The sequence below is a fragment of the Microtus oregoni genome, unplaced genomic scaffold, assembly GCF_018167655.1.
Source record: "Microtus oregoni isolate MIOR12 unplaced genomic scaffold, Mior012 000023F_ref0000262, whole genome shotgun sequence".
Lineage (NCBI taxonomy): Eukaryota > Metazoa > Chordata > Mammalia > Rodentia > Cricetidae > Microtus > Microtus oregoni.
The window spans coordinates 3,609,339-4,100,000 of record NW_024543082.1 but is presented as its reverse complement, the minus strand read 5'-3'; the positions used below and the strand labels follow the sequence as shown (position 1 = coordinate 4,100,000).

The following is a 490,662-nucleotide window of genomic DNA, read 5'->3' as shown; positions in this document are numbered from 1 at the left end:
CTTCGATCACCGTAACTTTGTAAGTTTAAAATTTGATAATTGAAATCCACTAGCTTTCTTCTTCTTCTTCTTCTTCTTCTTCTTCTTCTTCTTCTTCTTCTTTTTTTTTATTTTCACAGTTTGTTGAGACAATTTTAGGTTCTTTGTATTTTCATTTTCTTTAAGAAAATGCCTACTGGGATTTTGACTGGGATTGCACTAAATCCACACATCAAGTTGAATAAAATTGGTGTCTTACAACTTTGAATCCTCTGATCCATATCATGAAATAGTTCTCTCTTCACTTAGGTCTTCTTTGATTTATCAGTGTACAGTATTTTATCCTGTATGGATCTTGCATATTCAAAAGAAATCAGATCAAAAGCTGTTGAGATTGCCCAGCAGAGAGGAGAGCTCGTGTACAGGCTTGACGTCCTGAATGTGATTTCCAGATCCCATAAGATGACAGGAGGGAACTGACCCCACTGATTCCTAACCTTCACAAGTGCAACCCTGGGACGTGTGTGTCTACACACACACACACACACACACACACACACACACACACACACACACACACAATTAACCAGATTAAATATTCATGTTTCATATTGTTCATGTTCACACAGTAATGTTTACTGTACCAGGCCTATTTTTTTTTGAGCCACAAAACAGATTCCAAATCATGTCACGGAGACTTAATATTGGTCCTGAATGCTTGGCCTAGCTTACGCTCATATCTGTTTAGCACTTTTAACTTATCTTTTTTCTCTTTGTCAACTTTCTGCGTGGGGGATTTTTGCTTTATCTTTCTGTTTGTCTTACTTTCCTTCTTCTTCCAGTGTCTGACTGGCTGGCAGCTCCTGGTTTCTGGGCCTGGGTGTGTTCGTTCTATTATCTCCTTCATCCTCTCATCCTTCTTCTCTTCCTCTTGTTCCCTCAGGCCTAAATTCCTCATCCTACTTGTTTGTCTGCCAGCAACCCTCTATCCCTCTCCTGCCTAGCTATTGGCTATTCAGCCTTTATTAGACCAATTAGATGCCTTAGGCAGGCAAACTGAAACAGCAACACATCTTTTAAAATTAAATAAGTACAGAATAAACAACTGTAACACATCTTTACACAGTCAAAGTAATACCCCACAACATAAGCAAATGTGACACATCTTTATATAGTTGAATGTTCCACATCTGTTTACAATGTTTTGGTTAAGACTGGGTAGATGGCTCATTGGTTAAGAGCATTAGCTGCTCTTGCAGAGGACCTACCTGATTACATTTCCCATATTCACAGGGCAACACTTTGGAACTAAGTTCCAGGGAATTCTGGCTTCAGTGGACACTGTATGCACATGGTGCACATAAAAATATATAGGAAAACATTCATACAACCAAATAAATAAAATCTTAAAAAATAAAAATATTAAGTCCCATTTTCTCTTCTTTAGTCCCTAGAAATACAATTTTGTATTGCTAAGCTTATTAATAGTGCTAGCAGCCTTCTGACAGGTTTCATGTGATTTTTCTAAATAGCAATCATGTTTTAAATAAAGGCATTTTTGTCTCTTCATCTCTGATTTGAATGTCTTTACTTTTTTCTTAGTGGATTGTCCAAAGATAATGTTGAGTAGGCATGAGCCTGCCTTGTTGTGGTGTCAGGAGACATTCATTCCTTCTTTCATTGTCAAGTAAATGCTCGGGTGTTAACCAAGATTTTTGTATATGCTTTTTATTAAGTGGCAGTTGCTTTAATTCCTAGTTTGCTAAGAGTTTTGATCAGAACTGAATTTTGGATTTTGCCATCCATTTGACTTTTTATGCATCTGTTGAGATCCTCATATAACTTTCTTTAAAACTAAATCACATATAATAACCTATATATTAATATGTATATAATAATTTGTATATAATATAACAACATGTATTTATCATATTGTATTAAGTTGTATTCTAATGACCTCATACAGATTTAATGTCTTCTGCAAAGACCTTGTTTACAAATAAGGTCACATTCATGAATTAGGTGTTCAGCGTATCTTTTGTGGGATACAAAGCAATTCCTAGTATATGGTAAGCTTCACTGATTGATTTTTCAAATTAAAAATAAACTTTAATTCCTTGAAATAACCCACCTGGTCATGATGTTTAACCCTTTTTATACTAGACTTGATATGCTAACATTTTACTAATAATTCTGCACTGTCTTCATAAGGATTGTGGTCTGCAGTATCCTACACTTTTAAATGGGCTCCATTTAGTTTTGTTATTAGGATAATGCTGGCTGGGCTCATAAAAACAGTTGGTAACGATTCCATCATGTTCACATTTATGGGAAAGTCCTTATAGAAAACCATATCATGGGTTGTGGTGGTAGCGCATGCCTTTAAGCACTCAAGAGGCAATCATGGGCAGATCTCTATGAGCCATCTGGTCTTTGAGTGAGTTCCAGGAAAGCCAGGACTACACAGAGAAACCCTATCTCAAAAAACAACAACAATAGAAATCATATTATTTCTTCTTTAAATGTTTCATAGAATTTGCCACTAAAGCCCTATAAACTAGAGTGTTTTGTAAAAAGGTTTTAAAGCTATAAACAATGTCTTTAATAGTCATATGACTACTTATCTATTTCTTCTTGGGTAAGCTTTAGTGGTTGTACCCTTGAAGCAATTTGTTCATTTAATGTAACTTTCTTGTGATATTTCTCCATAACTCATTCTGTATCTGTCAAGCCTGTAGTGGTGCCTCTTCTCTCAGGAACGCCAAATATAGTATGAGTTTTCTCTTTTATTTAACTACCTATATGCTTAGAAGATCACCTGTTGTTGTTTTTTTAATCTTGTCAAGCAAGCTTTGAATTTATTTATTTTTCTTTTTTCCTTGTATCAAATATATTGTCTTATGCACTGGCCTTTCAAATTTTCTGTTCTGCTTTAACTTGAGTTGGTCTTTTGTAGAAGTTTATAATTATTAGTGCATATTAACTGCACAAGTCGATGGTTTTACCCGCCATTTTGTTTGTGCTTGCACTGTGAGAACTCTTTTTATAGTGTTTAGCACTATGGATTTATACGTCTTGCTTCAGCTGCATCCCACAGATTATTGTTTTGCTGTATTTTCATTTTAATTCATTTTAAACATCCTTCTAATACTCTTTTCATAACTTTTACTGATTTTGTTTAACATTTCATGCACATAGATAATGTACTCTTCTGACTTTCATCCTATCACAAGCCCCTTTTTTTCCTATCAGTCTCTTTCCCAAGTTTATGATTTTTGGTTTTGTTTTGTGACCCATTTAGTTTAGCCAGAATTTGTATGACCATGGATTGGAAGTGTTCATGGGTGCCTGGGGGGGGGGGGTCATTCTTGGGCACATGACTGAAAAACAATGATTTCCTCATCCCCTGAATCTATCAATAACATACAATTAAGCGGTTATCATTTGGGTCCGCTGAATCCCTTCTCTATCCATACCTCAATGTTCATTCTTTTGCAGGTGTGAATTCATTCCGTAGCCCATTTTAGTTAGTTCATTTTTAATAAATAGAATTATATGTATATGTATGTGTCTGTATATAGGTATGTGCCTGTGTGTGCAGGTGCCAGCTGGAGTCCAGAAGAGAGTGTTGGTTCCCTGGAGCTGAAATGACAGGTGGTTGGTTTTGAGCCGCCCAACATGGTTGCTGGGAACTGAACTCTCGTCCTCTGCAAGGGCACCAAGAGCTCTTGACTGCTGATCCATCTCCAGCCCCTCCGCCTCGAGTTCTTAATTGATGTGGTTTATTTAGATATTTGTTTTTCTAGTTTCCAAATATTTGGGAGAGTACCAGATTTAATTTTTGTTATGGATTTTTAAATTCTGTTATGTCTAGACAACATGCATCTTGTGATCTTCTAAAAGCAACATTTTGCATTAGCATTATTTTAATTTCTTTAAATTTATTGAGATTTGTTTTATGGCTTAGACTTGGTTTTTACTGATATATTACCCATTTACTTGGAAAAATCAGACGTTTATCTGCTTTTTTTAAGGGGAGCTTTATAAATGTTTTATTGATGTCAATGTCAGGTGGATAGTGTTGCTTAGTCTTCTAAAGCCTGATGATTCGTCTCCGCATTCGATCAATTATTAAGAGACACGGATATTAAAATCTCCGGCTAGAATTATGAAATTGTCTGCTTCTCTTTGTGGCCCAGTCTTAGTTGGGGTTCTTATTACTGTGATAAGCACCATGATCAAAGGTAACTTGGGAGGAGAGGGCTCATTTCATCTCACAACTCTCAGGGCACACTCCATCACCGAGGGAAGTCAGGGTGGGAACTCACGGCAGGCACCTGGAGGCAGGAACTGAAGCAGAGGCCATGGAGGAACTCTACGTACCGGCTTGCTCCCCATGGCTTGTTCAGACTGCTTTCTTATACAACTCGGGAACACCTGCACAGAAGTGGCACTGCCCTCATGGGTGGGGGTCCCACATACATTCACTCCCACAGCAATTAGTCAAAATTACACTCCATAGACTTGGCTACAGGTCCATCTTATGGGGGCACTTTCTCAGTTAAGATCCCAGCTTCCAAGATATGTCTAAATTTGTGTCATGTTGATAAATTCCAGCCAATAAGAGCTCTATCAATTTTGCTTCATGCATTTTGAAGCCCCTTACAAGGTTTGTACACTTCAGGATCATTAGTTATGTCTACTTGTTGCACTGTAATTTTTATTAGTAGTAATAAATAATCATAAACAAATAGTAGTAAAAACTATTAGTAGTAATAGTTTTTGCTCTGAAATCTTCTTTTCTGACCTCAATATAGCCATGAATGTTCAACGTTTTAATAAATATTAGAAAATTTGTCATCATATATGATAGTCTCCCATTTTGGCTTTATCTTTTGAGGTTTTGATAGGGAACTTCCTTTACACATACAACATTGCTTGTGAGCTAATCTCTTACTGGGTTCTGATTCTTTACGTTCAATGGAAGCTGCTGCTTTGGTGCCATGGGCATGTGCATGTGGGCAAGTGGGCAGGTCGGGAAGAGACCTAGATAGAAGAGAAAGGAAGAATGAGAAAAGACAAATGACCAGTATTCCCACTGTCAGAGAAGGCAGCAGGTAGGGACATCTGCTTGTAAACCATTTGATTTTACCAGGGCCAAACGGATTTGGTCTTATGGCAATTAACTTGTCATCTCATAGTCACTAGTGGGGTCTGGTGGCTCTCAAATTTCCACCTACGTCTGAGAGGTGTTCACAAGAGGTGTTTGGGCATAGTTATTTAAAACATAGGTGGAAAAAAGAGGCCGAGAAAGCAAAAAGATGAGTGCAGAAAGCATTGACTTAAAAACTCGCTTCCTCTCCTTTGCAGCCAGGGTTACCCTGGATCCGGAGCGGCCTTTCCCAGGTGCTTTGGTCCCAGGAGAGAGGTAGAACCAAATTAGATTGCCAGAGTAAACAGATGCAGGAGTCCAGCGATAACGAGTAATGGGACATCAGTTTAAGCTGAGCACCTGCTTTTCTTGTTAGGTGTGCTCTGACACGTTAGGTCAAGGACCGCCTCCTCTCTCCAACTGTTTGGGGAAGGCAGCAACAAATAGCCGGACACATGACCTGAAGTTCTCAGGTCTAAAGCTCCCCCCCCCCCGTTTTGTGGGTTTTATGGCCATTAATACATTACCGGTTAATTATTGTTTAATTAATTATTGCTTTAAAAACGTTTGCCACATTTAAATCACTGCATTAATTACTTCATACAACATCTGCCTGCTTTCTTTTTTTTCTTTCTTTCTTTATTTTTTTTTTCTGGCTGTTAGTCTGTTCTCCTCAGCTCTTCTTTCTACTTTAATCGAAATTCAGCTTTCTGTAACACCCCCTTTATCCAGGCCAACTGGATCTCTCCATTACTGGAGAGAGAAGGACAGAAGAACAGAGAAGGCCCCCGGGATTAGGGAGTTTTGACAGCTGTCCAAGAGGAGCCCTGAGATTCGGGCCAAGGACCAAGGCAGGACAGAGACAAATGAGAGACACAAAAGAGTGACAGGACAGGAGAGAGAGGCAGGAAGGCATCCACAGAAGAATAAACGGGACAAGGATTCTCAGAGTCGCTCTGAGATGCTGAAAGGGGTATTGAATGGGGGCAGAGAAGAACATCTCAAAAGAGGGATGGTCTCGGAGGGCAGGGCGACCAGGGGTTGGTCAGGAAGGAGAAGGATGAAGTCCAGCCTCTAGGGACAGGACAGTCCGGCTTGGGGACTGAGCGGGAGGGCTGAAGGCGGCGGGCTGGCAGGTCGGGGTTCCCAGCGCGCACCTGAGAGCAGGGTGGGGCGGGGAGGTAGCGGGACCCGGAGTGCCGCGGAGCACGCAGCGGCCGCAGAGCCCCTCGCGAGCCCGGAGGGCGCCCGTCGGCCCCGCCCTCCGCCCTGTCGCCTCCTCGGCCCGGGTTTTTCCTGCGGGGCTCAGGAAGCCGGCCTAGAACGGCGCGAACAATAGCTCGGGCTGAGCTCCGGGAGGGCGGGCGCGGGCCTCGGGGAAGGGCGCGTCGCACCTCGGGGTGCCCGCGGCGAGGCCCGGGGCCCGCGGGAACGTCCCCGCAGCGCGGCGCTCGCAGGGTCATTGTTGGCCGGGACCAAGGGAGCAGGAGTCCGGGAGGAGCCACGAGAGCTGGAGCGGCGGGAGCCAGAGGGGGAGCCCGAGAGCTCGTGAGCCAGCCAGGGAGCCGGGAGGGAGGTAGCAAGAGAGAGAGAGAGAGAGAGAGAGCGAGCGAGCGAGCAGAGCGAGGGAGGGAGGAGGTAGGGAGACAGGGAGGGTGGGAGGGAGGAGGAAAAATAAAGAGGAGAGAGCTGAGCGGGGCTGAACAATAGAGACAGGCGGACGGGCGAGGAGAGCCAGCTGCCGCTGCCGGGCACCGCGGGCGCGCAGGCAGCGGGGACCCCCGGCCTGGGCCAGACAGCAGGCGGCCAGCGCCCCGGGGAAGGGACCATGGGGGAACCGGCGGCAGGCGCCCCCAGCCCGCCGTGCGCCGCCGCCTGAGGAGGCTCGGCGCTAAGCCCCGCCGCAGCCCCCCGCCCCGCGCCCGCGCCCGGAGCCCCGTGGCCACCGGCTCAGTGGCCACGGCCACCGCGCCCTCCGCCCACCGGGCGCCGCGCTGCCCTCGGCCCCAGGCTTCGCCGGCGCCCGGCTGCCCGCGGACGCCCTCCCCAGTCATGAACCCCCCGGAGGGGGCAGCGGAGGAAGTGGGAGCCGCCGACTCGGACGTGGACGCCTTTTTCCGGACAGGTAAGGTCAGGCAGGGTTCCGGGGCGGGGGGTGAGGACGGCCGCCTCGGACGCGGCATCGCGGACAAGTTTGGGGACGGCAGGCTGCCGCCTGGGCGTGCGAGTCGGAGGCGGCCCCCTGCGATCGTCGGGGCTGGAGTTGTGGAGATTCACGTTGTTCTGGCGGTGCTGACTGCGTTTTGGAGAGGGCGTGGGGGCTGGGCGACCCTCGGCGTTCACCCCAGTTGCGGGGGTCTGTGTTGGGGAGGCGGGAGGCGGTCCTCTCGGGCCGCCTTCTCCTGGCGATGTTGGATCACTTTGTAGAGCGCGGCTTCCAGCTCCCGGTGTCCCGACCCCTCCCTCTGCTCCCCACTCCCACGGTGCCTGACTGCGGGGCTCCTGGGTCTCCCGAGGTTGGTGCCTCTTCTTCTCTCCAGGGCTCGGGGCCCTGATGTGCATAGAGGGGCAGCAGGGGTCGCGAGCCGCTCAGGCAGCAGCCTGACAGGCAGGCAGGAGCCAGGCGACGCGAGATCGTGCCGGAGCGTGTGGGGAAGCAGCGTCTGGGACTTTTGACCGGCTGAGAGGACCATGGGCACCTCGGACCTGCTCCTTGGTCATTTCTCCAGCTCGGGGAACCGATGAGTTTTTACCTAAGAATCGCTTATTTCTGGAAGTGTGAGTTAGCGAGCATCCCTCTCAATACACACCCACCAAATATTTGCTTGCCTGTGGCGGGGGAGCATGAGTTGGCTTTCTAGCGCTTTTCGCCTCTCTGCACTTCGCTTTGCAGTAGGTCTGTAGCTGCTCTTGTTCGCTGGCTCCACCGTCCCTTCACCAGAACAGACACCGATCACCCTTATCTCCTACCACCTGTAGCCCTGTTTCAAACATCTCATCACCAAGGAGTCCCCATCTCTCCTGTACCTGTAGCTTCCTCCAGCTCCCGCTCCGTTGTGCAGTTCCCTAGCTCCCCCACACGTCTGCAACCATTTTGTCTGGAATCTTTGTCCCAAGACTCTGATAAGTTATGGGTGCCCCACACATCTGCCCTCCCTTTGGGAAAGTTGGATCAGAGGACATGAACTAGTGGGGGTCAGGGGTCAGGTTAGCTCTGGAGGCTTCACGTCCATTTGTTTCCTAACACTGTTGCTTTACCCTGGAGGTCCACTCTAAGGAAGGGAGTGGGGCCCTTTTGTGGGGAAACTTGTGGCTTTGGAAGTCAAGACTTAATTGGCCCATATGGTCATCTCTAATTGGTCTGGAGAGGAAGGAGGTGGAGGACAGGAGTTGATGCCAGGGTCTGGTGAAGGGGAAGAGGCTCCTGTCATCCTTTCCTGCTTCCAGGGTTCAGCCTTCCCTCTTTCTTCTCCTCTCCCTTCCCGGGAGTCAGCATTTGCTCTTTCCACCTTTTCTGCCCCTCCTTTCTCTCCTGCTCACCTTCCCTCTCTTAGAAACCTAAACAGGGGTAGAAGAGGTGCCTGACCAGAGTTTGTAACCCTGAATCTAGGGAAAGAGGCTCTGGGGGCTCAGTGCCATCCAGACACTCACAAGGTCTACAGACCTCACCTGCATCCCAGCCTGGCCAAGCAGCTGTATATTTTACCTCTGGGGAAAAAGTACTGTGGTATGAATTCACAATCTTCCTCTCCTCTTCTTCTGTCTCCTTTTCCTTTTGATAGGCATTCGTTTTATAGCTTTCAATTCTGGAGACTTATGAATATATTACTTTCCCCAGAGACTTTCAAAAACAAATCTTAGCTTACATTGTCCAGGCTGGTTTCAAGTCTCAGGGTAAGAAGTGAACTGGGGTCAGGTTCCTACTGGGGTAATGTCCTTCCATTGCTTCAAAGGAGGAGGTGGTGGTGGTGAGGGATGCTAGACCTCATATGCACTTAGAGTCAGAGACAGTTTAAATCCTTTATACACAAACTTGCAAATGATGGATGGCCCCTGACAAGCTGTTAAAGGGGTAAGTCTAGAATAGTGCCTTCCTGCCTCTGTGCTCTGCCCCTGGACCTTCGCCCTCCTCGCAGTCTATGCCAGAGGCCCTTGTTGGGGATTCTTAAGCCTGGACAGACTATGTGTCTGAGCCTTCTCCTTTTTGATTCATGCCTTCTGTAGGGAACATAGCTCTGTACCTGGCTGGCTGGCTGAATTATAAATTTATTCAACCGAGCAACCAAGAAACCATCAAACAGATTGTTCAAAGTTTCCAGCACCAGGATACCCCCTTCTTTCTGGTGGAAAAATTTGCATGTACAAAGACCAGACTGGCAATTACTTTGTCAAAACTCTGGCATGCTATGTCTCTAATTAGGCATGATTTAAATAATTCAGTCATTTTACTTGTTTAGCTTACCTGCTTTCTGATTATTTGGATGTTTTTCTTCTCATGACCAACTGATTAAATGAGATTCTCCAGTCTTACTTTTTCACAATTACAAGGTTTTAGAACCTGCTCTATTCCTACACACTATCCTATAGAATAGTATAGGCTGACAAAGTCCTGATTGTCTTCCTAAGAGTTCTGTTTCAAGCCTGAGAAGGTATGTTACTGGCTTTTAATTTTATTTTAATTTAAAATTTTTACTGATCATAGTTGTAAGGTAGCAAAAGGAGATAGGAAAACTCAGGACTGGGACAATAAAACATTGACCCACAATGTTTTTTCTTTAACACCTACTTGGAATCTTCTGCTGTCCAGGGTGCTGTGGGACACAAGAGAAGTACTCAAAGTGATTGCTGTCCTCAAGAACTTACAGATTGCTAACTAATTGATTGCTAAAGATTAGGACATTGTAAGTTAGAGGGTTGCCAGAACTAGAGAAGGTGGAGCCTAGGGTTGTCTTTGAAAGGCTGCCAGGGAGATTGACAAAGGTAAAAAGGCTGGATCTTTGGGGAGCCTGGACTGACTGAGGGGAAACGGTGGGTTAATAAGGACAGGAGCAGGGTTGACTAAATATAATAGAAACAACCAAGGGCGTCTGAAACCTTCTGAAGAGGAGTTTGGACTTGATTCAAAGGAACTAGGGAGTCATTGCTGGTGTTTGAGCAAGGATACATCATAGAGAAAGTAGTGTTTGGAAAGATTAGTCTCTGGGAAATTTTGTTGATGAAGTGAAAAAAAATAAAGGTAAGATCTAGGTAGATGCAGAGGTCATCCAAGGCTGAGGTAGAGGCTGAGGAGCTTGCCCCATCTCGATGGCAGAAAGGATGGGGAGCCAGAGCTAATTCTGAGAGGCTTGAGATAGAGGCAGAAGTGCTGATATTTACTGACATCCAAGGATGGACAGTTTCCCAGCATCCCTGTATGTCTATATATGAGGAACTGGATGTGGACATCTAAGTGGACTCATTTTGAAGTTGGCTATGTGGACTCTAGGCATGGGCAGGAATGGTCATGCTGATTCAGAAGGCTTGGTGTACTTGAAGCTTCCAGATGGAGATGGTGGAGGAAGAAGGGCAAGGAGGTCTTAATTTGGAAACAGCAGAAAAGAGTCTGGATCCTGGAGATCCCAGAGAGTCCATGCGAGCTCTGATGTGATGATGGGGCAGACAGGCTGAGTATGAGGAATAGAAAAATGAAACACTGGGAGCTGACTTTGGGGGGCACAGGATCAGAAGGGGCACTCGGTGTGGGCATTTGGGGTGACGAGGAGGACATAGTCACTTGGAGTTTATCAGCAAGAGACAGGGTGGAACCCTAGTGTCAGGAAAGGAGTTTTGGGTTTGTGTCATGGGTGGTTTGGGGTGACAGAGAGCGAGCTGTGGAGAGGAAAGCCAGAAGATGCCAGGATGGCTGCGTGGGATCCCAGAGACAAGACAGAAGAGTAGGCTCCATAACAGCTCAGAGCTAAGTTTTGGGGAGCAAAAGAGAAACCTCTTTCTTTAAAATGCAAAGGCAAAAGGCTCAGAATAATGAGAAGACATTGCTGTGAGGTATGTTCCACATTCAGCTTCCTGTTGAGCTTTGGCTTCCGCATCCAGACATTTCACTGGAAAGATACTGTTAACGGGGCTTTGGCCAAGCTCGGCTCTGCTCTCTGTTTCCAAACACCCCAGGCCACCTTCTTCTCTCTTCACTTCCTCATTCTGTAAGTGGCATCTTTTCTTTCCTAGTCACGTTCAAAGCCTTGGCATTAATTCGGGGGAATTTCTCTAGGCTGACAAGCCTTATTCCATAGTCCCCCATAGTTAGCCTGTTGCCTCAGGCCAGTCCTCCATGGACTTCTTCCACAGACCCCTCTCATCCTTCAGAATCTGCCCCCTCTCTGTACTGTCCCTGAGGCTTATAGCACTTCCAGAAACACTCTTTTCATCATGTTACTCTCTGATTTATGAAACCTGCAGTAACTCCCTGGTACCTGTGGGTCAAGTCCATACTTAGCTGCTCAGTTCTAGCTAGCTTCCCATCCCCATGCCTTAGAGCATCCTGGATCTTGATTCATTCCCTTCCTACTCCACAGCCTCCAAATCCAAGACATTCTATGTTCTAGCTTTTTCGAGAGAGTTTACAGTCTACGGCAACCTCTGGAAAGCCCCCAATGTCTTCTCACTGCACTGGTGGTATTGCATACTGTTTAGCCTTTCCTATATGTAGGGCCTATCTCCCCATCAAAATTATTTATTTTTGGAGGTAAGTATAAAGTCTTTAAAATATTTTACAATTCCTCAAAGATCCCATTTCCTTCAGAGATATAACAAACATGGCCCAAATGTAAGCGCTGTTGGATCAAGGCGATGACAATGTCCCTACTCAGTGCATCATTCTTAACTTAGAGAACACTCCATCCTGCTGGCTAAGAAAACAAGCCCCTGTCAGTCCAAACCACAGAAAAGGAAGACTTTGAAATAACAACATACTCTGTGTGCAGATCCTTGAGTAAATATCAACACATAGTCTGTACATTGCCAGGTACTTGAAAAGGGAGAAATCTTGTTACTTCTTTTTGCAACCAAGGAACGCATTTCCTTTGATGTTTCTCTTGACTATTCACAAGGCAAACACGATGCCCAGTGGCTTAGTTGGGGCTACTGTGGCTGTGCTAGAACACCATGACCAAAAGCAGCTTGGGGAGGAAAGGGTTTATTTCAGCTTGGCATCCCTGTCACAGTCCGTGACTGAGGGAACAGTCAGGACAGGAGCTCACATAAGGCTGGAATTTGAGGGAGAGCTGCTGCAAAGGCCGTGGAAGAGTGCTGCCTGGTTTGCTCCTCCTGGCTTGCTCAGTCTGTTTGCTCATACACCCCAGGGACCACCTTCTCAGAGCTGGTACTGCCTGCCCAGAGGTGGTACCACCCACAGCGGGCTGTGCCCTCAAACTACAGTCATCAGTAAAGAAAATCCTCTCCAGACTTGCCTACAGTCCAGTCCTTTGGAGGCATTGTCTCAATTTAGATCCCTTCCTTCAAAATGACCTGACCTTGTGTCAAGTTGTCATAAACCATCCAGGATACTCAGCTCAATGGCTATTGTGTCTTTTAAATTCTCTTCTGCTTCCATCAGTCATGAATTGGGAATTTAGTCCTACCCTTGTTCAGGAACTTTGGGAGGAGTATTGAGAGGACTTTCTGTTTCTGGAGAGGGGATATTGTGTTTGAGGCAGGTGATGTCTGCAGTATTCTATTTCAGAATATATTGATGGCATTTGTGTCTACCTGTGTAAGGCTGGGGAGGCCGGACTTCATCCTTGGATGGTTGGCTGCCAATGGCACAGTTATTGGCAGTTCTGTCCAGCTCTGTTTGGTAGTCCTTCACAGTAAGACAGGAGGCACTGAGGCAAACCAGAGCTACAGAAAGGAGTGATGTTACAAGTAGGAGAACCATTCCTGCTTGGGAATCTCCAACCCAAGCTAATGAACTAGGGTTTCTCCTTAGACTTTGGAGAGCAAATCCTTTTTGGAGTTCCTCCTGGTTGCTCTTGGCCTTTATATCTGAGTTGGGCCATATAGCACAGTGGTTCTCAGCCAGGAGAAATGCTGCTCTCTACCCCAGGGAACATTTGGCAATACCTGAAGACTTTTTTTTTATGGTTGTCACAACTCACAGGACAGTTTGCTGTAAGCATCTGGTTGGTGGATAGGGCCAGAGTGCTGCTAAATGTCTTACAGTGCACAAGAAAGAATAACCCAATCAAAACCTGTCAACAGTACTGATGGGGGAGCCCTGACTAGCCAGAAGACTGTGGGCCTTGGATCAGCTCAGCTCAGCACTAACTAGGTTGCTCTTGGGTAAATTACACTCATCTTCAGGAATTCTGCAAAACGGGACTTAAGCTTGTTTACGGTTTGAAAAACTTAAGTAGAAAAAGAGTATACCGTTGCGGCGGGAGGGGGGAGGGGAGGAGGTATTGTTCTCGCTGTTGTAGTTATGCAGTGGGCACCTCTGGAAGGGTAGAGTTTCTCACGCATGGGAGGGTGCCACAACAGCAGCGTGAGGGAGGCAGGGACCTCTCTTACCTGTGGATTCAGGAGGCTGTCTTTGGGCCTCAGTGCTCACTTGCCGGACAAATCCATATTGAGTGTCTGCTGCCGTCATGCAGTGTGGAAGTATATGGAACCATTAAAGGGGAGATGTGAGAGCAGGAAGGGGAATGGATGGAAATATAAATAGTCTCCCTCTGGGAGCACGTGGACTTCATGGGCTGAAAGGGGAGAGAAAGCCTTTGAGGAAGGTCGTGCGTGAGAGCAGGAAGGCCATACTCTTTTCTGCTCCCTACTTATCTGGATGACTTGTATGTGTGAGTTTGACATCTATGGGAAAGAAATAATAATCTCGTCAACCCCTGTTCCCTTACAGAATTGTTGATGGATTCAAACAAGATACAGTAAAAGGTCTTTATAAGTTGTACAATGCTATCTAAATATCTGCAGATGGTTATTTCAAATGGGGCATTATGTTTCTCTAAGTGCCTCTTCCGACGTGTAGTACCTTGTTTAATCTCCCCTCCGCAGGACCTTTCGGCCTGGGAGGAGAGAGGATCCTGATCATTCTTCCCCCTCCAAGGGGACTGTGGGCCATCTTATTACACAGGTCAGGGCACTTTCTGTTAACTCTTTCACAAAGCAGTAAGTGTGCTAGCTCCCTGCAGCCCCTTCTGAGGCCCTGAGCCACATGGCAGGAGCCTGGTGGAAACAGGCTGGCTTGCTTCTGCTGAGCATCAGGTGGGTGCAGAGAACCGGTCTCTTCCTCTTCCTTCTCTGTTTGTAGGAAGACTCTTCCTGCCACTCCTTTGTGTGGATGACTAGCAGTAAAATAACTAGGGAATGACTGACAGCCATAGAGTTGTTGGATCAATAGAGCTGCCTGGGATCGTGTCTGCTGAGGAGCGAGGGAACAGAAAGTATCTGCAGGGAGGACAGAGGCATTCATTTAGGGAGGAAAAGAAGAAACCTGGAGCATTAGCTTTGTCTCCTCCCCTTCTGCCCCCATAGCATCATTAGAAGTGAGCCAGGCACTTGCTAGGGAACACGGATACCAGGAATAAACAAGCAAAGGAGTGAGAAGTGATGTTTGATCGGTACAGATATAGGAGTGGTTATGTCTTCGTAGACTGTAGTGTTGCTTAGAATGGACTGTCAACAAGTTGGATCTTTCTGCAGTCGTTTGGGGAGTTTGTGGGTTTCTCTGAACATGGACAGAGGTATGATGAGGAGCATGAATTTGAGAGCCCTGTGGAGTTTCTCTTAGGATGGAGAAAGAGGCTGCTGGCGGGGGAAAGATAGATTATTGTAATATTGTAGGAGGGTCTGGACTTGAGACAGTGAGGTAGACATGGAAAGGAGGTGACTTTGTGGAGGTTGAGCCTACAGCACCCGATGCGATGAGGTGTCAAGAAGGTTCAAGAAGGTTGGTGACAGGGAGGATAGAGTTCTGCTTGGTGAAAACCAGGAGTTGGGAAGAGGGGACCAGGAGGAGAGGGAGGATTTGGAGAACTTGCTTGGGACACGTTGCATTTCAGGTGTCAGTCAGCGAGTATCGAAGGGAGTCTGGAGCCTTGGAGGGAGGCCAGGGTCGGAAATACAGATTTGGGAGATATCTGAAAGAAGTTGTGGCTGGAGCTATCAGGATAGATGAGATAATAAATGAAAAGCTAACACAGACTGAAGGGCAGAAGGCCAAGGGCAGAACTGTAGATTGACATGAAGGGCTGGAGGAGAACCAAAGTGGCTGATTGGCGGGGCTTCATGTTGCTGTGAGGTGCTCTCAGCCATGGGGCTGGTTCTGCAGTCAGAGAGACCATTGGTAACTTGTGAAGTAAGTTCCAAACCTGTCTGGGGAGGTGGAATTGAGATTGCAGAGGGGAACAGAGTGAGTGGATGGGAGGAAGTGGTGGGAGTGCATGTAGATGACTCTTCGGGAAGGTTTGGCTGCGAAGGGAAGGTTAAAAATAGTGAGGGAGTTAGAGATGGGGAGCAGACTTGAGGGTAGGCTTTTTTTTTAGGGAGGGAAGCTATGTGAATACCTGAGGTGAGGAAGAGGGAGACGGCACACCGGAGGTAGGAAAAGAGAAGAGCAGTTGATAGAGAAAGATCTGGAGGAGCCTGGATATGTGTTTTGTGCCGTGGGCACCAACTTAGGGCCTCAGGGGTTCTGGACAAGCATTCTCTACCACTCAGCTAAATTCCCAGCCTCAGTCTGAAGGGGTGGATCTCAGGATCAGCTGAGGGGTCGCCTTGGCCCATAGGAGGATGCTTTCTTAGGAACCAGAGGGAAGGCAGACCTCAGGAAAGACGATGTTGATCCAGGACCCAAGCACCCACGGTGCCTGGTTGCTAGCTCCTGTATAAAGAATCGCTCTCTCGCAGGGGTCAGGGATGTGTACTCTCTGAGGTGGGTGGTCTGGACGATGTGATCCTCTGAGGCCTTTGTGCAGAACAGCTGGGGTGCAAAATTAGCACCCCTTAAGTGGATCAGCCCTAGGCTAGCGGGCTCTGCAGAATCACCTTCTGTGGAAAGTGAGTCAGCGAGGCAAGTGGTGGATGGGAAGGACTGAGAGAGTAGAGTAGGAGTTGACTCAGGCTAGGCCTCGGGCAGCTTCCTGTAGAGGGGTCCGGCCCTGGCCACCAGGAGATGGCACCAGTCAGAGCTGGTGTCTACCCATGATGTTCCAGTTCCCAGCAGTGGAAGATGTCACACCCTTGTTGTCCCCAAAGCACTGCCTTTAACTCTGTTGGACAGTTATATTCATGTTATAAGTAGTCATATATAGCTCATGTTGCTAATAATATAAGGTTATATGTGTGACTAGTGTGACTATATTACATACATAACATCATTGTATCAATGGTTAGATGGATCCCTTCATATCCAAATTATTAAAATTGTGACATTCAGTAGGTCCCTCTTTCCTCTCTCCTTCCCTCCCCCTCCCCTTCTCTCTCCTTTTCTCTTTCTTTTCCTCCTTTCTTCCTGTTCTCCCCCCTTCCCTTTACTGTGTAGAGGTAGGTAGGGGGTCTTAGTTTTAAATTTGGTATTGCATTTGTTTCAGGCACAACATGCAGGGACAAGGGATGTGGTTAAGATCTCCACTTTTTACACTCTCACCCCACAGTTCAGGGACAGTGAGCATCATGGGGAGGGGTAGCAGGCGACAGTGTTGAGCTGGCAGCTGGACAGTGAGCCTAGACGGGGTCTTGGAGGCTGACAGATGGTTAATTGGAAGTGACAAAGGGGGCTGAGAGGGAGGGGTCTGGAAGTCCTGTGGGATTTCCATCTCTGTCTACTTACTGTCCTGGGAAGGAGGGTGTGGGCAAGCAGGAGCTGCTCATCAACAGTTGGAGCGGGAGACAGGCAGGACTCCCTGTCGGGATGTGGCTATTGGAGATGCTCCGATGGAATAATGCCACAGTTTTAGCTGAGGAGGAAGGTACACGATTCCCTGCCTCTTCTCACTACCCCAGCGCACTAGCACAAGGCATGCTCAGATACTGTGGTCCAAGGAGATGCCTGACTAAGTATTGGATCAGCACGGTTTCTAGGATGATGGTGTACCATGGGGTGACAGTGCTGGGGATCAGCAACCTCATCTGGATGTGTGTGGAAACATGGTAGAAATGAGCACAGTGACTATAGACAGCCATTCAGGGAGTTTGGTGAGGAGAGCACAGAGAACACTTTTTTGGGAGCATTTGGTAGTAATATGTGTGTGTGTGTGTGTGTGTGTGTGTGTGTGTGTAAAATTTTAGACTTACATGTGTGATTTTACGTACACATATAAACTTTATTAAAATATTTTAATGGGTTATCAGGTCTACAGAGGGAGTCTGTCTCTCAAGTAGAAACCCTTTGACTGCTTGAAAAGGTCACAGGATGAGACAATGGTAGAGCCTGAACGTGTTAAAAAGTGGAAGAACACCTAGGGGAAGATTATCAGGGTGGGCGTCAGATTCCAAAAGATCCAGAAAAGGATGAGATTCCTGGGCAAATGGCTAACTCTGGAAGGGCTGGTGACCACTTCTGTGGATCCATGGAAGCCTAGGTGGTTTCCTGGCCAGAGGCTAGAGCTGGTATTAAGCTGACTTGAGCTGTCATTGCATGTGAGAACCAAGATCAAGCACCGAGATGCAGCGTGCAACGTCTGTCTGTGCTCTATGCGCTACCATACAGTTCGTGAGTTTTGGGCAAGGGCTGGAGGTTGAAACATACAAAGACACACAGACAGAGACATGGACCTCTCGTCACTGATAAGAAGCCCCTCTATTCAATAGCACCATGGAGTCTTAATATACCCAACAGTCAAATGGGCCAACAGGTGAAAACCTTATCCTCTGATCCTCAAGGCCAAGGCAACACGTGCTTGTGAAGCAGAGCTGGTAAACAACTTTGAACACAGCTTTTAGTAACTCAAATCAGAAGGAAAGTAAAGATCTCTAGCAGGGAAGAGCAACTGGAGGCCAGGACTCCAAATGGTCCCAACATCGAGAGATGCTGGAACTTGGAAAGAGAGGAGCCGGACATATTCTCTGGAGAAGGAATGAGAATTCCATAGACAGATGATCTTGCCAGTTAGGTCAGAGTGGGCCAGGATGCCAGGGTTCTGCATGCTGATCCATTCTGTGGGTTCTGGTTGGGAATAAAAATACGAATTCCTGTGTCTCTGGCTGGTGTCTTAGACAAGATGTCTGGTATGGAAATAAGGTACTTAGGAGACTTGTTTGGACACCAGCATCTTCACAGATCCTTAGAGAAACTGATAGCCCCGAGATCTTCTGGAGGCCTTAGCTTGGAAAATGTTCGTGTCTGTATTCAGACACGGCTGTATTGTGTGTGTGTGTGTGTGTGTGTGTGTGTGTTTGTGTATTTTTGCTTTGGACTTTTTTGTATTTTCAGCACCCAGCTGAGTGTCTTAGAGATAACAGTTACTTAACTATTATTTGTTGGCTTGATTTTTCTTTCTTTTCTTTTTTTTTTTTAAAGCTAATTATTGGTGTATATGCCATTTGGGAATTACTCAATACCGTGCAAAGGAAATAAAAATCATTTTTGTGGACAGGCAGTTCTACCTTAAACAAAAAGACTTGTAAAGTCAACACTGGAATGTACTATTTGTTGAGTCTGAATTAGTCAGAGGGGATCCTTTGTAACACTTGATTATAAATATCCACATATTTCATAAGCACTGGAAAAGTAAATAGAGCTGCTAAATATGGAAGCTCACAGTTCTTTTCCTTGAATAGTTTATGGTCTTGAATTAGGGGGAAAATGGCCAGAGATCAACTAGAAAGGGAATTTCATGGATGCATTAATTCACGTATTATGTTTTTACTGTCATTAAGTTAAACAAGTTTAAATAGTATGAAAAACGTTCATTTAGAAAGATCAATTTTAAGGTATCTGTTTATAGAACACTTATGTTTTTGTCTCTCAGGGTTATCTGCAGTATTGCTGTTTCTATATTGCTGTTTACTGTAGAGCGTTTAGACAATACAGTGAAACATAGAAGATGCAAAAGCTACTCCAGTCCCAACTGCCCAGAGAACCCTTGTTTGCTAACTTGAGATATTTCCTTTTGTTCTTTAGGTTCATCATTTGCTTTTGATTTTTTACTTAAGATGGAAAATAAATTGTGGAATGGCAGTTAGACTTTTTGTGAACAAAGTTATTTTTCTACTTAATTTAACTGCAAAGCATAGTAGTACACGTATATTTCATTGTACAAAGTAAGACAACCAAATAACCTTTCTATGAAGGTAGGAACACAAAAGACTCCTCAGTTGTGTGAAAGGGTAAAGACATTGATAGTTATTGTAATAAAAAGATTTAAATAGAACAAATATCCAGAGCATATAGTCTCTTCCCCCGTAATGCTTTGATGAATCTAATGGATAGATGTGTTTACATAAAAGCATGGCCCTCTTTTATATAACAACATAGGCTGATGTTTTGCAAATTGTTCTTATAACTTGATAGTCACAGACAGTTTTCCATGTCAGTAAATCCATTTCTGCTTTATTTGTTTTAAGAGCTATATTATATTATGCTGTGTGCTATATTGTGTTTACCATTCTCCTCCTAAGGATAGACATTTATAACCCAGATTTTCCATGGACTAATGTTTTTTTTTTTCTTTTCTGGGACACTATCTAGTTCAAGCCATACTAAGAAGAGCCCCCCCCCCCTTTTTTTGATCCTTTTCAAAGGTGACTAGGACTACTGTGGGTTCTGGATATTTCTTCTGCTTTTATCCTCAGGAGAGAGGGGAACAACCTGTCCTTGTTGTCCAAAGATAACTTCCTGTGATATGTTTAAGGATGCTTTGCTAGTGACAGTTAGCGGACTGGTGGCAGCTCCCCCTGGCCTCTTTTACTGTGTGCATTAAGTAAATTAAGAGCCAGGTACTCAGTCAAAATTAGCCCCTCAAAGCCACATGTGTGATGTGGACTTCAGTGCATGTTAACTCTGCAACTCTGCTGCTGCAGGCATCAGAGTGTATATGTAAATGTAGTTGTCTGCTCTTGGCTAAGATCATGCAGGAATGTGATTCAGGAGATCCTGATCCTTCCTACCACAAAACGTCTTGGTGAGTTGGCCAAGCCAGTTTATAGTCCTATTTTTACAGATAGGACCTCTCTTTCCTCATTTGAAGTAAGAGGTCAGCATACTTCCCTGCCGTACTTCATAGGAATAGCATGAGATAAAGTGAGGTGGTCGAAGAAAAATACTTTGCAAAAACAAAATTGCTGACTCCGCGAGAAGGGGTTTTGTCAGCTCCTCTCTGGGGTCTCCTTTGGTTTTGAGTGTGGGCTGAAAGCTGAGCTAGGGGACTTGGATAAGAGTGACAGCTTGTTCTACACTCAAGGACTGCATCTTTTCATGTCTGATAGGAAATTGGCAGCAGGGAGATGGAATGAAACGCTTCGTGATATGTTCTGTTTGCTTTCCCCAGACATGCTCATAGGAAGGAATATCTGGTCTGCCTGTCGAGAGTGGCCTAGGGTTTCCTTCTGCTGGGCAGCAATGTGACTTAGTTACACACTTACTTCTTATTACCCAGAGATGCAGAGAAAATGTAGCTCTTAATATTTCCTGAAGTGGAGCGAATTCATATGTTTGTATCCAATTTTTGTTTGCTTTCTAATAGTCTTTTCTTGACTAGTCTGTTTTGAATTAGTGCTTTGTTGAGATTTAACTATTCAGTTGCATAGATCCCCACCTCCCACAGGCTTACCACTTCTTTGCAGAACAGGGTCTGGGTACAAAGAGTTGCTCGTGCTGTTGGAGAAGAATGGAGCCACAGCATGCTTGTTGGTTTCCCCTGCTCTCCGTATGGAGCTGATCTGATCCTTTCTCTGGTATGGGTGTTGGCCACAGTGTGCCCAAATTGATGGCTGGCACTGAGATTGAAGTCCTTACTCTTTGCCCATGGAGTCAAAGTCCTGGAACATTACAGCCACTTAGACCATACCCCAGGCCTTTCTCTGGTCTCTGGTTCCCAGAACTACCGCCAAGAAACAAAGAGATTTATGGATGCCTTGGTTACCTGGTGCCACCTGTGAGGAGGTGAGAAGAAAGTAGAAACTGAGCTCCAGAGGCTGAAGTGGGTTGTTTGGTTTTTCTGGGGCGGGAGGGGGGCTGAAGGGAGAGGTGAACCTTGAGTTTTTAGATTATTGGATTATTTCTAAAGCGGCCTTCCCTCAAATCTGACTAGTCTTGATATGGCACTGTAAGGAATAAGAGGCCAAGCCCACATTTTCTGCTCTCTCCCCACAATCTCTAATGCTTGAGGAGGTCTTCCCTGTTTTCCTCATAGCAGGGGACCCCTCTGTATTGCATCCCCAGTACTTCTCCCTTCTGGTTCAAAGTAACCTCGCTGCTAGGTCCACTCAAGCTGGCTCTAGATGTGTTCATGGGAACTTAGTTATTCAAGATGCAATACTAAAAAAATCCTATCCCGGGTATCAACAGCCTCGCAATGACATTTTCTCTTTGCCTGCTGCTGTAACTATCCTGAACTTCCCTGAGGCAAATAAATGCTTCTGGTAGAGCAAGGGGGAGGTTAAATATATGCGAGGACATGCAAAAGAGGAAAGTATAGAACACTTTAAAAAGTATTACCCAAATTAGACATGATTTGGGAGCAACGAGGGTTGAGAAATTCTGCTTCTAACTTCCAGACGGCTTCTAACTTCCTTCTATATACATGCATGAGATGTAAACATGCAGGGGTGTGGTGGGGTTCATTCTTCGGGCAAGCATTTAATGATCACTTGGTGCACAGTCTCTGCTGTGGGACAGAGAGATCCAGCGCAGTGGTCAGGGGGCTCTTGGTCTCAGGAAGGGTGGAGCAGCGATGACTCCATATTGAGCTGTCCCACAGAGGCTGATTTCTGGGTCTCGTAGGTCTACTGGTTGAGGTAGGAGCCTGTGCTGGGTCTAGTTTCCCTATATCTCACCAGGATCTGATTCCTGGGTCATTCTAAAATAACTTTCTAAATAAAATAGCCTTCTAAAATAACCATATCAGTCAGCTTTTCTTCTTTCAAATGATGCTCATTCCTTCAATATAAGGCAAGGCATCTGTGAACATCAATTTTATAGGAAGAATGTGGTAAATATTAATAAGATCAATTTTAGTAACAGGTAGAAAATAGAGTCCAACTTAAGGCTGCTTCTTTTCTTTGGTGGAGCTGTTTGTGTGCTGTGGTTTTAAACTAAAATTGTTCTTATACAGAAACCTTTGTGTTTCAAACAGTGCTAGAAGGTATTAATAATAATAATATTATTATTATTATTATTATTTTGACTGAGGCAAATTGCCACTCTATCCCCTGTGAAGGATGCAGGAAGTGGAAGGCCAGGTAAATCTAGATTGAAAATAAAGCCATCATGTTAGGCATGGCAGGGCATGCTTGTAATCCCAACAGTTGGGAGGTAGAGGCAGGAAGGGGCAAGTTTAAGCCAGCCTGGGCCCATAGAGCAAGACCCGGCCTCACAGGCAGCAGTCAGTTGTGGTGGTAGATGGATGGGTCCAAGTCGAGAGCCATGGACTGGATGGATATCAGGAGACCAGTGTTGTTATTGTTCAGTTTTGGAAAATCACTCTCCTACTCTGAGGCCAGTATCGAGGTTTAGCACGCTGGATGTGTCTTCCGTCCACAGACATTCCCAGCACGATGGATAGCGGATAGAGAATGGAGAGGCCAGGGGATAGGAGCTGGGTGGCTGGTGGTATTAGGATCTTTCTGCCCTTCTGTTCTGGAGACATTTTGCCCATCAGAAGCCTTTTGTCTTTGTGGCTCAAGACTGCTTGGTCATGCCCTGTGAGGCCCAAGCTCCTGATGTGACTCAACTTCTTGGCTTGGTGAACAGGAGCCCTGACCCCTTTCGGGGTGGGGTGGGGGGAGTCACTTTGATGGTCTCATACCATCTTGGCCCTACTAGTGTTTTGAAAGCAGAGCCAAGTTTCTGGGACTTCTGAGCCTGTGCTGAAAAGCCTGTATCTCCTCAGCCAGTTTCTTTGGATGCCAAATCTGCAATTAGGAATGTGTCAAGCTCTCTTGATAATGTCTTCATTAGGGACCGCCTCTGCCAGCTCTGCCAAGGTTTGAGGAGGGTTGTCTTACTGATCATCTTGTAACTCATGTCCTTGAACCTTTCCTGGAGTAGGAGAGTGGAGGTGGTAAAAGCAATAAAATTCCCATCTTTCCCTAGGGCATGTATAAACTCAGCTCAGCTCTGTCCTGTCACAAAGAGAATCTGTATAGTCAAGCTACCATCTTGATTTTCTTTCCATAGAACTTCATCTCCTTACCCCACAGTCTCTGGACCTTCTGAAAACTCACGTTTTGGTAGAGGGGAATGAGTTCTACTTTTAAGCTCGTAGCGTCTCTGGTTTGTCATAGGGCTGCCCTTGTGGTTCGCTGTGGTATAGAGAGAGTGGTGAAGCCTGTTGGGACATTTGTGGAATGGTTATCGAGTAGGACAGATGTGAGTGACATTGGGAAGACAGACTCATTGTCCAGTGTGACAAGTGGAGAGTGTCCAGGGTGAGAAGCGGGTTCCAAGCAGAGGAGAAAATGTAGACAAAACCGTGCGAAGGAGCCATGCGAAGACGAGGGAGAGTTAGTGGGTGGCAGGATGAGAGAATGTGGAAGTGGGCTTTCTGAGTTTCTGGATTTTGATTTTGTATTCCAGGATTGAGAGTCTGTCTTCTGAGCAGTGAGAAATTATAAATTTTTTAAGCATTAAAATGCTACAATAAAATCACAACTTAATCCTTGTTTAGGAGCTTCCTGAGATGTATTGTATAGCAAGAGGCAAAATTAGAGACAGGAATTCAAGTGAGGAGCCTATGAAAACATGGTTGATGGGGCAAGAATGGCAGAGAGTGGCGAGAGAGTCCGCGGGGTTTAGTTGATATGGGCTTGAGGGAGAGGCTGAAGCCACAGGTAATTCACTAGGGTTGTTTAGGTTGTGGTAAAGGGTGAAGGACTTCCGCCAAGCCTGCAGCCACAGGAATCACACAGGAGGTGGGAGCGTTTCTCAAGCTCCTGTAGCCTTTGGGATTTGACATTGCTCCGTTCTCCAAACTCTAAATATCTTGAATAGAAAACATAAAAACCAGAACATAGTGTGATTGATAGCTGAACAGTTACATATTTTGACAGCCCTTTCCAGGTCGATAGCAAGTCTGCATGTGCATATATGAGCTGCATGTGTGCATGTGCGCAATGCTGTTCTTGCTTTGGGTGCAAATGCATCTGCTCCTTTTATTGTACTGGGTTCTTGACACAGTATTGTTTTTCAGCATTGAAATTCCTGTCACCTCCCAGAAATAGTCCCTTTAGGATCCATTTCGGCTTGGCTCATTGTACGCAAACATTCCAGTGGGATTGATTGCTTGTGTCAAATTAATTTTTTTTCCCCCTTCCTAGGGAGAGCATCTGCCATGTGCAAACTGGGGAAATCCCTATGCTTCTTGTCTAATGCAAAGCTCAGACAGAGGTCAAGTCAGTCTTGGGTCTAGACAACCCTCAGGGCTTATGCCTGGATACTTTCCCCAACCTTCTCAGCATGCTTTGTAATTGTTCCCAAAACATAGGGCTGGCAGAGATGGCTTAATCCAAGAGGCTTGGGTAGCATCAGGTACAATGCTGCTTTCTCCTCTATGACCCTCTTCCTATGAGTGCTTTATTTAAAAGTTGCACAAAGTAATGGTATCCATGCTTCTCTTGCTTCCCTGCTTGTTGCACAGACCTTACAGAACTCTGGGGATGTTCATCCTCCACCTCAGTCCTAATACTTACTTGTAAGGTTGGCGAGTCCTCAGACTGTACCCCAGGCTTTGTCTAACAGCCCCTCTCGTAATTGGATTCAGTCAGCCAGCCAGCCTTACTATGCTATGCCAAACCCAGACAGCAGCCTGGGGACCTTCTGCCTGTCTTCCCCACAGATGAGCTCCCTAGACAGCTCTTCTGTTTACAGCGGGTGTCTAGACTCTACTGTCCACTGCTGGACCAAGTTACTTGGCACTAGGCGCCTTGTGAGATGACAGGATGTGACAAGACTCTCTCCTTGAGGATAGCTGTGCACTGTTTCCCTGGAGTTCTGATTAGCATCTATTCATCTTAAATCTCAAATTTGTGTGTTTTGGTTATCACCAATTTCAGCCAGCCTTTCCCTAGGAGTGAATTTATAACCTAACTCAGTACAACTCTTTAATTCACACAGATCATAACAAACACTTTATTTTCAGTCAACCGTTAACTGATAGGGCCTTAGGGACTTGAGGAAGAAACCTTGTGAAATCCTTGACATAAACAGTACGATGCTAAACTTCCATGGTGTCTGGTTCAACAGTTACTTTGTTAGGGAGGGTGGATTCCATTTGCCAAAAACATTTACATAAATTGATAACAGAAACGACTTTGAGCATTTCGCAGCTGATCCTGTTATGCATCAGTTCTAGCATCAGGCTTGTTATGCAGTTTAATTCTCTGCAATTCTCATAGGATCTGATTGTGATGTCTGGCTTCTGAGCCAGGGTAACTGGGCTGCTGGGGGTGCAGGGTTCGTAAGAGGTTTCCTAACTGCTAGCCATTATTTCCTCTTCCTGTCTCCTGGTGCCACAAAATACATCTCTTGACTCTAAAAGGAGGTCATCTAATTTCTTCTTTCTACCCTGGCCCAGTTTTAAAACTCTTAACAGTCCTCCTGTTCTCTCTGCTTTTCGTCTGACATATTTTCAGACCACCATAATTACTCTCCTTAGCTTGATTCTAGGTGTTGAAGAGACATATTTGTTATTTTCCTTGAAGACTTGTTGTTGTTGGCCTGGGAGGAAGACCTGGGGAGGTGAGGTTCCCTCTGACAGGCTCATCATCACATCCTCCCTTAGGTTTCCTGGGCCACAGGACTTCAGAGTTGACAGGACCCCACTACATAGGTGGTGCGGCCAGATCCACCCTGCATTTGGGTCTCTAGGATGCTGCCAGCTCTGCTGGGAACGGTTCCTCCCGGGCCTTTCCCACTCTTATGTAGATGGTTCTGTACTCGGGTATACACTTTATTCATTCTGCTGGGGACCCTCAGAACTGAGACCTTATTCTCTGGTGCTTTCCCTCTTCCATGCTGTTGGATTTAATTTGATCTGTGCATATAAGAACTCAGATGGTGAGAGTGTTGCAGATTTCTGGAGAGCCTTTGTGAAGGTTGAGAACAAGGGAGAAATTTTCTCTTTGGGTACCAGTCCTTTTAACTCAGTGCTTTCCACTTTCCCTCTCAGGGGTGTTTGCCTCTTTTACCATTCTCTTGTCTTATGGCTCATATGTATGATATAGTTGGAGCGTCTTTCTAAAACAGAGAAGTCTTTTCCAAGAGGAAGAAGGAATACCCCAAATGAGATCAGTCTACCCTTCCTCAGATGGCTGTAACAACCCCTTAGATCATCTTGCTGAGCAGGTTGTGTCTTCAGTGCGGTATAAAGAAAGTGTTGTGTCCCTGGGATGGAGCCAGGAGCCCTGGGCAGCACACTCAGTGTGTGCTAGACCTCATGGGATTCTAAGCAGGTCACTGCACCTCTCTGGGCCTGGGCATCTTCATTTCAAAGCGAACACGTGGAATTGGAGGATTGTTACGGGTCCTTCAATTGGAAGTTTATGGTGTGTCCCTGGCAATGAACTTAAGGGTAAGCCTTCTCTGCTTGACTCCACCCTGAGAAAAATGCCAGGCTTGTGGAGATTGTCTTATGCCTGAAGACCTTGTTCTCAGACCAGACAAGGAAATTCACAGTAAACTTCCACCGGCTGGTACCTGTCCCTAGCCATTAGAAACCTGGGCATATGGGTCTCCCATTGTTGACAGCCTCTGAGCATGCTGGCTGCACAGGGAGGTTCCAAACCCGTTGTACCATTCTTAGTCTAGTTTTATAGGACCCACCAGCTATCTGTGAGCTTTCCAAGAAAGAGCAGCCAGTGACTTTGGACTAGCCACAGTCTCCACGACAACTGCTCTTCAGCATGATGTTTTTTTCGAAAGGAGAAAAGCTCTTCTTTGGATCAGCTCAGAAGCTCTGGGTTCTCAAAATTGAACTTCTTTTTCTCATGAATTATCCATCTGGTCCTGCCAGGTCTTTCTCCTCCCTCTTAGAGGGAGTTTTAACTTCCATTCATTTATTCCTTACTACATTAGTCGTGGTGAATGGCTAATGGGGCAGATATCTGCTCAGCAGACTTCCGTTTCCTCTAGATACATAGCCTGTTGTATCTTTTGGCATCTCTCCCATTCTGCCTCTCAGGTGCAAGACCCATGTCCTGGAGCTGGGCAGAGTAAGGAAGTGAGATCGAGGAAACAGGCAAGGAGTTCCTAGAGTAAGAGCCAGGTCCTAGAATAACAGCAGGGTCAAGGATTGGGTGGGTGGATGACCAGGAAGGTGAAATGATTCATGACCAGTCTAGGAAGGCAGGAAAATGTCTATTCAGCACCCAGGGCACTTGCAGAAGCTGAAGGAGCAGAGAGAGCAACAACAAATTTCATCCCTCAGTGACTGGTGGTTGCCTTGGCCAAGCCCTGCCCTCTGCATGTGCAGATGCCAAGCTGGGAGCTGGTAGGGATCAGTGGAGTCCATGGAGATCACCTGGGCAGGTGTGATCCTTGATGGCATCAGCCGCTGTCCCCATACTTAGCTCTGTAACAAGTCCTCTCAAGGGACCTCTCTGCTCCTGCTGCTTCTGGATCTTTGGTCTTCTCCATTCAGTGAGCCTGCAAAGGTCTAGACTGATTCTCTAAGCCAACATTTTACTCTGAAAGTTCAAAGTGTTTGATCACATTAAGGAATTGAGATGCTGTGTGTTTAAATGTTCCATCTGGTGCCGAGCCAGATGGGGGGATTACATATACAAAAAGCCTGAGACTTTTTGTATATGTAATCCCCCCATCTGGGAATGATAGAACAGCAACCTGCGTACTGTTATCTGACTCCTGGAAGTTGCCACATCTCTGTCCTCAGTCCTCGGGATGGTTTCACTTATTTTGGTTAGTGGGTCACAGATTCCATTTGGAAGAGGTCCATTATCTTTGTGCTTTTATTCTGTAGCCAAGGGAGGCCCTTACTGTTTTCTGACCCAAGTCCTCCACCAATTAAGTTTTTATTTCCTTCCCAAGCCTGATGAAGTTGCAGCCGTGTCCCTCCCTTTGGTACCAGGGAACGCTAGCCTTGTCTGTGGCTTGGCTCGGCACCACAGATTTCATAGCTTTGACCTGCAATTGGATTTTCCCGAGAATTTTTTTTTTTTTTTTTTTACTGGCATTGATTTAGTCCAATGAAATCCGTGAGCTTTTCCTCTCGCGTCCACCGAGCGTTCTTCCCTCAGAGGTTGAACCGTCCCTTTGGCCTGCTCCACATTGGACTCTGGGCTGAAGATGGAAGCACCCAGATCTGTCATCTTGTTCCCCGCTCAAGGATTCCCAGTGAAAAAGTCTGCGGTTTCTGAGTGGTTCCTCTAAGCGTGGCGAGGGACGCGCTGCTCTGCAGTGACTCTTGCTTCCTGTCTGGGGAGAGTCCAGCGCATGCGTGTCCTGTGTTCTTCCTTGCTTTCCCCTTCCAAAAAACCCTCGTCTTTATACAAAGGTAATTATTGCACAGGGTCCCACACTTTCCTTGTCTCACTGGAGCCTCACCTCTTAGTAATTCTCCCATGTCCTTAGGCCCAGGAAAATGTTAGGCCAGTTAGGCTGTAAGGTCTCAACAGTTGTATTAAGTACTTAAGTCTTCCCAGTCTAGTAACTGTTTGAAAAATGAAAGTACATTCATTGACAGAAGAAGTATTTTCTTCTTCTTAGGTATTATTTTGAAAATTAAAATTATATATATCCATGGTTACATGTCTTGAGATATGTATACATTGTAGAATGACCAAAAAGTGAGATGATTGATACACCTCTTTACCTCAATTCATTATTTCCAAGTGTACAATACTATTAACCGTAGCCACCATGCTATTCAGTCAATGTCTTGAATTTATTCTTCCTGGCCAACTGAAGGCTAGTATCCTTTAGCCAACATCTCCCCAGTCCTAAAGAGGAGTATTTTATTTCATCTTAAACTAACCACAGTTACTCTCTAATGAGATGTGTGTGCCTGTTGGGCACTGCCCAACTTCTCAGAAGCTGGGACCAGATTGGATATTTCTCCTCTCATTTCCTGTTCTGCGATGATTTTTGTGCTGTGCTTGCTTTTTATTGTAGTAACTGTCCAAATCCCATTTTCAAAATATGATGTCATTGAAAAGAATGGAGGATAAGTTTAATGCAAAACCGACAACCAGCTTGCGCTGGTGGCTTATGCGATGTCTGAAAGGCACTACGCACGGCTGTGCTTCCCTCAAAAATGTAAACATGCACTGTGCCCGAGCAAGCCCAGTCCCTCGCAGCCTAGGAACGCACAAAACTGTGGTTCGCTGGCCGCACGCGTGCCTTTCGGAGCTAGCTTATATCCAATGCCGCTGTGTCAGTAACTTGTTTAACTCTTGCAGTAATCCCATTTTATAGGCAAGAAAGCTGACGTTAAATGAATTGCTCCAGACTCTCTGGCATTTAAGTGTCAGAACTGAATTTTGAACACAGGCAGTGTGGCACCAGACTGCGCCAGTGTGGCACCAGAGCACACGCTGGCTCTCGGTGCCATCCAGCTTTTGCTCCTAATGAGGGCACTAAGTGCACATTTATTTTCTAGTTACAAATAACGCTTCTGTTAGGTTCTGCCAATATTTCTAAACAAGGATCTTTACTTTGAATTTCAAAGTGTCCTTCAACATGAAACAATCCAATTTTCCAAATATGGTTTAAGGATGGTACATGGATACATCTTTTCAAATTCCAATTTTAATCAAATCATCAACTTTCCATATGAATGTTTTAGAAGCAACCACCCAGTTTTGTCGCCTTTAAGTATCTTATTGATCCAGGCTTCTCACCTCTGCTGGCCTTCGATAGGTGATTGTGACCTGAGCTTGGAGGCAGCCTAGCAGGAAGTCTCCTGGTTCACATGGTAAGCGTGCCTGAGGATACCCAGGTAAGACTGGTTTCTGCGGCATAGATGCTCATTTCCAAGAAATAGGCCCTTTGTTGTTTAACACCTGAGGAGCAGCGATCTCACCCACTGAGACTTCTACTCAGGGGGAAGTGGTGGACTAGTAGCACGGGCATCACACATCACCTGGGAGCTTGTTAGGAATGCAGAATTCCAGCCACATACCCTCTCCTGAATCAGGCAGGGCCTGTGCATTTCAAAGAGCTTTAGGCATGAATTTATTTGCACACTAAAAAACTGTTTGAAACACATGTGCATGCATGCGTGTGTTCCGCTTATTTAATTCCATGGACAAAGGGCATCCTTGGCCTACCTGGATTAAGCATTCTGCCTTGCGTTTATGTGGTCCTCAGCAGGCAGCTAAACTCCTTTGAGTTTTAGTCCTGTCTTCTCTTAAATGAAGAAGCTGAGGCGATCTCTGCTGCTGTCTCCACCAGTTCTTCAGTTTTAGTAAAACTCCCTAAGCAGCATAGCTTTGTAATAGTTTATTGCTTCTATTTAAAGCCACCTCTGGGCATTTACATATTTTTAACTGTCTGTTCACCTACACTCAGCTGCTAAAATCCATTTCCCCAGAATGTGACTTTAAACTGCTTACATCAAAATCACTTAGGGACACTGTTAGGATGCAGGATCCTGGGCTCTAGAGTTCCTGAATTCAAGTCCCTGGGGGCGGGTCCTAGAAATCTACATCTTTAACCTCCTCTTGAGGGTAGGCATGACGCTCCAATTCTCCTGTTACTCGCCACAAGAGAGTCTCTACTGGCACCGTGTTTCTCTCTCTTTCCTTCTCCTCCTCTTCCTCCTTCTCCTGTCCACTTCCCCAATGCCTTGATAAGATGGTGGCATGCAGACGCAGTGGGAGAAAGGAGACTTGGGAAGGGAAGCTGATCTGAAGAGGGGGAGCACTGCGTTTTACAATGGGATTCAAATGCACATACCCAGAACACCCTTTCGTCTGTGGGACTGAAGCACACAGTGGAGAACAAGAAGGGAGAATAGATTTAGGGGTGTCTGCTGAAGGACTTAGGGCACTGATACTGTAAAGGGAAAGGAAGGGCTCAAGCAGAGTGTAAGGTGTTTCTGAACGCCCCCGCATCCTTCCAGGAGTGTGAGTGTAGGAGGGAGCAGCAGGGATTTCAGGGCTCAACTCAGAGGGATTCTCAGAGTTTGTGGGTAGGAGGAAAAGAAGAGTCAGGGAGGCATCCTAGGAGAGCTTGGAGAGGCTGCGAGAGTCAGCGAGGATCTCCTGGGAAGAGAAGAGTATGGAGTGGGCCAGTGGCCATCTATGGGAAAAGTGGTCCTTTCCAGAAGGACTCTGGCAACAAGGGCTGGTCGTCTTCTGTAGTGCAGGTGTACAGGTCTGTAATTTAAGAGGGCAGTGTGAGAAGCAGAGGAGAAAAGTGAGAGGCCTTGGCTCGGGACTGGGCGCACTTGGTACTTTTGCAGGGTTGGGAACCATGGGGTCAGTTTAAGGGTCCTGGCCATCTTAATGAGGGAGTATTTCCTTTGGTGCTCCCATGGCGCTTCCATGATAGTGCCTGTAAAATTGCCAGCTGAGGAAGGAAGTGATGTGGGTGCAATGGGGGAAGATGGTTGGTAAAGACAAAAACATTCTTGGCCAGTTGGCAAACATTGGGAGAAGCAAGCTGGAGGCAAACAGATGTCAGTTTTTAACAAGATGCTAGGACATTTTGGAAGCAAGAAAGCCCTTCTCCCAGCCCACTTCCAGGAGGGATTGGTAATTTTCTTCCTCATTTGAACTTTGTCAGCTACTTAACATAATCCAAACACACTGTAGTTGTATTGGCAGATGGTCCACTTCTCCAGGGAGTTTGGACCACGGACACCATCAGCCATCAGGGCAATTCAACAAGCATCTCTCTAGGGTGTGCCATATGTGTGCATAGCCTTTGGTGACTTAGGATTGGAAAGGGCTGGATTGCCCTGTCAAGAGGCATGGTGTAAAAGAGATTGATGGACATCCAAGCCTCCATAAAAGGCAGACTCCCACTCTCTGTTTGCATAGACATAAGTTCTCTGGAGTGTAACTTCGTTATCAAAGGGGCAAATGAGAAAATGATTTTTACACTGGTGCCATTAGCAGGTCCCAGAGGATGGTTTTGGAAGTTCTAGACTTCACTTCCTCTGGACCAGCATTACTGAGTTAAGGATAGAGGGTAGATGCACAACTTGATTTTAGTCTCAAGGAGACCAGAGTCCAGAGAAATAGATATCTGTGGAAGCAGATAATTACAGCTCATCCTGACACCCTGCAATTGGGCCATCACTAGATGCTAAGGGAACACAAATAGGAACAAACTCAGGAGGTGAATTTGATTAAGGCTTGAAGATCAAGCAGGAGTTTGAATGGCTCATTTTTCTTTTTGTTTTCTTTTTGCGACTATAATATAATTACATCATTTCTCCTGTACCTTTCCTCCTTCCAGACCCCCCTCTTTCAAACTCATGGCCTCTTCTTTTATTAATTGTTACGTGCTTATATGTGTACGGATATACATAGATATTCCTAAATATAACCTGTCTCTATAATGTTACTTGAATGTAGTTTTCAGGGCTAACTTTTTTTTTTTTTTTGAGATGAAGATGTGATTCCTCTCTGGCAGCCATTCAGAGGCAGGGCGCGTGGTTTTGGCGCTTAGGGGTGTATTAGGGACTTCAGCTCTCAAGTAGGCGGACTCAGATGATGCTTTCTGTTCTCTAGTACTTTTTCTCCATGCCTTGCTGCATTGTTGTTCTCCTGAGAGAAATCTAAAGCAGGGAGGAAAGCGGCAGGACTGCTGGACTGCTTCCCTTGCCAGCTTCTCACTGTGTACACTGTTCGTCCAGGGTGGGAGGAATCGTACAGGTTGTGAGAATGTGTGTTGAAGCCCGTGTGGGTCCAACACAGATAATTCTTTCCCCTAACTAGGACTGGTATGGAGTCGCGAGGAATAATCAGACACAGCTTACACAGTCATGACGGAAGGGCATCTCAGGGTCTTTTCTCTTGACGATCTTCTGAAGATCTCTCATGTTTATTATTCGAACAGTTTATATACCATCACATCAATTGAGCGGGAAAATACATTAGGCTATTAGGTAACCAGGTGAATGGCCTTCTGTCACGATCCGTATGCTAGCTGTCACGTAGGCCTAAATTAGCATCTCTATAAGACTTCCTCCAAATTACCAAGAAATAAGCACCAAACCTCCTGACCAGCTTTAGCCAACACCTCTCCTCAGGTGATCTACATTTCTAACAAAAGAAAGAAAGGAGCAGTACATCCTTGCTGTTGTTTCGCAGAGACAGCTTGTCTACAGAACTACGTGATCAGCTCAGACTGGGCCTATGGCTTTTTATGCCTAGCTACTACACCATACAAAAATATGGGCCTACAAATGTGCCCCAGGATGGCATCTGGCTAGGATAGGAGGTGGTCAACTAGGTGGGCTCAGAGGGCGGAATGTTGTATGTGCGCGGTAAGTGCTTTCGCTTGGGTCTCTAGAACTCCCTGCCTCGCTTCTGCATCTGGAATGACCCCGCTTTGCTCTGCTCTTCCAGCCGATACCTCTTGGGCATCAGACACGTGGTATCTAGTGTAAGAGCGTCCAAAGCAGAAGGATATGGAGGAAATTTTGACAGTTTTCCACCCTCTTGGTGAGTCCGATAAGTAGTCCAGCCCCGTTGCTGTGAGTGCATCATTTTCTCCCCTATCTTGGATGCTCACGATGGGTATGAAGCATGTCGCTTGCTGCATCTTTCCTGTGCACATGGCCGTAGTTGGTGGTAGCTGAGTTAGGAAGGTGGGCCTTTTCTACTCAGGAAAAACTGATTTCGACTAGATTTGTGCAAGAACTGATGGAAGGTCTAAGGAGCTGGAGTGAAAGATGGGGTCTTTGTTTTCAGAGAGTTCCCCAGGAGCTGAAAGCGCTGCAAGGGGCACACAGTACAGTGAAGATGGTGGTGGCTGCCTAGCTGTCAGAGGAGAAGAGCTGCACTTGGATGTGGGCAGTGGATGAGTGGATGAGATCAGCCTGTTCAAAGGCTGTTGTACAGGTCCAGGAAGGGCTCCACAGGAAGGCTGTAGTGAGATAGAAACGTGTGTGTGTGTGTGTGTGTGTGTGTGTGTGTGTGTGTTTGTGTGTGTGTAGGCCTGAGGTCAGCCATCCACCTTGGTTATTGAGGTAGTCTCTTACTGGCATCTGAGACTCACCAAGTAGGAAAGGCTAGCTAGCCAGAGAACCTCAGAGAACCATCCATATCTGCTTTCTCAGTGCTGGGATTGCAACCATGTGCAGTCATACCTGCGATTTCTGGAAATCAAACCTAGGTCCTCATGATCAACTAGCAGAGCTGTTTCCATGGTCTTGGGGAGCAGGCTGTCTACTTCCAGTGGCTGAGCCATCAGAACACCAAAAGGCAAGAGAACCTAGGTGTGGTTCCTACAGACAAGCCTCTGGGCTGGAAAGAGATAGAGATGTAGTAGGAGACACACACACACACACACACACACACACACACACACACACACACAGAGAGAGAGAGAGAGAGAGAGAGAGAGAGAGAGAGAGAGAGAGAGAGAGAGGAGAGAGAGATATGCAGGGGGCAAACAAGCGACATCAACTGAGAGAATAGGAGGCTTTTAGAGGAAAAAGTTTGTCCCAACCTCCCTTTCAATTCCTTCCTGTTTGCTAATGTAGGAGCCAGCTGGTCTCTGTCCTCTCCACGAGCAGAAACTGAACACCGCACCATGTCCTTAGGATGCTGTGTTAGCTATGACGAGCAGGCTGGAAGCAGATTTTAAATTCTCAACTGGGAGCTCCAGAAGGAACCAGAAGGAACATTAGAGACACTTGAGTGTGCCCACCTCATTCCTTCAGATAGGAAAACTGAGTTCCCAAGGTGACAGAATTAGAAAGAGGCTGCTCATATCCTGGCTCTCAGAAAAGCCATCCTCCTTTGGCCTCAGACATGAAATGGCACTTTCCACTCTTTCCTCATTCCTTGACCTTGACTGTTCGTCCCTATTCCTCTCAACTTGCCCTTGTTGTGATGGGAGGTTATCTTGATGCCACTGCAGTACCTAAATGGGCTCCCTAACCAGATTACGGAACTGAAATCTCAATGCCAGATTAGGATGCTCAGATCACATGACTTCTTGATTTAGTAGCAAACATACAGAAAAGAAACCAAACAAATAAATAACGTGCAAGGAAAAACATGGGATAAGTTTATATACTTTCAGTAGAATGCAAGTGGTAGAAGAACCACATTTCCAACTTCTGCTTTATATACAAGAGTCATCCGTCCTGTCTGCCTTGGTGCCATGCCAGCCTGAAATGCTTATGATGATGTAGTCATGGCAACCAGAACTGGCAGGTGCTTAAGAACCCACAGTAAGCAGGAGGTGCCTGATCAGCACATACTTGCTCTCCCAGAGAGATCTCTGAGTTTTGTGTGCACTATTAGGGTGGAGGTCCCTTAGCTCTGAACAGGCGTCATCAGTGAGCGGTCCCTGACCTTCGTGAACGTGAGGCACCTCTTTGCTGCCTGCTTTATTTTGCTTCAATACATGCAAGCTCTACTTTTCATACCCATGTCTAATATATCTCATGAGCTATGTGTGTTCTTTTTGCCTCTATCTATGTTGTTTCTGCTTGTGTGTCTTGTTTTCTGAGCAGAAGAATCGAACCACCTTCAATGATGGAATGATACTCTCTATGTATTTGGGATGAATGTTTACATTTCCCATTTTATAGCTCTGTTTCTAGGCTTTGGGGATGAAAAAAAAATGGTGGCCACTATTTTCGATACAAAGGTTAAAGGAAGGAGATAGTACATGACTTTGGTAAACTCCAGTTACCCTAGTTTCCCCATCTCAGAATTGGGTCATTGTGAGAGGTAACTCAGATAGGAAGACAGCTTAAAGCCTCTGCATACATACTCCTAATGACATCGCTTCCCCGAAGCTGTGCACCTTCTCAGGTCTGTGCTGTTACGAGAAGTGGCTTCTTTTCCATGGGCCTTGCCTTTCACCCTGGGTGGCTATTCTGAAAACTTCTTCCTCAAAGAGGACAGAGAGAGACAGTTTTGATAACTCATCAGATGCCAGTTCTAAGGTGGGGACGAGGACAAACATAGTCTTCCTTTCTAAAGGTCTTCCTTCTGTCTGTGGAACTCAGATGTGTTTGAATGAGCTCTTGGAGTCCTTTACCACATGCGACTTGCCTTTCCTGCCAGCTTGCGAGCAGCACAGACGCACCCAGGCTGTTCTCTGAGATAGTGACAGAAAGGACTGTTGGCTCATTGATGCCTACGTCACTGATGACGGTCCCCGGCAGACATGAGTCTTCCAGAGGCTGTAGAGTAAGAGTTTATCATGAGAGCTGTGGTCCTGCACCCTGTGAGGCAGTGATGTGGGTGATGGGAAAGGGCCTCCAGGCAACGCAGTGCCTCTGATGAAAATGCTGATTTTATTTTAGATTTTGTGAATATGTGTATGTGTGTGTGTGTGCAAATGAATGCAGTGTTTGTGGAAGCCAGAAGAGGGCATGAATCCCCTGGAGCTACAGTTACATGGTGCTGGGAGCTGAACTCTGGTCCTTTGATTCAGCATGCTGTCTCTCTAACTCCTGTGATCTCTAATTGTTAAGATTAAGAAAGACTGAGAGAAGCTCGAAATGCACCTAAAACCACACAGTTAGAGACTGACAGATCGAAGAAAGATTTGAACCAAACGGTCATGTGTTCACTTGCGTAGTCAGTGTTATAGGTTCACAGAAACCTGGCAGGAGAGGAAGAAGAAATACAGAAGGAAGATAAATCGTTTGTAGACTGGGGATCTCCCGGAGTGGAGGTCATGTGCCCTTTTGTGTGTTAGCCATGTAACAGGGATGTGAGAAACACATCGGTTGTGGCAGAGAACCACGTGCGCTTGAGGAGAGTAGGCTGTTTAGGTTGCCAGGTGTACAGGGCAGAAGTAGGGACCGAATCTAAGGTAAGTCGGTGTAAGATGTGCAAGAGCAGCTACTCGTTGGGTTGTGAGTGAGGGAGTGATGTAATACAACTGCTTCCATTCAGGAAAATTATTATTATTATTATTATTTTTTTACTAGGGTTGAGTAGACTGTAGCTGGATTAGGATACATTCTATAAAGACTAGTAGTTACCAATGCAGTTAAAACTTCTGGAGAAGGAGGATTTGAGCTTCCCTTGGGGAGCTGGGGGAAAGGTTTATAGGAAAGTTGATGTTGGTTTTGGCTTAAAGAGATGAATTTGAGGAGCAAAGGTGTCCCTGGAGGAGAGAGACTGGAGAACCTTCCTTGTCAGGCTGCACTGAAAATGGACTCTTTTAGCAGGCCTGGATGTAGAGACCATGTTGCTTCCAAAAGAAGGGGCAGCAGCTTATATACCACAAGGTAAAATCAGGAAAAACAGGCGGTGAGAAAGGGACAGAGGGAAAACTAAGGTAGGAAAAGCAAGAGGAAGGACTGAGGTTTAGTACAGTCAGATTGGTTTGTGCCTGTTTTCCAGGGGACTTGCTCTTCCAGGCTCTACACTGAGCCCCCTTTAGATAGTGAAAGACAGGCAGAAACTGTGATGAGGAAGTGGCAGCCAACTTCTGTCCTATGATAGCAGCAAGAACAGCCAGGCAAAGCTGTTTGTAGAACAGGGATGAAAGTGGCTGCAGTAATGGCCTGGTCACAGCCTTCCCCTAGCGCCTGTGTGCAACTCAGTGCCTAGCGCCATGGCATTCTCTTAGACTCTTGGGGTTTTCAAGCTCCCTCTTCTGAGCGTGAGCTCTATAATTCCTAGTAAGAACTCCAGGAAGCATGTAGGTGCCTAGTTAGGTCCCTGAAGAACCTACTCGAGTTCTGTCCCTGTTGACTGAGAATGTACCATGCCCGGCGGACTCCAGGACTCTGCTCCTGCCAGACAATGCTTGAATGTTCTCTTCATCTCTTCCAGATCCTGTTGTCAGTCTGTCTGTGTTGTGAGGCCTCATGGGTTCCGCTTTATGTTGAGAAGAGGGGTTTTGGTGACTTTGTTCTTAGCTCTGATCCCTCTGAAGCCATCCCATGACTTCTCATCACAAACCTCTTTTCATGTCGCTGTTCCCAGTGCTCCATGTGGTCTGTGCAGCTAGGAGGATGCTGTTCTCTTAGTAGACAGAGGATGCTCTTCCCTCAACTCTCAGTGCCTGTAGCTAAGAAACATGACCTTGGCCTTCCCCTCCTCTTGCATCTTGCCTTGTGTCTCCATTTTAGTGATTTGGGTTTGTGAGGAGTATTTCCTGTCTGTCTTTAACCCTGCTCCTCACATTTTTTCAGGTGTGCTAGTGCCTGTCATAGGCAGGTTCCTATTCATGTTAAGAAGCTTGTATTTAAGATTAGGAAGGCTGTATTTCCATGAGAGAGAGGACCAAGAGGAGGGGTTGTGCTTGATTGGGTGGCATGAGGTGTGCCATGGTGTTCTAGAGTGGGTATGCTGGGGTGCTTGGCGATCTGTGCTCCATCTGGTGGGTAACTTCTCTAATTGAGTTGTCCATTGCAGATGCCAAGTTTCTGGAAAGTCACCCTAAATAAAAGCAGCCTTTGACTAAGCACTTTTCAAATGTCATCTTTAGTCCTCCCATCCATTCTAAAAGTAGCAGTTACTCCATTTATAGCTGAGAAAACAGGCTCGGAGAGGGTAGTTGATTGGCCAGAAGCTGTCAAAGTCTAAGGCTGTCTGGCTCCATAGCTTGGGCTGTTTTCAAGAGTACTGTCTTGCAGTTTACACCTAGCAAAGGACTGCGGACACCCATGCTATGTCCATATAGAAAGGCAGGAATCTCCCACATGGCAAGGTGAATATTCAGCTAAATTTTCCACTGCAGGTTCAGTACTTGAGCCCTAGAGATGCCCAAAAGACCACTTAACAGTAGTTTTCTAGTCTCAGGAGTCTGAGACTTATGACAATGCTAAACATTTTTTCTGTCTGCTTCTAAGCTTCTTTCTCCTGACTAAAATGGAATGTTCTTCCCTGAGCTAAGACATCAGGAAGAGGGTATTGGCCAGGATAAATGTCATGGCAGAGGAGCTGGAAGGTTTCTAAGTACAACCTGGGAACGTGGAGCTTCTTTCTGCAAGTCCTCAGAAAGACAGCGGCTCAGCGCAGCCCGCTCACTGGACTCGTTCTCTTCCGATCTGCTCCCACACCTGTCTTCCTGCCTCTCTCTCTGCTCCCCCTTTCCCTTTCTGTGTCACTCTGTCTCTTTAACTACGCCCTCTTCCCGACCAATATTTGAAAAGTATTTTCTTGTCAGTAAAGAGTGTCTATGTCTTCCTTGCCGAAGGGCTTCCTACTGTTCGTGAACTCGTACATAGTAAATAACAGTGATATAAAATATAAGGTGGGGTGTTGATCATAGAGGTTTAATACAGGTTAACCACCCTTTCTGGCCCCCTTACTGGGAAGTCATAGAAATGAGCTGTGTCCGAGGGTTAAATTGGGTCCATCCATATATCCTATGTAGATGTGACCTACTGCCCAGGGACATCCTGTGAGTGTGGGAAGCAAGAGGCGGGACCCCATTAGTATGACCTGGGTGTAATGTCAGGGATGCAGTACTGAAATGTGACTGTAATTTAGTAATGTGAAGCCTATTTGCGTGCCCTGAGCACAGACTGAGGAAACGTTGTGTACTGATTGGCAGGGGATACACTGTAAAGACAGTTAAGGAAACAGAAGCTGGTCATGTCTGTTCAGGTTCTACCCCAGGCTCCTGGGTCTCTGGCAAGCCTAACTTTATTGTTGGGGCAGATACAGCGGTGGTTTGCTACCACAGAGCTGTACTTGTGTGGACTTCTTTAGCCTTGGTTCATACTTGCAGTTCAACCTTGTGATGATGGTTTGGCTTTCCCGGGGCCTCAGTCTACAGTGATCGTGCTGACCGGAGCACTCTAGGGTCTTGTGGATGGTGGTGCATGTTGTTGTTGTTGGCACTCAATAAGTAGAACTTCTGACTCATAAATCAGCCTCAGGAACTTGGTTAACATGAGTCTTATCCAAGAATGAATTTACTTTTCAAAAAAAAAAAAGTCTAGCTTCAGAGTGCATAACTTTATAAACCTTTACTTTGGTGGGGAATCAAAGAAAATGTCATCTGTGGAGACTCCTGGGAACATATGGCACGCTCCTAGGCTATGTCACGGGCTTACTACCTGTTCCAGGCACACTTTACTCAAGAACATTCTTGATATCGTCACATCGAAGGGACCTCATAATTTACAAAATGATACATGAACAGGTCTAAACAAATACTTCTAAGAAGGTAATAAAAAGACACCTGAGTGCTAGGTAACTTTAGAAAAAGAAGCTTTTCTAAAAGCTACATATAAATTGAGAAAAATCAAGAAAGGAACATAAGTCTGTTCAGAGAAGAAGATGTTGTTAGTCATATTTATCGTCTCCTTGTTTCTCACTAGTTACTGTACCAAGGATCCTTGGGCTTCCAGGAGTGCTCTTTCAGACAGATAAACCTAATTTCCCACGTGACAGTGAGGATGTCAAGCTTTACCTTAGCTCCGCTGGGGATTAGGAGAGCAGCATTGGAGCCTGCACACCCAGGTACTATCTCCGCTGGGGATTAGGAGAGCAGCATTGTAGCCTGCACACCCAGGTACTATCTCCGCTGGGGATTAGGAGAGCAGCATCGTAGCCTGCACACCCAGGTACTATTTCTGCTGGGGATTAGGAGAGCAGCATTGGACCTGCACACCCAGGTACTATCTCCGCTGGGGATTAGGAGAGCAGCATTGTAGCCTGCACACCCAGGTACTATCTCCGCTGGGGATTAGGAGAGCAGCATTGGAGCCTGCACACCCAGGTACTAACTCCGCTGGGGATTAGGAGAGCAGCATTGGAGCCTGCACACCCAGGTACTATCTCCGCTGGGAATTAGGAGAGCAGCATTGGAGCCTGCACACCCAGGTACTATCTCCGCTGGGGATTAGGAGAGCAGCATTGGAGCCTGCACACCCAGGTACTATCTCCGCTGGGGATTAGGAGAGCAGCATTGGAGCCTGCACACCCAGGTACTAACTCCGCTGGGGATTAGGAGAGCAGCATTGGAGCCTGCACACCCAGGTACTATCTCCGCTGGGGATTAGGAGAGCAGCATTGGAGCCTGCACACCCAGGTACTATCTCCACTGGGGATTAGGAGAGCAGCATTGGAGCCTGCACACCCAGGTACTATCTCCGCTGGGGATTAGGAGAGCAGCATTGGAGCCTGCACACCCAGGTACTATGCCATGTCAGACTTTTTTAGCAGGTGACATAACGTAGCACTCTTTTTTTCTGTCTTGACCTCAAACCTAAACGATAGAGAGATTTCAAGGTCTCCTGATGTTATGGGGTTGCTGTAGGAAGGAGGTGTTTTGTCTCTAGTTTTGAAGGAATGATTGTACTTGCATAAGCAGGATGGGGGAGTTGTTCCATGGCTTCTACTGTATGGCAGTCACCCATGTTAGAAGCAGCATAAGTCAACTAGGTAGTTGGATAGAGGTTTAGGGAACTTGGAGACAAAAGATGAGGCTGCTTAGATTTTTATACCTGCACTCAACTCTCTGCTGTATGTTTAAGATAGAGAAGCAATAATAAGTTAATATTAATATTAATACAAAGAAATGGGTAAATACACACTTTTTGTTGTGTTAGACTTCTTGGTGAATAGCACTAGATTGAGTTCCCTGTGAACATCTTGATTCGTAGAATTGAAGTTCTGTGAACTGGATGAGTACCGTAGGTGAAGGGACAAAGGCTCCCCATGGGCTTGACTGACTCACAGCCTCCATGACAGCTTTTAGGAAGCTTCTCCTGTTTTCCATGCATATGTTGGTTCTATAGCTCACCAGACTCACAGGGAGAGGACACTTCAGGAACTGCAACAAGGTGGGGAGACCATCCCACTGAAACCCAGAGACCTCTTCTGTCAGTGCATAGAGCACAGAGTGACTTTCCTGTCGTTTCTCTATCGGCTTTTCTTTCTCCCACCTAGAAGAGCACAGCCCCGTAGACCTCGCTGTCCCTCTACACATTTCAGGGACTGTCTAGTGTTGGTGCCTCAGCAACCCCATCTAATCACTCAGTTCAGAGATGTGTGACATTATCCTCTCCCTTCTTCTTCCCTGAGGCCAACTGTGGTCTATATGACATATTACAGCTGGCGGGTCTGGATCTTACGTGTCTGATCTCCCCTTTGCTCTCACCTCCTTTTTATTCCCCTTGTTTACTATCTCACGCTGTTTCTGGTCTCCAAGTCAATCCCCGGGGAAGTTCATGAATATTAAACTTAAAGTTTTTATTATAGCACTTCGTCAATAGTTTCCTGAAAATAGATGTGAACAACACCCACAGGTTCTATTTAATTCACATTTGTGTTTACTTTTTCAAGAACGTGTATTGTGTTATGTGTTCTGCCCTCACAAGCACTATGCTAACTTTCCTCTAAGTCAGCGGTTCTCAACCTGTGAATCGCGACCTCTTGGCGGTGGGGCTGAATGACCCTTTCACAGGGGTCATCTAAGACTGTGGGAAAACACACGGATATTTACAGTACAATTCATAACAGTAGTAAAATTATATTATGAAGTAGCGATGGAAATAATTTTATGGTCGGGGGTCACCACAACATGAGGAACTGTATAATGGGTCACGGCGTTAGGAAGGTTGAGAACCACTATCTAAGTACTGCTTCATGGGTTTCTTCCCAGTACCTTCCCTGCCGACTTGCTTGGTGTGAAGATGAGACGACTCTGCCTTCCTTCCTTATGAATGAACTGTGTGGGCTCTCTGCCAGTGGCAAGCATGAGTGACTTTGCAATCAGAGGTTACACATTTTGGGCATCAGCTCTGCAATTTCACCCTTGAATTCCTCTAGGATTCAGGCGGATGCCATATGGTCCTGGTGACTTATTTACAGCTCACTTGTCACTCAACGCTGACTTCTCTCCTGTCTGTGTGGAAGGCAAGTTGAGAAGGACTCTCTATTCTCCAGGGTGTGCCTTGCCAGGGGCGTCACCAACTTATTCTCTGTCCCAGCATCTCCCTTTGATGGAGTCGAATCATCCCTGTATGGCATTGGGCAAGCTTAGTTATCTTTGGCCTGGTTAATATCCCGGGTTGTTGTTCCATTTTTACATGTTATTTCTGCCTCCACTGTCTTTGAAAGTTCTACCTCGTCACATCAGGATGCTTTCCTCTTTCTGCTATTTTGGGCCTTGACCTTGCCCCATCCATCCTAGAATTCTCTACTTTAAAATAGCCTCCAGGTTACTGTGGACGTATGGCATTATCAACTTTTCTTTTTTGATTTCTACTTTACGACATCTCTATCGGTCTCTCTCTGAAACTTGACATTTGGGTTTTGGACGCAGCTTGAGAAAGGTTTTGGAGTTAGGAGCAGGGTCAGCTGAGGGAGGGAGCATTGTACATGTCCCCCAGAGGTGCTCTGATGATGCATAGGGAGTACTGACTATGCTGTCTGGGTCAGGGCGAACTTAATTCTGAGGCTTGTTCTCTGGCAGGGTGTGTACCTAGGATGTCCCAAGGCTGCCAGCCCTGGGATGTACCAATCTCCCTCTGCAGCATAATCTGTATTTAGGGTTACTCTTAGCATCTTTACCCTCCAAGGACCACAGAAGTGATTAGTTTGAGCATTCTGGCCCAATATGCTTCCTGGGTTAGGTCAAAATCTTTCAGGACAAGCTCAGAGAGAGTTGCTTCAGGGGTAAAGGCAAAGCTAATGGGAGTCTCAAAGAACAATAGACCGTCTCTGGTGATGTCTAGAATGCATCTGTGCGAGGAGATGAGTACCCTTTAGCAAGGGCAGTGGGGTTGGGGTAGGGGCGGAGTTCCCTTCCAGGCTGAAGCTGACAGTGATCAGGATCACTTCCTGCTCCTGCAGCAAGTGCCTGCCCGGGGTTGTTAAGGTAATTGTTAAATTAGAGTGGCTGGGGAAACAAATTGCTTCATGATGGGGTTTCTCTGACTGTGTCCAAGGCTGATGTCATCTGGCCTTGTGCCTCCTTGGTGGGGTGTGTGCGTGGGGGGAGTGGGCAGGCCTGACACACTTGTTCGTGAATCTTCAGCAAGAGCCTGCAGCTCCTCTCGGCAGCCTACATGCTCTATCGTGGGGAATTCACTGTTATTCCTCTGTACTTTAGTTTTTTGCCCCTAATTCCTGAGCCTTGCAATGCTGGTGTTTTAGATGATCTTCTCCAGGGGCTGTGAACACAGCCGCCTATAGGGGACAGACCATATAAGTGTGCTGATTCAAAAGGCCATGGCCGGATGAGGTGAGGGCCGTGCCCCACCTGAGAGGAACAGTAGGTACCCGGCCGGTTTCAGCTGATGCAGGCCATGTAGGCATGTGGGCCCCATCCTACTGTAGGTTCTTCTGGAAGGGCTGCAAATATACCCCTTTGTGAAATGGCCAGGTTTTTAAGTATGGTGACTAATTCAATTAAAGTTATTATGTTGATCAAAGATTCTGTTTGTAGATGAGTTTGACTTATGTATCTCCAGTTTTTTTTTTTTTTTTTTTTTGGTTCTGGTCCAAACTCAGATTTTACAGATTAAAAACAAAAGAAAACAAAACTGAGATCCAGAGAAACCGAGCCTCTGGTCTAAGGTTATAAGGAGTCGGTGAAAGAGAATTCCTTCCTCAGGTCTCGGACTGCTTGGTATTGGTCTGGGACTAGGCATTATATAGGTTGAAAGCACTGGCCAGAGGAACAGTGGCCCTGAAAGAGGGGACAGGGCAACGTCCCCTGCCCCATCACCGCTTCTCTGCATTTGTGAGTGCTTGGGCTCATATTGAAGACAGCTAGGGGTGTTCAGAGGGCTTTTGCAGGTATAGAGAATACTTAGGCAGATGTGGGACTGGGGAGAGCTGGCTTGAAGCCCCCGAGGCTGTTGTGCATCTGGAATTGTACCCATTCCTCCTCTTTCTACGGCAAGCTTGCATACGACACTCAGGTGCACACCGTGACCGTCTTCCGTTTTTCTCTAGCGTTCCTCAGTTCTAAAGCCCCTTTCTAGTCAGGCCGCCATCTTCTTTGGTCAGGAATTTCATGCAACAGTGGGACAGTTGCAGTAGACATCAAGTCTGACCGCTCTCTCTGGTCCCTCCATCACCAGCGGATAGATTTGTGAAAGTACAAACATGGATCTTGACATGTTCTCAATCAGTGTGGTAGCAATGCTTTTGCCCGGCGTCCTGGGTTTTCAAGTGCTGAGGTGTGGTTGCTCCATTCATCAGACTGGCTGCCCGGGGATCCAGCACTACCAGGTAGAGGCTTGTGATGTCTTGGGTAATTTCCCCACTTCACTGAGCTTGTTGCTGACTCTGTATGGAAGATTTTTACATAGGATTGTTTTGAGGAACAGATGTGATCATCTGTGTAGAGGGCTTGGTTTGGCACATGCCACCACCCAACTGAAAGAGCAATCCAGGGACTCTAGCTGGGACCCCCACTACCTAGCCCATACTTCAACCATGTGCACATATCTGTCTGTAATTTCTGGTTTTCCATTTTCTAATATACACATTTTTTTGGTGTTGTGAGTTTTCGTTGTTGTTCTGTTCTGTCCGGTTGAGACTGAGTCTTAAATTGGCTGACTTTCCATTCTATATATCTGAATTTGACCTTGAACTTCCCCAGTACTGGGGTTACAGGTATGAAGCCACCATGCCTGACTTTGCTCTTGGGCATGCTTTGATGCATGGATGTTTGTGTTCTTGCCGTCATTTTCTTTCTCAGTGTGAGCTCTCTGAGAGCAGGATACAGGTTTGACCTCTCCTGTACCGTCCCAAGCACTGCAGACACTCAGGAAATGTTTGTGAAGAGGATGTCACTCTCAGCGGAAAGCCTGGACTTGGCACTAGATTGATGATTAATTGATAATGTCTCTCTGTAAAAAGTAGTCTCACTGGGGTTGGAGAGAGGGCTGAGTGGTTAAGAACATTGGCTATTCTTATAGAGGATGAAGATTTGATCCCTAGCACCCACGTGGTGGCTCACAGCTCTCTGTGACTCAAGTTCCAGAGAATCTGGTGCCTTGTTCTGGCCTCTGTGAGCACTGGGCGTGCACGTAGAACAAACACACAAGCAGACAAAACACTCATACATGTAAAAAATGGTTTCATGGATGCTTATTGGGGATTATTGCGTTTGGGAGTACAGCTCAGGCCTTCATGGATGCTGCACTGTAACAGGGAAAGGGGTAAAGAGCCCACTGCAGTGTGTGTGCTTAAAAAGTGAGAGGGCAGATGCAGAAGCGTGACACGGGAAGGTGGCAGAGCATACATGTGTGGCACTTTGCACAGGAAGTGAACATAGCCTTCTTATGCTGAGAGCTCCTGGAAGAAAGTGTGTTTCTCCAAAGACAAAGACAGAGAGCAGCACCCTGAGTCAAGAACATGGGTAACTGTGAGGCAACTGCTTCGGAATGTGACTGAACAAATATCATTCATTTGTGTCCACTTACAAGTCCTTAACCAAAATGCTTTGTGAGCACCAGATTTTCTGTCACCAGGTGGAGCTGGGACAGGGTCTGTTGATTATGTGTAGGTTTCAAGTAGCAGCAAAGCAGGGAGCTATGGCTGGAGCAGGGTAGGGAAATGGTTCAGTGAACTGAGCACATGATAGTGATGTACTTCCACACTGTCAAGGGGAGGACCACTGTTGTTGTTGGTTTCCTGCTTGTGTGTAGATGCCGGGCAGGAAAGCTGGAAGCAGGAAATGGCTGGCGTGTGCCTCTGACCCTCCCTATGGTTCTTTTCCTCAGGTCTGGCAGAGAGACTGTGGTAGTAGATGCGATCTGCAGCTGCAGAGGAAGCAAAGTTGGTGTTGTTTTTTTTCCCCCAAGAAATTCAGAGATCAAAAAGCACATGCAAAATCCAAGCATGGTGGTGTGTTCCTGTAATTCTAGCATGTGGAAGGCTGAGGCAGGATGTTCTCCACGAGTCTGAGGCCAGCCTGGCTACATAATATGTTCTAGGCCAGCCCAGGCTTACAAAGACTGCCTCAAAAATATTGTTGTATAATAATAGGAAATAGTATTTAGTTAAGCTTATCTGTTCCCTTGAAGGAGGCTGCTTTGGGGTTCGTGTTCTTCCACATCCCGCTCTTAAAAGTTGGTAATGGTGCTAATTTATTTTTGACCACACCTAACATTTAGAACCCAGAGTCCAAGGCATCTACTGCCACCTGGTGGCAGAGCATACTACTACTGGGATTTGGAACTGCTGGGTACATACGTTGAAAACCAGTTCTGCCCCTGAATTATGGAATCCCAGAATATTAGAAATTTAGAGATCTTTAAAATCCTATGTTTTTATTGGAATGAAATCAACATGCTTTTAAAGACCTTTTCTTACTTGAATACTTATAATTTTACATACTTGAATACATATTAAATAATACTTACTTGAACTTGAATACAATAATAGGGAACTCATGGTTTCCCACTATTTTGTTACCATTCATTCTTTTAGTTAAACCCGTCCTTCCTTCCTTCCTTCTTTCCTTCTTTCCTTCCTTCCTTCCTTTCTTTTTTCCTCCCTTCCTTTCCTCCCTCCATCCCTTCCTTCTTTACTTTTTTCTTTCCCTAAAGAAAAGATTATTTGTGTTTATTTGTTCTAGCATCTACCTCAGGAAATTCCCGTGGTAAGTTAACAGCCTTAAGAAAGTTTATTCTGCCTTATCTGCATAATAGCCCTTCAAATATTTGAAGGGACCTGGTTGAACCTGTAATCTTATCTAGAGGTTAAACAGTCACAATCATTACTGTGTCATGCCTTTCAGAATCTCTCCTAGCCGTTTGTTTCCTGCAGCGGGATTGTCCAGTGCCCCTGCCTAATTGTGTTGCCAGGATTGGCTCCAGCTAGGTCTCCAGGTACTGATATCCACAGGCTGACCATCTGGACATTCTCTATGGCATGAGTTGGCTGTTTTGCAATCTTTCCATAGTGCTGACTTCTCTGAACTTTGTATTATGGAAAACCAAAGAATTTGTGTTTTCTTCTGTATTTTTGAACTTTCCCCTTTTGGATAAAATCAAGACTTGGAAAAATGTCATTATTCAGGGTTAACCAAAAAACTGCATTCTGAATTTCAGATGTTACTAGCAAATTTGTAGTTCTTTTGTAATCTATGCCAACTTAGCATCTGTCTGGAGACAGACCTCCTGTGACTGGGAAATTCTGACGATAGCACTCTGCATTTGCATATAGCTATATGCCTACCAGTGGTTTATAAGGGTGGCCTGTGTGTGTCTGAGGTTACCGTATCATGCTTTATATATCTTGCAGCTTTTCTTCATGGCTGTAGTTCTTAGTGCACATATTCCATGATTGTTTCAGCAATGTTCACTTTGCATTCCAGAAGCTGTTGTGCTGCCGAGGACACTTGTCAATCAGCACGAGTCTTATGCACAGTGTGTCTGGAAGGTAGACAGAAAGACAAGAATGGCTTGTGGAGCAATGTGATGTTTCCAAAGGTAGATCTCCAGACATAAAACTTTCCCCTGTTAATTTTGTTCCAGTGTTCAAATTTGCCAAGAGGTCTGTCATTGTTTTGTTCATTTGCTGCTGAGTCTACTATACCAGTTTTGTCTCATCTGTCCATATTATGAGCATCATCTTTGGCATTTTTTAACCTGAGGAAATGATTTTTTATAAAAGTTAATCCAACAGTTGAGTGGGGAGCACTGTGGTGTCTGCAGCCACCACCAGAGAGCCCTGTTCCACACAATGTGTTTGTCTTAGTAAAAAGCCTTTGGATCTTAGAGTTTATTTGCCACGCTATTCATCTCAGTTGGACCCTCACTCAGTTTTTACCCTCTTATCTACAAGAGTATCTTGAAGTACATTTGCCAGACACTAATCAGAAATCCAGATACATGTTCTGCCACATTATCCTGTCCACTGTCATGGCTCTGTCATGGAGTGCAATCGGGACAGTGTGCATTGCCTCAGGGTGAGCAGCTTTCAAAATAGGTCCTGGTGCCTGTTTAATGAACGGTGTGTTTATGTGCCTCCATAGAAGAACATATCCAATCCATCCAATCCCAAAGATACCAGGAAGAAATAATTGGCTCCCAGTTGGTCTTCTTACTGTGTACTCTCTGTCTAGCTGTCTCCAAAGGAAATGATGGCTGAGATACGGCTGCCTTACCAACAGGTTCAGCTCCTTGTTTCTAGTGTTATTCAGGTGAATGTGTCTAACTATAGACAGTGCACACACAAAGGTATATTGAGTCTCTCTCACAGACATGCCAACAGACCTACATTCATATATTTGTGCATTAACATGTAGTTATCAGCTATCCTCTTATGCGCCCAACAGCTGAAAGAGGTAATAGGATGTTCTTCGAGTCACAGGCCTTCTGGGTTACTACTCTGCATCACCCGGAAGAGGAAGGGAAATGATGGACAACTCCCCAGGTCACTTTTGTCCAGCACTGGAATGTGCTATAATGCTACAGATGGTCCTCAAAACTGTTCTGATGGTAGGACCTATGTCCTGGGATAGGAGGTGGAGAATTGACACCACCAGGGTAATGTGTTCCGGGTTGCCATGTTCCCTTGGTTGGAGTACCACTGCCCTTCTAGAAGTAGCCACACCTGGACTTTCATTGAGGAAAAGGTATGTTCCTTTGTTTTTAGGACAACCAAGATGGAAAACATCACTTCAGGCGCCTCTGATGTCATTGCCAAGGGAAAGTTACTTCAGTTTTTTCTTACTAGAAATAGAAATTCTGTTTGCTTTGTGCTCACGTGAGCTTAGGCTAACAAATTTTCCACGCAGAGTTTGGGGCAGGTATCTCTCCATAATTCCACAGGTGGTCTTATTTGGGGGTGGAGCGGTGGTGTGTGCCCTGCTTCAAAAGAGAAAAGTAGAAGAAACAAGATTTAAACAAACAAACAAACAACCACAAAACAAAACAAAAATCTCTGGCTACTTCCTTTTACTTAACTTAGACAAAATAAATAAAAAGAAACTCAAACCAAACAACAACAAAGAAACCTAGGCCTCAAAAAAAAGATGAGGATTGCAGAATGGAAGAAGCGACACAAAATGAACGAACTGATGTCATTTTTTTTCACTCTGCTATGTCCTTCCTGAGCAGCGCATTGTGGGAGGCTTTTGATGATAGGCAGAGGAGTCTCGCAGGAGTTCAGTCTGGCAAAGGCAGTCTGCAGACAGCAAGGACACAGTGAACAGACCAGGTTTTTTGGATGAACTGGACTGGTACTTGGTAAACTCCTTATAAGGAAAAGGTCACCTTTTCTTCCCCCACAAACTGCAGGCCACTTTTAATTGCAACATGCAGGGATGGCAAGCAGCATCAAGGTTTCCACTGCTTAGTTCAAGTTAAACAAACCCACCCTAGACAGACCTGCATTCCTCCCCGGAAAGATTGTATCTACTTGACCTCTTGCTTTGGACAGGGCCATTCCATTCTTCCTTTCATCCCCCCCCCCTAAAATAAATTCTTTAATTGCGTATTTATGTCTTGTATTATCTGTGGGGTGAGAGACTGTCTTCCTACTCCCACCCGCGACTGGGTACAGTGTCATCATGGTCTAGCTGTTGTTGAGGGGTTGGGTGAGTGCATAACCCCAGCACAGGACTCTACAGGGCAAGGGTTTTAGACTGTGATTGTATTTGCACGGCTTAAGGGCCCACTGAAGCCCTGTCACAGGGATTGGTCACTCTGAGGGGTCACACAGGCCAGGAACTGCTTTATCTCAAAGGAGCAGTACCCCGTCTGTACGGAGGGCTTGGGAAAGACTGTATGAAGAAGCACTGTCAGCTCAGGTTTGATACCCAAAGTTTAGTTCCAACATTGAACGTTTCCTGGCTGTCCCACATCTCCAGCCCTGGTGTCCCAGGGATGGTCCAAGGCAGGTCGAGTGGCCCAGGACCAGATTGTCCCAGTCTAGCCTCAGCTGTTCTATCCCTGATAATCCCCTTTTCTCCTGAGTTGATGCTGCAGGGCAGACTGTTGGTGCAGCTGAGAGCTTGTAAACACAGCCAGGGTCTCTGTTCCTTCCTGTATCTCAGTCATAGTTCAGGATGTGATTCGAAGTTAGCGCTGCGCTAGTAAACGCTCGCTGAACAAGTGGGGGCTGCGTTTCGCTCTTTCTCCGTTTACCCGTTTACTCGGCGCTCACTTACTCCATGATTTTTCTCAGCCAGGAATTTGAGATACGGTGACGAATAGGAGCTGGTTGGACAGACAGACGATAGGGAGAGCTTAGCCAGTGTGGGGCCCGACTGAGTGGACCAGAGAAGGTTTTCTGTGGGCCTGGAGAGTTGGGTGAAGGCAGAGTGGGTACAACCTTCCAAAACCTACAAAGAATATGTGCAATAGTCCAAAGGGAAGAGATATCTTAGCATCAACAGTGAAAGCTGGCAACATCATAGTGATAATCACAACATGCACACATATATAGTAGCTGCTGTGTGGGGGATATTATATTTATTATCTTAGTGAAGTGTTACTAACTCTTCTTATTTTGCAAACAAACAAACAAAATCCCAAACCCCCAAAAACCAGAGTCATAGAAAGATGAAGTGATTTGACCAATATGACATGACTTGGATGCTAGCACTGGCATATGAGGGTGGTTGGTTCCATAGTTTTGGTAGTGGTAAAGCTTAAGTTAGTCAGCCTCTGACACACTCTCTCTCTGTCTCCCCACCCCTCTGTATAGCACTGACTCTTCCCCCATGGGAATCTTGGTATACAGTTAGTTATGCCTGGGTTTTGATAGTCGTGGGTTGACTTAGAGGATGTCTAGTTGATACCGACAGCTTCTGGCATATTCTTGTTGTTGAGTTTTCCTTTTTTAGCCTCACTGGATGGCTTTGTTTTGTCCTCTGTGAAGAGAACTCCTAGGTAAGAGCAAACTTAGGGCAGCGAGAATGGTCCTATCTCTGAGTTGGGAGGAGGAGAGATGGAAATGTTTTAAGGACCACTATTCAGGGGTAGGGCAACTTCTCCTAGGGCTCAAGCCGCTTTGAATGATTGCTGGGGCTACAAGTTTTAAGACACGGATGGAGAAAGATAGACGAGTTGATTGACACCTTTGCACTGAGCGGTGATTGGCCAGGAAAAGAGATGGATGGAAGTGTTGATTCTGCTTATTCTCTACCTGCTTCAGAACTGATGGTCCACCCCCAAGTCTTCAGGGTCTTGTGGCAGGTCATGGTAGCCATATGTTGGCCCCATGCCTTATAAATTCACCCTATCATCTTCCCAGGGCCCGCAATGACCGCTTCCTCGGAAGCACCATGACTGCCAGGAGCACAGTTGGCATTAAGGGTGCCTATTGCCGCCTACTCGGAAGAAAACACGTGAGCCACACATTGTGTTCGGAAAAATTAATGTCTTCAAGATGTTCTCCACACGGCCTTAGCAAGTCTGTGTCTTTTTCTTTCACCAGATGAAAGAAAAGAAGCATTCTTAGACAATTCCTCCCCAAGGGAGCCCAAGGACTGGCTTTGTTTACTGAGTGTTTTTAGTTACAACACATGAAGGACTGAGGTTTTTTGGCTTTGGATTTTTTTCTTTCTGTTTTTGGTTATAAAGATAGGGAAGATGAGTGAATTCTCAGCTAACAGGGTACTTGGAAATTTCAAAATTGTGAAAGGCATGTTCTTACGTGGGTACAGTTGTCAAGTCTTTGAGACAAATAGCAGTAAAATATGACAGATGGAACTCCGGCTCGGGGCTTACCTCAGGCCAGCTTCGTACCCATATGTTTGGAGTTATCCGTCTGCATCTGTTTGGAGCCACATCTCCACTGAGAGCTGCTTCACTTCCCTTGGCCTCACTACCTCCACAGTGTCTGCTGATAGATGTACTATAGGGGACACGGCCATGACTAGACACCACCTTCCTTTAGTCTGTGCTACCTGCCTGCTGACACTTGCAGCTCCCCACACCCAGAGTAGGGATGTGGGTAAGTCAGAGCCTGTAGCAGAAGGTGGGGATGCTCCATTAGAACACCCACATGTTATGACTCTCAGCACCTTGTTTTTGGCAGATGGCACTAAGGGACCATGCAGCTCTTTCCCCAGTGTCTTCTGTGTGAATTCAGAATTGATCTAAAGCTCTAGACCAGGGGTCTCAACCTGTGGGTTGTGACCTCTTCCTTTCACAGGGTCACATATCAGATATCCTGCATGTCAGATATTTACAAAATGTTTAATAAATGTACGAAATCACAGTTATGAAGTAGCAATGAAATAATTTTATGATTGGCAGTCACCACAACATGAGGAGCTATATTGAAGGGTAGCAGCATGAGGAAGATTGAGAACCACTGTTCTAGATAACCAGTCTCTCTTGGCTAGGACTGAAACTTGAGAAGAGACAATGTTGTCATCACTGACCAAAGCCCCTTAAGACGTCTACGAGGCAGATAGCTGAACAGCCTGCAAGGAGCTGGGGCTCCTGCTGAAACTCTTTGAGTTCACAGAGCGCTTGTCTGGATTGATGTGGCAAGGGAGTGATGCGGAGCAAAGCAGGGGATGAATGGCACTCTTGTCTGACCTCTGATAAAACTTCACCCACTGGCCGCTGAGGTGGGAAAGTCTGGTGGTGGTTCCAACTTGCGGGCTGTCTGAAACCATCTCACATTCTGTATCCTGTGAGTAGGGAGTCTGGAGAAGGAAACTGTTGCCTGTCCCTGAGGGAAAAAAGATCTGGGTTTCTATTTTTGTCAGCCTGAAATGCTGTGAAAATCACCAAAGTAACAAATGGCTATACTAAAAAGTTATAACATAAAAGCGTATAAAACACAATTCTGAGTGCGAAATTCCCCTGGTCCTTAGGGACAACTTCTGTTACCAGTTTGATGCACATTGAAATATATACGTGTGTGTGTGTGTTCACAAAGTGGAATAACACAGATTATCACCATTTATTTTGAAAACTGTATTCTTCCACGTAACAATAGAGCATGGACGTTCTTTCACATCCCAGCACATCGAATTGCTTGTCCTTGTTAAAGTTTTCTAAATATAGTACAGACTATCATAGTTTATCTTAACCAGTTATTTACTGTTAGGAGTTTAGGTTGCGCTTCCTTTTTTTATTTACTAAGCCTGATGTACTGCGATGTGTGTAAGAGGTGGTCCTACAGTAGACTAGGGCCTCAGAGTAGGATTGCTGGGTTGGAGGTTATGCATGCTGGCAATATTGATGAGTAATGCCAAGTTGGTACCTAAAAATCTTATATCAGTTTTCTCTCTAGCTAGGCTGGGTTTTGTTTTCTGTTTTTGTCAAGCTGATTAATAAAATGTGGCCAGCCGTTATTATTTTTAATTTGAATTTCCGTAGAGTTTTTCTTTGACATTTGTATTTCCGTATCTGTGAATTGTCTGTTTATATCTTTAGTTATTTTTGTATCATGTTGTTAATTTTTTCCTAATGTTTCTTAGTAGCTCCTTGTAAATTAAAAATCTTAATTTTTTGAATTACATATTGTTGCAAATGTGAGAAACATTTTTCTCTTGGGTATTATTTTGGCACTTGTTCATGATTTTATAATTTTACCTACAACTTTTTTTCTGTGATAACTTAAAATATATTTAAATATAATGCATTTACAATGTTAAAAAAATCCAATCAATACATTATAGGGATTTTTATATAACCCCTCTGCCTGACCACCATGGCACTTTTCCACAGGTGGCCATTAGTATTATTATTAGTTTCTTGTGAATACTTTGGGTGTTTTGTTTTGTGAATAAAAGCAATCTAAATCTATACATCACCACTTTCTTACCAAAAGTCATTGAATATTAATTCTAGGCTGAACAATTTAAAACATGAAACCAAAAAAGGTTGTCTGCAGAGTTTTGGATTTTGGAACATTTTAAAGTTTTAGGTTAGTAATGATTACCTAGTAAGCATTATGTAAATACTGAAAAATCTGAAATACTAAAATCAGAAATACTTCTGGTACCATCAGTTTTCGGGCTAACGTATTCCTGTATGCTGTTCTACATTTTGTATCTTCAAGTTAATTATTATTTTTCTTCTTTTTATTGATTTTTCTTGAGCTCTACATTTTTCTCTCCCTCCCCTTCAACCCTCTCCCAAGGTCCCCATGCTCCCAATTTACTCAGGAGATCTTATCTTTTTCTATTTCCCATGTAGATTAGATCTATGTATGTCTCTCTTAGGGTCTTCATTGGTATCTCGTTCTCTTGGATTATGATTTGTGGGCTGGTTTTCTATGCTTTATCTTTAAAATATATCAAAGGATGCTCAATCGTGCCACAAGGACATGTGCTCAACTATGTTCATAGCAGCATTGTTTATCATAGCCAGAACCTGGAAACAACCTAAATGCCCCTCTATTGAAGAATGGATAAGGTAAATGTGGTACATTTACACCATGGAGTATTACACAGCAAAAAAAATAACGATATCCTGAATTTTGCAGACAAATGGATGGAGATAGAAAACATCATTTTGAGTGAGGTAACCCAGACCCAGAAAGACAATTATCACCTGTACTCACTTTTAAGTGGTTTTCTAAAACGTAATTATTTTTTTAGGGATGGGAGTGGTGCTGGAGATTAAACCCAAGAGATTATAAACTGCACATATAAGGCAAATTCTGTACCACTGAGCTGCAGCCCCAGCCATTCAATGGTTCATCTCGAAGATCTTGGCATGTTAATTCACAGAATGCCTCCTGGTTCTTTCCCACGATGCTCTCCCATTGTGTGGGTTTGCCACAGTTGAGTAGGCCTTGAGCTTCTTCGCGCCTGTGTATCCTCAAGGAATATCGAAAACCGTGTGCTGTTTCACACATTTAACTCCCTTTTAGCATTAAGTTTAAATAGTTGCAGATGCCATAGATTATCTAGCCTGTTGAATATTGTATATAGGCTTTAAATATATTTTCTTCAAAATCTTGGAGCTGTAGAGTCCCGTGAATTGGAAAACACGAGTCTCATGAGAGCAAGCAGCCAAATCAGATGCATTCACTTCCTGTCAGAGAGTGTCTGACTTCTTTTTAAAATTCAAGCAAGCATGTTAATTAGACACCCTCGGTGACAACCCTGTCTTCAGGATCCTAATTCTGAGATCGGTAGACAGGTAGATAAATAGACTAGCCATGCGCTTTGTCTTCTAGGTGAAATGAGGCAGTCGTTCTGCAAGGCTCTCTTCATGATCTCACCTCGTCTGTGCCTTTGCCTGCACTTCATGCATCTGCCACTCCCTGTCTATTACACTACAATGACTCCCCCAAGTTGTAATGGTTTAGACACTGTATCTCTTCTTATGATTATTGGGGTGGCCAGGCTGCTTTGACTTGTACAGGTTCCTTAGGTTCTACTGGGGAGATGGGGGGGGCAGGAACCTCCAAAGTGGCCTTATTTCACATGGTGGAAGCTGTTTCTAGATGGAAGCTGGGACTCCTAGGAATTTCTGTCTAGCACGGTTCTCCTCTATGTGGCAGGAAACTCCAAGAGCATTTTTTAAAATTTATTTATTAAAGATTTCTGCCTCCTCCCCGCCACCGCCTCCCATTTCCCTCCCCCTCTCACAATCAAGTCCCCCTCCCTCATCAGCCCGAAGAGCAATCAGGGTTCCCTGCCCTGTGGGAAGTCCAAGGACCACCCACCTCCTTCCAGGTCTAGTTAGGTGAGCATCCAAACTTCCTAGGCTCCCACAAAGCCAGTACGTGCAGTAGGATCAAAACCCAGTGCCATTGTTCTTGAGTTCTCAGTAGTCCTCATTGTCCACTATGTTCAGCGAGTCCGGTTTGATCCCATGCTTTTTCAGACCCTTATTTACTCTTGACTCTGTTATTTTAAAATGTCTTTAAAAAGTTAGCCAATGTAGTACAATGATAAGAGTCCAAAAAGTGTAGAAACATACACAGTGATAAGTAGGCCTCTCATGGCTGCTGTCCAGCCCCTGATTCTCACGTGGCTTGTGTGCCCATCTAGAGAGTAGGGAAGAAAGAAAAACGTCTATCTCATGCTCGGGTAAACCTTTCCACCCAAGTCTATTAGTGCTTTCATTCTTGATGGTATGTAGTCTGTGTTTCTTGATGTCTTTGCCGAGGCTATATTTGCCCATGACTGGAGGCCAGGATTGATGGACTTCTGATCCCAACCGGTTCACTATTGTTCTCCACCTGAACACCTTTGTAGAAACTCACGTTCCCATCTCTGTGGTGCTAAGGGCTGGCCACATGGCTAATGGTTTTAAAGAAACATCAGTGTAATTCATTTGTTGGAAAATAATTACTGCAAACGAATTTTTTTTTTGGTGTTTTGAAAAAGGCTCATTCTGTAGTTCAGGCTGGCCATGAACTTGTGTTCCTGCTGCCTCAGCCTCCTCAGTAAGGAATTATAGGTAAAAGTTGCACCTCTGGCTAGTGAGCTGGCTCAGTGGGTATAGGTGCTGCCACCGACTGATTTCCTAAGTTTTGATTCCCGGATACATGTGGTAGAAGGAGAGAACTGACTGCTTCAAGCTGTCCTCTGAGACACCCACGTGCATGCATGCTGTCCTCTGAGACACACATGTGCATGCATGCTGTCTTCTGAGACACCCACGTGCATGCATGCTGTCCTCTGAGACACCCACGTGCATGCATGCTGTCCTCTGAGACACCCACGTGCATGCATGCTGTCCTCTGAGACACCCACGTGCATGCATGCTGTCCTCTGAGACACCCACGTGCATGCATGCTGTCCTCTGAGACACACATGTGCATGCATGCTGTCCTCTGAGACACCCACGTGCATTCATGCTGTCCTCTGAGACACACATGTGCATGCATGCTGTCCTCTGAGACACCCACGTGCATGCATGCTGTCCTCTGAGACACCCATGTGCATGCATGCTGTCCTCTGAGACACCCACGTGCATGCATGCTGTCCTCTGAGACACCCACGTGCATGCATGCTGTCCTCTGAGACACACACGTGCATGCGTGCATACACATACACACAATTAATTAGAAAAAGTAAAAATAAAGAAAATAAGAACCAAGATATTCAAATTACCTTAGATGGTGCATGCATGTAAATACTAAGGTATTTATCTCTGATTTAATTGCGAGTTTTCTCATCCAAATGTTATACACTTTAAAAGGAGAAATTTCTCAGAGAATATTTTTAAAAATGTTGGCTTTAGATATATGCTAACTAAAATTTAGTGTTTCTTTAGGGGAAGAGTGAGCTTCTTTTCATCCTGTTGTGCTTTCTGCTCACAGTTGCCAACTGTGGTGTTAACTGTGTGGTGCTTTGGTTTTTTGGATAGAATTGGTATGGTAGGACTTGAAAAGGGTTTGGGGGAGATGAGGAAGGGTGTGAGATGAGAGAGACGGGAGAGACTCGAGAGACTCCTTGAAGGGCCTGTGTGAGCTTTTTCTGTGGCAGTGATTGGTAACCTCAACTTCCTGACTCTCAGATGCTGGGAATGTGGCAGAGAGAAAACTCACCACCTATGAGGCAGGCAGCCCATTGCCTCAAGGTGTCCTCAGGTCATGGAGCCACAGCAGTTCCTTCATGGGTGAAGAAACTGCTCTCAGTGGAATGAGATGGAGGGGCCATGCTGCGAAGGAGTTCAGGTCACCATGACCTCGGGATAGACTAGCCCCTCGGTTTGGGTTCCAAGCTGGTTTCCAAGGTTGCTTGGCTTTCACTTTTAACGTAGGTGTTTCAGGAAAGGCTGTCTGCCAGGTCATCATGGTCTTACTAGGAAAGTGAATTTGGGAGGGTTGGGAGATTTAGGTGAAAAGCTCTGTGGGGTCTGATCCTTCACTGTAGGCCACACTCTGGCCCAAGTGTCCAGATCTCCTAAGGGCCTAGTATAAAGTCTGTTATCACGAATACCACAGAAGGGATCGGATTATCATACCATGATACACGGGGCTTACTCAAGAGGGACCTGGACCAGGAAGAGAGGGGCTCTAGAAGACCGAGAAACAGCTGCTGGTTGGTTGTGGCTGTGGGAGTGGCGAAGCTGGAGATTCAGGGCAGTGTGAAGCGTCTTGTGGCTTGCTAGGAGGGCAGAAAAGGGTGGGAGGTTAAGTTTCTTTTACTTGACTGTGTGGTTTGAGCCAGTGCAGTAAGAGGTTTTGTGATACCTTTCTAGGTCAAGGGAGAGAGATAAGATCTCCCAGAGGTCAGAGGTGAGCGACAGGAAAGCTACACAAAAGCAGGAACAGTGCAGGCTAATCAGCCCTGGTCTCTCCTCCTTGCTGCGGACCAATATTTGAGGTGACGTTTAAAGCCATTGTACAGATCTGTAGTGGTCCAGCAGCGGCAATGTCTCCTGAAACCTGTGGAAAGCTGAGGATCAGCTCTGGGTCTAAGGTACATGGCGTCTCGCCCTTCCTGTGTGGCCCTCCGCTACATCTTCCTTAGCCTGCCAGGACAGGGAACTCAGAGTCACTCTGTCCTGGACTCCTGGGGTGTGCGAGCAGACAGGGTACTTTGTAGAATTCAATCAAACTATTTCAGTGAAGCTAGTACTGAAGGGAGGAGAGCAGCCATTGGGCACACAAGCCACCATCTCCAGTCACCCAGGGCCGCTGGTTAAAGATGCAGGCCTCTGGGAGGTGAATCTGCTGCCCATTAAAGTTTGAGGACTCGGAATGAGAACGGGTGAGATTAGCTGGGAGAGGCCTCCTGGGAGAGGTGGACTTGAATTTCAGCATCTGGGTGATACTTTTTAATGATAGCATCCTCGTGTGTGGACCCAAGGAGCCTGTTCACCTGGGGACACGGGACTGTCCCAGGAGAGACTGGCAAGTGCCCGTGACATTCTCCGGGTGAAGTTTCTGAGCTGTTGCTGCTAACTTCCATTTACCACTCTGGCATTAATTGCTGAGGGGCCAGAAGTGCCGTGGGAGGTGGCTGAGGATGGTGTCTGCTAGAGCGTTTGGTTCATGTTGCAGCCGAAGCGCAGACTGCAGGGCAAAATGGCAGCCTGGCGGAGCCTCCTTCCTGGAGTGGGGTAGGAGGAGAACACCGTGTAAACAGTCTCCATTCTGGTTCACAGACGCCAGCAGCTGGGCCACCTCTTGTGTGGTCTTCACTTGCCAGTTAGCGGCACATGCCTGAGGAGTGTGGCTAGGGCTGCTGAGCCATCAGTGGTCCCAGTTGTCCTGGGAGGTGAGCGGAAAAGCTTTGGGATGTGATTGGTTCTCTCCTCCCTCGCTGCTGCTTGCCTTCTGCTCCATCCACTTAATGCTGGCTTTATCTGATTGGGAACACAGTGTTTTTCTCTAGGGCGGGTGAAAAGATGGAGAGAGAGCGGTGCCAAGAATGGAAGAAGGAACACTGGGAAGAAGGGAACACGTCGCAGTTAAGACACTAAGTAACTGCAGGCATCCGGGCAGGCAGCAGCCCCCTGCCGTGGCTGGGTGCTGCTGGCCTGCAGTGGGCTGATGGAGCCATGCCGGCAGGAATGGTTGTGCCTGCTTTGACCATGATGAAAGAAGGAGCCACCGTGTCATCATTGTTTAAGACAAAACAATAGCAAAAACCCTACCTAATAAGGCCCTGTCCTGACAATATCCCGTCCTTTCTAATGGCTCTCCAGCTGAATGACAATCCTTGCAGTCTCTTGGAACATTTTATTCAACTTCTAGAATGGCTGTTTTCAAGGAAGGCTTGTGAGGCTCTGTGGGAATAGTAGAAATGAGCGGTGGTGGTCTGGGGGGCACCAAGGAGCCCTGCTTAATGGGTTGAAGCCAACCAAAAGTAGAATGGCAGACTGAATGGGTTCCTCCTGGGCTTGACCCAATGGGTGATGCTGTGCCCCAGGGTTCACTGTGTGCGGGGGAAGTGCTTACACCCATGCTGTTCTTTACCAGTCTTTATTCTGTGGAGAATGGAACCCAGTAAGGGAGAGGACCGAGGTAGCGTCCTTTTCCAGGCCCAGTATCAGCACCCGGAGAGCGCTGCAGTTTGTACATGGTCTTATAAGGGCATGAGGGTTGCCTGCTTCCCAGGTGATGCTGTTCCCTCACAGCCCCTCTGTCCGGGTCTTCTACCATGGAAGGAGTCTCACAGTTCATGCTTGACTTTGGCATTCTTATTTGGAGATGTACTCTCTGGCCAACCATAAGCCAGGTTCCAAGGCACAATATCAAAGGCTGTTTGTCGGGTCATTGTCCCTCCCGTGCCTGTGGCATGGCATGCGGGCACTGCCCTGCCTCTTAAGCGCTGCTGTTAGTCTGGCCCTATTATGAAGGAAAGGTGTTACATTCGCTCTGGAAGTGAGCCCCAGAGACCTCTGCAAGGGGGAAGCAGGTCACACCTATGCATCATTTGATGTACATTGTTCAGTTTCTTGGAACATGGGTCTGGCATTCTGCAGACAGGGAAGGTGATTCTTGCAGGGTTGTTTGGGCCTGAAGGAGTTGACAGATGTGGAAGTACTCTGTGAACTAAAAAGTTCTGGTCATGTGAGAGCAAGGGATTCTTGTTATTCACAAAAGGGGAAGAACTCGGTCATTTCTCGCTGGAGAGAGGAGGGGGCTTTGCATTCTTGTGGTAGCTACTCACAAGATTCTTGTCCATTTAAGGCAGTAAAAAAATTGCAGTAACAGAGCTGTAGCCTCTTGGGCGGCGAGGACTCTGCTGTGTCCCACAGCTGCCCTTTATGAAGGCCTGCTAAGGCAATAAGGATGCTGGGTAGGGACAGGGGGCAGAATTGTGGCTTCACCTACTCCCTCCCTCTCTCCTAGCTTCCCCCACAGGCCTCCTGTCTAGTCTGAGTCCTTCAGAAACATGCAAACTATTTCACCTTAGAGTCCCAGGAATGGTGGATGCTAGAGGAGCCCCCCTCTCTCCAGCTGCCCGATAGAGGCCAGCAGGGTGGGTGGAGGCCAGGCTAGACAAAACTGTGAGCAACGATGTGCACGTGGCTGTTGAAATGGAGATGCTCCAGACCTGGAGTCCCCTCTGCTTTCATTTCTGTCATCAGGACACCCTGCCACCTGAAAGACAGCCCTCTCGTGTAAGTGGCCAGCTCGCTGGCTAAGCAGTCCGGAGGCAGGCGAGAACAGAGCGTTCCACCCCTCCTCTTGCACCTTTTGAAGCCTGAAATAGTGTTGGGAGGCTGGGGTGCAGTAGCAAACTTCTCCTGCCATCCGGGTAAGATGGCGTGGCTTACCTGGAATCCCGTGTTTGTTGACTTAATGCTTCTGAGATAAGGCACTGTGTCAGGTGCTTTGGAGGACCCAAGGATGGTTAAGGATCAGATCCGAACCCCATGCAGTTGATGGTCCAGTAAGGGAAAAGTTTCTTAAACCAGGGAGGAAGTAGATTGAAAAGACATACAAAGGAGGGAGATCAGGGAGGCTGCCCAGATTTTGTGTCGTTTGTGGTGTTTCAGTCAGACTTTGGAAAGTTTAGGGTTTGGCCCTAAGAAGGGGCATGGAGAGAACGGGCTCTGGCAGGAGGTGTTGGAGCAGAGGCCCGGATAAGGACTGAAGGGTGAGAGGTACAGGGACCAAGGTTCAAAGGGCAGAGGGGAAGGTCGGAGGGCACTTTTTGTCTACTTTACTCTCCGGTGATGCCAGGGGCTTCCCTCCTATGCACTGAGCCTCCCAGTTCCTCTGTAAAGCAAATACTGGTCTTCCCCAGGGAGTTGAGGCAGAAGGACTGAAGTAGCTTGCTCAAGGCCAGGAGGTGTTAAGTAGGAACTGGGATTTGAACTTGAATGCAGCACCTTAGATCCCACGCTGTCTCCCTAATAGGATCTGTGAGAGGAAGGAAGAAGAAAGTAGCAACAAGCCCCTTTCTGGTTGTGAGAGTCTAGCAGTCTTGGATGGAGAGTACCCGAGGTCTCGCAGTGAGGCAGATGGACTTTTTGGACTTTTTGGACTAGTTCTACAGTCCAGAATGGCTGAGTGTCTGGCTTCCCATTCATCGTCCTATTGGAGGAGCCTCTGGCCTCTGTGTGGGAGGTGCAGTAAGCCAGTATGGTAGGAGATACTAGAATGAAATTTTAACAGTGGCCTTGTCTGTAGATTTTCATTTCAAGGGCTACCTCAAACCTCGCTACTGTGCAAGAGCCCTCACTGACTCCCCCCTCCCCCCGCAACTCCAGCCTTCCCTGGGGTCCATGCAGGCTCAGTCTGCACAGGCGTTGTTCTGCACTTGCTCCTTTGTTGCTGTGAAACGGGCTCCCGGCACAGTCAGCCTCTGTGTGGGAGGACTGGTGGCTGTCTTTGTAGGCAGGCATTTGCTTAGAGCAGGCTGCGTGTGAGCCCAACATCAGCGGATCTGGCCTTGAGTCGGTCGGTCGGTGGTGGTGGTGGGATGAGGCTCTGCCCTGGAGACTGGCTGTGAAGGATGAGTTCAGGGTGGGATGACGGACCGCTTCTGGGACCAGTGGTATCTTTGGTATCTCCGCTTGCTTCGGCTGCTGGATCGAGGTATCCTGAGTGCGTATCTGGTCGTGCGTCTGTCTGTGTATGGGTGTATGTGTAGAAGCATGTGTGTGTGAGAGGGACATAGACACGGAGAAAGGGAAGTGGGGGAAGAAAAGGAAGAAGAAGGTATGGAGCAACAGCAGGGAGCAAACCGTGGCAGATAAAAGAAAGGTTGCTTTTCTGGGGACACGTGTGACCCAGCTGGAGATGGGGAGCACAGAGCCTTTGGGGCAGCAGCTGTACAGCACAATCATGTTTCTTGCTGGGTTTTCCTCCAGGCTCAGTGTTATAGTCCGGCAACATAAGCTGTCTTGTGGGGCTCTCCAGAATCTGAGGAGTGATGCAGAGAGGAGTCTAGTCCCTGCAGCGGAAGCAGGGGCATCCCTATGCAGACTTCTGTCTCAGCCCAGTTCTGTGACCTTACATGGATTTGTGTGTTCATCTGAGCTTGTTTCCCCATCTGAGAAATGGGTGTTCTGGGACTTCTCTGCCTTACCATGCACGAATTCCTTAATCTCTGCATGTAAGACATACCATCATAGCCAGTGTGCTCACTAGGTGCTTAGTAAATGCGAAGTTCCTCCCCTTTAACTGCGTCTTGGCATGATGGAGTTACAGCACTTTTCCTGGGGACAGCTCCCTTTGTGGACTGTCTACAGACACAGATCCTGTGCAGAATTTGTGGTTATGAAAAGGAAAAGAGACAGACAGCTTGACTTTTCAAATTACTCTGACCTTAATTCATTTCACCCTCATTTATTAATGTAATCAAATCTCCCGGTAGTATCTTCCAAGTCCAGACCTTCCACTGTAAAGAAAGGCCACTGTGAGCTTTGTGTAGTAATTTGTTTATAAAATGTTTAATGCTGCATTTGAGAGCTCTGGCTCCTTTAAGAAGTTTTGGCAAGAGTGAGACAAAAATCTCTGATGAAAGATATGGTCTTAAAAAAGCTCTATTACCTACCCCAAACTGCCCCCTCCCCAATCAGGGGTCGTCTCAGGTATACCAGGAGGCAAATGTTAGGGGGAAGCAGGGCTGCCCAGAACAGATGTACCAGGGCCTTATCGGGGGAGAAATCAAAGGAGGAGGAACCCAAGCCAGCACACTAGGGAAGCAGGCTTTCACTAGCACTGAGAAACACCCATGGGAAGCCAGACTTGAGATGAGGATTGAGAAGGGAGCCAGAACTTTGTGCTGGTAGGGATCCCAGACTGGAGAGGGGTAAGAGAGCCACCCTTTGCTGTGTGATCTCAGGGAAGTTAGTACCCTGCAATGTCTGTCTCCTTCCTTGTATAAAGAGATGCCGATGTCGTGGTGCCGATTTAAGTGGTTGTTGTGGGGTTAAGTGAGAGGCTGCAGATGAACTACCCATCCCATTGCCTGTGAGCAGAATACCCTTTGACTGTTAGGGGCACACTAGTCCCTGCTCTCCTGCAGGTGTCCTGGGAAAGACAGGAACAGGTGGCATGCAATAACCCCGAGCTGAGTACGCTGCTGAGGGATTGCTAGTGGCGTAGAGAGCTTTTATAGTTGTGTGAACAGAGGCCCTGTTCAGATTAGCATATCACACCAATTTAAAGAAGAAAGTAGACGCCAACATATAAGCCATGGTAATAATTTATTTTCAATTTCCATAAAATTCTGGAATCCATGAACTGCAAACTTGTTTCAGGTGCTAGCTTCATTACTTTCTAAGGGTCCTTGAATAAATAATCTGTCCTTGGCTCATTAGTCTTGGCTCATGAAAGGGAAGATTAATAATACCCACACCGTAGAGTTTGCAGGGAACGTATTTGTTCCTGTAAAAGCATCACACAGTAGTGAATTTACAGATTGATGGATCTCTTAGATAGCATAAACTGGCTTCCAGAATCGTGTATCTGTGTATTTCACTTTTGGCCATGATGTGTAGGCTCATGGTCATTCATGTACACAGTGTCTGTAGGGAGTTCCTTAATGTGAAGATCCAGACTGTTTAGGGCATCTGATTTCCAGGCTGTCATGGGCTGGACATTGCTCCTGGCTTTCAGTTTTAGCTGATGGACAATACAGTATTATGAACAATATGTCCACATGACATATATCCACATTCAAGCAAGATTTTTCTCTATAGCAAATAGAGTAATGTTAGCCAGCATTGCGTAGGAAATGGCATGTTTTGCGGACTGAGCTAGCTCATGGGAAATGCTCAGTAAATATTAGTTGGATGAGTGAATTAATGAATTAGTGAGTGATGAACCTGCCTCGCAGAGCAGTGAACAAATTTCCCTCAGATCTCTAGGGAAACAGAATTTAGCTCCTTTCATCTGTTTTAGGATTTTATCTTTCCCTTGCTATTGCTGTGCTTTATGTCGTCTTGAAAGTCACAAGCCTCAGGAAGGCAAGGAGGGGATAAGAGTGGAGAGGAGAGGGGGATGACAAGGTTAGCCCAGGAAACTGTCTGCCAGCCTGAGTTGTGTGCTTGGCTGACCTGGAGAAGAAACGGGTCTGCGACTTACACACTTGAAAGGAGGGAAACATCAGAACACATCGCAGAACAGAAATAAACTCTTCAGAAAACACCTGTGTGGGCTTTCTTACCATAGACACGTTTTTCATCTCCCCCACCACTGTTCAGCTATTGGTAAGACCTAAAAGCTAAGCCTATTGTTTTCGAGAGCCTAACTTGCTGCATCGGAGGGTTTATGTGATAACGCACTGTCAGTTTGCTCAGACATTGCATTTGGATGAGTGATTCTCATTAATAACAGACGCAGTTTTTACTGTGTGTGTTGCCTGGTGTTTATCTGTTCTACTGCCTGTGGTTTGGGGGCTTACAGATGTTGGCTAAGGAGATAGTTGCCATGATGGAGACATCCACGAGAGAAAAAAAAGCTCATGCAGATAAGAAATGCAAGAAGCAACCTCGCTAGTATTGAGTTTTGGTGTTTCTGCAGGGACCTGGTAGGTCTAGTGAGGGTTCACCAGCATGTGGGAAAGTCTACCACCACCAGCCCGTGTGGTGATCTTTGGTGATTTGCAGATGTTGCTGAGCTTCTAGCATGGGGGATATTAATTCTTCCCAATGCTCGAGTCTGCTATGCTGCCTGTGCTTCATCTTACCGCATGCATCCATGTGGACTCTTCTAACCCTATGTGTTCTTCATTCGTTAGTTCCTCATTTTCACTCCGGCCTTCTCTGTACCCTTCCAACTTTCTTGCCTTAACCTGGGGCCACGGGTGTCTGGCTGTCCAGCCTACCCGTCCCCTCAGCCTCTGCCCCTCATGCCTGTTCTCTCTGTCCTGGTACACTAGTACACACTCATGATACCTGTACCCCCATTGCCCACAGCTTGCCTGCTACTTTCCAGTCCATCTCCAAATTTCTGCCGATTTTGACCCCCAGGCTGGGCCATTGCACCCCCCTCTTCCTCTCCTTTTCCTGCTCTCTAACTTTGAATTCCTCTTTCTCTTCAGTGTCACGACTTTTCTTGTGGACTCTCTCTCTTTATTGTGCTTGTGTGCTTAGAGAGGTCATAGGTCAATGTTGGTTGCTGTTCCTTAAGAGTTGAGTTTTTTCTCTTTTCATTTCATTCTTTTATTTTTTATTTTTATTTTTTTGAGACAGGGTTTTGTATTCAGCCTGAAACTCTCTGAGTAGGCTAGGCTGGGTGGCCAGTGACCTCCAGGTTTCCTCCTGCCATATGCCTCCCCAGTGCTGGAATTATAAGCATGTACCACCGTGTATTGCTTTTTGTCTATGCCTTCTGGGGATCCAAACTCAGGTTCTCATGCTTTCAAATCAAACATTTTAAAGACTGAGCTGTCTTTCTAGCCTTCTTCACCACTGGGCTTTTACCTCCAATCCATTATTTTTTAAAATAAATTTATGTATAAATTGGAATAAATTAAAAATAATATAAAAGAAAGTATAGTGTAGAAGTTATGGGTGTGGTGAAAATGGTTTTTGGAAGCATACATAGCATACATTATAGGCTGCTTGATTTCTTCATAGTGCATCATCTGCATTCTGATGACTATCATAAAGCGCTTGGGGTTTTGAACCAGAAACCTACTGGTTCCCATCATATACACTAAACAGATTTGTCATTTATATTGGTTTAATAAAACATTGATTGGCCAGTAGCCAGATAGGAAGTATAGGAGGGGCAACTAGACTAGGAGAATTCTGGGAAGAAGAAAGGCAGAGACGCAGTCACCAGCAAGATGCAGAGGAAGCAAGATGAAAATGCTGCACTGAGAAAAGGTACCAAGGCATGTGGCTAAACGTAGACAAGAATTATGGGTTAATTTAAGTTGGAAGAGCTAGCTAATAGTAAGCCTGAGCTAATAGGTCATACAGCTTATAATTAATATAAGCTTCTGTGTGTTTCTTTGGGACTGAATGGCTGCGGGACCAGGTGGGACAGAAACTTCGGTCAACATTCCCATCCCTCAGCGTACATAGTTTCACATTCTCTTTCTAACCCCAGTCCAGGCAGCTGGACTGGAACCCTTGGCACGGACTGGCACTGGCATCTCTGTAGGTGATTCTGATGGAGCCAAGGCTGGGGGCTGCTAGTTGTCATCTTTTAATGTGATGTCAGCGAGCAAAGGCAAAATGGCTCTGGGGTAAAACAACAAGAGAAATGATAGAGTCACCATGAGAATAGCACATTCAGAGTAAAGATGAACTAGTAACAACATGGAATGGAATGGAATCTTTCGATATGCTTGATGCAACTCTCTTTCGAAATTAAACACATTTCCTATCATGACCTAACTTAAACCTCGAGTTTCCATCATATTCCTGGGGAAACATTCGTCCAGTGTTCTAGAGGGTTGATTGGCCCCCAGCTTACTTTAGGTTTATAGGTCCCAGTTCTGGCCTCCTCAGGTTTTGGACCTAGGATGACAATTTGCTACATTGCATGTGAAAAATCTTTCCTAATTTGTTCAAGGTAAGTTCTACATCGTTAGGCAGGCACTGCCCACCTTCTGCTGGAATCAGAGAAAGGATGATCCTTTTCATACTGTAGAAGAGATGGGAGGGGAGGGGCATTCTTGTCCATAGACGTCATAGCATGAGGCTCCACTCTGGCCAGGAATCTGAGATTTTCACCAGTGTTCCCCTACTGACTGTTCTCTGTTGTCTCAACCTTCAGAACTCCCAACCATTCCAAGCCTAGGACTGATTCTGCCCGAGTGCAGTGCAGGCTCAAGAGGCAGCTAGCTCACATGCCCTGGGTCGTGAAGGCTCTTTGGACAGTCTTGTTCTTACTGCTCTTGTTCCTGGTTTCTGTCACTGGCAGATGCCCTGTCTCTAGCTCGCTGACAGCCTACACAACTTTGGCCTCTGTCTGGAGTGCACTCGGAATCTCTACTTAGACTAGCCTGCCGCAGACTCTGACTATTCACCTACGATGGCTTTCCTGTACTTGCTAGTGGCTGTGTGTGTGTTCTTGGTATGACCTGTGGCTTCTTTGGATGCACTTCTGTGATGCGTTACATCCTTTGACTAGTCACTGAGAAAAAGAAGAGGAAAACATGAAAAGTGTGTTGGGTGATTCTCCTGGGCTGGAGATTTTCTAACAAGAGGTGTTTTGTTTGTAAACTTCCTTCCCCATTGGGCTGAATATTCGTACAAGACCAAGTTATTTTAATTTAGCTTTTAAAGTCACAGGCACATGTCTGTTATAGGAACTAGATAGACCTCTTATCTGATCAGCGGCTGGAAACACTGTCCCAGAGCAACCCCCTGTTGTGCCGTCTTCTCCCAGAGCCTCCTCAGACCTCCCTTTGTTTTCTCTCCAACTGCTCTTCTTTATAGATGATGACCCACTTCCCTCCCCTTCTCTTTTTCTGTTGACGCCTGTGTCCTCCAGAGAAAGTACCCCTAATTATTCACACCTGGTTCTGGTTTGCGCCACGGGCCCTCAGGTGCCAGGTCCAGGAACCAGGGGCTCCGCGTGCTCCTGTGGAGACTAATAACACACGCCTCCAGGTATTGCCGGTATTGCCGTGAGCTTCAAAGGAGTCAGGATGTGTGGCCAGCACCCAAGGCGAGCAAGCACTCAGTGCTTTTCCTCTGGGATTTCTGTAGCTTAATTGCTTCTCAGGGGTCAGTGTTCCTCACTGTGAGTGGAGGGCAGGGCTTTGTCCCCACCATTTTTTTTTTTCAATTTCCCCCTGGGTCAAAGTTGTATCCTAATAGGAAATCTAGCAAACAATGTCGACTAAGAGAATATCTGAACACTCCCGGGAACGGAATCATCACAGCCTTACTAAGGAGATAAAGAGAGAAGAGTGAGAATTTGAAAACTGCTAATATCTTACCTTCCCCTTTGGTCTGCAGTGCCCTTCTCTGGGGCAGGCCGCATCGTCCCATTTCACAGATGGGAAACGGACTTATGGAGGCATTTTGCTGAAATCATGCAAGCACTAAGAGAAAAGCCACAACCTCTGTTTCCACATAGCAAGGGTTAGCGCCTATGCTGGCTGTGTCTCATGATTCCCTGCATCTCCATCTTGGGCGTGCATGTGAAACTGTGTCCAGCTACCTCCCTGGTTGGCAGGAGGAGAGGGTATCACTGTACTGCATTGTCCGCGGTGTGAGATTGCCAGGTACGATGTATCTAGGCCAAGTCCTGGGGGAAGGAGGACACTGATAGCCTCTCTTTGGAGTGCTGGGATGGGGTTTCCAAGCAGTGGGCAGAGGTTACTATGATATGAGGAAAGGAAAGTAGCAAGGCTCCCCTGGGGTAACACGGCCTCCCAGGGTTGATTCTTCCATTGAGGATTGTTTAATGGTTGTTGAAGGCCAAAAGGTGTTTTCTTCGATGGTCAGAAAGCCAAATGAATTTCTGGTGTAAGTGATGGCCTGCTTTTCTCTTTGTGGATGGAGGTGATATGTGAAATTGTGAGAGCCATAGATATTGTGTTAGTAGTTGAAGTAGTAATACCTGTCTACAGGTATTATAGGGACCTTTGAGGGGTTGGAGATCAGATTCTAGCTCTGTGGAATTTTATAATTCATCTCCTGAAAGGATCCTAAAGAACCAAAAGCTATGGGTTAAGGGCTCAGTGGTTAAGAGCTCTGCCTGTTTTTAGGAGGACACTGGCTTGATTCTCAGCATCTACACGATGACTCACAACCATCTGTAACTCTAATTCTAAGAAAATCTGATGACTTCTTCTGGTCTCTGTGAGCACCAAGCACACTCGGGGTGCACAGATAGATATACATGCAGTTAAAACATCCATACAAAGAAAAAGATTTAACACAGCAAAACAACACCACCACCACCAAACTAGCTGTTGTTCTGTGAGTCTCTTATATCCTTCTTTCCAGTTGTGGGTTACCTGTAAGTAGATTCTTTCTCCTAACTCTGGTGTGCCACGGTTCCATGCAACAATACCTACAATAGCCACCAAACACACGCCAGTAATACCTATAATACTTATGTATGATATCAGGGTGCATTATTTCAGGTTAAATCCCTAAATAAGTGCAACATAAATAAGAGAAATAAGTGGGTGGAATGAAGAAAGGCGTGCTTTTTCATCCAATAAGTAATCCCAAGGACCTACTATGTGCTATGCTCTGAGGATCTGGGAATAGTGTTGAAGAAAACAGTGGACTTGTCTTCAGGAATCTTTACATCTAGTGCAAGGAGCCACAATGTCAGTAGAATAAGCAATACAGCAACTTAATTATGAGGGTGGCAGTCAGAGGATGCAGAACACTTATGTGGTGAGAACTGAAGCTGGAGAGAGAGGGTGCGGTCACTCTATGCTTACATGTCAAGTTACAAACAATTGGTGGCGGGGTAATAGCATTCCACTAGCGTGTGTTGAACAATGCTCGAGATCCAGGCAGTGGACTTATGATCTAGGAATCCTAAGATGCATAACTTGGGGTGCTTATGGCCTAAGAAAAAACTTGGATGCATGGAAATTACTTTGCAACAAAATTGGTAGGTAAAAATAACCAGAACTGCATAGGAGGAAAGAAAAAAAAAACTATTCACCTGGAGGTGTTTATCTTTCCACAGCATCAAATAGAACTTTGGCGAAGTCAGACATTCCAGTCAGTGAAGCAGGGGTGGAGGCACAGTGAGGGCTGTAAGGGGTGCCTGGCTAAGAAGAGGAGGTCAGTGTACCCAGAATATGCTTGTGAGGGAAGACACAGGGAACTCCTGAGTACAAGAGCCTGGTTCTGGTGGATTTGGATGCATAAGAACAGCATGACAAGAGTAACAGGAATTTTGGGTTCTTCATATCTGAGGGTAATAGAAGGGCCATGCTTAGGTTCAGCTGGAAAAGTCACACTGGAAGAAAGCTGAAACCTTGGGCTTAGATCACAGAATGCAGCTGCACTATAGTATGCACGTCTGTGGGTCTAGGGAGCAGCTAAAGCCGGAGGGGCATGATCTTGAGTCAGATGCCCAGAAGCGACAGTGAAACCGTCAATAGTCCAGGGAAGACAGCACAATGTAGACAGTTTGCGGAAATCAGAGACACGAGAAGCTATTTCTGAAGGGTGGGAGGAGCGGTGATTTCAGGGGAGTGAGAGGGGAAGTTAGGGTTTGTCATGCGCAGGGGGATGGCACATGGTGCAGGGTTTGGTAGCAGAAGGCACCGATGGCTGCTTGCAGCGTTGTTTCAGTGCCTTCATGATGAGGAGCCAGATTGCAGTGGGAGGAAGTGGTGAGGGCAGGCAGCAGCCAGCGCATACCGTTTGCTTGAGAAACATGTCAGGAAATACAGGGTAAAAATAGACCAATGATTGGTGGGGCACTGGGGTCAAGAAGGAAGGCCTGAATCTCTTTAAGGTGGGGGCATGGGACTGTGACAGAAGTTAGAAAATGATGAAGAAATGGGCTTACGGATCCACTTGTAAATACTGAACGCCAACAGTGAATCGAGACGTTTGAGGCATTGTGCTGTTTGCTGGGGAGACACCATGAAGAAAGCATGAAGTCTTCATGCAGTTTGCCTTCTAGAGAGTGAGCAGGTAGCACACGGGTCCAGCAACAGTTGAATTTATAATAGCAACTTGCAATAGTGCTAGAAAGTCCAGAAGTGGCTCAGAAAGCAGGAATTGGCTAAATTAGAAGTTGCAGATAAAATTGGGAGACCGGAGAATGGGCTACTCTCTGTGTTGGAGGGAGAAAAAGAGAGTGCTTCTATAATTATTTCTTTTGAATAGAGAAAATAAAAATAAGGAAATACTTTAACATTTCTAGTTCAGATGCCTTATTTAGCAAATAGTCAATGTCATGGGCTAAGACTGGAGATAGGAGGTAGGTGTGACCTTAGGTGGGTTCTGCTCCATTCAAACCTCCAGTTACCCCGTGATTGTAGAGGATGCCATTCTTACTCTGTCGATGAATGAACTAGAGGGACAGAGAAAACCCGGGGCTGGAAAAGGGTGTATGTGTGTATGTATATGTATGTGTGTATATAAGTGTGTATGTGTGTATGCATGTGTGTATGCATGTTTGTATATAAGTGTGTATGTGTTTATATATATATGTGTGTATGTGTGTATGCATGTGTATATGTGTGTGTATGTATGAGTGTATTATGCATGTATGTATCCATGTGTATGTGTGTATGTATGCCTGTGTGCTCACCTGGATACATTGTCATTGGACTAACTTCCCAAGGGTCAGCTCAGGGAGGATTGCTGTGTCATGAAGAGTCCAGTCTTTTCTCCCTGCTCTACACCAAGCAGGAGACCTGGAGTGGAAGCAGCACCTGCATGTGGAGCGGTTAAAGACTGGAAGGTCAGGTCACCCCTGTGTGCACTTGTTATTGTACGCTTTGCCTTTGGGAATAGTTGGATGATCAAGGCTTTGACCAGAGAAAAGGAAAAGGACCATGACGGTAAGGAGTGAAGAGCAGACATGCTCAATGTAACGGAACGAAGCTGGGGTTTGATCAGGTTGAAACCAGACACATCAAGGCAACCAAGATCAGCGATAAGAGAAATGTTTTGTTTTCCTTATTTTCTTTATGACCATGTTTGTATCTGTCCCTAGCAAAATGAGAATCTAGATGGGAGAGACCTCTTCGTTTAAGGGATAAAGAAATTCAGTACTGAGAGATGTTTTAATTTGCCAAAACCACAGAGTTTGTTATTAGCGGAACCAGAGGTGACGTCAGAAAACTTTATGCTGAAGCCTTATTCCATTATCTTTCCGTTTTCAGCTCCATTCTGCCACCTCATCTCCCTGCATTCTTTTCAGGGCTGAGGTGGAAACTCAGGATTTGTACATACTACACCAGTGGTTCAGCACTCAGCGACATTTACATTTTTGAGACATAGTTTCAGTGTAGCTCTGTTGACCTTGAACTCAAAGAACCCCCTCTGTCTCATATTTCCAAATGATGGAGTTTTAGATCTGTGCTGCCATTGCCAACTCCAGTTCTATTCCATTAACCTTGCTATTGTTACTGTATATGGAAGAATGGGCAGACTTTAGATGTCCTGAGCTTGAGGGGCATCTAGTTCACGTTCAGACTTGTAAGGATGCAGGCGAACTTTGCAGACGCCCCAACAGCACAATTGTACTTCTTCATCCTTCCTGGTGGTGGGCATGCAGCAGAGTGAGTTAGAAGTGGGGCCTCCTGCCTCTTTGCTGCTGCAACAGAATTGTGTCCCCAAGATCCCACCCAGCCTAGGGTAAAGGCTGTAGAGTGTCTTCCTCAGAAACCCAGGAGGAAGAATTGGCATGGGGCTTTTAATCTATACTCATGCAAAATGAAATCAGATAGATGGGATAATGAGCTCCATATTTTATAAACTATTTTAAGCCTGTCTCAAAAATAAAGTACAGGGCCAGGGGTGGAGGGGTGGAGGGGTGGAGGAGTGGAGGGGTGGAGGGGTGGAGGGGTGGAGGAGGGATGTAAGTCTTGGAGACAAAATGGCATGGCTTACTCATCCGTGTTTTCATCTGAATGATCCCAGCCCCTGTACGAGTCCCGCAGTGATACTGTAATGGAAACCACATTTTTTTTTCCTTGCTGGAAGTTTCAAGATGAGCACAGCCAAATGTGTAGAGACATAATTAAGGTTACAAACTCTCATCCCCAGTAATACACAAACCTTTCACCCAGGGGGCTCCAGCTAGAGAAAGCGTGGTTGAAAAGCAGTTGAAATTATAGAGATATTTCTTCCACCAGTGTCTGGCCCACAACTTTTTTCTAGACCTTCCCTTTCCGTCCATTCTTCTCCCCGTTCCCTCTCATTGCTGCCTCATGCACATGAATAAATGAGAGCCCTAGTGTTGACTCCTTCTCTACCGCAGGGGGAGAATCCCAGATGCAGGAGGCTGGACCAGGCTGGGAGCTGCGTGTGCACAGCAGAGGTGGGGAGTGAGGGCGCCTGCTGTGCATGTGGGGAGCTGGAGGGAAAGTGAACAAACAAATATTGTTGCTGGGTATAGGAGATGGGGATGCTTTGCCTCTCATCGCTGGAAAATCCATAAAATTCCACAGGCTGAAAAGTCCAGTGCATAGGCAGGTCCTGAGGACCCAAGAGCGCAAGGCGGCCCCTTCTTGGTTTGGACCTCAGGGGCAAGTGCCCTCTCTGCTTGGGTCTTCTTTGTCTTTGGAAGCTTTCTGGACTTTGAAAGATCAAAGTTAAGAAACTAGGCATGGGCATAACAGTTTTGTGAGCTCACTCTCTACCCCATTTAAGTATGCTTGGACACCTGGAGTATATAAGATAGTGAGAACCCTTAGTCCAAATAGTCATTAATTTTCGTGGGCAAGTTGCAGACCTATGTTCACCCTATAGGGAAGTCCCAGAGAAAAGACAAAGAGAAGGCTCTGATATTTCTCCCTTGGTTTCATCCCCTGCTTCTGTAGACGAGGAGGGGCTGCAGCTGGGCACTCTGTCTCTATAGAGAGCTTATCATCACCGTCTTTCTCTTCTCATTTTCTCACCTCGTACCAATAGATGAATAATTATAATAACAGTAAATGTCAGGAAGAAGTATTAATTAGAGCCCCCCCCACGTGTGTGTGTGTGTGTGTGTGTGTGTGTGTGTGTGTGTGTGTGTACATGGAAGCCAGAGGACACTTTGTTTTGAGATAGGGACTGTCATTTGGACCCAGAACTTGTTGAGTAGGCTGTTTTGGTGGCCAGTGAGCGCCAAGAATCCACTGGTCTCTACCTCTCTGGTGCTGGGACTGTAAGTGCTTGCCACTGTGTCCAGCTTTTGGAGATCAAACTCAGGTCCTCATGATTTCAAAGAAAGTACTGAACCAGCACTCACTCAGAATTAAAACACCATAAATCTGTGGCACATGCCACCCTATAAATGGCAGCAGCTTTTTTCACCCCATGGTTATCATTTAGAATGGTGCTGGCTGCGTGTGACTGAGTTCAAACTCAAAATACCTTTTTTTTTTTTTTTTTTTTTTTTTTTTTTGGTTTTTAGAGACAGGGTTTCTCTGTAGCTTTGGAGCCTGTCCTGGCACTCGCTCTGTAGACCAGGCTGGCCTCGAACTCACAGAGATCTGCCTGCCCCTGCCTCCCAAGTGCTGGGATTAAAGGCGTGAGCCACCACCGCCCGGCTCAAAATGCCTTAAACAATAAATGTATGTCTTTTCTTCTGCTTTCTCTTGAGTGTTTCAGAAGTTGGGCAGTTAGGTCAGCAGCTCCGTATTGTCAGATTGTTTCTTATGTAGTCTGCTTGGCTTCATCAGATGAACCATACCCGTGCGGTGAGACAGTTCATCAGTTTTGGAAAATTCTTTACCAGCATCTCCTTTTTCTCCCCTCTCCTTGATTAATGTTGAGATTTCTCATTCTGTCTTCTGCGTTCTTTATTGTTTCTGTATTTTTCATAATTTTATGTCTTCTAATACATTCTAGACAATTTTCTCAGATCTATCTTCTGGCTTATTAACTACCTACTTAGCTGTGTCTAATCTGCAATTAAATATGTGCACCGACTTATTAATATCAATTATTGTACTTTTTGGTGCTAGGATGCCTAGTTAACTGTTTTCCAAACTACTCTCCAGGTTCATGAAACACTTTTGAGCTCATCGTTAATTTCTTTGGACTTGGTGTATTTGTTTCATTGTTTTTGTTGGATAATTCTAATCTGTGAAGATTTGTGTGTTGGTTTCCCTTTGTTTTCCCATAGATTAAATTGACAAATAAAAATGAAATATATTTACCCCATAGGGAATGATCTTTGATATATAGGTGTGTGTTGTGAAGTCACTACCGCAGATGTGGGTCATTTTTTGTAGTTTGTTGTTCCTGGTGGTTTTTGCTCATAGTGTATTTTTCCTTTCGGGTTTGGTTATTTTTTTATTACGTCATGTTCTCTATTTTGAGAATGTTTTTATGGGGATAAATTCCTTAAATTACCACTGTTTCTTACAGATTGGCAGATGTTCTCAGACAAAAGTTGCTCTGTGTTCTGGACCGAGTTCTTTGGATTCTCCAGCTGTTGGCTTAGTAACTGTTGCAATTATGTTAGCTCTTGGTTGCTAATGCTTTTAAGAAGTTGACTCCAAGACCCCAATTCCTTGAAACCTAGAATGGCAACTCTTTCCCTGGAACAATTTTCCTTCTCTTTTGTCAGGCTCCTGGTAATGCCACCAGTCTAATTGCACCTAAACCTAAGTGAGTGCTTGCGGTTTCTGGGAGACTGGTCACAGGCAACTGAGTTTCAGGGTGCCAGAGAGCTGGCTTATCTCTGCGAGACTTTTACTTAGAAGATGATGCTGTCCCCTGGGAAGAAGCTCAGCTGGGAGTAGTTATTTTTGTGTGGACATCTTCTCCTTGGGCAAGTCTTGAACTTTGGATTCTGTTTCCGTCACTCCTTCTGATTTCCCAAAGCATCGTTTAATTTTGCTTCTGTTTCTTGCCTATTGGCAAATGCTCTTCATGTAGAAGTCTCTTTGTGTTCTAGGGCTTTGGATTTTCAACTTCTCCTGGGTTCTGACCTCATGACTCGTTGTTGCCTTATTAGTTCTTTTTTAATAAAGTACTTTGAAGAATATGCAAACAAACATAGAAAGCAGTTGTTTCCAGTGGAAGGGTTGAACCCATTCATTTTTCCTGCCACCACAAGAAATGGGGAGTCCGGGACCCAACTCCTGGCATCTCTAGTCTACCATTTTTAGAGCACCAAGCTGGTGGCTATAACTCCATATATTGAGGCAGAATTGACAACCCAGTGAGCCTGTTTCTTCATGCATATATTCACTTCGTTCCCTTTAAGATTAAGAGAATATAGCCAAGTGGTGGTGGTACACTCAAAGGAGAGGCAGGTGCACCATCGAGGTCAGCCTGGGCCAGTACAGTCAGGTAGGTCTACACAGAGAAACCCTATCCCGAAAAACAAAGCAAAACAAAAAAGATTAGGAGACTATTTCCCAGATGCCCATTAGACTGTTTTCATGATTCAAAGGTCATATTTTCACCAAGAATTCCCAAATAAATCACTAGAAGGCGATAACAATTTCTGAGTTTGCTGTAATTAAGCTTGTAATAGCACATGTGAGGCCGGAAGGTGTCTTCCCTGTGCCTGAAGCACATGCTCCTTGATTTCTGAACAAAAGGTAAGCCCTGTGAGCAGGGATGAATGGTGTAAACAAGTCACTGGTAGGCTGGGCTCAGCTGAAGTTAACACTTAAGAAATGTAGCCATTGGGTTGGAGAGACGGCTCATTGGTTTAAACCACTTGTTACTACTCTAGAGAGCCCAGCTTTGATTCCTGGCACTCACGTGATGGTTCACAACTGTATGTTACTAATCTTAGGGGATCTGACACCTTCTACTGACCTCCACAGGCACCAGACACACATTTGGGGCTCGTATATACTTGCAGACAAAACATTCCTACACATGAAAAATAAATAAAAATAAATAAATGTTAACAATCCTGTTTGGGAGGGGGGGTGCGGGAAGACAGAGACAGAGAGACAGAAAGAGAAGTGTAGTTATGGTTCTTGCTCTACCTGGGAACCCACATGTGCCAATGTTTCCAGAAAACGTAGACTGGGTGTGGTGGCACATACCTGTACTTACCGCACGCGGTAGGAGGATCATGAGTTCAAGGTTAGTCTATCTCAGACGACCAAATGATTGTGAGGTGTATCAGCAGGTAAAAGTTGCTGGAAAACCTGATGACCTGAGTTCAGTCCTTGAGACTCAGAGGACGGAAGGAGAGAATCAAATCTTACAAATAGTTCTATGACCCCTACACACATACCCACGCATGTATACATAAATGAATAATAAATACTTATAATTTAAAAATTTAGAAAGTAAGAATTGGTCCTTTGGTTTTAATCACAATCAACAAGGTGGGAGGTAGAGAAGGGAGGTAGCCAAACTTAATAAAGTTTTCAGAAATACAAATAATGTATTTGAAAACATGCTTTATAATTTAAAAACTCTGGGAGTTTGAGATAACCCATGATCAAAGTATAATAAATTTCAAAATTAAAATTATATCAGAAATAATTGCTTTAATGGAAATTCATTTTCAAAATGTGGCTGTATTACAAATTACTTCATTTATTGGGGAAGGGCTATGTTATATGTGCTTCCTTCTTGGCTGAGCACTCCACAGTCACGTGTTCTCTGTGCTTTGATCATCTCTGAGGTTCTGCTTTCGTCATCATCCTCTGCACAAAGAAACTTCTCTGATGAGGTCTGAGAGCTGCACTAATATCCAAGTGACAAGATAGAATTTAGAGAGCAGTTTGATACTGTGTCGAAGAGTGATAATAGTAGCTTTACCCCAGGGACATGGGAGCTCCCCAACCATGGATTCTTGGCCATATTTACGGTACTCTACGTGTGTTTACTCCTTTGGAGTGAGCCTTAAATCTAAACCTTTCTAGCATTGGTTACCCCCATAAATTCATGCCACCCGTCATTGCAGCTCTCAGGATGTGCAGTGGGTAAGACAGCTGATGCTTTCACCCTGACCGGCACCCTGGGTAGTACCTTCGAGAGCTGTGATAGCTGTCTAGCAGGGAGGAAGCTTTCCGGTCAGTACTGACTTGATTTTTTTAGGTCCTATGCCCAGTGTTTGTGGTGTCTTCCACAATAGGATCTTGAGAAAACAAGGGCAATGACCTTAACTTATATTGTTTGGGGGTTTCTGAGAGAACAAGTTAAGGGGAAGTGTCCCCTACCTACCCTAAGCTTTTTACTTGCCAACCTATGGTTTCTGGGGTAACTGCAATTTGACTTATATCTGCATCTATCTATATCCACCTCTGTCTGTATAGCTTATAAAATAGTAGGTTTCCACATGGTTTTTTCATTTAAAAATGAATGAAAACCTACAACAATTAAATTTGAAAATATCGAGCTCAGTGGTTGTTTTGTAGATGGCCTTTCTTTTTTGGCAGTATGTTGAATGGTTCAGCATGAGGAGGCGTTGAGTCAGCTCAAGACTGTAACACTTACTGAGCTGTGACATTAAATGTATCACTTAGTCTCTGGACCTCAATGTCCACATGTTAACAAATATCACATTTGTCTACCTTATTCATATTTATTGCTTAAAATGTTTCTACTAAGTCTTAATCTTTATTGTTTAATATCTGAATTTTTAAAAAGAAGAGGATGGTGGCGTGGTCAAGAGGGGACCTGGGTATGGAGAGGTCCTGGAGACAACTCACAGGCACTGAGACAATGTCTGGGCAGATAGAGCAACAAAGTCAGCATCTGTTTGCCTTGAATTTTGTCCGTCGCATTGGGGAAAAACTTCTGTGTTAGGTTTCTTTGTGAACTTGGTTGTTTCAAGTAGGGGCTGGCCATATATGTCCTTCTCAGTCCTCTTCACCTTGAGGCTGCTTGCCAGGCAACTGAAGTGAGCTTCCTCTGAGGAGGCCTTAGCCAGCCAAGGTCATGGTGCTTCCTGCCTTGCTGGAGTTTCTTCTTCATTAAGTAAATTAAGGGATTGCATGGCCAGCCCTGAATAATGGACACACTAATTGGCAGGCATTAGAAAGCTCCAGCACAGATAAATCTTCAGGCTCTGGGCAGCATCTGCTGGAACCTGTTCTTATCGACCACTTCAGGGCTGAAGGATCCCAGCATGGTAGTGAATGTCAGTCTTAATCCAGGGAGTGGCAGAGGCAATAGATCCTTGGAGGTGCTGGTAGGTAGACAGCAGGCCCTGGGCTGGATGTTTAAAAGACATCAAGAGACAGGGTCCCCTCTTCAGGTGGTAAAAGCGATTGTAGCCACCACTTCCGGCAGAGGGAGGACAGTCCAGGTCCTGGAAGAGAGTTTATGTCAGAGATAAAGTGTGGCTGTTGTGGGCATCTTGGCCTGTTCTGGTCACTCATCTGAAAGGCAAAGACCCACTGGTACCTGTTTAAATGGGTGGAAGGACAAGTGGGTTGGGAGAGATCGTGAGCTCTCTCGCACATACGTTCTTCTCTAGCCATTGCTCTGAGCTGACATCTGAACCCCGAGGAAAAGATCACTGTGCACAAGTAGAGGGGGCTGCTTTCACTAGGGTTCTCTGTAACACGTGGGGCAGATGATGTTGAGCTTGTGAACACAGAATGAGGAAGATGGACCAAACTGCCATTGGGACTTGACATAGTCTAGTGGAGACTCTAACAACTCAGGCTGCTAGGCCCTTGTGGGGATTTGAGAGGCCTGGAGCCTGTGTCCTGGGTTGTACACTACGGGTTTGTGGCCCCACTAAAGCTGTTTTAGACATCCTCTAGTGACAGCTACAACAGAAGAGGCCAACAGAGGTGGCTGGCAGGATGCTTGAGAGCAAATACAAGCACTGGGAATACAAAAGGGTGAGACTTAAGAAGTTCAAACCAGAGCCCTCTTCCTTCTGTTAAGAACACTTCTTAAGTGATGAAGATTAGTAAACAAATTATAGAAGAAAGCCCTCGATTATGAGGTAGCACTACTTACTCAACAAACGCTCCTTGAATATCCACACCATCTTTTATGAGCATAAGCAAGGCTGGCAGAGTCTTCATCTTCATGGAACCTACAGTGAAGGGAAAGATGCTCGGTTGGATGGTACCTGGGAAGCAGAGAAGAAAATACTGCATGTGGACTTGGACTTAGAAGGTCTTAAGGATGAGAGGAAACTGGACCTCTGAAGGTGGAGCACAGGCGAGAAGAGAGAGTCTGGAAAATAATCTTGTGTCTGTATAGATTGTGTGTGTGTGTCTGTGTCTAGAACGAAGCACAAAGCTGGGACCACTGGCTCAGTGGGCTTTATGTCCCACATTGGAGACTAGGGATTTTGCTTCTATTAGGCTGCCATTGGCAGATTTTGAGTGAGGAAAGCAACTTGTTTGATGTTTTCCTGGCCGAGGTCACTTAGTTGCATGGGTGTTAGCAGGGCTGCAGGCCATGATTGTTTCAGTATGTTCTCTTCCTGGCCTTCTCATGGGAGCGGTGATGATTTTATTTTTACCCACCTCTCTGTTTTGGGTGTGCTCCAGCTCAGCAGCTCTGTGCTTCCAGTTAGAGGAGAGCTTCTGTTCAAAGTGCTATGTGGGTGGAGTCTTTCCGCCACTGTGGAAACCCTGCTACTCCTCCTGGGTCTTGACCTTGGCCATAGAGGGTGTGTTCCTTGATTTAATGTTTTCTTTTTTCTTCCTCTGAACGACCAAGGGTTTCTTAAGAGAGCTGGATAGAGCCAGGGCAACATATGAGTTGGGTGTGAGCAAGTTGTCATGGGAGTGTAAGTCTTTGCTTCAGTTAGATTTACTTCCACTTTATCATAAGTACCAGAAGCTTCATAAATTTAAATTGGTTTCTAGGAACAGACCCAAGTCCAGGAACATTTCCTAGTGTGGAAGAATGGATTGTCAGCAAAGTTAGGGGGGTACATTTTTCAAGATGAAAACCTATTTATCTGCGTATGGTACTGTATTGTGAAAGTGTAAGTCAGATAAATCCTTTTCTCCCTCAAGTTGGTTTTGGTTGGCATTTTATCATAGAAACAGAGGCCCAAGAAGAACAGTTATTAAGTGACAATCTTGGTGTCAGACACAGGTTACCTCCCTATGAGTTATTAGTCAGAGAGGCCCCAGAGGCACCCAAAGCAATATAGATGCTTGTCATTGCTCCTGGTTAGCTATCGTAACTAGATGGTAAGACAGGGTTTGCTAAGGACACCACGCACAGAGAAATCACTCTTGAATTGACCAGGAAGCGCTCGTTGCTGGCTAACTTCATAGCGCTGGAAGGTGCTTTGCAGGCTGCTAGGCAAGAAAAGACATCAGTGACCTCATCCAGCACTGGGCCTCACATGATACGGTACTGACCTCCCAGGCACAGTGTGCTCACCGGGACAACAGTGGTGAGACTGTCTATGGGGGTAACCAACTTCTCTCTTGCTTGGGTTTGAGGCTTACTCAAGAGGAGGGAACTATAACGTAGTCAGAACTCAGGGCTAGAGAAGTCACAGGCCCTAGGGGAAAGCCTATGACATTGTTGTTTTTCTAAATGGTCATATAATCATACTGCCTTCTAAATATTTATGATTATATCCATAGATTTGTGTCGCTCCCAAGTGGGTGGTGGTAAAGGCAGAGAGGCATTACTGGTCAAAGTGATGGGAAGAATTCACGATGAGTGCTCATCTATAGATGGGACGTCTATATGTAAGGATGCTCCCACGAGCTCCTGGCACAAAGAGAAGTCTCTCATTTATGTCCTAAATAAAAACCAAATCACAATACAATTAATCTTGGGCCATATTCCCCACAAGGGAGCATCTCGGTAGAGCAGGTGGAAAGAGTGTACGAGCCAGAGGGTTGGGAGGAGAGCTGTGAAACGCTGTCCTCTAGGCAGTGCATGGCTGTGCTCAGGAATGCACAGCATCTGTGGTGACCTACAAAAGACCTGCACAGGGGCTGGAGAGATGGCTCAGCGGTTAAGAGCACTGCCTGCTCTTCCAAAGGTCCTGAGTTCAATTCCCAGCAACCACATGGTGGCTCACAGCCATCTGTAATGATATCTGGTGCCCTCTTCTGGCCACAGGCATACTGAGAATACTGTACACATAATAAATAAATAAATCTTTAAAAAAAAAAAAAGACCTGCACAGGGCCAAGTCAGCTAATCATTTCTGCATGGAGCGGGGTTAGGCTCCAAAGCCCCCCCCCCCCCCGCCCCGTTTGCGGAGCTCTTGGCACCTGCTGGCTGCTGGGAGAAAGTCACTTAGAAGTGTGACCACTGGAAGGATGTCCATGCCCATGTGCCTATGGGTAACATTAATTGGAATCAGTGGGCTAAGAATAAATGAACTGTTATAAAAGAGGGACCTGAAATCGGAGGGAGGTTTGATGGGGGGTGGTCCTGGGGAGAGCTGGGGGGACATAGTGAGGGGTGAATATGATCAAGATACATTTTATACCTGTATGAAAATTTCAAGGAATAAACCAAAATATGAAGATTAAAAAAGTCTAGACTTAATAAAAAAAGAACCTGGGAATATGGCCCAATGATAATGATTGCATTGTAAAGTTTTTATTTATGATATAAATAAGATACTTTTATGTACTGGGAACTTATAGGAGCATCCTTATATCAACTCTCATACTATTAATAGCTCGTGTTTCGCAGATCAAGAAACTGAGGCAAAATATCTAACAACATGCCTAAGTCATTTGGCTTACACACTGCAGGTAAAGTGGTATTCTAACCTAGCTTTTCATCCTAAACCTCGTCCTCTCCCTTCCTCCATCTGGAGGCCCTGTTGAGAACACCTGGACCCCTGGTGTTGGAGGTAGAGTCAGATGGTGAACTGTTCACGATTGCATTGGATCGTCTTCGAGCCCCCGAAGTATCTTGGACTGTGATCTTAGCCTTCTTTTTGTTTTGAAGCTAAATTACCTCTGTCCTTTTTGGAGTCCAAATTAACATCTGCTCATCACCAAGCGAAGCCCTGGGGTCCTCTTGCTCTGTCTTTAGCCCTCTGCCGAATGTGTGTGTGTGTGGGGGTGTGGGGTGACAGATGGAAGATCAGGTTTCAGACATCTTGGGCTGCATTGTGATCTACATAGTTCAGAGTGAGAGGAGACTGGTTGGTGTATGGGCAAGGGAATTACGTGGTCCTGCTGCCGTGGGCTGGGGGTGATTACAGGGTTTTCTTCTGTGTAGAAGAAAAACATTTTTCCTTGAGCATATGGAGGGTGGAAGAATAAAAAGTTGGATATATAAATAACTAAAACATTTATCAAATCATTTCTGGGGAGGGCAGAAGGGGAGTGATTTTAGTGAAAGGGTTTTGCGTGTGTGTGTGTGTGTATGTGTGTATATGAGTATGTGTGTGTGTGTGTGTGTGTGTGTGTGTGTGTGTGTGCACGCGCACACAGGCACACTCACGCACTGTAAAGGTCACAAGCCAATGATGTAAGGGGGTGCCTTCCTCTATTTCTCTTTATTCTTTGGGACAGTGTCTCACTGAACTTGGAGCTTATTGATTTGCCAAGAGTAGCTGTCAACAAACTCCAGGCATCCTCCTGCCTCCACCTCCCCAGTGCTAAAATTATAGATGCTCTCCGCCGTGCCTGGCTTTTTACGTAGGAGCTGGGTGTCTAAACTTAGATCCTCATCCTTGCATGACAAGCGCTTTACCAACTGAACCTTTCCATAGCCCCTCCATGGAGTTCTGTTCAGCCATGAAGGAACAAATTATGTCATTGCAGGGAAATGGATGCAACCAGGGCTTGCTTGGCAAATTAACTGAAATAAGACAGACTCAAAAAGACAAATACTGCATATTTTTCCTCACATGTTAAATCTAAATTAAATGTGCTCTTGTATGGTGCGAAAGCAGAAGGAACGTTTGAGAAGAGGAAGGAGGAAGGGGGCAGTGGGAAGGGGGGACAAGAAAATAACGGAGGGTGACTGGGCAGTGTGTGATGCACATGTGTGGAAATGGAAACATCAGAATGAAACACTTCATCTTGTGTAATGAGTATATGCTAATAATATGTTTTTTTTTTTAAAAAAAAAAAACGTGATTTTAAAAGTCCCTGAGAAAGGTTCCCTGCCCAGACCCTTTGACCCTGGCAGTGCCTGCACACTTTAGAGTTTCACTCGTCCCTTAGTTAATATCAGGTAGCTGCTCTTTTAATGAATGCTAAAATAATGTGGCCAGGTGTTAATTTAAGACTCTTCCGGAAGAAGTAGAGGAGGAGTAGGCAGTGGGGGGGGGGGAGGGAGTAGGAGAGAGCGGGGCGGGTGGTGTCTAGGGTGAATGGAATGACTCAGATTGGTGGGAGATATTCTGGGATGGCTTCCTGGGGGCCAGGCTGTTGGCGTTGTGTGTCAGAAACTGTGGCCTAGCATTCACCAAGATAGTGCCTGTCAGTTTAGCTTCGGAGATAATGGAGTTAGCTCCAGTAGTACAGGGTACGAGGCTGTTATTAACTTGCAAGCTTTTATAATTACTTTTCAGACGCCCATTTTGCTTAGGCATAGTAAGTCTTTCTCCCAGTGCCAGGACTTCAACATTTTTTAAAATGACATTTAATTAATGTAAAAGATAAAGTCCCTTTAGATCTCAAGATGCCTTAGGAAGCCACTCATTCTCTCCCCAAAGACCCACTGACTCCTCTCAGGGAAGCCCTCGGAAGCTTCCCCAGGACAGCACAGAAGCAGCAGAGGGGAGGGTCTTCCCAGAGTGCCACTGCAGGACTTCCCAGGTCCAAGAAATCTTCAATGGGGGAAGCAAGAAACACTGCCCTCTGTGTCAGAGCCAGATTTAAGAAGTCCGAGTGGTAGGTCTCCCAGCCAGGGTGCAGGGTGAGGGACCACAGGTGGCAGGTGGTTCTGGCTGCCGCTTAAAAGGGGTTACTGGTGGGGTTGAGGGGGTGGGGGTGGCTTCAGCTGTATTCCCTGTGAAGTAAGCAGGGATTGCTATTCTTAGGATCCAGGGAAGCTTTAGCAACTGAGTGGGGATTACACCATCTCTGTAGGAGGGAGGAATATGCACATTTTACAAGTGCCATGCACACACCCCTCCACAGGAACCCTCTGCCCGACACAGGCCCTGGGCGTTACTGTCACTGCTGCTTGTGGAATGGGAGCTGATCCTTTAGGCTAGATGTAAATGACTCAGCCATGAGTGAATGGCCATTGAGCTCTAATAAAAGTAAACAGCTTTCACTTCTCACATTTTATAACTGTTTTTTTTAAAATATTAAATACCTACTTTTTCCTTAGCACTAGAAACACAGCTTCTTCTTTAATTTTCATAATACTGGGAGATAGTTCCAGTGCTTTACAGTTTATGAAGCACATCCATTACCTCGTTTGACTGTTTTCCCAAGGGTACACATAAACTCATTTGATGGGTGGGGAGTGGCCAGAGAAGTGGCTGACTTGAGACTGTCTGTCCATGAAGTACTGGTGTAGGACCTTGAGCTCGGAGCTCTGTGCTCCAGTCCTACCCTTCCGTCCCCCACACTAGTAGCCGTGCCCAGCTCTCCTCTCACCTGTCTCTCTTTCTTAGGAGAATGTTTCTGAGGCTCTGTGTGTGGGCGTATTAGTCAGCTCGCCGTGACTGTAGCAAAATATACAAGGTCATTACTTAGAAAGAGACCCACAGTTCTAGAGATTCCAGTGAAGGATTGGGTAACCCTGCTGCTTCGGGCTGTGGTCAGGGCAGTTCACCTTGGCAGTCATGCATTTCAGGGCAAACCACTTACATCATGAGCCAGGAAGCAAAGACAAAGGGAGAGACTAGGAAATTCCGTGTAAGGACATAACCTTCATGACCTAAAGACCTTGTGCAAAACCTTACATTTGAATAATGCTATCCCGGAATCCAAGCCTTTAGTACATGGCTTTAGGGGGACATTCAGTATCTAAGCTATAACATTGGGAGTGGTGTCTGAAGAGGTTAGTTTATTATAAATGTTTATGGAGCTTCAAAATGTAAGGTGAGAGGCAGCAGGGAATGAAGACTGACTGGAAAGACCTCGGGAGTGGAGTTGGGTTAGAAGGAGCACATAGATATGGCATAGTTAATCATTCAGACGAGGTCTGGGGGGACCCCAACTTTGAGTCAGAATGAGGCTGTTTCCCATATCTCCATATACAAGCATTCAATGATGAGTGGGAAGAAGGTTTTCCGACTCAAGAAGATACTAAAATAGATATTTAATTGTAATTAACTGTGCTGTGAATCATTAAGGCAAACATAAAGTCATAAATAAGGTTTCTCTTCTCTGAATGTCAATAAGTTATTTTTTGAGGGACGTGAGGTCAGCTTGCTGCTTTCCATGACCGAGTGTCATGGCTGCCTTCTTTGGGATTTGTTCTGGATTGCACGGATGGACAAGGACGTAGGAGTCCTTCCCGGCTGACCAATCCAAAGCAGGGACCAGGTCATCCAAATGGTAAGATAGAACTGAAGTCTAGTACTGCATCTAGGATAAAAAGCAGATTAGGTTTTAGTCCTGTGACACAGAGTTTGGAGGCTTTAGGAGATTTTCTAACTGGGGAGGTGGGTGGAAGAGCTTTAGGCTAAGTCCCTGGGTTTCAGGTGTTAAACACTGAGGTGTCCTTTGAGGGCATCTGGCACTCAGGGCTTCATGAGTCAAGTTCATTCCTTCGTAGGCTAACATAGATGTCTGAATGCCATTCCTGAACTGCTGGCTGGGGATGTTTTGCCCGTGGTAATGATGTGCTCCTCAGTGGTTGGATGAGGGTTTCAAGGATGGTCATGAGGACTGGGAAGGCATCCGCAGTTCTGTTGATCTCACTTGGAGCCATGAATGACAAAGGCTCCTGCCCCACAGACTACCTTCAGCTCACTGGCTTCTTAGCTATGCTGGTCAGGTCCAAGGTGGCTATGGCAGAAGGTGGATTTTATGAGGTAAGCCAAAAGACAAGAAGCGTTGAGTTTGCAGTGTGGAGAGGCCTCTGGCATTGCTGCTCTATCTCTCACAGGACACGTGGCTCTGAATCCTGGGTCCGAGGTCTTTTGACGAGCGAGCATGTCACATGATGGACATTTCCATGGTGGTCTTGCCTTCAGTTTCATTTTGACTTTCTTTTTGAGATGCAGAGGTGGCGTAGGCTAGTCTTCACAGAGGAAGTAAAACTTAAGTTTTCCCACAAGCACAGTGCTCTTAGGAGAAAGCATCACCCAGTGTGTTAGAGGAATTAGCACTAAGGGATGACTATGTTGTTATTCTCAAACTTCTCCCTCTATCTCCTTCTCTTTCTCTGCTCCTTCCATTTCTTTCTTTTTGAGACAAAGTTTACTGGCCCGTTCATGATTCACTGTATAGCCCAGACTGGCCTCAAACTCACAATCCTCTTGCCACAGCCTCTGCTAGAATTGCAAGCACGCATCCTCAGGCTGTGTTGTCAACTTCCCATTTTCTGAATCTAGAGTGTGATCAATCATATTAGCAAGGAAGAGGAACTCTCGTTTCCAGCAGGATCACTGAATTTAACCAAATACACAGAGACTCAGTCAAGTGCCCAGTGCTGTGCTGCTTGCTCCAAGAGACACCAGAGCTCAAACAGAAATCTTTTTTTCTTCAAAGAAAGAGTCCATCCAGGAAAATGAGATATAGACACACAAGTCGTCTTTGTACACAATTGAGTGATCATTAATTCAACATGGTAAAGGCCCTTCTCTGAGAAGACCATCCAATCAGAACCACCCTTAACTTTATGAGACTTGTTCCAAAGTTCAAAAGTTCAGAATTATCTTGTAAAATAACAAGAATTCTCAGAAAATTATTTTTTGATGTATGGATATAAACACTACTTCTGTTTGTAGATCAGGACATAGAGTCACTGGAAAGAGATTTTGACTGTTTTTATTGTATCTCCAGAACCCAGTACACTGTCTAGTATACATTAGATGCCCACTAAATAATGTTAAGTGGATGAATGAATTTTTCTAGTCTGGGACGATCAACCAAGCCTGAGCCAGCTGTTTAAACTATGGTAGAATTTGAGTAGCAGCGAAGAAGACATTTCAGACTTTTCAGGGGAAATCACTGGCAACTCCAAGGCAGTCTGATATTTATTTCTCTTTCATGTTTGTGAAATATTGCTCAAGTCACCCATGAACGCTTGGTTATTTCCTACCTCTTTTTATCAGACCATTAGAGAAGAGTTGACGCTGGGGCCTGCGACACCTGGCTGGATGGTGAAGAGGGAAATGGTGATTTATTTCTGAAACACTTTTCTAGTTCGGGAATGCCTTTAGAAAGAGGCCGCAAGGCCATTAATTATTGAACTTGCTTTGTTGTGAAACAAAGTTGCTCCTTAGTGGTGTCTGCTATTGCCGGTAAGCCAGAAGACAAGGAGCAGTGCAGAGCTGGTGCTGCAATTCTAGGCTGACCTGTTAGCATCCACTTAGGGAAGAGGACAGGACACTGTCAGCACATCGCTGAAGGGAAGATGGGCAATTAGTGGCTTCAGATGTCACAGCGTGCCCTTCCCTTTGGGTCTCCCTGGTGCTCTCTGTTGGTCAATGATGGACTCTGAGAAACAAGTTTCACTGGGGGATTCTAGTCCTTGTGTTTGCTGAGTGGTGAGGCTGACGTTGCTGGGGAGCTCAGCTGTTGTGGCAGTGGTGAGGTTATAGCTACAGAGAACGGGGACACCAGGAGGTGTCAGGCCACCAGGAGGGCTCTGTCTGCAAAGACTGGTAGAAGTTTGGTTATCACCCTGCTGCTCAGATCTTCTTCAGCCTCTGAGGTACTCATCCACTTTCCTTGTCTCACATATGGCGGTGCACTAGGTCAGAATACAGGAGCCTATTTGATAGGCATCTTTATACTGATATGCATAGACGCTTGGTTTCTGAGTGTAAATGGCAAAGCTTGGGAGAAGGTTTGTGTTTAGCACTGTAAGGCATTCACTGACACTTTAGCAACATTGTTCTGGTCCTGGGGAGGTAGGCAGTCAGCACAGATGCAGGCCATACAGAAGACACGTGGTCTCTGCACCAACCACAGAAACAGGGTGCTTACAGTGTCAAAAGCCTCCACACAGGTTATGACACTTGAAATGCACAGTAGCCTTGTGAGATAGATGGGGCTTCTGCAGCGTGGCATTATGTGACCCTAAACATGAGACACGATGGCAACCGAAGGCCTCTGGGCTTTGGGATGGACATCAAGAGAGTGGAGCGTTGCCTCTGACAGCTATACAGGCTGCAATAACATATCCACCCTGAAGCACGATTAATAAAACCTCAGGGTCAGAAATTGGGGTTCAACCTGAATATCGAAAAGCAAAATAGCCAGCCACTGGCTCTTATCTCTACCTCAGCCTGAAATGGTGATCCTGCCTCCTGGGATCTCAGAATGAGACTGTGTCTGAGAGCTGTCTCCCCTTGTTTTATATTCCTCTCTAGGACTGAGATTAAAAGCGTGCACCACTGAGGTTAAAGGCATGCACCACCCGATTTCTATGGCAACTAGTGTGGCTACTGGGATTAAAGGTGTGTGTTACCATAACCTGGCCTGTAAGGCTGACCAGTGGGGCTGTTTTATTCTCAGATCCTTAGTCAGTCTTTATTTATTAAAATACAATTGAAATGCCACCACACCACCCCCCTACCTGGAAGATAGCCAGGCATTTTCACGGTTGGAGAAATGGAAGCTCCACTAGGAAAAGGGATTTGCCAGAACTGCCCAGGCGGAAATGAACCTTGAACCTAAGGCCTCAGTTTGTGAGGCTCTTGATCTGCTCTGTTACTTCTTGTTGTCAGTTTCAAATTAGAAAAACAGATAGATAGGTATGTCATGACACAGAGATGCTAATAGCATAGCAATCAGACTGTGCGAAGGAAAGGGGAGGTACAAGGTCAGAGAGAGCATAGCGTGTAGGAAGGCGCTCCAGGAGCCGCTGACTTTGAACTTCATGCAGAGGTGAAGGAGATGTGACCTCGTGGGTAGAAAGCTGTATGTGGTGTTCCGGGCAGAACTGTAAACATTGTTATAGACCAATTCTTTATTATTCCCAGGTTTGCAAAGGAGGCTGGAAGGCATGCAGAGGAAATACAAATACCTTAATCTCCCCTTTTCTAGAAATACTTTTAACACTACTGCCCACCAAAAACAAAATGACTCAGATTAAATATCCTCTGCTTTTTGCCCTCGATTCCCTGCAGTTCTTAGGAGGGCTGAAGTAATGTTCAGAGCCTGGATGACTCAGTATTAGGCGATCACCCCCTCTGTCTCATTAGAGCTCTGCTGCCCTGATCTGGTTTTTCACTTTGGGCAGTGGTGGTCCAACAGTTAGAGGCGCCATCTTGTTTTGGGTTCTGAGTCCCTAAGGCAATTGTGGAGGAAAATAAGATGACTACTAAGTTTCCACAGCTCACCTACTGCCAGTCCTCTCTGACACTCTGTCCTCCTTGTCAGCATCTCCCCTGTGTTCATAGCTTACCTTGGTGACCATTAATGATGATGCCCGTTACCCCATCTGTGGTTTTAGCCATTGTTGGTAAGATTTTGCTATATCTGCTATTTCCATTATACTATCCAATATCCGCGCAAGTGTTCCAGGCTGCTCCCCATCTATTGGAAGGGAAATAAGTTGTAGGGGCTTCTCTGTGGTCTCAAAGTCCCCTGGTCTTCTGTCCTTCGTTGTGAGTTGGTGTCTTATTTTAAATTCATGGTGGGGGATGCCATCCGATTATAATGTCCCCGTCTTAATTTGAGTCACAAGGCTAGGTTCTCCTAAAGGGTACATAGAAAGTTGTATGCCTGCAAGAATTTTTCATGATGTATGTAGCACAGAAAGTGAAGTCTACTATATTGTTATAACTTATGTAATTTTTCTTATGGAAATGGAAAGGCTCAAGCCTGTTGCACTGTGCTCCCCAAGTGACAGTTTCATCAAATCCATATGTTCACAGATAAAGGAATCGTTGTCATATGGCAAATGGCCAAAAATCTCTCAGCTCACTTCCGTAAGATTGTCCAAGAGTGCCTGGCACACCCCACCCCTCAATTATTTCCATCGATTGTGAGCATATGGGCACAATACTCTTGAAGTCACAGTAAAGTGACTTGTATTTGGCCATTATTCAAGCCAAATGAAAGAAGGCTCTGTTGTCCGTCTGGCTCAACTGCAATGTTGGACTCATAAAATAATGGCCCCTGGTTAGCTTCTGACAAGAGTCCAAGGCCGCCAGGATGGGTGCATTTATGGTGGCAGCCCCAAGACAAACATGTATAAATTTCAAATTGATTACAGACTTGTGGGCTATACATGCTGCTTCCCTTTAATTTCCAACTCTATGACTTCTCCATTTGTATTAACTTATTACACAATTGATAAGGCTTTCCCTGCTTCAGTTTGATCCAGGTAAGGATGACCTACTAAATTTAGGAAAGCCTCAATTAAAGTAGGTAATTCTGAGAATAATGCCTCTGTACCCTAACATGTCCCTAACACAACGGTGCACAAAGACTTTTTAAATCTTGGCACGCTTGGTGAGGTTTCTAGGCCCTGTACTCAAATGTACACCCGTGCTTCTCGTTGTCACCCCTTTCCTAGTATTGCCTAAACTCTCCTTTTTTGGGGTCTCTGCTCTCTCGACTCAATCCACACTGGCCAACTGGGTTAGTAGAAAGATGTAGATGATATCGTAAAGGTCCATTTAGTCCAATTTTCCCTTTAGATAGAATTGCCTCTAAATGATCTGTGAGTAGTGGCAGTTTATGTCTTGGGAAACAAGGTACTTGTGACCCAACAAAACAACTCATTTTGTTATTGGACAGATCTAATTATTAGTAAATTATTTTATGTAATTGAAATCTGACTCTGTTTAATTTAGGCACATTGATCTTAGTTCACCTCCCTCGAGTCGTAGACATACAATTTCTTTCTTGCTTGGGGTTCTGCAGACAGTTGAGGACAGTGGTTATTACTGTCCTGTTGTCTTTTGTTAATGTGTTTATGTTAAACTTTTTGGTCATGCCTGTGTCTCCTTAATTTTTTCCTTTTCTCTTATGCTTCATTTGCTTTATTACTCCATTCCACAGTTTTATAGGCCAAGCTCTCCATTATTTTGTGTCTCTGAGGAATTGATGTGTTATGTGATATGTACCATATGCGTTGAACTACTCAATTATTGCCCCTTTATTCTGTTCATCTATTTCCTCAATTAATATTTATTAAGTACTAAATTATGGTAAGTGCTGAGGAGGCACCAGTGACCTGGGCTGACCCCTTGCTCTAAAACATTTCTTCCTTATGAGTCATGCTCTAACTTTTCTAAAATTATTCAGTCTACCTGCAGTCACATTATTAATAGAATAAATTAGTTCTTTTTTTCCTCTCTTGATCAGTTTCATTTTGTTTTTTTAAATTAAATTTATTTTTTAAAAAAGAAAACAAACTTATCTTTTTTCATTTTACATACCAATCTCAGGTCTGACTCCCTCCCCTCCTCTCGTTCCCTCCACTTACCCTCCCACCCCACCCCCATTCACTCCTCAGAGAGGATAAGGCACTTTGCTTTGGGGAAGGACCAAGGCCCTCCCTACTATATCTAGGGTGAGCAAGGTATCCATTCAAAGAGATTGGGTTCTCAAAAAGCCAGTACAGGCAGTAAGGATAAATCCTGGTGGTACTGCCAGTGCCCTCAGTCTGCCCCAGCCCTACACCCACATTCAGAGGGCCTAGTTTGGTCCTATGCTGGTTCCTTCCCTGTCCTGCTGGAGTTGGTGAGCTCGCATTAGCTCAGGTAAGCTGTTTCAGCGGGTGTCCCCATCATATTTTCTCAGCATATATCACACACAGGAATGAGTTCCACGATGATGGGCACGCACAAGCACTGTGTACTTTGAGCACACTTGCATCTTCTAATCACTCAGTCTCGCCCCCTCTGCTGTTTTGCTTTCTCTTCTCTAATGGTCCCTCTTCCGCTTTCATCTTGCACTCTTCGTTTTGTTTTATTTCAGGTAAGATTGGTTCTTGGACAGGAAATGGGATGTTGTGGGTGCTTTCAAATCATATAATAATGGCTCTTCAGTGCTCCCCTCTCAGCTTGTTGCTTGATGTATTTTTAAAGTTACTTGTGCCTAGAAAAGATGAGTTTCCTACTGAGAACTTTAGAGAGATACTGACAAGGAGATCAGACGAAGGGGAAACTTTTGTTTGGAGAGCTGAGTTTTAGCCCAATGTCATTTTATTAACTGGAAACTTGGAGGTAGCTTTATCTCTACTCTAATCCAGAGAGAAATTGTTTCCTCTGAGAAAATGGCTGGGGAAACAAAACACTGCAATGAAAAATTCAAGTCAAGCAGCAATAGGTAGGTATGTTGTCCCTTGGGATGGGATAAGATTTTTTGGAAGTCCTAGATTTAGGTCCAGAAAACATCTGGCAGAGAACTTGGTCTGGCAAGTGGGAGTGCCATAACATGCAAATTGTGCCCACATGATGGGTGTTGGCTAGTGCTGAGGTAGTCACACCTACATCCCCCTTAGATGCTATGCTGTCTATGCGCTCTTGACTGGGGTCTAGAAACACTTTGTGAATCTGAGCTTTGTGTGCCTGTCCCTGCCTCTTTCCCCACATCCAATGCCAGCTGCATGGTTGACTTGGTTACACTCTGTACAGGGATAGAAGAGATTGCTATCTATGTAGAAATGGCAGAGCTAGTCTCATTTATTGACCTTTGACATCTAGAGAGCCAACCTTGAATTAAGAGTTGTAGAAACTGATAATGTAGATGCTGATGAACAAACTGTGCACAGCCTCATTTGCCTGTTTAATAGAAACATTCCTAGTTTGAGTGATGGAGCTGAGTTTTACCCAGAAACATTAGCCAGATGATACCTAGCTTCATCAGAAGATAGAAAGCCATTTATATACACTTGTCCTTTCTAGGTACAGGCCCCAAGGGCCCTGTTTCTTCCTTTCTTGTCCTTTGATCCACTAGAGGACAGAGCACTGTTCACCACTGCTTCACTGCTGTGGTCTACATCTTAGCTGAATTAAGGACTGAGTAGCCAAAGCCCATCCATAGTGATTACCATCTAGACTGGAACCTCTATTTCGTGATTTTTGGTAGATACTCTCTTTAAGTTGCTATGTGCTAGGCAGTCAGGGAATACATCTTGCCTGGATCACTGTGGTTAGTGGTCTGAAGGTGTGGGAGGAATGTGATGTTTGCTTTAGTCACTTGGACAGTAACATCAAGAGGTAGTCCCTGGGAGGTAGAAAGATGGTAACAGTGGAGGTTAGAAAAGGTAGGGAGAAAGTAGAGTTTGTTATTCTCTTCTAAATCACCCCAGATGATAATGCATCACCTTCAACAGCCACCCATTTATATTATCACTGTTACCCTATAGAAAATTGTGTTCTTTCCTCTTTGTTTTCCAACTACCCCACCCCATCCTATAGGATTCAATTTCCTTCTTTTAGGCTAAGGCTGTCATTTATATGTTTTAGCCATATTTTATTTATGAAAGAAGTTATAGGTAGGCAAAATGAGAAGTTAGAGGACCACATTCCATATGATTTATTCTAGGGCTCTATCCCCCTTCAGGGAGCTATATTTAGATCATTCTTTAGACTTCTAGACTGTCTAGCTCATAGTAACATAGAATATGTGCCTTATAAGTGTGTTGGTTGTTGTATAGCCGAGTAACGAGTTTGTAGTTTGCAAAGCTACATAGAAACAAATGAGATGCGCTTATTTTGCACATGTAAGGCCTTGGATTCTGTGCCCAGTACCACCAAAATCCAAACCCAAATGGGATAATTAATAACTCATTTATTTGTGGGACAGTTTTTGCCATTCATGTCATTTTAGAAAAGTGGTCTTTTACTAACAAAGATGGCTGTGTCCAGTAAGACCAGAACTTACTGACTTGGCATAGTGTATAGGTTTAAGTTCCTGCCTGGACCATCTTCAAAGCTCTTCTGATGGTGGCCAGAGAGAGCTGCTGTGCTCTGTTGACACTTTAATGATGTTTCCCTATGATGGAGGGGACATGCAATCCCTACATAGTTAATACAGAGGCAGGTTGTTCTCTGTACTTCTCAGTGTGGCCTGCAAGGACTTATACTATATGAAAAAGTATAATTGTTAGACTTTTAAAAAAATCTGTTTAACAACTAAAGTCATTTATCTGGAAAGATACCCAGGTCTCCTTGTTTCTCAGTGATAATTCACTTATTTATTGATTTAATGGCCCTAGAAATCGAACCCTGGGTTTTTCATATCCTAAGCAAGTGCCCTGCTGTTAGTCTGCATCATCAGTTATTATTAATAATACCAAGTATTGATGGAGGTATGTATTATTATAGTCACTTTAGTGACATCTATTATATATCTTATATTATATATATATATTATATATATAGTGACCCTATAATTATATATCTGGATAGACCCAATAAATATCAGTGTTTATATTTAACAAAACATGCACAAGAATGTTTACTTTCTTCAGCTTTATTCATAACAGCCCAAACTAGAAAAAAAGTTATTTCTGTCAATATTAAATTGAATAGTTGTATATTGATAAAGCAGAATGTGGAATAAGAGAGAGAAAGAGAGAGAGAGAGAGAGAGAGAGAGAGAGCGCACTGTTGATATACTAAACACATAGAGGTATGAGCAAGCAAAAAAGAAACAGAGTGGAAGAGGTCAGAATAATGGCTATTTAATTGTTTTAAATTTTGAAATAGGGTCTCACTAAATAGCCTTGGCTAGCCTGGATCTTGATATGTAGATCAGGTCGATCTTAAACTCACTTAATTTGCCTGTTTCTGGCTGAGATTAAAGGCATGAGCCACCACACTCAGCCTAATAGCTAGTCTTGATTGGAAGGGGTCCTGAGGGAGCTTTTTGGGCACCTGTAAATGGTGTAAGTCTTGATCTGGATCCTGACTCCATTAGCACATGCATATGTGATTTCACCCAACCTGTTCCCTTACTATGTCATCCTTTCTTACATGTGAAGTATGCTCGATACTAAGGAAGTCGTGCTGGAGTGGGAGCCAGATGACTGGCCTCAGACCCTGGCTCTTCACTCAACATCAGCAGCAGCATCCTTATGATCCCTGCCTCTGAAGGCGGGTGTGAATTTTAGCTCGTTATTCTTGTTCAACTTGTTCTAAACAGAGCTTAGGTCTGGAGGCCAGGAGGCCCCTGCTGTTATCACCTCTTAGCTCCACTGTTCAGTGAAGGATGTTCAGTAGACATCTGGGTCCCCTTAATCATTGGCCCAGAGGACATGGAAAACATACATGAAGGAACAAGATATTGAAGAGTTTTGGGGAAATCAAAATGGCTCCTGAAATACAAGACCTAGGTGTATTTGACCTTGGAGAAACTGATAGCAGCTTACCTTTTGGAAACATTCAAGGCATTGTCAGTGAAGACCATGATGTGATTTCAGCTACTTGGGCAGTGACTTAGGAATCATGTTTGGCTTCAGGGCTGTTAGTGACAGCTGTGACATCAGGGTGCAGAACAGGTGACCGTGGTGATTATTGAAGCTGTTACTGCCAGGAGCCTGCAGGGTCCAGGTGACACCCTGTCAGCAGCAGGCATTCAGGAAGAGGGTTCCATTTTCAAGAACAGTGCTTATACTTAGACTTCTGTTAGACAGTGTTCTGTTAGACACGTGTGTCTAGCTCTGGTGCTTCTGCTAGATGATTCTGGGAGATAAGGCAGTGCCTTTGCCTTCCCGGGCCTTAGTACCCCATCTGTAACATAGGGGTGAATGCTGACTGCTATCCTAGCTCTAACTTCCTCTGTGCCTTCCCCACTCAAGCAATTCTCAGTTTAAAGTCTTCCCCATTTCACGGACTGTTTCCCACTGTTCTTGTGTTTTGTCTGCAGGGAGTTTATGTTCACCTCTTCCGAACAATAAGTCATTAAGTAGCAACTCTTCAGCCAAGCCTCATTGTCACCTAACAAACCATATCAATTATTCTGGATTATAGATTGCCTAGCATTTGAATACCCCATATTTTTTTTTTGTACCTTTAGTGCAATCGATTTGAGTGCCACTGGATTCTATACGTCTCCTCTCCTTTAAACTTCCCTCTGTCCTGTTGGCGCTCCAAGCTAATATGTCTTGATGGGCAAAGGTGCATGCTATTGATGCTCCGCTTTGGTCATGTTTGCTTAGCGTCATGAGAGCAGTGAGAACACAGGGCCAGGATAGAGCAGAAATTGGCGAGAGTCTTAGGATATCCCCACCTTCACCCTCGGGCTTCCTGCCTGGCTTGAGCTTGTTAATCTTGAAGGAAAATGCAGACCCAAGGAAAGCACCTCTGACTCTGTTCCATGCAGGGCAGGGTTCTTCTTGATACATAGCAGGACTTGGAGGAGGAAGGTGAGGGGCAATGGGTCCAGACAGGTGCCTATGGTGTCTGGTGAGAGTCAGGGCCTCACAACTCAGGATTGTTGGGAAGGCTCCCTAGGACAGACACACTTGTGTTTCTCCTGCTCTCCCATGACTATTTGGAAGGAACTGCTGTTCTTGTCTCACATTCCACATTCCCCCCTGAGAGTTCTGAAGGCCCCACAAAGTCTTGACCTAGAAAAAATGCTATTTTCCTCCTGACAGCCCCAACCTCTTTGGAAAATTATCCTGCTACTGTGGGGTTTAAACTCTTTTCTCTAAAGCCCAGTCCCCTCCCTAGCTTCTTTCCTACTTGATGTAGGAGTTCCATTTCCACCACATGTAGTAGACAATAGCATGACTACTTGCCCCGAGGCTTGCTCCCAAATGTAGCTGGCCAGCCTGTGAGCTCTAGTAATCTGCCTGCCACCCGAGCCCCCGTGCTGGGGCTATGGACATGTGCCTCCACATCTGACTGTTACACAGTTCTTGGGGAGCTGAACTCGGGTCCTATAATGTGCACAGAGGATACTTTACTAGCTGAGCCATCACCATAGTTACCAGTTCTGCATCCCAACCAACCATCCTAGCCCCTTCTATTTAATTTTAAAAGGACAGTGAAGGATGTACTTAGGAGAAGACCAGAACATCTTTCATCCCTGCTGGGCTAAACACTGAGCTTTGAGGGCAGCTGTGACGACCCCCACGTGCTCATGTGCAGTTCAGGTGGCCATGGGGCAGCCTGTGATTCAGTAGCATTGAGGAAGCCCCTGAAGGACATGCCTTGCAATGGCAGACTTCTTCCTGTGTCTTATGTGGGGAGGAGCTGAGCTGGTAGATGAACCTGATGTTCTGCCAAGTTCCCATGTTCTAGGGGAGGAAGACTGAGTAGTGAATGACTCTGCCTGATGCTGAAAGATTTCACCCTGAGGTCAGGAGACTTCTCGGGAGCTGCAGCAGAGCGGACTTGAGAAGGCCCAGAAATGGGACAGTGTGTTCTTAGTGTAACTCCAGTGGCCTTTGTCTATCTGCTTTATAGAGATGCTTTTCCAAAGAGCTGTGGCTGTCAGATGCCTGGGGTCTATGCTAGGAGCTGGCTTATGAGGTTCCCATGGACCTGGCTGTTTTGTTTTCTAGGCTATAGCAATTCAGAACAGTGGGGATTCAGGATAGATGCTGAAGAGAACTCTTCAAGTTATACAGATATGAAGTTTTCCTGTGGGAGGAGGTGCGTTCTTGGTGATGTGCTGGGAACAGGGGTCATGAACACATCGGCCCAGCTACTTTGCTCAGTCAGTATGGGCCCCAGACTGTAAAAGGAGAAGAGTGACCTGGCCTGAGCATCAGCCACACACCCAGCATTTTCACACATCATCTGGGGATACTCAAGTTTTACAAGAGGCATATTAACACACCCATGTGTTAGACATGGGAAAGGACGCATGGTTGGTGAAGATGCCTGCTCTGACCCCCGTTTTGTCGATCTCCCCTCTCAGATCCCTGCATGCCTTACAGAGTTCCGGCTCTCAGCACATTTCCTTGTAATGGTTTGCCCACTCCAGAGGTCCTGATAATATGGATCTGGGGTGGGCTTCAGGCCTTAGGGTCCTTTTCAAAGCCTTCCAGCTGATTTTAATATGCAGCTAGGGCAGAGAACTGCTGTTTAATATTTTCAATCAACTTTTCAGTGTGTGGTGGTAGGAACAGAACTCTGGGCATCATGAATGCTAGGCAGAGTCCTACTACTGAGATACACTTCCAGCCCTTGACTCATTATAGGTGTGTGTGTGTGTATCCATATACATGTGCATTCACAGGGGCTAATCCAGGGGTCTTCAAGGTTGTGCATTCATCAGAACCACAGGGAGCATCTGAGGTTCAACAGGTCCAGGTGTACCCAAGATTCTGCACTTCTTACAAGTTTCCAGGTGACACTGATGCTGCTGGTCTGGGGACCCCATTATGAGAGTTATGATCTCTTAGAAAAAGAGTGGGCAGTTAGCAAATGCTGAATGAATTTCACCAATGCCAAGATCACTGAGTGGGATGGATTTGGGATCAGATCTATCACCTAACCAGAAACTATGGCCCACCCTCTTACCATGGAATAGCCAGTTGGAAGGACCTGAAAGATGAAATGGGGATGAGTTTGGTGTCTGGATAACTTTTGGGAGGATGGTAGAGTGTTGACTGGCAGAAATTCCTCATGGGGAGAACAATAACCATTTCCTGCCAGGAGGCCTTGAGGGTGTTAGAGGGGAATGGTTAGAGCAGTCATAAGTTCCTGTAGTCTTGACGTTGGACACAGATGCTCAGGGTGGTGTATGACCGGGGAAAAGATGGTCCTGAGGTTGCTTGCCCCAGAGTGTCTGTTACCAAGATGGTGATGCTGCTCCTTAAAGCTGTGCCTGATTTGCATAGCACGGGGAGTCCAGAGGTTGGGGGTGGGGATGTGGCTTTAGTGGTTCCGAGATGGGACAGACGTCTTGAGCTGTCCTGAATGAGCAGGGGAAATGGTGGCAGATGCAGCGGCTGTGACAGTTTGGGTACCAGGGAAGGATGTGTGGGACTCAGCAGGGAGAGTATAACCGGGAGAGAAAGCAAAGTGAAAGACTTGGGGCTAATGGAATCCTCTTCTCAAGGGATGTGTTTAGCCCAGAGAGACTCATGTTGCTTGGTTTTGCTGAACGATGAATAAGGAAAACCCTAAACAAATAATAAGTGTGATCTCTGTTCCAGATGCTGTGGGACCACCTGTAAACCTGTTAACAATACAATACAGGGTGAGACTGGTGCATGCAGAGTAGGGCAAGAGCCCCCCTGGCTGCCTGGTGAGGAAAGCTTCAGAAGGGGTAGGTCCGTTCCTGATGGCCTCACAGATTCATGGAAGTGAGCACAGAGTAGTGGAGGGAGCGGTGAGGGGCGGGGGTCTTCACCGAAGGGAACGGCTCATGCTGGAGGCTGTGGAACGTTTGGAGTAGAGTGATAGGAATGTGGAAGATGTCGTGTTCTGCATTGGTTTCTCATCTCGCTCTCAGAACCTGGGAGCTGCAATGGCGGGGGACCACCCTGAGAACATAGTCCTGGTTCAGGGATGCTGCCACTGACTTCTTGGAAGGATCTCTGAGGAGCCTTCCCAGGCAAATTGTGAGTTTTTTTTTTTTCACCATTTCCAGAAATATTGCAGTTTGGAAGAAGAGGGAAGCTCCCCTCTTTGGGGGGAGACTGCAGTCCAGAGAAGGGAGATGGCTGGCAATGATGTTCTGGGTGTGGGTTGGACACAGGGACATGGCCAGGGGTTTCTGAGCACACTGGGGTCTGTGAAGGGCAGGGTTGAGGGGCACAGTTTTTCCTGAACAGCATGGGGATGCAGATGTTTGATCCTGTGAGTTGGTGTTTTTATGGGTCTGAAGGGAAGTATGGAGATCAAGAAAGATCAAGAGAGGAAGAGACAATGGCTCCAGCCAGAGTGTGAGATGGGCCAGCATCTCAAGGTTCCCAGGGTCTGTCCTGCAATTTCTGGAGTCCCCTGAAACAATCCTTGCTCCCCCCTCCCCCAAGCCTTCTTTCTGTCTCCAGCTGTGTCCTCTGGGATTAGTGAGCTAGACATTTAACTAGAACTACAAATTCTGTCTGCTGGATTACCTGATAGTTAGCAGCTTAGCTGACCTTTTTTTTCATCAGGCCTCTTCCTCTTTGAAGTCTCCTAGATCTGACTAAAGGAGGGAACCTGAGTAGGGGATAGAGAGTCTGCGCTCTGCCCCCTCCCCCACTATGAGCATTTGTACCAAAGAATACTCTGTTGCCTTGGCAACTTCCTTGCTTGGGCTTTGGTGCTCAGAATATCTGACAAATTCAAGCATTTCACATGCAATGGACTGAGATGGAGAATCGGGTCAGAAGATAAATCTCGATCAATACCAGTGCCAGCGCCAAAGATTAAAAGGGTGGCTGAGGCAGGAGATGAGAGAAGTCTGACGAGACAGGAGATGCTGAGGTCTGAAAAGATCTCCTCAAGTTTCTCCCCTTCCTTGCATTTCCCCCCCTCCACCTGCCACGTGCATCCTCATGCCTCTCCCTTCTATGAAGTTCCTTCCCCAGTTACCAGTGCAAACTGGAATGCAGGAGATGGCACTGGCAGAAAGAAGAGTCAGGGGCTCATGTGTGTCTCCTGGCTGTGGCTTTTGTCTTCAGAAAGCCGTCATGGGGGACATAGCATTCATCTTCCTGGTGCTTCTGCTGGGGGAAAGGAAGTTAGCCAGAGGTAGCATGGTGTTCTCTTACATTGCCCATGTCTGGGTTTGTCGTGGAGCCTGTCATAAAGATGTGAAGGGACAGGAGTCTTTTGTGGAGATAATTGATGCATGGGGTCAGAGGAATGTAGCAATGTCCTTAGCAGGGTCACATCAGAGTCCTTTTGTAGCACTAAGGAGCCTGCTGAGGGGCTGAGAACACTCCTCTTCCCTTTGTGAGCCCTGCATCTCCTAGGATACCGAGGAGCAGAGTAATGAGGGGCAGAGGCACGCCCCGTGAGTTGTTCTCTGCAGAAGCATGCTGTGTGGGTGCTGTGTGTCAGTCAGGGCGGATGTGTTGAGTAAGGGAAGCTCCTTCAGAAACAGAACCAAGGGCTGTGCCTTGTGGGGCTTCCTGTGGTGTGATCCTCTTGAGTCACTGCGGGGCTGACGTTCTAGTGCCTTAGCTTCCTTTATTCCATCTACAGAGAGTTATGCACCAGCCAGCTTCAGGCCTTCTAACCGCCGCTCTTCCCTGCTGGACAGTGTCCCTCTGCTCCGGGAGGGGCAAGGAGGGTGCCCTGGAGAGGCGAGACAAAGCTTTACAGTATATTGAGGACCACAAGAGGGGTTGAGACGTTGGGGAGAAGCCAGGGGAACAAAGGTGTCAGAGCTGAGGAGTGGGGATGAGACCAAGTCTTGGGCTTGGATATTCCTGAGAGGAGTTTCGGGACAGAGAGGGCACAGGGGATGCACGGGTTGATCATGGAGGGCCCTGTAGTTCTGCACCATCTCAACATGCTTCTGGGTTTCTGATCACGCTCTCTCATCATATATACCTTGATCTCCATTATTTTTTTCTCGTGGGAGATAGAAATGACCCTTCTGTGGTACTTTGTGTCCCACATTGTCTTATGGGACTTGTAGCCGGCAGGATTATCTCTTCTGTGACCCCTTCTCATCTGGTGATCAAGGCTGACCCAAATGAAGCAGTGAAAATGGCCTTTTGAGACCCCGTGTCCCCCTGGTCTCACAGTTCAACAGCCTACCCAAAGAGTGGTGATTCCAGCCCTAAAATGCGCTCCTCCCCACCTCCTCCCCCAGCCATTAAAATGCTTGCTCCTGCAGGCATCTGATATGGTACTCTTTACTTGTGAGTGGTAGCAGCTAAATGTAGTGGGCTATTTCTCATTGAAGAGTTTGTAATGTAAGGAAAACAAGCCAAGGAAACAAAACTCTAATGGTGAAATTCCAGCTACCCCTGCCTGGCAGGTAAAGGTGTCATGTGGGGCCCCAGGCTGTATTTATAGATGAGTTCTTCATTTCTTTCAGACTTTGAGGAAGAAATTCAGCTTCAGGTGACCCAAATCAGCTGATCAGGAGAATCATGATTGACATATAACAGACAGAAGAAGAAAATCACTTATTTTTTTTTTTTTTTGTGTGTGTGTGTGTGCTGTTTCAGGGAATATAGCTTGCAGGTATTGGCACTCAAACTGTACCAACAAGAAGTGGATAGCAGTGAAGTTCCTCTCTGGGGTGGTTAAAATTTGTGTGGCGTGGCCTATGTCCTGCGCTGTGCCAGGTGTTCAGCGTGTGTCTGCTTTTCAGAGAGGTGGAGGGTTTCCCACACTTGGCCAGATGGAACAGCTATGCCCTTCACATAGTCCTCCTGACTCCACTGTCTGATTCTTTACAATACACCAAGACACTAGGCACTCCCCCCCCCCCCATGATATTCCACACAATAGCACAGCAGGAACTGCCGCTTCAAATAGGAAGTGGACTCTTCCTAGACAGGACCCATAAGCCTCACTCAGTGGGAATAATTGAGCACTGGCTCTGAGAGTCTGCTTGAGTCCTTGTGACATTTCTTAAGAGAACATACAGTTCCCAGGTCACAAACGAGCTGTCCTGTCTCCCCTGGGGGCTTAGGGAGCAGAGGAGGGTTTGCATCACCCTGGGTAACAACTGACCCATCTCCTGTTCCTGCAACCTTGCCTTGCTTGTCCTGAGATCCAGAGCTGTTTCACATGGAGTGAGTCACGGTCTAATTCCTGTCCTGAGAGTCCCCTGTGGCAGTGCACTGGGAAGCACCGCTCACCCATTTAAGCTGAATTATGGTTTGTTTTGCACGCCGTGTCCTGGAGGAACCTTAAGCAGAGTTGTAAAGTGGAGCTAGTTTGCCTCATTACCGCCCTCTCCATCGTTATTATTTTTCCTGGGCTTTTCTCATTCTGAATATGGCATCCCCTTTCTCTTGAGACTTGGTGAATTTTGTTCTCCCCAGAGAGAAAGGCTTATCTATTTGTTCTGGAGCTACCTGGGAGCCCAGGGGTGCTTGCCAGGCCAGTGCCACTCGCTGGTTCCGACTGTCTTCACCCCAGGCCACATGTTCCTTCCTGGGCTCTGAGGGTCACTGTTTCCCTCTGCTCCACCTCCTCCCTCTTTAAGCATCTATCTTCTTGACCCAGCAGTCAGCGGGCTTTCCCAGCCTCACCTGCAGTCCTCACCAGCAGTCGAAGCGGTGCGTTCTACCAGTTTAGTGTCTCTGAACTGCTGCACAGAGGCCACCTCCAAGCAGAGTGGTCTGCCCCCTGCCTTTGCTGTCTTTACCTTCTAGGTGAAGCTTTTCCTGTCTCAAATGGTTGACCTTTATTCTCACCTGCACATCCTCAGCCTGAATCCACCAAGTCCAGGTCCAACCCCCTATGACACCATGCTTGGAAGCAGCCATCCACCATGTCAACAGTATTACGATTACTTTTGTATACCTTGTTTGATACTTTTTGTAATACCTCACTAATTATTAATTTTCACAATTCATCTTCCTGGTCATAAATTCACTCAAATATAAGTCCGTTTCATATACCGTTGCCTTCCGTAGCACCTAGTGCGCGGCAGGTTCCTGACCACCTGGGTCCTATTCTTTCTATCCACTGCTCTCTCCTTTTGGCTATAGCTGGTCCTCTCTCAGCTCTCTTCCTTTGCTTTTTGCCCCCTTTCAGCATCTTTGTATCTGTCAGACTCTGCGCACACCCCTTTCCTCAGTGTCTCAGAGGCAGCACGGGTTAATGGAGCCTGTACAGCTCCGGGTTTGCACCCCAGCTCTGCGGTGCAGCTTCGAGAACCTTGCCCAGCCTTCCTGATGCCCTGCCATTTCAGCAATGAGCAGTTTCCCTGCCCCACTGTTCTCAGCCCTGCCTCTTCCAGGCAGCCCTTCCCAAGTATTCCACAGGACCCTTGGTTCTACACTCACCCAAACCTGCTAATGTGTACCCAGTGTCACAGACAGGTGTCACATGCAAAGGCTTGCTTAATGAGTCTCTCTAGCTAGAGGTCAGGCTTCCGAGGCCCTGATGTGTTGAGTTCACTTGCCATATGTCTCCCGGAACAGGCCCAGTGCTTAGCTAGTCTTATGCATGGCACCAGGTTACAGGGATGTATCTGTCATCAGTAAGCTTCCCCTGCACACCACTGGCACATGTATTCCTTTGGGAAGATACTGTCACCTCCTGCCCCTCCCCATTCTGCTGCAGGTGACAGTGGACCTGGAGGAGGCGCTTTGGAAATATTGTTGGCCAAGCGTTTCTACGCATGTGAGCCCTGTTCCCTGGTGGTGGGTTCTTATCTTCAATCTTACACTCTTTGTCCCTTTTTGGTATTCAGTACAAGTCTACTTATACCTGAAGGTTAATTTCAGGTTTCCAAACAAGGGCTTTTCTGTGGTTCCTGGGGCTGTCCCCACACTCTCCCAAAGCCTCCGGAGAGCAGATGATGTGGTAGGTCCATTTGAGAGAGCCTCTGGGGTGAGGGCTGCAGGTGCAGCCTCGGCACTGCTGTGCATCACTTTGCCTCCCTCTCTGTCCTCCTCCAGCCTCCCCCACACCCGGCTCCACCCCCCACCCACCCCTGCGCCATGCTGCTTTCCCAGCTTCATGCTGCTCTTCCTGCTCCTGCTAAGAATAAATCATCGCTGTTGCATAGCAACCAGTTTGGTTTCCTATACTCCTCCTTCTCCACCCACAAAAGTGCCTCAGCTCTAAATTTAAGGTAGTGTGTCAGGAGGTTCTGTCACCACACAGAGGCCGTGGAACCCCCGTCTTGCTCCTTGGTAGCAGTTGGGCTTATGAAGATGGTGAACATAGCAGGGACCGTGGCTGCTTTGTTCACTGCTCTGTCCCCAGACCCCGGTACAGTTCTTAGTACATACGGGGCATGCACTAGGTGTGTCGTGCATGCCAGTTTGATGGTGAATGAATGAATCATTTTCTCGGGAATCCCTGCCGTTGAGAGGTGCTTCTGGGAAGGGGAAGTGTTATTAGGAATCACATAGTCCGCAGGTCACCCCTTTGGGCTGGATACCACCCTCCTCCCTTCTACCAGCCGCACTGAGAAGAGGCGTGTGTGTCCTCGTGTCCACCTGCATGTGAATGGTGACCATACTTTCCCTCTCGTTTGCAAGCTGATGGTTCAGGCAAACCACACAGTTTGTGAAGTCAGAGGGAGGTGGGAGTGAGCTGGGGCTTCCTGAGTCCTGCACTGACAGAAAAGTGGTCTCAAGAGACCCGGCCGGATGGTTTTCTGTGGTGTTGTGCAAAGCTTGCTGTCAGGTGAAGATGCTCGATCTCCTGTGAGCACTGATGATGATTCAGCCTGGGCTTGAATCTTGGTTATACCACTTGCAAGAGGGCTGACCCGAGTAGAGCCCAAAGTTTAGCTCCTGAACTGTAAGAATTGTAGGAGGGAAACCACAAATAGAGCCTAACAGAGTGCTAAGAAACAGGCATCCTTTTCCATTTGGGCGTAGAGGCAAAATAACCCAGAAAATGCTTGTAAATGCTGGCCATAGCACATCATCAATATGCAGGCAGGCTGGGTTGGGGGGATACAACAAGCAAAATTTAGCAGTCTCGATGTTCCTCAGGCTTCCAGTGATGACTAAAAAGCTCTACACTGTATGTGTTCAGCAAGGAAGTCTGAAGCTTCAAACTGTTTTTTAAAAGCAGGATAGATATCCTGAATAAAGAAAAGAACAATTTTCTGTTGTAGGACAAATCAACTGGACAATTAAAACTATTAGGTGGGTAGGACCGGAGACCTGAGGAGTGTTTGGCTGAGAGTGCTTTCCCAGAAGCTAATGCGTTTTTTTGCTGCTTCTTTTTTTCCACCTTAAAAAAATGTGTTGGATTTCACAACAGATTCCCCAGCTTCCCTGTGTTCCTCTCCTTCCAAACATCCCCACACAGCATCCAAATTAGCTCAGTATGCGACTCAAGGAGTGGGAAGGCCAGGATGCAGAGGGAGAATGACAAATTCAGGGGCTTCTCCAGGTCATGCAAGCAGGGTGGAGGGGTGGAAGGTGGGGGTTGGTTAGGGAGGGGCAGCAATCCAGGAGGCATGCAGAGGTCAGAAGCTCGGGTGCCCCAAGCGCACACTGCTGATGGAGATAGGGAGTTCAGCCAAGCCTTCCTTGCCCTTTGACATGAGATGGTGGGTGATCCAGGAGTCTGTGTGTTTGTTACCTATGCCTGCCCTCAGTAGGCAGCTGTCACCTCAGCCCTCCCCACCCCCTTCTGGCCTCTGGAAGTCTGCAGTCTCAGACAGCATCCTGAACTTAGGGGCTTCCAGAAAAACAATCGACTAACAGTCATTAGGTTAGCAAGAAATAAATGATATAGTGTTCCTCTCCTGTGTGAGCAGAGACCAGTGAGGCTTGAAACCTTCTGGGTGTATCTTCCAGAAAGCAAAAAGTTTCCTGCTTGAAAAAGGCAAGGATGAGGCCAGTTTGTGCATTCTTAGATGCATGCTGGCTGGAGCTTGAGACTAACCCTTGGGAGAAGAGCGGTTGGAGGAAGGGTTTGAGGAGAGGGTCAAGACCAGCTTTCTGTTTGCCCCTCTGCTTGCCCATCCGTCCAGTCATTTGTCTACTGAGCACAATTCTAAGGACCTCTGCTGAGTCCCCATATGGAAGAGTGGGTTCTAAGTCAGTACTTTTTTATACTGCTGCATGCAGGAATTTCCTGTGTTACATGAAAAATATGGATACCCTGGGCACGGTTTAGACTACTCACGTCAAATGGTTTCTGGGGCTGAGGTACAGACATAAGTATCTTTACAAGTTTTTCTAGGTGATTTTACTGTTCAGCCAGAGTAGACAACCTCCCTAGGGCACCCTAAACCCATTCTGGGTCATTGCCAGCCACTGCACCGTGTTGGTCACAGATGCGCATACATTACCAGCGACGTGACTGAAGAGGTGACTTGCTGGCACCCTGTTCTCCTTCACACAGATGCTCATTGAGCAGCCACCATGTGCCAGTGTCAGAGAGACATCAAAAGATTAGCCTGATGGTGTCCCTGGGAAGTAAATTAGTAGACGCTCTTCCATTTCCTTGCATGTTTATCTAGCAAGCCAGAAGTTGACTTTCCTGATGAATGGCACTTTCTGCAAATTATTCTGTCTTCTCCCTCAGTAGAAGAGAAGCAGTGACCATGTCGGTTCATTTCAGTTAAGTGAAGATGAAACCAGGAGCAGGGGAGAAAAACAGAGACGGAGTCAGACAGACAAGAATGCCAAGGGACGGAACGTTCTCCTGGGGCAGGTCTTTACGAATGCACCCATTAAGTTGTCTAAACTGTGAAAAGGTAAAAGTAAATAATGTGTCTGTTTAAATCTTTAGGTTGTCAGCAGCTAATTAAACTCCCACAAGGCGTCTGGTCGCATGGTAGGGCCAGTGGACACAGTCCTCGCATCCAGAGAGCTTGAAATCTAAGTGAGGAAGTCAGGATGCAAGGCCCAGAGACTGAAAAGCTCGGTCCTTAAATTTTCCCCGGCTCTTAGGAGCTTGGAGAAAGATGCTGCTGAGCAGAGTCCACTGCACGACTCTGCCAAATGCCTGGTGCCCGCTCGTGGTGAGGAGGATGGAAATGGAAAGGCTGCTTTTAGAAACATCCTCCTGGCTCACAAAGTAACGTGTCTGTTGAATCGAAGAATTAAAAAATTAGAGCTTCTATGTTGTTTTTAAAATTATACTTCTCTAACGGCTAATTTATTTTTTTTCCCCTGAAGTATTAGTTGCTGACAGATTGCAATAAAAATAAAAGAAAACATAAAAATTCAAACGGGTAATTCATTGGAGATTGAGGAGCCCTGGGTTGGAGTAACTGGAAATCGGATTAGTCTCGGCAGGCTGGGGAGGTGCCAGAATATGGAAAAAAGACGTAGGAGTGTGTCTTGAAACCTAGACCTTTTCCTGTATGAGGTCCCTGCACAAGCATTTTGGTGGGTGCTGAGCCTTCTCGTGAGATGAATACTAATTACTTTATTTAATGACTCTTTCTTCAACACATCGATAGTAGTTCCTGCCACCAGCTCTCTTTTGCAGAGTTTGAAGAGGGAAAATTATGTGCCCAGGCTACTACAGGTAGGAAGTGGTGACCTGTGTTTTAGTGTCAGCTATGTTGGATTCTAAGGCCTGCTGGTTTGAGTCCTACCCAGGTAGACCCTCCGGGTGACAGGGAATGTGGACAAACGCATTGAGCTTCCAGATGCTCCAGAATTGGAAAGAGGAGCAGGCCCTACACATATTTGGACTTTTGGAGCCCAAGATGACAAAGTCTCCGAGGGATAGTAGAGTGTGAGCCTTTGTCTAGAAGTTTCTGCTTTCAGTTTTTTTCCTATGCATATTTCCAGAAGTATTGGAGTGTGTAGACTCATCCAAGGTTAGGCCTTTTATTACACTTTGAATTGTCACTGAAATCTCACTTATCTAATTTAAAAAAAACCGGAAATAATTAGATTTCTGGGAAGTTGAAAGAAACGTGGGGAAGCCCCATGTAGCCTTCACCTAGCATGCCTTACTGTTAGCGCTGTACTCAACAATGGTACAGTACTGGAACTAGGAAATGGACATGGGTCTAATGTTTAGACTTACCTATCAATTTTTGTCTTCTATATTTTAAGAGAAGAATCAAGGATGTATCTGATGTATCTAGGGGCAGAAGACATGGGTGATTCCAGAAGCCAGGTCACAGCCAAAAGTTCTAGGTGGCTATTGTGAGACTCTTGTTTATAAATATCATGTTATTTAGGCCTCCTGTCTTAGCATCTCTAGCAGTACTACATACATGGTTTGTTCTCAGCAAATGTTTTGCATTGCATGCTTGATTCAATAAGGCATGCATACAAACACAATGGTTTTCTTCCATATTGCTGGCTCTCCATTGTGGAGAAGGGGCAAGACTTACCCATCTCTTATTGTGCTGGAAGGCACCACTATGACTAGACATATGTGTGGGGTTGGGGGCAGGTGGACAAAGTGAAGACTTTGCAGCCTGATATGGAAGCAGCAGTTCAGTAGGGAAATAGTCATGGCTGGAGGTGTTTAGTCGATAGCAAGAGGCCAGCAGGAAACTAATGGAAATGGTTCTTGAACTTGTTTGGTATTAAACCCTATGGCTTCGGTGAAAGTCTCTCTCTCATGTTTAAGTATCTCAGAATATGGCCAGGCAGTGCTGGTGCACACCTTTAATATCAGCACTTGGGAGGCAGAAGCAGGCAGAACTCTGTGAGTTCAAGGCCAGCCTGGGCCGTGGACAGATTGGGACAACTGGATGAGCAGGTCAGGTCTGGGTGTAGAGGATAGCCATAGGATTACAAGCTTCAGCAGAACACTGCTACAGAAGAACAGCTATAGATTTTGAAAAGACTGCTTTTTGAAGCAAACTTTTAGGAATACGGATTAAGAACCCTTTACTAGGCTGGTGGGATGGCTCAGTGGGTAAAAGGCTGCCAACCTGACCTGAGTTGGATCCCTGGCACCCACACGGTGGAAGGGAAGAACAGACTCCCAAAAGTCATCCTCTAACATCGAGACCTGTGTTGTGACATGCACCCCTAATAAACATATAATATAGTAAAAATAAAACACCCAAACCCTTCTGTTTGTGACTCGCATGTCCAGGGAACGTCTGAAGTGAGCCTAGAAATTGATACTTGTCTTTTCTTTCAGGCAGTATTTGACAACATCAGACCTAGAAAGGCGGGTCTGTAAGAGACAGGCATTTGCCACCTTAATCAATTATTGAAATTAAGGGGAAGATTATTGCAGTTTCTATTCCAGGAAAGGGACACATGCATTGAGTTAATCAGATTAATTCTGTGTGAAAAGGAAGAAAGGGGGAGGAGTCAGGTTCTGACATTAGACCTCCTGATGTTATTGTACAGCCGTACATTTTTATCCTATATTTATATATGGAATGGATACAAATGATATATGCCTTTCTTTCATTCCATCTGAAAAGGAAGACACAAAATATTAATCTCGTGTTTGTTTTAAACACTCAGAGGAAACCCTATGGAAAGGCTGCAAAAGATTAAAATTTATTGCCTACTATATGGCACAATACTTTATTATTTTTACAATGGGTAGGTATTATCTTTTTGTGTGCGAGAGAGAGACATAGAAAGAGAGAGAGCGACAGAGTGAGAGACAGACAGATGGAGATGGACAAGCTACTCACTGAGTATCCCAGGCTGACTTTGATCGCACAATCTTCCTGCCTCTGCCCCCTGAATGCTGGGATGGCCTGTGCCATCACACCTGGTTTATCATTGTTACATTGTGGCCAGAGAACTTGATACTTGGAGCAAGAAGTAACTTGTTCTGAGACACAGTCAAGTGAAAGGTACAACTGTAGTTCCAAGCGACTTCTGCTGGGCTCTGAAGTATGGGCTGCATGTTACCTCAAGCAGGAAAAACCCCACGTCTACTGACCCCATGAGCAGATGTTAGAACACTATCTCCGCAACCGCAGGTGTCAGTTCCCAATCTATGGGAAAGCCTACCCCGGTTGTAAGGGTTTTCGTCATTGCTGGTAGAACCATCCTGAAGTAGAGTTGATGGGCATTGCTGCCCTGACCAACTTAATGAGTCCCAGTTCTCACCTGTACCCACGCCTTTCTGTGTGCTTCAGTAAGACGTAACCCCAAAGGAGAAGCCTGTCCTTGCACCGTCACCCCGATTGCAGCTTGCTTAATCCCCTAATACTTACTTTTCCTTAAGTTTTGGGGTTGTGTTCTTATCAAAGACCCTAGAAAAACCAGAGAATCTCCTGGCACAGAGGATAAAGCAGCGCACAGAATGTGTTCTTGCCTTGTGTTTTGAGGGACTTACCAGCCACGTGGCCTTCTGTCTCCCCACACATGGGCTTCAGTCTTTCCATCATTCCCACCCCCGCCGTCATAATGATAAGCAAGAACGACCATCTTCTGCATTTCCTTTTTAGGGTGAGCATGATCTAGACTCTAGAAGGGCTGATAAGCCATGAGACGTCAGACAAATGTGAGAATAGCCTTGTCCCTGAAAAGCCGCCCAGAAGGGCTGAAAGCCAGTAAACACATCAGAGTGGAAACCCCAGTTCTTTCTGACCAGCTGGACTCCATTTCACGAGGGGCAGGCTTGGTCTCAGTGGCCCCTCTTTATCCTGAGTAGTATGGCCATTTTTCTTGGCTTACATTATTGAGATAACTACTCAATTTTTTTCTTTCTTTCTAAGGAACCCAAGGCTGTTAGACTTGAACCACAGTCACTGGCTAAAGCTGTCCATAGAGCCTGACTGGGTGGACTGTGTTCTCTCAGCTTAGTTTCTCTGCTTCTTATGTAAATATTAGGCTTGTTAATCTTTATGAGAGGGTGTTAGCCAAGAGAAATGGTACTTAAATTCTTAATATTAACATGGGAAAAAAGTAAAAGTAAACTAAGGAAAATTGAACAATTTTGATGTCCCCAAAACTTCTAGGAAAAACTATGAGCCTCTAATCTATTTGTGTTCAATAAATAAGGCTGTGGCTTCAAATTCTTTTAGAAAGAAGGTCATATGTCACAAATAAATCAAAAGATAAGATTCCATTGTACAAAAGAAACCTGGGGATAACCAGAAGTTTTCGATTTTGTTTTGTTTAGTAAGCTTGGACTTACAACACAGTTTTCAGGGTTTCCCCTGCAGACACTTGTTTCTCTAAATTCATTGTATGTTTATATTTTCTGTATGATATAAGCTTTTTACTGAAGTACAATATACAGAAAAGCGTAAAAACCTATGAAGTCTGATAAAATTGTTCACAGTAAGCACGCTTGACAACCAGTACCCAAAGAGCCGTCTGTGCAAGTCCCCTAGTACACTGTCCCCACCAGCATCCCCTTTGTACCCTAGCTTCTCTTCTACCGAGCTATCTCTGTGGCTACTTCACCATAGATACTGTTCTGAAATTTCACAGAAATATCTTAAAGTACATATGATTCCATTTTTGTCTCTACTGTTGTTGGTCATACCATGTAGCAGGTCATCTGCATTTCTTGTCTTACTCCATATTTGGTATGAATATGCCAAAGCTTATTTATACATTCTGCTATCTTTTACAGATTTCTGTTTACAGATTTATGACTTACAGATTTCTATTGATGAATGTATGCATCCAAATTTGGGAGTCCACAACAGAAACTCCCAAGCCTCAGGCACAGACATGCTAGCTTTGATAGATCCCGGGAGTAGTCTGCCAAAAGTTGTATTGCTTACAGCCCCCACCCCCACCAGGTAGGAGACTTCCCCATATTACCTGTGACAGAACTGGCTGCCACTTGTTTTTTTTAATTTTTTTTATTTTAGCCCTCCCACTACACATGTGTTCATGTCACGTGTGGGTGACTTTCTTTCTTTTTATTTCCCTAGTAATAATGAGGTAAAGAGACTGCTTTCTACATATTTACTGGCCGTTTGGTTGAATTATCTGCTTTTTTCTTATTGATTTGTGAAGGCTCATTATATGTTGTGCACATGGGTCGGTTATGAATTGTCTATATTTTGAATATCTTCTGTTCATATTTATGATATATTTAGATAAATACAATGCCATTTATTTTAATGTAATCTAATTTATCATCCTTTAATTTTTTAGATAGGACACTCTGTCCTGTTTAAGAAGACTTTGTTTTGAATTATTTTAATACAAATATTTTTGTTTTAATTTTCACATTTGTATCAACAATCAGTTTTGAAGTGCAGTCTGTATTGTTGATGGAGTTTTCTTTTTCCCAGTAGACTTAAGAGCATTTGTTGACGACTGTGGTGTTCCCATAGCACTACAGTGTTACCTTTGTTACGAGTAAGAAGACTAGAAGTGTGTGAGTCTGTTTGGAGACACTGAGTAACTTACACTACTTTGAGTTTGATTATACTAAATAAGTGATAGTCTCTTGGCACAGGCATGGATGACTAAGAAGGGCCAGGATATGATTTGAGGTCCAGAAGGTCCCCAGATAGGAAATACATTGGTCCATGACTTTTTCTAGTAAAATAGCTGCAGTAGAATCATGATATGAACACCCGTCAATAGGCCAGACAATTAATACATTGCCCTCTATTAGAAGACGGATTTTCTGTGTGCTGGTTCATGTCTTTAGTTCCAGCCACTTGAAATGTCAAGGTTGGAGGGTCAAATGGGCCTAGGAGTTCAAATTTAGCTTGAGCAATATAACAAAATATCACCTCAAAGAATGCAAAGCAAAACAACAATGAAAAAGAACTTCTAAATAAACATACTCTCAAACTAAACTAAAACAAAACAACAAGAAGCCCGAACATGTATCATCAAATGTGAGAATGTAACAGAGTACAATACTTACTTTCCAATTAAATACATTTTTATCATAAGATTCATCTGCAAGCAATTTTTACTCTATCACCCAAAGCAGGTTCTTCTCTCAGACAGGGGGAGGCCTCTCTGCAGACAGGCTTGGCTTCTGCCCATTTTATGGGGTTTATCACATCTGCCTGATAGGGGTATTCAGGAATTAGACACCTTTATGATCCTGCTTATTTTAATTACTCAAAGGGGAGCTTTTGTGTGTGTACAAATGTGTCTAGCACCCTGACATCTTTTGGGTGTTTGATGAGTCTCAAGTAGTTGGGTCTGGGATCTGCTGATGTGGGGGTTTCCTCAGATGGATAAACATCCCTTTCCAAAAGTCCTGTCTAACTTAAACAATAGAGACAACTCTTGCAGAGTCTTCTCCTGCCAGGCAGTGCAGCTGTTTCTGGTGTTTCCTAAGTTACAGGTGGTAAATGGCACCTTTATCTCTAACTGTCTTCTGCCTCTGCTCACCTCTCCCGAGGCTCATTTGAAGTCTGAGTGCCTGAATGGAAAACATCGTTCAGTAAGCAAACCTCATTGGAGAAATCACTTCCTTATAAGTGTCCATTTGCTCAGAAAGCACCCTGAGCACTCTCTGTATGCTGGTACTTTGAGGACAGTTGAGACAGTTAAGCGATAGTCTAAAAACCATCACAATGTTTGATCCCCTGATGTTTGCTTCTTCCTATTTCCTGCTATAGGGTTTTGAGAAAATCTCAACCCAATTGTTATTAAAAATTTATTTATTTGTGTATGTATGTGCTTGTGCATGTATATATCACCCCATGCCCCACCCAGTGTGTGTGTGTGTGTGGGGGGGGGCATGCGCATGCATCCTGGTCCATGGTATGGAGGACAGAAAAAGGCATGAGGTCCCTCATAGCTAGAGTTACAGGCATATGTGGGTACTAGGATCCAGTCCTCATAATTGAACAGCAAGGAAGGGCTAATAAATGCCAAGCCATCCCCCAGTCCCCTGTTCTCCTCCACTTTGTACCTTAACAGGACTTGAGCTACTCCTTGTGTTTTTTAATTGAGGTGATCCTAACACAGATAGTTTTATGTAGTAATATGTCCCAGCTGAGTACCCACTGAAGCCCCTTGTCTTAGTCACTGTTCTGTTGCCATGAAGAGACACCATGACCAAAGCAACTCTTATAAAGAGGAAACATTTAATTTGGGACTGGCTTACAGTTTCAGAGGCTTAGTCTGTTATTATGGTGGGGAATATGGTGGCATGCAGGCAGGCATGGTGCTGAAGAGGAGCCGAGAACTTTGCATCCTGATCAACAGGCAACAGGCAAAGAGGGAGAGAGGAAGAGTGGAAGGGAGAGAGAGAGAGAGAGAGAGAGAGAGAGAGAGAGAAGAGAAGAGAAGAAAAGAGAAGAGAGACTGGTCCCAGCATGGGCTTTTGACACCTCAAAGCCTATTTCCAATAGCCTACTCCCAATGACACATCTCCCCCAGCAAGACCTCATCTACTCCAACAAGGCCACACCCCCTAACCCTTCCCAAACAGTTCATCAACTGGATGCAAATATATATGTACATGTAAATATATGAACTTGTGAGGGACATTCTCATTCAACCTCTTCCTGGATTTCTGAAGGGTCTTGAGATATTTCTCTGCTATCCCAGAGCCTAGACTCAAACTCTGAAGTGATGAACTGTCTGGAAAGAAATATTTTCTTTATAAAAAGCCATATATATGTTGGGATTCCAGCTTCTCCCCATGCCTAACAACAAAAAATAAAAAATTAACCAGCTGGTGAGATGACTGAGTGGGTAGTAGTGCTTATCACCAAGTGTGAAGACATAAGTGTGATACCTGGGACCCACATGGAAGGAGAAACTGACTCCTATAAGTTGTCCTCTTATCTCCACATATATACATATATGCAAAAATAAAATAAAAGTGACATGAAGTTATAGCTTCATGTTAAGATAATAGTGCCACCGTAATTATCATGCTTTATTTATTTTAACAAAGCAATCAGAATTGTTATAAGTCTTCCACAACCTAGATGTTGTATAACTTTGATCACATCCATTCATTTGGACAAGAAAATAAAGAACCTAAATTAAAAGTAATAATAATGTATATGCTGAATATCTTGAGAGATCAAGACTCCTTAATTTCTATTCTTTAAAAATAGATATTAAAAAGTGTTGTTTGTTTTACTTTTTATTTAATTTTTACATCACTGCACATTTAAAAACCATTGTGTACAGTAGAATCACAGACGTACAGAGCTAAGAGATACTGGATATCATCAATCCAGGCTTCTTGTGTCTAAATAAACTGAGATTTCTCTCTATGGAGACATTTTTAAATGTCTTTTACAATCATGAGGTGTCAAAGCTAGGGGAGGATGAGGCATGGTGCTCGGTCTGCAGCACTGAGGATGCTACCGACTGTGTCACATAGCCAGTGGTGTCATAAGGTCCTGGACGCCAGCCCTTGGTCCATGAGGACGAGGCCTCCTCTCACTTCCCATTCCACTAATTCTTATCCAGAGAGTTCAGGAGTTTCCCTCGGAGTCTGTGAATGTCCTTGTTATGAAACTTTAATCAGGGCCGGGATTTAAGGTAATGTGGAAATAGTCAAAATGTCCTCTGGGCCAGAGCCATGAATCCCAAGAGGATGGGTTAAGATGAGGAGTTATGTTAATAAACCCTTTCCAGATCAGAAGTGTGAGTCAGAGTCAATATGTAAATACCATTAGGAAGTTACACAGAGGAAGATTCATTTTAGTCTAAAGAGATCGTCTGTCCGTACCTCCTGTGCAGTATGGAGGAGGGAGTTGCTGTGTCTTACAGCTGACGTTGATAGCGGCAGTAAGAGCAACTGGAGGAGGTGGTCTTCCGTGTGACTGTCCTGTGTCTCTGCTTCTGTGCAGCTTGAACCCTCACAGTGCCAGAGGGACAGTGGGGAACATGGCTCTGCTTTATTTTGCTTTAGCACAATCTGAAAACCCTACTTGGATCCTTCCCCTGCAGAAATATCAGGCTGCTGGGCTGTGTATCTGGGGCCTGGGCCCTTGTGATGGTGCACCAGACAGTTTTAAGGAGAAGGGAGACGGAAGGCAGCCGCCATTATTCTTCTTGTCGCTTCACCTCTGCTCACCTTCCTCTGGGGAGAGTCTATGTTGAGAGATGTGCCTGTGACCATCAAAGAGAGGTCTGCCCATCACTCTATAGATTTGTCTCTGTCCCCTTTGTGTCACTTTTCAACCCCCTCTTAGCTCTCAGAGTAGCACGCAGGGACATTTGTGGTTGAGTGGGAGCCTGGAGAGACAGGAATGTGCTACAACCTCCCTGGCCTGTGTCTAGTGCTGGAAAGAACGAGATGGGAGTCTGAATGAAGGGCGGGTCAGGCCGACTGTTTCTGGACGCACCTGGTCTAGCTGGGCGACAGTAATTGGTTTTATCTGGTAGGAAACCATGCCCAAGCCGAGGAACTCTTGGCTACCTCTGGAACGCTTGTGCAGTATGGGAGAATCAGGATCCGAACCGAGATGGCCAGCCTGTCCTTTCTGTAGAGGCCATTGTCCCCCAGAGGTGTTCATGGGTTGATTTGCCAAGCACTCCTGAGCTCCTCTTTGTCTTTTGGGGGGAGAGTTTGTGCAGAGGGGCTCTCCATTCCTGGAATTCACTGAAAACGCTCCCTGACATGCCCTCTGCTACTCATCACGTTAATGGGAAGGAGGGCTTGGAGGGCAGCCAGCCAGGGGGCCCCTGCGCCAGCCATGTCGGAGAGCCATATTGATTGCAGTCTGACGGAAGGTTATGGCAATGGATGAGGACTCACTCGGCTTTCACAAGGCCACTGACGGTGGAGAAAAAAAAAAAAGCAGGCCCTGGAGCCTGTATCATAACTGGGCTTTTAGCCAAGGCTCCCCTGCCAGCCCCCTTTCTCCCTGCCGTCCATCATCCACACCCAACCAGGTCTGGCTTCCCTGAATGCCACTTAGTCTAATTCCCCAATTGCTTAAGTCCTTAATGGGTCCTCTTGGCCTGGACTGAAGGCCCTTTGGGATCAGGTAGTCATATACCAGCAAGCCACTGTGTACATCAGCTTATCTTTGATGCAGGTCACTCCACAGCACAGCTAACTGTGCACTCACGTGGAATCTCTAGACAGTTTCATAAAGTTTCCACACCTTCCCCTAGGTTGAAAACGTCCTCTGAACTTGGCACCACTGGCTCAGATCTAAATCTTTCTTGAGCACTCGGCTCCCCTGGCTCTTGCCTATTTGCCTTTTTATCTTTTTGACTCCCTATACTATTAAAATTACTTAGTCCCTTTTTGCCTTCTCTGTTTTAGTAGATGTGCACTGGTCCCCAGAGAGCAGGACCCCTTGTGCCCTTCAGTCCGGTTCAGAATATAAGAAGACCATAGGCTATTGCTGGTTGAATAGGAATATATATATATATATATATATATATATATATATATATATATATATATTTGAAATAGTAAACTCTGTGTGGACTATTAAACATTATTTCCTTCTTGACCTGTGTTCATAAGCCCATCTAACAATGAAATCTAGAAGTGTTTAATGGGAGAGGGGTAGGAATGTTCCAAGCTCCTCAAAGTGACAGGTTTGAAGTAGAATGGTTGCTGGAGGCAAAAACTGGCAGAACCTAGTGAAAGCAAGAAGCTGGATCTGATACACTTTGAAGATGGAAGGGAGTTGCACAGAGTTTAGCAAGCATCCCTTGAAATTCTTGTCCACCTGGAACTTGAGAATACCACCTTATTTAGAAGTAAGGTCTTTCATTGCGTGAGAAACTGACCCACGAGCACCTCAAATGCAGGCATTTCTGTGCTGGATCTGTGAGCTGAGTTATGACAGTTACAGTTAGGAGTTACAGAAAGTCCAGTGCTCCAGCTACAGAGCTAAGAGACTGGGCACAGTGAGAGCAAGGTTTGATGGTCAACTTCCACATTTAATACCACGATTGAAGGGGATCTGGAAAGTGCTCTTCGGAATTTGACAGGGAAGGCTTGTCGGGATGAGTGAAATAAATGTCAGAGTGTGCTAAAAAAAAAAAAAAAGAAGTAAAGTCTTTAAAAGTATTGAGATAGAGTGTGCTTAACGATCTGGGATTGGTTTGCTTACTCTGCTCAGCCCTCAGAGTTACTATCCATCCCCATTACATCTTTTCCTTGCTTCCCTTTGGTTCCCAGTTTACTATTTATCAGAGTAGATGAGGGCAGAAATATATTTACATCTGTGCTATGGAACTGTGAATCTCCTAGGGCCTTATGAACATCAACAAAATGTCCTTCGTTATTGCAGCCCCTGGTCCTCTGGCCAAGACTTCACTTCCAGAATTGAGAGCCATATGCTCCCCTCCTAGATCATTTCATTCCAGACCTGTGGCATCCACATCAAAAAACTCCTGGTATCACTTTCCAATTTTTCTCCTTCTTCGGCTCTAAGCTGTGTTTGGAGATCAGACCCACAGAAATAAATAAGCCTGGCACAGAAAGAAGCCTTCTCTAATGTTACTCGTATACAATCTTAAAACAACGATGACAACAAAACCTTCCCAGATACCATAGACCCCTAATCAGCTTTTTAGTGTATGATGTCCGAATACTTGGGCATGACGAAGAGGAACTTTAAAACTGTAGACTGCTGCCGTCTTATTTTGAGTCATGCACAGAGGGAGACTCGGCTCTCAAATGCAATGGCTTCTTGGGTCTCTGATGGCCAGTCAGTGTTCTAAGCGGATCTGTGGGGTAGGAAATAGCGAGGTGCTTCCCAATGGGCTGCTGCTGGTTGGATTTTGCTCCACAGGTTGGAAGATGCGTCCCAGTCCTCCTAACTGGGATGTAAAAGTCTTCACCAAGCAGATGGTTGCTGGGGCCTCTGGGGAATGTTAGGAAGAACTGAGGGCTGCAGTGGTCAGGAGAGGCAGGAGTGGGAACCTGTGTGAGGGTGTGGGCGTTGGAAGGACCTAGCGACTCAGGCTTTGGTGGCCATTTAATTTGAGAATCACGAAGTTTTATCTCTTTGTTAAAAGGCATGAGTTTACATCTTGCTGAAGTCTAATAGTTTAGTTTAGGTACCATATTGCCATAATGTATCTAATTTTAAATTTGAATTCTCATGACCCTTTGCTCTGAAGCAAGCCAAACACTCAGTCTTAGTCCCAAGGTGTGAAATCATGCCCCCTGAAGTCTACAGCTGGATTTATTTATAGTGGGGTGGACTGTTGAGAACACAGAAAACACTATTGTAGGTGCGTCCTTTCTCTTCTTAGCAAAAGAAACCCTCCTTCATACAGATGGAAGGCCTTCCTCAGGGAGGTTGAGAAATGAACACAACTTCCAATACTGTCAGTACACGTCCATCTGAAACCTTTTCCTGCTCCATGTGGGGCGGTCCATGAGGAGTAACTGTGGGGGTATACTCTGAATGTGCAGCGCTACCTCTAGCAACCTCACCGCGACATAGGGGAGCATTATCCAAAGTGCTCACATCTGTATTAATAACACTTGCTAACAGATACCATGAACTCTGAAGGCGAAATTTGGGGGTAGACTCAGGGAGCTGGAAAGGAAGCCCTCTGCCTTCCTTGCATCCTGGTAGCAGTACCTGAAATTGCATATTGGCAATTTCACGTGGGCATCAGCCCCTTGCAAGACATTCTTGCAGATCTCTTGAGAACGGGGCTATTAAATGGGTAGTGGAAATGTCCACAGAAGGCAGGTAGTTGCTAGAGAACTTTCTAGGTCACTCACACAGCGGGAAGGAACCATGGATTCATGGTAATGACATGGGAGCTGGCTTTTGAGTTTTGAGTTTGCAGAAGTATTGAAAATAAATGGCACTTGGCATGTGTGGTGGTTTCAAGAAGAATGACCCCCATAGGCTCATAGATCTGAGTGCTTGGTCATTAGGGAGCGGCACTATTTGAAATTGGTAGGAATAGCCTTGTTGGGGTAAGTGTAGCCTTGTTGGACAACATATGCCACTGGGGTTGGGCTTTGAGGTTTCAGAAGCCCCAGTCAGGCTCAGAGGCTCACTCTCTTCCTGCTGCCTGAGGTTCTAGATATAGGATGCTCTGTAGTAATACGAGCTGTTGGGCTGCATCCCCAGCACCCGGCCGCCCCCACGGCTAGCTTTACCCAAAATAATTACACGGAAACTGTATTCTTTTAAACACTGCTTGGCCCTTTAGCTCTAGCACTTACAGGCTAATTCTCACATCCCGATCAACCCATCTCTAATAATCTGTGAGAACCAGTCTTACCGGGAAGATTCTAGCCTAGTCCATCCTGGGTCGTAGCTTCATGGCGTGTGTCTGCCCAGGAGCGGGGCATGGCATCTCTCTCAGGCGTCTGCTCCCGAGAGAAGAGCTGTGGAGTCTGACCTCACTTCCTGTTCCTCCCAGCATTCTGTTCTGTTTACTCCTCCCACCTATCTTCTAACCAATAAAATGGGCCAAGGCAGTTCCTTTATTAGCCAATGACCTTCCTCCATCAATGCTCAGATTCCATGGAGCTTCCATCACGCTCTCCACAATGACAATAATGGACTAAACATCTGAAATGCTAAGCAATCCCCAGTTAAATGCTTTTCTTTATGGTCCTGCTTCCCTCCTACCAGACTTCCCTTTCTATAGTCTTGCTCTTTGGACACCTGTTCCTGGATGCAAGTCGATTGGCTCCCACCCTTGTCTAAACAAACCCTGTCTGACCAACTATTACTGTGGTCAGTGTTACTGTTTTTCTTAGTTGTGATATCCATCCCCGCTGAGGACTGCCACAGCCTTCACAGCTGACAGTCTAGCTTCAATTCCATCTCCTTTGTGGTCATGCTGAGAAGCAGGAAGCATCTCTTTGAATTTTCTGCGTAGCGCATGCTCTTAAATGTTCAGGATCAGTTTGCAGAGCCGTGCCTGCACGCAGAGCAGGCACTAAAGTCTCCAGGCACAGCTTCTTCTGTCTTGTCCAGAGGAGAACAAAGTGAAAGTTCTCATCAGGCAGTGGAGGAGAGCCACGCTGTTGGCCATTGCTGTCGCCTGAAGCTTGGTCACAGGGCTCAAAGATGGCAGCAGCAATGCGGATGGACTCAAGCTACTTTGCCTAGCACACGTTCAAACAGCACACCTCAGTCCTCCAGTCCTGGGACATCTCCAAGCTTATGCTCAAGAAGCCCATGGGTGTTTGATTCTGACAGCTGATTCAGTTCTGTGGGTGCCTTCTGAGTGACTCTCGTCTAGTGAGTCTTTTCTAGATCTTCCTACATCTCAGAATGAATGGTTTAGACAAGAATTACTGCCCTATAGAACACTTGTGTCATATTAAAAAAAACTGTCAGTGTATAGAAATCTATGAAAGTATCAAGTCAGAGGAAGTAATAAATGTAGAGGTCTTTAACTGGAGATAATCTGAAAAATAGAGTGTGTGGGCTTAAATCCCCATCCCTTTATACACCCCGAGTTTCTGTTAGTATTTCTTCTGATGTGAAGTAGTCAGTCTTTTACTTCCTATTTCACACTGAGAAAATGCCAAGTCCAAATGGGGAATCACTGTGGTAGGATGAAAGGAGCTTGGGTTCCAGCTAAGCCTTGGCCACTGACCCTGCCCTTGTCCTGGCACCTCTCTCTACCTCTTTCTGCATCTCTGCAATTGGGTGTGCCATGAAATCTGTCGGCTTTGCGTGGCAGATGCTTTCTTCTTTGCGTAGCTTCTAGAACTGTGGTTAAACCGAGGATGCGGTGTTAAAGAGGATTGTAAACTTGTAGATCCTCCTGTACCCATCTACGCAAAGTCAATGCTAATGCGAGTAATTAATTAGTCATTGTCACCTGAATACATTATATTTTTAAATGTATTATAATATATAATCTTTAAAAAACCATGCTGCTATAAAAAGTAAATAATTGTTCCTTCTTGTCTAAAAACCCATCTGGTCCCCGGAAATTTTCCCCTGCATTTTGGTTCTTAGACCTGGCTGTGTGGTAACCACACAGTAAGTTCTTGCCTTCCTATCCTTGGGAATTTTGATGTAATCGCTCTGGCTTGGGTCTTACGGTTTAGTACTTTTATTAGGAGACAGACTTAAGAACTGGAGATCAGAAAATCCATCCCAGTCCCAGAGCTGGTGTCTAAGTATGCTCCCCTGCCGTGGCTTACCCCAGCATGTCCTCCCTACTCTGTGATTCCCTTTAACGTGCCATATTTAACCCTAGATTTCAGACTTCCCCATGTCTGCATCAGCTGTTATGGCCTGGAATGCCATCATCCTAAAAGGGGTCATCTTTCCTGATCTCTGTTTGCACTGTAGACTTCTTCTTTAGTTGAACCTGAAATACTTTATAACAACTAGCTTTTGTTTGTCCTTCCCGGGTGTGGTGGTGTATGTATAGTTACAGCTCTCTCATGTTTAGCCCCCCCATACTCAGATGCCTTGCCTTTTCACTCACAGTGACACTCTCACACCATCCGTGGCCTGTGAACTCTGGGATGACCTGAACCTGTCCTTTCAGACTTAAGCTCTTACCTCTTCCTATCTACTCAGACCTCGCCAGCCTTCCATCTCGAAGGCACGCTGTGACTGTACTCCGGGGCCTTGCGTGTGACGTCTCTTTTCTTCCTTCGATTCTTTATTACTCAGGCGCTCGTGTACCTGTCACCTTCCAGTTCCTAAGTGCACTCCCATCCTGTCAGCATCCTCTAGCCTTCTGCTGTGATGCCCTTTCTAGAACTTACATTATCTGAGTGGTAGTGCTCACTTGTATACAAGGTTAGCAGAAGCCTCCTGCTACAAGAATGCAAGTTTTATGAAGATGGGGACTTTGGCTGTCTAGTGGGAGCTCAATAAATATTGAACAGATGAATGTTGTCTCCCTGCAAGATAATGCCGTGCCTTCAGCAGTGACTAGAAGGAGGCGTTTGCTGAGTGTCTGATGGATGAGTGTTTAAGTACCACAGACTTGCTTTCTGAACAGTCAGGATGACCAAAGAGCTCTAAATAATATCAGTGCCAATGAGGCTTGTGCATATTTATGTTTCTTAATGCCCAGGGTTTTTAAAAAGAGAAAACAAATATATTTTCTATAAGGAAAACAATATGTGTCTCCGGAATTTCAAAATCCTCCATTTTAGGAGGTACTCCAATGGAAACCCCTCTTTTCAAGGATTCGTTCAGCACATAACAAGGGAAAGAGATTCTTCTGGAAGCCAGTTTTGTCAGGAAGCCCAACATTTAAACAGATGTGTCTCTGAGCTGATCTCAGAGGAGAACAGATTTATTTATTTATTTATTTATTTTTTTTTTGTGGAGGGAGCACAAGGAGCATACACATTTGGGAGCTTTCCAAATAGCTGTCTGGGCAGGTGAAGATAAAAGGTGAGATGAAACATGTCAGTTTCCACGGTCCTCTTTGACCTGCAGAACTGTGTGGTGGAGATCGACATGACAAATTACGACCGCAGCTAAGTGTGGCCGGTCACTGTGCAGCTGCATCGTCCCACGTGTGTCTGCTGACGGTAAAATCTGTGGGACAGGAGCCACAGCGACGGCTCAGAGGCCAAGAGCACACACTGTTCTTGTCGAGGACCCAAGTTCAGTCCCCAGTATCCACAGGAGGCTGAGGATGGGGCCACAGGAAGGGGGCTAACAGCCACTTGTAACTCTAGCTCCAGGGTATCGTCCTCTTTGACCGCGGTAGGCACTGTACGCATGTGCACAAACCCAGAGACAGACACATGCCTTTATGCATACTTTAAAGTAAATAAATAGACCTGAGACAATACAATTTAAAATTCATCTGCTCAGTTGTGTTAGCTACATTTCAGGTGTTTATTTTCCTCTGCCTAACACAGTTTCTAATTGGACAGGACAAGTGTGTGCACTTTCACCTTCCTAGGCTGCGCTATTGGCCACTGCTGGTTTAGAGGGCACCCCTGCCCTCAGGTGGTGGATAATGAAAGAGCTGCTATCGTCCGTCGTCGTCTAGGAGGCTGAGTGAGTCTGTGGCTTTGGATTCGGAAAAGGAGAGGAACACTTCTGTGGGTTCTCTGCTGAAGGGCTGGCTGTCAGTCTCCAGAGAGGCCGAGGCTGGTAGAGTGGGGCAAAACCACTGCAGGGAGTTTCTATTTGCCTGAGGGCATTGTTACTTACCCTGAGAATTGCAGGGAGAAAAAAATGACACCCAGAAGATGCTGGTGAGCCCATCTAAGTCCGTGATACACAAGTACAAAGCTTAGAGTGTTGGGTCAATGCATTAGATGGGAAGACAACTTGGCCCTGGTTCCTTCTTGATTTCTATCCCTCTGAGTCAATCAAACTGAAGCCAGGTTTGAAACAATGTGCTTTGGTTGCCGTTGGCAACTGGTTCTCTTTTTTGTCCAAGTTCTGGGAACCTGAGTTGGAAAGAATATAGGAAAGTCAAGGGAAGAATGAGGAATACGGGCTTCAGTTTGTGGTTCCCTAAATGTTAGGGCAATCCCCAGAATGGCAATGAGATTCACATGGAGGACTTGCAACAGAATCACCTCAGCTTGGAAACTAGGGAGTGATTCTTAAGGAGCAGTTAGTGGCCCCATCGTCTTTCCTAGATGAGGAACAAACTCATAGCAAAGCTACAGCTCTGGCTATACTCTCTGTCTGTATCCGGGCCAGATTTCTCTGTCCTTCCTCTCACATCTTGTTGTTGTTGTTATTGGGGTTTAAATTTACATTTATTCCCCTCTGTATGCTGTGAATATGTTTTGTTGCCATTGGTTAATAAAGAAGCTGCTTTCGGCCAATGGCCTGGCTGAGTGAGGTCAGGTGGGAACTCCAAACAGAGATTTAGAGAGAAAGAAGACAGAGTCAGTAGATGCCATGTAGTCACAGAAGGAGAAAGACACAAGCCGAAACTTTGCCTGGTATGCCTCAGCCACGTGGCAATACACCGATTGATAGAAATGGGTTAATTTAAGATATATGAGCCAGCTAGCAATATGCTTAAGCTATTGGCCAAGCAGTGTTTTAAATAATACAGTTTCTGTGTAATTATTTCAGCTCTGAGAGGCCGGGAACAAACGAACAGTCTCCGACAACAATTGTATGTGTGTAAGGATGTGCTCATGAGTGCAGGTGCCCACAGAGCCCAGAGGGATTGGATCCCCTATAGCTGCAGTTATTGGTCCTTGTGAGCAGCTTAGCACAAATGCTGGGGATCAAGCTCCGTCTCTCCAGCCCCTCTCATGTCTGTTGTCCTGGTTTTAACTTCTGTCATGAAAATCTAGCATTTGAATACTGTAGGAAAGGCATGACCTTGGAAGAAATATGGCAACAACTGTCACACACTTGTGGTTTGGGTCCAGTTCCAGCGAAGTTTTGGTGGGCGAGGACTCTGGGAATGATTGAAGCTATGTCTTTGCTAACCCTATGTCTAGGCACAAGACACTATCCTGGGATCTATAGGAACATCTGATAGGGGTGCAAACTCTATCCCTGAGTTAAAAGCATTTCAGCTAGGGAAATGTAACTCTCAGGGTTGGACCTTGAGTAGAAAGTGAGTTTACCTGGACCTTGACCTAAATCCTGTTTATTGATTGTGGTATCTTGGGTGTTCTGTGAATCTCCACTTACTCCTGAACTGGAAATAATGCCTTAACCTGAAGATAGTCTAGAAAAGAAACGATTCATGGGTATGTAAACAAACAAGGGCATCGAGTCACCTACCAAGTCTTTCCTTTCCCTCTGTGAGGATGTGGATAGGAGAGTCAGCAGCTCTGGGGAGTCCGTGCTCAGAGACTGGGAGATGCTGTCTTTCACTAGACATGCATGCTCTCTGGGAATTTGGAACAGGCTTGGCTTTGTGATTCAGGGAGGTACTCAGTACAAGATAAGGGTTTATAGGTCGGGATGAGTCTCCTCTTCAATACTGAGCCAGCAATTGATATGTTAGCAGCTTGAACTGTTCCCCAGCCACGGGTTTAACTGCATTTGGTGTTAACAGTTGTAGGTAATCTACAACCTGCCAGCAAAGGGAGTCCAGGAATTGATGTGGAGTGGTGTGCATACTTCAGGTGGGAAGGAGGAGCTCAGTTTTGCCCTGGCATCTTGAGTTCAATGAAATGTTGTCTCTATCAGTGGTATTGATCGGTCTCTGATGGAGAGTTAGTTCTCTTCGGCTTCCCGTTTTTCTGTGGCATGCGATGTATATGTCTGTGTGTGTTGGGAGTTAAGATCAGTAGTGAGTAGGAGGTATGGTGGGACAGGGACAGTTCTCCTGGGATTCAGTTGCTTGGATGTGGGCTGCATGCTTTGCTGGGATAAAGCAGTTAGGACCAAAGGAACTGGGAAAGGGGAATCAGTTTTCATGTAAGACAGTTGTCTCGGAATCAAGTGCCCTTTGTTGGATATGGAAATGCAGGGTGGCGTGGAGGGCTGGCTTGGTTAAAACTGAGCCAAGAGCATTTCAGAGTTTGTTACCCAGGAAATACCTTGGCAGGCTTCCTTAGCTACTTGATTGATGTGTAGATATATGATTTCCTGTGGGGCCAGAGGAGATTAGTTCCAAGGCTCCAACATCTGTGATGTCCCTTATATAAAATGACACAATAATTTCATATAATCACCACCCATCTTTCTGTATATTTTAAATCAGCACTAGGTTGCTTATATTGTCTAATGCAATATAAATGCTATGTAGATAGTTGTACATTGTGTTGTTTAGGAAATAATGACAAGAAAAAGAGGTTTCACACATTCGGTATCTAGGCAAGACACTCTCCCACAATATCTCCAGTCTGAGGTTGAAGGAATCCTTAACTACATATATTCCATGGATACAGAAAGCATAGGAACCCTGCAAAAAATTCTAGGCATATTATTATTTTCTTTGAAACAATTAGTCCCCTGCTCTTACAATTTTTTTTTGAGACAGAGTCTCATATAGCCGAAACTGATCTTGAACTTGCTATGTAGTAAGAATGATATTGAATCGCCCTGTCTTCCTCCCCCCCCCCCCCCCCCCCCCCCCCCGCAAGCTGTGGAATTATAGGCAGGTACCACCATCCCTAGTTGAATGAGCTCTCTTTCCTTAGTGGCAAAGACGGTGTTGGTCTTTACATGTTGTTTCTCCCCAGTGACTATCAGAAATACTATTGAACACTTGTTATATCAATTTCTTCTTTAATGTCAATTTTGTTTTTATAATAATAGTATCATCTCCATGCCTGTCTTGCCTATAATCCACATGGTTGTTGAATATGTAGGTAGGATCAGAACTCTAGATCTGATGGTCCCCTCAGATATGTTACAGTCCCTACATCAGTTTAACAGGTTTGGAATTCTTTTCAAAGGAGCAGGGAGCTCTTGATTATGACTAACAGCTTGATATATGAGAGAAGCCATTTTCCTCTTGAGAGCTCACTGAGGAAATGTAGATCAATAAAAGCAGCCTCTAAACTGTTCTCATTTTTATGAGCCCTTGTGAAACACTTGGGCTAGGTTTTGCTTTATGTAGTCAAAACTGTTTCCGGTTTGGCTCCAGTCTGGGGGTTTCTTGGAGCCTGCAAGAGTCTCAGGGCATGAGTACTGCTGGCTGTCTTGCTGAGGTCTACCTTCCAGTCTTCTACAGACCCGCGATCATTGTACCACTTCTGCTCTCAGAAATAGTGGACTCATGTCATGGAGTTATCCTGTGCAGCGCACTCTGGAGAAATGGACCTCACACTACTTCCGTCCACCAGCCACATGGTATTCAGTACCAAGCTGCACACTTCAGACTCTATTCTTTCTCCTTTCGAGGGGTTTGACGTATTGGTATTTATAACAGTGAATGCATGTTTATAATACTCCTTGAGGATGGAGTCCTCAGTTTACACATCTGTGGATATCCTGGGCCTGTCAGCAGAAATATACACTGCATGAGTATATATTTCTATTTTATATAATATATAAATATAAAACAAAATATACATTTATGTATATTGTGTGTATGTATGTTTGTATGTATAAAATGAGGCTATCAGTAAGAAGTTTCAAGAGACATGGTTCCCAGGAGTGGCTGAGAACTAGTGGAGACTTCTCCACTGTACAGGTAGATGAGCATTACTGAGAGGAATAGGTGAGAGGAAGTAGAGGGAAGGATGTATTACTTAGCTATTGCTGTGTAACAAAATACTCCAAGCTCCATGGCTTAAAACAGCTCTTTACTTACTTGATATTTGTACTGGGATCTGCTAGGAAGTCCTTCTGTTGATCTGCCCTGGGGTATCATAGAGCTACAATCATTAGGCGGCTTGTCTGAGCCTGGATGGTTAAATATAGGTGCACTTGTACATCTAAGAGTTAGCCGTGGCTGTCATATGGGTGTCTTTCTGTTTCACTTTGAGGCTACCTGTGGAATACTTGGCTGAGTTATTTTGTAAGATTGAAGAAGGGTTTTGAGAGAGGGAGAATAGAAGCTGCCAGACTTCTTGACAATGAGGTCAATCTCACACCTTTCTCCTAAGCAGTGGTGAGATGTTTTGTGTATCGTTTCTGGCTCTTCCTTGTATCCTTTGAATAGAATTTCTTGTCACCTGGAGCAGCCTCACTAGCTGGTTTATGATCACATAGGATTCCTCTGCTATATTCTGGTGGTCAAAGCAAGGTGTGAACCAGCTCAGATCAGGGTCCAGGAACATGAATCCGCCTCTTGATGAGAGGAGGCGAAGCCACATGGCAAGCTGTGTATGGACAGGATTCTATGTGGCCATTTTCATAAACTGGCCCCTGTCCTGGAAGGTCTGGTTTCACTCACCGTCACTGTCCTTCCACTGCCTGGTCTCTGAGATGTTCCTGTTTGTGGGTGTTTGCTCAGGGTTCAGATTCCTGGGCAGGTGCTTCAGCACCTGCAAGCAATTCCATCAGTGTCCCTGAATAAAATAATCTTACTTTTCTGACAAGTGTTCTTAGTGACCTCATCCAAACCTTGTGCTATTCCCATGGGCTATTGGAGACTGGATGAAAAAGGCAGCTTGGTGAGGTAAAAAGGCTTGGAGGTTGGAGAGACCTGCACTCGGCTAGTTCTTCTTTGGTTATGACTGACTGCATGGCTTTGGATAGGTTACTTGACTCGTTTAAATTTTATTTTCTCACCCATAAAAATGGATATTTCTATTTTTGTGCTTAGTTGGGGGAGTCATTCAGCAATTGATGATTGTTAGAAAAAAGTCTTAGGGTACCAGGAACCCAAGGTTCTTTATTCAGAACCCCTGAGATAAGCGCACCTCATCTCTAAGCTATTTTCTTTCACCTCACCTTGGTAGGCCGGCCCATAGGTCCCATGCTTTGACATGTCTGCCGGTCTCCTTTGGTCAAGAGTGCTGCAGTAGGGAAGATTAAAATGGGGTTCCGTCACTTGCCAAAGCTTCTTGCAATGAGCTAGAGGAGTGTTAGGAAAACAAGCTAGGTGGTCTGCCTCAGATGACAATGAGATTCTGTTCAAGAGATCCGTGGGACAGGCAGGACCAATATACAGAGGACCAAGGTTTGGATGCAACAAGCAAGGCCTTCTACTTCCTAGGTCCTAGGTGTCTAACTTGTCTGAGCCTAGCTTTCTCTATGTGTTGCTGGGGATCATCATTTTATTTGCCAAGCTGCTGAGAAGAGAAGATAATTCTGGTAAGAGTTTAGCTAAGTTCCTGGAGCATAGTAGGCACACTGTAAAATGGTAGCGCCTTCTTTTTCTTAGCTCTCTCTATGTTGTGCACCTCTTTTCCCTGTGGTTGGAGCACTCTACAGGAAGTCCATTGCATTCTTCAAATGAGCTGCCTCCTGGGATGTAATAGCTATGCTTTAAAAAGCCATGTGTCATGTGAATTTTTTATAACTTGAATCCTATTTCCTTTTCACTGGCCTGATTATTGATCTCAAGAAAGAGTTCATTGGAAAACAGATGTCGTAGGTATGAGCAAAGTTGCTGCAATCAGCTTCCATTGGCATTCTGTCCAGGAAAGTAGGCTTCGGGAGATGGAGCATAGCATACAGTGTAATTAGTGACAGAACTAAATTGTGTGATCCAGACTGGGTGGGAAAAGAGGTGAAAATGAACAAGTAGAATGGAATTCAGAAATACGTGAAAAAATTACAACTAATATCCAAGGGGTAGGACAGTGTTAAGACTTGAGGTCATATTATTGTGTCTATTTTGCAAAATCACTATGGTGAACCTGGATCACCTTCATGATGCTTAAAATAAGAAGTGAATTTAAAAGAGAAGGGTTGAGAGAGGAGAACCTCAGTATCCATCTGGGTCTGGATGAGGGCCTGGGTGACCGGGGCTGGAGGGGAATCTTGTAGACATGGGCAGGTAAGGTTGTCAGTAGACACTGACTCTCTTAGATTCTGAGGATGGAGCATGTACCTTGTGTATTTGGAGTACTTTAGGGGATGAAGAGAGGGGAGACGGTCAGTAACTCCGTGATGCTTCATTTACTTGGTTAGTATTTTTGCTTTGGTTTCCTTGCCTCTCATAGGAGGAGGGGTTAGGGCAGAAGGGGTTGAAGTTTTCTGCTCTTCTGAATGGCCACATGTCATGGCCAACTGGGGAGACCAAGGCAAATCCTCAGAAATTCCCGTCAGGGAATCTGGAAGAAATTATTTTTTCGCTGTTGTGAAATGCAGAGTACTCCACCATTTATCATTACTGGGAGCCCTTGATGTTTCTGCAAGCTTTCTGCAGCAGTGAGGTGGGGATGTTGTAAACTACAACCTTTCTATCTTCTGTATACAAAGCCTCCTTGCTTGGCAGTCACGACCATTCCCTCCTCAGGTCTGGGATCCCTGCTACACACACACACACACACACACACACACACACACCCCAAACCCCTCAAGCCAGGTTTCTTTCTTGAAGCCAGCTGGGCCCCTCCTCCATCTCCAGGATGTCAGACTGTTGGGCAACATGCCCAGAAGTCCAAAGTTGCAGCTGTCTCCCTGGAGAAGCACATAAGTGAAGAACTCTCCCCGGGCCCCATACATTTGGCCTGGAGCAGCGCCTCTCCCAACTCCCTTCTGCTGTACAGCAGGCCTGGTCTGCAGCAGAGCCTGACCCAGAGAAGGAGGGTTTCTTCTTGTGAGGTGGGGGAAGGGTGTTTGAGGCATGTGGACGATTCCAGCTGGAGTTCTGTGGGACAGTTGTGGGCAGGAATGGAAGGCTCTGCTGAGCTCTCTTCCTTAGGTCAGGCTTTCTGTTGTTTCCCAATCCCACAAAGACGAGGTAATAGGAGGGGCCATACCCGGGACGTCTGTCTGAGTTCCTGTGATGCCCGATGGTGTGGCAGCTCGCAGTACCCTCTGGTGAATGTAGGGAAAGAGGAAGTCCTTACTTAAAGGCGTGCCTGGGTGACGGCAGCTCAGGAGGGTTGTCCATATGTGTTTGCTTGAGGTGTGTAGCAACATCCGGTTTCCACTAGTCTGCCTGGCTCTCCCAGGTGCCTTGAAAGAAAGGTGTAAGTCCTGTTACTCCCGTGACAGAAGATAGTATGGAAAAGTCGAAATGGGGTTTCATACCAGGCTCCAGGGTGGGAACCAGAGCTGGCCATTTGCCCATGATGGAAATGTGGCTAGAGTCTCATTTGCAAGATCCTGGAGCCTGGAGGCATCTTAGCTTCCTCTAACACCAGAGTCTTACCTTTCCTTGTTTCTGCATTTACCATCCTTGGCGGGGGGGGGGGGGGGGGGGATGCTTGAAGATGGTGTCTATGCTGTCAGTCGCTAGCACCAGAACTGAGCAAACAGTAGCTGAATTTAAACCACCAAGAGGCTGGGGGAAGATTTTGTGTTTTGTGTGGCTCCAAGAGGAGGGACAGCTGGCAGGACCAATGGGACCAATGACCCATGGCACTGGGCCAGCTTGACTTCTAATGTCATGGAAACTAATGAAAGAGATGAGGTGATTTGTGGGCCCTGCAGGGGAAGCAGAGTCAGCCTGCATGCGCAGCCAGCAGGGTGTCAGTTCGGCACTTGGCGTTGCCCTGTGTTCTGTGTGGTGAGGCACTGGGTGGGGAGGGAGGTGATAGCGCACTGAGTTCACGGGGTGCCGCATGTGACCACCCTCTTCACCGTCTTTTCTCTAGATGTCTGCTATGTGGTCCTAGGTGAATATCTTATTCAACATGTCTAAAATTAAACATAGTCTCCTCTCAGTATGTTCTATCTTTCTTTCTTTTTTTTTCCCCCCGAATCAGGGTTTCTCTGTGGTTTTGGAGCCTGTCCTGGAACTAGCTCTTGTAGACCAGGCTGGTCTCGAACTCACAGAGATCCGCCTGCCTCTGCCTCCCGAGTGCTGGGATTAAAGGCGTGCGCCACCACCGCCCGGCTGTTCTATCTTTCTTAAGGCTTACAAATAGCAGATTTCCTAATCATCTTCTCTTCCATGGTGGCCTCATGTTAGTCTTTAGATCTTGCCTTCCTTCCTCCTTTCCTGCCTCTTGTAAAGATGACTGAGAATGTCCTGGCCGGCCTCTCTGGTCTTGGATTGTTCCTTTTACTCTCCCAGATCCATCTTGTTAAAGCAGGAACACCTTTGGGCCATCTCTACATCCCGGAGCAATAACTTAATCTGGGTGTTGTCATAGTCACTAGGATAGGACAGAGTAGAATGAAGGGCGTCCTCAAGGAACCCACGCGAGGCAAGGCCTCCAGTGGTATTCAGAGGCCATCATGGTCGTACTCTGACCACCACTGTGATACATTAAAATGGCTTAAGAATCCTGGGTTGTCTTCTCTTTGCTACTCCTCTGTGACCATGGCCCTTATCTCTTATCGGTTGTTTGGTTTATGATTAGGAATTTTGACCCTTTGGGTTATTAGTGGGGTCAAATTTACCTCAAAGGTAAAAAGCAGTTCCTGGGTGCTTAAAGTCAGGGCATACCAGTCAAGCCAAAGATAGCTGACCCAAGCCATGGTGTAAAACAAGTAAGGAAGCCAAGAGTCATGTTGACAGCTCAAACTCAACCCGTGGCTGAATCACCTTGTATGCAAGTCCCTTTCCCAGTATGGCCTTAGGTTTGGTTTTTGTTTTTCAGATGTAAGATATAATTCAGTTCTGTGATCTCTGGGTTGTTCATCACACTACTGTCCTCTGTTTTCAGTGGAGTTTGGAAAATGCCTGTATTTTCCTACTTGAGATCACTATGTCTTTGTCCTGTGCCAAAAGCTGGGAATCCTGGCTAAAAAGGAATTAGAGTGTGGCTCACAGGAGAGACCTTCTACCTGATGGACATTTATAATATCTATAAAACAAAGGAGATAGCAGATTGATTTCTTGTCAGACTCCTGGGGTGGAGAGGTCCATTTGTTCCCAAGGGTACCAAGCACTTAGTAAAGATCACCTGACTTCCCTAAGAACGGGAGGAGGGGCCCATCCATGTTAGAGGTAGACAGAAACATCTGGGTGGACAGCACTGCTGAGGACAGGTACTTTCACAGTCTTTCTTCTTTCCCCTTTCCATGGGACCTGGGAGAATGATGAATTCCTAGAGTGTGGGATAGAGACATCTTCAGTTGTCCTGCTTAGGGGAAGGGCAGCTATATTTCATACCTACAGGTCAAGGGCAAAGCCTTTGTTTGACATTTGTGTACTTGGATAAAGCCCTCTGTTGACACCTTAGCACTTTTCCTACAATGAATATCCAGGCTGAACCTTGAACACACACATAATCTAGAAAGTAGTATAGAAGCCAGTTAGCTGGGAGCACCGTAGGGAGTTGAATATCCCCAAGAGACCTGAAGCTTTGGAAAGGGGTCCAAGGAGCCACTGAAAAGCTGATGATGAAATGCTTGGTGGGGTGGGTTTGATTTATGCTAGAGAAAATTGTATTTTAGGGGGCAATAATCCAAATAGTTCTCTTTGCAGTTTTCCTAGCCTCATATCTTAAGAGTAAGTCTAGACCTACAGGACCACACAGCGGCATCTAAGAGCCTGAGATGCAATCCTGTTGTGCCATCCACAGCGTACCTCTCTATTTAAAGGGGATACTAAGGCCCCAGTAAGCAAGTGGTAGAAGGAGAATTCTTTCAGAGAAAACACTTTCAGAATGCATGGCCATGTCTACTTTTTTTTTTTTTTTTTTTTGCCTTTTGTGACCACTGCCATTGCACACCCTGACCAGAATGCTGCTAAACCTGAGCTTGGGGAGCTTGTGTCCGTCCATCCCTGCTTGGTCTCCTAGCTGCTAAACTTGAGCTTGGGGAGCTTGTGTCCGTCTATCCCTGCTTGGTCTCACAGCTGTGGCAAGCTCTGCAGGGCTGTTCTGTTTCTTTCCTCCTGTTTGGAAGGAGCACCCTAGTCTTCCTGTTCTACTGCTCCCAGAAAGTTCTGGAACTAGTGTTTCCAGGCCTCCAGCTTCTACTTTGAAGGCGACTGAGTTTTCCATAGCATTTCCAACAGTTTCTCTGCTAGGTTACCCCCATTTAGTGTTGCTTGCCCCAAATCTCACCAGGAAAACTAAATTGCCCTTCTCCACGGTTTTTACAGCGTGGAGGGGAAGAAAGAGAGGTTTACAGGGAAGTCACAAATAGGCTCTTCTGACTTTCCAGAGAGGCCCAACGTGGAATTTGTACCTCATCACTTGCCAGTTGTGTGACCCATGGCTGGTCATAGACCGTCCCAAATAACCAGTCACCTTATCTGTGAAATTACAGGCGACCTCCCAGGTGGGACCGAGTGTGGATCCCCTGCATAGGGAACCTGCAGCTCTGTGCCGCCCTTCACACAGTTCTCAATAATATCATGTTCTCACTGCTCTACCCTGCCTCTTCTTTCCTACGTGGCTCACGTCACTCTGCTGTCTTTTCCGTTGGTTCTCCTCAGTGTCGTCTGTCTCTGTCTCCCTCACTGCTGGTGAACAACACTACAGCTCTCATTCTGTGGATATCTATGACCACAGCCTACAAGTGTGTCTAAAATCCACTTATATGTCAGGTGTCCTATCTCAAAGCCTACCCTTATGTATGATGGTTAAACAGTCCGAGGCTAGACCCCCCCCCCCCAAAAAAAAAACCCTGACTCACACCTATCATACATTTGTAATGAAGGAGAAGAAAGGAGGGAGCTTTATTCTAATAACAAGAATAGCAAAAGCCCACAGCAAAGCAGAGCCCTGTTTTCCTCTCATCTGGAAAGCTGCTCTGATTGCTGCTCGTGATCAGAGCAGGTTAGATTAAATTAGAAGGTGAAGGGGTTTGAGGGAAGACGTCGGTAGAGGCTCTGATGTTGATTTCGGGGTGCTTTTAAGACTTCTGAGCTGCTGGCTTTGGTTCTTTATAGCTCTAATTTACTTCCAAATGCGCAGGCGCCCTTCTCCTGCCGCAGGTGTAAATGGTTAGCAGCAATGATTAGGATTCTTTTTGGCCCTAAAATGGGACTAAGCAGGGATGACAAAGAGGAGAGGAGAGGAACGAAAACCCTTCCTGAGATAGTTTGGAAAGAGCTGGAGCTAAAAGGAGAGGTGCTGTGCTGGTGATATGTGTGAATTTACCATGTCAGCCCTGCCCACAGTGGACATGGGTGCTGGACACGACAGGGAAGAAAGGCAGAAGGAGAAGGAGGAGTTGAGGGGGAGCGTTTGTGAGTGTTTTGGACCTGGGTTCCAGAAGAAGTCTCGCTTTTATTCTAAGTTTGGATGCTTTCCTATTGGCCTTGTGACGACTGTCCTCCTGCGCTAAGCAACAGTAATCTGATGAAAATTTATGCAAGACAAAATTATCCTGAGAGAATTAAATATACACATGGATGCTGGAAAATGTTGGTTGTATCTTAAAACAACAGGGTTGCAAATATTTGGGGTCTGGGGCGGAGTTCTAGGGAACACATAGTAGCTATCTGGTGTTGTAAAAAAGAAAAAGAATTCTTAAACAACACATTTTTTTTTTGACGTACAGTTCCTGGGGTCAAGAATCCAGATGTAGTGTACTGGCTCCTCTACCCCATGGTCTCTTGTTAAACTTCAGTGAAAGTGTCACCTAGACCCTAACACACTAAACTGGTTGTTGGCAGCCCACCAGGGAGCTTTAGATTTAGGACCTCTGTTCCCTGCTCTGAGGACCTCTAGTGTGGCAGCTTACCTCAGCAAAGCCAAGAAAGGGAGCAAGCAAGGAGAAGCCATTGTATTAGGTAGCGGAATCACCAATTGCCGTTTTCTGTTGGTGAAGAAGTCCCCTGGCAAGCACACAAGTGGAGGACATCCCTGGCACTTGGCTCGGGGTTTCTTTCCCAAAGGACATTTAAGAACTTGGAAATGACAGGATCTTGTGTTTCATTGTCTCTGGTTTCGTCTAGGCCTCTTTAACTGCCTAGTGATCAGCCTCCAGTCTTGAAATGTGTGCCTTCTGCTTAAATTCCTTCTGTTGCTCATCCATTCTGACCAACACGGCATCTTCACAGATGTTCCCTCTCGCTAAAGAGTTTAGTACTGCATATAAAACACGCATAGAAAAAGCGGTGGGGAATAGGAACAGGAAAGGCCAAAGCGTTAAGTATTTGTGTATAAAGGAAAGGGTGTGATGGGTTGAATTGGGTCCTAAAATTCATAATATTAAGAGTCCTCATCCCTGCTACCCCAGTGTGCGACTCTATTTATTGATGCGTCCATTCAAGATGTGTTTATTTGAGAATGAGGTTCTTAGGGTGGAGGTCAGAGGCTTGCACAGGATACATAACACTGCAAGCACACAAATCGGGGGCAGCTACTGACGAGCCAATGAGAAGGGCCTTAGAGGAAGCCCACCTTGCTTGGTGTTGGACTTGAATCTTTCAGAGTTGCGGAAAATAAATTTTGGTTGTTTAAGACACCCAGGCTGTGGTACCCAATCGTGGTGGTTCCAGAAGCTAGTACATGGAGCATCTTTATTGTAAAATTTCATCAGTTTTATGTTTGTTAATAAACACCTTTGTTATGATTTGAATCGGAAATGTCTCCCCATGGATTCACATTTTTCAGGCTTATTCCCCAGCTGGTGGAATCATTTTGACATGCTGTGGAACTGTAAGGATGTGGACCCAGGCTGGAAGAAGTAGGTCTCTAGCGGCAGGCCTTCGATGAGAATGCCCAGACCCTGGTTCTGGTCATGCTCTCACTGCTTCCTGGTTCGCTATGATGTGAACAGCCTCTGCCATGCCCTCCCACCACCGTGATCTGAGCTACTGTGGCATACCTTCCTCTCCACAGTGGACTGAAAGCCTCAGAAAGCATGACTTAATAAATGAACCAAAATAAATGGTTCTTCCCTTCAGCTGGGTCGTGTGCAGTGTGGTCATGACAATGGACAAGTGACTATTGATATACCTTTCTCGTGGGGACTGCGGGAGCGGAAGGCTGGGCAGTTACAACTGGCCTATGCCTTTAAGATCTCACCATCTTTTTGATCGATGGCAATGCAAACAAATCGGAATGTGTGATGAGCACCTTTGTCGCCCCACGTATATACTGGGGGGATAGAGGGAGTGGAGGGGGCTTTATTTTGAGCTGCTCCTTAGGATGGATTGAGTTTTCAGATGGAAAGGGGAAGGATATGAGGATGGAAAACCCCAGTGTGAGCACTTGGCTGCAGCAGTCCGATGGACGTGCGTTTTTATCTGCCTCTGCCTCTTAGTAGCCCCGTGACTCCAGACGGGTCAGCATGTCTGTGCCGGAAATCCCCGTCTTTAAGGTGCGGATAATTACCATGCAGGCTCATGGGTTGTTGTAGGGATTGGAAGAACTGATGAGAATGAAGGGCTTACAAGAACACTAGGGCTATCTGACCATCCGGCATTACAGTTGCTTTGGAAATACAGATCTCAGGTCATTGAATTTCTCAGTGGTTCTGTGGAATGAATTTCTTAGCCCTCCCTAACTCTCCAAGCTTCACTCTTGTTCCAACCCCGAAGGAAGGCAGCTGTGCTTCTCCCTCTTACTGGGCTTTTCTCCCTACTGTATACCCACGAAGACCCAGGCGAGTCCTCAGGCTTCCCTCCCTACTGTATACCCATGAAGACCCGGGTAAGTCCTCAGCTCCCCTGAAAGCTTTTCAGAGCCTCCTACACTCAGCCCTGCCGCCATCTCACCGGTTACAGCTGCAGGGCTCACACCCATGCTCTGCTTCTTTATTTGTTTGCCCAGAGAGCCCTTGAAGTCCGGAACTATGCATTTCCCTTGAAGTTGTGGGTCTTTGGCTTCTGACACAGAGTAGGCCTACCTTGAGCGGTTGTTGAATGAATAAAGATACATGTATACAGTAATAGTATAGTAATGGTATATTAATACAAAAACAGTTCCACAGATTATAATTGAGCCAAATATGAAGGATCATGGCTTTTGAGTGCAACTTCAGATTACCTCAAATATTCTAGCATTCTAACAGGGGCTTTTTGGGGGGACATTTTTTAATAATTACAAGAAAAAAAAATCAAGGGACTTTTCAAATACAATGGTGGGAACTTCAGGGAAAGTGGGGTAAACACTGCTGTAGGTTTTCAATGCTGTGATGACATTCTCAGCTTTGGGGTGGGTGGAAGCCAGTGGGTCTGTTACTACATTCCCAAAGATGGCGCTATATAGTCCAAAGGATGTTAGGACATAGAGCGAACTATAGAAGGCTGTAAGAAGGCTAAAGACTGCCCAAGAAAACTGGACTCCAGATCTGCACGGTTTCACTCTGTACCCCCCAAAGTCCTAATCGACCAGCCTTGTAGAATCTATCCTCATCTGTGGCCCCCTTTTCCTGGGAACTCAGTTTATAAGTCTGAGATATGGGCAGAGCTGAGCTAGAAAGGGAAGCTGTCGAAGGTGAGCTGTGTGCGTGTGTTTGAACGAGGAGACGGTGCTAGCTGTGCATAGCTAGCCACTGCTGTTGTTTCCAGATTTGGAGTTTAAAAAAAATGTTTCAACATGCCACGAAAGCGAGGACTCACACTCAAGGCCAAAGCCTTGCTTGTCTACTCTTCTCACACCCACAGTTGGAGAAGACACACACTTGGATTTCACCTTCTTCCTCCACTTCTGTATCTCAAAGCTCTAATCAGAGCTCTTCCGTGTGCTTCTGGAACCTTCACAGGGGTCTGTCCTCCTTCGTGGTACTGTCACTGCCCAGAAGAGAGAGACCCATCTGTCCTTGTTAGGAGTCTTCCCTGATTGCACGTGCCTTTTTAAAAAACTTGATTGTAGGTCTTAACTCTAATGATATGAGACTTTGCCTCTGCCCCTCCTAACCTGGCTCAGAGGTATTCTCATGGCTCAGGAGCAGCAGACCCCACAGGTCTGCTTCCCTCTCCCACTGCCTACCAGCTGCTTCAGTATTTGCACTTTGTGGACCCAAGCATGCCCGGAACAACGACAGTACCAGCACCGTCTGCTTTGCTTGGAGGAGCTGCCTCATAAACTCACACCATGGGCCACGGATGCGGAGAAGAGGTTTGCAAAGCCCCAGGGCATTCCAGGAGCTTAGTATCAGCCCCCAGCCTCCCATCTCACCAGCTCTGCGGTGCTGGCAGTGCCCCTCTCCCGCCCACAGTCCATCACCTTGCTGTTGTGACTGTTGGAAAAGCAGATTCAGTCCCACAGGCACTGGATGGGTCTGGGTATTGGGAACCGGAGGCAGACCTGTAGGATCTGCTCTTCAGTCATGAGAATGGCTGTTTCTTATGGCTGTCTCCTTGGAGAAAAACAAGGCGTGTGCAATCAGGGAGCATTCCTGAAGAGGAACCGTGGGTCTCTTCTGGGCAGCGGCAGCACTGCCTCTTACAGAGTTGTCTTCGACAATTTCAGCATTCCTGAGCACTTGCTGCCATTGATCTTCTGAGACATTTGCCAAGTTGTTAGATACTTGGATTCCAGAGCCCGAGTCCCTGTGTTGAATCCTGGTTCTTACCATGGTTTAAATGTGCCCCTTAAAACCTTAGACACCTAACTCCCACATTCACACAGTGGATGTGTTTGATTGTAATACTTGAAGAAGCTAAATAGGGTAGATATTGTCATGCATATGGGGACCTTTTGATGGGATTAGTGGTTTCATAGGCAAGGGAAGAGAGACCTGAGCTAAGCAACCCTTCTCTGCCATGTTATAACATAGAATGAGGCTCCTCAATAGGTATTGGTGGCATGCTTGAATTTCTCAGCCTCTAGAGAACTGTGGGCAAAAGAACTCTCAGTTTTTATAAATTACCCACACTGAATTACTTTGGTATATCACCAAAATGGACTAAGTTCCACTACTCCCTTTCTGTGTCCATACGTGAAAACCAGTGACCACCTCCACTGGGTTGTAGTAACAACTGATTAGTTAATTTTTAAAAGATGGTTAGAACTGTGCTTAGCAATTGAATGACATGGGCTATTTTCAAAGGCCCCTTAATATGCAGTTTCCTTCATGAGCTGGAGAGAAGAGACTTTGTCTTACACAACACTGAGTCCATACCATCCAGTCCAAGTCTGTTGTGAGTAGGTGCCAAGACCGCTCAGCTTCCCATGGATTTTCTGTTCACTGGGCTGGAGCTAAGGTTAATAAATGCACTCCTTTGTCTCCAGGAGCGGAATCTGTCTCTCAATCCCTTAGGGACTCTGCCCATCTCAGAAGTGTCTACATAGTCTCTTATTCCTCTGATGTAAGACATTTTCATCTCGAGGCTTATCAGTCCTCCAAGCGTGAGTATGTGGTCCCTCTGCGGAGGTTTTGACGGAGGTAACTATGGAGTCAGCATGGAAAGGTAGAGAGGAGTGAGGCTAAATGATCCTTTTGAGAACAAGCTGGTGATTTACTTTAAAGGTTGATCTTGATGATGAGGCAGCACTGGTCAGAGCTTGCCTTCGCCGGGCTATAGTTCTGAAGTAAACAGAAATTAGGATCTAGAAGGTGTAGATTATACTAACTTTATTTGATTTTGTAGGTTTATTTAATAGTTATGAGTATGTGGTGTTTTGAATGAAAATGGTCCCCGTAGGACCACAGGGAGTGACTATTAGAAAGTATGGCCTTGTTGGAGGAAATGTGTCACTGGGGGGCGGGCTTTGAGATCTCAGATGCTCAAGCCAAGGACCAGTGTCTTCCTCCTGTCTGCCAGTCTGGGTGTAGAGCTCTCGGCTACCTCTCCATCACCATGTCTGCCTGTGTGCTGCCATGGTTTCCATCATGATGACAATGAACCAAACTTCTGAACTGTAAGCCAGCCCCAATTAAATGTTTTCCTTTATAAGAGCTGCTGTGGCCATGGTGTCTCTTCACAGCAAGAGAAACCTCAACTGAGATGGAGTGTTTTGCCTACATGTGTGTATATGAACCACATACATGCCTAGTGCTACAGAGGTCAGAAGGCATTGAATTCTTTGGAACTGGAGTTACATATGGTGTTGATCATCTGGATTCCAGGAACTGAGCTCAATCTTCTGTGAGGACAGCAAGTGCTCTTGGTCACTAAACTGTGTCTCCTGTGTCCTAGCTTTAAAGACACATCTCCACTTCCATGGCATGGGGATGGGTGCCTCAGCCTTTGAGTGCTAGAATTCTGAGATTACGATGTGTGCTGCCACATCTAGCTGTCTACCTCTTGAAAGAAACAAATATCATTGTTTATGTCTTGGACAATGTCAGACATGTATATTATTCATTAGGATTACATTCACCCCTCATTACTCTTTCTTCACTCTCTCCTGGTGTGGGAAGTCCTTCTGTATATGTGTTGCTTTTATTGGTTAAGGAATAAAGCTGCTTTGGCCTCTGGCAGGACAGAATAGAGCAAGGCAGAATTCCAACCACAGATAGAGGAGAAAAGAAGGTGGAGTCAGAGAGATGCCATGTAGCTGCTGAAGGAGAAATTTTACCTGGGAATTTTACCGGTAAACCACGAGCCTCATAGTGAAATATAAAATAACAGGAATGGGTTAATTTAAGATATAAGAGCTAGCTAGCAATCACACCTAAGTGATTGGCCAAAGAGTGTTTTAATTAATACAGTTTCTGTGATTATATTGGGTCTGGGCGGCCGGGAATGAATGAGCAGCCTCCATCTACACTCTCCCACTCCTGCTGTGTTCCTACTAGTCCCGCCCCACACTTTTATATTGTTGTGCCTTACACTTTTATGCAGGTATCCACAGCTTTGCTATGTTCATAATCATGATCACGGTGGCCCTGCCATATTCAGAAGTCAACATTTCATAGCATTTCTATCTTCTGGCTCCTCTAGCCTTTCTTCCCCCTTTCTGCAATGTTCCCTGGGTTTGGAAGGGTGATATCCATGTCCCATTTATAGCTTACTACTCAACAGCCACCATTTTTTCAGCACTTTGACCGGTTGTGCCTCCATGAATTAATGGTTGTCACTGAAAGCTTCTCGGACACAGGTTGAGAGCAGCATTAGCCTGTAGGTATAAACATAAATATTTAGAAGGCAGTTTTACTGCATATCCATTTTGCAAACCGTCAGTGGTACATTCCTCACTAGGACTTGTGACATCCCCAGGCATCAGTCCCTTGTCCGGGTTTATTTGCAGTAGTAGGAGTGTATTCCCTCTCATGGATCGGGTCTCTGAGCTAACCAGTAAGCTCTTGCTACCCACCCAGCAGTCATGCCAGTATGACATTACTTGTCTGGTTAGTGTTGCAGCCAGTGGGGTCCACAGCTGGGTAACAACACTAATACCTTTTCTTCCCTAACAACCTACAAGTACCTTCGAGCAAGTACGCAAGTGTCGTCTATTTGCAGGGGTCCACATACCCAAGCCTCACTCTTAAGAACAGAGGGAGGCAGGGTTTCCCCATCAGCTCTGCTAGGCTGGAGTTGACCTCAAGATAAGAATTACATGTTTTCCTGAGTACCCATCCCGACAAGGAGGGGGAGTCAGGACAAGGATCTCCAGAAACTTTGGACTCAACCTGTTACCAAACATCTGCTGTATAGGGATGTCTTCATCCGGGTTTCTTCCTCCCCGAGGATTTGGTGCTGGGGGCTATGATGGGCAGGCTGAATGACAGAGTAATTAACAGGCTGGGAGAAACTCTGAAGATGTCTTTGGGAAGGCACATATGGACTGACAGGATCAATGAGCTGTAAATGGATTACTGGTCTGCCAGTGTGGAGTCAAGGAAACAGGCCCTTCATTCTGCAGCACAGCAGTAGATTTTTATTGTAAGTCTTCATTAGAAAGCTATAAGGTAGGAGAAATTCTTCTGAAATAAAACTGTGCGCATATGTGTATAGGACATGCGTGTGTATAAGACATGCCTGTGTGTGTGTATTTTAACATGTGAGTGGGTATACATGTATGAGTGGGTACATGAGTGTACTTAAGTGTTGAGATACCTCATTTAACAACTGGTGTCTACCTTGATCTCCATATGTACTATATTGAGGCAGGGTCCCCCTTTGAGCTAGTTCTGGGGTTCATCTGTCTCTGCCTCCTGCACATGCTATGATCACAGGCAGGCTGCCACACCCACCTGGCTTTTTACATGGATTCCAGGCATGCGAATTCTTGACCTCACTCATGTGTTGCAGGCTCAATGAATTTGTTGAAAGATGTACAGGGTGCTGGAGTAGGGGGATACTGGGAGAAAACCCTCCAAAGATGCATGTCCCAGCAGTGTTGATCGACTACAGGTCCTCAACCCTAGCTACAGATGGAATCTCCTGGGGAAAGGATTTTTCAAACCTCTCAAAATGACACAAAGCAAAATCAACAGCCAAGTAAGCACCAATATCAACCATAAACCCACCCCGTGCCTCACTCCAGAATTAAACAGCAAGACTGTCCAGGCAGGAGCCTGTGTATTGTGTGTTCACCCATGGCCTGGGTTCAGCCCACAGGCTTGAGAACAAATGTTAGCACACTGGAGCTGTTTAAAAGTTGCTGGACTTCTCTCCTAGAGACAGTCCAGTAGGTCTAAAAAGGGGCAGAAATCTGCATGTTACCAAATGTCTCCGGAACAGCTCAGGTTCTGCAGTAGCAGCTGGGTTAGAGGATGTGAACATTTCAGGCAGCACGAAAATGGCTGTGAGGGCAAAGGTGGTGGCAGAGAAACACTTTGCAGGAAAAAGACATCTCTGAAAAGATTTCTCTTCCTAGCAAATGCTGCTGTAGTTACTATATCATTACCCCTCAGCATGGCTGGCTCTGACAGAAATTGGTCTCTAGCACTCAACTTAGTCACTTAATTACATTTACCTTCGGCTGCTCGTGGACGGTGGCAGCACAGGCAGTGTTTGTAATCAAGAGACGGAAGCACTTTGGACAGGGAGTGTGAGCTGGAGCAGGTGTTGGCGGGGGGGTGTGCGCTCTCTGGCTCCTGGTGTCCAGAGCTGTGAAGTGTCCGGCTCTGGGGTCTTACTGAGGTGCAGGCTAAGAAGTTAACTTGCCAGCTTCATGGATTCTGGCAGACAATTTGAGAATCCTAGACCACTGTCCAAGGATCTTACTCATGGCAAACAGGCAGCATGAATTCCAGCCTCTTTGTGTTCATTTTCAGGGACCAAGTACACACTGTATGTACGGTGATGGTCCTCATTGTGACCCAGCCTTAGGAGATTGCAGCCTTCTAGACGGTTGAGACCAGCCTGCCTCTGTCTCAGTGGGAGTGTTACATTTGTTGTATTTGCCAGCAGACACCTGGCTTCTGACTCAGAGGGAAATGATATCTGTATCTCTCAAGGCTGCTGCTCACTTTCTCAGTGACCGCCCTTTAAAAGATATTCTTGAACAAAAGCTGTTTATAAGACATGCAAAAATATGGGGAACCCTGGAGAACTGTCCCCTAACTCCTGTGGACTCCCAGCAGTGGAAGTTATGGTTTTCTTGTTATATATCTCTAGCTCCCGGGAAGACTGAACATGGTGATTAATCTAAGCATGGAGCAGAGAGTGCATTGAGACACTACCCAAGTACTCATAATGTTGACATTTGAAAATATCAGCTGGGCATCGGTGGTGCACACCTTTAATCCCAGCATTTGGGAGGCAGAGGCAGGTGAGTTCGAGGCCAGCCTGGTCTACAGGGGTGGTTTCAGGATAGCCAGGACTGTTACACAGAGAAACCCTGCCTTGTAAAACAAACAAACAAAAAACCGAAAGGAAAGGAAGGAAGGAAGGAAGAAAAGAAAAGAAAATACCGTACTGCAGGTGATATCACCTTGTGTCCTCAGAGCATACCATGGATGTCAGGAGTATGGAAATAGACTTGGGGATAGGAGGTAGCGTTGTTTTTCCTATTAACCATCTTGTTCTTGCTGCTCAAAGAAGATATCCAAGCTTGTGTACAAAACGGCATATAAACAAGAATACACACACACACACACACACACACACACACACACACACACTTTAAAACAGAACTTTACAAAGTACTTTGCCAGACTACTTGCCCTTCCTATTTTCTGTGTGCAACACCGAAGATTGATCAGTCAAGGTCACACTGTTTCTCCAGATATGAACTTTTAAGCAGTGGAAAGTGATGAAGGCCTAGGGTGAAGAAAAGGGCAGGGGACAGCAGAGGACACCAGGATATATTGGTAGAGAAGTTGAATCATGCAGGGAGATTTGTGGTTGGCCTCCCTGCATTGCCTCTAATCCCTTCCAGGGATTCCGGCCTTCCCTCCCAAGGAATTATGTGTCTGAACAATGACATTTTAAGACCTCATCTGCCTCCTTCTGTTTCACCAGTGCTGCATTTATCCATGGGCATTACTTGGAACACAGTCCAATGTGAAGTTGGGGGTTAGCCAATTTATCTCAGAGGCTACTCAGTGCCGACCCCCCCTTGTCTATTGCTGACCTCAGGACATGGTGGTGTATAGAAACCCACTTTATTGGGCTTGTGATTTTGCGGGTCAAGAATTAGAAGAGTAGGAAAATATGTGGGGGTTCTGTGATCACAAGGCCTGTGGGCTTCAATAGCTGAAGGTAGTAAGTATGTACATGGGTTAGAGAATATACATGGAGCCATGTGTCTGAGCTAGTTATACCTGCAGCTATAATAGAGATATCATACTATACTTGGCATAGAATACTTTACTTCAAGTCACCAATATATGCGGGTATTTCTCTCTACCAGCAACCAAATTAATTCTGTTCTCCAGAGTACACCATAATTCTATTAAGTTCTGACACAGTCTGGCCCGGAGACAGTAACAGATCATAAAACTTAGACTTAGATCCATAAGTGCATTCTTTTAAAAGCTACTTGGAACCCCCAAGTTGGAACCTGTGTTTTTGAGTGCCTGGTTGTTAATTGGAGTTCTTAGGACCTTCTTAGCTCTGTCCACAAGAGAAAAACACAGGGAAGTGCTTGTGTTGGGGTACTACAAAGGGTTTTGCAGATAAGTGAACATCCAGATAGAAGAGGGGAATAGGTCAAGGCCCTGAGAAAGGAGTGTAAAACTGTCCCAGAACCCCCACATATTTTCCTATATAGCAGCATCCTGGACTGGTCATCCTGGGCTTTTATGTAAGCTTCATCATATGGGCACAATTAATTGAATCATTGGCCATGGTGATTAACTTAACCTTCAGCTTCTTTCTCCCTACTTCCCTCCAGGGTTGGTTGAGCTAAAAGTCCCAACCCTTTAATCATTCTGTGATCTTTCTGTAATAGCCTCCCTCTTCTAGAGCTGTCTAGAGGATCATCCCATGGGTTTCAGAAGTTGTATGTCTGGAGATGGGGTCAAAAACCACTACACATTTCATAAACCAAATTACTCCTTGATATCCCTTCTCCTACATTGTGCTTCCTGGGGCCAGAATATCCATTATTTGTTTTCCTGCAACATTATCTGGTACTGGGACAGAATCAGTTGACTGACTGGCCATCTTTCTCTCTCTGTATGATCTCTCTATATACCTTGCCTGGGCCTCTTCACATCATTGTGGTCTCAGTGGGGTCACACCTCTCTAGAGCTTGTTGGCTTTCTCTAGTTCTTTTAGGCTCTTAGACAAAGAATTTAAGGCCTCAGAGATCCCCTGCTATTCCATCTGCTATATTCTCTTAGCTATGTGAATCATGAAGACCTATCTAGACAGAAGGGGGCGGGAGTTAGAGTGTTTCTTACTCAGAGAATCAGTGAACAATTTAAATTTAATGTATCCTACCAGATAAAACTGTATCTCTAGGTGGGGTATGATTTCAAGTGACCACAGAGGACTCTTTAGTCACTTGGGAAGGTCAAGAACAGAACACTGATTGTTAGGGATTAAATCATGTCTCCTTTAGATCCATATGCAGAAGCCATGGCTCAGAATTCAGCCACATTTATAGGTAAAGCCTTTAAGAGGTTATTGAATTGAAATCAGACTGTTAGAGTGGGCACTGCCCCAATAGAATTGATGTCCTTATTAATAGAAGAGCATGGTCTCAGTGGGAAGGAGGTTGAGGGTACAAATGCCAACTGTTTGCAAGCCAGAGAGAGGCTCAGAGGAAACCAAACTTGATTGCATCTTGATCTTGAAGTTCCACCTTCTAGAACTGTCAGAAAACAAATGTCTGAGGGACACTCAGCTTGTGCTCTGGATGGTGCCATATAGACTAATACACAGTCAAGCGTGAACGAGCGATTTCACTTGTCTTGTATCTCATATGTATAAACATTATCTTCAGAAGATTGCCAGCACAGGCACTTCTTCATGAACTTTTAACCCAGAATCTGTTTGATAATTGACCCACTTTTGCTCCCTTCATGCCGACTTCAAATGGCTTTGTCTTCAGAGACGTCTCCCAACCTCTCCTAGCCTGCTTTTCTGGGTGTCAGCCCCTGTAGACAAACCTCATAGGCTCCTTGACCACTGCCTCCTGGGTGGTCTTAGTGGGTGGAGGCACTGGTGTAATGTTGACAATAGGAAGAAAGGGGGGCCTGGGCCTCTCTACATGCCTTCCCAGATCCCCCATTTTCTGTGTGAAGACACAAGGCTGCGCTCTTTTAGCTGTAACTTCCACAGTGTAGCCCTGGCTGCTGATACTCCTCCATCCCATGACCTGGGCAATCAGTTTCCTACACTGGGCTTCCTGTTTTTAATTCCTTGAGTAATTTTTGTTTTTCTGCTTGGACCCTGAGTAATATGCCTGCTTAATATTTCTCCTGATTTAAATAGACACCCACAGCTCTGCGTTCCTAAGCACACAGATTTTTCTCTACACATAGAGTCCAATTTAGCATTCATTCTGGAATGCTTTAAACTGTAGTTTGGGGCACTTCTAAAAGAAATAAAAATAAATGAAAAAGATGCAGTCTTCTACAGTCCAACTTGTTTTTGATAAAATTTAACCTTTGACGTTTTTTCCTCTAGATTTTGCATTTTCTTTTTCTCCACTTTCCCAATATTTTTATGCCATTTTTACATAGTTAAGCTCACAAAATGTATCTATTTTTTGCATTCTGTCTTTTAGCTTGGCATTTTATCATCAGCATCTCACTAATTTAGAATTCTTTATAACATCACTTTTAACTTATGAAAGGACTAAGAAGCTAGAATTCTGACAGGAGATTCTGTGCTCCAAAAGGAGTGTGCCAATTAGGTTTTGCATCTGTGTCTCTAAATTTGGTTGTTCTGTAGCCATGGACTGAGGGCTTGTGGGGGCTGTGTTTTCGAGAGAGGGGGAGGAGACACGGGAGTAGAGGTACCTAGAAGCCAAGAGGGCGTGAATAAAGCGGTCAGAGAAAAGGGAAATCAAAAGAAGTCAATTGCTGGGCGAAGTCTCCAGACTGGGAGTGCAATAAAAAACGTGGGGAGATCAATATGAGCCTGACTGATCCCCAAGTCTCTTCTTGCGACATGATCTGAATAGTAAGTGAGCCATGGGCCTGGAGAAGAAGAAAAACCCTTCAGGAGAAGGGGAGGTATAGGCTAGTGTCTTTAGGGTCAGGCAGCCATGTTAGTCCTGCTACGGTAGGCAGGCTGGGAACCTGTACTATTTCCTGCCTTGTGGAGTGAAATACAGCATTCAGAAGAGTTACACAGTCTTATTTATTCCCCTACAAGATGAACATTTTCTCCCAGGTGAGTACAGAGGTGAAGAATCTCCATGAATGAGGTGGCTGTCACCTGGCCTTATAAGTTTGTCTCTATGCTACTGAACGTACAGTCTGCGCTCTGAGAACAGGAGAGTTAGCATCCGTGTTATATGTGGAAATGTATCCGTTGGTGCAGCTGAACCCAAGGGCACTGTGCTGGGGTATAGCTCAGTGCTGCTTCTCCGATTTCAGCCTGGCCCCATTCCCTTCCTGGGCAGGCTCTTCTCTGCAGCATCACGGGAGGAGAGGTTGTATGCTCTGAAGATGTGAAGGATGCTTGTGAGGGACGCACGTTTGAGGATTCGGAACTGACTGATGTGTATTTTTAGGAAGAGAAGGTAGTGATGGTAGGGAGAATGGTGAGGGAAACACTTAAGTGTGTTGGGGGAATAGTTGCATATTGGTGCAAAATGTTTGTGTCCCCAAATGACTTTGGGATGTACTTGAAATGTTGATTGTTTACTGTTAGCAGAGACTCGGGGAGCAGATTTGGAGGAGGTTAGAACTCGAGACGAGCATGCACCCTCAGGTGTGGAGGCACTACAAAACTCTGTGTCATGGAACTTCTCTTCTGGAGCTTACCCAAGAGAGAGAGAGAGAGAGAGAGAGAGAGAGAGAGAGAGAGAGAGAGAGAGAGCTTACCAGATGTCCCAAGGCCTCTTTCTTTCTCTCACAAAGGAAGGAAAAGCCCTTCTCTGTGATCTGTTCCCCAGAAGCTGTCCACTCTAACCTGATAAGGCTGCAGGGATCAGCACTGAAGGACCAAAGCATGGAGCAGATAGGGTGCTTTGCCAGTGGTGAGGCCTCCTGGGAAGCCAGACTATCTGAAAGCTACAATAAAGCCTGTTCACATTCATGGCTCCTTCTCCTGGCCAGGGTGGGAAGATGGAAAAAAGTCTTCCCTTTCTGGGCCCATCACCATGTGGAATCACTTACCTTACCCAACCAGCCCTGGGGGGAAGCCTCAGAGCAGAGTCTCACCGAATCACGGACTCTGCATGTATTTCGGCTCCACAAGAATCCATCCTGGCCTCTATTGGAAGTCACCTCTTGGCTCTATTATTTGGGTAACAATGAGGAGCTGAGTTTAGAAGCAGAGCCCGGAGTGCTTTGTCCATGTTTCTCTACAAAAGGACAGCTGCCGTGGCCTACAGATGCCTGCCAACCAGCCAGAAATCTAATTTCAGACCCTGGCGTCCAACTCACCTGCAACACCAGTATGCTCAGAATTGTTTGGTTCCTGTCAGAAGTGCTCCTTTGCCTTGAGAGAAGGAAGAGCTCCTGGGAGCAGGGAGGGAGGGAGCCGGGGACATTTCTTTCACCACTGGCTTTTTCTGCAGAACTCAGAACTCCTTCCCTGTATGTCCACTCAGAGGACGGTGTTTGCCGTGCCCCCCTGTCTCGCATGTCACTCTACCTGCGGAGTGTGGCTGAAGCAAGCTTCCCTGCTTTCTGTTTATTCCTGGCCTCCGGAGGCTTCTTGTGTTGGACTGAAATGTGAGCTGTAGCGGAGTCTATCTTGGATTCACAGCTTGGGCAGAGGTGGTTTTAAAGGGGGCGTGTGATGTGCTCTTCCAGCTAGGACTTGCTGTAGTTATTGTCCATAGTGCTGATAGCAGTGGAGGCTGCTGTCCTTTCCAGCTGAAATCCAAGTGCTCAGATGGGATCAAGGGGAAGGTTGGGGTGAAACAGGGGCCATGAGAGACAGTCTTTTTTAAAATAAGCTTACATCAAAGAAATTCCTCAGGTGCACCTCTCTCTCTCTCTCTCTCTCTCTCTCTCTCTCTCTCTGTGTCTCTCTGTCTTTCTCTCTCTCTCTCTCTCTCTCTCTCTCTCTCTCTCTGTCTGTCTCTCTCTGTGTATGTGTGTATCCAAATTCAAGTAGGTCTTTTCCTTATTTCTGAAGGCAAAAATAACTTATCCTTGGTTATTTATTTATAAGTCTTCATTTCATTTCTTAAGACCCAAATATATACACATATGAAATATGTAAATAGAAATACATAAATGTTTGTGTGACAAAAATAAATCATACCTACTTAGTAATATTTTAAAGCAAAACACATCGCAGACATATTTCATTATACTTACATTTGCGGGAATTAGTTTTCATCGGCTTAATTGTCTTTTATCACGTGGCGGCATCTATCAGTGCTGCTGCCACTGCTAACCCAGAATGCTTGCTTGCTCGCCTTGCCTGGAGATATGTCAAGCACTGTGCTAGGCATCAGTACTAGAAGGCAGGCTCTGTCTTCACACCTCCTAGGCTAGGAGACAGAGGCTTACAGAGTGCTGTTTTCTTTTATAGAGACAGGATCTTTAAGGCCTAGGCTAGCCTTAAACCCAGTAATCCTCCTGCCTCAGCCCTTCCCAAGTGCTAGGATTAGGAGCATGTACTAGCACACTGTGGCTGAATATAAGTACCTTCCTGAAGGTCATGCAGTCCTTACAGGGCAGAGCCAGGATCTGATCTGATAGTTCTGGATTTAGACTGCAGACGCCTACCAAGGACACAGTCCGACCTTCATTCATTTAACTACTCTTTATGCTTCAGACATGTATCATTGATTTTAAGAATTATAATGTCTGCTTTTTGATACAGGGTCTTGTTATATAGCCAGATTGGCCTTCTACTTGTGATTCTTTTGCCTTCACTTGCTAAGTCCTGCGAACACAGGCATGCGCCACCAGAGCCAGCTCAAGGATTATTTCTTATTACAAAAATGCTGCCGACGGTCATAGTGAGACTCTCTCAAAGGGGGAAAGTACATTCTTGTGGCACGTGGCTTACTCTTTGTATAGATTCACAGGAATTCCTTTGACTAAATCTGCCGTGCATTGCCCTGCTATCTTTGAACTATGTGGGATCTTGTAGATTTGTAACAAGCTGAGCCTTTTCTGTGTACTTGATGGTATTAGGCTTTATTTGATCTTTCTGACCATCTAGGATATTAGAGAGGTGACTGTTTTCTCCAGGTCCTCTACACAAGGTGAGTTCAGTTCTCTCACTCATTAAGCCCTGGTCTCTGGCCTCAGAAAGCCTGCCCAGGTGTTGTTTCCAAATAAACACACAAAATACAGTGTCCTCTTTCAATTAATCTAACCTGATTTCTCTTACCTTATCTCCTGGATTCCATCATTTCTGGTCTTTGTCTCTAGCCCTGACCTTTCCAGCTACAGAGTATCTCCAACGAGGGCAGCATCTTTCCTGCTCGCTCTCCTGTATCAGCATCCAGCCCAGCATCAGCATCTCTATGGTGATTTAGAAAGACCGTCTATTCCATTGCCTTCTCAGGGAGTTGGTACAGCAGGGCTAGTCCTCTGCTCAGATTCTCGCCCTGTACTGCTATGCTTTGGAAAAGAACTATCAGAAACACTCTTATCTGTTTTCTCTTACTATTCAGTTTTCCCTCTGCCCGCTAATTATCTTCGTTGTATCTTCAGAGATACCCCCTTTTATATTATTTTATTCTACTCTGCCCTTCTAGTCTCTCTAGGGTTTCCCATCCTAGGGCCACCTACAGTGATCTCCAGGTTCACACTGATCCAGGGTCATTTTTCTGCTCCCAGCTGCAGTTCTGCAGGCGCTGTGTGACTTTCAGAAAACAGCACTGCATTTTGAACAGTGCTTTGCCTTGCTTGTTTCTCAGGGCGAGTTCCCCTAGGAAGTTTCTAGAATATGATGCTGTCAAGAGCAGGTGTAGACTTTGGGTATGTCTGGATTTGATTCTATACTCTATAACTTTGTTACCATTGCTAAGTCCCCACCTTCCTAAAGCTGAGTAGTCCTCGTGGCAAAGAGGGATAATATCTGCTTAACAAGTTAATGTAAAGATAAGATTTCTAGAAAAATTTATACCAAGCTCTAGGCTTTCCACAACTTGCCTCACAGTAAGTACTCCATTTTTTTTCTCATTAAAGCCTTGGAGGTGGGAGGGATCAAGAGGCAATGTGTATTCTCACTGTTCTAATGATTCCCTGGGGAGAGACAAGCTGGGAGGTCCCTGGCTGAGCCACTGAAGACTTCTCTCAGAGAGAGCACATCTCTAAAATATAAATGCATGACTTCTCCTGGATCAGGAGTTCTTACATTAGCTCCATGAGTTTGGGGAGGCTCTGTCCAACCCCAATAATAGCATGAGAATACTGTGGCTCTGTGTATATGTGCAATTTCCTAGGACAATAATCTCTGGTTTTCATCAGATTTCCTAATGGGTTAGTGCCCATGGAGGGTAGAAACCACCATTCTAAGGTACCCATGGCGACTGCATCCTTTTCCTGCATCAATAGCCACTGCGGACTACATGGGCAGACCTGGAGGATAGCTATCAGAGCCAGGGAGAAGGTCATAGGGCCTTGGGAAGTACAAGAAAGCCATATGTCATGATCCATGTGATGAGTTAGTGCTGAAAGAAAGCAATAATCATGTACCAGGGGTCAGGGAAAGGCATGGGTCACGCCTACAGAGCTCACTGACACTCTAAGAAAAAGTGGGAGTCTCTGAAGCTAACACTATAGCTCCTAGGGGACTGTTGCACCGATCCTCTGAGTGAGGACCTATGGGTAAATCTTGAACACCACAGACCATCCTGCTGCTCATTCCTGTTCTCCCAGGGTAAGTTTTGGCTGATTTTCCGTTTTCTCTACTTCCTTTTGCAACACAAGTCCTGCCTGCTAGGATTCTTATTGGCTGGAAAGAACAAGTTTAAGGTACCTACACACAGGTCTATGAGAGCCAGTTTTCATGAACAGTGTCTTTTTTTCTGTGTGATCTCACATGGGAGAATGGAGATGCAGGATCTCTGGCTTCTCTTTCATAAGTGAATTGAACCTAGGAAGGAGAACTTCACCCTCAGGACCCATTCTCCTTAACTTCTCATGACATAATGCAGAAAGACTATATCTAATGCCCAAAACTCTGACATGCCTGCACTTTGTTCTAAGACCTTTCTGGGTCTGTTCTCAATGGCTCATTGTACTCTGAAGAGAGAGAAAAGGACAGTGTAGACACTGCTGGGGATGCAGCCCAGAGGCAGCGTGTTTGGTTAGCAGACCCTGGGATCAGTCTTCAGCACCACAAGAAAAGAAAAAGAAGTTGAAGATTAAGAAATGTAGGGGGAACAGGAAGGATCAGAGCGCTGTATTCACCTGCTTAAGTATTTTTTTACGGAGAATGGCACACTGTGCCAGGTACCATGTCAGATGTTGGGAGAGCAATCTTGAATTAGACAGCCCTTGAAAAGTCTTGTGTGGAAGCAGAACAGGACCACTACTGTGGAGTTACCTACATGCTCTACTGTGAATGTCTGGCTAGCCTGAGCAATACACGTCTGTGCCACAGAATGCCTTGGGGATAGCTGGTCCTAGCAGGAGTTCTAGAAAAGGGGTGGAGTGAGGCAGACAGATAAGGATGCTCTCAGAAGACATTTTCCATCTTTGGGTTTTAGTTCCTCTTCTGTAAGGGAACACCCAAGCAAGGGACACGGAATCTGGCCAGATCCAGAGGCTCTCGATCTTGTCAACTTTCCATGGCATTTGATAGATTCTCCATGACCAGCCTTCCCCTTCTGCAGACAAGGAAAAGGAGCGCCATGAGCAGGCGGCAGTCGCAGGATCAGGCAGTAGGTAGTGTGCGAAGACAGAATAGTGCCGCAGTGGGAAGAGCAGGGGACCTACACTACAAGGCTGCGTCTGACCTGTGGCTCACCACTTCTTTCAGAATTTGACGAGTCACTCTGCCTCTCGGAGATTTTCTCTTTTTATGTGCAATGTTCCCTTTCTGCTTATCACTACCCATGCTGTATAGCTATAGTAAAATATCGGGCTGGTGGCATACATAACTTTTATTTCTCAGTTTGGGAGCCAGGAAAAAAAAATACAAGATCAAGGTTCTTTATCTGATAAGAGCCCATCCGTCTGCATGGAGCTTCCTTCATGTTCTAACATGGCAGAGTGGGCTCTAGTCCCTTTCATGTGAGCCCCGCTCTCATGACTCAATCCTCCTTGCTAAGGTTTTGCCTTTAGATACCATCACAGGGAGTCAGGATTTGGGGTGGAGGCATACGTCAGCTTTTAGCACCTGCCCCACAGAGCGTTAGTGGAGAAATCATGACAGGATGCATGGAAGTGTGTCTGCATGTTAAGTGGATGGGTACATGTGTGGGAACCAGAGGAGCTTACTGGAGTCAAGGATATACTTCAGAGCTCTTCATATTAAGAACACAGAAGGTCAAGAGCCATCGAATATGCCTCTCTTAGGAGGGCACAGGGCCCTTTTAATTTGTAAATCTGTGTATGTGGTACACAGTCTTTGTACTCAGCGTCTGTTCCTTCCCTTACTATAGAGAGTAAAGGGTGAAATACCCTTGAAGACTATTTGACACACAGGATAAATATATAGGCACAAATTAAAGGGATGGCCTTCTCTTCCTAAATGAAGACAAAATCAGCCAAAGCAATGGTTACTTACTGCTCACTCTCCTTTCTTCCTGGAATGGGTATAAATGCCCAGGAGATGCTACAGCCGTCTTGTTACCAGGAGATAAAGGTCAAGGGTGCTAGCTTAAGAAAATACCCTCCACTAATGCAGTGAGTACTGGTTCCACACTTCTTGTTGCTTACGACAAATAAATGCCTTACTTGGTTCGTTCACTCTAGTAGAACTCGCTCTGTCTCTCAGCCACATGTAATCCTAGTGCAGAATTCGGAGGTCTGGGAAGTGCTTGCTGAATTTGGAGCCAGAGGAGACAGTGCATGGGGCCATTCTTTCCCAGAAAGGACAATGGCTCTCCTTGACTCCGTCTGCCTGAGCTCCTGGTCACTTCAGTGTCCTGGCACTTCCCTCGGAGGACTGGAGCTTTGGATATGTTTTCTTTTCTAATAGACAGTGCCAGATTTCAGAGCTTTCCTCTCTCTGAAAAAAAAAATCCTATGAAAAAAACCAGGGATTTCAAAGGGTGTTCTCACTGCAAAGCCTTGCAAAGTCTTGCTGAGTAGAGGCTCTGCTGGGATTGGAATAGGTAAGAGTGGGTTTGGGCCCTATTCTCCAAGGCTCCAGCTAGCCCAGGAGCTCCCAGTCTGCTAGAAGACACTGAACAGGAGAAAGCAGCAGAATGGGGATGGTGGCCTTCTGGAGAATGTGCCCTCTAAGGGTGTGCAAATTGATCAGATAGAGAGCGCATTGATAGACGTATTTGGGGATTTGACAAAGTCCTTTTCTGGGGGAGAAGAATCTTCACTGAGGCTTGGGGACTCTTCTCTAGCGAGTCATGACTCTGTAGCTGTGATGGGGACTGGCTGGAAACGGGGCCTTTGCAGTGGGCAAGCTGCAGCCAGCTGGGGCCCAGTGAAGGGGCCAGACAGGCCAGGTGCAGGGATGGAGCGAGAAGTGTTTCCTGTCAAATCACATCCGTTCCGGCCCAGCCCTGTCTCCTTCCCTCCTTCACATGCAGGAGAAAACACAGCAGCTTCGGTGCTCGATGAGTGGGAAGTGTGAAAGCCCATGTGTTTGGCATGTTTTCAGTGACATGAAATGATTTTGAAAATTTAAATTAGGGGGAAAATCCTTATCATGGAGATCTAGAAACTTCCTCTGGGTGAACAAGTGGCAAAAATAGTGGAAATCTGAAGCTCTTACCCGGAGCTCAGACAGTGTGACTCTTGCTGATGCCTTCTTCCCGACAATGGCGTTTGTCATGTCTCTGATCCGTTCCCTAGCAGGCACAATCCAGGCCTTCCTGGAACACTGGCTTTCTCACCTTTCTTCAGTGTTCCTAGCTCTTGCTTTCTGGTAAAGAACATAGAGCTGTTGCCTTAATTCCTGAGACTCCCAGAGTCTCCGTGACCCCTGGTGCTGCCATGGTCCTCTGAAGTGGTCTTACTGCTGTCTGGCTGGCCGCATTTCACTTCCAGGGTGTCCTGCCAGCTGGCAGGCAGCGCCAGCAACACTCTCCAGTCTCAGCTTCACTTGTTCCCTTTACTCCCTGACACGTTCTGGTGGTGGCTTGAGTTCCATTTATGTTTTATTCCCTGCCCCTAGGACCCTTGACTGGGCTCCTCTGGGGAAGTTCCCTTTCCTCCTTCCTTCTGGCTGCAGCAGGCTGGGGCTGGAGAGTTCATTTCCTTTCCCAGGAGCCTGGTGTCATCTGGAATCCAGCTTCCAATTAACCGAAGCTCAGGGCAGCAGTTTGGGGGTGCCAGCATTCTTCCTGACCAGGGCAGGAAAGCTCCCAGGGACAGTGGCAGGTGGGCTTGTTAGACTGAGCTGAATGGTAGTCTTCTCATTAACCCTTTCCCTGAGCTCTTCAGCAGAGCTTTGGACTAAGATAGATCCAGTTCCTTTATGCTAATCGGCAAGGCTGGAGATTAAGATACAGGGAAATGGAAACTTGTTCTTGTAGTCAGTTCGGGGCTGAGACAAGCGGAAAGCAGTGTCTTACTTTCTGATGGCTTGGTGTCTCTCTGTCAGTGGACTGTTGTACTTGGTTGGGTGCTTTGTGTATCCCTGGAGCTCAGCAGTTCAGTTGTGAGTCCCTCTGTTTGGCAGATGAGGATTCTGGTGTGCAGAGAGGAGTTGCCCTGTACAAAGAGCCAGTATTTGGCAACTAGCCTGCTTGCCTTCCTCTTCGAGTCCTGCTGCATCTATTAAAGCTGCGTCAGTCTGGAATCCTCTAAGTGTTTTTCTGTTCCCTACTCTACATGGGTCAAATTTACTTAGATTCCTTAAAATCCTTTCATTATCATGATAACTATTGTTTGCTCATATGTTTTTTGTGAATATTTTGGTTCAGTTCTGGCAAACGCATACTTTCATAGACTTATGAATGTGTATCTAAATATAGATGATAGAGTATATATTTTTAAGTCATCTCCACTGAATCTAATGATCATTCAACTTTGGGAATAGTTCTGGGTTACCAGCTAAAACAATAATGCCTTTATTTTCATGCAGGATTTTTCTGCATAGGTGGATTATTTACTTAAAAAGAAAGAATAAATTCAGTATGACTGCCCCTAAGTATTCCGTGAGCTTCTCTGCCCCGTTGCTGCATATCACATCAGACTGTGCTCATCTAATTAAGAGGCACTTTGATTCATGAAGGTAAATCTTTTGCTACTGATCACAGAAAAAATTTCAAATATTTGTCTTTGGTTTTGAAACACATCATGTGGTTTGGGATTATCTTTGCCTCTGTAATAAAGTGCAGACTGCAGTTAGTGGGCTTGCTCATTAAAGAAACAAGTCAGGCTGGTGGGATGGCTCAGCAGGCAAAGTCACTTGCCGCCAAGCCCTAGGACCCAAGTTCCGTCTCTAGAACCCAAATGGTAGAAGGAGAGCGCCTACTCCCTAAAGTAGTCACCTGACCTCCATATGCATGCTGTGACCTGCACGTGTCCAAACACATATGCATATACAAACCCAGTGCTCTTCCATGTGTCTGACAGAGGCATGGCCCTGGATGAACCCTTTGGAGAGCGGAAAGCACCTAACCACTGTTTGTTGGCACCGAATTCTTTCCAAACTTTCCTTCTCCCGTGCTCATCTGTACTCTCTCTGAGTTCTGAAGTTTGTGCCCCAGATCGCTGACATGCCCTTGTTGCTTTTAATGATTTTGTGTTCTATAGGATTTGTTAACATTGGGCATAAGGTTTTGAAATGAGCTAGAAAGCAATTCACAGACTCCATAATTAATATTTCACCAAAAATCATGCCAACAACAGCAGTGTTCTCTGCTCGTTGCTCAGCACAGATTGGCAGCAGAAAGCCGCAGGTTAGCACTAATGTAATGGCAGCTTATGTGCTGCTCTGTGGCCCGTTACAGATTCCTGTTGGTCACAACCCAGGCTCCGAGCTGTTTTCATTTGGTGGCTTTGCTATCCCTTGGGTCTTGCAGTTCTCTGGTACTTTTGTTTCTAACTGTTGGAGATTGGAAGAAGCACGGGAGATATGATGAGGGGTGGTTTCGTCCTAGGCACGGCACGTGATGCTTTGTTCACATTGAATCAGTCCCACGGCTCTCACAACCACAGTCCCTACACACTGGGAAATGCACCAGCGTTGTGTGCTTTAGAGAGGGAAGTAGGCTTGAGGAGCGTCTGGTAGAGTTCATCCCAGGTCACCAGAAAGACTTGTTTGTGTTTCGCCCTAGGGCTTTCTGGGTAGTGTGGTATGATGAGAAGCACAGCCTCGCTCTCACAGTTAGGCAGCGACCTCAGAGACGCAGGAGTAAGGCTGTTGAGTTTATCTTGTTACCTGAGTCCCCAGAACTTTTCAGGTCTGGAGAGTCCGGCTTGGTGCACCAGCTGGTTTCAAGTCAACACTTGAAGTCTGTGGCAGTATTTGCTGTTGTGTTTGTAATTTTTGTGTCCTTAACATGAAATAATATGGGGTGGCGATTTACATAGGCTGTTCCCATTCTAATTCAGCCGTTTGTCGGAAATGCTTCAGACCATTTTCACGGGCCATTTTGGTTGCTTTGCTCTGTGTTGAAAACCGACTTCCTACTTTAAAGCACGAGCTGACTGCTGATGGGGTTGGCAGGATAACTGGTAGCTGGTAAGTTACAGGCTGAGTGGGGGTAGTGAACAGTCAGCACTGAAATTAAGGGGACCCAGCATGCAGCACACACACATACACACACACACACCACACACACACACACACACACACACACACACACACACACAAAGCTTCTTTAGGTACAGCACTTCCATCCCAAGTAGTCACCCCTCTGGGGTGTCAGCAGAGTCCACAAGGGTGAGCGAGTCAGGGTCAGACAAACTCCACACCACTAGACTACCATTCCCTTCTCATTGAAGAAGTTGGGGACACAGAGTCTAAGATGCTGTTCCTTCTAACTCTTGTCAGGAGGGAGTCATGGCAAAGGGAGGTCAAGACCCTGAAGGGTTAACTGGTGGCAGTGCTAACTGCATGACTCAAAAGAAACTCTCTGTGTCTGGCTGTCCTGTGACTCCACAGAAACCCAGGAACTGGGGCTCGTTCCAGGCGCATCAAATGCTATGTTTTGATCTATAGCAAGCACAGGTATGTCCTGGTCCTGAAGAGACAGCTGTAGATGTGCCCCCATGAGAGTGATGTGGCTACTGGATGCTACAGACCCCTCCATGAAAGACTCTGCATATACTCGGGAGTGGAATGGACTTGGTTTACATCATTACTTCATTCTTTGCTAGCTCAGTGGTCTTGGGTAAGCTATTTGGTTTCTCTAATCCTGGGTTTCCATTTTCACTGAATGGGGAAAATAATATGTGCCCCTTAGAGGATGTGGAAGGATTAAACCCGAGAGTGCAAAGCACCTGGGAGTCTGTGCCTAGCTAGTAACTGTCAGTAAGTGGTGACAGACATCTCTAAGCCCCATAAAAGAAGCCAGAAGGGAGCCACAAGCCAGGAGGGCCTGGGAAGGTAGGGGCTGAAATTCAGGCTTTTGTGATGCTTGATTTGCAAATCCTGATGAGCTTTCCACAGAGAGGGAACTTGAGGCTTGGCACATGCTTTCCCCCATCTAGATGCCTGCAACATGAAAAATCGAGCTTTCAAGTCAGCCTACATCCTGGTGACTCAGTGTCATGGGCACTTCCTGCTTCCCAGTCACAGGGCTTGCCCTTCTCCTAGAAGCCTGCAGCATAGTGACCATGCCTTGCCTTCTAACTTGTATGTAACTAGACATATAGCACATACAAATGATGATAGGAAGAGGTTTTCCTTTACGCAAACTCAGACCCTAATGGCTGAAAGGTGGCATAAATGACATAAAATGGTCTTGAGCTTGAACTTGTGATGCCATGAGCCTAGAGGGCTGCCCTGCCTTGGGGAGAGGGTGGCCTTCACTTAAAAACAGCAGGAATAGATTACAGAATGAAAGGGATCTCTTCAAGGAGCTCGATTTTATAACCCTTGTACAAAAAGCCAAAGGGAACTGGGCCAGTGCACATAGAGAAGAGACGGTGAGCAGCAGTGACAGGAGGCTGTGGTTCCCTGCTTGAGGAGGACAGCCTGTCGTAAAGGAAGACGAAGAGAGCAGGCATGCAGGCTGGTTTCATGTGTACAGACTTCAGACCAAATAATGTGCTTTAGGTTGGAGAATGCAAAACCTCCTGCTGTGCAAAACCCTTAACCAAAAGAGACAAGGGAAGGGGAAATGCCCCACACTGTTTCAGTCTTCAGAGCCATGACAGCTGCTCTCAGGCGTCTGCTCACTGTGTGCTGTGGGGACTGTGCGTGCGCTGTCTCTGTGCGGCTGTGCTGTGCCCTTCCGTCACACATGCGTCTACACAATGTAGAGAGTCAACGTGCTGGGCTCTTAGAGCTGGTCCAGTAGAAGCAGACCCAGTTCTTCTGTGCGCTGCTCGACGAAGGCTCAACACCGTGGGCCCGAAGGGAGCTGTTAATGGTGCCACTTACAAGATGCCACGGAGGACTCGTAAAGACAGGAAAATGTCGTTCAGACTGGCAAGCTTAACCTTATTTTTTTTTATTTTATTTTATTTTATTTTTTTTATTTTTTAAATTTATGTATTTATTAAGGATTTCTGCCTCGTCCCCACAACCGCTTCCCATTTCCCTCCCCCTCCCCCGATCAAGTCCCCCCCCCCCTCATCTGCTCGAAGAGCAATCAGGGTTCCCTGACCTGTGGGAAGCCCAAGGACTGCCCACCTCTATCCAGGTCTCGTAAGGTGAGCATTCAAACTGCCTAGGCTCCCACAAAGCCAGTACGTGCAGTAGGATCAAAAACCCACTGCAATTGTTCTTGAATTCTCAGTATTCCTCATCCTTATTACTGGGTAAAATTGTAGGATTTCAGGGTTTTCACTAAATGGCAGCAGTTACCTTTCTGGTTTTCAGTCTGCTTATCCATAAAGTACATGTTCAGAATCTCTATGGTTCCTTTTGGTTCCATGTAGTTCATCTTGTATGCTACTTTGACATAACATTCTCGTGTTTGAGTCTCATCCCATGCTGACTCTGGCAGCCATTCAACTTTTTCCAAGGGAAAAAGGAGTTAAGAAGGTGGAATTTGGAGTGAAATGGGTCCAAGTTCATATTTTTCTCTTATGCTTATTGGTCAGATTATTGTAAGCAAATTCTCTAAGCTCTCCATGCTCCTCTCTGCTGTAGCATGCTGATCTTTCATGAGCTTCCATTGAACTGCACAGGGTTATTTTAGGGTTAAATGGAATAACATGAAAAAGACACTTAGCTTAGTGCCTTGAATCTAGCAAGTTCCTGGTTAAGGCTGGTCACTGTATTTTATTAACTGTTAGAATCTTCTTCCTCTCCTACCCCTCCATTTCGCCACCTCTGAAATCATGTATTTTATAGTTTATGGAGTGTAGTAGTCTAATAAGCAGTAGATTTTTTTCTTTCTTAATGGTACAAAAACTAATGATGCATTTTACAACTCATTAAATGTGGCATTTCCCCAGTGTGAGTCTCACCCTGAGGGTCTCATTTCTGTGCTGGGATGCCACCTTCCCTAGATTCTTACAGGATTTATATCTCTTCTAGAGCAAAGCAAAATTAGGGAAAGAAACAGCTGGTAAGGGTTGGTCTCAGCCATCATCTTGTCGGACTTGTGTGGCTTGATTTTACTGTTGTTGAAATAAAGGCCAGGGAAAAGAGAAATATGGAAAACACCCAAAGGCAGCCTGATCTTTGGGGTTTTCACCCGGAGCTTTCATCCATGCCAACAGTTCCTCAGCTATGACTCAGTTGTGCTGAAGAAGCTGGGCCCGGTTGGATGATGAGTATTTCTAAGACCATATATGGGCTTTGAGGAACAGATTTCCACGCCAGAGTCCCCAGGCTGTAAAGACTGGATCATGGACCATTTTTCTCTCATTCTCACACAGCCTCATAGAGTTTTAGAGCAGAGGGAAGGGTTGTTAAAATGGGCGCTATGATGCTCTCACCTGTGCTGCGGCAGCTGGATTTGCAAAGCCTGCTGCTGTCTGGAGGCAGCGCGTTTCCTCCTGGCTCTTTGTCTGCAGTTTCGGGATCGGACAGCATGTGGATGACTGTGTCTTCAATTGCGAGCGGTTTCTGCAATCTGGCTGCTTCCAGGTTCACACAGCTGAGCCAAGTGACGAATCAATCACGCCGTCCAGACACTTCATTGATTCACTCATTCACTCCACCACCTCGCACTTCCGTGCACCTGCTCTGCCCATTAGGCTCAAGTACTCATACAATCTCAGTTAATAGTCACAAGTGGCTTCAAGAGGTTTTGCTAGCACATACATTTTGCAGATAGGAAAACTGAGGAATGGTGATGTTTTAAAGATCTTGATTTGGACATTGGTGAATCTTCCAGGTGAAGAATAGTGATATAGCAGTCACGACTAAGAGAGACCTTTAAACCTGTAAGAAAAAAAATCTTAAAATTGCAATATGGATCATTTTATACTACAGACTGTACACAAATACAGACTGTAGAAAAGAAAATAAACGGTGTGTGATTCCAGTACTGGAGGCTGAGACACAAGGATTACAGTGATCTTGAGGCCAGTCTGGCTACATAGATGTCCAGGTCAGCCTTGTCTACGGATGAGGCCAGCCTGGACTACATAGATGTCCAGGTCAACCTTATCTACAGAAGAGGCCAGCCTGGACTACACAGGCATCCAGGTCAGCCTTATCTATGGAAGAGGCCAGCCTGGACTACGTAGATGTCCAGGTCAGCCTTATCTACGGAAGAGGCCAGCCTGGACTACATAGACGTCCAGCCCAGGCCAGCCTTGTCTATAGAAGTAAGATGCTGCCTCAATAAAAGGGTTCTCTGTACCCCATTAGCTCTCCACATTGGTTGTGTCAGTCACTCATAACTGAGCCAGAAGGACACAAGTCAGACCTTTGCCTTGTTTCATGCATCATTAGTGTTCCCAGGGCTTGAAAATATCCAGGTGGTCTGGTCTTTCTCTGGCTTCTGTAAGTAGTAAAATTTTTTCCTTTGGTTTTAGTGTATTATTTAAGAAGCTACATTGATAGAAGGCTTTATACTTCTGAAACATATTTTATTGGTAATTATAAGACATTGTAAATAGAGCAGGGCAGGTGAAGTCTTGTTTGCAAAGGGTTTTTTTCCTTTACTAGAGGATGTCTGGTCCCTTGGGTTAAATCCCATCATTCTGTATGTTGGTCTGTGGGTATCTGAAGCCACTGGGCAGGGTGCCATGGATCTGGCATGGCAGCCACAGATACAGCTTCTAAGCCTTTTACTAACTGGATAGGACACCAAGGAGAAGGGTAGCTACAAGGTTTTATGTTTACTCTGGAAAATTCAAAGTTTCCAGGCTTTGTGAAGATTTCTTTTCCCATGAAGGAACCTAAATAGTTACATTCTCATTTAGGCTTTTCAGCCATCTGGCAAAAAACTACCTCCGAATGTGGCTGAAGATCCAGGGCACCAACACTAGGCATGTCTGTCAGAAGCCAGCACTAATCCATATATATGTGACAGTGAGACAGGGGACACTCGCTTCTTCCCCAGGTCCATGTGCATAAAGGGAAACCATCCATTGCCTCCTCTGGATGTCGCATCAGTGTTTCATGGCCTCTGAGTCATTGTTGGTAGATTGCGTTCTATGCTTTTTCCCATTCAGTCACTGTGGTAGACACCAACTGACCTCAGGGCACTCTGACCTTTGTAATGAGTCTGTTCATGTGTGTATCATAGCTACTAAGAGAACCACAATAGCGTGTCTTCTCCTATGCTCTCCAGTATAGTAGCTACTGGCCACTTTTGGTGTGACTAATATAACTAAGGAGCAGAATGATAAATTTCATATAATTGGAATTTTAAAAGCACACACGGCAAGTGTCAGAACTAACTAACAGAACTCTAGACTACCATCACTCTCTCCTTATGATTTACTATGCCTACACCAGTAGTAGGCTGTGGAGGTCCAAAACTGTGGCCCATCTTCACCTTGTCTGCCGGTCAGAGAATTAGAGGTTACTCAAATAGTTGACAAGCATAGTTGCACAGCCCAACTCAGGATGTGATTGCTTGATTCTTTTAACATTAAAATAACTCATTCAGATAGGTCCATGCCATCCTGACAGGTGGTCAGGATATGCAAATATACTTCTGCTCCTTCTTTTGTAACTATGGGGAGTGGCTGCCTTCAGGATACCTGGTCTAGGGCACATCCACTGCCTAAACAACAAAATGCTAATGTTGTGATGTCTCAGAGTGTTAAAGAGATTGGCTGTTTGAGTTGCCCTTTGTATCATGCCAAAGAAATCTTTTGTTACATTCTTCCCCCTCCCACTTTACATTAGGTAGAAAAGCTATGGAAAATTAAACACAGGTGATTTCAGTAGTTACTATTCTGTGGTTTCTGTTTTATAATTTTTATGTGTCTTCATATTCTTTACTAATATTTCTAAATTCCCACGGCCCTACCCTGGCAAGAGGTATCTTGGTTGAGTGTGGTCCATGACAATGGCGCCCAATGTGGGACTGACCAGTAAATCCCCAAGTGAACAGAAGTGTGGCCAGGCATACAAGGGAGTACATGAGGGACCCTGCAAGAAAATTGCACCACATGTGGAGAGGTGAATAATGAGCACTCAGAAATAAATAGTAAATAATAAAAAAGGAAAGAGAAAGGCAGGGGAAAAATCAGGAGTAAACTGTAAATAGTTGTAAATATGGGACAAGGAAATGGTATTGAATTATCGGTACAGGTGTCATTGATCATGGCTACTAATATGGGCTTGCCTCTTCCCTGAGATGTAGTAGAAGGTCTTTACATAAGGCCTTAAATCACAGACATACCCTAAGTTCAGAAAGCCAGTAATTGCTTCCACAGAAATGTCACAATGTAAAACATCATGTATTACTTTTGTTAAGGGAGTTGTAGTTGGTAAATGTTTTACCTTGAGTTCATTTGGTCCTTACTGAGACAGCATTGGAATCTCTACCTGAAGAAGGTCAGCTTGGACAGCAGCTGACTTAGAGTCACTGAGTTGGTAATCCTAGTCCTTTGTCTGGTGTCCTTCCAGTCACTTCATGTGCTCCATGAGGGGCATATGTTGGAAGTGCTAAGAGAGGGTGGCCACCCAGAGACACAAGTCAGGACCCCAGCAACATCCAGTTAGAACGTAGAAACATGGTTTGATGTTGGGTGGGGAAACCGAAATTGTTCTTCACCAGGATATCCTTGGGGACAACTGCCTTCCAAGTCCATTTCCCTGGAGCCTGCCATGAGACAGTTTTGGAGGCATAGCAGCAACACAGAATGGGAGGAGGCAGCCTGCTCTCCCTGCTCTGTGGAACTTCATCTCACTGATTGAGCTCGGACTACCTCTAGACACCAAAATCTTCTGAGTTTTGGCTATTCTGGGAAAGGGGATGATAGATTCCTAGGGCCCTACTTCTTTAGGAAACAGATAACAATGGCCAGATTATAGAAAAGGCCACTAAGCTGAAGAACAAACAAAGATGAAGAAAGGCCTTAAGTTGAAGAAATTAAGGATGAAGGGAATTATGTTATATTCCAAAGTGAAATGTAACTGATACTTAAAGTTTCACATATTAATGTCATGCTCCAACACATGTCCTCATTGTATAGTGTTTAAAACCAGCTAAATGTCCTCTTTAAACACCATTTCTTTATGGTGAAAATTTTTCAGAAGCCTTTCTTCTAGCTATTTGAAATGGCTGTTCACCATTCTCTGTAATCACCTGCTGTTGCTGAACATAACACACCAGAAATGTTTGTTCCTGCATAGCTGTTCCTTAGTACCTATGGTCCCTTCTTCCCTTCCCTTCCTTCCCATAGCTCCTGTCAGCCACCATATACTCCATTTCTAGGAAATCAATATACGTGGTTCTTGTCTTCCTGTTGTGCCTGGCTTATTTCACTCGGTAGATGATCTCAGCTCTATTTGCGTTGTCTCGAATCACAGAATCCCATTGTTTTTATGGCCAAATACTAACACATTGTTAATATGTTCTACATTTTATTTAGCCACTCATCAGTTGATGGACACAGCTTGCTTCCATTTTCTTGGCCATTGTAGAACAGTGTTGTGAGGGACATGGAAATGCAGATGTCTCTTTGTTGTACTGATTTCCTCTCCTTTGCGTTTATAGCCAGGATCATAGGGCAGTTCATTTAACAAAGTTCCAGAAACTTCCACACTGTTTCCACAGTGTTTGATTTATGTTGCCACCAACAGTGAGCAACCGTTTCCTTTTCTCTGCATCCTGATCAATACCTGCCATCTTTAGTCTTCAATTTTGTTTTATTTAATAGTCCATTGACTCCAGTGTGTGCCTTGTGCAAACATTTGTCCATGTGTGTATGCTTTAGTTCTTCTGGGTGTAGACATTCACACTGGAGCAAGGTGGTACTTAGTTATGACTGTGAGTTGCATTTCCTTTATGAATGGTAATGGTGGACACTTTTCATATACCCATTAGCCATTTCTATATTTTTTAAAGAATGTTATTTAGGTCTATTTCTAATTTTAAAATCAGTTTATCTGTTAGGGTTTGGAGATCCTCCCAGGTTGTAGCCTCCTGTGAGACGTGTGACGTGGAAATACTTTGCTTCAATCTTTAGGGCATCTTTTCCTTTGCTGTGCGTCATCCTGTTTGTTTGGTTTTGGTTTTGTGTTTTGTGCCTTTGGAAACATCTAGAAAAGAGAAGGTGGGAATGGTTTAAAATAGATGTGAATTTACAGCCTGTTCCCTCCCTGTCTCCCTCCCCTTTTCCTCCTCATGCTTTCTCTCCCTTTCTGCCCACCTTCTACTTTTCCGAGACAGGATTTTTGTTATTTTTTTTTTTAAGGCTATCCTTAAATTCCACAATCTTCCTGCCTCAGCCTCCTGACTGCTAAGACTACACCACTGTGTATAATTTGACTATTTTTATAGGCTTTATGTGTTTTTAAAATAATCATTTTGATACATTTTTAGGGTGGAAGGTTAAAGACTATAGAAAAGGGTATGGAAGACCGCCAGTTACCCCAACCCCACACTCATTCATAAGTATCAGGTCAGGAGCCTATCGAATTGCCAGCTCCAAAGTTAAAACGTAGTTGACATCAGCAGTCTTAGCCCATCCAGTCCCACACACATGGTGCCTGTGTTTACATCCTGATGTTTACTTCACAGGCAGTATGTGTTACTTCTGTGGGATTAAAAGAGACTTAAATGGTAGTGGCTAACTGCTATTCCACTGATATCTAGCTTAATGTTCTCCTTCCTTGTACACCCAAAAGAGGATTTGCTATGTTATTTGTTATACCCAGTATTGCTGCTCCCATTCACAATCAATGCTGCCGTCTGGAAAGGGCCTGACAATGTTGCTTTCCCTGAGGAAGAGGAAAAGGGAGGTATCTGCATCCCTCTAGGCCAACACTTAGGATTTTTGCCTTTTTCAAAGTCTTAAGTTTATAATTTAAAGGGTCTCATTGTTTAGACTTTAATTATTAATTAGGTTGACTACTTTTTTCAAATATTTCTTATCCTTTTCCTTCTTTTCCAAAATGCTTACTCATGTTCTTTCCACATTCTTCAAAGACTGTTAAAGAAAGCAGTATTCCCAACTCCCTCTCCTATTTCTTACATCTGTGTCCGCTAGCATCTCATTTCCTTGGTTTATTTGTTTATGATCTTAAAATGTTATATAGTCAATTCTGGGTTAAAAATGGTTGACATCGCTTTTTGTCTGTTCCACTTTTTAAGTCATTGAGGCTTTTAAATTATCTTTTTAAATCTAGAAGGGCAGCTCAACCATTATTTATCTTTTTCTAAAGTCTGTTTGAGTATTTTCATGCATTTATTCTTCCAGTTGAATGTCTAGTTGAGAACCATGCATTGATACATAGCATACACTTAGAGATTTTCGTAGTAGGATTCACTATGATAGATGGATTGCCCATAAGCAGAAACATGTTCATTTTATTGAGTCCTTAACATCTCAAATAATTCTTGAAACAAGCTCTCTTTGCATCCATGGCAAATTTTTGATATTGAATGAAAATGAAAATTTCTTTTATTACTTATTTGAACTATGGCTCTCTTAGACAACTTTATCTGTGGTAAATGGTACACTTTTTATTTGCTATAAAACTCATCATGGGGGGGCTGGAGAGATGGCTCAGAGGTTAAGAGCATTGCCTGTTCTTCCAAAGGTCCTGAGTTCAATTCCCAGCAACCACATGGTGGCTCACAACCATCTGTAATGGGGTCTGGTGCCCTCTTCTGACCTGCAGACATACACACAGACATAATATTGTATACATAATAAATAAATAAATATTTTAATAAAAAAAACTCATCATGGTAAACAGATGTGTAACAGTTGTCCTCAGCTTTAAATAAGTTTGCCTTTAAAATGCCATTTGCTGTTGTATCTGTAGCTTGATTATTAAACCTTTAAACTGTAGGAAAGTTTAGAGATCTTGTATGTAAGAGATAAACATACAAATGAAGAGATTTTTGCCCCTTTTCCAATTTTGACAATAAATGATATTTAAACATGGGAAACTGTTGGTGTAGGCTGCTCGTTCATTTTCTAACTGCCCAGACCTGAAATAATCACACAGAAAACATAAAAATTGCAATACTGTTTGGCAAATAGTATAAGTGTATTTCTAGCTAGCTCTCACATCTTAAATTAACCCATTTCTATTGTTTTATATTTTATCACGAGGTTCGTGGTTTACTAGTACCCGTGTGAGCATCTTTCTCCTCTGGCAGCTACATGGCATCTCTCTGACTCCACCTTCTTTCTCCCAGTTTAGTTTTCCCTGCCTAGCTCTATTCTGCCCTGCCATAGGCCAAAGGAGCTTCTGTATTAACCAATGGTAATAAAACATATTCACAGCATAGAGAGGGGAATCCTACATCAAAAAACATTTAGGAAACATTAATAAAATTAGCAATAATAGCACATTTCAGAAATAATCACTTTGTGCGTTATCTGTATGTGGTTTCTATGTAGATGGAAACCTGCATTTATGCAACTGAGGTCAACTTATACATTCTATTCTGTAATCTGTTTTTCCCATTTAACAATATACCGTGCAGTTTCTACAGCAGTGGTTATTGTTCATGTTATAGTTAGTGACCACTTTGAGTGGATTTATCTCTGCTTATTTAACCAATCCTCTGAGGTTAAACATGTAGCTTGCTCCTAAGTTTTCAGTAGTATAAAGCTGTGTAAAGTATATTAACTCCACAACTTCACATTGATCTGGTCTTAGCATGAAGTCTATATGTCCCGGGCACATATGTACGTTCATCAGTGCATAGAGCCACCTCATGGCCACCTGGTTCTGATAAGGACTCCCTCTTCTTAGGGAAGCTGGAAAAGGGCAAAGTAGACCAGATGCCCAGCTTCCTGCAGGTTACTTGGAGACATAGGAGAGCATTTCAGAGAGCATACAGCAGAGAACATGGGCAGTTTGGAAGTTGACACTCCTGGTAGCCTGGTAGGTCTGACGTCTGTGTCATAATGAAGAACGACTTAACTGCTCTCATTTTTTTCTGTGAACCCTCATTTTCTACTGCCTGATAGTTTGAATTTTTGGATATGGGCTGCTTCAGCCTTCTCTTCCTTTTTCCCTGAAGGCAGCGATTGCCTCCTGTGCAGCTCTGAAGTTGCCTTCAGGTGCTATTGGGGTTCCCTCATCTAGACAGTGACCCGGCTTTCAGAATATATTGTCAGAAATGTCATCTGGACCTGCTTGTCTTTGTGTGGAGCACAGATAGATTCCTAGGGACTGGGCGGTGGGGGTAGGAGTTAGGAAGGAAGTGACAAGGCCAGCACATCAGACTGTAGCCATGTAAATTCAGAGAAGCCATGCCGATAGGACCCTGAGCAGTGTGACTTGTCGTGGGAAGGCACCACACCCGCTTTGTTTCAGTCTTGTGGGTTACTTCATCCACTGACTTTGTTCTACTTTCTGGCCTCTCTCCTGATCTTGGCCACTCGCCAGCTCATGCTGGGCTCTGGTCATGCCAGCTCCACGGGGAAGCTTTTGTGCCTTATCTCTAACAGATAGTAACTCAATCTTTGTTACTCTGGAGAATGTGCGGGTCACAGGAAAACTTGTTCTGACTTCACTGCCTTTCTGTCTGAGACACTGCAGACAGATTCACCACAGCCCCCTCTAACCTAGACCTTGCTGACGCTCCCACAATCCTTTGCACTTGCTTCACTCACAGCCATTTCATCACACAGCCCCTTCTTAGGCTGGAGTTTGTCTTCTTATCTTTTTGTAAATCTCTGAATATTTTCCCTGTACCTCCATACTTTGCTTTGACATTGAAATTACATGTCTGACTTTCTTTCCCCCTAAACCTAAAGTTCCTTGTTATGAGGAACCTTACATTATTCTCACAGTGGTAATAGTCTTGTTTGACACATACATATTTTTCAATGAATATTAAATTTAGTTAATCTGGTGTGTTTAGGTGACTAAGACAAAAATCTTCAGGAGAGATTTAAAAGTTGCTTAAAACTCTAGAAATCATTTCAGGGGCATCCCATCCACTTTGGATATGGTTAACGTACTGATTTATAAATCCAAATATATGTCGGGTGACATGCAAGGTTTCTGCCACCTCATTTCCATGGGATCTGAGTATTTGGTGTGTGTGTGTGTGTATGTGTGTGTGTGCGCACATGTGTGTGCAAACGTGTGTGTGTGTGTGTGTGTGCATGCCTGCACAGGCCTTCCTTGGTCCCTGCAATTATTTGAAAGCAATAAGAAGCCAAGCCTTTTTGTTCTCTGCAGTAATCAGTAGCCCTCCTTTGATGGTGTTCTTCCAGAATTTCATCACACACACTCGTCTTCGGGACACTGTGTGCCATCTCTTTCTTCTCAGCTGCCTTCTCATTTGGTTCACATACTCTGGGACAGCCTGGTCAGCAGCCATGCGGAGTAGCAAGCATATGTAACTTCAGTACCGAGGACAGCGACACATTTGCCTGGAAAGGGGAGGGTGCTTTGGTTTGCAGAAGTTCCTGTAGCTGCTGGAGGCTTGGATGTATTCCTTCTCACCTGCTTCTGCACGGCAGTTCTGTAAACCTGTTTATCACGTTGACCCTAACTCCTGGGTCCAATCTGTGCTGTTATGTTCCTGTGACCTTTCTTCCACTCATGGCCATAACAGGAGCATAAAGTAACATGAAACAGTGGAGGTGGGGACAGGAAGAGCGCCAATGAAGTTCCCAGGAGGGTCTCTTGCCTTGAGCTGCACAGATGGCTGCTGGATTATTGTTGTCATTGATTTGTTTGCTTTGCTGCTATCTGTATCATATCCACATTTCAGGACACGGAGTGAAGGCAGAAGAGAGAGCATTAGAGAGGTGCTGGGCCATGTCAGGTTGTGACATCTGATTGGGTGCCCTTTGCTATGGCGTAGTCAAGGTTTCCTTTTGAGTCAGTAGCTGACATTCTTGTTGAGGAGCAGAAGGGGAACCGAGCCCTAAGGGGCAAGCCTTTGGCGTGCCTGAACTGCTACAGCACCAGCCTCTCAGCTCTCTCTAAATAGAATAGCATCTATATTGCTAATGTTCAGGAGTTGGCTGGTGTTCATCTCCAGCAGCCTCATGTTCCGTGTTACTCGGGGGTCCTTTGCAGAAGCATTGCTCACTGATACATGTAACACGAGCGCTTAAATATCCCGTTTCGCTAGGATACAGGAAACGTGCTGGATAAACAGAGGCACTCCTGGAGTGGTCACATTCTGGTGTTTGCCTTACACTCAAGGATGCCAACTTTTGGGGGGAGGGAGGGAGAGTGAGCATGTGTGAATTGCGGTTGAGGTCTCAGCTCCGGATAATATTAAGTCTTGTGAAGAATAAACAGAAACAGTTTGCTCATTAGCTGGGCTTAGAGAGGTGTTACCCACATGTTTAAAGTGCTAATTATAAGTGATCTTTAATAGAGCTAATTTAGCAGTGGCAAGTATTACACATTTCTGCTTTTTAAAAGTAGCCCGTTAGCCAGGTCTTTCTATCTAATATTGACTTTAGAAGTTAATATTGAAATTGGCTACAGTCAGAGTTCACGTGGAAGCATGGGAGGAGAAGAAAGATGAAGGTGGGTTTTGGAATCAGAAGAGGGGGTGCACACGAGAGGGAGGCACAGCGGCCAGTGGCACCGTGGGTCTTCAGGGCTCAGTCCCTGTAGTTAACACATGCTGTGCTTCAAGCACTAGAGCCACCTGGGTAAGCACCTAGTCTGCCCTCAGGAGTCTATCTATGGTCTAGTGAGAGAGCCAGATGTGGCAGTGGACAGTGGCAGTGAAGAACGACCTGCACAAAGAGGGGGAGCCAGCCCGACCTGCTGTGGTTGAAAGTTTGGGAAGGTACTGAGGGAAGGCATGCTAGACTCCAGTGTGCAGAAAGTGTTCCTTTATTCAAGGGTATGTCCGAGCTGGGTAACGATCAGCATCGCCTCTTTTCTTCATAAAGACTGCCCACCTTGGTTACCTTGCCAAATCGCTGGCTACTGCTTCACGTTGTGTAAGGCCTGGTCACTTGGTTTAGGAAAACTCAGTGTCTTTAGCAGCTGCCAGAAGAGGAAGCCTTTGTTTTCATATTTGTGTATGCTGGAATCAGACTAACAGAGGACCCTATGTGTCCTTTCCTTGGGAGCTTCATGGCCAGGGAGGAGAATTCTGCTGCCCTGTTTGTTCCCTTCATACCTGCAGGGTAGGGAGACAGGATATCTCCAGCCCTCTTTGACATTTGTGCTTGGTGAGGATAAAGAAGATGCCTGGGCCTTTTCATGCTGGATGCATTTCCAGGCTGGGGAGAGGCCTGTGGGACTCCATGCTGTATTGTTTTCTTGTTGACATGAATCTGTTCCGTCCCTCTCTGCCAGATGTATTCCTCTCAGCATATACTTCCTGCCTCGGTGGTAGTTGTTTTAAGGAGCGCTCCAAGAAATATATTTACATTTGCTCGGGTTTTCCAACAGGCCATTTCCTCAATAGCTCATACACATCTGTAAAGAGAAAACAAAATCCTTACTTGCTCCATTTCTGCATGTGCATGTGTCTTTCTCGCCAGCTCTCTCTTTTTTTCTTGTCACCCCCACTCCGTCACATCCCTTTGCATCTCTTAACTTAGGAAAGAGAACTGGGGAGATGGGCATCTTGTCTCCGCCACTAATAGGTTCTTTGCTAACCCTGGCCCCTGTTACAGACAGCATCTTCTCCCAAACCGTCTGTGTACTATACAGGAGGGACCATGAGGAAGTCTCTTCCTTTATTAGTCAGTCAGTTCTTTAAAAGGATCTTCACAGGGTCCTATACAAGCCACCAGCCTGCTACTGGCCTGGCTGGCTTCTGGAAGGGGCCGGAACAAATGTCTTATTGGAACTTAGGGGAAAGATCAGGAGAAATTTCTACCACCACCTTGCGTCTGAATCTCCCCTGGTCTCATCCACAGATCAGGAGTGACCTGGAAGTTGACATCAGAGCCTATGGGACACTACCCTGCTCTGAGCTGCACCTTTCCTCTGAGACCAGCCAAACGCTCCTTTCCTCCCTTCTCATCTCCTTGATGCAGCTCAGCCCTGCTCTCTGTGGCTCCCCAGGCGTATGCGGTTTCCTCAGAGGAGCAACTTCTGGAAATAAGACTGCAGAGCTTTCTGCTCTGCCTCTTGTCGCCTCCACTCTGTTTTCCTATTCAGCAATAAGCTCTGGGTCCCTTCCTGTCCATCTTCTCCTTCTGTTATTCAAAACCCGGTCCACATCCTCTCCTGGGTGAGCCTGCCCTAACCATCCACCTCCAGCTCTGAGCTCATTGAAACCATGTGCCTCCAGTTTGGCTTAGTATTTCCTGAGTCCTTTTTGTGTGACAGACACTGAGCTAGATGTGAGGTAGAACAATAAGTATGATAAGGCCCTTTCCCTGGAGATGTCAGGATCAGTTAATGGGGAGTGAAATGAAACACACGGCTGCCATTCAAGAATGATAAGGTACAACTGGGGACAGCTCAACTTGATTGAGAGGTCAGGGAAACCACACAGAAATGATGGATTTCAGAGAGATTTAGGAGGTAGAGTCAACATAATTGAATGTCTGCCTTGAAAAGTGTGATGGAAAAATGAATATCGCGGATGCTACCCATGTTTCTGTTTGGACGCCTCGGTGATGGGCAGTGCCCATAATCAGGTAGCATGGATACTGGGTGGCTAACACCCATCATAAGGATAGCATTGACACTGTGTGGTTAGGTGGAGGGTGGGTGGGAGGGTGGAGTTCTTTATCAGAATCTCAGTATCTTGTCTTTTCTGTAGAGTCGGGTAGATACTCAGTATTAGGGAAAATTAGCACTGAGTATTTGGGGGCTGTAAGTCACACAGAGCGCAGAAAGTGGTCTCCCCCTCACTTGGGGGGGGGAGTTCCATGAAATGGGTACCCTGTGCTCATGGCATGTGGAGGTCTCTGGGTGAGAGCCTTTCCTTTCTCTGTTCCTTGTCTAGCGTTGCCTGGTGTTCAGTGCTATGGGTCCGGGATCAGCTGGGATAGAGAGGCATATGTTGGCTCTCCTATCTTTTAGGGTCTTCTCAAAGATGGCATTTTGATCCATAAATATGATCCTGACAATATTTTTGAGAGCAAGATGGCAGATCTCAGAAAATAAGAAACAGTATTTTTGTTGTGAAATTAAGACATTTGTTGCATAGGGGAATGAGTTAAGGTACCAGATCCTGGATAGGTGTGGTTTATAAATATGCTCCTTCAAAACAAGACATGGTCCATTCTCAATGGCCTGGAAGATGAATTATTAATACATATCTTCTGGGTGATTGTTTATTTCAGCCTGGGAAGTAAGTAATGGGTTACAGCTAAGACCTGAATCTCTGAAACCCTGAGCAGAGGGAGGAATCTTCTTATGGTGGGTCAGTAGGAGACAGAGCAGCTTAGAGCTGATAGTGAAAGCCTTGATGAGACTAGGTGAGGCAGTTTCTCTGAAGCTGGCTTTGCTTCATACTGTGTGAATAGAGTCACCTGGGTTCTTGTTCTTCTAACACAGGTTCTGACTCCATAGGTCTCAAGTGGGACCTGGGATCCTAGGTTTCTATCAAGTCCTATGTAGTATGAAATGAACATTTCTTTAAAGAGGAAGACTCTAGCGCTGGTATTTGGGAATCCTTTTGAAGTGATACCAAGTCACTGATGTATATGCTACACAGAATAAATTTGTCTTGCTACTGAGCATCCGAAGAGCTCACTTAGCCAACACTGATGTGAGTGTGATTTTGTGTTTCCCTCGTCTGAGGTCATTCATACATGAGTCTCCTTGCTGAGTATTTATTACGTGCTAGGTAGGCCTTGGGCTAGACTGCGGTAGTACCAAGACAAAGAAGAAGTGGGGCTTGCTGTCCAGGGATGTCCAAGCAGTGATAGACAGGTGTGTCAATAGGACACTGAGTTGTTCAACAGAGATAGGACACCACCTGCACAGAGTACAATGGGATGGAGGGAAAGAAGAGGCAGGGACCCCTGCTCTGGGAAGTTTGCCGTTTTAGTGGAGGGCTGGGACTCAGCCCCGCTTAATGCCATGGTGCGAAGCTTGCACAGTCGCTCTTAAATAAGTGCAAATTGTGGAAGCGCGACGGAAAACCAAAAGGAAATAGCGAGCACTCCACGGGCCCTGGCAGCCTGCACTTCTGAGCACTCACCAAATGCTCACTCAGTTGTTTGTTTCTGTGTTTGTTTCGATCAGGATTGCTTTCTGGAGGAGACTGGCCCAGAGCCCAAGCACTCTGCTTCCTTAAGGGAGTCACTTCTTTCCCAGGCCCAAGAAACCATGGGCAGGGCCCATGGCACAAGGCCCAGCCCTGCTCTTCTTTAGAGCCAGAAGTGCAGGCTGGGTGCCAGAGTGAAGACCATGGGCGTTTTACATATGAGAAGCAGGGAGGAGGAAAAGTGTGAGGGGGACCAGGCAGCAATGTGAGCATGGTACTCAAGGTACAGGGCAATGGGGAGCAGACACAGGCCTGGGAGGAGGCCTGAGCTGGAGGGTCATGGGGGGGTGGAGGTGGTGATTTTTACTTCCTTAATAGATGCAGAGTGTTTCAACTTTGCTAATTAACAGAACAGCAGGCTTGTAATTCTGACAGCAGCAGGACACGAATGTGGTGGGCTTAGCACTGAAAGCTAGCCAAGCATGGCTTTGTCCTTAAGAGAAAGCACAACACCCACACTGGGTCAGGTCCACAAGGGTTCCTGCTGACTCGTTTTGTTTTGCCTGATAGGACTTCCAAGGAGTTAGGGGCTTTTATTTCTTCTCAGGCCTTCTATAGAGGCAATAATGGATCTACTGTTTCAGCAAGCTTGTCTTAGGGAAAAGACTGGTCTACCGTTGGTCTACTGTTCACAGCCTAGTAATGCTATCAGATGTACTTTGTGTCAGAGTTAGCAGTTGTGGCGCAAGCTGCCACCCGTAGGGCATGGGTACTTAGAGTTCTTCTGTCACTTTTCTTTCGTTTCAGCAACTGGTCTACCTGCAAGAGTTACATTCCCCACCCGACCCCAAGAAAGAACGGGCCGGGAAGGCAGGGAGGAGTTGTTCTAGTTGTACAGAACACTCTGAGACTGAGGGAAGAATCTGCTCCTAATACATCCCTTTCAAAACCTGTTGCTCTGATAGCGGTCTGATCGTGAAGGCCAATAAAGGTGCAGAGCCAACTTAGAAAGGCTTAGGACTTTAAAGCTGAGAGGCACCTGGCGATCATCCACTTGATTCACTAGTGTTTATATGGCCGGTGATGCCACTGACCTCGTGCACCCCACTTTAGGAAGGGGTAACTTTCAGTCGTTTATTCTTTCATCAAATATTTATTGACCATTTACCAGGAGTCTACTGGGATGCGTACCTGCTAGAGAAAACATGTTCCAATTTCATTGATCCTGTTTGAGTTAGCGGTCAATGAATTTACCCTTTATTATATATTCTAATGGCTGGTTTCACAAGGGCCTTGGGGGAATTCATACATAGGCTCTTCAGCCAGTGCAAATAGGCTTTATATGCAAGGTCACTCGTTTCTGAGCCCCTGGGCTAATTAGTTTAGCTCTGCTTGGCTTTACATAATGCATGTATTGTTGAAAAGTTATTTGTAATTCAATTTTTGAGAAATGAAAAGCTAATTTAAACCACTAAGGGAACTTTTATATTTAAAAAGACCCCCTAAGCAAATGCTTTTATAATGTGAAAAACCTTGCTGCTGCTGCTGCTGTTGGGAATGATTACTTCCTAGTAATGGCTGAGTAAATCTGGGTACTCTGGGAGTTCTTGTGGTGGGCACACAGTCCGGCATATAGCTCAACCTTAATCTGAACTTGCTTGAGAGGCCTCTGGCCCAGGAACTGGAAGCCTGCGAGTCTTAGAAGAGGCCAGCTCAGGACTGACATTTACCAGAATCCATGATCACTAGCTACATGGAGGAACGGTTTGCCGTCCTCCAGGTTCTGGACCTTGGAGTGAGAAGGAAGAGAGAGAGAAGGATGAGACTAGGGCCCCCTCTCTGCAGCTAAGAGTGGTTTGAACATAACATACCCAGTCCTTCCTCCAAGTTGCCAAGGGTGGCCTTGAATTTATAACCATCCTGCCTTGGCCTTCTGGGGTTACAGACTTGCACTGCCAGGCCTGGCTTACTTTGGGCTTGTAAATAATCTGGAAAAAGGTCAGGATAGAATTTATTGTTTATACTAGCCTTTTTACAGGAATTAAGTGAGACTATTAATGTAAGTAGAGTATTTTAAAAACTGAGGACATATATTTCACTTGTAAAAATAAGTTTTTTGATACTTCAATGTCACGAGTTAAAGATGGTTAAGAAGCTAAAATATTTTCCTGTTGCGTGAGGTAGAAAAGGAAAACCAAAGCAAATCCTAGCAACTATTTGTAAATTTTGTAAGAACTGATGCTAATTAGTCTCTTTCATGAGATGTGACTGTTTTGGGGGTGGGGGATAAGGTTTGAGTGCAGCTATCTGAAGAAACTAAGGTATAGGTATAAAACAAGGCTTCGGTCTTTGAAGTCAGAACTCTTTGCCAGTGTTGCTTTTTTCTTTGCTGCAGCGCAGTGAGCCTGCAGCTCTGCTGCACACCATCCACTGTGTGCCAACTTCTGAAGAGACGTAATTGCTGAGTTAAAGGTTCATTACATCAGGGAAACATGAAAAAGGGGAGAGAGATGAAATGGTTAGACACTGGAAATGTGATTGGGGTTTGATTATGACCTCTGATCTTGGACACCTGCATTCGGTGACACACCTCTTTCTCTTCCTTGGTTGGGTGTGCTGCATGGAGCATGAAATTTCCCTTTCCCTGGGCCAATGAACTAATTCCTGGTTTGTTGGTAAAATTCTTATGCCGTGAAGAGACTGGATGTAAAGACAAGCTTGCCCAGCATGCTGCTCTCCGTTGTAGATTTCAGACTTGCCCTCACAGCATGTGGACAAAGACACTAGAACAGCATTCGTGGTCCCGGGCTCTGTAGCCTGGAGCTGGCAGAACCACTGATCCTCTGTGTGATGTCTTAATGGTGACACACTGCAGAGACCCCAGTTACAGCTCCCAGGGAAAGGGTGGGTGGTTCTCTTCCAGAGTGCTTGTGAGGCACTGGGGTTGACTACCGTGATCACAGGGAGCTAGCCTGGGGGCTAGCCTGGGGTTTTATGCATGTGTGAAAGCTGATCCTCTCTCCCCACACTACTCATATGGACTGGGTTGCCCTTTATTTTTAGGAGTACAGTTTTTCTAGGTGAATCTTTCCCAGTTTTGGTGAGTTCCAGGTATCTGCCTCCAGCACCCTAATAGGAACTTGGTTAGACCTGGAGATGCTTTACAAACAAGAAGTAAGACTTAAAGGGCCAGACAGACAGAGTACATGTCTTCAGGAGATTTGTTTCTATGGAGGACTGGTGGTGACATTAGGCGTGGGGTGGGTATGGGATGTCATCAACTTTGTTTCCAATTGTTGGATTTTTCTAAGTTATTTTTTTCCATTGGTAAAATGAAGTCTAATAGTGTTATCTAGGGTTATTTAGGGTTTTGTAAACTATCTTGCTATTCATCCATACTACATGTTGTCGGGGTGACACCATGCCAGGCGCTAGAGGTACAAACATGCTTTTAAAACATCTTGCCATTTTCAATTCCCTCAACAAGTGCAGGGCTGCCAGTGCATCCTTGGAGCATGGACTCAGCAGAGGAGTGGCTTGAACTGTCCCCTCCTGAAAAGGGCCAAGAGAAGATGACTTTAACCTCATCATGATGGGGATGCTCCCTGTGTTGGGCTGGGCTACAGACCTGCATAAACCCGGATGATGGGTCTGAGAGACAGAGAGTGGGACCGTGGGACCTGACAGGTAGCAGATATCTTTATTTTGTTTGTTTTGTCGTCCCACAGGATCCTTTCGGAATGATGGTTTGAAAGCTTCAGATGTCCTTCCCATCCTAAAGGAGAAAGTGGCCTTTGTGTCTGGTGAGTATCTTCATATGTTCCTTGAGGTGTGTGTGTGTGTGTGTGTGTGTGTGGTGCATGTTTGATGTGTAGTGTGTGTGGTGCATGTTTGTTGTGTGTGGCATATATGTATGTGTGTATGTGTGGTGCATGTTTGATGTGGTACATGTTTGATGTGGTGTGGTATGTATGTATATATGTGTGTGTGTATGTGTGTGTGATCACTCGCTTGCCTCTGTGGACCTATGAGAAGAGAAGCATTGGCAGTTAGGCTTGTAGCAGCTGCTTCCTACCTACAGTGACAGGCACAGGGGGCTCCGGGCTCACCTGGAGACTCTAGAGGACACTTGCAACAATAGGCCGGTTCACACACATCTCACACACTGCTGCCTGATTTGCCCTCTCTGGCAGGGCTGCTATGGCACTGTGAGAGATTCCTATAGAAAGAGAGTGTCTACTCCACATGTTCCTCAGGGTTTTTATCTGTTGTTTCTTAGTGCGACACACACAGGAGATTTAAATTGGTTTCAGCTTCTCCTTATCTGTTTTCTTAGCACATGGAACTCAAGTGTTTGCATGGAACTCAAGTTTTCTTCTTGGTTTGTTTGTTTGTTTTTTATTGTTTTATTTTCTGAATGGCAACTTCCAAATCTTGACTCCCTGCTTCCCTCCCCGCCTATCTTACACACCTAGGTCTCTGAGCATGTAATGTGAGCATCAGCTATCTGCAGCCTTCGGGCCATCCACTGCTTCTTGTAAATAGTTTGATTGGAACCTGGCTACGTGTGTTTCCCATAACGTCACAAACTTGACAGCTGAACTGGGGTCCTTCTGGATCAGAACTTGGCAGACCCTGGCCCTGATCTGGGTGGTGGGACCAACGCAGAGGCCTTTCCTTGAGAGAGAAGCCCTGGTGCTACACCTTGTAGACAGAGCCTTTATTTCTGGAACCTTTGTCTTGTCTGCATGAATGGTCATGGAGCCACAGGGCATGAGTGAGCATGCTCCCATAGTATATCGACTCACTCCATACATAGGCTCTGCTGGCTCGGCTGATATGCCAACCATAGTAGAGAGAAGGGAGAGATGGAGAGAGGAGAGGGGGGGTCTTCATTGGAAAAGGGAAACCATATTTGAGTTGTCTCCACAGGGAAACCATTGTCTTCACCTTATCGTAAAGGAGAGAGGACAGCAAGTCAATGTGGTATGGGAAGGGAGGCAGGCCCGAGCTAGGTACACAGGAGACTTTGCAGGACATGTGAATACCGCAGAAGGGGGTGGCGTGGTATTTTTTCACAGTTGTTGCTCAAAAAGCTGCCTTGCCCTGCTGCGTTAGGTAGTGAGCTACTCGTTACTAAGGTGTAGAGTCATAGCAGAACAACCTCCCTGGGGTGTGATTTCATCATAGAGGCATGTATGTGACAACCTCAAGGTGAGCTAGGGTTTGGAGTGCTTCCTGAATTGTGGAAAGAACCCATGTAGAAGTCCTGGTGGTCTCTGCTCACTAATGTGCCCCGGGCCTCATAGCCTCAACTCCTAGTACAGACTTGCAGCCCATTTCCTCCCATTTTGTGGCCCTTAGTTAAGATGATGCTTTTCCTGACCCTTGGGTGTCCTGCTGATGCCCCTGCTTGTCCCATGTTACATGTTTTCCTTCTCAAGAGTACCTTTCCTATACCTGCCAGCTTCCTCCTCTCCTTCCCCAGTTACCTCCACTTCCCCTCCTCCAGAGGCCTTTTTAGACTTAGCCCATGATTTCTGACAACATCTTGTTCAGCATCCATCAGGGACTATGAAGACATAGTATGTTCTGGCATGGGAACCCTTATTTCCTTGTTCATGCCTCATTTTTCCCATGTACAGTCAATTAAAATGTGAATGGGGCCCAGCCAGGCCTGGGAAATCCCACTAAGAGAGAGGGAGTTGCCTTTGTGGGACTCATGGAAGCAGTTAGCCAGGAAAGCAGTCAGGGATGAGGCAGAGAGGGTAAAGGGCCTGGCAGTGTGTGTGTGTGTGCTGTGTGCCCGCACGAGCTGAGCCTGACTCATCCTTGCTTGTCTTGAGCTTCTGGGCTTAGGGAACGTTGCCCTCCCGTGCCTGGGAAGGGCACTAAGGGTGATCGGGGGATGATAACAGACTGCATCTGAAAAGGAAAACAAAAAGTCATCTCCTTATTCCATACATGCCGAGTCAGAAAACAAAACACAAAATTAAAACTGGGTAGAGGAAATCCCCCCGGTTAAATACTGCGGTGTGGCAGTTGCATTTCATTCTGAGAGCAAAGCAAGGAACACGGTAGGCAGAGAAATGGACCATTAGCTGTGTCCACCCTCTTCTGCCAGCGTCTCAGCTTTGGCCAGGTAAAAGAAAGCATGTTGCCATGACAATGGACATCTGGACTAGGCCAGGGCAACCCAACCACTTCTGCCTGTGGGTGGGCATGTGTGATGGTGGCTGTGTCTATCCCTCGGTGTGCCTCTATTGTCCCAGTTGTGCTGTGTCGTTCTCCACGGCGCACAGCGGTGGGCTCCTGGCCTCCCACTCACGGCACCCGTATCTCTTCTTTCTACTCAGTCCTCCCATGTAGGAACCACTGCATCCCTGGGGTCTCCACACATTTATACCCTGCCTTTGGTCACCCCTGGGTGATCCTTCTCTGGTTTTGGACCCCTTGCCATCATTTTCCACTGTTCTCACTGATGCTCCCTGTTAGTGGGGACAGCTTTTCATACTCTAGACCCCAAAGTTTCAAAGTGTGTTCCATAAGATGATATTTGAAAATGAGGAAGGAAGTTTGGGACTTGCTGAATATTAAAGTCCTCCCACCCTCAACTTGGACCACCCATGGAAGCACATTAACATTTTAAGGCTCTGTAAAACCCTACAATAACCAACTTTATCTCGTCTAACCTGGCATTTCCAACTACAAAATAGCCTCGTTCCTTTTAAAAATGTGTGTGAATACATTAAAATCTTGCAGAGCTATTGTTATTTGAATCCAACTTTTGGTACGCTTCCTGAGCTGTGTCTCCCTCCCACGAGACTTCCATATGCTACCCTAACCGGAGCCTGGTACCTCCTCAGAGTGTGAGCCCTCCCCTACTTCAGTCAATGAAACGATGTCTCTCACTTTGGGCCTTCCTCCTTCTCTAGCCCTGCTTTCCTGTCTACAGGGAAGGAGAGCTGTTGACATTTCTAGAACACCCAACCACTCCACCCCCATTGTCTGCATCCTTATCCTGTAGCTTCTGGCACAGGTAGGGAAAGGGTAAGAACTTGTTGCTCAAGTGAATGGTGATGTTGACGAAAGATCATGCCACCATTTGCGATCTTTTATTTTGCTCTGAGAGAGACGGGTTTAGCTGTCCTTCTCCATGACTTGTCTTATTTTCTTCTCCTGCTGGGTCCTGTAGCCTGCCTTAGAAAGGCACAGCCCTGTAAACTGAGTGCAAGATCCTTCATCTTTCCCCTATTGTGGGGCCTCATTCCATCCTCTGTTCCCAGCCTCCCAGCATATACTTCTCTTCTCCTCCACTATACTTATTCTTCCTCTCTATTCTTGGATGCCTTTCCCATTCTGAAAAAAAGATAGGATGGATCCTGCTGCCTTTTCTTGTCTCTTGATCCATACAAAAGAGACACCTGTGGAGACAAAAGAGGCAATTTTCCACCTTTGGAGGCCCCCTACATACTCAGAACCTTACCTCCAACTGTGATTCTGAATCTCTTGTCTCAAAGATAAGTACTGGTCTCATGTTGACAGGGGGACCATACCAACTAACCATCCAAACCACCTGGGCTCTTTTTGCCCATGGGAGTCTATGCTCCTCACATTCACATGGCCCTACTTATGAGGTTTTCATTGGAAAATCAGGTAGAAAGCTAACATTTGTGGCAGACAGACAGATAAACAGACACACACTCCTCTCCAAGGGTGGAAATGTTTAGTGTGATGAGATCAAGGCTAGCAGAGAATGATGTCTAAGATCCTTCTAGCTTCTGAGAACCCATTTCTCTAACCCTTCTGTTTCCTTTCTTCTTATGGATCATGGATCACAGTGGGAGATAAGGCCTTCTTCCAAGGCAGATGAGATCAAGGTGATCATCAATATGAAGAAGTAGGACTGGGGGTATGGAAAGTCTGGACTTGGGGAGCCTGTTTCTCAACTATCTGTACAAATCTACCCTGTTTGGGTAGAAAGGGGGACTTGGATGTTTGTCTAGCTCAGTGGCTTGATTTTGTTTAACCCTATCTTCCCTACAGTTTCCTCCAACCCTGTGTGTGTGTGTGTGTGTGTGTGTGTGTGTCTTGATGCTTATGCACATGTATGCATATACAGAGGCCGGAGGTTAACACCAACTGTGTCCTTAATTGCTCTCTACCTTATATTTTAAAATACGGACTTCTGTCTCATCTAGCTCACCGACTGGCTACACTAGCTGGCCATCAAGTTCTGGGGATCAGTCTGTCTCCATCTCCCAGATGCTAGGGTTCATCATGTCAGATTTTATGGGGGTGCTGGAAAATCTGAGCTGAAGTCCTCACATGTATGTAGAAGGCACTTCACTCATGGAATCATCCACCTGGTGTCCTCCTTCAGAAGTCTCTATCCTTTAAGGTGTTCTGGATTCACTGTTTGCCAAGCCGCCCAATGACACCTGTGTGTTCCTGGACTAGAGGAGAGTATTATGCCTGAGCTCACAATTGGGAGGGACCTGGGCCACTCAGTCAAAAAAGAGATCATTTTCTCAATGAGCCAGTGTGGGCTTCTTTCTAGGGTCGCTATGGTGCTATGGTCATGTGCCCATCTTTCTCCCATTAAATCCCCTTTGGTCACCACTGTGCAGATGTCAGTAGATGCTTGAGATTCAGGTGTGCCTCTGTGGTCATACTACAGAGATGGGGGGCTCTTTGATATCACTACCCTTCAGCTTCAGCCCCGCCCAACCCCCTAGAAACTTGGCCTGCTTTATAATTTTACTGTCTGTTAATGAATGAATTCAAATTATTCAATAATAGTAAAGAGACATTTTGGAAAATTGAGCAAAGAAACAGTAGCCATCTTGAAGCCCCTCCTAATAAAAACAGTGGTGATCATTTTGGTTTGCTCCTTCCAGCTTTTTTCACATGTGGAGTTAGTAAGACCCTGCACATACATACTTCTAATGAGAGTTGTGCGCTTCTTCATCAGATGTAGCAGGTGGCAGCTCAGGCAGCTAGTGGGTAGAGCTGACCTCTGGGCTGGGAGGAGACCTCTCAGTGTATCTTCCGTGAGTCTGCAAGACTCCCGGCAGTGCTATCCAGTTGCCTCTGAGGCCTTTCACGTAATCACTCCTGGAGCATGATCCCACATCACTGGTGTCTGCAAAGAGAAGTGACTGAATGTTCAATTTCCTAGACAAAGCACTTTTGCCTACCTTGTTTTCTCAGCACGTGCCGAGGGTGCTTCTTTCCTCGGTGGCCTTTCTCTCGCTGTCTTACCAGTCCTTGCCATAACCCTGCAATGTGTCCACTGTCATTTTTATCATCTGTAGATGAGGCAGCAGAGATCTAAAGAGACTTACCCAAAGTCATCCACCTTACCGTCATGTAGCTCCTACCCTGATTTCTCTGGATGCTCTGCAGCCCGTTCTTTGACATTCCGACACATCATTTTTCATCTGTAGTTGGCTTTCCTGGATGCTTTTCTTAAACTCCCTCTCTTGCTCCCTTCAGGGGGCCGTGATAAGCGAGGCGGACCCATCCTGACCTTCCCTGCCCGAAGCAATCATGACAGAATAAGACAGGAAGACTTGCGGAAACTCGTGACGTATTTGGCCAGTGTGCCAAGGTAAGGTGAAGGGGAACTGTCTGTAGGGAGGGGGAGCTGAGCTGATGCCAGTGAGTTGAGAAAGCCACTGTGCCTGCCAGGGGCCCTTGGATTGGATTCTAATTGTTCCTGGAACTTTATCAGCCATTGTTCACCACAGTCCCATTTTTCCTATTGTTCCTGCTGGGGTTCATCTGGAAATGGTAACTGTGGGCAGAGGTGAGAATCCCAGGCTACAAAGACTGCTGTGGGGCTTGTGACAGGAGATAGCCTGGCCTGGCTTGGAGGAATGGGAAGCTGCTGTTTACTTTCATGACAACTTCTGGCTGTCCCGCTCTGGCTTACATAGTGGTTACTTTTACATTGTCTGAATCTAAATGTATGGCCCTTGGATTTAGGGACAAATAGCTTCTCTTGTGCCACTCACCTAGAAGTAGCACATGGTTCAGTGTCAGTCCTGCCTTCTCAAGCAGGGTGATACTGCTGAAGAGGAAGGTAAAGAGTGATTATTGAGGCAGCAAGTGAATTTCACTTTGTACGTATTAATTACAGACACACACACGTAGACATATGTAATATATGTGTGATATTAAATTTCACTGATGAAGAGATTGGGGGTGTAAAGGATTCCTCCAGGTCAAAGAGTAATAATAAAAGAAAGATTGGGAAACATTGGCTCGATGGCACCCTAGAGATAGCTGGTGAAGGGCATGCCACAGCCGTGGTTTGTGCCTTTGAGAAGGTAGAGAAGAGACTTTGACTAGTTAGAATGTAACAGGCAGAAGAACCCTCAGGAACAGTCTGGGCAAATGTATGGCATTGGTGAATGAATAAAAAAACTTGGCATTTCAAATATAAGACGGGGCTGACATTGCATGCGAGTGGCTCTCAGAGATGCTGCAGAGGGGACACGCCCCTCCTGACTGCAGCCCTGGTACCCATTCCTCATCTGCAATGCTATTTTCTGTCTCGTAGCCAGAGTGGGTGCCTGTGGAGTGTTGGTTGTGGGAGATAAGAGGTGGTGCCTTGGGCTTTCAGGGTTTTCATTTTATGGGAGAATTAGTAAATTAGTCAGAAGAACTATAAATTCTACTCTGTCTTTGCAAGGAGACCTGGGATATTTTTGAATGTGCTGATTAAGTTCTTGAAGCAGGTGTCAAGCGAGGCAAGCAGCACATTTCGGGAAGCTCCAGGGGAGGAAATGTGAAGGGTTGACAGATGATGATGGGCAGGTGGTAAAGGAGTTTTAGGAGCAGTGTCACATGCTAACACACATGTTGAATGGAGCGGTGAGCCCTGGAGAGCCCCGAGCAGAAGGCCGTAAACAAACAGATGTGCGAAAGGATCTTTTTTTTTTTTTTATGATATCCACGGGGGTCTTCTGCTCCAGTGAAAGAACTTTGGATTATACCCAAAGAACTTTTAAAGTATGAATGCATGAGAGTGAACTGGAGACTCAAAGAGCCTGGAGGTCTTTAGAGAGAAGAAATACTCCCGTCCGACTCTGAGCAAGGATGTGGTCGAAATAAGCTATGATTGCGCTATATAATTTGGTTATTTAGCCTTGTAGGGCTAAGCAGTTTTAAAACGTACCTTCCCCAAGTACTCTTTTAGGTGTGAGACAAGGCACTCTCTGCGGCCATTTACTGGAGTAGTTTTTGTGGGAACTCGTAATAGACTCTCAGTTCTTTTAGAGTCCCAGCAGAAGCAAAGGATGCGTTTTTCTTCCTCTGTGTTCATGGCATCCCTCCAGCCCAGACAGGCTCATCCCTCCTATAGAAGAAAAGCAGAAGAGTTGGGAAAGCATACTTTCCTTCATCCTGACTTGCTAAGCAAAGACTGGGACAAAATGGATCTGAAGCAATTAAGAAAGGAAGAGATTTCTGCTGGGTAAAATATTAAATCCCCAGAAGGGCTGGCTGAGAGGAAGGTCGTGAGAACAAAGGAGAGATGACAGCCCTCTCTGCCAGGGGCACCCTGCATGCTGCTCTCTGCCTCCCAGCATGGCAGTCTGTGCCTCCCCCCCCCCCCAGGGCATATGGGCTCCTTGCAGCTTCCGGTGGGTGGGAGGGGGGAAGCTGTTGTTATCTTCGTAGTAAGAATTGTCTGTTGAGTCCTTCGCCTCCCCTCAAGGGGACCTGGACTCACTGGGACTGTGAGCAGCATCTTCCATCTACCAACTAGTTGTGCCTACCAACCATTCCCTAATTCTGTTGGCCAGATGCTCACACGCCATCACTCATGGGTACAGAATCTACAGTCGAATTATTCTAAGGACTGTGACGTGTGCTAGGAAAACTGAGAATTTAGTGTGCTGCTCTTCCGCCTAGTTGTGGCTTTGGGTGTGGAATGAAGCTAGATCAGGTGGATGATTCTGAGGAAAAGGAATTATTGATCCTGGGTCATGGTCCAGGATGCTGGAAAGAGTAGGTTTCAGTTTGGAGACGAAGTATTCATTACAGGCCAGTGTGCTCAAATCTGTAGGTGATATTTGATATTTATTTATTCGTTCCCTTATTTATTATTTAACAAAATATTTATTGACTCTATATGCCAGGCAGATTGAGGATTCATGGCTAGCAGGAGGAGACATACTGAGGAAAGTAGAAGCCTGGGTATTTCTCTACATAATCCAAATAACAGGAAAGAGCAGTGCAGACATGGCTATACTGGAGCATAGAATTGAACCAGCTAGCAGAAGACAAAACAAGATGGGCAACTTAGAGGTGGAAGGATCTGGACCACAAGGGACCAGCCTGTTTATGAAGATGATTAGCAGCAGTTGTAATGATTAGAAATGAAGAATCATGCTGTGTGCTGTGCAGGGGTGCCGTGTCAAGGCTGCTGCATTCAACTCTGCAAAATCATGCTGTGTGCTGTGTAGGGATGCAATGTCAAGGCCACTGCATTCAACTCTGCAACATCACCCTTGTCAGTCTCATACACCAGGCCGAGTGCTGTCAAAGTAACCACACTGTAGCATCCACCAATAGGAGAAGAGAGAAACAGTCCCTGACTTGGTCAGAGGTGTGGCCCTAATGAGGAAGGATCTGGGTAATTTACCAGTGCATCCCTAGTACAAGATAGAGATCAGGACTCAAGGGAAGAGCTTGCCCGCCTGGGAGCTGTCAGCAGCGATGCTCTGCCTTTCCTCAGATCAGTGGACACTGGACAGTTTTCTGGTAGGGATGCTGTAGAAAGAATGACTCTGCCAAAACAGACTGTGTTTCTAAGTCTCTTTCCTGTCCTGAGTTCTAGGTTGCTGTGATATGAAAATGTTTGCCCCATAAAATCCAGGATCTCAAACCAACAGTCACATCCTTCTCTGGCTCCCTAAATAACACATTGCCTGGCATCTTGTCTATATCTTCAGTCCTAAGACAACTGCTTTCTCGTCTCCTAAGACTCTTGGTGTGACTTTTGGGGCATTACCTGGGGCCAGAGATCAATCAACGGTATAAAAGTTCACATTAGTTCTAAGCTACTCTTTCAGGGCACTTCCTGAGTTGACGTCTTTTCTCATCTTGCTTCTGATGAGTTTGAACATCCACACTTTGAGTCTCTTCTAGGCATCTTGTTCTGAGAAATCATAGGTTGTGAAAGACCTTAAAAGTCTTCCCTTCCACTCACCGACTTCAATACGTAGTTACTGATTGCCTACTATGAGCCAGGCCGTAGGCAGGAAGCATCACAAGCTCTCATGGTATCTTCTCTCATTGCCCTTCTGATCTACTATCTGCGTGTAGTTACAAAGGAAAAACTGAGACATGATCAGTTGATGAGTGTCCCCCAGAGTTGAGAGATAGGGTTAAAAATGCAAACTGGGAATAAGCAGGTGTCCAGGCATCGTCCACAGTGCGGACTGATGGCAGCTGGCCGTATGCTTAAGGTAGCCGTGAAGCTTGTTTCTGTCACAGTGACTTGCCCCCTTTCTTCGACACTTTTATCTTGCTTTGTCGCAATCATCTTTTTGCTGTTCCTAAGGTACCAAATGCTTCAATTCTGCTCCTAGCAGTGCTGCCAAGATACTGAGTGTTGTGTCAAGGAATGCAAGTGTCATACCAGCGAGGAGAGATGACAAGAGATTAGGGCGGGTTATTCTTGAATGCCAGTCAAACCAAAGTGCCTTTATTTGTAGCTTATTATTTGATAATATTTGCACATCGTCTTCTATTGATTCCAGCAAAAGATAAATTGGGCTTAAAGCCAGAACTGTCTTTGTGCTACATCGCTGAAAAATAATTATAAGCAGAAAGGACCAGAAAGACAGCTAAAGGAAGAGGAGGAGGAATTGCAAAGGTTTCTTCCTACTGTTTTTAGCACGAGAGAGCAGAAGCTATCCAAAGTGTCACTACCACAAACACTCTGTTATTAGGACCTGTCAGGGAGTGCTGTTGTGCCCTGTCCTTTGTTCTGGGACCATCAATTAAAAGAAGGTAAAGGGAGAAATCGAAGTGATGGAAGGCCAGGAAAAAGGACCAGTATGAATAGTAGGTCACTGTTTATATGTACATTTACCTAAAAATTATGTTTTAAACGCCACTTTAAATGTTTTTTGTTACCTGAGTCGAAGGTTTATTGTTTCTATTACATGTTCTGCATCTTACACATATTTTCCAGCAATATCAGTGAAGTGTTCTTTTGTTAGCTGTTTATAACATTGGTCCCGAAGAGCAAATAATGTTCCATTATATGGCTAAGGAATATAAAACCACAGAAGTAGATGCCACTGTTAGTTATCACCTTCCTCAGCGGCTCACCAGCCTTTGCAGAGAGGGGTGGAGAGGTATCACAGCTTCAGCTCTCAGTTCTACACAGAAACGTGGCCTCAGCTTGCAGAGTTTAAGACGACATTGAGGGGTAGCTTATAAAGATGTGAGGAGGCTTGGGGAAAAGTCTGGGATTTGAAACAGCACCTATAGGGCAACGTGAGTCTTTCTAGGCCTGAGGAGGCACTGTTTGGAAGGAACAGAAAGGCTCCGGAGCCGTGGGTTTGGGGGAGAGACGTCACTATTACATAGTGACTTCCTGGTGGGAAGGGGACAAGGATTTGATATCATGACCTTACTCTCCTCTGTTCTCCTGCTTGCTGTTGTCTGAGTGTTCCCAGAGGTCAGGTGGCAAAGGAGCCTACGGATGTAGTTGATATGGCCCAGCCTTCTAAGACCCTGTCTACTGTAGAGTGAGCTTTTGGGGTGCCAATGGGAGCTATTTGGTCTAGGGTGAGACAGGGGCATGGGGCAGTGCAGGGGACTGACCTGCATTGTTATTCCACTTGTCTTAGTCCAGTATTCTAATGCCTGATTTGGAATTACCTCATCAAGATGTCGTGAAGAAAGCTTTCAGTCACCCAAAAATCATTGCTCTCTCCCCCAAAGAAGGTATCAGTAGTCATAATTTTAAAACATATGAATGAGCACACAGCAATACATTTAAATTTTAAAAAGAACAGATATACTGAACATGAGCATTGCAAAGCATGGTAGTGGGATTATCCTTAGCTCTTCATTCCAGCCTCCAATTTGAGAGGCTGAGCATGATCTCCACTCTTGATGCTTCCCACAGCTGCTTCCCCTTCCAGCATGCCCCCAGATACAGCCACTGCCTGGAGCTTTGTGTTTAGTTTCCCCTTAGCCTTTTTCGGTATAGTTTACCCCAATTCCCATAGTTCAGTCTTGTTTTGCTTGTTTTGGAGCTCAGTAAAGTGATATTGCTAGTGCCATATTCAGATTTCTGTGAGTAGCTTTCCTGACGAGAGAGATAAGCCAAACATGGACAAATCTTCAACTCTGATTTGGAATGAAAAAGAAACAACTTTTGACTCTGAGGACTCATAACCAAATTATTAATAGAAGATAAATGAGGCACTGAGGTATCCCCTGAGAAGTTCCTCTTAGTTAACTCAAACAAGGAAAATCAATCCTGATTACTTTTTTTAGTACTTTGAAGAGGTGCTATAATTGATATTGATATCAAAGAATAAGTGGAATTCTTTTCAATTCATTGATTGCTATTAAGTGAGTAAAGGTTGCCAAGTGCTGACCTGGTGCAGAGTGTAGATAGATTCTCCTTCTGTGGCCTGGAAGAGTCCAGCATGAGCAGCACCTGAGGTCGGTGCTGGGTGCAGAGCTGAGCCCAGTGCTTGCAACATGGGACACCCCCAGTGTTGTTGCCTTGGGGTGGGGGTGGGGAAGACTTTACAGCATAGGCTGGAATGCTAGGAGACTCTTGTTTTAAACTCTTGCTAGGAATGGGGCAGCCCATACAGAGGGAAGGGCTCAGGGCAAGGGCAGAGTGAGGCAGAGAAGGTCAGGTTTTCAAATTATGTTTCAAAAGCCCAGGATAGAAACATAAGGACTTTTGAGAGTGGCAGAAAGGAATTCCATAGTTCCAATTAAGAAGTTTTCCTGATAGGTGTTCATATGGAGGACAATTAAAGTTACATTTTAGAGGATTGATTTTGGAAGCTGAATGGAAGATGGGATGGAGAAGCCTGGGGCACGGATGGTTGTATTAATATAGATGCAAGATAATAATAATGGCTGGCATTTACTGAATCCATACTAGAGCAGCCCCAGGCACTATCAGAAGGAACTTACAAACCTTGACTTAATTCTCACCGTGCCTTGAGGTCATGTTATTATTCCCAATTCACTTAAGGGGAAACTGAGGCCTGGGGAGGTTAAGTGACTTACCTGTTGGGGGCACAGCCAGTATAATTTGAAGCTAGATGGTTTCTCTAGTATCAAAGCCTGTGTTTTATGCATCAAAGAGACGAGGAAACCAGAGCAAAGGGTGTGGCTGTGGTGACAGAGCAGGGGACTGACAAGTGAGAGGTGGGGCTCAAAGGTGGCTAAGACTGAATTGGAGAAGAAGACGAGGAAGGAAGGAGCTGGGGCTATCATGGGCTGCAACCGTCCATCCTTCCAACCTGCACCCCCAAAGTTCTCTATGGAAGCAGGGTGTAAAGGTCACTGGGGCAGGAAATGCAAGTGGTGATCGCCACACAAACCTAAGCTTCTGCTGGCCAGGTTGACTTGTGGCTGTGGTAGTTTGGGACACTGGAGACTGGCCGTGTTTTAGAGTTTCTCCCTCGTGTTCATGTTCAGTCCCATACAAGCAAACTCAGCTTGTTTATGCTCAACTGTGGAAAACACCAGATTGCACCAAGGGATGTAGGGAAACCGTAAAAGCAATTAAACTGTAGGATTATTTAAGGAGATAAAGGCTGTCAGTAGCAGGGGACCCCCTCCTCATCCTGTCCTCCCTTCGCACACACAAATCCAATGGGTAAGGTGTGTCATATGATAGTGAAGTAATGGTCTCCGTGCTCTTTTTCCTTGGGTCTCAGGTGGGTCTTCACACAGCTACCTGTCTGTTTCTACCTTCTGAGGTACTATTCTGAGGTCAGGCACATGTTTCTGGACTTAGTCAGCTGATAAGCAGCTTGAGGTTGGTTCACTCCTGTGATCTGTCCGCTGCTGTAGGACTTGGCAGGTCTGCGCAGTCCTGGTGGGGCCAACTGTTGCTGGGCCAAGAATGAAAAGAAACAGGTTGTAGGGAGGAAGGGAAGAACAGAGCAGAATGCTTCAAACACAGAGGCAGCGTTTGTGACTCCCTGGAGAAGGACAGCTCAGGCAAGCTGAGACAGAAACCATGTGGCCATGAGTTACTGTGAGGAGCAGCCTTGAGTATCCCAAGAACCAGGAAGTGCCTTCAGGAGATAAATCAAAGGCTCAGCTCTGCGTGTCAGAATCCTAGTAGAGGGATTGTTGTGTCGGCTTTATGTGTCTTCCGTGTGCCTCGCAGAGGGGACACTGGGGATTGCCACTGACCTTGTGGAAGGATATAGTGTGCTAGCCGGGAGAGTAGCCTTGTGAGAAATTATGGACATTGGTGCCAATTCTGTGGGGACTTCTGGCCCAGAGGAGCTGCCCTCTGCAGGAGTGTGTGTGTGCTCACTAACCCTTTGCTTGCTTATGAACCACAGTGTGCTTGAGGGTTCAGTGGGATAAGACACAGAAGCAGCTCAGCCCCAGACAGCTGACTGGACGTGGCAATTCCTTCCCTTGCCTTGCCATGTTGTTCCTCGCACTGCTCCCTCAAAGTTAGGGGTGGAGCTATGCTTGTGTCGTGATGGTGAAGCTATAGCCTAAAAACGTACACTAGGCCTGTAGTAAATGGTCTACGTCTAATGCTCTCTCTCTTTTTTTTTTACATTGAAACGTATTTATAAAGTATTTTTAATTTAAAGCATGGAAAAATGAAAATCTTTTGGAAAGCACTTATAACTCTAGAGATCTTATTATCTAGAGATAATGAGAGTTAATATATTGTCATATTTCTTCCTTGTGTTTTAGAGCTTATAAAAAACACAGGGAATCCTATCATTCATCTTATTTTCACTTAGTTTTATACCACAAGATAGTTTCTTAACATTGTGAAGTTGTATCATGGGATGTATCGTATTTAAATTAACTTTAGCACAAGTGTCTTAGCTAGGCTTCCTGTTGCTGTGATAAGCACACTATGACCAAAAGCAGCTTGGGGAGGAAAGGGTTTATATCAGTTTACCTTGCAATCACAGACCATCATGAAGGGAAGTTAGGACAGGAACTCAAGCAGGAACCGGGAGGCAGGAAGTGGAGCAGAGGCCATGGAGGAGTGCTGCTGCTTCCTGGCATGTTCAGCGGACTTTCTTACATAATTCAGGATGGCCTGCCCAGAGGGGGCACCACCTGCAGTGAGCCGGTCCCTCCCATATTAATCAGCCATCAAGGAAATGCCCACAGGCTTGCCCACGGGCCAATCGAATGGCGGCATTTTCTCACTTGAGGTTTCCTCTTCCCAGACGACTCTAGCTTGTGTCAAGTTGGCAAAACACTAACCAGCATAATAAGACATCTAGATTATTTCTGAAACTTCGCTGTCAGAAGTAATCCTTCATTATATATGAACCTTATCAACAGTTTCAGTGGTTTCTTTCTTTTTGAATTTTTTGAGATTGTAATACAATCACAACATTTTCCCCTTCCCTTTCCTCCCTCCGAACCCTCACATAGACCCTTTCTCTCCCCACTCTGTCCTTCAGATTCATGACCTCTTCTTTTTCTAATTGTTATTGCATGCATAGACATACATATTCCCAAACAGAACCTGTTGGATCCACACAGTGCTACCACTACCTGTATGTGATGTCCAGGCTGACCACTGGGCACTGGCCAACTAGTTGGTATGCTCGGAGAAGGTCAGTTCTCCTGTCCCCAGCTTTCCTCAGTTGCTTACAGATGTAAGTGCTTTCTTTGCTATAGATTTGTGGCAGTGATGGAAATATTTGTTAAGGCGGGTAAGACCACATTGCTTTTAAGATTCCCAACTTGTACTCCCAGTGTGAGTTGCTTCAACTTCGAATTCTTACTTTGACACAAATGTAAATGTAGCTGTTCACCACTGCCCAGGAACCACGGTCCATTGTTTCCGCCATCATGAAGAAAATCCAACATACATTACACAGTGAGACTCTGTTCCTGCTGTGTAAGGCGAAGGGGATCGTCACAGGACTTGCCCCTTCTGGCAAAAAAAAAAAAAAAACTTTCTTAAAATAGCATGAGCCCCTAACAGAGACCTCACAGAAGTGTTCCGAGCTGCTGTGACATGTAGCCAAGGCCAGACTATTGTGTCCTTGGTGAACCATTAGCTTTCCCTCCGTGTGTGTTTTAGCTTGTCAGCTGGTTGAACAGTCAATCCCTGACTTGGCTCAGTGAAGCTGTCAGCCTCCTCTATGCCCAGCTGAATTGGTGGCCTCATATGCCCTCTCTCAGCAAAGTGAGGCCTCCTGGGAGTTCATCTCTGGGCAGCTCAGGTGTGGTCCTTAACTCTTTTAGCCCACTGGAGTCCTTGTTCACCAAGAACAGGCTGATTAGGAGGCCAGAGTGTCTGCTATAATATTGATTAGGCGAGCGTCAGTGTCGGGTGAAATAAGACCCAGTGCAGTCAGGCATTCCTAATGTTCATGGTGGTCAGGCTGATTTGAATTTAGCTAGGACTCATCTGGTGAGGGGGCTGCAAACAAGGGAGCCCCTTGAATACAGATGATGAGAGACAACCTAGCTACGAAGGGGTTGTTTCCTTTTTTTTTTTTTTTTTTTTTTTTTTTGTTGTTGTTGTTTTTCTTGGCGGGTTCTGGATTTAGGTGCTACTTCCCTTCCCCCATTTCAGGGACATTTACAGCATGTTTCCCATTTGTGACTTTCCTCACTCACCAATGGTTAGGTCTCATGTTGTGCTCTTTGCTGGTCTTCCTATGCTGTGCCCTTTGTTGGTCTTCCTATGCTGTGCCCTTTGCTAGTCTTCTTCCTATGCTGTGCCCTTTGCTGGTCTTCTTCCTATGCTGTGCCCTTTGCTGGCCTTCTTCCTATGCTGTGCCCTTTGCTGGTCTTTCTGTGCAGTGCCCTTTGCTGGTCTTTCTGTGCTGTGCCCTTTGCTGGTCTTCCTATGAGTAGTATTTGTTTTCAAGCATCTGTGGGATACTGATACTTCACAACACCGGTTTTATACCCAGGCTGCCTTTATTAGGTATTTTTTGGTAATTCAGGTGTGCTGCCACCAAGTGGTAGAGTACCTCTGCTCAGCTACATGGGAGAGTATGAAGAGGCTCCAGATTAGTAACATTCTGTTCTCTGCTCATCAGGTATTGTGTTTTCCAGCTTTACTTTAAAAAAATATTAAATACTAACAGTTAAATAACCATATATATTATTGCTCATCCATTAAAAATATGTTTAACACAAGTTCTCTCTGATAAATAGAGTAAATGCAAATAAAATGTTGTATGTAGAAATGACTAGCTTAGACAAACAATTGACAGTTGAAATGGGGCATATTATAATGATGCTATTTGGGGGAGATTTGTTTAAAGAATATAGCATTTATGTAATAATGCCTACCTTTCTTTTATAAAATCATCCTTTAAAAAGTTAAAGAAAAGCGAGACTGGCTACCGGCTTGTCTTCAGTCTTAGGAGAGGGGAAGTGCCCTGGGCATCGTTATCTCTCAGGATGCCCACAGTCTTCATCACCATTGCCAACCACAGAGCTGGAGGCGAAGTCTTAGTTTGTCTTTTCAAATCCTTCCTGTCGAATGCTGCTTTTCTTCTTTGCACATGGAAGACAAGATCATGGGAGAACATACTTTCCAGAGTTTCCCACGCTCCTCCCCTCTACTGAAAGTGTTTGTCCACCACCTCATGGTGTCTGGAGTTGCCTTAGATGAGATATGTTCTACATATATGTTCTACAAGTCTCCCTCGTCTGCCTAGTAATGTCCAAGAACAAATACTTGAACAAAATTTGAAAAAGACCATTGAGTCTAGAGAGTTTGTCACAGGGAGAAGGCCTGGTCTCTCTCACGAGATCAGATTGGCAATAGGACGTGTGCTCTTGAGACCAGGGAAAGCTTTGCAGCGTGGCTCTTGCTATTCATCTCCTAGTTTGCAGAGCACCTCGATAAAGGGCACGACCTCCTCCTAAACACTACCAGGAATATCGTGAGGGCGAAGTCGCCAGAGTAGGCCTCCTTCAGGATATCCCGTGGCCCTGTCAGGGTCTGCAAGGAATCTGGGCCTCTTGCTGGGACGAAGCCTGCACAGGCCTGGAGGCAGCAGGCGTGGTCTGTCTCACGGAGGAGGTGCTGCTGTTTCTAAACTGAGCGAGGATGACAGCCAGTTCTCCAGAGCCCAGACGGAGCTCTCTTGTCAGCGTGGTGACTCAGCGAGGACAAATATGTTTCCGGATAATGTACTGACATAATCCCAGTGTGTGTCCTGATGGCCCTGATTCTTCTCTCCCAGAGGCTCCTTCCCTCCCAAACTCCCAGTTGTATTAGGTCACGTGAGGACCAGGTCTGGTTTGGGGAGCTCAAAAGTCCCGATGCCAAAGCATTTTCTCCCTCACGTCTCTCGGACTGTTCTGTCCACAGCTGGAATTTTATCTGTTCCCATCACCAGTCATTCATGTGCTGGTTTTTGGCGTGGTGCCTGAGCCAAGGTTTGAAGCTGTGACACACCCCATCCTGGTTCCCTGAGGGAAGAGAACATTCTTGATTTCCAGATTGGGATGTGGGAAGACCTGGCTTTCCAACTGGTCAGCTGAAGAGAAACTCCCTGTCATAGTCCTGGCAATAGGGCTAGCCCTTCCTGCAACTGCCCAGCCCTGACCATGATGAGTTGCTCTCTCAGTTCTGGGGGTGTGCAGGACAGTCGCTTACATACACCAACCCCCGAGGGGCTGGTCAAGTGATCCTATAGCATCTTCAGCTTGTTCTCTATTACAGACTATCTGGGATAGTTTGGGGGCACCAGTTTTTGCCTTCAAGAAGGATCATGGTCTGGTCATGTGTCCAAGATCCAGGAGGAAAGAGAAAACCAAAATGTGTCCAAGGCGACAGTCAGGCTTACTGGTTACCTGGAAATTCTCTCTTTGGTCTGTTACTCACGGATGTGAGTAGTAATCACACTGTTACTATTTTAGATTAAGATATGTTTTTCCATCCTTCTGACCTACCTGGTCAGACAGGCAGATGGAGAAACCATAGTGACTGGGCTCAGGCTTGCTGAGGAGGGCTGGGGAGGCAGAGGGAGAATACAGAGGCTGTGGCACTTGGTATCTAGATTTCTTTTTCATCCATTGCTTTGGCTATTTCATTTCTGCTTCATGTTTTGAGTAACCCAGAAGAAAGGATAGAGGCTGTTGTCATAGGCAGACCAGTCAATCTCCATTTCGCCCATCCCTGGATCTATCCCTCTGCCACCTCCTAGAATCCCAGAAGTGAAGTGGCTGCAGTCTTCCGAAAGTGTCCAAGGTGGTCTTCTCTCGGAGAGGGAGGCTCCCTCCCCATCACATCCCAGGCCAGCTGCCTGTATGTGTCCTCCTTCGTGAATTCAAGTTGTTTCAGAGCCCGGCTGAAATGACCTTGCTGTTGACAAACAGGACATCTGGGTCGTGCAGCGAGTCGGTGGCCTTTTGGGGATGAGGGGACATCTTCAGGAGGCTTTATGCTGTCCTTCTCACACTGACCCTGAGTTCTTTGTGACATCCTTTTGCTACAGCGGTGCCCTTTTGGCATCTTCAGGATGGGAAGTCTTTGTCCTTCCTGGCCACACTTTATTTGCACATCTGTATTTATTTAAAGGCAGCTGTGGAGATGATATGTGGATGAGAAGTTCCACTGAGTGAGTTTGGACCTCTGGCTTGATGACCACACATGGAAACACAGGATGGAAGTCTGATGCCTGGGTCACTGCTGTCTGATGCTTCGCCTTCCCTCGTTCAGGGAGAGAAACTGAAATGGCCACTCGTGGCTCTTGGCATTTGTAAGCAGCCTCTTCTGGGTGAGGTTAGGTAATGAGTTTTAAAGAGCTAGGAAAGCACCAATCTTCCTTATTTGGCCTCCACTTTGGGTTTCTATGAGTCAGGCTCGGTCCTGGCAAACCTGGGGAGTTCAGCTGGCAAAGGGTACATCCTTACCCTGTAAGTGGACAGAAGCGTGTTAAGTCTTAATTGCTGCAGCCTGTGCTAGAATCATTGGTGTTGGGGGGCAGGCACTGAAAAGTACACAGCCCCACCCAATACAAGTCCATTGGAATCTCCCGGACTGTCCAGTTTTCTGACATTATAACACAACAGTTTACAGACTTGTACTGGGCTTCATTCATAGCTATCCTTGGCGGCTTGTGGCCCTTAGGCTGCATGCTAGACACTCTTTACAGGCCGATTTAAGGTTCTGAGTTTCAGGTAAAGCATCATTTTATACTATCCTGCCCCACCCCCCACCCCCAGCCTTTACTTTACAAGAGATTCAGAGACAAAAGATGGATTGTTGCATGACATAGAAAAGACACCTACTGGGGCTAAGGAAATGGCTCGACCAGCATGGGGACCTGTGCTCCATCCACATTAAAAACAATGGAGGCAGAGACTAGCTGATTCCTGAGGCTCTCTGCCAGACAGCCTCGCCTACTGGGGCACACTCCAGACCAATGAGAGACACTGTCTCAAAAACTCAAAGTGCATAGGTAGCTCCAGAAGCATGATAACCAAGGTTGACCTGTGGCATCCACATATATGAGCACGTTTATGCAAGTGCTCCCGTACCCCCACATACATGGGCACTTATATGAATATACACAGACACACGTAACACCAGTCCTTTAGAATAATGACTGAGAAAGCAGACAGTCTTCCAGTGAAGCAAAGCAAAACCAAAACCAAATATTCGGATGAATTAGTATGGCTCCCTAGGTGGCCTCAATGGCAGCTAAATCCCAGTGGCCTCGCAGTGACCCAATGGAGAGACATCTGTGACAGGCACGGGGGTCCACTGGTCCTGCTCTTCCCCTTGGAGAAACAGTCATAGAGAGGCCCTCTTCTGTGAAGGACGGCGTAGAGAGCTGTTTGTGGGAGCAAGCATCCATTACTGGCAGCGCTCCCCAGAGAATGGCTCATGGCTCCAGAAGGCAGGGCCTCCTCCAGTGTTCCTGTTTCTACCTCTGAGTATGCAGATGACAAAAGCTCAGAGCAAGTGCTAATGTGTCCTTAACAGTTTTCTCCAACGCCTGTTGATTGCTGGTTGTTTAGGGAAGCGGCTATGGCCTGGTTTGGGTCCATCAGCGGAGAACTGGCAGCACTCAGGAGCAGAAAGCAGGATCCATGGATGCAGAGGCCAGAGTCTCTGTGCTTCCGAGGGTGCTGTAGAATTCCAATAGGGCCCAGGGCAGCGGTTTCTCCCTTTCTCTTTCAGTTCACTCTGTTTATGGGAGGATTTAAGGAGCACGGGAGCAGTGCAGAGCCAGGAGATTGGAAAGTGAATGGTTTGTTTGAGGCTACCATTCCCCTCCTTTCTCTGCTCTCTGCTCATGGTGATGTCTCCAAGTACAGAAGTCCAACCAGGAGCCGTAGTAACATCTCTCCAGATTCCTCTGTACCTAATCTGCAGGTGGCATTCTTGTTCGCAGCTGTAATACCACAGCAGTGTGGTGGCATTGCACAGGGAGTCCTGAATGTGAATTGTCCTTCCTCTCTGAACCCATCCCTCAATGATCAGGCTAGCCTGTGAATTCGATACCATCCCCTGACAACTTGATGAATAGATCTGACTTACAGGTCAGCTCTGTTCCACCTCAATCAAAACACACTGGTCTTTCCTGTGCTCCACACTAGTATTTACACACACACACACACACACTCACATGCTCACATACACTTACATGTACGTGTTCCATGCATGCACACACGCACGCGCGCGCACACACACACACACACACATCACTGCAACAAAGCAGCCCTGGTGATGTATGCACAGGAGCTCAGCCCTGCCTCCTCTGCTGGTCAGCTGGAGGGGAGTTTGCTGCTGATCTCTGTGCCCTCAGCCATTGCCAGGATGTATTTGTGTTTTATTTATTGCAGTAGCTCTTTACAGTGAGAATCCCAGACATCCATGGGAACAAGGTGAATCTCAGGTGGCATAGTGGCTGGGACAAAAATAGTCAGACCAGAACAGAGTGAAAGCCAACTGATGATGGCCTTGTGGTGGCACAGTGGAGAGAGATCAGGGTGGCCCTGACTCCTGTGTTGGAGCTTTTGTAGTCCATAGGTTACACCAAACATCCATGATTTCTTAGCCATACCATGGGGGTATTATTGCCTTCAACTGAGTTTCATGCGAAGGATAAATTATGTTTATATATGAAGTACTTACTATATACAGAATCTCAGATAATCTGTGAAAGTTAGCTTTTTATTAACATATGAATTCTCACTTTTATCAAACCAGTTGCTTCATATTGCAGTGTTTGGGAGTCTTCTTGATGTCTCTCCAGCCTGAGGTTTTATCTTCACAATGTAGCTCTCCAGTCCAGTGTGGCTACTGGTCCCCTGCTCTCTTACTAGACTCCACTCTTCCTGTCTCCTGCTTGGTGGCAGAGCAGCAGCACCCATTCTGCCCCAAGGATTTTGCATGGGCTGTTCTCTCTTCCTGAGTTCTTTTCTTGGTCTTCCCTTAGCTAGTACTTCTCAGTGTCTAGGTCTCTGCTCTCCAAGCAACTTGCCCTGAGTGTCTGAGGTCTTAAGTATTATGTGTTCTCTTTAGCTACAGTCTTGTGTCAATCACTCCTTCTAGAATATAACATTCATAATTCTGTCTTTGCCCATATTTATGTTCCAAATCCCTAGAATTAGGCCAGCTACAAAATCAGTGCTCAATAAGTACTTATTAGGTGAATAAATTAATGCATAGTATGTATATTTAGGTGACAATGTGTTTATTATGAACACCTTCATAATGAGGTCCTCCTTTTAATTTTTTGCTTTTTTCATTGTATGTGTACATGTGCACATACATATATATGCACTCGTATATTTACAAGTTGTGTGTGTGTGTGTGTGTATAAGCCAGAGTCCACCCTCGGGTGGCATTCCTCAGTTGCCCACTCTGTTTTTTTGAGATAGACTCTCTCATTGGCCTGAAGGTTGCCAAGTAGGATAGGCTGGCTGACCCTCGGGGATCCGTCTGTTTCCCACTTTTCTAAACTGGGATTACAAGCACATGTCATCACACTTCACTTTTTAAGTGGATTCTGGGGGATCAAACTCAGGTCCTCATGCTTGTGCACTTTACTGCACCCCACCCCATCCCTAAGTCTTCCCTTTGAAGACACATATAGGGACATATATACTGACCCCTCAGAGCCTGCCCATTGTTACTCAGGTGATGGTGCCTTGCCAGGTAAATGTGAATTTAGAAGATCCCCCGACAAGTAGAGATGAGGAGGAGGGGTGCATCCTATGAGAGAACTGTCTGGAGGAGAGTCTTGTCAATTGAGTCTGAAATGCGATTAGAAGTTCTCTTGGCAGAGGTGGGGTTGATAGAGGGATGAGGGGCAATTGTACTGCAGACAGAAACTAAAGACAGTTGGGAGATGCAGGAGTAACATGGTGTCTGTTTTATGGGGCAATGACCACTGTGACGCGGGAGATCTGGGAAGAAGAAAAGGTAGTATTAAGATCTAGTCTTTGGTCACATGATTGTGAGTCAGATCCAGAGTGGTTCACTAAAGTGGCCAGGAGAGAATCTGGTGAGACAGGTGGGATGGAGTGCCGGGCTCAATGGTTAGGAAGTGAGAGAGGAGGAAGTGTTACCTGGCTTCCTAAAATCAGACTGTACCCAGTGTGATGCCATAACATAGGGTTGCCACTGATGGGTACTCAGCGTTGCTGTCCAATTACCAAGTCAATGGTGGCTTGAGACACCTAGTCTTCACTCCCCAGGCTAAGGAGTATTTTAACTCACGAAACTAGTGCTGACAGATGAGTCATGTAAGTGAATGAATGAATAGGAGTGGGCTGAAGATCAGGAGTCAAGTCTCCTGCAGAGACAAAGCACTGGCAGAACCGCTTGTGAGGACTGGCTTCAGCTGTGGCCTTCGCAGCTGGAGTCTTCGCTAAGCAGAAGAGGCCACTAAGAATAGAAGGGCCGCTGTCACAGTTCTGTTCATTCACTCCTCATCTACCCACCAGCTAAGCACTCCTCTCCTGGATCCTTCAGACCTGGAACCATCCTAACAGTGCATCTGGTCAAGAGATGGCTCTAGGGGCACCAGATGTGGATGAGACCTAAGAGATCCCTGGAGAGACAGCCAGGACTTGGTCTAGTAATTGAGATGAAGCTACCAGGACAGATTTATGGGGAACAGACACACTACCATGATTCCATGGTCATGTAGATCAGTAGAGGGGGAATGAGCTACTTCAGCAGTGTCTGAGCTCAGTCAGTGGTACCTGGTAAAGGTTGTGCCCAGCCCTTGAGGGAAGCTCCTTAGACCAAGTGGCAGCATCCCCAGTCTACAGAACCAGAGGAATTTCATAAGGTCAGGAATTCTCCCAAGCCTGTGCTGGTGACAATGGGCTTTATTCGCCAGTAAGCGAGAATAGGGAAGTACGGAGAGAGCGCGATTATAGGTTCCCATGACAGATGTTCTGACTGTGTGTCACTGTTGCTCTGTCTGATGTGGTTGTGTGGTACATGTGGCTTTTAATGTACATCCTAGTATCTGATTTAGGCAAAGTGAATCTATCATTAAACTCTCACATACCACACCCAAGAGAAACAATATCATTGGTTATTGTCCTAGTTAGTTATTGTCCTATTGCTGTGAAGAGACACCATGACCATGGCAACTCTTACAAAGGAAAATATTTAATTGGGAATGGCGTATAGTTTCATAGGTTTAGTCCATTATCATCATGGCAGGAAGCATGGTGCTGGAGATGGAGCTGAGAGTTCTACATCTTGATTTGCAGTTAGCAGGAGACTGTGCCACACCCTGGGTATAGCTTGAGCAAATGAGATCTCAAAGCCTGCCCCTGCAGTGACATATTTTCTCCAACAAGACCACACCTACTCCAAAAGACCACGCCTACTCCAACAAGACCACACCCATTCCAACAAGCCCACACCCACTCCAATAAGACCACGCCTACTCCAACAAGACCACACCCACTCCAACAAGACCACACCTCCTAATAGTGCCACTCCCTATGGACCAAGCATTCAGACACATCAGTCTATGGGAGCCATACCTATTCAAACTACCACAGTCCTGAAAGAGACTCCTGGACCTCATCCCAGAACAACTTTCCTCAGAATATTTGGACAGTCCCCCAAGTTAGCATTTTCAAATGAACATCCTGGGTAGAAATGAAAGGCCGTAACGTCAGAGAAGCAATGGTGTAAAGCAGTAAAAATGCCTTTTTGAGATAGCACACACTCACCAAGTGAAGACAGCTCCAGTGACATTTAATGAACAAAAGAGTAAATGGTCTAGAATCGAGTGCTAGAAGCGGGTGATCAATCATCCGGTCACTCAGTATATACATTTAAGACTTCTGGGCTGGAGAGGCCCGGAGAGTCTGTGAGCAGTCCATGGCTCAGTCTGAAGGAACTGTGATTTATCAGACATGTTGGGAAGCTTGCCAGACATCCCCCAAGATTCCAGGGACCCCAAGCTGCAGCTGGGAAGCAAGCAGAGAGCTTTCATGGAGGGTGGGAAGTGGGGAGAACCACCCCCTTTTCCCCTTTAGAATGCATGTGAAAGCCTGCTGCTCCCAGTTCTGCTTCTTTCTAACTCTATCCGCACAGTGCACAATACAGAATTCTAACTCCAAAAGCTTCACTTGGACCCATAAACCTCTTTTAAAGGTAAACTGCCTAAGGGGCAGGTGGGCCTGTTAGTGACCACACTGCATAAACTAGACTGGAGAAAAGGCCCCAGTGAGTACACCCTGTGGGGGGAGAAGAGGTTGGCAATGGGCACCTGTGGAAGGGATCAGGCTGGGGAGTGTGTGGACCCTGGCAGCTTCCAAAAGTGGTGTGGCCCTGGGGTTTCAAATGCCCTAGGCAGCTTTATCTGACTTTGCTATTTCTTCTAAACATCCCAGGCACCATCTAGGATAACTGTGTCACTGCTCCAACATGAGTTTTGCCCCAGTCCTCAAAATAATGGTCCTGGACTGTGGCTTCCCAGACACCAACCCCAGTGATTCTGCTCTTCTGCTGTGCTGCAGCATTTGGTGCTCCTGTGTGTACCTCTGCAACGATGCAGCATTTGGTGCTCCTGTGTGTACCCCTGCAGTGCTGCAGCATTTGGTGCTCCTGTGTGTACCTCTGCTGTGCTGCAGCATTTGGTGCTCCTGTGTGTACCTCTGCAGTGCTGCAGCATTTGGTGCTCCTGTGTGTACCCCTGCAGTGCTGCAGCATTTGGTGCTCCTGTGTGTACCTCTGCAATGATGCAGCATTTGGTGTTCCTGTGTATACCCCTGAAGCAATGCAGCATTTGGTGCTGCTGTGTGTACCTCTGCAATGATGCAGCATTTGGTGCTCCTGTGTGTACCTCTGTGGTGCTGCAGCATTTGGTGCTCCTGTGTGTACCTCTGCAGTGCTGCAGCATTTGGTGCTGCTGTGTGTACCTCTGCAGTGCTGCAGCATTTGGTGCTCCTGTGTGTACCTCTGCAGTGCTGCAGCATTTGCTGTTCCTGTGTGTACCTCTGAGCGATGCAGCATTTGCTGTTCCTGTGTGTACCTCTGAGCGATGCAGCATTTGCTGTTCCTGTGTGTACCTGTGAGCGATGCAGCATTGAACACTGTAACCTCATACCCTCCTGGTTCTCACTCACCTCTGTCTTGTTATTGGGCTTCTACTTTTTTGCTGTCTTCTCGTAAGCATTGACATTCCTGTCTATTGCATCTGGGCCTCAGAAGACGGCTCTTTTCACCCTTGTCTGTCACTGGATGATCCGACCTGCTTCTGCACATGTGAACACATGTCCACTCATAGTAGTACTGCTCAGCAAACGGGCACTGGGCAGCTCCCAGATCTATATTTCCACCCCAGGTTTTCTTGCAGTGTTGAGCCATATATCACATTGTCTTCAGAATGTCACAAATGTGTGAAACGCATCAGTTATATTAACATTACCTGGGATATAAAAAAAAAATGTCAGACTGCATCTTTGTGAGAGAAGAGATTTGGAAGCAAATGGCTTGAGAGTGTGATTCCCAGGAGAAACTTGTAAGAGAGTGAGAGTAGATTGGGGAGGGGACAGACCATAAGAGCTTGTGGTCTCAGAGAGTCTGGTTGTCTCCTCACTAGGGACTTGCCAGGGCCTTATGCAAATGTACTTCATGTTTATCTTCTCTGCACAGAGATGACCATATCTAGTTTATAAAGTTATTGTGAGGATAAAATGAAATAATGTATAGTAAATGTCCATGGTTCCTGATCCAGAATAAGCACAAGATGTTTTTTTTTAAATTGTCCCCCTCCCCCAAGCTGTGCATGGCAGACATACAGAGTACCTTGGGAGATTAGGCTGTTTTCACAGAAACTATCAAACCTTGGCCATGGGAGGATTTATTAAGTGACAAGAAGAGGAGGTACTAACTCCTTTCCATGGGTATGCAAGGTTGGGGAGAGAGCTCCTTCCTTCGGGGCTCTTCGGGGAATACCCATCTAAGTGGGAGACCTGAGCAAGCTGGTATGTGTGGGGATACACAAAGTTCCATGAGCTGAGACAGTTACTGATTGACATTGAACAATGAATCCTGGAAAAGTTTTTTTGTCTCCTCTTGTGGCCTCAGCCTTGCAATGGTGGCCTTACAACTAGCACGTATAAGCAAGTGTGATGCGAAGAAGTGTAACACACACAACAGTTTACACAAGTACTACCTGGGGTGGGGAGAATAGGTGAAAGAACACCCCCCCCCCGGAAATATTATACCGTATATAGAGAAATGGCGTTTTAAAAAGTGAATGGGTAAGATAAACCAAAAATAAAAGGAAGAACCCCTAACTAAGATATCACTGATTTTTTTTGTTCAATTTTGAAGAATTATAATTGAGGTTTGGGTATTTAAGCATTTTATAAGTTATATAGCAGCATCTTGGTTCCTTTGATTTGCCTATAGTTTTGGGTTTCAATATGCTCACTCTCACCCCAGTTGGTCTGGATTTCAAGAGTTACTGCCCCATCCCAACAACTGAACTGTGACCCCCATCAAGTGGAGCCTGAGACACTGCATGGGATCCCCACAAGTCAGCCCCACCCTCTCTGCCCTCCAGTGCTCAGCGTGACTCAGCAGCCCTTTATTTCAAAGCTGGCACACATTTTCAACTACCTGTGATTCGTCTTAAATACATGCAGGCAAACACATGCTACTAGTTCCTTACATGCTATAGTTAACTGTTTGGCAGAGTTGGCCTGGAGGCACGCATTGGAAAGATGCTCTGGCTTGATTTATATCAGGTGGTAAAGTGTACCGCCTGTCGCGGTGAGCATGAAGCAGACTCCTAATCTCTAAGGCGCAGTAGAGTCCCTGTCTTCAGGGAGCTTTAATCCAGATGAGGAAATGTGATTCCTCCTCGAAAACCAAAGCTAAAAGAAAATTTAGGTGCAATCTGAGAGCCCACATGATAAACTTCCCAAGTGCAATTGACTCAAAAAGAAGAGTAGGTGTTGGCAAAGTGTGGGAGGAAGTGGGTTGTTTGAGCCCTTGGTCCTGTGCAGTGAGTGTAGGGAGGGCTTGGGACGCAGTACCCTTTCAGTTGGCTAGACGAATGACAAGAATTGGGGGCGGGGGTGATCCAGGTCAGGAAGATGCAAGCCTCCCACTACTTTTTGCCTGTGTCCTTCAGAGTCTCTGCCGCCCAAAGTGACCATATCTGAACTCTGATCTCTCCATAGTGAGGACGTTTGCAAACGTGGCTTCACAGTCATCATCGACATGCGGGGCTCCAAGTGGGACCTCATCAAGCCCCTCCTCAAAACCCTGCAAGAAGCCTTTCCCGCAGAGATCCATGTGGCCCTCATCATCAAGCCCGATAACTTCTGGCAGAAACAAAAGACCAACTTCGGCAGCTCCAAGTTCATCTTTGAGGTGAGACAGACCCCTTGTCTCCCTCCCTTCTGCTCCTCTGTGCAGTCAGTATATTCCTCCCTTTCCTTCCCTGTCTACCCTATGATGGCCAAGATGTCAGGGGCAAAGACTTGCAGATTCCTTGGCCATCTTGGCCTTACCAGTTACATTTCTGGTATGAATAAGAGGCTCAAGAAATGATCCCAAATGCACAACATCATTATACAATCCTATATACTGTTGATGGGAGTGTACATGGCATCAATATTTCTGACAACAACATGGCAACTGTATCAAAACTTTTTAAGAATGTATCTGTTGATCTAGTAATTCTTCTGGAAAACTATTCTTATAAAACAAAACAAAAAGATTAAAGCAAATTAAAATTGCAAACAAAATGCCAATGAAGATTTTCATTATAGTTCATTTTTCTAAGAGAATATATATTGTATATATGTATATATTATATGTGTCTAATATAATATGTTTATTATATATACTTATACAGATATAATATATTAACATGTACATGCATTTACTGATCTTTTTACTAACAAGCCATTAATTTTGGTGACACTGATATAGGAATCGTATAAAGCTATTAAAATCATATTTAGAAAATATTACAAAATGTTCATGACATATAATTTTTAGAAGGCATGTCGTAGAACAGTATTGGCAGTGTGATCTTGAATGGTTTTAATTTCTGTGAGGAGGAGCCTGAGAAGTGGAATTGTGTGCAGTGCCTTATTTAAGGCGACTAGAAGATGGGCTTTATTTTGTTCATGGTTTTTTATCCTTTTTTGAGATGAGAAGCAACTTTCATGTCCATGAAAACATGTTGTTTTTAAACTAAATTCTCTAGAGTGCATATAAGTTCTTGAGACTTCATGATGACGACACATAAGATTAAATCAGAGGTTTCAACATTTCTTGGTCTAGCCAAATTTGAGGGGAGAGAGAGAGAGAGAGAGAGAGAGAGAGATTGTTTTAAAGACAGAACTGCATTTAATTTTCAGTTTCCGTTTTAGAGTGCTGTCCCCGAGGACTAGGAGTGCATATGTTTTGGGGTGGTGGCCCAAGTTGGCTGCAATTTGAGTACAAACAGCCTGACCTTTTGACTGAGGACGTTTTCTCTATTAATAGCCCAAGAAAATTGTCTTGGTACAAAAACCATTAAACATCACACACAGTCTCCCAGAGCCCTACCTAAAGCTCCAAGTCCCGCAGAAAACACTTTCAACCTTTTTGGCTTGTTTGTACAGTGCTGGTGACTCCTGTGCATTTAAAAGGGGGAGAACCTGAAAAGGGGGTTTCTAAGAACTCTGGAAACATTTGCTTCTATGTCCTGCCCGCTCCATGACCCTCTTCACCCCAAGCCGAACAAAATTGTCTCTGTCTCCTAAGCCAGAGATGCAGAAGGCAGATGGGTGGTAGCTTTCCCTCAGCAAAGCAATTAGGAGCATTAGTGGTCTTAGCCACAGCAGGTGGAGTCCCTGCTCAGACCGAGGCAGTCCACGAGATGGGAAGGAGGGCGGGGGCTCGGCCTGCAGCAGGTGTCCAGTGAGCCGCCAACAGCTCCCGAGTGTTAACTTCCTAGATGTGGTGAGCATGGCCAAGCTGGGAAGTCAATGTGTTCCAGAGTGAGGAGTCTCAGCGTTAATGCCCACAAACCCCCTGGGAATCTGGAAAACATGGAATCTGCCTCTAGCCTGTGATGGGCCTACGCCATCTAACAGGCTCTCCAGTGGCATGGATGTTGATGGTCCAAATGCCATGTTTTGGAGTAACCAAGACCTACAGAGTTCCTTGCCACTGGCTGCATTTTAGAATCACCTGAGGACATTTAAAATCACCCACTGCTGAGTTCTGGTAGAATGACATCAGGATCTCTATGGGCTTGTTTCCTCAAACTCCCTAAAGCAATGATCCTCAACCTGGGAGCCAAATGACCCTTTCACAGGGGTCGCCTAAGACCATCAGAAAACACAGACGTTTAACATTACAATTCATAACAGCAACAAAATTATAGTTATGAAGTAGCAACAAAAATTATTTTATGGTCAGAGGTCACCATAACATGAAGAACTGTATTAAAGTGTCTCAGCATTAGGAAGGTTGAGAACCACTGCCCTAAGGGATGTGGTGAACAGTCAAGAATGAGAGTCTCTGCTCTAGGTCAGCCCTCCTTTCCATGAAGCTCCATCTCATGTCTCAGTTTGGGGGGGGGGGGGAGATACTCAGAGAGCCATGAGATACAGGGACGGGCAGCTCTTGCTGGCTAATATGTTAGATACTCACTGACCTTCATTTCTGACCACAGTAAGTGTGGGTGGGGCACCTGGTCTCCTCTGAACCTGACACACATGGACACATTTAATCAGGTTCAACCTGATTTGGCTCTGCTCTACAAGGAAGGAGACTGGGTCCCTGAAAACTTAGATAGCTTGTCCTAAATCATGACATTAGTAAGGGAGAGCCTAATCAGAGAGGGGAGAAGCCCAAAGCTCTGCAGGAAGGGAAAGGTGTTTACTGGACAGTAGGGTGGCTGCTTGCTGGAGACACTGTTCCTGGACACAGTAGTCTCCATTTTGAATGAAAAGCCCAACTGTTACCTATCCCCAGTTCTTTTCAATGTGCTGTAGAGCTGGAAGAACCAGGGAGATGAGCTTGTTCCAGTTTGGCCACTGAGACAGTCTCTGAAATCCTCGCAGCCCAGCAACTGATCACATTGCTAAACCCACCGATGATGATGCCCTGGCCCGCAGGCTTCAGGTTGTCAGAGAAAATCAGCCCCTATCTCCATGGCAGAGGCTGGGTTAGTTTTTCATCCAGTTTTTGTTTGTAGACTCTGAAGGCCAGCTGTGATGAACTCAGGTTGTGGAGAAGGGCAGTCTTTCCTTGGCTATGACTGTGGTCACGTGCAGAGGTTTGTTGAAGCAACCAGCAATCTGTTCAACCTGCGATCCTGGCTGATTTGTGGCTCCTGACCTGTGGGCCCTATGGACTCCCTCGTACCCTCTTGTAGGCAGGCTGTGGTTCGAATTGCATGGACTTCCATTTATTTCTGCCCTGCTGTCTTCCCCCACTGACCCACATCACTGTGTCTCCTTTTCCTTCCCAGACAAGCATGGTGTCTGTGGAGGGCCTCACGAAGCTGGTGGACCCCTCCCAGCTGACAGAGGAGTTTGATGGTTCCCTGGATTACAACCATGAGGAATGGATTGAGTTGCGCCTCTCCTTGGAGGAGTTCTTCAACAGTGCGGTACACCTGCTCTCACGCCTCGAGGACCTGCAGGAGATGCTGGCGCGGAAGGAGTTCCCTGTGGATGTGGAGGGTTCCCGGAGGCTTATCGATGAGCACACACAACTTAAGAAAAAGGTGCTGAAGGCCCCTGTGGAGGAGCTGGACCGGGAGGGGCAGCGGCTGCTCCAGTGCATCCGCTGCAGTGATGGCTTCTCAGGGCGCAACTGCATCCCAGGGAGTGCTGACTTCCAGAGCCTTGTCCCCAAGATCACCAGCCTCCTCGACAAGCTGCATTCCACCCGGCAACACCTGCACCAGATGTGGCATGTGCGAAAGCTCAAGCTAGATCAGTGCTTCCAACTGCGGCTATTCGAGCAGGATGCAGAGAAGGTAGGAAAGGAGTGGGCCAAGCCTGAGCTGAGGGTTGTGGGGCATAACTTTATTGGGAAACTGTTAGGGTTATTAGTCCAAATCTTTGCTTGGAGAAATTTGGCTGAAATCCTTTTTAAAAGATGCCCATTGGTTTCAGAGAGCTTAAATTATTTCAATCTCATATTTGGCCATTGACCACTTATTATTAATGTTTATTTTTACATTGTTTTTAGTATATGCTAGGCTCTGTTCTTTTGGCTATCTATATAGATTAACTTGTGTTAGCCTTCCTCGGAGTCCTGAGAGGTAAGTGGACTACCATTGTTCCATTTTCCGGTGGAACTAGCTAAGCGTGGGAGTGCAATCTGGTTGCAGAGTTCATGCTTGGATCAATGCAGTTAGACACTGCCCTCTGTGCCTATGATGAGCGAGGGAATTGAGCTGCTAGCAGCCAAAACAGCAGCACTATTAGCAACCATTATTGTCCCTTCATGGACTTTCCTTCCTAGGAAATTTGAAGTATGAATTCTGTTTTATCTGGACATCCCTTCAACCCCTGTGAGGCAGGTGGTGGTATCTGTCTTGGCACAAGACAGCCGAAGCTCTTTGTTCTTGGCAACGCTGACCTATGAATCTAGTCTTTTGTTTCCGAGTTCCAGACTCTCCTGGCCATACCACTTCTTTTTGAAGCCCGTTTTCAGATAAGATACCGTTTTCCCAGCAGTACATGTTCAAAGCTTTCTTCTTGTCATGGAAAAGTAAGCTGTGAGAAAGAAAACAGAATAAGAGACACCTAGAGTCTCTGCCGAGAACATGAAAGCACCTTCTCTGGTAAACTAACGTGGAGAAAGAAGGGTCCCGCTCCTAGGTGCCCTTGAAGAAGAGGGAAACTGGCTCCCTCCCTCCTATTGGTTTCTAGGTGTGACTGTCATTTAAGTGCATGGCGTTGCTCTCTGAAATACTGTGGCGTGTTCAGGAACCTGTGAATTTTACAGTATCTGACACAGGGGTGTTTAAGAGCTCAGATCATGGTCTGAGGAAGTAGCTCAGCTGATGAAGTACTTACCTTCCAAGTTGGAGAACTTGAGTTTGATTTCCAGAACTCACCTAAAAGGCCAAGCATGGTGGTACATGCTCACAATCCCAACCCTGGGGAGGAGGAAACAGATAAGTCCTTGGATATGAGTGATCCATCCAGCCTAGCCTAACAGGCAAGCTTCAGGTCCCAGTGAGAGATCACATCTCAATAAACAAAATGGACAGTTCTTTAGGGACAACACTTAAGGTTGACCACTATGGCCTAGACATAAATGCACCCCACACACATATGAGAATGCACACCTGCTTATGCACACACATGCTTACACATGAACACACACACACACACACACACACACACACACACACAGAACCAAGATTGAAAGTATCTTAGGTATTTTGAAGAAATAAAATCAAGATCTAAAACTTTGTACATAACAATCCTAAATTATATATGTAGAAAAAAATTACCATAGATGGATACATTTAATTTATAAATTCCAGACTTATGAATGGTTTTAATGTTGATGGGCAGGTAAATTTTCTGATTTTTTGTGATCACTAGAAAATCAATCCATGTAGTTTTGAAAGAATTCATATCCATTTCTACAGTAAACTTGTGATCCTGAATGGTGAGCCATGCAAAGTTTCCTGACCTCCTTCAGACCTCTGTGCCCAGTGATGTGGCAGCCTGGGTCTGACCCTGCCTGACTTGCTTAGATCACAGAAGCCCTTATACCACAGGCCAGGTCAGGAACCAGCTCTTGGGAAAACCAGAGCCGATACTTTAAGTGCTGGAAGATCTGAAATACTTCCAGTTTCACTTGAGATCTATGGTCTAGGGCAGGAATTCCATTCTGAAGCCTGTCCTGGGAAAGGTTATGCCAATGAACCAGAGACAGGCAAAGACAAGGGCTCATATCCGCCTAGCTATGTTTTAGATTTTAGATCCCTTCAGGATGTCCCTGTAGCTCAAAGCTATGAAAAGCCTGCATAGAACACCAGTAATGTCTGCTTCGAAGACAAAAGAGCATCTCTTGGCTGCTGAAGTTCCCAGGTGGGAAGGCCGCTCTTCTAGAGTTAACTGCATTCCATTCAACTAGCCAGGGGTGGCTGTCCCTCACAGAGCCTCTCAATTCATCTCCCAAGAATTGCACAGTGCATCAGTATTCCTGGGTAGCAACCCGGAGTGGCTTGCCCAAGATCATACTGCTGGCTAAACAGGGTCATTATTTTAGTTAGCCTTCACAGCTTCCTCAAGCTCTTCTCTGGGAACCCTTTTGCCTGCCTCTCTATTCCCAGGACTCACCTCATGCTAACACTGAATACCAACCACCTGTTTGTCCATAGGTCACTTGGCTAATGTGTGGATATTCTGAATAAAGTCTCCAGTTCCACTTTCTTGTGTGTGTGAATGAATGTACATGTGTGTGTTGTGTAGAGCTATGTGCAGGTACACTTGCCTGTGTGTGGTCATGCACACCTGTTCATACACACAAAGGCCAGAGGAAACATCAAGTGTCTTGCTCTATTGTCTTTCTCTTTTCCTTTGAGATAGGATTTCTAACTGAACCTGAAGCTAGACTGGTAGCCAAGAAGTGCAAAGGATCCTCCTGTCCCTGCTCCTTATAGCTCTCAGGTTACAGGCATGTATCTAGCCACATCTGGATTGTTGCATGGCTATGGATCCTGAGCTGGGGTCGGCACTTGTATGGCAAGTGCGCTTAGACACTGAGCATCTCTTTAGTTCCCCAAATCACACCATCTAATGCTTGTTCTTTAACCCTTCCCCTTCTGGAGATATGGACCTTTTGTCTCGTAAGACATACAGACTTCTCACAATAATATTTGTAAGTACAGACAAAAATATACATAGGTTTATAAAACAAATAAAATACAGTATTAGCTTTTCAAAAATATGTACCTCTTTATTAACGTGACAAATGTAAGATCGACTTGAAGTTTAATGGCTACGATGACTTGGAAACGGTAATAAACATGAATGGTATTTCAGGACAGCAACACTGTTATTATGTGGAAATGTTTGTGTTGCTGCTGGTATTAAAAATACTGCTTTAGCTAAGTCTGGATAGTTGGTTGTCTGTGTTCATAATGGAGAGGAATGCTGTATTTCAGCTAGACATTATTGAAAATGATGGTGCCCCCATGTAAGTATATTATCACCGTTTATGGATTTAAGCCCATGAACTCAGTTTAGAACCTGTCTTCCGTGGTGTACTTATACCTTGAAAGAGAAAAAGTGAGGCTGGAGAGATGGATCGATGGTTAAGAGCACTGGGCGTTCTTTCAGAAGATTCCCAGCACCCTCATGGTAATGAACAGTTGCCTGTCATTCCAGTCCCAGGGGATCCAGCACCCTCTTCTGACCTCTGTGGACACTGCACACACATAATGTACATACATACACATGCAGAAAAAACACATACACATAATATGCAGCATTTTAAAATGAAAAAGAAGTGTGTTTGTGCATGTGTATGAATGTACATTTCTGTGTGTATGTAGGGATATTCAGGGAAGGACAGAATTAAATTATTAAAAACAAAACAGAGCTAAGGAGAGGGATGCTGGGAATATTTTGACATTGAGTCAGTGTTGAGACTGCCGCTCAAGCTTGACCCAGCTGCCACAGAAAATGCGTTGTGTGTGGAGCCAGGGAGAAAAGCAGTCCTTTAAAGTTGTGCCTCAGCCTTTGACTTATTTGGTGCTTTCGGACAGGGTCAGGAGGGTGATGCTTTGGAGTGGGGCTGTGTGCACATCCACATCTAAACAAGGGCTTGAGGAAATAGTTCCTGTATGAGCCACATCTCAGCCTCCTTTCAGGCAGCGGGGGTGGTCGGTGGAGTGTCTCCAGATCTGGGAAGCTCTTGGCAGTCAGTTAAGTTCACTGACCACTCTGCTCCTATTTTTATAACAGAAGTGGGCAAAGAGTGTCTCCTCTGGCCCTGCAAGGTGACCACTTGCCTTCCAGGCATGAATAATAGGTTGGTGAATCCCCACTTACCCACTGTCCTTGGAGAATGAAGTTGTCTCCTACCACCTTTCCTGACCCCTGTGAAAGCCCTGTTTTATACAGGTCTTGGAGATGGTAGGGACAGAGCCACGATTTCTCCCAGTCAGGAGGGGGGCTCTATCCTACAAATGTCATAGAGCAGGCTTCCCGTTTGTATTATTGTGAGCATAAAGAAGCTGTCCTTCTTTGTACAGATGAGCTTGGATAAATATGAAGGCTAAAATTTCTAACCCAGAGTAGCTCACTATCCAACAACAGTAACAAAAAGACAGATACCTGTTTCTTTATGTGTCAAAGCAGATTTGAGGGTTAATTGATGTAAAAAAGGCACATGTTTAAGGTAGACAATCTGATGAGACATAGATATGAGGAGACACCTTGAAGCCACCACTGTGATCAAAGTCATGGGCATTCTCACCCTCTGAATGCTCCCCTTCTCCCTTCACTCTTCCTTAATGTCTGCTGTGGCCTGAATTGCCCTAGGCATAGCTGCTGTGTTTGGGAGTTCCCAGGAAAGAGAGATCATCTGCACTCTGCACTCTGGAGTGATGGAGAGGCCTTAATAAGGAAGCTGGGAGTGCTGGGTAATCCAGAGATGATTTAACTAGCCCATGATGATGGAAGATGAACCACTTCTGCCTCGGCCCAGAGCCCTCTGGTCTGTAACTAATGGGCCCATACAGCACTGTGTTCACAGAACATAGGCCCAGTTGCTCGCACAGATTAGCCTGGGGCAGATAGTTGTTCTCCATACAGCTTCGTTTCTAGTTACATCTGCCCCTGGCTGCAGTGGTTCCCCATGTGAGGAAAATCTATGCCATATAACCATAGCCTGTTACCAAAGAGAAGGGGTGGACTGTGTGGAACCAAAAGTCAGTCACCAGACTCAATGCCTACGGAAGAGGAAAGGGTGAACACTTTCCAGAGGCGGTTCTTCCGTAGGCGCTGCTGTGTCCTGAGAGCCTTGGGTAACATTTAACTTGTTAGGCCTGGAAGGAATCTTAAAACAAAAGCACACCTCCCACACATGGTAAGAAGGCTCAGTCTTGTGTAATGTCAGAGATTGTTACTCATGATACCCACTTAGAAGTCGATGCCTACAGGAAGCATCAGAAAAAACATCCTGACGTCATTTCACCACCTGCCTTCCGGACTGAGGGAGATTCTTCTCCTCCTATCTTTACAGGAAGGGAACTTGTTCAGAAGAGTCCCTGATAAAATGATTAAGTGATTGGGAAACCATGGTCACTCACTCCTGAATAGACCTGCTGTCCTGATGTCTCTCCAGTCAGCCATTTAATGCCCGCCCACTGCTATTCTGAGAAAGTGGATATTTCTTTTTTTTTTTTTTATTCTGGAGAATTTTCAAACAGTGATCACGGTACGGTGACCTAGTGGGGCTTCAGAGCTTTGAAACCAGATTACTGCTTTGCCTAGCATGTTCTATTTGTTTCCTATATAAACATGTACTTTGGAAGTGACCAAAATAAGACAAGACCTCCTCCATCTCTCACATGAGCCTGGCTTTCATATACTTGGTTGTATATTTATTCTCACATTGTGAAATTCCATTCATACTTAATTATGCCATGTCAATACAGAAATGGAGGTGTGGTGATTGACACTTAGGATTTGTCCTGGGGTTCCAGTGGCCAATTGTGACACTTTATGCATATCTTAGAACCTCCTGACCTCCAATTATATTTCAACAGAACCCAGAGCTGAGGCTGACTGAGTGCTCTTTGCCCTGTGCTTCCGTGTTGCAGTATTGTCATGGTCAATACACTCCCTTAACAGGGACATCTTTTGAGGGGGAGGAAGTGGTGTGGCCATAGTCATTTGTTGTAGGTGTGTCAGTGTCAGGGGAGGTGGCTGAGATCAACACTTTTGTTTGTTTGTGCTTGTTTGTCTGAGAGAGTGTTTCTTTGTGTAGCCCTGACTGTCCTGGAACTAGCTTTGTAAACCACACCAGGCTGGCCTTGAACTCACAGAGATCCTCCTGCCTCTGCCAAGATAATCACTTTGAAGGAGACCTATCAAAGTCTTCACAGTAGTTTGACACAGTCCCGCACTCCAGTCCCTTGCCCCTTTTCCGTGAGACCTGCCACACTGGAGAACATCAGAGCCCCTTTATAGTTCAACAACTCTAAAATACCGTATGCTGCCTTGTCCTCCTTGCTCCCCTCATATCTGCAGGAGGTCCTCTTGCTTTGGGAATGGTGGGAAGTAGCAAACTTTTCTCAGCAGGTGATCTCCTAAGTACCTTCCTGCTTTAGCAAGCCACGCTGCTGCCCAGGGGATTTAATGGATGTAATGGGGATGCATGTGGAGATGCCTGGCCCCCGAGTGCCTGCTGCTTCCCTTGTTGACTTCCTGTCTTCTCTCTACATGACTGATATCCTGGTTCAGTCTTCAGCCACGGCTGCCCACTGAAGCTGTGCTGTGTGTCTTGGATGTTCTCTTACTGTCCTCATGTGTGTTTCTGGGGCTGTGAGGAAACACTAACCAAAAGAACTTGGGGACTTAAGGGTTTATTTCATCTTACACTACTGAGAAAGAGGCCATCACTGAGGGAACTGAGGGCAGGAACTCAAGGCAGAACCTGGAGGCCCGAACTGAAGCAGAAAGCATGGAGGAAAACTGCTTACTGGTTGCTTAGCTGCCTGACTTATACAACTCAGGACCACCATCCATAGTAGGCTGGGCCTTCCTGCATCCAGGCCAGTCAAGAAAATGCTCCACAGGCCGGCTGGGTGAAGGCAGTTATTCATTTAAGAGTCCTCTTCCTAGGTGTGTCTAGGATCGTGTCAAACTGAAAAAAGCTAACTAGCACACTTATGTGTGGACTTGCTTCAGAGGATTCTCGGTAACTTCTTTGTTTTGCTTTGCTTTGGAGCCTGTCCTGGAACTAGCTCTTGCAGACCACTGTGAGTTGGCCTCAAACTCACAGAGCTCGGCCTGCCTCTGCCTCCCGAGTGCTGGGATTAAAGGCATGCACCACCACCACCTGGCTTTCAGTGACTTCTAATGAAACACAATTAAGAATTGATATTTGAGAGAAGTTGGAGTTAAGACATAGATCCACGGGATCCTTATAAGTAAGCAGGTTGTGCAAGTTGTCCTTGGCTAAGGAAAGGAGGTCAAGTTGAGGTCCCACTTGATGGGTTGCATGGGAAGGGGAACCTCCGCAGGAAAAGGTCTCTGAAAACAGTCTAGCCTTGAAATAGCCCCAGATGAAAGTGATTAGTTCTAGCTTCCTGAGGGAGCCCATCAATTTTCTTATCACCTTGTACATCTGATCCACTACTATCTGCTTTGTAAATACCTAGGCCTTTATGTGTCTTCATTTTATTTTATCACTTTATTTTATTTTTGTGTTTTGTCTGCCCATATATCTGTGTACCATGTGTGTCTCTCGAACCCATAGAGTGGATATTACTACTACAGGTGGCTATGAGTCACCATGTGTGCTCAAAATTGAACTTTGGTCCTCTGGAAGAGCAGCCAGTGCTCTTAATCACTGAGCCATCTCTCCAGCCCCATGTCTTAAACCTTTATAAACAAGGGGTCAGAAATGTTTCTTATAATCTATCCAGGATATATATGTATGCATTTTATATTCTTAGAAGACTATGCAAATAAAGTAATATAGTCTTCGTATTAATCACAACGAGAAAGATGTGTGGGGCACCCGTGGGTGAAGGGGCTCACAGTAGGCACCAGGCCCCTGCAGAAGGGCTGTGTACATATGTGTTTTTGAGAACTGTTTGACCTGTTAGCCACGTTAGCATTTCAAGACATTCCCAGGATGCCCCATTGCTGGGCAGAGTCTTCAGGACGCTTGACTCTTTCCTGTTCTCTTCCTCCAAAATCAAAGTGGTTCTGATCACTCTTTAGAGCCCAAAGCAGAACCTAAAGTGGGCTGGCTAGAATCAGTATGGTCAGTTGTGGAGAAATTCCACTACTTCTCCTTCTGTACTGGACATGGCCCCATTGTCTCTTCTCTTCCCCTGACCTCCAGCCCAGTGTCCTGGAAGGCCACAGTAAGCGTGACTCCACAGCCATTTGTCAAAGTGAAGTGCTTTTGTACTAATCACAATACCAATGCTTGATACGGGTTTGATTGACAGTTTTGAAAGTGTTCTCACACCCATGAGCCTAGAGGTTTTCTGGCTCAGCCCTTTCCTTTTACATAGAAGAATTTGGACCAGAGCAGAGACCCACCCAAAGTCACGCAGTCAGTGGTTCAATGTTGGTCTGCCATTTTCTTCATGTGGTAGGGCAGGCAGGCATGGATCTAATCCCTGCTCTGCAGGTAAAAAAGCCAAGGCCTGTAATGAGGAGAATTTTCCTGGGATAGAGAGAGACAGGAGCTCTGAGGCCAGTGCTGCCCTCACCCACATAAATACATGCACACACATACACACACACACATGCATGTACACAAATACATGCACACACGCATGCATGTACACAAATGCACACATGCATGCATGTACACAAATACATGCACACACACATGCATGCACACACAATCACATGCACGCGCACACACACAGGGCATGAGGAGGAGAGAGAGAACAAGGCATGCAGATATATACTAGCAAATACTCCTATCTGCACACCCATACACAGACTATAATTTAGAGATGTCTTGCCATACAGAAAAGACAACAACAGGGTGGTCGAGGGCCTGAGGACAAGTGCTGCCTTCCATATGCCCTTAACCATTTCTGTGGTGAAGGACCAAGCCCTGGACAGGCTGTGGAGGGCTGTGCCGAGTCTCCATGGGATTTATTAGTCTCAGCCTATTTCATTGGGAGGGAGGCTTCAAAGAGAGCTGCAGTCTTTGTGAGGCCAAGAGGGCAAGATCTTTTCTGGGCAGTGTGTAATTTCCTGCTTTCTTTGGAAAAAGGTTCTGGTACCCACTTAATTCTTGGCCTCCCCCCCACCACTCCTCTCCAGACCTAAAGAGTCGAACCTCTTCACGTCTTGTTGACTGGGCTCAGGGCAAGGAAGTGTGTCTGTACCCCGCCCCCTTGACACAGAACACAGTGTTCCAAATTATTTCCAGTCTGCCGGCCCTGGGAATTTGTGCTTCTTCTCATTTCCTCCTCTTGAGCATTAGAAACCTTAGATCCTGAAAATAATCCAAGCCTTAGTGTTGTGCAGGCTGGAGGTGGAAGTGCTTCCCCAAACCGCTTCTCTCCCTCCTTTCCAGCCTCTTCTCTTCCTCCTCCATTCTTCTCTCTTCCTCCTCCTGTATTTCAGCTCGAGTTCATATCCTGGCCGGAGCATTCTTTTTGGGAGTGTGGCTGAGCAGCATGGAAGGAGGGCTGTGAGGAATGTTTGGGGCCTGGGAGTCTTTGGCTCTCCACTGTGACCCTGTCACAAGGCTGTATGTAAAGTCTACCTGTGCAGCCGCTATTTATGAATGGACCCCAGACAAGGAAATCCAATCAAAGATAGGGTGTATGTCAGGAGGGTGCACAGAACAGCCCCTGAGAAAAATTCGTCAGCTAACTCATCTAGTCACCGGATGCCTGCGACTTACAATGCACCCTTCCCTGTTCTGAGGAGCAGAGATCTCTTTCCTCAGGCATTAGACAGGAACACGGATGCAGGGCTCCATATTATCTAAGAAAGAGATGGCTTCCATACAGGAACCACTTCAGTGGCTAGTGCTTGGGTGAGTTCAGATACCAAGGTACTTGTTCTTCCTGGATGAGATAGGATGAGGAGGTGTGTGTCTGGGAGAGAGAGCAGGTGGTAGTCTAAGAAAGAAGACAGCATCTGAGCTCTAGTTCAGTCTTAGAAGTGGAAGAGTGGCTAGGGTATGCTCCTCCCTCATTTTTTTGAAGACCGAATCTTGTTGTGTTGTTGTGAGGCCAGGCTGGCTCCAGACCCAGAATCCTCCAGCCTCTGCCTCTTGAGTTAGATTACAGGCCTACATTGCCCAGTGTAGGCTTGGGTCCTCATTTTGAAGAGCCAAGAACTCTGTGGTTTAATTCATAAACTAAAAGTGTGTGTCTGTTTTGGGTGGGGAGCTTCTTCAAGGTTCCTTTCCGGGAATTTCACTTTGAACCAATCACTTTCCTTTCTCTTTACAGGGACTCTCATTCCTACTTCCTTCTTCCCCATTTCCTGTCCCCGCAGGTGCATGTCCTTAGCACGGGCCTTCCCCACCCTGATTGTAAATGTTTCTCTAATCAGTCTGCTTCTCCTTCCCTTTGCGTCCCTGCTTCCTTCTGTGCCAGAGCAGAGGTGGAGCCACATGTGTGACTCAGGCCTCCAGCAGAAGGCAGAGAGCACAGGCCACAGAAGCCATAAGTTTGGACTCGGGGAAGCTTTCTGAAGTTCTCAGCCAGTAGCCCCAGCCCTGTCCCTGACATGCCCTGAAGCCAGTCTCATTCTGCTCCCTTCAGACAGCCCTTCAGAGGCTGGTTAGGTCCCTCATAGTCCTTCTCCAGCCTCTGCTCCATATAAAGTCCCTTGAGTTCTTCCAGTCTGTTTGCATTGTTGTGGGCCTCGACGTTCAGTGTGGCCTTCCTGGGACCAACTTTTCAAATGGGAGAGGAGGGAGGAGTCTGCAACCCTTGGTCCCGCTTACTTGGGCAAGACAAAGATTTTGTGTGCAGTGGTAGGAGGTGAAGTTGCTTCTTGCAGTTCATCAGGAAACCCCAGGCCTCCCCACTCAGAGAAGGGCGGTCTGCCACTCAGAAAGCCCCATGTGTAAACACAGAAGACTGTCTTCTCACGTGTAATGATAGGCATAACTTTCCAGTTTGGGTGTGTTGGATTAACAGGTTACTGGTGTCCAGATCAGTGGTGGTCTCTGTTCCTCAAGGAGAAGCCCAACTCAGGGGCATGTGTTGTTCCAGCCTCGTTTCTGGGTCCCATTGATTTTCCCAAGCATGGCAGAAATTATATCATCTTGTCATGGAGAGAATCAAAACTATCACCGCCTGCAGAAGCAGCATCACCCTGTGTCCGGCTCCTCCTACGAAGGCATCTCAGTTCCATGAAGTACTGCCTCTAGTTGGAGTCCCAGGTGGCTTTTTCCTCCGTGATCCCCATCCAAGAAATCCATTGTAGTGCTCCTTTACCAACCCCAGCCCCTCCTTAGTCAACTGGTGTGTGTGTGTGTGTGTGTGTGTGTGTGTGTGTGTAATGGGGGGGGGGGAGACTTGGTAAGAGAAATCATGAACTTTGCATATGGAGAGGGAAAAGGGAGTGTTTTTCACATGGTGATCAGGTTGGCTAATTGCCCCATTATAAGATATTTGCCTTGCCTGAAAACTCCCTGGGAGGCTGACTATACCAAGAGGTATCAAGAGTGAGTATGAACCCCCCCCATTGGCCCTGGCCATCCCATCTGGTCTCAAGCTACTCGCAGGCCTCATCTCACAGGGCCTGCAGATCACAGCCAGCTTGTTTTGATAACTCTGGGTTCCTGGGAGGCACACTGTGTCCTCCCTGGGCTGTCAGAACCAAGCATTTGAACACTAACCCTGAGCTGGCACAAGAGCACCACCTACTGCTGAGCCTTCCAAGGGCTTCTCTCTAAGGCCTTGCTGTTCCGTTTCCTCCCACTGTGGAGAGTTTGTAGCAGAGCCCACATGGTCCTTCTGTACAAACCCAGGTGAGGGCAGGTGGAGTGGCAGATAGGGTAAGAGGGGGAAGAAAAGTCCTGGAGACAAGGAAAGGAAGTGAGAGCAGGTGGTGAGCCAGCGTCAGAGAGGAAATGAAGGGAATGCCAGGCTGGCATCACTGATGACTGACAGGGAGGAGGAACAACAGGTCCCTCAGTTATTCTGGGAGAAGGATTAATAACCAAGTGAAATCCAAAGTGGCATTTCTCCTGAGGCACAGAAAAGTGGAGGAGGTGATGAAGGTCTCTAAAGCACGATTGTGCATTATGGGGTCCTCAAGAACAGCAGGCTCTGTCTTACCCATAGAAGCTTACCTCAGTCCTCTGAGGACTGGGCAGACTCTGCTCCATTCAGGATGCTGCTTCTCTGCTCTGTATAGGATACTCTGTCAAGAGGGGTCTGGAAGCCAAGCCTCTCCTCACACATGTACCTGAGCCTCACTTCCTGAAGGCTGCTGGGGCTTCAGAGGACAAGAGGGGACAGAGTGCTTGGGCCTCTTCCTCAGCCTGCCTAGCCCAGCATCCTTCGATACAGTGTCCATCTCTCCCACAGCGGGGCTCCCAGAAGTGGGGGCTGCCGCCTGCTCAGCTGCCGGTGGAATCTTCTTCCCAGATGTGCGAATGACTGCCACAGCCGATTTTAGGATGCGTAGGAGGACTGGATGAGAACATCAACCAGACACTCCATTTTTACAGTAAAAATAATAGTTCCCATTTACTGAGTGTATCCTGTATGCCAGGAACAGCCATTAGTTCATCTAAATTAACTTGCCAAGGGGCCAGATCTCGGTGGATGCCTAAATTTAGCTCTGGGATAAAGTTGGGCACTCTTTTCTCAGCTTGTTAAATAGAACCTGACCTCTTCAGTTCTACATTTTGGGAAGCGAGTGAAGTGCATTCCCTTACTCTGTTGCTGAAAGTATTTTATCAGTATTTGTGGTTTAAATGGAAAGAATTTAGCCATTCAGAGTCAATATCCCAGGACTGCTTGGGCTGCCTCCTGGCTTGGCTGGTTCTAGTTCCTATCTGCGTGACTTGCTGGCTGCTGGGTGGCCATTCCATTCTCCCAGGAGGGCAATGCGTGGCTTGCCAGTGCCCCGGGGGGTGCAGTCCATCCAAACGCACGGGTTGGAAATGAAATGCAAAAAGAGGCAAAACTCTGTTTAACGCCTGAAAATATTTATACGAATTAGAGAATGGCAACCGTTCCAACCACGTCCTTAGTGTAAGTAGGATGAGCGTGTGGAGAAAGGCCCTTTAAGGCTCCGTAGGATCGTGTGCCCCTCCAGACAGAGCTGGGCTGCACTGCATCTGTCAAGAACAGGGTGTGATTTTAGCATGAGGTTTTGCAGCCTGGGCTTCTCTAATCAAAAAGCAACTGCTTTCTGTGACTGTGGGTTTATCCCGTCTGCGCCAAGGGAGTGGGAAGGAGCTGGCACGCATTCCGGACCTGCTGCGCATCACACTGTGTTCGGCTCCCTCCGCACGTCACCGTCTTTATCTGCTTAGCTCCAGACATCGCAGGGTTTGTGAGACGGAGGTGGGGAGGGGAAGGAATCTGGGGAAGTGGAGGCAGAGGTTGAATTGGTAAGAAGTCTAAAATACATTAAATGCCTTTGTATTTAAGACTGGGGTTAGCAGCCGGGCGGTGGTGGTGCACCCCTTTAATCCCAGCACTCGGGAGGCAGAGGCAGGCAGATCTCTGTGAGTTCGTGGCCAAAAAGGCTACGGAGAAACCCTGTCTTGAAAAAAAAAAAGACTGGGGTTAGCTTAGAGCACCCCCCATCAGGAATAAAGTAAACCTGACTATATCTCTCCTCCCTTAGTTGCTCCCCTTTGCTAGTAAAGTCCTGGCACTTTGCCTTCCACATGTGCCCGTTTAGGACCCAGGACCTTGTTCAAGTGATTCATTCTCATCCCGATGGTTTTTCCTTGTATACCCTTTTTAGCTGACCAAACCCTATTGTTTTTCACATGATAAGTTTTACCACCTTCCAAAAGCTGCCTATGCTCTGCCCTACTTTCTTCTGCCACGTTGGACCAAAGGCTCATGTGCTGTCAGCCCTTAGTATATAAATTCACTAAAGTGCTTCACACATTCGATGACTTTAACAGAACAGTGACTGTGCTTGTCTCCCTGCTAGTCTGTGACCTTGGTCTTCCACCCAGGTCTCTAATCCAGTGTCTGGGACTGAGTGGATAGTTAACAGGTGAATGAAACATTGTATCACATATGGTGACACGTGGTTGTGTGCTGCTGGTGCTTTGGGCTGTAAAAAAAATAGAAAACTGGATTGAAAGAGGATTAAATATCAAAGGCGTGTATTATTTCTCAACTTTAAATAGACGTGCAGAGGCTAAGCTTCAGGCAGAGAGATGGACTAGTGAAGTCGGTCATCAAAAGCCCAGGAGCTTTCTACCCCAGTGTTCTCCTCAGAGCGTCACCCACTACTCCCCTGTCGTCCTAAGATGAAAGCCAACAGTCAGAGCAACAGGCTTCATTTGTTTCACCCAGAGGCCAGTGGGTTGGGAAAAGGGGGGGAAAAGGAAGGAAGAGGGTACATTCAGACAAACACCGGCTTCCTCTCAATTTCATTGCTTTATATTGGCTGAGATCTGCTCATCCCTGAGCCAGCGAATAAGGAGAAAGAGAACTAGCATGGTTGTTTTTAACAAACCATTTAGTGTGGAATGGATGCTGCTGAGCATCAATGTCCAACCTGATTCTCTAGGAGGAACTCTTTAGGGTCAGTCATGTTACACAGTCTCTCTTCCCTCAGGGGCTGTGGCATTTGGTAGTTAAATCTTAAGTTTAAGGGATACAATTCTAAACTAGCAGCACTTGATACATTTCAGGTATTCAGTAGGTCCATGTGTTTGTTACAACCCTGCTGGATAGTCAGATGCAGTGCCTGTCATCAGGGAAGCATTCTGGGGATAGTTCAGCTATGTCTCAGGGCTCTGCTGTTCTCCTGTTTGCTTGCTTTGCCAGACAGTATGCTACTTTCTATTCATGTGTTTCCGCATTCATTAATCCTCTTTTCTGTGTCTACTCTGATGTTAAATCCACACACAAAAAAACTTAAGTTCTTAATTCTAGAGTGTTCGTGTAATTCTTTTTTTTTTTTTTTGTTCTTGTGCTGGGAATCAAATTTAGGGTCTCGGTGATGCTGGGTAAGCACTGTACCATTGAGTCAAATTCTTACCCACATGATTCTTCTTGTGAATTCCAGACCTATTGCAGTCTTCTGTGACTTAACCCAGAACACCCCTCCTTGCCCTGTCCTGTTCTCTTCAGATGCTAATCACAGTTATTTTGGAGGACTTGCCTGCTAATTCAATTCTAAATCATCTCTAGGTCTGTTCCTGTTGAGTAATGTTTTATTATAAGCTGCTTTTCTTTGATTCTTTATATATCTGAGAATTCAGACTCTGTATTAGAGTGTATAGACTATAGACGTTTCTGGTGGGGTCATCTTCCTGTAGCTACCGTGATGGCTGTCCTAGGAGAGGAGGAGGCCACCAGTGGATCATCTTGACCTTACAGAAATTTGGTGTAAGCTTTGCTGTGGTGGGTGCACTTCCAGGTTTTCCCTGGTCCAGGCATATTCTCGTTCCGAAGCCTTGGCCCTTCCCTGCAGCGTGTTCTTCCTGTGATCTGAGCTGAATCCCACAGCTCCATGAGAACTGAGTTTCTGTTTGGCTCACAGTGAGCCTCACCTCCTGTCCCTCTGTCTGTCAGACTTTCAGGAGTCTTGTCCTTGATTTAGGATTTGACCAGGAACCTATATGAAGTCATGGTAAAAATTATCAGGAATCCTTTCTAGCATTCTCTCCTCCCTACATGTCTGCTAAATCCCAGGTACCTGGCCAGAATACTATCTCTATTTTTAACACTTGCCAAGACCAGTGTCGCCATGCTGGAGAAGTGGCTCATGGGTAAAGAGCATGCCTGACTTGTTTAATCCCCAGAACCACAATAGAACCACTGCTGTTGAAGCTCCTAGCTTCCTGTTCTATAGTCTGGGAAATACCAGCAGGGAGAGAACGGGGAAAAAAAGGGAGGCTTGAGTGTGTATCCCTCCCTTCAAAGATCATAGCCCATTCTGCTTGTTGATGGTAGGGTGGAGTCTAACAGGGGTTCCCTTACCACTGACACACCACAGTTCACGTAAACTTGTTAAACAAAAATGCAAAATAAAAACCCTACTAGCTCTAAATTTCAAGAGCAGGGCCCAGAAAGCTGTCAATTTTAAGAAAACCCTTCAGATAGTTCTTCATTAAGGCCAGGCTTATGAACTACTAAGGTAAACACTAAAGAAATGTAGAGGAAACCTTTGTCAGGAGAGCTTCCTCTAGTCAAAGAAGGCATTAGGAGAAATTGAGACTTCAGTTTAGAGGAAAGGAATGATGTGGAGATTGGGGCTTGGAGCATTTGGCTAGAGGAAGATGTGGGCCATGGTGTGGAAGAGGATGAGCATGGTGTGAAATGATTGCACGGCGGTGAGTGAATTGACTTGGCTGGGGAAGGTGGTCGGTGTGGAAGATGTGCATGGTGTGAAATGCTTGCACGGCGGTGAGTGAATTGACTTGGCTGGGCAAGGTGGTCGGTGTGGAAGGGTGCTGCGAAATGACAGGGTGAAGCAGATGCGTGAGAAGCACTAAGAAGACTGGATTTTGCTTTGCAGATTAGAAGCAGTCAGTTGTTGGGGGTTGAGGGGATGCCCCGCTGATGTGCTTGCATGGCAATGAATAAATTGACAGGAATAAACCTGGCCCAGGCAGGTGGCTTGGCATAGAGATAGAATGGAGTTGGAGAGACCATAGGGAGGTGGCTGAAATAATCCAGGTAAGAGAGGCTGAGATGTGAGTAGCAGAAGCATTAGAGATAACACCTAAGGTGGGCTCTGGGACGGAAAGTCAAGAGAAGGTGATAATATGTTGGAAAGGATATGGCAGTTTGACAAGTGGCCAGGAGATCAAGGGGTCATTTCTATTGTATCCACAGGTGCCATGTATTCAAAGGGAATCCACAGACAACCCATTATTTCCATGTGTATTTAGAAGATAACTTGATAGTGGCTTAAATGCATGAATTTTGGCAGCAGGCGAGCCCAGCAGGCAAACTCAGATCTGTCTTTAGTATGCTAGCTTGACCATGTGACCTTGACTTAATCTCCCGAATCTGTTTCTTCACCTAGAAAGAGGGGCGGTGATGGCCATTGTCACCCCTTAGAGCTGTTGTAAGGATTGAGGTCATGTGTATAAACCCCATTGTGTGGCACCTGGCACCTATTCATTCTTGTCAGTTATCCGAGAAGTCACAGATGGAGAGCATCCTGAAACAGGAAATTGCATGGGATGTCGGTTCAGATGGACATTAGATTCTGAATTTATCTTCATCACTTGTAAGCTGTGTGATCCTAGGCAATTCGCTTCTTACTGCAATCATCTCAGTATCTGCGGGGAGTTGGCCCAGGTGCCCCTGAGGCTGTTCAAATTCCTTGTGATAAATGACATAATCTTGACATATAACCTAAAGACACCTTCCAACGTACTTTAAGTGGTCTCTAGATTCCTTATGAGACACAGTGGAGATGCCACATGAATATTTATTTTATTGCATTATTTAGGGAATAATGACTTGAAAAAAGTCTGCATGCATTTTGTACAGTTACAATTTTTTTCATATATTTTTGATCATAGTAAGTCCCCATATTAAAAATCCTCAGCAATGAAGAGCCAGCCATACTAAATTCTTGCCATGTTTAAAACAGAACTGACAGTACCTTCTTTGTAACAACATTAATGTGAAGATCACTTGAGCCAAACTGTGGTGGTCCAGTCCTTACAGTGTCATAGTAAAGGTTCAAGGGACACAAAAGGGAGCCATGAGTGGGCAGCCAGGGAAGTGGAAGGCAGGTGTGGAGAAGTCAATGGACTTGGCAAGCTTCCAGGATTAGGAGGTTCCTGCCATTTCCATCATGCTGAGAGTAGGTAATAAATATAAGGAAAGAGTTCAACTGTAAGAAAGCCCCCGTTTCCACAAGACAGTGTTATTATTGGGTGCCAGGAAAGAAGGGGGACTCTAGGCAGATCTGTAGAAAATGCCAGGCTAAGCGGGCCAGTCAGGTAGTGTCAGGAAAACAGAAAATGAAAACACATCCATTCTTCATGAGAATAAAGTCAAACAGACTTCTGCTCTGTAAAATGCCTTCTGTTCTGTAAAATGGAGTGATGATACTGGATATTAATAATGGGGAAATAACTATGAGATTATTGGGATATTAAGTAAATTAATACATGTCAAATGTTTAGGACAGTATCTAGCACATGAGAATAGTTAATAAATAGTCACTGTTAGGACTGTTTTTTCCTACAATTTTTGTTATGTGGGAAAACTGAAATTGAGAAAGTGGGGTGGAGAAGAAGAAGACAAGGAGAAAGCACAGTACTGTGTTCAGTGTATTCTGGGTTTAACATTGCAGTTGACAGCTGCTGGGGAGCCTTAGTCCCTTCTAAGCATTTAGACTTACAACCTTAGGAAGCCATGTTTGACACCCGTCCATAAGAATGCTATTCATAGCTTGCTACCAGTCAGTCCTTTCAGATGCCCATCCCAGTAGCCCGGCTCAAGTGCAAGGAGGTAAGATCTGCCTTGGCAACTACAAGTGTGGGCATGCTTAAGCTCAGTGCCCCATGGCACCCTGTATCTTGTAACACTTGACACAACCGACAAGGTCCTCACAAAGAGCATGCTTCTTAGAAAAGTCACCACTCAAGGCAGCCCAGGTTTTGATGTCCACATCGAGGCATATATAGGGTTTTTTTTTTTGTAGTTATTCCCAATTCAGGTACAACTTTCCAGTCAGAGAATATCTTATTTATGTTTCGCCAAGATTCAATAACATGCTGGCTTGAAGCATCTTTATTTGTTGCCATGGAAACAGAATCTAGATGCTAACTGGGGGTTAGATTGCTATGCAGAAGGAAAGGGTTTTGCTCATAGTGGGCATTTGTTTGTTATAAAGAAACCCGGACTGTTTAAGTTGTGAACAACAGTGATGTTAGATATGAGGAATCTGGGTGGAAGATGCAGGAAATGAGCTATGGGACAGCAGTGTATTTACAGGCACAGCCCAGTCGGTAGCACTGGCATCCTAGCTGATGAATGAGCAAACAGTGATGCTGTCCCCTACATAGCCATCTGGGCCCTCCTCCCTGGAGCAGACAGGGTTTGTGACCAGGAGAAAGTAGCTTCCTCCATGCAATGTGTAAACGTCTATAGGCAGACATACTACCAGCATAATAGAAAACAGGCAGAGCTAAGGACACCTTGTCTTCTCCTGTAGGTGTTTATTACCAGGACATCAGGTATGTCTGCCTCTCTGGAGATCTGTGTAAGGATGGTCTCTTCAGAGCCCGCCTCCCACCCCTGCCACATACACACCCAGTAGTCTGAAGAACTGAATGAAGAGTCAGAACAGGAGAGGTGACCGACTACAGTGAGAGGCCTTGAAACCTAGAAACTAGGCTGACATTTTAGTCCTTAATATTCTCTTTTCCTTGTTTCTCCCCTTCCCTCCCTTCTTCCCTTCCTCCTCCTCATTAGAAAACCAGGAAAGCTTAATCCTAGGAGAGCAGAAAACCGGGGTTGAAGGGTTTTAAAACTTCTGCAAGAATACTCACATGAGAACTGTGTGGTACTGTTTTTGCACAAGAACATGTGCCCCGGGGCAGCCAGGGTTTCTCTGAAAGCAGAATTGTAAAGTCAGGAAATCTGCCTGGTTCCCGTGACGCTTATAGGGCCTCTCATCTTTTGTCTGAGGTCCCTCTGCCACCTTATTTTAGAATCACAGCCATGGCTTGTGTTCAGAAAGGGCCTATTGAGCTCCTTCTATATCCAGGATAAACTAATTCCAAAAGGGATTACAGGAAAAATGGCATTTTAATAGGCATCTCTCCTGAGAGTGTGTGGCGGGTGGGGTGTGAGGGGCTGTTACAAACCACAGGGAGTGCATCTCTAGGAGCAAAAGAGCAGGGCCATGGCAAAGTGGTGGAGAAGGGAAGTATGGGTGCGTTCATGCTGGGTGGAGGCAGGGAGATCAGATGAGGCACAAGGCCTAGCCTAACAGACTGTGGCCAGGCCATCCAGGGAAGTAGAAAGGCACTAGAAACCCAAGTATATTGGTGGAGAGGCTTGTGTAGGAAGACATACTCTCAGGATCGCTGTGTGAGCGAATGCTGGCGCCTCTGGTCCGCTCTCTGCAGAGGTTGCTCTAGTAGAACATCTTGGGAGTGGGCTGTGAGCGTCTTGTATGCATAAGAACTGCGGGTGTGAGTCCCGCTAGCCCATGGCACTTTTTTCAGGTATGAGCTTGCAGTTTAACACCCACACCTTTCACCTCTTGTTTTGATTTAAATGAAAATATTTGGGAGTAGGCTAGAGTATACTCATTCTATGGATTGAAAAATCCATATGCATGTAGCATCCAACAAAGTTTTTCCCAGCCCATCATTTTATTTGAATGTCCTTGGTAGCCTAAGATTTAAATAGTATAAATCGTTATTCCTGTTTTATAGATAAAACAAAACCAGGGTTTGAACCCTTGATAGAGCTTGGTAAAGTTCATTCCGTAGCTTGTAATGATTTGTGTTCTCTGCTGTTTGGACTTTAACACAGAGGATTTTGTTTTATAAAAGACCTGTTTCCAGGGCTTAGCAAAATTAAACTCCAGGAGGACCTTTCGGGGCACGTTTTTTATCAGGGTACAGGGTGTTTCCTTGCATGTACTAGGATGTACATAACCAGCCAAAAGAAACCCACTGGTTAGTTTCTGACGTTTCCCTTAATCAACTGATCAAGGCCGAGTGTGCGTATCTTATTTGCAGTGAAATCTATAATTAGCGTACAGCACTAACAATGGTCGGGTGGTCTGAGAGTTAGGTGACGTCAGACGCTTTCACTAAATAAAGAAAAATAAACACGAGACTTTTACTCAATATCCCTGCTCTATGAAATAATTAAGCTTCATTAAAAAAAGAACAATAATAAACTTTTGGCTACCCCATATTTAAAAAAAATGAAAAGTCATGTTTATTTTCCTAATTTGCATTTAAATAGATTCCTTCAACATTGACTATTTATGAAGAACCAGATTTGTGTATTTTTACTGAAGTTAGCTAGCATAAAAATTACTTAGCTTAGTTAAAACAAAACATGAAAAAACAACTCAAGTAGCTTTCCTATAACATCTTCCTTAATAAGACAGAGAAAACTGTGTACTCTTCAGGCAGAAAGATAATTGCATTATTTAGGTATGACCCTTCCTCTTGGAAGGATTTTGTTGTGGTTGTTATTATATTATATTTTGCTGATTATAACATTTGTAGTTTCTCAAAACACGGGGTTGGGGATATAAAGAATCCAAAGCTACTGTAGATGTTTTCTCCTTTGCTTTATTCCTCCGTTACATCTTTAGTTTAGTCTGTCTCATGTGTCTTCTAGATAGTCAAATTCAAATGAATCAAATTATAACTGGCTCTGGCTTGAGGCTAGGAATATTTGGAAAGGTATTTCTTCTCTGGACATTCACAACCCTAAACATGGCCAATTGCCATCTTCTCTCTCTCCTGTTCTCGCTCTCTCCCCTCCCCTCTCTGTTTCCTTTATTTCTTCCAGCATTTATTGGGAGAATACTATCCTCAGGCATCTGTGATCCTTGCCGATAGTGTAGCCGTAGAGAGGAGGTAGCTGGGTGTTGGCAAATGAGTGGTTTCAAGCACCTTTCCTTGGCTGGGGCATCATGGTGTGCACAGCCTCTCAAAGCCTGGCTGGGACAGTCAGAGCCATGCAGCACAGGGTGAAACCATGGTTCTAGAATGTCACTTCTCTGAGCCTTCTCTGTGGAGAGGACCTGATGGTATCCTCACGTGATACGGGTTGAGGGTGCGAACGGACATGGAACTTCGGCTAGAAAGCACCCGAGGAATGTCATGGCGGGGACTAAGGAGATGCTTTTCTCCAACTGTAAAACAAGGCCAGTGTTCTTGCTATGTTCCTTAATCGCCAGAAAATGAGCTATAGAAACCTGACTATATATACCTTCTAACCCAGGAGAGTCCATGAAATTAATTTTTGTTTTGAATAGAAAAACCGTTTTTCATGGGTTTCAAAAATGTGCCACTTGTCAGTCAGCATGCCCACCTTCATTCTAGGAATCTGTCCCTTGCAAATCAGAATATGTAATATGTATCATAATATATGATATATTATTCAATAAATGCCAGCATGCCCACTTTCATTCTAGGACTCTACCCCTTGCAATATATTTCAATCAAAATTTCTAAAGAGTTTAATGGCTCTTCCCAAAGAGTCAGAACACATATTCACATGACGCCATCGATTCCCCAGACCAGGCTTATTCATCTCTTCCTGGGACACAGGTTACTCCAGTTTCTCCAGAACAAGCTAGGCTTTGTCAGGGTGTCTCACTTCCAGAAAGTAGTTCATAAGCAGAACATGAATTTGGGGGTGGCATCGGTGCCAGCATCAGTCTGCAAGGTGCTGATTCAGCAGGGTGCAAGGCTGCTGCAGCCACCTCTGTCCTGCTCTTAGCTCCCTTTGCATTGCTGTCCACCTTGCCTGGCCTATGTCCAGCTCTCCTCTCTCTGCAGTCCAGCAGGGACCTGGTGCCCAGCAATCTAATTGCTGTGGCGCCGTACATACCTCATCTGCCTGTTGTACATCCGAGTAGTTAGTAGCTGAGATCGCCTAGAAGGGACATGGAGTGAACACTCTCGTCTTCACAAGTTCCAAGGACTTTGGAAATTTCAGGTTTTCATTAACTTTATTGATTCGTTCGTAAATAGGATAAGGGATGAGAAATTATTTTGACGTGAGGTTTGGAGGAAGAATTTTAAAGATCAACAATTACAGAGGAAGAATCCTCTAAATACCCATGCTTGCCTTCTTTTCCTCTTCATCGTTAGTGATAACTAGGGCTTGGGGGAGCTCGGGCCAGCTGCCTGCAGTCTGGGCTGCCGGGGCTGATGGTGCAGAATAGCACACGCAGCAGATATCTGCTTGGGCTGCTGAGGAGACCCCAGCCTGAAGTAAACCCTCTGCCACTCGAGTGCTTCTGGGGGAGCCTCCGGATGAGCGCTTGGCAGCTAATGTGAGTTGCTAACAGCCCTGATGTCTCTCTCTAGGCCCAGACAAATAAACCTAGCAGCCCACAGGCATATGTGTCTGAAGCTCTCCTGTGCCTCTCGGACGCAGGACATCCAAACGGTAGCCCACTGTGTCTGCCCACCCGCAGTTTCATATCCTCATTCTTCAGCAGCCCCCATGGTGGTACTTGGGATTACAGGGACCAGTATGCCATAGCTTGTCTCTCTAGCTGTTTCTCGCCCCTTCCTCTCCAAGTGATGATGAGTTTTGGGAAGGTCCTGCCCAAAGGGGCTCTCAAACCTATCAACTTCTCTGACTCTACTGCCTCACCAGGCCCTTACCGAGACCTGGATTAATATGCCATCTCCCTAAGTATGCCCTCTGGCTGGCTCTCCCTAGTCTACATCCCAAACTGCTGCCACAGCTCGTTCATACTTTATAGCTCCACTGAGGACCCTTCCCCGCACTGTGCTACCAGTATGTGGTCCACGTCTCTAAAGCATATGCCCTTCATGGGCGGCCTGTGCCTCCCCAGCCGCATTTTGTCAAGCCAGGCACAGTAATCACCACCGAGGTACAGTGCCTGCGACATATTGGGCTGCCCCAATTTTCACCCTGTACCCCACCCTCACTTCACAAGCTTACCTAGCCTGATGCCCTTCTCCTAGCTCTCTACATGAAGGTCTAACACATGATCCTTCTTCCTGGGGAATGTATTGTATTGTTCTTTGTCCTTTGCTAGTATCTCAGGTTAGCCTCTACCATATTTACAGATCTTTAGAGTTGTGGTTTAAGTTATACACACCACATACAAAAAAAATTAGAGAAGAAGAGGACATGGATTTGAGAGAGAATGTTGAAGGGATATGAGAAGAGTTGGGGGAGGGAAGGGTGCCAATGATGTGTTATACTCATGTATGAAATTCTCATAAATAAAAATAAACAGAACCTAAGTCCACATCTCTACACTTTATAAAAGCCACCTAATTTCAAGAAACACATTTTTGACATTGTTGGCCCTCTGTCACCTTGGACACGGCAGGTATCCCCTAGATACTATTCGAGGAACTGGAAAAGCAAGCTTACTTTCCTGTGTAAAGAGAAGAGCTAGCAGGGGAAAAACTGGTACAGCCTTCATACCCCTGTCTCAGAGCTCATCTGGTCCTCTCACCGCCCTGGGAGTGACTGCAGCACCCCCCCACACACACACACACATGCACACATACACCTAAGCGTGTAAACATGGTGCACCTGACCTGAGAAGAGTGCTTTTCTTCTCAGGTACTGCTCATTCACATCTTTCCTGCTCACACCTGTCTCACTTGGTTGCTCTAGGCAGTAATCTATATGAACCCTAAATTAAAGTGGGATGAAAATAGAGAGGGATTCTCACCTTAAGACGTCCAGGGACACAATAGAGCTCACACCCAGCTCAGTCAGGCCCTACTGTTCGCTGAAGCTGCCTTGTCTCTGCCCTTTCCTTTCCACTGGCTCCCAGCAGATGGCTGCAGCAAGGCAAGACGGGTGGCAAACAGGACAGTGTCCAAGGAAGAGAAGCTGTATCCGAGAAACTCGCAAACTCCTTGTATCTGTATTGACCTGGGTCACATTCTGTTTTCCGAGACAAACTGAATTGAGTGGTTAGGAAGAATTATGCACTGGTTGGCTTAGATCTGACATCCTGAAGAGCTAAGAACTGGAATTGGGGTTCTGATCAGTCCCCTTCAGTGCAGGGGCTACCTGGAAGAAACATGGCTTCTTAAATGAATAGGCTAGGACCCCCAGCTTGCTTTATCACTGCTTGTCCTCAAAGCATGTGTGGGACCTTCCTGGGCATTCTAAAGGCTTTACAAAGGGCAGTAGCTACTTTGTTAATAAACACCACCACCTCCTCAATTCTCTCCCTCCTGTTCTATTTTGATGGTAGGCTCTTCAGAGAAACAGAAGCTGCCTGTAGGTCTTTATACTAAAAATTGAGGATTCTCCTGTGAAACCAGACTGTGGCCCACCCTGACTCCAGAGAGATGACACCTTCTCCCTGAGAAACAACTAAAGAGCTTTATTCTTCCTGCAGCTTTTACTGTTTTGTCCTGCTTGACTTATGACTTTTCTCATCCCCCTGTCCATCTTCTCCCTTCTAGATGTTCGACTGGATAAGCCACAACAAGGAATTATTTCTTCAGAGCCACACCGAGATCGGAGTCAGCTACCAGCATGCACTAGACCTCCAGACACAGCACAATCACTTTGCTATGAACTCCATGGTGAGTGGGAAGGCCATTTCCAACAGGCCGCTGGGCTGGGGCAAGAAAGGAGCATGGCAAAGAAGAGGGAACAGCAGACTTGAGTTAGAACACTGGCCTTGCAGATCTTTTAGCAGTCCTTTTCCCAGAATGGGGACCTGTGCAGGGCACTGGGCCAATCAGCTGTTCCGAATGTGCTTGAGGGGGATTAGCTCAGCGCAAGACTAAAAGACAGGCAAGTCACCAGTTCCACCCCACTGACTGCACTGACATTTTCTTGGTCCCTAGCATGGATGAGTCACTGAGCAGGGATGGAGAAGGGCTTGGAGCTACAGTGTATTGGGAAGTGTTGAGTGAGTCGAGGCTGCTTATAGTGGGAAGAAGAGCCCTGTGGGACGCATGATTGCTGCCTTCAAGTATTTGAACACTGGTTTAGAGAGAAAGGAGAATTGTTTTATGTCAGTTTAGAAGGCAGGAGATTTTAGAGGATGGTAGTTTGTGGAGTGGGCAGCATGTGGCTTATGCCAAGGTGGTACACGGTGGGAGTGGGTGTACATCACGGGAGTGTTCAAGGATGCGTGGATTAAGAGAAGACCATTTCTTCTCAATGCGGCCATAGGGCGTTCACCCCCACGTTTCTTCCTTTCTTAATCTCCATTCCTTCATCCGTGAAATAGAAATCATAACGATGCTAGAGGTTGCTCGGGTAATCAATGAATTAATTGTAAAGCAGTTGGAACTGTGTCTGGTGCGTGGCAAGTCATCAGTAAATGCTGATGTTATGATAGATGGGGACTTGTGAGTCTAGTCTAGATGACTTTGGGCATAGCATGTTTTCTGTGTGATAGCTCCATGGCTTCCCTTTGAGATCTTACTTGCCCTTAAGCCATATTATATTCCAAACATATGGAGCCTAAAAATGTCTCCACCAAAGATGCCCTTCTTTGAGGTCTTCCTTCTGGCTGTTGGTCCAGAGGCAGAGCTCCAGCATCCCCCATGCACCTGAAAACCAAGGGTGCTTTATCTTTTGTGGCTTTGTGCTGGGAGTAGGGAGAGTGTTAAGAGAAATGCAAACTTGAACGATGGCAGGGGCCAAGAAGGAAGAGACTTTCATAGTCAGCCACCAGCCAACTTGTTTTAACTGTGCTGTGGACTAGACTTAACATGCTGAAGAAGAAATGATTCTGTCTCTCAGTTCTTCGTTGTCCGCTTGCCGAGCTGAAAACTTAGCTAGAGTATAGCCTCATATGTGCAGGACCAGATCTGCTGAGTTAACTGAGGGCATTGAAATCTACGCGGCTGAAAGCCAGAGTTTCTTGTTCCTGGTATACATTCATCACCAGCTAGTGGGAAGTAGGCTCATCACAGGCACTGGCAACAGAGTCAGGAGCAGCCCCCATCTCAGATGAGCCAGACAAAGTGTGAAACCAAGCACAGCTGGCTCTGAGACCTTCCACCTAGAAGTGGCATGTCCATTCTCCGCTGGCCGGTTCTCATGCACATCTCAGTAGCCAATGTCAGTCACAGCACTACCTCTGACTTCCAGGAGGCAGGATCCTGTTGGCTGGTGGTGAAAGACCACCATAACGGCAAGCATAGGGAGCCACCAGAGGCTGCTGGGTAACGGCATACAATGTGAAGTTTGCACAGAAAGATCACTGGCTGCAGAAAAGACGGTTGTGAGGCCAGGTAGGAACCAACATAAATGTGTGCTCAGTTTGGACCACAGCACAGTCACTCGTGTCCTCTTCTAAATGTAAAGACTCCTTCCCTCCCGACGACAATCATCTCTTATCCCCAGACTCAGTCCCATAGGAACAAAGTGATTGATCACAGGTGATTAGGACTGTGAACTCAGATCTAGTCAAGTCTGATTATCTGTGTGCCTGGTGGCTTTTCCCTGATGACATTCACAAATTCTGTGTCAGAATTTTCACATCACTGAACTGCCAGACCCAGAGGCAGCCAAGCTTACTTTAATAAGCAACCAAGACAGGCATAATTAGGGAGGTGAGTCTGCCACCGAGCCCCTTGAAGTCACGCATTAGGAAGCTAGACAGAAAGCGCCTTTGGCTTTGAATTATCTGCATTTACTGCTCTCCCCAGTTAGTGTGGGGTAACTACGAGTTAATGGCACACGGAAAACCTTTACGCTGACAGATTTGCTGTGGAAGTCATTTTCAGGACACAAGCAAGGGAAGAAATCGTGAAGAGCGGTGTCGTCTGGAACTGGGAGACGAAAGGTTTAATGCCCAACAGCCAATTAGTGTAGAGCAGCCCATCCGCAGCCTCCCTTAGCTCCTCAGTGAATGCGCCAGCCAGCAGCAAGCAGAGGCGTCTGTAGCCTGATTAGGCTGGATCCCCTCTTGGGCTGCTGGGAAAGAGAAGGAAAATCCCAGGATTGTTTGATCAAATTGCATGGGCACCAGTGCTCCATAAACACAGCCCAGTGCTCTTGTTTCCTGCGAAGTTTACTGGTTTGTTATTAAAAGGGGCTTCCTACATAGAGGGATGGCAACGTTCCAAACAGGTGAATGGAGGGAATTACAGGCTTTTTCCCTGGCCTCAGTGATGAATGACACTGCCAAGAAACAGATGAATGCCAGCAGCTACTCACTACGCCAGCCAATGACTGCAGTAATGATCAGTTCTTCAGGGAGAGTCGGGGAAAGGGGCAGGGATATGGATGGTTCTACGAATTCATTAAGGCATTTCAGTCTCCATTCTTGGAACACACACACACACACACACACACACACACATTTGAACATATAAATAATTTTTTAGCATTAATAATTAATAATTCTGTTTCAAGTTTCAGGTGAGTCCTTTGCTGTTTAGCCTTGTTTAACTACTGAATTGGGTCTTCCTTTGTGGGAGGTCACAGAGCCCTGTTATATAAAACGAAGCTTGTGGGTCCTCTCCGCAGAGGAATGTATATACACACACTCATTAAATACCTCTAAGGGAAACAATACAGTGCAGATCCAGATGCTCAATCTTACCAATTTCAGAAGTCAAGAATACGATAACTTCTCTTAATCAAGAACAAGTAACCAGGAGTCAGGTGCTGGACGGTGGCCTGCAGGGGTGAACAAAGGCAGAGAAGGCTGTGCCCACAGAACTTCACAAGGGAAACAGATGGGAAATGTATGACTTCACCAGTAAATAGGTAACTACAAACCAGTAGTCTGACATCAGCACAGCAAGGAGTGCTACAGCAAGGGCAAAGGGCAGTGGTGGGTTCAGAAGAAGAGGGGTTCAGTGCATTGATCATTAGCAGTGTCCACTGTTTATCTACTGACTAAATGTATAATTCTAGCTAAGGTGATGGTTACTGAAGGTATTTGTTTTCTAGGACTATTATAGCAAATACCACAACCAGTGTGCCTTAAACATCAGGCAAAAAACAAAACAAAACAACAACAACAACAAAAAAAAATGCTAGGGATGCAGCTCAATGGTAGAGCACTTGCCCAGCATGTGCAAGGACCAGGATTCTACCCGCAGCAACACCATCACAACAAAACACAAATGTCAGAAATGTTTTATCTTCAGTTTTGGCTGTGTGGACACAAGAGCCCAGTGCCAGCAGACTGGGTTCACCTGAGCCCCTCTTGGTATCTGCCAAAACAGGTATCTTTTTTGTGTGATCTCGAATAGCCTTCACTTTGTGGATACACACATCTCCCAGTGTGTCTCTATGTCCTGGTCTCCTTGTTTTATAAGGCACAGGATTGGGTTCCACACTAATGGCTGCATTTTAAATTAATTACTTCCTTAACAACCTTCCCCAAATGTGAACACATTCTGAGATTCCAGGGCTTGGAACTTCAACATGGAGATGTGAGTTTATTTTAGTCCATAATCTGGAAATAACTGCATAAGTCCTGGGTAGAAAATCAGAAACTTCCTCGGTTTTATTTATGAATTGGTACCAATAAAAGCCCACCAAGAGAGTCTATACGTGAACAATTCCGGAAGCAAAAAGGCTAAAACTGGTTACTTTAGATTTTTCTCATCGTATGGGTTTTGGGGGTTTTTGTTGTTGTTGTTGTTTCTGACCAATAATGATGATTCTCACCTTCTTAAACCCTTTAGGAAAATATCCTCTGGTTTCCTACAGTGTCTCAGAAAGTCAGGTAATTTTGCCTCTGTCAGCAAAATTCTCCATTCCTTGACCTTCTCTGCTGGCAGTGAGGACATCTGGAAGTAAGTCTGAGCCTAGTCTACAGAGAACAGTCATGTAGCCGTCCATGGATAGTTCTTCATGAGACAGAAGCATCTCTAAACCCAACTCAGCCTTATTTACACTTTTAATTAGCTGGTTCTTTGGGAAGAAGCGAGTTGCTAACAGCCTGTGTCTGGAGTTATAAAATATGAATGGTATTCATTTTCTGTTGCTATACTGACTAGGAGGATCCTTAGTAGTGGCTCACAGTGTGCATCTGGGCAGTAGGAAGCCCTCCCCCAGCACGTGTTTCATAGCAGCTTCAATACCATTCATTCACACAGTAGAGGTGAATATAGCATTTGACTGTATGTAAATCAAGCCGCTCGCAAAAAAGTTTGCGGTGGTCTCTCTGTCTGGAGGGCATGTTGCAGACGACACCACAAGGAAAAGCCACATTTGCTGCAAGAGACGGGAAGAATCTAGGCTGGTGACTCTCCACTCAGACACATTGCTGTGGGGTGACCTGTCACTGCTGATTCATGGAAGCCTCAAATGAGAATCCTCCTGCACTTCCTAGAGTAGCAGAATTTCTAGATTTGGATGGAAACATGCACACACACATGCATACACATGCCGTACATACATGAACACATATTTACACACTAATGTAAGTGTGAATAGCAAAGCATCTTTTGTAATCTTAGAGAGGGAGGAAAAGGAAGAGTATGATGAAGAGGAGGAAGGGGTAAATGTTGTATGCATATTTAAAAATTAGAATCATGTAGAAAGCTGAGTAAAATAAGTATTTCTCATCTTCTTTTCTTCTCCACCCCCGTCTTCCTCCTGTTCCCCTTCATCTTCCTCCTGTCTTAGAAAATCATAATCTCTGGGAGCAAAGCCTTGGGAACATGTGTTTTTGACAAGTTCCCCAAATTAGTTATGTTCACATTACAGCTAAAGACTCTTGTTCTGTAACACTTATGTGTATAAAATAGTTACTCCCTAAAACAAAACATCTCAAGACCCAAAAGACTTCCAGTGAGACAGCCCAAGAACCTTTATGGACCTTCTCTGCATTAAAACTAGAGAAAATTATTTTTAAAGATTGGTTAAAGTCTCTGGAAAGAATCCCAAACTCATACAGAAAATAAAGAAACATGTATTTTAAAAAAGAACACATAAAAACTCATTAAGAACAGTATCCATGGTGTTTGAGTCAAGGTCCCCTCTCTCCTCTGCCCTTGCTCTTCTGTAGGATGAAATCACTGCACACCATAATTATGATTACAGGTCCTCTTTCCTCCAGCTCCCGGCTAAAGGACTGTCTTCCTAGGTAGAACATCTCTAATCCTGCCCCAGCCACCTGTGCCAAGGTTTGGTCATGGGTGAGTGTGAACTAGAGGCATAGATCTAGTCCCCTACAAAGACATCACTCAGGGAACAGCAGTTGTACCATGGGGCCATGCTAGGAGAATATTAGGGTATCTCCTTGCTGGGAGAGACAAGCCATGGAGACTTGAGGTTGCTCACCTATTACCCAGAAAAGTTAGCTCCTAAAGTCAAGGTACCACCAAGGAAAACACCCCATTGCCTACAACCCCAACCTTAGAGCCATAGATGGCTTAGAGGTTTGACTTGAGGGTAGAAACATGTTATACAAAATCAAGTCCCAAATCTTCCCCCAAAGGAACTGACTTTATCCTCAATAGAGTTTACAGACATTTAAGGCAATAGAGCTCTTAAAGGTTCCCTTGGGAGGATCTGGTAAAAGGCAGGGATTGGAGATGTAGACCTGATAGTTTGGCAGAGAAAACTGGGGGAAAAAAGAATCACAAAGGAAATTCCTTATGCTGGAAACAAGTGCTCCCCAAAAGTAATTTGAATCTTCCATAATGGACAGCACTGGCAAAGATTAATTATGTAACTATGATGGACAAGGTATTATGTACTTCCTCCCCTGCCATCTCTTAACTGACTTAAGAGCTGTTGTATAAGAGAATATGTGTATGTATTGTTGGACTATAACATAGAAATGTAATAAATTTGCAAGAAATTTTACTAAGGTAACATGTGGATGAAGATCTTTGTTGTCAAAAGAAACATCTCCAGGTAGTAACTGGAATCCCCAGGAGCAAATGAACCCATGCAGAAATGATTCGTAAGAATGCTAATAAACAAAGCTATCACATACATTAGCTCGCCTTTTCTATCTCAGCCCCAACACACACACAATTATAAAAAGGGATAATTATGGCACTCGGATGTTAGGTTTGAAGCATTTGTGAACATAATATATACAAGAACAATACCACAATACATAGGGAAAGGACATAAAGCCCTCTCCGGGAGGAACAGTTTTATATTCGCTAAATTAAACAGTATGTATCAGAAGCTGATTCTGATAAGATGTTTCTTAGGTAGCTAAGAAGGTAAGTTAAAAATAGTGAAAAATCAATCAGTATTAAAGTGCTGCATTAGAAAATACGCTCTTAGCACAAGAGTGTAGGAGGAATAGGGATATAGAAGAAATGTGTGGCCTATGGAAAGAAGGTGGAATGGCTAATGTAAGTTCACCTGTGTCAATAATGACAGTAGGAGCTGGCGAGATGACTCCCTGTAATGCTTGCTGGGCAAGCATGGGGATCTGGGTTTGGATTTTCAGCACCATGTAAAAGGCTGAGAATTTCACTGTGGACCAGTAACTCCCTGCCTGGCCCATCTAGCTAAATTGCTGATTTCTAGGTTCAGTGGAGACTCTATCTCAAAATTAAAGTGGAGAGCAACTGGGGAAGACACCAGACGTTGACCTTTGACCTGCACACACATATGCTTACACACTAGGATGGGCATGCACATGAGCATGAATTGTTCATATACTCAGACAACATATATACACACAAAAATAGTGGCATTGGAGGTGAAACAATTAAGCAAAGGTTCAGATTGTCAGGTTTTAGAAAGCTGAGATCTAAATATGTGCTTTCTACAGGAAATATACTTGAGTTTTAATGGTATGCACTGATTGAATATACAAGGATGGAAAAACATCCAGCCATTGCCTAGAGTAACAATACCGAGTTGCACCAACACACCTCCTTTGTGGCTAAATATGTGTTGTAGGCCCAACATGAGCAGGTTCCAGGGATTATCGGCCTTGGTAGCCTTTAAAGTTCATATGACCTGAGCTTCTGTGTTGAGATCCTGAGCCTAAAGATGGAAGTGGACTGGCTACTGCATGTTCCTTGCTGACAGGAGGAAGGACCATCTATTTTCTGACCTTGGGTCACCCTGGGGTTCCTTAGGCAGGCCTGCCAGAGACCCTGAGATTGCCAAGTACCGGACGGCTTGCCAGCCAGCCTATTCTCACCAGTCAAGCTCAACAGGATGCGGTGTTTGTTTCTCTACAAACAGCCTTGTGGGTGGAATTTCCCTTTTCTGCCCACTCAGTTCCTACCCATTTATGATATTTGTGTTTGGTTCCACCATCAATATTTAACTAGACTGGGGAGGAGAGCAGAACAGAGCATGCTCAGAACTCAGCCATGGGGAAGTATGTGCCTACATGGAAGGCAGCAGGCCTCTATTCTTACTGTTCCTTCAGTCACCTGAGAACCTTTTAAAAACATGCCACATTCGGTTCCTGTTACCCTAGATTGTGGTTTAACTGTACATACTGGGTCCCCGAAAATCTATACAAGATTGGGACTTAATTGGAGAATTACTCATCCAATGTGAAGAAATTAAGTCAGCTCGCATTAGACCCGAGTCAAGCTCTACAGCAGAATATTACCCCGCAGAGTTTGTTGGAGAGTGGAGCCTCCAACCACCACCACCGCCGCCGCCACCACTGCCACCACCACCACCACCACCACCATCACGCAGTGTGAAAAGCATTCAGGAGAACACCTGCTTGTCCCTTTCCTGCTCACCACCAATGCTTCTGATGCCTGTTGGCCTCTGTGCACTGTTCCCTAGTCAGCCATGTCTCTATGGAAAACACAGAGTCCTTGGGCCTGGGAAAAGCATCTCACCATCACTCCGGTGCACTCCGCAGGCTTCCACACCTGCTGCTCAGCGTTGGCCCAGGTTGATTCTGAAAAGCATCTCCCAGCTTAGGCCTTTGATATGGGTTTGGCACTGGCCTGGCTCAGTCTTCTCTCTTGATTGTTACCTCCTCTTGATCTCCTCCACTTTACTACTGTTTCTCTGCTCAAACCTCTGACATCTCTTTTCTTATCATTTGTTGTTCTCTGAGGACTCTCTCTCCTCATGGTTTTTCCCCTGGGCTGTTTGTGGGTTATCCTTTGTATTTTCCCCCAAGCCTCCCTCAGTTCACCTACACATCTCCACACACTGATCTACAGGACTGTCTGCTTATGTCCTGGTCTATAGATACCAAGGGGTTAATTTGTGTGAAATTCCTCCAACACTGACCTCTTCTTTGCAGTCAAAGAATTGAAAGAAAGACATAAAATGGTCCCTGAAACCTGGTGTGCCAAAGCTCTAACCTGAAAAGCAGGACACCTGTAGGAAGTGTCAGAGGTAAAAGGCAGTAGCCATGCTCATGTGCGACCTTGGCCATGGACAACGCTGACCAGGAGCCCAAGTAATAGGCAGAGTCTGATCAAAGGCATAGGACTGAAACATTTGCAACTCAGATATTTACAAGGTGTCAGAAGTCAGGGCCAGGTGGATGGATGGGCAGGGAGCAATAAAAAGCAGAGGTCATAGTTGATGGCACAGCTGAATGTTGTTGGAAGGCCGCTTGGTTGTTCCAGCCACTGGGCGCTCAAACCCGAAATAAACACACAGAAACTGTATTATTTAAATCACTACTTGGCCCGTTAGCTCTAGCTCCTTATTGGCTAACTCTTACATCTTAATTTAACCCATCTCCATTAATCTGTGCATCACCACAAGGTCGTGGCCTACAGGCAAAGTTTCAGCATCTTTTCCCAGCAGGGCTACATGGCTTCTCTCTGACTCCGCCTCCTTTTTCCCAGCATTCAGTTTAGTTTTCCCCACCTAGCTCTACTCTATCCTATCAGGCCCGAAACATATTCTTTATTAACCAGTGGTATTCACAGCATACAGAGGGGAATCCCACCTCAGCTGAAGGACTAGAAATAGGGAAGAATAAAAAGATTTCCTTTAGAAAATTCTTTTGATTCTCATCTCAAAGCATCGCCAGAGCCTGACCTCTTGCCACCCTACTCCAAACCAACATCAGTTTTTGTAACCCCTACATCTTGCTCATCTGCCCTAGCTAACCTGCATTTCCTGCTGTTTCTTGGTTCTGGTGGTTGTTGCTTCGCTGCCCCCCTGCTATGGGGAGTCTATCCTTCCCGACATGCTTCCCTCTCCCACTTCCCCCAAGGACAGGCCCAGGTATTGCTGCTTGAGAAGCACGCTTTGATTCTTCATCTTTTGCAACACCCCCGCAACCCTTATGTTCTATCCTTCCCTAGCTATATTTTACATGGCACTGAAATGTATGCTTAGTAATCTTCATCGGCTTCCAATCTAATGTTCCTAATGACGTGCAAGACCCATGGGCAGAAGAATTTTTGCGTCTTTGTTCCTGCTTGTTTCATGCCTTGATAACTGGATGGATGGATGGATGGATGGATGGATGGATGGACAGATAATAAATATATAAGATAACAAAGTTAAGACTTGAACAATAAAGCAAGACACCAACTAAAGGAGTCTTGAAATCCTGGACTTCTTGTGTTCTATGTAGACAGATTCCTGTTCCTCTGTAGCCTTGGGTTCATTGGTAGATAGTATTGTTTCACAAAGAGAGAGGCTGGAAGAAGTTTACCCATCAGGTCTCCTTGCCCATTCTAGAAAGGTACTAACCTAGGACTTCCAGAGCAAGTCAAGGATACAACAGAATGGCTTCAAGGATAGGGACATTTCATTCTCTCTCTAGAGGTTCTGTTTCCATGGGATACGATTCTTGATACCTGTGGATGAAATGTCGCTTCACTGTGTCTTGTCTCCTGTGGTGAACGTGCTTAGCAATCGGGATTTGTTGGCATTCAGGGCAAAGTGAAATATCACGGCAAGAATAAGCAAGGACACTGGGTGCCAGCTTCAGCTCTGTATTTCCCTTCTTGTGTAGCCTTAGGCAGAGTATTCAAATTCCTCACCATCTCCTCTGTAACCTGTGGATAAGGGCAGTGCCTTTGCTGGGAATGTTGTTAGGATAGAATGTGGCCTTGTTTTTAGGCACAACATTTGTGGTGTTGTACTTGGCAAATGTCCAACTATTCTTGTTATTGGATCAGAAATGCTTTTAAAAATAATAATTTTTGGAGCCTGTCCTGGAACTAGCTCTTTTACACCAGGCTGGTCTCGAACCCAAAAACCACAGAGAAACCCTGTCTCGAAAAAAACAAAATAATAATAATAATAATAGTAATTTTTGTTTGGGACAGTTCCTCAGAGTTCCCAGCTGTGGGACTTCTCAAACATTCAAGCTCATGCCTTGTTAAAGTGCTGATCTGATGCAGAAGGTCATGTGTACCTGGTACTTGGCACTGCTGACCAGCTCTCCGCTACTGCTGCGCTTGGCGCCACAGACCATACTCTAACTAGACCCCGTACAAGAAGGCCAAGGAGAGATGGATACTGATGAATATGTTTAACTCAACATTAAAGACAGTCTAGAATTACCACAGTGCAGAAGGAATGTGTTATTCCTAATCACTTTCTCTGCTGGGGTCCCTGAATCTAATGCCAGCTGTACCTACCTTTATAATCTTGCAGAAGGTTAACTATCTGTCTGTCTGTCTGTCTGTATATCTATCTGTCTATCTATTATCATCTATATCTATCTATTATATATCTATCTATCATCTACACACACACACACACACACACACACTCATCCCCATGGAGATTTCTCTCAGTGCCAAGAAAAGAAGAGAAGGATGATTCTCTTCTTCAACCTGCAGTGGGTTTCTGTGGCCCTTTAACATATGGCCAGGCGATTGTTTTCATGGCTGTTTAATGGTTTGTGAAGCAATTGCTGGAGGAAACACGCCTACAACAAGCCAGGCCAGAGGGGCAAAGGGATCTGTGGGCCAATGTTATCGCTGCTGAGTGCCAGTCCATTCCTCCTCCTTCCTCTCTCTAGCTAGCCAGGACAGATGGCTTCCACCTGGCTTGACCTACTGTCTGGCGAAACCAGACCAGATAGTCATCCATCAGCTTCCCTATTTGCCCCCCAGAGGGCATCCTGTGGTTTGTGGGGCGGGGTTGGAGGTTTTGCTCATGACTTCCCATGGCTGCTGCAGCGCAGCTTTGAGCACTGTCAGTTCTCACTCCAGATGTTACCGGCCCGGTATCCATATGTTTCAAGGCGGGATCAGCAGGTTTGCACAGTAATGTTAAACTAATTAATCATAAACGGATGCTTTAGCAGCTCCAGGAGCCAAAGTGGACTTGGAATTACAAAGATGTAGATGATGCATATGGTCTTATTAAGATGGAGGGAAAGGTGAGGCGGAGCGCTCTCCATTGCCTTCGTGCAGTCTGTTATCTTACTGGACTCTTTCCCCAGAACCACTAAAACCTATGTGGGAAAATCTACAAATAACTTCCTGTAATGAGAAAAGGGGTCCAGCAGAGTGGGGGACCAAAGCCCTGGTTCGGTCGCATTTTATCTTTTTGTGACTGAATACATCACTCAACTGATTTAACGAACATTAAGAATCAACTAAATGAAGTCAAGATTTATCTATGTTCTGTTTTTATTTTCTAAGTATAAAATTGATATTTTTACATGAGCTTGGCTTCTGAAACAAAGTAGTTTACAGTTTATACTCCTTATAAGAGCAGTGGTCACGAAAACCTGCCTGTTTCACTATTCCCAAATCCGCACTCCACTCTTCTAAAAAATAAATAAATAAATAAAAAACAACACTTTACTAAACTCAGGAGAGATGGAAAAACGTGAGACAGTTTAATGTTGAATATATACAGCCTGGCCAGATCTATTAAATAATTTAAATAGTTAAATGAGCTTAGTAAATTTAATTTTTAATTAAAAATACTAAATCTGTTAACAATAAAAATATCTCACAGCTACTCAAAGAATTCAAAATGGAGAAGAAAGAAACTCCAAACCATTTTTGCTCCTCAGTGAGAATGAGGGCTGGAGTGTGACTCAGTTGCTCGGGCACTTGCCTAGTATATGTGGAGCCATGGGTTCACTCCTCAACACTGATTTAAAAAATAATGAGCTGGATAAAAATAGGATGTGAACATAAATCCCACTAACTCTTTAGCACACTGAGAGGTGATGTTTTGGTTATGAACTGGTTAGAAAGAGAATCTCCTCTATTTATATTTAAAGAAACAAATATGCCTGATAATTATCCATATGTTCTCTAATTAGAATGTATTTTAAGCCAGCTTTTATATGTCTAGGAACACTGAGATAATAAAGACTCTTGAGAACTACCCATTGCCACGCATAGCTGGTACAGAGCTTGCTTACTGGCACTCAAATGTGTATCCCTGGCATGCACAGTGTTTATCTCAGTTGATGCAATACTAAGTGATTTTCTGAGCTTGTTGGCCCTTGGCCAGTTATTAGCCTGGGTACCCTCCTTAACTTTGAGTTTGGGGTCAAAGGCTCTAGTATTTGTTAAAAGGATTGAGCCCCTTTTAGGGAAAGTAGTCCTTGAGTGGTATTTAGACTTTGCCTTCATGTTGATTGGATAGGCTGGTCACTACTTCCATAACCATAGTAACCATGAAAATGTCATGGCTCCATTAACGGGTATGGAATTAAGATCCATGCCTGGGACGTGGAGATGAAACAGATCTTTGATGACTTTCTGCTGTCTCCGGAAATAAGTCACTCTGTCCCTAGAGCATAAACTGAAGGGCCTCACACTCAGCCAGAGAGAGAGATCCTTCCCCACCTTGGGATCCCGACAGAGAGAAGCAGAAGACTTTGTCCCCCTGGGTAAGGACAAGACAGTGTAACTATGGGTTCTCTGGATGTGGCAAGCACATGCCAAGCAGTGGGGGTGTCTCGAGAAGTCTAGTTTAAGACTCGGCTACCTATCTTTCCATCTTAAGGAATGAAAGAACATGATATCAGGCAGTGTTACTAGCAAGGTCTGAATTATCAGTCCTCTCTGGGTCAAGGAAAACCTTGTGTATAACTCAGAGTACCTACCAGAAAAGGTGTAGTAAGTGGGGCAGGGACTGGCAGCAGTCAGGCTGCCTGGCACACGTGTGACAGGCCTTAAGGAAGGTGCATCTTCCCAGGAACAGTAAGGGACATTGCACTGTGCTCTCTGTGAAAACAGGCTGGGGCTTTGACTGTTTCTGGTACCTCTAGTTGGAATAGTTGACACACTTATTATCGTGCATTTATTAATACTTTGATTTGGTTTGTACAGGTTGGGGGATAATGCTAGTCTGCTGAAACTGGATGAGGGAAAAGACAATGCCATTCATCGCATTAGTGGTTACCAGGCAACTGACTGGATGTTTTGTGTTGCTTCCAGTAACACACAGTGTCTGGCCAGAGTGGGGTGTCTGTGACCAAAGAACTGTGAAGTTTGTCTCAGTCTTTAGAAGTGAGTGGGAGTCAGAGAATGCACACACCTGGCAATGATCTTCTCTAGAAACGAGCCCCAGTTCCAGAGCTTTAGGTTCCTAAAGCCATAGCTTATTTCTACAGTGGCTGTCTCCTCAGAGTCTGCCACAAAAGAAACCTGCTTCACAGAAAATGTTTCCTTGTACTTTTTAATGGAAAGCTATCAGAATCTTGGTCAGTAAGCACCTTCGCAATTTTCCTAGCCACTTGGGGAAAGCCAAGAGCCATGTTTGAAATGAGAGCCCTTTCGGTAGGGCTGAAAGCTCAAGATTCTGCCACGTAGTCCTTAGGAAAGTGGCTGCTCTAATTTCAGTGGGCACAGTAGATGGCAAGGCCACAGGAGAGGAGCTATCCATATGTAATCTCCGGTTAATGCCTTTGGGAATGAAACAAACGAGTGGGAAACTTCATAGGTAGCAAAAGTAGGCAGGGTACCAGGTTTGCACATCAGCAGGATTTTGCTGGTCTTCATTTCTTTTCCTGCTCAGAACCAAATGATGAGGGATAATAGTAGATACAACAGACCATGTGGCAACCACACTGCATTCTGTAGAGGAGATCAAAGTAATAGCTCATAGTATACTGCACTTTAAAAGATGATGATGCTAATAGTAGTGCCGAGTGTATATGGAGAATTTAATCTATTCTGAAGGATGTTAGAAGATAGTCATCTGCTCAGCATACTGTAATCCCAGCACTCAGTGGGTAGAAGCAGAAGGGCCAGGAGTTCAAAGTCAGCTTCAGCTACAAAATGAGTTTGATGTCAGTTTGTACACAAAGATACTCCTCAAGTCAAGTTATTATCTTCTGGTTTGTCTGAGAAGCTTTGCTGAGGGAGGGGGGCTGAAGAGGAAAGAGAGAGTGAGGAGGGTGGGCCATTGGTTGTGTAGAACATGAAGAACTCAGGAGATACAGCTCCAGACTCGATGTTCGTGCTGCAAGGCAGTGAAGAGCCAAGATGTGGCCCATGGACCGCAAGACTGAGCTTTGTACTTCTCGGGTAGGCAGTGCTGTCTTTGCCTCCTGGGCTCTGCTGGCCCAGAAATGAAAGATCTGAGATCACTTAGCTCAACTCCTGTCTTAGGGTTTCTGTTGCTGTGAAGAGACACCATGACCCCAGCAACTCTTACAAATGTTTTATTGGAGCTGGCTTACAGTTTTAAGGTTTAGTCCATTATCGTCATGATGGGATACGGGGAAGTGTGCGGGCAGTTATGGTTGCTGCTGGACAGGGAGCTGAGAGTTCTGCATCTTGATCCACAGGCAGCAGAAAGACTCTGAGTCACTAGATGTGGCTTGAGCACATATGCGACCTCAAAACTCACCACCACGATGACACACTTCCTCCAACAAGACCACACCTCCTAGTAGTGCCACTCCCTCTGGGCCAAGCACTCAAACACATGATTCTACGGGGGCCATACCTATTCAAACCATCCCAACTCTCTTATTTTATAAGGGAGGAAACTGAGTCACAAGGGCATCGTGTTATCTTAAGTGAGTGTCATTGCTGGGAGCAGAATCCATCTATATTTCCTTCTGGTCCAGTGATAATGATGCCCTGACTGATAGACAGCTGTGCATTTGAGGATGTCAAGGAAAAAATATGGGAGAGCCAGGGAGAGGGGGAGAGCGGCAGAAGCAGCTATACAGATAAAAAGTCTAAAAGAACCGTGATCTCCTTTCTTGCTGGCAGTGTCTCAAAAATAAACAAGATCTAGGTGTTCTCTAAAAGAGACAGAACCATCACACAAAAGAGCCGCTCAGCGGACCGGCCACAGGCCCAGCAGAGCCGTTTGTTTCTGCTCACCCAGCTCCCTATGGTTCGCTCACTTAGGCTCCTTAACTTTCCTCTTTCTTTCTTAAGGTGGTGGACTCTCCCTGCCACCCTGCCTTTCACGTTTTGTTGGCAACTGTCCTTTTACTCGGGGCCATTTTAGAACCTGACTGCCCGTTTCCCTCGGGTTCTAGGTTATGAGTAACATGATGAACTTGGTATGTAACTGCCTGGGTGTCTCGGTGTCCTGCACAGGAACTGTAGGGAGAACACGAGCAAACGCATGAGCCAGCTGTCTCTTACCGCTGCTGTGCAGGGTGTTGCCTTGGCATTTTCTGTGACCCATAACTGCTTGTTAGTTTTAGCAAGACAGCTCCCTGCCTACTGATGAGGAAACATAAAAACATTTTCTGTGGTGGTCTCTAGAATATGCTAGCTCTGGTCTCTTTTTTTTTTTTTTTTTTTTTTTTTTAGTGTTTTTCTGTGGTCTCAGGCTTAGGGTAGAGAGGATCTTGGAGAACTGCCAACATCCCAATGCCCATGGGGAGCCCCTTCCCACCACCTCTGTTGGTGGCTCAAACCCTTCTCTTTCTGTATTCTATCTATCTAGCTTCTATCTCTGTGGAAGAACTTATTTAATATTACTTTAAATCATAGTTATTTGAGGGTTTGTCTTACATGGTGAACCCTGGGGTGCGCAGTAATCCCGCCCCACTCCTTGATCTCTCGCAGCCCCTAACACAGCGCCTGCCCCACTCTCTATAAATATTTGAACGAGTGACAAGCTGCTAACAGGCTCCTGAGTTGGCCACAGTGGGACATCTGTAATAACTAGAAAGTTCTGTGTTCCCTGGGTAGGGGCAGAAGGGAAACAGCGCAGTGACAGAGGTAATGAGTGTTTTACTCTTCTGCTTTTCTTGTGCCCTGTGTGACCAAAGCTGAACACCGGGCTCCTCTCCAGGACAGGAAACCTGAAAACTGTAGAGAGTTGTGTATAAATGGGAGAAGAAGAACCTTCTCGGGTGTGAACCTAGTTGAGAGGACAGCCTTGTGAGGCCTTTTCAGTGTTTTATCCCCCTGCCCATAGCTACCCTGGGGGTCATCTGCTGATGATTGCCCCTAGCTTCCTGTGTTTCCCTGAGATGGTGGCTCTCTGGCCTCTGGGCGTGGTTGGCCTATGGGAGGTCAGGCTACACATGCCAGAGTTACTCTAGAGGGGGCTTAACTACTGCACAGTGAAGCTTAACGTGCCAATAGCTCAACTTCCATACCTGTCAGCCAGGCCACGAGGAGGTACATTTTATAGTTTCTTCAAAGGCCTCCAGAAAGAATGAACCCAGCTACTCTAACCCATTGATAAATAAACCCCTATCCATCCCAGCTCTTCCTTCCCCTTGCTGTGCTTCCAGGGAGAGTGTCTAAACTGAGGATTTTCCTGACATCTCTCCACCAAGGTCTATTTCATGAAGAACCTGGACAAAAAAAATGACAGAAGTAGGAAATATGGGAGGGCTTCAGTGCTGTCCCCTAGAAGGCAGAACTATTAAAGTCAGCACTTCCTTTTTCTCCCCCTTTCCCTCTTCTATTTCAAAGCGCAAGGTTGGTTTTTTTTCCCCTGACAGTTATATAAATAGTCTAATTTTTCAGTGTTCTAAGTCAGCAAACGGTGCTGATAATGATCCGTAATTCTGTAAAGGACAGTTGTTTCACGTGACAACAGCCGGAGATATTCTAGCTCTCTTAAGGGAATGCACAGAAGGGCTCATGCCATGCTAAAAACAGAGATGGAGCTCAGAGGCCATTAGATATCAGAATGGATTTGTGCTTGCGTGCTTGGCTTAACCTTTAAACTTCCACGGAGACCTTCTAGACTAAGAGACCTTATCAGCCTGGGCCAGCTTTGGGATGGAGCATGTGGACGTGGGGGACAGCTGAAATGAATGGGGACTGTGGGAAAGGAAAATAAAGGAACCTTCATTAAGCCTCCCCCGGTGTTAATGAACTACAACGGAGCTCACAGAGCCCAGAGTAAATGCTGCCACTGAGGAACATTTATCATCATCTGAGAAGATTTGTAGCAAAAAGTGAGAGTGTGAATAACCTGGCTCCTGGTCCTACGGGCATCATGTGTGCAGAAGAGTTACCCGAGGATGCCACATTACATGGCCACTTTGATAGACAATTAATAGGAGGGAACCGTTCAAAATAACCAGGATCGCCACGGCACTGTGTTGGTGGGGGTTTTCCTTTTGTCTCGTTCCTTCCCGGAGAGCTTTTTGCTGGCCTAGTAGGAAACAACATACATGTTCTCGAGTTTTTAATAGGCAGGCAAAAATGGGAATGGATGTAAATAAAACCCAGCGTGAAAGGAGACAGCAGGTCGAGGAAGTTCCTGCAGATGCATTAGGGACATCCCCTGGTGCCGTTCGACATCAAGTCACATAGGGAGAAGAAGGGGGCCCACAGATCTTATTTTCGAGTGGAAGAAAATATTGTGGCCTCTAAATTCTGAGTTTATGAACACCCTGGCTAGTGGCTCCTACCTACCTGAGGTCTTTTGGCAGGCATGAGAAGAGAGGGAGGTAGGAAGGAAGGACACCTTTGGCTGGTGACAGGAAGCTGTTTAATTACCACATCTTTACCATCTCTGCCATATTGTAGGGCACAGTTACGCCTTGGGTACAGCTCTCTCTAGAATAAGACAGATACCTTTGCTTCCTTCAGCTCATCCCATGATCCACTACTTCCAAAGAGTGCTGTGTGGAAAGTAGCTTCCTTGGCTTTGAGGATTCCATAGGAGTTGGATAAGGTGATTGTGCTGATGTGTGTTAGTCTTTGGCATACAGTCCATGATGGTTCTCAGTTGAAATGTCTCAGCTTTACACAAGGACTTTCCTGGGGTCTATCATAGATACAGAAACCAAACCTATTCCAGTCTCTCAGGCTTTTGGTTTTGGGTTGTCCCCTTCTCCAGGTACCCCTCTCCCAGCCATGCCCAGTGATGGCTACCTTTTCAGTCTGCTCCCCCGCCCCTAAGTGTTTACTCTGCCTTGCCTCCTAGAATGCCTACGTCAACATCAACCGCATCATGTCTGTCGCTTCCCGCCTCTCAGAGGCCGGCCATTATGCCTCCCAGCAAATCAAGCAGATCTCCACGCAGCTAGACCAGGAGTGGAAGAGTTTTGCTGCCGCGCTGGATGAACGCAGCACCATCCTGGCCATGTCTGCCGTGTTCCACCAGAAGGCAGAGCAGGTAAGACCCAGAGACCTGTCATAGACGGGAGTAGTGGGAAGTGTGCAAGAGCAGGGCACGGCAGCACAGGAACATGCGTGCACGCTCTCCACAGACAACCTTAAAGTCCCGCTGAATAGCTTCGGTAATAAGCCTTGTTTTCCATATCTATATATGGCGTGTGTGTACGTGTGTCTTGACTATCTGACTAATGTACTCTGATTGGAGACAAAGGAATGAAACAAGAGTGCCAACTTGAGGGCCAAGCAGAGGAAACTAATTTTACATGAAGCATTTGTTAGGCATTTGCTGTGGGTAATAATAAGTTAGTAATGATGTAGTGGGTGGAAATAGCGGTTACTGGTGCTACATGCAGTAGCTGTGTGCGCCCATTTTACAAAGAGGAACACTGAATTTCAGGGCACATGACCTGCCTTAGAGCCTGTGGTGCGTCAGATCCTGGAGAACCAGTTGTCAGTAACATTGCCATATGTTAAAAGCATCCTTAAAGCTCACCACTTCCTGGGTACTACATCTCAGTATAATCTATGGTCTTGGGGTTATTTTTATGTTCTCTGTGACTGAAATGCCATAGAGTTGTGTGCTGCTAGTAGGCCCCCCTTCCCACTTCACATTCAGTAATGTCACACTGGTAGGCTAAAGTGTTAAAAATGGGAGAGTCTTACGTCATGGAAGCCATCAAACGCTGCAGTGCAGGGCTAGATGATCTTCTCTGGAGTGCTGAGAAAAGGGGAGGGTGAGATTTTGCAGTTACAGTGTGAACAGCACATAAAGTCCAGGAATACCTCTCAGTATTCACACTCAAGTCACCGAGGGGCAAGCTGTGGGTTACTCCTTAACGTAAGCAAAGACATCGCAACGTTGTGTGGGAGCGATTGAAGCTTGTCACTTACTACCAACTGTAGGTTGGCTGTGGACACAAGCGTTTATCCAAAGCACCTGTGAGAGTGGGAGGCCGCAGGAAACTACAATATGAGGCATTGTGTGTGCTAGTCTCTGTAAAGTGTAGATTACATATTCTTTATATTAATAAAACTTGTAATGTACTCGTATCAATACACACACACACACACACACACACACACACACAAACGCACACACATCCATGTAAGTACTAATTGTTAAACATTTTCTCAAATCCACTGCTAAAATCCTACAGTCTGGGCTGCTGAGGTTTGAAGCCAGAAGTGACTAACATTAAATACCTGTAATCTTCTAAGTTCCTTTTGTGGCATTCTGGTTAGGTAGCCCACCTGTAAAGGAGTTTCAGACACATAATGGTATCTTAAGTTCCTCCTCCTAACCAGTCTAACAGGGATGGCAACAACATGGAACCATTGAAGGATCCTTGACTTTGAGGCCAGACATGAGGGTTCTGTACCCTGTCCCCTACTTCCTAAGTTTTGGACATGTCAATGCCATGTCCTCTTCTCTGGTGTGAGCCTATTGTCAGTCTCAAGGGCTGCTGGGAGGAGACAGGCTGTGATGGATGGGCCCAGTAAGCCACCTAATATGTTACAACCGGCCGCTGTTACTACCATGTGTATTTGCTGAACACACTGACATAGCATCCTTTTATTTTTTTCACCTGTGTTTAGTTCCATCCGTAGCTGTCCCCCACTCTGAGATAAATACTTGCTATGAATCAAAACCATGGGCCTACACTTTGAGAGGGACCTAGCCATATCTTTTCTTGGAACTAAGTAGTGGCTGGTGCCTTCTTAGGATCCTAAGGACATTGGTGTCCAGCCTGTTCTGTCTTCAGCTCTATCGTTTGCTCCCTTTGTTCTGGGTTTATCTAGTTAGCAAAGAAGACTTGGTCTCTCCCTCTGTCTCTGGCTTCCTTGCTTTAGCCGTATAGGGCCTGCTATAGGACTCCTATGATTGAAACAGGGAAATCCCTCTCTCCTCGGGGGACCCCAGAATGTCAAGTTGCTCCCAGGTTCCTCTGTGAAGTACTGAGGGGTAGAACAATAACCCAGCAGGAAGCTTCCCAGTATGTCCCATGTGACACTGAATAGTACCTGGCAGTTCTTCTATAACTGCCAAGAGATGCCTAAAGACACAGAATATAAAACCGAGTGGAGCAGCCAACAGGCCAGGGGCTAAAAACTGACAGATGCCAGGATGAGTGGTCACATATTTGCAGAAGAAAACACAGGGCCAGAACTGAGAGGAACTGCTGGTTTGGGATGTTCTGCCTTGGATTGGTTTGCCTCAAAAGCAAGTTTATTTGTATCTATTTTAGCACAGTTTTCTCAGGTGTTTCCAGTCCTTTGGGGGAAGTCACAAAACCATGTTTATCTTTGGTTGGGGAGGAAGGAAGGAAGGAAGGAAGAAAGGAAGGAAGGAAGGAAGGAAGGACTCAAGACTATTTTTTATGCATTTAATTAGGCGGCTCTTTATTGTCCTCTATGGGCTGTTCTAGGCAATGAGATAATAAGGTATTTAGGCAATTAATTTAAATGGAACTATGCACCCAGGCAAGGGAATCACAGACAGTACCATTCCAGACTGTTGGGTGAAGAATTATTAGACTTTTAAAGGTGAATTTTTTCTACCCAATAAACCTGAGTGGTTTTAGATAGCTCACCATTTGTACACAGAGACCCACAGTTTTCTACAGTTGTTAATTTTAATTTTTAAATAATCTATTGTCTGCTAAGGTCTGTCTGTGCACCACATCCCAAGACCCACTGCCTCTATAGGAACTGTGCAGTCTGCCCTGCTATGTCCCTCTGTGTTAAGCCCTCAAGAGCACGGGTCAAATGAAAGTCCTGTTGAGCCTTACTCTACATACCCTATAGGAGGTGCCAAGGATACTCTTGAGGTGTTCATTGCCTCTCCCCCATAATTCCCTGTGCACAGAAAGCACAGCCAGCAAACTCTCATTGTATTTCATTCAACCCCTGTCACATGCCCAAATGGACAAAGAGTGCCCATTATCTATGGGCTCTAGTGGGCTGTATAGGTGCCTGTGCTTTGCAGATGTTGCGTGGGCACACCCTATTGAACATCCAGATGCCTGGCCCTGCCCAGTTCTTGTAAAAACTATACTTTCCAAATGTCTCCTTGGCTGACCTTTGTAGCAGGGGGTTAGTTTAGCCTTCTGAAGGTATTTCTGAAGTACCACAATTTCTCCTCATTGCTCCCAAGGTGTCTGGCCCTCTCTGCTGTTTAACTTACTCCTTCTCCATCCTGTGCCCCAGACTCGCTCACCTGCCATCTCTTTCCAGTTTCTGTCAGGAGTGGATGCCTGGTGCAAGATGTGCAGCGAAGGTGGCCTTCCCTCCGAGATGCAGGACCTGGAGCTGGCCATCCACCATCACCAGTCCTTGTATGAGCAGGTGACCCAGGCCTACACGGAGGTAAGGACCTGAAGGACAATTGAGGATCTGTGTGTGTTGGCTGACGGGGCCAGAGTGCTGGTGTTTGTGATGTTGAATAACCTGGGTTGGACTTTAAGGAAAGAAAGTTTTCCTCTTTCTAGAGGCGTTCTTAGGAACCTTGACCTGTGAGCTCTGGAGTCTCTAGCCAGAGGCATATATGGTTTGTGCTTTTACCAGGCCCACTCTGGTGCATTCTGCCTCCTGCACATATACCTAGACACCACTTCACCTTGTGTGGATGGTAAATGTTCTCTTGTGGGAGAGAAGGTGTGAAGAAGCAAGGCTGACTCTTCAGAATCTGCCTTCCTATTGATAAAAGAATGTGTAACACCAGCGCTCACACCCCTGTAAACAAACAAACAAACAAACAAACCCACTGAGCACATGCTTTCTCCTGAAAGAGCCAAAGGAAGTTCCATTGAGTGCAGGAATAGGAAGCTGCCATTCATGCAAAGGGCAAAGTGAAAGCCTCTTCCACTCGAAAAGAAAAAAAATCAAAGGCGGGAAATGCTGAAGGGGGGAAGGTGAAAACAGGAATTTTGTGGGATACTCCCAAAGGGGCCACATGTACATATGTGTAGACAAACACAAGTGTGAATGTTGCTAACTAGCCTGGATTCCAAGGAAAAGGTTGAGTGAAAGAGATGGGCGGCTAGGAAGCCAGATAAAGAGAGCAGTTGATCTCAGATCTGCTGGCGCGTCTCCTCTGGGGCAAGGTTGGGGAGAAGCGGTCATGGCCATGGCTTCCCACCCTGCCTGCATCTGACTGCCCTGAGAAGGCTATGTCTTCAGGCTTTTCCTCTAGACTGAAGAAGAATGCCAGAAACTGGGGATTCTCACCTGCATTTTAATAACTGTTGCTCCAGGTGAGTTTTCATGGTCAGAGGGAGGGTTTTGCCAGAGTGAAGACACTTTGAGTCTTGGACTCCCCAGCTTGTTAGCTGTGTGACCCCAGTCAAATAGCTTCCGCATGCTGGGCTTTGGGTTCCTCTGTGAAGCGAACCTCCTGAGTAGCGTCAAGCAATGTAAGGATGATGTGTGTCGTGTACCTGGACGACAGACGGGGAAGAGTTTGGTCAGGAGAGGAAGCACACAGGGTGCTTTTGAGCTCAATCAAATCTCCCCAGTTCTGAAACAAGTGGCCCCAAGGCTTCATCTTGAGACAGATCTGGGCCTCTACCTGTGCTCTTACCAAAGTAGAGAGCAGATGAGGCTGATGCCTGTAACCACTCATTCATATCCATGAGGGGACATTCACAGATGGACAAACCGTTGCCCCTCTTCATCTCGAGCTGGAGCTCCTCTAAGCCTCTGCAGTTGTGGAGACCGAGGCATGGAGATGTATAACAGGAGGGGCTGCTTGTTGGGGTTTCTGTCCTGCCCAGTTCCCACAGCCGGTAAGCCCCAAAGAAATTACACAGAAGTCTATATTAATGATAAACTGATTGGCCCATTAGCTTAGGCTTTGTATTAACTCTTATATCTTATATTAACCCATTATTCTTATCTATTGTTAGCCACATGGCTCGGTACCTTTTTTTGGCAGGGTAGATCACATCTTACTTCTTCTGTGGTCTGGGAAGGACTGGGGAAAGAGCTTCCTTCTTCCCAGAATACTCCTGTTCTCTTTGCCCCACCTCTGCTTCCTGTCTGGTTGTATACTTGCCTATACTCCCTGCCTGGCTACTGGTCAATCAGCGTTTATTTAAAACATGTTTGACAGAATACAGACAATTCTCCCACAACAGAGATGGATGTTATGTTGACTCGAATGTCTGGGACATGGCCCACTGTCTTCACCACCCAGCCCTTGGTAGAGTATTAAGATACAGTGTTTGTTCAGAGTTCCCCATGGAGAACTGCCCTGGCTTTAGCCCTCGGACGCCATCTGTTCACATCTCTGGAGGGTATCTCCAGAGTGTTATCTATAAACTGCTGACCCCTTAGCCATTAACTGAGGAGGTGGGACTGGCGGGCGTGGATGGGTGTGTGTGGGGGGGGGTGGTACTTTCCTCTTTTGCCTTAACCTAACTCTACTACATCACTTCTTTTAGCCCCAACAAAATTTTTTGAGCCTTATAAGAAGAACATAGCTGCTTCTGTGCTCTGGAGTCCACCTGAGACTGAGACGAAGTATGGGGAGGTGCAAGGCTGGGAAGAGCTCCTGGCTCATCATGTAGATGATAGGGAAGCACACCTCTTTCTGCCTTCCCAGTAGGAAAAGAAGGCCATTTCAGCACCACGCCTGCTTCAACCTTGATTCTAATTAAATAACTTTGAAGTTGTAAATTTTCTGTCAGTTTTTCCAGTATCCACTGTTTCAAGAGGGAGGGGCACACATTCAATGGGAATTCTGCCAGGCACAGTGGGGCCATGGGTATTGATCCTACAAGGCCACTCCCCAGAATGAGCAGTGCCTCTGATTGTGGCAGGGTACCAGGGACAGAAATGACAGGGATACAGTACCCACTGCCACCAGCACTAAGGGTAAAGCCGGGGAGTCCAGGAACTTGAGTGGGGTGTCCACAGTCTGAAGGTCCCTACCCTACTCTGCACCTTCTAGAAAGATGCACTTCAAGAAGGGGGAGAAGAAAGGGTGAAAGAACCAGTAAAGATCAAAGAAAGAAAGGAAAAGAAATACAAGAGGAAGGTAGCAAGAGAGGCGGAAGAGATGAAGATAAGATGATAATGGCGCTGTGTTCTGGGCCCTGTGCACTCTGCGCGTGCTAGCTCATTTAATACCCACCGCCATTCCCTTTTACAGACAAGGACACTGAGGACCAGTTCCTCTGTTAGCATGTCTAGAAACTTGGAGCCATGCAGAGGAGGCTGAGGAAGAGGAAGTTGAGAGATTGAGGGTGGCGGCACATGTGGCTTTCCTTCTGACGTGAAATTCTGCCAGCTGATGTAGTCAGAGAGTCATTTGAAATGCTTAGGAAGCATCCACCATAGGACAAGGCACTGTCATGGACATCAGAGAAAGGGCCGAGAACAGAGCAGACCCCCTGCCCTGTGCAGTCAACTATACTTGGAGATGGGAAAGAGGCTTTCACACACAACTGGCCAGCAGTCCTGCTGCCCCTCCCTCCCTCGACCCTGGATGGTCTGTTCTCTAGGCTGTAGACACCATGGCTGGCACACTCCATGGCTGTGATGAGCTTGGTGAGGACTGAGGATAACAGGCCTCTTCAGGACCCCCTTCTTGCCTCTCTCTGACTGACCCTGCTTGTTTTTGCTCTCTCTTGGTCAGGGGCTCTTGACCTGAACTCCCTTCCTTTCTGCAGGTCAGCCAGGATGGCAAAGCACTGTTGGACGTCCTGCAGCGTCCCCTGAGTCCTGGGAACTCCGAGTCTCTCACAGCCACAGCCAACTACTCCAAGGCGGTACACCAGGTGCTGGACGTGGTACATGAGGTGCTGCACCACCAGCGGCGGCTTGAGAGCATCTGGCAGCACCGCAAGGTGCGGCTGCACCAGCGGCTGCAGCTATGTGTCTTCCAGCAGGACGTGCAGCAGGTAACAGGCTAAGCGCCCCACGTCCCGTCCCACATCTCAGGATGCTGGCAAGTGGTTACCAGGCTCGAGGAGGTCTGCGTTGAGAAAGGGAATATTGCAGCTCAGGCCTCAGCTGTCCCTGCACACACCGCAGGAGAGGGAAACAGATAAAACAAACTGGCTTTGTCAATGGCATGCATCGTGCTGAGCAGCTCTAAGTAGTGTTGGGGAGGAGTAGCAACTCCTTGTAGTCGGGTAAAACATGTCCTCTTCATGCAGGCAAGGAGGCACTAGACAACTCTGAGGTACTCTGCGTAAAGTGAACCCATTCCTTGATCAAGGTCAAGGTGAACCAACAGAGTAGGGTTTGGGCGGCATAGGGGCTATTGTGATTTATTGGCAAAACTGGAGGTTTGAAACCAATTTAAAGCAAGGTTATCAATCCCTGTACATCCCATGGCCAGAGGCCACTTTGGCTTTGTCTGTCTTTTTGTATTATTGTGCTAGTCCCTGTTCTTCCATCACTGCAGATAGTAATGAAATGATTGTTTCTGACTGTAACAATATAGCCATGCCAGAAGCGCCTACTCAGAGGAAATCACCATTCTTTCCCCTTTATACTTTCTGTTTCTCTGTCCTTGGGGCCCTGGGAGCTTTGCCCAGAGGCCTCATGTGCTGAGTAGGACCTGGACCCAAGATCAAAGCCAAGGTCATGCTCCTCTCACTCTGTTTGGGATGCAGGATGAGACCTTGGGTGCAAACACCCGCCGTCAGACTCCTGTCACCATGTGGAATTTCAGTTCTCTGCACAGGAAGTGTCAGCTCACTCTCCTTCCATTCTCCTGTGGGAGGGAGTATAATCCAGAGAGAGCAAGAAAGCATGAGAGGGTGAGAGCCTGGTTACATGTCTTCACAGCTGCTGTTGGCAGGAGCCTGGTACTAGGTGCCCAAGGGGGACAGGCAGGTGAGAGAGTGTCCCCACCATTGTTACACATTCTGGGAGTTGGCATAAGTACAGGGACCTTCAGGCTTACTCTTCCTTCTTGGGCTCCTCGGACTCCCATGTGGCAACCCTTCCTGACTGACGTGTGATAGAGTCATCATAAGGATATGTCAGTCCCCAGGGGTGAGCATGGCTGGTGTGTCAATCAACTTTGAGAGCTGGGACTGGCAGGAAGGGAGAAGCAGGCGAGGCAGCTGCCTGCTCATGCCATCTGGAACTGTCCAGATAAATTCATCACCCGGAGCTCAGAGATCAGGGAAGCTGTCTGACCTGCAAGCGAGACAGATGAGTACGGCGCCAGGCCAGCCTCACAGGGACAAAAGAGGGGTGTGGCTACTTCCATAAACTCCCTGTGACTCGCCAAGATAATAATGGTCACTGGTACACATGGGATAGCGTGCTGGGCTCCTCGTCATGCTCCTGCCGTGACACAGGCAGGCCTCTGGAGAGCTGCAGGACAGCTATGGGGAGGGAAGCATGTCACACTCGGATTCTCACATATCTGTAGTCATCAGACCTTCTTGTAGCCATATGGCATCTATATACTCTAAGGAAGAATAATAGGATGCATATATGGCTATTCTATGATATCTTAAAAATAAGTGTCTTTGCTGGGCGGTGGTGGCGCACGCCTTTAATCCCAGCACGTGGGAGGCAGAGGCGGGCGGATCTCTGTGAGTTTGAGGCCAGCCTGGTTTACAAGAGCTAGTTCCAGGACAGGAACCAAAAAGCTACAGAGAAACCCTGTCTCGAAAAACCAAAAAAAAAAAAAGTGTCTTTGTTTATTGTATTGTTGGAAAAGTAGAAAAGCAGATTAAGATCAGGGGGTTGGTGTGAGAGGAGCTCGGATATTTCTTGAACACTGGATTCTCAGAAGGGTCAACTCCACTGCCCTTTTCAGGTATGTAAGTGTGAGTTTTCAGGGTATGTAAGTGTGACTTTTGAGAGTATAACTCTTCACTCATCATCCCACTTGCTTCATCATTGGCTCACTCATTTATTCTCTGTACATATAGACATGCATGGAGGTGGGAGAAAACCTGAAGGGGGAAGAAATCTATTGGTGCATCTCAATTGCTTACCTGACATCTACTCAATCATTAGTGCCTGGCAGCTATCGGGACTGTGTTTCAAAAGGCAACTGAACTCACATGCTTGAGGGTTGGGGTGATGGATGCCATCTTCGGTCTGTTGACTCCCAACCTTGCATGAGTGATCCTAGTTTGGGGACGAAGACCACTCAGGTTATTTCCTTGCTTCGGTCTGGTGTGGACGTATGTGCCTGTAATTCTAGCACTTAAGATGAGGAATGTTAGGTCATCTCGGGCTACATGGTGAGTTCAAGGCCTGCTTGAGCTACATGAGGCTGAGTCTCCGGAAATAAAATCTTGATAGCATACTCACCATCAAACCCCACCATCATTTAAGAATCGTGTGTGCCCTGTTTGTGCTCAAGAGCAGAGATCAGGATTTCTTTCTTTCTGATTTCTTTGTAGCTTTTAGCTGTGTCTGAAACACAGCTAAACTGGGCTTCTCTTTGTGCTTGAAGAATTGACCAGGAATTTTAGAGAACCCCCTCCACCTGCTTCTGTCGAGTGAATAGAAGCTCTCCCTCACCCATGCAGTGGTAGTTTTATTGGTGAATGTGGAACCAGCCTACAAGAACTGTGGTATAACATCTTGAGGTTCTTGATGTTCCTGGCCCAGGCTGAGGACACAGGGGATACAGTCTTAGTGCTCATGCATTCCATGATGCTCACCGATTATTCAAGAATTTCAGGTCTCTTTCATGGGCCCAGAACTGAAGTAAATACTGCTGCGATACCTGGTCGGGTAATTAGAATGATACCAGAAAATACAAAGAACAGATCTAGCAGAGCATGGCACCATGTGGAGTAATTGAGTATTCCTGGAACAGTTTAGGCAATGGTGGGAGAAGTCAGGATCGGTGTCTTAAAGGAAGAGAGAGTTCTTAGTCTGGACCCAAGATACCTAAGCACATTTAGGATCCAGAGATGCTTTCTTGGGAGCCTGCAGGGGAGGCTCCTGTGCAGCTGTCATCAGCCAGGGCAATGCAGAGTTGGCAGACACCAGCGCAGGCTCTGGAGTCAGCAAATCCTGTTCTGAACATGTCTTGCCTCTGTGGCCAGCAGGACATAGACAAGCTACTGCGTCTCATGATGCTTTTGGGTTTTTGTTTTTCTCCCATCTCTAAATCAGGACCAGTAACAATAGTACCTCCCTCATGACACAGAATGCAAACACAGTGCCTGCCTAGTACAAACCATCACATTCTCTCTCCTGGTCCTCGGGTGCCCCCTGGTGCCTGTGCTGTTGGGGACTCCCCAGCATCTGCCATGTGCGTTGCCTGATAAAGATTCCATTTCATTCCACGACTCTCAAAACTCTCAATGCCGGAAAACACAGCCTGTAAAACTTGCTGTACAGTTGAGGGAATTGAGTCCCAGAGATGTGAAGTGACTTGGTTATAACCACACAGCCATTTATTAAGAGTGCCAGGACCAGAAAGTAGGCCATGTGATCCATATTCCAGGTGCCCTAGGAAAAGCCTCAGGAGAGACGCAGAAAGTCATAAAATAAGACTGGGGGTGGGGGACAGAAAGATGCACATTATACAGGGGAAGACAGGTCACATATCCCAGGCAGAGACAGAAATAGACAGTGAGCAAAGGGAGGGAAACAGACTTAACCATGGAAGGCAGTAAAACGGGTGTAGCTGGGGGAGGAAGGTGAAATGAAATGTAAAATGGAGAGACAGACAAAAGAAAGAGCTAGAAATCCCCAATGGGATGATGGAGAGCACGCTAGCCTCTGCCATCTGCCCCACTGACATTTCTGGAGTTAGTTCTTGCCCAGGTAGGAATATTTTGTCCTTTAAGGCTTGAAATAAGAGTGAAGCAGAAATATATAATCCAAAGATGTCAGAGGAAGAGACTCTATTTAAAACACCTGCTTCCAGAAATGGCCTGCCTCCCTTCTCCTGGTCCCAACAGGTGTCATCTCAGCTTCCTTTCTCCCTGCTGGGTTAGGTGAATGCTGGAACTTCATCTTAAAGGAACAACTGGAGTTGGACTCATTAAACTGAAGAAAGCAAAGAATGTCTGCTGTGCAATTAGTTTGGAATATTTTTCAGTCCTGGTTTTGTTTTTCAGTGTAGTGTAGAACAATATTGGGCAACAGCAATAAAAGCACTCCGTGACAGCATCACCCATTCTCTACCCTGAGCCTTTTATGGTCCTGACACTCCTCTGGCTTCCCATGTATGCAAACAGCCAGTTCCAAGCCCACATAGACCTCAAACGGCTGGAAGGAACAAGGAGTAACTAGACATTTATTCTTTCTGGGAGAAGTAAATTGCTTGTGTGTTTTCGTGATCAGAGAAACTGTTTTGGGAACACCGCAGCAGGTCATCCTCCTCAGCCTCCCCTTCTTCCTCGCCAGGCTTTTGTTTTGAATGGTGATTCTCTGAACTTTTTAAAGGTGTCTTTATACTATAAAGCATTTTTTTGAATGTTTACTGTACACAAATCTCTGTGCTAGATGTTTGAAGCACCTACACCGGAGAGAGGACGTGTGCACCTTAGGACTTACTAGTGACACGCATTCAGGCCAGACCCCAAAAGAATGACAGCCTGGTAGAGTCCAACAGAGTTCCCTCTGGTGGGGATGAGAGTTACACTGCTTCTTGGTGCATAGGCAGGCAGAACAGGAATCGGAAGTCTGGCTAAATGCCTATTGCAGGCTGGAAGAAGGTGGGTCTGTTCACGGTGTCATGAATGGGGCAATGGCACCTTTGAGGCTCCTATGGCCTCCCCTAAAAAGAGTATCTTGTTATTAAGCATCCAGTCCTATGAGCTAACAGGAGTGGCAGCAAGATCTAGCTTGCTTGGCAGCAATGTTCAGAATTGATAAAAAGCACTATTAGAACCAGACTTCCTGAACTGCGAGGGAATCTTCCTGCATTCATTTTCTTGGTGCCTCATGTGGAAAATTATAGATTTTACTTTGTTGACTTTGTTTGCAAAGAAAAAAAATGCCTGAAAGAGATTTGTGAGTGTTCAATTCCAGATAACCAGCCATTTACCAACTGTAGTGACTGTAGCTCTTTAATCAGATGAAGCCAGTTTGGCCGTTGAATAATCCAATTGGCAGTGTTATGTAATAAAAGCTGAATAAAAAGTGAGTATTGCAGGTTGCCTTGAGAATGATCAGCAATAACAAAAGGGGGGACCAAAACATGGTGATCTGGAAACTAACTTTTCCTATAGAAGAAAAGATTGACATCTAGGAATGAGAGGCTCACACACCTTGTGCACACAGTCAGCTCTCAGAACACACATCTGAGGAACCAACTTCAGGACTTGAAATGGACTGTCTTTATGATAAGAGCATTGGGAGAAATTCAAACATCAAAGGAAAGATTAGTTCCAACCCTTGAGACTGAACTGTTTATAAAAGCTGCATTGTTCAGAGCTCAGAGTTCACCGGCTGTAAGAGGAAGTATGATTGGACATCTAATCCCTTCACTTGCCTTCTCCTAGTTAATCTCCCAGCACCATGAGGCAGGTGGCAGTTTGGTCCCCATCTTTCTGAGGAGGAGACTGAGGTCAAGTACACTCACTTCTTTCTGATCCAACACCTGCTGGCAGAGCCCAGCCTCAAGCCCAAGTTAACCTGACATCAGAGCTCATGCTGTTAGCCTCTCTGCTGCAGTGGGTGGGAGTCAGACACAGCCCAGGCCAAGGGGCTAGAATGTCACTGTTCAAACAGCCCTGCTGGAGCACTTGGTTCCACAGGAAGAGATTTTCCCAATGTTGTGCAGCTACTGACAGCCTCAGATTGACCCTGTTCCTTGTGTCCTGTCATTTAAGAATTGCTCTCTACACCCCTTTATCTATACTAGAAATTACCCCAAACACCCACTCCCAATTCTTGTGTTTCAGTCAGTGATGTCAGCTCAGCCTTGGTGAGGCTTTCCTTTGTAGCATAGATTTGAATACTACCCACGTGCCTGTGGCAGTAATTAGCAGTTTATTTCTCACTTAAATTTTTAATGGTGATAATCCACTCATCAAGATATTTTCAGGTAAAAAATACATGATTTTTTTAGGCGGAAAGAAAACCCAGCCAGAGTACCAGCAGGCTTCGCTGGACCTGAGGCAGGAGGGAAGGTGGGCAGTCGCTTTCTGATTGGAGTGAAGATAGGGATATTTCCATCTCTGTGTGTCCTCATCCTAGTGGACATGCTCCATCCTTTTCCCCTAAAGGAGGAGGCAGTGGGTACCTCTCCTCTCTTTTTAGTCTCTGCAGGTTAGAGGCTGGCTGCTTGCATGTGCATATCCCTCTTCTGGGCATTTCACGGTTCTCTCCTACCCTTTCCTTCTGGATTCCTATTTTCCATCATACACCCAACCTGCCCTTCTCCCCTCCCAACCACAGCCTTCTTCTGTGTCTTTACTCTGTGCGCGTGTGTACGTGCATGTTTGTGTGCATGCGTGTGTGCTTGCATGTTCATATATGAGTGTGTGTGCTTGTATGTGCATGCATATGTGTGTTCTCGTGTGTTTGCATGTGCGTGCATGCATGTGTGTGAATGTGTATATGCGCACACTCATGCTTGCATGAACATACATATGTGTGTATGCTCGTGTGCTTGCATGTCCATGCATGCGTGTGTGTGTGTTAGTGAAAACTCTATTTTGACTGGAGTGATTCTCCCAAGATGAGGATTTGCAAGGAAGGCCCAGCACTTCTGCTGTGTTCAGGAAAAGCTGATTGGAGGATGGGAGATAGTGAGAGGAAGAAGTCTCTTTGGAGAGGGTTGCTGACCCTTTAGACTTCCCTGATGCAGGGCTTACAACATCTTTACTATCTTCAATATATTTTTAATTATGCTTGTAAGTAATGAGAAAGCCATTCTTCAGGGTTGCCTCCCATGCTTAGCACATCTTCAGGCCTTAACATGCTAATTCTAGGGCACTGAGCACCAGGCTAAAGGAGTCTTGCTACTCACAGGGAATTATGGGAGGACTGTGAGCAGAGGAGAAGCAAAGTCAGAGTGAACTTAGGTAATCTGACAGGTGAGCTGTGTAGAGAGGGAGGAGGGGGAGAGTGGGGAGTTACAGTAATGGATTGTGGCAAGTGTGAGCGAAGAAAGTTGGGCTCTGTGGGTCTGAAAGCATTTATGTGAAAATTACTAAAATGTGTTGTTTTTGTGTGTGTGTGCACGCACACACGTGTGTATATACACACAAAGGAGTTGTCATGTGTGCATATGGAACTGTGTTTCTCAAAGTTTGGTCCTTGGGTTCTTGGCACTGACATCAGCTGAGCAGAGTGAGGACGGTTATCAGGCACCCTGTGGGAGATAATTCCACACTTTTTCATTCAGAATCTGGGGGTGATTCTGAATGAATCTATTTTAAAAGAATCCCAGAGCTTCTGACAGCAGTTTCAAGCCTTACTGGGAAGAAAGGGGAATCTATAAACTGGCACCAGACCGAGGAGGGTCTTTCAAAAAAGTTATAGGTACGCCAGCTTCAGTTCTCCCTAGGGAAAGAGGTATAGGATGTCTGGGATGTCAAGGCCCCCACTGAGGAAAACTGAGACATGGGCTCTCAGCTGCCTTCTACCTGGCATGGACCTGTCAGTAGGAAGAACTGCAGCTCTCAGGGGAAGGACAGACTGAGTGCCTGCTAACGAACCTTAGCTCGGCCCACCCAGAGGAATGGTGGCTTCTCCTGCCATAGTGTGACATTTATTTTAATCATACTTGTTTCAAATAGAGGACAAAAAACCAAGTGAGTGACTGGCAGTTGAGCACTTGAGGTGACTCCTGCCTGCTCTCCAGCCTCAGCCTGACTGTTCTCGGTTGGGAACAGTGCACAGTGTGCTGTGTGAATAGACGAGAATGGCGACTCAATGGGCTCTCCCGGGCGCTCGTGCACACTGTGTGTACTTGAGCCTTTTAACAACAAAAGATGTTCCTGATGCCTGCCGGCGCATAATCGCTTCAGATCCCTTTCTGGGTGGATGGTGGGGAGCTGGGGCGCTGGCACATAGGAGTTGGGAGGAAGGAATTATTTGGTGTACTAGAAGCCCTTATTTTACCATGGACCAATTGGGTATGCAAACTTAAAAGCCTATTTTGAATAAGGTAATTTATCAGAGAAAGCCAGATAAGGGGTCACAGGGTTGGGATTCTGATTCTATATTTGATTGCAAAAGGCACCCATCTCCTTTCAGGATTGTTGCCTCTGTCCATGTAGGATGTGGTAAAATAATGTTTCTTTTAGTTCACTTGTTCATTTATTTAGCATTTGAAAACACAGCAATGAACTAAACAAAGCCCTTGCCCTCATGGAGTTCATGTGGGTGGAAATGAAACAGGGCTCAAACTAAACAGACATGTATGTGTTGCACGGCCATAGTGAATGATTATAGGAATAAAGAGCTGAATAAAAACACTTAAGTATGGGTTTTAGAAGAGGGTCCAGGTGTGTCAAACAGGACTACAAAGCCCTTGTCGCCAAGAATAGTCTCTTTAGTTCAGTTTTGTTCATGGCCACTGTTCAGTGATGATCAGTAGTTTCCTTCAAAGGTTATTTCCCTCCTCCTTGGCTACTAGAAGACTGCCTCCTGCCCTGAAGAACATTTCCTCTTGATTGTATGTTAGATGGACCTAAACACAACTATACAGAAAGAAACGGGTGATTAAGAAACCACGTATAACTGGTTCCCAGATCTGGTTCAGGATGTGAACGTCTCTTAGAAAAGGCTATTCTGGGCAAGCACTTATTTCTGGTTGAAATGCCAGGGCAGGAGAATGGAGCAAGAGTTTTTTTTACAAGTTGTTATTAGACTGTCTCGTTGTTGACGTGGTGAGGCCAGGCTACTCTAGTGACTAAGCAAATTAGGCTTGGAGAGAGAGAGCAGAAGCCGCAGCTACAGATGTGTGTGGCAACCTGTGGCCATAAATGTTCATCACCAACCCCCTAATCAGGAGGGGCAAGCAAGGGTGTTGTGTGGTGAAGGAAGAGGAGGATCAGATTCAGTGTGAACACCTCAAATTTCTTTCCTTCTCCTAGGAACTACCTGTCATGTGGGGCAGTGACAGGGGACAGAGAAACACAGAGATAAGTTTGAATGCAGACTGTGAACAGTAGGGATATGGAGGATGTTTACATTCACTCCCAAAGGTCTATAGATGGATCGGTTTGAATATAGTCTAGTTGGGAATATACTAAGCAACCACAATATGTTCAGTGATGGCCTGGGCTGAATCCTGGAATTATGAGGAGGTTGCAATCCCATGGGAAAGACAGGCCTTTGGGCCATAATTGTGAAGGGTTTTTTTCTATGTGTATTTTTTTTTTTACTTTTGCTCATATAGAGTAATAGGTTTCATGATGGTATTTTCATACCTATGTGGCCTTATACTTCATTCCAATTAGTAATTGTAGTTTGAACAGAATCAAAGGATTTGGTATGGATACCAAATGGTATGTATGGTAGTACATGCCCATAATCCCAGGACGTGGGGGATGGGGTAGAAAGATCCAAAATTCAATGACAGCCTTAAGTATATCTTGAGTTTGAGGCCAGTCTGGCAAGATGGCATTGTCTCAAAAACAACAATAGCAAAACCCACCAAGTCATAAAAGGCAAGAGCCACTTACCTTGGAGAGGTAAACACTAGGAACCAAACTTGAGAGAGCAGGGTTTGGAGAGGTAAGACAGAATTTCACTAGCCAGTTGAGAGTGAGCAGGGCCTTCACAGATGTTGAGGCTTATGTGCTGGGTTAACGAGACTCTCAAAGCTACACCACAGTCAAAAACATAGGCATCAATTCCACTTAAGTCTGAGGTTGTGTTTTAAAAATGGATTTAGTGTTCCTTCTCTTTATTTTTTTAATGGCGCCCCATACATTAATGATGTATCATTTATTTTTAACCCTTAGCATATAAATTACATCTTCGAAACCAGAGGCACAGATTGCCACATCAGATTGACAGTTGTCATTAGAGGATATTTTCCACGCAAGTTCAGGGTGACAATGGTCACTGTCATTTATGAACATACCAGTGCATGCGTGCAGAGACAGATCCTAGGAAGTCAGCGTCTCAGAGCTAGCCTGCCTTGCTCCTTTGATTGTGTCCAGTGACTGCCTCCCTCTTTTCCCAGCAATCTGTGCTCCTGGGGATCAACCTTACTGCCTTCTCCTCTGTCACCACCACGTCCAGCCACACAGTCCTGGCTGTGTTTTTTTTCCAAATCTAAGCCTCATCAAAATTTGAACTTTTGTCTCATTTTCCCACCTCTTCCCAAGCTTCCCTCCGGTTGATTTTCCATAATCAAAGCCATAGCTTTCCCATGGGGATCTGATGGTGTCTCTCCCCTTTGTGGCCTTTCGCTGGATGGTTATCAAAATGGTTACTAGAACCTTCCATTCAGCACACCATAAAGCATTGCAGTTTTGTTCAGACTTCTCTGGGCCTGTTTCCTATTTCCTTCCTACTGGAGCTATGCATGTGTGCGTCTTTTCCATTTCTAACTTAGTTAAGTAATAGTGTCTCTCGAACCACAGAAATCTCATTTCTTCAGAGACCTTCCCCAACTCCACCTAGAAAGCACCTCAACAATTAATGAAGAAGTTGTGTGATTTGACGACTAGTGTTTGTTAGCCCATGGACCAAGCACTCGTGGCTGTCTCTAACCTCATAGCCATGGGGTAGCTCTAGTGCCTGCCTCTAGGGCCCACTAAAACTAATAAGTAAACATAGGAATATGTGAATATTCATGTTCCATTCTTCTCTGCTACTCAGGGACTCTTTAGATACAAACAAACAAGACAGCATCTCCGGCGGCAGGAATACTTAAACACCAACTCAGAAGCCATCATCACATCTGCATGGCTCTCATCTTCTATCAACCTTGACTATAGTTTATCATGGAGTATCTTTAATATTATCTTCTAGACAGACAAGGGGAGCTAAACGGGGGATGCGTACAAGGGGTGCTTTTGATGCCGAGTTATACTCGTGGGACCGAGAGTTTTTATAGCTAGAGCGCTGATTCGTCTTCATTCATTGATTCAGATTCTGGGATCTGGCTCACATATACTAACTCACCCAAAACTCAAGGGTGTCCAAATTCCTGAACTGCACGCCAAATTTCAGGGTGTGGTGTACCTGTTGACACTGCCAATGTCTACTGAGAAGCACATTGCCCTGCTATGCAGGTCTGCCTGGGAAACTGTGTTCCACTGAAGGCCATGGGTCAGATGGGTCAGGATCAAGATGGCTTGTGCTATATATGTATGTATGGGGGGCGGGGTAATGGCTCCAGCTGAACCATTGGAAACAAAATGAGCAGAAGGTATCACTTTCAATAGCACTTTATCTATTGGTTGTCTGCATATGTCCTTAAGTACTTTTTCTGTAAGTATATTTAAAGTTAGTATATTAATTTGCTAAATCACTTGCTTTTTTATTTGCTGAATTGATTTCCACATAGTCCTTGAAGGCTTATTCAGGTTGCATGTATTTCTCTACGGCTTCAGATCTCGGGCAGAAGCTGTACTGAGTATTCTCAGTATAACATCACAGAATAATTGAAGCTATGTTAAACTGAATAAAAGCCTCTCAAATATGAAATAAATAGGTTTTTTTGAGTAATAAAGGCAGAGCTAATTAAGTAAACTAAGTGTCCCTGACTGAAAATGAATCGCTGCTTTAAGGAAAGCAGAATTACTTTAAAATGAAACAAATTGCTCTTTAAAAAAAAAAAAAAAGGCTTAGAAATTGTAGGATCATCCCTCCACCCTGCATGGGATGAAAAGCGGGAGCTCTATGTGAACTAGTAAGTTGAAAGCATTCCTCTTCAACCAGTATGGTTTAGAATGGCCCATCTTCTTAAAACTGCTGATAAAAAACACAAAAACAAAAACAAAAAAAAACAGTAAAAGGTAGGAGTGACTGTCGAGATAATCCCACTAGTGAAGCACTTTCCTTGTCCTGAAGACAGAGCCTCTGAGCTCCTTTACTTGCTGCCTTTCAGGGTTTGAAAAGCAGGAATATAGCACGATCATAGTTGTCTTCCCACAAACGGACCTCCAGGGTCTCTCTAAACATGTGTGTATAGAGCCGGAGTCTGCCACTTGAAATTTTCTAAGTCTCCATTCCTGGGGCAGGAGAGATGGCTCACCTTGAAGAACATTTGGTGCTGTTACAAAGGACCCACCAAGGTCAGTTCCTAGCACCCATACCTGGCAGTTCACAGCCACCTATAACTCCAGTTCAGAGGATCTGATTCCCTCTTCTGGCCTCTGGGGGCACCCACACACTCGTGGCATATATATATATATATATATATATATATACAAAGACATAACACATCAAATAAAAATCTACATACCTAGTGCTTAAACAGTCATGAGCAGGCTTTCTTTTCTAAATTCTAATGGACGATTAATTACTGGACTCTTTGTGCTTATATTTGGACTTTGTTAGCCTCAATTCTGCACCCCATACATCTCTGTCACTAGCACCACCCTAGTATGGGCTTCTGAAAGTGAGAGGGAAGACTTCAAAGACTCCCATACTTTGCATATTGCAGACATTAACTGGCCTCAGTGTCCAAATAAGTGATTCTCTATAGGAAGAGTTCACATGTCTGCAGCCTGTGGAACAGTTCAGTCTGCTTCTGTTTGCCACAGAGAAATCCATATTTTTTTTAAAAAAAAAAAACCTTTAAACAAACCTACTGTATCTGAATCACTCTCCAGAAACTTCCTCTTAACATCTGAGAAGGCTGTTACATTATTAATTGGGTGCTTGGGTAGAAGCCTGTACCGCAAGAGCAGATGGGCCCAGTGGTATAGTGACAGGCATCACAAGCATGCCTGTACTGTACTATAACTCTGACTTCACTGCAACCAGCATCAACTCCCCAGAGACCAGACGATAAGCTGTCTCCCTATTCCCTGGGATGCATTTATATTTGTGAGATGAAAATGTTCGTTTAAAGCTTTGTCCCTCTGTGCACCTTCCCAATCATCCCGTAGGAAAGCATCTCTCATCTTAGCATCTCTCTCCTCCCTCTGCTGTCGTAGCTACTGTTACTCTAGGCTTAAACTTTATGGAAAACATCTTTCGGCTAAATTGCTAAGCCTGTGAGAACATGGAGTTTCTACTGCATTCTAGAAAGATAAATACTCTAGGCCTTCGGATGCAGAGACCTTAACCGGTTTGTTTGTTTGTTTGTTTGGTTGGTTGGTTGGTTGGTTGGTTGGTTGGAGAGAGGTGGCGGGAAGGCAGAGGAGGTGTTGTCCTTGCAATCACCCATGTTGAACAGCTGGGGGTGCAAGACTGAGCCTCCAGCGTTCAATAAGGCAGGGACCTGTGTCGGGTGCCATGCTATGCTGTTTTGTGGTGGAGTGACAGGCGAGTAGCCTAGCCCTGCTTCACTGCTGTCACCTCATTTCTTCTCAGTGTGGCTGACTTTACTTGATGGCGTAGAAGCCAAGAAGAGGTTCACCTGTGTCTGGTAGCCTGTATTGCTCATTTCAAACAATGGACTGGCATGTAGGAAACCCTGAATTCCATCCTCAGCACCAAATAACAAAAATAATAGCAACAAACAGGAATAAATAAAATAATGGGGTGACTAGGGCTTTTTCTTTTTTATTGTTTTTGTTGTGTTATACATTTTTCTCTGCTTCTCCCCTTCCTCCCCTCTCTCCTTCTACCCTCTCCCATGACCCCCATGCTCCTGATTTACTCAACAGATTTTATCTTTTTCTCCTTCCTATGTAGATCCATGTAGTCTCTCTTAGGGTCCTCTTTGTTGTCTAGGTTCTCTGGGGTTGTGGATTGTAGGCTGGTTTTTCTTTGCTTTATGTTAGGGCTTTTAAAACCAAAAAAGGAATGGGAAGCTAGTCTTGAGACCAAAATGACTGAGCTGAATTTAGTTTAGGGTGGGGCTATTCCATTGCCAATGACTTGTGCTCATTGTGCAGCATGAATTCTAATTGGTATTAATAATAAAAACCCAGAGTCCCATATTAGGGGGTGAAAGCCAAGAGATCAGAGAAGCAGAGCAGCCAGCTTACCTCTACCAAGCCTCAGACTGAAGGGGCGAGCATGTCTCTGCCAGTCCTCAGACCACATACTCAGACTGCATCTCCAGACTGCAGTGAGCTCATGTCTCCTCCTGCCTCATGTTCCTCCCTCTGCCCAGCCATGTCCCTTCCTGTCTCCACCTCCCTCGTGCTGAGATTAAAGGCGTAGGATCCCAAGTGCCGGGGTCACCTTCACATGAGCTCATTTTCTCTTGTAGACAAACTCAATCTCCTGTAGCCCAAAGTGTCCTTGAACTAACAGAGATTCCTCTGCCTCTGTCTCCTGAGTCCTGGGATTAAAGTGTATGCCACCACTCCCTGGCCTCTATTGGCTTAGCTCTGCCAATAGAGCTAATTTTCAGGCAATCTTTATTTATTACGACACAAACAAAATATCACTACACATTAGGTTAGGCATTTCTATCTGGACTACTGTTCTCATGGGCATGGGGCTAGGTGAGTAGGATTCAAGCAGTTGTATGTACGCGGGGCCACTTGTTTTTCCTTCTGAGAAATCACTGTTTCCTGTCTTCCTTCTCTGGCCAGGTGCTGGACTGGATTGAGAACCACGGTGAGGCCTTTCTCAGCAAGCATACTGGGGTTGGGAAGTCCTTGCATCGAGCACGGGCACTACAGAAGAGGCATGATGACTTTGAAGAAGTGGCTCAGGTAATATACTCGGCATGCGCGCACACAGTGTGTGTTGAATAGAAACACTTTGGGTTGAGAGTCTATGTCTGCTGTTCTGTCTTCCTGACTAATATGAGAAGGCCTTTGTCTTCTTTTGGAGACCACCAGGTGAGCGGTCAGTTCAAGGTCTTAGAAACTCTTCCTACCACTGTGATTTTTAAATACAAATGTCTTGTGCACAAGGTGCTGCTGGCAGGAGGGTAATGTTGTCAGTCCTATCACCAGCCCAGGGTCTCCACTTTGGACTGCCACTCCTGCTAAGTGGGAGCTGAAACTGCCACAGCCCTGCTTGCAGAGCTGCGCACCATCTGAGACCTGAAGGAAGAGATGGGACCTGCTTGTCAGTCTTGTGCCTATGGGGCAGATATGTTCCGAGACTGTGCCTAGGGTCACTTCCATCTTTAGTTTAAAATTTGCTCAGTATTCAGTCTTTTAGCTGAGGATGTACATTCAAAAAGAACGCTGTTTTCTAATTTGGGCAAGGACATGGTTTGAATGGCTAATTATTTGTCCACCTCCAAAACTTAACCTGACTCTGTTATATTCGTCTATTGGGATAGTTTCCACATAGATCCTGAAAGCCTTCATCTTCAGGATGAAGCATTGCTGCACAGCTGTTTGTTAAAGGTATGATCAGGTGCCGTGGAAAACAAACTCGTGAGGGTAGGATTAGGCCGGTGTCCAAATGGAACGTATGGGTCAGTGCACTGACGTAGCGAGGGTGACAAAGCTGTGTCTTTTCACATCACAGCTTTAGCTAGAACAGGCTGTGAGCCTACCTGCAGGTAGCCTGCAATGTAGATGCTACCCTGAGCATTGTGCAGAGCCTGGACCCTCATCTTGGAAGGCAGCCAGCCCCCTGCAGGCTCTAAAAGAGGTCTAACTAAGGACAAAAGAGCTATGGAGCATTACTGTGTCTCGAGGAGACCTTCAGGAATAGGAGAAAGGAAGAAGAAGAGGGGGGAGAAAGTAGAATTACAGTAAGATCCAGCAATTCCATTTGGTGTATTACTAAGAGGAGCGAAATAGGGGTATTTGTACCCCCATATTCCCAGAACCATTATTCCCAATAGCCCAGAGGTGGGAGCGGTACCAAATCACATTCATCAGAGGATGAAAAATGAACACCTGTGATACGTACATACAATAAATTATCATTCAGCTTCAAAGGGGGAGGAAATGCTAGCAGGTGACAGAGTGTTGATGAAATTTGAAGCCTTACATTGAGAGAAGGAGACAAGTCACAGTAGGAGACATATTGAAGGGTTCCACTCTTATCTAGGGAGCCTGGTGTAGCCACGTTCACAGAGACAGAGGGGAATGGTGGTCATCATGGAGTAGGAAAACGAGGAGATTGCTGTGTCGCAAAGTTTGGGTTTTGCAAGATGGCTTCCTAAGATACGTGGTTGATGGCTGCACAGAACTTTACACTTAAAGTTGTAAATATGGTTTCAGGTTGTGCATGTTTTACTACAATTTTAAATATAATATTTTGGTTTTTTGAAAATTTTATATACACGGTGTATTTTGGTCGTACTCACCACCCTCCTCCCAGGCCCACTCTCTACCCCTCCACTGACTCCCAGCTTCGTGTCCTTTCTTAAAACAAAGATTAAAAACTCATTGAGTTCATTTTGTGCTGCCTATATATACGTGGGTATGGGCACATCCACTGGAACATGGTCTGTGTACAAGGCCACACCTTTAAAGAAAACTTGACTCTTTTCCCCAGACACCATGGATTGCCAGTAGCCCCTCTGCTAGAGACAAAGTCTCATGAGTCACCCACCCCATGGCTTTCCACACTTTTTTAAAGCCCCATAGTCATATGAAGACACTCTGTAGGACTAGCTGTGATTGATCGATGTTGCGTGGACACAGGTGCTGTGTAGGCTGTGATGGACAAGACAGAGGTATGATCCAGATGCTCTGGTTATCTCTCTCGTCTACTAGGACACAAGGGATGGGTGAGCCTGTGTGCATCCCTCTACAGAGAGTGGAGCCGTTGTACTTGGTGGTCTCTCAGAGTAGAGGCATCCCATAGTTTGGCTGATCCTCTTTTCTGAGCTGTGCTATAAAGTACAGACCCTCGTTTTTCTGGGAGGATGTCACAAAAGACATAGCTCAACTTTGCTCAGTGCTGTCTCATTGTCTGTAATGGGCTACAGACTCAAGGGCATCTCCAATCTTGGTTTGTAGGCCTCGAGAGGTATTGGCTTTTGTGTGTTGTTATATTCAAATAAGCCTGTGTCCACCATGACCCCATTTCTTCTGACTCTTCCACCAATGCCTGAGACTCCTTACATCTGGAACAGTGCTTTTCAGTTATCAAAAGAGGCACACTAACTTAAACTCATACTACAGGGAGAATGGACACCTTTTTGAGTTATGGATAATGTCAGCTTTGTGTTATAGAAGATGACATGGAGGCTCAGAAAGTTCTTCAATGTGGCCGCATCACCTTGCCATTGGCACATACAGTATGCGTGCCCCAAAGAAAGAATGGGGGGAAAGCAGCTGTACCATTCTGTTCCGCAGGCATTGCAGCTTTTCTCTGACCCTTCCAATGAAGTCATATTTCCCTAATGGGCTTTCTGATTGGATCCTATCTTTTTTCAAACAGAAGAGCATTGTGACTTCCAAAAGGCTCAGGATGTGTCCTCAATAAAGAAGACCAAGGTGGGCTAAAAGGGAAGAGCCCAAGCAAGGGGGTCATGAGGTTTGGTGAGTGGGCCAGCAAAGGTGGAGGTTGTAGTTTCAAAATTAATGAGACCTCTCTCTTTGTCCCATCCTCACTCTGAACTATTTGAGCTTTTTAGCAACCTTGAATTTATGGTTTTAATAAGAAAATCAGACCACAAAAAAGAGTGAATGGACTGACTATCGGTAGCCATGCGCCTGAGATGGGCTTTGCTCTGTGGGACATGATTACTGGAGATGAAGACAGAGCCATCCCTCAGGAGAGGATTGTTTTTCTTTTGCTTCTGGTCTCAGGTGAGGACTACTGCAAGGAAGTGATATAAACAAAAAGTGTAACTTTTTAAAGATAGAATCTCTCTTATACAGCCAAGGCTGTTCTGGAACTCTCTAGTAGAACAGGCTAGCCTCAAACTTGTCCTCCTGCTGATGTCTTCCGAATGCCGGGATTATAGGTGTGTGCGAGCACAGAAAATTCTTGGACAATGATAGAGCACCGTGACAGAAAGCCATAGCCCTTGCTCTGTGTGTTTGGTGTTGCTGTGGGAAGAATGGTCAGGAAGAATACGGTTGGTCATGTGTCCACACCTCATGTTGTAGACTAACAAACTGGAGGCCACTTATCAGCGGTGCCCTAGAGGGCTCTTTGAGCCTCATCCTCTTAGGAGGCTTTGATGTAAGACCGACATGAGGACTGAGTTCTAAGCACTCGTTCTCTGTGTTTGGGTTTTAAGCCGGGTCAGGGAGAGAGCTACTACATCTGTTGTGGTTCCCAGAAATTTGGTTTTCTCAGTGCTCAAGCGAAGGAAATGATTAACCCTGAGGAAAGCTTGAAGGGCAGTAAAATCCCTGCCAATGAATCTGCACTCTAGGATGCTGGAGGTACCTTTGATTGGTCACCCTGAGGTAAAGACAGTTAAGGCAACTGCTCAAACGGTCATAAATTCTATAAAGAATTGGTATAGCGGTCCACTACCCAACCATTTATTTGAAGATAAAGTAGTTGAGTGTCCAGCCATCCTGCAGATGGCGCTGTTGGAACAAGCTACACAGGGGAAAGGCAGCAGTCCCTAGAATCTGCAGGATGGGTGGGGGCAGGGGCACTCAAAGTGCAGTTCCTGAGGCCCTGCCAGGGATTCTCCAGGAAATCTGTGTCCCCAGACCTTCGAATTAGCATCACTTGACTTGCTTTGCTCCTACAGAAGATGTGACACCATGATACTGGAAGAAGTATCCCCTGATCCTGAAAAACAAAACAAAACACACACACACAAAAAAAAAAAAAACCCCAAAACAACAACAACAACAAAAAACCCTCAATTCAAGTTGTCGGTTAACTCACCAAATGACACAGTCATAGAATAAAGCAGATTTTAAGAGGCATTTGTATTCCTGGGGTACATTTTCACTGGGATAATCAGCAAGTTTGAATTGTTGCCCTTAGTAGCATGATTGTGGGGGATGGACGTGCCCATGTCTTTCCAGGTCACGGATTGGAATATGGCACGGTTGTATTGGCCGGAGATACTGTGCTATGTGGTGGGAAAGCACTCATATGTCCACGGTGTAGAGAGCAGCTGTGCTGCCCTGTGAGCGGTCTGCTTTGTGCTCTCGTTATCTGCAAGGCCGGAGTCTCTATAAGCCTAGGTAGTTCCAAATTAGAAGCTTTGAATTTACATTACCTAAGGTCTCAACACACCAAATCCCATTTGAGCCACTAAGCACATTTAAGTAGCATTAGTGCACTAGTTTGGAAAGAATAGACAACTTAAAGAAATAATAAGACACGGACACCATGAAGTGATTCAGCCAACAAGTCTCCACCTAGTTGTTTTGCTGTATGATAACCTGTTTTTCTCTCAGACATGAATAGAATATGTTTAGAAATCCATTCTGCATTTGAGACCAAAATAAAATGTGTGGAAATAGAAGGACTCTAGTGGATCAGAGCATCTTTAATATCTGGATATTCCGTGTCATCAGTAAACCTGAAGTGCTAAAGGCTAATAAGCCAGGGTCATGCATCGGAATTAAAAGCCTGTGTCCTGAAAGTGACCACTAGCCACCATTAATATCCATGCCCGTGAAGTCTCAGTGTTGGGCATTGAGACATACGTTTCTATAATCGAATAAAAACACAGCAAGCATATTTAGCTCTCTCAAAAGTTTCATCTTAAGGGAAGAAAAATTCTTTGCTCCTTTGGAGTTTTTAAAGAGAATTGTGGGTGAAAGCTAAGAATAGTGTTACTTCATCTGGTGATGCAGTAAACATGGCTGCCGAGGGTGGCGTGGTGACCTTTGAAATCCGTTGCTTCTTTCTTCGGGCCGAGATGATGACCGTTTATAGCAGCTGCAGACGACAGCAGATGGCAAAGGTGGGAGAGACTAAATAGGTGCTTTTCGCACTCCAGCTTCCTTGCAAGGACGAGAGGTTTTTAGACAGATGAAAAAGTTCTAAAGGAAAAAGCCAAGCATATGTATAAAATTTAATGTCATGAAGTTGGCAAGTGGAAGGATGTGAAGCAGCCGAGAAATGAAGGGCAGCCTTGCCCTTTGGATTTTCTGTGACATTTCGGATGGATTCAGGACATTGCCTTGCCTCTGTGGACCCCAGGGAGAAGTTACAAGCTTGAACTGATGAAGAAAGGCTCTTGTGACCACTCTCTGGGGGCAGGGATGTTTTATGTGTGGATAACACCCAACCCAGAGGCCTGAAGGTCAATAATTGGGCTAGGAGCCACTATGGAAGACATGGAAAGGTCTCCACGTGTCTCTTATCAAACCTGTGGATTATCTCCCTGTTTTTACTTCTTGTACATTCAGAAGACATTGGGGCTGTGTTCCTAATGACTCTAACACGCTGAAAGCCTCCCCAAGCATAGGTGGTGTTTTTAGCTCTCTTTCCATGTGATGTAGTGACTAGCAAAGAAGGGAAGCTTTGGGAAACAAATGGCTGTCTGTGTGAAGTATGTTTCTGAAGTTTTCTGAACCATGTCTACCTAGTGATTATGATGGGCTCCTGGCAGGGAGGCGAGCCCGTGCTGCGGAGAATGGAAAGGATACCAATTGTAAGAGAACCCTGCTGCTCTGTGCTGCTCTGTGGACTTAAATGAATTTGAAGGGAATTCATTTACTGGGAAAATAACCCCAGTCAAACCAGTACCAGAAATGCCTCAGGCTCCACTCAGGTACTATAGAGAGGAGCACTGTGAAGATCATCTTGGGCTAAAAACCTAAGAAAGCCCCAGCAAACAAAACTTCATTCTTTTTCTAAAAACTAACCTATGGCATATGCAGCAAGTGGCACACTTAATCATTTGACCCAAGAAGACGAATGTGTCGAATTTCCCTGTGGCCTCAGTGGATCAGCCCCTTAACTAGAAAAGTGGCTCGGGAAGAGGAGACTTGGTTGAAAGAATTCCTTCCGGTAGGAGAGGGAATTTATCAGGGAGTTTTGTCCATTCCGTGTCTTCATAACATCTACAGCCTGAGAGTAGTAAGAAATATGAAGAAATGATGTGAAATCACATGAAGTACATACACACAAGCCATGTCTGCGCCCTCAGATGAAGGCAGTGAGAACGCTATTCTGATGGGCTTCTAGTTCGGGAGGAACTATGATGGCGATGGGAGTTTTAATCTAGCTTCTCCTGGAAAGTTTGTGATGCAGCTTTATCTTACACATACACTCACACACACACACACACACACACACACACACACACACGCATGCATGCATGCACACACACACACACTCAATTAAATTGTTAAGAGAAAAAGATTCTACATAGTAGAAAGTAATAATTGTGTGTTTCTTAAAAACCTCAAACACTGTATGCTGTTTCAGCTCCCAAGAAACTTGGTCTTTAGGGGACAAGAGTGTAAATGGTTCTTGGCACACCGAAGCATGGTAAAGGCTTTTGAAAGATATTATAAACTAAAATAGAATTTTTACATCAGAAATAATATTTTTTTCTAAAAATCTGTCTGTTTAGATCACATATAGTATACCTAATTCTAAAAATTACACTTTTAAAAGATACTGACAAAACATACTGTAGTTTTTGGAAGGCTGCCAGGAATGAGAAGTTAAAGTAATTTGGATACATCCAGTTTGAGTAAATGTTTTTGTTATAGTTTGAGTGTGAAATGGCCCACTTGGGGCTCATATATTATTATTATTAAGTCTAGGTCATGAGGTGGTAGTGCCGTTTGGGGAGGTTTTGAAAACTCTGGGAGGTAGGACCTAGCTGGAGGAAGTAGGTCACCGGGGGCAGTTACTTGGGGACTGTTTTGTCCATGGCTCCTTCCTGTTTCTGTTATTCTGGTTCCTGGCCATCATGAGGTAAATGTCTTTTACCACATCCCACCTCTATGGTGATTACCAAAGTCTCCATTTTTTGCTTCTTAATCTGAAAGACACTATACAGATGCTAAATTTTCTTTCTTAGTATTTGATCCCATTGATCTACTACCTCCTTTCCAAGTTCTCCTCCCCAGCCTCGGATGGTGGGCTCCTGATCTTTTGCCCTTCCACATGGTACTTCTTACATTCTTCCCCGCAGCATCAACTCCTCAGACCTTCTCTTCATGCACATGCCTGAATGCTTTATAGTCTTTCCTAGGTTCATCTTCTGTTGGCTCCCAAATCCTTCTTCCATCTCTGACCTCGCCCTGAGACCCATATGCATAAACTCATTGGTTTTCTAGACACCTCTGTTTCAATTTCTCAATGAGAAACTCACGAGTTTCATCATCTCCTTTTCACCCTTCCCAGGCATCTGCTTCTTCTTGTATTACCCATAGTAGTAGAGGGTACCAGCTGCACAGTTAGTCAATCTAAAACCTAGGCCTCATTCTTGGCTCTTTCCTTACTCTCCACTCTCATTGAGGTCATTGCAAAGGCTTAATAACTCCACCTCTTTTTTTTCCTTTTTAAATTGTTTTTTTTGAGCTATATATTTTTCTCCGCTCTCCTCTTTTCCTCTCCCCTCTTCTTCTACCCTCTCCCATAGTCCCCATTCTCCCAGTTTGCTCAGTGACTCCACCTCTTCAGTAAGTCCCTTTTCTTCCATCTACATTGCACCGCTTTAGATAAGAGTCTCGTTGCCTGCTGAGATCACTGCCATAGCTTCCGCTTTGCTTTTCGGTCACAGTCGCCTTATGTTCATGCCCACACCGATACAAACTGATTTCTAGAACTATCCATCTCATCATGCTGTTCTTAGTCCATAAGCTTTGGAGGAGGTCTTAGTTTGGGATTCTATTGCTACGAAAAGACACCATGATCATGGTTAATCTTATAAAGGAAAACATTTAACTGGTACTGGCTTATAGTTTCAGAGGTGTAGCCCATTATCATCATGGCAGGAAATGCCAGTGTGCAGGCAGAAATGGTGCTGGAGAAGGAGCCGAGAGGTCTAATCTTCATCTGCAGGCAACAGGAAGTGAACTGTCACACTAGGCATGGCTTGAGGATGTATGAGACCTCAAAGCCCTCCTCCACAGTGACAGGTTTCCTCCAACAAGGCCACACCTAGTCCAACAAGGCAACACCTGCTCCAACAAGGCCACACCTACCAACAAGGCCACGCCTCTTAATACTGTCACTTCCTATGGGCCAATTAAAACACATGAGTCTATGGAGCTATACTTATTCAAGCTACCACAGAAGCTATAGATGATTTTTACATCAAGCTATCAACCAGGGATCTTACTCATGTAGAAGACCCTGGTGTTTGATTACTAACATCCACTGGTAGTTCCCAACCAATCATAACTGCCGAATCATAACTGCAGTTCTAGGTGATCTGAATCCCTCTTCTGACTCCCGTGGGCACCAGGTACGCATGTGGAATGCATACAGACAAAACATTCATACACATAAAATAAAATAAATATTTTAAAAAATGTTAAAACCTCATCAACCGATCAGTCTCCCACTGCTTCGTCTGACTTTGCCTCTTAGGATTCCCCGTTCCCCCCTTCTGACCCTGTGTTCCTGCTATCCTGGAGTTTTCTTGAGCACACCATGCCTTAGAGCCTCAATGCTGTCTGTGTAATCTTTCTCACCCTGTCACTCAAACAGCCCCTATTCATTCTTGAAACTCATCATAGACCGTACCTTGTTCTAGAAAATCCCCGAAGTTCACTTGGTTCACACCAGGAGCTCCTTTCTTAGCCTCACATTGTATCTTTGCTGTGGCAGTCCTGGTTAGCTTCATACTAGCCCTGTGTCGTAGCCCTGCTTTGACAGTCTTGCTTAGCTTTACGCTATAGCCTGTCCCCTCCTCAGATCAGGAATGCTATCTGATCTGTCTTTTCCCACCAGCCCTCGCACAGCAAGCCAACATGCAAGGGTACTTATTTGAAAACCACGTGAATGAATGGTATAGATTCAGCAGCTCCTTTGGTGAGTGGGTTTCAGGCCAGGTGATCTCTAAGGGTGATAGATGGGAGAGAGGTAGATGGAATGAATGCTGTCAGATCCTAGACCTAGAACCATACACTGATGGAATGAGTTTGCAGTGAGATAACATTAACCTGGGCAGAATATGGCCCTTTTAAAAATGAAACAAACCAGTCATATGGGTTGAATTTTGAACTATAATGATTTCTTTGAATTTTTTAACTTAAAATAAACCACTCCTGATAAGAAACTGACGATTCTTACTAAGCCCATTTGATCAGCCCTGCTCAGTTTCTGTGTTTATCCCCAGAGGAAGTTTTAGCCACCTCACTCTATTAGCTAAAATAGGGGGAGGTTGATATTTTTTCAGGGTCTCACTGCATGGTCCAGGCTGGTCTTGGGCTCACAGTTATCCTCTTTCTACCACCTCCCTGGTACTTAGATTACAGGAATTGTACCTTTGCGTTTGGCCTTTTAAAAGCAATCTTAAAGGCCAAAATGAAACAAAAAGTAAATGTTACATACTGATTTTATATTCAGTATCCTAATTTTGAATCAGAGCAGCTCATCGTATCCAATATGTTGTGTTTGATGCTTGCCAGTTTTTCTCCTCTTGTTCAGATAGCCAAAAAACAAAAACAACAATAGCAATCATATCCCTCTCCTGAGTACTTTTTATGTGTTGAACTGTTCTAATTTTATATCATATTTTTTCTTTGAGAATTTAAAAACTCATATTTTGTTCTTATTCATCCCCTAACTCCTCCTGAGTCCCACTACCTCCCTCCTTACCCAACTTCATGTTTTCTCTCTTAAAACAAAACAAAAAACAAAAACCCATAGAGGTCAATTTGTGTTCCTAAATATTCTTAGGTGTGTGGCTGGCCTTGAAGCTTCGTTAGCCTGTCACACTCTTAGAGAAAACATACCCCCTTTCTTCCAGCAGCTAGAAAATGACGATATTTTCTCAGCTTTGGGTAGAGCTTCATGCCCACTTACCTCTGTCTCCATGATAAAGTCTTGTCTGCTTTGAGCTTGTGCAAGGCTTTTTTGAGCTTGCTGTCACAACTGCTTTTTGTTCATATGTGCAACTGCCCTGTTGGGTCTGGAAAACACTGTTGTTTCCTTGTTGTTGTCTACTACCCCTGTCTCTTATAGTCTTTGAGAAGATCCCCCTGAGCCTGGGAGGAGGGTGCAGTATAGATGTCCCATTTAGAAGGGGCACTCAGTAGTCTCTTACTCTTTGCACACGGACCAACTGTGAGTCACTGTGTTAACTGTCATCTACTGCAAGAAGTCTCTCAGATGAGAGTTAGGAGATGCTTTATAGCGATAGCAATAAGCCATTAGGAGTTGTTTTAGTACTATATCCATTTAGCAGAATAATAATAGTAGGTCCTCTGTAGTACATGGTGAGCTGTCTAGCTGCAGCTTCTTGGCCCTGTTCACAGCACCAGGTGTGAGTGGTTGGTTACTCCCATTAAATCTGGGCCACTATTGCACTTGCAGCACATCTTGCCTGGGCAGTCATTGTTGTAGCTTACAGTGTTCCCAGCTGGGTAAGATTGCTGTTTATTTTACATCTTCAGTAGTGTGCCTATCACCTTACAGCACTATGAGAACTGCCATTAGGGATGTAGCTACTTCTGTTATCTTCTTCAATGTCTTCAGGCTTTTATTATAAAAGTCATCACTTCCTTAGTTACATTTGTTCCAAGATATTTTTGAGGCTATTGTAAATGGGTTTGTTTCCCTGATTTCTTTCTCTCTGTTTTGTCATTTGTATATATAGAAAACTATTGTATCCCAATACTTTGTTGAATATGTTTATCAGCTGTAGAAACTTTCCTGGTAGAGTCTTTCTGGTCTTTCATGTGTAGAACAAGATTAACAAAAAGAAGATACTTTTACTTCTTATAAAGATACTTATAAAAATATAAGTATACTTATATTTTTATAAGTATCTTTATAAAGATATTTTTGCCCTGTTTTTTGTCCCCTTGATCTCCTTCACTTGTCTTATTGTTCTAGCTAAGACTTCAAGCACTGTATTGACTATGAGTGGAAAGAGTGAACATCATTGTCTTGTTCCTGATTTTAGTGGCAACACTTTTTGTTTTCCTCTCTTTAGCATTATGTTCCCTGTAGATTTGTGTATTGCCTTTATTATGTTGTGATATGTTTTCTGTATCATTGGATTCTCTAGGACTTTTATCATGAAAGATGTTGGATTTTGTAAATTGCCTTTTCTGCTTCCAATCTTGTGATTTCTGTCCTTGAGTCTACTTACATGGTTGCTGACATTTATGTTGAACCATCTCTGTACCTCTGGGATGAAGTCAGATTGATTGTGGTAGATAATCTTTGAATGTGCTCTTGAATTTGACTTGTAAGTCTTTTATTGAAATTTTGCATCTATGTTTCTCTAAGAGATTTTGTTATTATTTTCTTTATTTCTTGGGTCTTTGTCTAATTTGGCTATCAGGGTATGATTGGCCTCATTTTTTTTTTAATGGTAGCTGTCTAAATTACTTTTCTGTTGCCATGAAGGGACATCATGACCAAGGCAGCTTATAAAAGAAAACATTTAAATTAGGGAGCTTGCTTATAGTTTCAGAGGGTGAGTCCATGATCATCATGGCAAGGAGCATGGCAGCAGGCAGGCAAGCATAGCGCTGGAGCAGTAGTGGGGAGCTAACAGCTGGTCCACAGGCCAGAGTCAGGGAAGAGAAGAGTTTGGGTCTAGCATAGGCTTTTGAAACCTCAAAGCCCACCCAGAGTGACATGCCTGCTCCAACAGCAACACACCTCCTCCAAGGCCCCATCTCTTACCCCTTCCTAAAACAGTGTACCTACTGGGATCTAAACGTTTAAATATATTAGCCTATGGGAGCCATTCTCATGCAAACCATCGTGGTAGTGTTTCTTTTCTATTTTACAAAATAATTTAAGGAGTATTGTGTTAGTTCTTCTTTGAATGGCCTGTAGAATTCTGTGCTACATTAATATGGCCCTAGACGTCATTTAGTTAAGAAATTTTTAATTACTGTTTCTATCTCATGGTTGTTATGGATCTATTTAAATTATTTACTTCATCTTGATTTAATTTTGGTAGGTCATATGTATCTAAGCATTCACCTGCGTCTTTTAAAATATCCAGTTTAGTCTATTTTTTTTATTTTGTTTCCTTCTAGTGGATACAGATTTTTAAAGTGTGATAAAATCAGAGACTGAGCAGAAGCTAGGGGTGAGCCTGCAATGTGGGGAAGTATACACAGACCCCACAGCAAAGCCATTTTCCATACTTAAGAGACTTGGAACCAGCTCTGTGATAAGAAGCAAGCAAGAATAAGTGAAAACTGCCAATTATCGAAGCATACTTTAACGAGGAAATCTTTCATCTGATCCTTGAAGCAGAGTTAGTGTTAATATTTTCCTCATCTTCCCAGCTTAGGAGTTTGGGCTTGGGGAAGGAAGCAGGATCTGAGCCCAGCAGGGTGTCTCAGAACCCACGCTTTCAGCATGCATCCATTTGGGGGAAACAGGCTGACTCAACCCTACTTTTGGTTGTTTCTCTAAAGGAAGTTTCTATGTTATTTTTGTTTATCTTTTATTTTTAATTACGAAGCTACATGTTTTCAATATAGAAAATTCAGACAAGCACAAAGAAACAGAAACAGTCTACCCACCCAGTTGTCTGACTGTCTCACAGTTGCTAATACCTGGTGTTTATTCGCCCAGATATTTCTCAGTTTGTGTTATGGGTATTTTTCCTGGCTAGCTTTTCTAATGAAATCGCCATGGTAATGAATACATGCTATTTTTTCCTTGTTGACAAAGTCTTTAATATAAAGACTTTTATTATTTTCTAGCTTCTAGTAACCTAATAGGTTATTAAAACCAGTTATAATTGTAAGGCTACAAACAGAAGCAAAATAGACATTGGAAACAGAGGACCTGTTTTGAGATAATCATGGAGAATCTTTGCCTCCAAGCCAGACATGATAATACATACCTGTGATCTCAGTTCTTGGGGGGACGGACGGACTCTACTATATATTAAGTTTGGGGCTAGCCTGGGCTCCATGAGACCCTGCCTCATAAAAGGCAAACACAAACAAGTCCTTTCCCAAGGCAAAGCATCAGAGAATGGCGATTTCCCCCCCAAGACCTTACATGTTCCTCTCTGCAGGCATGCGCATTAGAGGTCTGCGAAGACTGTGAGCCTCTAAACCTGCCTGGGGAGTAGCGCAGCGTGCAGCGGAGGGGGGTGCATTTTAAGCAATGAGGTCTCTAGCCCCTTTCTTCCCCCTAGTCATTGCCATTGTCTTCCTCCTCCTCTCCCTCCTTCTCTCCATTGCTTTCTCTCTGTCTCCTCCCCTTCTTCTTTATCTTTATGCCTCTTCTGTCTGAAGTGTGCTTTCATTCTGGTGGACAGTGTCTTCCACAACCCTGAGACCTCCACAAGGCAAGTCCCTCCTTGGTGTGACACTCAAGGCAACAGGAGTAAATCTGGAGTGTCTGTTCTTAAAGGAAAGGGTATTTGAGAACTTGGGATGAGTGGGAAACCTGGTGCAGGCAATGAGTATCAAAAAGCAGTCCAAAGACCCTAAATGAAGGGGCTCCTGGAGTGTTATGCAAATCCCAAACTGCATCACCAAACAGAATAACCCGCCAGGCAGATCTGTACCTTCTTTCTCTGCCAGGGAGCAACTAGAAACATTTTCGTAAGCCATTTGTCTGGAATAATTTTCAAAAACTCACTGCCAAGTTCTGACAGGAACAAATTTGAGCTCTTCCACCTGGAAGCCAGGTTTGATAAAGGGGTCTGGGTTTTTACAGCCTCCCAGGAGTAGCTGGGGGGACATGCTAGCCTCATAAGAATCTATGCCTATTTGCCCTGGGATGCTCAAAGCAAAGGCTAGGCTAACACCTTGCCTGTGGAGTTTATGCTGAGATTGATAGATGGCTGTCCTTCCATAATCGAGGAGCTAACAGCACAAAATTTGGGTAGCCTCAGCTCCAGTTACATAACTCCATGATGTTTCACGGTGTGTTCTATTTTGTACCATATATCTTAGACTCAACAATGCCAAATTCAGACTGAAATAGCTCTAGTGGACTTCAGTCCATCACATGCCTAGGACTTGAAAATATCATCCAGGGAGGAGGCAGTGAGAAAGTCTAAAACGAGAACTCCAGACCATGTGATGGGCCTGCTCCATTTTCATTTCTCTTCTCCATGAGGCTTGAACTCTGCCTAAAAGTATGTGTCTGGGTCATTCTCATTTGCTTAAAACGCTATAGCTAAAGAAGAAAAGGTTCTTCATATTGAGACTTTGGATCAGTCAGACTTTTCTGATGCTTGCAGAAAATACCTGACAGAAAAAAAATTAGAGCAAGAACGTTTATTTTAGCCTGCAGTTTCTGAGCCCTGCCGTTTCTGCAGTGTGAGACAGAGCATCATGGGATGTAGGGTAAGATGGCCATCCGAGATACACAGAGAGGGAGAGCTTCTGCACACAAGCACTTTCTCCCACCCATTTCCATTGCATCCCATGCTGCAGGCAGTGGGGTACTGTGCCCATTTAGGGCTCTTCTTCCTTCCTTAAGGAATCCTGTCTGGAAACATCCTCACAGGTGGTCCCAGAAGTCTGCCTTCTAATCAGCTAGATGCTTTTCACTCCAATCAAACTGTCCATCATGCCTGGAATCTGTCTGGTCCACCTGCTGTAGCTTTCACTCCGGTGAGAGTTCTGCAAGTTCATGAGGTTAGAAAGAGTTAAAGTTTGGATTTTACTCAAAAAATCGTATCCTATTATGACTCCAGGGGATGACACCAGATGTGTGATACCAGGTGACTTGAACACAGGACAGTTTTCTAGGTTCTCCTTTCCTTTGCTCTGTCTCTTCCGTGAAAGCCATTTGAACAGTGAGTACCACGGTCTCCCCATCTACAAAATGCCAGTTACTGGTTCTTCCTGATGTCTTCCCTGTATGGGGACTAAGCTTCCATAGATGGATACAGGGATTGGGACATGTGGGTAGGAGACTCAGTGCTGCTCCGCCAGTAACGTAACCTTGTAGAGCCTCAGTCTCTGCATCTACGAAGTGGGAATACTGTCTCTTCCATTTTATTTGAACGAGGCATTAAGTAGGAAAATACACTTAGTAGCCCTTTCATACACTTAGCACACAGAACAAATGTAAATCGTTATCATTGTTATTCAGGAGATACGGTGGCAGGATGAGATCATGTCTGGAACCTACTCAGAAAAGACGAACTAAAGATATAGAAGAGATTGATGATATTGCAACAAACTTGGGAGTTTCCCAAGAGAGGGAATGTGACTCTCGGTCTGACTGAACTCTTGACACCCTGGGTTGCTTCGCTGATTGAGGGCCAGGTTCCCAGGCTTGCTCACTGGATTAGCCGGAATTCTTTGCACGTTCTGAAGCTAAGGCTAACGATGTGTTGAGCAAGGATCTTTGTTCTCATGTTTATGTAAGCTGGGTCAGTGAGACTTTAGGGGCAAAGGAATTGCCAATGGAGAAACAGTATTGTGCTTTGTACTGGGGACAGAGGGTCACCTTCCTCCATCTTCCTCACTCCCTGCCCCATCCCCACCCTGCCCTGCACCTTCCACACAGTGACCCCTTGACCTGACCTCTCAAGGGTCCTCTGCAGCCAGCATTCCCTCCTTAGCCTGGATAATAGAGAAACGCTCACTACCACCTCTTAACCTTTCCCCAGGACTCCTGGTACCTCCTGACCACTGGGCCTGTCTTTCGCTTGGAAGAGTACTGCTTCTGACCTCACATTTTAGATTTTAAGATTGGCTCGAAAACTCATTTCCTAGTGACAATTTCTCAAGGCTTCCCCCATTTTGCCCTGGTCGCTCCTTTGCCTAGCATGCCCCCGGTATTAGATTACCACTTTGTACTTAGTGTCCCACCTCATTTCCTCCAGGGCCCTGGAGAGGGGACCGTTCTACATGATTTAATTTTATAGCGAACTAAGATTTCACCCCATGGGTCTCCAGCTGAAATTCTCCTTTCACGTTTACTGGTGCTAAATAATACACAGTTCTGAAACACAATCTCTACTTCCTATGCCTTATATACAGGCTATTGTATATACACCTCTCTTCTTGATGCCCAAGGGCACACTAATTTCCGTGATGAGTAGAAATCCTGCCGAGGCCCAGCATGGAGGCTAAGGTTGTTTTCCTATCCCCTTCACTGAGGGTTCCTTCCAGCCCAGCAATACAGTGCTCAGGCTGGCCTGTATTGAAGGGGACCTGACCATGAATCCAGTCCCTGCAGCGGTGTATGTAGGTCATTCCTTGTAGGCCCTAGAGCACCTCCCTGTCCTATAGCCATGTTAGGTGACAATGCTGTTTTCCATAAATATAACATTTTATTTATTTAGTGTGTTTGTGTATAATCATGTGTGCCCATGGACACACTTATGCACACATGTAGAGGTCAGACAACAACTTCCAGGAGTGAGTTCCCTGCTTCCATCACGTGGGGCCGAGGAATTAAACTTAGGCTGTCAGGCTTCGTGCGTTACCTGCCTAGCTGGTCTACCAGCCCATGGCTGTGGTGATTGTTTTGGTCTTGGTTTTGATTTTTAAAGACAGGATTTCTCTGTGTAGCCCTGGCTGCCCTGGAACTTGCTTTATAGACCAGGCTGGCCTTGATCTCACAGAGATCCTCCCACCTCTGCCTCCCGAGTGCTGGGAGTAAAGGAGCTCATGAGCACTGTCCAGTCTGGCAATGATGATTTTTTAAATAGCGTAGTCAGTGAGGGTAGTTTCTGAAGCTGGGTTCCACTTCCGGAGTGGAACAACAGAACTAAGCAAGCAGGGCTGATTCCCCTAGCTCTGGGCATCTCCTTTAGCTAGTTCATGCTTGCACCGCTCCACGTTTGTTTTACTAGTTTTTATATACAGAGATTAAGCATTTCAGTCCATGCGAGCTTGCCAGTTTCATCCCTGGAAGCACCACAGACCAGCATCATACTTATCACTCATGCGGCTGTCAGCTCCGTGATAAAGCTTTGACAGGTGTCTGACAGTGATGAGGAAGCCTTCAGCCAAAACTGAGAGTCCCCAGGCCAGGAACCTGCCTCGCTGATGCGTGTTCTCATTTGACAAATCTCTCCCTGGTTTGCTGGGGACAGACATCTGAGGGTTATGTACATATGCCTCTGGCACTCTGCCAGGGAGAATAATTTCTAAGGTTTCTTAGGGGATTGCTTTTAATCCAATCTCCTTTTGCATGTATATATATAACACCCTAACCATGCTTCTTCTAACCTACGGTGAGCAATGTCACCAAATTCAAACTGGGAAAGAGGAAATATCTGATTGGAGCTGAAGCAAGATTTCCAGGCTATGTGATTTCACTGTGGCTGGCCAGACAGAGCACACCCCTCTCTAAGTCCATTTATAATGATACTTTATTGGCATTTCCAAGCTCACTCAAATCATCATCTTTTGGTTGACAAATATATTGAATCCTTGACTTTATCTTTTGAAACTCATTTTATCTTATATTTTTTTTGAAGAAATCCCTCTTTATTGTAGTATGTTGCAATGATACATGAATTAATAAACTACTAATCTCCTTTGGGTTCCTCATTCCATCTGTCCCGGTTAATCGTGGCAAGCATGTACATATAATCTGATTATTTTTAGATTGATTAATTGCTAGGGAATGCCCTGCATTTAAATTTATATCATAAGTGATTTTTTTCTAATAATAAAACCAATGCATGTTCATTATATAATAATTGGAAAACAGAGACATAGTAGAAAAGATAATTCATTGCTATTTTTACTTAGAGATAACCACTGTCAATCCCGACCAACAAGCTGTACCCAGCAGAATACCAAGAATGCTTTGCTTGGGGCCCACAGTGAACTCCCAGTCAGCATCTCCCATTTGCCACCATGAGGACTCCCTCCTGTTCTTTTTCGTCTCTGTTATAATAGCATAACCTACCATGTGTAATACTTCCAAGTTGACCCAAAACCGAAGCCATTATCAGTAGTAGTTTTAAAATAGAGAGTAAATTTAGAACTGTGGCTGCCTTTATCCTGACTTCTTCACTTAATGTTTTATTGATTCTTCCTCAGTTCCTCAAATGTTCTTTAAACGCATAACTGTGGTAGCTGCATCATACTCTAACATGGGGATGTGACACCACAGAGTGAACTCTTCTTTTCCAAATCCGCTTTGTTAGTCCTTTGAGAGTTTCATCAATGCACACCTTGTATTTTGATTATATCTGCCCTCCGCTCTTCTTAACTCCACCCTTCTCTACCAATTTCCTACTTGCGTCCTCGTTTTTGTTTTGTTACTATAACCCATCAGTCCTGTTTCTGTTGCCTATTTACTGGTGGTGTTGGACCAGCCACTGGAGAATTGGCAATCTACCAGGAGCCACACCCTTAAGGAAGACCAACTCACCCTCCCCTAGGAGCCATGAGTTGCCTCTAGCTCCTCAGCCTGGGGCCGGTGTTCATGATGGCCGCACCTCTTCATGTCAGAATGTTGACAGGCTTGATCTTGTGTGGGCAACCACATCTACTGTGATTTCGTGAGTGAGTGGCCCTGTCATGTCCAGAAGATGCTGTTTTGATCCCATTTCCCCGACCTCTGTCTTTTACGATCTTTCCCTTCCCTGTCCCATGATGGCCTGTGAGCCTTAGAGGGTGAGGTGAAATGTTCTAATTGATAAACACTTAGGCTAGCAGTAATTTGTAGTCTGGGATGGAACAATGACTCAGCTGTTAAGAGCTACTCCCAAGGACCAAATTTGGTTCCCCGCACCCAGGTTGGGTGGCTCACAGCCACCTGTAACTCCAGCCCTAGGGAATGAGTGCCTTCTCTGGCCTTCTCAGACACTGCACGCACCACACAAACACTCATATATACACACACTCACATATTCTCTTTTATATACACTCACATACACACATTCACACACATACTCCCTCTTACACTCACACTCGCATACACACACTCACAAACACACATACTCTTTTACAAACACTCACACACAAATAAATAATACATACTCACACATATACTCTCTTACACACATTCACATGCACACACTCACATATACATACTCACACACATACGCACACTTTTGAAAAATACAATTTGTGGTTTTATAGACCTGGTACTGTATAGCTGAAGGTGACTTTGGACTTCTGATCTTTCTGCCTCCATATCTCAGATTGCTAGTACTACACGTATTTGCTGTTCCATCTGTTTTTATGGGGTGCTGGGAATTGAACTTAGATCTTCATGTATGCTGAATAAGCACCTTACCAACTGAAGTAAATCCCTATCACAGTTTCATTTTAAAGGAAATCTTATTACATAGCCCAAGCTGGCCTCCAATTCATGCTCCTCCCGGCATGTGGGATACAGGTGCTGCCCCTGTGCCAGGTCACCCTTGAATTTGAGCCAGGACTTGAGCTGATCTTGACATGGATAGATGACTGGAATCAACCCATCTTGACTTAAGTACCGTGGGACTAGCCTCCACATTGGCTTTCTTTCCCCACTACCAGCCCTTACTGCTCTCTCATCCATACCCACAAGAGCCAAAGGACTGGATGGTTTCTCAGGCTCCAGCCATCTGAAAGAGTAGCAAAGAAACACTGAGAATTGGATGGCTCTCTTAATGGGGCTTCCCCTGTGATCTTGTAGTTTTCAACAGGAAGGCAGTTTTGTCCCCCTTCTCATTCTGAGACATTTGCCTGCTTCTGGAGATATATTTGATTGCTGTGTCTGAGAAAGAGGCCACTAAGGGCATCCTGTGGGATGGAACAGGATGCTGTCAACTGTCCTGCTATATGCAAGATAGGTGTGATACGTGCTTCCCAGGGCTACCTTAGCAATGCGACATAATCTGGAGAGACTAAAATTTTGGAGGCTAGGAATCCAAGTTCAAATATCTGCTGGGTTGAGTTCTTCTTGAGTTCTGTTTAGGAAAATCTGTTCTAAGTTCAAGCTATCCCCAGGTCCTTGCAAGTTGGGTGTCCTTAGCTTGTAACTATAACACTCCAGTCTCACCCTTCATGACACATGGTAAGTATCTGTTTCTCCATGATGTCTTTTGATGTGAAAGCAATCATACTCTATAATGGGCTATTCCATTCTTATTCAATATAATCTTAACTGGCTAAATCTGTAATTATTTACAATAAGGTTACACTGTCAGATGCTGAGAGAGCATCAACCTGTCTTTCTTGTGAGGAGGACAGAACTCAACCTGGAAGAGCCCTTCCAAGAAGGAGCAGTCCAACCCAAAACATGAGTTGGGGTGCTATTGAGAAAATGGTCCTTATTACCTTTGCGTCACCCCAGGGAGGATAGCTAGGATAGGAGAGAGGCGTTATATAGGCTGAGTGTTGGTGTTGTTTTCGAATTCCCACCTAATCCACAAAATTATGTTGTTAGAAGTGGGGCCTTTGAGAAGTGATCAAGTCCTGTGAACGGCATTACTTCCCCCATACCGTATATGAACCCAGAACCAAGCCCTTACAGAGACCAATCTGCTAGCACCTTGACCTTGGACCACACCAACACCCCCAACTGATGCCTGGAGATTTCTGTTATTTAAAAGCCATGTGGTCTAAGGGCAGAGCAGTGTGAACGGACTAAGACTGGTGGGAAGGGTAGGGTGTGCAGAGATGCTGTCAGTAAGAGGACCAGCGACCTTAGCGCAGAAGCTGCGGGCCACTGTCAACCTCTAAGATGTGACCACCCTGACCTACAAGGATGTTTGTGGCCCAGACAAGGGGAAGAGTTTGGGATATTACGCCAGCTGGGGGTGGTAGACATGTGCGCCTCGGCCAGTGCTTCTGACATTTTGTCATCTGACCCTACTGTTCCCTGGACCAGGCACAACCTTGCCCTCTATCTTTTTAGGGGTGGGGCAGAAAAGAAAAAGAAATCCACAAGCCCTGAAGTTTTGAGCAATACTTTCAAGCTATTTTGTCTCTCCCAAGCCCTGCCTTCTCCCTGTCACACCCACTACCTCCCACAGACAGCCAAACTTAGAATATGGAAAACAGGAAAAACAGCCACACTTGGAAGTGCCGTCTTTCTAGAGAGAACATTGCTTTGGGTGCATCCCCCCACCACCCACCCATATCTTTCTGATTGCCAAAGCCTGCAGCAGGTGGCCTCATTCTGAGCCGTGCGGCTGCTGTCATTGCCACCCGCTTGCTTCTCTGGCTGCAAGAATTCCACAGGAGAATGAACTTCACAGGAGCAGGACCACCAACGTGCTGCGGATCTGCATCTGGGCTCTTCACCTTTACACGATTTTTGTGCACATTCTCGTGAAGACGCTTCGTGTGCCCACTCAGTATTTGGCCGATTTGAGTAGAGTCAAGGTGTGCATGTCAGGGGATGTGAGCAGAGGGGCGGAGGCTGTGCTCTCCAGATGCAGGATGGTGAGCTGCTTCTCGGCAGCAGTATAAAGGCCGGCTGGCCACAGGGAGAGACCTTCAGAGCTGTGTGTCTTTAGATCATGGCATACGTCCACATTTCGAGCCCTGGTGTCCCCCTTGGTTTGTCCCATGCAGCAGCTCTGGACCAGCTTCTGGCTTCTAGTCTCTCTTTAGTCTTTGCCATACTTCTTGTTTTCTGATCTCAGTGCTAACCCAGGCGCCCCATCCTTGTCTTCCAGCTCTGTATCTGTCCTCCATTGCTCTTCTCTATCCCTTGAAGGAGAAACGCAGTGGAGTCATGGGAAAGCCTTTCTTTTATTATGTCTCAGTCCCATGCGGGCCGCCATACTTTCTGGAATCTTAATTGGGCTTTTCTTACAGGCTAGACCTAGTCACTCCTGTCCACTTGTTTTTTGTGACTCATAGCCACAGCCTCTGGTATTGGCCATGCCTTTCCTTGAAAAGTAAAGTTTCATTGTTGCTGTTCTAATGGATAACTTGCCTATAGTTGGTCCTCAGTATTTCCCTTTCTCCCTTTCCTGAGAGCACCTAGGCATTCAGGTCTAGCCCATGATAAGACAAAATGCCTGGAAGTGCCTTTGATGACCAGTGTATAAGTGGAGAGCGCAATTGATGATTAGAAAGGAAAAAGAATCGATGAAAGAGGGGGTGCCCTAGCAAGGAACAGCTGCTGTTTTTTCTTAGGGTTTCTAGGGCTAGACCTAGGATCATTCATATTTTTACATTAATGTATTGCAGACACACACACACACACACACACACACACACACACACACACACACAGCACAGTTCATGTGTGTGGAGACCAGAGGAGAGTTTGTGGAGTCAGTTCTATCCTTCCATCATGTGGGTTCTAGAGATCAAACTTGAGTCTTCAGACTTGGCAGCAAGTGCCTTTACTTGCTAAGCCATCTCAATGGCCTTTAGGTTCTTTATTAACCATGTAGAGTTACTGCTAATGTTTGAATGCTTGTCCCCTTCAAAATTCATGTTGAAATTCAATTTCTGTTGCAGCAATATTAAGAGGTGGAGCACTTAAGAGGTGACTCGGTCTAAGGGCTCCATCGCCCTAAGTGGGATTCTTGTCTTTATGGAAGAACAAATTTGGCCCACTATTGACTCTTTTACCTTCTGCCTTCAGGTGACATAATGAAACTCAGGACTGTACACCAATGTTTTTCTGTTCATTAGAAACTAATCGGGCATTCTGTTTAGCAGCAATAACAGACTAAGAGAGTTTTGTTTTAGGAAAATAAAACTTTAAAGAAATTCAAAACTTTAAAAATAAACTGTTCATCGAAAAGGTGCTGAGGCATTTTAGATCTGAATAAGAAAATACTCTCTAGCAAGTCGAGATATATATGGGAATGGACAGGGTGATGATTACATATGTAAAAGTGATAAAGTTGGTGTTTAGGTTCCCAGAGATGATCACATTGCCCCGAGTATTTCTGTTGGGAAGTGTTGGCATCCACCACAGTTATTTTTGGTATCAATCCCAATTATAAGATTGTATGGACAGTGTCCAGCTTAGGGAGCATCTGGCTAGGACTCCTCATTAGACACGCCTTATTTGGACATAGAAGTTGCCTTCGTGGAGGCAGCTATTGTTTGCCCGCCCCATTCTTCGGAGCATGTAGGAAGATGCCCCTCCAGCAAATGCAGTGTGGCTGGTGAGTTCATCCTTGGTAGTCAGAAACGGCTTCCTCCTCTGTTTCCCACCGTTGGCCACACTTCCATTGTCAGTGCCCATCCCTGTAACTTCCACACAAGCCAGATGGGGAACTGCCTGGTGCCCCACATCGCACACTGAGGAACATTCTCCTCTATTGCCCTCATTGATTATGCAGCGTATCCTGCATGGGTACTATGTTTCAGACATATTAAATGCTCAAGTGAATCGCTTTGAATTTATCCTGGTAACCTAACTCCCATTTACAGGGAAGACGTATTTCTAGTGGTAAGTGGAGCTGGGACGTATCACTTACAAAGGACTCTTCTCCAGCCATTCATTCTAGAGATGCATGCAGCCTACATAGAAAGGGAGAATCCATTTTAGTCTTGCGGCTACATGACGGAGATTTCAGTTTGAATGACCACTGAAAGGAGAGCACTGGGCCCAGTCGGTGCCTTGATGGGTCCTGAGCTGGGAGTCCTTCCTGCGGGAAGAATGAGGTTCCCTCTGGAAAGCAGTGTGCATGCACTAGAGTTGTATTTCGGTGTGCGTGCACCGGAGACGTGTTTCGGTGTGGGTGCACAGGAGACGTGTTTCGGTGTGCGTGCACGGGAGACGTGTTTCGGTGTGCGTGCCCCGAAGACGTGTTTCGGTGTGTGTGCACGGGAGACGTGTTTCGGTGTGCGTGCACAGGAGACGTGTTTCGGTGTGCATGCACAGGAGACGTGTTTCGGTGTGTGTGCACGGGAGACGTGTTTCGGTGTGCGTGCACGGGAGACGTGTTTCGGTGTGCGTGCACAGGAGACGTGTTTCGGTGTGCATGCACTATGTGTTTCAGAGCCACAGCAACAAAGGCAACTGCCAGTACATGGCTCTAGTGTCACAGTTAGAATATTAGCCCATCAGAGTGAGTGGAAGGCAAAGTCATGATGGAAAGAAGGGATGGAAAGCTTACAGTGCAGTTTGGAGAAGATGGTTCAGTGAAAAGTTTGCAGTTGAGGTTTGTAGGTTAGAGACTTGGCTTGGCTTGTCATTATGTAACATTCTAGAAATAAGAGACTCTCAATCCTTGGCACCCATTTTAAAGATGAAATTAATAGTACCTCTCTGTGCTTGATCCCCCAAACTTGGAGATTTTGTAGGTAAAGGCCCTAACATAAGACCAGCGTAGTGTGGGCACCTGGGTTAACTATTGCTGGCTACTCAGCACATATTATTTAGTATCTAATAGTGAAGAGATTTTCCACAGGTACTTTCATCATTAATTTCTAATTTAATTGTGTTAGAGCCAGAAAAACAGGTGATTTGCATCCTCTGAATTTGCCATTATGGCACAAAATAAGCTTTGTCCAGGTAAATGTTCTCAAGCCCTCAGAAAGAATGTGTATTCTGCTGCAGTTGAGCAGATTTTCCGTCGAAGTCAAGTAGGTCAAGCCAGCTGAGGGTCTTCAAATCTGCTTCCCTGGTCCTTACTAAGAGAGGGAATGAAACCTCTGGCTGTAATTGTGGATTTGTAGCACTCTCTTTGCGTAATTATTAGTGTTTGTTTCATGTTCTTTGAACCTTTGTCTTTATCCACATAAATGCTTAGCATAATTCAGTGCACTTGATAAACTGATCCTTTGATCATTGTGAAATGACCTCCTTTTTTCCTCGGTGATATCATTTACTCCCAAGTCTGCTGTATCTGGTGTTTATATAACCACACAGCTTTCTTTTGGTTATCATGCTATTTTTAAATCCTTTTCACTTCAAACCTACTTACATATTTAAAGGACATTGTGCTGCATGGTATAGAGTTTGGACTTGATTGTTTTATCCAGCATGACAGTTCTGTTTTGGGCTATGATATATTGACAGTCGGTACTTAATGTGGGTTTAAATCTCTTATCTTGTTTTTTATTCCATTTGGTTATGTCTATTATTGGTGATCATGTTGCTTCTCCCTCCTCAGTTTTGCCTTTTGCTTGGATGAATTAAATATTTTCGATGATGGATGTTATCTCCTTTGTTAGGTTCCTAACATTTTGAATAGTTGCTTTAAGTAGGTAGGATTTTAACTTATCACAGTTATTTACAAGTGACACCATTTTTACATTGCATGCTACCATTACCTTCTAGAACTTTGTGCTATTGTAGTCAGATATTTTACATGTACTTACACTATAAATCTCACACTGGTTTGCTAATTGTTTTTGCTTTAACAGTGAATTATAAGCAAAAGATATTTAAGTGGTAGTAAAAAGACACATTTATTAGTGTAGTTAGCATTACCAGTGCTCTTCATTCTTGGATATAAAGGTATAAATACACTTTTCCATATAATACACTGTTTTTCTTTCTTCTGAAAAATTTCCTTTATTTTTTGTGTGTATGCATGATGTGTGGGTGCATGTGTGTGTGTGTGTGTGTGTGTGTGTGTGTGTGTACATGCACATTCATGTGTAGATACAGGTACATGCTGAATTACACATGTGGAGGTCAGAAGACATTCCAGATGTTGCCTCTCACCCTTCCACCTTGTCTGAGATACTGTGTCCACTGTTACATACACAACACTAGCTGGTCCCAAGCTCCTAGGGATGCTCCTGTTTCCTTCTTCAATCCCCCACCCCTCACTGCTGCACTGTGGAGTTTGAATGATCACTTTGAGGCTTAAGGTTAATTATAAATGTCCAACCAATAGCTCAGGCTTGTTACTAGCTAACTCTTGCATTTAAATTAACTCATATTTCCTATCTATGCTTTGCTACATGGCTTGGTACCTTTTCTCAGTATGGCATGTCCAGCTTGCTCTTCTCTCTGCTTCTGCTAGTGACTCCTCTGACTCCGCCCTTCTTCCTCCCAGCATTCTCAGTTTAGCTCTCCTCTTAACCTTATCCTGTTTATCTATTGGCCAGCCAGCTTCTTTATTAAGCCAAACACAGCAACATATATTCACACAGTGCAAAGGAATATTCCACAGCAGTGGCTGTGTATGGCAGTGGGAGGTATTTGAGGAGAGGGTGCATAAGTGGAGACCAGAGGTCAGTATTGGGGTGTGTGCCCCTCTAATGTTCTCCATCCTATTTTTAAGACAGGATTTCACGTTGAATCTGGAGCTTCTGATTGGTCAATGAGGCCCAGCACTATTTCTGGCTCTGCTGCCCAGAACTGGGGTGTTTAGATGCACATTGCCACACCCAAATTTTTACCTGGGTCTTAAGCTCAGGTCCTCATGCTTGCACTGAGCCCCTCTCCCCAACTTTTCAATAGTTTCTACTGTTTCGTTTTCAAGTTCAGTAAGTTTATCTTCTGCAGTTGTCTAATCTGCTGCTAATGTGACCCAGTGCCTTTGCTGTCACTAAGAGTAAAATGTTAGGGTGCTCTGTCTTGTCTTCTATGTTCTGGATATGTGAAATGCGTGGACAGCGGATTATTTTTATTTGTCATTGTCTACTATTTCTAACATATGTAAATTCTGTGTCTGTTTTGAGTGATGTATTTTTCTCTTCACATGGGTTGTTTTCCACATTGTTTTTTGTAGTCCTACAGACTTTTTTCTTTTTCTTTTCTATGCTAGACAGTGCGAAATTTGCCTTGGCCTTTGCTGAGTATTTTTAGTTTTATAAATCTCTTAAGTTCTCTGGGAAGTTAAGTGGCTTGGGAAAAGTTTGATCCTTTTAAGCCTTAAAATTTGATAAGCAAGACCAAAGCAGTGTGTAAGTTTACCTGTTCAAAGCAAGACCTACTGAGTACTACTGTGAGTCCAGAGGGTTTAGGACTGAGTGGTGGGAACAGAGACTATGTCTAGCCCTGTGTGAATCCTGGGTACCATTGTCCAGTCCCTTTTGGTGGTCTCATTTTTAGCCTCAGGAGCTTCATGTGCAGAGATTGATCTATCCAGAAAGGGTAAAGAAGGAGCAGATTTTATTTTCATCTGTAAAGCGCTATCCCAGTGTAAGGTTTGGGGCATGATCTTGATTGTTACAGTTCATAATCAAACTTATCAACAAGTCTGCTCTCCAATACCCATATTTCCGTGGCTTCTTTCACCTCAGTGCATATACTTTTTTGCGTATTGTCCTTCAAATCATGTTGGTTCCAGCTGTGGGGCCAATAGTCATGAAGTGTCAGGGAGGTGTCCCTTACTGGTCCTCCACCTGGCCTGCGTTCCAGGATGTACTAGTACTTTTTTTTTTTTTTTTTTTTGGTTTTTCGAGACAGGGTTTCTCTGTGGCTTTGGAGCCTGTCCTGGAACTAGCTCTTGTAGACCAGGCTGGTCTCGAACTCACAGAGATCCACCTGCCTCTGCCTCCCGAGTGCTGGGATTAAAGGCGTGTGCCACCACCGCCCGGCTGTACTAGTACTTTTGAATAAAAAGAATTCCTTCTAGGCCTCGTACCTTCTCCTCCCAAAGAACTAGTTCTGTATTACCAAGGAAACTGACTCTTAATTACACACAGGTTTTCATCTAGTATCTCTTCCACCCCTTGCTTTTAAAAGGCGTATCTGCTCTGTCCCAAGAAATCGGAAGCAATGTCTGTGCTGCTGGAGTTCCTGTAGTTGTGGATAAATTGCCTAGAATGCTTCATTGCATCCCTAGGGAGCAAACAAAAAGGTAATGAGGCAAGACTCTAGGAGTGAGCCGAACGTAGATTTAAGAGCTAAATTATGGAGACTATTTTACCTGTCTGATACAGAGAGGAAGTGGGAGCAATAAAAGAGCCTGTAACCAACTGAATGACCCAAGTCTGTGGCTCAGGGGCTACCAGAAGCCCTCTATGAAAGACCTAACAGCTAAGAGATCAAAATCCCAACCCTGAATGTCTTTTTGGCATGCCAGGTGGGAAACATAGGCAAGGGCTCAAGGCCAAGGCATGGTTCTAAGACTGGGGCACTGATACATGCCAACAGTTATGTCAGAGTGAGGTCAAGTCTGGCCTGGGGCAGTACCCATTGTTGACTTGATGAGAAGGTAAGCTTAAGTCTCTTGTCAATACTTGTCCCGATTTCGGGTCAGTGTATGTCTTTGGTAATATTTCAATTGATATCTTCTAAACAGGTTCTTATTTCAAGAATGAACCAAGTGATAGGATCAGCTAGTTGGGAATGAACAACAAAACATGGGTTTTAACACGTAAAGTCGTATATCAGATAATTTATGGAGATCAGAGTAGAATATTAGAATTAGTGGGGATTGATTGATTGATTGATTAATTTATTCAGTAATGTTTATGGAACACTTTGCTGGTGCTAAGTAATAAAAAAAAATGGAAGACATCATCTGGACCTAAGCAGGGGAGAATATGGCAGGTACCATGGGAGTGAGGGATGGTATAGATCACTTTTTCAGAAACCCAGAAAAGGACTCATAAGTCAGCCTCCAGAAAAAACAGAAGGTATAAGAGAGGACTTCCTAGAGGAAGTGCTGCTGTGGCAGGGTGTTAAGAGGGGAGTGAGAGTCAGTCATGTAGAAAAACAAAGGACGTGAATCTTTTTTTTATCTGAAAAAGATTTTTTTTATTTTTTTAATTTATTTATTTATTTATTAAAGATTTCTATCTCTTCCCCGCCACCGCCTCCCATTTCCCTCCCCCTCCCCCAATCAAGTCCCCCTCCCTCGTCAGCCAGAAGAGCAATCAGGGTTCCCTGCCTTGTGGGAAGTCCAAGGACCACCCACCTCCATCCAGGTCTAGTAAGGTGAGCATCCAAACTGCCTAGGCTCCCACAAAGCCAGTACGTGCAGTAGGATCAAAAACCCATTGCCATTGTTCTTGAGTTCTCAGTAGTCCTCATCTGAAAAAGCCTGGGATAAAACCGGACTCGCTGAACATAAAGGAAGTGAATCTTGACCTGAAGAAATAGATGCTACCACACACAAGCTAGTCATTGCCAGCGGTTTTGGAAAGGCAAGCAGTTTATCTAGTTTATAGGAGGGTGATGTGCATTAACTATTTATCTAGCTTATCTAGTTTATAGGAGGGTGATGTGCATTAACGCAGAAGGGGAAAACCAGGGTCGGATGAAGAAAGGCCCCACATGCCGTGCTAAGGCATCTGTCCCGAGGGGTTGGGAAACCACTAAACACTTTTAAGTAGGCAGGAGATCTGCTGGATTGAATTTGAGAAGCTCTTTCAGGTAATAGTTGGGGAGAAGGTTAGGCACAGACCCAGCCGATTTTAGTTAGGTTGACTCGGCTCTCTGGGCAATTCTACACTCACACACCTCTATTCTTGTCTACTCCATAAACAATTAGTAGATAGATATTCGCTGTGGACCAGACCTAGTGTCTGGCCTAGGGGTGGTGAAGATGAATAAGATATAGAACCCTCCTTTACAGGGTTCATATGACAATACAAGGTGGCCTGGACACGCATGGTTCCTTTACTGTGTGATAATGGCTGTGGTACAGGATAAACATACAGTCCCCTAGGCACGAAGAAAGTGTCTTGTTTCTGGACCTTCCGTCTCCTCTTTTGACAAACCATAACCTATCCATAGACGCCTGCCTCTACTGTGGGAAAGACAGGGCAGGGTAATGCTGGTTCTACCGTTTTGAAGCTGTGTACCCTTAACCAGCAATTCTCTATAGTTTATTCACATGAGAAAAGAGTGAATCAATTCCCAAGCTATCATGAGAACTAAAGGAGAACTATGTGTAAGATTTTAATAGTTCTTGGCAAGGTGAAAATACCTACTTACCCTAGCCATTCTTATCCTTACTTGATCGTCATTTTCGTCTTAGCACCTGTACCTTGTCAAGAAACTTCAGCCCCTCTCCCTCCATCAGACAGAGGTCTGATTTCCAAAATATACAAAGAACTCAAGAAATTGGTCAGCAAAAGAGCACATAATCCAATAAAAAAAAATGAAGTATAGGCCTAAACAGAGAACTCTCAACAGAGGAATCTAAAATGGCTGAAAGACACATCCTTAGTCATCCGAGAAATGCAAATCAAAACAACTCTGAGATTCTATCTTACACCTGTAAGAATGGCCAAGGTCAAAAACACTGATGACAACTTGTGCTGGAGAGGTTGTGGGGGAAAGGGAACACTTCTGCATTGCTGGTGGGAATGCAAGCTGGTCCAGCTCCTTTGGATGTCAGTATGGTAATTTCTCAGAAAATTAGGGAACAACCAAGACCCAGCAATACCACTTTGGGGTATATATCCAAAGGATGCTAAATCGTGCCACAAAGACATGTGCTCAACTATGTTCATAGCAGCATTGTTTGTCATAGCCAGAACCTGGGAACAACCTAAATGCCCCTCGACAGAAGAATGGATAAGGAAAATGTGGTACATTTACACAATGGAGTACTACACAGCAGAAAAAATAACAGCTTGAATTTTGCAGGCAAATGGATAGAGCTAGAAAACATCATTTTGAGTGAGGTAACCCAGACACAGAAAGACAATTATCACATGTACTCATTCGTAAGTGCTTTTTAAACAAAAAGCAAAGAAAACCAGCCCACAAATCACAATTCCAGAGAACTTAGACAACAATGCAGACACTAAGAGAGACATACATAGATCTAATCTATATGCGAAGTAGAAAAAGACAAGATCTCCCAAGTAAATTGGGAGCATGGGGACCTTGGAGGAGGGTTGAAGGGGAGAGGAGAGGCAGGGAGGGGAGCAGAGAAAAATGTAGAGCTCAATAAAAAATCAATATTAATAAAAAAGAAACGTCAGTCCCTAGTTATCTGTTATGTTGCTGCCTCGTTTATGTGCTGTTTCTCTCCACGGTGACTTTATTCTCCTAGAATGAAGTATGCTTCTGTCCTCCTAGGATGCTTGTAATGCTGCTAGTAGTAAAGTGACCAGCTGGCCAATTTTTCCCCAGAATTAGAGGGTTTCTGGGAACCAGGACTGGCTGTGCTAAAACCAGTAAAACCTTTTGCAAATAAGGATGCACTGGGCACCCTACATGAAACAGGCACTTCCACTTTGCTTCTCCCCATCTTATTGGTTTTATTTTTTATTTTATTTTATTTTATTTTTTGGTTTTTCGAGACAGGGTTTCTCTGTGGCTTTGGAGCCTGTCCTGGAACTAGCTCTTGTAGACCAGGCTGGTCTCGAACTCACAGAGATCCGCCTGCCTCTGCCTCCCGAGTGCTGGGATTAAAGGCGTGCGCCACCACCGCCCGGCTTTATTGGTTTTAAATCCAACTTATAAACACACTTATTTCAGCCAGGCAGTGGTGGCTCATGTCTTTAATTCCAGCACTCGGGGGGCAGAGTCAGGCGGATCTCTGTGAGTTCGAGACCAGCCTGGTCTACAAGAGCTAGTTCCAGGACAGCCAGAGCTACACAGAGAAATCCTCACTGAAAATCAAAACCAAACAAAACAAAAACAACAAACAAGCAAAAAAGAAACCACATTTATTTTGTGAGCTTTGCAACAAAATATTATTTAGTGGATTAAATATAGAGTTCTAACCTCCAGTTTCTTTGTACTTCTGAGATTCTCTAGGGTTCAAGGCAGGAATTTGAGAATTCTTGAAAAAAAATCTTCCTCAAGAAATATATAGGTCTATTGGACTGAATATTGTGTCCAACACCCTAAGAAACTCCTTTTTTTTTTTAGACTTGGTCCACTACCTCAGAGGCCTCCCTTACCTCTCCTCCTCATCTCTGCCTTTCTCCAATGGCTCTGAACAGCTTCTTTCATTTGCTGTCTAGAGTGAACACTCTTTAGGTTTGGGATGGGGAAAAACCCCTCTCTTTACATTAAGCTAGTCTATTTGTTGTTGCTTTTTCATGAATTGCCTAGCTGGCACAGATGATTTTTCCTTTGAACCCTATCTGGCTGACATTAGGACAACGCTTGCCTTGGGCCATTGCTGCCCCAACAGTATTTCTTAAGAATGTCTTGGGACCTCTCTGGGAATTCCTAATCACCAGCTTCGTGTTTTCAGCAACAGAGAAGCTGGGTCAGTAGCCTTCTGAGGGTCATCTTTGGCGTTAATTTCTAGGCCATAATTCATCCCTTGACACTCAGATTCCCAGGGAAGTCAAAACCAGTTCTGTACAGTTTTGGCTGTCGCCTCTTTTGAATCTCGACTCACCTTGTATTTGCTGGTGACTTCTGCTTCTAGGTCCCCATAGCCAGTCAGCACCAGTTCCTGGTCATAGGGCAGTGTGCCGACCTGGGGGAGATGGGTAAATTTATGTGAGTCAGAGTCACAGACTGGATGTCAGAATTGTATTAAGAGTAAACCAATGAGGAAGAGTTGTGTTCATGACACACAGTGTAATAACTACTTTTAAAGCTCTGGCTGCCATCGTGATGAGCAATAATTGCAAGTGGCTTGTCTTTTGAAATGCTTGTGAGAATACCACCCTGTGTACAGACAGTGTTGGAGGCATGAGTGCACCCGTGTGTGCATGGGGCACAGTAGCTCATGATAGTCAAGTCCAGCAGATTCCCTTGCTAAGCAGCCGGCAAGCATGCACCCTTCACCGGAGCATAGGAGCTAATCTATATTTCCTCCCCCTGCCTGTGGCCTGCTTCCCTTCCTTCCAAGGAGCTAGTTCTTTTCCCAAAGATAAACAGCAGAGTGGTGGGGAGCTGGGGGCGGGGGCAAAGCAAGCCTCCTAGTTGGTGTTTTCATGGCTCTCATACAGAAGCACAGAGCATCCTTGTGGATGTGCTATTTCCGACTCTGGCAAAAGCAGCCTGAGATGTGAGGACCATGAAGGGGCTCTGTGAGGGGAATTGGGAGCAAAAGGGGTATGGGGGTTCTCACAGGCCTCCCTTCTTATCTCTAGGAACGCTGCACCTCTGAGACATCCCAGATGCAGGCAAGGCTCCTAACCAGTGCCCGCTGTGTGTAGCAGCCCACTCCTTGCCTGCTAGGAGGCAAGGTGCCAGCTCCGCGCACTCAGAGTGGTGCCAGATCGGGGAGCTGTCGGCTCAGCGCCTCCCTCCGCCCTCTGTGCCCACTCTTCTGGGAGTCCCAGGGTGGGCTGTGAGAAGGCGCGAAGCTTCTTCCCTGGCTGCAAGTTGACTTTGCCTCACTGTTGTTGCTGGCAGAATACATACACCAATGCGGACAAGCTCCTAGAAGCGGCGGAGCAGCTGGCTCAGACTGGGGAATGTGATCCGGAGGAGATCTACAAGGCAGCCCGACACTTGGAGGTGCGCATCCAAGACTTCGTGCGCAGGGTGGAGCAGCGGAAGCTTCTCCTGGACATGTCAGTCTCCTTCCACACACACACCAAAGAGGTAAGGGGTGAGAAGCTGTGCTGCCCCCTGGGTGGGTGGGTTAGTTGGGCTTCCTGGGAAAGTGGACTGTGCTCCTACCCAGTGTCCTAAGGGGCTATGGGATAGCAGCCTTTAAGCACTCTATGTCTGATAACCTGCTTTTAGGTCACTATCAAAACCTCTCCCATCCTCTCTAGAGGAGGAAGAGCAATAGAGGCAGGTGGTTTTAGGGACTTAAACTGGAACGTTCTGCCCACAGCTCAAGGAATTTCAAAACCTTTGGTATAGAAATAGGAGGTGAAAGAGGAGCTATAAGAACAAAAATGTCCTACCATATAACCTGTTTCTCTTTGTTGCTTCTTCCTGTCAGAAATCAATTACGGTACTTTGATCAGGTGTCTTGCTACCAGCAAGGAGCATTTCGACTTTGCAAGTATATTCTATTCTGACATTACAGGTTTCTTAAAATAAAAATGTCATTACAGTTATTGGGGGGAATAGAATCCTGTGTGTACCATTGCATAACTGTGGAGGTCAGGGGTCATCCTGCCCCAGTTGACTCTTTTCATCCTCACGTGGGTCCTGGGCTCAAACTCAGGTTATCAGGCTTGGAAGCAAACACTTCCACCCACCAAGCCATCTCTCTAGCTCTGTTTTACAGATCCTTTAAAACGTTGAGTCTTCGCAATAGGGTCTGTGGCTCACGGTCAGGGAGGCGGGTATTAAAATTGATGTTTCCATTGTCTGGAACAGAGATGATGGGCAGTAAGGGAAGTGGGACTGAGATGTCCTTCGCATCATCTGGATAAACCTAAGACAAAATCATTCATCACATGGAGAAAGGAGAGGGGAGTGGTTGGGGTGGGGGGCCTGCAAAGTGCTTGGCAGGGTGGAGGTCCCCTAGGAGGAGGAGGTGGCAAGCCTGTGATTGCTTTCCATTTCTGATTACCAAGGGGCACTCTGCCACTGAGTAAGTGGACAGGAAGGAGGTCCATTTAGCATCTCGTGTGGTAGCATCCTTGGCAGAGGAACTCTTGTTTATGTTCCCCTAGGAATTCATTTTAATAGGGCATTAATTAAGGTTTGATTGCTGCTCAGGAAGAAAAGTAACCCTACTTAATTAAGTTGATTTTTTTTTTTTTTTTTTTTTTGGTTTGGGAAGCGCGTTAAGAAGCCAACAGGAATCCACGGGCTCTTCTGACACTTGTCAGAACCATCGTGGGTCGTTGCAGTGCCTATCAGGGGAAAGCATGCAAAGATAATGTTTTCTAAACTGAGATTCTCCGGGTAGATCAAGGCTGGGTGAGCTCACTGAAGGTGGCTCTGCTTCATCTCCACGGGGCCCACAGTCACTTTCAGATGAGTGTCTGTAAAGCAAGGGGATTAACTCTAATCCGGGGCTTCCTGCCTGCCTGTCAGCTTGCTTGACTCTCAATGACAGTCTCAGAAATCAAAGGCATGAGGATGCCCTCCTCATTAAGGGCCTTTGGGTAAAGCATTGGAGAGTGGATGAGGAGAGTCACACTCCTCCAGAGCAGGGTTGTGGCCTGTTTGGAGGCTGTCTGCCACCAGTTCCCATGGCAGTGATATCCGCCCCCACCACCACCCCCACGGCAACCTCATCTTGGGAGCGCTATCTAGCTGCATGGCCTGGCTTCTGTAAGTGGAATCAGAAGACTGGGATTCTGCTCCAGATCCTCTCTTAGGAAGCTTCTTGAACTTGTGCAGGTCTCTTGTGTCCCCAGCCCTAGATTCCCTTCTTTATGAAATAATTTAAACAGACTTGGTGCTCTAAGTTCTACCATAAGTCCAAATTCTCCTTCTGTTTGTTTCATTTTTCTCTTCCCCATTAGATGTTGATAATAATAATTAATAATAATAAGTAAGCCTGAAGTAGTATAGGTGATTTTCCTCATCTAAGGTTTGTCTCATTGTAAGTACAAACATTGTAAATGTGTACTGGGCTCTGGTGTGGTTAAATACCTGCTACTAGCCAAATACATCACCTTGTGTAATCTTCGTGATAACTCATAGATTTTTATTAGCCATAATCTCAAATGAGGAATGTTAAGGAAGAGACTTGTCTAAGGTTATAGAGTGTCTCAGTAGAACAGCTGAGGCTTCAAGCACCTTTTGAACTCCTGTTCAACATAACAGATACCACAATCTGAAATAACAGCGTGAGAGATTTGGCATCTTCACGGCATTTTGGATTTCAGATTTATGAATTAATGTGCAAACCTGTTCGTTGCTTGCTTTTGTAACTACTGTCTGTAGCTGTCTTTTTCTTCCTTGTCTCCACCTCTCCTCTGTTCTTCCTCCTCCTCATTCTCCTCCTCCTTTACAGGGTCTTGATGAGGAAGTAGGTCATGACTGAGAAATGTAGACCTGCTAGCATTCTTTGACAACAGGATCCTAGTGGTCTCACCAAAAACAAGGAAATGGGAGAGAGAGGGGAAGAGAGGGACACCCATACTGCCACACGCATTTTCATTCACCCCAGTTTTTTGATTTCGTCTCTCTGGACAATAAAAATAAAGGGGGCAGGGTGAGGAACCTGAACCTCCAGCAGGAGCTTTCCTAAGGACCTGCCTAGCAGGCAGCGTGCATTGTGGGTGGATAGGTGGGCACAAGCTCCCCTGTTCTGATGAAGGACTCCTGGAGTTTGATCCTCCAGGCTGATTTACACCTCTCAAGACTGGCCACCTCACAAATCTTGTAAGTAAGCCCCTTCCTTGGTGCCAGGCCATTCACCCTTGACTCCTGCTTGTCTCTAAGACAAACATCTACTCGTATACTAATTTCTTAGAGAGTCCTGGCTTGTCACGGCTGTCCCCTCCTTCCCTCCTTCTGTGAATTGTAGTTACTGAAGGAACACCTGCTCAGCTTTGCTCTGGGGCCCTGAGCAGCCCTGGTGCTGTTGCAGGTCCCCTCTGCTTTGCTAAGACCAGCTCTTTCCAGCTTACTTCCCCCTTTTCTCCCTTTCTTCCTCCAATCATTTGTAAAGGTTTGCCCTAGTGCTGACATATAATAGAATGCTATCATGGGATATAAGCTTTATGGAATAGAAACTCCAGTTATGGAAGATTTCTGTGTGAGAACTGAATGTCCACCTTAACCTTAGATTCCCTATGACTCTGCAGACCAAAGTTCATAATTTTACCTCTGTCTGCTTCCCACATCAAAAGGTTTACTCTAATTAGGATCAGAGAGGAAATAGGGGATATGAAAAAGATAACATTCAGTCTCATTTCCTCCTCAGATTAAAGGGTTTTTTAAAGACCCTATTGGCCTTATTGTGTGAATTATTTCAAGCACAGGATTCTGATGACTAACATCATCTGCTCATTTCATTACAGTGTTATTCAGTCTTGAATAATTAGAGAATACATAAATGTTTCACATTGCACGATTGGCTGAACAAATCATAGTGCAACCAGTGTAATAAAGTATTACGTGGCCATTTGAGAACCTACATGGCCAAAGATTATTATATAACCCTCCAGTATGACCACAATTTTGATCACATATAATAAAGGCTATCAAGAAGTTTAAGGCATTGTGCTTGATTCTTAAGAATTATGCTTGTAGACTGGAAAGATGTCTCGGTAGTTAAGAGGACATGTTGCTCTTTCAGAGACCCCAAGTTTGATTCTCAGCACCCATATTGGGTGGCTCCAGCTCTAAGAGATCAGACAACTTTTTCTAGCCTTTGTGGGCACCTGTATGCACATCCACATTCACAGAAACATGGGCACACACATAAATTATAAAATAAATCCTTAGTATCTATTTCTGTTTTTGATTTGCAACCATGAATAATCCTATTAGCAAGCACTTTGCACTTGTGATACCCCTTAAAAATCACAACTTTTATTATTAATTTTGCTTAATTTAATTTTATTTTTGAGAACTTTATGAGTATTGCATCTATATCAGATCACATTTTTAATAGTCACTTAAAGAGAAGAACTACTTGATAAAGAGAGATGACAGGAATATGCTTGGGTCCTTCTTATACACCCAGAGATCAGCACAGATTATACAAATCTTTGAGTATCTCCTTTGTCTTAGGCCACGTGGGCAACAGGCAGATTGCTGGTCTAGAGAGCTGGGAAGGAAGAAATGTCCTAGCCTATATCCTGAGACAAGGCCTCGGAGTCCAGGTCATCTGTCTGCAGAGACTGTCCAGACAGAATTCTCTTTCCTTGTTGTGTTTCCATGGGAGTACTGTCATCTCTGGGCATGCAAAGTATCATTTTTTAGATTTTTTTAATAAGAATGTGAGTATTAAGTTAAATATGACCAGAGTAACGATATCAGTTCTTAATTAGACAGCTATATTAAATGCCCACTTCATTTTGTGTCTTTTCTTGTGAAATCAGTCTATGCATCCTTTGTTTCTCATAGAAACCCATACATCACAAACACATATGTGCATGTTGTTGACCTGCCTTCCCCGGACTCCAACTACATCAGTTGAGTCTTCAGAAAGGATGATGGTTTCAAGAGCGAAACAAGGTCATCTGCCATCACAGCTACCAAACTGGCATGGTAGTTATGTAAGAAACTAAAGCTAGTGTCAGAAAATAAACAGAACAAAGAGAATCAAACAATCCCTTCCAAGTGGCTAAGGGTGAAGCTTGCCTGTGGAGATGATGCTACCTTTCAGCATCCCGAAAGATCACCACATGCAACCAACCCAACAGCCAATCAGCAGGGAGAAGGGGGAATGTAAACCACTCATCCACAAACCTTATTACCACTATTGTCACCCCACCCCTCCCCATTTTTCTTCCTTGGCTATCCCCTTCCCTCCAGCTTTTCTTGGTTGCCCTTTTCTTTGGCACCCTGATAATCATGAAGGACAGCATCTCTGGCCGACCATTTCTGGCTTCACTGGTTAAACTACTAAGGTTGACCTACGTTCACCACTAAAGGGCTCTCTTAACCTCTCTATCTTAATGAGGTCCCAGAGATTCCCAAATTAGTCCCATCCCATTGTGTATAGCAATTTTAGTTTAGAACCATATGTGTTCTAGGAGAAAGAATGGACAGAGCAGGGGCCATGTATTCAAGTAGGGAGCAATGGGCCATGATACAGCTCCATTAGATCCAGAGGTCTAGAAATAAAAAACACATTTTGCTAGGTGAGCAAGCAATTAATGAATAAGTTCTCAGTAATTCCTCTGATCCTTCATTGCTTCTGGGCTCATTTATTCAAAACACTAGGTTTGGCTTCTTTAAAGTTGTCTGTCCGCTCATGTCATCTTGACCCCATCTCACCATCTTGAGTAGAAGGTGGAAATGTCTTACACACTCACTGAAATGTAGAGAAGCTGCACCTTTACTACCAACTTTCCAAATAAACTAGCAATGGTAAAAAGAACAAGAGTTAGGCTACACTTCATCTCTACTTGGCTCTTATCAGGTGGCATCCTTTTGCATATTTGCAATATGATCAATTTCTATACAATATCTTGATCAATTTCCAGGAAGCAAGTCTCTAGATGCCTGGAGGAAGTGTGCAGAACCATCCACTTGCTCTTTTCTAAAAGATAAAATGTTCATCTACTCCAGTCTCCTGTCCATCCTGGTCTCTCAAAGATGAGTAATTATTGGTTTGCTCAAACAGACTTGCAGATTTCCCTGAAATATTTGGTTTTCCCATCCTTAGGCAGTATCAATACTCAAGAATGGGTACGGAGTATCAGTGTAGAAACACACTCTGGCCCATAGGTATGCTGATGATGACAGCGGCTCCTGGTCTAGGATGTGACTCCTCTCCAGTTTTCAGTGCTCTCGCCCCGGATGACCTCTCTCTTCAGCCCTGAGTAGAGTCTCTGCTCTCTCCCACACAGCTGTGGACATGGATGGAAGACCTGCAGAAGGAGATGTTGGAGGATGTCTGTGCAGACTCTGTGGATGCGGTCCAGGAACTGATCAAGCAGTTCCAGCAGCAGCAGACCGCCACCCTGGATGCCACTCTCAATGTCATCAAGGAGGGCGAAGACCTGATACAGCAGCTCAGGTCAGCGCCTCCCTCCCTGGGGGAGCCCACCGAGGCCAGGTCAGCATGGGCAGTGATTTCCGGTGGGAAATACCTCGGGCTAGATACAAGATAAGTTCTGTCTTTGTCTTGACTCCACCACCGCCTGTTTTGTGGTCTTTGTGTGAGCTTCCATTGCTTTGTCTGCAAGACATACAGATGCTTTTACCTCATCCAGCTTGAGTTTAGACCGAAGAGTTCAAAGAAAGTTCTAATGCTTTGGAGTATTATTTGATGATATTCAGCAATCGATAAAAAGAATGGCATTTTCATTAAGAATAATGACATATTTGGCCACGCAGAGAGATACACATTAGTAAATGCAGTGTTATCCAGCTCCAGGGATGGAGAATGAAGGGCACGAAGAAAAGGATCTGGGGTCGAGTGAACTAGGGTCTTTGATGGAGATGTCTCAGCAGCCGCTCTGGAAGCTCAGTGTGTTTATTTTATATGGTTCAACTTAGAAGTGGGGTTCTTCCAGGCAGCTAAACAAGGAGGCAGGGTTTATGGTATACACCTGAATCAAAGAGGTTTAGTTAATCTCAGTAGCAGCAGCCTCTATCAGGGAGCAGACTCCAGACCATAAATATCCAAGGGGAGAAATCTACAGTGGACATTTTGTGCACTTATTTTCACCGTCCACACAGACCAGAGAATACCATCCCTTTGAGCCTAATCTTGTAGGGTGTGGGGAGGCCTTGCCATTTTCCCGCAGGTTTGAGGCTATGGTCCTTGATATGGCCAGCTCATGCCAACAACACACACCCACTCAGGCCTTCACACACTCAGGGCCTCCTCTGCTCCTCACATCTATCCTTTGATCTTGGGCTGCGCTCTGAATTCTGTAGCCTCATCGCTTTGCTTTGGATTCCTAAGGATGGAGGGAAGGTCCACTATGACCTTCTCAGGGTCCCTTACTGTCTAGATAATGAAACTCCCTCGTTGTCAACTTTAGCACACAGAAATGAGTACAACAGGAAAACCCTGTTGAAAGCTGAGTGTTTGTCTGGAATTGCCCGCATCACTGATTGTTTTCTGTTGGCACCAATGTCTAGTTTCTGTCCCTGTCAAGGACACTGACTCCTCAGATAAACTGTCACTAAGCCTTAGGCGAGCCCTCAGCAACCAGTCCCATGCCCAGGTGCTGCATAAATAAGGTTTGATGGTGCTAATGATGCCTGCCCTCAGGGACTTGTTCCTGCCCCCAAATCGCCAAGTGCTGGGACCTCTGCCAGCTATAGACAGAAATAATCTCATCAACAAGTCCCAGGCCAGCCCTCAGGCCTGAGGGTATTACTTCAACTGGAGAAAGCTTTTCCCCCATACCAATTGTCCAATTAAATAAACAATGAAAAATTACCTTTAGGAGGCCCTGGCAAGTTTTTTTTCCTGTTGGAAATTAATCATTTCTATTCTAAACATGCACACGAGATGTACTAAATTTTCCTATTGCATACTAACAAGCCTCTTTGCCTTCCCCCCAGTTCACCTTCATGAATATATAATGCATGGCGGTTTTGTCTGCCTACCTAGGAAACTCTACTGTCATTCGCTTTTAACGAAAAGTCTAACTAGTGGGCAGTCACTTAGCCTGCTGAGTCTCGGCTGCCTCGTTTGTATAATTAAGGCACGTACTCTGGACTCTGCCAGCTGTAGGATTCTATGATGGTTTTGTCTTCTTTTTGAAACACTTCACAAACTGGCTGGCTGGATTTATTCTGTAGGGCTGAGCCTGCAAAAGCCACACGTTCTTGCCAACTGCTAGTCTTATACAGTGCCCTAGGGCTGAAGGCTGCACAGTGGTAGTGGAGGCCACAATGTGAGTGGTGATGGCTCCACAATGTTTAAGTTGATGGATTTTTTTTAGCAAGTACCATATACACGTGTCCAAGAGCACCAGTGACAGCCACATTTATCCACTGGCCTGACTCTCGCTTAGCCCAGTAACATCCGTTTGTCCACTGCCTGACTCTGTCTTATCCTTCCCGCCCTGACACCAGAACTTTCAAAGAGTATGACATGAGTGGGGCTCAGAGTACACAGGCAGAGTCTCTCATCTACCTCGGGAGCATGGCTTCTCTGTGTCTTCCGTGTTTCTGACACGCTTCCTTAGAGTTCTGAGGCAGCTGTGGATCATCTCTGTGATTCCTAGTATGACGCCGTGCAATTGCTGTACATCAGGGTAGGAATCCGTGTCTTCCTTCCGAAGACTGCATGAGGGAGTGTCTGAGAGAACAGCCTGATCCTCCCAATAGCAAGACGTTCGGCAAATACACGGTGAACATTGTTAGCCACACCTCACGTTCTTTTTATGACTGGAGTATTTACACAGTAGTGGAGACAGAAACTGTGCCCGTTTCTGGCTCTGATGCACCAAGAGCAGGAAAGGAGGTCGGCCTAGGACCGCTCTGAGTGGCATAGGAAGAGCTACTTGACATTAAGAGCCCTTAGGAGCTTCAGGAACAGATAGCGTGTCCTCAGGCCCTGCTGCTTCTGAGACTCGCCCAAACTAAAAGTGCCTGGCCTTCAGGACCTCTACGGAGAGAATTTTACACTGTGGCTTTCTCCTTTGTCCATCCACCTTCTGCGCTGCGTAAGAAACAAAGCGTCACACAGTAAATGTGTGCGAATTCATTTCACATTTTAAAGTTCTGGATTCTGGGTTCTACAGAATTTACGTTTCATAAGCTCCATAACTTTAAGTGTCTCTTTGGTGGTCTCACCACCTCCAAAGTCATTTTCCTGAACAAGTCCATCTCTTTGTAACCTGGTTCCACTCTGCAATGTGTCTCGTCTCGTATCCCTACTTCTTTTATAGGGGCCCCTGAGGGAACAGTCTCCTCCCTTCTGCCAAATCAAAACTCATCCTCTCTGAAATCCTTGTCCCAGCCCGTGTGATCTAGCCTTACCTCCCAGATTGACCACGCCCTAGGGAAACCCTTGACACTTCCTTGTGCCCTTTCAGACTCATTGCTTGTGCCTGGCCACAGTTCACACAACTGCCTACTTCGTGGCAAAAATGTAGGGTGAGGAGGGAGAGATGAAGTCCGTTTGTCAAAAGAGGTTGGGGTTGGTGATTTCCCAAGGCCAGCAGCCTAGATAGGTCAGCACAGGAACCTAAACCGTGTTTACAGGCTTTAGATCCTATGCTTCCCTAACTGTGGCTTGAAGTCTGTTTCAGAACATCAGCCCACAGTGTAAGCACAGTATTGTGAAGTAGGCGGATAATTTTGGTATCCATAATGCCATTTTATTTGGACAGTCCTGTGAGGTAGAAATAGGAAGGTTTTTGGTTTTGCTTTTCAAATTCCTTTGTCTACCTTTATGTTTTCTGTTGTGTGCGTGTGTGCGTGTGTGTATGTGTGTTAAAGCTGTATCTTAGACTAGCCATGTATATGGAGTCATTCTATTTTTCTGATGTTTTATGACCTTTCTCTCAGTTTATTTCCTTCTATCCCTTTGAGGATAGGAGAGCAGCGAATCTTGGAAATAAAAGTATGAATTCCAAAAAGGCTGAATTCATTCATCTCTGGTTTTCCTGCTAAGAAGATGGTGTCAGGCCACAGTGGCCCTCTGAGAGTCTGTTAAAAGACTAACCTGATTCGCATCCCCTTTGCCCAGGTGCGGAGAACCACCCTGCTCCTCCATCACTTTTAACACAGCAAGGCCCCCTCTCTCTCTTCTTCCCGTGCTCTGCCACAGGGACTCAGCTGTGTCCAACAACAAGACGTCCCACACGAGCTCTATCAGCCATATCGAGTCTGTCCTCCAGCAGCTGGATGATGCTCAGGTGCAGATGGAAGAACTGTTTCACGAGCGGAAGATCAAGCTGGACATCTTCCTGCAGCTGCGAATCTTCGAGCAGTACACCATCGAGGTATGGGGAAGCAGGAGAGAAGACGGGAAGGGAGGGGCGGGGAGGATGACGGCCGAGGCCACTGCTGCATCTGCAGAGTGGTAGGTAGCGTGAAGAAATCAGAGGGATTGTGTATTAGACGTCACTTTAGCACTCACAGGACTCACGTCCCACGAGTCCCCTCCATCTTGACTGCTGAGCAGAGCCCCTCTGCTCACTTCCTGGTGTGGGCCGCTGCACTGGGCAGCTTTTTGTCACTGTTCATTACATCTTGCTTGGTTCCAAAAGGACTGCACGGCTGGGTGTGGGGTTCTTAAAGGAATGTCACAGGGCTCCCTGGTTCCATGAGCGAAGGTTTTCAAGTTAGGCAGCCGCCTTAGCTGATGCACGCAGGCCGGGCATTAGTAGACGTCACACAGTAGCCGTGAAGTCTGCAGCTCCAAGAAGAAAGACAATCCGTAGCATATGTAGAGAATAACCTTTTAAAGAAATGCAAGTCAAATACATTAAAGTTAGGAATAACTCAAATGTTGGCAGAGGGGTTTTTATTTCATTTATAGAATCTGCATTCTTTAGCTATTCTACATACAAGATCCCTTCCCCTAGTATGGAACAGCACCTTAAAACACTTGGTATATGGTGGGCAAATAGCATGAGGGGCTGATAAAATGAAAGGGATAAAAATAGTAGTTTGGTTTTGCATCTATTGACATGAAATATGACATCAAGTTTCAGAGGGTCTGGTCCCCACCTGGGAGCAGGTAGAAAACTGGAGGATGCTGCTGCATCAGATGGTCTGGCCCCACCTGGGAGCAGGTAGAAAGCTGGAGGGAGCTGCTGCATCCAATCCTAGATAGAAATGAAAATCCTGCAGACCTATGGGAAGCTCTGCCTCAAGTCGGATGGTCATAAGGGATTTTTAAGGGCGATGAGATGGTCTCAAGTACCAACTGTGCCTCAGTATGGGGATAGGAACTCATTCCTGGAGAAGCTTCAGAGTGTGAAACTGAGGGTGGTTTCTGTGAAAAGAGCCACGTCAGAACTGACACAAGCCGGGACAGTGCAGCTCTGGTTTTGTTCCTAAAGGAAGGCATTTGGTGGACACAGTCCAAGTTTCTAGGGATTACTGGAAGTGGAGCAGGTCCACTACCCTGACATCTGGGCCATCTAAGCATTACTCCTCAGCCATATCACACTGATGGCTGAGATGCTCTAATTAACGCAAACATTCGGAAAGCACACACTGCTGCCCTGCCTCTTTCTGCTCAGTCATGGCGGCACATGTGGCTTTCACATTATCACCTGGAATGAGATCATAATGTGTTCACCATGGAAGTGAAACTAGTCCCAGGTTTATTAGGCTCGGTACCAGGATGTGGCTGCATTCCTGACATACCTTCTTGGGCAGCTTGTCTCCAGACCCAGAGTGCAGCCCTATGAAGTCTATAGACTCCACCCCTCTGTGAAAGGCATTCATATGAATTCATCGTGACAGGAGAGAGCAGAAGACAAGGGCTAATAATGTGTATTTCATGGTGGCAAGGACTTGGAGAAATTATTTTATCTTTGATATTTTCTTGCATTTCTAAGCTTTCTACAACTAGAATAATCAGAAATAAATGTGTTTAGAAATAGAAATAGGCCAGTGGTCTCAGTTTTTTTTTTGATTATTCACATTTTCAATAAAATGTTTTTGAAGGTATAGCCCCCCCTCTATACACACACACACACACACACACACACACACACACAGAGTAGTTTTTTAATTATAAAAATTTTCAGTAATTGGCTAGTAATCCCAAAACTCTATAGTAACCTTGGATGAGGTTTAACTTTTTCATGAGGTGCTGTGATTTCAGATTTCAAGTAGTCTTCTGAAAGTTTCCAATTATGTTTTGCTTGTTTAACAGATCTGATTTGATTGTCATTGTCTCTTTAGCCCATAATGTAGCTGACAGAAAGTTCAGTGCTTTTTTGCTTTCATGATTTGTATTTTCTCCAAACAGCATTTTTTTGCAGGGAATCTGCTAAGCCATGTGTCTCCGTGCAGGGTTGCTTTCGTGTAAACTAGACGATAGATACATTCATTTAATGGGGGCACGAAAAGAGCAATAACTTGAAGAACACTGACAACAATGAACAGCTGTGCCACGGGCAGCCTCTCGGGGTTGAGTGTGGCTGCTGCCTTCTCTAAGAAGCCCTCTCCTGCTCTGTACCAATCTGCCAACTGCCTCGTGATCACCAATCTGCTGGTGAGACTCTGGAGGAATGTGGCAGACTTCTCACCGGCCTGATAAAATATGTGTGCAGATAATGTGTATAGATGCACGTTTATAGAGGGAGACTTATCCTCTGATCAGACTGTGGCCTTCCTTAAGGGGAGCATGCACAGCTTGGAGGAGTACTCAAAATAGCACCAAAAATATAGACTCTAAATAAGTAATTTTGTGAAAGTATGGACCACAGATAGAGTCTTTCAAAATATCTCTCAGTCTACAATTGCAAAGCTTGCTTAATGAACTTGAAAGTTATATGAACTATTATTAACCCTAATAAGAAATAGAGCCACCAACTCTCAAGTTATCAGGTTTTTATGAGGATGAGTGGGAATCAGGCAGAACCTGGGAAGGTTTAATTACAAGAGGAAGCTTCTGCCCAAAGAAAGGAAAGCTGGCTGTACCTTACTGTTGATCTTGACTTCTCAGATAATTCAATGTATACATGTTTATGTCTTAGGTTGGAATGTGATTGTTCTCTTGGCTATTCTCCTGCATAGAAATTCAGCTCAGTGGACATTTATCAGAACATTGAGGGGGCAAGTTAGAGAAACACATGGACAGAATCATCAGCATGCTGAGTCTATGATAGGGAGGCACAGTATGTAGAGATACAGAATGGGCAACACCTGGTCCAGCCAGGCTGCAAACAGGATTTTTCTCATGAGTTTATATCCGATAAGAAGGCCAACCAGGGGCCAGAATTTGGCATCCTTAAGGGTGTCTTCCCATCTCAGCTAGAAAATCTCCAGATCTCAGAAAAAGAGGATTGAGGAGAAGGAAGAAAAATCAGGATTTCGTTGTTTTACTGAATCGAAATCTCTGACCATTTTTACTTTTGTTCTTGACTGTCTCCTGAGAAAATTAGAAAATAGGGGGAACTGTTTCATTTCAAATTCTTGAAAATATTTGAGTATGTCCATCACGGTTCTCTCCTGTATCTGGAAACCCAGAGATCTCTCGTCTGTGTGAGATGCATTCCCAGTTCCTTCTAGAGAAGCGTGACCTCTGAGTGTCACTGCTCTTCACTGCCCTCTGAGAAAGGGACTCGAGCTAGCCCATGGTGAGAACATGTCCTGCTTAACACTGGCATCTCCCAGTGTATCATGGAAGGTGGGGACTTTCAATGACCTCGTGCCCTAACTTATCTAGCTTTGTGTTGCTATTTCTCTTCCCTGAGCTAGGCGCTTTTAATATACTAACTTTCTTTTTCTAACTTACGTGATAGCTTCCCTCTCTTTCTCTTTCTTTGTTTTTCTTCTTTCCGTTTTTGTTTTTTGTTTGTTTGTTTTTTGCTTGCATAGTCCTACAACTTATGAAAATAGAGAGCCTTTAATTTTCATGTCACTGTCAAGCTTGTAGATGTTTGAAACGTTGGCCTTAGTCATCAGGACTCTGTGGTGCTCAGTGGGCACACCTCTCCAGGGACACAGCAGTAACCCTCCATGGCCACAGTGGGCCATGCCACCTAAGGACCTCATTGCCCCGCTTAGCTTCATCTCTTCTTCCCTTGCTACACTGCGAAACTACAAAGGATTGAATACTGACTAACTCCTCCCAATAAGATCTATTTGAGGACATATTTTAAAGTTTTTCTTCTTGGTGGCATTTTCTAAGCATACTTATGAGAAGGGGTCACGTAATGAATACAGTAAAGTCAGCCTCCTTCAAAACATTTATTTAAGAGTTGCCTCTAAAGTTTTTGTTAAGCTCATATCAGAATCATCGGGAAGTTCCCCTAACATCTTCCTTCAAAAGAATAAATGAAAATAAAAATTCAAAAACCCTCTTTAGCATTCGTTTATACGTACAACTTCCCAAGAGCCATGGTTTTCAGTAGATTATCAGAGATCCCTGATGGACGCTTAGGTCTGGAGCTCAGATGATCTCATCAAGGTTCAATGCTGTGTGCCTTTGTGCCCCAGTAAAAATGCAGTAGCACCAGACAGACACACACTCTGCAGCTAGGAATGTGGCTTCCCCAGGACAAAAGGATGCCCAGCTCTCACGCTCTGCCAGGTAAAGAATGAGCAACGAATATATGTTGGAAAAAAACACCTTGGGAGACTTGACATTTCTTAAAATGAAAAAATTGAAAACTAAGTATTTTCCATTGGCCTACAAAATGCCCTACTGTAAAAAGGTAAGCATACTATTTTACAGTGGTAAATTAGGCCTAGTATTTACACAAGGCCATAAACAATTATTTATTGACCTAGTCAAAGAACATATTGATTTTTAAAATTCAAGTAAAAAAACCCAAAACAAACAAACACAAAACCCCTGATTTTCTTAGTTACTTTTCTGTTGCTGTGCCAGGATGCCATAACCAAGGCAACTTGTGTGAGAAAGTAATACAGTTTTAGAGGGTGAATCTGTGACCTTCAGAGTGGGGAGCATGGTGGACAGCAGGGAGGCAGGCTCTTGGCAATAGAGCAGTAGCTGAGGACCTGTATCCTGATCCACAGGCATCAGACAGAGAGAGCTAACTGGGAATAGCCTGGGCTTTTGGAAGCCTTAGCGCCCACCCCCAGTGACACACCTCCTTCAACAAGGCCATACCTCCCAATCCTTCCCAAACAGTCCCATGTACTGAGAACCAAGCATTTAAATATATGAGCCTATGGGGACCATTCTCATTCAAACCATCACATTAATTTATGATTACTTTTTAAAGAAAAGGAGTAAAGAAAAAGAAGAGAAGAAAAGAGGAAGATAATTTTTTTTATTTAGACAGGTGCAGAATAAAATACTTGGGTTAACAAGTTCTCCAAACCTAAACACATCAGAAGACTGAGCATGGGAGGAGCCTGAGGACTGTATGGAAACAGAATAACTCCTGTCCACCAGCTGTTTAGCAGCACAATATTAATCTTGGTGACTCGATTCTGGTCGGAAAGTCTTGGGCTTCTCTCACTTCTTATCTTCTCTTTAAAAAATGAAGTTTTAGCTATTTATCTAATTCCCTTCTGGGTATCTCTAGAACAGACAATTTTTAGAACAATATTCATTCCAAAATATCTCTCAAAGAGGCCATCATTCTTCAGGCTTTTTGAGAAGGGCCTCGTTCTTCAGCCACACACTGGACTTAGTTATCATATCTGAAAACTCTGAATCAAGCGAGTGAAGAAGACAGGGCCACTGGGGTCGCTAAGCAATCTGGGAGTTGATGAGGAGCTAATTGAGTGGAAGAAAACAACAAAACAGGCCGGCTAAAAGCTGGGTGCACTTGGGAGCCTTCTATCTCCTCTGTTTTGTTTGGTTCAGGCTCTACTTCAAGCTTAGCCAAATCCTCTCCAAATTTAGTTAAATCACCAAGTTCATTTTCAGTGCAGGCTCTACTTCTCAGTCTTTTTTTTTTTTTTTTGAGAGCAGATGCACCCCCACTCCTACCTTTACCACCCCACGTTTTGGGGTGATTCTCTGTGCCTGGCAGATTGTGAAGCTTTTGTGGTGTAGGGTGTGTTCTGAAGAGTGATCAGGAACTTACTTGAGTAGATTGGGAGGCTGACAAGGGCATTTCAGAGCTGTGGTACCCAAGTGATGATGGGGCTGAGCTGTGGTACCCAGGTGATGGTGGGGCTGAGCTCACTCTCAGGACCAGCAAGAAACTACAGAAGAGTGTAATGTACAGCTGGAAAGTAACCTTGCTCGTTAGCAGTAAGGTAAGGTGAAATTAGGAGCCAAAGGACAAAATGAGCCCCTGTTGAAAGCCAACCGTGGACCCTAGAAAGAAGTGGAAAAGAAACCAGTAAAAGAATGTTCCTTGAGGACATAAAATACTCCTGAAAGAGACTATCCCCAGGAAATGTTGAATACATACAGGTCAGACTGAGCACTCTGGCTAACTGTGTTTCAGGAAACTAGGAAAAGGAATGAATCAGTTGGCAGCTGAAGAGCTATAGGTCGGGGAAGTAGCCCCTGAAGTCAGATGTTCAACAGCTGGCTCTGGCAGCCCTCCTCGTTCAGGCCACACAGTGGCCTTCAGCGTCAGCCTGCCTTTGTCAATAGAAGAGTGTGGAGGGGTGAGAAGAGAGGAGGCAGAGTGTTTAAACACTGAACACAGGTAACGATAGATTTTACCTTTGGCTTAGGACGTAGTCCCAAGGTGCCAGACCCCTGAGCCTCTTTTTCCCACCTGAAACTGTCTTCTGACCCCAACACCAGCTTGTACAGAGATTCCTGGCTTTGGGACCCATCTGGAATCCTCTTGTGACAGAAAGACCCATTTGCAGGATCAATTTCATAGAAACAAAGCAAACGTTGAAACTGAAATAAAAGGGCAGGCCCAGCCCCTCCTCATGCCTTGTTATTAGTTTCACTCTGGTTTCCTGTATTTCCAGGCAAGGAACAGACCTAAAGTTATGGTTTTGACTATTTCAGTAGATTGTCTCATAGAGAATTCATATTCAAACATATTAAGGAGACTTACAAATATATAACCTGAAGATGATCCACCAGCTGGATGTGGTGGTTACACTGCTGTAATCCCAGCATGTAGTCTGAGGTGGATGATTTTCAGTTTAGGGCTAGCCTTGGCGACATGGCAACATCTGTCTCAAAAAACAAACACTGACAGAATAAAAAAAGCTCTTTATAAAGGTAGATGTAAAATAGTCAGCAAAGCATATAAAAATATTATCCACATCAATAGCCACGAGGTCGGTCCATTTACAACGGCAGTGATCTATCACTTCCCATGTGGTAGTGTCAAGACTGAACAGACCTTAGTGACAGAAGGTGGTGAAGGTGGTGGGCACCTGGAACTTCCATACATTGTTACTGGGGCCATCACATGTTATAATCCCCTTGACGGACCCTGCTGCTTGCTTTGAAACACGAACCCATTCCACTCAAAAGCAGTGAAACGCTATGCCCTCAGACAGAGTGGTGTGAGACTTCACACATCAGCCTTACTCACAGTAACAACACACTCTGGTCGGCAGGAGAGAGAATACACAAGTTGTGAGCCATCTGGGGAATGGATTCCACTCGTTTCCAGCGAGGCATCAACGACGGATACAACACTGATTTACATAAAGACGCATGCTGAGCCCAAGGCCAGGCAGAAAGTGTGTGCTCTCTGATTTCAGTCACGGAAAATCCGAGAATAGGCAGCCCTCCCTGACAGATCTCTGAAAGTGCTTCCTCGTGCAAGGGACGCACAAGGAAATGGCCGAAAATGAGCTCCCTGCATGATGGGTCTGTGTTTTACTTTGGGTGATGACTATCCATCCAAACGTAGGAAATTGTCCAAACTCTCAGAACTGAGTGCTCAAAAGATGTGCACTTCATGTGAATCATACTCCTAACTTTTTACAATATAGGAGGCAAAAGCCGACTTCTAGCAGCACGTCCATTCATAAATTATAAAACGAGGTATCTCTTATTCTCCATTTAACCCCAACTGCAGTTAGAAAGTAAAGTGTTCCTCAAAGACAAGAGTCCAACAGAAATCTGTTTTCCTACTGAAAAGATCTGGGGCATGAAGTGGGAACCAGAGCCATCAGGGAGGAATTCTTCAGTCCCTGCATCGCCACTTCAAAGCCAGCTGCTGTGCTTTTGTCTGCTTCTGTTTTGCTAGAAGGAAGATCTTACCCTTAGACAACAAATGGAATCCTATGGCCCAGGCAAGCAGCCCCTTGCAAAGGACTGCTTTGCTCTCTCAACCCAGTCTACATGTTCCATAGCTTGCAATACAGCAGCACTGCTTTTGCTTCTAGCTGGCTTCTACTTCCTGGTGTCCTCCGATGCCTTTAGAGCAACGTGCGTTCGGTCACTATAACAATGATGCCACCTGTCAGCTGGGATGCGACCCAGTGTAATGGAAACCACTAAACTGAAGCTCCAAGACATGCACTTAGACTGGGCCACGCTGCAACTCTGTGACCCAGAGAGACTTCCGTTCCCAGTCCTCAGAAAAGATGGCCACACACATGCTTTCCTTCAGTGGTTGTGGGTATGACACACAAGGCATCATGGAAACTTTGATTTGTGGAATAGTATAATCCAGTGCTTTGGAAGTCCTTCTCTATGGTTTACTGCAGAGACTGTGAAGAGGGTGGAGGACGAGGTGTTAGTTAGCAGACAACTGGAAGCAGTTAGGTGCAGTCACTTGAGTTAAGGTGTAGAGCATGAACAACTAGCCAGTCCGCGTCAGGGCAATGCTTTTATTTATTCCATGCTCAAGACTTCGTTAGCATCATTACTGCTTTCAGTAGATTATAATCTGCTGGGTTTTTCTAGAGCAGTGGTTCTCAGCCTTCCTAAAGCTGTAACCCTTTAATACAGTTCCTTATGTGCTGATCCCGAGCCATAAAAGTATTCTCGTTGCTACTTCATGACTCTAATTTTGCTACTGGTATGAATCATAATGTAAATATCCGTGTTTTCTAATGGTCTTAGGTGACCCCTGTGAAAGAGTCACTCAATCCTCCCAAAGGGTTGTGACGCACAGGTTGCGAATGGAATGTTATGTATATACTCTTGGTTTGGTCACACTTTTCAGCTCTCAGCCTTTGTAATGAAGAGAGAGAATCTAGCACAATGGAACACAGTAACCAGAAGGGAAACCCGGGCTTTGATATTCACCAGACCCTTAACTGAGACCCTGAGCCATTCCCCAGGCTTCTCTAGGCCCCAATTTTGGCTTCTGGAGTACACTAACTACTTAGCTCTGAAGGTTTCTTCATCTATGAAATATTTTATAATAACAGTTGTGAGACGATGGGTAAAGTCTTTGCAGATGGGAGAACTGGATGACTGTGTCCCTATCAAGGCGAACTTCAGCCACGCTACTCCATCTCTCTGAGTGAAGCAAGACCCGGAGACTGCCATGCCGCCAGCCTGGCTGGGCCATTGTGAGGGTCATGATGAGATGAATATGCCAAAACTTTATAAACCGTTATTCAGTGTGCAGATGCTCACAGCCATTCATTTGCTGTTGCTATAGACATTGAGCCCTGGGGAAACCTTTGGGAAGTGGAAAGCCAGGGGTGGGTTAGTTGGTAAGGCTTTCAGCCAAGAGCTGCGACCTAGCAGCCTCTTGTGGGCCCAGCAAGCACTATCTGATGATGCTGCTTCTCCCAGGTGACAGCAGAGCTGGATGCCTGGAATGAGGACTTGCTCCGGCAGATGAATGACTTCAACACGGAGGATCTGACCCTGGCAGAGCAGAGGCTACAGCGCCACACGGAGAGGAAGCTGGCCATGAACAACATGACCTTTGAGGTCATCCAGCAGGGCCAGGACCTGCACCAGTATATCATGGAGGTGCAGGCCTCAGGTGAGTGGCTTCTCGTTCCCTTGGCAGAAGTGAGGATGGAAGCAAAGGTCTTCCAGATTTATACCTACAGAGACAAAGAGTATAAAATTTGCCTCTGTTTTAAAGAGGAAACAGAGTCGTAAGAGCTGAAGTAACTTATGCAGGGCCATCCAGGTTAGGCTGTGGGAAAGGTGAGACTAGAGCCAAAGTCTCTGGGTTCTCAGGAGGGAGTGGAAGAATCAGTGGTGGGAATTGGTGCAAGGTTTTAAAAGTGGTAGTTAAGAAACAAACCAAGAGCAGTTTGAGACCTGTAGAGTTATTTGCTGTGGTGGGTAGTGAGCTCCTGTGCCATGGGGGGTGGTAGTGAGCTCCTATGCTATGGAGGGTGGTAGCAAGCTCCTATGCCACTCTGCCACTGATGCCTCAGTTCTGGCTCCTTCTGCTACCTCGTAGGCGGTCCCCTGATCTCTGGCTGATACTTCCCAGAATCCTTGAGTTCTGTTGTTTTTAATGACTGATCTGTAGATGAGTTTAAGTAGTGCTGATAAAAGTTTATGGAAGATCGTGTAATTTCATCACTTCTTAGGAAATCATGACATTATTTAGGGCTTTTTCTGTTCAAGAAACGTTATTCAAAACATATGCAATAAACATGTGATTCCATTTTCTGGAACTAGAGCGAGGCAAAGCATTTTGGGGAGATAGGGAGTGCAGAGCAAAGGAAAGCACCCGTCTTTTCTCCGAGCCGTGCAGTGCCGGGCTTCTGCCACCTCTCCATCCCCACATGACCAGTTGTCATGTTCCCTGCTATCCAGGCCGAAGCAGTTGGACTGAGGCTGTCACGTCTTTAAAACACAGTTGGGCTACACGCCTCTGGTGGAGAACATTACCGTGAGACAGACAGAAAGCACCTGAAAGTCCAACCGAACTTTACAATATTGTATTTACTTTAACAGTCTGAAAAGCAAGCATTGTATGCCGTTCCAATGAACATCACCTTGGACGAGAGCAGGGAGAGCCCACTGAGTTCTGTTTACACCAAAATCATCCCATGAATTTCCTTCTGTGTCATAAACAGGATGCAGTTGTCTGTGAGACACAGCTCACTCTAAGTGTACAGCCCACAAAGAAGGGCTGTCCACTCGCAGTCTGCCTGGGGACTTCTCAGAACGGCAGTGCTCGGGCCCACCTTCAGAGAGATGTTTGTGAATGCAAGTCTGAGTCTCCGTGCTAACAGAATCTCTGGGTAGATCGGATGTCTGTGGACATTTGAGATGCAGGGAGAGGATGGCACAGTGGTTGGTGGTCCCTTTTCCGTGGTTGAGCATCCTGTTGGTGGTTCCTTTTTCGTGGTTGAGCATCTTATCTGTGCTCAGTGGTTGGTTTACCCCTGCAGCTCCCTTTATGGCTCTCTACAGCTGGCCATGTAGCTGGGATGGAAGTCCAGAGATACACGGTAACTAGAAGACAGGCTGGGCAGAGCAGCCCAGACGCTTGTCCTTCATCTTTCTGCGTGGTTCCTCAAATGGACACGTGTACTGATGTGACTTTCAGCAAGCCAACTTCTATCCCCAGATCCAAATACCCATGGTACCCGAAAGACTGCTGGGAGCTGGCAGCCTCTGAGGACTGCTTGTGACTGGAGGTTGGCTGTGCTTGGCATCCATCTGAAGCAGGAGGGCTGAGTGGGTGACAGTACCCCCAGGCAGATGGGCTGCCCACCCCCACAATATCCTGTTCTAGATCAGAGCTTTGCTGAAGTGTGGTTGGCCTCCTCAGACCTCTCCACTGAGACTGCCTGTTCGCCTCCGCCTACCATAACTAGCTGTTCAGTCTGGCAGAGCCTGTGAGACAGAAAGGGAAATGGATTTTTGGGTTTTAGGAAGGCTCACTGTCTGTCTTTGCCCCTCCCTGCAGAGAAGCATCTGGGCCACTCTGAGCACAATAGGTCAGAGTCACTCTGGACCTGGGGGGAGGGTGTGGGGGGAGTGGTGGATGCAGAGCCAGACTCCACTAAGGAATGCAGGATTTCAGAGATAAAGGTCTGAGAATGAATTTTGAGTAAAGGTAAAAATAAACAATTGTACCAGAAAATAAGGACAATGGTCAAAATGAAGACTTTTCTCCATTAATGAAGGCTTATACCTGGTTATTTTTAGTAGTTCATGGAACTGAAGAATTTGCATGTGGCCGGGCAGTGGTGGCGCATGCCTTTAATCCCAGCACTCAGGAGGCAGAGGTAGGGGGATCTCTGTGAGTTCGAGGCCAGCCTGCTCTAAGAAAAAAAAAAGAATTTGCATATGCTTATTTTCAGGTGTGGTGTTCATAGCATTGAGTCAGGTTTCCCAGAAGCCTCCAGTATACCCACAGTACTACCCAACACAAAAGCCTTGGTATGAGTCAGCATCCCCTTAGGAGTTGGGGAAACAGGAAAACTATCCCAGTCAGCTCCCACTCTTTCCTCACTGCAGCTCTGTCTGCTTGACCCTCAGGTTGGGTGGTGGTAGATTTTGCTGTTAGGAAAACATAATCTCTGAATTCCAAGTCCAGTTCTGCTGCCGGAGAGTAGCCTGACTGAACATTCTGTTCCTTCTTCGTTAGACCTCAGTCTCTCTGTTTAGTCTAGCATATGGACTTGGTTTACAAATCCCTTCCAGTTCCCGTTTGCCGTGGTTCAGCCTCCTGTCATGCTGATTTCTACCCAGGTCCTGTATCCAGCCAACTGTGACATTTGACCTTAGTCCTAAGACAAGAACGTCATGACTTACAGACTTGTTGCTTTTATGGTTGAAAGTATCAAGCTCCCCTTCCACGTCACGTTTTTAAGTCTGGAAAATTTCTTGTGGATGGTTAAAGAGATGGCTCAGTGGTTGAAGCACAAGGACCTGAGTTTGGATCCCACGGCACAGTGGCACACTTTTGTGATCCTAACCCTGAAAGGAGCAGGCGAGGCAGAGAAGCAGGCGGGTCCCCATAGTTCACTTTTTAGCCAGTCGAGGTCATCAGTGAGCCCCAGGTTCAATGAAGAGAGACTTTTCAAAAGATAGTAGGGAAAATGATAGAGGAAGACAATCAGTGTTAATGTACAGCCTCCAAGCACACACACACGGTACAGGTATATACTACATTACTGTATATAAACACTTAAGCATATGTACATGCACAAAAATATTCTTGGCGTCTGTGTCAGTAATGCCTTGAGTTGGCTGCTCCTACTGGAAATATCATCTGAGCAGTTGAACATTCTGTTGGTGGCAGTGAGACTTGAACCTATGACCTCACACTTGCTAGGGACACATTCCACCTCTGTCTCTTTTAGTTTTAACGTTTTATTTGGGGACCAGTTTTTACTAAGTTGCACCGGCTGTCCTTTGGCTCACTCTGTAGCTCAGGCAGATCTTACACCTGCTATTCTCTTGTCTCTACCTCCTAAATCTCAGGGATTACATGTCTGCACCACCAGGATTTAATGGAAATACAGACTTAAAGTGTGCTTGTGGAGAGCCTCCTGCAGCATGCAGGCTAAGTACGGGGGTGAATGCCAGTCATTCTTCCCACCTGTGTGTCCTGGAACTTGTCATCCTATCTCCCCAAAGCTTCGCCTTTCTCTAAGGAAAGGCGATATACAACATGCGGTCTTGGTGAGGATGCAGTGAGATCACACAAGAGCATGGAAGTGGTCCAGCTAGGCACGAGGTATCCAGTGGCATGCTTACATTCTAGCCCACGGAGCATCCTATTGGGATTGCTTGGTTTCCAGTAGCTACTTGAGCCACGTGAGTGAGGTCTTTCCACACAGCAGCCTCTAGCACAGTGGTTATGTCTTATTCATAGCGAATGCTCAATGATGACATTTGCTAAATTAAACAAGAATGAACATTGGTGTGGGTGGGACAAATGAAGGCAAAAATAATAGACCACAAGTCATTTTCTCTGTGCCATAAATGGAAAGGAAGTGCAAAGCCTGTTCTTTTTCAGAATGAAAAGCTACTCTAGGTTTAGCAGGGATGGGAACTATTGGTGCTGAGAAGAAAGGAAAAGAATCTTAACGGAAGCCAGTGGTGCAAAACAGATCCACACATTGAGAGTCACCTGGGGAACACTTTAAAATACCGGTGTCTGGGCTTCACCACCTGGGAGTCATCCTCGGTTGGTCTGCAGTGGGCTTAGACTGTCCTTAAGCTTCTGTGCTGAGGTTGACAACACTGATCTAAAAAATATGATTAAAAAATGGCCCAGAAAGATGAGTGGCTGGGGTGGAGGGAAGATGTCTTCTAGCTGAGGCAAACACTGTCTGTAAGAACAGAAACAGCTGAGAGCCTTCTGGGTCTGGTGGTATAGCCAGGGATGCCCAACTCTGGGCCCTAACCGAGTTGTCTCTTTTCTTGAGAAAATTAAAGTGATGGTGGAGGCCGGGATTGTCACTCAGTGGCAGAACACTTGCCTCCTGTGCACAGTCCTGGGTCCAATTCCAGCTCCACAAAAACAATAGTAAGATAGTACCATGACCTACAGAGAGCCGCTTGATTAGCCGTGACCTGGAGCATGAACGCAGAGTGCTCTAAACTGGGTATGGAATGAAATATCTGCTTCTTGGGCTGTGGCTGCTGTCATCCTGTCTAGTGCTTATGAACCCTGATTGTCGTTAGCCTTTCCTCGGGGCCTTTATGAATATCTAATGGCCAAGTTCCAGCCAGCCAGAGATTCTAGGCCTGTGGTATTCACAGGACATGGTGGTTTTCAAAGGTTCTCCAGGTAAACCCAGTGTGAACCATGGTGAAAACATTAATCTAGTAACATTCAAAACACCATAGTGTATGGCAATATACATTGAGCATACATTCATCGTACATGAATGCCCATCATTAGATTTTGTATGTGTGAACTATTTAGCAGTTTCCTCAGGAATCAGCACTATATTCTCATTAATGTCCCTCAAGTAAAAAGGTCACGGTGGAAAACGAGTATTTGGAGCTGACAGAAGTGCCAGACACCATATATACTGTACCTCGTCCTTGTTGCAGTCTGTAGTTATGATTCCCATTGCACAGATGAGGAAACCAAGGCTTGGGACAGGGTACAGAGCCCAGACTGTTACCATTAGTAAGTTTCAGAGCGTAGCTTCAAACCTAAGTCTGACGCTACTCAGAGCTCTCCACAGGCTACACAAACCCACTTCATCCCTAAAGAGGCCTGCTCGCTCACTGGCCAGAGCTGGGCATGAGTAATATGAGCCGAGCACACAGTCAGAAGAGGCAGTGATGAACGGAACAAACTTGGCCCTGACATCAGAGAGCCTACATTCCAGTCACGGGATGAGCACGGTCTAAGAAGTCACCTTTGAGGGGCGATCAGTCCGGGTCCCTGTAGGGGGACATTGAAAAGAAATCTTAAAAAGAAAAATAAAATGAAAGACAAATATATCCACTCCGTGATGACCAAAATGAATAAATAACTCTTGTCTTTCTGCATTATCACTGAGCCCCTAAGCAGGACAGCTAGGTCTGACATCAAATTGAGGGCAGTGTTGACAAGGACAAAGTCTACCCAGGGAACATCTGGATACTTTCCCGTCCCCAGCTGGCTTTAGCTGAACTCACACCAGCGAGAGCAGGGGAAGGAAGAGTGTGGAATGGGCTCCTGTGCACGTGGCGAGGATAAGCCCTTATGGTTCCTCTCTTTGTGCTACCTGTAACCGAGGAGGTGCAGTCAACACTCCCTTACCCCTGCATTCGCTGCCTTCATCACAGAAGACCGCAACACACAAGCAGAATTGCACAGCTTGGGTCTTGGGGTACTGGTTCTCAGTGACATGCTGAGCAAGCATCCCTGCTGGGTTTCTAACTTTGAGCAGCCATTCACATGTGATGAGAGAGACAGGGTTCACCCCCCTGCCTCCCAAAGAAAGAGGGAGCCCAGTATATTGAAGACTAGAGATGCGACAGAGGAAGATGAGCTGGAACAGAGCCAGACTGTAACTTCAGCGAAGCAGAGATGGAGCTGAAATTGCATTTGCAGAAAGTCAGCATAGGTTCGGAGGTCATCCCTGCTCCCCCGCCGAGGCACGAGGAGTAGAAATCGCTCTGATTCTTCTTTCTATTTCATCCCAAGAGATGTTCTACCTGCCGCACACCCCTGGTAACTGAAAATAGCAACCAGAGGGGGTTGGCTGCCAAAAGAACAAGCCATTCTTTTCCGTCTCCCACAGATATTTCAGGAGCAGGGACTTGGAATTATGAAACTCACAGAAAAAAAATAAACATGAAGAGATACTGAAATTATTATCATGTAACACCAGAAAATATTTTTTCCCACTCTCCCATATTGTCCTTATATAAAACACTATTTTTGCCTCCAGAAACGAATTTTCCCCCATGTGGGCAGACGCGCCTTGTGCTTCCCAGATGCAGATGCAGGCATGTGGGTGGCAGGGATGGGTTTCTGATGGTATGCCAGGGTAATGGAGGCATCTCCCAGAGATGATTGATGTTGTAGGCGGCCATATGTTGAGTTTGGTGTGCTCCTTTGGGAGCTTAGCTGCTGGGATTTTAATATGAACCCCATTATTGGTTGGGTCCCTAGTCTGCTGTATCTCACACATGATGTAAGTAAACATCAAGACCTCAACTGCTTTGGGTCAGAGACTACAAGATGAGAAACCTGACTCTAAGGTAGAGTCAAGGATCAGAACTGATGGGCAGTCCTGAGTTAGAATTACCCCGGGGCTAAGAACCAGGCCAGGCCGACCCCTCCTATAAGTAGACAACCAATTATGAGCAGCATGGGTCACAGTTTGCATCCTGGACAGGAACCAAGACGCGTGCGTGTAAGACTGGAAGTTGTAAGTCCGAGGTTAGAGATGGAACTAACAAACCCATGGAACAAGGGGTCAGGTCTATACTTGTGTAAACATTGTTCTCCATTGGCGGTGTGTGTGTGACATGTACACCATAGCCACATGTGTAGGTGACAGACATCTAATGTGCATCGTCTCATCTAGTTGTGCAGTGTGTGTAGGAGGTGGGTAGCTGTGGAAAATCCCAGCTTCTGAGACTTACGGTGACGTGCTCAAGATCAGGATTCTAACTCAGGACTGGGTCTAGAGCGAGTACACATTCTCTCTGGATTTTGCAAGCTAAAAACAAAAGACGAAACAAAACAAAAGCCACTAAAATTCTATCCACCAGTAAGGGAAAGAAATGGCTTTATCAGTAACCCTACTGAAGCCAAAATCCATTAGAGGCAGGCTGTCTTGGACCCTGCCGGTGATAGGTAAACAGAACATTGCATGAACAGAGAAGAAAGCAAGCAAGTCTGTGCTAAAGTGTCAGGAGAGGAATACAGAAAGGGCAAGGTGGGAAGGTGACCAGGACGGAGCTGTGCCTTTGGCTGGCGGGTACTGATTGTCATGCCCATTACAAGCTGGCTGTTTGTCTGGGTTGGGTGCTATGTTCATAAACCCTGGAAACACAAATCAGCAAGTGACTGGCCTTGGAACTGCTTTGAGTCAGTAGAACAGTGAGCAAGCTCCATGTGTGGGCAAAACGTAAAGTTGGCAGATTTTCTGAATGAATAATGTTCAGTGTCCCTGTGTTATTGTTGGGAATATTTATTGTGTCTATTTGGAAGGTAGCATTGATTTCTTAGGAGATCTAAGTGGTTACTTTCATCTAACCATAAATGATAGCTAAGCAGTTAAAATAGAATATGCCCTTGGCAGGAGTTCCTGAGACAGGGTCCTTTTGTTTGGGCTTTATCATTTCCGAGATGGTTCAGAAGTTTGCTTAAGGGTCTGGGTATTGATAAGTTTCCACACAGGTGCCACCAGGCACTGTCTTGCCTAGGATGGGCTTCCAGAGTTGCAGCGCCCTCTCTCCTGTTTATGAAAAGGAACTGGTCTTGTCGTTATTGAAAATCTCTTCCTGAACAAAGGATTCATTCATTCTAAAGAGCCAGCATGTTCCTAGCATCCTAAGCAAGGACTAATTGCAGGATCTGTCCAGCTGCACCAAGAGCTCTGTAGAGGTTGGGAGAGAGCCAGTAATGGCCGCTCCCAAAGTCCGTTTTTCTTACATAATTAAGTCAATGTTGTCATCACCATGCAGCCTGGTTTTTAAATGCTTGCAATTTTTTTTTGAAAACCAGGAATTGAGTTAATCTGTGAAAAGGACATTGACCTGGCAGCTCAGGTACAGGAGTTGCTGGAGTTTCTCCACGAGAAGCAGCATGAACTGGAGCTCAATGCGGAGCAGACTCACAAGCGGCTTGAACAGTGTCTCCAACTGCGGCACCTTCAGGCCGAGGTCAAACAGGTGAGTCAGCCTGGCACCTGCCCTCCTGAAAGGAGGCGCACAGAACCACAGGTATGCCTTCAAAAAGAAGCTGGGGTGTGAACTTGTTGGATTAATTTCTGTAGGCTTGACTGTTGTCACCAAAGGCCCAGTGGGACAATAGCTCAAACTTTAAATGCATTGTTCTTGTCCCATCCTATAATCTAGGAACACTACAGAGGATTATTGGTGTTCTTTACTGAATTATTCTCTCCTTTCCCATGCTCGATTCTGTCACATATTCAGTGAGAAATAAAAATTCTTTCTCAATGAACATACTCCACTGTTGAGCCAGGTTGATCTGCTTGGGGCACCTCTGGACCTGGCCCAGCTCCTGACAGAGAGTTGATGAGTAATGACCAAGTAGTAGCATTTATCATTGTTTCCAAGGTGTTCTTAAAATAACACTTTTAGGAACTGGAAATATTGGGTAAAGTGATTGTTACACAAACATAGGCAACTGAGTTTGGATCCCCAGACCCCACAAACGAGGCAGCTGGAACATTGTGCATCCACAGAGCAAGGATGGGGCAGGGGCAGTAGGGATGGGCAAATCCTTAGAACTCACTGGCTCACCAGTCCAGCTGAGCCAGTGAGTTCCCAGCACAGTAAGAGAAGCAGTGTAGGGGCTGGAGAGATGGTTCAGTAGTTAAGAGCACTTGTTGCTCTTGAGGAGAACCCATGCTCAGCTCCCGGCATCCACATGGAAAGTGGAGAGAAACTGAGAAAGATACCAGACATCAGGCTCACACATATGTTTACATATACACACACACACACACACCCTCACAGCCACAATCACACATGCACACATGTGAATACATACATATATATCATACAAGAATATTTTCTTGCCATTAAAAAATTAATGTTAAGGGCAGAGGACTTTTATCTGCACAAGGTTTCATACTGAGCATTTTACCCGAGGATGTTGCTAAGACTTCCAGAGATGTATAAACACAGTGACCCAGTTGTAAATGTTGCTATCGTAAGCAGACTAAGTAGCAGTTATTGTAAACGGTGGCTGGAGGCTTCTCCTGAACAAAGTGAGGTTGAAGGAGTGAAAACATTAGGAGTTATATCTGGGCCCTTTCTGTGTCCAGCAATCTTCCCAGCTTCTCTCTGAGGCAGACACTATTTCTGTTCCTCAGATGAGGCACAAAAGCCTAGAGGGTCCCCCAGACAATGGTCACAACAAGGAAAGAGCATACCACCACACTCCCAAAGTCTAGGAATGCCTTTCTGCAGAGCAGACGCCATCTTACTTCAGTGACTGCTACTGTCTGCTCCGCCCTCTCCTAAGGGACTCACTGTCCTGCTTCTTGGGGCCAAGCTCCTCCTCCAGAATTATTCTAGATGGAGAAGCGTCTTCTACACTTAAAACATTTTTTTTCTTCTATGCAGTGATGACTGGAGCTTAGATTGAAATCAGCTAAGTTGGCATAAGCATGTCGTCTCATTTAACTATCGCTCAGTTGCTTACATTTAGGATGGCCCTGGCTGATGCTTGTGCCACACCTGTTATAAGATTGTTGTGTTGGGGGAAATGATCTCCACTCCCTCTCTCTTCCAGTCAGCACTCAGCAGGTGCCTACACATGTGTGCACTGAGGACCCAGGAGTCACACCCCTGTCTTGTCACTGAGCCATCCAGACTTTCTCACCCTAGTCACACCAGGGCCCCACCTGTTATTCATATGGAGAACAGTAACATGCATATACATTTTAACACTCTCAACAGTCATGGTAGGCGCATGATTTTCATATGGAAGAAAAAGAAAGATCCAGCTTTTTGAGAATGAGCCCTTGCGGGAAAGTATTGTCTGTAAGTGAGAAACCTGTGGTACTGGAGGATGAAAGCACAGCCCGGGCCTTTGGAGAGGTTAGCTAGAACTCACACCTCCAAAATCCAAGGTTTTCCTCCACAGAGCCCCACCACCACCCTGCACATGCAGAAGTTGTAGGAGCCAGCAGGAGAGCCCAGTCGGGCTTCGGTGACTTCACCATGTCTAAGATGGGTGGGGGTAGCCTGGACTCAGGGGTAGCCTAGGTTTCACAGAGATGGCTCTGCTTGAGGTCAGCAGGGCTGCAGCATGTCAGAGTCTACCCATGAGCCCATGTCTGGTCATTTCATGAGCAGCGGCTGACAGGAAGGAACTTTCAAACCAAGTGAAGAGCCAAGCATTCCTGTTGGACTTTGAAGAAAACCCGAAAGTTTTGGTTTTGGTTTTATGTATTGTTCCAGGATCAATGGACTGATATCTGTATACATTCCCATTCATAATCTCATGAATGAAAGGGCAGATGCAGGTATCTCTCAGACGTATGACATGGATGACCCATAGGGCAATCCTAGTTCAAATCTGCATGATGAATGCTCTTGAGAGACAGAGGCAGGTGGATCTCTCTGAGTTCAAGACCAGTCTAGTCTACAGAGACAGTTCCAGGACAGCCAGGGCTACACAGAGAAACCCTCCTCAAAAACAAAAACAGACAAAGAAACAAAAAAGAATGAACATCCATTTGACTCTCGAGAAACCCAGAGAGGCCTTCCCTATGGACGGCAGTCCTTGACAGCACCAGGGCACTGCAGCTTGGTTAAGGGACCGCTCATCAGGTTTGTTTCCCTGTCAGTACAAGCTCTTTCCTCAAGGATCCATCTGGTCCAGTTTCAGAGGGAGCATTTGTGTCTGATGGAAATTGGTGGAGCAGGAAATACTGATTTCTAAGCTGTTGACACTTGGAAAAGGGAGCTAATTTAGATGTCAGTATTGATCAGTGAAGCTAAGTTCCAATGCAGGCTGGAGGGGAGGGGAGGGGAGGAGAGGGGAGAGAATAGGAGGGGAGAAGAAAGGAGAGAAGAGAGGAGAGAGAGAGAGAGAAAGAGAGAGAGAAAAAAGAGAGATATTAATTTATGAGGCCGAGAATAGGAGGGAACAATAGTGTATTATGATATAGCTCTGTTGTCGGAGCTCATAGATTAAAGGTTAGATTTAGATTTGACTGTATGTGGCCATCATAATCTTCGGTGTAGTTACCTGGAAATTATACTAAGGTGAAGCTTTGAATAATGGAGAATTCATAGACATTGGACTGAAATTTATCTTCAATTAATCCACACAGATGCAGTTGATAACGCCACCGATTTCTTCCTTAGTGAGTACATGTATCTATGATAAGGCAGTATGCACTCCTGAAGAAAGGCAGACCTTCCAGGGACACAGCTGCGCTGATTACAGCACATGAGCCATGTTCCCAGGCCACCCACATGCCCCTCAGATCACTCTCCAGACCCCATGGAATTCTCCTGTCTCTTCCAGCAAAATTACTACTTGTGGTAAAGATGACCTCACAGGCATCAGATACATTCGTGATGTTTGGGGAGGTAGATGACCTAATGGTTTGAAATAGAATGCATTTCCATATGTATTCCTGCACAGCACTGTATTTAACATGAAACGAGCTAAAATGCTTTTGTAGAATATTGGTTTGCTCCTCTGGGCCAAAATCTGGCCAGAATTTGCTTATGATCAGGGTAGACACTCAAAACAAAGAAAAAGATATTAGCTTGCCCTTATACTTCTGTGATGAATACCGTGTTCAGTTTTGATGACTGTGTATCAGGGTTGGTAAGGAGCTGGGGCAGCGCCAAGTGAGAGGAACAAAAGGACATTGTTTCCAAACGGAGATAATTAAGAAGACATAAGGAATATGGACACAGCCTATAAAACCATAAACGATGAACACATACAACCTCATGAACTTTCAGAACTAAGGAATTCTGAAGGTAGACATCTAAGGAGTCAAGAATTTATTTTGTGGTTGGAGTTGCAGAACTAACTGTACCTCAAGAGAGGTCATCTACGGCAACAATCCAGTCGGTTGCCTTGAGAATAGCTTTCTGGTAGGTACGAGCTGGAGAATGGTCGTCTGTTGGCCATTTCGCCAACCTGCAAGAGAACCAGTCTTGGCTGCCCAGCTCAGGGCATCCTCACTTGCAGATTGCCGTTGGCTTCTCCTGGTTTTGACTTATCTGAGCCCCCTTTGGCCTGGGGAAATAATAGGCCTGTATTTTTAGCTCTCTCACAAAGCAAAGAAAGACTATGCTGAATTCTTGGCCTAGCCCTTCCGTTCCCAAACAGAAGTTTTCTTCCCAGTCTCTGGTGTCTACACACTCCGTTTCTTTTTGAAACCCTATAGTTGCAGGGATGATCTTTGGGTTTTAAAGAAGTAGTAAGTGTTAGAGCAGGAAATAGATAAAGATATCTATGGCCATTAAAGTCTCAGATACTTTCTCCTTGCCATGATAAAATATCCTGGCAAGAGCTACTTGCAAGAGGAAGGGTTTCTCCTGGTCTACAGTTCTAGGAAGATGCAGTCTGTCATGGTGGGGAGGACGTGGCAGCAGGCAGAAAAGGCATGCTGTCAGAAGCATCGGCACTCAGGAAACTTAAAAGTGGGTCACTGTTTAAAGCCTTGAGGGCTACCCACTCCGTGTGCCACTCCTCCCGAACGCTGTGGCGGGAACCATCTTGGAACTAAGTGTTCACAATCACAAGCCTGTGGAAGACACTTTACACCCAAACACTAGCCCAGTAAGTACATTGTTACTGCAGCTGATCAGTGTGAAATCTTACTGTTATGGTTTGAAAAAAAATGCTTTTACCTTATGGGTTTTATTTTTAGCGTAGCCTTTTTGTTCAGTGAAGGAAAACGTACACATTTTACAGGTGAGAACACTGACCTTTGATTAAATGATGTCTCCAAAATCACCGCTGGACACTAATAGAACCAATATTTTCTCATTTTAGTTACAATATTTCTGCTACCACCTAGTGCACACTTGGATGCTCAAGGGATAATAACTAACAAATTTAACAAGCCAGGAGGATAGGAAGAGCCTCATAATAAAAAGCTGTATCAACAGTGATCTGAGCCAGGTGTGGTGGCGCACACCTTTAATCCCAGCACTCGGGGACGTAGAGGCAGGTGGAGCTCTGTGAGCTCAAGGCCAGCCTGGTCTACAAAGTGAGTTCCAGGACAGCCACAGCTACAACAGAGAAACCCTGTCTCAAAAGGGCAAAAATCAAAACAACAGTGATCTGAGTACAAAGAATAATGATACTAACCCAAGAAATTGATCTGACATCAAAATGATGCCAACAAGTTCATTTAAATAACTGAATAGAGTTAGATGACCCTTCTTTCTTTTTGGGAGAATTATAACTGAAGAATCGTAGCACTATCCATATTTGCTTCAAACTGCAAATCAAAACTAGCACAACACAGTCAAATGTCATCAGGCTTAACATTTCCTGGTATGTTGCATCAGCTCTGGGCTGCCAAAAGGAAAGAGAGGGTTTTCTAGACACAGACTAGACCACTGGGGTTCAGGGAAGTTAAGTGACTTTGCTAAGGAAGGCACATAGTCAGGCTTTCTGACCTCAGGAAAAAAATAGAAGTTGCTGCTTCTGTTCATTGTGCCAGCTCCGCTTCCAGAACTGACTCAGCGCTTGGTGTCAGCGGGATTAAAGTCGTGACTATAAACTTCTGTGCATTTTCCCAAAGTCAAATCTTTAGGACTCTAAAGTTCTAGAATGCCTTTATAAAGAGCATTTTGGCATTACAGGTGAGCAAGAGTATGTTACAGTTTACTTAAGATACTCAGTGGAATGCTGGTAACTAAGTGCTCCCACCACCATAGTTACAACTGACGTGGCTAGAACTCGAGGAAAATATTCTATCAAAGGTTCCTGAGGATTAGACTAACCTTGACTTGTGGTAGGTACCCTTGCAGAAGGTATTTTGATGACACCCACAAATGAGCCTCCAAAGCAAGCAGAAAGCAGTGAAACATAGTAGAGGGACATAGTTCAAAGTATACAATATGGGCTTCATTCTCCAAAGAGACAAAGAACTTGGCCATGCAGTCTGTGAATGCATGTACCCAGATTAACAGGCAGCTTTTAAAGTCATTAGCACCTCTCGCCAGCCAGCCACAGTCTACCAGGGACAACAAGGATTTTACACATGCATGCCGAACGGTTATTTCCTGCAGCTAATTACAGATTGGCATCTCATCCACAATCTGCGGGATTGGCCATGAGTTAACAATTCCGTCCAAATCACGCAGCTCCAGCAGGATTTATCTCTCATGTTGTCTATGCACAAAAGGTGTCACTCAGTTTCTGCTTGGGAATGAACTTTGCAAGATACCTATGAGAGTTACAGGAAACCAGGCGTAGCATTTTCCAGTTGTTCAGCAAAGTAAAGAGCTTAAGAACAAACCTGGAATAGGTTGCAGTGTCTTCTCCTTTACGAGGAATGACACATGGATGCTATTCACCGATTTTAAAATTTCAGAACTTTTTCTCCTCACCGAACAAGTTTCCCTAGAAAAAAAGATGTTTGGCAGTGTTCTAGTGACCACACACCAGGTAGCTCCAGAGCCTACATCTTCCCTTTAGATTGATTATTTGTGCTTATCCTGATCATTGCAATGTTTCTAGGCCCTAGAAGGCTCTTGACTCCCTCTCTCCTGGTACTCCCCACTGCAGGTGTTTCCCCCCCACACACCCTGTGTACTTATTAGGAAACATAAAAGTTGTATTCAGACCACTGGGTAATTTAATTTGGTTATACTTTGCTTTCCCTTTGAAAATTATCTGTTGTGTGAATTTTTCTCGCTTTCTCTTTCCTTCCTTGGAGCTTTTGGCTCCCTCAAGCTTATATGCTCTTGTTATGTAAGGAGGAGGCAGTAAGGATCTGCTGCTCACATGTGACTTGGGTAATCTTCATTACTTTCAAAACATTGCTAGGCAGCAGCTATTATGTGAACTGTGTGAGATTAGAATTTGATTAGAAGATTGCTCTAGACTTTGGGGAGTTCACATTTTTAAGAGGGAGGTAAGTATAGGTTGAAATAAAGGAGAAGTCATTCTGTGGAAGCCATATTAAAGTGATACAAGGTGGCAGTCATACTGGGGAGGGAAAGATTGTTTCTAACCAGAGCGGTGAGGACAAACTCAAGAAGTCATTATTTGACTGGACCCTTTAAAAACAAGGAAAAAGGGAGTTAGGGAAAGGGAAAGAATATGACCAAAATAATACTGTATTTATTTCAATAAATAAAAACAGAAAGAAAAAGATGCCAACAATTGGAATTTAATTATATCATTCTCTGCTCTAAAAGACCTTTAGACATGCATAAAATGCAGTCAGATGAAACAATGTTAATTTGGTGGGGACACCGGGACAACAGGGTGATGCAGGGAGGAAGTGACATGTGGAGCTGAGAATAAAGCCCGTACATAAAGCACATGGCTTATGACAGCAGACACTGGGAAGACCTGGGCCATAAGCATTCCGGATCCTTTCTGTCCTCTCTTTAGCAGAGAATAGAAGATAGCCCTTCATAGGGAAGGCAACAGCTCTGGAGAAACTGCAGAGGGCCATTCACCTGTGTGCTTCTCCAAACTCCCTAGGTTCTGGGATGGATCCGCAATGGCGAGTCAATGCTCAATGCCAGCCTGGTCAATGCCAGCTCTTTGTCGGAGGCAGAGCAGCTGCAGCGGGAGCATGAACAGTTCCAACTAGCCATCGAGGTAACACCAGATCTGAATGTATTGTCTTCTGTTCCCCTTTTTGACTCTGGGTCTAGGTGGGAGGGCTGTCTGAAATGCCACCATTCCCTCAGGTGGTGGCATAGTGCAGGCACTTCCTTCACACTCAGGTATGCAGAGTGCAGGTGTCTTTCTGCCCCGAGGTATCAGGAGAATCTTTGCTGCTTGTGGTGCCTTAAGGCCCTGATGCAGTGAGATTTTTACCTATTACAAACTAGGCATCAGGTGAAAAATGCAAACAAAGGCTTCCAATTGAAGACAGAGTGAGAATAGGCAGGTTGCAAGGCAATAGTAAAGTGGAATAAGGCTTTTAAACACGTGGATTCTAGGTTAAAATTTGGCTCTTAACAGGGACCACAACAGACTGTACCATATAGTTTACATGGTGCAAGTGGCTGTTCAGTAATGCCAGCAGAAGCCATATTTGAAGAATAAACTGCAACTCAAAATTTACCAACTGGGGCTTCTTAAAATTTAAAAGGAAATTCCACTGAGGATAAAGTATTGTTGCCTTGCTTTAAATAATACTTTCAATTATCTCCTACTAGGACCTTCTTCTCCCAGAGTGGTATCTGAGAAAGAATAAAAATGGGGCATGGAACTATATTAAAAACAAAATAAGTTCAGCACCACTGGGGAAAGAGACGAATAAAAATCTCAGCTACTTATTATATGTGGTTCAGTGTAGAACTTCACCTGCTTCTGAGTGTGTGGAAACTATAAAGGGGCTATTTTCCTTTAAAATTACCACTAGCAAAACTTTTTACATAATGATGGCAGAAAAATAATGAATTTTAACCATCTGTGCTCACAAATGTCTTTTAATGTAACAATCCAACTGATTGCTAGCCCTTTGTAAACTAATAGTAATTGAATTCAGCCATTTAATTTTCCAGAAGCCATCTTATGTGCATATAAACATAGCATTAAGATGAATGACTTGTTTCCATTAGATACTTGGTATCTTCTTAGGAACTATTGTTAGCCTATAAATGCTGTCCGGGATTGAGATTGAAAAGCAAACAGTGTGTTGCACATAAGAGCAAAAGCAAATCACTTGCTACAGAAGAGTTACCCAGAAGCAAGGAGTTGTTGGGGTTTTTTTATATCTCTGTTACAGTTTACTGGCACTCCCCAAATCAATAGTGGTGGAGCTGAGACCTAGATTGGGGTTATGATCAGGTACTTAGTGGTTAAGTGTCTATAGCAGTGGTTCCCAAACTGTGGGTTAAAACCCCGTTGGGGCTCAAAAGACCCTTCACAGGGGTCGTATATTAGATATCAACATTATAATTCATAACGGTAGCAAAATTACAGTTGTGAAGTAACTACAAAATAATTGTATAGGGGTCACCACAGCATGAGGAACTGTGGTGAAGGATCGCAGCATTAAGAAGGTTGAGAACCTTCTACAGGTTTGGGCAGCCATGAGTGTTAGGCAACAGACTAGGGGCATGATAGAGAGCTGTGGGGGATTTCAACAGAGATGAGTCTTGGTCTTCTTCCTCCTTGGTTAAGAATATTTGGGTTGGGTGATTACACTCCCAGTTTCTTACTCAAATATCTGACAAGCTGGGCTAAGTGTCACAGCACACTAAAGTGTCTCAGTGAGCCATGAGAAAGAGTGGACAAATGTTTCCACAGTGTGCTGAAATACTAAACTCTGTATGGCTGTGCAAACAGTACATGTTCATTTAGGGAGAGGCTGCATTGTTGCCTAGTAGAGCCTGACTGAGTAGAAATGTCTGCTAGCCACTCCTGGGCTTTTGTGAGATTGATGCTAGGGTTGATGTCTGTGATCTCAAGGATAGCAGAGCAGGTAGAACTATTAGAACATTGTAACGGCTTAAATGAACTCAGACAAAAATTGTAATAATATATACAGCTTTAATTGGGAAATAGACTTACAGAACCAAAAGTTCCAGCGGAGCACAGGAAAACAGAAGGGAAGGCGTGGAGCATGCCTGCAATCTTTATAAGTAAAAAATATCCTCAGGGGACCCCGCCCCCTGCAAGCAAGGTGATTGGCTGAGTCTTCCCTACAGAACATCTTGGTAATGGAAGGTCATCAGGTTGTGGTATAGCTAGATAAACAAGGAGTGCAACCAGAATTTTTCCTATGCTCCTTCTCCAGAGAGCCTATGGTCCTCTGTAAACTAAGTTTAGACTGGGCTTTGCATCAGTATAAAAATATGCCAGAGAGGATGTAAGCAATGTTTTTTTTGAGACAAAGGCTCCCTATGTAGGCCAGGCTGACCTTGAACTCACTATGTAGCCCAAGCAGGACTCAAACTCTTGGCTGTCCTAATGTTCAATCTCCCAAGTGATGGGACTACAGGCATGTACAACTACGCCTGGCCAGATGCAAACCACTTTAAAGGGAGTGTAAGTAGCCTGGTGTGGCTTTTCTGTGTGCCGGTGTTACTGCAGGCCTTTGTGCTGATTGCTGGAAGGTGGAGCAGGAGTATTATTTGCCTTCTTAGAACGGAAGGAAGGAAGGAAGGGAGGAAGGAAGGAAGGAAGGAAGGGAGGAAGGAAGGAAGGAAGGGAGGAAGGAAGGAAGGAAGGGAGGGAGGGAGGGAGGGAGGGAGGAAGGAAGGAAGGGAAAGCAAGCAAACAAGCTCAAGAGTTCCATAAAAAAAAATAAAATAGTTATTGGTGAGATAGTGATGAAGTTTGTTATATAAGCTTAGACATTTTTAATAGTAAAGAGAGTGCCAAGTGTAGTGGCCACTCCTATAATTGCAGTAGTCCTGGAGGCAGAGGCAGGAGGGTTGCAGAGCTAGCCTGGGCTATGTAGAAAGACCCTATCTCACACAAAACAAAGGGAAAATTGAAACAAAAATGTTATTGATAATCAAGCTATAAAAGCCGTCATACGATGGAATAGTACTAGCCAAGCCAGGATAATGCTAAGCCTAGCTTTGGTGGTTTCCCTTGAAAGGTCAGAATTTGTTCCTTATACAGCCTTGTTTTGGGGGGAAATGTCCCCAGAACATCCCGAGTAGAGAATCAAACAGTGTCTCAAAGCAGTGTCGCTTATTAGAAAACGGGATCCTTCTTTGTTAGTGCCCTGGATGCATTGACGTGTCTTCAAGAGCTGTGGCCTTCATAGAGAGAAGCTCAATTTAAAATCCATTTTATTTGAACTCCTCCTGCACATTTAAGCATAAATATTATACCAGAAAAGTGGTTAAGAATGGATAATAAATTCAATTGATTTAGTTCAATTTTCTTGCACTTCTGCCTACTAAATATTAATGTCCTTGATAATCCACATCTTAAAACTGTAACACTCAATAGGATTAGATGATAAGGAGTAATAGTAAATGCAAAATAATAACTTAAGCTCAACAAAGCAAGATTATGCCACACTGGTAAGAATTTATCATTTAGGAAATTAAAGAGGAAGGCGTACTCAGAACTGTTACAGAATAATGAGCTTTGAAGTAAAGGGCAGAGTTTATCACGTGACACAAATTATAGAAAAGTCAAGATTACTCTGAACTCTCTGAGGGAAAAACATTAAAACAAGTTTATGATGACAATTCTATGCTGGTTTTACACCGTGAAGGGCAGCAGAGATAATTGTCGTTATCACTGCCGTTCATCTGGAGAACCTTCCGTCAAACGGAAGATGCTGTAGAGTTCATTCTAATCCTAGAGAACAAGTAACCAGCTGTAAAAGAATCTAAGTTTGGGAATAGGTCAAACCTGAGTCTGGTTTTATTGTTTGTTTTGTTGTAGGCTTTGAGGCAAGTCATTTAGCCTATATGTCTTAATCTCCGAGATGGAAAGAAAATCCACCTCGTAGAAGAGCTTGTGTGAACCAGTCCATGCATAATCACAGGGGCCAGCTGAGAGCACACACACCCTTAGAGAAGTGACAGCCATTTGAATGACCCCTCCCACCACACACACACACACACACAAGCACGCACGCACGCACACACTGTGACAGTTTTACCTTCTAAGCAACTGGAACCCTCCAGGAGTTCACTAAGTGAAAAGGGAGTTCAGAGAAGGGAGATGTTCCCTGGGTTTCAAGCCACAGGATAAAGCTCATTGAAGAAGAGAAGATTTGAGATGAGTTTCAAAGGACAGGTGGGCTAACAGGAGCTTGGGGACATTTATCAAGGACAAGAAAAAGGAAGAGCAAGGCAGGAAGGCAACCTGCTTTCGGAGGGTTTGGGGTGTACTTAGTATTGTAAAGCAGTTACAGACCATGTCATGGAGGGCTATTATGACAGCCAGATTGGACCTAGTTTTGAAGCAGTGAGGGACCCATTGAAGACTTTTGAACTGAAATTAAGGGGTGGTACTGTTAAAAATAAAAGCTTTGGGGATGAAAAGAGTAAGTCACTATAATACGAGCTCTTCATATTCCATCAAATTAAATAAAACTGCCAGAAATGTTCACGATGAACTGGGGATGTGGCTCAGTGGTAGAATGTGCGTTTGGCATGTTCAGGACCCCAAGATAAATCCTAGCACCACACCACATGAAAAGGAAAAGAAAATGAAACGTGAGGAATGGGTTTATGCATTTATAACTGGAAGGCAAGAAAGAGCAGTCTCTCCTCCATAAAAATGCATATATGAAGTTGTGAAGGCTGGGCTGGGTTGGAGGAGCAGTCAGGGATGGGTCAGGGTTGTAGTTCTAGGTGGCAAGGAAAATGAGTAGGAATACACCACCAACTCAAGTGGCCAGTAACTTTGGGGACCTGTTTAAAGAGGTGGGTTTGGCTTCTGTGGAGGATTGGGCATCCACCCTGTAGCAGATGGAGATACCACCTCAGAAGGGTGAGAGGTGGGCTTCCTCACAGGAGATGACAATTCCAGAGGAAGATTCGACAGTAAGAAGAGGGCTGCTAGGACTCTCCTCCAGAGAGGAACTGAAGCCAAGGGGGTAGTTAAGGGCTCTGGAGACATGAACAGTCAGTGAGGGATGACCTTGGCACCTCTGTGTTTAGGAAACAGAATAGTGCCAGTAAGGCAAAGACAACCAGGGACTGGTAATGATTGTCCCACCCTTTAGTCTACTTTCTCCAGCTTCGTTTAGCAGTGAGTAGCCCAGCACTGACATAGTATCAGGACTGTAGCTCTCATCAGGAGGAAGGCAAAAGTACAAGGCCTGGGATGCTGGCAGAGACTCGCGAGCAGAGGTGCTGCAGGTTTGGGGGGTGGGGAGCACATGGAAGCTTTGTAGACTTGGCAGCATATTGTCTGCTGAGGGGGAAAGGCAGGTGCAGTGGGCACCAGGGAGAGGTTTAGGTAAAAAATGAGGGCGGTCACCCTCAGGCCCAAAGAGAGCTGAATTAATCAGCTGTTAAGAATGGTCTCCACCCTATTGTCTAAGCTGAGCAGAAAGGATTTCTGGAGTGTCACTGTGTGTCTCGCCACCCTTATCCACCACGAGCTTAGCCAGCACTGTTATCTGGAAGGCAAATGGATGCAGCTGAGGTTGCAATGACTTCCTCAAGTCAGGGACACTGTGGCTGTGATAGATCACCATGACCAATGTCCTAGTCAGGGACACTGTTGTTATGATAGATCACCATGACCAATGTCATAATCAGAGACACTATGGCTGTGATAGATCACCATGACCAATGTCCTAGTCAGGGACACTGTTGTTATGATAGATCACCATGACCAATGTCCTAGTCAGGGACACTGTGGCTGTGATAGTTCACCATGACAAATGTCCTAGTAAGGGACACTGTTGTTATGATTGATAGATCACCATGACCAATGTCCTGGTCAGGGACACTGTTGTTATGATTGATAGATCACCATAACCAATGTCCTAGTCAGGGACACTGTCTGTGATAAATAGATCACCATGACCAATGTCCTAGTCAGGGGCACTGTTGTTATGATAAATCACCATGACCAATGTCCTAGTCAGGGACACTGTTGTTGTGATAGATCACCATAACCAATGTCCTAGTCAGGGACACTGTTGTTATGATTGATAGATCACTATGACCAAAGCAACTTGGGGAAGAAGGGAAAAGACTTACACTTCCTTTTCACTGTTCATTTCTGAAGGAAGTCAGGACAGGAACTCAAGCAGGGCAGGAACCTGGGGGCAGAAGCCATGGTGGGTGCTGCTTACTGGCTTGCTCATCATGGCTTGCTCAACCTGCTTTCTTATAAAAACCCAGGACCACTAGCCCAGGGATGGCACTTTATCCAGTCTCCTGGGTCCTCCCATATCAATCACTGATTAAGAAAATGCCCTGCAGACTTGTCTGTAGCCTGATCTTATGGAGGCAGTTTCTCATTTGAGGTCCCTCCTCTCACATGACTTCTGCTTGTGTCAAGTTGACATAAAACTAGTCAGCACAGGAATCACATCTGTGTTTTGTCTTGCAAAGTTTGAACCTTAATGGGGGGTGGTTGTTTTTATTTTTTTCTGCCACCTGGTCCTCCAGCTAGGTCCCCCATCCTCTTGCAGTTAAGGTGCAGAGCACAGATAGCCAGAATCAGAAACCGTAAACTGAGATCCTGAAAGCCATTGTAGATAACATTGGGATCCTGCCTTGCTCATTCTTGGCTGCTGCTGGCTTCTTTGGTGGAGTAATTGTGAGGTAGGAGTTGGGGTGAGGGGTCAGGGTGAGAGTGCCCTGCCGGCCAAGTTTATCCATTCTGCCAGAAACCTTTTTAATTGATTGCTAATGTCTACGATTGTGCACTGCCAGCTGAGATTTGTGTGACATGTGTTTGGGGGCTGGAGGGGAAGACATCCTTCCTTAATCTGTGAAATGCTGCATAGTAACCATTGAAAGTTCAGTGATGAACAATATTAAGATTAGATTTGAAAGGGAGATTAAACAAAATGGTCATGTTTTTACACAACTTCTGGTTCTCTGTGAACTGAAATGTCCTTAAAATCTAGGGTAATGAAGGAAAAAGTTAAGAAATGGGGTCAGGAGTTAGCATCCTGAGAGACGAATGAAAATATGTGATTTCCTTTTGTAAATGTGCTTTAAGAGACAATACTGTATTATATTGATCACCGTGACAAATGGATCAGTCATTTAAAGCTCTTTAACTTTTCTGCATCCTTCCAACCACACCTCACTCCACCCCCTCCCATATCACACCTGGGCTGCTCTCCTTCCCTGGCGCCCAGTCCCTCTTTCACGCCACTTCCTTGCAGAAGACGCACCAGAGCGCCCTGCAGGTCCAGCAGAAAGCAGAGGCACTGCTCCAGGCCGGCCACTACGATGCCGACGCCATCCGGGAATGTGCCGAGAAGGTGGCCCTCCACTGGCAGCAGCTCATGCTAAAGATGGAAGACCGGCTGAAGCTGGTCAACGCCTCTGTGGCCTTTTACAAGACCTCCGAGCAGGTGAGGGGAAGGCTGTAAGAAGTGAGCTGAAGATGGAAGAGGCTGTTTCCTATCCCACACTGTGGCACAGCATCAAAAAGCCAGGCCTGTCACACTAACCTTTGAGAATAAAGCAGTGGCCTGTGGGGACACTGCCATTGGCTTTCTTATCTTTTCCCCCCTTTACAGCAAGGAACCATGTGGGGTTTTTCTTCTTCTTTTCCATAAATTTCTCAAACTCGTCAGATCAAAATATGGAGGTGTTAAAGTAGAAACTGGGTGCGATGAATACTAGATTTGAGCAGTGTATCAGTCAGCCATTGTCACAATAGTGCTATGTGACAAGCTACCCCACACTTGGCAATATACGCTGGCATTTGTTTTCTGTTGAAATATCTAAGGACAAGCTGATTTTGCTGAGCTTGGTATATCCAGACTCCAAACTGCACCTTGCATCCAGCTTGTTTATGTGTCTTTTATCCTTCTTGACCAGCAGCTACTTAAAATACATTCATAATCAAGAATCCAGAATCTACTCCACAAGACCACTTCAAGCCTTTGACTCTGTCCTGTTACCAAACAGGTCTCAAGTGTCTTAGTCTTAATATTTCTGCATCTTTGTTATCTATTTTCTCAAGACCTGAGCTTGGCTGCATGCTTTGTGTCTTGTATTAAAGGAAGTAGCAAAGGTGGGACTAAACAGGTCACCTTGAGGTCAGGGACAGACTTCTCGTGACGTGGCAAGCATTGTGGCTGTGATGTCGTCCAGCTGAGTTGATAATTCAGTGAGCATTCTATCAAAAATCGAATCTTTGGACAAGGATATAGCTCAGTTAGTACAGTGTCGCTTAGCAAGCCCTTGATTAGAATTTCAGGGTCATCCTTAGCAACATAGAAAGTTCAAGGCTAACCTGGGCTTAATGAGACCCTGTCTTGAAAGTGATCATACTCTTTCCCAAGAGGTGTGACTTTTTCAGAGGAGGCCAAGATGATTGCAGCTGCTCTCCCTTGCTTCTGTGTCCAAGAAGTAACCAATGCTGTTGATGGGATGTAGAGGAATTCAGTTTCTGCTTTCCATTTGCTTGATTGTTTTTGCCACCTTAGGGATGGAATCCGTCTTCTTCTGTATGGTAGGCAAGTGTCTGCTGGGTTCTTATTTTCTGTACCCTCCCTGCAGTGACACAAGGCTGCCATGAGACTCTCACTGTAACCCTCAGCCTAAATCTCCCTCTGAGCTCTCTTTGAATGCTCTGATCTCTTCTGAGGTCGTTTACAAGGTCACTCAGCATGGCCTCTCTGAATCCTTAAAACTGAAAAGAAAAAATTATATCTTTGAGGTTAATTCAAATGTATTCTTCCCTCAGAAAGAAATATGATTTTATAATAGATGTCCTAAAGATGTCACTGCCTTATGGTAGGACTTTGAACATCTGTCCCCAGGGGAGTAGAAAGATGACTTTTGCTTATGGCCCATAAATCACACAAGAGAGGCAGCTTTCCCCTTTACCACTGCTGAGGCTCCTGACAGACAAGTACAGATGCCGAGGCAAGTCACTGAGTATCTTCTCCAAGCCTGGTCTACATAATTCATAATTATCATGAGATTAGAACAATATAGCTATGCAATATATACACATGTATATATTGTGAGATGCATGTGATATATGTGTATATATGTATGTGATATGTCGTATGTGTGTACATATATATATGATATATCATATTGAAGCTCCCTAAATATCCAACCTATTTCTTAATTTCTTACTCTTCATCATATTCCTGGGTAAAACTATCAACTCCTGTAGCTTAAGCCATCAGCTGTAAAGGGTAATTCTACAGTCTCCATCCCGAGTCATCACAATCCAAGCTCCAGTCACAAGGTTCTCAAAACATCGATCTCTTCAGAGTATCTCGGCAGTGGTGGCCGCTCTGAATCTCCAGGCTGAATTTCACGTGCAGAGCGTCACTGTATAGAGTTCTGTTGCTGAAGTCAGCAGCGAACACTGGCTGAGCAGCTCCTCACAGAGCCTTTTCTCCCATGATTCACTAGGTGTGCAGTGTTCTGGAAAGCCTAGAGCAGGAATACCGGAGGGATGAGGACTGGTGCGGTGGGCGAGACAAGCTGGGGCCGGCGGCAGAGATGGACCACGTCATCCCACTGCTCAGCAAGCATTTGGAACAGAAGGAGGCCTTCCTGAAGGTCAGAGCACACTGCCACATATGGTCTCAGATTCCAGCCACACTCTCTCCTCTCACCAGCCAGCACCCACCTACTGTTCCGTCAGGGCTTCCCCTGCCTCTGGCTTTTCCCACCTCTCATGTAAAGAGGGAAGGGAATCCTCTGGAGGGGCTGGAGACTTATCTCCCAGGTAATTCATAAAGTCCTAAGATAACACTTTAAAAACTCACTTCTTTCTTGACACTTTTGGTATCATCAGGTATAGGATGCACTATTATTGTCACTGCTGTGCTAGGGTGTTCCACCATCACATGGTCACAAGCTTTTACTCTGCTACATTCAATTTATAAAAAATATTTTTTTTTCTTTTGTGTTGTTAGACATTGCACACAGGGCCTCGCACCTATTAGGCAAGCACCCTGCCATTGACCAATAATGCTAACCCTAAAATGATCTTTTGGCTGAAGAGCATAAGCCTACTCAATAAAGTTATTAAAATGAATCTTTTAATCAAAAAATTCCGATACTATTTATCAATCTAATCATTTTCAATTAACAACAAATATCAGTGTTTATTCTGTGTGAAAGCAGAAACACATTTCCTAGGGGTTTCTGATACAGCCCTAGAATGGACTAGGAAACCCAGTCTCCTCCTCTGGCCTCCTCACATGCATGTGTGGGCATGTACACCCACACACACCTGCACAATATAGCACATACATGTATATGATACACACATACACACACAGAGAGAGAAAAGTAAAGATTATTTCTTTATAAAATTAAATGATTCATTTAAAGAAGAAAGAAAACCTCTTGGACCTATGTTTTTTATATAGGCCTAAAGCGTTGAAGAAAAACTCCTACCAGTGTAGGAAATAGCTCCCCAACAGACACACACACCTTTCTGTTTGTTTTCATTAATTGAACCATCTAGAAGTCCTTAGCCTTGGACCTCTTCTGATGGCTTCCAATTCATGAGCCTTTTAGTTCCCATCAACTTAAAAGTTATATTTATTATATAACAGTCATTGAAAGTATATAATTTGTTTGCTCAAAAGCTAAGTATAAGATTTTTAAATTTAGCAGTTTGATCCACAGATAATTTATTAATTTTAAATTAATAATCAAGTATGTACTAGTTTTATAGCCATGGAAAAATGATTTTTAGAGAAATTCATAAATTATAAGGGCTTAAGGGACACTAGACATCCTCTGTCAGTAGATCTGAATTCTAGATCTGAAGTACTTCCTTCCTGCTGCTCTTTCCAGCCCTCAGTCCCACTCATGAGGAAAATGTGGCCTTCTCCACCAGCCACTGCTGATGGTTGTGTACAATGGCTTCCACTCTTTCATCAAGATTAATAATTCCCAACAAGAGAGTTATCTGTTAGGTCTGGAGAGTTGGCTCAGTGGTTAAGAGCACTGACTACTCTTCCAAAGGTCCTGAGTTCAATTCACAGCAACCACATGGTGACTCACAACCATTTGTAATGAGATCTGGTGCCCTGGCTTGCTAGCATGCATGCAGGCAGAACACTATACATAGTAAGTAAATAAATCTTTTAAAAATATTTTTTTTAAAAAAAAACAGAATATTTGTTAGTGTTATTTAGGTAAAGAGAACATGATTGGCACTCAAATAAATTTGAAAAAAATTGTTCTTACATCAAGTGTGTTTGCTAAATATACTATACTAAAGTGGGTTTCTGTTCCCTGGGCTTCTACCAGTGGTCATGTAAAAAGTATTCTCTTGTACAAAAAGAAAACCAGCCTGGGCGCGATCGTTAGCAATGACCAGGCAGCATATTGATAGAGAAGGGCTGGCTGATTTCTGTCTGAAACAGAAAAAGAAGCACTTGGTTTAAAGAAAGCTCAGAGCATAGGAATTAGTGTCCCTGTGAGCCAGAAGTGACCTCCAGAGCTCTGCTCCCTCTGGGTCCCTGCAGCGTCCTCATCACCAAGTCCTTAAGCCTTCTGAAACGGTGCTTCTTCTCATGTCCTGGAGTCCACTGGAGACGGCCTCACTTCTCTGTCTCCTTTAGGCCTGCACTCTGGCACGGCGGAATGCTGAGGTGTTTCTCAAGTATATCCACAGGAACAACGTTAGCATGCCCAGTGTTGCCAGCCACACCAGGGCACCCGAACAGCAAGTAAAAGGTGAGTAAGAGGTCTGCCAGCCACAGGTCACTTTAGATGCCTGAGTGACCCACCGGCCCTCCCCTCCCTGTAACAGGCTGTGTACCTAACCCTCCGTGATCTCAAGTTCCCTGGTGCTTCTCCTTTAAGAAGAAACAGTCTGGTATGAAATGACGTGAAACCAGCCCTGGCGATTCACAGTCAGTTTCTTAACATTCAGAAAGATTTCCCCAAGTTTTTAAAATATATTTGCAAGTCCTGGACCACACTGCTTAGCAGAAAGTTGTCTAAACATTTACTACACAAAACATGGAGTCCAGTTGAGGAACGCTGATATCACTTGGAAGCTAATACAAAGGGAATTTCCGGCTCCCTAGGATCTACAGAATCTGCGTTCTGTATGCAGAGAGGGTTTATATAACCATTGATCTAGGTCATCTTTATTGCCTCTGAATTCTATGAAGTCTGTGAGTATGTGAAAAATAGCATATACCATTTAAAACTGATCACACTTGGCCTTAGTCCTCGTTTCATTTCCCAGTGGTCACTCCTGCCATACAGAAACTAGCCTTCACGCATTTCTTTGTCCAGTTAGAAATTCACAGCTCTGGAGAGGAAGGCTGACACCATGATCAGAATGGGGATCAGCGGTCTTGATAGTTCCCTTCCCTGCTCAGATCACTCTAGAGTTGGGATGATCCAACTCACTGGAAAGAGTTAAACAAGAGGAGGAACCTGAGCTCCTGCCTCACATGTCCTTTTGTCTTTGAATGAGGCCCTGTAGTGGCTGACCCCATGTCACCTTCCAGCACATCGCAAAGTATATGTTCTGACCTCTGCAGATGGCTGATTGGGTGAGGCCAAGCCACTGAGAGTCCACCCTCACACCTCCACTGTGTGGGATGGGTACCCAGAGGGGGCTGGATCACTCAAACCTCCACTGTGTGGGGTGGGTACCCAGCAGGGGCTGGATCACTCACACCTCCACTGTGTAGGATGGGTACCCAGCGGGGGCTGGTAAAACTCCATCTGTGAAAGCTCTTGGGAAGGGGGAATAGTGACACCTGAAATGCTTGGAGCTGTCCAGGATTTGGACTATGTTGTTTACCTAGAGTTTCTGCAGGCACAAACACTAAAGAGATAACAGCTTCTTCTACCCTCACCTACTAGAAGCAGACACTGCAAGCAAGACCTCCTGTTTCCCCTTCATCTGCTGCCTGGATCCAAATCTAATGCCACATAGTTTAGGGTCTTAACAGAGGAGCAGATTGCCGAACAACCAAAAACTTCTCTGTGGCTTGCCGTGAGCATCTTTTGTCCAGGTTGTTGCAGCCACCAATATGCCATCAGCTGCTATGGCTAAGCTCAGCAATGCAGCTGTCTTTCAGACTCCAGATGTTGGCTAAGGTTCTTGTCTATTCAGTCTGAGCTCTTGGGTCCAAGGCTACCCAAGAGTTCTTTCCGTGGGGCTAACAGGGAGGCAAGGGGCAGGTCAAGTCTACAGACACATTTCAAACTCCTGTTTATGTCATGTGGGTTAACAACGAAGTCCAGAAGTCAGTCTGAGAGTGAGCAAGTATATTTGACCACTCTGGGCAGGAGATGAAATTCCCTGCTGAAGGCATCTATGGTGAGCCACTGAAGCCTATGGAACCTCTCAGCCTGAAAGGAGTACAGACAGAATCTATCCTTGGAGTCAAACCTCCAGGCACAGAGGCAGTGAGGGGAATTAAGGAATAAGTAAAATCAACAGAAACTATTAAGTACAGACACTGAAGTTTGGGTTGTACCATCTCGGTAAAGTTCAGTAATGTATATTTCATCCACCAGGGACCTGAGAGACCAAGGGTAGATAAGGATGTGGTCTTGGGTCAGAGGATCCTGCCTAACCCCAAGCTCTGCTCCTTCCTATCTGAATGAGCCTGAACATGCAGGACTGCCTCAGTCTCCTCATCTGCAAAGGGGGACCATAAAGATACACACATCATAAGTATCATAAAAATGCGCCTGACACACAATGAATGCTTAATAAACCGATGATCTATGTCCTCATCACTGTATATTTTACCAAAATTTAACAGTTTGCAGGAAACAAGAAGTAGATATAAAACAAAATGCATTTGCTTGCTTCAAGCATAGATCATATCATTTAAAATACTTAAGAAATAAATCTATGGCCAGGCAGTGGTGGTACACACCTTTAATCTCAGCACTCGGAAGACAGAGGAAAGTGGACCTTTGTGAGTTTGAGGCCAGCCTGGTCTACAAAGTGAGTGCCAGGACAGCCAGGGCTGTTACATAGAGAAACCCTGTCTCAAAAAAAAAAAAAAGAAAAGAAAAAGAAAAAAGAAAGAAAGAAAAGAAGGAAGGAAGGAAAGAAAGAAGGAAGAAAGAAAAGAAAGAAGCCAGTCAGTCAATCAGGCAAGCGATCCAGATGATGAGATAGTGTTAGGAGAATAAGGAGACAGATGAATACCTCCTCTGGCTCCTCTGTCATGCTGACTGCCTTGCTTATATTCTCATAGTATCATTAGGGACAACATAAGAAGCTCTTCCAACCCTCCTCAGGATCAGTTCAAAAGCTGTGTGGAGTCTGGTCCTAAGACAACAAGTAGACCCTAGTGCAGCCCAGTTTCCACCCTCCCTCTGCTCAGAAGCTGGCAACAGTGGCTCTGCTGTTAAAGTACCCTGTGTTTGACTCCTGTGCAGGGCTGAGATGGTGGCTCATCATGTGGGCTGGCTGTATGTCCTCCCGGCACTCTCACTACTGCTCAGCTCCTCCATAGCTCCTCAGGAATGCCTGGGAGTTCTAGCAGAGCCTACCCATGCTTGCCAGCCTCCAGACCAACTGTGTCAGTTGTCGCCTTAGGGGCTCACTTTCCAAAGCCTCTTACAATAAGGACTGATGAGTGTGAAGAGACTCTGGGTCTGTGGTGGACCACTGACAGATCCTCAGAAACAGGTCCCAACCATGCTCTTCCCACTCGTGGACCCCAGGGGAGATGTGTCTGTCTCCAGGTTTTATCCTCTTCCTTCTGATGCTCTATTAGTCCTACAGGGAGGTTTGTAAGTCCCTCCCCTTGGTAGTAGGACTGACATAGCTGGGACTTGGTGCAGAGTCTCATGATGCTGCTCACCTCCTCTTCCCACAGCCATCTTGAGTGAGCTCTTGCAGAGGGAGAACCGTGTCCTGCACTTCTGGACCTTGAAGAAGCGGCGGTTAGACCAGTGTCAGCAATATGTGGTGTTCGAGCGTAGTGCTAAGCAGGTATGTCCAGAGTTCCCTTGGCTCTGCCTCACTGCTGAGCCATGTGCAGATGGCCACAGTAGCAGGCACAGTTAAGATGACAGGCGATGACAGAATAGGGATAGCCAGTTTCCCCTTGTCAGTAATTTAGGTTTTCGGGACATTCAATACTGAGTTTGACACCAGAAGTCATGATGAGCTGTATAGGTATTCACGGAGTCTGACTCATGATAACCCCCAGTTTATACACAGCTACTCACTGGATTTGACCTATAGTACCCCCCCCCAGTTTATATATAGATACATAGATACTCACTGGCTCAGACATACGAAAGGACCCCAGTTTACTGCTTTGTGGTGGGCTGGTCCAATAATAGAATTTTAAAAAATAACTTTCTCGGAGCTACATGCCCACCATTCTGTCACCTTTCCTGGGTCCCTTCCTCACAGTGTGGCAGATTTTCCTACTGACAGCTGCCTTCTGGGCGACTGGTGGTGGTGTTTCCTCCTACAGGCGTTAGACTGGATCCAAGAAACAGGAGAATATTACCTCTCAACACATACCTCCACTGGAGAGACCACGGAGGAGACTCAGGAGCTACTGAAAGAATACGGGGAGTTCAGGGTGCCTGCCAAGGTAGGGAGCATCCCAGCCCCTCCCCAAGTCCCTCTGCTCCTCCCCTTCGTGGGCACCTTTACCTTATAGCAGCAAGAGCAGTCTCTGGACACAGAACCATGTAGCCCTAGGGCACGAGGAAAGCATGTCTGGGGTTATCTTCTTTGGAGCCTAAAGCTCCCCAAATGACATCTCCAACTAGGAAGTTGGTTGCTAAGACACCTCATCATCATGCTGCAGATTCTGGGGTCTCCTTTGTTCTCCCAGGCCTGTGAAAGGACATACTCACGGAAAACTCTGCCTGCATTGTAAACATCTTCCAGGGATAGCAGGTTTCACCTGCAAATGTGTTGGACCACGGATGCGTGTGACCTGGGGACTGCAGGTTGGACACACCTAAATTCTACAAATATCTACATTTGAATGTCTTGGGAAGCGTACCTTATGGGATGGAACAACAATTCAGGGACTGATTAAAATTCAGGGTGCCTACCAAATAGGGTATACCCTAAACCTCCTCCAGTTCACTCAGCACCCCTGCTCCGGTCACCTTGTTAGAGAAGCAAGAGCAGCCAGTGTAGACAGAACTATGTGTTGGGAAGCCACTAAGGACAGGCTCATAGAGCAGGTGATTTTTCCAGTTTTCGGACCTATTTCCATTTGTCCTCCAACCTGCTGGTGATCAGGTCAGATCTCTGGGGAGCAAACTGTGCACACCTTCGTGAGGTAGCAGGAATGCTGTAATGGAAGAAAACCAGATTTTTACCAGTTTTCACTGCCAGCATTTGACACGAGGACCCTTGCTTTGAGTAAGAAGCTGGTGTGTGATGGACCTTTCTTTGTAGTTCCCTGTGTATCTCGTAGCTTCCCTTCCACACGTAGAAGATGCCCTTTCCAGGGTTAGAGCTGTTTGTTTGGGAGCCCAGGAGGATAACATGCTCATGCCATCTTCCGCAGAGACCTCCTTCAGTATCTCAGCACATGTTCCTCCATCTTGGTTTCACAAACATAACCTCATAACCTCCTTCCTGCGCCAGTATTCACAAGTAATAATTTGCATTATGAATGCTGTAAACTCCACAATGGGCAGGTAGCTTTGCATTGTTGGGAGCTCTGGGCCCTTTGCCTGCTGTTTAGAGCTGTGAGTTCAGGTCAGAGGTTCGTTTCAACACCAGCTAGAGAAATGTCACAAAGTAGGCAGAAGATGGCCAGGACCCAGTTCAAATCCAAATGAAAGGGGTTTTTGAGGTTACAAGTTTCTATCTATCTGACCTCTGACAGCGTCCTTAGTGGACCATTAGAGGATGAATGGCATCGGCCCTACCAGCATGGGTAGACTATAGCAGTAGCCAGAACTTCTTACCATGAGAGTCTGTTTATAACCGAAGTGGACATGCAGAGAATTCAGTCATGTTAGTTTATCCTTCACAATCTGCTTCATGGCTTTGTCCTCTTCCACCCATCATTCCTGCCCTCAACTGGAGTCGCTTCTTCATGGGATTGCATTCTCCTGGCTTTTCCTTCCTTCTAGTCAATTCTATTCCTCTGATCTTTTAAAGGATCACTTTGACCAGAGCATCCCTCCCCTCAGGAACTTTGATGGTCTTCAGTGTCTTCAGGCTCCACCTCCTCCCGCCCTCTAGCTCCATCATCAGTGGTTTCTTTATGCTAGCTCGGGCTTCAGCAGAGTGTGTGTGCTTTCTTACCCTCCAGGACATCCATTTGCCGCCCTTGCCTTTTTCCTGCAAGTTCTCCACCTGAAGTAGTGCCCCTTCTCTCTAGTTTGTGCTTTGGAAAGCAGCTCACCTTCCAGTCCAGCGCTACCTCTTCTCTGGTCCTGTCTACCTGCTGAATACCCCAGGGCCCTCCCCTGCTGCACTTGCAGCCCCTATCTTGTATAACCTTTGGGCAGCTGGCACAAGCCACGTTTTTCCAGGGGTCTGTGCAGTGATATCTCCAGTATGATCTGAATATCTCAAGGAGTCTTTGTAAAGGGGTATGTCCTGCTATATCCCCAAGGACAAGAACCCCCTTTATTCACCTGTGTTCCCCGGGTTACCTGATGTAGCTAATGCATTGAAAGGAAGTCACAAAGAGACATGAACATTAAGAATTTTGGATAGATCTCAGAACTACTACACTTGAGTCTATGCTCGTATGACTTTCTAGCTTGGCCCTTCATTTCCTGTCTTCCTCCCAGCTGAACTATGTCTGTTAGTAGTTACTGTGTTCCTATCTGGCATGTTCTCAATCTCAATTATTTGTGTCAGATTATCCACTGGATAACAGCCCAGCTGAGGACCCTGAAGCCTCCTGCCTCCACCTCAGCCAACTCCCCAGAGGCAAATCCTCTTGTAACCAGTTATCTCTGGCTTTTGGTTTTTATAACCAGTGAAATGAAAATTTGGTGTGGAAAGCAAACTGACCTTGAATGGCAGAAGAAATATTGTGGCCCTCACAACTGAATAGTGTAACAGGTTATACTGGATTATTATGCTCTGCTCCAAAAAGAGAGATCAAGGAGAAGACACACTGAATACAGAAAGGCAATTTTATATCAAAACCTTCAAACATAAGAACAAAGTGAGACAGGGATTTGGCAAGGGTAGGAACACACCCTTGCACGATGTGGTACGCCTATAGGCAATCTACTTAGAAGAATACAAATGACACTTTTTATTGTTCCAAAATTACAGGGAAACCAGCACTTGATAACGGGGAAGCCGAACGCCTCAGCTTCTGACAGAATTCTGTTTCTTCTGAAAACAAAATTGTTTTTAGATTTTTTTTTCTTTTTACAATCTAGTGGTTTTTTTTTTTTAAAGTATATCACAAGCTCTATAATCCTTGCCACAGCTGAGTGGAGCTCAGAGTTAAGCATTGGGAGTAGCTCCTCCTTCCCTTCTCTCCTCAGGCGTGTGTCCGTGCTGCACAGGTCATTCACTATGGAATCCTGTCTAGCTTCTCTCCCTCGGCATAATGCTTTCCGTATTCCACCTGTGCTTTAGTGCATGTCAGCCCCTCGTCCCTTTTGACGACTAAATAGTATTTCATTACACAGATACAGCTGTATCGTTTATCAGATGGATATTTACTTACCGTTTATCACATGAATAATATTTAGTTTTATGAATTTTATGTTTCATGAGGGTTTAGGAATCAAGTCATATTAGCTCTACATAAAAGTTTTTGTGAGCATGTTTTTCAGTTTCTTCTATGTCTATGTGGGAGTGCGGGGACTGGGCCATATGGCGCCTCTATGTTTCATCTGGAGGAGCTTCCAGTTCGAAAGCAGCTTTCTGCAGTGTGTGTAGGTTCTAGGGCCTCCACATCTTCCTCAGCTCAACTCCTGCCTGTCCTGAGAAACGTGACAGAGGAGGAGTCCCACTGCCTTACCCTTGCTGACTCAGAGCCCAGAGCTCAAGCGGTCTTCCTGTTTTCTGCCTCCAAAGTGCCCTGGGGTATCCCTGCTCCATACTTATCCCGCCTTTCTGTGGATTCGCCTCTGCTCTGTGCCTGCCTCTGCTCCCTGTCCCAGTAGTTCACATCACCAGGGAGACGCCCTCAGCTGAGTCCTATGCCCTTGTTGTCTGTTTTAAACAGACTTTAAAGCCAGGACACCTTAAAAGTGCTTGGCCACCTACTAGTGGGCTGTCCTGGTGGGACAAGGTTCTGCCTCTGACCTCATCAGCTGCAGCCAGGAATGTGATAGGTCACGTGGTTTCAAGATCATATTCTGTGGGGGCCACAGCCATGGTTGGTGCTCCACGGGGCTAATCGAGCTTAGCTTTGCTTTAGCATCTGCTCACCCACCCACCCCTCCGTTCACCTCTTACAGTGTGCTGCTTCCTTTCTAGACAGGGATACAGGGAGATGGGGATGATAGAGCTCCGCTTGTAGAGAGGTTCAGGCCCCTGAAGAGGACACACAAGCAACTGTGCCGGACCCGTGCTGGAATAGAGGCCTGTGCATGGAACTGTGAGAACTTAACCCCGCCCCCATCTGCAGGGAGAACACTTGGCTGAGGGTAGGCTGCACAGTCGCCATCCCCACAGCAGGATGGGGCTGACACTCAGCGCAGCAGTAGGTTAGGAGTGGAGAACCTCAGAGACAGGCTCCTCCAAAGACAAGTGGGGCCAGGTTGGGTAGAGGTTTTCTACACTGTTTGTTGGCCATCCACTCCACAGCCTCCTCCAGGACACGGGGTCATCTCAGTCACAGGCTTTGCCCTTATTGATCCGAGTCAGCTTTGCTCCCTCCCGATTCAGGTAGCAAAATGGCCACTACCCAGCTGCAGGCACCATCTGAAGTGACTTCACCTTACCAGGATCAGAGAGTAACTACTTCCAGGAACTTTTATATAAGAAGAGGTCTCTTGACTATTAGAATAAAAGTCAAGCTCTCTTAAGAAAATAACAAACCAGAAAGAACCTCCCTCCAGAAAAAAAGACAAAATCCCTAAGAGAAATGATATGTACGTCTTTAGGATCCCAGGCTTCTTGTCTTAGCCAGTTCTGCTGTAGTTACTGTTGCTGGTTCATGATGGAGGGATAGTCCTCCAATCCTCACACCTCCCTCTTCTCTTCCATTCCAAACCCCTGCTAGCCCCTGACTCTCAGCCCCTGGCCAGCCCACCATGCTGACAGAGGAGAGGCTAATTGTGTTGTGCCCTGGCCGTACATCATGCAGAGCGCTCTGCTCCTCTCTCGGACATTCCTCTCTTAGGAAGGGGTGTGGACAAGCCTAGAAAGGGGTGTGTGTGCCATAGAGCTGTTAAAGGACAAGGGTGGTTGAATAAACAGACGCCCTGCTGTCTTCTTTTGTTTGTTTCATTGTAATGAATCAACTGTTTACTTAGATTCTCGATAAGAAGTTTGGAACACTGATTTGTCAGAGTAAATTCCATTTGTTAGCCAGAAAATGGATTACAGGTAGCCCAGGAACTGAGGAGTAGCTTTGATCTTTGGCAAAAGCTGCAAAGAAGAACATCAATCTTGTGCTGGTCTTGTAGCCTCATATTTCTCTTTCTGTGGTGAAGACCTCATCTTCCAGGTGTCTGGGCTGCCATGGCTGCATCTTAAAGTGACCTCAGTGCGTTTGGAAGTTTCACATTGCTGATATCAATTCTGATGGGTTCTACAGAGAGAAACTCGACTGAGGGGGACGATTCAGCTACAGTTAGCAAGTTAGTTAGTACCACCCTCTTGCTCCCATGGTACTCCTTAAGGATGACCCAGAGTGCCGATGTTGTTCCTGTCTCTCACACCTGCCAAGGGCTTGTGCTGTGCCCAGCAGCTTCCACGCACACCTTCAGTGGGAGATCTGGGCATTCTGCAAAGCTTTCTTGTCAGCCCTGAGCAGCTTTGTGGCAGTAGCTAGATCTTTTCGTTTTCCACTTTTCAGTCCTGGGCTTCGCAGCTGAGTGTTTCCTCTTGTGCTGGCACTTTCTGACCGCACAGCAGGAGGGGAGTATCTGCCAGTTCCCCCCAACACGGACAAGTACTTACTTCCCTCTTTTTCACTTTAGGGTCACCCTTTTTTCTGTGCCTGTGGCACCACCTTCTTGGCTACAGGTGTCTTTTCCTTGGTGTCCCATAGCTATTTCATTTCCCACCTCGCAAGATATTCAGAAAGATACGTTATCTTTTCAACTGTAGCTCTCATGATTTTTCAAGTCTCGGTTTTCTAGATTGTAGCATGGTCCAAATTTTGGACCTCCTTTTCTTAAAAGAACATTTTCCTTCTAGCAAATTATTTAAATGTTATCTCATTTTCCTTAAGATTTCTCAGCAAGGCGGTGTTGGTGCTCGCCTTTAATCCCAGCACTCAGGAGGCAGAGGCAGGCGGATCTCTGTGAGTTCGAGGCCAGTCTGGTCTACAGAGCGAGTTCCAGGACAGGAACCAAAGCTACAGTGAAAAAACCAAAATGAAAAAAAAAAAGATGTCTCAGTTTTTTCTGAGAAGTTTTAGTTTCAAAATTCAAAAGTGTGCTAAAATATGAGCAGGTGTTTGCTGCAGCCATCACTTCCGCTGCCCTCCACCGCAGCAGCTCTGCTCTGCCTTCATCTTCTCTATTGTAAAGTCCCTCTGCTGTGACACACTTCTCACTTTGACATTCAATTACATGATGCCCCGAGCCGCCAACTATTTTGTATGAAAATCTTGTCCCCTCTGGAGATTTTAGGTAGGGCAAATGAATACTTTTTTTAAATTTCTCCATTTGTTTACCCCCCAAGCTCAACCCACAGCTCTCTGCAGAGGACTGTAGACAGAGGAAATGCTGAACAAATTCTTTACAAATGAAGTTAACTCAACACCTGTCAGACTTTTAGCTGGTTAGCCCTGTAATAGGCACTGACTACATTAATCACTTTATCTCCCTGGAACAGAAACAAAGACAGAATCTCATAGTAGAGCAGATAGGAGTCTGTGAATTAGGTTCATCAGATGCTAACCCGTGCCAGCTTGCATGTTTAGTGCCTGCCTCGGGTACAGAGACAGGCGGGGACTAGGAACAAAGGATCAGTGATAAAGGCTGCTGTCCCTGTTGGTGGTATGAATTTGGACGAGCTCTGCAAGCTGAACCTCGGGATTTTGCATCTGGCTTGCAGAGACTTGCCCATCACCCCTGCATACTTCCTAAGGATGCTTTAAAACACACATGAGTCTCAGGTGTGTTCGTAACATGCTCTATAAGTCACCAAATCACTATGTTGATATTAGAGAACCTCACATCAATAGCAATGGCCAACATCTCTGACTTAACTAGTTGAATGAACCTTTTCTGGAGATGTGAGCAAACGCCTTATCGCCTAGATAAGGAACTAGGGAGATTTAAATAATTTGCTCTAGGCTACCTAAAAGGTAAGCAACAAAGTTATCATGCAAAGCCGGTTCTCAGCTAAGTTACCTATGGCTGCTGGGCAGAGCAGAGGAGGGCTTAGGGCAAAGGGGCCCGAGAATAATGTGATCCAGTAACGTTAGGCCATCTCTCGGGCAGCAAACGAAGGAGAAGGTGAAGCTTCTGATACAGCTAGCGGACAGCTTTGTGGAAAAGGGCCACATCCATGCCACAGAGATAAGGAAATGGGTGACCACAGTGGACAAGCACTACCGAGATTTCTCACTGAGGATGGGCAAGTACCGGTACACCCTGGAGAAAGCCCTGGGAGTCAACACGGAGGTGCGTATGAGGTGCTGTCCGCCCGATCTCCTTCCCTTCTCTCCCTCAGTACCGCTAACCTCATTGAGGGAGCACATTTCTGAGCTGTGAACCCTATGAACCTCGTGCATTTTAAATAGGTTTGGGGGACTCTTACTGATCCATTCATTTCAAGCCCCCCCCCCCACACACCCATGATCTATGTACTACAAAATTGGCTAGCCAGGAGCCAGACCTATGAATACAAAGCAGAGGTTTGGTTTTGTTATATTTTTCCTGTGTAGTTAACTGTTGGCTCTGAGGACTAAACCCTTTACTTTGATCTCATCAGCACTGTCATCTAACCAATTATGCTAATGAGCCAATGATTAGAGTCCCTAGCATGTATGCAAATGGATCTCAGGAATAAGGGTCACAGTTTGTGTGAAGGCTGTTTGACACTTCAACTGAAAGAAGGTACGAAGTTCCACGAAACAAAGGAAAACTGACTTCTAATCTCTTTTTTATAATAGAGGTCAGTGACCTATGAATTAAAAAGCTAAATCCAGCCTATCACTTAATCCTAGGAGTTCTAACTCATATATCTTTAAACCACCCCATGGGCTGAGGCAGAGCAGCCTTAGTAAAGTGGTCAAACCATTAAAATTTGAGGCTCATAATGTCTTCCCCCGGCAGTGAGGGGTTTTTTGTGTGCGTATGGTGAAGTCCCATCATACACAATACCAAAGATGGCTTAAGCAAGCAGGGACAAGCAACAGGGTTTAGTCACTGACTGGGTATTCTGCTCCTGTTTCCACAGGAAACTGCTTGTTTAGTTTTGTTTTTTTTTTTTTTAAAGTTATTTTCTCTTGACAAATGAGGTTTTCAGTGTTTTCCTGTATTTCTGTTTCACATTTATTTTATTGATGAAGAACCAATTCTGGCTAGTTTCTGTTTAGATTTAATCAAGATCAGAGATCTGGAAATCAGATACGTAATGTCTGTAGCTACAGATAGTAGCACTAAATGTTTGGCCACAACATCTTATACCTTTTATTTTTTTTTACTTGAAAGCAAGAATTGCCCTATGAAGAAGGCTTGTGGGTGGGACCCTTGTGGGACCCCCCTCATCTCGTCATCTTCCATGAGGTTGTTTACACCGCTTCCCTAAAACCTCACCAAGGGTACCTGGCCTCTGTGACACTTCTCATGCAGGATAACAAGGACCTAGAACTGGACATCATCCCAGCAAGCCTTTCGGATCGTGAGGTTAAGCTCCGGGACGCTAACCACGAGGTCAATGAAGAGAAGCGGAAGTCAGCTCGGAAGAAAGAGTATGTGTGTGGGTGCGGGGAGGTGGAATTCCCACTGCAGCGAGCAGGCTCTTCCTTACTCTTCCCTGCTACCCATCCCTTGTGACAGTGTCATCTGGTCTACCTGCAGATGTGGGGATGGCCATTGAGGAGAGAGACTCACTGGAGATCTCTCAGCCTCTCCATTCCCTACTAAACCCAAGTGCTCTTCATGTAGCAGGGACTTCCTGGGAGACACCTACCCCTTGGAACATCAAATTTTACTTCACAGTAAACTCAACAGTAACCAAACCAAACCACTTCACGTAACAGAAATCAGAGCAGGGAAGCTAAGCAACTCTCCCCAATGCTGAGATCAGTGTGTAATAAATAGAACCAGAATTCTGCCTCTTCATCATTGCATACACCATGGCTTGCTCCAGTGTCTCTCACTAGCTCCAAATTTCAGATGGTTTCCTATTGCCCTCTGAATAATGATCAGACTCAACACCCACCATCTGGCCACCCCTAAGTCAGTTTTATTTCAGAGCCCTTCCCAGGTCACGTGACACACTTTAGACAGGCCACTGTCACTGACTCCCTCATTGACAAGAACATTAAATACAGTTATTCATGCAGTTTTCCAGCCTAGCGCCCTACTGTTTTGGTTTTTTTTTTGTTTTCTTCTTCTTCTTCTTCTTCTTCTTCTTCTTCTTCTTCTTCTTCTTCTCTCTCTCTCTCTCTCTCTCTCTCTCTCTCTCTCTCTGTGTGTGTGGTTTTATTTGGTCCCCCCTTTTCCACTCTATTGATCCTTTAAAGTCCAGCTCATACCACATGCTTTTATGAACTCCTACTACATCCCCTGCCGCCCTTGTTCCATTCCTTTCTGAACATCTATTCTTTTACTTGTTCTGTGGTCATGTCTCACTAACTAGAATATAAACTCTTCTGTGATAGGATTATTTTATACCCTCTTATATAAACCAGTGGTTGCCAGAGTAACAGGTATACCACAGTTGTGCAAGAGGCATTTATGGAATACTTTTGGATCTGGAACTGAAACCTTAGTTCTGAGACAAGAAGGTACCCAAAATTATGTAATAAATAAAGCCCATAGCTGAATACAGTGGCACATAGCTCTCATACCGTCACTCAGGAGGTTAAGACAGGAAGACTGGCAGTTTGAGGGCCAGTCTGAGTTACATTTAAAAAGAAAGGAAGAAAGAAAGAAAGAAAGAAAGAAAGAAAGGAGGGAGGGAGGGAGGGAGGGAGGAAGGGGGAGGAAGAGAGAGAAAAGGAAGGAAAGAAGGAAGAAAGGAAGGAAAAACAATTGATGGCATTGGTTTTGTTACTTGTGTTTTAGGGATGTGCTTGGGCCAGAAAAATTAAGGTGCCGTGGAAGGGGTTCAGTGTCTCTCCTCCCCCACCTCTGCATCTAGTTTATATCTGGATTTCAGTCTTTGCCTGGTGAATAATATTTTAAATGGAAAGAAATATGCACCCTGAATTTGGCCTTGAGAGTGAATTGTGGAGGTCAGAGGTAAAGTTGATACCTGAGTTTACTCCTATGTCACAGTTGGCCCATAGGGATAAGAGGCAGCGAGATAGAAGATGCTAAGATTCAAACATTATGGGAGAATCTGAAGTTGCCTGAGATTTCCATGTATTGAATCCTATTTTTCTCAGAATAAGAATGGCTAGGGCCAGAATCAATTTAGAGAACTAGGACCAGTTTATCATTAGATTCTTGCTCTGTTCTCCAAGTCCAGCCAGTCCTTTATATTCATGAGTCCCACATCCTCCCATTTAACTAGCCCTGGGTTGGAAATATTCAGGGGAAAAAACTGCCTGTACTGAACATGCGCAGACTATTTTCATGTCATTATTTCCTAAGCAGTACAATATAGCCATTATTTGTGTAGCACTTACGCTGTCTTGGGTATAAGTAATCTAGAAGTGATATAAAGTATATGGGAGATGTGTGTAAATTATATGCATATACTATGCCATTTTACAGAAGGAACTTGAACAGTTGCAGATTGGGGTACCCACAGGGATCCTAGATCCCATCCCTTAAGGATACATTCTCAGTGAATCTTGACCTCAGCAAGGCAAAAACACATTGCTGTCCTGATTGGTTAGTTAGGAGGTGGTTATTGACCCACATTTCACATTCAAGAACTACAGGAAGAATGAGCTATGTCAATCTTATGATATCTTGATATTTTCTTTTCTTTAAGCTGAGGGTATAAAAATCACCCCTATGCAGAGATCATGGGAGGAGCTTTATAAAGCTCGAAAGAAACCAATGTGTCTGGGATTAAGTAGTTAATGTTATCAAAATGAAAAGGGGATTACAGCTTCCTTAAACCTGAAGAAACAAGCGCTGGTGTGCAGAGTCAGAGTCTTTCGTGTGAGATTGTGTTGGTTATAAAGCTGCATAGCAAAGAGCCACAACTTGGGTGACTTCACCAACAGAAACTTACTTGTCCTGAAGCCCGAGAGCTGAAACCTAGGAATGAAGAGGTTCAGTTTTCTCTGAGGGTAGTGGGGAAAAGATCTGCTCCAAGCCCTTCTCCTAATTTGTTAGTGGAATGTTCATATTCTTGTGACAGTCTTCCCGAATATTTATGCCTGTGTGCACATCTCACCTTCTGTAAGGACATTGGCCATTTTGGATTGAGACCCATCCTACTCTGTACTCCAATGGTTATTTCCAATAGATCTGAGGAATGGAGAGTTGGGATTTGGATAGACTAATGCTGGGGGACGCAGTTCAAGCCATAACAGAGAAGCCAAGAGAGAATTGTATTTGGCCAGCTCTCCTGTTTTCTTTCTGAGACAGTGGAGAAAATGAAGGAGTGTATTGTAAAGAAGGTTAGCATAGAAGAAACAGAGAGGAAAGAAAGAACAAGAAGAAAGGAAAGCCAATGCAAACACCAAAGGTGTCTTCCCAGGGCCAGCTTTGCTCCTTCAGATCGTCCCTGGTTTCACAGCGGCCTACAGGCCTAACCTCTGAGCGTTTCCCAGGATCCTCTGCACCAGGCACTCTTCTCACACCATCTTACTCAATCCTTGCAGCAGTCCTGGGTGGTCAGCTGTGGTCTAGAGAATCTGATCTTATGTCTAGTGATTGACAGATCCGTAATTCAGTTCCTGCTTGTTTACTCCAATATTCACACTCTTTCCACTCTCCCAACAGAGGAAGAATAAGAAGAGGGTGGCTAATTGACTTCTGTGAAAGTGAAGTCTTTAAATCAATCCGTTAACAGACAGCCGCCGTTAGAGTGAGACATTGCTTTAGGGAAAAACCACCAAGGTGAAGATCGCCTGAATGATACTGCCCACACAGGATTTCTGGTCATGTTTTCAAAAGGACACACCTTGGGGATATAGTTTCTCAAATTTTTCATGTGATAGAACACCTGAAAATAGGAGTTCTCAGCATGAACTATATGAAAACCTGATACTGAAAATGGAAGATAAATGAGTAAATGTATAGTTTTTACTAAATTAGTTTATCCTACGCCAGCTGAGAAGCACTATTTCTAATAGAAATTATGGAGCTAAAAGGTAAAATAGATGCACAATAATGAAGTCATACACCATACATGCTCAAGTCCACTATGTTCTTTAGGGGTCCAAGGAGGGAGTCCTTTCCTTAAAGATACAGAGCACAGCTAGGTGATGGTCAGGCGACAGTGGCACACACCTTTAGTCCCAGCACTCAGGAGGCAGAGTCAGGCAGATCCCTGAGTTCAAGGCCAGACTGGTTTACAGAGTGAGTTTCAAGATGGCCAGCACTACACGGAGAAACCCTGTCTTTGGAGGGAAAAATATGAAGTATAAACTTCTGTTCACAGGAGCCTGAAGAACATCAATCACTTAACATTACGAATTAATATTGAGCATGCCAGTGTTGTGCCCATAGATTTTTTATGCAAATAAATCTCACCGGAGGTATTGCCTAAATACTAAATAGGACCAGCCAAGGTCAGAGATCAGGAAACTGTGGCCGACACTAAACTGGACTCATCCTCTGTTTTATATAGTTCTATAATCTAAAAATGATTCTTATATACTAACTGGTTGAGGAAATCAAGCAGAGACTACATACGGGGACATGTATAACTTTCAGTGGCCTGGTTTCTTTGGAACACATCTGCACTTGTCTCTGTGGTTCCTCTCATGTTACAGCATCTGTGGTGAGTGGCTGTGCCAGAGACTGAAGAGCCCATAAATATAACCTGGTTCTTCACAGAAACTCTGTAAAGCCCTGAGCTCAGTGATGTGTTGGACATCTCTGCCTGCCCTGGCACCTGTTTAATCTGAGTACTGAGCTTCAGTGTAAGTGTATAAAGTACTGAGCAGACAGCATTCTGGGCGCTGTAAGAGAGATCAGGAAATTGCGGTCCAGACTGTCTAGCTGCTGCGCTACAGTGTGAGCAGTCCCATATCTTGTACACACGTGCCTGTGCGCACATGCAGTTGGCAGTGTGAGCAGTCCCGTACCTTGTACACACGTGCCTGTGCACACATGCAGTTGGCAGTGTGAGCGGTCCTGTATCTTGTACACACATGCCTGTGCACACATGCAGTTGGCAGTGTGAGCGGTCCCATTTCTTGTACACACGTGCCTGTGCACACATGCAGTTGGCAGTGCTTGCATATCAGCACTATAGAAATGAGCAGAAAAGCAGGAGAGCGTGGAACCAGCAGAGCGCAGACATGAAGCAGGGATGGAGAGCAAATGACCTGCGTGGGAGTGACTCCGGAGAGGGAAGGGTTTCACTGGTAAAGTGGGGTCACAAGTGCCAGGATGAGGAAGCAATGTGTGTACAAGCAACTGAAAGCCCACTTGTTTCCTCCTAGATTCATAATGGCGGAACTGCTCCAGACGGAGAAGGCTTATGTGAGGGACTTACATGAATGCTTGGAGGTAAGTCTTACGGTGATTGGTTTCCAGCCCTGGTGCAGAAGAAGCATACTGACTCTTGGCAACTCCTTGAGAGCAGCCCGGCATTCTTGCCATTCTGCTGGAAAGTAAAAATGCAGTTGGGGATATCTTCCAGAGTAGAAGGCAAATTCGTGGGAATTTAAGGTGCTTTGGAAAAGAAGGTCTGCACTTCTCTCAAGCTAGAACTAGACCCAGACCAAAAAAAAAAAATGGGGAAGGGAAGTATGTCAGGCACTTCATTTCAAAATACAAACCATGACACAGATTTAATTAATAATAAGACTAGTGCACGGCCACGCTGAGGCTCAGAGTGATGGAGTGGCCAGGTTTTCTCTCTGCTCCACTTGTTAAACGCTTCACCTTGTGAACTTTATATGTACTCATACTTCTCCTCTGGCCTCACATGGTGGAGGGGCCTCTTTTATCTTGGTTTCTCGCAGCATGCTTGCCAGTGATGACTCTAGCACTGTCTTACAGACCTACCTGTGGGAAATGACCAGTGGTGTGGAGGAGATACCCCCTGGGATCCTCAACAAAGAGCACATCATCTTTGGCAACATCCAGGAGATCTACGACTTCCATAACAAGTATGTTGGTGGGGGGTTCCATTGAGCACACTGAGGGTGTAAATGCCAGGTAGCTGACTGCCCAGCCGTGGATCAAAGCCACCGGTAAGCATGCTGTTTTTCCTGACACGGTATTCAGTCAGATCTTAGTTAGTTTCTTGTTTACTCTGTCTCCACAATGGTACAAAGTTCTTAGTGGAAGGAGAAGGAATCATTCTGTGGTGCCCGTTTCCAGTTCTCACAGGAGCAGACCGCATCCTCCTTTGCTCAGTCAGCATGGTTGTCAGAGCACGGAGAAAGCAAGAGTGGCTTTGTCCCCATGAAGGCTGTGGAAATCCTGACTTCAGCATTCACCTGGGACTGACCATCCTTTGTGTTTTCAAATTCTGTTCACCTTTTGTCTCAAGCTAGTTCCTCCATTCTGACTACCCCATCATCCTTACCCTCAACCACTTATATATATAGATATACCAAAATATTCGGCACATCACATTTCTTGATAACTTACAGAAGACATCATTAATCACCTCTCTGTTCTCATTGAAGTAGAATCCTAGAACACTAACTCCTCACAGCCCGTCTTTCCAACTCCAGGCTTGATGTAAGGACCCTTTATGTTGCTGCTAAACATAGTTGCTGTTAGTAAATGGTCAAGCAAGAACACTATGACCAATTGGTAAAAATAACTTAGTTTCTAAAATTCAGGTACAGAGAACCTTGAGATCCAGGGGGAAAGGTGATACAAAGTCCTTGAGCAGGAGTCTTCCGGAGAAAACTGGTGGGGCTAGTCCTGGGACTGGGTGAGCTGAGACAGAAACCCTTTAGGTAACAAGACAGCTTCACAAGTCCCAAGGAAACCATGTGCACAAGTAGCGAACCCTCCTGAGGCAAGGCTGGATGACACTGTCCGGGGTGCTGTCTGCCGAGGTAGGAAGTACATTGTCAAACCCAGTAGCCCGGGGCATATGTGTAGCTACTGAACTGCGAAGGACCTCAATTTGTATTGCACTTAATTTCAATACATTTAAATAGTCATAAGTGAAAAATAGCTCCGCTATTGGACATCCCACTCTGGAATATGAAGCCTCCCCACAGCTCTATGCTAAGAATGACCTCCAGGCAAGCACAAGTAGGCATGAAAGGGATGGAGAGTTCCTGTCGTGAGGACTCATCCCTGTCAAGGTAGCAGTTTGGGGGCCCAACACATGCTAACCTGTCTGGAAACTCAGGGCTGGAGTCGCATGTGTTCTGCCTCTTATTGATTAAAATTCCCACTCTTTCTTCACCCATCATAAACATCCTTATTTGGTTAGCCTGGAAGTCTCCAGACACGGTATTTTGTCTTCATGACAGTCATTAATAAGACTCTAATAAATCTGTTCTTGACCATTGACCCCAAATTCTATCATCTGAGCCCAGCATCACCCCATCTCCTCCAGGATATCTGAGAAGTCTCAGACTGGCAGAGGGTAGAGCACATCACTTTATTTGTTTGACTGTGGTCTCTGAATGTCATTAACCAATCTCACAAATACACCAGCTAATATGGACATCCTGACACCACAGCGTGCGCTGCTTATGAACTCTGCTATTGCGAAATCAAGGGGAAAGAATATTCACTTTAAAACTGAACAGTTAATAGCAAAAAACCTAGCTCCGCTCTGCTTCTTATTCTGATTTCAGGGTGTCGCCCTAGCGATCCATGGTAAATGGTTTTATAGTTCTCTAAATAGCTGTAACCCTACCTATAGCTTACACAATGTAGTTCTGACAAATTATTTTTAAATTCAAATTAAAGCATTTGAAACCTGCACTCTGTGAAGGGAGGGAGTAGACACTTTTCCCAGCAGCACTGCCAAGGGTACTACCTATTCAGAACACTGTAAAGAACCAGGCAAATGTGAAAGCCAGCCCTGGGCAACTAAACAATGTTGCAAAGAGTAAACTGCTTTCTTCCCATAGCAACATATCTTTGTCCTCCCCTCCAGCCTCTTTGCCTCATGGTTATATTGTTTCCTCGACTATGGTAAATTAGAAGCAATAAATATTATAAAAATCAGGTACCTGAACAAATGAGTAGTTGAGTGAGCAGCATTTTGTGAAACTTGAGAGAAATAAGACAAATATGGCAGAAGAGAAAGGGGAAAGAGAATAAAACAAAAATGAAAGCAGAGGTTAGTGGCCCATGCCTATGATCCCAGCACTCAAGAGATTGCAGCAAGAAATCAAGGGCTCAGTGATAGCCTGGGACATCATCATAGTCAAGGATAGCTCATTGTTTATACAGCGCATCCTGCATCCTACTAGCTGGCCAGCAAAGCCTCTGTGTTGCAGTATGACATAATAATTGATACTAGTAATAATTCTGTATTGCTGTATATCTGCATTTAAATTAAGGAACTCTATAATAGATTTAGAAGGCTACTGACTAAAAGAAATTAATATTTTATATTATCAACAATTTGAAGGAACATCCAAGAATATCAAGCTGTGGGCTAGGGTTTTACTGTGCTGTGTGCGTTCTACTTAAGCCACACATGTTTTGATTAGTAGAGAGAATATAATAATTCAAAAATCTCTAATAAATAAAGATAAAATTGTAATTGGCAAAACTTAGAAAATACCAGGATTATAAACGATTGACATTCTCTATTTATTCAATACCTGATACCATGAACCTGGTACCACATAAAATTTACAGTAAATAGTTGTGGGGTGGGGGGCAGATGAATGAGTGTGTGGGTGTGTGAGTGGGTGGATGGATGGATGGATGGATGGACGGATGGACAGACAGACGAACGGACGGACAGATGGATAGGCTAAAAAATAAAATTACATCTTGAAAACTTGTAACTAATGTTAATTATTCAAGTATTCAAGTCATAATTGACTAATTGCTTGTGAATATCTCAGGACAGAGAAAAGCTCCTATGTATGCCTCCCCCCACCCCGCCCCCAGCATTACTACCAAAGGGCCTAGACCAGCAGAATGGGATTTCTAAATTGGGAGCTTCTTTGCAAGAAGACATGTAGTTGCTATAACACCTATCCACTCACTCTTTAGGGATACTGTACTTCTCTGAAACGATCAGTTTTTAGCCTGAGTATGTCAGGAGCTCTGTTTCACTCCATTTGTTTATCATAGCAATTCAGTGCTGTCTACCAGAGAAATGTACTCTTCTTATGACTGGACTGTAGCCCGGGCAGAGGAGGGAGGACTATGGGAGACTAATTCAGAGAAAGGATTGACAGTGGTCAGACCCACCTTAGTGACATAATCATCTGTATCACTGGGAAATTGGTACCTGGACCAAAGGTTATATGGTGAAGACATTGCATTTCAGCCAGTTACTATTGATCCAACTAAATGGTGTCTCTGAAAAATGACTGCCAAGATTAGTTGTATGTGTGTTCAAGTGGGAGGGGTCTGTCTAAAGAACCTTTGTCTTTGTAGATGCTAAGTAGAGACACCCTGCTTTCTCTATTTCTCTAAAGGATATGCAGGACTTAGTACTTAAAAGCAGTAGTTTCACCCCAATTAGAAGGTGAAGTGGGATGAGAGCCTTGCCCTCGACTCCCCCCACTGCACTTTATCCCCTTCTTATACAGCTAAATAAGAGATAATGACTGTGCTGTCTGCACAGAACCTGTGCCTGTTTCCAATGCATTTTGCTAAGCCTTTCTGGAACACTTAGAGAAACGAGTGTGTTCTATAAATAGATCCTCCAAAGAGTAAAGTTTTGCTTAATCTAAAATTTGTAATTAAAAAAAAAACAATTGTTTTCGCTTTTCCTTGTTAGATAATTCAGCTTCGATAATGACAGCTTCTTGTTAAAATACTTATCTTTCAGTTAAATTCCATTTCTGGTTTTTCCTTTTTAGTTATTTGGAGACTTAGTCATATTCATATGAGTTTGAAAATAGCATTTTTATGCAGTCTGTACTGTGAGGGTCCAGAGAGTCCGCTCAACTATTAGGTTTAACTCTCTTCTTTTATAGTAAAAAGATTGACACAGTAGTGCATTGCCAGAGTCACACATTCACACAGATATACATGCGTGTATGCACGCACACGTACATGTACACATGCACATATGCATGCCCACACACACTCACTCTCCTCTGGATCAGACATGGACTCCAGGAAGTAAACACTACAGCTTTTCGTGAGGCACTGGCTCCCCCAAGTGGACAGAAAAAGATTGTGCCGCTCTTGCCTGGGGCCACCCGCAGGCTGCCCCTACTTTTTCCACTGGCAACCTTGCTTAAAGTGTGCATTTTCTGTGCGCACCCCCCACCACCACCAATGCCTGTGGTATTAGTCCTATTCCTTTGACCAGAAATCACGGAAATGCCCAATGGAAAAGCTCAAAGGAGACTTTAATAATAATCTAGTTCTGCCCCCTTGTTTTATGGAAACTGACACATTTCTGACCTGCTCTGACCGACTAATGGCACAGAAAAGAATGCAGGTGTCATTTTATTAACACCCGGATATTTGGGAAAAGGGAAGAGCAAAAGCCCGTGAACTTTCCTGGGTCCCAAACCCTCAGTCTAAGAATAACTTCCAGCCTTAAGCAGAGCCTAGGGAAAGATGGCTGTGATCTTGATGCTGTTATTCATGCTTTCTGTAAGCTCCCATCACTGAGGCTGACTGCACACAACTGAGGACCCAGACAAAGATGCGCTCGAACTTGTGTGCCTCACAGTCCTGTTCCTGTCAGTTGTGCACATTTTGTCGCTCCCTTGCCTTGTTGCTAAGCAACATCTTACTAGAGCTAAATAACATTGAATGGCAAGTTCTTTTTTTATGTTTTACCTTATTTCAACGCTACGTGGTGTAACGCGTGCAAACAATGGCTAATTCACCTAAATCACGTGAGTTACCCACAGTGAAGAAGTGTCGGAAAGCACACTCTGCAGCAATGCTTGCTTTCGTGTTTGAGATTGGATATCGCGCCTCTCTGCCCACCCTTCACCCAGACTAAAGTTTCTAGAGTTAAATGAAGAGACAGAGACAAGAGTTCATGCTCAGCCTAGGTAATCAAGGGGTGAGGGAACTGTGTTGACTAATTCACCTCCTCCCCTTGTTTGCTTGTACCCAGGACTATCTGTTGTGTTAATTGACCTCTTAGCCCCTGCAGCCTCTTACATTCAGGCTGTGAATCTGCGCATCTAGTGATTCTTTCAACTCTAGCTCCCTGGTATGAGTACAGAAATGCAGCCTGGCTCCACCAGGAAGCAGTGTCCTGCATGCCTGCCTTCAAGTTTATGTGTGCTGTTTGTTGTTCCTCTAACCCATGCCACAGCCTTCCCCTTCTCACCCTTCCTGGCATTCCAGCAAGCATGTGCATGTGTACACAAAGGCTCCAACCACTTTACCTTGGGATGCACGTTTAACTTTGAACGTCACATCCAGCCTGCCTAGCAAGGTTGCGAGCCTTGCAGTGAGGCTATAATCCAGAATGATGGAGAGAGGAGCAAACTGACTTGGGGTGGTACCGCGAGAAAAGCTCAGGATGGTACTGCTCCCACTGGGGTCCCTGGCGAAACCCAGGGAGAGTTCCATCAATAATGCCAGCAGTGTCATTTCCCAGAATTCCTCCAAATTCTGCATAATGCTTTGTATCATAATGGTTTAACAAATGATGGCATTGCTTAGGTTTTGACAAGTCTTTAGAAGTTTTAGTCCTTTCTAAAAGAGCCCCAGGTGTTCATGAAAAAAAAATCTTATGCCACTTGCTCTGCTCATGCCTCCGCAATTTGTTACCTGCAGTCATAAACGTGGTGAGGGCCACGGTGTTGCTGCAGAACAACCAGGGGAGCGTGTAGCGTCTGCGGGAGCCTTGCCAGCTATTGGGCTGTAGTTTAAACACATCTCAGTGAAGGGCGAAGTGATGTTGACCACACTGACTTAATCTGTCCTCTTCATGACCTTCAAATTTTAGAAGCAAATAGTCTCATATTCCTGATTATCAATATCTCCCACCACCAGCCTTAGCCCTTGGTGACAACCCTGGAAGCTACCACTTAGTCCGGGTATTCCTTCCTTTACAAACCTATTCTTTCTTACCCCAAAAGTAAACACGTGTCGTGGTTTAGTCATTTGCTCAGACTTCAATCTCTTGTAAGGAGTCTCAAATAGATATATAATGTCTTCATTCCACAGAAAGGTCTTATAGAATCATACCATGCATTTAGTTCAGCAAATATTTTCATTTCCTGGGGTTTTTAAACAAAACATCTTCTTGTAGGTTTTTTTGTGGGGGGTTTTGTTTTATTTTTTGCTGATATTTTTCACAAAAAAATATTACTTTGGTTAAATTATTAGGATTTTTAAATAAAATTATACCATTATCTTCATTTTGGATCAGGTCAATAGCTACAGTTAACCCTGTGTACTTAAAATGGATGTTGAAGTAGCCTGGCCAGTTGATCTTAGTCAGACGTCCCAGAAAGGGAAGAGCTCCGTGTTACTCTGCTGTCTGCAGCTTCAAGAACAAAACTACAATTTACACACTGCAAAGAGTGTTAACTACAGTTTACACACTATGAAGAGTGTTAGGATCCAGAGTGTATCCTGCTGCTTTGGCCACTTCAGCCTGCACGGCAGAGGACTGACGCCAGAGTGTTAGGATCCACACGGAAGTGAGGCCCTGGAAGCATCCTGCATTCCGAGTGTGCTATCCCAGGTTCTGGGCTCCAGATTCTCCCTCTCTTGTTCCAAGCTCCCCCAGGTTCTTTTTTAAAAAAACTTATTTTGTTTGTAAGTTTCTTGTTTTAGAACAACTCAGATTTTCTTTGCCCAGTTGCCTGGATGTTCTAGCCCCTCCTCTAGGCACTGTACAGCCCATCATGGCTCAGAGCTGAGTTCCTCTCCATGTCTTCTCAGAGATTCACAGAAAACGCCAATGTGTAGAATCACCTTATGTCAACTTCCTAACACCTTGTGAAAAGCCGCTTCAGAAGACATCATGCTTGTATCTGGTGTTCCCTGCGATGGGGGCCACACAATAAACGTATATTAGAACTCAGTTCAAGAGACTAACAGATATGTGCATATGAAACACACACATACACACACATGTACACACACACACACACACACACACCTCCTTACCTACATCCACAAGGCCTAATTGCCTGATGTGACTAAAACGTGTCTTTCCCTTTGTGCTTTGAGCTAATTTTGATCCTTAGTTCTAGCAGTCCTTAGCACTTTTCCCGATTTCTGTTATAGAATGTATATGAAGTGTATACCTGCCGTCTGCTGAAGACAGAGCAGACACGACAGGCACTGTATTATTAGCACTTTTCCCGATTTCTGTTTTAGAATGTATATGAAGTGTATACCTGCCGTCTGCTGAAGACAGAGCAGACACGACAGGCACTGCACTGATTTTGAGACTGTGTGTTTACATTTCTAAAGCCCGAACTGCACTCGTAACTGTTCTTGATTCACGAGTCAGTTTAAGCAACTCTAAAATTCAGACTTGCTAGGAGAAAGATTATTACCTAAATGAGTTCTTCTGGTAGCTTCTCAAGTTTTTAAATGCCTGTCTTATTTCATTAATCTAGTCATTGCCATGTATTGTAAACAAAATTTTAAATTACAGACTGATGGAGGAAAAAAGGCACCTACAGTCCTACTAATCATTATTAACATTCTTGCTCTCCAGATATATTTTATTTATACACATACTTATTTTTACCACCAAAACATCTCCCTATTTCATTGAAACCATAAACAACATGCATAACATTTTGTAACTACTTAATAATCAATTATAAGAAACTGCCAAGGTATATAGATAATGGTAACCACACAGAATAAATCAGATCAAAATGAACTTTATTTCCTGATGGTGGAGGTAAATAATGGGCTAATGCAAGATATTTTCATTTAGTTTTTAAGGTATGCATTCGTTACATTTTTAAATTAAAATTAAACAGAAAAGTTAACATTGAGAAGTCTCAGTTTCCGCCATTTCTTCACCTGGTTCTCTATGGTAATGGTTTTGTTAGTTCTCTGGGTTAGAAATAGAATACATATTTCCTGCTTGCACAGCATGATCTCCTATACATTTGTCCCACCCCTCACTCTTTCCACTTTGATTGTTAAGAGATCTTCCATATGAAGAGATAGAGTAAGTGCTGTCTTTTGTGGGGGGTGGGGTGGGAAGATATGGCTACAAAGTATTCAGTTCTGTGGATATGCCATAGCCCCAGTATTTTGTTCTCTACTGACCATATTTCCATTATAAATGGTATAGTTATTAGTGCTCTGGAGTATTTGTCATCTTATATGTATAGATAAATTATAAGGAGAAATTCCAAGTCTCCAGAAAAGATGAGTACATCTTGACCTTGATGATTCTATCCAATTTGATTCTACCAGATTGCTCTTTGTAAAGACTACCTCATTTCCCACTCCCACAAGTAAGCTTCCCTAAGGCCTCATAATTATTTTTTTAAGATCTTGAGTACATTTTAAAAAGCAAATTTCATTCTGATAATGCTTGCTTGTTAGAACTTATATCCTCTAAATCTAAGACTATTATTTCATACATTAACTCAAAGTCGGAGTAATCATTTCTTTATAATTTGTTAGCATAGAAAAATCCACGACTTAGACACCTGCAATGTCAGATAAGCCAGTAATTCCATTCCTCTTTAAAATATACTGTGATTCCCCTCCCTATCATTAGAGTCTTCCCTAAAGATGTCCATATGACAATACTTGCTCTCAGTGGAAGAGGAAAGCTAAAAATTATAAAGAGGCCCATAAAGGATTAAATTTTTTTCCATCTCATCTTTGAATTCATTCTGAGTTTTCCTTTTAATATTTCTTTTTTAAAAAAATATTTACAGTGTGCTCAGAGTAGTTGAATTAACACAATAAACTTGGAATTGCTGATCAAATGAAAGGCTACCTATTTTCATGTCAAATTCATGAACCTCTAAGGGGGAACCGTTTTAAGTAGCACTAGTTAGTCGATAACCATAATTTTAATTGAACAAGTTCCAGCGTAAGAGCCGGCTCCTCACCTTGCTTACGAAGCACACAGTCCATGTGTAGCTGAGTCATGGTTGTTGTATTGGCCCCAGTACAATCCTCTGCGTGAGGTTCTCTATACTGAGGTATCTGATGCAGCCTTTTTCTCCCTTCGCAGCATCTTCCTCAAAGAGCTGGAGAAGTACGAGCAGCTGCCTGAGGATGTGGGACACTGCTTTGTCACCTGGGTAACCAATCTAAATTCCTCCCCTACTGTCCTTGCTTCCAGGGGTACACCTGGAGCCACTGCTCCATGCCTGGCCTCAGGATTGTCATTGTCCCCTGTCTCTCTTGGGACCGGGTTCTGCAGAGGTGACTTGAGTAGGTCTATGAAAGGTAGTACGTTTCTGGAGAGCAGAGCCATCCCTGGGGTGTCTATGATGTCAATCAAACCTAAGATCCACCTCTGACTCTCTAAGAACCTTCTAAATAATGAGGTCAGGAGAAAAGAGAAACCCGTGTAGCAACCCAGTCTACCAGTTACTTTTTCCAGGATGTAGATTTAGAAGTTAGAATTTGCAGGTACCATCTGTCCAGTTATTGGTTACACTGTTTTCCTTAGTAGAGAACAGATTCCTGCGCTCTCCATCCCAATTTTGACTTAAAGGATGAGCGTGCAGTTGCCATGGGCAAAGTTATTCGCCCGATATACCAGGCTCTAATTATCTAAACTGGAAAAATAAACTTCAGTAGCATCCCCATTGCCCAGCATCCTGAGCTTAGACTCAAGGATATGAATCAGAGACATCTGGGAGTCCACTTATGACACCAAATTCAACCACACATCCTCCAGGAATTCTGCTCTGCAATTATTCCTGAGTGCTAATCTGTACCCAAAATGGCTTTTCGGAATTCCTTCACGGTCTAAAGAACCAATGCTTAGAAGTGGACAAGACTGTGGATTTGTTTTAGATTTCAAACCTGGGTATATCTTAGGTAAGAGGCAGTAGGCCCACTGACACATAACGAATAGCCCAGGCTACCCTACAGCTCAGGGCCCGACCCCCAGACAGGCCTTCACTGCATGAACTCTCAGTGTTTGCCTCTAAGCAGACTTTGGTTTTCACAAAGTCCCAGGCCTTACTTTGTGCCAGTGCGTAAGTTGGTACATATCTCATAAAGATGCTGATAAAAATAATTTATGATCCCCTGCACAGCCAATATAAAGAAAAGCAAGATTGAACAAGGAATATTATTGAAAAGGGATCATTTTGTGTTGATTTTGTCAATCTTGGGGTTCTCTTTGAAATCAATAAATACAGTTTATTGTCTCTTAGTAATTATGACTAACTCCTAAGTGGTGTAAAGCCCCTAAAACTGAGAAAACCTTTGGTGGTTGGGTAAAGTATGCACCTTCTGCCAAGAATTATCTCATTTTTTTTTATGTTTTGCAGTCTGTGTGTGAGTACAGACCAGGAATGAAGAGCAGAAAGAACTGCTTATAATATGTTGAGTGGCATTGATGAAAACTAAGAAGCCTGGTTGCTTTGGGCTTGGACACTTGTAACTATGGGGATTTCAAGTCAGTTAAGCAGTCTGTGCCACAGTCTGCTCACGGGTCAGATTAGGATGGCTCTGAACTTCAATGTTTAGGGGTGGCCTGAGGACCAAGTGATGCGATATACATGACACAGTGAAGTCTGGTCTCATGAGTGCACATGTGCCCTGCCCTCCAGGAGAGGATGTCCCAGGTGTTCAAAAGACATTACCAAAGCCAGGCGGTGGTGGCGCACGCCTTTAATCCCAGCACTTGGGAGGCAGAGGCAGGCAGATCTTTGTGAGTTCGAGACCAGCTTGGTTTACAAGAGCTAGTTCCAGGACAGGCTCCAAAACCACAGAGAAACCCTGTCTCGAAAAACCAAAAAAAAAAAAAAAAAAAAAAAAGACATTACCAACCGAAAAAGTAGTTAGCAAATCTCCCTTTCTCAGTGGAGAACTGAGGTCATGAAAGAAATAAGTGACTTTTCACCCAAACGTAAGTCTGGGACTTGAGGTAACACTCTCTTGGAGAATCGTTGTCCAGACCCTGAAGGTAGGAGAGGGGGTGTCCCTTCCTTCTTCCTCTACCCTCATCCTTACTCCCGGAAGTCGGGGTGAGAACAGGCTCCCAAACTCCGTCCAGTGGAGGCATTTGGAATATAAGCGGACCTCCCTCTGAGAGTTTCGCTCATTTTTCACCCTGTTGTATTTGCCTCAATCACCTTTGTTCTTTTTCAAGAGAGAGAGTGTAATTATTGGTGATTTAAAGTTAGAGTAATCAATAAGTAAGTTCTTCACAACTTCAGAATATGCTATCATTTTTCTTTCTTTCCAACACAGGCTGATATTAAACTGAGCTTCTATGAACCAGCCTTTTTCTTCATTCCAATAGGGGAAAAGCATCCGTGGGCCAGGAGAACACATGCCACTTTTCATAAGGAATTCAGACCCTGTAAAGTCCATGCTGGGCCTTTTAGGCATTCTGAAGAAAGGAAGTCTATTAGCTAGCATTATGTCAATTTGGCACAAGCCAGAGTCATTTGGGAAGAGGGAACCTCAATTGGGAAAAATGCTCCTATCAGATTGGCCTGTGGACAAGCCTGGGAACATTTTCTTGATTAATAATTAATGTGGGAGGGCCAACCTCACTGTGGGCAGTTCCACCCTGGGCTGGTGCTCCTGGGTGCTATAAGAAAGCAGGCTGAGCAAGCCATGAGGACCACGCCAGTAAACAGCTTGTCTCCATGGCATCTGGTTCAGTTCCTGCCTCCAGGTTCCCGCCTTGAGTTCCTGTCCTGACTTCCATGGATGATGGTCTACAAGCCATAAGATGAAATAAACCCTTTCCCCCAACTTATTTTTGACCATGATGTTTTATCACAGCAATAAAACCCCTGACTAAGACGGGAGGACCCATTGGATGCTTATCTTTTGTTGTCTTTGTTCTTTTTAGGCAGACAAATTTCAGATGTATGTCACCTACTGTAAAAACAAGCCTGATTCCAACCAGCTGATCCTGGAGCATGCAGGCACCTTCTTTGATGTAAGCTGTGGTTTTCCATTGTCAACAGTCCAGGAACAGGGAGGGAGGGAAGGGGCGCTCCTGTGCTTTGCAATAAGTCTTTATCCTTTCTTCCTTGTTCTTCTTTACTAGCCATACTAAATCTTTATCTCATGGATAAAATATTTTGAGAAACTAAAACAAAACACTGTCTTTTGTTTTACCCCATCCCATCTCAATTGCGATTTTTGAGAAGGCATTTTTTTCTCTGTTTTTAACACCAAACCTAGCAAGGCCTGTGATGATACAGCTAGTGCTGCCAAGGTGTTTTTCTTTCTCACTCAGTGGTCCACAGGCATAGTCACTGAACCAGGCACATCAGCATCACCTAGGATCTTTCTGAAGCACAGATTCCCTACTCTGGGTCTGTTCACAGAATCTCTTCTGGATACAGCACAGTATTCTTGGTTGTAAGGGGTCCACTGGTATCTCCAATACCCACCCAGGTCTTTGAACCATTTCCGATGCCTTCGTTTGCACTGTGAATAGACGTTGGAATTTACCAGCAATCTTTGAAAAATCTCTGGCTCTTCTGCTTCAGATGCTATGAGTTGTCCTGACTCTGGCTGGTATTGGGGTGACCACTAGAGCTGAAAACTGTTTGTAGACATCAAGATCAGAGGAGGCTGGGATCCTCTGCTCTCTCAGAACCTTGACTGTTAAATGAGAATGGTTTTGGAGGTCAATGGGATAAATCCAAATCCCCTTTAGTGTTGGTTTCCCTAAAGATTGACCTATTGGCTAGAAAGTGGAAGGATCGAAAAGGTACCGCAGGACACAAGGGATGTGTGAGACAGAAGATACAGATGAGGAAAATGAAGGAGTGCACAGCACTGATCGCCTCTACTGGTCCTGTTGGCATTGACAGAAACCTGCTCAGCAATGTGTGGCAGCTGTCAGCCCATCTTGATGCCCCACTGCTTCATTGCTTCCGTGGCATTGCCTATTGCTTGAAAGACAGCAGGCTAAGACCCCAGGAGAATACAAAAATGTTGCACCAGGGGTCTTGTACTCCAGTTGACAGAATAAACCTCTTGAGTGTCATTCTAGGCCAACACCAGCACAGTAGACTAATTCTGTGGAGACCTTATTGCTTAGTGAAGGGACTGAGTGGGAGGAGCTAGGGGAGGAGCAAGCTTACATGGTTTTTAAAATAGATAATTAATGTGGAAATGGCCTCAGATGTCTGAAATTGGAATTCCTGGGGTCATGTAAAATCCTGGGAAATACTTCTCTAAGCTGGTACCAGGATTTATCGTCTTTTATATTGGATCCTCTATACTATCCTTTCTTTGATTGACAGTGCATTTCCATAAGAAGTCTCTGTTGATTCGTCATCAGCGGTATCCACAAGGGTCTTTTTTTGAAGTTGTAAATGGATGGTGTCCTTCTTCCACTTAGCATTTTAATAACACAATTTCTGTGCCCACAGAATGCCTCGGGTCTGTCTTTCTCCAGCATTTTCCTTTGCCTAAGAGTGTGTCTCCCACACTTAAACATATGGATGCAAACATACATATCACTTCAGAATGCTTTCTGTCCTTCACAAGCTCAAATGCTGCATCCTACACCAGCCCTACTCGTTATGCATGCACTGTGCTTTGTGTCTCTGTCATAGAGTTTGTGGCAATTCACCGGCAGATGTACCTCTCTGCACACACATGCTCTCTCCACCTGCACCCTTGAGACTTGCTGTGCATCCTGATTCCTGTGTGTTCTCATCTCCATACCTGGTGCTGGGTTATGTTTCCAATAGTCCTACCTATGTCCCTATTGCTAGTCAGTGTCTAATGGAGGAGGTGGAGTGATATTGCTCATTCTAACTTAATCTGTCCTCGTCATGAGCTTCACCTTTTAAAAGAAAATCATTTAATATTCCACTTGCATGCAGCTATGACACTTAAGATTTTGGTAACTCTCTTCTGCAAACTTCTGAACTGAAATGTCCAGCACATGCCAAGAATTGTGCCACTTTTTCCTCTTTTCTGATAAGGTCAATCCTACAAAGATGGTGCAAGACTTGTCAGTGGGAAGCATGCTGGAATCTAGAGGGGCTGCCCCAGATGTGTTAGAATTACCCTAGAGAATCATGTGGTGGTGGTGGTGCACACCTTTAATCCCAGCACTCAGTAGGCAAAGTTCAAAGCCAGGCTGGTCTAAGGAGCTAGTTCCAGGACAGCCAGGGTTACACAGAGAAACCCTCTCTCAAAAACACAGCAACAAAAAACTACCCAGTAAGCATTCTTAAACAGTGCAGATTCCCCAGAGGGCAGTGTGGAACCAGGTGTACCCACCTCTAGACAAGTCCGCTGCTTTCTCCAGCAGTGTTGCTCTTGCAGAGAAGCTTAGGAAGCACTCTGTGCCTGTCTGCTTGGTTACATCATATCATTGGTGTCTTACAGCAAACAAACAGATGATTCCAACATCTCCTAAGCGTGTTAGTGCATATGGAATATATTACCTGCAGGAAACAGGACGCGGCATGTTCACATGGCTTCTAATGCCCACACTGTGCAATTCAGTGTTCTTGTTCCACACCTCAGTTTGGGATACTCTAGAATCTGCAGTTAGCTAGGAGAAACATGGCTATCAACAATTATTTCTGCTGAAAGTCCCCCCAACTTTTTAATAATTTTTTATTTCTTAATCTAGTGATTGCCATATATTGACTACAAAATTTTAAGTTACATCTTACAGTTACAGTCATCAATGATCCTGATACTGGCCTCTGCTCTCCACATGCACACATATACAGGTACACACTAGTGAACATGTACACACACATATACCGCCACATACAAAGAAGGTGTGCGCATTTTAGCTGTTAACAGACTTCCTACCAAAAAATGAAAGCCCTAGTCATCACTAACTCATTTTCTGTATCTATAAAGCTGTCTTGTCTGGATACTGTTTCTAATAAAGTGATAATTGTGTTAGCCCTAGGGCGTTGTCTCTCTGACTGCCCTTTGCGGTGCTCTCTGTTTTCATTGGCTGTAGCGGACCCTCTATGTTCTCTGCAGTTCTTTAGTCCCTGTGTGTGACATAGTCTCAGCCAGATGATAAGCCTTCTGAGTACAAGGACTGATATGTACCCTTCTCTGACCTCCGTACAAGGACTGATACATACTCTTCTCTGTCCTCTCTCTACACGTTCGACTTGCGAGGTGATCTGTTGAAATAGGGTAGAGGGTGGAGTAAGAGGTGAGACCAGAGACACCAACGGCAGCTAGAAACCATGGTATTGGCTCGGATGCGAGCTATGGAGAAGGAAAGATTTGTCACCCTGCACAACATAGGATACATTCCTAAGACTGACTCTGGTTTCCAGCTCGGGAGAAGTGAGCAGGGAGAGGTGTTGACGATAGTGAGTGATGTGTGAGAGACGTAATGATCTAACTGGGATGTGTTAAGTCGCAGCAGCAGAGGCGGCTGGTGGGAAGAGCCGTATTCTTGTGTAGTTTTAGGAAGTGTCCAGGCGGACGAGTCCCAGAGTCTCATTCTGCCTTCGTGTGGCTTTCCCCGGCCGCTGTGCTACCTCTGTCTCCGTGCCTTTCCACTCAGTTCCTTTGTGCACAGTCTCAACTCTGCTCCACTTCAGACTCTTACTCACTGCTCATTCTTTGTCTACTTTTATCTTCTCCCGCTTCTCCGGTTCTGTTCAGTTTCATGAACCCGATTCTTTTCCAAAGGCTTCTTTCTCCCTTTTTGTTGCCAGTTCTAATTTCTCTCTGTCTGTATACTTTGGTCTCTTGGGATTTTTCATGTTCTTGCTCCTTGCTCACGCTCTCCTAAAGAACGTCTACTCATAAATGTCGACTTTTGTCTATTTTCTTCTTTCTCCTTACCCTGTCTTCCTGTATTTAGAATGTTCACGCACACAGACACACATAAGCACGTGCGCATGCGCACACACACACACACACATACTTGCTCTCTGTCTTATTACACCTACTCTCACCCTGCAGGAGATCCAGCAGCGGCACGGCCTGGCCAACTCCATCTCTTCCTACCTTATTAAGCCTGTCCAGAGAGTCACCAAGTACCAGCTGCTCCTGAAGGTACCTCCCCTCCCCATCCAACCCTCATTCCTGACCAGACCCCCTGACGGTGGGAAACCCTTACCTAAAGCCTTTCTTCTACCTACGGTAGAGCCCAAGATGAGCCCACGCCACCATTGTTGGCTCGTGACTGTGTGTCCTATTCTTGTTTGGGGGTAGAGATGAAAGAAAAGGAGCAGGAATAAGTCGTAACCGTTTTTCACCTCCAGCTACCATTGCAAACTCTCAGTGATTACCACCTCCGGTATTATTGACCAGTTCCTTCCTGAGCAGATTTCCTCCTGTGGGTATCCCACCTACTGGAACCAAGGTGGAAATCTTAGGGAAACTGTGGTCTATACATCCATTGGTATCTTCCATCTTGACTGCTGTGTCTGGGAAAATAGTCCAAAGGAATGTATTAAACTTAGCGACATCTTCCATTGTAGAGAGCCATATGTTAGGAGTGCTTCTGGAACCAACCAAGATAGTGGATTTTCTTTCAAAGTCTAGTTTTTAAAAGTTCAGTAATCAGATTATGTAACACTAAGTAAGTTCTTCTGTAAAGATGTGCCGATATTCTAAAAGTATGTCGTTTCTATAGGAAGCCAGGAAAATGGAGATAGACAATTCAATATCATTATGTTTCTATTAGTTCTTGATGTGTAAGAGTGGAGGTCTTCTACCTTTTGAATATATTTTTGATTGTCTAATGAAAGGGGCACAAGGACAGTTAGGGGACTTGTAAAAGTAGTGTAACTTCAGAGAAAGTGTTCAGTTTCGTTTATGTTTAGAGACACCTGCAGAATCTTACATAGTCTCGCTTCCCAGATCTGAAAACCAGTCTGACTTTCAAGCCCAAGGCTCTCATCACACATTCTCCATCACAGCCCTGCTACCCAGGTCTCTAGGACGGGAGCACAGCACTCATGGTCCTGCATGGGAGGGGGTGCCTTGGGGGAATGTGCCACTTCTTTGTTCTATTTTCTGTGAAGGGCGGAGCTATGCGATCAGCCCTCCCTCCACCATCCTGCCTCATCCTTCAGAAGAGAGAACAGACCATCAGGCAACCCAGCCTGGCAGAATGGCTTTTACTTCTCTTTTAAACTTTTCACGTAAAAACGAGACATTTCCATAAGATCTTGGGGCAAGAAGTCTCTTTTCTAGAACTCAGTGTGATTCTGATATTTAGGCCATGGGAGCTATGGAATCTTTGAATCTCAAGTTGTGGACTCTGTAGCCTGAAACTCCATGAACAGCAGCCTTCTCTTTCTCTGTCCTGCTAAATGCCTGACGCTCTAAGTTAGCTTCTGTGCGGATGGCCTTTTTAAAACCTGGGTTTTTGTGTGAACCTGAAGTGATGCCTCAGCTGTTTTCAGCTGTGCTGGTCCTCTGAAAGCATAGGACTCAACTGCAGCTCCAGACGATCTGATGCCGTCTGCTCGCCTCCACGGGCACCAGGCATACACGTAGTGCACAGACATGCACAGAGGCAAAACACTCATGCGCATAAAATAAAATCATCTTTAATTTCATTTTAAAAATTGATTTTTTTGTGGCTTTTGAGTTAAAAAATAAAGCCTTTGAAGGAATTGTAGGATTGTGAGTTTTTGAAAGGACATTAATGAACACCAAAGCTCCCAGCCACATTGCCCATCTGGAGTCGATTAAGATGTTGTTCTAAGGGAAACACAGCCATTCTCGTCTCCATTCCAGCCTAGTAATGCTGCAGCTCCTCAGATGGGTTCTGTCGCAGAGGTGCTAAGGGGAAGGGAGGTTGGAATTACCCTTCAGCAGCTGGAAAGCTACACTCTGGACTTCCTATGTGTTTGGGAGAGAGAAGTGTTTGTCAAAAAAACAAGGTAGCAGTGGTTTTATTGCAGGGAAGTTGTAAAATAACTGTAAAAGAGGTAATTTTGGCCTCTTTAAAAATGTGCCCGTGGCAGAGTGCCTGATGAGTAGAAATGGTTTGTGGAGCTTTACTATAAATAACAAGGCATTTATTTTCCCTTTGAAGTCAGTTTAATTCCAAATAAATTGATATTTAATTATCAGTATCCCCTGGGGCTTGTCACTTAGGCGTTGCACAAAAAGTGAAACTGCGTCATTTGGCGTGTTTGCTTGTAAATCTGCTGTCGCTGTCCTTTTCGGAGCCTAAATTAAATATGCAGGCTTCCCCTTATCAGGAACTGTTGCACAGGCCAGGGAGAATTTATTGGCTCTGCTGTTAGAATGATAGGCTTGCTAAATTGCTTAGGGGGATTAAACTAATTGGTGTTTTCTGTTGCAAACAGAAGTGTTCTCATCTCTTCTCCTGGCATTCTTTTGTTGACGTTTGAGAACAAGGTTGGGAGGGTTACAGTGAGGATGTCAGAGGACTTTGGGATGGTAGAAGTGCCTTTCAGAATAATGATGACATTATGTCAACTGGAAAGGACGGGACACCAAGAGCTCCAACTTCCCCCAATGTGTGCTCTACCCGAACACCCCCCCCCAAAACTCTTTTGTACATACGGAAATGTCTCCAAGATAACTCAGAAAAATCCAGACTCTGGGTTTTTGTTTCAGACTCTCACTAAGCAGGTATTTTTCCAAGAAGAGAGCTTTACTGATGATTTTAATGGGGCAGATAACCCCAAGATGGTAGTGAATCAGGGAGAAGTCCAGAACCACGGTGAGGCTCCATGGCAATGTGCTCTGGCCCAGATCCACATGCAAGCTCTCCTGGTGAGGTGTGCCTCATGGCCCCACCCTACAGAAGTGTGCTTGTTTCTTACTTAGAGAGCTGCTTAGCTAGCCTCTGTGTCACTTTCCAGAGAGCTATGCCATTAAAGCCTCAGACTCCAGGTTTGTTCACTACAGGAAGTCCTAGCAGGGCAGGAATGTCCTACTTCGGAGCATTCCACAGGAAAGTATTCTCCCACTAGCAAGTGCCTTTAATTTATTACCCAGGAGGCATCATAACCATGCTTACAAAGTGGGATCTCATGATCTCTCAATTTCCTAAAGCTGCTTTTTCTGGGGTCAAAGAAACATTCCAAATGATCTTACGGCTAGCAAGATGGTTGTGATGGTCTTTTCATCTACCACCAAATACTGTGTTCCTTTTGTTGTGAGTTTATAAGTGAGACTGCATGGAGGGACAAAAGTCAGAGGAAATGATGCCCCGGAAGTAACAGGCTCTGTCCCTGGGGGCCGGGGTCAGAGAATATGGAAAGACTGGTGGCGAGCAGAATGCCAGGTGTGTATTCTGACCTGTATTTCAGGTCATGCTCGGCCTCCTTGGAGCTATATTCTTCTTCACCCACTCTATGTGGTTGTCACAATCCTAGTCCAGAATGCTAGTCACTGGCCCAGGTCAGGAATCCCTGATCCTTGTGATCTAAAACTCTTTTATAACTCTGAGCTGTTATAAACCTGTAATGTCTCTAGCCTCAAGCTGCTCCTAGCAGGATGGACGTCAGTCCTCATGTAGTGTAATGACTGTAAATAAAAGTGATGTCAGTATAGGCCTGCAGAGACCCACGGTGTAAGTATAGGCCTGCAGAGACCCACGGTGTCAGTATAGGCCTGCAGAGACCCACGGTGTCAGGATAGGCCTGCAGAGACCCACGGTGTCAGGATAGGCCTGCAGAGACCCACGGTGTCAGTATAGGCCTGCAGAGACCCATGGTGTCAGTATAGGCCTGCAGAGACCCATGGTGTCAGTATAGGCCTGCAAGAGACCCACGGTGTCAGTATAGGCCTGCAGAGACCCACGGTGTCAGTATAGACATGCAGTGACCCATGGTGTCAGTATAGGCCTGCAGAGAGCCACGGATTCAGTATAGACATGCAGAGACCCACGGTGTCAGCCATAGGCCTGCAGTGGCCCACGGTGTCAGTATAGACATGCAGAGACCCATGGTGTCAGCCATAGGCCTGCAGTGACCCACGAGGACAGTGCAGCACACCTTCTGTTTCCTCACTGTTCTCTTCAGCAGGAGTGATTCCCTCTCCAGGAAGGCGGTGACACTCTGCACAGTGACAGAGTGCTCTGGTTTTAGAATTCTAGCCATTGGAAATTGGGTTGGATTAGCTTCCTTTGGACTGGCTAGACCTCATCTGGTCGCTGCGTTTTTGACAATAATCCGCATCTCACTTTCTTTATTGCTCTCTCTGAGGGAAGCGTTACAGACAGAGGGAAGCTGGTGTATCATTTACTTGATGGCTTAGGAAAGGGAGGGGTGTGAAGCTGGGCAGATGATCCTAATTGTGTCTGGACTTTTTTCCCCAGGAACTTTTAACTTGCTGTGAAGAAGGGAAAGGGGAGCTCAAGGATGGCCTGGAGGTGATGCTCAGTGTCCCCAAGAAAGCCAATGATGCCATGCATGTCAGCATGCTGGAAGGTAGCTGATCTCCCAGTCCTCTGGGATGCCACCTCCATCCCTAAGACCAGAGAATTTGCGTTAGAAGGGGAAGTAGCATGAAGTCAGGCAAGGAACAAGCCTGGAAAAGGGTAAAAACCAGGTGTTCAATGGGTCCTTGGCTACCTGTGTGAGGAGCACCACAAACCAGCATGGCTAACACCTGTCTCCAGGTGCCATGAGATCACAGTGCAGGCTGTGATCTTCACTAGCATCAGGCCAGAGCCCCACAGACCTGTTCATATGCAGGTCATTTGTATTGCCTTCAGAGTCAGGAGAACTGGAAGTACTGATTACACAGTATACACCAGTGGCTGTAGTGTGATACCTATCACACACACACACACACACACACACACACCTTTTTTCAAAAAAAATTGAACCCAAGCCTTGTCCATGATGAATAAATACTCACTACTGAGCTACAGCTCTTTTTTTCTCTGATATGGTCTCTCTAAACTGTCCAGGCTGTGCTTTGAAATAATGATCCTTGATAAGCCAACCGAATACTTAAAACAGTAGGTGTGCACCATCATGCCCAGCTTCTTTAAAATATAAAAGATTGCATAACTTAAATTTACCATGGTGACCATTGTCTTATGGAATATATTTATCCACTTAACACTAGCAACAAGCCCTTTGTCCTTCTTGGGAGCTTAGGAATGCAAGCCCAGCTGGGCGACCCCGACAGAACTTCAGTGGGTTCGAACTGTGTTCTGAGAATCCAGACCAAGTGCAGTATGACGTAAGGCTCCTGGGACGTGGTCCTGATTTGTCGCACAGATGCACAGCGGAGCCAGCCTGGCGATAAATAGATTTGGTAGCTGGGTAAAGTCTTAACTTTCCAGTCTGACAAGCAGACGCTAAGGAAGTGTGTGGGTGCTCTTTCTCTCCTGGCTTTGACCCACAATACCACCACTCCCACTACCCTCATCTAAGAGACTCGGGGTGGCCTTACTTCCTGGACTACCCGTAGCACAAGAACCCTTAGGTCTTGGAGCAGTAGAGCCAGTTCCGTCCACTCTAGACTAAGCACTATCACCTGAAGGTGCTCCTGTTGCCACAGTTTCCCCACCCACTTCGTTCCTGTGTACAATGGGCTCCCCAGTACTGGGTGTCCTTTATAAAAGTGCCCCATTCGTCCAGACCTTCCCTCACCCAGAGACACAGTATTGGTCTGTGACCCTGTGTAATAGAGCTGGTTGAAAGTGCACTTTGACGGACTCTTCTAATACCTACTGAACCAGAAGCTCTTAGGAGAGGGGTGTTCAGAATCCATGTTTTCACATGCTTTCCAGGTGGTTCTTGTGTGCACTAAAATTTGGGAACCTTCTGGAAGATTCGAAGTATAAATAGAAAGTGTTGAAAGCTTATGCACCACACTGCTTAGGAGCAAGCAAAGAATCCTAAGGATGGAATATGAGAAATGGGGCAATAACGAATAAAGCAGAGTCAAGGGTACTCCTCTAGACAGTGTTCAACCTCAGCCCCACTCAGAGGTAGGAGCCATGGGAGCTGTGGAGGAAGAAGATGCTCCGAGACTGGGGACTGCCTGTTTGGAAGACACACAGCCCCTCTTACATGGGGAGGGAAGAATCACATGGGATCTTTCAGAAAATCCTACTCATATTGCCTATGTATATAGGAGACATGGGACAAATGGGTCATGGGAGATGTCTAGCTATGTTCCTAAGGGCAGAAATGCTACGTTAGATCTCCATGGAGGCCAGTAGGAAGGAAACCTTTCTCCAAGGGGGAATAGAACACAGCTTCCCCTGAGTGTAGTGCTGGAGAAACTCCACAGTGGACATGGGTGTTTTTCAGGGTTCGATGAGAACTTGGATGTACAGGGGGAGTTGATTCTTCAGGATGCCTTTCAAGTGTGGGACCCAAAGTCGCTGATCCGGAAGGGGCGGGAGCGGCACCTGTTCCTCTTTGAGATCTCCTTGGTGTTTAGCAAGGAGATCAAAGACTCTTCAGGACACACGAAATATGTTTACAAGAACAAGCTACTGGTAGGTGGGGCAGGTGGGGCAAGACAGGAGTCCCTGCTTCTGTAGAACCCATGGCAGGAAGGGATATGGACATATACAGCTCACCTCTTTCTACTCCAAAGCTCTCCTGGATGAAGGCTCATGCCTCCTACTCCCCACCCCCCACATCCTCCACTGTGTACCTTAGAGTTCCCAGGTCTTTCTGTTTGCTTTGAGCACCTCCCTCCTCATCCCTCCCTGACCTGATAACCAGACAAATGCCTGCTGGTCCTCTCATCCTGGGTATATGAACAAAATATCTAGTCTGTTAAAGCTTGATTGACAGAAGCCCCTCCCTCAGCCCTCTCCTCTTTGTTGCCTTCCCCTTCCTATCCCAGCCCTAAGTTTCCCCCACTGCCCTCCCCTTCCCCGCCTCTCACAGGCATTTCCTGTCTACAGACCTCAGAACTGGGTGTGACCGAGCATGTAGAAGGCGACCCCTGCAAATTCGCCTTGTGGTCTGGGCGCACCCCATCCTCAGACAATAAAACAGTGCTCAAAGTAAGTACTATCTTCCAGCCCAAAACCGGAGTTGGGGTAGTAGGGGAGGGTAGAGGAAGCCGCATAAGACCCCAAAAAGCAGGGTCTAGAGACCACTGAGCCACCGCGTCTCTCTTGGGAATGACAGCATCATGCAGGTGCTGAGAGGCAAATCTACCATGCAGGTGGACCCAGAATGTCAGAGCCAGATATTCTCCTCAAGTTCATAGAGGGTGGAGAATGACCCATTGGCCTCCCTAACAAGGCCCAGTCAGCTGGGTTCTGTCCATATGTCCCTTTCCAGTGGCACAAGCCACCAGCCTTTTAGCAAAGGCATCTTCAGTTCAGGTGCTCTGTTTGCTCAGCAGATCACCCTAAATGTCCTCCACATACAAGGCTGTCTGTTTAGTGCCATAAAAAAAGAGCCGTGTGTAATATATGGTCCCTATTCCCTGGAAATGTGTGTTCCAGAAGCTCCACTAAGTCCCAGCTGTCTAGAGGCCTAGGGGACAGTTCAGCTCCCCAGGTTCAGCTTGGTGTGGAGTCACTGTTGGTGGTGGCACTAGCCTGACTAGGTAGGGAGACTGCAAATAGAGCTCCCACGGGTCACTTGTTAGTCAAGGAAGTGTCCATTACCAAGAAACACGTGGTCCAGCTCAGGCAAAAGCTTCACAAGTTGTCCACCCTCAATTTGCAGGATAGTTGATACCTGCTATGAAGAATTATCTGAAAAAGGATCCAGGAAGACTGTAGAATATTATATCTGAAAAAGGATCCAGGAAGACTATTAGAATATTATTGGCATAAGAGCGGTGCTTCTGATAAGCACATTTAGCAGCCTCGAGCCCCGACACTGACTGTCAGCCTGTGCAGGCTGTATGGGTAGCATAGCTGTTAAACATCCTGGCATATACCCATTATCCTGCTGGTATATAGCCACTGCTTTCAGATACCACAATCTCAAGTGCCTCCAGAGCCTCCTAGAGTCCTCAATTCAAGAGGTAACCTAGGCCATCCAGGGCCAATAGCAGATTGGTCAGTGCCTAAGGAATTGTAAAATATTTTTACAAGTCCCCCATAAGGTCTACATTTGAGTCTTGAAGTTGGACGTCTCTGAGATTAAAGAGTCAAAGGATAAAGTGGAAAATAAATTCCCCCCAAAGATTTGGCATTTTGGGGATAACAGCTGCACCTGTCAGGGGGAGTTGAGCGTGGTTTTTATGAGCAACAAGAGATGGGTTTCTCAATGCTTCTTCCTGTGGCGCTCTAGGCTTCCAACATCGAAACCAAGCAGGAGTGGATCAAGAACATTCGAGAAGTGATTCAGGAAAGGATCATCCATCTTAAAGGAGCTTTGAAGGAGCCAATCCAGCTCCCCAAAACACCAGCCAAACTGAGGAACAATAGTAAGAGGTAACCAGCACCTCTCCCCAGGCTCTGCTGCCCCGTGTGCCCCAGGGAAGGGGATCAGGGTGACCCTTTGTTCCTAGAGGGAACCGTGCTCTCGTCCAACTAGGAAGACCCACGAGCTCTGCCCATGGTGAATTTTGTCATCTTTAAACTTCTCACCAGTTACTGCCCGTTAATGCAGCTGGGGTTCTCTGGGCACTGTTTGCTACCAGAATGCGAGAGGAAGTATAGGTTAGGTTACTTCCCCCAAGGACCTTCCAAAAAACCATGTCTTGTTCATGGAATGGTTACATAAGAGCAGTAGCCTCCAGAGAGAGTAAATGCTGCCAAAGAGGGGACAGTGGTGGCCCTCTGTGGAGGTGGGGAAGGCTCAGGAAGGACAGTTCCTTGAGTGGGAAGGCCTCCACGCTGGTGGCATGGCAGAGGAGTCTCATGCAGCCCTGGGGTAGGCTGCATGATCGAGGATATAGCCGCAGCTCCTGAGGAGGTTTTGTCCTTCATGCTCAATGGTCAGTGACTTCAGGCAGCAGAGGACCTATTTCTTGAATATGTCTGGACCCTCTGAACCCTAACTTCTTCTGAGCCGTAGATGGCTTCTTAGGTGTTTCTTTCTCAAGTTACCATGTGGTATGATCACTTCCAGTGACTCTGCTAAGGGTGTTTAGAGAAAAGCATACAACAATTTCACATACGTCTTAAAGAAAAAAATATACAGCACAGTGCAGTCCTGCGAGGTGTGGTCACCCGTGGTGGTATGGTTTCTACTCCTCCCCAGTTCACAAATGTCACAAATCATGAGGCTTAGCTGACCTTTCGGTATCACCCAGGATAAGCAAGATGGTGAACCATTACAGAGTCGTGGCACTAGAATTCTAGTGCTGAGAGACCCACAGAAGAGTGTGAATGAAACAGAGACACCCCCAAAGTCATGGCCAGCATCAGATCGCTTCCCCTGTGCTGCGGGGACCAATTAAGACTCTAGTGAAAAAGACCCGTCTTCATTTTATGTGCTCCTGTCTAGACTCGAGGCTTATTTTAGCACTGGAGATAGACCCTGCTTCAGGGAGGTCCAGCTTCAACAAGGAATACAGAGAGGAAACTGTTAGAAGGAATGGATTTTCCAGGGCTGTGTGAGAAGGAAACTTAGTTGCTGCTGATGAGGGTTTCTCTGAAATCTGAGATAGAGTTGGAGGGTTTCTAGAACACATGAAGGGCATGTCTTAGAAATGTCCCCAGCTTCTCTCTGTACCCTACCTCTTCTCTTATCCTACAAGGAATGGAGAGAAACCTCACAGACTGCAGAGAAAACCAGGCAGCCTGTGCTTCCATTCCCTTGGCTTCCCAGATATAGCAGCAGGGTTTATGGAGGAGTATAGTGGCTTGGGGGTTGCCATCCACACTGCTGCCTGGATTGGCCCTTTCAGCCCCCAGAACTGGCTTCATCTGGAATGGACCAGAAGGGTCCATAATAGGCCAAAACAGCAGGAAGCAGAAAGTACAGCCAGATCCCAACCACCTCCAAATGGGGGAAGGGGAGGTGGCCCAGACCATCCAAAACAACAGATGATCCGAAGGTTCTTCATCTGGGGCTTAGAAATACGTTATATCATTTCTTTTCACAGCAGATTCTGCCTTCCTACGAGTGTGTGGCTTATGTTATTAAAATAAGTTGGCATTTTCCAAGCCCACAAGTGGTAAGGAAACAGTCAACTTAGAAATGTTTGCCTGGGAGAAACTGCTTTTTCCCAGAAAGATGGCCTATGCACACATATACACTTGCATGGACACCCTCATGCACACGTATGTCCATATACACTCACAGGTAAGCCAGGTCATAGTTGTCCAGACTCCGTGAGATGGAGTCATTGGATGTGGCACTCTGCCCATGCAGTGGGATTCTCCCGCATCCAGTTTCCCCTCGTCTCTCCAGGCTGTTACCCCTCAGCAAGCATCATGGAGCATGGGTGACTTCTGTGAAAGTGTCCATGGGAATAGCTGTGGTTTCCTCTGCTAGTCCTTTAACCTCAACTTACATCTCCCTAACAGACTAGTCAGCAGTTCCCGGGCAACTGTTTCCTCCATGGCTTGACTCTGGGTTCGGCACAGAGTCAGGACACAATCCTAAGGCAGAACTCTGACAGAGCAATTCGCTGTAGAAACTGTAGAGCTAAGGCCCAGGTCAGGGGTCAAGTGCCATAATAGTGCCAAGGAGCACAGCTGCCTCTAATGCCGCTGTGGACAGAGCTGTCCCCACCTTGGAGAAAGAGCCTTTCCCTTCTGTGTTGATGAGAACGCAGCACAAATCAGTAGGAAGTCAGTAAGACCCATCAGAAAGAAGACAATAAATTCCTGCTCCATGTGCAGGAGCTAAGCGTCGCTCTGGACTTTGCCAAAGATAATCTTCCCTTGAGGAGATAACCCAACCCATTTTCTTCAGCAGAAGATATAAATTTAAAAAGTGAAAAATCCGTTTTAAGTTTCATGACACAGCCTATAGTCTCAATTGCTTGGGAGGCTGAGGCAGGAGGCTTGCTTAGACCTGGGTACCCAGGGCTGGTGTGAACAAGTATAGCAAAACAGCATCTTAGAAAAAAGAAAAAAAAAAGAGTACCTTATCCACTGTTTTTCTTTTTTTTTCCCCTTATACCCACAGCAGGCCAACCCCCATCTGAATTATAACATGCAGAACCTTGACCTCTATGGCTACTGAAAAGGAAGCTTGTTAGTTGGCTAGAAACCCAGGTTCTAAGTATGATATATCTTCCTACTGCCTATATCAGACTCAGTCCCAATTTTTGTAGCTGTCATTTTTAATGCCCCGTCTGCAGTATGGGCTGAAAAGGGACGTAGGGCCTGCGTCGTGCTGTGCTCAGTCCTGCAGCCGTCATGTGCTTAGATGGATGAGCTTTCCTGGAAATCACATAGGCTGCACCCATTAACGGGATAATGCTAGACAATCCGGCTAGGGCTGCTCAGCCACCGCTTTGCCGACCCAGCTGGGAAAGCCTTGTGTGCTCGAAGCCCTCAGTGGCTCCCCCCACCCCCACCCCTGTTTCTTTTCTCTCTTCTTCCTGCAGGGATGGAGTAGAGGATGGTGACAGCCAGGGGGATGGGAGCAGCCAACCAGACACCATATCCATCGCCTCCAGGACCTCTCAGAACACAGTGGACAGTGACAAGGTAAGACAGAGTCCCAACCTGCCTTCCCAACACCCAAACTTGTGGTTGGTTTAGCCAGCCCTGGAGAATTGTGCTCAAAATCCCTCCCACTCCGGAGCCAAACAGCAGGACCCAGCTGTACCATGCCGACCGAGAGGGACGTGCAAGGCTGAATCAGGAGAGCCATGCCGTGTGAAAAGGTGAACAGTAAGAGAGGCGAGGTGTCTGATCCCTCTGAAACACCGCACTGGGCTGCTGAAGTGCTGCCTCAGGAGAAAGGACCTCAGGGAGGCTGAGGTTGGAATAGTGTCCTAGGACACCAGTAGCTGTGGCTGGCTCCTAATTTCAAAATTACACTAGTGGTGTGGGAAATAGCCACATGGACACGACTCTGTAAGGGACTTTGACCCAAAAGGACTCTAGTGGGTAGATGACACTCTTCCCTGGCCACGTACCTGGGGCTCCGTTGCTGAGAGATTAGGGACAGAGGGACAGAAAGTGGCATATGAAGGGTAACGTCGTCCTCTAAGGAATCCTGATCACTTCACTCCCACACTTTGGAGCAAGCAAGCCACACTAAGAGCTCTGAGGGGAATGCAGGAAAGAGACCGTTCCCCGTGGATTTGCTCCAGCTGCCTGCAGAAAGCAGTAGCTGAACTCTGCAGCAAAGAGAGGAGGAGCACAGGGCCCAGGGCCCCTCACATGTGCTTCCCCACAGTCCAGAACGTGAGGTAATTCACTGCTGCATATTCGCAATGTTTCCCATGAAGTTAGACTTTTCCAAACACTTCTTGGCCTGGTCCTTCAGGCTGCCCTTGAGCCTCAAGCAATAGGCTAGGTCCATACTTCAGTTGAGTTATCTAAGTTAGGAGTACTTTTCTGCATTCATTAGTTGCTGTTGTTTTTTTTTTTCTTTCTTGGAAAAAAAAAAAGCCACTAAGATCTAAGTGTGGAGACTGTGCCCTAACCCTGCTGCGATAATGGCACCACGTCACCCTAACCACACTTTATTAGACTCAAGGACATTAGAGGTTAATTCCATCTGGCGGCTGCTGTCATGTTTTAAAGCCATTTTCACTAGCCGAGCAAATGGAACATTTGAAGTTTTTCTACTTACGAAAACACGAAGGAAACTATTTCTGTGTTTTCCTGCTCCTCCGGTCTGTTGTCTAATCATACAACTAGACTCTCCTGTGAATAAAAGCGTTCTTTTTCTTAAGCAGTCCATGGTTGGTAAGTCAAGTGTGCTATTGCCCATGTTCAGACATAGACTTCCAGCTTTGTTGTTGAGGGACTCACCCCACGCAGCTGCTAACCCTGACACAGACAGAAAGCCCTGAGCTGGGGCCTCTTGTCTATTTCTTTGCTTGATGGCAAGGTAAATGAGGCTCGGCTGCACGTTCGACAGCAGGCTTTTTAGTATGAACAAGGGATGCTAACACTTAAACTTCTCTCTAAGTAAAATTGAGGGTCCTCCAAGTGACTCCCCGAAGAAGATTTTAGTGGTCAGTGTTAAAGCAGGAAACAGAACTCAGGCCCGACCAGTGCCACGTTTTCCCCTCCCTCTAGACGCCAGAACTCTCGGTGCTGAGTTCAGCAGCAGGGTGTCCTTTCTAGACACGCCACACACAGGCCAGACACATATTCCTGTCCAAGCACCTGCTGTGTGCCCAGCCACGTGCTGGAGACTGTGACGAGATGTGCACTGTCTGTTGAGTGTGACTCCCATCCGTGCAATTTCTTGTTTGCTGTCGTCTCTATGGCCTGGCCATTGGTCCCCGATGCGGACATGGGCTGTGTCTGTCTGTTCCACGGCTGTACTCCTGGCATGCAGCGTATGTCAAGGCTCGGGAAGTATTTGTGAAATCAATGAATATACATACGTACTGTTAGGTCTCAGGGAACTGAGGATTAAGAGGCCACTTAAAACGGTTTTCCAAAAGCATCTAAGTATACAAACATCCTGTTTTTTAAGACATTAAAGAATCGTAGCAGGTTTGAACAGAAAACTTAGTAAGCTGGACTACTTGCCCTGTTGGGACCATGAGCCCCCAGCCACCTTTTCTGGCCAGGCAGAAGGTGAGGAGGCGATCAGTTCTGCTCCATATATGAAGCCTAGAAAAACCACTTGTTTTCAAACATACATTGTAATAGCCTGTTGATGGCAATACACTCCCAACCCAGCAGTGAGGACTCCTGTGACTTGCTTCTCCGTCCAGCAATTTCTCGCACTCATAGGTGTCATCAACCTATGATGGTCCTTCCACCTCTCCTAGGAGACCAGAGAAGTCTGCTTTCCAGCTAACCAGATAAAAGACTCTGGCCTGACTCAGAAGGGCAACTGATGACGGCTGCAGGGGGAGGTCAGGGGAGGGACCTCACAGAAATCAGTCACTCCAGCTGTGGGCTTCCTTCAGCATGCCAGAGCTTCCTCCTCAGATGCAAAGGAATGACTTGCATTGCGCTGTTGGTTGGCTGAAGGGCTCTGGGGAGCCCACTTAGGGCTGATGCATGCCCCCTGTCACCCATTGTGCTTGCACACCCATAGTGTGATGGAAAGCGTTTAAACATGCTGGATAAACCCCAGCTCCAACGCCACTCAGGTTATCAGTTTCCCCATCTATTAAATAGGGAAACGATACCATCTCACAGAGTCGCTGGGAAGAACAAGTGGCATATGTCTACCTGGTCGGCTGGCTGACGTTTGGTACAAGCTAACTTGCAGTATTGTGGTACGAATGTGATGCTTCAGCAGACTGGGAGGAATTTCATGAGTTCTTGAGTAGATTCCAATCTCTGGTTATCACCAGCCGTCAGCAGCTTCTTATCTGTGTTGGTCCTAAGATGAGGTGGCTTCTTTAGTTGACCTGTCTGTAAAGAGAGAGGCATTTCCCCTCCCCTCTGCATGTTAGCCTCGGGACTCTTCAGGCATAGACGTGTGTTGCTAGCCTTGACTCGTGGGTTGGTTTATTATTAGTGGATTATGATCTACTTCTGCCTGACATTGAATAATCCAAAGTTGACTACTTTTGAACAATGGTAGGCCCTTGGGCTGTGGGTATTTAGAGACATGAGTCATATCATTTTCCTAGTCTTTGAAGGTTATATTAGAAGTCTTTGGTTTCTCCAGCTGTGATTATATTGATATGTTCCCAGATTATTCCATTTCCTGGGCTACCTCCCATTGGACTTCTTCAGTGTATCAATTCTATATAAAACAGGGTATTTAGAAGGGTTGGCAACTTGAACATGGGCTCTGACCATGAATACATGCCCTAGCATTGCTGCATTCAGAACTTCCCCTAAGATGCTCATGGTGTCTATTCTAGTACCCAGTGTTACACATGTAATATCCATGCCTTTTTCATGGACAGACTTAGTTAGGCAGGTGACTTAGAAATCTGAGTACAGAACAGCTTTGTGTCCACTCAATTCTCTGGTCTAGACCCACCCCATGTTCCAGCATGTTCTGAATATAAAGAACTCCGTTTACTGTGTTAGCTACATCTCCCAGAACAACCTTCTATTCCTTCCTCCATGTTCTTGCTTTTTAGCAAGAAAGGCCAGTATGCAGCGTCCTTTCTCACCTCCCATGTGGAAGCCCCTATTCTAGCCCCTCTCTAAGGCCTTAGGAGATGGAAATTCTACCTCCTTTCCCTGTAGCAGAGGAGCGGGGACTATTGGCTTAAGCTGTGAGCCTCCCCCTTAGTGAGAACCTAGTTCATTATTCATAATTCTGCATTCAACTCTTGCAAAGCTGAGCTGAGCACCTCCGGAGATAAATCCCACTAATCACTCTCCCAAACTTGCTTTTGTTTGATCCTCAAATAGATCTACATAATTAGGTTTTCCACAGGCCTACATTGCACAAAGGTGCTATTTCTTCAAGGCAAATGAAAGTGCTTACTTCATCCCACAGTGTCTGTCTGGGGGTTTGCTAGTGCTGCTCAGAGCAGGACAGCCTCCCCTCAGGCCCCTCCTCTTGAGACCTTGAGTTCTGGGGCTTGAGTTCTGTGCTACCACACAGCAAGTATCTGGATCCACAGAACTCTAGTCAAGGAAGGCAGTGATGAGGCGTCAGTGAGGAGAGTCTTCTTTCAGGCCATGGATGCCTGCCAGATGCTGATGGTAGAATACAGACATCTGCACTACAATGAGCCTGGTGCATGCATTCAGGGCAGGCATGGTGGATGTAGCCAATAAAATTTGATTGAATTAAACAACACAGATCCATCCTAGGGGAGATACCCTCTATGCAAAAAGCACTGTTAACCTCTGGACATATCCACACTAGCTGAAGAGAGAGACACTGAAATGAAATTGAACTGTGGGCCCAGTTCTCTATAAAAAATAATAAGGAAACGGACACTTCCAAAACATCTTACAATTGGTGTGGGATTTGAATGCAGAACCTAAGTAGTGAGCTGGTGTGAGCCAAGATACAGGGTAGATCAGGGATGCTGGTATGACACAGAATGGGGAGATACGTGGGGAAGAATGGAGGTTTGAGGAGCTGGTGTTAACGCCTGGTGTTAACTCTGAATTATCAGTTCAATGTGTTGGGTTATGACCAGTTTTGATTTAATAATTGGGAAGAAAGAATAGCATCTCCATGTCCTGATGAGAGCATCGAGAAATAAACACCTCGTTTATTTTCATTAGATGTAAAACTTATTGTGGATAGAAAAGGAACGAATCACTTAGAGAAAAGGGGAATCTCTTCAATTAAATAGTTCATGAGTGGACAAACAATAGATAGTCTTATAGAGTACAGACAGAGACAGAGCTCCTCAAAGAATACACCCTAAATCCAATCCCTCACATGTGGAGCCTTAACTGAGATTCCCATACAGGTGATCTATTGAGGGCATACGAGGCAGATACATATGTAGTTCAGATGGTATTAAGCTCAGTCTGATCCCTCCTGAAGCTTCAGGCAGGAATCGCCAACTGTGCACTATCTGAGGCAACTACCAGTTGTGTGCTGCCTGAGGCGAGGTCAACTGTATACTGTCTGAAGCTATCACCAGCTGTGCACTGCCTGAGGCTATAGCCAGCTGTGCACTGCCTGAGGCCACCGCCAGCTGTGGCCTTGGTCTTTCATGTCAGATGGGAGCTTTGAGCGGCCAGTAAGCGCAAGAGCTGTGGCTGCATGGGCAGAAAAGGAGACCTAGGCAGGGTTCCGTAGCATCTACTACAGGGAGCATGTGATTGGTAGCAAGGGGATGGGTCCTAAGATCAGGTCTGGACTCCATACTGACTTGCTCATGATCTAGGATGGTCACATTATGTCACAACTCTATCAAAGAGAACAGTGACTGTCTTTCCCAGAGTTCTGAAGGACCAGATGAGATCATTTCTGAAATGTGTGTGGGACTCGGGGACCCCAGGGCCCAGGGAAGGTCTCCACTTCAGCTACCCAAGACAGGAAAATAAACAACATGCTACCTGAAGTTTGAAGAGGCCACAGGCTACTGAGTTTTGTCTCTGAAGAGATAGCCAAATGCCCACCAGTACGGAGACAGAGACTAAGCTCACGTGATGTGTTTTACTTAAGAAATTCTTAAGAGCCACAGAGGACCACCCAAGTTGAGTTTGAGACATGTGATCATGACAGATGTCTTGGTCACCTGTGTGTGCCACCTGCTGTCCACCAGGCCATGAGGACTTCTGAGGTCCCAGGCAAGCCTGGGAGAAATGGGCTATAGCTCTTCTTTTACTGAGTCTTTGGAGTCAGTGGGCTTGAAGATTTCATAGAGAAATCCCCCAGATAGAGAGGGGGATGCTGCCTCCCATTCCATCACAAAACACTTCAGAGATCCCTGGGAAGATTATGCAGTTGTACCTCTACCTACCAGGGCTGGGGGTGGATGTATTGAAATTTGAACCATGAAAGCAATGTAGTCTTGATTCTCAGGGGCTCACACCCCAGGCCTCAGTGTGTTAGACTGCAATCACAGCATAAATCTCAATCAAAAGGATTCTGATTTTCCTCGTTATCTTAGTCCTTTCTTGTAAGAAAATACCACTTCCACTTTACGATTTCAAGCCCCAAATGTGGTTTAGGTTTTTTATTTATTTATTTTGTGTTATTTAATGTCTCATCTTAAAATCCAGGGCTAGACTTGAAACTCATTATTTTTTCCTAGCATAGTTTTCCCGTTGTTCTTTTCCACGGTGCTCGGGTAGCTGGGGGAGAGGAGATGGCAGAGGAGTCCAGGACTGTCAGGACACCTGTAGCCCCATCTGTGGGTGCTCTGTCACCTCCTGAAAATGCAGTCCCCACTTCTCAGTGATGTTTATCACAGCATCAGCTTGCCAGATGAGTGGTTCAAGTCCCTGCAATGTCCACAAGATGACAGAAAATGCACTTCACTGCCTGGGGACAAAGAGTAAAACCTTTCCTCCCAACATTATAGTAATTAATAAGTCTCAGTAACATTCCATCAGTTAATATTTTCCCCCTCGGGAAACCAGTCATCAGAACTGCCAATCATCTGAAAAAGCAAGTAAGTGTCATGAAAGGCAGGGGCTGGTCAGGACTTTGTTGAGCCATGGCAGTTAACTGGAAGCTTGGGGATCCTCTGCCAGGGTCAGAACCTTGGCTGCACAAAATATCTTTGTTCTAAGTGTTGGCATGGCATGGGTGTCCTCACTGAAGGACTGGGGAGGGTTTGGGCAAGTTATATACCAATGGTTAGAGCTGTAAGTAAAGGCTGCAGGCATTACCCAAGGCCTTGGCTCATTGAGGGTGAGCCTGAAATTTGGTATCAGAAATTTAGAGAAGAGAGCCTGGGGGTGGTGGCCCAGGTCTTAAATCCTAGCACTCAGGAGGCAGAGGCAGGTGGATCTCTGAGTTTGAGGCCAGCTTGGTCTACACAGCTAGTCCCAGGACAGCCAGGGCTTTGTGAAAAAAAAACCCTCCTGGAAAACCAGAAACAAAAAGAAGTAGGAAAGGAAGGAAATTTAGAAACACCCCAGAAATGATCAAGCCTTCAATCACCAACCAACATCCTTCATCGTTGAAAAGTAACCAAATGACTTATTCAGAGTCACAAAGCCACTTGATGACAGTGTGACCTGATAGTCAAACCCAAGTCCGTCTCCCCAGTTCCATCAGATTTAAAACAGTACCGTTGCTGTGCCATTCATAGTTCAGCTTGTTGATCTGCCCGCTTCTTGTGCTGCTGCTGCTCTACCCACCCCCGTAGGCAGTGAACCCACGGCAACCCTGAGCAAGTTGCAAGGTGGTGCTATAGCCCATACTGGCTCTGGGCTGGTGTGTGAGTAGCAGTGCCTATCACAGACTCTTTAATACCAAGGACTGATGACTCACGCCGTGGCCTTGGTGGGGTTGTGATTCTGCCCCAGAGTCGTTCAGCCTCCCAAGAAGATTCCCGTCCTGTCGGGCTCTAAGCACATGGCAGTGAGTGCTGGGATGCAGCAAGGCTGATCCCTATCTTGGAGCTGCCTGGGAGGAGCGAGTTTCCAGAACCAACTCAGCCCTGCTGTAGTTGCGCCAAGTTTGCACCAAGGGAAATCCTATTTCATTGTTAACGTCTTGGTGGAAGGCGAAAGCAAATCTGAAAACAAGACACAATGTTCAAGTGGATTAACTGGCGGCAGACCAGAGCAAAGACCCAAGTGAGTATGCCTCCAGTCCCACATGTTCTGCTGGGGACAAGGAGGTGGACAGATGGACAGGCAGACACAGTTTGGAGAACAGAGGTGGAGAGCGAAGTGACAGCATTCGGGGCAAGTACTGGAGGATCCCATAGAGTCCTGTCTGCATTCTGTTTCCTCCTTAGGTGAGGAAAAGTATTGTGAATTTGAAAGGAAGGAAGGAAGGAAGGAAGGAAGGAAGGAAGGAAGGAAGGATTGACTTTGCTTGGTGGGTGGGTGGAGCAAACTGGGAAGCCTGCTCTCCAGAGCTCCTGGATGAGTAGCAGTGACTTTGGGATTGTGGTGCCTATGTTGACCTCTTTCAATAGTGTGATCATTAACCCTTTGGAAACCTCAAGCAGAAACTGCACGGAGAATCAGTGCAGTGTAGGGTGGACAGGACAGACTGACGCTGGTTTGAAGGTGTGGCTTTGTGGAAGCTAATGTTCCTTTTGTCCGAGTGTGCTTTGATAAAAAAAAAAAAAAAACAGCCCACGGTACCTGATGCTGCAACATAGCATTCTGGGGAAAGCCTCTTGGGCTGGCTTTCCCACCATTGCCCTGATTCTTGACCTTGAGCGCTGGTTGAAGTGCCTTGCCTAGGTTTCCCTCTCTGGCAGTTGAGCGCCATTTGGTTCATTACTGTTGGCTTCTGCAACCCGTCATGACCACTGTGGTGAGGGGGTGGGGAGTATAACATTGGAATGAGGTCATGTGATCATTGTTGCTGAAAATCAAAAGTACCCCGTTTGGTAGATTTCTCCAAGGAGCTAACACTAAGGACATAATTTTTACCTTGGGACATCTCCCAGGAGCGACAGGCAGCAGGTGTCCCTTTGAGGAACAGCTACCTCTTCTCTGATGACTGTCCTATGAGAGAAACTGCTCTAAGTAGTTAGGGTCTATATGGATCAGACCTTAGAGAGTGCCCACCCCTCCCCACTACTGCCCTGCTGTGGATGGGTGTGGCCTTGTGTGTGCTGGAGCAGTCATTTCCCTATCGCAGGATGGTTAGATTTCTGTCTCTTTGTAGTGACTTAATCCTGAGTCTTATGAGCTTCAAGAAGGCCAAAGACAGTCTTCTTTTAGAGTGCTGCTTTTGGTCCTGTTTGGATTTATATTTTTTGAGACAGGGTTTCTTTGTGTAGCTTTGGCTGTCCTAGAACTCACTCTGTAAATCTACCTCCCTCTGCCTCCCATGTGCTGAGATTAAAGGCATAGGCCATCACTGCACAGCCTGTTTAGAATTGTTAACAGACAGAGCTTCCACAGGGTTATTCCCACAGACCCCATGAGGCCCTGCTGATCTGAGCCATGGTCCACTCTTGCCTCCATTGCTGTCTGCCCTACCCCTCTGAACTTTATGATCTACTGATAGAAAGGCAACAGCAAACGCGAGAAGTAGACGCAGCTTTCTCTAATCCCTGGCTCCTTCGAGGTTGCATTGTCTCTGCTGCATGAGTGAGTTTCAGAAGGTTCCTTGTTTTTCTGTAGCATACTTGCTATGAGAAGCAGGTTGGCTTAGTGAACAGAAGATAAGAAAATTCTTCTCCTCAGGATTCGGGGGTATGCTGTCTTTGTATCTGGTTGATTAATTCATCAACCATTTGTTAAGCTCCTACCCTGCACCTTGCACAGTTCCAGACACAGAGGCCAAGGTTAAAAGTAAAGACACAGAAACATTGCTTGGAGCGTTTGCTGCTGTGAGCCCAGGTATGGTCAGTTTAACTTAGGCATCATGGAAAGATCCAGTCCACAGAGAGGGGAAACTGGGAATGTGCCGCACTCAGATGGTGGACTCTGAACTCCACAGTGCGGAGCCCCCCATCTCACCTCTCTACTCCTAGGGAGACCAGTGAAGCTTGATCTCATTCATGAAGCTTTCCTTGACACCCTCCCCGCCCCCCCCCCCAAAAAAAATTTGCAGGATATGTTCTCTGACATTTAACTTTAAAGTAAACTGGCTGGAAGTCCAAATCAGTAAACTTTCTGTTTAGACGATAGGCTACTGGGAAAATTTCCCACATTTTAACACAGGACAAGGTCAGTGGGGAGGAGAACAGAAAACTTCGTCAAATCTGTTACCACACTGAATTCATTTTTTTTTTTTGTTAAATTCAGTGTCATTGAATTGAGTGTTCCTGATAACTGGAACTCTGGATTCGCTCTATACAGAATAGTCTCTGCCCTTGCCTGCAGCCCTGAGTTCACACCCAGGTGTCCTGCAGGTGACCATAGGCAGCAGCCATGCAGGTGTGTGTGTGTGTGTGTGTGTGTGTGTGTGTGTGTGTGTTCCTCGAATGAGACGAATGTGCTGACTCTCACTTTTTGCCAGTTTCTGCGGGGAGCATCAGAGATGTTGCTGAGGTGAATGTGTCTGTTGAGATACGATTCATTCACCCCAGGACAATGCTGCTTTGAAAGATTTTGACACTAAAAGTCAAAAGCATCCTTGCCTTGAAGTTCATCTTCCTTTCTAGTCTCTTTTGTATCAATTTTGAGCCCAAAATATTAATTCTAATCCTGGATAATATGTCAAAGAGCAGTGCTTCTGAAACATTTGTATCCAAAAAAAAGTACTTTATTTTGATATAGAATCAGACTTTTAAAAAAACACATGGGAATTATGAAAATGTTTCCCATATCATCTTTACCCAAACCATTTTGTAGTTTCTCTTGCTCAGCTAATCCAACCTGTTTTCTTTAACTAAGGGATACACTCTGGGATGTTTAAATAATTATTGAGGCATTGGTGCGCTTGCAGTATAAAATGTTTATATTCTTCTAGAGACCTTCCTTTAAAATATAAAACCTTAGACATTTATTTGTTCGTTTTATTTATTATTCTTAAAAAAAAAACAAAAACTTTCAGGCTGTTAAGATGGCTCAGAGGGCGAGAATGCTTGCTGCCTAACCCAAGGACCTGGACTCAATATTTGGAACCCACTTGGTAGGAGGGAGGAAATGGGCAAGTTGTCCTCTGACCTACATATGTACACCATGTCATTCATGTACAAGCATAAATAGAGAAGAAGTGTCAAAAACAAAAACCCTTTCAGACAGAGGTAGCGCATAGTAGGTACTGGTTTAGATTTTTCCATGTAATAAATCTGCAATATTGTTTCACGGCAAGGCGTGAAGTTGCTTCCTTTTTCACGGTGGCACACGCCATTACTACAGCATTGCAGAGCATTTAACATTGTCCATTGATGGGAATGCAGGATGGTTCTAGTCTGTTGCCCTTGCTAATGAGGTTGTAATTAGTAACCTTGTGCGAATACCATTTTCACACTTGTTATTAACAAGTTACCTCCCTGGAAGTAGAATTACTGCATCAAAGAGAATATACATTTTAAATTTCCATAGGAATATAAAGAACACCTGACATCGATCCCTACTCCCCAGGTGTGTGCATGAGTACTGGTGGCACTGCAGAGTTGCTCCCTGTCGTCAAGATCATATTCTCCAATCAGCCAGATTCTTTAAAGTAATCGCTATTCATTTTGTTCCTTTACAGTTTGTTTAGCTGCCAGTGTTGCGCCTATTTATGTTTCTATTATCTTTATCGAAACGTGTAACACTGCATCTGTGTACCGCAGGAGAGCTGTAACTCTGAATAGCTATTATTTATAAACTTATTTTTATAAAATGCATTCTAAGCATCTGATTTATAGTAAACTTTAAAATGTCTCCAAATGTGAAATACGTGTTCTAAAATACACAGCACAACTGAAGATGTCGTGGATCAGTTATAGTAAGCAAATGCAGCCATGCAGACGGTGAAGTAGAACACCACTCAATTCCCAGAATTCCCCATACAACCTCCTGGACACAGTCCTGAGTTTCTTGCCCTAGGGGTAACCATACCCCTCACATTTATAGGATTCTTATCTTATAGCCTCGCCTCCTATATAAATGCCCCTTAGTAATATAGTTCCAATGGGACTAGTAATGTAGTTTTTCTGGCTAGCATCAGATCCTGGATTCTTTTCTGTTTCAATTTTGTCACTTACCATTGCTTTATGGGACCCATCCATGCTGATGTGTAGAGCTGTCCGGTCATTTTCACTGTTATGCAGTATTCTGCCCTGTGAATGCATGAAACTTTATCCATTCTTTGCACAGAAGGTTGTGAGGTGTTTATTATGAACTGGCGTACACAGTCCAGCTTTTCCAGTGTGTCGAACTAGGAATGGAACTTCTAGGTGGTAGGTCGTGTATATGCCTCTTGAGCCAAATTACATTCCTCCCACTGTGTGAAGCCCCATACTGCGGTCTGCTGGGTTGTAGTAACCCCAGCTTCTGGTGTTGTGTTTCTCTGATTCATCAAAGGACTGCACATCTCCCTGGGCCTTGAATTTCCTCCTTCCCAAAGTCAACCCGAGCTTTTTATCTGTGTCTAGTAGGTTGCTTGGAGATTTGTTTTTTCTTAATTCAATACTAGGAGTTTATATTCTAGTTATGAATCTATGTGATTATAAATGTATATATCTGTTCTCAGTCTGTGGCTTGTCTTCCTATTCTCTGTTTTGCATCTTGATAAGCATATAATTTGATTTTTAAGGCAATATACTGATAAGTTAGGGTGTCATGTGATATGACAAAAAAGCATTTTTTATATTTAGTATTTCAAAATAGCTTACCATTTATGTATTCACAGAAGAATGTACTGATATGAAGACAACACATACTACAGGTTTCTGTCAGCCACTAAATTCTGAAAAATAAGAACTAGTAAATTATTTAAAATGCATTCATGTTATTCTTTACTATACATTAGTGTATGATAATAATGTGGAATTAAAGCAGTGAAACATGTTAGCAGAAAGATGAGAAATACAATGAGTTTGGCACTTAGCTGCCCAACAAAAGATCCAAGATGTGGGAAGGAAGTCTGTGCATGACAAAGCCAAACATCTGTACCCATATCAAGCTCTTCAGTGTCGATTTTATGGGAAGCCTTTTGGCCTTTGTCTTCAGCTCCTTGACATAGGAGGACTGAGTTACTTCTGTCTGTTGTTACAAAGACCAAGCAATCAGCATCTAGGGGAATACAGAAAAGCCAGAACTGATAGAGAAATTCGCTCCAACACTGTTGTCTGCCGTCTCCTCTCTCACTGTTACGAGAAGGCTCTTGATAAACAAATGGAGAGTAAACCTATGAATCCAGCGTGATGTGCTTGGCATTGTGGACAGAGTCCTAACATCAAAGCTTCCGATGTGAGGGGGTCCAAGATGGTTCCACATTCAGCTTTCCTAACTAGACCGTACTGTGGCAGCGGAGATGTTGGGAGTGGGAGGAGGGTCAGCTCACAAAGGAAAACAGGATAACCTGGGCAAGGAGAGTAAGTTTGCTTGGTTGAAGTTTGTGCTTTATGCGCTAAGTTGAGGGAAATAAATGATAGGTCAGGTAGATCATGGCAGGTGATCGACACCGTCTATTTAGACTTTTCTGAGCATCATCCAAGAAACAGTGATCTCTTTGTATAGCGCCTGCAGAATTGCCTTTCTCTTCGTGTGGACTTCAGTGGGCTCCACCGTTAACCCGGCACATGTATTGGCGCTCTCCTTCCCTCTCCCATCAGTGTTCAGTTCATCACTTCCTCTTCCCCACATTGTCAAATGCCTCCTTTCCCCTGCCATGTAACACATGTGACGCCATACTCTGATGAACTGCAGCTGGATTTCTCTGCTCCTGATTCTTCTTTCTATCTCTCCCACCTTCCTCCGTCTTTCTGTCGCTTCACTTCCAACACCCATAACAAAAGATCTGAACCCATACCTCTGCAGTGACTTCACCCTGGTGGGGCTTTGGTATTCATCATCCGCCACCTTTTTTCTGAGTACCTGCTATGTGCTGTGTACTGTTCCAAGATGGAGGTGCAGAAGTCAGATAAACAAACACACTGACCCCATAAACACGGGACTCAGCTAAAAACCCAGGAAAGCAATAGGCAAGGACAGAGTCAGAGGGGTCACCGTGTACATGCGCACTGCTAGAAGTGTGCGACCCGATGTCGTGTCCTTCCTTAGTCTCAGCACCAGACAATTACTTCCTTTTCTTGAACCCAGTTAACTGCTGTGACTTCTGTATTTGGGGCGGAAGCAACGTCACCCCCAGGTGTGTGACTATCAGAACATGTTTGGCCCTGTCTCTGATAGCCAGTGTGCTGCCAGTCCTATGGGTGATTCCCTCTTACTTTCCTACAGCCACTGTAGAAGTCTGTCCTTGAGCCTGGCTTCACATCGTTGTGTGATATAGAAAGTTTGTCCCTGGGTGTGTCAGCAACAGAAGCTTAGCTCTGAACCCTTGCAGCGTCCCCCAAGGCCTTCTACTTCCTGACAGTCCCAACCCTTGCCTCCTGTCCTGCCCCACCCTGCTCCCCTAGTCACCTGCAGACCTCTCCTCTCTGGTATATATGTGATCATCTTCACTCTTTTTTTCTTAATTCATGTCTTCTGTCTTCTGACCTGTATACCACCTCTCTATCCCTTCAAGTTTCTTTCCTGTCCTGATAGACTAGTCTCTTGGGAAGATTCCTTCTAGGATGCATCGCCTGCACTATTAAACTGATTCCTGGCATTTTTTCCTCAGCACTCTGTGAGACAGTAGCTACCTCCTCCTCTGTCCACTACTGTTTCTCATGAGTGGGTTTTTATCTCACCCACTGAATCACTGGGTCCATGAAGGTAGGGTTCATGACTGATACCTAGTGTTATCTTCATCACACCAAGGGGAAAATGGCATCTATGGGAAATACTCAGAAAGAATGGCTTGCTTTGTATGTGTATCTCCTATTTGTCTGTATTTATGAATCAGTGTGCTTTCAAGTATACTTTCCACATGCTTAAGAGGCATTTGCTGAATTGTTTAGGACAGGGGTGATGCTGACTTCTCCTGGTCATCAGGCCTATGACTTTACACAGCAGTGAGTGATGACCGTGGCTGGCCCACGTCAAAGGCTACCAGAGCTGAGGTCTGGGCTTGCTTTTCTTTCCCACCTGCTTTGAGACCTCTTTTCTCTTAATATGAAAGACTAATCTTGCTGCTAAACACAAAAGGGGACCATGTGCGTGTACATATGTGTGTGTTTGTGCTTATATGTCCATATACACATATATGTGTCTATATATACATGTATACATATATGTATATATGAAGGAAATACACCAAAATATAAATTATGGTTATTTCTGGTAGGTGGCTTTTTATACTTCTCTACAATATGACATAGTACTTTTATTAACAACAACAAAATCCCTAATAGGCATTATTTTTTTAAAGGCTAGAAAGAGCTGAGATTCTTAGCTGATACAGTTGTCCTCTATATGACCCAGGATTCCTGGTGGGAAGCAGAGTTCTTGGCCTCTCATTGGTGTCTCAAGGTTTGAAAAAGTGACCAGAGAGTAAATTTAGCTGATTTGCACATGGGCCAAAGTTAGGAGCAGAGGAACTCGCAACTTTGATTGGAAAGGTCCAGAGCCTTGGACTGTGCTGGGAAAGAGAAGGGAAAATCCAGAGGTCATGATGAGAGGGGCCTGATGGCTTCTTCACCAGGCTCTGCTCTGTAGAGATGGGAGGGAAAGGCAACGGAGATCCTGGAACATAAAAGTACATGTAGAGATTTCACACAAAGATAACCCCTGGAAAGACAAGAAGCCCCATTCAAGCTTGTTTGGGAGAGGAGGATCACCAGAGCAACTCCAGGTGGCACAGAAGGCTCCTTTTAGAGGCCGCTTTCATGGACATCAGAGTTTCTGAGAGGAAGGAGGTCCTTGTCTCGAGGTCATCCCTTTCTCCTCGGCTACAGTCAGAGACAGAGGGAAAGGTTCCGATAAACTTGAAACCATAAAGTTACACAGAGCGAGCAGTTTCAAGGATATTGCACAGACTGTCCAGGTTCAGATTCGATCAGAGCATTCCCTGATGAGAGGAAGAAACAGAAAGAGCAAAGGTAGAGAGATAGTGCTGGGGGTGAGAGGCTTCTTTCCAGAAGGGACACCTGGTCTGTCCTGGCAAGGTGCCTCCCATACGGACCCACTACTTACGCTGCTCAAACGGTACCTCACACCTCCATCCCTTGCCCATCTCCTCCCCACAGGGTGTAAGATGGAGAGCTCTGAACTTAGGGTGCAGTAAATACGCCTTCGGTCCCAGGAGCCCTTAGCAGAGTAGTAGCCTGCATAAAGGAGCTAAACAAGAAGCTACACAAGTTAATCCTTGAGAAGAGTTTGAGCTAAAAATGTTTTCTGGCACTGATGCTTTTCACACGTGTGCACACTTCCACACACACACACACACACACACACACACACACACACACACAGGATGTCTCAGTTTTCAACTCTGACAACTACAGCAAGGAGAATTTCCAGTCTTGGTTCTGGTTTGAAACTTGAGGTAGAAAAAATGATTTTTATAAAGCAGTTATGTATGATATTTACAGAACTTCCTAGTTATGATGGAAGGGCACAGACAGTATACACATAGTCCCTACTCAAAGCAAAAATCCCCTCCCCGTCTAAAGGGGCAGATGCCATCCTTTCCCTGAGAAGTCACTAGTATCACTAGACAGGCAGAAAAAAGCTCACAGGCTGCCTTCAAGAAAGGCAATCCAGAGACTGACCCCTGGCCCCTGCCTTTGTGCCTAAGCCCCTAACATGATGAGCCTCCTGGTCCTCAAGGTACGTATCATTCTCCTCATTTTGCAGATGAAAGATTTTACAGGGACTTTGCACACGGGGAGTAAATAACTCACTCAGGGTCATACAACCAGAAAGTATAGAGCTGAAGTTTGAATCTTGTTCTCCAGATCCATGGCCTCCGCCAGGAAAAGCCCAGTTTAGAAAGCAAACAAACAAACAAAAAAAAAACGTTGGATGATGCAGGCAAAATATACAACAACATTTGGCTCAAATCGTACACTAGCATTTCCCTCTCCTGCCAAACAGAACAGAACATACCTGAGTTCAAAAGTCAGGAATGTCCCGTGTTCTGTTTACTGTGTGTGTCATTTGCTCGCCTTCCCTAGGCCCAGTAGAGCATGGCATGAGTGGGGATAAGGGGAGGCTCATTATTACCTTAGCTGCAAGACTGGCAGTTGGGCCGCATTCCTGCCTCAGAGGCTTCCTAATCCATCAGGAGGAAGCATTGCTAGCACACATCAGCTAAGTTACAGAAGTGAACACCACTGGCAATTTGCCGTTAAGATTCACCTAACAGTTGCAAAGAAGCTGTGGTGGTTCTTTGTGGGACTTGAGTGCGGATAAAGCTATCACCTAAATAAATATGTTCTTTGTCTGTGGCTGTTCTATCTCACTGGATGTCTAGCCTTATCTCCCATGTGCACAGGGACTGCAGAGCATCTCACTAGGCCTCGGGGAACTTTATTCTGAGAGCCAAGGATTAGAACGTGGCTTACAGTGTATAAAGTGCAAGATTCATATGAAGGCAACTATACCGGGTAAAGGGAGACAAGGAAATCTCAGTATAACCCTTCCCCAAAATGCTGAGCAAGTCTAGTTGATAAAAGTCACAGTCCTATAAAGAGTCTTCCTGATTCTTACTCTTTATTGAAAATGCCAAAGATAAGCCTTTCTAGACACATATTGGAAGCCACCAAATACTGCTAAAGTGTTGCCAACTCGGTGTCCTGAAAATGAGCAGCTGCAACATAGAAGAGACCTTAATACTGAGGATTGCGGTTACCAGGGGAGTATTTCTAGCGCCTGGCCTTGTGCCTGTGCAAGTACAAGAACGTACACGGAAAGCCAAAGGCGTGGGGTAGCTGGATGTGAGCTGATTATGAATTCTAAGCTGATAGTTATTTTTCCAATAGGAAAGGTCAATAGCAGTTTATTCCTCCACTTCAGATGTTCTTTGCCTACCAGTCCTTCCATTTTCTAAACACAGGACTGTGAATAGCTCACATTTTAAACATTAAAAGCTTTGCAGCTGGGCATTGTAGTCCACACTTGGGATCCCATCACTTGGGACACTGAGGCAAGATTGTGAGTTTGCAGTCAGCCTGGGCTACATGGTGAGATGTTTTCTTACGACGACAGAGAAGTAAAAGCCACGCGTTTCTGTTGTCGCTCTGTTGGCACGCCTGTTCGGAATACCCGGCCATGTCCTCCGGGGCAGGTGCGTGCATTTCTCGGGATTCCAAGAAAGCCATGCACTTAGTCTGTCTACATGGGCTTTATTTATTACATCAAACCATCTTCAAATAGATTTGCAGACATCCAGAGCCAAATCACAACCTGAGGTTGAAAAGAGTATAAGGAATTTTCTAGAAAACTTAATAAATATGTACAATAAAATGAACTCAAGCCACTTCCAGTTAGGTCCCAGAATATAAGAGAGACTTGTATGTAAAGGACACTTTAGGTGCAGTGTCATACAAATGTAGTCATTTAAGAGGTAGGGGCAGTGGTTATAAGGACAGCTTTAAAGTCAAAGCTCAATTCAGAGCTCACCTCATCCACCATCCACTTGCCAGTTGTATGATCCTGGGCAGGACCTCTCCAGGCCTCTGCCTGCAAAATGAGGGCAATGATACTGACCCCCGTGGGGCCGTGGCACGGGTCTGTGTTGCATTGCATGTAAACACTCAGCACTGTGGCACATGGAAGATTCAACATTTTATAAACCATTAGTGAGTAGATACAGAGCAGCAGAATGCAAACTTCAGTGTGTATAAAACTATCCAGTTCTACCATTGAGATAAACCCTACAAGCCTTATAACACATACGTCAAGAAGCCGAGGAACGGTAGCAAACATGGCATGAGACTACCGAGTGAGACCACTGGTACATGCCTCCTCCCTCATTCATATTAGGGTGACATTAGACTCAGGGAAATGTGCTTAAATTCTTGAGCCCCTTTAACCATAGTGCAGTGACTGAATGGGGCCACGAGGGCTTTGACCGTGAGTAACTTCACGTGTGCATTTAGACAGCTCCTGACATCCTTGCAAACCTTTGCTCCCGCCACCATCTGGAATGTCTCCCACCTCCTCTGAGCTCAGGGCAGCTAGAATAAACACCATTCAGCCTGCTGCTCGGGTCTCCTCTCCTTAGCCCAAGTTCTGACTGGAAGAGTTTCAAACTGGATTTCTCATTTCTGTGGGGTGGGTGCGAGGGAGGCTTTGACTCCATGGTGTGAGCCAAAGACAAACCAGTCTTTGATTTGCCCATACTCACTAACCCACTTAGTAATTCACTCCCTCAGACAGCCTTGCAGCATGCCCAAACTAGCCCCATAGTAGGAAAACTACAGGTTGCTGCATGTCGTGGGATCTGGCCATACACACAAATCACAAATTTCAAGCCCATTACTGCCGAGCATCTACAGGAATGAGTATGTTTTTCTATATCTCTCTTTCTCGATTAAATGTTACAGCTAGGTTTGGTAAGATATGAGACTTTGAGAATTAAAGAAGAGGGTAACAAGGGTACCGAATGAACACAGGGTCACACCCCGTAGGACCTCTTATTTCCTGCACCCCTGTTGATGCCATTCCTGCCGCTCCCCCACGCCCCCTTATGTATGTGTCCCAGGCACTGCAGGATTGGTCTATGGGGGGGGGGGGGTCTCACGAGTTGAAAGGAGAGGGATTTGGATTCTGGCAGCAAGTGGCCAGTCAGTGATCCTCCTCTGGATTCTGGACCTTCTCGGATTCTTCTGAACCTTCAGACCCAGGGATATCTTACCCGGCTCCTCTCTCCTCTCTTCTGAAAGAATGGTTATAGCCTGCAGGTTGCACTCTGTGCACTGGGTTACTAGGAATAGGCTGCACTGATGGTTTAACGCTGGTTTCTCTAAAGGGCGCTGGGATCTCACGCAGATTTATGCAAAGTTGTATGCAAATCACAGAGCCCAGCCCTTTTCTTAACAGGATGGCAACCTTGTTCCTCGGTGGCACCTGGGACCTGGAGATCCTTTCTCCACTTACGTTTAGCGCGCAGCCTGGGACTTGTCCCTGCAGCTCACCGGGTTAGCCGTGGCGCCGTTGGGATCTCCCACCAGGACTCCAGTCACCCAACTCTCTTGAGACTGCTCTGACAGGGCTGGTATGGGGTGCAGCCTTTGCTCAGAGGGCAACAGGTTCCAAGCAAAATCTGCCCGCCTGGGCCATGGGCTCACCCCGGGCCTCCCTGCTTCTCTCCTGGGTGCAATTTTGAGGTTGCTGAGCTTCGATCCAAAGTCCAAAAATGGTGGGACACCAGGGACTTCAAGAGGCCCCAGGGCCCCGTGTACTACCCCCAGCTCCCAACCTGAACACCAGGGGTCCCCCCACATCAGACCCTCATTGCCCAAGAAGTCTGTAACTCTAGTTGACAGGGTAGCTAGAGGGGTTCGTTTGGCTGTGAGTTTCTCTTCAGGTTGACATTTCCGTGAACAGTGCCCACCTTTAATCTGGAAAAGGCCATCCTCCGACTGTAGCTCGCCCCCTCGCATCATGAGAATGAGGTGGGGGGCTTGAGATACAGGTGGTGAGGGTCAAATCCAGCCGTTCCCAAACACTGGCAGCAACCACTTCCCTCCACACATTCTGTCTGATGCAGCTTACTCTCCACTCCTCTGAGGTCTCTGGGGTTAGACCACCTTTCTAGTCCCATTTGCTTCAAGTGATCCTGTTGGGTGGGGTGGGAAACAGGAAAAGATCTAGAGGAAACCCACTGACCACTCAATAATTGTTGACACTAGATGGTAGGTACGTGGTGTTCATTATACAATTCTCACTTTTGTATATGTTTGCAATTTTTCATAATAAATTTTCTAACATCCTCCAGTTTCCATAACATTCTAGAAAGAACCCTAACTCCTCACAAAATTTCATGGACGCCCCCCCCCACCAAGGCAAGAGGCAGGGATGATTCCATTTCATATAAATATATATAAATATGTATATATATAAAACACTCATTTTCTAACCTTTTTTTAAGGCCCACTGCTTTATTTTCAATAGACTACACCTTATTTCTAAGAGGTCCCAAAGTCGGGCTCACTTCCCAGGCTGGGTGATGGGGGCGGGCAGGGGAGAGGGTCCTTAAAAGTTTACACTTCCATGTGTCTCACACTCTTACTGTGAGAACGTGACTTGTTCAGTGTTCTGAACTTTGTGAAGGGTACGTGCTCGCAATGCAAAGTGTCATTCTCTGGAATTGCACCTGGCTCAGGAAAGGACTGTAATTTGTACTTGAACTCAAATCCAATGGAGAACCTTAACATGGGCATTTGCATGATGGGAACTGCTGCTGTCTTTTTTTCCATATGTCTCTTTCTTGGATGTGTTCTAATAAAATGATTCTAAAGCTGTTGATATATAGTGATTTATAAAGAATTTCTGTGGAGCTCCGAGGCCCTTAGTTTCTCTGCCTTCCCACTTTCTGGAAAGACCTGTCAAACTGAGGGCAGGTGCCTAGAGCGTGTCTGTCTCTATGGCGTGATGGTGGCATTGCTACAATTGCAGTCATTAATAAGGACCATATCAACCATGGCTATTTAAATTCTCTGGTTTCCTAGCAACAGAATTTGTTTTCCAGAACAAAGATGAATGACCATCTGTAGATGGGAGCAGTGGGGGAAAGGCAGAAAGGGCGGGGCCCAGTCAGGAGTAGAATTCACTCTACCAGGGAGGGAGGGACTGGGGAGAGAGCAGAGTGCAAGGAAAGAGAGGTCAAGGTTGCCCCAAACAGGCGGGCCAAGTTTAGACCAGCTCGATGCGGTGGTAGGTCTCAGCACCTTCATGGGGTGATCAACTCTTAGTTTTTATTTTCAAATTTTGATAGTAAGCCATAGCACATTGCAAGACTCATTGGGGAAACATATACTCCGAGAAGTAGATATTTTGAGAAATGCTCTCTTCAGCGAAAAGTGGTGAGGGTGCTTCCCTAAACTAGCAACAACATTAGTGTCTAGCCCATGGTGAGCTGGGTGTTCTTGGGAGCCTCTCTGGCTAGCAAGTGTGTACAGGGGCTGCAGAGGCAGTGTCAGACAAGGAGGCTGCCATTCCTTGAGTGCTTTTCTCCTGGCAGACACCAAGAAGCTGTTGAACTTACTCCTGTGATTCTCATAGTCAGAGAGGCCAGCAATGTTGTGTTTATTTCCCTAATGGCGAGGCTGGCGCTTTGAAGGAATGCTTTAACTTTAAATACTTTAACTAGAACTAACAGATTCGTGATTCTGTGGTTTGTCGTTGCAATATCCACGCTTTTCCAAGCCACACGGTTGATAGCCAGGTGTCTGGCCTGAGATGAGCATGGCATAGCCACCTCCACTTGTCTCCATAAGTGGCCAGTAGAGACCAGGAGTCTGTTCTTCCCCGTGACTGGATAGCTCTGTAGGCCAGGGTCTCTACAACACACATCTACATGCCTGCGGCTTGGTTACGTGTAGCTCACAGGCCGATGAAGTAGACATTATCAGTTTGTTCTCTACATTTCATGTAGTTAAGAAATGCCTGAACTCCTTGCTGGGCATTAAAAAGTAGGCGAGCAAATAGATCCTGTCCTCATGGGACTTACCAGTTCAGGATCCAGGCTTTGATCGGACAACACACGATTGGATTTATAACAACTTGAAGAAGATGTGAGATCAGTAAGATGAAACCAAGACCAAACAGTGCTGCTTGCCCAAGGACATTTGACAACTTAGGGGCAAAATAAAAGCCAGAGTTCAGAACCCCTGAGTTTTCTTTCTGTATTATCTTTTCCCTACTGTGTCTCACAATTCCTTTGCACAGCTGTAGACCACCGTCTAGCTCCAGCCAGCTATATGAACATGTCAGTCCCTCAAGACACTGCCCCATAACTAGCTAAAACCCAAAGGGTACATTTGGAAATGATGAACTAAGCTCCTGAGGCTGGCACTTATCTCAGAGCCCAGAACAGGAACTGAAAGGCAAAGCTCCATGCTGTTATGACACGGCTGGATAAGGGGGTGCACAGGTGCTACAGTGTTTCAGACTGATCCCAGTGTTCTTCCAACTTCCAAAGCAAGCAGCCACTCATTCAGCAAATGCTTACTGAGTGTGTACTAGCGGCTAGGCATGGTTCTCGGTGCTAAGAACATGAGTGACAGAGACTGGGCATGTTCAGGGTAGCACAGCAAATACGGGACATGAAAGAATAAAACACATCGCCCTCAGAGTAAATATATTCTTATTGGAAGAAACAGACAAAAACACAAATAAAGAATTAACACTGCATATAAGAAAGCAATAAGTATTACAAAAAATAAATCCAGGCAGGAAAGCAGAACATGACAGAGGTTAGAGATGCATGTTTAAGTAGAGTAGTGTTTTCAACCACTGAGAAACTGATGTACCAGGTCAGTACATGGACACAGTACATGCATGTAAATGTGTCTGCTCTTTTTAACTGCAAAGTGTAACAGAGGAGTACCTTTAACACAACCTAACATGTCACTTTGTGCCCAACTCTAAATAGCTAAATAGTGTGATTGGAAAAGACCCCAAACCATCTTCTCTGGCACATCCAGATGTTCAAATCCCGGTTTTCCTTTTCCTCCTTTGAGCCAAAACAGTGGTTCTCAAACATTCATACATATATCATATATATGAGAGTTACCTCAAGGGCTTGTTAAAACCTAGATCCTGAGCCCCACTCTCAGAATTATGTGATTCAGTTCATCTGGAGTAGATACGTGAAGTTACATTTCTGCCAAATTCCAGGTAATACAGATGCTGTTGGTTCAGGGATCACACTCTGAGATCTACCAAGTCTTATAGTTATGTAAACTGTCTATTAAAAATAAATTCCATAAAAAAGGATATACCTGTTCCTTGGGTTTCCTTGACATTATCAGAGTAGCTGCCCTTGAAAAATAAAATTCTTTAGAAGTGGAACTTTTTTAATGGAATATGCATCAGAACCAAAGCCCAAGATCCCAAGTCTTCAGGAGGTAAAACAAGGAACATATCCAGACAGGAGGTGACAGTGGTATTTTGACATTTTCCCGCCAACACTTAGTATTTTATAGCTACAGTATGTCTGCAAGCCTTTCTGTCCTCTTTCTTCCTCCTCGCCAACTGACCTAGAACATTTTACAGATGATGGAATTGATCGACAAAGAGGTATCTAGCCCCCTCATGGTAGAAAAATGTCAGCTGCCTTGTGGTCCCAGAGTTCCTCCTTCCCTGACTGTCTTCATCTCATCAGCTAAAGCATTGTCTTGGGATTCTCATCCTAGAAAGTTGTTGTCCTAGACAAAATTGTTCTTTGCTTGTGATTTATTGGAAACTTTCACTCGGTGTAAAAAGAGTGATTAAGTGTGGGAAGGACTGAGCCCTGCGTGAGCTCTCTGTACCATAAATTCTTCTCCGGCCAGGTATTATACAGAGGAAATGCTAACTCATTTTATTAATAGCCTGAGCTGGAACTAATCATTACAGAAGCAAACAAACCTGCTGGGGAAAGCACACCTACCACTTTCTGAAGAAAAATAGAAATGACGTTTCCGTTCCCTGTGCCCTTCCATTCCATTAATAGATATAATGGAACATTTTCTATATCACTAACGTGTACAACAGAATGAGTGTGTTTCAATTGGTGGCTCTTATATCACATCAATGCTCAAAACCTGGCCCCACAAACAAGGAAGTGAAGACTAAAATCTCCTTTCCTAGTACTTGCTGTTTTAGTTATATACTCAAACACCCCAGTACCAGTTCCTCAAGGCGGAAGGATGGATTGAACCTCACGGGTGGTGGCCCTGTCTGTGGATTTTAGAAATTTAATTCTGATATTATGACAACTTCTTCCTATCCATATTGCTACAGGGGCCCTCATTTATGCAATAAAGATTTAGTAAGCCTCAGACCCTGTGAAGGCTACTGAACAAGCTACAGAACTGAATTAAAGATAATTCTCTTCTCAGAGAACATAACACATAATAGAACCCTTCGAATAACCAACATTTGATGGTAGTCATACGTTCATACCTAGGCCTTAGTCCACGGGAGCTCCTCTTCGTTTTCATTCAGTATATGTCCTTAGAAATCAAGCTGTTAAGTTATTTCAGCTTCAACATAAAAGAGGCACCACTAGGAAATATACATACCTGAAGAAAATGGCGGGTCAGGAAAAAACACTAGCCTGGAGCTGTGGGAATGTACAAAGATAGCTGCATGTTGGCAGCCAGAAAGCATCATACATAGAGAGCAGTCTGGGATCTAGCATCTGTGGGACATACTCCACGTGTGAGCTATGGAGGTGGAATATGTATGGGTCATACATAATGCTTGGAGGATCAGGAAAAAAAAAACACTGATAAAAGATCCAGTGTGAGTGTGTTTGGTGAGCTTGACTCAAAAGCATACTAAGAAAGTAACTATTTCTCAAAAAAAAAGTTGAAGACTCCTGCCAGTCAGTGGCACAGGGAATGAGCAGATGACGCGTTGGGTTGTGGAAGAGCGTGGGATGCGTGGATTCATCCAGCTCTGTTATGTCAGGTTCCGTGAAAGGAGATCCAGACCATGATCCTACAGGCGGTTGTGGGGTTGAAGGGCTCGTGCGCACATACAAGCCATGTAGTCACAAATATATAGAGATGAGACGGGCACTGTAGATCAATAATAGGTTTTTATGAGGATGTAAATTCATCATGTAAATTCCAAATTTACAGCCTGGAAAGAAAGACAGGTTAAGAAAACAATAAGTATAATCAGAAATAAAAGGTGAAATTTTAATTCTGGTGACCCATGTACACACCTGCCTTCCATCTCTACTGGGCCAGAAAAGTGGCAGTAGCCTGATGTCCAGGCTCTGTCGTCACGCTTTTTGAGTCTGGATCTTGTCACTACTAAGTGGAATTCCATGTCAAGATTTTAGAGTAATCCTATCAGATCTGTCCATTGAAGTCTATTTCTTCTTCCAACTCCACAAACCTATCCAGATCCTGAAGGGAGCTTTCAACCTGGGCGCTTCACCCAGGCTTGCCAGTGTCCATCAAGTGAGCCCTTGACATGATAATAAAGCTGTGCCTACTATAGTGGACCTGATCATGGGTAGTGATAGCTTACAGAGAGATTCTGAAGTCTTAGAAATAGTAATGTTGGAGAGAAGTTTTTATGTATCTATCTTTGAGTTTCCAGGGTGGCAAAATAAAAAGTGTTGTTCTATTTGTAAGGATATCTAGGTCTTCTGCTGCCTGTCAATGGTGACCATTCAAAGGTCCAACACCCCTGTCCAATGTCAAGTTTGTAGGTATGGCTATAGTGACGGTTGCTAAGTGGTGATTAGGGCTTACATTCAAGTGAAGAAATGTCCCAAGGTGTATAGGGATTAAAGTGTAGTTGGCAGAAAAATAATGTATATATTATTAGCATGACAGAGACTCTGAGAGTACTCTATCACTATGGCATTGTGTGTGTGTTGTTTTGGGCTCTCACAGATTCATAAGGACTTACGTAGACAACTTGGTCTCAAGGGGAGCAAGATGATAAGACTGGTTTCTATCACTGAGTTCATCCAAGACCAGCTGGAAGGTTGGAATGAAAATAGGGGACTCTATGCTGCTCACACTCCCTGGGGTTTTGCTTGGGATTGAAGAGTCTAATATGTTGCTTCATATTTTAGCATTTCTGAAACCGCCTAGTGCAACACTCATTGAAAATTTATAGATTACAGTCCTCAAATCAAGGGCATCACAGGTCACCTAGGTGCTATCTACCTACCCTGAAGTGCCACACAGACAATAATGGAACATGTCATTAAAGAGGGAGCTTTGCAGTGTCTGATTGGTTGGTTGGTGTGGCAGAATAAAAACGGTGCTATTACAGCATGACAGCACAGAAAAAGACTTCAGTGTAGGGCCAGACATGAGTACAGCCTTCCGGGAGAGGACATATTGCCGTCAACCCAGTATTTCTGGCTTCCGAGGAGCTGAGTGATTCAGAAATTCAAGTGAGATAGTAAAAAAGATCAGTGAATCTACTGCTCCTGCTAACTTAGTTATGTGACCATCATCACAGCCTCTTTCCTGTCTTACCAAGACCTCAAAAATATCTGAGTAGCTGACTTCTTCTGGATTACATGTTTTCTTAAAGAATGTGCTGGGTGCAGAGGGTGGAGATGGGATACTAGCATTGGACACAGTCTCTTTGGTAAACATTGACATGGAAGAGTGTCTAGGGCTTTTCCCAGAGTGATAGTGTGAGACAGATTCTGGGTAGTTTATCAGGAGGCTGTGGGAATGGCCAATACAGCCTCCAGAAGTCAATGAGATGGTCATCATCCATAAAATAAATGAATGGATAATAATTAGAAGCTCTCACACAGAACTGGGTGTCTCTATCATGTTCACTCACTCATCCAACAAATATTTAAGTACCTACTGTGTGCCATCTACTCTTTTAGACAGCAACAGCAAGTCTGCCCTTCCCCAAGAGAGTAGATAAGAATTCCTGCCCTGGGTCTTATATTCTAGTGGAAATACATATAGGTGAAATACATAAGATGCCAGCTGATAGCACATACTGTGGAGTAGGCAGTAGTCTATAGGGCAGTGAAAGGGTGACCTGAGTGATGGTGACCTACAGTTGGGGATACATAAGATAACACAATTCATCCAAATGGTCTCCAGGGTGGCTAGTGGCAATGAGGCTGTATTTCAGGGGAGGGTAGGATAAGGACTTTCTAGAAACATATATAAGGTCTTAGAAAACTCTGTTCATTACTGATACCCAGAAGAAAGAAGACTTGGAGAGGAGCAATCTTATTCAGGAGGAGAGTGAGCGGGGCTCAGTAGTGAGCATTTGGCTAGTATACATGAGCCCCTGGGTCCATCCTTAGCACAACAAGCAGGCATTCACAGGCAGGCACGTGGTACTCAGCCTTCATGTCCCTGTTGGAGCCAAGATGGTCTCCTAGAGGCCATGTGAGAATCTCATACTACTCTCCTAGCAGGGCCGCCCAAGGGGAGCCCTTCCCATGTGACCCTGGCCCTAGGTCCCTGGAATCTGATGCACTCGAAGTGAACAAGAACCTTAACTGTAGAAGGCTACATCCCTCTGGTTCACATGGCTAACGAGACTGTTAAAATACATCAAGATTTGGTCTAAATCATGTGATTCTGGGAACTCCAAACTCACACAACACACTGTTCATATGCCTGATGTTTCGAAAGGGCCTTGCAAACTCTGAGAGAGATGGTCAAATATGGGCTTTGTCCTTAGTGAGTTTAAATATTAGTTTCCTTTGGCTGTGTCCTTCACTCCCAGCAGGCTGTGGGGTCCCATCTGGCTAGATTACATGCTTGGTAACAGCAGGAAGTGGTTGTCAACTGGGCCTGTCACCAAGACAAAGACAAAGTTTGTCTTGCTTGATTACAAACAACACAGAACCCCAGGAGACCAGAGGAAGAGGTGTAGGGATTTGAGACAAGGTCTTAGGATCCTAATGGAATCCTGTTCTTTGGACCCAATCAAACAGTAGATAGCATAGCATAGGGCTGAGTTCTTAATTGCCGGAAGGTGACTCCCTCATCATTGGAATGTGAACATTCATTCCCTGTTTCCTCTCCCAAGACCCCACTTAGGACTGCTTTAGCATATGCAATGGGATGATGAGGTATGAGTCTGACTTTCTCCTCACCTCTGTATCAGTTTGTCTCCAGAGGCAAGCCTTGGAGGTTAAGGCCAAATGAGAAGGGAACTCTGGGCACCAGCACACACTCACTCCTATTTATTGTATTATAAGCCTTACAGCTTTAGAAACACATTGCAAGACTACGGTTGACTACCACAACTGTATATGGCATTAATAAGCCACTCTGGACAAGGGCTACATGGGACAGGTGCATCCCCATTCAGGTCCTGGTACAGGCCAGTGAGGAGGATGCTAACACTTCTCCCTGCCTTGCTCAACTCCTGGACTTAACGATTCCCAGAAAACAGTCCAGAAGTGGTTAATGGCAAAGAGAATTTTCCCTGTAGTTATGGGAAATTGAGTGTGACATGTGGTTATTTTCTATTTTATATTCTTTTTTATATAAATGATTATTGGGGGTGTTCCAACCATACCTGGTGTAGTTCAACTATCTTTTAGCCCGTTCTGATAAAAATTCAATTTTGAGCATGACTAAGACCTCGTTTATGAATTGCAATATCATTTTGAACTTGCTTGTTAGCTGGATGAAGAGGCGGGTTTAGCCTGATAGGATCCATGTGAAGTCATGCTCGTAATTGGATTAGGGATTGCTACACCGTGAGTACCGTGAGGACAGGGATTCAGGTCTGCTTTACGTTTTCTAAATTAATTTTGTGATGTGACAACTTTTATTCTTTGTTGATCTCATATACACACACATATACAGTGTATCTTTGTCCAATTTCCCACCCCTTTTTTAATCATCATCTTTAATGCCTTCTCTACTGTCAGGTACATTATAAGTCAATTGGGTAGTGTGGGAAGAGAGTGCAGTGTCCTTAGTGTGCAGAAATACAGAGAATAATATTCTCCTCTTTTAGTGCAGGCAGACTAGAGGCTAAGTACTGTGGAACAGAATGATGCCATATTTAGCGAAAACCAATGGCAGACTCTTTGGATTCCAGATAACGTCATACGTAGGCAGGTCTAAGACATGAGCTGATGAGTGAAGCTAAACCCAGGATCGAGAGCCAGGACAGGGAAATGGGGAAAATTTGACAGAGCATCTCCAGGTAAAGGAGCAGAGCACTCCAGCGGAGGAGTGAACTAAGATCCTGGGTGCACAACCAGATGTGGCCCAGAAGCTACAGTGTGGTTTGGCCAGTGACAATTCTGAGACCTCTGCTGAATGGAGACTCCTCCCAGAGGACATTGTTTTTCTCTTATCCACCCCTGATTTTTTATATCTCGCAGTTGGCTTCTGGGTTTGGTGGGCCATTTCTAATTAAGAATGGCAAATCAAAAGAGTGGAGAAGGCACCAGGGGCCTGAATCAGTGAACAGGAAAATAAGCCTAACCAAGTACGTGTTCCCAGGAATGAAACATGTGTTCAGAGAAGTCAGGTTGAAAATGGGTCTCGTTACTTCACTGCGTTGGTTGCCAGTGAGGAGGATGCTAGCACAGTGCAGACTGCAAAAGCCCTTCAACAGTCCAGAAGCTTCAGGAAGTGAGAATGTGAGAATAGATTCGTCCGCTGTGATCAGACCAAGAGATCGCCAACTGTGGCTCTATTGCAAGTCCCTTATAGACAGCAGAACTGGCCTTCAGCTTGAGAGTATTGTGTATTAGGACCGCTCTTCCAGAAGTACACAAAAGAGATATAAAATATCCTTAGCTAAAAGAACTGTAGTCTGTTTGGGAGGGAAGAGATATAAATATTCATAGGACAAAATTCACACCAAGTTAGGTTAGGAATAGTTCTTACACCAGCCTAAGAGATTTCAAAGATAGAATGATCTTTCTTCTCTCAGTGCCTATGAAGAATGAATCAGTGTATAATGACAGGAATCCTTGGGTTGTTTAAAAATAACAGCATAGTAATAACCATTGAAGAGGTATACTAAAAAATAAAATCTACTAAGTCTCCCAAGATTGCATTTTTCCTTGGGTTCCCAGGGTGGTCCTAGTTCATCTGTCACCTAGTGCCACTCTCTCAGTGGGCCTAAATGCTCATCCCAAGACAGCTCCCTCCAGAAAAGAGAGAAAGAGCGGATGTACCTGTTAGGATGAGTCAAGTTATGCTGTAGTAATAAACAACCCTTCAAATTTTTTAATGTCTTAATTTTTTTTTAAATTTATTTATTAAAGATTTCTGCCTCCTCCCCGCCACCGCCTCCCATTTCCCTCCCCCTCCCCCAACCAAGTCCCCCTCCCTCGTCAGCCAGAAGAGCAATCAGGGTTCCCTGCCCTGTGGGAAGTCCAAGGACCACCCACCTCCATCCAGGTCTAGTAAGGTGAGCATCCAAAATGTCTAGGCTCCCACAAAGCCAGTACGTGCAGTAGGATCAAAAACCCATTGCCATTGTTCTTGAGTTCTCAGTAGTCCTCATTGTCTGCTATGTTCAGCGAGTCCAGTTTTATCCCAGGCTTTTTCAGACCCAGGCCAGCTGGCCTTGGTGAGTTCCCGATAGAACATCCCCATTGTCTCAGTGTGTGGGTGCACCCCTCGCAGTCCTGAGTCCCTTGCTCGTGTTCTCTCTCCTTCTGCTCCTGATTTGGACCTTGACTACTCAGCAGTAAAAAACAATGACTTCTTGAATTTTGCATGCAAATGTACGGAAATGGCTTAAAATTTTTAAGAGCGCTGTGCGTCCATGTCAGCAGGGAGGGCTGTGTTTATTATCCATCTGCTGATGGATCAACATATAAACATATAGCTACCAGTTACCATCCCAGTAAGAGGATGCTGAAAGGTTCTTGTACCCGCAGTTAAATGTTTCTGGTGGGGGGGGGGGGGGGACGGTTCAACATTAATGCCCAGAACTACCTCAGTGCCCTTACTCGGCCACGAGAAAGGCAGGGAAAACAGTGACATGGCACTGAGAAGGCAGGTAACTACAGTATGTTATAAATATGAGTAAAACCACCTTACCGACTTCAATCAATCATATTTACGGGTGATATTTATTTTGATTCCAGCTCGGTGTGTACATTTTGGCTGTGACTAAAATAGGACTTTAAATTGTTTCCATTCTCAACAAGTGTCTTTGTGCATGTGAATTTGAATGTATTCACTGAAATGCCATTATTCATGTTTCTCTCATTATCTTCAGTCCCTTGTCTTGCTTTAATTTCTCCTAAGCTGTGCACATGAATACCGGGTTTTATATATAGTGGATCAGCGTAGTTTTCAGTGTCTATGTAGAATGTAAGAATGAAAATTCTTCTTGTTCTTGTCAAAACTTTTCCAGATTTAGGGAACCAATTTCTGGGGTGTACTGTCCTGATGAGCCCTCTGCATAAGAGCTAAATTTGTGCCCGCACCCATTTTATAAATCATAGAGTGTTCTGTTGGTGTGAGATCCCTCACAGGGGGCGCTACATGGCTAAGATGGAAGCTTATTAAATTTTTCATAGCAAAGGTACTAACATTTCAGAGAACACTTTTCTGAGTGTAAGAACATGAGTGAGTGTCAAGCTGCTCCCATTCTAAGCCACGCTGTGCAACTCTGTGACCTTGTCCTAGAAACCCCATGAGTACTCTACTATTGATGAAATCTGGGGTCACCGGGAAGCCAGGGTGGATCCTGGTGGGAAACACATTCCAATTGCCTGCAAATACAGCTGGAGAGTGGTACAGCGAGAACACGGGGTCAGAACTGACTCTGCATTGACAGAGTTAGGATTAACAGATGGATATAAAAATACCATGGATTATATTCCATGCTTTCAAAAATCTGGATAGAAACATCAAAAATGGTGACTGTTGAATTTCTAGTGGGAAGAACTACAATATCTGGGGTGGGGTGCTGCATCAACTTATTTGTATGAGCTTTGGGGACTGTTTTAACTGAACTGTCAATCTTCTCAAAATCTAGTTCCTCGCCTATAAGACTGGAAAGAAACAGGAACTGGTGTCTGAATTCCCTTCCTGATGAAACACTGGGTTTTTCTGGGGGCTTAGTGATGACTCAAAAACCCCTCACCTTCGCAGGGAAATTATATTAAATATATGTCCTTACTAATGTCAAATTGTGAAAATCATATTTCTATCTGAAAGATAACTTGCCTGCACTGTCACTGGTACCTCTACTGATGAGCGATGCATGAAACATAAAAGAGTCCATTTGAGAGGTTGCCTAGCAACCTAGTTTATCAGAAATTAACCACATGCTCCATTCTATTGGTCATCCATTCATTATGAAACCTAGTGAGCATCTTTCGTGGGTTAAACGGGCAGACTTGGGAAGGGGATTGAGGACATCAGTAAATGCGCTGCTGTATGGCATCTAACACATAGGAAGGGACACAGAGAAGAGAGACTGACCAGCCGAGAGAGCAGGGCACTTCCAGAGCAGGCATCCCAGGGGATAAAGAAAGTCACAACGCAGATTAAGTATCTTTGATGCAAACACTGGGGACCAGAAGTTTAGAGGAAACTGGGACTTTGGAATATTTGGACGCACTTTGCCAGGTGGCTATCCATCATCCAAAGTCAATTCAAACTCCAAAGCTCTTTGAGCATCACGATTCTTGGGTTAGAGATGCACAGCCAGTAGAGTCATGGGGCGAGCAAACTGGAATAAGGAAGTTGTCCTGCACGAAGAAGGTGTGGCTTCTAATTCTCGCCGAGATAGATAAGCAAAGACCAGATTTCTCTTCCTTCCTGAAACAATTTTAATAGACAAAATATATGAAGTGATGTTCAAGACAATGAACACCAGACATCAGCAAGATGTCTGAGGGGTAGGAAGCTAAACAAAGAGAGTCCTATAAAACTCCAACTTGCTGCTTTGAGCTTCTAGATTTTGATACAGGGAGGGGTAGCCCTGTTCCTACCTAGACTGAAAAGCCTCTTGTTGCTGAAACATCAGTTAGAGTGTATAAGCTATATCAGGGGGAGCAGCAAGCCCAGGCCTAAAGATGGCTCTGACTCTGTCTATAAGTCTTAGAGACATAACTGACTGCATCACAGAACAAAACTCAAGAATAGTCATGGGAGAGCCAGGCATGGTGACGCACACCTTCAATCCCAGCACTTTGGAGGCAGAAGCAGGTGGATCTCTGAGTTTGAGGCCAGCCTGATCTACAGAATGAGTTCCGGACTAGCCAGAGCTACACAGAGAAACCCTATCTTAGAAGAAATAAACAAGTGAACAAACACCGGTAGAAAAGAATAGTCGTGGGAATATTAAAGTATTGATAGAATAAAGCAAAAACCACAATGTCTAGCATTAAAAAAAAATTATCAGGCATACAAAAGAAGCAGGAAAAGGTGTTCTGTAATGACGAGGGCAGTAATCACTTGGTGTTAAAATTAGCAGACATGGATATAAAAACAGACCTGGAGGGGGGGTGATAGGACATTTTATATATGACATATATAAATATATAGTTTTTGGTCGTATTTATACATTCGAAAAGCTGGATAGAAACCTGGAAGAGATGAAGGGCACATGTTGGACTTCTACACATACGAAGTACAATATCTGAGTTAGAGGGAAAATATGCATCACTTAGGGTAAGTCAAACTAGCAAAATAAAGCACAGTAACAGAAGCTTTCCTCTGTGTGTGTGTGTACATGTATGTGTATGTATATACATACACATGTGTGTATGCATGAGTATGTGTGCATGAGTATGTGCATACATGTATGTGTGTATACACACATGGTACGTGTGTGTACGTGCATGTGTGTATACTCATGTGGCATGTGCACATGTGTGTGTGTTCTCCACCACAGAGTCTAGGAAAGATGGAATAAGAGTATCAGTGTGCTACTGTAAAACCCTTATGACTTAGAATTTTATGCCAAGTTAAACTATAATTAAAAATGAAGGTGAAAGAAAGATATTTCCAGACAAAAAAGAACCTAGAAATTGTATTACTTGTAAGTCCTTGCTTTTCATTTAAAAAGTAAATTAAATATGAAAGGAAGTAAGTACAAGATATACAGAGTATAACACTAACATACTCTGTCAGATATTTTTAAATACTTAGTACAAACAGTGAGGGGAGGACATTTTTGAAAATGGAGAGCTTTAGGGCTGGAGAGATGGCTCAGAGGTTAAGAGCATTGACTGCTCTTCCAAAGGTCCTGAGTTCAATTCCCAGCAACCACATGGTGGCTCACAACCAGCTGTAATGAGATCTTGTGCCCTCTTCTGGCCTGCAGGCATACACACAGATAGAATATTGTATACATAATAAATAAATATTTTAAAAAAATGGAGAGCTTTAGAGGGAAACAGAACAAGCTGAGATCCTTGTTCTCAAGAACAGAGTAAAGATAGCTGACCTCACACCTGTAGTCCCAGCCCTGGGGAGATGGAAAAATCAAGTTTTGGGGAAGCCTTAGCTGAACAAGCTACAGAGCAAGATCTCTCTCTCTCTCTCTCTCTCTCTCTCTCTCTCTCTCTCTCTCTTTCTCTCTCTCTCAGAAAAAAGTGGAGAAGGGGGTGCTGGAAAGATGGCTTAGGTACTAGGAGAATTGCCTGTTCTTCCAGAGGTCCTGAGTTCAATTCCTAGAAACCACATGGTGGCTCACAGCCATCTATAATGAGATCTGGTGCCCTCTTCTGGTGTGCAGGCATGCATGCAGGCAGAACACTGTATACATGATAAAAAATAAATCTTTAAAAAAGGGGATAGGAAATAACTTAGATTTTGTAAGAAAAGTGTGTAATTTTATGTTGGGAAAATAAAAGTATGTAATTTCAATACTAGTAGAAGAAAGTAAAAAAAATACTTTAAACAGAAATGCCAGGAGCCTAAATATATTATGACTCACAGTATATTTAAGTAGATCCAAGACATTAATTGAAATATAAATATTTTAGGTGCTTTTTGTTCAAAATTTATATGTATGTTCTGGAAAAATATATATATAAATCTTAAGCAATATTATTAAAAATAAGATCTACCAAGCAAGTTTTAACCAAAATGAAGCAGGTATAGAAATTTGGGTATTCGATATAAACTACAATTAAGGTTGGGCTGGAGAGATGGCTCATGGGTAAATTGCCTTCTGTCACACTTGACCATTTGAGCTCAGTCCCTAGAAAGAGAACTGACTCTCAGAGGTTGTCATCTGTCCTCCACATCTGTGCTGCTGCACACGCGTGTACATGCACATGTAAAGGGGTAGGCCACCAAGCCTGACACGCGAGCAGGATCCTTGTGACCCACAGGATGGAAGAGGAAATCCGCCTCCATTAAGCTGTCCTCTGGGCCCTAGCACATGCACACTGGCATAGGTGCCACACACAGTCCTGGTGTTTTCCAGCTACGTCTCCATATGGCTTGTTTTCTCGACCAGTTAAAGATTTAAAAGGCAGAAAAAAATCTCAAGGCCAGCAGGTAGGAGTGAAGGTGGGGGTGGATCTCAGACACAGCAAACAGCATCAATCAGGAAAGAAAGACTTTTATTAGGAGTGAGGAAACACACACACACACACAGCAGGACACACAGAGAGAAAGACCCCCAGGCCCTGTCTCCTCTTAAAGGGTGGGCTTTAAGGGTCTTTGAGAGGGGTCTTCCTCCCCCTATTTAGGTTTGGTTAGTTTGAGGAAAGACAGGGAAGGTACTGAGTTCACAAACTTAGGATCTGGCCTTGAACCTGTCAACCAACAAGGGAGCCCTGCTGGTGGGGACAAGGGTCCACCAAGCCCTCATTTTAAGCTGCCAGGGCCTTTGTAGGTCAGGAGAATGAAGAAGCCGGCCATCTTGGAAGTTCACCATTTTTATTACCTAGTCACGTCTCCTGTCCCCGTCTGTCTGCCTACCAGGGAGTCTGTGTGATAAGTAAATAAATGAGTGTACTTGAAAATGCAGTCAGTGATCCCACTCTTTACGTTTTTGCCGCATGCGCTCCAGCAGAGCTGATATGGAATTGGGAACACTACCATGCCCACACTTCTTTTTGAAGAAATAGAGAATAACACAAAAGAGAAAGAAAATGGATGTGGTGGCCCATGCCTATAATCCGAAAGTGTGGAAACTGAGGCAGAAAATTACAAGTTCCAGCCTAGCCTGGACCTCCTTGTCTCGAAAGACCACAAAGAGAAGAGAAAGCACGTGCACAGGGTGGGCTCAGGGGGAACGGAGCAAGGCTTAGGAGCAAGAGCATCAGTGTGAATGAACCTTGTCCCGGGACCGCTGGACCAGTCACAACGCAAAGCAGGTGGCGAACAATGTGGCAGCTCCCACATAGTGTGCAGGAGAATGTCTGAAGCCCCAGTTCCCACCTGCACAGCAGTTTCCAAGGCTTCCTTCACGTGGCAAGGCGGGGAATTGTGGGCTGCCGACCAGATTCACCAAGGAAGAATACAGGGTAGCGAGAGTTTTGGATGAAGAGGTCACTGGTGAAGATGGGAGCTCTGAGGAAAGGTCATGCCAGTTCGTGCCAGTTCATGCCAGTTCGTGCCAGTTCATGCCAGTTCGTGCCAGTTCATGCCAGTTCGTGCCAGTTCATGCCAGTTCGTGCCAGTTCATGCCGGTTCATGTTGGGTACGAGACTTAACTGTGAACTCTCTGAGCAGCCTGAACATAGGAATCTTCCAGAAGTTTTGCACTAGGAGAAACATGAAAATAAGTGGTTCAACTCAGTATGACCAAAGCTAGATATTGAAGGTTAGCGAAGTAAGGGGCTATCTCTTTTGGGTTAAAAATCAAGTTGAGGGGCTGGAGATGTTGCTTTCTGGGAGAATACATGCTTAGCATTCCTAAGGCTCTGGGTTTAAAACCCAGCACCCCAGAGGAAGTGAATGAACCAAAACTTAAGTTAAAGTTGATTGGTTTTCATCAGGACTCAAAGGGAACTCAGTAGATTTTAAGATTCCTGACCACCCGAGAGAAACTGAATTTCCCCTTTTTTAGCATCTTTCTTGCAATTTCTAGAGCTCCTACTGGGGACCTGTTGGGGTCACTTAGCAAGTGGAAAAGCAACATTTGAGGGGAAAACAGCTCTTCTCACAAAACTGAGTCAGAATCAGTTACTCTTAGTTTATCTGAATTTGCCTTTTAGACTGATTTTTTTTCTCTTAGAAATTTCTAGGCTCTACCTATCCCAGCAGAATTTGACTTCCCAAAACTTCTGTGGGACAGCCCAAGTGAGTGCTTTTGGCTTTTTTCAATCCATCTGGGACCTTACGATGAGCCAGTTTGGACTCAGGTGTTGCTGCTATGGTGTTCTCATGATTAACTCTGTAGTGTTCCTTCCCTCTTCTCCCCATTTTCAACAAGTCTGGGTCCTTAGATCCTGGGTTCTCTAAGAAAGCAGGCTGAGCAAGCCATGAGGAGCAAGACAGTAAACAACATTCCTCTGTGGGCTCTGCATCAGCTCCTGCCGCCAGGTTCCTGCCCTGTTTGAGTTCCTGTCCTTGCTTTCTTCAGTAATAGACTACAATGTGGAAGTGGAAGCCCAATAAACTCTTTCCTTCCCAACTTGCTTTTTGGGCTTGGTGTTTTGTCCCAGCACTAGTAACCCTAAATAGGACACCCCTCTTAACATTTAAAGTATAATTTAAAACAGATCCATTATAAAGCATCTTTTTCAATTATAAAACACAGTACAATGAAAAGCCCAAGACTATCAACCAATAAAGGCAGTTTGAGATATGTAATACCTATTTCCAAAAGGACTTAAGAGCTTAATCAAAACTCAGAGAAAGATGTTAAAGCTAATTAAACAAAAAAGAGCCCAGATAAAGGAAGCAGGGCATGTAAATGTTGCAAAAATATGATTAAGAAAAGTACAGAATTCTCTCTGGTGGTGGTGGCACATACCTTTAATCCTAGTACTCAGGAAGCAGAGGCAGGTAGGTCTCTAAGTTTGAGGCCAGCCTGGTCTACAGAGTTAGTTCCAGGACAGCCAGGACTGTTACACAGAGAAACTCTGTCTCAGAAAACAAAACAAACAAACAAACAAAAACAAAAAGCAAAGAAAAGGAAGGAAAGAAGGAAGGAGAGAGAGGGGGAGAGAAAGAAAGCAAGAAGGCAAGAAAAGAAAGAAAGAAAGAAAGAAAGAAAGAAAAGAATCATTCATTTACTCCAGAAGCCCCAATCAGCAGTGCTTGATAGTCTCTATGAGAAAGCCTTTAAAACTACACAGATGTACTGTTCAGCTGTTAAGACACTTTCAGTCCAGTAAGGACAGGGATAAGGATATATTATCCAAGGCTAAAAGATGCTGTAACCAAGGAGCAAACAGTGGTTGACTCAAAGGGGAAATTCCATAGCTTGCTGGTAGCAAGGGTGTATGTATATAGGAGCTGCTATGGAGAAGGAGTTTATAGGGAAGTGTGCCTTGGAGCTGAGCTTGGAATTCGGGAAGGGTTTCCTAGAGGTATTAGTGGTGTGGTTTAGAGAAAGGCATACCTATTCCAAACTAAGGAAACAATCATAAGAGACGAGGACTTAGGGGAAATGCTGAGTATGTTTGGAAAGCAGCAAAGGTAGGTGTTCTTTGAAGCCAAGGATCTAGCTACCTAGTGGATGCATTGGAGAGTTGAAAAGACTGGTTCCTCCAAATCCTGAAGCATATGCTCAGAAAAGTGGACCTGGTTCTCTAAGCAGCAAAGGCTAGGACAGGGCGAGCTTGCTCACATCCAATGACCTCGCCTTCCTCAGAAAGGCATGGGCGGGACTGTTGCCCATGAGAGGGTTATCCTTCTGTAGTGTTTAGATGAGTCATCAAAAAGGGAACAGCAGGCTATAAGAAACCTCCAAGTCCTTACTGTGGGGCTGGAGGGGAGTCCTTTTTTTTCTCTCCTTTTTAATTTGTTCTTTGTGTCTTTCATATTATGTATCTCTATCCCTTTTATTTCCCCACCCCTTCATATCCACCCTCTGCCCTTGCAACCTCCACAGCAAAAAATAAATTTAAGAGGAAAAAGAAAAAGAGAGAGAATCTGGGCAGTGGTGGCACATGCCTTTAATTCCAGCACTCGGGAGGAAGAGGCAGGCATCGGATCTCTGTGAGTTTGAGGCCAGGCTGGTCTAGAAAGTAAGTTCCAGGACAGGTTCCAAAGCTATGGAGAGACCCTGGCTCAAAAAAACAAAAACAAAAGAAAAAGAAAAAAGAGAGAAAGAAAAAAACCAATCCCATTATGGAAGCTGTAGTGAGTCACACAGTAAACCCCTTTCCCATGTATCTTTACTTGTAAGCATTCATTGCAGTCATTGGTCTGGCTCCACTATCTATGCTGGACCCTCACTGGATCTCCTCTTTGTCATCCTGCTGCTGCCCTATGTTGTGGAGGTCCTGCAGATTTGGGTCTGGAGATCTGGTCCCTTCCTGTGCTCCAGCAGACCACAGATGGGGTAAATATTGGGGTGGGTCAATGAGTTGCAGGGTCAGTCAGCCTGCCAGCTCTCCCTTGTTCTCACCACCAGGGTGAGCTCTCCTTCATTGTCCTGGCTAAGTTCATACCTTGCATCAATGAGCAAGGGTGGGGCCAGTTCTCCTGCTTTCACGTCTTCAGGGTCAGATCTTCCACCTTCAGGGTCAGCTCTACTGTGCTGTCCATGGGTGGTGTAGGGGGGCGCTCTCCCAAAGTGCTGCGACGATTGAGGAGCAGGGCCAGCTCTCCCACCCTTGTGACCTCAGGGTCAGCTCTCCCACCTGCCTCAGGCATTGATGGAGAGGAGGCAGGGGAGAGCTGCATCTCTCTCCACATGCCACCACATGACAGATGATGCCCACAACTATGGGGCTAGCTCACCCATACCTCTGCCAATAGGACTGGCTCGATTGTGCTGCCCAGGTGAGGTGCAGGGCCTGCTCTCCCAAGTGTTGCAGCTGGTGGGGGACAGGGCCAGCTCTTCTGCCCTTCTGACCTCAGGGCCAACTCTCCTTCCCTCTTGGCAGATGAGTAGTGGGGACAGTTCTGAGGGAGTGCGTCTTTACAGCAGAGGGGCTAGCATGATGGCTTGAGTAACTCTGTGGCCTTTGACAAATGCAGGGATGTAACCATGTAAAAAATGTGTGTCTTCTCGCACCATTTCCTGCAGCAGCGTGGGAAGATTTTCCATGACCTTGTCAGGAACCAAGAAAGACAACATTTAATGCAATGTATGTTGGGTGGGGCAAGGGAGAATATGAATCATACTTTCTTTTGGGCCACCAGCCAGCTCCCAAATAAAGGCACAGAGATTTAATATTAGTTATGAATGCTCAACCTTATTTTATGCTTGTCCCACTAGCTCTTATAACTTAACCTGTTTTTCTTCATCTACATTTGCCTCAGAGCCTTTTACCTTCCATTCTGTGTGTCCTATTTTATTGCTTCTTGTGTCTGGCTGGCTGGTGGCTGCCTGTTTGACCGGTCCTGGTGATCTCTCTCTCTCTCTCTCTCTCTCTCTCTCTCTCTCTCTCTCCCCCTCCCTCCCTCCCTCCCTCGGTCCCTCCCTCTCTTTCCCTCTCTCTCTTTCTCCTTTGTTCTCACTTTTCTCTCGTTCTCTCAAACTGAAATTCCTCCTTCTATTTATTAAACAAATAGACATAAACAAATGTAAGACATCTTTACACAGCTAAATTAATATTCCACAACAAAAGAGATAACACTATTTGTCCTTTGGTTGAGTGGTTAGCAAGACATGACCCCTGTCTGACCTCTGAGTAGTGTTATGTAGTTGGAGGACAGGACATGTGGGCACACTGTGAATCAGTCAATATTTGGAATGATTTCCTAAAGCCATGCTTAATGTCCTTGGGCACAAGGACACTGAAAGTAGATACAAGAACTTTCCGTAAGAGAATTTTTACTGAGAGAAATTTAGACAGGAGCTAAGACATGCTGTCTGGTAGACCAGGAGGAGGCAAGGCCTGTCCCTGCATTTCTTTCAGAAGTGCTTCGTGACGGTAAAGATTATGTAATTTCAGCAGAAGGCCTTTCAAGATGGCACTCCCGTGCCAAAACTAGAGTTCAGAACAGCCCACAGGCTCGCCAGAGTCCTTGGCACTCCCCACCCCCACCCCAGCCCACACAGGCTTCTACAGGGGAAGCTGTGGATCAGAACACCAGGTTGGAACTTTTGTTTTGTTTTGTTTTTCAAGACAGAGTTTCTCTGTAGCTTTGGAGCCTGTCCTGGAACTAGCTCTTGCAGACCAGGCTGGCCTCGAACTCACAGAGATCCGCCTGCCTCTGCCTCCCGAGTGCTGGGATTAAAGGCATGCACCACCAGTAATTTTTTTCTCAGGTGCCCAATGTTCTAGTTTTATAGATGAGAAAATAGTCCAGATACAAGCAGTGATGAGCCCAGGTTCTCCATCCACCCAGAGGCAAACCCCACTTGGCTCTCCCCTGCTGCCACAGGAGGGACGGCGATGCTTGGTCTTGCAGCTGCCCAGAAGAATGTGGCTGTGGGGGTGTGACTCAGGCCTGTCAGAAGAGGAAGAGCCAGGGGACGCAGGCAGATGGGAATTTCAAATGATTCTAAAATGGTTTTAAAGGGTTTTAGAGGAAAATCTCCTTAACTGCCCTGTGTGGGGGACACTAAAATGTAGTGTAGCCTTCCCTTTGCACATAGCCTGCCTGTTCATTCCGGGGGCCCCTGGTTCTTCTCTCCAAAATTCCTAATCCCATGTGGGAGATAGACCACAAAGTTCCAACCCTCCCCCAACTGAGAAAGGAAAGGCTGCATGCTTTAAAGCACTGAGTGTCCATTAGATGATGGTTCTGAAGAGGATTCTGTGGTCACTGCCCCCAGCTGGCCATCCACCTCACTGACCATCCACCTCACTGACCATCCACCTCACTGACCGTCTGTGCCCCTCCCCCCAGCTGACCATCCACCTCACTGACCGTCTGTGCCCCTCCCCCCAGCTGACCATCCACCTCACTGACCATCCACCTCACTGACCATCCACCTCACTGACCATCCACCTCACTGACCATCCACCTCACTGACCATCCACCTCACTGACCATCCACCTCACTGACCATCCACCTCACTGACCATCCACCTCACTGACCATCCACCTCACTGACCGTCTGTGCCCCTCCCCCCAGCTGACCATCCACCTCACTGACCGTCTGTGCCTCTCCCCACAGCTGACATCCACCTCACTGGCCTGCCTCTCCCCCCCAGCTGACCATCCACCTCACTGACCATCCACCTCACTGACCATCCACCTCACTGACCATCCACCTCACTGACCGTCTGTGCCCCTCCCCCCAGCTGACCATCCACCTCACTGACCGTCTGTGCCTCTCCCCACAGCTGACATCCACCTCACTGGCCTGCCTCTCCCCCCCAGCTGACCATCCACCTCACTGACCATCCACCTCACTGACCATCCACCTCACTGACCATCCACCTCACTGACCGTCTGTGCCCCTCCCCCCAGCTGACCATCCACCTCACTGACCTTCTGTGCCCCTCCCCATAGCTGACCATCCACCTCACTGACCTTCTGTGCCCCTCCCCACAGCTGACCATCCACCTCACTGACCTTCTGTGCCCCTCCCCACAGCTGACATCCACCTCACTGACCTTCTGTGCCCCTCCCCACAGCTGACATCCACCTCACTGACCTGCCCCTCCCCACAGCTGACATCCACCTCACTGACCGTCTGTGCCCCTCCCCACAGCTGACATCCACCTCACTGACCGTCTGTGCCCCTCCCCACAGCTGACAACCACCTCACTGACCTTCTGTGCCCCTCCCCACAGCTGACATCCACCTCACTGACCTGCCTCTCCCCCCAGCTGACCATACACCTCACTGACCTGCCCCTCCCCACAGCTGACCATCCACCTCACTGACCTGCCCCCGGCCCTGTGTCCAGATGCACCTGCCTAACTTCCAGGAGGCAGGCAGCTTAGAGCTCAGCGCTAAGCCAGAATGGAGGGGATGTGGATATTGTGCCCCGCGTTTAGCAGAGCATTAAATAAAGAAGCAGGGTGGTGGCCACTGGCATTTCTGCAGAAAAGCCTAGAAGAAGGGAGCTAAGTTTGCCAGCTTGTTTTTGAAAGAAGTAAGGGAGAAAGGGCGACAAGAGTGGGCTGTGTGCATTCGTGGGCATTTGACCTTGATTTGTTTTCAATATGAATGAGATAAGATTTGAGCCGTTCCCAGAAGTCCCTTTTATTTTTAGTCTCCCACTAAGGCCCTTTTAGAAGAATGGCCCAGGTCTGTACATAAAGTAGCCAACCTCATGTCCTGCTTTGGGTTGTTTGAGAAGATTTAGAAGAAAATAAGGATATAGTTGCAATGTGTCTAATGGGAATAACTAGAGGAATTGCTAGCTATACATGGGATGTACAACTGAACCATACATGTAGACCATTTTAGAATAGCAATTACCTTTCAGTAAAACTTTTGTTTGATAATGGAGTAGCTGTGGTTGAAAAAAAGAGCCTGGCAGTGGTGGCACATGCCTTTAATCCCAGCACTCAGGAGGCAGAGGCAGGCAGATCTCTGAGTTTGAGGCCAGCCTAGTCTACAAAGTGAGTTCCAGAAGAGCCAGCACTATTTCACAGAGAAACCTTGTATTGAATGAATGAATGAATAAATAAATAAATGAGAGAAATTGTTCATCATGGAGCCGGGGGTATAGTTCTGTGGGTGTGTGCTTGTCATAGCAGGCATGAAGCCCTGGGTTTGATCCCCAGCACCACATAAATTGGGCACAGAAGTTGGAGGCAGGAGAATCAGAAGTTCAGGGTCATCTTTAATTACATAACGAGTTCAAGGCTAGCTAGGTTACATAAGTTCCTGTCCTTTTTGTTTGCTAATTTATTTTATGTGCATTGGTATGAAGGTGTTAGATCCCCTAAACTGGAGTTAGAGACAGTTATGAGCTGCCATATGGGTGCTAGGAATTGAACCTGGGTCTTCTGGAAGGGCAGTCAATGCTCTTAACCACTGAACCATCTCTCCAGCCCCATAAGTTCCTGTCTCAAAAAAAGAAAGAAAGGAGAGAGAGAGAGAGAGAGAGAGAGAGAGAGGAGGAAGAGAAGGAAGGCAGGATGGAAGAAAGGAAAGAAGGAAGAAAGGAAAGGAAAGGAAAGGAAGGAAGGAAGGAAGGAAGGAAGGAAATGACTTGTCAAGGACACAGGCTTGCACACCCATTGCTCTTCTTTTCAGTCCAGAACACTTGATACTGTCTGTGTCCTGATGCTAATATAGGCACTTTTTTGATAGGTCAAAGGTCATGCAACAGATTCCATGTGGCTAATCACAGTCTTGCATGAAGCACTAGTTTGTGTTCATTACAATTGACACATAGGATTTGTGATCCTGTTTCCCTAACTGCACCCCTTCGCTCCCATCCGCAGAGCTGAGGACCCGCGTTTGGCCAGTTGGCCTTGTCTTCCTCTGAACTGGTGGTTGGCGTCACCTCTTGAGCGCCATTTGGAGCTCTGCTCACAGCTGTCTGGCAGGTGGTTACCAGTCACAGTGTAGTCTGTGAGGGGTAGAGCTCACTTCCGCTAGTGAACCGCTAGCAGTCTTGAGCGTTGGGAGTGTTTTTGTTGCTCAACTGTCAGGCTCTTTTGAGGGTCTTCGTGTATATGGATTTTGTTTTAGAAAACGCTATGCACATAGGAATCTTACACAGTTAGTTTTTCAAATTTTATATCGGCCATGCCAGCTTGAGTTCCATTTGGTCCCTAGGAAAAGAACTCTCCCCAGACATCTCAGATCAGGGTTAAATCGCACCAGGAGTTGGTACAAGCGGGATGGACCTCATGGCTCCTGGGAACTTGTAACCAAGGACATCAGGGTCTCAGCAGCCTACATCTGAATGGAACTAGATCAAGATGACTAGAGGGGCCTCACTTGCTGGTCTGGTTTAACTTCCTCATCCCAGGCAGCCCTGCCACAAGGCATGAAACTAAACCTCCGTCTTGTTCCCCTCTCCCCCCCGTCCCCCTGTCCCACTGTCACCCTGTGTCCCCCTGTCCTGCTGTCCCCATCCCCCTGTCGTGCTGTCCCCCTGTCCTTCTGTCCTGCTGTCACCCTGCCCCCCTGTCCCCCTGTCCCCCTGCCTCCCATCCCCCTGTCCCCCTGTCCCCCTGCCTCCCATCCCCCTGTCCCCCTGTCCCCCTGCCTCCCATCCCCCTGTCCCCCTGTCCCCCTGCCTCCCATCCCCCTGTCCCCCTGTCCCCCTGCCTCCCATCCCCCTGTCCCCCTGTCCCCCTGCCTCCCATCCCCCTGTCCCCCTGTCCCCCTGCCTCCCATCCCCCTGTCCCCCTGTCCCCCTGTCCCCCTGTCCCCCTGTCCCCCTGTCCCCCTGCCTCCCATCCCCCTGTCCCCCTGTCCCCCTGCCTCCCATCCCCCTGTCCCCCTGTCCCCCTGCCTCCCATCCCCCTGTCCCCCTGTCCCCCTGCCTCCCATCCCCCTGTCCCCCTGTCCCCCTGTCCCCCTGTCCCCCTGTCCCCCTGCCTCCCATCCCCCTGTCCCCCTGTCCCCCTGCCTCCCATCCCCCTGTCCCCCTGTCCCCCTGCCTCCCATCCCCCTGTCCCCCTGTCCCCCTGTCCCCCTGTCCCCCTGTCCCCCTGCCTCCCATCCCCCTGTCCCCCTGTCCCCCTGCCTCCCATCCCCCTGTCCCCCTGTCCCCCTGCCTCCCATCCCCCTGTCCCCCTGTCCCCCTGCCTCCCATCCCCCTGTCCCCCTGTCCCCCTGTCCCCCTGTCCCCCTGTCCCCCTGCCTCCCATCCCCCTGTCCCCCTGTCCCCCTGCCTCCCATCCCCCTGTCCCCCTGTCCCCCTGTCCCCCTGTCCGTCTCACGTTCAGGCCTTGCGGTCTGCACAGACCTTTGCTTCACCCTGTTGCCTCTACTTAGTTTCTGTGATCCAACAAACCCCAGCGTGGCTATGGCAGATTGTGGCCCCTCTGGCCTCTCTCCTCCCCCGTAGCAACCTTTTCCTCCTCTTGACGGATGGGAATTAGCTGACCCAGCGGTCTTTGCGCCCTGGATCATGTCACTTGTCACTCACCCTGGTCCAATCCCTGTGAGTACAAAGGGACTTGACTACACTCAGGCAGCAAGTGTTGCTGCCTGAAGCCTGCACTGTGATGTCCTTTCATACAGGCCGTTGCAATCCTGTCGCACAAAGCGCTTCGTGTGTGCTGTGTACTCAAAGTCGAATAAGCAAATCCCTGCAGAGGCAGCTGAAAGTAATGGGAAGTAGAATTTAGCAACGGGGAATCTGTGGTTCAGTCTTCAACTCTGGAACTTAGTAGTTGTGTGACCTTGAATGAATCACCCAAACTCTCTGAACCTCCACTTCCTACTTGGAAAGTGGAATATGATGAGAATTCCATGAAATTGTAGGCATGGAAACATTTTGTCAATCACTGTATTACTTTTCTACAACATGGTCAAAGCAGCTCATAGAAGGAAGAGTTTCTTTGGGTTTCCAGTTCTAGAGGGTTAGGATCCAGACATGGTAACAAGTGGCAGACATGGTGGCTGGAGCTGGAAGCTGAGAGTTTAGAGCTCACATCCGAAAGTGCAGGCAAGCATGACACAGAGAGCAAACTGGAAATGGTATAAGGTTTTTGAAACCTTCAAGCCTCACCTCCATCCCCTGGTGACATACTTCTTGCCCAAGATCACACCTCCTAACCCCACCCAAAGAGCACCAGCAACTGGGGACCAAATATTAACACACCCGAGACTCTGGAGGACATGGTCCTTCCAAGCACCGCAGCTACGGAGTGCACGGAACAGACGCTGCCTTCTCTGGGACCCTCCTCTGTAGCTGGGGAGCTCTGGCTGAGTTGAGGAGCACCTCCCAGCCAAAGCTTGGGCTCGCAGTTCAGATGCTGGCCCCTGTTGTCCAGGGTGAAGACATCATACAGGGGGTCACTCTTGGGCTCTCTACATGCAGCCATAGGACTCCTCTGGTGCCTTCTTAAAGAGAGTGGTGTTTGAGTCCGTAGTCTTCTGACCTATCTGAGAAGGAGAATAGGTAGTCAGCTTCCTCAGTGTCAGCGGCAGGCTGTGAAGAGCTGATTAGGCACATCCCCTCAAAACTTAGAGAACTGAGACAAGAAGCTTTTGTCTGGAACTTTCCGTAAGACAGAAATTTAGGACACTAGGCCAGTAGTTCTGGTGTGGGGTTTCTCTCGAGGGTGGTGGGGTAAAGATGGCAGCAGGGCTCCATCCCTGCAGGCTTGGGGTTCATTGCTCATTTACCAGGTTCTTGGCATTCGACTGTTCCTTTACACGTGGACTCAGCTGAGCTCTCAGAGTGTTCTTGTGGCATAGCAGCTGGCTTCCCTCACTGCAAGTAATACAAGAGAGCCCAGAGGCACTGAGTGCCCCCATCTTCCAGCCTCGGAGGTCCCATTTCTTCACAGCCACCATCTTCTCAGCAGGATCTGTTGCTGGGTGCAAATGGAGGCAGGGAGAAGAACACTACCAACCATAGGCTGGTTGTGCTGACTCATGCCTGTGGTCTCAGCATTGGGAGACTGAGACAGGGAGGCCCCAAGTTCAAGGCCAGTTTGAACTACATAGTAAGTTCAAGGCCATCCAGAGTTATAGAAATTCTATCTGAGAGAGAACAAGAACAAGAGAGAGAGAGAGAGAGAGAGAGAGAGAGAGAGAGAGAGAGAGAAGATCTGTTGTTGGGTACAATGAACCTATGAATGTATCTGGGAGCAGTACACCTTGGATGCTCTATTTTCTCTGCAAATAAGTTTCTATAACATAAACTTTTTAAAAGTTACTTGATTAAGGGTAATTCTCATTCAGAAATTATTTGTAGAAGGGAAATTAATTTTCGACGGCAGCATCTCAGGAGAATAGGAAAAATTGTAGCAGACAAAAGAATAAAATGAGAGAATGGGGTACTGGTCAAAAACCAAAGGGAAAACACAGACCCTGGGCGCTGGTTCTGACTTCTGTGACGGCTTTTTCTCTGCGGAAACACTGAATGAGCAGTCGCAGGTTTGAGGATGCAGTTCACAGAGTATGACCCAAATGTGGAGGACAAGTAGGAGTGACAGAGAAGCTGATACTGAATACCGCCCTTAAATGCTGCAGAATAGGTACCCAAGCTTATGGTTTCTATAACTTATATAACTTTATAAACTAAAAATGACAGCGAGCCAGCACTCGAGAGGCAGAGGCAGGAAAAGCTCTGTGAGTTGGAGGCTAGCCTGGTCTACAGAGCAAGTTCCAGGCCAGCCAGGGCTACATAGTAAGATTCTGTGGCCCCCGCCCAAAGAAGAAAAAGAAAACAATATAGTCTAGATATCTAAACTTCTGATAAATATCATGATGTGATAATGTCTTATAAACTTAATAAGTAGCATAACATACATGCTGTGTCTAAACACACAACAGACACTATTGTGTAGGTGCCTAATCTTCATTAGATATTGCCATGAAGCCTACAGTAACAGCGTGTCTTGTTGTTATGACTAGATACATTTGACAGATTTAAGGGACAAACAGCGTCATTCAGAGAGTATGGCCCATTGTGGCAGGGAAGGCATGGGAGAGTGGCTTTGGTGGCAGAAGAGTGTGACGGAGTTCCTCCTGTGGAGGCTGGCCCAGGAAACAGCTAGACTGGAGGTGGGTGCAGTCCTCAAATGCCCACCCTTAGTGACCTAGTCCCCACAAGTCTCAAAGGTCCCACAACCCCCAAAACCATGCTACCAGCTAGAGCCCAAGTACTCAGACATGAGCCTGTGGAGACATTCTAGATACAAACTGGAAGAGAGAATGGGCTTATGTTAGTGTCCCAACAGCACCAGGGATGTATGTGAGAGCACACAGGACAAGCAATTCTGCAGCCCTGGGTTTTGACAAGTGCTGCAACCCCACATCACACACGAGCATGGTGACCACACACACTCAGACACAAGAGTGCCCCTTTTTCTGTCTGCCCCTTTAGCGCTCATCCTTAACATTTGCTGACTCTGCCTGTTTCCCGTGTTTTCTGATGACTTCCACTCAATAGAATCTCCAGGTAGACAGAAGTGTTTGTCTGTGGTGCTGAATTCCATCTTCTATAGGAGAGCCTGGCACATAGCAAGTTTTTCATATCCTTGTGTTCGACAAATGTGTGAGATAGTTCATCTACTTGGAGTTTGGAAACTGAACCCAAGCCTGAAGGAACAAGACAGCTTGATAGGTAGGCACTGGGGACAAGGGTGCCCTAGGCAGAAAGGGTCTGGCCATTGTGTGCCTGGATCTGTAGATGGCAAGTTTCCAGGGTAAGAGTTAGGATCATAGGAGCAGGTGGGAGAGAGTATTGGAAAAGGTTGGCCTGTATGACGCCTGTGAGGGGTGGAGTCTGAACATTTTCCTTATGGCCTTGCTAGATCTCAGTGTATGTGATACTAGGCAGGGTCCTACACATACCTACATAGGCTGAAATCTGATGACTCAGTAATCCTATCTCTTCTTCCATGACAGATAAATGTTCACTTCTTACTTTTTTTTGAATAAAAAGGGTAAGACTGTAAATACTGGGGTTCCTTGTATCCTAACTTTTTGCTGGACAGCCTGAGGTTACTGTTAGGCCCTGGGAAATTTGGTGACCTTGGTGGCAGACATGTAGTAGTTTAATGCTGGGGGAATGAATCCTGATTTTCTTATGCTGTTTCTTTTTTTTCCACTGCTCTGCTGTATAGAACATCTTTCTTTTCTCAAACCACAACATTAAGGTTAAAAAGAAAAAAACAATGTGTGTAGCCACGATCCACATCTATGCAGAAGTATCAGGATTCCACACAGACACAAGAATATTTTGGATGAGACCCTCTGTCCCTGCCCTTTGCCAAAAGAGCAGCATCCCCTGAGCAGAGTTCCCTGCAGGGGCTGAGAGAGAAGGCAGAGCTGCACCTGCTCCAAAAGCTGCCCCATCCTTATCATGGACGAGTCATTCATCCCTGCTCATCCATACCATTAAGACAGGTTCAAGATCCGACCAAGGCTTGGGGCTTCATGCCCCTTGGTGCCACCTGCCCATCTTCTCACCCCAGTGGAGCTCCTTTGTTGTCCTGAGATCCAGTGTCCAACTCTGCCACAGTGGTGTCCATGGCAGACATGCTCTCTCTGGTTTGCCAGCTCTGGGCTTCATCGGGGCACTCCTTTTCTCACTGATCTGATCCCAGCGATATGCTACTGTTAGCCATCCCTGACTATGAGTTCCTTCTGCCTCCCAGATGCTGGAAGGAGGCCCAGCACATCCCCAAAGATGCAGTTCCCAGGTCTCCCATCTGGCACTCCTCCAGTTTCTGGCTTTCCCCCGAGGATATAAGAAAATCTGTTCCCCACCTACAAATGACCACTAGGAACTCCCCCCACAGTGGAGGTGCTCCCCAAACCCTCCCTGCGTGCCTTGTCATTCTGCCCAGGACATGTTTCAAGCAGAGGTGGCCCACTGTAGCCACCGCTCTTCAAAATCCAGGGGAAGCAGCACAGGGGGATAAAAAGAATAATAAAATATTTAAATAGTTTAAATCAAATTTTCTCTATCTTCTCTAAAATGATCTGTCGACTCTTAATCCACATTTGTTATAATTGGCTCATATTTAAGTGACTAAAATCCCCCATCTCTGGTTCTTAGGGATTTTGCTTTCTGATCTTATCCACTGCCAAAGCTGTTAAATCTGAAGTCTAGCCTTAATATTCTGCTGGGACCTACAGCTTAATTTTCTTCTGTAATATCTAACCACCACTACCATGGTCACCACCCAGTCCTGGCTGTCAGAAGGAAGCGGGGGCAGAATCCTATAGTGTTAGCCCTGGCTGCTCTGTGCCTCTGAGCTGCTTAACAGGGCCAGGGACTGGCCGGTCTGGGAAAACATCCATGCAGGAGACTGAGCCATCATACTATTCAGTGTGCCTTCACGTGGTTTCTGTACCATCTTTCAAGAAATAGCCCCCTAGTGAGTTGACACTAAATGTAGTGGTGCACACCTTTAATCCCAGCACTTTGGAGGCAGATGGATCTCTGTGAGTTTGAGGCCAGTCTGGTCTATCTAGTGAATTCTAGGTCAGCCAGGGGACAGGGCTTTATAGAGAAACCATGTCTTTACAAAAAAAAAAAAAAAAAAATCCGCCATACAATGATGCTTCAGTAACTAAGCCAGAAAGCAGAGTTCTTTATGTACATGCATGCACAAATCATCAAAATGTGGGGCATGCCCTATGTCTTATGTGTCAAAGTCTGGAAATGACTAAATTGGTTCATGTTGGGAAATCCCCCTGTTGGGATGTCCATCAAAGAATGTAAGAGATGTGAGGATATAGAAACTGTGACCTCCAGGAGTGAAGAGGAACAGGGACACCAGCTCAGCTGGAATGTTGCCCATCAACAAGTCTGGAGCCAGAAATTACCATAACATAGCTAAGACATTATCCAGGGACCGAGTGGAGAAAATATTTGGACGGGTGGAAACTGCACAAGTGGGGAGTATGAGGAAGGCCTGGAATGCCCGGATGCGCTCCCAGATGAGGGGCCACATGTAAAGCAGATGTATATTCCGTGATGAGTGGAGATGGTGCCCACCCCATAAAGAGGCACTTACAGAAGCAGTTTGGTGGGCAGAGAGGGCTAAGATTGGTGCAGGGCTGGCCAGCAGGCAGGAGAAAGAGTTTTGGTAATTCCCAGTGCTGTTAGACCCAGTATACGCATCTCAACTAGTTTGTTTGAAAGTATTTTGAGATTTGGGTGGGCAGGTGGTCAGTCCAGGATCAGCCGTAGCGGGACATGCGTGAAGGAGGAAGAGAGCAAAGCCTGGTGCACTGTGTGATGGACTGGGAAGCTGGGATTGGCACGCCCTGGGACAGTGATTAGACCCCACCACTTGTCCTGGCCTCTGGTTGCTCCTTTCCTAATTAAGAATCCCTTCCAGTGAGCAATGAGTGCCAGCCACACACCAGCTATGATACGCAGAGGCCTCCTTGTGGGGTTTTGCCTGGAGTGGAGGTGTACTTAGCTGGGCAGGAGGAATCTCTGCAGAACCTGGCTTCTGCTAAGCAGTGTGGTGGTTTCCTCTGCTAGATCCTAGCTGTTGCTGCTCTCTAGTGGCCAGCGATGCCTCTGCTCTTCTCCTGGAGAAGCAGGGTCTGAATAGAAAGGACACGGACATGGGGGGTTAGGTATGGAGGAGCTACCTTCTACATGCTTGCAGACTAGGGAGCAGCAGCCAACAGTTTCTGAACCATGTGAGATTGTAGACTTGATCAGGCGGAGTGGAGCAGGAAGTAAGACGGTGGCCTGAAAGGGTCATTAGGTGAGCCCACGTCTGAACAACTGAGGCTTGCTAACAGTTTGCACTGTGGAAACAGTCGCTTCTGGTCTTTGGCCTGGTCTCCTCTGAAGTTCAGCTTTTAAGTGTCCTACGACGGCAGACACTTTGCGGGACTGTCTGGAGGAACCACAGAAACTCACAGCTCCCACCCTTCTCTAACCTCAGGTTTCTCCCAGCCACTCCTGCCCTCTCCTCTGAAGGTCAGCTGGAGTTTTCACAGACTTCCCTCTATTCCTGCGGCAGGGAATTTCCTCCCACAGGGACAATCAGAGCCGCAGCGTGGACAGCCTCAGTCAAGCTCTAGGTTTGGTGGGAGCGGCCTCTATTTTGGCCAGACAAATGGGCGAAGGGTCTGCTTGCTTGCTCCTCCTGGCCTCATATCTGTTGGTCACTTGTGTGGGCTCTCCAGAAGCAAAGAACTGCAACGAGAACTGGGGAGGGACAGCTGCTGCCCATAACACCCAAACTAAAATCAGTGTCAGGTCTGTGTCCCCTGGGGAGGGGCAGAGATGAGGAAGTGACTGAACAGCTGGGCCGCTGGGCCGCGAGGGCACACACCTTTAATCCGAGGCCAGCTTGGTCTACAGCTTGAGTTCTAGAACAGCCAGGACTGTTACACAAAGAAACCCTGTCTCAAAAACAAACAAAAAACAAAACAAAAAGCAAACAGGAGGTACATATGAAAATAATAAATGAATCTTTTTCTGAAAGAGAAAAAAAAGCAAAAGTTTAAAAGACAGCAAATAGTAAGCACAGTAACTTTCTGTTGAACTCTGTAGACAAGGGACACAGGGACATGAGGGACTGCCGTACTTTGAAAATGCCTTTGGAATCCTTTACTGGGCCTGAAACCCTGGAAAGGGGATGACTCGCCCTCCGAATTTTGGAGGAATGCCCCATTCTGTGTTTTAATGTTGCTTTTGAAATCTACTGTCATTGAAACTCTTGATTTGTCATAGCTTATCTGATTCTTCATCCTCCTCAACCTCTCCAAGGGCTTTGAGAGTGGCCTTGTAGTAAATAGCTCCTACTGCTATGTTCTAGAATAGGGTTCTTAATTCTTCATATCAGCCTCTTAAAACATCATATCAGTTTAGCCATTCTTGCTTTTCAGTCCTGGGAAATTTTCTGTATGCTTTCTTTCCATTCTGTCTCTCTATAACTTGTGAAGTCTCTAATCTATTTTCTCTCATTGTTCCTGTTCTTGCTCTACCATATTGAGAAATATCCTTGGCCCTCAGAATCCTAGCACATTAGGCAGTGCTTCGGTTCAACCATGACAGCCTTAATTCCTAAGAGTTCTCTGGAGCTTTTGTGCCCTTTCTGTAGCAGCTTGCTCTGTTTTCATGAGTACACTACCCTCTTTGAGCTCTCCAAGAATAACGGTACTGTAGTGTATCCTGCTTGTAAGTGGCTTCACGTGAGTTCCAGGTCCTCATTATTTACCTGGTTTAGCTCCTCCTAGGCTTTTCTGAAGTCTGGTGGTCTGAGGAGTGTTCACATATATGAATGAGGTGCACCAGATGTTTTGTATAAGGAACAGGGCTATTGTCTGGCAGGTGTCATTGCAGTGTGCTCTGGTGGGGAGACTCTCCAGATGTCAGTATTTGAGTATCTAGAAGTCCCTTGGCTTCTCCGATGAATAATTGTCAAACCTTCCTAAAATGTTTCTGTTCGGCTACGAGTGTTCTGGGAGCTGTGAGGCGTGCATTGGTAGCCATTCCCCCTTCTGTATGCAGGCCTGCGTGAATTCCAACTTTCCAGAACAGAGTGGACAAGGTAGAGGGCAGAGCTAAGGATCTTTACAGCCTTTCAGCCTTCCTCCTGCCTCACCTCCATGTATGCACGCACACACATGTACACACACACACGCACGCACATGCACATACGTACAGTACTGCCTGGCTATTCTACTTCCTAAGCCTGTCACGGGACTGTGCTAAGCTAACTGACCGGCAGGAATTGTATCTCATCTCTCTGTTCTACCATGTCAAATACTTCCATGTGTCTACTTTCTGTCGTGCAAAAAGTAAATATTAATGAAAACAGTTGACTTCTCTTAGACATGGTCACCTACATGATCTCCTGTTCTCTTTGTTCCTATAGGTTATAACTTTCCTTGTATAATTCCTTGTATAATTTTTGTCAGGTTTAGAGGTTGGTAGACTTATAGCCATTTCAAAAAAGGTGAGATGATTTAAAAGTGAGGTAGGAATCTCAGGGCAGAAGGACTGTGGGGCTTAGGAGACAGTGATGGAACAGATAGGCAGCCAGTGAGAGAACACTCGGCACTATAGCCAGACTGTTTTGCTACACGTCAGGCGGCGATTCGTGAGACACACTCACGGATGTGCTCAGTGGGTGTTTATTGAGTACCCGCTACATGCCAGCCATCACTCTAGACCCGGGATATGGGCAAGTTTAAACGAAGACTTCTACTCCACTAGATTATATATCCTGATGCGGGCATAGGTGACAACACATTAATGAAGTGCTCAAGGTAACTAAGCAGAGCTGTGTTTCCACCATGAATACAGAACATATAGAATATAGAATACAGTCTATTATGGAATGCTAAATCTAAGGGCCCCAAGACTGGTTCCTCCTCCTAAGAATGAGGTATGAAGAAGGAAACGGAATTCAGGGTCACATACAAGGAGCCCCAGACCAGCTCTGAGGCCTCCTGATTCCCCTTCCCTTGTTCTTCCAACTATTAATTACTGTGCAGCCCATGAGACCTTCGAGACCATGGACTCTTAAGCCCTGTAGAAAGGAGATAAAAATGCTCCTTCCATTGCAATGTACCAGTGCCAGCGCACAGACAAAGCACATCCTGAGCCGTAGCCTCTTAATTGGACCTGGCAGTTCCCAGGGCTACCATGCAAATTGGAGAAATCCCAGGGCTGTGTGATAATGTTCCCAATTTGTAATATTGCTTCTCACAGTTGCTTCAGACGTTATAATCAACTCAAAATAAATTACATCTGTAAATTGTAAAATGCCTTAATTTCCAGAGTGCTCATCTGAGTTCCCCAGTGCCGCTGGCTCATGGGTTTAGAGGCGTTTTGAAGCCACCCTGTAGAGGCACCATCAGCCCTGTGGTGGTTTTCCAAAGCTTCCACGGTGGACCTACCCATCTGCTGCTCTTTCTTCTCCACGTAGCATGCCTTTCTGGGATAGCTGCAGGTTTCCCCCGGTTATATTTGTTGATTTGTTTTCAAGGTTGTTATTGTTGGTGTTCTTATTACTTTCATTATAAAGCAAACAGGTAGATTTGTTTTCAAGGTTGTTATTGTTGGTGTTCTTATTACTCTCATTATAAAGCAAACAGGTAGATGAGGAACACTGGACAGCACCGAGAGTGAGAAAGCAGGGAGGAAATTTCCCAGGGACTATGCTCAACAAAGCCAAGGTTAATGTTTTCATGTGTTCCTAGGAATAACGATATTCTTCACACAATTATATATGACTTGTTTCTTTGTTTGTACATTATGCAGGATACACAGCTTTGATGCTGTTCCAAAGCTTTGTAAGTAGCTGATGGCTGAGCCAGGTGTGCTGGTACGTGCCCTTAACTCCAGTACTAGGAGGCAGAGGCAGGCACTCTCTATGAGTTCAAGGCTAGCTTCGTCTACATAGAGAGCTTCAAGACAGCCAGGGATATACAGTGAGATGCTGTCTCATAAACAAACAAATAAACAAAACCCCCAAATTTATTTTTAGATGGAGATATGGCTCACCAATTAAGAGCACTTGTTCTTGCAGAGAACCTAGATTCAGTTCCCAGCATCTACAAGGTGATCCACAACCGTCCATAGCTCCAGTTCCAGAGTGCACACGTTACAAGAATGATGCAATAAAAACACTCACACACATAAAATAAATCTAAGAAAGCCTTTTTAGTTAAAATTTTAAAAATCTGGGCAGTGGTGGCACATGCCTTTAATCCCAGCACTTGGGAGGCAGAGGCAAGAGGATCTCTTTGAGTTCAAGGATAACTTAGTCTACAGAGTGAGTTCCAGGATAGCTAAGACTACACAAAGAAATCCTGTCTCAAAAAACTAACAAACAAACAAACAAATAAATAAATACATGCATACATACATAATCTAATGGCTGCCTGATTCATCACTCGCTACTAGATGGACCATAATGACTTAAACAGTCTTCTCCTCTTGGTGGATTCTTGCATTTTAGTTTTAAAGGGCTTTTCATGTTATTATTTAAAGTCTTTCTCTTTTGGAAGATTGCCAATACAGGTCTCTTCCTGCTTAAAGTCCAAGAGGTGCAGCGGCATGTCACTCCAGTGCCAGTCTCATCATGCGCCCTTGGAAGGGACTTGTCTTTGAGGCATTTTTGGTAGAGGCATTGCCTAATGAAATGCTTCTGTCCTCTGCTGATGGAATCCAGAGGTGCAACAGGAGACCTGACCTGGGAGGAAAAAACAAGGAAGTCTCTGGACAGGGGCTGGGTCTTCAATGCCCTTGATACCTCACCAGGTAGACAGGCTCCATCTCACACTTTCTCCCCACCTGGCCTTAGAGACGCTTGAGTAGCTGCCTGAGGGAGAGTTGGAGACACACAGAAGCACAGACCCTGTGGCCCTGACATGGCAACAGTAGGAAGCAAGGCAGAGCACTGCCCTGGCTCTCTGGTGCCACTGAGGGCCATGAGGAAATAACCGTGTTCACATTCCACAGAGTGGAGATGCTCGCTGGGGCAATTCAGCACGTCCTATCTGTTAAGAAGAGGCTTTGTTTTACCTCCCAATGCTAAGCAAGCAAAAATAGATCTAATGCAGTCATTTCTTTTTAATTTTTTTAAAACTTTATACAGCTTTACACCAAATTTACATTTCTAGTATCAACCATGTTTTACTCACTTATCCACCACCCAAACCAAAAAGCCCATGACAGAATTAGAACTAGAGAAACCCTTGGTTTTATGTCCTCATTCATAACTCATGGCCATTCCTTACACTAAGTCCCTCAGCCCGTTATTTGGGCCACCAAAGATGGCACCAAAGTGTCCCTGCATGGGGAAGCATCCTGGAAAGAAGGCCAGGCTGGAACTGGACAGGGAAGGTCCTAACAGGCAGCGTGTAGAGTGTGGAAGAAGCCATATCTATTTGGGAATAGTCAACAGGGGAAGAGATCTCACCAGAAATGTCCATCAGGGAGAGAATCGGGAAATGTGGGCAAGAGCTTAGGTGAGGCCTGGGCTCACAGCTGGCATTCTAAGGAAATCATCAAAATGTCAACATCAAAATGTCTTAGAAGAGGAGCTGGAGAGATGGTTCGGTGGTTAAGGCACTGGCTGCTCTTCCAGAGGACCTGGGTTTAATTCCCCAAACACCCCTGATGTTAACATTGTGGATGGAGAGAATGGGAGCAAGGGTAGAGAAAAAGCAAAAGCAGGGGCTCATCTTGAGAAGTCAGGCAGCATACGAAGGCAAAGAAGCGGAGCTCACATTTAAGTGGGTAGGAAAGACATCTCAGCAGGGCCTGTTTGTCTCTTAGCTTCTCTAAGAGAAGAGAGGGGCTGGTGATTGACTTGTCCTTTTGTGAAATCTGTGGACAAGCCACCAACTGCAGAAGGATGAACCGGTAGTTAAAGTGTGCACCGAACCATGAAACGGAGGAAGAGATTGGAGACTGGAGAGGGATGAAGCTATCTGTGCTCAAAAGTGGGTGCATGTCCAAGGAACTGACAAACAAAGCTAGCTGGGAAAATAAATCTGTGTGAAAGAAACAGAAGAGATTGGGATGGGGACCTCCGTGCTGCCACCTGGGCTGGGCTCTACCCTGGGAGGGGTTGAGTGAGCACAAGACAGAGCTAATGGGCATCAAGAAGCGGGTGGCTTTCACTGCAGAGTGTCCGCGTCTCCGTGGTTAATGAGTCAAAAGACAATTAGTGAAAGACAAGCTGCGTGCAGCGTCAGACACACCATGGGAAACAGGGCTGTCAGGGGAAAAGAAAACCAGAAAACACAAAGGGCCATCTCTGAAAAGAGACATGGAAAATGATGCCAAATGCAAGGAACATCCATTCTACAGACCTTAAAGGGAAAATGAGAAAACAAATATACCATGGAATACAGAATGAGAACCAAATAATTTGCCGAGGACAGCATTAGGATAGTCCTTAAGAGGCTATGGGATGAAAAGAAATTAAACAGAGATTCCACTTGTAACAATCTCTACAACATAAACATAGCCTGATTTGTACTCCTGAGACCAGAAATGTAGTTAGCTTCTGGAGAGAATGAGAGCTTTCCAGATATATTGTGTGGAGGGTCAGGAAGCAAGGCAGCAGAGAGAGTGGAGTGGGAGGCACAAGCCAATGCTGCTGGCACCGAAAGAGAAAGAATGTGAACCTGAGGCTCCCTGAGACTTCCTGGACCTATAACAGTGTGTCCTGCTGACACATAGGACCAAGCAGTCAGAGATGGGGAAGATGTGTCTAGACAGAGAAGTGTGTGTCAGAATGGGGGAGTGGCTCAGCAGGTCAAGGTTCTTGCCACACAGCCTGGCTTCAGTCCCCAGCAGGTGGAAGGAGAGAACCAGCTCCACTGAATGGTCCTCTGGCCTCCGTCCATACCATGCCCACGCAAACATGTCTAAGAAATAGGGCTGCGCTAGTGAGGGAAGCTGGTTTTATCGGTGAATGAGCTACATGCTCTGTGAGATTAACTTCCATTCGGTGAGTCGTCACAGTCAAGGAATCCTGAATCAAAACTGGAATCATGAATGAATCACATGTAAGGTCTGTAAAGGTCTTTTGTCTGCTCTGCTCTTAACCAGGACTCCTAAGCAGTTCTGCTTATGTGTGAGCTGGCATCCCCTGGGCAGCCTAACACCCCCCTGGTGCTCTGGGGAGAGATGCAAAGGGATGTGTGGGTCAGCTCTGCCCAGCACCACTTATGCCTTTGTCCCAGCCCCATTCCCTGGCAGACACCCTGCATTTCCATCCTTGCTGTAGGGTAAGACCTGATCTGGTAAATCTTTTTGATCAAGACGTAGAGGCGAGGAATGAATGGACATTCATCCTGTGTTTGAGTCACAATGGTTATCTTCGTCGGATCTACAGCTTACGTGTGGCTATCATTTAGGTGTGGGCTCTGAAGCAACTGCCTCTTGATTCTCACACTCTCCTGTTGTGTCTGAAGACGGGCAGCTTTTGAGAAACAACACTGCCTTTTCTGAGACACTGGATCTTGGTTTGGGGACTGAGTCTTCCTTGTGGTAGTTGGCTACAACGTTGTTTTGTTGTCCTAGTAAGGGTTCCCAATACTTCCAGCATGGTAGACCAGCACTCTACCACTGAGCAACATCTTCATCACTCAGTCTTGAACTGTGGACACATAGCCTGGCTCTTTATCCCCTCTCCCTTTCCCCCACCCTTGTAAAGCCTTCCCCACTCCCCTATCATGATTCATAACAGTAGCAAAATTACAGTTATGAAGTAGCAACAAAAATAATTGTATGGTTGGGAATCACCACAGCATGAGGAACTGTATTAAAGGGTCCCAGCGTTGAGAACACTGTTAAGAAGAATCCATCCAAGAATCAGTTTATTGGGCTGTAATCTGGAAATGAAAAAAAAAAAACTGAAGTCAGATATCAGGACTCAGTTTTGCTTCCATGATGTGGAGTCCAGTGCTCCAATACTTATGCAGAAAATTCTAATCCAGACCGCAGGGTGAGACTATCATAGTGTACTTCAAGGATCAGAGGCCCGGGTCACTACCACACTACAGCCAAGCATGGACACGTGCCAAAAAATAAGCATGCCCAGTGTCCCAAGGGTCAAAAGGAATGTGGGGTTCATACTAAAAATATGGGTTCAAGTTCAGCACGGTGTCTACAGAAAACCCTCCAGACAGTGTTTCTCAGTGTTCTAGAAACCATCTTTTTACAATCACAGCAGGAGGATGTCCCTGGCACAATACACATCGTTATATTCCAGCCCCAGCCAGCTCAGTTATAATCTGTGGTCAGGGCTCGGTGGAGGGAGGCACAGCCCAGGACTCCTAAGGTGACTGTCAGGCCTATGGTCTGGATGCCTTGGGGCTTCCACATGCTGGCCTGTGAGCTGCTGATGGCTCATGTACATACTGCCCACACCCTGATGTGAGCTTTTTATCTCCCACAACAGCCTTAGCTGTGTCTGGGAAGACAGCAGCAGGAAAGTAGGGGAAGGGGCTGTGTGCTGATGTAGTGGGACCAGGGAAGTTAAGTGGAGAAAATGAGCCAGTGACCATGACTTCTTTCTGTCCACCTCTACCCTCCAGACTTCCCTTCCTGGCCTGTGCTGGAAGTACCTCTCCTACCCATGAGATGTGTTCAGCACAGCCTCCCTGATGAACATGTGTGTGTGTGTGTGTGTGTGTGTGAGAGAGAGAGAGAGAGAGAGAGAGAGAGAGAGAGAGAGAGAGAGAACATGCTTATCTATGTGGAGGCCAGAGATCAGTGGTCAGGCATCGTCTTCCATAATTCTTCACCTAACTTGCTGAGACAGGGCTTGTGACTGAACTTAGGGTTTCCAGTTGGCTAGACCAGTTAGCCAAAACCCCTCAGGATTCTCTTGGCTCTGCCTCTTGGCTCTTGGTTCACACGAATGTATCACTTCAACTGGCTTCTTACACGCATGCTGGGCATCCAAACTCAGTGGTATAGCTGCTGCTACAGACAGTTCAGGTCCTCTGATCAGAGCTTCATAGACTGCAGCTGAATTCCTCAGGCGTGGTATGGGAATCCCCTCTGAATGAAGGGTTTGGAACGAGCCTTGGAGGATGGCAGCTGGCAGACTAAGCCTCTGCCTCATCCCTTCTGTTCCCTGTCTTTTTCACTGACAAAATGCAGCTGCTACGCCAAGCTGGAAGCTCTGAGCTATAATTCTGTGAGGCATGGTACAGACTTAAATGATCCTCATGGATCTGAGGCCAGAGGGATGGGAGGAGGGGGTGCAAACCCCTAGATGACCTCGGGGTGCAGCTAGTAGGGCCTGTGCCTGTCCCCAGGGTCTCTCCTTGTTCTATGCCTCTGCAGTAGGGAAACATAGGCCATCTAAGCACAGAGTTCATACTGTGTGCTCCTAAATAAGACACGGCCCCTCTTCTTCCTTTCCCATTCCCCTCCCTGACCCCCAGAGGCTGGACAAATGCCAGTGTGTCGTTGTAGCCTGTTTCAGGTTTATGGCTCCAGGAAGGGTTGAAGACGTGGGGTGTTATGTGGCTTAGAAAGAAGGGAGGTCATGTCCTGCGTTTGTCCCAAACGTCACCTAGGGTCCCATGAGAGTGGCTGAGAAACAAATGCCAGCACATCTGAGTCCAAGGGATGGCAGAGAGGCCTAGGATGGGGGATGGAGTAGAGCCCTTGGGAGGAAGAATGGGCTCACAGGGAAGGGGTTTGAAGGCACAGTTGGTAGGAAACTTGACAAAGAAGTAAAAGAAGGAACGCTAAGGAGGCAAGGAGTTAGAACGAAAGGCCTTGGCTCTGGCCAGGCTCCAGAGCGCCTCGGCTGAGCGGAGTGTCCAATAACAGTGTGCTAATTAGCTTTTTTTCCCTCTTTTCTTTTTCCTTCCTGTTTGTTCCCAACATTTTCCCACCTTCTTCCTGCCTTTTTCCACCCTCTCCCATCTTTTCTCCTTTCCTTTCTCCTCCCCTCTGCTCTCCCACACTCTTTGTCTTCTTCCCTCGTGCCCGTCTTCTCTCTCTCTCTCTCTCTCTCTCTCTCTCTCTCTCTCTCTCACACACACACACACACACACACACACACCCTTCACACCCCTTTCCCACCACCACCCACCAAAGCTCTCAGGAGGATGTGAGCTGACCGTGGTCCTCCAGGATTTCAGCGCAGGTCACAGCAGTGAGCTGAGCATCCAGGTGGGCCAGACGGTGGAGCTGCTGGAGCGACCGAGTGAGAGGCCCGGCTGGTGTCTGGTCCGGACCACAGAGCGGAGTCCCCCACAGGAAGGCCTGGTCCCCAGCAGCACCCTGTGCATCTCCCACTCACGCAGCAGCGTAGAGATGGACTGCTTCTTTCCCTTGGTAAAAGGTAGGACGGATGGAAGGGAGGGTGACCAGCTCAGGCTGAGCACCTCAGAATGGGCCTTGGAGTCCACTTTGATTGAGCTGGGTTTCTCTGAGATCTGGAGATAGAGGGGATATGTTAAAAGCTTGAGGAGAAAGTTAAGTGTGTCTGTGTGGCTTAGAGGAAACCATCCGACCTTTCCGAGTCCATCTATTCTTAAAAAATAAAGGTTGAACTGTTGACTACTGACCTCTGACCTCTCTCCCAGCCTTCCCTCTGCCCCACACTACACCCAGATTCGAGTCTGCACCCTGACAGGAGGACCAAACAACCCCAGCAACCAGCTATAGTGAAGTAGGACTTAGCCATTACCTCTGCCGCTCAGAATTCAAGGTCCCCTGTCACTTTTTTCCTTTGATACATTCAATGAATATATAGGACTTATTAGAATGACTTACAGGCAGTGGCCCAGTTAATCCAGCAATGGCTAGCTATGAACAGACAGTCCAAGAATCCATAGTTGTCAGTCCGCGAGGCTGGGTATCTCATCTGGTCTTCAGTAGATACTGGAATCCTGAAGAAGGAGGTTCTAATGCCAGTGAAGGAATAGACTTGATAGCAAGACAAGAGCAAGCAGGCAGAGAGTGAAACTTCCTTCTTCCATGGCCTTATACAAGCTTCTGGCAGAAGCTGGTTAGAGGTGGGTTTTCACCATCTCAAAAGATCTGGATTAAAGATGCGTCTTCCTACCTCAAAGATGCAGATTAGAAGTGGATCTCCCTACTTCAAATTGAGCAGATAACCCATCACAGGTGTGCCCTCCAGTTTGGGGGGTTAGTTAATTTTAGATAGAGCCACATTGACAACCAAGAAGAGCCACCACACACTTGTTACCCAGGCCTTGGTCTGTTTTCTGTGTACTCTGTGTTCCCTCTCTGTGCCTTTTATTTATTGGTGGCAGGGAGGCCAAACGCAGTGGCTCTCCAAGAGTGGTGGTCAGCAGGACAGTTTCTGCGTGCCCTGTAAACAGGTTAGCCGTGCAGATGCTCAGGCCCCATCCACCTGCTCAACAGATGACCACACCAGCTTGCCGTCCAGGCAGCTGATGCACCGTGGCCTCTGAGAACACAGGCTTCCAAAGTCAGTGTGACTTTGAACTCATGCATTTTACGCTGAGGAAACTGAGGCCCCGAGACTAGCAGCGAACCAAATCTTAGTCTGGAGCTGAGTGATATAAATGGTCAGATATTAGCCCAGGGACACCATCAACGCTTGAGGACCCAGGGAGGGCTGCCTGATAGGTGATAACTTTAAATGCTTGGAAACCTGCAAGTTTGGGAATTCCATCTGGGTATGCTGCCAAGCATGACTTACTGCTTCTGAACTCTAGATGGCGATAGTGGACTGCCATGTCTGGACCGCCCAGCTCTTCAAACTCAGGGGGTTTTCCGGATGTAATACAAATCAAATCCTAGATTCCTCTTACACACACACACTGCATCCTTCACCCTTGGTTTAACTGCCTCCTCCCCCTCCCCCTGATGACCTCGGAGTGATTGCCAGGAAGCTGTGTGGCATTTGTAATTGGAGCTTCCCAGTCCTTTGAAGAACCAGCCCCCACACCCCTCTGAAATTCTTGGTGTAAAAAACTCAGATACTTAAAAAATCAGGAACTTAGTGAATAGGTCTCTGTTTTGAGTTTGGTGGGGAAAAGTGGGGCCCATGGAGGATGGATTGTTGTGAGGGTAAAATGAAGGAGTAGGTTTGCACACGCACGCGCACACTCCAGGTCCTGACACATAGCACACCTCTGTAGTTGTAAGCTGCTGCTTTTGTTTTATTCTTCACCGATTGCCCAGCAGAGTGCCTATGACTCCCACAAATCCAGCCAGAGACCATAGAGTGCAGTCGCAGGATAAGGGAGAAAGGCTGGGGAAAGCTGGCTTTTCACAGATCCCAGGTATGGGTACTGTGACTAGGGGGGCCTAGACTTCCCCTTTCTGGTCTGTGGCTGGGCGATCTGCATTCTCTCATAGCTGGGACCACTACATGTGCAGATGGTTGGGATCAAACCAAAGATGGAGATTCAGAGGGTAACGACAGCCATCTAGAGGTGCAGGCATTCAGAGTGAAAATCCTTCTGGACAGATTAGGGGAGATACAGCTAACAGTAGGAGATAGGGACAGGCCTGAGAAAGAGGGGGAAGAAAGGAGAGAGACAAGCAAGCAGCTGCAGAACTTTTCCAGCTAACTGTAGTGATCAGAAGGGCTTCCAGAAGTGACCACCAGGCCATATCTCCCATTTTGGTGGCTCTTTGTTTGCAGTTGGCTAGTTGGGCCTACAGAGCAGCAACCTGTGAAGCCACTCTCATTCCCAACTGAACTAGAAAACGAGGGTGCCCAGCCAAGCGTGAGAGCTTGCACCTGTGTTCCCAGTTCCCAGGAGGTTGAGACAAGAAGGTTGCCACAAATTCAGAACTACCTGGACAACAAGTGAGACAGGGTGGGGGAGATGAATATGACATGATCGTGGGCATGCCCTGCTCCCAGCAGTTAGGCTCTACGTCACTACAGAGCACCCCTTGTGCCCTGAGTAACACCGTGTTTTGAGCTGCTCCTACTTGCATCCCAGCTGGCCACCTACTGGCAGCCTGGCCTTTTCTTCTGCCAGCTGAGGCTTTTCTTCAGCAGGCACTCTATATGCCTTCCTCTGGCGTTGTGACATAGGAGAGGACAGCCCCACCTAGGAACATGGAGGTCAGAAGGTCAGTTCCCAGGAAGAAGGAACTAGCCCTGCTAACAACCTTCCTGGGTTGGTGCAAGTCCTTGCCTCACATGCTGCATGAAGTCAGGACTATCCATGGTGTGCTAAGTGCTGTATGGATAACTGGGCCAGAAATGGGAGCACAGGGACTGCACAGCATCAAGTAGGTAATTCAGGGAGCCACTAGAACAGGTCTTCACCCAGTGTGCACGTTAAAGGAAGGTGCAAGCCTTCGAAAGTGGCAGTACCCAGAACAGCTGGAGCCAGAGTCCCTGTATTGGGCACGAGAAGTCAATCCAAGGTACAGCCTGGGTTGAGAACCACTGCACCACCCTAGTCTTCCATCTTCCAAAGAGACTCTTGGTCCCACGAAGCCACAAGGAGATGGGCCAGGCCAAGCCCCCACCACTACCACCACCACCTTGTGCACACTTAGCCTACAGGTTTCTAGATGACTCTAGGGTTTTTCTGCCCCCCCCCTTTCCTGGGCGGCCTCTGGGGCAGGAGACGGCTGTTCTGATACTTGCATGATGTGACCCATGCTGGGGTTGTGGAGAAATAGACAGACTTTGTAAATATCCAAATAGCAGAATTGGGGCAGGCCCTCGTTTCCCATTCCTTTCCCCACCCTGTCCTCTCTGGAGTTGGGCCTTCTGAGATCTAATCTCCCCATAGCTCCCTCTCGCTTGCTCGGCAGCAGGTAACTGTGGGCAACACCCTGCAAAAGGACAAAGCCTTTATAGTTATTCCCAGCTCCTGAAATCCAGAGGTATTTTGTTTGGTCCTTCAATAGCACACCCTACCCTAGACCAGAGTTCAGGCATGCGCCTACTCAGTATTGAAAGTGCCTTGATTCTGATGCCCTGTGGGTTATGGGTGTAGCATCCCCAGATGTGAGACTTGGGATGCGGAAAACTGTGATGGGAGGCAGTTGTGCGTGCCATCGGGGTATAGCAAGACATAGAGCTCAGCCAGGAAGGGCAAAGCAGTGGGACCAGCATATGGGCAAAGGCTTGTCTAGATGCTTCACCAGAGAAGATACTCAGGTGCCGGTGAGCACGGGAAAGATTGGGTATCTCTGTTCACCAGGGAAATGCAGGCCAATACCTCAATGTGATCCCACTGCGGGGCCATTAGAGTGCCCTAGTTCATGTAGACACACCTCTGGAAATCACAGGTGTCTGTAAGGATATACAGAAGCTGGAACACGGCTGGATGGCTGGTTGGGATGTGAAATGTCTGCACTGCTATGGAAAACACTAGGGAATCTCAAGCTTTATGTGTATGTGTCCGTATATGTGGATTTAACATATGATCCTGTAGTCTCACTTCTGGGAATATTTCAACATGAATTGAAAGCAAGGACACAACCTGTCTCCACACCCCTGTTCATAACATTGCTAATGACAGCCACAGGTGCCTGTGGACAAATGAATGCACAAAACATGGCACACGTGTGCCGGAATACCATTCAACTTTAAAAAGGAAGGGAAATCTGACACCAGATTACATCATGGTCAGACCTTGGGGACATGGTGCAAAGTGAAATAACCCAATCATTGAGACAAATACTCTATTATTTCACCTATATGACGTACTTTGAATAGTTAGCTTTTCATAGGCAAAAGGCAGGATGGTGCTTTCCAGGGACCAGGGAAAGGAGGGAATTAGGCAATTAATTGTTCAGGGGTACAGTTTCAGTTTCACAGGTTGGGAGGCTTCTGGAGATGTCTTGGTTGTACAACACACTGAACACACTCTTTAGTATCTCAGGTTAAACCCCTTTCAAAGTGAATGCGCCGAATGCCAGAGCAGTGTATGTTTAAAAATAGTGAAGATTGTTTAAAGTTAGCCCTGGATTCTTATGCCCAGCCTCCAAAACCCAATCTCGGTCTGTCTTTACTGTGATATCTGGGATATGCCTGTGTGCCTTCTTCTGGCTGGGTCTAGTGTCTGGGAGAAGTGTAAAGAGTTGTCTCTCTGGGTGAAACCAATCCCTGGATATCCAGAGAGCCTGGAGCAAAGGGCAGAGGCCCCGGAGGCCCTGGCTGGACACAAGCAGTTCCAGCTCTTGGACTTATCTGATGGTTTTCACTGTCATTGCCTAACTGACCTCGGGACACTTCCCCAGGCTGTGGGTAAATGCCACCCATAGCCTGAGGTCGCTGAACAAGGCTGAGAAAGTTGGCATCAGTGTGTAAATCTGTGCCTACTTAACAACAACAGCAAAAAAGTGTCTTCATTTATTGAGTCTAACTCTGGGCTGATTTGAGGGCTAATGCTTCCGTAACAATAAGTTGTGTTTTCTGGTTTTGTAGACAAGGAAACAGTCTTAGAGAGAATAGGTGACTTGCCTTTAGGTTGTAAAGCTCTCAGATGGTGCTCTCAGATTGGTTCACAGGCTCTCTATTCCCAGGGTCTGGCCTTCCATTCTGCTCAGCATCCTCCCCAAGCTGACGGCATCAGAACGTATACTTCAGTTTGCCTTCCATCAGAGGCTCCCTGAGTTGACCAGTCTGCGTGGATGAGGATTGGGAGAATGCCGACCCTGTTACAAAGGCCACACCAGGCAGACCTGGTGACTCAGGCCTGTAGTCCCAACACTCAGGAGGCAAAGCAGGAAGATCACACACATGTGAGAGGAGCCTGGGCTAGAGCGTGAGGCCCTAGCTCAGAACAAAGCAGAACACACCAGAGCATGCCTTTCCAACTTTCCCGCTCACCTCTGGCACCCAAGTCTTCCCTCCCTGGGAAGAAAAGAAGCGAGCAGAGGCAGATTTTGTCCTGTGGTATGCCTGATAAGAGCAACTTTCCAGCCATCATGCAGAGAAGGAAGCCAGGGCAATGGGAACTCGAGGCCGCTGCTTACATGGTATCCATGGCCCAGACATGAAGAGCGGTGCCTGCTGGTGCTCAGCCTGCTCTCTGTCCTTTTTATCTAATTCAGGACCCCAACACATGAACTAGTGTCGTCCACAGTCAGGGTGGGTCTCCCACCTCTGCTAGCCTATTGTAGAGGTGACATAGACAGGACTGGATGCCTGCTTTCTTAGTGATTGCAGAGCCTGTCCAGTTGACATCAGTAGTAATTACCACGAGGTACTTGGTCTACTGCGAAGTCTTGGGCAGAGCAGTCCTGGGCAGTACTCTAGACAGTGTTTATCTGCCTTTGACAGGAACTAGCCTAGCCTTGAAGCTGCTGCAGCCTGTTCAACAGACAGCACATTCCACTACTGAAATCCCAGGCGCCAAACACCCAAACATTTAGGGTCCCCTTTCTTGGTCCTGTTGCTATCCAATCTAGAAAAATAATGTCCCTCTGCCCATCAGAAGAATCCTCTAAAGGTCTTATCTCTCTCTCTCCTTCCCTCCCTCCCTCCCTCCCTTCCCCCTTCTCTCTCTCTTTAATATAATTCTGCGTTAAAAGCAGTAACCTTGGATTTCAGATTACTCTCCCATGCCTAAAACCATAAGAAACTAAAGAGGCAGGGAGGATGAACATTGTCAAAACAGATCCTCTCAGGCATGAAGCAACTGGTTACAAACTGCAGCTAGCTCTTCTCCTATCCCTCTGCATTCGTAAATTCAGAGCCCACTGCCTCATGGAATCTTGGGAGTGTGATGAATGAGGAAGACAATGGGTCCCTACACTGCCCATACAATTTCATTCCGTAATAACATTGCCATTATAGTATACCTGCACTGAAAAATAGTAAAGCGTTTTGGTTTTAATCAGTCTGTTGGGTTAGATGGCAAACGCTATGATACCAGCCCATGGGAGATGGAAGCAGCAGGATCAGAAGCCCTGGGCAGTCTTGACTACACAGTAAATTCAAGCCAACTGGGGTCACACGAGATCCTTTCCCCCAACAAACAAGCCACAATACTCTTGGTACCTGAAACAAATGCATTGAATAAGAAATATAAAGCCCGGCCGGTGGTGGCACACACCTTTAATCCCAGCACTAAGGAGGCAGAGGCAGGCAAATCTCTGTGAGTTCAAGGCCAGTCTAGTCTACAAAAGCTAGTTCCATGACAGGCTCCAAAACGACAGAGAAATCCTATCTTGAAATCTTGAAACACACACACACACACACAAAAAAAAAAAAAAGGAAAAGAAAGAAATACAGTGATCGATGGGGCTGGAGAGATGGCTCAGAAGTTAAGAACACTGAACACTGCCTGCTCTTCCAAAGGTCCTGAGTTCAATTCCCATCAACCAGCAACCACATGGTGGCTCACAACCATCAGTAATGAGATCTGGTACCCTCTTCTGGCCTGCAGGCATACATGCAGGCAGAACACTATATACATATATATGTATGTATGTATGTATATGTAATAAAAAATGAAATATAGTAATTGAACCGGGTGTGGTGGACACACCTTTAATCCCAGCACTCTAGAGGCAGAGGCTGGCAGATCTCTGAGTTCAAGGCCAGGCTGGTCTACACAGAGAAACCCCGTCTGCAAAAACAACAAGCGAACAAACAAAAAAATGAAAAGATGTGACTGGGATTCTGAAAGAAGCTCCTGGTTATTTTTCAGCATAAAAAGTTAGAATTGAAATTTCCCCTTTTTTTAAAAAAATAATGGAATAAAAATCTGTAAGTGACCCTTGATTATGTTTACTCTCCTTAGGGAAAAATTGGATTCCTTGAGTTTCTGGACTCCTAGAATTACAGATGATGGGCTCGCCCTTCTCCTCGTGCAGTGTCCCTGACAGGAGGCAAGCCAAGCGTGACAGAAATCCCAGAGACTGTTTTGTATGATCCCAGAAGTCTGTTGACTTGAGTACAGTTCCAACCCTAGGAAATTCCTCATACTTAGTGCTCAAATCCAGATACTGCTTCCTGCCCAGGCCGCTCAGCTTTCCCTTCCCATCCCCCACGCAACCATTCCCACTCTCCATCTACCTAATCTTTTTCTGGAATGAAGTATGATACATTACATATAAAACTTGGACATTAGGGGCCTTGAGAGACGGCTCAGTGGTTAAGAGTGCTGATTGTTCTTGCAGTTTGGTTCCTCGCATTTGGTTTGGGACCCACATTTGGTTCCTTGGACCTGCACAGTGCCTCACGGTGACTTCAGACCCAGGGGATCCAGCCTGAACTCTGTAGACGCCAGGCACACACATGGTGCACGTGCTTACATTCAAGCAAAACACCCGTACACATAAAATACTAAAGAGTTTTAAGATGTTGAATACTACTCTCTTAAGGCATAAGAACCCGGCAGTTGCTCCCTGAATCCTTTATCAGAGACTTCAGATAAAACATGATGAATCCAGCACCCCTACTTCTTTCGAGTGTTATTTGTGTATGTGGATCTTGTTTGATGCCCTGAGATGGGGACTCTGCTGCCCAGGCTTACCCTACACATGGGCTGACCTCTCACTCACAAGCCTCTGCCCCAGTGTTCTCTAGACAAAGGGCTTGGAGGTAAGGACCTTCCACTCTGAATGTCTGCTCAGGTTTGCCTGCTCCTAACAGCCCTCCATACTGCCCTTTAGGCTGAAGTGGTCAGTTTTATTACCCTCATCTGTCTTCCTGAATTGCCTCTGGGAATTCTCAAACACGTCTGTTTTCTTTCTGCAGACCAGATAAGTACCTGTGGGGATCTGAAGTCATTAGCCTAAATTGCTTACATTCGGTGTACCAAACATAGAACTAATATTCACTTTGATGTTCAGTTTATCGGGTCAGACCACACAAACTTTCTACTTTTATAGTAAAAAAGGACTGATGATCAGCATGTTTTGTGAATTTCTGTTTTTGCTTTTGTCTTTGAGACAGGGTCTTACTAACCTAGGCTAGCCTCCAACTTACCCTGTTGTAGAGGCTGTCCTTGAACCCCTTATCCTCCCACCTCTGCCTCCCAAGTCCTGGGGTGATGGGCATACACCACCGTTTATAACACACGCTATTGTGCTATAATCAACTTGTCTTGTCCTTAAAAGGGTACTCACAGCCCTTTGTGGAAACAGGAGGGAGTGGTCCTCAACTAGTCAGTGGACTTCAAAAGGACAGGCTGTGCCTTGAGAAAGCGTTTGTTTACCTGGAAAGTCACTTGTCTTCCTGGGCTGTCTTGTCTCCAGGACACTGGTGAAAATGACTCCCAGAGTTCCTGGATGACCTGAGGAAAGCAGTGTGAAGTAGTGGAGCCTTTTCAACTGCGAGGTTAGTCTTAGTGCTGTGCGCACAGGCTCTTCCTCAGTACAGCAGTGACCGGAGGCTTTCCCAGGGTGTGTAACGAGCAATAAGAGATGCTGAGAGCTGACGGATAGCTGAGAGTCTTGTAAACAATACAAGTCTGGGTCCTGCCTGCGCCACTGCCCAGCTGGTGACTTTGAGATACTCCAAGTATATTGATGAATTATCAGCGTCCATGTCCATGTCTCAACTTTCAGGCCACACACACGTCAGGTCAAGTCTAAGGTGCTTCCAGCCTGCACCCCCTTTGGGACTGTCTAAGGAGCCAAGATTCTGTTTCTGGTTTCACCTTAGGGATTTTCAGTATTATATCAATTGGTGTTTTCTCTCCCTGCCTCTGTTTCTGGTTTATGAGAGGTCCTTTCCCTTGTCCAACTTGACCTGACATGGTCTCTGCAAGAGAGTCCAAGCCTTTTGTGTTCTAAATACAATCACAGAGCTGGGCAGTGGTGGCACAGGCCTTTAATCCCAGCACTCGGAGGCAGAAGCAGGCAGATCTCTGTGAGTCCAAGGCCAACCTGGTGTACAGAGCAAGTTCCAGCCAGGACAGGCTCCAAAGCTACAGAGAAACTGTGTCTCAAAAAACCAAGAAAAAGAAAGAAAGGAAGAAAGGAAGGAAGAAAGGAAGGAAGGAAAAAGGATCACAGATATAGTAGCCACCATGAGATGGTTGACCTAGAACACACAGCTAAGTTGACCTAGGGTATCCCTTCTAACTACCCTTAATTTGTGAGCTTCAGTATGTTCTGCCCCCATCAGGAGACACAGGACTGTCCACTTCCTTCTTTGGCAGCTCCCATGGAGATCAAGAAGTTTCCTTCATCCCATCTATCTCCTGTGACTTACCTTCTGCCTAATGTCAATTCCCTTAGTTCCTGCTGTCCCTAACGTAAATACATCTGCATGGTGGTGATGGCATCCCTTACTGTCCAGAGGAGATAGTAGGGAGGTGTGAGTGTGATGGGCGTGGCCTCCTGAGACAGCTGCTGAGCTCAGCATGGCAGTGAGCACCAGGGCTTTGGTCCCCTAGAAGAAACGCTACCAGAAGAAACTTAAGCTGGGAGGGAAGGGGTAACCAACAGTGTCTCCCAGAGAAGAAACAGCAAATTGTCCCTTGATTGGACCTGTAAAGGACGTCACCCTAAAGTAATGGAGAAACCCAAGAACACGGACTGTGACTGAGAAAAAGGAAAGTATGTGCGGTGGTCTGGGCAGCTGCAGTGAGCCTGTTCTCACTGCCTAGGGGAGACAGGAGCATCTCAGGCCTCTGGGCCTTTGTTGTAGCAGATTGGAGGACTCTAGGCAGTGGGACTCTGATGCTTCCTGGCAGGACAGGGTGGTCAGGCCCCTTCTCACTGCCTGCCCTTGAGACCAGCTCCTCATTGAATCTTAGCCTAGCACCGAAAATGCACACATGACATCTTTATGTTGTCAGCTATGGTTGGTTTTGCTTTATTTCATTAATATTTTATTTATTTATTTATTTTTATTTTATGTGCTTTAGTGGTTTGCCATGGGTGTCAAGTCCCCTGGAAGTTTAATTACAGACAGTTATGAGCTGCCATGTGGGGTGCTGGGAATTGAACCCACGTCCTCTAGAAAAGCAGTCACTTAACTGCTTAACCACAACCACTGAGCCATGTCTCCAGCCCCAATACTTTTTATTTTTATTAAAATATAATTACATAATTTCCCCTCTTTCCCTTTTCCCTCTAGCCCCTTCTATATCACCTCTCCTTATTCCTTCTCACATTTATGGCCTTTTTTTCTTTTATATTATTGTTCTATATACACTAACACAAATACATAAATGCAGCAAAGGCTGACCTCTTGGTATTGTGCACAGCTTGGCCCTCTCTCAGCAGTCCTTAGTTACATGTCCTTCTTTGTTCACAGGTGGCATTCCTTGAGATTTCCCTTCTCTGCATGCCTTGGTTGTGTCGTTATTGTTCAGTCTTGGTTAGGCAGCCATATTGTTGTGATATCGTGGGTGTAGCTTCTCTGCCACTTATGGAGACAAATTTCACAGCACATTGCCAGGCTTCTGACTCTTACTCTCTTCCAGGACGTTCCCTGAGCCTTAGGGGCAGGAATTAGGTTGTAGATGTATCGGTTAGAACTGGGCACTCAACCATTAGATGTTCTCTACAGTTTGACCAGTGGTGGTCTTCTGTGGTGGTTTCTAGCCTCTCCTATGATGAGGGCTAAGAACTACACTTATATCTGAAGATTTGGGGCTGGGAACCCATTTTAAATACCGGCCCTTTGCCTTCCATATAGACACTAAACAGCCTGCAGTAGGAAGGGATCGTCAGGTTTTTACAACTAGGTCCACAACCATCTCAATAAATCACTCTTGAGACTGTGCGCACCTACCTTAGTTTCTGCATGACCCTGGAGGCCACAGGAAACCTAAGAACTGGCCTCACACACAGCAGACCACGAGGTGACAGTGCCCAGAGACATAACTGAAGACCTTCTCAGCTCTAAGTCTTCCTCGTGTCTCGCTTTGAATAGAAACCAAGTCTTTGCTGGGACTGCAGAGAGACTCGGAAGACAGCTCAGGAGCCTGTGGGTTAGATTTCTGACACTGCTGACACAGGTCACAGACTTCATTGCTTCAGACAGCACAAGTTTATCAGCCTGCTCTTCTGGAAATTCGAACTCCAACATGAGCTGCACTGGGCTAAAGTTGGCAGGTTAGGAGGGCCGTCTTCTCAGAAGCTCCACAGAAGCAGCTGTTTCTGCCATTGTAGCTTTGGTAGCCACCAGCATTCCCTTGGTTTGTGTTCCCTTCCAGTATCCCCACAGCCCAGTGTCATGTGCCTCTGATCCTCCTTCCTAGTGCATGCATCACACAGAAGGTCTTCTACCTTTAAGGATGCCTGCAACTACCCTGTGACCACCCAGAGAAACCAGGACAACCTCCCTATGTCAAAATCCTTAACTGAGTCATGCCTGCCCAGCCCTACCTTGTGAGGTGGCATATGAACGGGTTCTGGGTATTCGGGTGCCACTTGACAGAGTTGTTATACTGCCTACCTCATCCTACCACTCCCTGACCAGTCTGACCAAGATTCTCACTAGAAGGCAATCGTGTTTGACCTCAGGGGCTCCGCTGTTAGCTCTGCTATCTGTAACACCCAGCTTCTCCAGATTTCCATACACCTGATGGCTGCACTTTGCTGCCTTCGCATCTGCGTGTGCTTTACCAGATTGGACACTTCCCTCCTCCCCTCCTCCCCATCTCACCCTGCACCTCATTCCCTGCCTCGGTTTCCTCCCATTCCCTTATCCATACAGACACATCAATCAGTGTTCATCAGCTTTTCCTCCTTTGGCCCTTCCTGTAAACTCCTCCTCCAGGTGTCTGTTTTGATCATTGCTTGTCCCCAGAGTCTAGCACAGTGACTGACCTGTAAGTTCCCAGGAAATATTTATAGCAAGGAAGGGGAGCCATGCAATGAGGACCCCTTTGGAGTGACTATGAAAAAATGGGCCCCCAAAGGGTGTGTCACAATTGAGAGGTGTGACTTTGTTGGAGTAGGTGTGGCATTGTTGGAGGAAGTGTGTCACTGTGGAGACAAGCTTTGAGGTCTCTTTTGCTCAAGCTTTTTTCTGTGTGACACTCAGACCACTTCCAGTTGCCTGCAAGATGTAGGACTCTCAGCGACTTCTCCAGCACCATATCTGCCTGCATGCCACCATGTTCCACCATGATGATAATGGACTGCCCCTCGGAACTGTAAGGGAACTACCCCAATTAAATAAGAGTTGCCATGGGGTCTCTTCCCAGCAATAGAAACCCTAACTAAGACAGCCAGGCTCAGCATGCGGAGGGAACTCGCTGAAGCCTTGGCAGGAAGACCTGAGGATGGGGTAGGGAATGATGTCTCATGCTGAGCTCTCTGTGGAGACATGAAACTAAGCACCCCTTGTTTATTTAGAATAAAATATGAGGTGAGGTCCCCGAATCTGACTGTAAGTGGAAACCTCTAGTAAACCGACTTGAACTGCATCCCTCCAGAGCTGACTTTCTACCTGACACATCAGAACATCCCTGTTGGTCCCCAGGAAGCCATGGGATGTGTCTTCTGCCCATGGGAGTGGAGGTGCCTCTGACAGTGGAAATTAAATGCCCACCCTGGCAGTGAACACTCAGCAGGTATATACTTCCCTAAAGTGTAACTCAGTCAAAATGATAGACTTGCACTTCTCTCTCCTCTCCTTTGGGAACACTTTGACCTACTTACAAATGAGCATTTTTGGAAATGCATAGAACCTGGAATGGTTGTTTTTAGCAACTCTAGCTGCAGACACCTTTCACTTTGATAAATAGCTCCCTCCTCTGAGCTCAGCTCAGAGGCTACTCAGCCTGGATCTCCAGGAATCTGTCCTTGGTACCAACAGCTCTACCTCTGTCTCCACAGAAGACTATGAACACTGTCCAGGCTGAGGAGACACCAAGTCCTCCAAGCTACCCTACATCCTCCACCAATTTGTCTGGGTCACCCACTACCTTGGACCTGACCCAAACCAGAGGGGAAACTGAGACCTTTTACTAAAGAAAAGAGGATGTTGGCGGGTGAAGTGGTGTGTAACTCCTTTAGGTATAAGAAAACCAGGAAGAAGCAAGAAGATGCCGGGTGGGCAGGAGCAGGGGAACACATTCACAAGGCGCTTGCTGGAGTCCTGTGGGATGAGCTCACTGTGGTTACATCTTTGGAGTTCTACAGCCAGCTCTAGATACATAGTGCTACCCACAAGGTTAGCAATGGCTAAACCACACCAAACAAAGATGACTAGAAGGGATTCCTGTGTATAATGCTGGCAGCCATGCTGTTTCTGTAGTTATTCCCGTTAAAATAAACTATTATCTGAGACTAGTGACACACATAGACATTGCACCGTTTGGAAAAAGACTTACTTGAAGCTCTGAAAATTAAATTCAGGAAAATATATCACACCTCCTTTCTAAAGTCTCCAGTGCTTCTGCCCAGTGGTAACGCTTGTCTCCATTCCTCTTTCCTTTTTTTTTTTTTTTTTTTTTTTTTTTTTTGATTTTCGAGACAGGGTTTCTCCGTAGCTTTTGGTTCCTGTCCTGGAACTAGCTCTTTTAGTCCAGGCTGGCCTCGAACTCACAGAGATCTGCCTGCCTCTGCCCCCGAGTGCTGGGATTAAAGGCGTGCGCCACCACCGCCCAGCTCCATTCCTCTTTCCACGTTAAGAAATACCTATGTCCAGGCTTGGCTTCATCTGCAGTTCCACGTTAAGAAATACCTATGTCCAGGCTTGGCTCCATCTGCAGTTCCTTTGTCCATCATAGAAAAATGAAGCTGGATAATGGTGGCACATGCCTTTAATTCCAGCACTTGGGAGGCAGAGGCAGGTAGATCTCTGTGAGTTCAAGGCCAGCCTAGTCTACAGTATGAGTTCCAGGACAGGCTCCAAAGCTACAGAGAAACCCTGTCTCAAAAAATCAGGAAAAAAGAGAAGAAAGAGTGAAAGGAAGAAAAGAAGGAAGAAAGAAAGAAAATCTCAAATCCACTGCTTCTAGAATTCACCCAGCTCTTCTTTGTCTTTGGTCAGAGACCATGTTTGATAAAAGTTGTCCTTCCTATATAGATTCCCATTTATACCCTGTTCTCCAATCTGTCATGGAAACCAGCTTAAACCTTGGCAGGAGGGCCTAAGGAGTAGACTAAAGGATCATGTCCTAGAGCTAGGAGTTCTGGCTAAGAACAACAGGAACTGTTCTAAGGCCAGGGTACTTGTGGAATGAGTGATCAATACCTGGCAAGAATTGTATGTATTGTAAGCCATAGCCACAAAGGAAAGCCAAGACTGGGTCACTTGGAGAAAGTTACGGTGGTGCCAACAGGCAAGCGGATCAGAGGTCGGAAAATCAACACGGGAAAGAGGGTGATTAAGGAACATGTATTAGCAATCATAGAGCATCAGGAATGGATCCCAGACATGGTGGCACACACTGACATCCCAGCTACTTGTGAGGATGAAATGCAACTATCATGTAAGGTTCAAGATCAGACTGGGCAATACAGTAAGACTCCCATTTCCAAATAACAACAAGAGGAATGGGAACAGGAACAGATGAACTGATGGAGGAACCAGTTGTCAGCATTGGCGAAAGCAAAGATGCCTACGGTTAGCTGCTTCCTAAACTACATACACAACTGGACTCTTCCCAGAGCATGGGCCCCAAAGAGCCTATGCTTCTCTGCCTGGCTTCACATAGGAATCCTTTGCTGGGCTTCTGAATTCTATAGTGGCTACAGAGGGATGGAACAGGTGGGTCCAGCTCTCTGCACTCAGTAGGAATCATGCCCTCAGCCTCTCTGAGCCTGGGGATATCACTGGGAAACTGGGGCGTGGGCGATCTTGAATGTAGTTGACACCAAATGAAGGTACACAAAGAACTCTAGGCCCGAGGTAGGGTAGAGTTGTTATCGCGTCTGTCTTTGACCTGGGCTGTCACTAAGATATATGGAGAAATACTGTGATCTAGAAAACCCCTGTCTGGCGAATCTGAAAACAGTATTCCTATAGCAAGAAATGGGACGTCTGTGTATTGATTGAAAAGATAAGTGGGTGCCTGCGGTGACAACCCTGTGTGACTCAAGGCTAACCTCAAGGAAATAACAGTCATCCTAGCACCCCATGCCAGACCTGACATTGAGACATCTGGTCCAGGATATCTGTGGACCAAGACCCGGGAGTCCTTTGGGTGCAGGGGGAGTTGAAACACAAAATGAACTGATAGGTAGATAGGCAGGTAGCTTAACTGATTTAGGCTGCTGTTATCACTGAAGACAATGCCAAAAATAGTGTGAGATTTGGCCACCTGTGGAAATTCAAAACAATCTAAAGATACTGCTAAAGTTCAGGGATTTTTAGCCTGAACTTTGGAAATAGGAAGGTAGCTTTTTAAAAAACTCTCTGAAATAAGAATCAGTCAGTCTACCTACCTACCTATCTGCCTGCCTATCTATCTATCTATCTATCTATCTATCTATCTATCTACCTATTTACCTATCATCTATCTGTTTATCTATCTATCTCCCCTCCCACTCCATTTTCCCCTTCCTCTGTTGGCTTTATTCCAATGCAGCTTCTTCTCTGGTTGTAGCATGACTGCCCTCAGACGCCTTAGGCTAACATTGTACCCACTTCAAAATCAGCAAAGAGAAAGCTGCTTTCTCACTAGTTCTTGCTAAGCTAACAATGGTTATGCTTATTGCGTGAAATTGGAATCAGATGCTAATTCTCATCCAAACCCTGTAACTGACATGCAAGACCAAGTCTTGTTTGGGTCATCTTTGGAGAGAGGGATGGACAGGGGGAAGATATTAGCCACTTCCAAAAACATGCTCTGTATCAAGCTCTGATCCAGGGTAAACAAAATCAATTCCTGACCTTGTGAAGGAAGGCCGTGTCCTCAAAATAAACAATAAATAAAAAAAGATAAAGGTGTTAGTACAGAGAGAAGTGTGGTTAGCAAGTGGATGAGGGAAAGAATCATAACATGAGTGGTTCTCACTGTAATTTCTGTACCAAATTAGTGTCACGGGGGCACTCGCGACAATGAAAATTCTGAGGTCCACTCCATACCCACTAAATCAGAAAGTAGATTTGAGCAGGAATTTGTGCTTTAGCACGCTCTCCAGGTTATTCTGATATGCATCACTGATACCCCAGTGGCTCTCTGGCTATGCCGCACATCACATACAAACCCCCAGGGAATGTTTAAAGCTGCTGCTTCCCAGATGCACTCAAGTCAGTGAATCTGGACAAGAGACATTCGGCCATTAATCTTCAATCCTTGGAACCCCCTGGGGAGCCAGCAAAATTACCTACGATTTGTAAAGCTCGCTGGTGGTTCATATTGGCAGCTGTGCTGAAAACCACGGTCCGTCATCCACCCCTTCTAAGTTACCATGAAAACGTGACACATCTAAGTGCATCTAGGCGGTCTTGTTACTGGTTGTCAGGGTCTAGGCCAGGCGTCTCCAGATTCTCAGGCTCCTATTTACCACACTGAAACAAAGGCTCATGCAGATTTGCAAAGTACCAAGGGGACTTTGTACAAAAGCCCAGTTAGCATTGACTAGAGAGAACTGTGTTGTCAGGAGTGATGGCAGGCTCCATGAGTGAGGGTAGGGGTTACTCAAGGATCCCAGGCTATTGCCTGAGGCTTCATCTGATAGGCTAAAGGCAGGGGTGTTTTTGCGTGGTTCTCTATTTTTGACCAGCAGACATGGATTATATAACATCTTTTCTATTGCACCTGTTCCTTCCCACATTGTCTCTGAATTTAATTATATTGCATGACCAGTTATGCATAATCATGAGGTAGTAAATAAGGGGGCGCTCCTAAAAGTTCACTGAGAGGACACAGTGTGTCTTACTGTGGATATACCCAAAACTAGTCTCGGCTAGATCAGTATTTGGACACAACCCAGCTGGAGTAAAATTGAATTGGATAGGGTATGCAGTTAGCACAATGAAGGTGGGAGTCCCAAGGGTGTTGTTTGAGAGGGATGTATGTGCATAGTGCATGCAGGTAAGAGTCCTGATGTGTCAAGTGCATTATAGAAAAGAGTTGTGTACGTGGTCCCAACTAAGTGGAGTACTAGCTTGCTGAACTATTTCTTAAGCTACTGCTTCAACTTGGGATCTTGTTTTCTTAAATCTGTAACATAGGCTAGGTGTCTGTCTCAGTTAGGGTTTCTGTTGCTGTGAAGAGACACAATGACCACAGCAACTCTTTTAACTAGGATGGCTTACAGTTCAGGGATCTAGGCCATTATCATCATAGTGGGATATGGTGGTGTATGGGAAGACATGGTGCTGGAGAAGGAACGGAGAGTTCTACATCTTGATCTGCAGGCAACAGGAAGTGATCTGAGTCTAAGTCTACAGTGAGTTTAGCTGGAGTATAGGAGACATCAAAACCCACCCCTACAGTGACACACTTCCTCCAACAAGGCCACGCCAACTCCAGCATTTCCTAATTATGCCACCCCGTGTGAGATAATGGGGGCCAGTTACATTCAGGCTACATTACAGAGACTAAATTATGTTCTTGGTGAATCTACCCTTGTGTTTACTTTCTAAGGTCACCAATTGGTTTTGTTCACTCAGGCAGACCCAGTGGCTAAGAAAGAGTCTGGAACACAGCACTCATAAATAGTTGCTGAGTTAGTGGGAAAACCGACATCAGTACCCTAGGGGTACTCAAGATATCTCCGTTGGTCTGCAGACATTGGTCAGTCTTGTTCTAAAAGGCCATTGAGGACAACAGTGAGACTTGTGGGTTATTGATGTTGAATCTTCAGCAGGAGTTTATTTTTTGATTTGATTTTTTTTTTTTTTTGAGACAGAGTTTCTCTGTGTAGCCCTGGCTGTCCTTGAGCTCTATCTGTAGACCAGGCTGATCTGGAACTCAGAGATTCGCCTGCCTCTGCCTCCAAAGTGCTGGAATTAAAGGTGCATGCCACCAACAGCTGGTTGTCATTATTTTAACTCTGCCAGGAATAGAACTAAGGGCTTCACACATGCCACACAAGTATCCCCCTGAGTACACTGCTAGCCCCTCACCAATAAACTTCTGATGCATCTTTAAATTCCTTTCAGGATGTTACATATCAAAAGTATCACAGGGTACCCCATAGATAGATGTAATTCATGCACCAATATTAAAAAGTAATTTCAAGCTGGGTGCTGTTGTTGCATGCCTTTAATCCCAGGAAGCATAGGCAGGTGGATCTCTGTGAGCTTGAGGTCCAGAGAGCGAGTTTCAGAACAGCTAGGGTTGTTATACAGAGAAACCATGTCTCAAAAAAAACCACACACACACACAAGAGTAATTTAAAAAAAGAATGTTCTAAGGTATCAAAAGAGGTGGATTATTTAGGCAATATATTGACCTTCCCTGAATTAGATGTTTTTCTAGTAGCTCTAACAGACACTAGAGAAAAGTGACTTAGGCCGACAGTTCAAGGGTACCGCCCATCATGGCAGACGTGTCACGGCAGCAGGAGCAGTTGGTTACTTTGCCTCTCCAGTTGAGAAGGGAGGGACTGACTATTAAACATCAAAAGTAAATTAGAAAGAAGTAGAGGGAGATAAATGCTCCTCAGCCAACTGTCTCCTTTTTATTCAGTCCAGGGTCCTGGTATCTGCACTAGTGCTTGCAGAATGCAATAGTGCTTGCTATGTGCACTAGTGCTTGCTATATGCAATAGGGCTTAGAATATACAATAGAGCTGACTGTGTTTAGGGTGGGTCTTCCCACCGTGTTTAAGCCAATCTAAAAACTCCTTCACAGACACACCTGGACATTTGTTTACTAGATGATTCTAGATCCTATGGAGTTGAAAAGGGGACTCCTGGGCATAGGCTGTGTGAGCAGAACTGCCATTTCCCTGTTTTCCCATGTCAGAAGGAACAGCAGAGGTACCCGTCTCATCTGACCGGCAGACAGATGACCTTGCCAGTCTTGCTGGGAAGTGGCAGACAGGTGCACAAGGACCTTAGGTCCTAAAGGTTCTGTTGGAGCAAAACTTTTTAGAGTTTTTCTTTAGAGCTAACCCATTAAAGCAGCACCGTTAATTTTATTTCTCAGACTCACCTTAAGGGTTTGCTGTTGTCAGTCTGGACAAATGGGCTTATGGATGGAGGAGATCACTTGGCATGTGTGCCTGCTCCTTAAGTGTCAGCTAGGAGTGTTCGTTAAGCCAAGGTGTTCTTGTTCCTCCACAGCATCCCCAGCCTCCATCTTGCCTTTGTTTCTCTTTTCTTCTTTCTTGACTTTTCCCAGTGTTAACTCTTGTTTCTGTTTTGTTTTTGAGACAGGTTCTCACTCTGTTGCCCTGGCTGTCCTGAAACTCACTATGTAGACCAGACTAGCCCTGAACTCACAGACATCCACCTGCCTCTGCCTTTCTGAGTGCTGGGATTAAAGGAATGGGCCACCAGGCCTGGTTCCTGTGTTAAACCCAGGCCCTTAAACTTGCTAGACTAGCCCTCTAGTACTGAGTTATAGTTCCAGTCCAGAATCTATTTTTTCTAACTAATGGACTTGCTTTGTGAGTGTTTCATCCTTCCCAAGCCATTTCTCCTAAAACTGGGCACAAACTAGTGGGAGACGTATCCTGTTAGAGGTTTGTTCTGTGGTTCGTGGAAAGGTGCATTTGATGCTGCTCAGGTCAGCTTCGAGGATACTGAAAGACACTAAGCTTGGTTTTGAACCATGAGAAAGGCATAAAGAGGGAAAGCACAGGGATTGAAGGAAAAGGAGCGATAAATCCGTGGATTGTAGCAAAGAGGAGATAGTGGACGGAAGCCTTCGGTAGTAGGTAGCTGAGGTGCTTGGATTCTTTTCTGCAGGCATTTCTGGGACTGTTAAACATGGGCTCTGTGAGTATCCTTTCAAATTCTAGACAGGTCCTTGCTCTCCAGCCCAGGCTCTTTGGTAACTCTTGATCCCACGTCTTCAGCCTCCCTAGAAATACGCCACCACACCCGTCTGTTTTTGTTGTGCTTTGTTTTCATTTTAATAAGGAAGAGGAGCCGGGTGGTGGTGGCGCACGCCTTTAATCCCAGCACTCGGGAGGCAGAGGCAGGCGGATCTCTGTGAGTTCGAGACCAACCTGATCTACAAAGCAAGTTCAGGACAGCTAGAGCTGTTTCACAGAGAAACCTGTCTAAAAAAGAGAGAGAGAGAGAGAGAGAGAGAGAGAGAGAGAGAGAGAGAAACAGAAAGGAAGAAAGAAAGGAAAAGAAAACTAAAGATCAAAAAAAGGGAATTGTTTGGCCTAAGGTCAGAATTAGTCAGTGAGCTTTGAACTTCAGTTTTTATTATGCCAAACCCAGAAAGCTTTTGCACATCATTTTGATGGGGAAGCTGATAAGGGAGCATGGGATCACTGCCATTATTAGTTGTAAGCACTAAAAGAAAGGAAAGAAAGGCTGAGGAAGTTTTGATGGAGAGAAGATAAGGGGAACTAGATATGGACAAAGTATTGTTTTGAGTCTTCTAATCTGCCCCTCGCCCATCTCTTTGACCTCTTCTAGCTCTGTATCTTA

At 45.5% G+C, this 490,662-nt stretch overlaps 1 protein-coding gene across 13 annotated transcripts; it reads left to right on the top strand.

Moving 5' to 3' along the window:
* Positions 1 to 6,814: 6,814 nt before the first annotated feature.
* Positions 6,815 to 469,824, top strand: LOC121461681 (kalirin). 13 transcript variants are annotated; one of them, XM_041672803.1, is made up of 34 exons: positions 6,815 to 7,256; positions 183,420 to 183,494; positions 189,190 to 189,304; positions 211,576 to 211,768; positions 214,872 to 215,384; positions 240,404 to 240,526; positions 259,143 to 259,334; positions 262,571 to 262,702; positions 266,008 to 266,238; positions 280,909 to 281,031; positions 314,366 to 314,557; positions 320,398 to 320,606; positions 324,288 to 324,462; positions 333,807 to 334,002; positions 342,127 to 342,293; positions 349,795 to 349,914; positions 357,074 to 357,292; positions 359,322 to 359,471; positions 361,496 to 361,610; positions 364,742 to 364,857; positions 365,351 to 365,473; positions 372,453 to 372,635; positions 373,809 to 373,927; positions 378,758 to 378,824; positions 379,320 to 379,429; positions 388,582 to 388,651; positions 391,396 to 391,485; positions 395,469 to 395,561; positions 399,817 to 399,928; positions 401,771 to 401,961; positions 402,379 to 402,480; positions 403,730 to 403,872; positions 406,947 to 407,049; positions 469,353 to 469,824. In XM_041672803.1, exons 1-34 carry the CDS (start codon positions 7,184 to 7,186, stop codon positions 469,701 to 469,703), a joined length of 5,286 nt encoding a protein of 1,761 aa, XP_041528737.1. In that variant the 5' UTR covers positions 6,815 to 7,183; the 3' UTR covers positions 469,704 to 469,824. The 13 variants fall into 13 exon arrangements, with proteins under 13 accessions (XP_041528737.1, XP_041528747.1, XP_041528743.1 ...); XM_041672813.1 differs by lacking the exon at positions 469,353 to 469,824 and adding an exon at positions 426,592 to 428,021 and having other exon boundaries at positions 357,101 to 357,292; XM_041672809.1 differs by lacking the exon at positions 469,353 to 469,824 and adding an exon at positions 426,592 to 428,021.
* The last annotated feature ends 20,838 nt before the right edge of the window (positions 469,825 to 490,662 follow it).

Excerpts from the sequence above, each read along its gene's own strand:
- LOC121461681 (XM_041672802.1), top strand. The coding sequence starts at position 63,694 with ATGACGGACCGCTTCTGGGACCAGTGGTATCTTTGGTATCTCCGCTTG. Across the intron at positions 361,611-364,741 it reads ACCCGAACAGCAAGTAAAAG|CCATCTTGAGTGAGCTCTTG; the intron begins GTGAGTAAGAGG and ends CTCTTCCCACAG. Across the intron at positions 399,929-401,770 it reads GCATGTCAGCATGCTGGAAG|GGTTCGATGAGAACTTGGAT; the intron begins GTAGCTGATCTC and ends GGTGTTTTTCAG.